Genomic DNA, 576,716 nt, shown 5'->3' on the forward strand with positions numbered 1-576,716 from the left:
CAGTAGGTGTATGTTACATATTAATGCCTGCCATAAACATACATGCATTATACGGCTTTTACTGCATTTTTCCTGCCAGCAGTTCAAAATGACTTCTCCACACGCCCCGTGTGCACGAGCCACAAATCTCAGCTAGAAAGACGAATGACCAACTAGGAAGCAGCCTGCTGTGCTCTGTACACAGACACACATGGCGCCCCGCCCCCTCCTACACATCCAATACAAACAGGGGGGAGTTTCCAGGTCTGGGCGCCGCCCCCTCATTACTACACTCTGCACACTACACAGCCCCTCTAACGTCATCACACTACAAGCCAATCACACCCAGGATGCTACCAGCCAATTACAGGCGCAACACTTCCAGCCAATCTAAACTCCACTGCTGTTATAGACGAATGTAACTATGTAACCGGAGCAGGGATTGGTCTGCAGAAGAGGTGAGCGGCGCTGCAACGAGCAGGAAAGTGTTTGTAGTGTTGCCATAGAACCTGTCGCTTCCGGTTCTCATTCCATCCGTCTGTGTGTGAGAGAGTGCTGAGGTGAGTGACGGGAGCAGCTCTAGGCTGTCTTGTGCGGTGCGCTGCTTATATACAGTCTGTGTACATTTCCTGCACCATCCATCCCTCTCCGTATACTGTGCACAGGGATCCCCATTACCATCCATAGCCCTCTGTCTATACCGTGCACAGATATGTATTCCCATAGATCTCTGTATATACAGGGCACACAATGATCTATCTATCTATCTCTATATATACATACATACATACATACATACATACAGGGCACACACTGACCTCTCTTTCTTTCTTTCTTTCTCTCTCTCTCTCTCTCTCTATCTATCTATCTATCTATCTATCTATCTATCTATCTATCTATCATCTCTATATATATATATATATATATATATATCACATCACACACACGGCATGCATGGATCCCTGTGTATACAGGGCACACACACAGTATCTCACAAAAGTGAGTACACCCCTCACATTTTTGTAAATATTTTATTATAGCTTTTCATGTGACAACACTGAAGAAATTACACTTTGCTACAATGTAAAGTAGTGAGTGTACAGCTTGTATAACGGTGTAAATTTGCTGTCCCCTCAAAATAACTCAACACACAGCCATTAATGTCTAAACCACTGGCAACAAAAGTGAGTATACCCCTAAGGGAAAATGTCCAAATTGGGCCCAATTAGCCATTTTCCCTCTCCATTGTCATGTGACTTGTTAGTGTTACAAGGTCTCAGGTGTGAATGGGGAGCAGGTGTGTTTAAATTTGGTGGTATCGCTTTGTCTTTCATACTGGTCACTGGAAGTTCAACATGGCATCTCGTGGCAAAGAACTCTGAGGATCTGAAAAAAAAAAGAATTGTTGCTCTACATAAAGATGGCCTAGGCAATAAGAAGATTGCCAGGACCCTAAAAATGAGCTGCAGCACACTGTGGCCAAGACCGTACAGTGGTTTAAAAGGGCAGGTTCCACTCGGAACGGGCCTCGCCATGGTTGACCAAAGAAGTTGAGTGCACGTGCTCAGCGTCATATCCAGAGGTTGTCTTTGGCAAATAGTTGTATGAATGCTGCTAGTATTGCTGCAGAGATTGAAGGGGTGGGAGGTTAGCCTATTGGTGGTCAGACCATATGCTACACACTGCATCAAATTGGTCTGCATGGCTGTCATCCCAGAAGGAAGCCTCTTCTAAAGATGATGCACAAGAAAGCCTGCAAACAGTTTGCTGAAGACAAAAAGACTAAGGACATGGATTACTGGAACCATGCCATGTGGTCTGCTGAGACCAAGATAAACATATTTGGTTCAGATGGTGTCAAGCTTGTGTGGTGGCAACCAAGTGAGGAGTACAAAGACAAGTGTGTTTTGCCTACAGTCAAGCCTGGTGGTGGCAGTGTTATGGTCTGGGGCTGCATGAAAAAAAAGAATTGTTGCTCTACATAAAGATGGCATAGGCTATAAGAAGATTGCCAAGACCCTGAAACTGAGCTGCAGCATGGTGGTCAAGACCATACAGTGGTTTAGCAGGACAGGTTCCACTCAGAACAGGCCTCGCCATGGCTGACCAAAGAAGTTGAGTGCACGTGCTCAGAGTCATATCCTGAGATTGTCTTTGGAAAATAGACGTATGAGTGCTGTCAGTATTGCTGCAGAGGTTGAAGGGGGAAGGGGGGGGGGGGGGGTCAGCCTGCCGGTGCTCAGACCATATGCCGCACACTGCATCAAATTGGTCTGCATGGCTGCCGTCCCAGAAGGAAGCCTCTTCTAAAGATGATGCACAAGAAAGCCCACAAACAGTTTGCTGAAGACAAGCAGACTAAGGACATGGATTACTGGAACCATGTTTTGAGGTCTGATGAGACCAAGATAAACTGATTTGGTGTCAAGCGTGTGTGGCGCCAATCAGGTGAGGAGTACAAAGACAGTGTGTCTTGCCTACAGTCAAGCATGGTGGTGGGAGTGTCATGGTCTGGGGCTGCATGAGTGCTGTCAGCACTGGGGAGCTACAGTTCATTGAGGGAACCATAAATGCCAATATGTACTGTGACATACTGAAGCAGAGCATGATTCCCCTCCCTTTGGACAACATGATAATCGCTGCCTTGCTAAAGAAGCTGAGGGTAAAGGTGATGGACTGGCCAAGCATGTCTCCAGACCCAAACCCTATTGAGCATCTGTGGGGCATCCTCAAATGGATGTTGGAGGAGCACAAGGTCTCCAACATCCACCAGCTCTGTGATGTCATCATGGAGGAGTGGAAGAGGACTCCAGTGGCAACCTGTGAAGCTCTGGTGAACTCCATGGCCAAGAGGGTTAAGGCAGTGCTGGAAAATAATGGTGGCCACACAAAATATTGACAGTTTGGGCCCAATTTGGACATTTTTACTTAGGGGTGTACTCACTTTTGTTGCCAGCAGTTTAGACATTAATGGCTGTGTGTTGAGTTATTTTGACTACTTTACATTGTAGCAAAGTGTCATCATCAAAGTGTCATTTCTTCAGTGTTGTCACATGAAAAGATGTAATGAAATATTTACAAAAATGTGAGGGGTGTACTCACTTTTGTGAGATACTGTATATATCTGTATATACAGGGCACACATAGATCTCTATATGCAAGGCACACAAGGTTCTCTGTATATACAGGGCACACATAGATCTCTATATACAGAGCAGACACAGATTTCTGTATATACAGGGCACACACGAGTCTCTGTATAGACAGCACGTGCATGGGTCTTATCCTTTCATATAAAGATGTTGAACACATTTTTTTTTTTTTTTTTTCCTGAACCCTCTGGGACCAGAACTTCTCAAGCTATGGGGCAGCTCAGCGATTAGCATTTCTGCCCTGCAACACAAGGGTCATCGATTGGAATCTCAACCATGAAACTGTTTGCATGTTCCTCCCTGTGCTTGTAAAGGTTTCTTAGGCTTGATTCACACTAATGCGTTTTTTGATGCATTTTGCAGAAATGCAGGGGAATTTTATAACATGGGTTCCTATGGAACATGTTCACATCAATGCATTTTGTGCCTCTGCATTTTTAGAAAGGGTCGGGGACTTTTTTCCTGCAAAATGCAGCGTTTTGCATGTAATAGAATTCAATGGACCCGCATCCAAAATGCAAATACCACCATGCCCCCTTGTGACGCCACGGACCCATCATGCCCTGGGTGGGGATGTCAAAATGGGGCGTGGCCTCTGGATGACATAATACAATTGCCATGCCCCATCGTTATTTAAGAAATGCAGGACATCGGCGCCGACAGATCAGTGGGACACAGCATCGGAGGAGAGTCGTCGGCGGGAATGGCGGCAGAGGAAGAACACTGGACAAAGAAGAAGCAGGGGGAGAAGAAGACCGGAGGATGAAGATGCGGGAGAAGATGGAGGAAGAAGTGAAGATTTTTAATAAAAGACTTGTCAGAAACTACACTTTTTTTTATTTTTTTTTGTGAATGGGTAGGGGTACAATGTACCCCATACTCATTCACATGGGGCGGGCAGGATCTGGGGGCCCCCTTGTTAAAGGGAGCTTCCAGATTCCGACAAGCCACCCACCCACAGACCCCGACAACCACCGGGCAAGGGTTGTCAGGAAGAGGCCCTTGTCCCCATTAACATGGGGGCAAGGTGCTTTGGGTTGGGGGGCGCAGACCTTCCAGGTGTAGCTGAGAGGAAGCCACATGAAGAGAGCACCAAGGTGGTGCATGCAAGCGTGAGCACTGGAGGTGCTGCAGAAGGTGGCAGGTATCCAGATAGACTGGTGAGCTGCAGAGCAGGATGCTAACAGGAGTACGGTTGGCCCCCTAGGGGTGTCTGGTGTTATGTAACAGAGAAGACAAGAGGTACATTGGGCTGATGTGTGGCAGATACCAGTGTGTCAGTTAAGCTGCTTGCCTGGGGTAAGTGTGGCCATTGCGGGGAGATTTTGTTTAAGTTGCTATCCAGCAATCGCCAACCAAATGTCCTGCTCGTGAACTGGGAAACAGGCTACAACACAGAGATGCCAAATTCTACCTTTAAAGCTCTCTGGAGAGAAAGCAGTGTGATGGCTCTACCACTGGGGCCAGGACCAGTGATGTTCACCCAGACCACAGTCTGTCAAACTAGCAAGACTCTCATCGCCACCATCATGTGACATCAATGTGTCCCTCCATGAGCGTGAATGCGACTTGGTCTGTCATGCTGATTTTTGGAATCACTGAAACTGGAAGTTGGTGCCCTGCTATTGCTATTGATGAATGTCTGGAGGTCTTTTAATTGCATGCCTGGCTGATCTCTGTGGTGGGGATCTTTCATACTATATTTGTGGTGAAGCCAAAGAGTTTCTTGGTCGTCTCTTCAGGATACATTCACAGATTTGGTGGATAGTTGAATAGTTTTCACTCGTTCCTGGAGTTGAATCTTTTTTTGTTTTAAAAGATTTGCACATCACTGATGTGTTATTTTTTTTTTTTGTTTTGTTTTGTTTTTTTCACTTGATGTCTGTGGACTTTTATTTGTGTGGACATGCACTCATTCATTGTATGTGTATCTACTGCTTGGCCCATGACCTGAAAGGTTTGGCAAAGCGGGAGTCCGCCGGGAGTTCCGCCGTTTTTTTATTTTTTTTATTTTATTTTTTTTTTAAAAGCCAGCAGCTACAAATACTGCAGCTGCTGACTTTTAAAATGGTGACACTTACCCGCCAAGCGCGCCCGCGAAGTGGGTGCAGATACCTGTACTGTACAGGTACCTGCACCCCCCCTCCCTCCTGAAAGGTGCCAATTGTGGCGCCGGAGGGGGGGAGGATTCCAATGAGCGTAAGGTCCACTTTAGGGTCGACCTCCGCTTTAATTGAACAAGCTGAAGTTTAGAAGCTGATTGGCTACCAACTGCAACAGATTTTGCACTCTAGTTTTAGTAAATTAACCCCATTATGCTGTACAAAAAGACATGTCTGCACCCTTTCAAAAGTCATGCTGCAGCATTTGCATTGATGTGAATGGCTACCATAGAAAATAATGTGATTTTTTTCAATGTTGCGCATTGCAATGCAACTGCAGATACAGGAGCATTAGTAGGGCCAGCCATATATGGATTGCCGGTTAAACAGGGAGTGGCCAAGAATTGATCTGTCCATGGACAAGCTAATTGTACCCAAGTTGATCCATCGATTGACTTGGGTACAACCAGCCTGACAGATTTTGTACATTCGATTACCGCCGGTGGCTATAGCCGCTAGCAGTAATCATTGCGATCTGCTGGCCGGAAAGGCTCCCCGCACCCATGTTGGAAAGAGAAAATCAAACCATCTATGGGCTGCTTAACCTACTTCAGTGTTGCCTGGAGTTCACTGCTACCAGTCATCTTCCATGACAGTGCCCTGAGACGTAAAGCTTCTCCCACCGCAACAGGAAACATGTTACCCACTTCTCCTTAGGTGGATGTCATATGACGTCCTGGAGTTGAAGTGGAGATATCTGAATGATCCCTGCAGCTACAGGCATCATCCAGATATTTTTTTTTTTTCAGGCGTTAATCTCCTTCAATGTAAAATCCCTCATAGTTGCTGTTTTAGCCACTTGATTGCTTTTACAGACCAGGGTGTGGGGTGTGTTTGTTTGTTTTTTATTTTTTAATCTAAAGCTTTCAAGCATAGAGGAGAAATGTGGAGACTTTTATAGACCCCAGCTCTCTCTGTAAAGAGGACCTGTCATGCCCTATATGTAGGTTGTGCCCACATATGTAAACGGCATTCAAACCACACATGTGAGATATTGGTGAGAACGTTAGAGTGAGAGCAATAATTCTAGTGCAAGACCACCTCTGTAATTCTAAACTGGAAACTTGTACAAAATTTTAAAGCATCGCATAAGGAGGTTTTTAAGTATCAAAAAGTTTGGTGCCACTCCACAAGTGTGCGCAATTTTAAAGTGTGACATGTTATGTATCTTTCTACTTGGCGTAACATCATCTTTCACATTATACAAAAAAATCGGGGTAAATATTGTGTGGTTTTTATTTTTATTTTTTTATTTATTAATTTTTTATTCATGAAAGTGTTTGTTTTTTTTTTTTTTTCCAAAAAAATCTTGTTTGAAAAATTGCTGTACAAATATCACGTGACATAAAAAATTGCAACGACCGCCATTTTATTCCCTAGAGCAGTGATGGCAAATCTTGGCACCCCAGATGTTTTGGAACTACATTTCCCATGATGCTCATGCACTCTGAAGTGTAGTTGAGCATCATGGGAAATGTAGTTCCAAAACATCTGGGGTGCCAAGGTTCGCCATCACTGCCCTAGAGTCTCTACTTAAAAAAAAAAAAAAAAATATTATAATTTTTTTTTTTTTTTTACATGTAAGAGAGGAATGCCAGAATTGGCTTGGGCTGGAAGTGGTTAAACACATTAACTCCCAACATTTAAAAGGTGGTCCTCCAGGTGCCCACCTTTTAGTATTATTGTCTCCTCCAGCCAGGGGGGTGGGTAACGTGTTTCTGGGAACCAGTATAGGGGCTCTAGGTCCCGGGTTTTGTTGCCCAGTAGACTGTGCATCAGCAATGCTTATATTAACGTTTTGATTTCCTGCTGTCTTTTTGTAGCTTGAGCATTGATTGCCCTTACTCTGTGACCATGCCTGTTTCTCCTCTATAGTTCAATTCTAACAATGTCTAGCACCTTTTTTCTTTGTGGGTGTTTTTTTTTTTTTTTTTTTTTTTTTTTTCTTTTTTAATCTGATGTATATTGCTACAGTTGTAAAAGGATTTCATAACAGGATAATGACAGTCTAACACCGTGAAGACCACCTACAGAGTAGTTGGCTCTCAGCAGCTTGTCAATCCCGATTAGAAACCACAGGCTTTTATTATAAGAAGCTTAGTGTGTTATGCAGGCTGCATCTGCTGTGACATGGCTGCTTACCTTTCCTTCACCTAATGACACTAGACCTATCATGATGTTGTACATCATCTTGTACTGATGATTATTATGTAAATTCTTGATGTAAGGTGCAGACTGAGGACCATGGGTTTGTTTGACCGGCTGGCAAGTTGGCTGGGACTGAAGAAGAAAGAAGTTCACGTCTTATGTCTGGGTTTAGACAACAGTGGGAAGACCACCATTATCAACAAACTAAAGCCTGCTAATGTAAGTGCATCTTTAATATCTCTTGTGTTGTCATTGTAATACAACCATACATGGAGCGTTTTTATTTACCATTGTATTCTCAATTTACTGTCTGGGAGAAAAATGCGATCAAAAAGATTGTTCAATGAACTACCGGTATACACTTTACGATGATATTGATCACTCTACTTTCCTATGATTGGATTTCCCATACAGACCAATCCGTGTTGCTCAAAAATAATCAATGACACATTTTAGTGTCTTTTCGATACCCCAAAGATTCAACCATATTGCCCGATTCTGTGAAGAATCATTTGATCATTTTGTGGACAGACTCGGATTCTACGGTTGACAATCAGACCTTAGTAGACCAATCTAGTTAAACTTCCTTAAGATATACATGGTTTTACATGGAGCTGGGATCTATGCCTAGGATAGGCGAGGGGTTGGGTAGGCCCCTACAGATATTGTACCAATATTTTAATATCCTTACTCTTGGTGTCCAGTTCTGATAACTGGAAGGGGAGGGAGGTCCTCCAGAATGCAATACTCCATATCATTATCCTGTCAACTATAACCTGGCTGGTGTGTTTTAGGATGTTTAGAACTTAGTGATATTTGGTTAGTTGGTAGGTTAACCACTTGCCACCCGCCATATAACAATATGATGTCCGCAAAGTTATTGCGATATCCTGACGTCGCCAGGATCTCAAGCTGCTGCATGCCCCGGGTGGCGCCCATCGTGGCGATTGTGGTTGTGCTGTGTCAGTCTGATACATCGCAACTCTGATCTATGTAAAGAGTCTCTGACAGAGACTCTTTACCATGTGATCAGCCTCATGTCCAATCATGACTAATCAAGATGTAAACAGGAAGAGCCGTTGATCGACTTTTCCTCACTCAGACCAGACGCGAGTACAGGAGAGCCGATCGGCTGCTCTTCTGATGGGGGGGGGGGGGGGGGCTCTGCTGATTGATTATCAGCGCAGCCTTCCCCTCCCGCCCACCCCCGAGGATGCCCACAATGGACCACCAGGGATGCCCACTACTAGTCACCACCATGTATGCCACTCATGGCCACCAGGGATTCCAATCAGTGCCCACAATGGGCATCACTGATTGGCAGGCATTATTGTTTGGCACTGATTGACATCCATCATTACAATTCATTAATGTACATCAGTGCCCATCCATGCCGCCTTTCAGTGCCACCTATGTGTACCCATCACTGCTGCATGTCAGTGCCACCGCATCTGTGCGTCTCAGTGCAGCCCCATCAGTGAAGTTGAAAACTTACTTATTTACAAAGTTTTGTAACAGAAACAAAAAAAAAAGTTTTTGTTTTCAAAATGTCCAGTCTTTTTTTTTTTTTTTTTGTTTAGCAGAAAATAGTAATCCCAGAGGTGATCAAATACCACCAAAAGAAAGCTCTATTTGTGGGACAAAAATTGCCAAAATTTCATATGGGTACAGTGTAGCATGACCGCGCAATTGTCATTCAAAATGCAACAGGGCTGAAAGCTGAAAATTGATCTCAGGTGTATAAGTGCCTTGTATTGAAGTGGTTAAGTTATGAGTTGTATCTTGTTAGGCACATGGCTATGTGCACCAGTTAGCCGGAGCATGCCCCAATGGCTCTGTTTTGTATCTATAACTCATAAACTTTTTTCAATGAAAAGCATTTAAAAAAAAATATAAAAAAAATCATTTGATCAGATCGTTATGTTTATGGCCAGCATAAGGGCTCATGCACACTGCACCTCGAAGAAGCTCAAAGAAAAATGGTTTTCCACCTGGTAACTCCCCTCCATGTTAAGAATTTGCAACATTGGCAAAAGGAATGTTGGGACTTTATATGAAGCGCAGCTAAGGAGATAAAGGTTAAAATCACGTGATCATGGGCTCCAAACATGTAAACATTACATCAAAAAATGTATAATAATAACATAGTAGTATAGTTCAATAGAATCTGAATAATTTAATTATACATAATGATGACATATTGCGTAGCAAAAAATATAAATAATAATACAAAATGGTAATTATCGTAATATACAATTCATGAACAACATGATTTAGTTGATGATCGTAATATATAAAATCAGTCTATAGGTAATAGAAACGTTGGTACACGATAATGTAATTATATTAATTCATAAGCAACAATCATGTAAACAATGAAAGTAAGTAAATAAAATATAAAAAAATAAATAAAAATAAATAAATAGAAAATAAATAAAAAGTGATAATAAAATTAATATCACTAATTGCAGAGTCTCAAGATCACATGATGTTGAAGATGTAGCATAAGGCTAAGGCTCTACGCGTTTCGTGGGGATTCCCACTCATCAGGAGCAGTAAACAAGTACAAGGATCTATAATAGAAAGGTAGAAAGTCGCAAAGTGAACATTTGCTGGACAAAAAGGAAAGAGAGGCAAGAGTGTACTCAAACGTTCTTACCTATAATTACATAAAAGTATAATATAATTCAAAATGGAGGACGAACTGGGAGAAACGGAGCCTCCCCCGAAGCTGAGGCTACACAGGTAGGGCCACATCGAGGCACAGGGCAGCAGCAGGAGGAGCACTAAAAGTGAGTGTTTCATGATGGGGTGTGTGGATACCATTAAGTTGTGAATGTTCTGTGGAAAGAGTGATTATGGTTAGTGTATACAACCTATCCATGTGCCCAAATTTGCAAAAAATTAAATTAAAGAAAACCCAGTGAAAAACTGGTAACCAAAGAATGTAAATAAACGTGACCTGGAAAAAATGTGTTATGTACCTTAAACATCCCAGTAGGACATCATGAAAGCCAGTGTATGTGAAGAAGGAAAGGTAGTGTGGTGTGTGCTCCGTCAGCACACTGTCCTTAAGCCAAGAAACGGCCATGGTGTGCCGCCAGCACCACGCAGCGTTATGAAGCAGAGGGAGGAGGAGCAAGGCCAGCCCCTGGACGTCTGTCGTCACTACCTGTGTAGCCTCAGCTCCGGGGGAGGCTCTGTTTCTCCCAGTTCGTCCTCCATTTTGAATTATATTATACTTTTATGTAATTATAGGTAAGAACGTTTGAGTACACTCTTGCCTCTCTTTCATTTTTGTCCAGCAAATGTTCACTTTGTGACTTTCTACCTTTCTATTATAGATCCTTGTACTTGTTTACTGCTCCTGATGAGTAGGAATCCCCACGAAATGCGTAGAGCCTTAGCCTTATGCTACATCTTCAACATCATGTGATCTTGAGACTCTGCAATTAGTGATATTAATTTTATTATCACTTTTTATTTTTATTTATTTTCTATTTATTTTTTTATTTTTTTTATATTTTATTTACTTCTTTCATTGTTTACATGATTGTTGCTTATGAATTAATATAATTACATTATCGTGTACCAACGTTTCTATTACCTATGGACTGATTTTATATATTACTATCATCAACTAAATCATGTTGTTCATGAATTGTATATTACGATAATTACCATTTTGTATTATTATTTATATTTTTTGCTACGCAATATGTCATTATTATGTATAATTAAATTATTCAGATTCTATTGAACTATACTACTATGTTATTATTATACATTTTTTTACGTAATGTTTACATGTTTGGAGCCCATGATCACGTGATTTTTAACCTTTATCTTCTTAGCTGCGCTTCATATAAAGTCCCAACATTCCTTTTGCCAATGTTGCAAATTCTTTGCATATAACAGGGATGGAGGTAGATGAAGTTACCCATTCGTTACCTCATATAAAGTCCCACTAACCCCGCCCCTTCTCCCCTCCATGTTAGCCAGTGTGTCCATGCATGCTCTTGCAGGCAGAAAAAAAAAAAAAAAACATCAAACTTGTGTTTTTGAGATTAGGTTTTCGAGCAGAAAAGGCACCCAAAAAATGTGCAGAAGAGCATAAAAAAAGCTCAAAGAAGCCTAAAAACACACTAAAAAAAATATGAGAAATGAGGGGAGGGTTTATGGGGGGGGGGGGGGGGGAGAAACACCTCCTTAAAAAGCCTAAGAGCCTAAAAAAAAAAAAAAAAAAAAAAATACAAGCTTCAAGCTGAAATAAAAGCTTATATGTCTGTAAAAGCAGGTGTGTTTTTTTTTTTTTTTTTTTTTTTTTTTTTTATATATATATATATATATATATAATTTTATTTTGGTTCCTTTTGGCAGGTAATGGGGTCACTGTAACTAATGTAAATTATGACAGTGTTATCCATCAGTAATTGTGCTTTAATGTTTCAGTCCATATTTCAGTTGCTGGCAAATGCTGGAGAGTTAAAGGGTAACTCCACTTTTGTGGTAAGAAAATCGTAAAACAATAAATATACCATATAAAATTGTGTCAAGTCCTATTGTAATTGAATGTTATTAATAATTACATTTTCTTTTTCAATCTACAGCGCTGTAAATTTAGTGCAATGCAATATGGCTACCTAAGGGTGTTCTATACACAGAATGTGTACAGTCGGCCCCCCAGAAACATATACTATATATACACATATACTGGCTGTGTGATTGGCTCACTGATTTTCCCAGAAGTCTACACTAGGATACAAGTCCGATTTCAGGCATCCTCTGCAACAAAAATGTCATTTTTTTGTGAGATACTGCCAATAGGAAATCATGTTTAAAGGGATGCAGACCCTACAATTTTCCTCATTATTGCCCGGCAGGTGCACCAGCTGGATTTCTTCAGAATAACCAAAGGTAGAAATTTGCAACAAAGTTTGTTAAAATCCTGGTAATGTACACAGATCGCCCCAAACCTGAATGTGTTTTTTTTCTCTCAACAAAATTGGAGTTACTCTTTAAAACATTTCTAAATGCATAACAAACACAGCTCATGGTACTTTCATGATATGCCATAAACAAATCAAAATTGTTTTAAAAGCTGCTGCTACTGAACATAGAATGCATTAGGATAAAATACCTTCTGTCTTTACAATCACTTTTAAGGTTACTCCTATTGATGATATCTTTGTACTCTCAGAAGCCTCCTACACCCCCCATTTTTTATTTTATAGGGAATAAAACTAAAAAAGTTTTATAAAAAAAAATAAAAAAGGGAATTATCCTAGAAATATAGGCTGCACCAATAGATAACTGTTTTTAGTGGGCTGACCGCAGTGGTAGTTGTTGGAACAACCAAACTAAAATGATTCAGGAGTTGTTTGTGTACAGTGAACATAGAATCATTTTGTTTTCAATAGAAGAGGATTGTCTGCTTACTACTGTGCAGATGCGCTCGCAAGCTGGACTGTGTGCGTCTATAGATGCACACAACGTGGCTTGACCATGCCCCACACTCTCTCCTCACAGTATTTGACTGACAGAAGGCTCCCGCTGCTCTTCAAGTCTCCTGTGAGACTAGGAAGGGAGGAGTGCTGCTGCAGGCAGGACAGGGCTAGATTGTGAGAGGACTCGGGTAAGTGTTTAGGGAGGGAGGGGAACCAGGTATTGGAAGATTTTGTTTACCTTTTTATAAGTGATATATATATATATATATATATATATATAACAAACTTGTTATACTTATCTGCTCTGTGCAGTTCCGATGCTCTTCTTTTTCGGGTGGGGGGACCGGTGCTCCTGGCTACTCCTATTTGAGCAGAGAGCACGTGAAAAAGCTGCTTTCCCTGGGGGCACCGCTGCGTGCTCGCTCCCGAGCTGCTGTTCTCTGTGTCCATAAGACACATAGAGCCATGGCTTGCCCCCCCCTCTCTCCTCATTGGCTCACTGGCTGTGATTGACAGCAGTGTGAGCCGATTGGGCTTTCACTGCGTTCTCAGCCAATGAGGACGGAGAGTTCTCCAACAGCCAAGGCCAACATTGCTGGATCGGCGGGAGCTCAGGTAAGGATTTGGCCACTGCACACTCAAGTTTTTCACCTTCATGCTATGAATGCATGAAGATAAAAAAAAAACCTTCAGCCTTTACAACCACTTTAATGCAAAGAATGCATTAAGGTTAAAAAAAATAAAATGTGAGTTTAGAGCCATAATACCTTTTTAAAAGTGCCTTGTCTCGTTTTTCTGTATAGAGTAGTACAGTTCTCTTATTACTCAGTAAGGAGTTACAGATTATAAAGCTCGGATCTTGAGTCATTGCATCTGCATGTGCTCAGTCCACAGGCAGTTAAGCACAAGTACATGCCAGCTGGAAATACGCATCCCATTGTTTTAGCATTAGCCAATTATGGCACAATGAGAATCATTGTAGATATATCTGCAGTGGTATCATTTTGAGTAGGTTAAAACAAACCTGTAGTGTATAATTAAAGTGCCTTTATCGTAACACTAACTAGGCTGCATCATATCATGAAAAAGTAATGTAAGTATTTTTAGGACACACACGTTTCTGTGTTTTTTTTATTTATTTTTTTCTGTACTATGTACCCCTTACTGGCTCACATGAGGGAGGCACAGCATCCCCCCCCCCCATAGTTAAAGGGGGCTTTCTGATTCTGATCAGCCCTTTGCCCACAGACCCCCCCCCCCCCCCCCCCCACAACCATCAGGCCATGGCATGGTTGTGGGGAAGAAGTTCTTGCCCTCATCAATATGGAGACCAGGTGCTTTGCCATGCTTAGGATGTGTGGCCCGTAGGGTTCAGGAGAGGAATGCCTGCCAGGCTGCATGCTTGGATAAGGGTATGGTATGGGTTTGTATTTAAGCTGTCCCATTTAAAATCTATACCAGACTCAAAGGGCTCTGATTGTGGGGGGGAACCCAGACGTGTGTGTGTGTGTGTGTTTGTTTTTTTTTTTTTTTTTGGAGGGGTGGGGGGGTGTTATGTGCTCCTGTGTTTTTAATTCTGCTGTCAGCTGGGAGTGAGTCACTGGCTGGGATGCCGGCGGGTGCTAGCTCCTTCACAGCCTGCATCTCCGAATGGAGTTTCCTTCCCATACAAAATAAAATGCAGTGCCATGAAAAACTCATCAAAACACACCAATGTTACACTTTAAAATTGCACTGTAAACCAGATAGAATTGCAGCTGAACTAGTGTGAACCTAGCCTAAATATTTATAAGCCGTTGTACCTGAATCCCATAGTATTTATGCCCACATTTTTATTGCTTCTGCACTGTACATCCTCATGGCTCAATACATGGCCGACGTATATCTAATAGAGGCTGTAGTGGGCTGAGAATACTAGCGCATTATGAAATACTTCCCTGAAAACCAAGCACGTTGTTACAGCTGGCAGGGCTTCCATCTTCACCTAGTTGTCATTCGTGGGCAGTGGCCGTCTGATTGGCCGAGCCAGCATATCGTCTCTATGGGCATGCGATTGGGAGTCACGGCTGCAGCGCAGCTCTTAGTGGACAGCACGCCGTTCATAGAAAACGTAGTGCGCATGTGCCAGTGACGTCAACGGTACACATTTATGAGATATTTACTGTATCTACAAGTAAGGCCGCGTACACATGGGCGGACTATCCGTCCAACTAAGTCCGTCAGACAATCCGACAGACAGTCCGTCCTACTTTTGAATGAACGGACTTGACCACACACGACGAACAGACAGTCCGCTGAAAGCTTGCGCGATGACGTGTACGGCACGTACGACGGGACTAGAAATTCGACGTCCAATACACTGCAATGCAACCTTCGGCCGTGTAAATCCTTTCTGAGCATGCGCCATACTTAGTCCGTCGAACTAGCCTACTCACGAGCGGACTGTCCGCTGAAACCAAGTTCGGACGGACAATATTACGGAAATTCCGAAAGACTTAGTCCGCCAGACTGTCCGCTGAAAAAGTCCGCTGAAGCCCACACACGACCAAGTCCGTCAGACAGTCCGCCCGTGTGTACGTGGCCTAAGCCTTATATAGGCTTACCTGTAGGTGTAAATCAACAAAAACACCTTTACTACCACTTTTAAAACGGAATTCCAGGAATTCAGCCACTTTGTAAAATGTACTAGATTAATATAGGCCAACAAGGTGCATGCCATATCATGGACTTATCGCTTTAATTTTACAGTTCACATGTTTACTGTGCATCGGGAGAATAGCTATTGCTTCTGGAATGTCAGTGTGGGAACTTCCTGCAGCTGCAGAGTCGCATGCAGCAGCTATGCCCACCCCAGCCCTCCTACTGCCCATATGCTGAAGCCATTCACAAAATACAAAGCTTTCTGTGAATGAACAGCAGAGGGGTGAGTTAGGCAGAGATGCTGTGTATAAGATGACAGGGTCTTTCCGGTCAGGGTTTTGGGATTGTAGTGATAGCAGTACTCCTGGTGCTTTTAAAAACTGTCTCTTGTAAATAACAGCAATAAGGCCACCAAGTGGCATGCACTTCATTGGACTTAAAGTGAAACTAAACACACATTGTTTAATTTACACTGTCCTTTCTATTTCTGTACGTGGATGATGGCGCTGTAAATAAAAAAAAATAATCAAAGTGCCTTTTTCCTAATCCATATATAGCTGTCACATGACCCAGGTCTTTCCCAGCCTGTCTGCAGGGAAACGTAAGTAGGAGGAGCTTCTAGTCCTCTGCTGCTGGTCACAAAAAAAAAGAGAAAAAAAAAAGGCCCTTTGGAATACAGAGCAAAAATAAATAATTAATATCAATAAACAGTGTTAAATTGGCATAAAAATATATATTTGAGATGACATCTTTATCATTTTGTGGAAATAACATTGGTGCGTATTTCTGCCAGTCACAGGTTGTGTCGCGCCTCTCCAGCCTTTGTCTTGGGGCCAGTCCACCCCATGTGCAGTCCAGTGTGTTTTTTTTTTCCTGCATCAAAAACGCATGGAAAGCAGGTTATATGGTTTACAGTGGCATAGTTCACGCCAGGAGGATCGGTTCCAGGGCGTTTCAGAAAAAAAGTAGAACATGCTACATTTTTCCTGCACTGAACTGTACTGAAACGTGGAAAAATGCATCAAAAACACAACGGACCCCAGTACAGAGAAAAAAACCAGGGCAAAAAGCATTTGGAAATGCTCCGGAATGCATTAAAAACAGGCATCAGAAACAAATCCAGAACTAACCTGGAGTGCGTTTGTGGTGTGAACCAGCCCATAGAATAGGAGGGAGGTGAAGCCTATATTAATGTACATGTAATATCCTGCCCCCATTGTGTTTAGATGGTTGGTGGGCATGGAGGAGAAGGCATGGAGTGGGCTGTCCTTTACTGCTGTGTATGCGCCCACACGTGTGACTCTGTAGTCACATGGGCTGCTCAGATGTGATAGGGAGGAAATAGCACAGAAACTCGCTGAAAGCTGAGCATGTGCAGGGTTGCCACCACAGCTGCAAAATCCCTAGCTGAATTGGGGACATGAATTGAAGGTGGAGATAGAGAGCAGCAGGATCACCCAGGTTTTTTTGCAGAATACAGACAAATAATCTCTTAGTGAGTATGAACAGCATGTAATACACCATTTATTGATGGGTTGTGTTTTTTTTTTTTTTTTTTTTTTTTTTTTATGATGTGGGTTTAGTGACACTTTAACTCATAGTAAGCCAGTACATTTTAGAAAGTGGCTGAAGTACTCCCCGGTGTTCAGCATATAAGGCTAGCTGCACATTCTAGGGATTTTATAGATGTGTTTTGTTGCTGCATGACATACAAGCTCTTTGTTATTTCAGCCTTTTTCTTTTTGAACAAATACTGTGCAGCAAACGTCTTGCAGCTGTCATGAGCTGTCAGCATGCAGTGATTGACAAACCCACACACTCATTTAGCTGCTCATCACATTCCCAAGATGGCAGCACCTACATCAGCAGAAAACCAGGCCTGAAGTACACAGAGAAGGCTGCATATTGTTCTTGTGAAGTGTAAAGAATGGCAAGTGCAGTATTTGTCTCATCGGGGGCGTAACAGGCTTTAAAAGTAACTCCACTTTTGTTGAGAAAAAAACATTCCCCTCTGGGCGATCTATGTACATTGCAAGGATTTAAACAAACTTTGCAGATTCCTACCTTTTTGTAATTCTGAAGAAATCCCTTTTTGTGTTTGTATGTGTCCATGTGGTAAGTGAATCTAATGGGAGTGGTTTCATAATTATTAATCAGCTGCTGCACCTGCAGGGCTCTGAGGAAAATTGCAGGATCTGTATCCCTCTAGCCCAGGTTCACACTGGGGGACACCGCATGTAATTTGCACAGGAATTGCCGCACATTCCTATGCGAATTACATGCAATGTCTCTGGGGTGTGATTTTTAGCCATAGATTTGTATGGCTCAAATCGCACCAAACTCGTGCAGGACCCTTTTTTTTTTGTCCGAATCAGATCTGATGCGATCGGATTATGCAAATCGCACTGCTTTTTGCAAACCGATTTCGGGGTGTCGTTAACTTAAAGGAGTTGCAAAGGCAGAAGGTTTTTTTTTTTTTTATCTTCATGCATTCTATGCATGAAGATAAAAAGCCTTCTGTGTGCAGCAGCCCCCCTAATACTTACCTGAGGTCCCTCTCTGTCCAGCGATGTCTACAACTGTCTCAGCTGATTGGCTGAGACACAGCAGCGGGAGCCAATGGCGCTACTGCTATCAATCAAGTCAACTAGCCAATCGGAAGAGGGGGGGCAGGACAGGATGTCTGAATGGACAGAGGGAGCTGTGACTCAGCTCGGGTTCCCCCATAGTAGGCTGCTTGCTGTAGGGGCACTGAACAGGGGGAGGGGCCAGGATCACAGAAGAGGGACCCGAGAAGAGGAGGATCTTGGCTGCTCTGTGGAAATTCATTGCAACAGACCAGGTAAGTATAACATGTTTGTTATTTTTATAGTAAAAAAAACACAAGACTTTACAATCACTTTAACATACACTCCGCAATCAGTTCGCATGAATGGGTTACAATTTTGATGGGGTGTGAAATCGGCAGCAAATTTTGCACCGCATCTAGTGTGAGCCGAGGCTTGGTTATGATTTCCGATTGGGAATTCCATTATTTATTTATTTTTTGTTCCAGGAGATACCTGATTTGTATCTGACTTGTATCTTAGTGCAGACTTCTGGGAAAATCAGTGAGCCTATCACACAAGCAGAAAATTGCATTGTAGACATTCTGTATACAGAACACCTCTAGGTAGCCATATTGCATTTTACAGAGAATTGCAGCGCTTCAAATTGAAAAGGAGGCAATTTTTAATAACATTCAACTACGATATGACTTTAGTCACAATTGTATTTTCTAGATTTATTTATTTTTTTTACTTGGTATTTATTTTAATTTTTTCCATGAAACTGGAGTTACCCTTTTTAAGCATTTTTAATCTTTTTCCAAAAGACTTCTGATCCATTTGTTAACCTTCTCTATTTTATACCAAAAAGAGAAGGTTATGTGAAAGACTCGGTAGCTCCAACGCTTTGTGCAATGATTGTACTGGCCTATAACATATATTGCCTAAACCTAAGCTAGTTTGTGAAAATAGAAAGCTGATCTTGTTCTTCCAAATTTATGTGAAAGGACCCAGGATCATACAGTGGTGTGATGTCAGTACCAGAAACTCCACCCAAAGCGTTTTGTCCAATAGGACATTACCAAGGGGTCCTCTAGTGTTGATGTCCACCATCTTTTTGTAGCCTCACGAAAACCCACTCTCTGAAGGTGTGTGTGTGTGTATAATAAATATATAAACTGGAAGTGGTAATTCTGCCATTTTGTTGAAGATCTTATTGAGTATGGAAACAGGAAGTGCCAATGCAGCTATGATCTAATGGGACAACAATATTGTGTGCCCCGATATGTAACTGCATCCGCAAAGCCACATCAATCAAATCTTAAATGTGTGTGTGTGTGTGTATATATGTATATATGTATATATATATATATATATATATATATATATATATATATATATATATATATATATATACTGTTTAAATAAATCACTAGCTAATAATAAACCAACAAAATACCACTGAGAGAGTAGTATAGATGGGCTACTTATAATTATACAGACGACATAAAAAGTAATATTTCTAATTAACAAGAATTAGAAATCATTTATTGGCGTATAATACGCACCTTTTCCCCCTGAAAACGGAGGACAAACAGTGCCTGCGTGTTATACGCCAATACCATGTTTTACCAACGGGGGGCGGAGATTGGACGGTCCCGCCTGGGAGCCACCCATTGGGGAGTGTCAAGCCGACTCCCCCGCCTATTCTGACCCTGGGACAGCGCTGTCTGCATAGTCTAAAGTTGATTAAAAAAATAATCGCTTACCAGCCCCTTCTCCTATACCGCTCCTCCCTGTGTCATTATAAAATGAAGCTTGTAAATATCGCAGTAGTTCAGTTTTTTTCTGGCTGCTCTCCTCCTCCTAGCTTTAGCTTTAGATTGGAGGAGGAGAGCGGTCACATGACCATCTATGTAACTTCAGAGAGAGCAGTCATGTGACCAGGTCAGTGGAAAAAAAAACTGAGCTATTGAGGTATATGGAAGCTTCATTTTACAATATGAGTGAAACAGGAGGAGCAGTGTGGAAGGGGCTGGCACACTTAACTTAACTGTAGAGAATAAAACCAAAGAGGTAAAGGCTGCGCTAGAGAAAACAGTCAAATAGTAAAAAGATGCCAGCACCATAAAGCCTGCTTGTTATACTCGCTGTGGAACCTAAGGGGTTAATCCTCCGCATTGTATAAAATGGCTGTTTTTTTTTTGTTCCTGTTTTCTGTGATCCTCCCTTTCTTACACTGTCCCAATCCATCTGCTGATAGTACAGAGCTTTAGGAGGCACTCTGCACATGTTCAGTTTTGTGTGTTGCTAGAAAAGTGTGTGGGTTTGTTTGTTTGTTTTTTTGGGAGGGTGCATGTGATCAACACTGGACCAATCGGCACTGTCCAGACAGAGGTTCAGGGGTCCTGCAGCCTCATAGGACAGTGAGAGCAGAATGTAAACGCCTCCTACAAGCTTTAACCAGTGCTTGGCCGGGAACTGATAGAAGGCACAAGACTGCTCAAACTGCTGATGAGAAGTTATTTAGCAGTTCACATTTACTACAATAATTGCATTTCCATGTTCTGTGTACTGTGGGAGACCAGATATAGTGAATGGAGGGTCCTGGGTTAACTAACACACTTTAAAGTGGAGGGCCACCCTGAAAAAAAAAATACATTAAAAATTAGAAAACTGAAAAAAAAAAATGAAGAAAACTTTTTTTTTTTTTTAACTTACCAGAATTGCCTGTTGCTAGGCACATCGTCCTAATCTGCCTCTTCCTCCTCCGCGGAGATCTTCTATCTTCTCTCCTCCGTGCGGCGTCTTCTGGGTAATGGGTTGCGCTGTGTTCTGGGAACTGTGTGTCCTAGAACACAGCGCGCCCCATTCACAAAGTGATGCGTGACTCGCGCATGCGCAGTAAGAAACGGGCAGTGAAGCTGCAAGGCTCCACTGGCTGTTTCCCTTAGCCAAAATGGTGGCGCCGGGAGCCGAGGGATGGGTCAGCCTCGGGCGGCCGACATCGCGGGTGCCCTGGACAGGTAAGTGTGCTTATTAAAAGTCAGCATCTACAGTGTTTGCAGCTGCTGACTTTTTGACATTTTTTTTTTTTTTTTTTAAAACCGGCCCTCCTCTTTTAATGCTTTAAACCCAACCTGTTGGTGGTTAAGGAAGAATGTTGCGAAAACTTTCCTTTAAAACATTAAAGTCATGAAGCTGTAGAGCTGTCTGGGCTCGGTGTAATAAAAGCCACTTACAGTTATCAGTGCATAAAAGTTTAGAGGAGTTAGCTGTGTTAATGTCATCCCTGCCTTCTCAACGCCTTGTTTATGCTGCCGCCATGACAGTGCGTTAGGGATGCCAAATCCTCCTGGGACCAGTGACATGACAGAAATGTTCCTCCAGCTTCCTATCCGCTTCTCACAAGTAACCTCTCCCCACCGCCCGTGACGAGATACAGACATTGCTTGATCGTGTCCTCCCGAGGGACAAGAACTGGGATATAAACGTACTTGATTCAACGTTTAAATGTCCTCGTTTCCCAGCAGTACATCTAATTGGTGTGAAGGGAAGCAACAATTAAGTTTAAACAACGAAAAGGCAAACTTTCAGTGATTTTTGTTTAGTAAACTATGACAGGAGTCACATCACACAGTATGTTTATTTCCATGTTTTGTATGTGTATGGATGTCTTCTACAGATGGATGTTGCACATCTATAGGTTTGTTTAAAGTGTTTAGTAAACCCAGGACCCTCCATTTACTATATCTGGTCACAGAACATGGAAGTGCAATTATCTTAGTAAATATAAACAGCTAAGCACCTTTTACTCATCAGATTTTTATAAAAAAAAATATAAATATATATATATATATATATATATATATATATATATATATATATATATATATATATATATATATATATATATTGATTTTTATAACAATCCTTCATGGTTTTTCAAGATACATTGCAGTCAGAATGAAAAAGTCAAGTTTTTGATTCTTACAGGGAAATTGGCCTACCTGCTGAGCAGTTCAGTCTTTCATTCTGACTCTGCTGTTCTGCAGTCCACTGTATTCATTTGTGTCTCTAATCTGGTGATTCTGGAACACATCTGCTGGTGATGGTGGAGTACTCACCTTACTGACTCTCATTTGGAGAAAGCCTGATGTAAAAAATGCCTCTAGGAAGCTTCTTACAGCCACCAATATGGCTCTATGCGGCCTTGGAGGTTTGGATACGATTGCTGATGCAGGAAGGTGCACAGCTTTAGCAAGTACACTCTTACTGCTCACTCTTACCTTCTGACGACCCACATGGCGCTGCTGATGCTTATTCTGCAGTAGGGATGAGCACCTTGTTCAGGCTTTTTTCCCAATCAGCAGCAGCTGAACATTGTATATAGTAGTGGGGTTTTCTTCTGCTACTATACCCAACAGCTTCCTTCTTCCACTGTAAAGGATAAGGAAGTGGCGGGTGCCATCGCCTTTGCAACCAGTGACATCACCTGGCTCTATTCATTCACTGGCCATGAATGCCCAGCCATGAAAAACAAAGCAGCTACAATAGTTGAAGAAAGAGTCCATACCTGGCCCTTCAGCTCTGGTATAAAATTTTAAGGGGAAAAAGGGGAAGCATGTGGGGTCACCACAAACCAAAACACTATTTAAAATGATTGTATTGATAGTATTTTTTTTTTTTTTTTTTTATATAAAGATAACAAACATGTTCTAATTACCTGCTCTCCTGCAGTAGATTTGCACAGAGCAGCCCTGATCCTCCTCTTCTCAGGTCCCACTTCTATGATCCTGGCCCCTCCCTCCTGTTCAGAGCCCCAACAGCAAGCAGCTTGCTATGGGGGAACCCGAGCCGAGTCAGTTACCTGTGTCCATTCAGACACGGAGCCCCGCCCCCTCTCGCCACCGATTGCCTTGGCTGACTTTGACAGCAGCGGGAGCCAATGGCCCAACTGCTGTGCCTTAACCAATCAGGAGGGAGAATCTCGGATGGCTGAGACACTCACAGACATCGCTGGACAGAGGGGGACCTCAGGTAAGTGTTGGGGGGGAGGGGGGCAAGGGGGGGCTGCTGCACACACAAGGCTTTTTATCTTAATGCATAGGATGCATCAAGATAAAAAAGCTTCTGACTTTACAACCACTTTCATTTGCTTTTATTATTCAAAGCAAGTGCCCCCATCCATCCATGTCTCTATGATTTATTTTATTGAGAAATGATTGTTGTAGCATTTACTTCCTAGAATCTGCCCTTAGCTCAAGCATGCATGCATGCAGGAGAGTGTACTTGGCTGAGAAAACCCCTCCTTTCCTCCTCTCCTCCCCTCCTGAAGCCTCCTGGGATGTAAGACATCTTTTGCCTAGGCAAGAAACCAGGAAGTAACTATAGAAATGTTAAGACAAGTGAATATGATATTGTTTCCTATCTATTTGCTAATGCTAGCAGCATGAAAATTTAAAATAATGTTGGTTGGTAGAGGGAAGTTCCAGTTTAACAGCTGGCCAGGAAGCCTGCCACCTTTATCATTACTGCTGTGCATTTCTGAGGCAACAATTATTGCCAGCATGCTATTTATGACCCACATGCTTATACCTTTGTCTGTATTGATTTTGTTTTTATACTATATTTTCTTATAGTGGATGTACAAATCTCACACGATTGTTTTTTTCTTTTATCTTCCAGGCCCAGACACAGGATATAGTTCCAACCATTGGGTTCAGCATAGAGAAATTCAAGACATCCAGGTACTATTGTCAGTGATCATTTAAATGGTGATGAAACCAAAACCAGTTACTGAAAATGCAGGTCTATGTAATAATTGACCAATGATGTCCCACTGGTCTTTTTTTCATTTAGGTTCTGTTTGCATCTAGGCATTTTTTGGGCGTTTTTTTTTTTTTACGCCCAACAAGACAAATCCCATTCATTTCAATGGCCCCTGCCCACATCTGAACGTTCTGTCACCTGAAGCAAAACACCCAACGCTCAAAGTACAGGAGGTTCTTTTTTGGCAGATTACAGGCGTCTTACTGCTTTTACATTGGTGACCTTGAAAATGCCTGTACATAAACACTGCAAAACTCTGCAAAAACTCCTGAAAAAAATGCCCGAAAATGTGAACAGAGCCTCATCTTTGATTAGCTTTTACCCTCCACACTTTTTGTTAAAAAAAAGCAGTGTGCGGCTGTACAATGACATACAATCCCATTTTATCGCAGCTCACAAACTCGCTGATCCCCCCATGACTAAGCTCTGGGGGTAGAGGCATGGCCTGGTTGGAGCCTGGGCTGAGGCTGTCATACACCCACATACGGGGTCTTGCATTGATCTTTGGCTCATATGACTTTTTCCTTCCCATTTACAGTGTCAATGGGACACATGGAAAACAATTGTTTTCTGTGTGGTGCTGAGTAGCATTTTTCCAGTGCAGAAAAACACTGGTTACCGCACTATATGTGAACTGACCCTCAACTGTTCACCTGATTTGAACATTAATCTCTCCAAAGAAGATACACACGACCATATGAGCCTTTTTTTTTTTTTTTTTGCCCAAAGAAGTGTTAAGACCTCTGTATTTTTGTTAATGCTGTCTATGTCCCCTTTGTGGAGATTCCATTCACTTCCTGTACTGGTGATGGCCAATGAAGTGAGTAATCTTCCTGCTAGGGACATAGACAGCAGTAAATCTGATTGATATTCTGCCCTGCCCCACTTTCTCCACAGCCTGGAACAGCCTCTCTCAACCTTTTTAACACAGAGGAACCTTTGAAATAACTTTCTGCTCTTGCAGAACCCCTGCTAATAACTTTTATCTACAGCTTATGGTTCATTAGCATGACAGTCAGCAGGAAGAATACTCCATACAAGTAAAAAAGACGACAAAATAAAACTAGTATGATATTTGACACTGTTTTTGATAAGGTAACGCATCAATCTCTGGCTCGTTGGCCATAGTAGTAATTCTCAAGGTGCTCATCAGATATTTTGGTTCTAATTTACGCATGTGTTCACTACCTGAAAAACACCTTTTTTACAAAAAATAAATAAAAAATCAACATTTACGATTTTGTGTTGTGCTGCAGGTTAGACACCCCTCACTTAAAAGATCTGTACATACTTATCTGAGAGGCAGAAATTACCTATCGACCAAGGAACCCCTAGCAACCTCTAAAGGAATCCTGGATGAGAGAGGGTGATCTAGAACTAATAAAGGAAATACTGGTTTATTGTAAATGTCAATGAGTATGTATACACTTGACAGTTACTGTTTTCTGTAATATCAAGATTATACTTACGGCTCAATTCACAAAGCTTTAACACAAGGCATAAGATCATTAGTAGCCATGTAACTGTAATGTTGAAAACTCAGCTGAAAATAATGGTCACTTTTTGAAAATAAGGATCCTTATCCTGGTGTTAGATTTTGTAAACTGAGCTTATTACTAGAGAAAGGGAAATAAGATTATTGCAAGTAACCCAATTTGCAAAGCATAAAAGGGCAGTTATAGAAAAAGCAGTAAAATTAGCATTTTCCTTTCATAAATAACGCTGACCGTATTTAAACTGTTAGGGACTCACGGGGGGGCATTTACTAAAACTGGTTCATGCAGAATCTGGTGCAACTGTGCGTAGTAACAAATCCGCTTCCAGGTTTTATTGTCAAAGCTTAATTGAACAAACTAAAGTTAGAAGCTGATGGGTTGCTATGCACGGCTGCACCATATTCTGTGTGCACCAGTTTTAGTAAATCTTCCTCGCTGTCTTCCGCAATGGGGTTAATAAACTACAGCAAGGATCTCCAAACTTTCTAAGCAAAGGACCAGTTTACTGTCCTTCAGACTTTAGGGGGGCTGGACTGTAGCCAGTGGAAGTAGAAAAGCACCAGTGTCGGTGGGTGTAAACAGTTCCTCCAGGCTTGTTGGCCGGTAGGAGTAAAAAAAAAAAAATTACAAAACTCGTGGTTAGTAGGAGGAGGGATAATGCCCCATCATTTGTATTGGTGAGAGGAGTAATGCCCACTCATTGGTGTCAGTGGAAGAAATAATCCCTTCTTGTTGATGTCATAGGGAGGTGCCCCACTACTGGCATCAGTGGAAGGAATGGTGGCTCAGTCTTGACAGTGGGAGGAATAGTGCCTTGTATCCATGGGAGTAATAGATACCCAAGGGCTGGATAAAGGCAAGCAAAGACCCACATCTGGTGACCACTGCACTAAAGCAGTGGAGGCTGTTCATCTAATTTTAGTGAATGAGGGAACCTCTGTTCTTTGATTACCCAATCATGTATGAAGGAAATGTAAAAAAAGGGATTTCTAAAAGCGCATGATTAGTTGAAGTGAAGATGACCTGATACAACCTTATTACATCAACCCTATAATCTTTGCAGGAACCAAGTGGTTTAATTTTATTCAACCTTTAATTTTTTTATTATTGTATGTGTATATATACTTTTTTTTTTTTCCTTCAGATTTACCAAAACCATATAATATGAGGTCAGACCTTAGGAGTTTCAGTGTGTATGCAATCAGGCAGGCCCTTGCACTACATGCTTTTGGTAAATCTGAAGACAAAATTCGGCAGAAAATCTGATAGTGTGTATGGGGCTTAAGACCCAATTACAAAAGTTTCCAGCAGGCCTGATCATTTTATTTACGGTCTCCCATAAAACAAAAACATGAGACAAGGTAAAAAAAAAAAAGTCTTCCTTTTACTTTGAATATTCCAGTTGGAGCTCCAAAAAAAAAAAAAAAATCAAACAAATTATGGAACCCATCAGAGCGATGGGGGTGTGAGGTGTAAGGTTCCGAGTTTTTGTCAGATCTCACGCTTCGAGGCATTGCGTTGCAGCGGGATTTTATAGTATCAGCAGAGGACGTCCATTAACCAGCTATATCCTCAAATGATGCAAGAAAATGAATTGCCTCCCAGGTGATACATTGATATTTCATGTGTTGTTAAATATTAATTTACAGCCAGATCTATACGAGATTGCTTGCTCTCAGTGGGTCTTCTCCCGCAGTAAAATCTCTTGTTAGCCTGTTAAGTATTTTAGCAATAAACTAGAGATGGGAGCACAGCTGTTTTAACAAGGTATTAATATACACACGCACTTAAATCTGAAGTCAAAAACCATTTGCTGCAGAACAACCTACAGAAAGTGCATTTGTTTTCTTCACGTTGTTTACCAGAGGCTACATCCTAATGAAGCATAATGTTCATTCAGGGCAGGGTATCGGAAAACGACGTGGAAACTAGTGATTAAGATATAAAAAATAATGAATCCCACCGACATCTATACCTTGAAGTTCTCATTCTAATTTAGCCATCAGAGGTTTAAAGTTGCTTCATTGCCTCCCTGTGATGCGCCTTAACTTTGTCACTGTAATGCATTAATCCACTTCATTGGAACATTTATTCTGGCATATGAATGACTAGATAGGTTTGATAGCATCAAATAATCAGCTCCAAAGGGAATTTGCTTAATGGCAAGAAAACTCCAGTTCACTGCTGCTGACAAGCTACAAGTGATAATTATGCAACTCAGACTTGTATTGCAGTTTTGTATCACTTCGTGTAGTTGGAGTGGACAGGGGTGGAAAATAACTTGAGAAGCAAATCCAGGCGACACGTAAAACATTATTCAGGATGCAAAAGTCTGAAAACCCATGAAGTTTAAAGTCTTTGTAAACCCTTACATATACCCAGTGAAGTGATTGGCCTCCGTTGATACACACAGATTAAACAAATACTCCTACATATGTTGTAACTCTTTACCTGCGGCCATCTCCTGCGAAGTGCACAGTTTAGACAGCATTTCTGATTGCCACCAGGCAGGGGGTGGATATCTGATTTCACACAATGCACTGCAGAGAGTGTAATCTGAGACCCGAGTGGAGGAAAAGGACAAGCCAGCCCCCCCGTCCCCCCCCACCCCCACCTACACACACTTACATAGGAAAACATTCACAGGTGAGGCTGCGTGCTGGTGCTTCCCCTCCATTCCCATTCCTTCCTTATGCCCCTTACACAATGTCATGACTTAGCCACGATTTCACCGCAATTTTGCGGCCGTGATTGTGATGTGATTTTGCTGTGATTTCAGGGAATGCATGTGTAACTCGCATCAGTCGGACCAAAGTAGTACAGGGACTACTTTTGAAGTCGGTGCAACTTGAAGCCGCACATATATGAATGGTACTCATTGGAAATCATGAGGTACGACTTGTCATGCGACTTTGCAGTCCTAAGTTGCAGGAAAAGTTGCACAAATGTGAAAGGGGTTTTAGCATAACCTGTCAGGAGTGACTCGTGCAGATGGCAGAGGAAGGAGATTTCTGTCTGCCAAGTGCTTTAGATTGAGGCAAGTACACACTATAGAGGAGTATGTTTTATTTATTTTTTTCATTTCACAGGTTTACAACCACTTTAAAGGTAAAGTTTTTAATCTGCTTATATTTCCCCCTCCCTGATTTGGAAGGCATGCAGAGTCGGACAGGAACCAAGGCCTAGTCAATGTACATATTCGCCAGCACACCAGGAATCATCAGTTGTTGTCCAAAGGTTTTTATTGCAGATAGATCACATCACAAAGACAAGTGCAATGGTTTGGAGCCGTGCAGGATGCATGGGGTGGCTCCGAAACGTTGCACTTGTCTTTGTGATGTGATCTATCTGCAATAAAAAACCTTTGGATGACAGCTGAAGATTCCTGCTGTGCTGGGGAATATGTACATTGACTTGTTTCCGGTATGCAGCTGGTAATCGCTGCAGCACCCGTTACTGATGAGCCTTGTTTCCAGGAAGGTGTGCGATGGGAATATAGACGTGAAGGAATCGAGGCTTATCCATAGAATTCTCTAGGCTCCAGAGACTCCATGGGAGAATAGAGAATGAGTTGAGGAAAACAGATAGTGAAAACACTTTTTATGAACAGGTTTACTTTGTATTAACTTTCTTTTTCTTCTTTTTCCAGCTTATCGTTTACCGTGTTTGACATGTCTGGACAGGGGAGATATAGGAACCTGTGGGAGCACTATTATAAGTAAGTGACTCGTTAATGTGTCTTGGAGAATAAGTACCGCATTTATCAGCGTATAACACGCACTTTTTTTCTCCCTATAATCAGGGGGAAATCGGGGGTGTGTGTTATATGCCGATCCCCCGTTGTTTCTATCCCCTTCTGCCGCTCTCAGCGGCTTTTGGGTATTTTCGTCTATCTTCGGCCGTTCTCTGAGTCTTTCGGAAAGCCGAAAATAGCTGAGAACGGCCGATTGCGGCCGAAAATAGCCGAGAACGGCCGATTGCGGCCAAAAATACACAAAGGCCGCCGAGAACTACCGAGTGCCGACATTTTTTAAACTGCAAACACACTAACGAGGCTGCAAATGTCTGACAAGGCTGCAATGGAAGGCTGCAATTGACGCTGACAAGGCTGCATTGATGGGCATTTAAATGTAAGTTTTTTTTTTTTTTTTGTTTTTTTTTCCTTAAACTTCCCTCCCTAAAAGTTTTTTTTTTTTTTTTTCTTTAAAATTCCCTCCTAAACTTGGGGTGCGTGTTATACGCCGATAAATACGGTACTGTCGATTGCCATTTGTGTTCTCCTGGGAATGGTAGGTGCAGTTATCTTAGACACATTTTAGACTAGGTTCACATTTGTGAGTTGTGGGAATGCACAAAAAATCATGCATGTTCCTGCAACGCACAAAAACACGCATCCTTTTTGCAGATGCGTGAAAGTGGCATTCATTTATAAGGGCACTCCGTGCACCTTGCTAACGAACTAATACAGTGCAATACGTACTACTTTCTCAGTTGTAAACTAGATGTGTACACTGTCTGTCTGTGCTAACAATTGATTAATGATCTCAAGGCTTTGGGGGTATATTGTATGTTAATGCTGTTTGGTTGTCCTCTATTTGCCATTTTGCAAGTTATTCTGAACAATTTTAAGCTGCCTACAGAGTTCTACGTATAAACTTGCTCCAAAGAAGCTACTAGAAAGGTAATAAATATAAAAAAATAAAAATAGCTATGTGTGTAAAGGGGAACCCAGAACCAGCATAGTGAGGGCATCTCCAGTTTGACTGCAAAAGTGTAAATTTACTTTAATGCATGTATAAAATCATTCTCCCTGATCACTGTGCACGGATTAAGCCAATATTCTCACCCCCTTTCAAGGGAATCAGTGTTGCGCTCTATGTAAATAAATGTGTGGTACATACAAACAGACTACTCATGTTCTGTAGCTGTCTTCCAAAGTCTAATGATTTTATCTTTCCGCTCACATTTCATTATTGGCTATTTGTCATAGCTTAAACATTCCTCCCGATGGAAATGTCACAAGGAAAAACCTTTCAGCTAAGGCTTTAGGTACCTACAGATAGATTAGTTGGTCCAAGAATGGCTGTGGACTCATTTCTACGGGTGGCCTTTGAGCTATACCAGCCACCCACCATCTGGGGTACCAGTATCTCCTATAAATCCCACTATGATAAGCCATCATTCGTTAACCACTCCAGCCCCCTCCATTTAAGTCATAAGCTTGGCTGAGCATAGCTTACCAGTTAATAAAGCACTCTGGGGATTGCGTGCCCTGAGAGGGCTATCAGAAATGACTGCCCTGGGAAGTTCACCAGCAGGTCTACCCAGTAAGGCATGAGCACGTTCCAAGAGCATTAGGCAGTATTAGCTAATTTAGATTTAATTTATTTAGTGAGATCAAACAAGATTTTATGTGGCGGTTGGCTCCTAGTTATTACACTTTTTCATAGTCACAGATATTTGTACTAAGTTTAGTATAGCAAGTAAATGCCAAAATGGTGCAGAATGTGACTTTCCAGGTTTTTAAAATAATATCTGAAAGCAAATATGTATTGTGAATGAATAGGTTTCCTTTTAAATGAACCTGACAGGATAGAAATAAAGGAACTGTCACTGCTTACTTCCATTTGAAGCTGCAGCCTTGCAGGTATGTCATTTAAATTCCACCTTCACTGCTTAGATTATAACTGACCTGGAACAAAAACCTGTATATCAGGTGACCCAACACGTTGCTGACAGCATGCTTATTCCTGGTTGGAGAAGCAGGAAAATACATGTGACGACCCTGGAGCATGTACCTTCCAAAATAAATCGGCAATGGCAGCTACAATATATTTCTTTGCTTACAGGTTCTCTTTAAAGTATATCATAAGACCAAACTTTTTAAGCCGGATACACACTACAGTTTTTTTATTTTTTGTGCAACCCCGCAGGTTGCACGAGAGGAAACTGGCCGCTCTGGTCGGGAGGCGCTGTACTAACCATGCAAGGTTAGTCCAGCGATCTCCCCCGCTGAGCTGTTGTGTTCTGGGGAAATACACCCTCTGCCATTGGCTGAGAGTGCTGATCAGGAGTTGATCGCTTCTGGTTTTCCAGCATTACATGTCCGACAGAAGCTGGCCAACCAGACTGACATACACACGGACAGAATGTCGGCCAGTATTTTTTTGGTCCGGCAAATGGCTCTCGACATTCTGCCCGTGTGTACGGGGCTTTAGTGTTGAAGGGATTTATTGCTGTCTCTGTCCCTGTTGGGAAGATTAATTTCCCTATTCTGGGGATCACTGTCACCAGGACAAAAAATGAGGGAAAATCCAAAATATTACAAATGTCACTAGAACAGGAATAAAATGGGAATCTACAAATGAGGATATTTTGTTTCTGTGGCAACTGTCTAAAAAGAGTATTTCCCCCACTTTGTGGAGATTTTCCATTATGGCCCATGGATCTCCAGCACAGGAAGTAAGGGAAAATCTTCCAGTACTTTTGTTATATGTGGTGTGTACAACAAAGTTGCCTATAATGATGTATTGTCCAGGTCTGGATCATTGCTGTGTTGTGTAAAAATGCATTTCATGCATGCTGAAAAGTACCACTAATGCTGTACTTCTGGGTGCTGCAGCTGTTGTACAGGGAAGGGATCCTGTCATTTACCCTCCCTTTCCTCTCCCCGTATCCATTCACAGAATGCCTTGTATCCTGTTCTGTGAATGGAGAAAGATGTGTCTTTCGTAGATAGAAGTGATAATTACATTTATCTGCCACTCTCTACCCTTGTTCAAAAATCACACAGAGCTGCTTATAGTCTTTGAAAAATGTATAGACATAGAACGCTCTGTTCTGTAGTAGTGATACAGCAGACCGGATGATGTTCTAAATGGAGTCTGAGCACATTTTGTACAAGGTACAATCGATGACAAAGTTTGCATACCCTGACAGAAATCATGAGATTTTGGCATCAATATTGAAATTATGACTGATCATGCCAGAAAACTGTATTTTATTTACCCACTTGCTGACCGTTCTATAGCCACATAACGGCTACAGCGCGACTGGTCAGTTCTGGGAGGATACTATATGATGTCCTCCCACGATCGTGTGCGGGCGGCACGCTTTGTTGATGACCACAGATCAGGGTAAAGAGCCAGTCAGCAGCTCTACACTACTTGATCAGCTGTTTCCAATCACTGCTGATCACATTGTAAACACGCCAGTCATCTGCATTCCTTTCCTCACGCTGACAGAATGAGGAGGGGAGAGCTGATAACAGGCTTGTGTAAAAAGGGACATCAACACTGATTATTAGTGTCCTAATTATCAATATAGAGCCCACCAATGTGACCCATCAGTGCCGCCTCATCAGTGCACATCAGTAAAGGGGAAAAGTTACCTGTTTGCAACATTTTATTACAAACAATAAGAAATGTTTTATTTATTTTTTCTCCAAATTTTTGGTCTTTTTTCATTTACTTACCAAAAAATAAAAAATCCAGTGGGGATTAAATGCCACCAAATGAAAGCTCTATTTGTCTGAAAAAATTGATAAAAATTTGGGTCCAGTGTTGCATGACCGCGCAATTGCCCTTCAAAGTGTGATAGCGATGAAAGCTTAAAATTGCCCTGGGCAGCAAGGGGGTGAATGTGCCCGGTAGGCAAGTGGTTAAGGATAGTGATCATATGAAACCATTTATTATCACTTAGTTCTTTGGCTCCTTTTTAAATCCTAATAATGGTGGAAATCACCCAAATGGCCCTGATGAAAAGTTTACATACCTTGGAATGGTTGGCCCTGGTACCTTTACTGCACCAGTGCTACAAAAAATCCCAATGAGGCTTGTCAGTGTTTTTGGACATACTGTAGCCAGACTTTTTTTTTTTTTTTTTTTTTTTTTTGTGTGCCATTGGCACAGTAAAGGGTTCTTTCTGGCAACTTGATCATGCAGCTCATTTTTGTTCCAGTACCGTTGTATTTTTCCTGAGGTTACCTGTGGGTTTTTCTTTGTATCCTGAACAATTCCTCTGGCAGTTGTGGCTGCATTCTTTCCTGGTCTACTTGACCATGGCTTGGTATAGAGAGATCCTGAATTTTCCACTTCTTAATAAGTGATTAAACCGTACTTGCTGGCAATATTCAAGGCTTTGGATATCTCTTTATATCCTTTTCCATCTTTATAAAGTTCCATTACTTTGTTACACAGGTCTTGTAATAGTATTTTTTTTTTCTGCTCCCCATGGCTCAGTATCTAGCCTGCTTAGTGTATCCACATGAGAGCTAACACACTCATCGACCATTTTATACTGCAGATGTGGGAAATTAACCATAAATTACCACTTTAACCCTTGTGTCACCTTGTGTGTCTGTATCAAAGCCAAACATTCCAGGGTATGTAAACTTTTGATCAGGACCATTTGGGTGATTTCTGTTATGATTTAAAACTGAGGTTGTATCTGACTCTGACCTCTCGGTATTTGACTGTGATATTGTAAACATTGCTTTCGTTGGCTGTTGTATGTAACTTTATTTGGGGAAAAAAAGGAATTACAAAAAATGAGATTGTCATTTCTATTTTTTTTTTTTATTTAATTTTATCTAAGAAAAAAAAAAGGAGCCAAACAACTGTTATTATTATAAGTAGCTTTATATGATCATTATCCTTAATTTTTTTTTTTTTTTTTTTGCCATAATCAGTCATATTTTCAATATCAAATTCAAAGTTTCATGATCTCTGCCAGAATAGGCAAGCTTTATGAGAATACATAAGAATTAAGCTGGCCATACACTGTTAAAATTTTGGCCAGTTGCTGATGGAACTGTTTAAAATTCACTACGTGGGTGACTCTGTCGGCCCCCTCCAGCCCAACATCCTTCAATTGAAAAAAATCAAAGGAGCCATGTAGAAATCTGTCGGCCAAGCGGTGGCTACGTCCAATAAGATGTAGCTGCATGGGTTTGAGTGGAAAATGCAGAGTTTGACTACAACACCCATGCCATGCTGAGGAATAACTATGAAGGTTGAAATGGGCGGCAATGCCTTTTGTAAAAGCCACTGTTTCTTAGATTCAACCAGCCATGATACTACTCCTATTATTATTGTTTGTCTTTTGGTAGATTTATAAATACATTCATTTGAAGGTATCTGCAGTATAGTGCTTCACTCTAGCGTATGTAGTTGTCCTGGTCCCAAGTGCATGCCCTCCTCTCAGCTCATTCCAGAAGCAAATGATACTCCACATGAACAAAATGGAGGTGACAAGTTTGGTCCTGTAATTAAACAGTCCTTGCAAAGCCAAACAACACTTTATTAACCCCTTTATATTAAAGCTGGGCTTTAACACCCACACAACGCACATAGGGCTAGCTGGACGAGAGGACGGGCAAAGTTTATGTGCTGGAAGCGCACTCTCAGCACAATGACTGGGTTGCTAAAATTTGCTTTTGGTCCAGAGAAAACATTGGTAGCCAGCGGGACCTACTTTTGGTCATGTGACCACTATGACACAGATCAAAGTGGTCACGTGACTGCTGATCCTTCCCACCCCTCTGGGCATTAGGAACTTTTAAAGGGGATGCCAAGGTGGACAGAAAGGGGTTAAACAGTGTATGTGTTTAAAAAAAAAAGTGTTTTTTATCATGGGATGGAAATCCAGAGTGAGAGGGGAGAGAAGCGCCAAGCAGACTCTTAGTGTAGTAACATTTTAGTATGCAAAGAGTAAAAATTATAAAAGTAGCCACTCGTAAAGATGTGTACAGAACAAGCTTGGCAGGGGAGAGGGGGTTGTCAGTCTGTGGAGCAGCGGTGGCTCCAGAGAAGGTGGATATCGGAGGACACCAGGGAGCGCAAGCTGTCAGAGCCTGGAGATCAGTCTGTCAACCAGGAGGGGATTAGCCAACCGGGATGCATTTTGGAGGCAAGCCACACCACCTTCTTCAGCCTCCGAAACGTGTCCCGTTTGGCTAATCCCCTCCTGGTTGACAAACAGAGCTCCAAGCTCTGACATCTCCTGGTGTCCTCCGATATCCACCTTTTTTGGAGCCACCGCTGCTGCACAGACTGACAGCCCCCCCCCTCCCGCGGACAGGATGTTATGGTTGGGAGCCTCCTACTTGCTCTGTACACTTTTTTGTGAGTGGCTACTTTTATAACTTTTACTCTTTGCTTATTAAAACGTTACTGCACCAAGAGTCTGCTTGGCCCTTCTCTCCCCTCTACCTCTTGTTTTGCATCATGGGTTTCCCAACTCGTATGGATTTAAGCAGCCTTGTGTCTCCCTTGGAGTCAGTTACTGGGTTTTTAACCCTCCAGGCTTATTCCAGTTAATTCTTTCCTGGACTTTCTTATGGACAGTACATCCAGCTTTTGATCTATACCTTTTGGTATTGACCTCCCTACAGAGAAGGGTAGCGCTGGGGATATGTTTGTTGGAAATCCAGAGTGTAGCCTCCATTTTTGTTCAGTAGGAGGGTAGGGGAAATTGTCACATGACCTACTCGGGGTCATGTGACAGCTCTTTCCTTCTATATTCAGGTGTTCTCTTCAACATTCTGCAGAACACCTTGCAGAACAATAGAGACTCCACACATTGTATAGATATGGTCATCTTGGGTTAATGGTGTCACAAGCATCCCCATTTATTAGCGTATGTGCAGCTGCGGGGTGGGGAATGCCCTCACCACAGTGTTTTGAGTGGGAGTGACTGTTCAGTCCAAATCTAAGTTCATGTAAATGCTCAGAAGGCTGCCCTAGCAAGGCTACCTGGCATGCATTGGTAGGAAGCATTAGCATAATCCTTTATTTTATTTTTTCCCCATTCCATAAAGAAATCCTAAGTCAAGGGAAATTTGCGGTCACCGTTGCTAATTTCTTTCTGAAAATCCTAGTTGCCTGGCTGTCTAACATCATTAGATGTTAGGTTCCTGACCTACAAGTGTTCAGCCAGGGGGGCAAAGTGAAGTCAGGATTCCTGATCTCCATCCAGGTCAGTGTCTCAGATGACATTTAAGCCCATGTCAGGCAACTAGCATTTTCAGAACAAGAGGTCCACAAAGCCAGCCCACATCCCCACAGGTTGCCTTTATGATCTGCAGTAAAACTTCTAATTTATAATTCTGTATAAGTACCTCTTTAAGGCAATATTGTTAAATAAGACTGAAAGAAGCAAGACCTTCTTGTTGCAAGCTGTAAATAATTTGTCCGGCTATAAATCTGCTTCTTGTCTTTCCTCTCCGCAGAGAAGGCCAGGCAATTATTTTTGTCATTGACAGCAGTGACAAGCTGAGAATGGTTGTGGCCAAAGAAGAGCTGGAGACCCTTTTAAATCATGCAGGTAAGATTGTTCGGCGTTCCCTTCTCCCCCTTTATTCTCATCAGACATTTTAGAGAAACTCGTCTTGTCAGCGCCGCTGACGGCTGCTACTGAAGAGCACTCAGCTCAAATGATATATGTCAGCGGTTCAAATACCTAAAGTCTTTCTTGACTGATTTTAATCTCGGTCTCTTCGGCTGTGACTGCAATACATCCCAACTTGGAGATGGACCAGCAGGCACCATCATATACTTAGATACTGTAGATACAAGTACAGCGGATCTGACACCTCGTCACATTGTGCTTGCTGCAGAACAGTGCTTTCTATCACAGGTTTAATTCTGTTCTTCGTACGCATTTTTTACGCTTATGTCAGTTTATTTACGTTCTGCTTTTCACAGATATTTTGCATATTTACTTAATACTTAATTGTATAACATATGGGTTCTAAATTGAGTTTATAAACAGAGGTAAAGTTCCAAAAAATGATCTGAGTGTTAATTAGAGAGCGAAGGCCGTCTGTTGTCACAAACACCTCAAAAGGTGATTCATTAAAAGCTCCCCGTGAACCTGAGAAGTGGATGTTATGTTAAAATTGGTTGGTTGCTAGTGCAGTTTTCTTACTATTTTACAGAACTTACAAATGGAGTCTAAGCATGTTTTTTAAATCCTTAGGCATTTTCTGGATTGAGGATGAATACCTCTTAAACTATCATTTAATCTTCATCCTAAGGATTTAGGCCCGCTTTCACAGGGCAAACATTAACATTTAAAAAATGTAAGGGCATAAAGTCCACTCCAGCATAAACAAAAATTTGGATGAAATTACTCATAAAGTGAAAAATATATGATTCAGTTCATAAAAGGTGCATACAAAGATGTAAACCAAAATGTTTTTTTGTGTGTTGCGCTGCTGGGTTATATATGTTCAGGATGGGGGGAGGGGGGAGGCTTGTGGGAAAACGGAGGGGAGAAAAATGGGATGGGGAAATAAGGGGTATATGCTGTGGTTTTGGTGTATAACAGTATTAGGGTTTCCACATAATTTTGCAGTTCTTAGTAAATATGGCAGATATTAGTCAATAAGTAGCTGGCAGGTTTTGATGTAAAATCATAGGTTGTAGCCAATAGTCAACAGTTATAAGAATAGTTAGCTATAGCCATAGGGAAAGGAGGATTTCTTAGCACAAGCAGGTAGGCAGCATGTTCAAGGGTAGAAGGCACCTTTTAAGAGATATACAAACAGAAGAAAACAGCGCCAACCTACGTGCAGTATTTTAGATCACAGATATTTATTTGTAAAGTAGTACACTCACTCTCTATCGGAATGGTTCAGGCACATCACGTTTTACGTGTAAGAGAAGGTTCTGGGGGACATCACAGGGCTCCCGGGGAGGAGCGGTCCTCATTTTGCTGTTATTTTCCGTCCGGTGGCGCCGGTGGTTCCCAGCGTCTCACGGCCCGGTGTCGCAGCGTCAGGGAGGTCCGCTCGTTGGTCGTACGGGGTCGCGCTGTGATGACGTCAATGCACGCGTTCGGAGCATGCGTGCTCCTTCCTCAGGCATCAGATGTGCCTGAACCATTCCGATAGAGAGTGAGTGTACTACTTTACAAATAAATATCTGTGATCTAAAATACTGCACTTAGGTTGGCGCTGTTTTTCTTCTGTTTGCATACAAAGATGTGCATAAAAAAAGTCCAACTGGCAAACCCTTATAGAAAAGGGAACTAAGTGAACCAAGTATGTGAAAAACTTCTGTGCTCTTCAAGGGAATTGGTGAACCAAACATAAGGCAACTTCAGTGCTCTTCAAAACACAAAGGCCCCTTTCACATGTGCGGACTGTTCAGATCCACCTGAAAACTGACAGTCGAAATCTGAACGGTCGCTCCATACAGCTCTATGGAGTGACGGAGGTCAGCGGTGACATGTCCACTGACATCCGATCTGCCCCGATCCGATGTACTTCACAAAATCCAGACGGATGGAAACCCTATTTTCCATCCATCTATCGGATCGGATGAAAACGGACGGGTGGTTCGTAATCATCCCATTTCCCCCCATAGGGGAGTGCGGACTCTGACAGGTCCATCCCTGCACAGAGTGCAGAGACGGACTTTTCATCCGCTGGCTAAGCGGGGATCAATGGAGTGATCCCCTCTGAGCAAGCAGATGCTAAATACGGACAGCCCCGTGTGAAAGGGGCCAAAGACTTTAATATCCCATCACCGCATAGATTCACTTCTTACCAGATAGCAGTAGTTTCAAGCATTGGCTAATAATCCCACCATGCTCCAACAGCAGTATCAGACACTGGACAATGATCCCATCAGGCTCCAACACCTTAAGCTGTAAAAGTGGATCTGGTTTTTCAATGAACGCAGGAATCGCAGTATCTTTGAAAAAAAGCTGAAATCCAATCTGGCAGCTCAAGGATAAATCCCAGAGCATAAGGGAAGAAGAGGAAAGCCTCGCAGTGCAATATGTTTCAACAAAGGGGCTTATTAAAACGGCACACTAAAAACTTACATCAAGGCAACCAAACATCAGCAAAAATAAATAATGCACATAAAAAACAGCGGTGGCTTGCACCAACCACCTCAAACTCACATACTAGCTCATTGTGAAACGCATACCTTAGAACAAAGCCTTCCAGTGGCGCCCACACACAGGTTTGCGCGCTCTGGCGCTGTGAGTTGCTGGAGCCACGATGATGTCACTCCAGCGCAGGAGTCACCGTTCACGACACAGGGCTCGGAAGTAACACCCATGGTCGTTTCTTCAGAGTGCAAATGGCAGTGATGTCACTGGCTGCATGTAATGTAAATATCTCCTAAATGGTAAATGTTTAGGAGATATTTACACTATCTATAGGCAAGATTAGAATAAGGCTTACCTATAGGTAAATGTCTGCAGAGGAAGTTTACTTCTTTAATGCTGCAGAAGACTGTGCCAACTAATGACTTTTAATGTAAGCATAGGGCAGGAATTCTGGGAGGGAGAGTAGCTTGAGCTGAGCTGTTAAGAAGCGAGGATGTCAGTGCTTTTGCTGTGAACGTGTGATGTGTTTCTCCTAGTAGCAGGGGTTAATGAAAGCCAGTGTGGTTAAGCTCCTTTTTCAATGCCATCATTCAAAATCAAGATTACTCTGCATGAAGACCAGTTCACTTTTGAATTCAGCCCACCACGAACACAATGACTTTTTATGTAAAGCGAGACTATAGTCTACTCCCATAGTAGTAGAACATGTCTGAGACTAGTGCAGAATGAGCCCTAAAAAAATGTAAAATGCGTCTATAAATGAAAACTATCCAGCCTGTTCTAAATCAGGTAGCCGTAGACTAACACAATGAAATGTCTTCTTTTTTTTTTCCAGTATACGCTCTCCTAACCTCATCATCTTTCCTCACTAGTGTGTGATGGCTTTCTGCCCACTAGAGCCTTTGAATCTGTGACAGCAGGTTCATTACAGAAATAATACTTAAAAGTAATCTGTCTTTCCTGTTTCTGCATGACAGTGCTCTTCAAGAGTGCTGAAATTAATAATTGAGAATCGCTGGTGGCTCTTGCTGGTGAATAAAAAAAGTTCAGTGGCTGGACTTTGTAAAGAAAAGGCCCTGTCAGTCTATGAGGGTTTATTGCAGGGATGTCAAACTCCGTTTCATCGTGGGCCGCATCAGCATTATGGTTGCCCTGAAAGGGATCGGTTGTATCTGCAAGACTATGCAAATGTCTTGCAGATTTTTTTTTTTTTATTTATATAAAATAATTGCCTCTGCATTCAAATATTATTGGCTTTAGTAATAACTTAAGACTAATGCCTTGTACACACGGTCAGATTTTCTGACGGGAAATGTTCCATGTGAGCTTGTTGTCAGAAATTCCATGTGTATGCTCCATCAGACATTTGCGGTTGGAATTTCTGCCAACAAATATTTGAGAGCAGGTGCTCAAATTTTCCGACAACACAACTTGTCGGAAATTCCTAGCATGTGTACACAATTCCGACGCACAAAAGTCCACACATGCTCAAGATCAAGCAGAAGACCCGCACTGGCTATTGAACTTCATTTTTCTCAGCGTGTTGTAAGTCACTGCGTTCTTGATGTTCGGAATTTCCAACAACATTTGTGTGACCGTGTGTATGCAAGACAAGTTTGAGCCAACATACTTCGGAAAAAAATCCATGGTTTTGTTGTTGGAAAATCGTATCGTGTGTACAGGGCATAAGGCTGCTTTCACAATGGGGCGGGCAGGCGTTGCCGGTAAACTGCCGCTAGTTTTAGCAGCACTTTACTAATGTTTTAGTGGCCGAATAAAGGGTTAAATGCACCTGTGTAGCACTGCTGCCGAAGCACTTTGCAGGCGATTCAGGAGCTGTGCCCATTCATTTCAATGGGCAGGAGTGGTGTACCAAAGATGCTGCTTGCAGGACTTAAAACTTCAATAAAATTATTTTTTTTATTTTAAACATTACAAGCAAGAAAAGAAAAAGCAGCTCTGGTTCACCATTATGAACATAAAAGAGCAGAGCAAAAGTTGAGCAATAAAAGGGCAATAGAAGAGATGGGAGAAAGGGAAGGGGACACGGGACGTATATTTACCCATAAACAACAATGTGGCATAGTATTTCAAGGTGATGCATCACAGTAGATCTCAATACTTTCAGTAGTGGAAGCAACGTTCGGAACATCTGGGTGGTGATTGCCTGGGAATGATACAACAATAACCGTGAAATCAACTTATTTGGAATATATCTTGGGTCGTCAAAGAGCTTCATGGGCATAGTATTTCTAGGGTGGTAGAAAGACAGAGGAATCAGTCAAGTTGGATATTTTGTTTACCTAAGGAGTTTGAGAGGGCTTGTTTTAGATACCAGTTTGTGAATTTAAATGGTTGCATTATATCCAGCAGTTCCTTCTGGGTGAACGTGGCCTCCATATATTTACGCCATCTGGCAAAGAAGCGTGTAGTAGAGCGAAAGTTTAGAACAATAGTGTCTAGTCTCCCTAGACTGAAGAGTGTTAACATTGAGCGTTTCAGAGCTGGGAGGCTAGGTGGTGTTGGTTTGATCCAATAGAACATGATTGTTCTACGAGCAACTAGGAGAGTTCTGTGAGTCCATTTGTATAAGGTTGAGTGAGCATGCTGACGATGGTGTGGGAGGTATTGATTCGCATCCAAATATACACAATAACACATTGTTGGGTAGCCGGATCTTATTGATTCTGATAAAGTATGCCAGTACAGAGTTCCAAAATCTAGTAATAGTTGGGCATTTCCAGAGGCGGTGGAGTAGAGTGGGACAATGTAGTAAATACCAGAGGCACCCTGAATAGCCACAACAGATTAATATTGTCGAAAGCTTTTTCGGCATCAAGTGAAATGATGGCTGAATCTTGGTCTGAGTGTGATTTTAGCTTACTCCAGTGCCATCGGAACCTTATGAATGTTCAAGGTGGCAGAACGCCCTGGAACAAAACCAGATTGGGCTGGGTAGAGTAAAGAGGGGAATAATGGAGCTAGATGTGAGGCTATTATTTTAGATAAAAATGAACGTCTACATTGATTATGGATATTGGACGATATGAGCCCAGGTGTAGAGGGTCTTTTCCTTTTTTTGGAGATTAGTATATTGTGTGCCTGCGTTCCTGTGGGGAGCTAAGGGCCAACATCCCACATAGCGGTGAAGACATGTTTCAGAGTGTCAGGAATAAAATCTTTTGTCAATTTTGTAAAATCCGGCTGTGTAGCCATCTGGGCCCGAAGCCTTGGCAGATGTTGGAGATTTAATAGTCAGCTGGATGTCCTCTAAGGAGATGGGAGCATTAAGATTCTCTAATTGAGTGGAGTTGAGCTGAGGTAGACGGGTCTTAGCTAGGAAGGCCTCTGCTTTCATCTGGTCGGTCGTATCCTTAGAGTACGGGGTCTTATAGTAGTCAGCAAGAAGTTTACTGATTTCCACAGGTGAGGTAACAACGTGGCCCACAGTGTTTTTTAAGGTGGAGACGTGGGTAGGTTGCCTCGGGCCTGAGCATAGTTTGGCTAATAGTTTTTCCACCTTGTTGCTGAACCTGTGGAAACGTAAGGCAGTGTAAGATGATTTAGCTGCCTCTTGCTGTGCTGCCCACATAATGTCCTGGCAGCACACCAATGCAGGGAAGGAGTTTTTCAAGAGCTATTTTTAGCTCAAGCGCCTGAAAAACACCTCTGCCTGAAAGTCTAGTAAATTATTACCGTGTGAAACAACCCATTCAGTTTAAAATAGAAATGAAAGGCAATACATTTTTGTACAGATGTATACTGTAAAAAACATAAATACCTTTATTTCTTTTTTTTTCTTTTTTTTTTTTGTGTGGTCGCATTCCATCCGTTGTCAGCTGCATAAGAGCTGGGGTGGGGAAGAAGCCTGGTCTCCTCTGATTATTGGAGGAGAGCAGGCTGAATTGCCAGCACACCTAGAGAACTGACCAGGCTGCGCTCTCCTGCTTAGTGTAGTCAGTTTTTAATAGGAAAGCAAGGGGACTAGCAGGATCGCCAAGGATTTCACACAAAGGAAGCAACACAAAGAGAACAGGATACTTTCCCATACGTGTACACGATACGGCAGCCACATATCTGGAATATGAAATGTTGGGGTAACAAACGCTTTAAGCTCACACTGCTGTAACAAATGATGCAAGTTTGAACAGGAGGGCTGTACACCGCTGATATCCACAAAAATGTTTGTCTGAGCAGTCTTCAATAAAGTTTCTTGTGCATGATACCAACAGTGTGTGACCCTCCCTTTTCAACCTGCAAATGATTATATTATAAGCAGATTTCCTGAGTACCCCACCCCCTTTCCCCCACCATCAGATGTCAACATCCTCCAGCCTCCCTTACATCACAGTGCACCCCCCTTACTTGTGCTGCTGCTGGGAAGAAGCTGGGGGTGGAGTTGGGAATCGGGATGCACGGGGTCAAGAGGAGTGCTGGAGTCAGCTGTCAGAGTCTACTTAATGCTGAGACCAGGGGAGACAGAGACTAAGGGGTGCTGTGGCTGCACAGAGAGGCACAGGATCTGTAGGACTTCTGTCCTCTCTACTGCTGAGATGGGGTGCAGGACTACATGCAGAAATGCAGGATCTGGCAGAGGAATTCTGCTAATTACTGAGACAAGGTGGAGACAGAGAGGAGGGGAGTGCTGCAGCTGCAAGAGCGGCATCACATGAAATGGCTTGGTGGGCCAGATTCAGCCTGTGGGCCTTGTTTGATACATGTGGTTTATGCTTATAGGTGCAAGGAATTTTCCTCCCTCGTTTCAGAATCTAGATTTGAACATCTAACAAATCAGTATCACAGTATATTCTGTAAATGAACAAACTAGTTTAAGTTTTCTTCTATTCTGAAAATGTGCAGTGTCCTATCATCCTTAGAACTGCTCATTTACAGTCTTTTAGCTGGCACTGGCAATTGTAACACTGGCAGGACTGTTGGGTCATCTCTCTGTAATGTAGAAAGCAGAGTTCCTGCTGCTAGGAGAAATCTGTGCTGGCCTTTTCCAAACACCTAATCTTAATCGTATCAGAGGTACTGTGTTCCCAGGTGACAGATATTCTGGTCTACTCTAAGAGATAACCATGTTGGGAATACATTGTATGATATTGGAATGGGACCTCTCTTTAAAGAACTGACTGCCTATTAGGGCAGTAAATAGCATTACGTGTCAGCAGGCACGCGCTTTATGCTACAGGATTGCAATGCACAAAGAAATGTGTCTTGCATAGGTGTGTTATGTTAGATTGGCCCTTCATGAAAAAAGATTCTCAGATGAAGGATACCCATCCACTAGCTCTGTCATCTCCCCTTTTAATAACCTAAAGGCTGCAATTGGTGGGGCTTGTCTGATATTCCAGCAGTCAGATTTAATGTTTTATTTTAGCTGCTCATACTTGAAGACATCCCAAAATTTGGACATGCCACATCATTTTTGATGCAGTGTACCTCACCAATGTAGTGCGTTAGGATGCCATTTAAAATGAATGGCACCACAACATTATTATTATTATTATTATTATTATTTAGGATTTATATAGCGCCAGCAATTTACGCAGCGCTTTACAATATAAAAGGGAGACAATACAGTTACAATACAATTAAATACAAAAGGATTAAGAGGACCCTGCTCAGAAGAGCTTACAATCTAAAAGGGTGGGGCAGGTGGTACAGAAGTTTATAACTGTTGGGAATGAGTTTATGGAAGTGGTAGGAGATTAGTTTGAGACGTGATAGGCTTCCCTGAATAGATGAGTTTTCAGGGATTAACATGTCAACAAATGAAACATGCAGTGACATGTTATGGTAACACGCACGTTCCTACAGCACATTGATGTAAATCGGCCAGATTAAACTCAATTAGTTGCCTTGGACAACAGCTCAAAATATACTGTCATTTTCTTGGCACATGTTTTGAAATCTTAGCTCCATACAGAGTCTTTATATGTGTTCAGACCAACTGCAATCTCTGATTCACCAGCAGGTGGTGCTGCAAGTAAATTTTGAGAATGCAGTTGCTGATGAACTATAAGCTGACAAGTTCATTGACCTGTTTCGTAGGCAGTGGTACCGATGCAGCTTCTCCCACCCTGCCTTATAGTTGAATATGTACAGTTACCAGGGCCTTATAGCTTGTGATGATGTTTGCAGTGTTACCTGTGCTCTAGTTGAATCTGTTTATACAGTTCTTTTTACTTGCCTCTGTAACCTCACCGTTGTTGCATTCTTTTCTTTATGTGACTGTCTTGCATACCTTGTACTAATATTCAAAAACCCAATAAAGGTCAAGGAAGGACTGAAAGAACTTTTTGCAACTAAGCTGCTATTACCCCTATATTAAGAGCTATCCATGGAAGATTGGTCCTTTGGTGTGTTTAACCCCTTCCTGCTGACCGCCTCCAAGCCCTTTAAGGGTTCTAAAAGCCAGGAAGCAGAGGCGGGCATTCAGATCATGTGACCTCTGTGATTGACTGTCACTGCGGTCACTTCTGATCGCTACTTTAGAGCAGGAGCTTTCCGATATCCACGAGCTGCCGTGCTGGGAGCATGCCCTCAGTGTGAAGGGCCACATGCTGAGAGGCTGCACATAAGTGTGCATTGTATACAGTTGTGTCTCACCAGGTGAATGGGTTGAGTTTGGTGGGCAGTACTGCTCTCTGAGCATGACGGGAGACATTTTTTGCCCTGACGCACAAAGCATCACAGCCATGCCACGTGTACATACAATCCCTGGCCTTGGCAGCTTAACCACTTAAAGTGGAAGTAAATTCCCCTATCGTTTTCAGCCAAGGAAGCTGCCATCTTTGCCTCTGTTTAATCTTCAACTGCTATGGTGCTGCACATGTGATTTGTTATGACACCAGCCGTTGGATGGTTTGATAGTTTGGCTGAGAGCACAGCCAATGTGCAATTAGCATTCCCGGCATGCCTCTTTTTCTTTTCTTTTTTTTTTTTTTTTTAACTGTTTAAATCGATGGGTTTACTTCCACTTTAAGAACCAGGCTTATTTTTCAAACGTGTTGTTTACAAGTTAAAATCAGTTTTTTTGCTAGAAAATTACTTTAATTAAACCACCAAACATTATATTATTATTTTTTTCACACCTTAGAGAATAGTGGCATTGCAATACTTTGTCACACCGTAATTTGCGCAGCGGTATTACAAACACAATTTTTTTGGGAAAAAATACACATTTTTGAATTAAATAAGAGAACGGTAAAGTTATGTTGTGAAAGATAATGTTACTCTGAGTAATTTGATACCCAACATGTCATACTTCAAAATTGTGCCTGCTCGTGGAATGGCAACAAACTTTGACCTTAAAAATCTCCACAGGTGACCTTTAAAAATGTCTACAGGTTATTCGTTTTGAGTTAGTCTTTTGCTAGAATTATTGCTCTCACTTTAACGATCGCGGTGATACGTCACGTGTGGTTTGAACACTATTTACATATGCAGGCGCGACTTAATTTTTTTATTTTATTTTTTACACTGTTCATTTAAAAAAAAATTGTTTTTGCGTTACTTTTATTCCTATGACAAGCAATGTAACCATCCCTTGTAATAGAAAAAAAGGCATGACAGGACCTCTTTAATGTTAAATCTGGGGTCAAAAAGACATCAGATCTCAAATTTACACTTAAAAGAAATATTGAAAAAAAAATGTCCCCATTAAGACCATGGAGTGGAAGTGACGCTTGACGTCGCTTCTGTCATCCAATGGTATGGAGCCAAGTGGGGACCATCTTTCCCTCACTCGACTCCATGCCTCACAGGAGTAAGGACCCGATTGTCTCCATCTCTACCGACGGCTCCGGTAAGCGGCGGAGACGACCGGAACGTGGCGGGAGGGGGGGCCCTCTCCTGCCCCCATTAAGTAATCTCGCGGCAATTCTGCCGCAGAGACCACTTTTATCTGAAAGAGGCCTGCCTGCCGTTTTTAAAAATACAGAGGTTATGGAGCTATCTGCATCAAATTAACCTCGGTGGGCGGTCTGGAAGTGATTAAGGGAGAGCAGTTGGGAGGATGGTAAACGAGTTTCAACTGCATGCTTTTACCTACCCTGCCTGCAAATGTAAACTAGGCCATTATTCCTCCTTTTTACAAGGAGATTTTTTTCTTTAGAGTCCTGAAACAAGCAAAGTACAAAAGTGCAATTATAAGATACACAACAGCATCTTATAAATAATGCGCCAGAGTAGGTTTTATTAGAAAAGCAGCAATATGGCCATGGTCACACGCTGTCCTATAAAAGAGACTTTGTGTGCTTTTTTTTTTTTTTTTTTTTTAAGAATATTATCAAAAATTTTGAGTAATATATATTTCAAGCATTTCTTTTAATTTTGATGATTATGGCTTACAGCTAGTGAAAAACCCAAAATTAGAATGTTACATAAGACCAATAAAAAAAAAAAAAGGATTTTTAGTACGGAAATGTTGGCTTTCTGAAAAGTATATCCATGTACAGTATAGTATGCACTCAATACTTGGTCAAAGCTCCCTTTGCATGAATTACTGCATCGATATAGTACGGCATGGAGGTTATTAGCCTGTGGCACTGCTGGGGTGTTATGGAAGCTCCTGTTGCTTTGATAGTGGCCTTCAGCTCGTCTGCATTGTTTGGACTAGTGTCTCATCTTCTTGCCAATATCCCACAGATTCTCTATGGGGTTTAGGTCAGGCGAGTTTGCTGGCCAATTGAGCACAGTGATACCATGATCGTTAAACCAGGTATTGGTACTTTTGGCAATGTGGGCAGGTGCCAAGTCCTGCAAGAAAATGAAATCGCCATCTCCATAAAGCTGGTCAGCAGTAGGAAGCATGAAGTGCTCTAGAATTTCCTGCTAGAGAGCTGAGCTGCCTTTTGACATGATAAAACACAGTGGACCAAAACCAGCAGATGACATGGCTCCCCAAATCATCACTGCCTGTGTAAACTTCACACAGGACCCCATGCAACTTGGGTTCTGTGTCTCTACGCTCTTCCTCAAGATGTTGGGACCTTAACTTCCGAATGAGATTCAAAATTTTACTTTCGAAGTACAGCCAAAAAAAGGACTTTGGACCACTGAGCAATAGTTCAGACCCTTTTCTCTTTAGCCCAGTTAAGATGCTTTTGACATTTGTCTCTGGTTCAGAAGTGGCTTGACACAAGAAATACAAGAGTGGTAGTCTATATCCTACAGTGCCTTGCGAAAGTATTCGGCCCCCTTGAACTTTTCATCCTTTTGCCACATTTCAGGCTTCAAACATAAAGATATAACATTTTAATTTTTTTGTGAAGAATCACCAACAAGTGGGACACAATTGTGAAGTGGAACGATATCTATTGGATTTTTGAAACTTTTTTTAACTAATAAAAAAAATGAAAAGTGGGGCGTGCAAAATTATTCGGCCCCCTTGCGTTAATACTTTGTAGAGCCACCTTTTGCTGCCATTACAGCTGCAAGTCGCTTGGGGTATGTCTCTATCAGTTTTGCACATCGAGAGACTGAAATTCTTGCCCATTCTTCCTTGCAAAACAGCTCGAGCTCAGTGAGGTTGGATGGAGAGCGTTTGTGAACAGCAGTTTTCAGCTCTTTCCACAGATTCTCGATTGGATTCAGGTCTGGACTTTGACTTGGCCATTCTAACACCTGGATACATTTATTTGTGAACCATATCGTTTTGCATTGTGGGCAAAAAGTTTGATTTTGGTTTCGTCTGACCAGAGCACCTTCTTCCACATGTTTGGTGTCTCCCAGGTGGCTTGTGGCAAACTTTAGACGAGACTTTTTATGGATATCTTTGAGAAATGGCTTTCTTCTTTCCACTCTTCCATAAAGGCCAGATTTGTGCAGTGTACGACTGATTGTTGTCCTATGGACAGACTCTCCCACCTCAGCTGTAGTTCTCTGCAGTTCATCCAGAGTGATCATGGGCCTCTTGGCTGCATCTCTGATCAGTCTTCTCCTTGTCTGAGCTGAAAGTTTAGAGAGACGGCCAGGTCTTGGTATATTTGCAGTGGTCTGATACTCCTTCCATTTCAAAATGATTGCTTGCACAGTGCTCCTTGGGATGTTTAAAGCTTGGGAAATCTTTTTGTATCCAAATCCGGCTTTAAACTTCTCCACAATAGTATTACAGACCTGCCTGGTGTGTTCCTTGGTCTTCATGATGCTCTCTGCACTTTCAACAGAACCCTGAGACTATCACAGAGCAGGTGCATTTATACAGAGACTTGATTACACACAGGTGGATTCTATTTATCACCATCAGTCATTTAGGACAACATTGGATCATTCAGAGATCCTCGCTGAACTTCTGGAGTGAGTTTGCTGCACTGAAAGTAAAGGGGCCGAATAATTTTGCACGCACCACTTTTCAGTTTTTTATTTGCTAAAAAAAGTTTAAAATATCCAATAGATTTCGTTCCACTTCACAATTGTGTCCCACTTGTTGGTGATTTTTTACAAAAAATAAAAACTTTATATCTTTGTTTGAAGCCTGAAATGTGGCAAAAGGTTGAAAAGTTCAAGCGGGCCGAATACTTTCGCAAGGCACTTGTAGATGCAGTACATCTTTGTGTGGTGGCTCTTGAAGCACTGACACCAGCCGTAGTCCACTCCTCGTGAATCTCCCCCAAATTCTTGAATGGCCTTTGTTTCACAATGCTCTCAAGGCTGTGGTTATCCTGTTGCTTGTGCACCTTTTCTACCACACTTTTTCTTTCCATGCAACTTTCCATTAATATGCTTGGATACAGCACTCTAAACAGCCAGCTTTTTTAGCAATGACCTTTTGTGACTTACCCTCCTTGTGTCAATGACTGTCAAGTCAGCAGTCTTCCCCCATCATTGTGTAACCTACTCAACCAAACTGAGAGACCATTTAAAAGCTCGGGAAACCTTTACAGGTGTTTTGAGTAATTAGCTGATTAGAGTGTGACACCATGAGTCTAAAACAGGGATATAGAATTAGTGGACCTCCAGCTGTTGCAAAACTACAAGTCCCATCATGCCTCTGCCTCTGGGTGTCATGCTTGCGGCTGTCAGAGTATTGCTATGCTTCATGGGACTTGTAGTTCTGCAACAGCTGGAAGTCCACTAATTGAATATACCTGGTCTAAAATATTGAACTTTTTCACAATATTCTAATTATCTGAGATACAGAATTTTGGGTTTTCACTAGCTGTAAGCCACAATCGTCAAAATTTAAAAGCAAGAAACGCTTGGAATATATCACTCTGGGGGTCATTTTTTTTTTTTTTTTTTTTAGATGTACCTGTATGTAGTAAGCACTCAGCAGAAAATAAAAATAGCCAGCACTATATGTTAATATGCCAAATCCCTCACAGCAAGAGTATATATATATATAAAAGTGCAGTGCTTGAATGACCTAACCCTAATGTGATGCCAAATACACACATCTAATCATGCAATAAGTGAAAAACAAAAAATTAGGTAAACGTGTATCTTGATTCATAAACAGAAAATATTGACTCCAACAGTTCAAAGAAATATATGGTGCTTCTCCTTTAATTAGACATCCAGATATCTCAAGCGTTTCCCCCGAATTTCCACGGATAACCACCACCAGCACACCGTACTCACCAGAATGTATGGCTGCAAAAATTCTAGGCAGCATACAGGCTCTAGAGCATGGGTGCCCCAGCTACAGGTCCCATCATGCCTCTGCCGTTGGCAGTCATGCGTGTAGCTGTCAACCTTACAATGTCTCATGGGACTTGTAGTTCCACAAAAGCTGTAGGGCCACAGGTTGAGCACGCCTGCGCTATAAGATCACTCCAAACAGTCTTTCCTCTAAGGAGCAGTCCCTTTTTAAGATGATGTCCCTCTGGGGGACACTGGACTATGGTTTTCCAGAGGTGACAGATGCAGCTGTTTGAAACAAGTGCTCACAAGCCAGAACCAAATGGAGTACTCATTGTGTGGTATTTATTGTAAAAAATCTGACATACAAAGAAGTATAATAGAAAATACAATCATGCAAGACTTACAAATATGGTTGCTGTATAAAGATCATGAAGCATGTCCGCACGAGCATGTGGTTAACACAGTGGAAATTCTGGAGAGTACTTGAGATATCTGGATGTGGATTTAACCACTTCACTACTGTGCCTTTTCAGGCACTCCTCTCCTACATGTAAAAATCATATTTTTTTGGCTAGAAAATTACAAAATCCCCAAAAAAATTTTAGCAGACACCCTAGGGAATGAAATGGTGGTCATTGCAACGTTTTATCTCGCATGGTGTTTGCGCAATAAAGAAAAGAAAACAGCTTTACGTATTAAAAAATAACAAAATGGTAAAGTTAGCCCAATTTTTTATATAATGTGAAAGATAATGTTACACTGAGTACATAGATACCCAACATGTCACGCTTTAAAATTGCGCGCACACATGGAATGGCGCCAAACTTTGTTACTTAAAAATCTCCATAGACGACATTTACAATTTTTTCACAGGTTTGCAGTTTAGAAGTTACAGAGGAGGTCTAGTGCTAGAATTGTTGCTCTCGCTCTAGCGCATGCGGTGATATCTCACTTCACGTGTGGTTTGAACGGCGTTTACATATATGGACAGGACTTACGTGTGTGTTCGCTTCTGAGCGCGAGCTACCTGGGACGGGGGCATTTAAAAAAAATAAAAATTTATTGTACTTTATTTTATTTTTTTCATTATTTTTAATTTTTTTTTTTTGATCACTTTTATTCCTATTACAAGGAATGTAAAGATCCCTTGTAATAGGAATCTGTTGTGACAGGTCCTCTTTAGGGAGACCATAATTCCCCACATCTCTCCTCCAGGTGGTAAAGCATGAAATCGGGGGGGGGGGGGGGGGATTCACCGATCTCATGCTGACAGCCGCGATTGTGGCTTTGTTTACATGCGGGGTCCGGGCGTCACGTCATAATGTCACGCCCGGGCCTCCGACGGTCCTAGAGATTGGTGACCATCTGGCCACTAGAAATCTCTATGGTCGTCATCCGGCGGCGTCCGACTGTTTCTCTGGGCCCACTCTGATGTCATGGGAGAGCCCGGAGAAGCATCGGATGGCGGTGGGGTGGGGGGGGGGGGGAGTCCCCTCCTGTCGCCTATAAGAACAATCAAGCGGCTGAACTGCCACTATGATCATTCTTATCAAATCAAATAATGATATCTGAATGATGCCTGTAGCTGCAGGCATAATTCAGATATCCCTGCACAAAGTTAAGGACTTCATATAACGGCGTGTGGTATTGAAGTGGTTAAACCCATGTTATAGAGCCTGTATGCTGCCTAGAATTTATGCAGTTATACATTCTGGTGAGTGTGGTGTGCCGTGGCGGTTATCAATGGAAACTCTGGAGAGCATTTGAAAAATCTGGATGTCTATTTAAAAGGAGAAGCATCATAAATTTCCTTGACCTGTTGAAGTCGCAATTTTTTTTATTTTTTTTTGCACAGACTAAAAATGTTTTACTTCTTCAGTCTATGAATGAAGATGCACGTTTACCACATTTTTTGTTTTTCACTTATTGCATGATTAGATGTATGTATTTGCTATCACATTGGTGTTATCATGTTTAAGCGCTGCACTTTTATTTATATACTTTTTTATTTTTTCAATAAGTAAGTCTTGGCTTGACCACACACTATATATATTTCTGTTCATGGATTGTTTTCCTACACACCTAGTAGCAGATGTAAATATCAATTTTATATATGTATGTAGAAAGCAAAATTTTATTTCAGGTTAGTAAAAAATGTGATAGGCCAGCGTCTGCTTTTGAGGAACAAAACTGTGTGCGCTGCCATAATATACGAGACGTATTACAAGAGGCATAAAGTGCAGAACAGAGGAAGGAGCCAGTTGATTCCCAGCAATTTTGTAATACTCTGTCAGGCTACTGATGTCATATAAAAAGTCTGCAATAAAAGGTACTTATGGGATATGAACTGAGACAAATTAGGACGCAGTAAAGAACAGACACAAAGCGGAGGAGAAAAAAAAAAAAAAAGACAAACAAAATTAATTTTGAGCAAAGAAAATATCAGTGCTTTGATTTTGCTGTCAGGGGAGAAGAGGGACTTTGAAAGAGATTTAAACATCAAAGCAGCTGACAGAAACAATTTACTTGATGTTTCGAGTTTTCATCCACCAATGACCATTAGGAGGCTGACCTGCAGTCACCGCTCCCGGAGAGGGAGGATGAGGGCCAAAGATACAGGAATGAAATGGAGGGAAAAATGAGACTGACAGAGAGGATGTAATTGAAGAAGTCCTGACATGACACTTTAGAAAATAATGGGGTTTGATAGGCAGGAATGTCTCGGATAATAATCATCCACAACATGGGGGGAAAATATGCAGCAGTGCTTGTTTCTGCATACTAAACCTGTCTGCAGATTGTTAAAGGTACAGCATAGCTTTGTGTGAAGGTTAACGGACCAGTTTGTAATGCAGTTAGTCAATAAACCTAAAATTCAGGTTATAAATGATCAACATCCACATCAGAAATGTAGTCATTTCAAAACTATTAAAATAAAAAGCATATTTTTTACCAAAATATATTAGTTTTTTTCTTTTAACCACTACAATACCGAGCACTTTCACCCCCTTCCTGCCCAGACTAATTTTCATCTTTCAGCGCTGTCACACTTTGACAACTGCGCGGTCATGCTACACTGTACCTATTTACAATTTTTATATATATTTTTTTTCCCCGCAAATAGAGCTTTCTTTTGGTGGTATCTGATCACCCCTGGGTTTTCTTGCTAACCAAATTAGACGGACATTTTTGAAAAAGATAAAAATGTCTTTTGTTTCTGTTTATAAAATGTTGTAAATACCGTATGTATTGGCGTATAACACGCACTTTTTTCCCCTTAAAATCATGGGTGCGTGTTATACGCCGATCTCCACTGATTTTGATGAGAGGAGCGAGCAGATCAGAGATGCACAAAGCCGAGTGTACTTCGGCTAGACTCTGCTCCTCTCGCAGTCCCGCCCCTGACTGTGAGCAGAGCCGAGTTTAGCCGAAATACACTAGGCTTTGTGTATGTCGGTGGCGATCGCTCCTCTCCTCTCGCAATCAGTGGAGATGGACAGGACCGTGAGAGGAGCCGAGTTTAGCCGAAGTACACTTGAGTTTGCGTATCTTGGCTCCGCTCGCTCCTCTCCTCCGATCGGTGTCAATTTTTAAATGACACAAGGCTGGCTGCAAGGACACTGGGGATGCTACAATGACACAAGGCTGCATATGGGCACTGGGAAGGCTGCATTGATGGGAATTTAAATTAAATGAAATTTTTTTTCTTTTAAAATCCTTTACAATTCACACCTAAACTCGGGGTGCGTGTTATATGCCGGTTCATGTTATACGCCGATAAATGCGTTAAGTCAATTTTTTTCTTTTACTGATGTGCACTGATGAGGAGGTGGCACTGACGGGCATTACTGATGGGCACTGACGGGCATTACTGATGGGCACTGACGGGCATTACTGATGGGCACTGACGGGCATTACTGATGGGCACTGACGGGCATTACTGATGGGCACTGACAGGCATTACTGATGGGCACTTATTGGCAGGTGTGATGGTCACTGATTGAGTGACGGGCACCTCTGATCACCCCCCCCGTCAGGAGAACCGCTGGTTGGCTCTCCTTTGCTCGCGTCTTGTCAGAGGAATTCCGATTTAACAGCAATTTAACTGCTAAATAATACCCACTTTGAACCCATCAAATATTAGACATGGAAACATGGCATGTCCAAGTACAGTGTAAAAAATATATACTGTATGCACGCTATTAAAAAAAATTAAAAATAACGACAATAACAAAATAGCAGATAAAATAAAGAAGAATTCTAGATAATAATTTTAAACATAGGTGCATTGGTTAGACCCATGTCTTTTTTTTTTTTTTTCTCAGGAAATGGGTGCAGAACTCAACCACACCCCCATCCCAAGGCTACTCCCACCCCCCCCCCCCCCAAAAGAGGGGCATGCTGCATCAAGAGGTGGATGTGGCCATATTGCACGAAGAATGCCTTGCCATTAGTGTGTTATGAACAGGGTTCAGGAGTGTGCTACCTACGTACAGGGTGCAGGGTTCAGGAGTGCGCTGCGTACAGGGTGCAGGGTTCAGGAGTGCGCTGCGTACAGGGTGCGGGGTTCAGGAGTGCTCTGCGTACAGGGTGCGGGGTTCAGGAGTGCGCTGCGTACAGGGTGCGGGGTTCAGGAGTGCGCTGCGTACAGGGTGCGGGGTTCAGGAGTGCACTGCATACAGGGTGCAGGGTTCAGGAGTGGCACGCTTTATCCCTTTTATGGGTCAGGTCATTGGAAATGGGGATCTTCACCCCTTCATCCTTTGTTCTGTTGCACATAAAAAGGTTCCAGTTAGGCTGTCTTACTGACAGAAGGATGAAGCATGGGCTTCCCCGGTGAAAGGGTAGGCAGTTTCCTGAAGAATGGCAGCAAACAGCCATTTGTCACAGACTGGGCTACTCCAGGGTGTGCATTGGTCTAGCTTAGATCACTAAGACCCCTTTAACATGGGGCATTTTGCAGGTGCTATAGCATTAAAGATAGCGCCTGCAAAACACCCTAAAACAGCTGTTCCATTCACTCCAGTGTGAAAGCCTGAGGATCTACCCAAGCAGATCCATCCTGGGAGCCCTACAGAAAGAAAGGGAAGATGAGCAGGGATTTAAAATTCCTGGACTGCTACATAGATTGCGTGAGCTAATCCCCCCACAGGTAATAGTACGAAGGGGAAGGTGTAGGGTGTTAGTTCACCAGGAACTGGCTGAGATTCAAACCATGTATGGGAAGGGTGAATGTACCAAGTTGATCAATCCGCTTGGGTACAACCAGCCTGACAAATCTTATATGCAGCAATCGCTGTCTTTTCCCGGGGGAATTGAGCGAATTTCTTTCCTGCAACCCATGGTTGGAAATTTGCAACGTGTATGACATACTTCACAAATGAAATAACTACTTGCCGCCCAGCCGCCGTCATACTGTGGCAGGTCGGCACGCTCCCGTGAACCGTTGTAGCTGTACGTCGGCTCCTTTAAGTGGTATAGCAGGCGCGCATGCCCGCTGCACTGCCGGGGTGCCGATTCTCGAGAACCGTGGTTGCAATGAGTTCTGACCACGAGAGGCAGAACAGGGTCGTGTGTGTGTGTACGTGTAAACACACAAATCCCTGTTCTGTGAGGAGATGCAGATTGTGAGTTCCTAATTGCTAGGAACCACGATCTGTCTTCTCCTATAGTCAGTCCCCTCCCCCCCACAGTTAGAACACACATTACAGAACACAATTAACCCCTTTATCACCCCCTAGTTTTAACCTCTTCCCTGCCGGTGACATTTATACAGTAATTGGTGCATTTTTATAGGACTGATCGCTGTATAATTGTAAATCATCCCAAAAATGTGTCAGAAGTGTGCGATGCATCTGCCATAATGTCGCAGTCTCGATAAAAATTGAAGATCACCGCCATTGCAGACTGGTTGGTAAGTAGAGCTGGAAATTTTCTTTGGTTTTGTTTGACATACGTCGCCCTTCCATGTGCTCCTTGCTGCAAAGGCCAGTAAACATGGTCAGACATTCCGACCACAAAATCTGTCTGATTTTTTTTTTTTTTTTTTTTTTTTTTTTTGACGATTTTGGCTGAAACTTGTCTTGCATAGACACGGTCGCACAAAGTTGTCAGAAAATCTGATCGTTCGGAACGAGGTGATGTAAAACAAGTACGACGGGACTATGTAGAGGCCAGTAGCCAATAGCTTTCGTCTCCAATTTTTTTCTGAGCATGCGTGCCACTTTGTGCGTCGGAATTCTCTACACATGATTGGAAAAAGTCAGATCGGATTTTGTTGTTGGAAAATTTTAGATCCAGCTCTCAAACTTTTTCCGTCAGAGATTCCGACAGAAAAAGTCAGAGCCCACACACGATCGGATTTTCCGACAACATAATCCGACCTGACTTTTTCCGTCTGAATTTCCGTCCGTGTGTATGTGGCATTTATAAGTGGGGGCAGTGGCCATTTGTTTTTTTTCTGCACAGCCTGGACATATGATCCAGTGGGGCTCCACAAAACCTGAATTGATTGGAAGATTGACGCAGGTAATTCAGACAGAACAAAACAAAAGGGAACACCTGTAATGGTAGAAATATGGGAGATGTCTGTTTGCAGTACATTTTCTCTTGTATATGTAAATATTCGGAGGTAAAAGTGGCATGAAATTGATCTTTTCTTTCCGTACCTCTATGCTGTCTGTTTTTGGACCATGCAGAGTCATGGCTGGCTTAATTGACTGTTTTATTTGCTTCCCTCTCAGTCACGATGCCTAACTATGTGTGTCCTCCGGCTTATATAGATATACTGTCAGCGACACACGCGCCCGCACTGTAGATCAAGCTTCTCCTGGGCACTTGACAAACTATTGATAGATAATGTATTTTGTGAAGCACCGTTCTCTGGATGCACAATCTGTTCTTGTATGTAGCCCTGCCACTGGGGTTGGAGCTGTAATACTCTGCATGGAAAGGAAACTTCAAAGTATATTACAGAGGATGTTCTGCTACTTCCCACTATTGTGCTTTGAAGGTAATACTGACCCATATACTTGGCATTTCCTATTCATTAATGAACAAGCCTGCAGATTTTCGGCCCAGCCTTCAGCTTATCAGCATTTGTGGATGTGTAGGATGTAAACGGACACTCCCTGGAAGTGTTCTTGTTAAATATCACACAGTTATACTCTAATTGGCGTATACTGGCTTTTTAGCTTTCAATATCTGTGCAATTTTCTCCTATGTATCGGGTACTGTTTTTGCTACTAATTGGGTATATTATATGGATGGTAATGTGAAAAGCAGAATGTTTCAGAGATCAGATTTACGTTATTAGGACATACATTTTGACATAGTTATAGTTGGTCAGGAATTATACCCCCTGTTGCTTTACATGTGCACTACTGCCCGCTGAATGCGACCCTTTTAACTAAATGGGCCCACACTGCAATTTCCCTGCAACCACGTGCAATACATGCGGTTGCAGTGCACTGGTGCAGGATTTGGGGTTTAAAGCGGAGGTTCGCACAAAAATTGAACCTCTGCAACTCGCGCATGTGCAGTAGGGAACCAGGAAGTGAAACCGCAATGCTTCACTTCCTGATTCCCTCACCGGGAATTGCATCGGCAGAAACCATGAGCCGAGTGAGTGCTCGGCTTCGGCTGCCGACATTGCTGGACTCCAGGAAATTTAAGTGTCCATTTATTAAATGTCAGCTGCTGCAGTATTTGTAGCTGCTGGCTTTTAATCATTTTTTTTTTTTTTTTTTTTTTTTTTAGGTGGACTCCCTCTTTAACCTCCCTGGCGCCGCTCTCCGCCCCCATGCGTCACAACGCTCACAGGGAACGGAGATCGGCTCCGTGATAGATCGAACGGAGCACAGCTCGCTCGTACAGCGGGGGGACATCGCTGGATCCAGGGGACAAGGTAAGTAACTATCCCTGCATTCAGCGATGTGGTCCCGAGTCTGACTCGGGGTTACCGCTTTTTGTATAAAATCTCCACCCCGAGCCAGACTCGGGAACACCGCCAGGGGGGTAAAGGCAGACAGTGAGGAGACGATACAACGGACGCTTTACTAGCCATTGTCAGAGCATTTTCTCCTCTCCCCTGCAGCTGCTGTTGGCCGACACAGGAGATTTTGTGACCAGACCGCATCGGATATGCATCTTTCTTTATAGTTATAGGGGTTAGTTAGCATAGGTCAAAGGAGAGGGGAGGGGATGGTTTGAAGGCTAGTTAGGTGTATAGCTGGAATTCCACTTTAACCACTTCAATACCAGGCACTTTTGTCCCTTCCTGCCCAAGCCAATTTTCAGCTTTCAACGCTGTCGCAATTTGAATGACAATTACACTGTACCCAAACACGTGTGTGTGTTTTTTTTTTTTTTTTTTTATATAATTTTGTTCCCACAAATAGAGGTTTCTTTTGGTGGTGTTTGATCACTGCTGGCATTTTTTTTTGCACAACAAATAAAAAAGGACTGAAATTTTGGGGGAAAAAACGTTTTTTTGTTTTGTTTCTGTTATAAAATTTTGTGAATAAATACATTTTCTCCTTCGCTGACAGGCACTGATGAGATGATGCTGACTACTCATTCCAATGGGCAGGGCAGTGAAAAAGTGGTGTATACACCGCTCCTCCACTGCCCTAAAGATGCTGCTTGCCGGACCTTTTACCCCCCGTCCCGCAAGGGCACCGGCCCAATGTGAAAGCACTCGGGCTTTCTGACTGGGGAGGCATGAGAGGCAGTTTTCAGGCATTATTTTTATGCAAACTGCCTCAATGTGAAGGGGGTCTTAGTAAATCAATCCCATTGTGTTTGTACTGCAGCCATTTCTACTAGTAGCACTGAAGCTTTATTACCTTATGCCACATTCTCAACTTTTTTTTTTTTTTTTTTTTCAACATGGAGGATCCCTTAAAGTAACTTCCATTTTCGGAAAACCCCTGCTAATACTTATTATATCTACAGCTCATGTGAAATGTGTGTGATGGTCAGTGGGAAGAATGCTACTTGTGTTCAGTCGAAAGATTCCCCCACCACAACCTTAAAAAGATCATTGGTTAACAGCTTTGGCTGATCTGTGATTGTCATTTTTCTTTATTGATAAATATAGCTATTAAAAAAAAATTAAAAATAAATCAATGGTATCAAATCATTAAAAAGCCACAGTTGCTCAAGGAACCCCTAGAAACCTCTGGAGGAACCCTCGTTGAGAAAGCCTGTTGTATACCTTGCTCACTTTTATGTTTCTAACACTACACTTATTTTATATCACAAAATTATAGACTTTACTTCTTTATAAAATAAAATAAAAATCACAAGGATAACACACTATAGAGTCTGCTCAGGAAATAATACATGGCAGCCTGTGTAATAATGTATCTTTAAGAAATAGATGGGTAGATCATTCAGAAAATGGTCATGTTCACTGAAAATGAACAATCCTATCTAGCAGAGATTAGAAGTAAATTGATCTTTGTATGTTTGTTTGTTTATTTATTATTTTTTTTTTTTTTGGGGGGGGGGGGGTTGAGGGGCATGCTCAGGTTTTTATTGCATGTAGTGTCCCGAATAGAGATTTCTACTCACTTCCTATCAGATCACAGGAACAGGAAGTGAGGTGGCATCTTTGCAATGTAACCAAAACACTTTTTATTTTTTTTTATTTATTTTTTTACCTGTGAAAGACTAAAATCTCAAAGATTATTATTATTTTTTTTTTTATATTCTTTTGTTTGTGTTCCTATTTGGAAAATGTACCCTCACTTCCTCAACTGGAGCAACACATTGGGGTTGATTTACTAAAACTGGACAGTGCAAAATCTGGTGCAGCTGTGCACAGTAGCCAATCCACTACTAATGTCAGCTTTTTCATTTAACCACTTAAGCCCCAGAAGGATTTACCCCCTTAATGACCAGGCCATTTTTTGCGGCACTGCATCATTTTAACTGAAAATTGCGCGGTCGTGCGACTTACCCAAACAAAATCGATGTCCCTTTTTCCCACAAATAGGGCTTTCTTTTGGTGATATTCCATCACATCTGCGGTTTTTATTTTTGCGCTATAAACAAAAGTTCGAAAATTTTGTTTAGTTTAGTTTCTGCTATATCCAAAAAAAAAAAATATATATATATTCATATATATTCATCAGTTTAGGCCAATATGTATTTTGCTACATATTTTTGGTAAAAAAACAAAACTCAATAAGTGCCTAAGTGTAGATTGCTTGGTTTGCGCAGAAGTTATAGTGTCTACAAAATAGGGGATATATTTATGGACCTTTTTTTTTTATTTTTTTACTGATAATGGCAGCAATCTGCGTTTAACGGAACTGCGACATTGAGGTGGACAAATCTGACACTTTTTGGGGACCAGCGACAACAATACAGTGATCAGTACTAAAAAAAAGCACTAATCAATGTATAAATGACACTGGTAGGGAAGGGCTTAACACTAGGGGCGATCAAGGGGTTAACGGTGTTCCCTCAGGATGTTCTAACTGTGTGGGGGATGGGTTTACTGGGACAGCGTGTGCCCACACTATCTCATGCATAGACCGACGTAGAGTATAGTAGGTTGGCAAGTGGTTAAAGTGATTGTAAAGTCTTGTGTTTTTATTTTTATTTTTTTTGTTTCAAAGTAACAAGCATGTTATACTTGCCTGCTCTGTGCAGTAGTTTTTCACAGAGCAACCCCAATCCTCCTCTTCTCTGGTCCCCCCGTCAGCACTCCTGGCCACTCCCTCCTGCCAAGTACCCGCATAGCAAGCAGCTTGCTATGGGGGCACCTGAGCCAAACCGCTGCTCTATTTGCCCATTTTAGACGCTGTTTGGCCCTGCCGCTTGTTCTCTCCTCATTGGCTCACTGACTTTGACAGCAGCATGAGCCAATGAGTTCCTGGACAGCCATGGCTCTTGTGCAACATCACTGGATTGAGATGGGGGCTCAGGTAAGTATTGGGGGGTTAAGGGGGGGCTCCTGCCCTTAGAACCACTTTAAGCTTTGACAAAAAACTGGAAGCTGGTTTCTATGCAGAGCTGCACCAGATTTAGCACTCTCCAGTTTTAGTAAATGAGGCACACAGAATGAAACTAAATCAAAACAACACAAATCAGGCCATGGATTCAGCACAACACAAATGCAATGATTACAAAATATTTTTATATTAACCTCCAGTATTTTAATTCATATAAAGGAAGGTTTCTAAATGAGAAAGAAATAATTGGGCTTGTATAATACATGATTATATGAGAGTTTATTGCATACTCGGCATGTCTTTTCATCAAAAATATTAAGAAATCCATCAATGTCTACAGAATTCTCCCAATGCTGCTGCACATTTATTGAATGGAAAACGGTGATAACAGCGCTCCAGTTGTTGTTGTGAATTAAAGTGCGCAGTCCTGAAATTTTTTATCTAGGTAATGAATTGTTTTATGCTACCATTGTTGGGTCAAAACAAGAAAATAGAGTACACAAAGGAGTAAAATTGCTTATTTTTAGCAAAGCCGAGAAGTTTTTGATCAGTATGCAGTAGTTTTTTTTTTTTTTTTTTTTTACCTTTTAATGACAAGGTAAAACAAACCTTAAAGGAGAAGTACGGCCAAAGCTCTTTTGGCTATACTTCTGTGGGTCACAGGAGTGCACTTTGTTCTGCACTCCTATGACCAGGATTCAGCTGACAGCGGACTAAAGGCTAATGGTTGACTGACAACCATACAGCCGGTCCAGGTTTTGGCGAGATCCCAACTTTGGCTCAGTGCAGCTAACCTGCAGAAAAGCTGCAGGTACACTGTGCTGCACCCACAGATAAGTGTGAAAGTAACCTAATAACCTTTTTTTAAGTGCTAATATGCCCATTGCAAAAGTGCAGTGTATGTGATGTTTAATACACTGACCTTTTTCCTCTTCCCTCGCCAGGTTGCTAGAAAGGCAAAGGGCACTTGGTATCCCTCCTCCTGGGACAGGAGCCGGCGCTACACACTTATGCGTCTCCTACTCCCTCTGGGGCTGCCTTCTTCCTCCACTGCCGACGCCAGCTTAATGCACTCTGATGCTTTGGGATGGCAGGTCAGCAACTGTTGATCCCAATCTGAGCTTGCTGACACACCATCCCAGAGCATGGGTATGCGCTTCCCTGTTTTGAGGTCGCGGGCCACATAAGAAGGGCCAGCAGGCCACGGTTGAGCATCCCTGCTGTGGATTCTGCAAAAAAGCTTGTGTGTTAATATCCTGTGCTCTCTACCTATGTTGCACACATCAGTTGCACTGTTCCAAGCTATCTGTGTGGACTATAAAATGCCTTCTCCCTAAATTATGGAGAAGAAGGGGTATTCTGTCCGACTCCTGTTCTAGGGTGATGACACTGCTCCTCCTTAGAGCATTGTCACTCTAGACCAGGAAGTAGGGGTGCAACGGATTGTCACCGATCTGTGATCCGAATTGGTCAACCTCTGCTGATCATGTGGCTTTGGAAAGGCTTCGGCCTAGCTCCGGAGTGGCGGCCATCTTGGTACACCCGGCGGCCGCTGCTGTCTTGTCAGGAAGTGATGTTTCGTCGCCACCATCTTGCTACACCCCTCACTCCTGCATAGTAATGATAGAGTGAGAAGGGGGCAAGCGGACATCTTGGTACACCCAAGATTTCAGATTTTAGATTTCAGTTATTTTCAACACAAAACAGAGCTTATGTGCTTAAACACAGTATTTGTAAATCCGACGCACTGTTTAGATGTTAAATTTTAAAAGCAACAGCAAACCTGCTGACCTTACATGGTTGTTAATGTGACAGAACACCTCTGATTTTCACATTTTAACATTTAACATCCGTCTGATTTACAAATACTGTATTAAAGCATATGAGCTCCATTTTGTGTTGAGAACTGCGAAATCTAAAATTCGGTGGGTGTAACAAGATTTGTCTTGTGTGTTTTTTTTGTTTTTTGTTTTCCCGTTTTTTTTTTTTTTTTTTTTTTTTTTCTGATCTGAAAAATGATCTGATCCGAGGAACAATACGACCCGTGAGTTTTATGATCCATTGCACCCCTACCAGGAAGTGTATTATTGGTTGTGCAGTTAAATCTCAATCCTTCATCAGCTTGTTATATTCCCTTTTCTCATCCAAATGCTAAAGCGTACAAAATCATTGACTTCAATGCAGATATCTCCCTGAATTTAAAAAGGGATTTCCACCTTTTGCTATTGCTGGTGAATATCACACAACCTGAAACTGTTCTAATTTTCTTTTATAATAATTTTTTTTTCTCCTGTTCCCCAGACATTAAGCACAGACGGATACCAATTTTGTTTTTTGCTAACAAAATGGACCTGAGAGACTCTCTGTCATCTGTGAAGGTTTCTCAGTTGCTGTGTTTAGAGAACATCAAGGACAAGCCGTGGCATATTTGGTAATGGTTCTATTATTTTGAAGTGCGTGTGTGTGCACAATAAAGATGTTTTGATTGCTAGAAGTGTCTATAACCCAGAATACAGTTCTCCCTGTGCTGCAACTCTAAGCAGAAATGTTTTCTCAATAACTGTACTGCAGCGAGCATCCTTCAGGAGCAAAAAAAAAAAAAAAACCCAAAGTGTAACAGAGCCTTTACATTCTGGTTTAGCCATAGTGCAAGTTTCTGATACATTCTGAAAGATTCTACATCCTTCTGGTCTCAACAGATTAATAGAAAACTGATCTATTTATAAGAATAAGAAAAAATATTGGATCAGTGTCACAAGAATTCACCCAGCTCTCGTAAATTCTGACTGTATTTCCTTAATACGTTGGTTTCCTTTGGTCATCAGGTCCATCTAGTGACCATAATGCAGCATTTTTTATGAAATGACTCAACCAGGAAAAATACTAGATTATGGCAACTAGAAAGAGCTGATGATCATACGAAATCACTTTACTAACCTCCCTGGCGGTAATCCCCAGTGTGGCTCAGGGGTTCATTTTCAGTACCAAAAGCGGTAACCCCCGGCCACACTCGGGGTTACATGGTAGTATCCCTGTATTGTTACTTACCTTGTCCTTACAATCCCCTGATGTCCCCTGGCTAATGCATCCTGGTTCCCTTCCCTCAGAGTGTGGCGATGCGGGGGGGGCTGAGTCGGACAGGAATTTCAAAACACAACATACACACAATACATTGTAATCTGTTAGGAATACATTACTGTATCAAACCATTTCACCTTAGTTTTGTCCCTAGTGCTTTGTCCAGCGCCCTGTCTGCACTTTTACTGTCTGGACACTTGAGAACGTCCAAGGCATCCAAAAAGCATCCCTTTTAGGTCAAAAGCGGTTTTAGACCAGCTATCAAACGGCGATCATGAGGTAGCATCTCTTGCAGTATTGAACGATAGTGATTTGTGGAGAAATTCATCATCAGACACTGAAAGTGACGATTCTGCGACTGAGCTCAGTGATGTGTGAACTTGGTGTTCTATTGACTGTGGTACGGATCAGGCAGCGCCCCAAGATTCCCATTTACTGGAGCATCTGGTATGAAAGTAGACGTTGAACATGACAACCTTGGCATGCTTACAATTATTTCTGACCGATGAGTTAATTGAAAAAATAATTACTGAGACTAACCGGCACAAAGGGCAACAATTGGCTACTATGCATCGGAAGTTTCCAAGAAGCAGAATGTAGAAACCAGTGGAAATTTCTTGGCCTAATACTTCAGGGAGTGGTGGGGAAAATCCTGTAGAACTGATATTGGACAACTAAAAATTACTTGCCACTCCATTCTTTGGCACGGTCATGTCAGAATACAGATTTTCCCTGATAATTAAATATTTACACTTCAAAAACAATGAAGAATTTGAAACTACTCATCCTGCACCAAAACTAAAGAAAATTTGGGAAGCATCTCAAATAATTCTAAAGAATTTCCAATGGAGCAATGTTCCAGAAAGAGATATCAGTATAGATGAAAGTCTAATGACCTACAAGGGAAGGCTCAGCTGGGTACAATACATTGCATCAAAGAGTACGATTTTTGTAAAATCCTACATGCTATGCAATTGGCTACATTTGGTATTTGTTCCTATACATTGGAAAAAGGAACAAAATTCAATCCAAAATACAGCAACTATAGAATGGCAACATCTTCCATTCTTTCACACATTGAGCCATTGCTAAATCGGGGCTATTGCAAAACAACTGACAACTTTTATACGTCTTCTGAACTTTGAGTTTTTTCTGCAAAACAGAACTGATAAATATGGAACCGTTGGGGCAAACTGGTGCGACATGCCACCAATGTTTGGCAATAAGAAGCTGAAGGCTAGAGAAATGGTTGCCTGGCAGATAGGCAAAATTATGGCACTGCGATGACGTGACAAGAAAGATGTGTGCCTAATGATTAAAGTTTATATTACCTCCACTTTTATGGTACGCACGAAAGGTGGGAAAGCCACAAGTGATAGACTACAATAACACCATGGGAGATGTTCAGAGCCGACCAAGCAATGACATTCTACCCAGCAATGAGGAAACCACAAAAGAATTACTACAAGAAGATCTTCAGGCAGCTTCTTGAGCAATGCTTGTGGAATGCCTACATTATGCGCAAAAAAAAACAAAAAAAAAACGACAAGCCTGAGATTGATTCAGTTTGACTTTATTTGGAAAGTTGTCGAATGGATCTTGGTGAACCATCAAACACCATCAATAGCTGTGAATAGAGCTGATTGTTGTGCTGTTGGTTTTGTCAACCCAGAATGCCTGAATGGTCGTCCCTTCATGGACTACATCCCACCAACCGAGAGTCAGTGCCTACAGGATGTGTGTGGCTTGGAAATAAAATTGGAAAGGAAACCAGGTTCCATTGTCCTGATTGTGATGTCGGACTTTGTGCAGTCCCATGTTTAAAATTTTTTGATACCCAGGATGTTTACTAAACAAATATGCAGTGTCTAGTATTACAGTGACTAGTCATATTGCACCCTTGTTTGGACACATTTCAGTGTTTTTGGTTTGATTACATTATTGAATAAAATGTATTTTATATATATTATATTCTAATTTTATGATTTCATGTTTCAAACTTTATCATACTTGGGATATCTACTAGACTCTTGTTTGGACAGGTTTAAGTGGGTTATTCCTAATTACAATATACAGTGGTGTGAAAAAGTGTTTGCCCCCTTCCTCATTTCCTGTTCCTTTGCATGTTTGTCACACTTAAGTGTTTCGGAACATCAAACCAATTTTAAACAATAGCCAAGGACAACACAAGTAAACACAAAATGCAATTTGTAAATGAAGGTGTTTATTATTAAAGGTGAAAAAAAATCCAAACCATCATGGCCCTGTGTGAAAAAGTGATTGCCCCCCTTGTTAAAACATACTATAACTGTGGTTGTCCACACCTGAGTTCAATTTCTCTAGCCACACCCAGGCCTGATTATTGCCACACCTGTTCACAATCAAGGCATCACTTAAATAGGAGCTGCTTGACACAGTAAGGTCCACCAGAAGATCCTTAAAAGCTACACATCATGCCGAGACCCAAAGAAATTCAGGAACAATTGAGAAAGAAAGTAATTGAGATCTATCAGTCTGGAAAGGGTTATAAAGCCATTTCCAAAGCTTTGGGAATCCAGCGAACCACAGTGAGAGCCATTATCCACAAATGGCGAAGACATGGAACAGTGGTGAACCTTCCCAGGAGTGGCCGGCCGCCCAAAATTACCCCAAGAGCGCAGCGACGACTCATCCAAGAGGTCACAAAAGACCCCACAACAATGACCAAGGAACTGCAGGCCTCACTTGCCTCAGTTAAGGTCAGCGTTCATGCCTCCACCATCAGGAAAAGACTGGGCAAAAATGGCCTGCATGGCAGAGTTCCAAGGAAAAAAACACTGCTGAGCAAAAAGAACATCAAAGCTCGTCTCAATTTCTCCACAACACATCTTGATGATCCCCAAGACTTTTGGGACAACATTCTGTGGACCGATGAGACAAAAGTGGAACTCTTTGGAAGGTGTGTGTCCAAGTATATCTGGCGTAGAAGGAACACTGCATTTCATAAAAAGAACATTATACCAACAGTAAAATATGGTGGTGGTAGTGTGATGGTCTGGGGCTGTTTTGCTGCTTCAGGACCTGGAAGACTTGCCGTGATAAAAGGAACTATGAATCCTGCTGTCTACCAAGAGATCCTGAAGGAGAATGTCCGACCATCTGTTCGTGTACTCAAGCTGATACGAACTTGGGTTCTGCAGCAGGACAATGATCCTAAACACAGCAGCAAGTCCACCACCGAATGGCTGAAGAAAAACAAAATGAAGACTTTGGAGTGGCCTAGCCAAAGTCCTGACCTGAATCCTATTGAGATGTTGTGGTATGACCTTAAAAAGGCCGTTCATGCTCGAAAACCCTCTAATGTAACTGAATTAGGACAATTCTGCAAAGATGAGTGGGCCAAAATTCCTCCAGGACGCTGTAAAAGCCTCATTGCACGTTATCGCAAACGCTTGGTTGCAGTTGTTGCTGCTAAGGGTGGCCCAACCAGTTATTAGGTTTAGGGGGCAATCACTTTTTCACACAGGGCCATGATGGTTTGGATTTTTTTTCACCTTTAATAATAAACACCTTCATTTACAAATTGCATTTTGTGTTTACTTGTGTTGTCCTTGACTATTGTTTAAATTGGTTTGATGTTCCGAAACACTTAAGTGTGACAAACATGCAAAGGAACAGGAAATGAGGAAGGGGGCAAACACTTTTTCACACCACTGTAAAACAACAAATTTCCATGCAAAACCGTTTACGGCTTTGACGCTCAAAACTACTGACATAATTGGACCATCAGGGAGGTTAAGCAAATTACAGTTAGAATTTGTGATGGAAGGGCGAATACTTGTGACGTTTATCTCAACAATTTTTTTTATTTTTTTAACCACCAGTTATACTGTGGCAGGTCAGCTCCCCTGGGAGAATGGCCGTCATGGTATGTCGGCTGCTTTAAGAGCTGTAGGGGCAACTCTGGAGGTTGCAATGCCCGCCAGCCACCCGCGATCGCCCCTGACAGAGACAGAACGGAGATCTGTCAATGTAAACAGACAGATCTCTGTTCTGTCAGGGGAGGAGAGACAGATCTGCTGCTCCTAACAATTAGGAACAGCGATGAGTCTCCTTCAGGCAGTCCCATCCTCCCACAGTTAGAACACACATGAGGGAACACATTTAACCCCTTGATTGCCCCTAGTGTTAACCCCTTCCCTGCCAGTGACATTTACACAGTAATCTGTGGCTATTTTTAGCTCTGTTCGCTGTATAAATGTCAATGATCCCAAAAAGTGTCTGATCTGTCTGCCACAATGTCACAGTCCCACTAAAAATTGCTGATCACCGCCATTACTAGTAAAAAAAAAAAAAAAAAATGCCATAAATCTATCCCCTATTTTGTAGACGCTATAACTTTTGCGCAAACCAATAAATATACTCTTATTGTGATATTTTGTGGAAGAAAAAAAATGTAGAAGCATGTATTTCGGCCTAAACCGATGAAGACCTTTTTTTATACATTTCTTTTTTGAATATTTATGATAGCAAACAGTAAAAAAATGTTTTTTATTTTTATTTTTTTCAAAATTGTCGCTCCTTTTTTTTTTTGTTGGTTTATAGTGCAAAAAATAAAATAAAAGCCGCACACGTGATCAAATACCACCAAAAGAAAGTTCTATTTCTGGGGGAAAAAAATACGTTGATTTTATTTGGGTACAGCATTGCACAACCACGCAATTGTCAGTTAAAGCGATGCTGTATCACAAAAAATGGCCTGGTCATTAAGGGGGCAAATCCTTCCAGTCCTTAGGTGTTTAAATACTTCCCACCCGGCCAATGTAGCTCTCTCCTTCTGACTGGACATTCCTAAACGTCCTTCAGAAGGAGGGGGATCGCGTGCCCGCGCAGCGGCACGATCCCGATGCTCTCTGTGATTGGCCCTCCTGATCACATGACGGTCGTGTTCAATCACAGCCGTCATGTGATGTAAACAAACAGCCGGGTTGCTAGGCAATCTGCTCTCCCATCCTCACACGGAAGTCGTTGCTGAGGAGAGGAGAGCGGATCGCTGCAGCCGGCTGGTGATCAGTGAGTATGAGCTGTTGTGTTTTTTGTTTTTTTTTTTACAAATTTTTACTCACTGATCACTAACCTAGTGTAAAACAGTGTAAAAACATGTCACCAAATAATAATAAAAACATATGTCCCACTAAAATCACATGTCCCAATGATTATCTGCACACATGTCCGTGATCACCTGCACACATCTGTACATGTTCATTTGCGTACATATGTCCATGATCACACAAACCAATTATACACTTAACGGAATTTTTTTTTACCAAAAACATGTAGCAGAATACATTTTGGCTTAAATTTATGAAAAAATTCGATTTTATTGGATTTCTTTTAAAATAGAAAGAAGAAAATATTGTGTTTTTTTTATTTTTTTTCCAAATTTCGGCTATTTTTCAGCTTATATCGCAAAAAATAAAAAACTGAGTCGTGAATAAATACCACCAAAATAAAGCTCTATTTGTGCAAACAAAATGATAAAAATGTCATTTGGGAACAGCGTAGCATGACCGCGCAATTGTCATTGAAAGTGCGAGAATGCTGAAAGCTGAAAATTGGGCTGGGAAGGAAAATGCCCTGTATTGTAGTGGTTAAAAAACACCTTTAGGCTTTTTCTTATACTGTAGACACAGTTCAAACTTCACCTGTTTGTGCAGCTTCTGCAGTGCCTTGAAAAATTATTCATACCCCTTGATATTTTCCACATTGTGTCATATTACAACCAAAAAGGTAAATGTATTTTATTGGGATTTTATGTGATAGACCAACACACAGTGGCACATAATTGTGAAGTGGAAGGAAAATTACAAATGGTTTGCAATTTTTTTTACAAATATCTGAAAAGTGTGGTGTGCATTGTATTCAGCCCACTTTACTCTGATACCCCTAACTAAAATCTAGTGGAACCAATTGCCTTCAAATGTCACCTAATTAGTAAATTGAGTCCACCTGTGTGTAAATTTAATCTCCGTATAGTGCAGCTGTTCTGTGAAGCCATCAGAGGTTTGTTAGAAAACCTTAGTAAACAAACCGCATCATAAAGGCCAAGGAACACACCAGCCAGGTATAAAGTTGTGGAGAAGTTTAAAGCAGGGTTAGGTCATAAAAACAAAATAGCCCAAGCTTTGAACATCTTATAGAGCACTGTTTAATTCATCCATAAATGGAAAGAGTATGGCACAATGGCAAACCTACCAAGACGTGGCCGTCCACCAAAGCTGGCAAGCCAGAGAAGGAGAACATTATTCAGAGGAGCAGCCAAGAGGCCCATGGTGACTCTGGAGGAGCTGCGGAGAGCCATAGCTCAGGTGGAAGAATCTGCCCACAGGACAACTATTAGTCGTGCACTCCACAAATCTGGCCTTTATAGAAGAGTGGCAAGAAGAAGACCATTGTTGAAAGAAAGCCATAAGAAGTCCTGTTTGCAGCTTGCGAGAAGCCATGTGGGGAACACAGCAAATGTGGAAGAAGGTGCTCTGGTCAGATGAGACTAACATTTAACTTTTTGGCCTAAAAGCAAAACATTATGTGTGGCAAAAAACGAACACTGCACATCACCCTGAACTCTCCATCCCCACGTGAAATGTAGTGGTGGCAGCATCATGTTGTGGTGATGCTTTTCTACAGCATGGACTGGGAAGCTGGTTAGAGTTGATGGGAAGGTACACACAATCGGACATTCCGAAAACAAAATCCCTGGATTTTTTCAGACGAATGTTGGCTCAAACTTGTCTTGCATACACACGGTCACACAAAGTTGGTCGGAAGTTGCAAACGTCAAGAACGCGGTTACGTACAACATGTACGGCGAGCCGAGAAAAATGATGTTCAGTAGCCAGTGCGGCTCTTCTGCTTGATTCCGGACATGTGTGGAACTTTGAGCGTCGGAACTGTGTACACACGATCTGAATATCCGACAATTTTGTTGTTGGAAAATTTGAGAACCAGATCTCAAATTTTGTGCGATGGAAATTAAGATGGAAACTGTTCGATGGAGCCTATACACGGTCGGAATTTCCGACAAAAAGCTCTCATCTAACCTTTTCTATCTGAAAATCAGACAGTGTGTATGTGGCATTAGAGTCTGCAAAAAACTTGAGACTGGGGCGGAGGTTCACCTTCCAGCAGGACAACAACCCTAAACATACAGCCCGAGCTGGTTTAGATCAAAGCACATTCATGTGTTAGAATGGCCCAGTCAAAGTCCAGACCTAAATCCAATTGAGAATCTGTGGCAAGATTTGAAATTGGTGTTCAGACGCTCTCCATCCAATCTGACAGAGCTTGAGCTATTTTTCAAAGAAGAATGGGCAAAAATGTAACTCTCTAGATGTGCAAACCTGGTAGAGACATCCCCAAAAAGCCTTGCAGCTATAATTGCAGCGAAAGGCGGTTCTACAAATAGACTCAGATATTTATTTGTAAAAAAAAAATTGAAAACCATTTATCATATTCCTTCCATTTCACAGTTATGTGCCACTTTGTGTTGATCTATCACATAAAATCCCAATAAAATTAATTTATGGTTTTGGTTGCAACGTGACAAAATGTGGAAAATCTAAAAGGGTATGAATACTTTTTTTCAAGGCACTGTACTTGCCTTTTTATCATACCTCGATCATGCCTTGTAAGCCATGGTGAAGCTAAAAACACAGATGGACTAAAATTCCCTGCGCCTAGAAAAATAAGTACGGTATTTGGCAATGGGTCTCATTAATTTAACCACTTACAGACCGGACCATTTTGCTGGTCAAAGACCAGACCACTTTTTGCGATTCGGCACTGCGTCGCTTTAACTGACAATTGTGCGACGTGGCTCCCAAACAAAATTGACGTCCTTTTTTTCCCACAAATAGAGCTTTCTTTTGGTGGTATTTGATCACCCCTGCGGTTTTTATTTTTTGCGCTATAAACAAAAATAGAGCGACAATTTTGAAAAAAAGCATTATTTTTTACTTTTTGTTATAATAAATATCCCCCAAAAATATATAAAAAAACATTTTTTTCCCTCAGTTTAGGCCGATACCTATTCTTCTACATATATTTTTGGTAAAAAAAATCGCAATAAGCGATTGATTGGTTTGCGCAAAAGTTATAGCGTTTACAAAATAGGGATAGTTTTATAGCATTTTTATTAATAATTTTACTAGTAATGGCGGCGATCAGCGATTTTTATTGTGACTGTGACATTGTGGGGGACCCATCGGACATTTTTGACACATTTTTGGGACCATTGTCATTTATACAGTAATCACTGCTATATAAATGAAGTGATTCCTGTGTAAATGACACTGGCAGTGAAGGGGTTAACCAGTGGGTGGCAGTGTAGGGGTTAAGTGTTCCTAGGGGTGTGTTATTAACTGTGGGGGGGTTGGGCTTTCATTTAATGAACACTGATCTCTGCTCCAATCACATGGAGCAGAGATCAGCGTCACTAGTTGCTAGGCAGAATGGAGAAATGCTGTTTACACAGCATTTCCTCCATTCAGCCGCCCCGTGAGACGATCGTGGGGATCCCCGTGGCGATCGAGTCCGCGGGTCCCGCAACCGGACTAACGGGGGTCCCGACCAGCGCGGGAGCTGGCAGGGCGGCATTGAATATTGGATGTACCTGTACGCCAATATGCCTGCCCGCGCCATTCTGTCAACGTACATCGTCGTGCGCTGGTCGGGAACCGGTTAACAGGGAATGTTCCAGAGGTGGTATTCTTTGGCTCAACTTTGGCTTTTGTATAAGCAGGGAGGTTTTCCTTGTTATAAGACCAACTAGCAGGGCCCTCTGAGTCTTCCTGTATTGTATTGTAACTGTACTGTCTGCCCTCATGTTGTAAAGTGCTGCACGAACTGTTGGCACTATATAAATCCTGTATAATAGTAATACAACAGGCAGTTTGCCGTACATCTATGGTGATTTATTTATTGATGACTGTTATCACTACATACTTTATGTACAGCTATAGCTATGATTAGATAATACTTTATACCTGTGATCAACTGCTGTTGTCACTGTGAATGCTTGCTATTTAGGAAATCATTGTGTTACTTATCCTAATTAAAGAAAAAAAACACAGTGCTGTAGACCTCAGCACTTAACTTGTTTGCATGTGTATTCTGCTTTTAACAATGTGCCTGCTTTCAAACCCTCCATTTTAAAATCCCCCCCCCTCTCTTGTTCCTGTCTTGGGGTGACTCCCTCTCCTTACAAGGACCCATAGGGAAGATTTAGTAATACTGGTGCACATAAAATCTGGGGCAGCTGTGCATAGTAACCAATCAGCTTCTAACTTCAGCTTGTTCAATTCAGCTTTGGAAATAAAACCGGGAAGTTGGTTATTACGCACAGCTGCACCAAATTCTGTGTGCGCAGGATTCATCAAATCTCCCATGGAATCGCCTTTACCTGGTTACATGGATGTGTCACTTTGTCTACTGCTTCTGGTACCTTCTGCCACTGATTGACAGTGACTGCAGCCTGTGCTGTCCCTGCTGTACTGTACTGTGAAGGGCACAGGGAGCACGTCTCACTTCCCAGTTTTTGGTAAGTGGTGTTAAGGACCTGGAGCTGGTGGCAGTGAGCAAATGTACTGGGTAATGTTACGCCACCTAACATGACCCAGTATACAGTATGTAATAAAAAGAAGAGGATTTAATATCGCTTTAAAGAAACCTAGTGATGATTGCATTTTTATAATCCCTTTTTTGCTGTGTCTTCCAAACAACTTCTTTTTAATGAGCTTTCTAATTATTGGTTTATACAGTTGTCCTCATAGGTTTGCATACCCTGGCAGAATTTGATTTCTTGGCCATTTTTCATAAATGTGAATGATAACAAAAACTTTTGGTTAGTGATGACCCGGATCAAACGTGATTTTGGCCTGATAACATGCACACAAGTTGACACAAAGGCGTTTGAATGGCTATTAAAGGTAACCATCCTCACCTGTGATCTGTTTGCTTGTAATTGATGTGTGTATAAAAGGTCAATGAGTTTCTGGACTCCTGACAGACCCTTGCATCTTTCATCCAGTGCTGACGTTTCTGGATTCTGAGTCATGGGGAAAGCAAAAGAATTGTCAAGAGGATCTGTGGGAAAAAGTGGTTGAACTGTATAAAACAGGAAAGGGATATAAAAAGATATCCAAGGAATTGAGAATGCCAATCAGCAGTGTTCAAACTCTAATCAAGAAGTGGAGAATGAGGGGTTATGTTGAACCTAGGGTTGCACCGATACTAGTATCGGTGCCGATGCTGAGTATTTGCACAAGTATCAATACTCATGCAAATGCACTGATACCTTCAGGCTTGGTTCTTTGAGCTGTCAGTGGGTCTCTCCTGTTGATAGCTGAAGTGTTTAAAGAAGTCTAGTAATTGGAGCTGTCCAAAAAAAAAGTTTTTAAAAAAAATGGTATCAGTGCATCCCTAGTTGAAACCAAACCACGGTCAGGTAGACCAACTAAAATTTCAGCCACAACTGCCAGGAAAATTGTTTGGGATGCAAAGAAAAACACAAATAACTTCAGATGAAATACAGGACTCTCTGAAAACGGCTGTTTCAAAATGCTCAATGGGGCACTTGAAGAAAGATGGGCTGCATGGTTGAGTTTGCAGAAGAAAGCCATTACTATGCAAATGCCACAAAGTATCCACTTACAATATGCCAAACAGCACAGAGACAAGCCTCAAACCTTCTTCCACAAAGTAATTTGGAGTGATGGGACCAAAATTGAGCTTTTTGGCCACAACCATAAACTCTGCATTTGGAGAGGAGTCATCAAGGCCTATGATGAATGGTACACCATTCCTACTGTGACACACGGAGGTGGATGGCTGATATTTTGGGGATGTGTGAGCTACAAATACACAGGAAATTTGGTCAAAATTGATGGCAAGATGAATGCAGTATGTTATCAAAAAATACTGGAGGAACATTTACATTTATCAGCCAGGAAGCTGCGCATGGGACGTACTTGGACATTCCAACATGACTAATCCAAAAGACAAGACCAAGTGGACCTGTTATTGGCTATAGCAGAATAAAGTGAAGGTTCTGGAGTGGCCATCTCAGTCTCCTGACCTCAATATCATTGAGCCACTCTGAGGAGATCTCAAACGTGCAGTTCATGCAAGACAGCCCAAGAATTTACAGGAACTGGAGGCTTTTTTGCCAAGAGAAATGGACAGCTTTACCATCTGAGAAGATAAAGAGCCTCATCCACATATACCACAAAAGACTTCAAGCTGTCATTGATGTTAAAGGGGGCAATACACTGTATTAAGAACTGGGGTATGTAAACTTTTAATCTGAGTCATTTGGCTAGTTTCTGTTTGCCATTATGATTTTAAAAAGAGTAAACACAGTTGATTGATAATAAATGGCTTCAGCCAAACACTAACCATGAGTGAAAGAAAAGTTTTTGTGTTATCATTCATATTCTCTGAAAAATGGCCAAGAAATCATAAATCATTCTGTCAGGGAATGTAAACTTTTGAGCACATCTGTATATTGGTTCCTCTAAATGTCAACGATTTTTTTTTATTTTTCATATAGTGTTCAGTATGATAAATGTCGCTGATCATGCCCTGTACTGACTACCCTCTTCTCTTTATCAGTGCAAGTGACGGACTGAAGGGTGAGGGCCTTCAGGAAGGAGTGGACTGGCTACAAGGTAGGTGATTTTTATTTTTATTTTTTTTTTTTTTTTTTTTTGTTGCACCATAGCTGCTTCACTCTCGGCTTCTCCTTCCCTGTTTCTTGCCCCTTCTTAATCTTTTATTTTTTATTTATATCAGATCTTTCTCTCTTTTTTTTTTTTTTTTTCTCTTGCTCTCTGTGTTCCTCGCCCTTCTTTTATTTTGTTATTTTCTATTTCTTCCGCTATCAGATCAAATCACGCAGTGAGTATAGCTGCATTCATTTGCTTATTTTGTTTTGTTGCTTTCAGTCTTTAGCGCCATACTAGATCTTTTTAAAATTGCTGTTCGTCACTTGGTATCAGGCTGGCCACAAATGTATTGCCCATTTATTTCAAGTTTATTCTTTTTATTACAGTGCTTCTCTGGGGAATGTATTTGTATTAAACCTCTAATACAGATATAAAAACCTGCTGGTTGTGAATGTTACAGTTTTGTCTCTTTCATTAAAATTACAATTTAAGTTATAGATAAAGATGAGAACGGGATCTGCATGTGCAGTGCAGTATATGCTGGTAACATTCCTATGTATAGGTATTTTCTAACACACATCTTGCCTTATGCCCAATGACTCCATTGAGTGACATTAGACAGTCTTTGGTAAGTTTCTTGTGGGTCTGTACACACAGGCATCAAGTCGGGGAGCTCCTAATATGCTGTATAAAATTGATAGTTTGTAATACAGTGTTATTAAAGCATAATTCCTTTATTCTTTTATCGTAAAGATCTGCAATAACATATAATAAAGTCCTTGGTATGTCTAGTGCTCAGTACACACAAGCTTGCAGGAAAGCAATTGCCCATCTTTGTGTGGCATTCAATCAAAGTCAGCGTGGATGGCAGCTTGTGGCTGCATATGACACCGCAAAATCTGTTCATTTTTATAGCCCCCTTCCTTCCCAAGTTGGCCTAACCCAATATTGGTATGGTCAAACAGCAATATGTGCGCAAATCTTTTGCATTTTTATATTTTGTGTACAGAATTTGTAATTATTTTATTATACGCTAATATTTTACATTTGCTGATCTTTTAAGCATTTTCATGTAATCCCACCTGCAGTTAAGACCACATAAACAGACTGGAGTGCCTTCACACTATTTATGTTAATTTCAGTAGTAATGATTACAGATGGATATCTCTCTAGCCGTCTGACAGCTCTTCCCGGTCAATTGCCTGAAGCTGCTGGCTATTTGATTGGCAGAGCTGTGCTGTCAGTTAGTAGACCCAGCTCTGCCTCTGGGCTTGTCAGTCACATCTTCCACTTTGAGGAAAATTACTACAACTCTTAGTGCTGAACACTAAGTATGCCACTAAAGAAAAAAATTTAAATGCATGTATGTAAACTGCCAAAATGTTATCATTCTTTTCACGCACTCTTGTGATCCAGCTAAAGTTAGGTCTTGGACCTGCAGTTATGCAGTACAGCAAGGACTCGGACACCCCCACATCCTGCTGGTTGGACAGCAAGAAGTAACCGAGCACAAGCACATTGATAAGCCATGATTTTGCTCAATCTTTCCCTCCCTCCTGTCAGCATGTTAACTGTATTAAACTGACAGCACTGTGCACTGCAGCACAACCTTGTTGGTGCTAATCCCTCTCCTAGTCTTGCAAGTAAATATCAAGATAAACATATGCACTTGCTATATACCATTTAAAGGAGAAGTGAATCCAAAGCTACTTTGTCTATACTTCTCTTGTAGGTCACAGGAGTGCAGTTCGTTCTGCACTCCTGTGACCTGTTTTCAGCCGACCACCTCCTAAAATCTGCTGTCGGCTGACACCATTCAGCTGGTTCAGGCTTGGGAAAGATCCAGAGCATATAGTCTGGATGCACCCAAATGCCTGGACCGGCACCTGGCTCAGGCTCTTGGTGATCTGCTGAGAGCCTGAGCCAGCTCCTCGTGTCCCCTCCACAGCCCAGAATTCCAGTGAGCACTGCAGGGACAGAGCTAAGAGTCGGTGACTGACAGTCACAGCTCTATGCTCAGAGTGGAGGAGGATAACTGAGCGATCGGCAGTGTTTGATCACTCAGTTCTCGCTGCAGAGCCGGTGGGGGGACAGATGCAGCATTGGTTCAATGCTGGATTCACCTAGTTGAGTAAAATGGTTGGGTTTTTTCCAAGTCCTTACTTACATAGTTGCATAGTAGGTGAGGTTGAAAAAGACACAAGTCCATCAAGTTCAACCTATGTGTGTGATTTATATGTCAGTATTACATTGTATATCCCTGTATGTTGTGATCATTCAGGTGCTTATCTAATGGTTTTTTGAAACTATTGATGCCCCATGCTGAGACCAGCACCTGTGGAAGGGAATTCCACGTCCTTGCCGCTCTTACAGTAAAAAACCCTCTACGTAGTTTAAGATTAAACCTCTTTTCTTCTAATTTTAGTGAGTGGCGACGTGTCTTTTTAAACTCCCTTCCACAAAAAAGTTTTATCCCTATTGTGGGGTCACCAGTATGGTATTTGTACATTGAAATCATATCCCCTCTTAAGCTTCTTTTTTCCAGAGAGAATAAGTTCAGTGCTTTCCTCCTAACTAATATCCTCCAAACCCTTTATCAGCTTTGTTGCCCTTCTTTGTACTCGCTCCATTTCCAGTACATCCTTCATGAGGAACTGGACAGCTGATGCGGCCGGACCAGAGTCTTGTCTTTTAAATGTAAAAATACATTACCGTATTTATCGGCGTATAACACGCGCCGGCGTATAACACGCACCCCAAGTTTAGGAGAGAATTTTAAGGAAAAAAACTTTTAGGAGGGAAGTTTAAGGGAAAAAAAAAACTTACATTTATATGCCCATCAGTGTCATCTGCAGCCTTTTCCACCATTGCAGCCTTTTCCACCATTGCAGCCTTTTCCACCATTGCAGCCTTTTCCACCATTGCAGCCTTTTCCACCATTGCAGCCTTGTCCACCATTGCAGCCTTGTCCACCATTGCAGCCTTGTCCACCATTGCAGCCTTGTCCACCATTGCAGCCTTGTCCACCATTGCAGCCTATTGCAGCCGCGTCCCCCATTGCAGCCGCGTCCCCCATTGCAGCCGCGTCCCCCCATTGCAGCCGCGTCCCCCCATTGCAGCCGCGTCCCCCCATTGCAGCCGCGTCTATTTTATTTTTTAAAAATGGCGCCGCCGAGCTACAGAGCCGGATGTGTATCTCGGCGGCGTGCGGTAGTTCTCGGCGGGCCTCCGGCCGCCTTCGGCTCTTCTCGGGCAGCTTTCGGCTGTTCTGGGAAGCTTTCGAGAACGGCCGAAGGCGGCCGAAAGCTTCCGAGAATGGCTAAAAGCCGCTCAGAATTTCGGGGGATCTGCGTATAACACGCACCCACGATTTTCCCCTGCTTACGGGGAAAAAAGTGCGTGTTATACTCCGATAAATGCGGGTAATTGATTTTGCCAATGAGAAGGCAAAAGCAGCTTGATGAGGCTCCTAAGCACAAGCAGAATACATCTGAAAGCACACTGCGTTTGCCTATCTATGCATGCTATAAAGTGTGATCTCTTTTTTTTAAATGTTTCTATCATGTGATTTGAGTACTGCCATATTGTCTCTTCTCCCGGCCAGGGCTGCAAGGTGGCGCCATCTGTCAATTAGTGGGATTCCCATTTGATATCCTGTCCCTGTATATTGCCACTTGGGGATTACTGATTATGTCCCCGCACATGCTAGACCGTGGCTTCTTTGCAGCGAGCTGTCAGGAAAGATTGTGTGGGATCACAGCATGTCATAGGACCAAGGGCCAGAATACGGAGCTTTCCAAATTGAAAAAGGAAAGTCTCAGGCAGTACAGGAAATACTTCTCAACCTATTCCTGTGTTGGGACTTACATTGCTGGTGTAAGAGAAATGTTACACTAGCAGTATTTATATATCACAGGCATGCAGGGGAATATGACTAGCCATAGGAATGAATGGGGCTGAGGTACGTGTGCGCACTACTAATAGGAGCTTGCGGGGATGATTTTGCTAGAAAGGCTGTGTGGAGCTGGGCAGGACCACACAGTGAAGTTCACTGAAATGGGGAGAAAGGTGAACTCCAGCCAGGAGCATTATAATTATACCAGTATTATGGCGCTCATAAAAACACCCACCCGCCTATCACTATTTTTCAAGAATTTGAAAAACACTTAATATAAACACAGTATTTAAAAAAATAATATTTAAAAGGCAAATAATAATGCTGCAAGTAATAATGCTGTAGGTACAATCAGCACAAAAGAGGGAATGGAGTGGGACGGGGGGAATGGGAGTGAAGGGGGCGGAAATAAAGGACCCCTTCCTTAACAAAGTCTATGATCTGACAAGGAGGGGGTTAATCTCTCTCTGGGGGGTAAAACTACAGTCCAAAAACAGCAGCCATCCAGCAGTGCTGTTCCCAATTGACACTGTAAAGGCAAGAGAGAGAGGCGCCTCTGGGTGTAGACTGTAAAATTCCTATTTAATGCACATGTGGTTAAAAACACTCACATTATGTAGTAAGTTAACAGGCAATGTATAGATTCCAAACCGGAGGGAGAAGAACCTCAATGTGTCATCTGTGACGTCATCTCCCGTCGCCCGGAGTTCCTCGTGCGTTCCACGCCTCGGACGAACGCGCGCTGTTTTACATCGGCCACCTCTGCGGCTATGGAATGCTCTACCAATCAACATCCGCCTGGAAGAAAATCACCTGGCTTTTTAGGAAAAAACTCAAGACCTTCCTCTTTTAGCAGACGATCAAAGCTCGCCACAGCGCCTAGAGGCGATTCAGTTCGCATTGTGCGCTATACAAGTATTTCATTCATTCATTCATTCATATCCAACACAGCCCCCAGGAGCGGACACACGCCGACAGGACTCCCCAGCGCAAGGGATACAGATGACACATTGAGGTTCTTCTCCCTCCGGTTTGGAATCTATACATTGCCTGTTAACTTACTACATAATGTGAGTGTTTTTAACCACATGTGCATTAAATAATAATTTTACAGTCTACACCCAGAGGCGCCTCTTTCTCTTGTCTTTATATTATAATTATACCAGTGCTTCCTTGTCTAAAAAAAAACGCTGGTCGTTTTTTCATACTTTAATTCCCCATTCAACATGCTCCTGGTTTTCTCTGTTTTATAGTTTATATGACTGCACACCACTCTTTAATCCTTATGAAGAGATGGCTCCTGGTCACATAACCTCCTTCCTGCAATTTATAACCTGTGATCAGTCCACATGTTATTGAATTCCTGTGGTATCATGGGAAATGTATTTCAGCTTGCAGCATTGTTAAACACGTAACACGTGCCGCATTTCCAGATCCTTCCCCAGGGGCCAGGAAAATGATTCATTATGATAAAAGCAGATGACCTCACACAGCCTGAAATTAGCACTTCTTCAAAAACGAAGGTGTTTTTATTGTAGATGGGAACGACCGACAAGGGCCTGTCTTATGCCTAGTACACACGGGCTGAATGTCGGGAGATGACAGTCGGTTCAATCAAAACCGGCCGACATTCGGCCCTTGTGTATGTCAGCCAGTTTAACAGAAGCCGGCAATTTGGCATTTGGCTGGCTTCTGTCGGACAAGCATGCTGGAAAACCAGCAGCCGATTGGCTGAGAATGCTGACCGGAGTGTTCTGAGGGAGGGGGGGTGGGGGGGTCTGTCGGGAGGGCGTCCCCCTGTCAGAACACAACGGCTCAGCAGGGAAGATCGCTGTACTAATGTTTGCTTGTTAGTGCAGGGGCTCCGACCGATGCTGTCCAGTTTTTTTTCTTTTTCGTTTAACCCGCTGAGAAAAGACTATTGGTGTATTTCAGGCTTTAGAGTTCAACTTTTTTTTTTTTTTGTGTGGGTGGGGTGATAAAACTCCTATTTTTATTATAATACCCTTTTACCACTTCTAGCCAGTATATTTCCAAAATTCCTATGTCAAGCTAATCCTAAATAACAGACGACAATAGCTATATATTATCTGCCCTATGTTCAAAAATTTAAATTTTGCTTGAGTTCAACTTTAATATAGCAGGCTGCATCCAGGAAAAATAGGCAATTAAGAATAGCACAAGATCACCATAATGTAGGCATCTCCATGGAAGCACTGATGCTACAGTGATCTCCCATAGCTTCTGGTCCCATGCTGAGTGGCTGTCATGCTGTTCACTATACTGAGAGTCGCTCACTCAGCAGTGCTTACTACAGCGATTTCCAGCTTTAACAGATATGTAACTATATAAAAAATACCATACCTGAAATTCAGCTTTAACCACCTCAATACAGTGCAGTTACACCCCCTTCCTGACCAGACCAATTTTCAGCTTTCAGCGCTCTCACAGTTTGAATGACAATTACTCAGTCATGCAACACTGTACCCATATGAAACTTGCGTCCTTTTTTCCACACAAATAGAGCTTTCTTTTAGTGGTATTTAATCACTAGTGAGTTTTTTATTTTTTGTGCTATAAATAAAATAAAACGTAAATTTTGTGAAAAAAATGCCTTTTTCTTTGTTTTTGTCATAAATTTTTGCTAATTAGTAATTTTTCTTCATACATTTTGGCCAAAATTTATACTGCTACCTATCTTTGGTAAAAATAACCCACATTAGTATATATTATTTGGTCTTTGTGAAAGTTATAGAGTCTACAAACTATGGTGCCAATCGCTGAAAATTGATCACATCTGATCAGGCCTTCAGTACATCAGGTGAGTCTCATTTCTTGAGACACTAACAAGTCAGGAAAGTACAAATACCCCCCAAATGACTCCTTTTTACAAAGTAGACATTCCAAGGTATTAAGTAGCATGATGAGTTTTTTTAAGTTGTCATTTTTTCCCACAATTCTTTGCAAAATGAAGATTTTTTGTTTTATTATTATTATTTTTTTTTTACAAAATTGTCATATTATCAGGTTATTTCTCACACACGGCATATGCATACAACAAATTACACCCCAAAATACATTCTGCTACTCTTCCCGAGTATGGCGATACCACATGTGTGAGACTTTTACACAGCCTGGCCACATACAGAGCACCAACATTGATGTAGTACCTTCAGACGTTCTACGAGCAAAAATTACGCATCTCATTTCTCAACCACCTATTACACTTTTGAAGGCCCTGGAGTACCAGGACAATAGAATTTCCCATAAAATTACCCCATTTTGGAAAGCAAACACCCCAACGTATAATCTGTGAGGCATAATGAGTCTTTTGAATGGTTAATTTTTTTCCAGAAGTTTTTGGAATATGTAGAAAAAAATTAAAACGCTTTTTTTTTTTTTTACACAAAATTGTCAATTTATGAGATATTTCTAACACATAGCATGTATATAGCAAAAATGACACCCCAAAATACATTCTGCTACTCTTCCCGAGTATGGCGATACCACATGTGTAGGACTTTTACACAGCCTGGCCACATAGAGAGGCCGAACATTGAAGTAGTACGTTCAGGCGTTCTAGGAGCATAAATGACACATCTCATTTCATTCCTACCCATCACACTTTTGAAGGTCCTGGACCACCAGGACAGTGAAATTACCCACAAAATGACCCCATTTTGGAAAGCAAACATCCCAACGTATATTCTATGAGACATGGGCTGCAAATAGGTACTGGGGTACTCTGATGGGCTGGAGATAGGTACTCTGGTACTCTGATGGCCTGGTGACAGGTACTCGGGTACTCTGATGGCCTTGTGACAGGTACTCGGGTACTCTGATGGCCTGGTGACAGGTACTTTGATGGCTTGGTGACTGGTATTTGGGTACTCTGAAGGGCTGTGACAGGTACTCGGGTACTGAGATGAACTGTGTCAGGTACTCAGATGAACTGTGTCAGGTACTCGGGTACTCAGATGAACTGTGACAGGTACTCGGGTACTCAGATGAACTGTGACAGGTACTCGGGTACTCAGATGGACTGTGACAGGTACTCTGGTACTCAGATGGACTGTGACAGGTACTCGGGTACTCAGATGGACTGTGACAGGTACTCGGGTACTCAGATGGACTGGGGCAGGTACTCGGGTACTCAGATGGACTGGGACAGGTACTCGGGTACTCTGATGGGCTGTGACAGGTACTCGGGGTACCCTGATGTGCCGTGACAGGTACTCTGGTACCCTGATGTGCCGTGACAGGTACTCTGGTACCCTGATGTGCCGTGACAGGTACTCGGGGTACCCTGATGTGCCGTGACAGGTACTCGGGGTACCCTGATGTGCCGTGACAGGTACTCGGGGTACCCTGATGTGCCGTGACAGGTACTCGGGGTACCCTGATGTGCCGTGACAGGTACTCGGGGTACCCTGATGTGCCGTGACAGGTACTCGGGTACCCTGATGTGCCGTGACAGGTACTCGGGGTACCATGATGTGCCGTGACAGGTACTCTGGTACCCTGATGTGCCGTGACAGGTACTCGGGGTACCCTGATGTGCCGTGACAGGTACTCGGGTACCCTGATGTGCCGTGACAGGTACTCGGGTACCCTGATGTGCCGGGGCAGGTACTCGGGTACCCTGATGTGCCGGGGCAGGTACTCGGGTACCCTGATGTGCCGGGGCAGGTACTCGGGTACCCTGATGTGCCGGGGCAGGTACTCGGGTACCCTGATGTGCCGGGGCAGGTACTCGGGTACCCTGATGTGCCGGGGCAGGTACTCGGGTACCCTGATGTGCCGGGGCAGGTACTCGGGTACCCTGATGTGCCGGGGCAGGTACTCGGGTACCCTGATGTGCCGGGGCAGGTACTCGGGTACCCTGATGTGCCGGGGCAGGTACTCGGGGTACCCTGATGTGCCGTGACAGGTACTCTGGTACCCTGATGTGCCGTGACAGGTACTCTGGTACCCTGATGTGCCGGGGCAGGTACTCGGGTACCCTGATGTGCCGGGGCAGGTACTCGGGGTACCCTGATGTGCCGTGACAGGTACTCTGGTACCCTGATGTGCCGTGACAGGTACTCTGGTACCCTGATGTGCCGTGACAGGTACTCTGGTACCCTGATGTGCCGTGACAGGTACTCGGGGTACCCTGATGTGCCGTGACAGGTACTCGGGGTACCCTGATGTGCCGTGACAGGTACTCGGGGTACCCTGATGTGCCGTGACAGGTACTCGGGGTACCCTGATGTGCCGTGACAGGTACTCGGGGTACCCTGATGTGCCGTGACAGGTACTCGGGGTACCCTGATGTGCCGTGACAGGTACTCGGGGTACCCTGATGTGCCGTGACAGGTACTCGGGGTACCCTGATGTGCCGGGGCAGGTACTCGGGTACCCTGATGTGCCGGGGCAGGTACTCTGATGTGCCGGGGCAGGTACTCGGGTACTCTGATGTGCCGGGGCAGGTACTCGGGTACTCTGATGTGCCGGGGCAGGTACTCGGGTACTCTGATGTGCCGGGGCAGGTACTCGGGTACTCTGATGTGCCGGGGCAGGTACTCGGGTACTCTGATGTGCCGGGGCAGGTACTATGAGAGGTGGTGACAGGTCCTCTTTATTGGGGGAGGGGGGGGGGGCAATCAGTGTGATTGGTGTACACTAGGCGGTAACGAGATGTTACCGCAATCTCCTCCTCACACACAGATTGTGTGTGAGGAGTAGAACAACCCGGTAACATCTCATTACCGCGGTTTGTTTACATTTTAGTGATCGGCTGTGAAAGGATCACAGCCGATCACGTGGGTAAACAGCCGGCCAATGGCTGTTTACCAGCGTTGGTGACGAGCAGTGTTCCCGGGGAACACGCCGCCACCGACGTGCACGCGCAGCGCAATCGCGCGCATGCGCCGTGCACAGCCGGGGTGTGACCATCTGTGATCGGCCGTGACTTCATCAGCCGATCACGTGGTAAACAGCCATAACCAATGGCTGTTCACCCCCTTCGGTGGCGAGCGGTGTCTCTGTGACACGCCGCCACCGAAGAAACAGGGATGCGCGCGCACGATCGCGCGCATTCCCTGTTTAAACGGGAGGCCATCATATGACGGCCTCCCGCCACAATAGGTGCGCCGCCTGGCCGTCATTTGACGGCTGGCAGTCAGCATCTAGTTAAAGGAGAAGTTGCAGCCAAAGCTTGTAGGAGTGCAGTTCATTTTGCACTCCTGTGACCCGCTGAAGTCCGCCCTCTGCTGACATCACAGAATTCCTTTCAGACGCCACATCATCACAACTACGGAGTCAGGAATCGCCAGATCCCTGGACCTTCAGCTATAATGGTTTATTAACCACTTCCCGACCTTCGCACGCTTATGTACGTCGGCAGAATGGCATGGGCAGGCATATTGGTGTACAGGTACGTCCATTTTAAAATGCCACCCTGCCATCCCAAGCGCGGTGCACTCGCATTCCAGTCGGGAACCCCCATGAGTCTGGTTGCGGGTCCCGTGGACTCTATCGCCGCAGGGATACCCGCGATCGTCTCACAGGGCGGCTGAACGGGGAGATGCCGTTGTAAAGCATCTCCCCGTTCTGCCTAGCAACAAGTGACGCTGATCTCTGCTCCATGTGATTGGAGCAGAGATTAGTGTTCACTAACACAAAGCCCAGCCCCCTACAGTTAGTAACACACCCCTAGGAACACTTAGCTCCTACACTGCCACCCCCTGGTTAACCCCTTCACTGCCAGTGTAATTTACACAGGAATCAGTGCATTTGTATAGCATTGTTTGCTGTATAAATGACAATGGTCCCAAAAATGTGTCACAAATGTCCGATGTGTCCGCCACAATGTCGCAGTCACAATAAAAGCCGCTGATCGCCGCCATTACTAGTAAAAAAAAAAAAAAAATTTATAAAAATGCCATAAAACTATCCCCTATTTTGTAAACGCTATAACTTTTGCGCAAACCAATCAATAATCGCTAATTGCGATTTTTTTTTTTCCAACAATATGTAGAAGAATACGTATTGGCCTAAAATGAGGGGAAAAAAAATTATATATATTTTTGGGGGATATTTATTATAACAAAAAGTAAAAAATTATGCATTTTTCTTTTTTTCAAAATTGTCGCTTTATTTTTGTTTATAGCGCAAAAAATAAAAACCGCAGGGGTGATCAAATACCACCAAAAGAAAGCTCCATTTGTGGGAAAAAAAGGACGTCAATTTTGTTTGGGAGCCACGTCGCATGACCGCGCAATTGTCAGTAAAAAGCAGCGCATCGCAAAAGTGGTGTGGTCTTAAGCCAGCAAAATGATCCGGGGCTGAAGTGGTTAAAGGTTGTTTACTGTTTGTTAAAATGTAAATACTTTAATGTACAAACTTTAATGCTTTAATAAGCTGATCATAATGCCGCGTACACATGTGCGGAATGTCCAACAGAGAAAGTCAGACGGAAGCTTTTCATCGTGTATTCCGATCGTGGGTATGCCTCATCTGACTCTTCAAAAAAAAAAAAAATTCTGACGGACCTAGAAATAGAACATGTTCTAAATATTTCAGACGGAACCAATTGTTATTGGGAAAACCGCTTGTCTGTATGCTGTTCTGGCGGACCAAAAACAACGCATGCTCTGAAGCAAGTGCAAGACGGAAGCTATTGGCTACTGGCTATTGAACTTCCTTTTTCTAATACCGCCGTTCGTGTTGTATGTCTCCGCGTTCTTGACGGTCGGACTTTGGTGTGATCGTGTGTACGCAAGACAGTTTCAGCGGAATTCCGTCAGAAAAACCTTCAGAGTTTATTCTGACGAGAAAACCAGTCGTGTGTACAGGGCATAAGACTGAGGATTTTAATGAATTCACACGAATCATTCAGACAATCGTAGATGTTTTTTTCCTTTTTCTAGTATGATTTAAATGCTTTCGCTCCGTATAATTCCTGTAAAATATTTTATAGCAAAGGGATGGCAATGGCCTTGATCTCGGTAACAAAACCCACTTTTTGCATTTTCAGTTGGTATATGTGCTGACATCGTCCATCTCTGATCTCATCTCCTATGAATCAACACCAAACCATAGCAGATGTTATGATGTGAGCAGCGCACACAGCCACCACTAGATGTCAGAGTTGATTTACTGTTTATAATGCGATTTCACTGAAGCATCAAACCTGCTCTTATCTAGGTGAAGACGCCGACTAGAATGGTTTTCACGCAGAATGATGAAGTGCGGCTTCTGCATCAGTGAAGCCCTTTTGTACTGTCTCGTGTTTTGAGACAAATATAGGAAATTCTGTTTCCCGAGTAAGGCACAGTTTGACACTCTTTAGGCCAGCCATACAGTATCACATCTTTTGCAGTTGTAATGAAAGATGCTACATCTGCCCATTTGTAACAACAATTCTCTGACTGACGTGATGTTTCCTGCTTGTTTGCTGAGCAAATGTACCCAACCTTTTTAGTCCTAAACTAGTATTCACCATCTTTTGTTTAACACAACATTATAAGCCTGTGGTCACACTGATGCGATGCGTCACATCGCATGTGATTCACACAGGAATCACAACGCATAACCATTTTTTATAAATCAACTGTGTTTTACTCCTTTTTAAATCATAATGACAACAGAAACTACCCAAATGACCCTGATCAAAAGTTTACATACCCCATGTCTTAATGATGTGTATTGGCCCCTTTAACATCAATGACGGCTTGAAGTCTTTTGTGGTTTTTGTGGATGAGGCTCTTCATCATTTCAGATGGTAAAACTGCCCATTCCTCTTGGCAAGAAGCCTCCCTTCCAGTAAATTCGTGGGCTGTCTTCCATGAACTGCACGTTTTGAGATTTCCCCAGAGTGACTCCATGATATTGAGGTCTGGAGACTGAGGTGGGCACTCCAGATCCTTCACTTTTTTCTGCTGTAGCCAATGACAGGTCGACTTGTCGACTTGGACTTTGGATCATTTTCATGTTGGAATGTCCAAGTACGTCCCATCCACAGCTTCCTGGCTGATGAATGCAAATGTTCCTCCAGTATTTTTTGATAACGTACTGCATTCATCTTACAATTTTGACCAAATTTTCTGTGCCTTTGTAGCTCACACATCCCCAAAACATCAGCAATCCACCTCGGTACCTTTCATCATAGGCCTTGTTGACTCCTCTCCAAATGTAGCGTTTATGGTTGCGGCCAAAAAGCTAAATTTTGGTCTCATCACTCCAAATGACTTTGCGCCAGAAGGTTTGAGGCTTGTCTCTGTGCTGTTTGGCATATTGTAAGCGGGATACTTTGGCATTTGCGTGATGTCTTTCTGCTGCCGACTCAACCATACAGCCCATCTTTCTTCAAGTGCCTCCTTATTGTGCATCTTGAAACGCCCCACCACGTGTTTTTCAGAGTCCTGTGTTTCACCTGAAGTTATTTGTGGGTTTTTCTTTGCATCCCAAACAATTTTCCTGGCAGTTGTGGCTGGAATGTTGGTTGGTCTACCTGGCCGTGGTTTGGTTTCAACAGAACCCCTAATTTTCCACTTCTTGATTAGAGTTTGAACACTGCTGATTGGCATTCTCAATTCCTTGGATATCTTTTTATATCCCCTTCCTGCTTTATACAGTTCAACTACATCTTCCCGCAGAACCTTTTGACAATTCTTTTGCTTTCCCCATGACTTAAGCCTGGTACACACGATCAGATTGTCGGCAGGGGATTGTCTGTTGACAGACTGTTGACCTAAAATCTGACTGTTGGTACGCTCCTTTTGACAATTGTTGTCTAACTTTCTGCCAATAAATGTTTGACATGCTAGTAAATTTTCGGTGGACAACAGTCTCTTGTCAGATTTTCTGATGGTCAGTACACAAATCCGTCACACAAGTCGAAAGTACAAACACACATGCTTGGAATCAGTGCGCAACAAGCACAAAATTAGAAGAAGGGTGGCGCTCAAGAGTTGAAATTCCTCATAGTACGTCACTATATTCGCGTTTGTTGGCCGACAAATTGTGTACCATTAGTATGCAAGATGAGTTCCTGGCACACGCCCTTTGAACAAAAATCAGACGCTCGTTTGGCCAACAATCGGATCATGTGTACAAAGCTTTAGTATGTAGAAATGTCAGTGCAGCACTGGATGAAAGATGCAAGGGTCTGTCAGGAGTCCAGAAACTCATTGACCTTTTTAAACGAACACACACACACTAATTACAAGCAAACAGATCACAGTTGAGGATGGTTGGCTTTAATAGCCATTCAAACCCCTTTGTGTCAACTTGTGTGCATGTTATCGGGGGCCAAAATCACCAGGGTATGTAAACTTTTGATCAGGGTAATTTGCGTAATTTCTATTGTGATTATGAAACACAGTTGATAATAAACGGCTTCAGCCAAACACTAACCATGATTGAAAGAAATGTTTGTGTCATATTCTCTGAAACATGGCCAAGAAATTTAAAATTCTGCTAGGGTTTGTAAACTTAGTGAATGTGTGTGTGTGTGTGTGTGTGTGTGTATATGTATGTATGTATGTATATATATATATATATATATATATATATATATATATATATATATATATATATATATATACAGTGGTGTGAAAAAGTGTTTGCCCCCTTCCTCATTTCCTGTTCCTTTGCATGTTTGTCACACTTAAGTGTTTCGGAACATCAAACCAATTTAAACAATAGTCAAGGACAACACAAGTAAACACAAAATGCAATTTGTAAATGAAGGTGTTTATTATTAAAGGTGAAAAAAAATCCAAACCATCATGGCCCTGTGTGAAAAAGTGATTGCCCCCAAACCTAATAACTGGTTGGGCCACCCTTAGCAGCAACAACTGCAACCAAGCATTTGCGATAACGTGCAATGAGGCTTTTACAGCGTCCTGGAGGAATTTTGGCCCACTCATCTTTGCAGAATTGTCCTAATTCAGTTACATTAGAGGGTTTTCGAGCATGAACGGCCTTTTTAAGGTCATACCACAACATCTCAATAGGATTCAGGTCAGGACTTTGGCTAGGCCACTCCAAAGTCTTCATTTTGTTTTTCTTCAGCCATTCGGTGGTGGACTTGCTGGTGTGTTTAGGATCATTGCCCTGCTGCAGAACCCAAGTTCATTTCAGCTTGAGTACACGAACAGATGGTCGGATATTCTCCTTCAGGATCTCTTGGTAGACAGCAGAATTCATAGTTCCTTTTATCACGGCAAGTCTTCCAGGTCCTGAAGCAGCAAAACAGCCCCAGACCATCACACTACCACCACCATATTTTACTGTTGGTATAATGTTCTTTTTATGAAATGCAGTGTTCCTTCTACGCCAGATATACTTGGACACACACCTTCCAAAGAGTTCCACTTTTGTCTCATCGGTCCACAGAATGTTGTCCCAAAAGTCTTGGGGATCATCAAGATGTGTTGTGGAGAAATTGAGACGAGCTTTGATGTTCTTTTTGCTCAGCAGTGGTTTTCTCCTTGGAACTCTGCCATGCAGGCCATTTTTGCCCAGTCTTTTCCTGATGGTGGAGGCATGAACGCTGACCTTAACTGAGGCAAGTGAGGCCTGCAGTTCCTTGGACGTTGTTGTGGGGTCTTTTGTGACCTCTTGGATGAGTCGCCGCTGCACTCTTGGGGTAATTTTGGGCGGCCGGCCACTCCTGGGAAGGTTCACCACTGTTCCATGTCTTCGCCATTTGTGGATAATGGCTCTCACTGTGGTTCGCTGGATTCCCAAAGCTTTGGAAATGGCTTTATAACCCTTTCCAGACTGATAGATCTCAATTACTTTCTTTCTCAATTGTTCCTGAATTTCTTTGGGTCTCGGCATGATGTGTAGCTTTTAAGGATCTTCTGGTGGACCTTACTGTGTCAAGCAGCTCCTATTTAAGTGATGCCTTGATTGTGAACAGGTGTGGCAATAATCAGGCCTGGGTGTGGCTAGAGAAATTGAACTCAGGTGTGGACAACCACAGTTATAGTATGTTTTAACAAGGGGGACAATCACTTTTTCACACAGGGCCATGATGGTTTGGATTTTTTTTTCACCTTTAATAATAAACACCTTCATTTACAAATTGCATTTTGTGTTTACTTGTGTTGTCCTTGACTATTGTTTAAATTGGTTTGATGTTCCGAAACACTTAAGTGTGACAAACATGCAAAGGAACAGGAAATGAGGAAGGGGGCAAACACTTTTTCACACCACTGTATATTATAATGTCGCACCTGAAATGGGCAAAAGTAGTGCAGGAACTACTTATGCAAATTGGTGTGATGCCACAAAATCGGTGTCGCACCAATTGGAACAGTGCCATTGCCGTCAATAGGCTGCAACTTGTCATGCGATTTGAGAGATCAAATCGCATGACAAATCGCTCCAACGTGAACCTAGGCTAAGTGAATTGTCTTAAATCTGGCACTTCTGTAATGAATTCTGGATAATTTGGGCAAATTTTTGAATGATTGCTGTATAATGATATGCAAAATATAAGCAATATGTTTAAGAACTACTAGTCCCGGCGCATCCCAGCAGAAGCAGCATCACATGTCGCCTATATACACTGCTGTATGTTAAATGTCAATTCCCCTGAATAATTATTTTAGTAACTTGTCAGGAAAAGGCCTGATTGCTGCCAGCTCTGTGTAGGGCAGACAGCCATGATTAAAGTGTTTCCAGCAATCCCCGAGTGAAGTCAGGAGGTTATGGTTACACTGCACATGAGTAGGGTGGATTTGCCATAATTAGGACCTCCAGCTAAAGCCAAGGAATTTTATTTTGAAAATATTGTTTTGATTTCCAGAGTTCTCATGCTATGCAATCAAGGAAATAGACACCGTCAGTATTGTATTCCAAATCAACCACCTTCTCATAAGGCAAGAGCATTAAAGCGTTTCCATTAGGAACTAAGATCTCGTTCATATGTGCATTGCCCTCTGAAGAGTGATACACATTGGATTGCCTTTGAGAGGGAATTTGACAGGTGGTGCGGAAGCATTATGTCACCACCTCTCACCTCCTGATGATACCCTGTAAATACCATACTACTATGCTGCAATCTCATGCATTACACACAGTTGAGGTTTGGACCCCGTAGATTCACATTGCAACATGCTGTGTATTTTTTGCCACGGCTGCAAAGCATGTCATCTTGGCTGCGACATGTGTACAGCCTCCAGTGGCTGCATGCCCAGGTTCAGATGGTCTGTTGGGGGCAGTAAAACTATAGCTCAGTCGCCTCGCTTTACTGCCCCCTAGCCACACGTGTGAACAAAGCCTAAAGTCCAAAAATACACTGCCAATTTTCAACTTTGGAATGCAAAAATGAAATTGGAAATCTGTGATTTGAATTAAAGCCACTAGCATTTTACAAGCTTATTAACAGAAAAAATCTTTCACTTGAAAATCGCTCGGGTCTGCAGAACCATCTGCAATATCTTTATGATGTTCTCGGTTTGAGATGTTATGATTGTGAATTTTTTAGGGAAAAAACATTTGTCCTTTTTCATGATTGTAAAATCGTGCTCAAATTTTGTAGGTTCTGAATCAGACAGTGCAGTCATTATCCTTACTGAACAGCTGCTGGGACAAAAACAGTAAAAGTTTTCAGTAAGGCCCCTTTCACACAGGGGGGATTCTGTTCCGATCAGCAAGGGATGACTTTACAGATCCCCTGCTGATCAGAGTGGGTGGGTGACACATCTTTGTCTGCTCAGTTTCTGACCCCACTGTCTGTTTACACCGACTAACCTCTGATCTGCCTTAACGGAAGATGACGGATACCCTTCCATTTTTTTTTCTTTATAGCTGACTGGATCTGACCTGTGTGTATACGGACACAAGTCCGTTTACACCCGCCTGTCTATAGGAGCGCATGGACCTTTCAATTGGGTCCCCCTGAAAAACGGACACATGGACCTGATCGGATCGCCCATATGAAATGGGCCTTATGCCAAGTACACACAACTGTACTTTCCGTCAGACTAGGTCCGACGGTCTTCCCGATGGACTTTCGGCAGGGTTGTGACAGACTTTCTGAATGAACGGACTTGGCCACACAAGAATGGACTAAGTCTGTTCGTTTTGAACGTGATGATGTAAACGGGACTAAACAAGGAAGTTCAATAGCCAATAGCTGCCCTTGCGTCGTATTTGGTCTATCGGACCAGCACACAGACTAACAGTTTTCCTGATTTTAGTCCGTCGGAATTGAGTCCGTCCGATTTGAAACATGTTCTATTTCTAGGTCTGTCGATTTTTTTTATTTTTTATAAAAAAAAAATTTTTTAAACTATCGGACTAGCCCAATCACAATCGGATTGTCTGACGGACTGATCCCGTCGGACCTAGTCTGCCGGAAAGTCCGGTCGTGTGTAACACAGCATTAGATATACTGTAGCTCTGTCAAAATGCTGGCTTTTAGGCCACATGAGCGGTAGAAACAGGCGGCTGATATTCATTTTTTACCGCCTACCTAAAACGTCACATGGCAGCCTGAGGGGTGGCAAATTTACCTCAGTATGCCTAATGAAGTCAGTGAAACCCTGTTGAAAATCGCGAGTGAAATGCTTGACTCGCCGTTGTAGCATGGCGATGCAATATATGATACATCTACGACCGGAAAAAAAAACGAAAAAAAAAAACACTGAAGTGTTTTATTGCGGATTGCTTTTCACAGGGGTGGTAGGAGCTGCCATTATTGTGAATGAGCTCTTACAGTAGAGACATTGTAAAGTACATCCATTGGGCTGCACAACTTTGCAGAAACCTCAGCCCTTTAATGAAAAAATAAATAATAAAGACTTTCACTAGTAAAATGTCAATTATGACAGTGGAAGAATCAGTAGACTAAATTACTTGGTTATACATTTTTTTTAATGTATCAGAACTGTACTGTACAAACCATGTAACAAACATCTAGGAGGACAATATAGTAATTAAATAGATTTATTTTTTTAAAGAATCTGCACAATAGATACCATACACCTTCTTTTTTTTTTCCCTCACTAAAACAGAGGTGTAGATGCATCCTAAAAATACTTAGTGTAACCTCTTCAATTCCCTACGGGGGTTATTTACTAAAGCCTAGTACAAACTGCGTTGTGTTTTTTTTATTCATTTATTTTCGTTACCCCAGTGGGCTGAACGAAAAAAAAATGAAGGAGCTCAGGAGGAGCAGCTTTACTAACTATCTGATGTTGGTAAAGCGATCTCCCCACTGAGGTATTTAGTGTTCTGAGATGGAGACTGGTTTTCCAGCATGCTCGTTCAACAGAAACCGGCCAGGCAGGTTTACACACGGCCCAATGTCGGCCAGGTTCTGTTGAACATGTGTGTACCAGGCTTAAATCTGGTGCAACTCTGCATAGAAACCAATCAGCTTCCAGGTTGTATTGTCAAAGCTTAAAGTGGAGGGCCACCCTGAAAAAAAAATACATTAAAAATTAGAAAAAAATCATAAAAAAAAAAATGAAGAAATATTTTTTTTTTTACTTACCAGAAATGCCTGTTGCTAGGCACATCATCCTAATATGCCTCTTCCTCCTCCGCGGAGATCTTCTTTCTTCTCTGCTCCATGCGACGTCTTCTGGGTAATGGGTCGCGCTGTGTTCTGGGAACGGTGTGTCCCAGAACACAGCGCGCCCCAGTCACAAAGCGCTGCACGACTCGCGCATGCGCAGTACGAAACGGACAGTGAAGCCGCAAGGCTCCACTGCCTGTTTCCCTTAGCCAAAATGCCGGCGCGGGGACCCGAGACCGAGGGATGGGTCAGCCTCGGGCGCCCTGAACAGGTAAGTGTGCTTATTAAAAGTCAGCAGCTACAGTGTTTGCAGCTGCTGACTTTTACATATTTTTTATTTTTTTTTTAAACCGGCCCTCCTCTTTAACTGAACAAGTTAAAGTTTGTAGCTGATTGGCTATCATGCACAGAGTGCACCAACTTATAAATCCACCCCAGCGTGTTAACACAATCCTATACAAACTTTCCACTAGGGCTGAAACAACTAATCGATTATGAAATTAATCGATTACTATTTTCATAATTGAATAATCGGCCACTAACATAATGGGGTTAACAAAAAACTAAAATTAGCCCTTTATAGTACAAAAAGAGCAAATCGCTACTGTAAATATTACTTTCACTGTCCCATAGTAAAAAATTAAACCCTTACAGTAGCGATTATTTGCTCTTTTTTGTACTAATTTTAGTTTTTTAACCCCATTATGTTACTAAACATCTCAGGCTTGGGTCACACCTATGTGTTTTTTGGTGCTTTTTTGCAGAAATGCACTACAGTTCATTTACATGGTTTCCTATGGGACACGTTCACATCCATGATTTTTTTCAGCTGCTGCGTATTTGGAAAAGACAAGGACTTTTTTTTAATGCAAAATGGTGCTATTTTGGGGCAATTTGTGTTTTTTAACCACTTGCCGCCCGCCCTATAGGCAATTGACGGTGGCAAAGTGGTTGCATAATCCTGATCGGACGTCATATGATGGGGGCGCGCATCGCGGCGATCGTTGTTGCACCCGGCAACTACGTGACACCCGGCAACTACGATCTCGGTAAAGAGTCTCCGACGGAGACTCTTTACCACGTGATCAGCCGTGTCCAATCACGGCTGATCACAGTGTAAATAGGAAGAGCCGGTGATCAGCTTTTCCTCTCGCGTCTGTCAGACGCGAGTAGAGGAGAGCGGATCGGCTGCTCCTCTAACGGGGGGGTCTGTGCTGATCGATTATCAGCACAGCCCCCCCCGAGGATGCCCACACTGGACCACCAGGGACGCCACCAGGGATGCCCAGCAAAAGGTAATCCTCCCTAGACCACCAGAGATGCCAGTCAGTGCCACAATGGATGCCAATCAGTGCCCATAATGGATGCCAATCAGGGCCCACAATGGCCATCACTGATTGGCATGCATTGTTTGGCACTGATTGGCATCCATTAGTACAGTATAACATAATACAATGCCGCCTATCAGTGCCCACCTGTGCCGCCTATCAGTGCCCACCTGTGCCGCCTATCAGTGCCCACCTGTGCCGCCAATCCGTGCCACCTATCAGTGCCACATATCAGTGTCCATCAATGCCACCTCATCAGTGCCACTTCATTGGTGCCCATCAGTGCCACCTTATCAGCGCCCATCAGTGTAGCCCCATCAGTGAAGGAGAAAACTTACTTATTTACAAAGTTTTGAAACTGAAACAAAAAAAACATTTTTTTCAAAATTTTCGGTATTTTTTTATTTGTAGCTCAAAAAATAAAAACCGTAGAGGTGATCAAATACCACCAAAAGAAAGCTCTATTTGTGGACAAAAAATGATAAAAATTTCATTTGGGTACAGTGTAGCATGACCGCGCAATTGTCATTCAAAGTGCGACAGCGCTGAAAGCTCAAAATTGGTCTGGGCAGGAAGGTGTTTAAGTGCCCTGTATTGAAGTGGTTAATCTGCCCAACAACAAATTGTCAAAAAAAAATATGTAAAAATGCAGCAAAATTTCCTTTTTTTTTTTTTTTTTTTTAGGTTATTAACCGATTATTCGATCGAAACAATAATCGGCCAACTAATCGATTATGAAAATAATCTTTAGTTGCAGCCCTGCTTTCCACCTCCATCTTCCTCCCAATCACGTTGCACATATAGTAACCTAGATCTGTGGAGCTAACTTCTGTAGTTTATACATTCGCAAGCTCTTTACAATAGAAGTCAGTATGTCCTGTTTAATTTAATGGGCACTATGGCTTCAATTAAGCAGTAGATATTTCACCACCAATAGACTTTTATATGAATCGGTTCATGCTGTTTTATATAGGTGTTTGAGAGGGCTGTGATTTTTAAATGCCAGCCAGACAAGTCTTGTAAATGTCCTAGGCTTAGTAAATATATGAAAAGGATTTGACTTTGTCTTTTACAGGCAATGATGTTATTGATGAGACTGATTGTCCATGTCCACAAAAAGCTTGTTAGGAGGAGGTCTCTGTTCCTGTTCATGAACTAGATTTGCAGAATCTAGCTCAGGATATCTCCAACAAGAGTTTCCCCAGAGATTGCTAGGGGTTCCTTTTAAAGAAGAGAAAAATTAAAATTTTACGCCAGCAGCTACAAATCCTGCACCGTCCTCGCCTGGGTTACTTCTTCACTAGCCTTTGGGTTCCTGGCTCCTGCATCCTAAGACTCCTTTCACAATGTGCCGCTGCCGGCGTCATGGGCAATGCGGTGCTATTTTTAGCACAATTTTAGCAGCGCTATTTAGCTGAAAAGAGGTTAAATCTGCCCGCCAAAACACAGCCGCAGCAGCGTTTTGCCAGTGGTATGACATCGCTGCCCCATTGATTTCAATGGGAAGGAGTCGTGCGTTCACCGCTCCAAAGAAGCTGCTGGTGCAGGACTTTTTGTGACGCCCTGCCAGCGCAACGCTCCAGTGTGAACGCCCTCAGGCGTTCACACTGGAGTGAATGGAGCAGCTGTTTTAGGGCGGTTTGCAGGCGCCATTTTTAACGCTATAGCGCCTGAAAAATGCCTCAGTGTGAAAGGGGTCTAACTGTAGGCAGCCGGGTTATGCTGCTTTTGGGTTTGCAGTCAGCTGCCCACTGCATATGCACTTTGTGAATGGTCCCGCATTCTTCTGGGACCTGTGACATTTCCTAGAAGACAGTGGGCTAGAGGAGAACTTCCTCTGATACTGCCTAGGCGATCAGAGTGAAAGTGGGTTCTCTGGCAGGAGAGGAGGACTTAAAGTGGAACTTCCACTTTTGAGTGAAGCTCTGCTTTTAAGTTCTCCTCCCTTGTTGGCTCAACAAAAAAAGGTCTAACAGATTCCTCCATCCACACAAATTAGGTGGATGGTTTTGACACCGGGAGCTGCTACAGTGATCAACGGTTGCATCGAGAATAGTTTTCCAGCATGTTCCTTTGGCAGAAGTCAATCAAATTAATCAAGTTCCATGTTTGACAGGAATCATTGAACGCAATGTCCTGGTGGCGGAAGATGTCTCCATTTGTGTGGATGGAAGAATCTGTTCAGCCAATAGGCTGAACAAAAAAACTGTTGATGGCCAACTTTTAGGGTGGCCATAGATGGGCAAATATCTTCCAAAGAATAAAGGATGTGGAGACATCTACCTATTCTCAATGGCAACGTGAACTTGGAATCACCTACTGTGATCCTTGCCCAATAGTGACAGTGATGCACACATGCAGTAATTTAAAGCCCAATGTAAGGTGATTTTGGTTGTTGAAACGCTTTTTAAATTGGGAAAAAAAGTGTCAAACAAGATGATTGTATTCATATTATATGGAAGATTTAACTCTGGTCTGTGTTGTAAAGACACGAGGGTTGATTTATTAAAGGCAAAGAGACTTTTGCTCCAGAGCTTAGTAAATAAGCAGAAGCTCTGCTGACTTCCATCATCCAATTATGTGCAAGCAAAAATGCTGTTTTTTTTTTTTTTTTTTATGTTCCTTACATGTGATTGGGTATTCTTGGTAAAGTGAAGCTTTACCTCATTTACTAAGCTTTGTAGCAACTGCACTTTATAAAGGCAAATAGACGTTGCAAACTCAACCCCATAGTTGCATAGTTGGTGAGGTCCATCCAGTTCAACCTGTGTGGGTGTGTGCGTGAGTTTATGTAGCTAATAATTCCCATATCCCTGTATGTTGCGATTGTTAAGATGCCCATCTAATAGTTTTTTTAAACTATCGACACTCTCTGCTACCACCACTGCTTTTAGAAGGGCATTCCACATCCTTACTGCTCTGACAGTAAAGAACCCTCTACATAGTTTAAAGCACTGCTCCACCCAAAAGGGGGAGCTCTGCTTATCCGCCATATCTGCTGCCATATTTGGTACATTTTGGGGGGGAGTGGGTACCTGATTTTGACAGGTACCCGCTCCTACTTCCAGGTGAGTTTACCACAGCAAACTCAGCTGGAAGTTCGGCCCCCCCTCCTCCTTTCCCTGCAGCCGGCCCACTCAGAGTGCAGCCCGCTGACGGTTTTCCATAGTGGAGATGGCAGGAGGAGCACCCAATAGCTGATTGAAAAATCGGCTCAGGTGAAGATGCAGCTGGATTCCTGGACAGGTGAGGTCCTAATATTAACCACTTCCATACTGGGTCTATTCTGGCACTCCTTTCCTACATGTAAAAAGCATAATTTTTAATTTTTGTTGCTAGATAATTACTCTTAACTTTTTTTATTAGACACCCTAGGGAATAAAATGGCGTTCTTTGCAACTTTTTATGTCATGAGGTATTTATGCAACGATTTTTCAAACGCCTTTTTTTGGGGGAAAAAACGTTTCATAAAGTAAAAAAATTAAAGAAACAGTAACGTTAGCCCAATTTTTTTGTATAATGTGAAAGATGTTACGCCGATTAAATAAACACCTAACATGTCACAAATCCCAGTAAACGTATATCGATTGGCTTATGTGAACATTATAGCATTTACAAACTATGGGATATATGCTGGAATATATTTTTTTCGTATACTAGTAATGGCAGCAATCGGCGACTTGTAGCAGGACTGCGTTATTTCAGCGGACAATCGGACACTGACACTTTGCTGGAAACAGTGCTAAAATACGCACTGTCACTGTATTAATGACATTGCCTGGGAAGGGGTTGAGCATCGGGCGATCAAAGGGTTAATTGTGTGCCTAGCCAGTGTTTGTGTTTACCATGTATACAGCTTTTACTAGGTGAAAAAATGTGTTTGAGTCCCTGCGTTACAGGAATAAACACTCACTCCCTTCCCTCACCTGTCAGAATGGAACTCTGCCTTGTTTTGACAACACCGTTCTGAGTCTCTGCCCAGCGATTGATGGGTGCCGGCAGACATCGAATGGCCTGGCACCCGCAGATTGGCTTCTGCTGTGAATAATCACAGCAGACGTGGCATGTGCGCATCCTCTGCTGGTGGCAGTATGGGATCACCTGTATTCGTGAGACGGCGCCCTGTAGCAGTAAAACTATGGGGGGGGTCAGTAAGTAGTTTAATAGGCATTAGGACAGTAAGTGAGGGAAAATTGCCCCAAAAGGGGACACAAGCAATAATAGAGATACTTTGTTTAGCCTAGCAAGGAAGGTTTAGATCTCTATAGTTTTCTGTGTGCACATAAAGGAGATTTCTACTCTCTACCTGTGCAGATGACAGATATCACACAGAGCAGGTAGAAAATAGAAAATTCCTCTATGGGGACATAGACAGCATTTCAAATCTGACAAATTCTAACTTTTGCAAAACTGAAAAGCCTCCCTAATTTAATGAATCCAAATATAGTGAAAATCAATAGTGAAAAGTGTTTTCAAAAAATTAGTTGTCAAAATAAAAAACAACAATCATCTAAAACTCAAAAGTCCAGTGCATTTAAACATGTGAAAAAAAATCTCAAAAGTGTATGATAGTGTCCTATATAAGTGAACAAAAAAATGTAGTTAATCCTGTTTGTTCAGAAAATAGTGTTTGACCACGTGGACCCTTCACAGCTACAAATCAGTAAGAAATGAAGGCTTACCAGATCACCAATTAGTATACACAAATACGAATACCCAAACGATTCGAAACGGACAGCCGGAAACGACCCAATCTCTCAGACGTTCCACAGTCACCGAATCGGCTCGAGTCCTCTCACAGGACGATCTGCACAGCCGCATGGAGTTTTCGATGTAGGAAGCCAAAAATCAGCCCACACCTTCGAGTGTTTCGTAGTTCCCAAGTCCGTTCCGGTCCTTTCAGAAGTCTCGGGATATCGGATCACCATAAAAACAAAAATAAAAAAGTGCGCCCAATCGTGTAATAAAGTTTAAACCCGTAAAGTTTATTATTCAACCGAATAATGTTAAGCGCTACAAATTACTCCACCGAGCCATACAAAAGTAGACGTAACGTATAAAATGAACAATTTTGCTAGCAAAAAAAATTAAATGAACGAATGCTAAAGCACAAAGGGTGAGCGTAACTACCCAGGGTAGTTACGCTCACCCTTTGTGCTTTAGCATTCGTTCATTTTATTTTTTTTGCTAGCAAAATTGTTCATTTTATACGTTACGTCTACTTTTGTATGGCTCGGTGGAGTAATTTGTAGCGCTTAACATTATTCGGTTGAATAATAAACTTTACGGGTTTAAACTTTATTACACGATTGGGCGCACTTTTTTATTTTTGTTTTTATGGTGATCCGATATCCCGAGTCTTCTGAAAGGAACGGACTTGGGAACTACGAAACACTCGAAGGTGTGGGCTGATTTTTGGCTTCCTACATCGAAAACTCCACGCGGCTGTGCAGATCGTCCTGTGAGAGGACTCGAGCCGATTCGGTGACTGTGGAACGTCTGAGAGATTGGGTCGTTTCCGGCTGTCCGTTTCGAATCGTTTGGGTATTCGTATTTGTGTATACTAATTGGTGATCTGGTAAGCCTCCATTTCTTACTGATTTGTAGCTGTGAAGGGTCCACGTGGTCAAACACTATTTTCTGAACAAACAGGATTAACTACATTTTTTTGTTCACTTATATAGGACACTATTATACACTTTTGAGATTTTTTTTCACATGTTTAAATGCACTGGACTTTTGAGTTTTAGATGATTGTTGTTTTTTATTTTGACAACTAATTTTTTGAAAACACTTTTCACTATTGATTTTCACTATATTTGGATTCACTAACATTTAGGTTTTTTACGAAAGTTTATTAATTTATACTTAGTTATATGAGAATTCACCTAGTGGTAAGCGCTGCACTTTTATTTCTTTTTATTTTGTTGTGCCCAGTATCCTGGTTATTGTGTTCAGCTGCTGTTCTTTAATTAAATTTTTTTAAAAATTTTTACTAAGCGCAGATTTTTTATAATTTTCCCTAATTTAATGATGAGTGTGCAGAGGCTTGTTATAACCTTCTAGAAGATTAGAAACTCCCCAATAATCAGAGGTGATACTCATAAATGGTGACCATTGCTTGCTTTGATCGGACTGTTTATGACTGGTCTTGGGTTCCTAGTACACAATTACTGACTGTGCATCAATACATATTGTAATGTATACTAATCTAAATGCTTATCACACATCATTATGCATACCAAGCACACCCTGCGGGTGCTTACATGTCCTTGGAAAGACATTATGGGTTATTTAGGGAAAGATCATATTTCAGCTTTATGTTCCACATTAAATGCTGACATATTATTCGTCGGAGTGCAGAATACTCGGGCTTCTAAAACAATATCTTTTGATATTCATTAAAAATTAAATAATCAATTACAGGTCTCTCGTTGCCCTTCTTGGGGCAATCCTTGCTTTCCCTCTGTTTTGTCTGGTATGTTGTAAGGTCAAGAGAGTCACTTTTTCTGTTGAAATTATTCAAGAATTAAGTAGTTGGTTTATTCAATTGATAGTTTTGAAACAATTAATTGGGTTGATCCGGGCAATAAATCTAGTTATTCTTGAAGGGACTTCTAAGACACTTTAAGGCCGGGTTCACACCGCTGCGATGCGGGAACGCCGCGAATCCGCGGCGTTTTCCCGCATCGCATTACTCCCGCCGGCAGTTCACACTGCCCTATGCGGACGGCTGGGAGTGTCAATGATATGTTAATGACACCCTCAGATCCGTCCGCATATCGCAGTGCGATCTGCCGACTCACACAGGAATCGGATCGCATGGTGTGAACCCCCATGCGATCCGATTCTGTTGCGGACCAAAAAAGGGTCCCGTGCGAGTTTGCTGCGGGAGCGATGCGAATTCAGCCATACTATCTGTATGGCTGTACTCGCATCGCTACGGAGATCGGATGGGATTTGCGGTGCGAATCACATCCGGATCTCCCCCGGCAGCAGTGTGAACCCAGCCTAAGGGTCCTTTCTTTCACACAGACTTTACAATTAAGTCCACCTGTCCGTTTTTCAGGTGGACCTGATTGGAAGTTCCAAGTGGTTCTTCGGGCAGTCTCATGTTAACAGACTTGTGTCCATTTACACCCACCTACCCCCTGAGTCTGTCCTGAAAAATAAAATGAAGAGTGCGCAGTTTTTTTCAGACCTAAATGTGCCAGAGCATCAGTAGCCTGATGTAAACACAAGTATTGTTGCATCTGGCCTCCCATAGAGCCATTGCGGGTCCACCCCTCTCCACTATGTACAGTAAATGCCGACACAAACTGAACAGGCACTGATGTTGAAAAACTGACATCTGTCTCATTAAGCTCCAATTCAGCAGGGGATCTGCTTACAGATCCCCAGCAGGTAAATCACACCTGCAGTCAATTCTGAATCATGGAAGAGATGAACAATTACCAGGATGCAGTGTGCTTGTGTGCTTGTGTGTGTGTGTGTGTGTGTGTGTTTTTTTGTTTTTGTTTTGTTTTTATGCAGTGTTCAAGGGTCAGTATTGAGTTTCGCAGAGGTCGGTGGTATGTAACTTAGAGGTCAGGAGTATTGCAGGGTCAGAAGTAAGTTTTAAGTAACACAAAGTAGTATGCCATGCAGAATGCAAAGGCCAGTATGTAATTCACAATGTAGAGGTCAGTAGTGCATAGCACACAGTGCAAAGGTCAGCAGTAAGTAATATTTCTCTTCCCAGTTCAGTACAAACATCTAACCACTCTAAAAAAATCGGCAAAATAAACAAACAAACAAAACGGTGTGTTTAGCAGCAGCAGTGTGCATGGGATCTAAAATGCACTCACCAGACCTCAGATGCAGCAACTGGTAAAGTGAAGGATGTCCTCCCAGGTCTCCCCTTGGCTGTGAGCTGGTGGCTGGCATTAAAGAGCCTTCACATTGCTGCGTTTGACAGGTAGATTGCAATCGTCCTATTGCTGAATCCTGGTTTTGACACTTTGCATATAGGCTTCTAGATGGATTTTTACCTTAATGACCCCTGTTCACTGGGTGCACTGCATCTGCTATCCAGTTAATGCAGGTGAAAAATAAGAATCTATTTGCCATGGAAAAAAAGTTTACCCCATACACATTTTACCCTATATCAAAAAGTGCTGGGCTTTTTTCAGATGGGCCGGTTGTACATAGAAATGGTGAGAGACACCTGAGAAGGTAACAACATTTTATTTTCTCCCTTTCTATCAAAGCTGCGATTTGGTATGGTATAGAACAGCGGTTCTCAACCCCAGTCCTCAAGTACCCCCAACAGGCCATGTTTGCAGGTTTTCCATTATCTTGCACAGGTGTTTTAAATCAGAGTCAATGGCTTGGTATTTTGGATGGCTAATTTAGCTAAGAGAAATTCCCAAAACATGACCTGTTGGGGGTGCTTGAGGACTGAGGTTGAGAACCACTGGTATCGAAGAATGCAAGTTCACGTTATGAACAAAGCTGCAGTGCACCTTTGGGCCACAGGGTGGTGATAATTTATACATTTACTCTGAGTATTCCTCATTCTACCTGGACAATATTGATAGGATCCTTGTGTATATTGAAATGAGAGTGGGGATAAGATTTAAAATGACAAAACTCATGCTTTCCATCACTTTACTGTTTTTTATCAAGAATACTTACCAATACAGTAGTTCAACATTGCATACTTGATGAACCTTTTGCAATGACATTTTGGCTTTTATTTCCTAACGCCTTGCCATACTTCTCATCAAAGCAGTGAGAACATTTTTTTATAAAATGAGCAAGAAATGCCAGACTATTAACATGAAAAGTATTTTCGTTTTAATGTAATAAAATGTGTAATTGTGAATATATTTAAAGCAGAACTGTGGGCAATGGGCTAAATTAAACAACTGAAATACAGATATACTGTATAACATATTTAAGGTTTTGCCCACCAAGGATTCCAGTCTTGTGAATCTTGTGAATTTCACTCTCCTATTCACACTTTACAGATCATACAGTATGATTAGTATAAATATATTTGTACTTCCCTATATATACTACTTCCTGATTTGGCTTTACCATTTCCTGCAATTATACAGAGATATTAATGATTGTTATTCTCATTCAGGATTTGTAGAGCTCTAGTTCTTTGCACATTTTTACAAATTGAAGGGAGACCTTACAGTTACCACAAAATTCAATACAATAGTGATCAGAGTGCCCTGCTTGTGAGAGCTTATATTCCTAAAGGGAAGCTCAAATGATACAAAAGGTTATAACTGTTATATGGGAAAGGGTTCTTTGTAGAGTGAGTATTTTTTGTAAAAATATACAAAAATTCTTGTCAACATTACCACTTTTGTGTTAATTTTTCTTTTCCAATTTTTAATAAATCAGCCCATTTTTGTTTTTTTATATGTGTATTTAGATGTTTCCTGGAGTTCCTCTATAATAAAACACAGGCATTTGTTGTAATAATATATTGTAATTTTAGGACATATTCATTCACTATTGTCACACAAGTGGGTGTGCTCGGAGCGCAGTGCTCTGCGTCCCGAGCTCACCCTTTTTTGAAGCCTATTAGAGCCTCTGGCTCTAGTCACGTGCTTAAAAAAAAAAGATTGAAATCCATGCATCTGGAGACCCGCTTGTAGATTACAGGCCCATACGCATGGATGGGGGAGGGCAGCACCCCTTATGGACATGCTGACGCTGTACTATCTGGTGGAAGGAATTTCAGACAAAAGATAGATTTTTCAGGGTATTTAACAGGGTAAGTAACATTTGTAAGTGTTTCTTATAACATAACATCTTACTTTAGTTGATGTCCACCTGAAATAGTAACACATTAGCAGTCTAATATCCTGTCCCTTAGCTTTGTAAAATATGTTAACACTTCTGACATTCAGTACATTGGGGGGGAATTATCAAAACTGGAGTAGCTGTGCGTGGCAACCAATCCGCTTCAAATTTTCCACTTTTTCAAAGCTAAACTCAACAAGCTGATTTTTTGCCATGTACAGCTTCTCCAGGTTCTGGCTGCTCCTGATTTGATAAATTACCCCATTATATGTAAAGAGTCTGCCTCCAACCACTTCATGTTTTTGTAGCATTGAGATTGCTGAGCTTGGCTCTGGTGTGCAGATGATGCATCCTTCTTCCTCCCCAGCCCTGGCCTGACAAAATCTCTGTATACTAGAAGTCCTGTGAGATTTCCATGTACTCTGAGGATAAGCATATTGTAGTGTTTCAATTTTTAAGATGGTATGAAATGCAGTTTACCAGTGCTAATATAAAGTGATCATAATTTGGGGACTGGTAATACCAATTGTGTCAAAAATATGTTACATGTCTTAATAATAAGTTAGTTGCAACCTATACTCCAGGTCATCCTATTTTGGCTTCTATTATCAGAGCATCCAAAAACTACTTATGGGGTCCTTTAAGCCACTGTACCTACTGACACTTACCTACATTAATAAATTAAAGTTGGGATGCACTGATACCCTTTTTTTTTCTTACGATTACAAGTGCAAATACTTTTCTTTTAGTTCTCGCCAATACCTACCACTGTTTTATTTACACTTCAGCTGTCCGCAATGGTACAAAGCGTTGAAAAGTTATTTACAAATTCTTTTTTTTGTGGTGTGTTTTTTTTTTTTTTTTTTTTTTTTTTTTGTGAAAAGTTTAAATCTATGTTTAAAGATGTAAAAATATTAACAAATGAAGCAAACAAAAAGTTTTAATTTTATTAATAGTTTATAAAATAGAAGTGAACAAAAAAAATCAGCCTTAAATGAATAATTTAAATGGAGGAGAATAAGGATTTAATTAAGGCTGATTAGAGTTAAGGGTTAATAAGAGGTTGAACAGAGTATTTGACAGGTTGTATTAAACCGACTTAATCTGCAATTCATCTTTTGGATCTGTAGATGAATAAAAAGAAACAATGTTTCTTTTTATCTTTCTGTTTCAGCAGCTGAGCAAGGTTTTTGATAAACATTTCCCCGGCTGCTTTTTTTTTTGACAGCTCCAATTGCCGGTGTTCTGTTGATTACTGCAGATTATCGGATAATGCCTCAGACAACCTTCAAATGCGCAGTAGTTACTTCACTCCAGCTGATCTTCCGAACAGCTGGTGAGAAGTCAACACTGTGCATACGCAGATCGACAGAGGCAATATCCGATGATCAACAAAGCACGGAGGCAAAATCTGATTGTCAGATTCTGCCTCGCTCTCTCTGTGCATGCCACATGATACATGGAGGAGCAGATGCCATGCCAGAATTAAGCCAATCATATCCTGGTCCAGGTTTTTTCTCCAATCTCCAAAAAATAACTTTGAATCCCCCAAAAGTATATACAGTATTTTCTACAGCACTGCTGGTTAATGAGACCAGAGCTATTCTTCAATGCGTTTTCTGTTCTTATTAGATCAAATACAAGCAATGAAGACCTAAGAAGATAAATGATTCATGCACCTCGCCACTCTCCACTTGGACCAAAGGAAGTGCTAATCCACCGTTTACAAGGTCAGAGGAAGGTCCTTTGTTTTATTTAGCACCTCAGATATACTTTTTAAAGCAAATAGTGAAACATTATGCAAATATGATTAGTAGAAACATTTATTCTCTGGATTTCTATGTCCTTTTGTTAAACCATTTATTTTCAATTTGTTCAATATGTAAATAATGCAAAGTAAGGGAAATGTTATTTTAACTTATTAATTTATTTACTTTGTTTTATTTGGAAAGTACTGTAATATATCCATATTTTACAATTTATACTGTGGCACTAACAAGATGTCATTAAATGTTAAAGCAATATTACAAAATGTTTGAAAATGTTATGTGGATGTGTTTTATTAAAGTAAAATTCACTCAATAAAATATTTAAAACCTGTTTTTGTAGCATAATTCATTTTTTTTTTCCCAGGAAAATATAATAATTACAGTAATATCACGTTTGTTCATAAAATTCCAGCACCGTAGATGTAATTACCTAAATAGGTTTAAGGAATCTTTTTTTAACGTAATATAACCACATGGTAACTGTTTTTTTCTGGGACAATCTATACTCTGTGTGTGTGTATGTGTATTGATCATCTTGCTAGGAACACAAAATAAGAAATAATGGTCATAAAGACGGTCAACAACAATACTCAGTCTGTGACATTCAAGCGATGATTGATTGGTATTAATGAGCCCATTATAGCTTGGCTTACAGGAGTGGAACCCAATGTGATCTTCTGCTAATGTAGCCTACCCACCTCAAGGTTTGATAATGCTTTGCTGCTCACTAGTTTTAAAGTGTGGTTATTTGAGTTATCATTGACTTGCAGTTCGAACCTGACCATTCTCCTCTTACTTCTTACCTCTCTTATCCACAAGGCATTTCCGTCAACAGAATGCAGAAAAATTTGATATTTAAACATCCAGTGGCAAAGGGATGGTTGTGGGGGGCATGGAGTCAATGGCAGAGGGATGGTGGGGGTGTGATCAGTGGCAGAGGGATGATTTGTATGTACAATAAAGGAGACTCTGGAGACATATCAGGGGTCACTTTAGATGTGGGGGAGTTGTCAGTCTCCCTCTCCTATGTACACAGGTATGCGCTCTACACTTGGCATAATCCCCCTTCCCCCATTGGCTGGAGGAGACACTGATATGAACTTTGAGTGAGGGGAGGGAATTCAGAGGACACAGGAAGAAACATCAAAGCCCAGGGGAGAGGTGTTGGAGTCTTGCAGATAACAGCCAGAGAAAGGTGAGGACTTCACTGCTTTTGTCACGCTTAAAAAATTCTACAGGTTGCATGTTTTGAGTTATAGAGGAGGTCTAGGGCTAGAATTATTGCTCTCGCTCCAACGATCGCGGCGTTACCTCACATGTATGCATTTGAACACAGTTTTCATATGCGGGCACTACTCCCGTATGTGTTGGCTTATGCACCTGAGCTCGGCGTGATGTGGTGCGTTACGTTTATTTTAAATTTTTACACTGTTCTTTTTTTGTTCTTCTTTTTTTTTTCTTTTTTTTTTTAATTCGCTTTTATTTCTATTACAAAGAATTTAAACATCCCTTGTAATAGAAAAAAAGCATGAAAGGACCTCTTAAATATGAGATCTGGGGTCAAAAAGATCTCATATTTACACTAAAATGCAATAAAAAAGAAAGCTGGGTGGGGGCCATCTTCCCCTCACTCAGCTCTTTGCCATAACAGGGAGAAGGATCCGATCACCTCCACCGCTGCCAGGGGCCCCTCTCCCGCCACCGATTAAAAGTGATCTTGCGGCGAATCCACTGCAGAGACCATTTTTATCTGAAACCAGACTGCTCACGGAAGAAGAGGATACCGGGGTATGGCAGCTAGCTGGTGGCGTGTAAAATACCGCAGAGGGCTTGCGGTAGAAAGAGGAATGTAGGATCCCATCATTGTCAACATGGAGTTGTTAGAGTAAGTCCAAGAAATTAATCCTAGAGTGTCTGCATTCCATTGTAAAAGTGAGGTTGTAAGCATTGATGGCCAGTTGGTCCATCAGCTGTGACAGTTCATCCCAAGATTCTGACAAAAATATAACGATGTCATCAATATATCTTTGCCAAGCGATAACATGCTGAAGTAGTTCTGATGAAGAAATGTTCAAAAAGAGGTCCCTGTCCCACCCCCCCAGGTACAGGTTGGCATAAGAGGGGGCACACACTTTCATGGAATATTCTGGAGTTTCGCTTGGGATGTGATAAAAGGGCTGCAGATGGTCTCTTCTTGGTCTTGCAGCTGCCAGGACTATGGTGAAAAGCGTTACCCCCCCCCCCCCCCCCCCCCCCCCCAGGGAGCAGAAGGTGAGAAAAAAACCTGACTGAATATGGAAGACCTTGTCTGTGTTTTCTTGGAAAAAACCTGGCTGCGCTGCTGCTTGGCTGAAGCTGAAGAAGAAAGCCAGCATGTCGGTATCGGGACACGGGCAGCAAAGGAGGGTCAGCAGCTGCAGTGTGCACCAGTGCAGCCTTCCCCTCAGAGAAGAACATGGTGGAGCATGCCCCCGGAGCGTCTGGCGGGGATGGGAGGAGAAGAGGAGTATCCTAGGCATGGAGATGGCTGGGACTGAAGAGGCAGCCCTGCTCCCGGTCAACTGCGGGAGGAAGAGACGGCAGGTGGAGCGGCAGGAGAGAAGGGCGCCGCAGAAGGCAGTTGGCAAGCAGCAGCTCTCCCACAACTGTCGGCTATTCATAGTGACCTGGCCTCGGGTGCACTATTCAGCAACATGCAGCCGGGTCTATCTGCTCCAGCTGTGCAGGGTGAGTTTTCCTTACAAAATACTTTGCCTGGTATTCTGGGATACCTGTCAGGTATTGCTAATGTTCTTTCTGCTGCTGGCATTTCTGACCCTGCTGTCTTTCCTGTTTCTTTAGCAGCATCCTCTTCTGTGTCTGCCTCTGCCTCTGTTTCTTCAGTCACTGCTCCTGTGTCACTAGAAAAACAGCAGCTAGGCAGTGCATGACACACACGGTACATTCCTGGTAGTGAGACTGCAACTAGAATGTCAGTATCGGAATCCTGTTTTGAAGGAGGTGATGCCCTGTGAGATCTCTCCGTTAGGTTACCACTTACCTATGCCAATTAAAGAATCTGGGGGGAGGGGGGGATTTTGTGGATGTTTTATCCCTCCTAGTTTATTCTGAGAACTGATAAGAAAGGGGAGGATAGACAGGAGGAGGAGAGGCGCAGGACTATACCGTGCTCTTTCAACAATTGGTTACAAGCATTCTGTGTTTTTGCCAGTGTGTTAGTGGAGAAGTACCCTAATTTGAGTGGGGGTCTTTTTAAACACCTAAACCATGTGTTGGAGGCCTTGGCTGATACTCCTACAGTGAGTCCTTCCGTCAAAAGCTGGATGTTCATCCATCCCTAAGATGGGGGATGAAGGACATGGGCCTATGGCTTAATTTGATCCTTCCGCAAAAAGCAACTAGGGTTAGGCAGAACACAGTTAACCCTGTCAGCTCAGTTTACCGCAGAAGTTGTCTTTCATTTAATGAAAATCAGTGTTGTTTCAATACCACATGTAAATACAGGGCCACATCCAGTGGTGAGATGTTTTAATAAGAATGCGGGTAGGGGGTCAGTGGCAGCGGGATATTTTTCCCATAAGCCTGCATGCCAGTGCGGCTGGGAAACATGCGCACCTGGTTGGACCTATACCGAAACAGGTAGAAGGCACTTTTACTAATTGATGGATTTTCAGTCAATTTCCCTCTTCCTTCATTTTTGGGAACAGGATGCACTATTGTAGATAATTTTGAAGTCGGTTAAACGCTTTCCGGATGTGGTGCGGGAAAAAGTTTTTAAAGAGATTGCAGAAGGTCGCATGGCGAGTTCTTTTCAATCTCCACCATTCGAGGATTTCCACATCTCGCTGCTCTGGGTAGTTCCCAAAAGGGAACCAAATACCTTCCATCTAATCCAAAATCTCCCTTACCCTAAAGGGGGATCGTAGAATGACTAATTTGACGAGACTCTGATTAGGAATCTTATTTTTTTTTTTTTTTTTTTTTTTTTAATGATGGAAGGTTTTGTTGAAAGAGATGCAGGAGCAGATGTTGAGCCTCCTGGCTTTCGCTTGTAAACTAATGCCGGTAGGTAGGATTTTCTCACAGCGGCTATATCTTTCCACTTCAGGTTTAAAGTCCCCCTTCGCTCACATCCACTTGACGGCCTCCCTCAAGGATGACTTAGTAGTGTGGGACGATTTTTGGAATCTTTTAACGGAAGGTCCTTTTTCCAGTCGAATTTTATTTTTGCCCCATTCTTCCACTTACAGACCCAGCGGGTTCAAAGGGTTTTGCGGCTATCTGGGAGTCGCATTGGAGTTGTGGTGCTTGGCCAGAAGCTTAGATTCAGAAGAAGACTACTAGAAACATTGTGCTGCTAGAGCTTGCCCTGATTTTAGTAGCTGTGTCACTTTGGGGACATTTCTTTGCTAACAAACGGATTCTGGTGGAAACTGACAATAAGGGGGTTCTCTTTGCTGTCAGCTGCCTTTCTTCCAGCTCTTTATCTGTTATCAAGATCTTGCAACATTTGTTTTTTTTATGTTTGAAATCTAATATATAGATTAAGACCAAGTACACACCGGGTGGTTTAAATACTGTAGCTGACTCTTTCCCGTTTCCAGATGCATTGTTTTCGCCAATTGCTTCCTGGGGCGGATAGGAAAGGGACACAGTGCCCAGTTTACTTTTTGGGATCTGATTTAACATCGGCCTTTGATAGTATTAGACATTCAGTCTCTCCTCTTACATGGGCGCATTACTCCGCTACTTGGAGGAAGTGGGTACATTTTGCTAACAATGCTGGATTTGCTTGGGATGCCTCACTGAGCAGGCTTTTCTGGCTTTTTTGGCCTTTTTGATGGAGGGTCAACCTTCCTATGGTTTTCTGGCAAAGACCTTGGCCGGTGTATCCTTTTTCTCCCGCCTGAGACGACCATTTACATTGAAGGGATACAAGAAAAGGACATTTATACCGACACCGACACGGCTCCTTTCCTCCAATTCTAGCTCCCTCTCAGACATGCAATGACTCAGGCAGTTTTCACTGCCTCTAAGTTTCATTTCTTTGGAAAGCGCTACCTTTTCTGACATTTTTGGTCTCCAGTGCCCAAAAGTGCTCTTTTGCCTTTCCACCACCTGAAGCTATTCCGGAGTATGATATGATCCTCTTTAAAGATATTGAGGAAGCTGAGGTGGATGCAGAAAGGATCCTGCAGTGGAATTTTCACCTTCTGCATTTTATGACACAACCTAAAGCACCACACCATGTGCTTTCTATTGCAAGCTCACTTGTTGATGGTGTGCATACAAGCCTTTTTCTAACACTAGAATATCCTCAGCTAAAACATGCATTAAATGGCTGCAAAGTCTAAAAATACTTTTTTCCTCTGCACACACAAGTTAACTGTGCTTTGTATAATGATCAGCCAAATCCTGACAAGGTAATTCATTCATCTCAAGCTATTTGCTGACTTGTAGCCTATGGAGAAGGAGTTTAATTTTTGGTCCTGGTAGCAGAGCCTGCCATTTCTGTTCTCAAAAAGCATTTTGCTGCTCCTGTTGAATGAATGAATGAATGAATGAAATACTTGTATAGCGCACAATGCGAACTGAATCGCCTCTAGGCGCTGTGGCGGGCTTTGATCATCTGCTAAAAGAGGAAGGTCTTGAGTTTTTTCCTAAAAGCCAGGTGATTTTCTTCCAGGCAGATGTTGATTGGTAGAGCATTCCATAGCCGAGGCCCTTGGACAGCGAATCTCCGATCCCCCTTGGATTTATACCGGGCTTTGGGCACGAGGAGGAGGTTTTTGTTGGCTGATCGAAGACTGCGGTTTGGTGTGTAATGATTTATTTTCTCCATTAGGTATTGCGGAGCTTCTCTATGCATGCATTTGTGGGTGAGGCAAAGGGTCTTGAACGTGATCCGATTTTTTACGGTTAGCCAATGTAAGCTCCTCAGCGAAGGAGAGATGGATTCCCAGGGTTTTTTTCCTGTTATCAGCCTTGCCGCCGTGTTTTGGATCAGTTGTAATCGCGCAAGTTGATATTGTGGTAATCCTATGTAAAGCGAGTTTGCGTAGTCCAGTCGTGAATTAATGATTGTTCCAACTACCACTGCTTTGTCATTCTTTGGGATAAAAGGGATGAGTCTGCGAGAATGTTGCTTCCTGTTATTAAAGGAAGCATTTACAAAAATAATGGTAATGATATAGGCATTTACAAAAATAAAGGCGCATTACTACTGTGGACCCAGCCATTCTTTCACTATATAGCAAAGAAGGTTTCATCATGTCAGATCCCAGAAGTGTGATTGCCACATCCGTAGTGTACATTTAGGAAAAGAAGAGATCCCCCTTCATTGGGACTTTTAAACACACACTTAGCTAGTACAAAAAAGTTAATTTTATTAAATATAAAAATGTTTGCTCAAAAAATTTATCGATGATCAAAGAACCAACAAAATGATTTACATACATGAAAAGAAAAAACACAAAACAACAATTTATATGAACGGTATGACAATAAGATAATACTCTCTGGTAAATAATAATAATCCCCGGTACCTAAATAATAATCCCGGGTACCGGGGATTATCATTCATGTTGGTTTTTTAATCATCGATAATTTTTTTGATCAAACATTTTTATATATATATTCAATAATATTGACTTTTTTGTACTAGCTAAGTGTGTGTTCTTTTCCTCCTTTCACTATATAATCCCCTCCTTTAGGAGTACAGTTAAAAGGCATTTGGAGACTTCTTTGAGGTCTTCCTTTGCTCTGATAGGTCCAGCCCTGCAGCTGTCTTTTTGCCACCTGATCGGTTGCCCAGACTATGGCAAACTGGCCTTGACAACTCAATTTGTCTTTTCTCTCTCTCTTCTCTCTCTCTCCAAGATTACTTAAGCAGATTCCTGCATCCACTCAAGCAAGATGGATAGAGGGATCCTCCCCACTAAAACATTGTATTCTGACAGTGTGGGTTCTCTGAAGTCAGGATACATTGGCTGTAGCCACTGATTGAGAACATGTTTTCAACATTCCCCTGCAACAGAAGCAAATTGTTACATCGACTTCTGCTTTGCGGGAGCGGCCACACATGGATCAAAGTTCACCAGGTCCTTGCCAAACTGCCCGAATTTTGATCCATCAATGGCCAGTTTATGATCTACCAGAACACCCAAGTGCTTCTCTGCCATTGACTCCCCCAGCTATTCTTATTCTAGAATGTCTGATGCTTGCATGTTTTTAGCCCCCCAAGTGCATAACTATACATTTATCAACATTAAACCTCATTTGCCCAATAGCTGTTCAATTAAATAGTGCTTTGAGGTTGGTTTGTAAATTGGAGCTGTCCTGTAGGGATGGTATGCCTGGTGTCATCTGCAAACACTGAAATTGTAATTTTAATCCCAAACACTATATCATTTATAAATAGTTTAAAAAAAATATGGATCCCAACTCCTAAACCTTGGGGTACACCACAATTAACCTTAGACCATTCAGAGTATGAATGAATAATTAATCACTACTTTCTGAATACAGTCTTTTAGCCAGTTGTATATCCATTTAAAAACTGAATTTTCCTAGCCTGTAGACTTTACCTTGCGCATTAGCCGTGCGTGGGGAACTGTGTCAACACTTTTGTACAATCCAAATATACTTATATCCACAGTCCCTCCTTTGCCTAAGTTTTTGCTTACTTGTAAAAAGTGTGAATCCATGCTATTACTTAAAATATTGTTATGCTGCAAAAACTCTTCGATATAGTCTATTATTAAATGCTGAAGTATCTTCCTGACTATAAGTTAAACTAATCAGTCTGTAGTTATTTGGTAAAGACTCTGATCCCTTTTTAAATATAGACACCACATTGGACTTGTGCCAATCCAGTGGTACCACGCCAGTCATTAAAGTGTCTCTAAAATTAGAAACAATTGCATTGAAATAACAGAGCTCAACTCTTTGAGTACACATGGCTGTATGCCATCTGGTCCAGGTGCTTTATTCACCTTTATTTTGTCTAAATGTTTCTGGGCTATATATATTTTTAAGCCATGGTGAGTCTTTTAGGGCTATGTCAATATTATCCCAACTATGACCTGGGCTTTTCCATTTTCCTTTGTATACACAGAGTTATAGAACGTATTTTAAAAAATGTGCCTTCTCTTTCTCCCCAGTCACCAATTTTTAATTATTTTGTAAGGGGCCCACATGCACAGACCAGATTTTTTTTTTTTTTTTTTACTATTGATATATTGGGCGTTGTCCTATTGTCTTTTGCAACCTGCCGTTTGTTTTTTGATTTTTTTGCAGCCTTGATTTCTCTTTTACATATTCTGTTTTATTCAAGAGTTCTGTCTTCACTTGCTGCATTTGTTGCAGGTCAGTGATTTGGAAAGTACTGAAACCATAGGATCTGCATGACAACTAGGCAACAAGCATTTTCATAATTTACATGTATGTGTCAGTACAGGTTTCTGCAACATCCTACTATTAGTAATTGAAGTACTGTTGTATTTTCAGCACTGGTAGTGGGTTGAAGAAGTATTTTTACAATAAGGGTAGGTAATATGTCAGCATGTTTCAGGAAAAGGAGTTGGAACACCCTTTCAAAATAATTACACAATTCAGGGTAAATCTCCCATATAACCAGGACCGGCTACACAGAAAATAAAACACTTTTAGTGTAGCTGTGGTCATTACAAACACATTAAAAGAGATGTTATTTTTATATATATTTTTTTTTTCTTAACCAAAAATAGCACTTCAACCATTTCCCTCCACTGTAGCCGATAACAAATGTTTGTCTGTGTCACTTACTACACGGCATTATGTAGGGCTGACTGCTTTAAAAGCAGTGTATTCCATTCAATTCATGCTTTAAACATGAGCAAACCATTTTTCCCATTTACCAGTGAGCCGTTTGGTTTATGAAAGCATCAATAATGTACATTTTCAAGCCATTTGGCACGGCTGAGATTATGGAAATTACTTAAACAATTTGTTTTAATGTGTAAGAATAATAGTAATTGGTATGTTTTTAAATCCTCTGTAGTGGCAGAAGCTTAAGCAGTTTAATGTGAATATAGACGTGAAAATGTGTATTGAGCATGTTCTTGAGGAAGGTTTAAACAATACTTTTAAAGCGGTTATATGGGCATGCATCACAGTGGCTGGTTCCTTATATACTGTATATCTGAGACAAGGCCTCTCATATTTAGTGCAGTGAAATGTTTTAATGTTCTAATTTCATGACATATGATATGTAAGCTCTGGCTGCACAGGTCCTGTATCCAGGGAGGACCTAACCCCTATCATCGTTGCCTCCTGTTTAGCAGAGCTACGGAGATATGCTTTATAGATTTTTTTTTTTTTTTTTTTTTTAAGGCCTTCTGGCTGTCCATCTGTTGTGCACATGGTTAATGCTGAATGTACATCTATGAAAGTGAATAAAACAAGTGCCATCTATTTGGCTTGTCCAAAACTGTTAGGGCTGCATTTTCAGGAGGTTTCAATAACATCTATACACAGTATCAGTTCAGTGAGTGATATGTGTTGCACCAAACAGACAATATTAATAATGAAATTCTTCTAGTGCATGGAAAATGAGTGACTAGCTTTAGTACATAACACACTGGTAGGGACTGGGAATGAAATAAAAAAAGTCTACAAAGTGCATAAAATGTAATAGTCCATAGCTATAAGAAAACATTATAGCGTGCTTCTGGAATGTTGGATGCCCGCCTTCCTTCTGGTCGTTTCTCTATCCCAGTGACATCACTGCTGCCTGTGTATTCCATGCTGGTTTGTTTGGACTTCCTGGCTTCCACAGGGTGTCCATGCTGTCTCCACACCATCTACAGCTGAAAGGATCTCTGGCAATATCTGTGGGATGGCAAATGGAGACCGATGCTGCTGATCTACATGATAAGCAATCTTTTACTCCATATTCTGTGAGTGTCCTTAATCCTTGAGAATAGTTTATTTTAACACTGCACTTAGGTGGCACTTCCCTTTTCTCCTCGTATAGAGTATGTGTTGCACCACCTCAGTTCCCTTCCCTTTGAATAGAGCATAACAGATGTTCTTCTCCACAGGTTGGCCTATCCTTGTGCACGGACATGTTTTGGTTGGTTACAAGCTGGCCATTTCCTTGTGTGCATACTTTCTGATTGACTGTAAACTGGCTTATTCCTTGTGCACACATATGTTATGGTTGGCTACAGGTTGGCTTATCCATGTGTGCACATAGGGTCTTGTTGACTACTGACTAGCCTAACCCTGTGTACACACATGTTCTAGCTGGCTACAGATTTACCACTGCCTCTGTTCACATTTGGTCTAGTTTGGTACAGGTTGGCCTATCCCTGTGTTCACACATGTTCTGGTTGGCTACAGGACAGTCTTTTTGTACATGTTCATGTTCTTCCCTCCATAGCTTGCCAACTTGTTGCTAAATAACTAATACCACCTGGGTAACATTAGCAAAACTTTGTAGCTAGTGTTACTTTGGTAGGTTCATAGACAAATTAAAGCAAATTTTCTAAGGAATTTGAGAATGTTCACAAACCAATTGTGTGAATATCCCTATGATTAGCCAGTAATGTGCAGGTAGCACCCCTTGCCTCCAGAGACATGGTAGTACCCCCAGTGACAAGAAGGGATGGCATGTGACCTCAGTGCTGAATCCATCACAAGTATTGGGGTGGTCTGTAAACTATTGGGCACCAACCACGTTAGATGAAAAGATAAAGAATAGGTTTATTACTCATAAAGCTATGGGAGAGAGGGTAAGGGCCACAGATGCTCCAAACTTTAAGAAGGACCTATAAGTCAAATTCTTCAATGAACATCACAACAGCAACCACATTTCTCTTCAGGAGAGTCAACCAGCACCAAATGGCACTCCTTCCTATGCCCTATCTTCTTCAGGAGAGTCACCAAATCCCTATGGGGCTCTATCCAGGCAGTTTTCAATCTAGACACCCACACACACACCCACACACACCCACACACACCCTACACGCCTTTTCAGGCAAGCAGGCCTAAATAAGCGTCTCCGTTTCATGCACCATGCCTCTGCTGCAGCCCAGGGGTAAATGAGTTTGCTCTAGCTCACTCCAAATATACTTTTTCTGGTGATGCTCCAAACTGACAAAGGGTAGGAATATTTATAATCCAATTCTACTCACTGTATCCTCTCACTAAGGCCAAAGGTAACAGTGTCACCTACTGACAGCAGAGAGAACTGACAGAGGAAACAACAAGAACTCTAACATGGAAGACCACTGTTTCACCCACAGTATTACTTTGATCACATAAAGTTGGTGAATTTTGTAATGTTAAAGACCTGCTCATCTCTTCTCAAAACTAACAAGATTCCTTCAAAAATAGCTGGTTCTACTGGCTAGACTTCACATTTTCAGAGGAAGGTAAGGCTGTTTGAGGACACTTGAATCTGCTACTCAACCTACCAACATACTCCCCGGGGTATCCCCCCCCCCCCCTTTTTGTTTTCCCTTTGCTCATCTTCACCTTACCTTTTCTTATCTGTCCTTCGCCTCACTGGACGCTTTTACCCCACTTAATCTTGCCAGGTTCCTTGTCATCTTCTCTTAACACATGGTGGATTCCTCTGATTGTATTAAATGATTAAATAATGTCTGACTGCTTTGTATATCATCAATCTACATGCTTTTCATTGTCAATATTTAATACCATTTTATGTGATTTGTACGCCCTTTCCTACTGAAAAAAAAAAGAATTTAAAACACTTTTTAAAAACATCTGAAATTCTAACCTACCCAACAAAACTTGGAACTATATCTTTGTGTGGCTGGATTGAAGATCTTGGTCGGCATTTACTTTCAAGACGTTTATTTTTCTGGCTTTCCGTATTTGTCTTCATTGATTATTTTTGGGATCATATAACATGCAATTTTTACTCAATCTATAAACTTCCAAATATAACCTTAAAGATTTACCGTCAGTCTTATATGGGCCTCTCTCCTGTACTGAAATTGTTCACTAAACTAAACTACAGCAAGTCAGAAAGAGCCCACCACATTTGTTTTGCCGGAGGACATCCAGGGCCCACATTCCAGCCCTTTCCTCCCCAGGCTTACTGTTGACCCTTTTAATTAGCTCTATCCTGCCTTCTTTTAACCCCTCTCCACCACCACCCTCATAAATCCCCCCACCCCATTTTTTTTGTTTTGTCAGTCCAGAGGCAGCTTCCTGACAGTTGCATTGACCCATGCCCTCCTGTGGCACTGAGCATGCTGACTGGGGCACTATGGAGCCACAGAGTCAAATAGCATAACATCTGAAGTTGGCAACCCATTATGAATACTCACTAGCCTGTTTATATGACAGCACCATACTGTTGTTCAACACATATAATGGGGAAAATAATTATTTGATCCTTTGCAGATTTTGTAAGTTTTCCCACTTACAAAGAACTGAAGGGTCTATACTTTTTATCATAGGTGTATTTAAATGATAGACACAGAGTATCAACCAAAAATCCAGAACAAACACATGATCTAAATGTTAATACTGAGTTGCAGTTCAGTGAGTAAAATAGGTATTTGATCCCCAAGCAAAGCATGACTTAGTACTTGGCTGAGAAACCCTTGCTGGCAAGCACAGAGGTAAGACATTTCTTTTTTTTTTAAGTTGGTGACCAGGTTTGCACACATCTCAGGAGGGATTTTGGTCCGCTATTCTTTACAGATCTTCTCTAAATCCTTAAAGCAGTGTTCCAGCTGAATTCTTTTTAAGTCAGCAGCTGCACACACTATAGCTGCTGACTTTTTTTAATTGAAAAACAAACTTTATTGAAAGGAGCAGAAAACAGGGTAAAAAGCAGACATAGCAAACATGCCATCGGTACAGAGGGTAACATAGGCCAACATGGCCAAGACAGTATCGCCTATATTAGTACATTAGATTAGCTGTGCTGTAGAAAAATAAACACTAAACATTGGCAAAGTCATGATAGAGCCATTGTGTATCAGCCGGGGTAGGGGGGGTAAGCAGAGAGAAAGGAAAAAAATAAAGAAAAAGGGGAGAAGTTTGATACAAAAGTAACTGAAAAAAAGGGGGGGGAAGGAGGAGGAGGGGGAAATAATAAGAGGAGGCCCAATGGGTGGAAGATACACAGAAAGGGAGAGGCAGAGGGGGGTAAGGGATCAATATAGCAGCAAATCAGGTACATGTCTCCCCATCTTCCAACCATCTACCCCAGATCTGCTCATATTTAAGTGGACATCCTCTATGTGCATAAATCAATTTCTTATATGGAAGGGTATCGTTAATCTCCTTCTTCCAGCACTGGACAGTGGGGGGGAGGGCCTGCATCCAGCCACGAGCAATCCCTTTTCTCGCCAGGAACAGGGTTTCATGTAAAAAGGTGCGAAGAGGTTTGTCAGCGTCTAACTCCGGCAACAGACCAAGCAGGCACATCTTCGGGTCAAGGCTAGCAGGAGAGCCCATCTGATCATGGAGAAAGCGAATCACCTGTATCCAGTATGTTTGGACAACCGGACAGGACCATATGAGGTGATAGAAGGTGCCTGGGGTGTGGTCGCATAAGCGGCATCCCGGATTATACATTGGTTTAAACCGTGCTATCCTCTGGGGAGTCCAGTATGTCCTATGAATGATGTACAACTGCGTAAGGCGGTCCGACAGCTTGGGGGAAACTCTCTTCACATCCCCCAAGACTTCATCCCACTCCTCATCCTCAATTATTCCAACATCCACCTCCCATCGGGTCTTAGCAGCATATGCCAATTTCACGGTGCCTGGGAGACGGATGGTGGAGTAGAGGGCGGAAATCAACCTGGTTGGCTCATCACCTTTAATGATATCAACTATAGGAGGGACTGTCAGGGTTGGGTTGGAGCCGGCGAATTGGGTCTGTAAAGCATGTCGGAGCTGTAAGTACCTGAAAAGGACATGATTAGGGAGTGAGAATTCTTCCTTCAACGTTTGAAATGATTGGAGCCCAGCGTTAGTCATAGTTTGGTGCACGTATAGGATCCCATAACGTATCCAGACCGCGGGGTCTGGAACGGACAACAGTTCGGGCAAATGAGTGTTAAACCAGAGAGGTGTATAGGAATGGACCTGCGGGGTCCCGATTTTTTTCAGGGCCGTCCGCCAGATCCTCCGGTGATGTGTGAGCATGTCTACTTTGTGATGGGGGGAATGTCCTGACAATGGGGCCCGAAGGACCGACTGAAGTGGGGTATGGGCCGGGTCGCCCGGACGTTGGCAAAGTAGTGTCTGGTATCTTGGTAGCTCGCTCTTGTCAAAATGATAAAAGTGGGACAATTGGGAGGCAAGATAGTAATCCTGGAAATCTGGAAGAGCAGCCCCTCCCAATGTCGTTGGATTCTTCAGAATGTTCCAAGACAATTTGTGTCTGCTGTGACCCCATACGAATGAATTAAGAATTGACTCGATTGTTTTGAAAAACTTTTGTGGTATGTATAGGGGTGCATGCCACACCAAATAAAGTATCTTAGGTAGAAGTATCATTTTGACCAGACTGATGCGTCCCATAACACCTAGAGCAGTGATGGCGAACCTTGGCACCCCAGATGTTTTGGAACTACATTTCCCATGAGGCTCATGCACTCTACAGTGTATTTGAGCATCATGGGAAATGTAGTTCCAAAACATCTGGGGTGCCAAGGTTCGCCATCACTGACCTAGAGGTAGTCTGGCCCAGGTTTGTGTCTTGTTCTTGATCAGGGTATACAGGGGTTCAATGTTTAGAGGCACGTAGTCCGTCAGTGATCTAGTGACCTGCACTCCTAGATACTTGATCACAGAGACTCTAGGGAGATTCAGAGGAGGGGAAGTGGGTACAGGGGGGAAATGATCAAGTGGGAGGATCTGCGATTTGGACCAGTTAATACTCAGACCCGAGTGACTACCAATACTGTCAATGGTGTGAAGGGCTGCAAGAAGGGAGGGACCCGAATCGGCTAAGTAGAGGAGTGTATCGTCAGCGTACATCCCGATCTTTTCCTCCAGACTCCCTATCTTAAGGCCACGGATTCTGGTGTCTGCACGAACCATAATAGCAAGTGGTTCCACAGCCAAAGCATATAGCATGGGAGAGAGGGGGCAGCCTTGTCTGGTCCCTCTCTCCAGCGGGAACTGGTCAGAGAGCCAGCCATTTACTAACACCTTGGCCTTAGGGGATTGATACAGGAGCTGGACCCATCGAATAAAATTGGGGCCAAGTCCAAATCCCGAAAGGCACTCCCACAGGTAGTTCCACTCCACGGAGTCGAAGGCCTTGGCAGCATCTAGAGCCACCACGACCCGCGAGCCGACTTCATCATGGGATCCCTGAATATTCATGAGTAAACGGCGGATATTCATGGCAGTGTTTTTTCCTGGCATAAAGCCAGTCTGGTCTGGGTGGATCAGTGAAAGGATGACCTGGTTAAGGCGGGAGGCAAGAATCTTAGCCAATATTTTAATGTCGACCTGTAGTAGGGAGATGGGTCTATATGATTCCGGATAGTGTGGGTCCTTCCCGGGCTTGGGAATTACTACTATTTGAGCTTCTCTCATAGAGGGGGGTAGGATTCCCGTGTCAAATATCGATTCATATAGATTGTGAAGTTTAGGGGTCAAAATTTCAGAGTAGGTGGCATAAAATTCAAGCGGTAAACCGTCCAGTCCAGGTGCTTTAGAGGTGGCCAGAGAGGAGATAGCCCCGGAAATATCCTCCTCAGTAATGGGGGCCTCCAAGAGCTCGCGTTGGGCATCTGTCAGTTTGGGAAACGTAATTCTCGCTAAGTAGTCTCTGGTGTCCTGGGGGGTATGAGTGACCCGGGTGGTGTAGAGCGTGCGATAAAAGCTCGCAAACTCCTCCGCCACTTGTTGTGGATCAGTAACATCATTCCCCTGGATGTCTTTCAGTGATACCACAACTGGGGGACGGGAATCTAAGTGGGCGTGGTAAGCGAGTAGTTTGCCCGATCTTTCTCCGTACTCAAATATCATTTGCCTACAGAAAAAAATGCGCTGCTTGGCCTTCTCCGTATGCAGTTGGGAGACCTGCCGTAACTGAATCTTAAGAGCATTGGCTGTGTCATGTGAGGGGTCTCGATGAAACGCCTCCTCTAGTCTTTGTAGGTGATCCGTAGCCTGTTAGACAAGAAGGTTGGAGGACCGCTTCAGTCTGTTAATGCGCGTGGTGAGCAGGGAGCGGGCGTAAAGCTTAAATGTCTCCCACACTATGCCGTGCGTAGCGGAGTCCCTGTTAACGGTAAAATAGTGGAGCAACTCCGTCGGGATGTCTTCCTGCTCCCGCAGGGCGGTCAACCAAAATGGGTTAAGCCGCCAAGCAGGAGGGGGAGAGGCCTTCAGGAGCCGCATCGTGATCCAGTAGGGGGCATGGTCCGAGAGGATTCTTGGAGCGAAACCCACATCTCCCAGTCTGGGTGTCAAGGTCTGTGAAATAAGGATGAAGTCGATCCGGGACATCGTGTTATGGCTAGCGGAGAAGCACGAATATGCTCTAGCATGCGGATACCTGTGTCGCCAAGTATCCACAAGGGCAAAGTCGGTCCATATACGATGTAGTCTAGTATGGGCTGGCGGGTCAGCAGGGGAGTCCGGTGCGCTCATTCGGTCCAGAGCGGGAGTGAGGGTCATATTAAAGTCCCCCATCCACACTGCCGGCACCGAGGGGTATTGTGCCATAAATGCGAGGCCTTCCTTAATTACAACCGTATTATAGGGAGGGGGGACATAGCAGGCTAGTATCAAAATAGGGGATCCGTTAATGGTGGCGTGTAGAAACACGTATCTGCCCTGCCGATCCTTCTGGAGCAGCACTAGGTCAAACGGCACCCTTTTAGCAATTAGGACCGAAACCCCCCTGGAGTATGAAGTGTGGGTGGCATGGTATGCCCAACCTATCCATGGCTTTTTGAGAGAGGATTGAAGATGGCCAGTAACATGGGTCTCAACGAGCGCAATTATGTCAGCACGCTGGGACTTAAGGAATGCCAGGGCGGCGGTTCGTTTTATCTTATTCCGCAGACCTCTGACATTCCACGTAAAGAACTTTAGAGAGCTCATGGCGGATGCAGGGCGCATACAATAAACCAGAGGTGTACTAGAGTCAGCAGAGCAGTCACAGCTATATCAGTTAACATAAAACACAATAGCAGCCAATACCCATAGTGCATGTAAAACTTTAACATAGTACCTACAGCATAAACAAACGTATGTAAACATAGTGGTGTAAGAAAAATAGAAACCACAACATTCACTCCCCCACCCAGTCCAGCGCCACCCCAACACGGCTTGGACATCAAACCCCATAACCGGGTACCAACAAGGGACATCCAATGCGTAGGACCCATTGGAGGCATGGAACTTGATTGCAGGGGGGCATAGATACCCATGGCAACAAAGAAAAAAACAAAGGGGGGAAAAAAAGAGTCAAACAAACGGGGGAGGAAGAAGTACACAAAAATCCAAAAAATCCTAGGGGGGCGACTTCTTCTCTGAAGGGTGCTTGGGGAGTAGGAGCCAAAAAGGTGTAACACCATCATGGCTGAGCAGGGGGAAGCTCCGCCCGCCATAGAGATGATTGCTTAAAGTATAGTAGAAAAGGTGTGGACGTCGTGTAGCCCACGGTCCTCCCCAGGCGCTCCGCAGGTATAAAGGAGGCAGGGAGCACATGTCGGCAAGGTCGCCCGGAGTCGATATGCATACTGTAAGAGCCGGAACTAGTGTCAAAGGAATTTCCGGGCTAGCCCCCAGCTTTCGCAAAGGGCCGTCAGTTGTAATGGGCCCATCAACGGCTTAATCAAAAAGTCGTGGGCGCCCAGGTAGGGTATCATGTTCAGTCTCGGTGTTCCCTCTGGTCAATCCAGGTGGACGCCAGTGCAGGATCTTCAAAGAAGATGGTTCGGCCCTCGTATTCCACGCGAAGTTTCGCAGGATACAACATTGCGTATTTAAGGTGTAGAACCCGAAGGCGTCGTTTAACATCCTGGAACCTGGAGCGCTGCCGCTGTACCTCGCCGGAGAAGTCTGGAAATACTGCCACATGCGTATTGGTATGGGGGATATTACCCCTTTCTCTGGTCAGGCGGAGGATTTTGTCGCGGTCCCGGAAATTAAGAAATTTCGCTATCAAGGTGCGCGGTGGGGCTCCCTGGGGAGGAGGACGAGCAGGAATGCGATGGGCCCTCTCCACCGCGAACATCACCGAAAATGCCTCTCTGCCAAAGGTGGAGGTCAGGAGATTTTCAAGGAAACCCACCGGGTCGCTGCCCTCAGCCGACTCAGGGAGGCCAATAAAGCGGAGATTGCACCTCCGGAGGCGGTTCTCCATGTCGTCCTGTTTTGCGCTGAGCTGTTGCAGCTGGCGGCGTACCTCATCAGTGGTGTGTTGCAGGGGGTGTATGATGTCCTCAGCTCTACTGATGCGGGTCTCTGTCTCCGCCACGCGGTCCCGGAGGGTGGAGAGGTCTTGCCGGATGAGGGACACATCAATTTTAACCTCCTCAATTTTGGAGGTGAGCGTGCTCTGGCACAGGGCGATGGCATTGAGGACCTGGTTAGTGGCTGACGCAGAGTGGTCTGCGTCAGAGGGAGCACCGGCGCCATCCCTGGCCCGGTGCTCCTCCTCATGGCGGCGGTACCTGGCAAGCTTGTCAGCGGCCTCGGCTGACTTTTTAGGTGGGGACATGGTCCGGAAGTGGTCCGAGGTGTGCCAAGATGGCCGCTGTGTATTAGGCCAACCTCTTAAATTCCCCGCTCACAACAGCTGTACAGTGCCGCAATGAAGGTTATGGACCGTGCTCAAGAGGATCAGCGGCTGCAGTGGGAATAAACCAGTGACAGGATGGTCAGGGGGTTACAGATCACCGGGCACAGTACCTCAGCGGGTATAGCAAGATGGCCACTGCTCCTAGGCCCAGGCCGGTCCCACAGGCTGTCCCACCAGTCGCAGGGGGATAAAGGGGCACTGCACAGGTGGTAAAAAGCAATCGGTGGCCACAGCAGAGGGATGTAAGTTTGCAGGCAGTCAGAAAGGTCTGTGGAGGCCGCCTCGGGTGTAGCAAGATGGCCGCCGGCAGAGGGACCAGGCCGAAGCCGCGGACTGTCCCACCAGTCTCCGTCCGAAAAATAGGTCCCACACCCGCGGTCGAGGGCAATCCGGCAGCCGGGGGTGCTGCGGAGCAACTCCGGAGTAGTCTAGAGGGCTGGGGAGGTCCGTGAGCCGCCGCCGGGTGTAGCAAGATGGCGCCGCACCGGCGCCTAGGCCGAAGCCGCGGACTTTCCTACAGGCCGACCCCGAACGGGGAAATCCTACCAGAACGGCCCCGCGCAGCGCCCGAACGGGCGGATGGCTCCAGGAGGACCGCGGGGGAGAAGGCAGGGACGTCCAGGCACAGCACCAAGGCAGGATGTTGCAGGATGGAGGTTGCAGGAGTGTGGACGAGCGGAGCTCCTACTGCAGACGTCCTACTCCATTGCACCTCAGGCCACGCCCCCATAGCTGCTGACTTTTAATAAGGAAACGTACCTGTCCTGGGAGCCCGCGCTCTCGCCCCCCAAGGCCGATCCATACATCGGATCAGGTGCAGGCGCCGCCATTCCAACTAAGGGAAACTGGCAGTGGAGCCTTGCGACTTCACTGCCAGTTTCCGACTGCACATGCGCAAGAGTCCTGCAGCGCTTTGTGAATGGCCAGCTTGTCTTCTGGGGGACACACATGTCCCAGAAGATAAGGGGGGGTGGGGGGTTTGCCGCAGAAGAGGATGTGAATTCATCGGCCGCGGCCCGGCTGGATCGGAAGTACTCTTAGTACTTCCAAAAAAAGGTAAGTTAGAAAGTACTTTTTTTTTTTTTTAATATCCAAAAACGAGGGGTGGAGAGGTGGTCTTTCGTTTAAGACCACCTCTAAAAATTGGGTGGAACTCCGCTTTACAGTTTCTTGGCTGTCACTTGGCAACTTGAAGTTTCAGCTCCTTCCATAAATTTTCTATAGGATTAAGGTCTGGAGACTGGCTAGGCCACTCCATGACCTTAATGTGTTTCTTCTTGAGCCATTCCTTTGTTGCCCTGACAATGTGTTTTGGGTCATTGTCATGCTGAAAGACCTATCCACGACCCAATTTCAGTGTTTTGGAAAGAAGGTTCTCATCCAAGATTTTACAATACATGGCCTTGTCCATTGGCCCTTCAGTGTGGAAAAGTCAGCCTGTACCTTTAGCAGAGAAAGAGCACCAAAGCATAATGTTTTCACTTTAGAGCTGAAGAGCAGCTCTAAGCTGAGACAAAGATCTCTCTGTCGGTTGCAGTGAAGGGAGGCGGTGCCTACGTACAATTCAGGGGTGTAGAAGAATCTACAGAGAAAGGAAGGAACGCTGCCCACTTACCCAGTGCATGAATTAGTGTGGCTTCAGTATCCTCTGACATATTTCCCCTGCACACTTGGCCTTGGCCACAAATGTTTGTAGAGGGCACTGGGATACCCTGATGAAGTCACGTGGTCGGGATTGAGCGTCAGGCATACCAGAAGTGACACAGGAGTACAAGCTTGATGATCGTGGAGTACATGTCTATATTAACATTGATAAAAGTGAGTAAAACCAGTTGATTTTAATAAATAAAATTTTGGAAAATTATATTGCACCTTTGGCGATCTCTTCCTTATCATGGAGGGCATTCGGACAGAATTCCCAGGACCAACTTAGAGGAGGCATTATCTATCACAGAATTGCACAGGCTGAGTTTACTATTGAAGGATCCACAGGCAGATCAGAGATGCATGAGAGATACCTACAGCAGTAAGGTGAGAGGCTTGAGAGCACTGAGGTGTCACAGCAATTTTAAGAAAAGACACCAGTCACCCAGCATTGTCTGCACCTGGACTCATACCTTTTATTTCACATTACCTATTGTACATATATGATATTGGCACTGTATATTGTGGTCATATTGCACATTGCTACTGCCATACTCAGGGAATAAAAACCAACCCTGGAAAAAATTTCACACCAGCCCCACAGCATAACATCATTATTTTCTTGTTCATGAAAGGGAAAACCATACATTTTAAAGCACATTTGATGAAGAGTGTATTATATATAGATATGAAATCACATAGGGATATATATATATATATATATATATATATATATATATATATATATGCAAATTCCAGTTAAAAGTGGTAAGTGATCAATCATCAAGGGGGACCCCAGGAACTCAGAACATGGGGGGGACCACCTTCCACAGAAAGAATACACTAAAGTAAGGGGGTGGGTGCCCACCAAATGTAGCTTTACTCTGCCCGTGAATGCAGTCTCACTGTGCCCACAAATGCAGCCTCACTGTGCCCATTATTGCAGCCTCACTGTGCCCATCAAATGCAGCTTTACTGTGCCATTAATTCAGTCTCACTATGCCCATGAATGCAGACCCTCCTGTGCCCCATGTCCCAGTCTGCAGTCCCTGTCTGTGGGAAGGTGTGTTGTTGATGCTCGGTACGGTACCTTGCATGCCAGCAGGATATCCATGACGGCCAGCAGCAGGCAGGGTCTGTTCTCGTTTTGGATGGGGCGGTACTCCTTCCAGAGGATATGTTTGCTGTGAGATGGAGTGGTCCCTGGCCACCTGCACCTTCAGCCGTCCCCATTTTCCGGCCCCAGTCAACTTGTCCTCTGGTCCTGGGGAAGTGGAGAGCACTGGGTGGGAGCTGGAGAGAAGGGGGAGCAGAGAGTACTGGCGGGGTTGGAGAACACATGGGTGGGGGCAAAGAGCAGGGGGTAGTGTAGATCACGGGTGGGGAGCAGAGAGCACTAAGGGGGAACTTGAGAGTACTGGGGGGGCAAAAAGAACAGGGGTGGAGAGCATGGTAGGCTGAGAGAACTGAGGGGGCTAAGAGTGTGGGGTGGCGAAGAGCACTGGGGGGGCAGAACAACAGGGGTGGAGAGAACGGGGGCTGGAGAGTACTGAGGGGGTACAAAGAGTAGGGGAGAGAGCTTGAGAGCACCAGTGGGTGCCTGAAAGAACAGGGGGAAAAGCACGGGGGACTGGAAAGCATTATGGGAGGTGGAGAGCATTGGCAGGGTTGGAGAGCACATGGGTGGGGGCAAAATGCAGGGGGGGTGGAGAGTGCTGGGGGGAGCCAAAAAGAACAGGAGTGGAGAGCACTGGGGGGGGCTGAAGAGCGATGGGTGGAGCTTAAGAGCACCAGGGGGCCAGAAAGAACAAGGGTGGGGAGAATGGAGGGCTGGAGAGTACTGGGGTGGGGACTGGAGAGCATTGGGGGGTGAGAAAGAATGGGGAGAGAGCACTGGGGAGAAAAAGAACTGGGGGAGTGGAGAGCACTGGGGGGGAAGAACAGGGGGGAGAACAGGGGGGAAGCACTGGGGGGAGCGGAGAGCACTGGGGGGGGAACGGGGGAGTGGGGAGCACTGGGGGGGAGTGGAGAGCACTGGGGGAAGAACAAGGGGGGTAACAAGGGCATAAAGCACTGGGGGGGAAAGAACAGATGGGAGCACTGGGGGGGAGAACAGGGGAGGAAAGCACTGGGGGAGTGGAGAGCACTGTGGGGAAGAACAGGGGGGAGAGCAGAGCATTGGGGGGGAAGAACGGGGGAGAGCACTGGGGGGAGTGGGGAGAACGGGGGGAGCACTGTGGGGAGTGAAGAGCACAGAGCCAGCCAGCGCTGTGATCCGCAGTAGCAAGCACCAATGCAGCCGCAACTAAAAGCAGTCGCAGGGCAGGCGGCCTACTGGGAAATCTCCCGGTATCCCGGTAGGCCAGTCCGGCCCTGGCCATACTTAACTTATTATTGGGTATTATCCGATGTGTGAGGAATAGTTGCTGCTGGGTAGGCATGAAGCCTGAGCCCTAGCCATGTATTCCAGAGCTCTTCTGGAGAGAGCCTGGTCGCTGCCTGGGGGCATGGGAGAGGATCTGCTAGAGAGCAAGAACCTCTTGTTGCCTGGGAGCGTGCTGAGAAGGATGGAGTTCTAAGAGGAAGTACCAGAGGAGACTCTTCATAAGCCGGGGACTGTGAAGAGGTTGGAGAAACATCAAGGGGAACTAATCCAAGGAAATTCTGTACGGTGTTATGAGTTTTGTGGCTATAGTAGACAGCTGTGGCTACTTAGATATAGAACACTGGGTGCAGGCCTATGGCCCTGGTTCTGTATTGCTGTCTACCTGTGCTGTTTGATTTTGGAGTCTGCTGAGCTTTTGCATATTGTTCTGGGGGTGTCCTGTGCTCTAACCCTCTCTCCCACATTTTTCTTCTATTGCGAGCAATAAACTCACTTTTGCATTCCAAAAGTGTCTGGCGCCCATTTTTTCTAAAAATGTCTATATCCTCCATGCCTAAGAACTACAGTACAGTGAGGTGAAATGTCAGCCCTCCCTGATGCCAGGGGTCAGGGAGGCGCTACATTTATGTTGACTGTTTATTACGGTTTACAGGGGGTATAAAGAAAGTGTCTGAGTTTCAATAAAGTGAGTTCCACTTTGCACCTAAGCTAGCGTCGTCTAGATCTTAAGTGCTCAGCTATAATACCTATCCTATATATAAAGGATGTGGCAGCTGTAATGATCATCTCAATCATAGTAGAGCAATCTCCATGTGGTCCATTGTTCATATTTATGATGGTCATGTAACCATGACCATGTTCACACCCTTTCCCCCCTATTAAGTCCACTCTGGATTCTGCAGATGGCAATGCCATGGTGAACAGGCAAGGCATAATCAGATGTGATCCCTCCTTTGCCATAAACTCACCCACGAATGCCCCATACACAGGGTCGGACATTCCGACCACAAAAAAATCAGACAGATTTTGGCCGAAATTTGTCTTGCATACACACTGTTATACACACTTGTCGGAAAATCCGATAGTTCGGAACGAGGTGACGTACAAAACGTACGACGGGACTACGTAGAGGCCAGTAGCCAATAGCTTTCGTCTCCAAATTTTTTCTGAGCATGCGTGGCACTTTGTGTGTCGGAATTCTCTACACACAATTGGATTTTGTTGTCTGAAAATTTTAGATCCAGCTCTCAAACTTTTTCCGTCGGAAATTCCGACAGAAAAAGTCCGATAGAGCCCACACACGATCAGATTTTCTGACAACATAATCCGATCTATTTCCGTTGGAATTTACGACCGTGTGTATGGGGCATTACAGTGAGATCTCAGTAATCTCTACAGCTGGAGAATGAAGGACAGATACTATCAGAATTATGTTTCATATTAAACTGCATAATAGAACTACACACCGATGGTAAAAAAAAAAAAAAACAATACGATATACAATATATATAGCACAAACACTGACAACTAGTCACAAATCGGCACACACAGGAACATTGAGTCAAACCTTCTTAACCACACCACTATTTTGTCTGTGCTTATGAATCACCATCAATGGTTTTTCAAATTTGTTTAACTTCTGTTTGTTGTACCCACTTATCATGTATCAATTATTCTAGACAGCAGTTTTTTTTAAGTTAATTAATGTATCCTCAGAATTACTTCTGGGTATCGATGTGTCATTATTAAATTGGTTTACCTCTTGCTTAGAGCCAAAAATAAAGGAAAGCGTCTCAAGCAATATTATTTAACATAGAAAAGCAGCTCTGACTCTCCAGAAGTATTTCCATTCTGCCACTAGATGCCCTCAGTCTTCTAGCCTGAATGATGCCCATAACTTCCCCTTATGGAGTGGCAACTGCATAGCTCCCAGCTGTCCCTAAATTTCAAGGGCTGTCCCTAATTTGGAACAATGTCCTTCTTTCCTCCTCATTTGCCCCTTATTTTGGTCTGATCTATATAGTTGTATATAAAATGCACTGTTTATCTTTCAAAAATTGTTTCCCCGTGCTAAACCTTTCATCCGATTTCTAAATTGCTGCATTTGTAAATTTCAAAAGCTAATATAAGGGAATAGTAATGGTAAAATAGAAGCACTTGTGGGTTTAACTAATCTTTTTATTTTTTTGTATAATTCTCCTTTAAGTATGACAGGGGGTGTGCCCTATGCCTACCTAATTTTGCTAATGGGTGTCCCTTGTTCTCATCTCAAAAAGTTGGGTGGTATGCAACTGTCTCCCATTTGTGATCTTGTGTTGTGAAGTCTATAAAAGGTATGTTCCAGCACACATTGGGCAAGCATGGTTCACTGTCATCCAGAGTAATGATTGAAGTGGGTGTATATTTACAGGAAGTGGCTGAAAGGCTGGAGGAGATTAGCGACATTGGGCACAATTCACTAAGCGATATTTTACTGCATCCGAATATGCGGTAAAGTAACACACAACATTCAGAGAAAAAACCTGTAATTCACAAAGAAACTCTCCTTAAAATCTTGCATTCGTTCTCTTTCCGAAGTATGCCTTATATAATGCATGAAATCATGCGGTAAGTTATAGCAAGCATCTGATGCTTTTCCAAAAAAAGTGTAAGGCAGCCAGCAAACTAGTTGTGGCTGGTATGGCATGGCTTCTCTGTGTTGAGGACTCAAGTTACCCTATGAGTTGGGTATAAAGCTCCATAAGTGGCTTGGATAATCTGAACTTCTGCAGGGCGTCCGCCTCCGTGAATTGATCCACCCATACATGCTGCTTCCTTTAAAAGGACCACTGAGATCTTCTCCTCCTCGTCTGCATTGCTTTAAGTTCCAGAAGACTAGATTCAAAGAGCTCCATCATCTTTGCTATGCCGTCTGCCAGCCTCCAGAAAACTGCTGACTAAAATCTAGCCGACACCTGCTCCAGCTTGCACTTTCCCATCTATTTTCTAAACCAATCACGGGCGGGGGGTCTCACCATTACCATAGTTATCGCAAGCTTGGACCAGTACTTAATTACTACATGCATTTATTTATTTCCTTTTGTGAATAGACATTAAGGCTAGGTTCACACCATAGCGATGCGGGAACGCCGCAAATCCGCTGCGTTTTCCCGCATCGCATGCCTCCCGCCGGCAGTTCACACTGCCCTATGCGGACTGCTGGGAGTGCCAATGAAATGTTAATGACACCCCCAGATCCGTCCGCATATCGCAGTGCGATCTGCACACTCGCACAGGAATCGGATCGCATGGTGTGAACACCCATGCGATCCGATTCTGCTGCGGACCAAAAAAAGGGTCCCGTGCGAGTTTGCGGCGGGAGCGATGGGAATTCAGCCATACTATCTGTATGGCTGAACTCGCATCGCTACGGAGATCGGATGTGATTTGCACTGCAGTGCGGTGCGCAGCAGTGTGAACCCAGCCTAATGTCTTCTTATGCAGTATTTAACCATTAGCCTAACAGCAGTTTTACTGCGGCAGCATGGCTCGGCTGCGAGAATAGCCGTTATGCTACGTCGGCAATCTCGATCACTGCTGGTCTCCTGCGATCGCTTGGGGCACACGGAGAACCGGGAGCTGTGTGTGTAAACACACAGTTTCCGGTTCTCTGAGCAGTGAACTGACAGATCGTCTGTTCATACAAAGTATGAACAGCAATCTGTTAGTTTCCCTGCACAGTCCCATCCCCCCTTCAGGTAGAACACTCCCATGGATACATATTAACCCCTTTACTGTCCCCTAGTGTTAACCCCTTCACTGCCAGTGACATTTTTACAGTAATCAATGCAATTTTAATCGCACTGATCGCTGTATTAAAGAGGAAGTAAACCCTGATGGGTTTACTTCCTCTTTCATTCCCTGCAAAGGCAAAGCATAATGGACTACTATGCATCGCATAGTAGTCCATTATGTGTCACTTACCTGACACAGGAGCCAGCGAAGTCACCGCTGTCCCCTGTAGTCCGGCGCATCCATCTTCTCGGTGGGGTCTCGCAGCTCCACCGCTGTCATTCGGCGAAGCCGCAATGACATCACTCCCGCGCATGCACACGGGAGCCGACACGCGCGGCATCTCCGTCATTGAAGATGCTGCGCTCAGTGCGCCTGCGCGCCACTGTCTATGGCGCATGCTCCGTAGACAGCGGTGCCTGCCTTCGGGCAAATATCTCCTAAACCGTATAGGTTTAGGAGATATTTCTTGGACCTACAGGTAAGCCTTAATCTAGGCTTACCTGTAGGTCAAAGTGTGTTGTAAGGGTTTACAACCACTTTAATGGCAATGGTCCCAAAAAAAGTGTCAAAATTGTCCAACGTGTCCGCCATTATGTCGCCGTCACAATAAAAATCGCTGATCGCCACCATTACTAGTAAAAAAAAAATATTAATAAAAATGCCATAAAACTATCCCCTATTTTGTAGACACTATAACTATTGAGTAAACCAATCAATATACACTTAAAAATAAATTTCGGCCTAAACAGAGGAAAAAATATATATTTTCGGGGATAGTTATTATGGCAAAAAGTTGAAAAAAAATATTTTTTTTCAAAACTGTTGCTCTTTTTGTTTATATCGCAAAAAATAAAAACTGCAGAGGTGATCAAATACCACCAAAAGAAAGCTCTATTTGTGGGAAAAAAAGGACGTAAATTTTGTTTGGGAACCACGTTGCAGGACCGTGCAATTGTCAGTTAAAGCGTCGCAGTGCCAAATCGTAAAAAGTGCTCTGGTCTTTGGCTAGCCAAATGATCAAGGGCTTAAGCAGTTAACAAGTGTTTTTGGTGTTTGCGGTAAATACCGCATACTAGCAATAGTGAATTGACATTTTCATTACCGCATGCGTTAAGTGGTCATGTGACCGTCATAACACATATACGATAACCTTTAGTGAATTGTGCCCATTGAGATGGAAAAAAGAATAACCTGAAAATAGTATTTACGGAAATGACAACTGTCAATAGTTTGATATACAATGTTTTCATCCAAATGATTAGTTAGAGAAGTTATTTTGTTCTTTGCTATATTTAGCATACCATCACAAGCTACATTATGTCAGGTTGTAAGGCAATATTTAAACAAACATGTATATGTACGCACATGCTATCAAGAAAATCAAGATATTTGCCTCAGTGAACTTTGTTCCCTAAGCTGATTGGGTGAACATTTTGACAGCAGTGCAAATATTACACTTTAGTGACTCATCCAGCACAACCAGTTTGTTGGAATGCACAGAATCACTGCTTGTTTGCACAAGATGGCAGCACGTCCTAAGAACAACAATGACCGGCCTTCGTTTTCTGATTTGAAGAAAGCATGTCAAAGGTTAAGGGACTTTTTTTTTTTTTTCATTCGTTATTATCATCCATGATATTCAATACTAAACTCCAGGGAAAATAAATACCCTCCCTTGCATTGGGACTGCCCCCACACTGCAAGTTTAAAGAGATACTAAAGTCTTGTTTTTTTTTATTTAAAATAAAAACATGTTATACTAACCTAGGTAAATGCTATGCCACGCTGTAAATATGATCTCATCAAAAATATAAAAATATGTAAAAGGTAATATGATCAATATAAGGTCAATATTTGTGTGTTTCTATGTTATATATACATTTGGTATCCAATTATTGGGTGTATAGTGCATATTACATAGCACAGCACTTTTCAATTTATTTATTTTACAATTTGTTCTGATTTGACCTCCTGTTTCTTATATTGATCCTATTTACCTTTTACATATTCATATTTACAGTGCGGCGTAGTATTTACTCATTTATGGTTGCATGAATTGTGAGACGTGTTTAACGCCAGTAGCTTTTTCTTTCTCTATACATTTAATGGGCATCTGGTCAGTGGTGGCTCACAGGATTCTTTGTGTTTTTGTGCTTTGTGCTCTGTGTAGTGGTTTTGCACAGAGCAGCCCTAATCCTCCTCTATTAGGCTCCTGGCCCCTCCCTCCTGCCAGGTGCCCCAACACCAAGCAGCTTGCTCCTAAGCAGACGGGCTATGACCTCTGGCTCTGTGTGTCCCTTTACGCAAAGATCCGTGGCTCAGCCCCGCCTCTTCTGTCTCCTGATTGGCTCACTGGCTGTGATTAATTGTAATTGCCATTGGCTCTCGCTGCTGCCAAAAGGCTATCAGCAGTGCAAGTCCCTTGTGAGGCAAGGCTTTTGTAGATATCGCTGGATTGAGAGGGGGCTCTGGTAAGTATTAGGGGGCAGGAGAAGGTTTTTCACCTTCATGCGTAGCATGAAGGTAAAAAACCTTGTGCCTTTAAAACCACTTCAAATTCTCATTTAGGTCTAGATCAATGTTTCTCAGCTCCAGTCCTCAAGTACCTCCAACAGGTCAAGTTTTCAGGATTTCCCTCAGATGAAATGGCTGTGGTAATTACTAAGGCAGTGATAATGATCAAATCACCTGTGCAAAATAACGGAGAGCCTGAAAACATGACCTGTTGGGGGTACTTGAGGACTGGAGTTGAGAAACATTTGTCTAGATCAGTGTTTTTGAACTCCAGTCCTCAAGGCGCCCCAACAGGTCATGTTTTCAGGCTGTCCATTATTTTGCAGAGGTGATTTGATCAGTTTCACTGTCTTAGTAGTTACCACAGCCATTTCATCTGAGGGAAATCCTGAAAACATAACCTGCTGGACCCCTTGAGGACTGGAGTTGAGAAGCACTGGTCTAGATGACCATGAAAAGCACTTTCACTTACCCAGTCCTCTGCTCCCTCAGGCACCTCTGTGCAGCAAGACTGGGCCCCACAGCCTCTTCTCCCCTACTCTCTTGAGGTTGCAGGTCCTCTGACATCATCAAGACCAGTGCAGGGCCTTTAGCCACTCACTGGACATGGGGATGCGATGGACATTCCACTGCCAGAGTGCTTTTCTTGTCTCCTAGACCTAAACAAGCATCTAACCCTTGTAGTATGGGAACATCCTTACTGCAAGGAAGAATTTTTACTCTCCCTAGACTTAGGTAGGCCATACATGGTTTGAATCTTGGCCAGTTCAGCAGGAACCATGTAACCAAACCATGTATGGGCAGGTTGAATGTACCAAGTTGATCAATTGATCAGCTTGGTTACAACCAGCCTGCCGGATTTACATGCTAGCAATAATCCCGATGGAGAATACAATAGCTCTACTGGGGGGGGGGGGGGGGGAGACTCCCCTGTCAACACTGTCTGTGAGAGAATGGGAGAATCAAGCAAATTTCTTTCCTATAACCATTGTGTAAGGCCAGCCTTAGGCTTTAAGGTGTAGGGGTAGGCTTATTAGCATTTAATGTAGCACTTTAGAGCATGTTAAACTTAAAGCTGATCATAGATCGAAATTCAGCTGGTTCAGCAGGGACTGGGCCTATTAGGATAAAGATAAGATTTATTGTCTTTGCAAATTGAATTTACAATGAAATTTCAAAAAGTAACTCTTTCACAATTTTAAAAAGTACAAATAATACTTTGCACACACACTACCATAAAACATTATACAATTGTATATATCTATGGTCATTCCTGTTCCAGAGAATTAGATCTAACGATCAACTTCTCTCGAACTGGACTGTTGAAGAATTTTTATATGATCAAAACCAATCACCTAGAGCTCTGATCAGTGTATTCTGACAGTGGAGGAGTCCCTACTGTAAGAATACAATAGCGCAGCAAGGAAAATTATCCCATCCACTTCAGTGGTGTGGATGGGGAAATCCATTTGATTTTTTGATCAGCCGGTTGTCCAGCCTTAATTTACAAATCCTGTTAATGAAATGTTAAAAATCAGTAGTACGCTGGGAAATGACTTTTTCAATAGCAGTTCACGTGGCTGTTGTAAGGACCAGGAAATGACATGTAGGAACTCTTCTGCTCAGTATCATCAGTCTATATATACTTCTTGCATGTATAGGTCAGTGAAGAAGGTCCTGATTATCGATTCCACCTTGCTTTTGAGACCTTGTATATTGCTCTCCCAGCCCAATGAAATAATGTTCTTGAGAAGGATAGAATTTAAGCTTTACAAGAGGTGCCCAACAGGTGGCCCAAAGCCATGTTCAAATTGTTCAAAATCCCTAAGATTCTTCTTAAACTAATGAAAAATGCAGAGCTGTTGGGTGTCAGCCAAAGTAGCTTGAAGTCATTAGGGAATAGGAAGGAATGTGAAAGCCACAACTTTTTCAGCTTCTCAGGTGACACCCTTGTTTAGCTCAGTCATCAACTCTGCATACATTTATATGGTCGGGATAAGCTATGTAACCGAGAGGATCATCTACATTTGATAAATGACCCATTAAGGTATAATAAATTTAGTTTTGACAGTGCACTTTACACTTAATGACCCATTAAGGTAGCCTAGCACTGTGTGTACAGTATGTACACATAGGTAATATATATATATATATATATATATATATATATATATATATATATATATATATATATATATATATATATATATATATATATATATATATATATATATATATATATATACACTTTTCTTTATAGTTAAAACATTTTTAATTTAGTAATGGGAAACCATAATAGTTTTAGTTAACTTTTTTATTTTTATTTTTATTTACATGTTTACTATTTTAATTTTTATTTAATATAGGGTGGATCCACAACACTGACCTTAAAAGCATTTTGTCTTTTCTGAAGAGAAGATCCATCACTGGCTGCTATATTATTTATTTTTCTCAATCTAAGTGAAAATCTACAGTATATGTAACCATAAGTATTATTATGTAGTCATAGAGCTCCTATATAAATAATTCACCCCCTAGGGAACTGCACATATGTTGAAGTGTATCTATGGCTATTTATTTATTTTTTTAGGATAGAATAGGGTAGGGTATCAGCTGTCTGTGCCTCTGGGGTGATTCATCATCTTTATATGTCCGCATGACCATTGTCATTGGGACTGAAAGTGAGGGAAAAATTTAAATGTATTACAGGAATGGAAATAGAGGGTAAGGCAGGCTATAGGCTACGTTCTTTTAGCTGTCTCCTAGGTTTAGGTATAAGGAATACTTTTTTATTGGCCAACTAAAACATTAAAGATGCAAGCTTTCAAAAACTCCTTTAGGACCCTTTCCCCTTTACAATTCTGAAAATGGTTCTTAAACCCTCATATTAATACACAGCATAATCTACAGCAGGGGTCTCCAAACTTTCTAAAGAAAGGGCTGGTTTATTATCCTTTAGACTTTAGGGGGGGCCGGACTGTGCCCAGTGGGGGTAAACAATGCTCCATCTTTGGTATTGGGGAAGAAATAGTTGGTGTCAGTTGGAAGCATAGTACTTCAATATTGGTTTTAGGGGAAGGAATAGTGCCACATCGTTTTTATTACTGGGTCAAATAATCCCCCATCTTTGGTATCAGCTGCAGAAATTATGCCCCATTGTTGGTGTCAGTGGCTGAAATAATGCCTCAAGGGCCAGATAAAGGCAAGCAAAGGGCCTCATCCAGCCCCAGAGCTGTAGTTTGGAGACCACTGATCTACAGTAATCAGATTGTGTGTGTGTGCTGTTGTGCAATTAGCTAGGAGATAAGAAGTCCAGGAACACTGGTCAACTTTGTCACTTGGTGAGAATAAGGCACCAGTCACACAAAAATAATAAGACATACAATATGCATAGGGTAACAAACACCAAAGCCGGTGAGCCAGAGGTGGAACATGGAACCAAACATAGAAGAGAATGGCTGTACACTCCATGTAAAATGCTTATAGGTTTATTTTACCAAACTTGGAAGAAAATATGACCCCCTCCTCCAGTTATGCTACAGCTGGGACCTCACTGAACATACAGCAGCGTTCCAGCGAACTGCCAGGCAAAGGACTCCTCCTGCTGGGCTGGACTCAGGACTAATTCAACTCCTGCTTCACTCCCCACTCTATTTATGGGCTCTCCAAACACCTATTTGGACACACCTCCCCTGGGTCCTCATAAATATTCAGACTACCCTTCTGCTTTTCCTCCTACTGCGATTCCAGAACCCTCTAAAATGCAAGCATGAAACACTGAGCAGGGTAAAGCAATCAACAACTGCTCCACTGACTACGGAGGAACCAGGCAAATCAAACTTATCACCCTATTCTCTAACTAGGAGGGTGCTACCCACAAAAGTGAGTACACCCCTCACATGTTTGTAAATGTTTTATTATATCTTTCCACGTGACAACACTAAAGAAATTACACTTTGCTACAATGTAAAGTAGTGAGTGTACAGCTTGTATAACATTGTAAATTTGCTGTCCCCTAAAAATAACTCAACACAGCCATTAATGTCTAACCCGCTGGCAATAAAAGTGAGACCGCCCCTTAAGTGAAAATGTCCAAATTGGGCCTAAAGTGTCAATATTTTGTGTGGCCACCATTTTTTTTCCAGTGCTGCCTTAACTCTCTTGGGCATGGTGTTAACCAGAGATTCACAGGTTACCACTGCAATCCTCTTCTACTCGTCCACGACTACATCACGGAGCTGGTGGATGTCAGATACCTTGCACTCCTCCACCTTCCGTTTGAGGATACCCCACAGATGCTCAATGGGATTTGATGGCCGGTCCATCACCTTTACCCTCAGCTTCTTTAGCAAGGCAGTGGTCATCTTGGAGGTGTGTTTGGGGCCATTATGATGTTGGGAAACTGCCCTGCGGCCTAGTCTCTGAAGGGAGGGAATCATGCTCTGCTTCAGTATGTCACAGTACATGTTGGCATTCATGGTTCCCTCAGTGAACTGTAGTGCCGGCAGCACTCATGCAGCCCTAGACCATGACACTCCCACCACCATGCTTGACTGTAAGCAAGACACACTTGTCTTTGTACTCCTAACGTGGTTGCCGCCACACACACTTGACACTATCTGAACCAAATATGTTTATCTTGGTCTCATCACACTACAGGATATGATTCCAGTAATCCATGTCTTTAGTCTGCTTGTCTTCAGCAAACTGCTTTCTTGTGCATCATCTACAGGCTTCCTTCTGGGACGACAACCATGCAGACCAATTTGATGCAGCGTGCGGCGTATGGTCTCAGCATTGACAGGCTGACCCCCCACCCCTTCAACCTCTGCAGCAATGCCGGCAGCACTCATATATCTATTTCCCAAAGCAACCTCTGAATATGATGCTGAGCACATGCACTCGACTTCTGTGGTCGACCATGGAGAGGCCTATTCTGAGTGGAACCTGTTCTGTTAAACCACTGTATGGTCTTTGCCACCATGCTGCAGCTCAGATTCAGGGTCTTGGCAATCTTCTTATAGCCTAAGCCATCTTTATGTAGAGCAACAATTATTTTTTTCAGATCCACAGAGAGTTCTTTGCCATGAGGGGCCATGTTGAACTTCCTGTGACCAGTATGAGAGAGGAACACCAAATTTAACATACCTGCTCCCCATTCACACCTGAGACCTTGTAACACTAATGAGTCACATGACACCAGGGAGGGAAAATTACTAATTGGGCCCAATTTGGACATTTTCACTTAGGGGTGTACTCACTTTTGTTGCCAGCGGTTTAGACATTAATGGCTGTGCGTTGAGTTTATTTTTTTTATCAAGATTTTTATTGAATTTTTACATCATGCAGGAGGAGAAGACCACAGGTACAGAAGTACAGGTTAGGGATTATACAGGTAATTATTCTCCTGGTTACATATAGTAAGTTACTATGAGGGCTGGGCTCAGCCCTTCCTTCTCTGAGCTGACCGCTCAGCTGTTCGGCTAATTGCCAGCTCCTATCTCACGACAGTTACTCAGCTGTTTTTGATATCCTGCTTGTCAGTCCTGCCTACTTGAGCTGCCCAGCCCAGAGGATCTCTGCCTTTGCCTTAGTCAACATCACAGAGACTATCTCTTGCACTCCTGTTAAAAGACTTGCTTGGCTGACATCCCTTCTGGCTCCAGATCCTGCTTGCTTACGCTCATCTCTGGCTCCCTGACATTTGGCTTGTCTGACTATCCATTCCGGTTCCTGAACTCTGGCTATGTTTTGACTACGTTTGTTCTATTTACTTTTATTATTAAACAAGTGTGATTTAACTGTACTTCTGTCTTGGTCTGATTTCATGGTTTCTGACAGTTATGCTAAAACCAATTAATATAACGCCCTTGTAGCCAGTCTAAGTATGGAATACGAAGATGTCTACTTGTATCAAGGAATAAACTGAAAGGGTATCCCTCTGCCTTGTGGACTACGCCTCACTTCATCCTTATTGGGCAGAAAAGGGGGAGAGGCCAGTAGGCATGGGGGGGTTCAACTGGGGTGAATATACCTGTAAGCCCTATGAGAGGAGACAAGGGATGAATAAGATATTGAGTGGGCAAGTAAATCACAAACTGTAGGTTGGAAACTATACAAGATCAATATGTTATATGGGAGAAAGGTGCATTGGTGGATAGGGAAACCAGAGGGAGAGAGAAGGGAGGAAAAAGAGTCGACTTTAGTTAGGCTGAGGTCCAGGTAGTATATCCGGGGTGCTCTCCAGACTGAAGTTTGGTCTCCAGTAGGATATGTTGAGGGGTACCCTCGAGTTCCCGATAGGAGGTAGTTCTTGGTCGGAGTTAGAGATAATCCAAAAGAAAGATATCATGGTGGGAGAGTGCTGTTGGAGGCGGATGGAAAAGGGTGGCTAAGAAGGTGGTTGCTTGTTGAAGTCACATTGACAAAGATTAGCTATTTGTGTTGAAAGCGGGGAGACATGCCGGAGGAGAGGAGTTTGACATCAAGTTTTTCCTTGCTTAGAAGGCTTATGAGATCCTGTTCGACTTGCCGGATATTTGGAAGGATTGGAGAGGACCAATTTCTGAGCATGGCATGTCTGACCACCACAAAACAAACATTATTAATTATAAACTTATTTCATTGAGCAATGTTATGCTGAGCTTTTGAGATACTTGCGGGGATGGGAGTCAGGTTGCCAAATACCAAGGGGAAGATGTCATGTGTGAGATAGCGACCTGTAACTGAGGCAGCAAAGTTTTCAACATGGGTCCAGAAGGAAGCAATGTGTGGGCATGTCCATAGTCTGTGGAGGAGATTTGTGCGTAAATGTTTGTGGTGTTGTTGAGGTGAGGACAGGAATGGAATGTAGGCCCGGTGTAGAATTTATTTATTATTAACGCCAAAATGCATTAATAACCAGGGCACAGGTGGTGTTGAAGCTATCTAAGATATGGTCCAAGGCCTCCAGGGAGTTGAGGTCTTTGTTCCAGGATGCAGCAGATATGGCCTGGATTTGTTTGCCGAGATGCATATTTAAAGGTTTGTAGACATCAGATATTTTGTATTGTTGTTTCTCCCGTAAAGTGTCCATGAAAGTGTGATGAAATCTCTGTAGCTTATTTGGACACAGACTCGAAATGTGCTGGACTGCTTGATGAATATATAAAAAGTGGTACTGCTGTAGCTGGAAATGTGACAATAAATGATGTATTGGAAGTGCTGATCCTGTGGATAGGTCAAAAAGTTGCACAATGTGCGATAGGTTCTTTGATGTCCATACAGAATATGCCGCGTGTCGTTTATGTTCTAGAAGGAAGGTTTCACAGGGATAGGGAGGTACCCACGAGATACCCATGGAGATAGTTTCAGCTTTTGTCTGGTTTCCCGCCAGGCAACCAGCGTATCCCGTATAAGCAGGTTGTGCTGGAGATGCGTTGGAATAGAGCGTAGTTTGCAGTGTAGCAGGGCAGCTAAACTGTATGGGCCTGCCATGTGGGATTCAAGGTCATAATTTGTGTACCTAGAGCTTAGAGATAGCCAGTCGAAGCAAATTCTTAACAAACAGGACAAGTTATAAACCCTTATGTTGGGGAGATTTGCTCCCCATTCCAAAGTGGAAAAGGGGGAGGATTTCACTCTTATGCCGTGTACACACAATCGGAATTTTGGTCGAAAAAAGCTCTGATGCTTTCCCGATGGAATTCCGACGGGATTCCGTTCAAGCTGTCTTGCATACACACGGTCACACCAAATTCCGACCGTCAAGAACGCGGTGACATACAAGACGTACGACGGGACTAGAAAAAGGAAGTTCAATACCCAGTAGCCAATATCTTCTATGTTGTAGTTGAATCTGAGCATGCGTGAGTTTTTGCGTGTCAGAATTGGGGTTGGGATTTTTTTTGGGGGTGGGGGGAGAGGAGAGAACAAATGTACATTGTAATGACGATATGGAAAGGAGAAGGTTTATTTTATATGTATTGATGTATGTCTAATTACATAATTTAAGAGAGAATAAAAAAAAAAAGAATGTCAGTGGTGTCCCTGTTAGATTTAGGAATAACCCTAATATAGACATTATTTTCATCCAAAGGGACCGCACCTCCTTCCCGTTGTGAATTGAAGTAAAGAGCCATGTGTGGAGCCAGCTGTTCAGAGAATTTTTTGTAGTAAGAGCTAGGAAGGCAATCAGGGCCAGGAGATTTATGAAGTGATAATGTTTTTATAGTATTACAGATCTCTTTACATGTAAAAGGCTGGTCCATAAGGTCTTTGTGAGCTTCCGCAAATGATGGGAGGGGGAGATTCCCCAAAAATTTCCTGATGGATGAAGGAGCAGCATCCAGGGGATGCCCATATAATTCAGCAAAAATTTGTGAAACTCCTGAATAATCTTTTGGGGGTCTTGAAAGAGATGGTCCCCCAAAAGTCAAATTTTAGGGGGCGCCAAGTGCGAGTGTCTAGGGGTAAGCTTGTGTGCTAGCAAGGAACCTGGGTGATAACGCCCTGTAAAGAACTCATGATTGGTCCAATGTAATTGTTTCTCGGTCCTCATGGTGAGACAAATGTTGAGTTCCAAATGGGATTGTTCCAGTTTAGTGAATAGATTAGGGGACAGGGAGTTTATGTTGTGTAGCTAGAGCTTTGTATTCTTTGGTTTTGGCAGATATCAACTCACCGCAAGCCTTTTTGGGTTTGGAGGACAATTGAATAAAAAAAACCCTGATTGAAGCCTTGTGTGTGGCCCGATTAATTGCAGGGGGGATGTCCTCTGATACATTAATATCGAAGTAGGTCTTCAAATGAGTAGAGATCTCAAGACAGTAAAATTCATCACTGAGGAGGCAATTTGTGTTCGCTATCCTGTTAGTCAGAACTGAATCATTACCGCATTGTGGTCCGACCAGGAAGTAGATAGTATTTTAGCGGAATTTAATTTTGGCAATAGTCCCGAAAGGAGAAACACGTGGTCTATTCCAGAATAGTGTGCATGTGCTCTTGAATAATGTGAATAATCTCTAGAAGTGGGGTTAGTTTCTCTCCAGGCAACTACTAGATCATAATGATAAAGCAACTGTGTAAATTTGTGACTTTGCTTAGGAGGTCATCTGAGATTTGTCCCTAATGAGGTCTAAGGCTAGATTAGAGTCACCTGCTAGAATTATTTCTCCCTCAAACTCTGGAGCCATGGATTGTAAGAGGGAGCGAAAATTAGAAAATTTGTGTTAGGAGCATAATAGATTAAGGTCATCAATGTTTCCCCAAGGTAACCTTTAACTAAAAGATAACGTCCCTCTTTGTCCCTGAGAACTTTGGTTCCAGTAAATCACACCCGTCTAGAGAAGCAGAGGGCCGCTTCTCTCTTTTTTCCAATGCATTTGCATAGTAGCAAAGAGGATAGTCTTTATGGAGATAGCAAGGAGTAAATAGGGGAGCAAAGTGCGTCTCCTGAAGAGCCACAATGTCCACCCCTAAGGATGTGTGAAGGCCTTAATCCATTTAGAGGGTGACCCGAAACCTTGAATGTTGTAGGAGAGCAGGCGGATGTTTTGGGAAGTAGTTGTTACACTAGGCATAAGAAACAGTCAGTACAATTATTGTTATATAAACTCGCCCACCAGTCTGCAAAATTCTGAATCCAGAGGAACCAAGGGAAAGGGGCCATCAGGTTTTGGATGGACCAGGGCTTTTTGAATACCATCTATTTCCATATGGATTTCATCAATGTCAGGTTCTGCAGCTTGCATTAGTGAATAAGTGATGGAAGTGATATCTTTCAAATTTTCCGGAATGCCTCTGATGCGAAAGTTATAGTACCTAGCGCAGTTTTCGAGGTCATCAATGTTTGAATAGGCCTCCTCATACAATTATCAAAGTTGAGTTTTAGGATGCTCTGTGAACAGTGTCATCCACCATTGATTCAATGCTCTCTAGTCGGTTCCATAACTCCTGGAAATCTTGTTTTATATCCAAGGCTAATTTGTCAGTAGCTTTCGCCAGCTCCCTTTGTAGAAAATCCGCAAAGCGGGCCAAAAGTATTGGGTCCCCAGAATATTGTGGCTGGGCTGATGGGGTGGCAGGAAGGTCTGCGGGGCTGTCAGGACCAAGCTTTTGGCTGCTGGGTTGGCTACATAAGATGTATGCCATCTCCCTATCTAAAACTAAGGAGGTATGTGATTCCTGGCCAGGTGATAGAGCTGTAACTTTTGAGGGAGACTTTGCAGGGCTAGATGCTGAGCAGTGTTCATTTATGGGCTCACCTTTAGCTGGAGAGGTTATGGAGGAGCCCATCTTGTGGCTTCCAGGGCTAGGAGGCTTAGTAGTGTTCCTCTGTGGAAGCGGTTTCACCTCCCTTGTAGCCGGCGACATGCATGTGTAGCAACCGGTCGCCATATTGCTTTCCCTGCCCGCCACACGTAATGATTAGCGAGAGCCACCTTGGGGCTTTTCCAAACAACCGGTGGGACATCAGATTCCCGATCCTCCCCACACGAGGATCAGGCAATTATGCGATGTGGGTAAGGTGGGGGGCCGCTAATTCTGGCTGTATTTGCCAGGTGTGTGTGGAGCAGCTCAGGAATGCATCTGCTCCGGCCATCCACGAATGCGCTCTCCAACATTAACGTTTAACATAGAGCATGGTATAACAGATTAGCGATGAAAGGCCATGAGCTCTGGTTTATCTGAAAAACAGAGGCGACCGAGCTCAAGGATGTGTTACGGTGGACTTGTTAAGGATTCCAGTCAGCGGTGTTTGTGTGATCCTTGGTTGTCCGATAGACGGAAACTTTCAGGTGGGTCTTTGCAGGAGCTACGCTGATCCCTAGGAGCCTCTGGGTAGCGGTTGGTTTGTATAGCAGTTGGGTGATATGTAAATGTTGGTTTGAGGTATGAGGCTGCTTCCTCCGGGTGAGAGAGGGACTTGGTTTCCCTTGATGGGTCAGTAAGCCAGAGGAAGGCTGGGTAAGCCAGAGTAAATTGAACCCTTTTTGGTGTAGGGCTGAACATATGGGTTTGAACCCCTTTCTTTTCATTGATACTTCCTTGGAGTAGTCAGCAAAGATTAATAGCTTTTGGCCCTCCAGTTGGAAAGAGTTGACATTGCGAAAGGATTTTAAGATGGCTACCCTTACCGAATAGTTGAGGTAGCATACTATGACAGGGCGTGAGGAGTGCCTGTCATTTGGTGTGGCTCCTATGCGGTGTGCCCTTTTGCAGCATGTAAGGGTTGGTTAGCCCAAGGGCTGATGGTATGCGCCTAGTGCAGGGGTCTGCCAAGGAATCAGAGTTGAAGGATTCAGGCATGCCAATTATATGTAAGTTGTTAGGGCGTGAACGAATTTCTAAATCGTCAAATTTTTCCATGATGTATTGCTGGATTTGTGAGGTTTAAAGAGCTGTAGCCTGAGAGCTGGTGGGCCTATTCTTTCAAATCAGAGATGCACATCTCTTTTGTGCATAAAGCGAAAGAGTCCTTTTGAAATGTCGTTTTACCTATGACTGAAGTCTTGAGGAGAAGTTCAATAAAATTACAGATGCACATAATGTTCCTGTCCCTATTTAGACTATTGGTTAGATTTAGAATTTTTGTATGAATTTACATTCCCATTTCAGCCTTTTTCTCTGTGATTTGAAGTTGCTGTTATTACGATCCTTGACATCACCTATGCAGAGTCTTCTGCTTCAGGAATGAGCCACAACTGGAATACCTTTTTTTTAGGAATCTATGTAGGATCTATGTAGATTGCCTGGACTCTTTATCTCCAAGGATATATACTTTATCTCATATAAAGGGGGGTGCATGGGGAGCCTTTCTGGGTGGAAGAACACACCTGGAAACACACTACAGCCGCCAACAGTAATCTCATGCCAAAAAATTCAAGGCTAGTTATACCCAAGTCGATCAATGGATCAACTTGTATACAATCAGTCTACCCATAAAAGGATCGATCAATGGTTCCTGCTGAACCGGTCAAATTTTGATCCATGTGTGGCTGGCTCAGAGCTACCTTTTCATAGCAGGAAACCCCATTCCTGTTAGCAGCCACAACCTGTAGGACTGCAAGCTGTGGCAGACACTGTGGGTGTGTGGGAAGGGGAGTAATTTGTCTGTGCCACCAGGTGCCTCACATTGGGTGTGTGCCATCCGGGCGCACCCATCCTCCCCTCCCTTGGTCCTCCTTATCCTCCAGTGGCCGCTGTAACAAAGTCCAGCCTCCTAGACTCCAGTGATAGGCAGAACAATGCCAGAAAATTGAATCAGTGAATCAGTGTAACATGTATTATAGGAAGCAGGACCTTGTTATAGCGGCCACTGAAAATGGAGGAGGACAGGCGCCCGGATATTCATATCCAAGATCCAGTGAGGCTGCATTGCTGGGCACTGGTGAGGCTGCATTGCTGGGTACTGGTGAGGCTGCATTGCCGGGCACTTATGAGACTGCATTGCTGGGCACTGGTGAGGCTGCATTAATGGGCACTGGTAAGCCTGCATTGCTGAGCAAGGCTGTATTGCTGGGCACTGGTCAGACCCCATTGCTGGGCACTGGTAAGGCTGTATTGCTGGGCACTGGTCAGGCTGCATTGCTAGGCACTGGTGAGGCTGTATTAATGGGCACTGGTGAGGCTGTTTTAATGGGCACTGGTAAGCCTGCATTGCTGGGGCTGTATTAATTGGCACTAGTGGGTTGCATTGCTGGGCACTAATCAGGCTGTATTTGCTGGGCACTGCTGATGCAGAATTACTGAGCACTGGTGAGGCTGCATTGCTGGGCATTAATCAGGTTGCATTACTGGGCACTGGTGAGGCTGCATTGTTGGCTACTGGGCAGGCTGCATTGCTGGGCACTGGTGGGGCTGCATTGTTGGTCACTGGTGAGGCTGCATTGCTGGGCACTGGTCAGGCTGCATTGCTGGGCACTGGTAATGCTGCATTTCTGGGCACTGGTCAGACTGCATTGCTGGGCACTAATCAGGCTGCATTTGCTGGGCAATGATAGACTGCATTTGCTGGGCACTGTTGAGAAAGCATTACTGGGCACTGGTGAGGCTGTATTGCTGGGCACTAATCAGGCTGCATTTGCTGGGCACTGATAGGCTGCATTTGCTGGGCACTGGTTAGGTAGCATTACTGGACATTGGTGAGGCTGTATTGCTGGGCACTGATGAGGCTGCATTGTTGGGCACTGGTAAGGCTGCATTTGCTGGGCACTGATAGGCTGCATTTGCTGAGCACTGATAGGCTGCATTTGCTGGGCACTGGTAAGGCAGCATTACTGGGCATTGGTGAGGCTGTATTGTTGGGCACTGATGAGGCTGCATTGTTGGGCACTGGTAAGGCTGCATTGCTGGGCACTAGTGAGGCTGCATTGCTGGGCACTGATAGGCCGAATTTGCTGGGCACAGGTGAGGTAGCATTACTGGGCACTGGTGATGCTGTATTGCTGGGTACTGATGAGACTTAATTGTTGGGCACTGGTAAGGCTGCATTGCTGTGCACTGGTGAGGCTGCTTTGCTGGGCATTAATCAGGTTGCATTACTGGGCACTGGTGAGCCTGTATTGTTGGGCACTGTTCAGGCTGCCTTGCTAGGCACTGGCGAGGCTGCATTGCTGGGCACTAATCAGGCTGCATTGCTGGGCCCTGGTCAGGCTGCATTGCTTGGCATTGGTCAGGCTGCATTGCTGGGCACTGGTAAGACTGCATTTGCTGGGCACTGGTGAGGCTACCTTGTTGGGCACTAATCAGGCTGCATTTTTTGGCACTGATGAGGCTGCATTGCTGGGCACTGGTCAGGCTGCATTGCTGGGCACTGGTAAGACTACTTTGCTGGGCACTGGTGAGGCTGCATTGTTGGGCATTGATGAGGCTGCATTGTTGGGCACTGTTGAGGCTGCATTGCTGGGCACAGATGGGGCACTGCTGGCTGCTGATAAGGCTGTAATGCAGGGCACTGGTCAGGCTGCATTGCTGGGCACTGGTCAGGCTGCATTGTTGGCCACTGGTCAGGCTGCATTGCTGGGCACTGGTAAGACTGCATTGCTGGGCACTGATCGGGCTGCATTTGATGGGTGCTGACCAGGCTGCATTGCTGGGCACTGGTAAGGCTGCATTGATGAACACTGATCAGGCTACATTTTTGGGCACTGGTGAGGCTGCATTTGTTGGGCACTGGTGAGGCTGCATTGCTGTTCACTGGTAAGGCCCCATTGCTGGGCACTGGTAAGGCTGCATTGCTGGGCACTGGCAAGGCAGCATTGCTGGACACTAGTAAGACTGCATTGCTGGGCACTGATCAGGCTGCATTTGATGGGCACTGATAAGCCCCCATTGCTAGGCACTGGTAAGGCTGCATTTGATGGGCATTGGTAAGGCTGCATTTGATGGGCAATGGCAAGGCTGCATTTAATGGGCACTGATCAGGCTGCATTTGATGGGCACTGGCAAGGCTGCATTTGATGGGCACTGATTAGGCTGCATTGATGGGCACTGATCATGCTGAATTTGAAGGGCACTGAGGAGTTAGCGGCCCGGGGCCTGGGCACCACTTTGCACAATCAATACAGGCAGCCTGAGGAGAGGAGCCCCAGGCTGGCACACTCAGCACTCCCAGCCTCACTCCTCTGCACAGACCAGCACATGTGTGTGGACACCTTGGGGCAGGAGGGGCCCCACATATCGGAGCCTGCATAGAAAGATAGTGCAAAAGTGGCCCCCAGTCATTGAAACTTGTTTGAGTTAAAATTAGGAGCAAGAGGGTGGGACTTTGAACGCAGCACTTGGTTGAAATGAATATAATGAACATTAAACGTGGCGTCAATTCCTAAAACAGTGGTAACTGGTAATGCATGGCCCATAACCTTACTGGTCTCTGTCACATAATGTGATGGTACGAATATATAAATAATAGAAACTTGGTTTGGAAATTCCCTTCAAGGGAACCATTATCACACATTGTGGTTGATTTTTTGTGAGCATAGCATACAGGTTAAATTATTTTGTTGTTACATCTGTACTTTATTTATTTGTTTAATACATGTGAATTTTGGAGGTGTCCTCGTAAGCTGGCACTTCACAATGAATGTTGCACTTTATTATTATTATTATTATTATTCAAGATTTATATAGCGGCAACAGTTTACGCAGCGATTTACAATGTATAGAGGGGACAACACAATTACAGTACAATACAAAAGGTACAGGAGGGCCCTGCTCGTAGAGCTTACATTCTAAAGGGAGGGGATGGTGGTACAAAAGGTAATAGCTGCAGGAAATGATTTGATGGGGGTGGCTCGGGGACAGTTAGGTGGGTGTGGGATAGGCTTCCCTGAATAAATGAGTTTTCAGGGAACTCCTAAAGGTGGGCAGGGTAGGGGCTGATCGGACAGACTGGGGCAGGGCGTTCCAGAGGATGGGAGAGGCTCTGGAGAAGTCTTGAAGGCGAGCATGAGATGAGGTAACAAGGGAGCTAGAAAGCAGGAGGTCCTCGGAGGAGCGGAGGGGACGATTTGAGCGATATCTGCAGATGAGGTTGGTGATGTAGATGGGGGAGATGTTGTGGATAGCTTTGTATGTTGTGGTTAGCATTTTCAATTTTACACGGTGGGGTAGGGGAAGCCAGTGAAGGGATTGGCAGAGAGGGGTAGCAGTCACGGAACGATTAGTGAGGTGTATTAGTCTAGCAGCAGCATTCATAATAGACTGAAGGGGGGATAGCCTGCTTAAGGGTAGGCCATTAAGGAGAGAGTTGCAGTAGTCAAGGCAGGAAATAATCAAGGCGTGAACGAGTTGCTTTGCGGTGTCATTAGTCAGGAAGGGTCGAATTCTGGAGATGTTGCGGAGGTGAAGGCGGCAGGATTTAGCCAGTGATTGGATATGGGGGCTGAAGGAGAGTTCAGAGTCAAGGATTACACCCAGGACGCTGGCATGTGTGGAGGGACAAATGGTTGTGTTGTTGATATCAATGGTGAAGTCAAGCGGGGGAATCGTGAAGGAGGAAATATAACAAGCTCAGTTTTAGAAAGACTGAGTTTGAGGAAGTGGTGTGACATCCATACTGATATGTCATTAAGTAAGTTAGAGATCTTTGAGGAGATTGAGGGGGTGAATTGAGGAGTGGAGAGATAGATCTGGGTGTCGTCGGCATAGAGGTGGTATTGCAAACCATGGGAGTTTATCAACTGGTCCAGGGAAAAGGTATAGAGCGAGAATAGGAGGGGCCCAAGGACAGAACCTTGGGGTACCCCAACAGAAAGAGGAAGGAGAGCGGAGAGGAGATGGATTTGTAAGTGACACTGAAAGTGTGCTGAGATAGGTAGGAGGAAAACCAGGATAAAGCAGAATCGCAGAGGCCAAGGTAGCGTAATTTGCTGAGGAGGAGCAGGTGGTCAACTGTGTCAAAGGCAGCAGAGAGGTCTTTATTTGTTAAAAAGGAGTACGTATCATATACAGTATATATAAATATATATATATATATATATATATATATATATATATATATATATATATATATATACATACACACACACACACAGACACTTTTTTATTTTTGAGGCGGGGGAGATTCTTGGGTGAGTTCCCTCACTTTTTCCTGGGACTTGACCCATGGGCTGGCTTAAGTTCATTTCTAGTAGCATGTTACAGCCATATTTAGGCTAGACTCTATGTCACAAGTAGTACAAGTCCCAATAAGTCCATAGGTTCCAGACCCCACTGGAAACCCCAACTGGGCTCGCCCCCAAGGGGCAGTTAAGACTGACATCTTGAAAGATACATTTTGCCAGTCTTTTCCCTAACCACTCCTAACCTCTCTCTAGACTAGAGCATTAATGAGCCCCTATTTATATTATGACCTGCAGGTGGCAGTAACCTTCCTAAAAAGATCTGGAAAACCTGTCCAGCCGTGTTACACTCCCCAACACAATCAACAGGTCAACCTAAGACAGTGCAGCCTTTATACATTGAAACAATTTGCAACATAGTTGACCTGGTCAGCGGGATCAACTAAACATTGTAATAATAAGCAACATAGTTGACACCTGGTTAACCTCAGAGCATGAACATGGTAGAAGAAACATTTTGGCACTGTGGAACCCTCTTGGAAGCACCACTTTGTACAACCCCCTCCTAAAGGTTGATCCATCTCTGGCTCAAACTTTACCCCAAAATATTGACAAATACATAATCACACTTTCATAAATACATTGAAATGCAGACAAGCATACGGTGGATATAAGAAATCTACACACCCCCAGTTAAAATGTCAGGTTTCTGTGATGTAAACAAATTAGACAAAGCTAAACCATTTCAGAAGGTTTTCCACCTTTAATGTGATCTATAAACTGTACAACTGAGTTGAAAAACAAACTGAAATCTTTTTTTTTTTGGGGGGGGGGGATAAAAAAATAAAATAATGTGGTTGCACACCCTCTTATAACTAGGGATGTAGGTTTGTTCAGAATTAAGCAATCACATTCAAAAGCATGTTAAATAGGAGTCAGTACAGACCTTACATCATAAAGTGCTTCTGATTAACCCCAAATAAAGTTCAGCTGTTCTAGTAGGTCTTTTTTGACATTTTCTTAGTCACATCCTACAGAAAAAGTTATGGTCCACAGAGAGTTTCCAAAGCATCAGAGGAATCTCAATGTTAAAAGGTATTAGTCAGAAGAAGGGTACAAAATAATGGCATTAGATATACTATGGAACACAGTGAAGACAGTCATCATCAAGTGGAGAAAATATGGCATAGTGACATTACCAAGAACTGGACGTCCCTCCAAACTTTATGAAAAGACGAGAAGAAAACTGGTCAGGGAGGCTGCCAAGGGGTCTACAGTAACATTAAAGTTGCTGCAGGAATACAGTGCCTTGCGAAAGTATTCGGCCCCCTTGAACTTTTCAACCTTTTGCCACATTTCAGGCTTCAAATATAAAGATATAAAATTTTAATTTTTTGTGAAGAATCACCAACAAGTGGGACACAATTGTGAAGTGGAACGAAATCTATTGGATATTTTAAACTTTTTTAGCAAATAAAAAACTGAAAAGTGGTGCGTGCAAAATTATTCGGCCCCTTTACTTTCAGTGCAGCAAGCTCACTCCAGAAGTTCAGCGAGGATCTCTGAATGATCCAATGTTGTCCTAAATGACTGATGGTGATAAATAGAATCCACCTGTGTGTAATCAAGTCTCTGTATAAATGCACCTGCTCTGTGATAGTCTCAGGGTTCTGTTGAAAGCGCAGAGAGCATCATGAAGACCAAGGAACACACCAGGCAGGTCCGTAATACTGTTGTGGAGAAGTTTAAAGCCGGATTTGGATACAAAACGATTTCCCAAGCTTTAAACATCCCAAGGAGCACTGTGCAAGCGATCATTTTGAGATGGAAGGAGTATCAGACCACTGCAAATCTACCAAGACCTGGCCGTCCCTCTAAATTTCAGCTCAGACAAGGAGAAGACTGATCAGAGATGCAGCCAAGAGGCCCATGATCACTCTGGATGAACTGCAGAGAACTACAGCTGAGGTGGGAGAGTCTGTCCATAGGACAACAATCAGTCGTATACTGCACAAATCTGGCCTTTATGGAAGAGTGGCAAGAAGAAAGCCATTTCTCAAAGATATCCATAAAAAGTCACGTCTAAAGTTTGTCACAAGCCACCTGGGAGACACACCAAACATGTGGAAGAAGGTGCTCTGGTCAGATGAAACCAAAATCCAACTTTTTGCCCACAATGCAAAACTATATGTTTGGCGTAAAAGCAACACAGCTCATCACCCTCAACACACCAACCCTACTGTCAAACATGGTGGTGGCAGCATCATGGTTTGGGCCTGCTTTTCTTCAGCAGGGACAGGGAAGATGGTTAAAATTGAAGGGAAGATGGATGCAGCCAAATACAGGACCATTCTGGATGAAAACCTGTTGGAGTCTGCAAAAGACCTGAAACTGGGACGGAGATTTATATTCCAACAAGACAATGATCCCAAAAATACAGCAAAATCTACAAAGGAATGGTTCACAAATAAACGTATCCAGGTGTTAGAATGGCCAAGTCAAAGTCCAGACCTGAATCCAATCGAGAATCTGTGGAAAGAGCTGAAAACTGCTGTTCACAAACGCTCTCCATCCGACCTCACTGAGCTCGAGCTGTTTTGCAAGGAAGAATGGGCAAGAATTTCAGTCTCTCGATGTGCAAAACTGATAGAGACATACCCCAAGTGACTTGCAGCTGTAATTGCAGCAAAAGGTGGCTCTACAAAGTATTAACGCAAGGGGGCTGAATAATTTTGCACGCCCCACTTTTCATTTTTTTATTAGTTAAAAAAAGTTTCAAAAATCAAATAGATTTCGTTCCACTTCACAATTGTGTCCCACTTGTTGGTGATTCTTCACAAAAAATTAAAATTTTATATCTTTATGTTTGAAGCCTGAAATGTGGCAAAAGGTTGAAAAGTTCAAGGGGGCCGAATACTTTCGCAAGGCACTGTATCTGGCAAACACTGGCTGTATGGTACATGTAACAACAATCTCCCATATTCTTCATATGTCTGGGCTATGAGGTAGAGTGGCAAGACAGAAGTCTTTTCTTACAAAGAAAAACATTCAAGCCTGGCTAAATTTTGCAAAAACACATCTGAAATCTCCCAAAAGCATGTGGGAAAATGTGTTATGGCGATGAAACCAGGGTTATACTTTTTGGCCATAATTTCAAAAGATGTTTGGTGCAAAAAACACTGCATATCACCAAAGGAACACAGCTTTGGGGCTGTTTTTCTTCAGCTAGAACAGGGGCCTTAGTCAAGGTAGAGGTAATTATTAACCGTTCCAAATACCAGTCAATATTGGCACAAAACCTTCAGCTAGAAAGCTGAACATGAAGAGGAACTTCATATTTCAGCATGACAACCTCCCAAAGCATACATCCAAATCAAAAAAAGGAATGGCTTCACTGGAAGAAGATTAAAGTTTTGGAATGGCCCAGCCAAAGTTCAGACCTGAATCCGATTGTGGGGTGATCTGAAAAGGGCTGTGCACAGGAGATGCCCTTGCAAAGTGACAAATTTGGAGTGTTTTTGCAAAGAAGAGTGGGCAAATATTACCGAGTCAAGATGTGCCATGCTGATAGACTCATACCCAAAAAGACTTTGTGCTGTAATAAAATCTAAAGGTGCTTCAACAAAGTATTAGTTTAAGGGTGTAAACACTTATGCATCCATATTATTTTAGTTTATTATTTTTACTTTGCTACACCTAAAAGATTTCAGTTTGTTGTTCAATTGATTTGTACAGTTTATAGGTCACATTAAAGGTTGAAAAAGTTCTGAAATTATTTATCTTTGTCAAATGTTTTTTTACATCACAGAAACCAGATATTTTAACAGGGATGTGTAGACTATTGATAACCACTGTAAATGCAGATTTTCACAGAACACTGCTTTACATAAGGGCAAGGCGGAGTGAAACAAGGCTACACACCAGTTTCAAATTAATCAAACAGCAATGTATTAAAGCAGTATAAAAAAAAAATCTGCAAGACAATAGCATAATGTGCTAGTATGCATACTAGCACATTATGAAATGCTTACCATAGAACGAAGCTCCCGCAGATCATCTGGTCACTGCTGAGGGAGCTGACATGTGGCCGGAGCCACGATGACGTCACTCCCGTGCATGCTCGTGGGAGCCCTTTGTCCCAGCATGTTCCGGCAGGATACATCAGACCTCCAGAGTGCATGCGTCACTGACATCAGCAGCTGCATGCAGAGTCAATATCTCCTAAACCTTGCAGGTTTAGGGGATATTCTTTTTACCTACAGGTAACACTTATTATAGGCTTACCTGTAGGTAAAAATCACCAAGCGGGCAATGCAACCACTTTAAAAAGCAAAGGAAAGGACAAACAGTGCAAAGATCATTTATATATAATATGCTGGGTCAGGTAAAATGATCCAGTCTCCCAAAAGTGGGTGCCTGCATCCAATCTGGTGAAAAACTGGATGGTTCAGGCCTGGTTTTACCATCTCAACTCTATGCATATAGATGTGGCTGGCAAGGTTCAGCTCCTTGTACAGTAGACACAGTGATACTCCACCACCATATGCTTGTTCTGGTCCTTTATGTCCTTGAAGGGTTCCGGTATATGGGGATCTGGGTGCTAGTGAAGAGACCATGCATATCACCCCCTCACTACCAGAATATCCACCGCCCTGCCATGTCTGTTTCCTGGCTGGTTGGCTGCTTTAGCATGTGACACAAATATAGTAGTCTTTAGCAATGATAATATAGCTTCCTTCTAGACAGAATTTTGCTTATTAGATCCATGTACTGTATCTGTTCTAGCCTCTCTCCAGTCCCCTGTTGTAAGCCATTCAGCAGTGTTAAACTCTCCTCCCGCGAAAAACCTCTAGCTCAGCAGGTCAACCCAAGAACACAGTGCAACACTTATAATCCTCAGAAAGGATGTGTTGGAGCTGAAGAGAGTCCAGAGAAGGGCAATAAAATTATTAAGGGGACTGGAGAACCTCAATTATGAGGAATGACTACAAGTGTTAAAGTTATTGTCCTTGAGATGCTTGAGAGGAGATATGATAGCGAAATACAAATAATTCAATGTGGTGATGGTGATCCCAGCGTAAGTATGAAACTTTTTAGTCCCAGAGTGTAAGAGGACATGGTGCCACACAATTAGCCTGGAAGAGAAGTGGTTTAACCTTAAGCTGCTTAGGGGGTTTTTCACTGTCAGGGCGGTAAGGATGTGGAACTCTCTTCCACAATCGATGGGGCCAGTGGGAAGTATTGATAGATTTAAAAGACTCTGGGAGGTGCATCTTAGCAAAAAATAATATACGGGGATATGGGAAATTATTTTTCTACACACACACAGTATTGATAGATTTAAAAGACTCTGGGAGGTGCATCTTAGCGAAAAATAATATACGGGGATATGGGAAATTATTTTTCTACACACACACACACACACACACACACACACACACACACACACACACCTACACAGATTGAACTGGATGCAGAAAAACAAAGAAAAGGTGCCTCTAAGTGTAGAATTAAAAGCTGTTTAATTTCCCCAAAAAGGGTTAAAAACACTTACAAGATTACCTTGCTAATCAGCAGTGGTGGGGTGAATTTTTTCTCCATAAATATATATCTGCCCACATAACCCCAAGGGGCGTGAGGATTTTTAAGACTTGTTCATTCTTAGATCCTGCGCAAAAGAAGGAATGGTCCTCAATTTCCGAATTTTGTACAAATAAATGGATTAAAATAATTGGCACACAAAGACGTATTAGATATGAACAATTAGTACACCAAATACAGATAATTGTTTCCCAAATTTCAGAGATGACTTCACAGTTACCATTTCTGTAGCTGTCTATTATTACTAATAAAACCAATAGCCAACAAGACCTACTTATTAAAAATAAATTAGGAAAGTTTGGTAGAGATTTGAAAGATTATAGCAATGATAGAATTTTTTCATGGAAACGTGGATCTATCACCGATCCACCACCCCTTATGAGCATCAATCCATTTGCTACTCTGATTCATCGCCCTATAGATCGTGCACAAGAAAAAACATGCCACATATCATTTAAACAAGTGAGACCATCTAAAAAGGTGAAGACCACCACTGCTCCTTCCCCACCGCCAGTTGTGTCACCAATAACTGATACAGATTCCCAACCCAAGATTTCACAGGAGGTCTCGTCTGCCGTATTGGCAGAGAGTAGATCCCCACCTCACTCTTTGGTTCCCCATCCGGTAGTCCCCTCTCCCCTTTCTCCTTCCCGTACCCATTTAAATACTGGTGCCTGTGATGGTGCTGCGTCTGTTGATTTCGCTAGTGGAGTATTACCTGGTCCATCAGTTTCCTTTGGTCCTAATTCTCTCCTTGCGACACTAACTACTAGCACTCATTCTCTTGACCCTTCAGCAGTCTCTTTTTTAGTGCCTGATCTCCCTCGGTCCAAGGCCCTAAAAAGAAAACACGAACTATAGGCTGCCGAGGTAGAGGAGGTAGACTCAAGTCCAGACCCGAGGAGAAAGAGAATACTATAAAAATCTTTAATCTTTCTACCCATTTTCTAACTAATGATGAGATATCATTACTTAGTGGCAGTCTTAATTTTGCACCTTCTGCTCAGCCCAATCCCTTTCTCCGTTTTAAGGATTTAAATAAATTTGTTCAATGCTTTACTCTAAAAAGATTTTACAACATTCAGTCTAAGAAACAGAATCCTAGTTACCCTCAGGTTAATTTTAGTTCCATTTCTGTTAATTTTTCTTGTAATGATATTGTAACTTCCAATTATCCAGATTGTCTTGCTGTTCTGGAAGAACTATATGCTTATAGTACAGAATCTACTAATCAGTATAATATTCTTCCTTTTCCGTTTGATGGCTCAGAGACAGATCAAATTCTGTATACCCAGCACCTTATGACTTCTCCACCTGTTAAGAATACAAATTTTAGACCTACATCAGTGTTCTATCCTACTTATTTAAGGGCTCCTGTATCAATGTTTTTCATCGTATTGTGTATGCAGAGATACAGGATATGTGCAATTCAGCAAAAAATAAAAATAAGACCCATTCCAATCTCACGTACCCTGAAAAGAAAGCTCTAGATGCTCTAACTAATAATTATGATCTGGTCATTAAAAGTGCAAACAAAGGTGGAGGCATTGTACAAAATAGAGCTGACTATGTTAATGAAGCCAACAGACTCCTTTCAGATACTAATACGTATGTTAGATTAAAAACTGATCCATTGCCCAGGTTTACATTGGAGGCTACTGCCCTTGTTAAAAATGAAAAAAGTGAAAAAATTATTACTCCACAGGAAGCCTCTTTCTTGATTAAGGATGTACATTTTACCCCGTACCTATATCATTTACCTAAGGTACATAAGAACTTGACTAATCCCCCTGGACATCCTATTGTGGTAGCCAAGGGTACTATTATCAGTGGCTTGTCACAATATGTCGAACAGTTTCTTCAGCCACTTTCCCAATCCCTCCAGTCCTACATTAGAGATGGCACCCATTTGCTGTAATTGCTTTCTCCCTACTCTTAGGAGCCCAGTTATCTCTCGGTCTCCCTAGATGTCCAATCTTTGCATTCTTCCATAATGCACGATGTGGGATTGAGCGCCATACAATCCTTTTTGTGTCAGGACCCTATGCTGAACCCCAGGCAAGCCTCCTTTATTGTTGAGGCTGCCTCTTTCGGTCTTACTCACAATTATTTTAAATTCAATAACAATTTTTTTCTACAAGTGAATAGGACTGCTATGGGGGCAAATTTTGCACCTTCATATGCCAATCTTACTATGGGGCATTGGGAATCTTTGCACATATGGCAAAACAATCCTTTTCTCTCCCACATTGTGTTCTATGGTCGTTACATAGATGATGTGATTATTATTTGAGATGGCAGTGCATCTTCACTCTTAGATTTTGTTACACATAGTAACAATAATAATATGGGCTTACAGTTTACCTCTGTTAGCTTTCCTTGATTTAGAATTATTTTCAGTTGGCAAAGATATTCATGCCAAGAATTTTACCAAACCTACTGCAGGGAACTCATTTCTCCACTATAAAAGTTGCCATCATCCCCAATGGCTCAATAATATACCTAAGAGCCAATTTTGCAGACTGAAAAAGAATTTTACTAGAATTGATTACGATAATCAGAGTAAGACTTTAAAAGCAAAATTCCTTGATAAAGGGTTCCCAGTAAATCTTGTGGAAACAGCATGTTCTCATTACAAAAATCAACTCCCTCTATATACCTCTATCCATGGTAGTAAAAATCTTAATGATTTACGCTTTATCACTCAATTTCATTCTCGTCACAAACAGATGGAGAGTATTGTACAGAGACATTGGCCCTTGGCCTTTGCTGCTTCAGGATGAGTATCTCCTTCCTTTTGTTCCTGATAGGCCAAAGTTTGCGTACAGAAAAGCACCTAATATCAAGAGCAAGGTGGCACCAAGTAAACTTAAAGAGAAACCTCCTCCCCCTGGTAGCTCTAGTCCCACTTTTCTAGCTATCTCGGGTTTGTACCAAGACCGCAAACCATTATGCAAAACCTGTCAGTTTGTGAGACATGGCCAGAAGGATTTTGTTGTAAAAGGAAAAACATACCCTATCAAGGGTTTTCTCACTGACCATGTGGTATACTGTCTAACATGTCCCTACGGCCTATTTTATGTAGGGAGAACCATTAGGTCGTTTCGGCGAGCATCGCCATTTCATCTCCGGTGGATTAGATAATCACAGTGTTCCTAGGAATTTCCTCAAGTACCATCAAAAATCTACAGATGGTTTAAGGGTCTGGGTCATCAAGACAATGCCAAAGAACCTCCCATCATCCGAACATTTCAGAAAACTCGGTCATAGAGAAATGTTTTGGATTTTTACTTTAAATGTTCTTGCCCGTGGAGGGTTGAACGAGGACTTTGAAACTAGTGCCATTCTCTAGATTCCTCCTTTCCGAATATATTTGTTCAGAATTTTTTATTGGTATATCATCTTCTATTAGTATATAATTTTAAATATGTTAAATATTTTTAAATAATTTTAACCATTTTGGTATATATATATTTTTTAAATATACTTAGCCAATATATTTATACATATTTTATGCCTTAGATATATATTTTTTTAAATATTTTTTCCCTAGATATTTTTCAAAATATTTTCTCTTTGCCCTTTTATTCCCTTTCTTCTTTTTCCCCTTACTTTTTTACCCCTCCCCCTTCAGTCTTATATATATGCCTAGTCTTAAGAATTATTGAAGACTGTGTAAAAATATTGATTCTCATTTTCATTTTATGTTTATTTTTATTTTTAAATGTCGCTCATTGGTTGTTGTTCTGTATGAAATGATATATGTTTTTTGTTTGGATGGATAGGGATTTTTTTTCTGTTACTCCTCCTGTCCTATACCTTTATATTGTGATAACGCTCCATTTACATATTCACCGCCCCTAAGGTCCGCCCATGTAGTATAAATTTGTCCCATACGCATACAGTCATCAGGTTGATAAAGGAACCAATGAGATGTTCCGAAACACATCTCTCTTTGATGACTGCTTCCTGTTTTGCTTCCTGTTTGCGGTCCAAGCTGGTTGCTGGTTATTGTCTCCTGCCGCTGATGTCACTTCCTGGATCAGCGTTTCTCGTGTTTTGAGACTGTGATTTCGGGCTGGTCTGTCAGTTCTCTTGGAGCTCCCTGCTGGTTTTCCCGTTGGCATCCCCAGGCCTAAAGAACAAGAACTTGTATATGCCAGTGACCACTGCCTTCATGCCGGACCACCTACATAGATATTAATGATATGCTCTGCCAGTCTACATATCTTGTAAGTGTTTTTAACCCTTTTTGGGGAAATTAAACAGCTTTTAATTCTACACTTAGAGGTGCCTTTTCTTTGTTTTTCTGTTTCCTATTCAGAGATTGCTTCTCTCCATAAGTGCAGCCCTAAGTGGGGAAGATACCCTATTATAGACTTTCTGGTTCATAAAGACATCTGTTTTTGCTTGGTCCTGAAGTTCAGAGCGCCCTTACAAATTGTATCTAGATTGAACTGGATGGACTGTTGTCTTTATTCAACCTTACCAACTATGTAACTTATACATTGTGACAATTTGCAACATACTTGACCTGGTCAACCAGATCAATTATACATTGTAACAATAAGCAACATACTGTTGTTGACCATAGTTAACCTCAGAGCATAAACACCGTAGAAGAACATTTTTTAACACTTTAGAACCCCCTTGGAAGCTCCTGCTTACAAGTGTAGGGCCAGATCAAGCTTACCAAGAGGTTACATCTGCCAAAAGGTATAGTGAGTGACATGAGAGGCCCAGGCAAATCTGTGGCAGCCAAAGATTTCTTAAGTAAATTTATGCAACTAACAGTGCCATCTCCAGCTTTTATTTAGGGGGGGGGGGGCACATGGGGGACAGGGACAAAAGTAGGGGGGGCAACCATAAAAAGCAATTTTTATACATAGAATACAATACACTCCAAAGGTCATCAATGCAGCCTCATCAATGCCCATCAACGCAACCTCATCAGTGCCCATCAATTCAGCCTCACCAGTACCCATCAATTCAGCCTCATCAGTGCCCATCAATGCAGCCTCACCAGTGTAGATCAATGCAGCCTGATCAGTGCCCATAAATGCAGCCTCACCAGTGCATGGTGATTAGAGAGAGGGGAGGGAAGGGGGGTGAGCACCGCAATATTACACAGAGTGGGGATCTCTCATACAATTCCTGCCTCCTGGACAGGTTCCTATGATAGAGTACACATAACGGCAGTGCTGTGTAAGCAGGAAATCTGTGTAATCCGGTGGTGCTCACCCCTTTCCTCTCTGAGGCAGCCCAATGAGCCCAGTGGGACCCATGGTAGGATTTCGGGGAGAGACTTGGTCTGGGGACAGCATCCTCAGTCCAGAGACTGTCCCTGGTAACTGGAAGCTTCTGGTCACCCTAGGCTAGGGGCCAGCAGGACCCACAGGTCCACAGCCAGCTCATAGCAGGACCCACAGCTTGTGGGTCCTGCTGGGAGCTGGCCTGCAGGCCTGTGGTTCCTTCTGGCCACTGACCTGTGGGTCCTGCTGGGAGTGGAGAATAGCCATGGGTCCTGCTTCGCCTGCGGGTCCTTCTAGGAGCTGGCCATGGCCTATGGGTCCTGCTGGCCAGTGGCCTGTAGGCCATGGCCAGCAGGACCCACAGATGACTGGCCAGCAGGACCCACAGGTCTGTGGCCAGCTCTGGGCAGGATTTATAGGCCATGGGCACTGGGGCAGGGTAAATAAGGTGTATGGGGGGAGATAGATGGGATGATCATGCGGGGGTCAGCTGGGGGTGTCAGAGTCTCTCACCTCTGTTATGGGCTGAATCGGCAGCTGCCAGCTCAGAGCTCATCAGGACAGATCCTCCTCCTTGTGTGGCCTACTTCAGTCCTGGGGGTGGGGGATGCTCCTGTCTCCAGGGGTCAACTTCTGGCATTCACAGTGTACTGCAGCCACCAGCGGCAAGCCCAGGCCAGCCATGTGTGTGTCCACTGTCCAACTCCAAGAGATCTGACTGCTGCGACCGGGAGTTACAGCTATCTCAGGCTGGCTACCAGTAGCAGAGAACTTCAGCGTGCAGCTGCCGCCACCGCCACCGCAGACTACAACTCCCATAAACAACAGCGGCGGCCATCACGTGATGTCCCCTGGCCCCAACTTCCACAAATCAGCAGCTCAGAGACCGACAGACAAGTGACCAGTCAGTCGTAAAGCCGCGGCGCCAGTCATTTTAATGAATTATACTTGGGGGCACATGGAGGCACACTATAATATTGGGGGGGTCGTGGCCCTCTCAGGCCCCACCTTAGTGATGCCACTGGCAACTGAGTGCCTTTTTTAATAAGGAGAGAAAAAATATTTTTGGCTTTAAATAGAGTGGGGAAGGTTTAGAAACTCTGCTGTTTTCTTTTGCTTTTCATGTTCATGTTATTTTGCACATTACTTGCCCAACGAAATATTCCTTATAAACCTTTATAGTAAAGTCACCAGTAGAAGCAATTAATAATGTTTAGCTTTCATGCAGGGATCCCTTCATCAGGCAGACAGTGACAGGGGAGATTTCTTTCATTCCCCACACTGGTAACAAAAATTGCATTACTATTTATGTCCTCCACTTGATAGATTTCCCCTCTTTTTCTGCACTACTGATTACACGGGAAATGAGGGGGAATCTCTCATGGGGACAAGGGCTTAAAAAAAGTGTGTTTATTTCATGTAGAAAGTTAGGAATCACTGTCTGGTTTTTATTGCTATAAAACAGGTTCTAGTATTTTCTCACTCTATTCAATTTTTTTTTTTAAATGGCTTTCACATGTACCGTAGTTTTCTGAAGTTCTTTTTACTGGGTACCAGAGTTGAGTGCTGGAATAATGCCAATTTCAGTGCACTTTTTATATAGTTATATGTATGTTTTGATTCCGGCATAGATCATTCATTTGGGATTTTATTATAGTGATCTATCTTGGAAAGCACAAAAAGTTTCTGAAAGGTTAGTTGAATTTGGTTTGACAGTGCAAGAGTTAATATGCGATGAGAAAAGAGCGATCTGATGAGCAGAGTACTTATCACATATCTGTAACTCTGGGGTGTTGCGATATTTTTGCTTTGTATTCACAGCCCCTGGGCTTCCAGAGAACTAAGCAAATCTGCAGCATAAGTAAAAAGATAGTCAACAAAGCCAAAGGCTAAGAAGAAACAAATAGGTGTGGTAAACACTCTTCACTGTTTATAGTGCACCCATATACACTTAAACTTACAGTATGTATATTTACAACTGTAAATCCGTTTTTGTCATGCCTATAAATGCACAGAACCTGCTAACGCTATTAAAGTGAACTTGTCAAGACAAGTCGCTTAGACCCCTTTCATGCTGGGGCCGCAACCGCATTAGCGATAAAGTGCCGCTAGTTTTAGCGGTACTTTAGCGCTGTTTAAGCAGCGCTTTTTCAGCCGCTAGCGGGGCACTTTTAGACTCCTAGAAGGGAGACTGAGTCCACTGGACTAATGGAACTCAACACTTCCATTTTCCGGCCATACCAAATCACGACTACTGGACGGACCCGCTAAGGTTCCACATATAATATCCCGCACACCAACACCTTTTTAACATTCCGAATGGGAGCGAATATCATCTGTATAGATGTATCTTTGAATGTAACATTGTTAAAGCTTTATTTTTGTTAGTGAGGTCCTTGTGGCCTTGTCTTTCTGTGTTAAATTTAAAAAAAAAAATGTATGTGTTGCAGTACTTACGAATCTCTTTTCAGGTGCTTCTGATGCGCTGCCCATTCATTCCAATGGGCAGGGTGTTTTGGGAGCGCTAAATACATCACTCCCAAATCGCCCCAAAGATGCTGGCAGCGGGACTTTTCAGAACATCCCACAGGCGCACCACCACAGTGTGAAAAGTCACACTTGAATGAATGGGAAGCGGTTTTCAAGCTCTTAGTAGAGGCTATTTCTAGCGCTAAAGCGCCTGAAAACTACCCCAGTGTGAAAGGTGTCTTAAAGCAGAGCTCACTGATAATCACTGATTGCAACAGATTACATAAACCCAACGCAATGTTATTAAAAATACAACCCTTCTGTGAAAAATGTTTTGGACAGGGATGTTGGGGGAAATTGAATGCTGAACTTCAGGCTCAAAAACTTTAATTCAACCACTTTAGGATCAGGCCTTTTTCTGACATCTGTTTACAAGTAAAAATCTGTATTTCTTGCTAGAAAATTACTTAGAACCCCCAAAAATTATATATATATATATATATATATATATATATATATATATATATATATATATATATATATATAATTTTTTTTTTTTTTTTTTTTTTTTTGCAGAGACCCTAGAGGAAAAAATGGCGGTTGTTGCAATATGGCATGTCACACCGTATTTGCACAGCAATCTTTCAACACTTTTTTTTTTAAATATACACTTTAAGGCTGGGTTTACATATGTGCGAATTGGATGAGAGTTTTCCCTCATCCAATGCGCATGACTCGCAATGTAGCTGGTTCTCACTGGTCTGGGGTAGCCACGATCCACATTCCAAAAGGGTTCAGTGCATCTTTGGGTTCGGTTCAAGTCCGAGTTCAGGCAAAAATTCGGACCTGATTCACACTTGAACCGATGAACAGGGATGCACCGGACCCCCTGCTGGGAACCGCGGCCACACATGTGTACCTGGCCGAATTAAACAAAAAAAAACCTGTAAAGTTAACCCAATTTTTTTTTGTATAATGTGAAAGATGACGTTACATCGGGTAAATAGATACCTAGCATATCATGCTTTAAAATTGGGCACGCTCGTGGAATGGCAACAAAAAACGGAACTTAATCTCCATAGGTGACATGTTTACATATGCGGGCATGATTTACGTGTGCATTTGCTTCTGCATAGGAGCTTGGAGGAATGGGCACTTTAATTAATTATTTTTTTTACACTGTCCCTTGAATTTTTTAATTTTTTTATCACTTTTATTTCTATTACAAGGAATGTAAACATCCCTTTAATAGAAATAAGCAATAAGAGGAAAGGTCCTCTTTATGGAGAGATCTGGGGTCAAAAAGACTCCAGATCTGTTATTTACCTTTAAAAGAAATGTAATTTTAGCTTAAAAAAGAAAACAAAATCAGCCCTTTAAGACCGTGTGGCGGAAGTGATATCAGACGTCACTCTTTTCCTCCAAGGGCATAGAGCCAAGTGAGGACCATCTTGCCCTCTTCTGACTTCCTGCCCAGCCACTGATCAGACCGGATTGCTTCTGGCTTTACCAACAGCTCCAGAAAACCCGGAAGACACTGTAAAGCGGCGGGGGGCTTCCCCGCCGCCTATAAAAGCGATTCTGCTGCGAATATGCCACTGGGATCACTTTTATCGGAGAGATGGCCGACTGCTGTAAATAACGATACCAGGATTATGGCAGCTAGCTGCTGCCATAGCTCAGGTATTTAATGTCAGAGTAATGATGTATATTTACAGTTAAGTGGTCAGCAAGTGGTATGCCTCAATAGTCACCAGGGATAGAAATCCACTTTGAATGCTCCAAATGCTTTTGCAATACAGTTTTTTTTTTTTTACCATGTAAAAGTAGTAGTGATATCATCACTGTGCAGCTCATAGTCTGTGCAGTGAGCAGAGTTGTGGGCAGGACCTAACAGACCCCACCCACTAAAGGCTGCCTTTAGAAAACTACAGGAGGGGGCGGAGAGAAGACCAGTCACCATGTACAAGGATTGAGAGCAGCAGTGATTGGTCTTTATTATAGGATGCTCTTGTACAGTGGCAAAGTTTCACACTGTACTACTGCACAGATCTGGAAGAAATACACAAAATACACAGTGGGGGGAGATTTTCTAAAACTTGAGCGTGCAAAATCTGATTGTCAAAGCTTAATTGAACAAGCTAAAGTTAGAAGTTGATTGGCTAACGTGCAAAGCTGCCAAAGATTCTGAGTGCTCCAGTTTTAGTAAATCCCCCCCCCCCCCCAAGATTCAAGTAAAAACACACACAAGAACACACATGATGATTGTATTTAAGTATTTGCTTATCCCATAGTTCAGCTTTAGAACTTTTTTCTGTGCGTGAGTGGGGTGTTCCTCTCCAGCAGCCATAATTATCTGTGGTTGGAGAAGACCTCTGTACAGCATTAACTGACCCCAATGATTATAAAACAAGGTGGGTAGAAACATCAAATTATCAAATAATTTGCATTCTAGTAGGCCTCTAAGCTTCAATTAAAAAATGTACAAATGTTATTTTGGACCAGAGTTCAATATCAATTAATTTGCAACCAGGGGCGGATCCAGGGGGGGCAACAGGTCAGTTGCCCCCCCCCCAGAAAATAGTTAGCAGGTTGTGCCGATGCCGACCCCATCAGCCGTTGCTGACACAGGGCAGCGGCGCCAAAACTGGCAGGCTCTGTGAAGGAAGTGACATAGGCAAAGCCACAGCTGCGGGAGATTTTCACCCCTCCTTCTCCTTGAACCGAGCCTTCTTCTGGCAATGCCCTCCTATTGGCTACATTCAGGGCCAATGGCTGGGAAACTAGCAGCTAGAGGATTATGGGACATGTAGTCCCGGATACCAGCAGGCCCCAGGATGATTCCCTGAGAGGACTGTAGCCCCCAGCATGCCAAGCAGGAGGGGGAAGAGGAAGAAGGAGAGGCTGTCGGCTGGAGGGAGCCAGTGATTCTATTATTATCCTCCAAGGTAAGAACGTACCTCCAGATGGGAGCAGCGAGGGGTGGGACCTTATCACTGGCTCCCACCCTGTCCTCCCCTCCACCTGACTGCATCTACCCTGTCCTCCCCTCCACCTGGCTGCTCCTACTTTGTTCTCACCTCCACCTGGCTACATCCACCCTTTCCTCCCTTCCACATAGCTGCTCCCACCCTGTCCTCCCCTCCACCTGGCTGCTCCACCACGTCCTCCCCTCCACCTGGCTGCATCCACCCTGTCCTCCCCTCCACTTGACTGCATCCACCCTGTCCTCCCCTCCACCTGGCTACACCCACCCTGTCATCCCCTCCACCTGCCTGCTCCCAGCCTCCCACCCTGTCCTCCCCTCCATCTGGCTCCATCCACCCTTTCCTCCCCTCCACCTGGCTGCTCCCACCCTGTCCTCCCCTCCACCTGGCTATATCTACCCTGCCCTCCCCTCCACCTGGCTGCTCCCGCTCTGTCTTCCCCTCCACCTGGCTGCTCCCACTCTGTTCAACCCTCCACCTAGCTGCTCCCAATATGTTCACACCTCCACCTGGCTGCTCCTGCTCTGTCCTCTCCTCCACCTGGCTGCAACCACCAATACTTTTTCAAGACACTGTATATTTATATGTGTGTGTGTGTGTGTGTTAATATAAAATTGCATTTTATAGTTGGCCCCCCTACTTTTGTTCCTGTCGCCCCATGTGCCCCCCTAAATATGAAAGCTGGATATGCCACTGTGTCACCATATTTCTGCATCTAAAAGACTGCCATTACTGTGCAGGCCTCACGCTGGGACAACAGGGACACTGTCACTGGCCACTGGCAGTGACAATCTGCATCTGATAACAGGAGACGTAGCAAGTGACAAGCTCCATCTGAAGTCAAGTGACGATGGCAAGTGACACGCTCAGGGCTCCCACTGATTCTACATTATAGTGAGTTGAACTATTTAATTTTAAATTACAATGTAATAAGAGAAATAACACGCTTCAATCATCCTGAAATCATATTAATCATGGTGCCGTGATGATTGAAGCGTCAACATAGGGTTGCCACCTGTCCGGTTTTGACCCGGACAGTGCGGGCTCCTTTTATGAGCCCCAGCACACAGGGGGACCTGGGCAACAGGGGCATCGGAGCGGCGGGCGGGGGGAGCAATTACAGAGCAATAAAAACATATGGGAGAGAGCGGGCGACAGACAGCTGCTGGTGCGGAAGGTTTTAATAAAATAAATGTTTAAAAACAAACAATCCACGCACTCTCCATGTCAGAGCTGTACTGTATATGTCAGTCTGTGAAGTTGGATGTCCCATTCTCCCCTCCGATCCACTCTGCTCTTATCACTGAATCGCTGGAGGAAGCCAAGGATACAGAGCTGCGGGGAGACTGCAGTGAGCTGTCAGCCTGGGATGATGTGACCAATCAGATCATTCCAGAGGCTTAACCACGCCTCCATCATCAGAGGCTGACAGTTCACATGAGTTTCCCGCGGCTCTCTGTTTCCTCCAGCGATTCAGTGATAAGAGCAGCGTGGATCGGAGGGGAGAATGGGACAGCCAACTTCACAGACTGACATATACAGCTCTGACATGGAGAGTGAGTGGATTGCTTTTAAGCATTTATTTTATTAAAAACTTCTGCACCAGCAGCTGCCTGTCGCCTCTCTCTCCCTTATGTTTTGACCCGTCTGTGTTTGCCATCCCCTCCTGTGTGTTTGCACCCCCCTCCTCTGTAATTGCCCCCCTCTCTGTAATTTCCCCTCTCCTCTGTATTTGCACCCCCTTCCTCTGTAATTGTCCCTCCCTTTTCTGTAATTGCACCCCTCCTCTGTATTTGCACCCCTCCTCTGTATTTGCTCCCTTCCTCTTTATTTGCCCCCTCCTCTGTATTTGCACCCCCACCTCTGTAATTTCCCCCCTTCTTGCACCCCTCTCCTCTGTAATTGCCCCCTCCTCTAATTGCTCCCCAATCTCTGTAATTGCCCCCCTCCTCTGTAATTGCTTCCCACGCCCGCCGCTCCGAACCGCCTGCTGTCCAGGTCTCCCTGTGTGCTGGGGCCCCGTGATACCCCCTGTCGGCTGCCATGGGGGTATTGGAGAGAGGAGGATATGTGCTGGTAGAGGAAGAAGATTTGTGTAGCACTGACCCCTGAACGAGCGGCTGGATTTTCTGGGCTTACCATTACCTTCTCCGCCTCGTATACGTCTAGGTGTTTCCCAAGGTAGATGGCCCATAAACTGTAGAGACCAGCACTTGAATCCCTTTAGGAATTTTTATTTGCAAAACGTTTAACAGAACACAGTCTCTCACAGTAGGGAATAGAGGGGATGAATAATAAAGCTCAGGTACTCTTGGAACTGCTGACACTTGAAATGTCTCTCTAGATAATCCAGGAAATACCGTATATACTCGAGTATAAGCCGAGTTTTTCAGTCCACTTTTTGGGCTGAAAAAAGCCGCCTCGGCTTATACTCGAGTCACTGAAAAATTTGCCCGAAATGGAGGAGAAAAGGGGGCGGGGCCATGCCGCTGGGTGACGCTCGTGAATGGCCTGTGTCAGTTTGCCGCTCAGCGTGCACCGCACCATCCCCTCTCCTCTTACGATTCCCCTCCTGCCGCTCTGCAACGATGTCCCACCTCCTCCTTGTTATGGCAAGCAGCCACATAGCGATGTCCCACCTCCTCTGGTACAGTGATCCAATGATAGGAATCACTGTGCCGTGTGTCATAGGAGGCGGGACATCGCTTCTGCGGCTGCACGGGACATCATCATCATCATCATCATCATCACAGTGGGACATCAGCATCATGAGGTGAGTGAAAAATCACAATGGCTACTGTATATTTAATGGGCAGGCTGTATATGTGTCTAATGTGTTATCCAGAGCATTACTACAATGGCTATTGTATATTTAATGGGCACAGGCAGGCTGTATATGTTATTCAATGGGCAATGGCAGGCTGTCTAATGTGTTATCCAGAGCATTATTACAATGGCTACTGTATGTTTAATGGGCACAGGCAGGCTGTATATGTTATTCAATGGGCAATGGCAGGCTGTCTAATGTGTTATCCAGAGCATTATTACAATGGCTACTGTATATTATTCAACAGGCTGTATAATTAATGGACACAGGGCAGGTTGTATATTCAATGGACACAGGCAGGCTGTACGGTATATTTAATGGGCACAGGTAGGCTGTACGGTATATTTAATGGACACAGGCAGGCTGTACGGTACGGTATATTTAATGGACACAAGCAGGCTGTACGGTATATTTAATGGACACAGGCAGGCTGTACGGTATATTTAATGGACACAGGCAGGCTGTACGGTATATTTAATGGGCACAGGCAGGACACTGGTGGAATGTACGGTATATTATGAGCCCTAACACAGGCTGCTCTATGCAAACAGTCATGTCATCATGTCTTTCTGTAATATCAGCCTGCATTAGGCTTCAAAAGGTACCCGAACAAGTCTTTTTTTTTTATCCTGTTAGAAATGGATCCCAATACTTCTACCGGTAATCCTGGACCAAAAGAAAAACGCAGGTCATTCGAAGCTGGTTTCAAACTTAAGGTTGTGTCAAGAGCAGAAGAAAGCAATAACAGTATTGCAAGTAGGGAATTTTGTGTTGATGAAAAACAAGTGAGGGAATGGCGGAAAAAGAAAGCTGACTTGGAAAAGATTCCAAAGGCAAAAAAAGCTCAACGTGGTTTAACAACTTCATATGGGGCTCTAGAGACTGAATTGCATAAATGGGTTATGGAGTGTCGTCAAAATGGTTACTGCGTAACACGCATGGGAATTCGCTTACGTGCCCTTCAAATGGCACAAGATGACAAATTAAAAGCACCAGGCATTGAAAAATTGGTTGCGTCAGCAGGATGGTGTACCCGCTTCATGAATAGGTTTGGCCTATGTTTGCGGCAAAGAACAAAAATTTCACAGAAGTTGCCAAAAGACCTTGATGAAAAAGTGATGTCATTCCATTCATTCATCATAAAACAAAGAAGGATCCATAACTATGACCTGGGAGATATTGGAAATATGGATGAAACACCTATGACCTTTGATCTTCCAAGCAACAGAACTGTGGCAATTTTGGGAGACAAAACTATTTTTCTCAGAACCACAGGAAATAAAATAAAATCATTTCACAGTTGTTCTGTCATGTTTGGCTAATGGAACTAAGCTGCGGCCTGTCATTATTTTTAAAAGAAAGGCCTTGCCTAAAAAGGTCAAATTCCCACCACTAATTACAGTGCGCGCACATGTTAAAGGCTGGATGGATGAAGACGGAACAAAAAAATGGCTGGAAGAAATTTGGAAAGAACGACCAGGAGCAGCCTTAAAGAAAAAAACATCATTGCTAGTTTGGGATATGTTCAGAGCCCACACATCTGATGGCATAAAAAAAAATGGCAAAATCTTCTCAAGTTACTTTGGTCGTTATTCCAGGTGGGCTTACATCTGTATTGCAACCGCTAGATGTGTGTTTAAATAAACCTTTTAAAGACCGTGTGAGAAAGATGTGGCATGAATGGATGTCATCTGGTCAAGCCCGACTGACAAAAGGTGGAAATCTGATGAAGCCCGACATAGAATTGATAGCAAAGTGGGTTCGTGATGCATGGGAAGAGATTCCGGAGGACATAGTGCAACGCGCCTTCAAGAAATGTGGCATTAGTAATGCTATGGATGGCAGTGAAGACAGCGCTTTGTATGAGAATGACAGCAGTGATGGTGATGACTGCGAACTCAGTGATGATGACAATGTCTATGCTGATAACCTCACACCAGCTAATGCTGAAGCTCTGTTTGGACATACAGATGAGGAATCCAGTTTTGAAGGATTTTAACTCTTGTGTTTTAGCTTGGTTGCTGAATGAGCTAAGGTTTTTGTACTTTTAAAGTTATTGTTGATACCATATTGTTTTATTGACCCTCTTTTACACTTACAGAGATAGTTTACTGTTTTTCTTTGAAATAAATATTCAAAAACATTATTGGTATCTATTTTTATTTTTGAAATTTACCGGTAGCTGCTGCATTTCCCACCCTAGGCTTATACTCGAGTCAATAACTTTTTCCAGTTTTTTGTGGTAAAATTAGGTGCCTCGGCTTATATTCGGGTCGGCCTATACTCGAGTATATACGGTAGCCATTCGCAACTGGATATTAAAGCAATCGGAGAAAATGCTTTTTTTGTGAATTTAGCAACCGACAGGTGATTCGGGTGACGCAAAGTCTCTGCCACTGACTTGGTTGTAGAACGTTAGAATGAGAGAGAGTCTCACAAACTTAGTTGTAACTGAAGGATGAAATTAGGAACTCTCATACGGTACCAGTATCTTGTAGCCGGTCTGGCGATACCGTAAGAGTGTGGATTCACTTGGTGTCCTTTCCAGCTTAGCTTACAGGATCCTACCGAGCAGCCAGCCTTGTGCATGGCCCTCTTCTGAAGAGTCCTCCCCTGGTTGCGTTTTCAGTTGCTGGGCCTCTCCAAACCCGAGACGGCACCAGACCACCTTGGAACCCTCCTTCCAGTTACTGTGACTCGGGCTAGCCAGCCCCGAGACTCGGAAACGGATGGATCCGCACTCCAGGCCATGAGGGCCTCTGGGGGCTGGTCAGGAGGACCAGGACCAGGGAGTCAGAACAGACTTCTGGACCGGAACCCAGAATCACGTGACCTCAGCACCTTAAGTACCCTCTCCCTGTATACACAGCGAGACAACGCACCCACTGATTGGCTCCGAGAGAGAGATTGGTACCCAATGAGTCCAACCAGACTGCGTTCCAATGCCTGCCAAAGGTGACACCCACACCCATGGCCAGGCAGAACATAGTACAGTCCAGCCAAACTGATGCTGAGACCACAATTTACTGCAATTAACCCTAAAACCCAACTATGGTCTTAGGAACATTTTAAATTTACAAAAACATAGCGCGTGCTCTTCAGGAGTCCGGCGCTACATTTGTAATAGAAGGGAATGGGGATAATGGCACCCCAATCACAAAGCAAAACTTCTTTTGGGTGACAGGCATCCCACAATTCTGTTTACGTGATTTTGCTGTGATGTGTCGGGTGGCCATCTCTGCAAAATCGCACACAGAGGTTGGGGTGCATTCCTTGCTCCGCTAAACTGTTTGGGTTTGGCTTAAAGAAAAGGTGGCAACCCTACGCCAACACCAGGCATTTCCCCTACAAATTGGCCGACAAAAATTTGGGCAGTGCCCCTCCCGAGAATAGACTCTGTATCCACCCCTGTTTGCAAAGTGTATTGTGCATTGTGTAGCAGAGTAAATTCAAAGTAGTCCCCTGGAGCCCAAAAGCACATTATTATCTTTTAGCTCTATAGTGAAGTTAGGTTGACTATAAGTAAAGTACTAGACCCATTTCCATGATCTAGCAATTAGATGCAGCACATCCCACACCTTATGCTCCTGTTTTAAAAATTTTAAGATACAAATGCTGATAACAAGCACATCATAGTATATAAGTACATAAGGTTACAACAGTGCCTTTCTAAGTGCTTCCTGCAGTATTTTCACCTATCGGAACAAGTGGTGAAATAATATGTCTGCTCAATCATGAATTTAATGAGTTATAGGGTACAGCATGAATATGTAGCAGATTTTCTGCTAATTCTTTCCTTCAGATTTATCAAAACCATGTAGTGCAAGGGTCTGCCTGATTGCATACAAATTGAAACTCCTAAGGTTTGAACTCATATTATATGTTTTTGGTAAATCTGAAGGAAAAAATCAGCAGAAAATCTGATAGTGTGTATAGGGCTTTAGTCCTGGATGTATTCCTAGGGTCCCCCTTCACATTACACTTTAGAAGCTCATCCCACTTAGCATATAAAGCAAAACCGAAGGCCAAAGCCAAACTCCATAGGGTCACACCATTAGGTTTAATCAAAGTAGTAGACATCCAACACATTCCTCGCCCTAAGCCAGACCCTCCCACACATTTCACCCTTATTGGGCTTAGTCATCAAGGTCAGTGGAAGCCAACTGCTTTTTTAAACCTTATGGTGTGACCCTATGGAAGGTGCTATGTTCTTCTGTTCCAAGTTGTTACAAAAACCTAAAGACTATGTCCACCTCAAATTGCATTTAAATTTTGTATAATTGCCTATAATTTGAATTATACCTTGACTTCTTATATGCTGTATCGTTTGGGGAATGCAGTGGTGACATGTCTCCACCAGAATGTTTGGTTCTTCCTTCTACCATGGCCAGTACAAGCCTAAAGCCCCGTACACACGAGAGGACTTATGTCCGACAGACTTCCGAAGGAGTTCTGACAGACTTTTCGGCTGAGCGGACTTGGCCACACACGATCACACTAAACTCCGACGGATTCGAACGTGATGACGTACGACTGGATTAGAATAAGGAAGTTCATAGCCAGTAGCCAATAGCTGCCCTAGCGTCGGTTTTAGTCCGTCGGAGTAGCATACACACGAGCGAATTTTTCGAAGGGACCGGGTCCGGCGGAGTTCCTTCGGAAAAATTTGAAGCATGTTCCATATTCTAAAGTCCTTCGGACTTTGGCGAGTCAAAAGTCCGTTGCAGCCCACACACGATCGAATAGTCTGACGGACTCAGTCCGTCGGACTTTGGATGTTGAAAAGTCCGCTCGTGTGTACGCGGCATAATAGTTGTGTCACTCTCCCCCACTATATGCTTCTCAATGCAGAATATAGAAATAATTGGAGAGTCACACTGAGGACCCGTTCACACTTAAGAGTTCCATTGCAGTACATCAAAGAGGTTGAAAAGTCACATGTATTAATTACTTTAAACTTCTCTGTTTTAGGTCTCTGTTCAGTATGGTGTGTGTGTGTGTGTGTGCGTGTGTGTTTTTTGCTAAAATGATAATGCTAAATACCTTCTTTGCAGAGCCCTGCTGTCCTGTCATGTGTCCTCCCTCTGCTTCTCTTCCTGAGTAAGTGAGTACAGTGGGAGGGGCTGAGATTACTCTCTGATGAATGCAAGCTAGCAGAGGGAGGTCATGTGTCTGCACACAGGGCTCTGCAAACAAGGTTTTTAGCATTAGCATTAGGAAAATACACACACTGTACTGAATAGGGACCTAAAACAAAGAGGATAAAAGTAATTAACACGTTTCTTTACTTTACAAGCGCTGGAGCAGCTACAGGGATTTACACAGAATTACACAGTCATGAGAGAAGAGGAGAGGCAAGGGGTGGAGAGGAGTTTGGCTCTCGCACAGACTACGGAAGAAACAGGGAGAGAGTAAGGGAAAGGGGGAGATGTAGAGACTCTGAGGAGATAGCTGGATGACAGAGGCACGTAAACTAACCATGCTATTAGAGATCAGCAGCCATGATAAACGTGGTCAGTTTACAGAGGGGAAGACAGGTACAGGCAGAATCAATCAGGCATTGTACAGCCTAGAAAGGGTCGACTGGCATGGCAAAAGAACTGTGCTATATCTCACGCCTTAAAGGGACAATAGCATTTTTTTTTTAGGCTTACAACCACTTTAATGCACATGCATTAAGACACACATTCACATGCTTTGTGTTAATGGATTGCCAGTGAACCACAAGCAAAAAACATAAATGACCCTTTATTTGGCAACAGATCACCACAACTTATGGTATATACGTTATGGTGTGCTGCATTGCAATGTGCATTTGGATCAATGGTACAATTCAAAGGGGTACCATTCATGATAACTGTCACTGCAAGGCATCACACATAGAACAGGTGAATTGCCATATGTTGTGGTAAAATGCATTAACATGTGCATTACCACAATGCACAAGCATGAATGGGCCTTCAGAGACAGCCACACCTTTATTATATTCTTGTGGGAAGGAATTAACTAACTGATGCTCATCCACTGAAATATCTGTTGTGGGGTTTTTTATTTTAACTTGACGTATGGAGATTTGTCCCATATGACTCATTCTAAACATATTACATCTAGACAGTGTACGTGCTGGAAAGCCTTGCAAAGGCAAAGTTGAGCAAAATGAATCTAAGTTTAGCAAATCTCTTCCCTTATGTTATCAGTTGAAAATGTAGGGTTATGTAGCAATATGGACTACAATTGCAACAAACAGTTATTCCCTGCCCTATCTGTACATTATGTTATCCCTTTAGTGCCTGTATTACTAAATTGACATCATATTTGTGAGCCTAACCAAAGGGATTGTGGAATCAGTAGTTCCACCAGATGGCTATTCCCTTGCATGGCTATACACCCAGATCACATATGCCATGGATCTTTACTACTATCAGGAAGACTGCTTCAAAATCCACCCAAAGCTCGCTTGCTTCCCAGGCCTCGTGTGTGAGGGATCTCCCCATGCAGGCAGAGAGAGAGAGTGTGGCCTACCACGTGGAGTCGGTGTGACTGGGAGAATCATTCTACTGAGCGTGTGCTGTTAACCAAAGCTCAGTTGATTCATTACCTTTATTGTACAACTATATCTTATCTGAAACATTCCAGTAAGCATTAACAGAGTATAAACATATTGAGTGTTGTCTTATTACTCAAAGGTGTTGCAAGGATGTCTGAACCCAGAGTGTCAGATGGGTTGGAATGTTCACAGGGTCATGGCGATACAGATGAGCATGTAAATGCAAGCAGTCCTTAAGTGGACCGTGCTACAGTTATTATTCCAAAGGGACACCACAACAATTTCCACTAAACAAAGGATGCACACATCTGGGGGAGGATGGATCAATTGCTTCTAACCAACAAATGCAAATCTCTTTATAGATCTATTTGCATTAAAATGCCCTAAATACTCACTTGTTTGCTGTCAATATATATTAAATAAAAAACAAATAATGCCTGGATAGGCAGATAAACTGAGATAGACAAAAAGAGAGAAAGATAGCAATGGAAGAGAAAGAAAGAGAGTTTCAGTGAAGACCATCGCAGCACTTTTTTTTCATGTTTTTGCTAGTGTGGAGAAAGGTTGCCCCTTTGTTGTCTGTGTCTTAGTGGAAAGATTCACCCCTATTTGCTCTTCTATTTATCCTGATAACCATTTCAATGAGATAAAAAGTGATGTGAAATTCAAAATGTTTCAGATGTTATCAGACCAACAAGCAAAGGAAAGTCCTCCATTGAGAACACTTGTTCTTGTGACAACTCTTTAAGGCTCAGTTCACAGCAATGAGTTCTTTCATGCTTTTTTGCAGAAACACACTACAGTATGTTTATAATGGGGATGGAAAGTATTCAGACCCCCTTATATTTTTCACTCTTTGTTATATTGCAGCCATTTGCTAAAATCATTTAAGTCCATTTTTCCCTCATTACTGTACACACAGCACCCCATATTGACAGAAAAACACAGAATTGTTGACATTTTTGAAGATTTATTAAAGAAGAAAGGAAGGAGGTGGTATAAAAGGTAATAGCTGCAGAGAATGATTTGATGGGAGTGGCTCGGGGACAGTTAGGTGGGTGTGGGATAGGCTTCCCTGAATTAATTAGTTTTCAGGGATCTCCTAAAGGTGGACAGGATAGGGGCTGATCGGACAGACTGGGGCAGGAAGTTGCAGAGGTTGGGAGAGGCTCTGGAGAAGTCTTGAAGGTGAGCATGGGAGGAGGTAACAAGGGAGCTAGAGAGCAGGAGGTCCTGGGGGGAGCGGAGGGGATGATTTGGGCGATATCTGAGGTTGGTGATGCAGATGGGGGTAATGTTGTGAATGGTCCTGTATGTTATGGTTAGCATTTTGAATTTTACACGGTGGGGTAGGGGAAGCCAGTGAAGGGATTGGCAGAGAGGAGGAGCAGTCATGGATCGGTTAGTGAGGTGTATTAGGCTAGCAGCAGCATTCATAATAGACCGAAGGGAGGATAGCCTGCTTAAGGGAAGGCCATTAAGGAGAGAGTAGTCATGGCGAGAAATAACCGAGGAGTGAATAGGTTGTTTTGTGGTGTCATTAGTCAGGAAGGGTCGAATTCTGGAGATGTTGCGGAGGTTAAGGCGGCAGGATTTAGCCAGTCATTGGATATGGGGGCTGATGGTGAGGTCAGAGTCAAGAATTACACCCAGGACCCTGGCATGTGTGGAGGGACCAATGTTTTTGTTGTTGATATTAATGGCGAAGTCACTGAGGGGGGGGGGGGGGGACTGTGAAGGAGAAAATATAACAAGTTCAGTTTTAGAAAGATTGAGTTTGAGGAAGTGGTGTGACATCCATATTGAGATATCATTCATTACGTTTGAGATCTGTGAGGAGATCGAGGGGGTGAGTTGAGGAGTGGAGAGATAGATCTGGGTGTCGTCTGCATAGAGGTGGTATTGGAAGCCAGACATAGATGGGGGGTTTTCTTTGAATGCTAAAAATAAATGAAATAGAGTTTTTGGTTTGTGGTGCTCAGATGCAGTGTAGTTCCACTTTAACTCCAAAACTGACTTCTGTTACTCTCAGTCTCCTCCAAATCTCAATTTTTTTTTCTTTTGCTGTTGCAATTTGACTTTCTGCTAGAGGGTGGCTACATTTATTGTTATTTTTTCCACTGTATGTAGGAATGTACCTAACTCTCTCTTGCTCACCCCAAGATGGACTACGGGGTATGGGATTTGTAGTGTGCATAGAGCAGTGCAGGTGACTGCAACTGCTGCTCATTCCAAACAAACTGAAGTGAGCGGGGAAATGGGAGACATTGAAGATCACATAGTACATTACAAGGTGGCAGAAAAACACAATAAGAAAAGATTCCATAAGAATTAGATTACAGGGCCATTAATTAGCAGACGTGTATGGATTAATTTTGGAGTATGAAGATATCCTTTAGTGTCGCTTTAAGTGCATTATTCATAAACATTCTGCAGAGTCACTACACAGGTTCCTTTAAAAGTTCCTTCAGGCTACATATAACCAGTTAGACGTGTTACAGCACATATAATAACTTTAGAGATACTGTAAATCGGTAACACTGACACTCATAGACACTCCCTTAGAAGACTCACCCTTGCTGTAGTGAAGTTTAGCCATAACTAGAGTACATAGCCATGATCTAACCAGGCAATGCTTACTGCCACTGGCACCAGGCCATATGATTTTTAATGAATTTCACATATGATGCTGAGTTACAACTTTTGAGAATAACACCTCCTCCCAACAATAGCTTTATTTGGAGGTTTATTTTTTTCTTTGATGTAGCTGGTTTTGGCAGGTACCTGCTTCTACTTCCTCCAGAATCGCCAGAAAGGCAATTCCACCAGAAATTGTCCCAATGCTCCCCCACCTGCAACCTCTTTGGACACATCACAGGTCCCAAGAGGCTGCGGGACCATTCACAAAGCGCTGTGCAACTCACGCATGCACAGTGGAACAGCTGAGTCACAGCAGGTTTCCCACACTATGCCACTGCTGGGGACCCAAAGACTGGTAAGGAACTGGCTTCGGTGAGGATGGTGCAGGATCCCTGGACAGATAAGTGTCCTTTTATTAAAAGTCAGCAGTTACAATATGTGTAGCTGCTGACTTTTTTTTTTTTCAAGAGACTTAAGAGCCACATTGATATTGGGGAAAAAAAACACATTGTTCTGTTACGCTACTCTACTGAATTTAACAAATTCCTTCACAAACTGTGCAGAGGCCACCAGTTACTCAAGCAATAGTTTATTCACTCCATTAAACAGTATAGGTCTATAGGAGATGTCTTTTTATGTTTTATTGCTGAAGACATTTTCACAGGAGAGGGATAAGGGGGTATGGGATACTCCAAAATGCTTAAGGTCAGTTGACTGAGGACATTCTATTCTATGTGAAAGGTAGCACAGTCTAGTTCTCACAATTGGGAACCCTGAGGTGCCTCAGAACAGGTAAAGTCTCATAGCTGGGGGCCATGAGGTATCTCGAAAATAGCTAAAGCCTCATAGCTGAGGACCATGAGGCAGCTCCAGAATAGTCTCATAGCTGGGAATCATGTGGGATATCTCTCTGATTATGTTAGTGTAGGGAGTCAGTCAGGGTCTTTACTCACAAGTCCTACAGAAGCTACCTCCTCATAGTCGATCCCCCGGTAGAGAAGTTCAACATTCAGTCCAGAATGGTTAAGGGGTAAGTTCACATATTCATCCCTTATGCGGAGTCTGCCCACGGCTTCAGGCTATTTACCACCTCCCACATTCTGTACATACATCCCCAGAGATTAGCCAGAGCATGGTAAATATTCAAGCCAGTCATTTGAATTTTCTGTCCTAAGCTCTGGAATCTTCTCCCAGAGCCAGGAGGAAATAATCAGAGTAGCATGTGAAAGCATTATCAGACCAAGGGGAATGATCATTGCTCTTCTGATTGCAGAGTAAGCCAAAAATAAAATTTACCTAGCATCCTATGCTAAAAGGGGGCTACATCTCATTAACTAAGGCCTTAGCCTCATTCACCAGGCCATTTGCTAAAGCCACCAATTTCAGGTGATGCATTAGGGATGTCCTAATTCAGTTTTTTTCAACCGGGGTGCCTTCTGAGTTCCTCAGGGGTGCATTGGTGAAATGCCTAAAAATTGTTAACAAGCCTACATGTGGATCAAGCCTGCCTTGTTTTGTAACAGAATGCCAGAAGTTTTTATTGTGCACCATTACAACCTTGGGCAATGTGTAGCCCAGTTGCCAGCTTCATAACAACTGAGGGCATCAGCAGTTGATAAGGAGGGCATTGGGCACCTGAGGACATTCTTGTTTGCCCCTCCCCTTCCCCTCTCTCCATCAGCACTGGAGTCACACTAGCTGAATGTGGGAGAGAAATTGAGGAAGAAGATAAACACTAGAATGCAAATCAGTATCAGTGTGAAAAAGTATATTGCTTAGTAAAAATCACCTATAATGCTGGGTGTCCTACATGTGTGGATGCCTCTGTATTATGTAAAACTATTCGTTTAATTTTTTTATGTTTTAGAATGGGGTTTCTTGAAATTATGCACAATTTTAACCACTTGACAACTGGGCACTTCGTGACCAGGCCAATTTTCAGCTTTCGGTGCTCTCACACTTTGAATGACAATTACTCAGTCATGTAATACTGTACCCAAATGTTTTTATTGTCCTTTTTTCATAAATAGAGCTTTCTTTTGGTGGTATTTGATCACCTCTGGGTTTTTTATTGTTTGCGATATAAATGAAAAAAGACCAAAAACTTTGAAAAAAAATAATTTTTCTTTGTTTCTGTGACAAAATTTTGCAAATTATAAATTTTTATTCATAAATTTTGGCCACAATTTATACTGCTACATATCCTTGGTAAAAATTAGCCAAATTAGTGGAAATTATTTAGTCTTCGTGAAAGTTAGAGAGTCTACAAGCTGTGGTGCAAATCATAAAAAATGTATCACATCTGATGTACTGATGGCCTATCTCATTTCTTGTGACCCGAACAAGTCAGGAAAGTACAAATACCCCCCAAATGACCCCTTTTTTGAAAGTAGACATTCCAATGTATTTAGTAAGATGCATGGTGAGCTTTTTGATGTTGTAATTTTTCCCCACAATGAAAATTAAGTTTTTTTTTTTTTTTGTTTTTTTCCCACAAAATTGTCATTGTAATAGGTTATTTCTCTCACATGGCATGTGTATACCACAATTGACACCCCAAAATACATTCTGATACTCCTCCAGAGTATTACGATACCGCATGTGTGGGACTTTTTCACAGCCTAGCCACATAGAGAGGCCCAACATACAGGGAGCACCATTACACATCTAACTCGTTGAATACCTATTACACTTTTGAAGGCCCTGGAGCACCAGGACAATGACACGTGACACTGATGTGGCACAGATGGCACTGATACGTGGCACTGATGGCATGTGACACTGACGACAGATGGCACTAGTATGTGGCACTGATGACACGTGACACTGATGACAGATGGCACTTATATGTAGCACTGATGACAGATAGCACTTATACGTGGCACTGATGACACATGACACTGATGACAGATGGCACTAATATGTGGCACTGATGACATGTGGCACCAATGACGGATGGCACTAATATGTGGCACTGATGACAGATGGCAATAATATGTGACACTGATGACAGATGGCACTAATATGTGACACTGATGACACGTGGCACTGATGACAGATGATACTAATACATGGCACTGATGACAGATGGCCCTGATATGTGGTACCGATGACACGTGACACTGATAATAGATGGCACATGACACTGACAGGTGGCACTGATGATGGATGGCACTGATGACACATGACACTGACAGACGGCCCTGGGGACAGGTGGCACTGGGGGCAGGTGGCACTGGAGGCAGGTGGCACTGACAGGTGGCACTGGGGACAAATGGCGATGGGGACAGATGACACTGATAGATGGCACTGGGGACAGATGACACTGTGTTGTGTTAATGTAACAGATTTTTTTCTCTCACGCTGCAGCATGGAAGCTCTCCCTCCTCACATGCTGTCTCTGTGTGAGGAGGGAGAGCCGGCCATGAGAGATGATCTCATATGTTTACATATGAGATCATCTCTCATTGAACACTCCGATCGAGTGCTAAATGGCCGCTGTGATTGGCCATTTAGCATGATCTGTGATTGGCTGTGTCCAAGGGACATGGCCAACACAGATTTCCCCTCTGGTTATAGCGCGGGTGCAAGGTGGTTATAGGGTGCCTTGACTGAAAAAAGGTTGAGAAACACTGGTCTAATTTACTATATTCAGGCAAATGAAATACTCTCACCTGGTTTGGGACTATGTGCACAATGCCAAGTTACTCAGCTGCACAGAGAAAGTCAAGCAGGAATTTTTGAAATGGAGGAAATTATTTTTATGGTGTTTAATGCAAATTTAATGTGGGTTATCTTTTACCAGATTTTGTGATTTATTTAGGTTGGGAAATTAGTCCTAGTATATCAGGATTTTACAGCAATTTAAACATTGATTTAGTGTTTTATTTAACCACTGCAGCCCTGGAAGATTTGGCTGATGACTGACCAAGCCATTTTTTCCTATTTCACTATTACTCCCACTGACACCAATAATGGGGCACTGTTCCTCCCGCTGACACCAATGATGGGGCACTGTTCCTCCCACTGACACCAATAATGGGGCACTATTCCACCCACTGACACCAATGATGGGGCACTATTCCTCCCACTGACACCAATAATGGGGCACTATTCCTCCCACTGACACCCATAATGGGGCACTATTCCTCTCATTATTCCTCCCACTGCCACCAGTAATGGAGCACTATTCCTCCCACTGACAAGGGGGCACTATTCTTTTCACTAGAGGTGCAATGGATCGCCACCGATCCGTGAACCGAACGGGTCACCCTGTTCAGATCGGCACACGCCGCGATCCGCGGAGTGCTCCGCTTCCTCGGCCTTAGGAAAGGCTGCGGCTGTGGCCTAGCTCCGGAGTGGCAGCCATCTTTGTACACCCGGCAGCTGTTTACAATGTGATTGCTCCATCAAATGACGGAGCGATCACTTGTAAACAAACTGGCGTCATATCTCTGTACTGATCTGTACAGTGGAGGGGAGAGATTGGATGGCAGCAGCGCTGTGGGCTGGATGTGTAGTGCCCACAGCACTGCTCTGTGACAATTGTAGTCACAGCCATCCCTCCATACCCTGCAATACCCTGCCAATGCTCTGCAATATCCTGACAATACTCTGCTATACCCTGCCAATACTCTGCCATACCCTGCCAATACTCTGCAATACCCTGCCAATACTCTGCCATACCCTGCCAATACTCTGCCATACCCAGCCATACTCTGCCAAAACCAGCCATATTCTGCAATACTCTGTGATACCCAGCCCTACTCTGCAATACCCAGCCATATTCTGCAATACTCGGTGATACCCAGCCATACTCTGCAATACCCAGCCATACTCCGCAATACTCGGTAATACCCAGCCATACTCGGCGATACCCAGCCATACTCAGCTGTACCCAGCCATACTCAGCCAATATTACAGTGGGGGAGATGTCCATTACAGTAGGGGAGATGATGTGGATATTACAGTGGGGGAGATGACATGGATATTACAGTGGGGGAGATGACGTGGATATTACAGTGGGGGAGATGTATATTACAGTGGGGATATTGCGGATATTACAGTGGGGACTATATGGTGGTGTAATTTTCACAGGTTTTTGCAAATTCAATTATTATTTGCTGATCTGAAAAAATGATCCGATCCGTGACTGATCCGAGGAACGATCCAATCCGTGAGTTTTTTGATCAGATGATCCAATGTGTTGGGGCAATGCTTACTGCCACTGGCACCAGGACATTTTCTACTCCTGCTGGCCTCAGTTTGGCCCCTGTAAAGTTTGAAGAACAGTAAACTGGCCCTTTGTTTAGACAGTTTGGAGATCCCTGGTCTAGGGGATGCCTTTTTGTAATTTATTACTGAAGAACCTTGTAACAGGAGAGGTTAGAGGGATGTAGAATATTTCAAAACACCAAGCACCAATTGTAGAGGACACTTCTCTATCAGTGGCTGTAACCCAAGGACAGTTTGACTAGTACAGTCTGTAGGTGCACAATTGAAGACTATGCAAGAACATATAGCATGAGTAGCTGAAGACTAGGGCAGTGAATGGGTGCACAGCTGAGAACCGTAAAGTATAATTTAGCACAGGTATTGTCAGACTAGAACAGTCTGAATTCTTGCAGCTGGGGAGCACAAGACAGTTTTCAGCACAAATAGGCAAGTTGGAACAGTTCAAGCATCCACAGCTAGAGACCATGGATAAATTGCAGCACAGAAACACTTCCTGCATCTCAAAAACGGCCGAGGGTTGGCGACCAAACCGTCGCACTTCCCGCACAGCATACCCAGGCCATCGATGTCTCCAGTAGTGTAGAGTATGACCCGCACCTGCGGCAACAAACTAATGCCCATGTCTGTGAGCACGGACCCAAGTGGCTGTATTCCTGTGGGACCCATTCCAAGAGGCATTCTGGGTCCTGGCACAGGTTGCATGCCCAGAACACGGTACATTCTGAAGGACTTTTTCTCCAACTCTGAGGAAAACGGGCTCTCCTCTTCCTTCTGCACCACACTCTGACGCGGTGCCTCGTGCGTAGAAAAGATCAGCCTAGACTCCTCCCACTGTGCGCTGGTTCCTGTGTAATTTCGCAGGCTTTCAGTACAGGCTCCTCCTATGCTTACACACCTCTGTGAAAGTGTCTCCAAAATGGCGCTGATCTTTACGGCGCAGTTCAAAAAAACATTCTTCACCCTCTGCTCCAAGGCCCTGCGAGGTAACTGTAAATCCCGGATTGCGAGCCCCCACGTGTAGCGGCCATAACCCTTTGCAGGGCGACCTTAACTTTTTGGGTTTACCGGTTACCTTCGCTTGGCTTGTTCTTCCATGTCTAGGGGTTTCCAGGGTTGATACCCAACAACTTTGGATGCTGACACCAATAAAGTCCTTTTGAAAGGTTTTATTTTGCAGGGGTAACATCCAACTACACAGTCTCATATTGGAACAGAGGGTAAGGGTGAAGAACTCAGGCACCTTGATCTGCAGACATAACAAAGTCTCTAGTATCACCCAGAAAGTAGCCACTCGCAGCTGGGCGTTTCAAGGCTGAACAAATCTCTAGCCAGAGATTATGGCAGTCAGCACTTTGATTCAGAACTTGTAAAATCTCTGACCTTGAACAAGTTGTAACTAAAAGTGGACAGGAACCTTTTTGCTCAGTACCTGGAACGTTCTCTGTCTCCTTGAGAGTACTGGAAAAAGTGTACTGAGTCCTGAGTCCTTCCCAACTGAGTCCTTCCCAACTCAGTAATCAGGCACTTCTCAGGATGACAGCTTGCTGGCCCTCCTCTGAAGAGACCTCCCCGGTCACTTTCACGAGCTGTGGTGCCTCTCCAAGCCGAGAGCACACCCGGACACCTTAAATCCTCCCTCAGTTACTGCGCCTCGGACCAGCCAGTTCCGAGACTCGGGAACAGATGGATCCCTACCCCAGACCAGATGGGTCTATCTGGGGTAACCAACAGAAGCATGTTACGGAGTGTCGAACGCTCCGTGACCGGGACCCCTCGCGGGGCTACCCCGGTCCTGGAAACAGGAACAGACTGCTAGGGCCTCACGAACGAACCCCCCGTAACACGTAACCTCAACATCTTAAGTACCCCTCCCCAGACTCCTCAGCAGGGCCCGGCACACCCACTGATTGGTTCCGAGCAAGCTGATACCCAAAACGTCCTACCAGGCCTAGTTCTGGCCTGTCATGTGCACTTCACTGTACACATGACCAGGCAGAACTCTAACACAGCCCAGCCAAACTGATGTCAAAGTTAACCTACATAATTAACCCTCAGAGCCCCATTACCTTTCTAAGGCAAAAAAATAAATTTACACATGAATGCCACTTTGTCCAAAATGTCATCCGCTACACATACACCCCCCCCCCCCCCCCCCCAGTTATTTAGACGATGTCCCCATATAATGTAACAACCAGGGTAAAAATCCTATAAAAAAAAAACTATGCAGTGCCTGAGTTTTTTTTTTTCTTGGGTGTTGGGGAAGGGAAAGAAGGGAAAACATATTCAAACATTAATGTTTTTACAATGACACATTCAATGCTGTACATATACCACCCAGCTGACTGACTAAACCCACCCAACCTCCGATGAGCTTGACAGTTGATCTCAGTGCATCCTGAAAGAAAACACAATACAAAAGACAACACTGTACACTATACATTTCGCCTTGAAGAGCGAAATTCCATTATTAATACAACTGAACTTCCTTCTTAAAAGATACATGAAACTTCTCTCTAAAATTTTCTAACAGCTGATGAGAGAAAAAGTTCTTGCCTATTACTGCTCCTTTCCTGCCGACTCACACCACCTAGTGGTCTGAGCCGCTGTAACTACAAGTCTATCAATAACAGAGCACAGTGGGCTAAAAGCCTGGAGAACTTGACGTGCATCTTCCTGTAGTAACTACCTACCTAACTACCCTTCCTTGTAATTTGCAGAAAACACTAGAAAAGCTGAAGACACAAAGAAATTCTTCTTCTTTTCTGCAAAATTTTTCAAGGACTTGACTCCAGGAACAGTTCACCAATAAAACCTTGGGTCAGGTAAAGTTAGGTATTTTCCTTGTGCATCAACGGTGGTGATGAAATAGATGGCACTCTCTTTATCGGGCCTGCATATCACAACTTTGTCACTATAGATGTGCCGACCATAGCTCCAATGCAACAAACAGCCCTGAAATCGGTCATAGAGCTCCGGGGGAAAAAGCCTTTTTCCGGAGTGGCTTTGGTACTTTTAGGTAGCTCCAAACATCATCCTCGTACCAGGCCTCGCGATTTTCCTCGATAACAGTCATAACATTCTTGGGGACATAGAGAAACTCCAACCTGTACTCGGCAGCCACTCTTTTGTGACCTTGCAAGTTTCGGCAATACACGGGCACTTCCCTCCCTAGGCGGTATGCAGGAGTTTAGGGACCGCTGCACCAACGTGGCGGAGTCCCTTTTCAGTGTGGACAATTTCACGGGTTTTGGGAGAGTCACATTTACCGTGATGGGATTTTCCGCATTCAGCGTTACATTCCCGGAGGTTAGATCCAGCCAATCCGAAACATCTGCACAAGTGGCAGCCGCATCATCTCCCCCAGCCCACAACAACTCCTCCGATAATACCCCCAAAATGTCCTCATCTTCTAGATCCGACAGTGTCTCTAGATCTGAATCTCTGTATTCCTCTTCCGGTAAATAATTAGACAAGGATGTACTCACGGTCAGACTCTTTTCCGAAGCAGCCCTTTTCTGCTGATTGGATACCGCCGGACTCAGTGGTGGAACTTTGCGTGGCTTCCGTGAATACTTTGTGCCCTTCACTTTCTCTAGTGGAGGCATAGTAATTTTCGAAATAGTGGTAGAAACAGTGTCCATCTGCTCCAGAGTGGTTTCCTCAGCATTCTCCGTAACAGACGTAGCAGCATCTCCCTCTGGGATGTCAGCAACGACAAGTGTCACCTCTGTGGAAGGCCTCACCAAAGGAGTGAAAATGGTCGGCTCAGTAACACAGCCCAGCCAAACTGATGTCAAAGTTAACCTACATAATTAACCCTCAAAATAAATTTACACATGAATAACACTTTGTCCAAAATGTCATCCGCTACACATAGATCTAAGGGATAAGGGAAACATTGATTTTTTAGAAATGATCAAATATATTTTTTAATTAAGGATTTTTTTTTAAATTAAGGCCTTGTTCACACTTGTAGCCAAGGGGTGGGAAAAAAAGAGTGGTTGTTCTGTGTTCCACGTTACTGCCCCCTCACCACCAAGCGACAATTTACCATGTATTAAACATGTTGTGTTTAGCGGGGAAAGCGCTGCGAAATGTGGACCATTCAATTAAAAGGGACTTGCGCCATAGTTGCGAGTGTAATACACGCTGTTGCCATCGGCTTTCAGTGATTAAAACAGGTAATCAGAAGGCAAAATTTCTCCACCGAGTTGTCTTTAAACTCCCTCTAAAAAGCGATTCACCGCAGATCACTTTTCAGAGTGGTGGTAACATTTTCTGCACGTGTATATTAGGCCTTGCTTGTGTTAGCTATTGATTTATCTTACAAAGTTTCACTTTCACCTGTTTCAACTTGCTCCCTTAAGGGCTCCTTCACACGAACGTGTCTGTGTACGGAGCCCGCTCTGCTCAGCGGGGTCTCTCTCCGTCGATCCCCGCTGAGCAGGAAGATGATAGGTCCTGTCGGACCTGTCAGAGCACCGCTCTCCCCTATGGGGGATCGGATGAGGACGGATCGTAGAGTTCGTCGTCACCCGATACGATCCGATGACGGGTGGAAAAGTAGGTTTTTCCACCGTCACTCTTGTTCAGATCAGAGCAGGTCGGATGTCAGCGGACATGTCTCCGCTGACATCCGATGTTCCATAGAGGTCTATTGAGAGTCCCTTCAGGTCTGCCTAAGAAACTGAAAGGCGGACCTGAATGGATCGTTCGTGTGAAAGAGGCCTAAGTGGTTTTCCTGCCTTCTGGCTCCTAGCCCTTTTGTACTTGTTCTTGGGATCAGGGGACGTCCAGCCTTCACATACACAGGCAGCCAGCCAGTTTAAAAATGGGGATTATTACATTTAAAAAAAAAAACACAGGGCATACATATACACTGGCACAAGGCATGAACCTTTTAGCCAGGTTGAATGAATCTGGGGAATAGTAGTGATGTGATATGCTCTCTCCCTGACAGGATGTTCGGGAAAGCGGTGCACAGGACAGGAGGACAGGGAACTAAACATAAATTAAAGCTTTTATGAACTTATTAAGAGTAATGAGGAGAACTGGTTAATGAATAAAAAAAGAGGCTTATTAGTACTGTAACATTTTTGATTTCCTGTCAGTAGAGGAATCTCCCTTCCGGGGTATGGCAATAAAGCCACTACAGAGGTTCTAACCTTTCCTTCTCTATAAAAAAAACACATGGGAAAGCAGGCTACACCATTATCCCTCCCTCCCCCCCAACACATAATTTGTAAATTTATTTATTGAAAATTGTGGGGGGGGGGGGGGGTTGGCTCCGCACAACCCCCCACCCCCCCCACCATCAGAGTCTGAAGAGTTCCCCTACAGTGCAGCGGAAACAGAAAATCACATGGAAATTTATAGATACTCCTATCCTCATATTGATTAGTGGTTCCAAATTAATAATAACTACTGCAGTAGGGAAGAGACATAAAAGATACACTCCGCATCTTTCCTAATAACTGTTCTGCCTTATTATGACGCAATTAAATGTTTTTGTACACATGATTACGTAGTATGACATTGATATTACAATTGTGAGTTTATGATAACAAGGGGCTTAACATAGGGAGACTAATTCTAATCAGAACAGAAAGAATGCAAACATGTAATGAAAACATTATTAGTGCCGTGTGCACAGTGAGGGCAGTGTGCAATACATACAAAATAGAATACAATTATATAAAGAACTTACAAATTTCCTTTACAGTCTCCTCTTGTTTGATCAATATTTTGATCACTAACCCTACCTGCTATCACTTTTAACCTGGAACCTCCACACACTTAAGTGGAGGTAGTCCTGGCCAAAGAGGCAAAACTCCATTGTGGAGAATATAATAGCTGAGCAGCTTTTTCATTACAAAATTACTTTTCATTGTGAAAAACAAATGATTGATAAGACATATTTAAAGAGTACTGGCTGTACACTCCTGTGGCCAGAATGGCATTCTAGCTTAATTGTTGGCATGCTGACTTATCAGCATATATAAACACAGACAATTCTACATAAAATGGAAGACGTACAAGTATGACTTCAACATGGCTAAACTACTTTTCAAATCACATATATATATATATATATATATATATATATATATATATATATATAGCTTACAATTAAAGTAATTGAATAAAAAAGTACCCTAGACTGTGATCGCAAGAGGGAAACAAATCAAACAGAGATTTCTTGAATTTAGTCATTTTTGCAGTGTCTGGTGTGGATCCAGGTGACTGTTCCTTTAAGTTTTGTACATGAAATAGATGCTGTATTGAGTCTCCAAACATTTCCTTATATATAAATGTCTCTTAACAATTCACAGGTCACCTGGCTTTAGATCCTTCCAAACTTTTAGGATCTGGAATATGGGAGAAAACACATTTGAGTTTGTCAAAAACCTTAAAAGATCAGCAACATTCTCTGTGAGATCCAAATGGAGGACTTCAGCTGCTGAGACAAAATATAAGCAAGTGAGTAACACACTCCCAAACCAAATCCCATAGGGAGAGAGTCCAACATCCCCTTAGGGGCTTGATAAAATATAAGAAAACATTCAGGCAAAAGTTTTCTAGTTTCTTACTCTACTTTTTCCGCTATATTGTAGACAGTAGGGGGTGTAAAAATAAAACCTCACAACTTCTAGTAAGGACTCTCCCATAAAAATTATTCCCTCTTTTACTCTCTATAGATTCTGCACTCTGTACTTACAAACTACTTCTGATAACACTTTTTACTGTGGCCTTTGCAGCAGAATTTGCCCCTGGACATCCAGAAAACATGTCCATACAAATAAAATACATACTCGTAAGATCCTGACTTGGACACCTGGATATATGTTTTTGTAATCTCTAGAAGGGATGTTCAGCTTTTGGTAACACCTTTGGTAACAGGAAAAACAACAAGTGGTATGTTATAAAAAAAAAAAAACAACTTTGGAGAACTCTGGCTCTATCCCATGCTCATTTACTAAGGCATAATTGCTTGTGACTCATGACACATTCAATCTGTCAAGCTGGAGGGAAAAGAGTAACTAGCAGACATAAAAAGATCAAATTTTTCCAAAATTCTGTTTCATAAGAAGTTGCCCCCTGTGGACCACTTGTTCTTCTCATTCCGGGTCTTTAAAGTTGAATTATTAATTCCAGCTATACTGAGCCAGAACTAGGGTGGAATCTGTGAGTTTCACAGACCCAGCAAGTGTCCGGGGCTGTAATGCAGCATCCTTAATCATCTGGTCTGCTTCCATGTGTGAGTTTTAGACCCCTTTCACACCAGGGCGTTTTGCAGGCGCTATAGCGTTAGAAATAGCGCCTGCAAAACGCCCTAAAGAAGCTGCACCATTGTGTGTAGTGTGAAAGCCCCGAGGGTTTCACACTACAGCGGTGCGCTGGCAGGACGTCAGAAAAAAGTCCTGCCAGCAGCTTCTTTGGAGCGGTGAAGGAGCGGTGTGTTTACCGCTCCTCCACCGCTGCTGCCCATTGAAATCAATGGGGCAGCGCTGTAATGCCGCCGGCAAAACGCCGCTATTGCGGCGTATTGCCGGTGGTTTTAACCCTTTCGCGGCCGCTATCGGGGGGTAAAAGCACCCGCTAGCTGCCGAAATGCGCCGCAAATCCGCCGCAAATCCGGCGGTAAAACGCCGGTAAAAATAGCGGCGTTTTACCGCCGACGCAAGGTGCGGTGTGGTGTGAAAGGGGTCTTAATGTTAGTTAGAAAACAGCCAATCAAATTAACTTAGCATGTTTTATTGGTTTACCTGCCGAAGTAAAAACAGACTTCTGACCCTTCAAATGGAACCAAAAGCTCTCTGTATCTCGACTATCTATATAAATATATAATCTTTTTATAGCTCATAGGCTTTGCTAAACATGGAGCCCTGCTTCTTGAGCTGGGGAAAAAGGATCCAATGACTCTGAATACAGAGTATTCTTCAGGGTGATAAACTTCATACTCAGTATGGGTATTGCCATCCTCAGTATAAAACCGGAAACAAATCTACAAAAAATTAAATATCTGGGACTTCAGGGAGTGTGTCCTGCACTGGGCTCACACCAGCTGATTCCTATGTCATTAAAGCGGAGGTCCACCCTAAAGTGGACCTTCCGCTCATCGGAACCCTCCCCCCCTCCGGCGCCACAATTGGCACCTTTCAGGGGGGAGGGGGGTGCAGATACCTGTACAGTACAGGTATCTACACTCACTTCCGGGATAGCTCTCTGCAGAAAGGGGCGTAGATTATGCCCCTTTCCGCAAGTGCCCGCCCCTTTCCGCAAGTGCCCCGCTGCCTGCTGGGAAACACACAGATCCCAGAGGCAGCGGGGACCGTCCTTATTGCGCAGCGCGACTCGCGCATGCGCAGTAGGGAACCAGGAAATGAAGCCGAAAGGCTCCATTTCCTGATTCCCATACCCAAGATGGCGGCGGCAGCACCCGAGAGACTATCTAGAGATCGGCTTCGGGTGCCGACATCACGGGCGTGCTGGACAGGTAAGTGTCACTATTTTAAAAGTCAGCAGCTGCAGTATTTGTAGCTGCTGGCTTTTAAAAAAAAAAAAAAAAAACGCGGAGTCCCGGCGGACTCCTGCTTTAATTTAACACATGTAGTTTCCTTTGCCTCCTCCAATAGACAATAAGGTGGCTGGATTCAAATGTATGCATTTTTTATTGTTAGATTTGTACATAAACAAACAAAACAAAATTCATATTTTGAAAGTCTCATTAGACAAACATTTAGTTCCCTGCATATTTTCTGCGCAGAATGTGGGACCATTAAAAATGTAATATTTGACCAAAATAATGTCAAACTTTGTCTAATAGCACCTTTGCATAAAGCTACAGCTCTAATATATCGGAGTGAACCCTTCATTACTAGGTCCAGCTTGCATGAAATATATTACAATGGCTTGTTTTCTATCATGCTGTTTGTGTAAGAACTCCAGTTTCATGTTTCAAAAGGACAACTTTTTCCTGGCAATATTATAAATTTCTCATTGCTTGCTCTGTTGTTAGTTTTAAGTCCTTAGTTTCCATTTGACATTATTTTCCTGATGTCATAACATAATAAATGATACCAATACTCTGCGGTCATGCAAAGATGCCCAATAAATCCAAAGTATTCTTCTGCTTATACCGCTGCACTTACAAGGCAAAAGGGCACATCATTTCACAATCCACACATTCTGCTTTGGATTTCAAAAATAAAAATAAATAAAAACAAAAGGACCAACAAGATGTATATGACAGAACAGAAAGCTCTCAGCCAGACCAAAAACTATAAAACAACTGCCTGCAGGTGGCATCCATCCTAACAGGGTGTGTGGACTTGATGTGATGTGATGGGTCTGTTATATTTAAATGTATTTATTATTGTTCTCACATCATGAACCACACATCAAGTTATTATCAGACCTTTAGATTTCTTTTTTGTAGAAAAAGCTTCTTATGTATCTCACCCATCTTGGCTTTGTTAAACAGTGTGGAAGCTGTATTCCAACTAACAATCTCCTCCTAATCTTTTTTCTCTCAGCAAGGGTTTATTGTATAAATGTAAAATTGCAAAATTGTTATCTTAATCTAAACTAATCCCATTTTACAAATTTCCCCAATAACCTGGATTTCATTTCCAACCAAAGGTTGTCTAAACCATTTACAATATATCTATATTATTAATAAAATTGTTAAACTCATATCAGAAATTAATACTCAAGTGATAATCTCAATATCACATCCTAATTCTGATATATATCCACAGATATATTTCCCTAAATTAGGACATTTTACTTGATTTCCCTTTTTTAAATGCACTGTTTCGACTATCAAAAGATATTCAATTTGTGTAATACATGATTAAATGTAACCTTCATTTTACCATGTTTGGAAAACAGATTCAAAATAATTGTGATCGCATTGTTTATCATTAGATTAATTAACCCGGCACATTTTTTTATAAATTTTTTGTCTAAAAAAATGAAATTGGCATGGTGTCCTTCCAGCTTATCACTGATCTCTTATCCCAGCCGCATTCTTTCATGAGAGCGCAAATTAGGGGGTCATATCTGCATACATGACACACACAACAGATAGAACTAAAGGCTCCAGCATTCACACACATACACAAATATCTCTCTAAAATCACTTACATTTTTCCCATTTGTACACAGCACATGCATATCATTCTCTCACTTTCTTTTAACTCTTTAATATTTCCCTGCTTACATTCTGCTTTCCTTATTTTGTTCTGATATCCTTTGCAACCAATGTATTGTAATCCCTTACTTCACATACTCTAGCTTCTATGATTCTATGATCAGACGGGCAGCCATAGTGCTCATTCCATCTTCCCTCTCTGACAACATATAAAGTATTCTCATTTCTCTGTTTTAACTTTACTAGTTGTAGTGCCTGACCCCAAATTCATCCCACAACTTAACAACAAAATATCCCTTTCTGTTTTCAGTAGTGTTAATTGTCACCCTTGATCCATCCTACTCACATAGATAGCTGTTTCTCTAACTGTTTACTCTGCATGATTCTTAGTCCCTGTGGACTTTGAGGGTAACCCAGTTACCCATTGTGGATCCCTGTCCACTCAAACCATTCATTTAGGGGCTCAGTATAGGCGAAACTGCACTTTGGGTTCATATATTTTATAGCGCTCCTCTTGAGCTGGGCATTTTTGAGGGTCTCTTACCCTTCATTCCCTTGCTTAATTTAATGCCCATAATGACTGGCCAGTCTTCTCTCTTCTCTACTTGTGCCTATACCCTCTTGACTTTAAACTACTTTATCTAGCAGATGTGTTCTACATATAACCTGTTAACAGCACTATTCTTGCCTTTCTTATCTACAACACTCCGATGGACAGTAGACAGTGACGACATAACACATAACCACCAATCAATAAAGTTTGATTAAGGGGAGTAAAATAGGTACCCTTTGTCCCGAAAATGCTTTACCCATCAAGGAAGTCTGATAACTCAAATGTAAGCAAAAGGCTTACCTCAGCCCCGTAGTGTATTTAGGTTTTGTGCTGCCCTATGCCTAGGTATGCACCCCCTAATGTAGATATGACCCAGCCCTTCCTGTCAAGGCCACACCCCTTGCTGTTTAAAACCTGTCCTGAAATTTTCGAGTGGGGACACTAGTTCTGAGGGCCTGGGGGGTGGGGGCAATGGATTCCTTTAATTTGCATAGATTTCCTCTCACTTCCTGTTTGGCTATGGGGCAGGAAGTGAAGGGAAATCTCTGCAATGGGACAGAGATGGTAAAAAATAAACTGACAGGGGCTTTAACCCTCCCTTACTCTATCCAAAATGAAAAAAAAAGTGTTTCTTATAGTTCTACTTTAAGCCCAAATTTCTGATGATTTTATGGAGAGGACTAAGAAGATATAACCATGCCAATGGTTCAGCAGAAAACATATAGCACAATGAGGAAGGTTTGTGGTCCACGATGGTAGCACAGTCAAAATTAGAAGCACCCCCCCCCCCCAGTTGCGGAATGCTGGCAGCCCGCATACTGAAAGCAGTGTGGCCCCTTAATGGGGGAGCTACAATAATTTGCCTCTTTCCCCAGTCCGCCCCATAAGACTGGCACTACACTAACAGTAGCGCAAGCTGGTGGGGACTCTTTCCGTGCTGCCTCCCTGCAAAGTGTTGCCCTAGGCCTGGGCCTTGTCGGCCTAGGACAGGATACATTGTTGCCTCAGCCGGCTGATTATCAGAAATTCTCAGATCGTCTCAAGCTCCTCGTTTTGGATTCTCAGGGTCACCTGTAAATCCCCTCTTGGCTGGCTCGCCACCTGACATGGAAATTTATAGATAGGCAACTCCTATCCTCATATTGATTAGTGCTTTCGAATTAATAATAACTACTGCAGTAGCGAACAGACGCAAAAGATACACTCCACATCTTTCCAAATAACAGTTCTGTATTATTATGACGCAATTGAAGGTTTTTATACACATGATTACATAGGTATCACATTAATATTACAATTGTACGTGTATGGTAACAAGGGGTGTAACATAGGCAGACTAATTCTAATCAGGACTCGAAAGAATGCAAACATGTAATAAAAACATGATTAGTGTCATGTGCACAGTGAGGGCAGTGTGCAATACGTACAAAATAGAATACAATTATATAAAGAACTTACAAATTTATTTTGCAGCCAACCTGCCAACAGCCATTGGGGAGGGTTAGTGTGATCTTGATGCATACAGAGAAATGGAGAAATCAGCTGACATTTGTACTCCCCTTTGATCAGTGTCCCCCTGCCACCAAACAAGGTCACCTGGGAGAACAAATGACCAGTCAGGATTTCCCACCAAATGATTTCACCTGCCTCCCAGGTACCAGCACTCCTCTATAGCACCCATGCTCCCACAATGTGTGTACATCACTCAGGGGCTGCCTGCATGGTCACCAGGCTTTGTGTGGAAGCATATAAAGAGTCAGGCAGGAACCCAGTGCTGCAAGAGAAGACATTGCAGTGTATAACACAGTAATGAACACGTCCTCACACTCACCAGCTCTCTCTCACTCACTCCTCCCTCTGTATCAATCAGATACCAGCTCCTTCCACACAGCTGCTGCTCACCTCCCATTATCTGTCCTGGCCCCGTAACTCTCTCTGAGCTGGACTGGTGGAGGGCGGGACACTCAGTGATTGGGGGAGCTGGGGGGTTACAAGAGGAGGGCGGAATAACAGTCTGGGGCACATAGGAAGTCCCGTGCTGCACCTGCTTTGGCACAATCGATCCCCATAGTGATGCCTCTGCCTCTCTTGGCTGGGAAGAGGGGGCAGCTAGGGCTGCTGCTTCTGTCAGCCGGGAGATCGTGCCCCACTGGCGGGTGTCCGTGAGCACGTTGTCAAATGCGGGAGACTCGTGCGAGTCACGGAAGATTTGAGATGTCTGTAAAAAAAACGTATTTGTCCATAAATTTCGCTCAGTCATAAGGACTTGAGCTAAAACACTTAAAAATAAGCATAAGTCCCCCCTTTATTTTAAAGGGTGACAACATCACATAAAGTGCCTTGCAACAAAAAGGGGGGGGGGATTGGGGAGCTCGCTGTACCGACGCTGTCTCACTGACAATTACTTCAGCTGACCCCTATTTATAAAATAAGCCCCAATCCTTGCAGAATGTTCTGCTATGTCACGTGGTACACCCTCTTCCCACTCAAACTCCTGTTTTATCTTTTAAAGAGTCAGTGTCCCTATTTTTTTTTTAACTCCTGAGGTGTATTAAAACCTATTTAAAATTTCTGTTAAAACTAGAAGGGGGGGGGGGGGGCGGCACAAGACCTTGGGCTCATATCCTTTCGCTTCTCTGTTTTCATTCCGGTGTGTTGTGACATCTTATGGCTCTTTCTAAGCAATGCAGGCCTAATTTGAAATGACTTACACCCAGTTAATTTTCACTTGAAAGTAACACCCCTTTCACACTAAGGCGGTTTTCAGGCTTTTTAGTGCTAGAAATAGCGCCTGTAAAGCACCTGAAAAACGCCTCCTATTCATTTCAGTGTGACTTTTCACACTGGGGCGGTGTGCTTGTGGGACGTTAGGAAAAGTCCTGCAAGCAGCATCTTTGGGGCAGTTTGAAAGCGCTGTATTTAGTGCTCCCAATATGCCACGCCCTTTGAAACGTTGCAACATGAGCGCTTTTAACCCCTTCTTTGGAGTTAAACGCGCCCCGCTGGCGGCCTAAAAGTGCCGCCAAACAGCAGTAAAGCGATGCCAAAATGAGCGACACTTCAGCGCTAATGTGGCCGCGGCCCCAGTGTTAAAGGAGTCTTAAAACTAAAGGCAAAACTTTTCTTCTGTTTGGATAAAGTGAGGGTCAGGTTATAACCCCTGTCAGGTTCTTTTTGCCTTCGGTGTCCCTCTGGAGAAATTTCCCTTCACTTCCTTTACTGTAGCCAAAACAGGACGTGAGTGAAATACCTCCAAAGGGAGTTGTCATCTGAACTAGTGTCCCCATTGGAAGATTTTCCCTTTACTACTATTCTGGTGACAATCTGGGCTTTTCTTTTACTTTCACTTTTGATGATAACAGTAAACAGGACCAATAGAAGGATGACTCTCCATAATGGGGGCACAGACAGCAATAAAAACGGACAGGTGTTTTAATCGCTCTCCACTCTACCCAAAACTGAAAAACATATGTTTGCCTTTACTTATCTTTTAACCCCTTCATGACCGGGTATGTATTGCGCCATTGTTACTTGATTGATTCTAGGCAGGAGATCTCAAGTTCCTTTTTTTCTTTTTTATGGGTGGGCAGTTGTAAAATGTGTGGCCATAGTGTAGTGTGTCATCTCTTTCTGCCTCTTGATAACAAAGGACAAAGGAAAGCAGAGTTTTATGAAAAACAAGTTGGTTCTACATCTCTTTGTGAAGTGACCATTGTCATGGCTCTGGGATGAGCTCCCAGCATTTTTACTATGACCCACCCTTCTTCTAAAAGCATGATAACAGTGAGCAAACAGTGCATGTCGTCATAAACCTGCAGACATCAGCACACCTTTCCATGTGACTCTATGCACATATGTTTTATCGTACAGATATGTACACATAACTCTGATCCTGCACACATAATTCATACTTTATTATATTTGAAAAAGGAAGCATAGTGATAAATAACACCACAAGCTAAGGTATGGAAATATGCTGCATGGTTGTTATGGGGTAAACTGAACACGTGGCTGGACTAAACAGTAGCTGACACTAAGTGCCGGTTCACACAGGGGCAACACGACTTGCAGCGCGACTCATAAACGCGACCTGCACACGACTTCAGCAGCGACTTGCAAAACGACTTCTGTATAGAAGTCAATGCAAGTCGCCTGAAGTCGCCCCAAAAATAATACAGGAACCTTTTTCTAAGTCGGAGCGACTTGAGTCGCTCCTATTAGAACGGTTCCATAGTACAGAACGGAGCGCGACTTGTCAGGTGGCTAAGTTGCCTGACAAGTCGCTCCTGTGTGAACCGGCACTTAGGCCCTTTCACGCGGGCTTTCCGATCAGGTCCACCTGTCGGTTTTTCAGGCAGACCTGATCGGACACTCCATTCACTCCTATGGAGCAGTGGATGTCAGAGGTGACATGTCTTCTGGCAACCGCTGCTATCCAATCCGATCCCGTCTGTGAAATCCAGACAGATGGTGACCCTATTTTCAAACAGACTGTCCCTTTTCATCCGATCTCCCTATAGAGGAGAGCAGGGCGCTGACCAGTCCATCTCAGCACAGTGAGTGCAGATGGACCTGTCATCCGCCTGTTCAGCGGAGATCAGCGGATCGATCCCCGCTGAGCAAAGCGGATCCGTCACACGGACCGCACCACATTGTGACAAATGGAACATAGATACCATCTGTATATTGGATGTTCTACATGTTTCGTGGATTTACATTAGCAGCTTCTTCAGGAGCTTCATTATACAATTAGATGGTGATTAAAAGGTGATTATCACATAACTATGAAAATAAAGAAAATACATATTAACGGCTTCCGGACCAGCCGGCGCAGTTTCACTGCGGCTGGCTGGCTCCCCTGCGTGAAATCACATTACTGTATGTGATCTCGCAAGGTCCGGATAGCAGGCACACGTGCGGCGCACCCGCTGCGCAGTGGGGGGGGCCATTGCTCGTAGCCGATGGTTGCGATGACCGCCGGCCACGAGCGATCGTGTCCAGGAGAGACAGAACAGGGACGAGTGTGTCTAAACACACACTTCCCTGTTCTGACAGGATTGACAGATCATGTGTTCCTATTATCTAGGAAACACAATCTGTCACTTCCTGTAGTTAGTCCCTCCCCTTTCAGTTAGACTCACTCCCAGGGAACACTGTTAACCCTTCACCGCCCCCTAGTGTTAACCCCTTCACTGCTAGTGACTTTTTTACAGTAATCAATGCATTTTTAATCGCACTGATCGCTGTATTAATGCCAATAGTTCCAAAATGTGTCAAAATTGTCCGATGTGTGCGCCATAATGTTGCAGTCATGATAAAAATTGCAGATCACCGCCATTACTAGTAAAAAATAATAATAGTAAAAATGCTCTAAATCTATCCCCTATTTTGTAGATGCTATAACTTTTGCACAAACCAATCAATATACACTTATTGCGATTTTTTTTTTAATCAACAATATGTAGAAGAATACATATCGGCCTAAACTGAGGCAAAAAATCGTTTTTTATATATTTTTGGGGGATATTTATTATAGCAAAAAGTTAAAAATAATGTGTTAATTTTTCAAAATTGTCTCTGTTTTTTTGTTTATAGCACAAAAAATAAAAGCCGCAGAGGTGATCAAATACCACCAAAAGAAAGCTCTATTTGTGGGAAAAAAAGGACATACATTTTGTTTGGGTACAATGTCGCACGACCGTGCAATTGTAAGTTAAAGTCAGTTAAAGTGACGCAGTGCCGAATCGCAAAATGTGCTCTGGTCAGGAAGGGGGTAAATTCTTCTGGGGCTGAAGCCATTCACAAGATACAGTAAACAAACAAAATTCTTTATATGTACATATACTAGTATTTTATGTAAGTAAAGAGTCTGCTGTGAGTCCCCCCCAATGATCAATTGTTTTACCAAGAGCGTCGGATTGCCGGGGGCCCAGGAAAGGATGACCCACCCCGGAGGGCATAGGAGCCCATTAAGAGGTACAGGATACAAAAGATAGTGGTCTATTTAAGAAAAAGATTCTAATCAGGCATACTCAGAAACAGTCTATGCAGAATGGCGAGTATGAGATACAATTTCTTTATATAGTTATAAAGCATCAATAGAGTTATATACCAAGAGGGGTTCTCTTGGCTATACAGGTTCTATAGATGGTAGAATGGTCTCTATGGAGAGGTGCATATCTATAGAGTAAAGGCAGATGTATTATCTTACTGGGTGTTATATGGAGAGTGCATGATAAGTACATGAACGAGAAAGCGAACATATATGCATATATGCATATGCGTACATAGCCGCGTATACACACACATATGTATATATACTGTACCTAAGGATATGTGGTGTCAGCATATGCATCTATCTATGTATGTGCACACATATCTGCATGTATACAGATGATGTGTTGCATACATTGCTGTTGACAAGATTTGTTGAAAATGTTGCAAATGGCTCTCTCACCTTCACAATTGGTAGTTGTTAAGACCTGTTAACACCTGTGGGGAGTATAGGGATCAAGGCTGAAAATATAGGTATCCATCAAAAGGTTCCGTAGATGGACAGAACACTCTAGAGATAAAGCAAAGTGCATATAAACAGTGAATGGCAATCACCAAACTAGAGCTTTAGAACATTATAAGAATAAAAGTAAGTCATGGGTACTTAGATATAAACCTATCGGATAGCCTGTACAGTCCGCACAACCCCAAAAGGCACAGAGGTGATAGTACTATCACCATCTCTATTTATATGCTGTGCACAAATGGGCTCCTGCCCGACGACGCCCGTGATGCTCATTACGTCTGATGTCTCTGGACCGGGACCCGAAGTGCACATGCACATCGTTGTCCAAATACTGCAAAATACACAGCACGTCAATACGCAGAACCAAAAGAACTGCTCAATCCCCCCCCCCCCCCCCCCCCGGGCCACATACCTGCCCAAGGGTAGTCACGGGTAGCCATGTTGGAAAACGGCATGCCCATGACCTGGACAATAAAGAACACGGAGGGCCCATTAGTGGGTCATATCATAATGACACTCGTATAACGTCAGAAAGACCCAAGGAGGGAATAGTAAAATCACAGCAGAGGCTTGTCAAATGTGTAGCAATGAGGTAGCATTTAACCGTTGAGTTTTAAAACAGTTTTAATGAACATATTTATATCAATTTAAAATTGTCTACCACAATAAATCGCCAGGGATCCCCAACCAACCAGGCAACATGGAAAGAGAAAAAGGAAACGAAAAAGGGATAAAATAAGGGAAAGAAGAAAAAAGAGAGAAAGAGAGAAGAGGCATATGGCACCCATAATTTGAGCCATATTTTACAAGAAAGGTTGGTACGAATTGACCTCATTGAGGCCAGGCGGGGTCATTGCATTGAGATGCTGTAGCCAGAGCGTCTCACGTTGAAGTATGATTTTATCCCAATTGTCCCCCCTAGGGTTCATTGGGATTACCTCGAGGACAAAGAAGGAGACCACTTCAGTGTGGTACTTATGATATAGACCTATATGTCTAGCAACAAGTGTAACTATTTTTCCTCCATCTGAATAGTATGTATGATCTCCAATTCTTTGTCTGAACTCATGTTTTGTTTTGCCAATGTAGAATACACCACATCTATAATACATGATATATATATAACTCCTTTAGTTGAACAATCGGCAAATATTTCGGATCTATGCCATTGACCATTTGGTAACCTGATGCCTTTACCCTCTCTGACCCATGGACAGTGTGGACAGATGCCACATTTATATGTCCCTCATGGTAGAGGATTACTATCTCTATGTGGTACATAGTGGCTGGAGGTCAGTTGTTCTCTCAGCGTGGTGGTTGGTCTAAAGATAAGTTCATGAGTGTGTCTGATATATTTGGAAATGGTATGGTCCTCAGTGGTTCATGAGTGGAAAACCTTGTGACCAAGCCCACGGTTTGATGACCACGCTTTGATGGAGTGTTATATAGTATGCCCCCTCTTGTTTTAGTCTATTCCTTGTTAAAAGAATGTCTCAGGAGTGTACGTGAGTACCCTCATGCAAGTAGCCTTTCACGTAGAAGATCTGCCTGTTTTTTAAAATCTATGTCCGAGGTACAGTTTCTCCGGAGATGGAGGTACTGAGCATATGGAACGAATTTGGGTGTGAGTTACTAGCGTGGAGTAAAGTATTGCCAGCACTGGGTTTGCGATAAAGATCAGATTGTATATAGCCTTCTGAGTCAATCAAAATATTAAGATCAAGAAAAAATATTTCTGACATATTCACTGAATATGTAAATTTAAGATTGTAGCTATTAATATTTAATCGATCCATAAAGCTATGTAAGTCCCTTTCTGTGCTGGTCCAAATGACCAGCAGGTCATCAATAAATCTCAACCAACACAGGATACAAGGGAGCCAGGGCACATATAAGTCGCTGGAGAAAACCTCACTCTCCCATCCTCCCAAGTAGAGGTTAGCATAGGATGGAGCGCAACACGTGCCCATGGCTACACCCTGCACCTGTAAATAAACATGGCCCATGAAAACAAAATACATTTTGGTTAGAATGGGTCTAGGAGGAAACTATTGAAAGGCCAAGAATGTCTATCTTCTTCCATGAGGAAGGACTCAGCCTCCCTGCTTGTGCAGAATACTCAAATTCAAAGACTCAATATCAATGACAACGAGCAGGGTGCCCGGAGGGACATGAGTACCCTCAACATGTCTAAGCAAGCCCTGTGTGTCATTAATAAAGGAAGGCAAACGTTATATGTGGAAGGAGAAATGAATCTGCATATCTACTTGTACATTCAGACAGAGATCCTCTACCAGAAATTATGGGTCTTCCTGGTGGACACTTTAAGTTTTTATGAATCTTGGGCAAGGCATAGAACGTGGGGTTACGAGGAAAGGGGTTAACAAGGTATTCCAAAATATCTTTGTCAATCAAACCTTTCATGTGGGCCTGGGTACACAGGCCCTGAAACTCACTCTCAAAGGAAACTACTACTTGCAAATTCCTTATTAGTCCCTATTATTGAGTATGTCATAGTACATACATTGTTACTGTAGGTGGGACATCAGGACTATGTTCCCACCTTTGTCTGATGGTTTAATAACCAAATCAGTTTGTGTTTTGAGTTGTTGTAGTGGCAATAATTGTTGATCAGAAAGATTGGAAAAGGAAGATCTGTTATCTTGCATCAAACATCTATACACCATCCATTATCATCCATCCATCCATTATCTATCCACCCTTCCCTCCCTTCCTCAAGCTATCCATTCATCCATCCTGTGGCATCGCTAGAGAGTGGCTAATGAGGCTATAGCCCTGAGTCCAGGGCCGACCCTACTCTCCTCCCTTGCTCCATATCATAGAGTCCGGAGGAGCTTTTTCACACAAGCTCCTGAGCTCGGGAGGCGCAGGTGAGTGTAGACCATGGAGGAGGAGGGAAACTCTGTACTACCCTAGCCTGTCATCTATTCCCTAACCTCTCTATATACACTAGCCTCTCTGTATACACTAGCCTGTCTGTATATCCCAGTCTCTTTGTACATGACAAGCTGCATCTGGTGGCAGGTGATGTGACAAGCTGCATCTGGTTGCAGGTGATATGACAAGCTCTCTGAGGACCCTGATATAAGGGGGAGCCTCTCTGGTGACCCTGATGTGAGGGAGGAGGCTCTCCGTAGACCCTGATGTAATGATAATATATAATGTAATATACATGGGCTTTAGCCCCAGGTCTTTTGTAGACCTAGCAATGCCCCTGCATCCATCCATCATATAGTCCATCCATCATCTATCTATCTACCATGCATTATCATCCACCCTTCCCTCCATTTATCCATCCATCCATCCATCATATATCCATCAATCATCTATCCATCAGCCATCCATTATCATCCATTCATCAATCATCTATCTATGCACCATCCACCAATCATCCATCTATCAATTATCCATCCATCCATTATCCATCCATCATCAATCCACCCTTCCCTCACTTCCTCCATCTATCCATTCACCCATCCATCATATATCCATCCATCATCTGTCAATCCATAATCCATTATCATCCATCCATCAATCATATATCCATCCATTATCATCCATCGACCCATTATCCAACCCATCCATTATCCAACCATTATGCATCTATCCAGCATCCCTTTGTCTGTCTATCCATCCATTCCATTAGGTTTCTTCCTATAAAATCATTCTTCTCATACTAATATAAATTAGTAATTTAGCAACAAGTTGCCAAGCTGAAATAGGACAACTTTAAGTTATAAGCCAAGAAGAGGGAAGCAAAGAATAATTTCTACATTTTAACATCCTTCCATTTGTTATCATCCATCCATCTATTATCCATCCAGCATCCATTTATCCATAATCCCTTTTTATCAGTGGCGTAGCATGGGGGGTGATAGGGGGACCACCGCCCCGGGCGCAAAATTTGGAGGGGCGTTGTCACGAGTGTGGACCGTCTAGCACGGGGATAAAAGCCCCTTGTTAAACTTATGATGCCGGAGAAGCCAGGTTGTTCAGCAACAGCTGCCATTATTGTGGTGCAGGTGGGCAGCTGGGGGATCCGTATCACGGTGGTGATCAGCGAGGGGACAGATAATAGGCTGGCCGCCCAACAGCCCGGGACTGGGAAGAATAGTTCCACCATGCCTGCCTCCTCCTTGACCTAGCCCCCTGACCCCGCCCCCCAAGAATGAGAAGCGGCAGACGCAGCATCACCCGTGCCTCTAGGGCATGGATTGCTCGAACTTCCTCTCCGCACTAACATGAGGCCCAGAGAACAGGCTGACTGAGGACCCAGAGGACTTGCAAGGAGGCTCACGTTGCCAGGGAGACTCTAGAAGGATCAAAGCACCCCCGGATCAAGGAGACAGACTGGCATGGAAGGTAGGGCTAGCAGTCTCTCTCATCTACCCCTCAGGCCCCTCTCCCTCTCTCAGCCCCCCCCCCCCCCCTTTCCCTCAGCTTACCACCATCTCTCTGATCCCAGTATCTCTCTCTGCCTCTCTCTCAGTGAATCCAAATCACCAGTGCTGCAAAAACACACAATTGTGCAAATATATAAATAAATAAACTCATTTTATATAATAATCAATAAAAAGTTCATCCATAGCCATAAAGTCTATTCATAGGCATGGTTTTTGGATGCTTTTTATTGATTATTATATGACATTTTTTTGTTTATTTATATATTTGCACAATATTGTGTGTTCTTGCAGCACTGGCGATTTGGATTCACTACCCAGTAGGGCTATCTTAGAATTATTGTATTTGATGAATTGTTATGTGACATTTTCTGTGCTTTATTTGCACAATGAGGTTGAGGTTTCTTGCAGCACTGGTGATTAGATCATAATATTTCAGTTAATGGCAGCTACATACAGTATGTCATATTCACACTATAATACTTGTTGCAGCACCCTGCCGTTGGGGTATTGACCCCAATGGCACGGTGCTGCAACAAGTATTATATTGTGAACATGACATATGTAGCTCCACTTAACTGAAATATTATAAAATCCCCCCACCTAATGCCTATGATGGCTAACGTGTAGAAAATATGTAAACACCTATTTTCAGGCTGTCCAGTCGTGTTATCTCCTGTGTGAGCCAGTGGTGTATGCAGGAGAGCACCAACAACAGATAGGACATAGGAACCTATGCATGATGTGACCACTCCAGGCTTTACCAGTCATTGCCAAGCATGCTCTCCTCTCCCCTACAGCCACCACTGCCTCACACAGGGAATCATGTGACCAGACTGGAGCTAGCTGAAAATAGGTAAGTCTGTGGGTCAAGGGGGCACAAAGTACTTGCCTCGCCCCGGGCGCTGACAAACCACGCTACACCACTGCTTTGTATGTCTATGGTCTCATGCACAATGCCTCTCAAAGAAGTGGTTCCTACAGGCTTTGAGCTTTTACTTTCCTGTCTAACTCCCCTTCATGTTAGCCAATGTGTCCATGCAAACTATAGGCATTTTCAGGAGTTTACAGGCAAATGAGCTTACAGGCCGGAAAAAAATTAAATCCTTTGGGGAAAAGTAAAAGCTCAAAACAGCTCAAAAGCCTGTAGGAGTCGCTTCTTTGAGCTGCAGTGTGCATGAGGCCTATCCATCCATCCTAGTAGGTTTCTTCCCATAAAGTTTCTCTTCTAATATGAATTAGTCTTTTAGCAACACGTTGGCAAGCTGAAGTAGGACGGCAGAAAACTACAAGCCAAGAGGAAGGAAGTAAAGAATAATTTCTACATCTTAACAAACAAAACTTCAACAAGTGTGTAATCTGTAATGTGGAAGTCCAGGCAGAATGTTGTACTTAGTACTGGTAGAGGGGGAGAGGATTAGGACCCCTGGTAGACAGATCCTCTCACTTCCAATGATTTCACTAGACAGGAAATGAGGAAAAATCTGCAACAGGGACACAGACAGCAATAAAAAGCTGACAGACGTTCTAGAATGGCTCTGCTCTATTAAACAAACACATTTTTATTTCTGTCTGCTTTACTCCATAGTTTGTAAGATTGAAAACCAGTTCCACCTATGTGTCTGTGATTTCTATTTTGCTGTTGGAGATTTCCGCTCACTTCCTGTCAGCAGTAAAAACCTGACATGGGCATTAATCCCCCACTGGATATGAAACGGAAAGGTTTTGTCTGGAAATACACTTTATACGTTTTGTTATAGCATTGGGGAGGCTTAGGCCTCCTCTCAGGTTTGAATTGCTGTTTGGGAAATTTCCTTGCAGATTTTTTCTCTTTGATATTCTACATATGTAGCAAAGTTCCCGGCCCCTTTAGGCCTAACGGTGACCTCCAGAGTCAGGGACAGCTGAGTGGGTGTAATGCAAGATGAAAAGGGTGGGCACCAGACACTTTTTGAATGCAAAAAGATTTATTGTCTCTTAAACAGAACTGTGGGAGAGAGGGTTAGGGCCAGGACAACCTAAGGTAAATGCAATGTTAACTGGCAGACTCCGAGACTTCTATAGGCAGACAGTCATACAGGTGAAGGCAGGGGTCAAGTCCTGGGGAAAAAAGTGTGGGAACTCCCACCCAAGATCCACTCCCCCACCAAAAAAAAAATGATACGCTCATATGCACGAACGCTTCAAAAGTGGTATTTTTCATCCAATTTTCGTAGTGTGTGTATGAAGCTTAACTGTTAGTACATAAAAAATAAAAAAAATCCTCAATAAACATAAATAATCCTCTGAATAATCAGCATTCATTCAATTGTGCTTCCATGCAAATGTGAACATCATGTTCTGATCTTTATTGGGGAATGTTATTTTGTATATAGAGTGTTTATGTGGTGAGTTTACACTTTTCATTGAATAGAGTTTGGATAACACAGGGTTAAATGGAAAGGTCATAAATTAACTGCACATTATCTGGACAGAATGCTTGGGGAGATAGTGATGTGTTCCTGCTTAGGAGATGTATGCTAGCTTGGGGGGCTGCAAACTCTGCAGGGCTCTAACACACACTCGCTGCTATTCCAACCCTTCACATATTTCCACATAAACTTCACTCCTGGCATTAAACTTTGCCAGGTATTGTGCTCAGCTTACCACCCCAAACTGATGTTCCTCCCTCAGCTCACCTCTCCCCCTGCATGTCCTGTGAGCAGAATAGCTGTGCTCCTCCTCTGTGTTCTCTCATCATATGACACTGAAGATAGAGGAGGGGGGGGGGGAGTCAGCGGGACACACAAAGCAAGTATGCAGGAGACTGGGGGGATGAGGAGACAGAAAATCAGGAGGGGCCAGCGGGGAGGAGCGCATCACTAGAGGTCTGACTGAATACAATCTCTTAGGAGCAGGGATCTGATCTACCGGTCAGCTAGCTGTGATTGACAGGTAGACCGAAGTGGAAGCTGTCATGGGGCCCCCTACTGGCAATGCCTGAATGGTCAGTCCACCCCTGGTGTGCGGCACTTACTATTGCGAGCTGTGTCGGTGGCTGCTGGTGTAGCACCTGCCACACAGCTCGCATACTTCAAAGTCTTACAGGACGCGGTTGCTAATGGGAACCGAGTTCCTGTTGTGGAAAAAGAAGGCCTCCAGCCAGACACCACTTCTGTATAGGTAGGACGCTGTCTCCTATGGCAACAATCTTGTAGAAGTTACTAACTGTAATTGTATCCAACTATTTGCAACACGAACGGCTTCAGCTTACCCCACAATAACTCACTGTGGATCTTCACTCAATGAGCTCCCAGTCTCTTTCAGTAGACTTCAGATCCAATAGCCACTGGATCCCCTGAGCTCTTCCACTGTTAGCACTCAGTATCTTCCTCAAGTGTCACCCCTGCTTCCCTGCTGGGTCCCTGGCTGGAAACTCGGATACTCTTCAAGCGTCACCCATGCTGACACGCTAGGTCCCTGGCTTGGCACTCACTCATGCTCCACAAGCGTCACCTCTGCTGTCCTGCTGGGTCCCTGACTTGGCACTTGCTGAAGTTTTCCCACTTCTTCACAGTCTCCGGCTGATGAGAAGTCTGCTCTGGTACTGGGCTCAGCTTACTCACAATGGACTCCGGTAACAAGGTGGATGGTCCCTTAGTGGTGACAGCTTCCCCTCTACCACCGACCAGAATTGGTTCCTGGCCAGCAGAACCATTACTTCTGGTTGGACTACAAGCCCACAGTCCCAACCCTATGCTGCTCTCCTGCTTCTGGATAGGCCTTCAGGTAGCCTAGCAGCCAGATGTCCCCGGAATAGGCCTCAGGCTTACGGCCTAGCAGCCCGGGTCAGCGTGACACATGTCCACCCAGACAGTTGGTACAGAACCCGGATCATCTGACTCCTCCCAAAAAATAGGCTCTCCTAGCAGGCCAAGGGACCCAAGAAAATCCCTGCCCATTGGCTCTGACACCCCATTCATTCCTAATCTCCCCTTCCTATGCCCTTGTCTTATCCAATGTCGCAAGCTACAGTGCCACCTAGTGACAGAAGAGAAAAGTGCAGCAAGTCCAGAATTAGGGGAAAATCAATTGATCTCCTAACAATTGGCCACGGCAACTATCGCCGGGAAGCTAAATTTAATAGCAGCCCTGCCTAAACATCAGGGTGTTACACATAGAAAAGGAATCACACTTCATAAGGTGTCATTAACACCAGCAATTACACACTTACCAACAGCCTAATTATAGTCCCCAGGACGCTGTCATGCCCACCCATAGCCAACACCTAATACTCCCACCTTTCAGGTGGTACTGATCAAATCACACTCACTTTACAGGTAGCCCCACCTAGATCACACACACTCTTTGAGTGGTCGCACTCCTAAATATGCCATGATCTCTACAGTTAATACCTTTTTTTTAGTTACTGGGCATGCAATCCGCTTTAGCATGCCAGCTAGTGTCCATGTTGCCAAAAGGTGTGGGGTCGGTGCAATGTGCATGTTTTTTTTAACATTATTGAGAGTGCATACTGCATATAGGTTACGCTTCATCCAAGTGTCAGCACTACAGCTGTGTTGACCTGCAGGGCCATCCAATGCACTGTGGAAAAATGCAGCACGTCTGCACATCACCACTGTGGGGCCCATTCATACCAGAAACTGCACATAACTTTGCGTTTTTGACTGCAAGTTTACATGCATTTGAAGCGCATTTGACGTGTGCTTGAATGTGTTTTTCACGCTGCGTTTGCAGTGCATTTTTCTATACATTTTTGGGATTGGCTTTCTTTACTTAAAGGGGCCAGGTGCGGTGTGTTTGTAGCGCGTTCCCTGCATTTGCGGTGCGGAAAAATGCAGCATGCTCTACCTTTTTAACTGCTCTGAACTGCACTGAAATGATGTGAACTATGCCCAAAGGATTACCTTGATTTTAGGCTGTCTTTGCAAAAGGGCCCTTTCACACCAGATGTAGTTGGATGCATTTTTGACTGCATTACAAGTTCCAACTGCATAGACGGTCCAAATGCAAGTTATCCTATGGGCATAGTTCATCCATTAGGGTCCCTTCACACTAGAAACACATGTGCTGCATTTTTTTTTCCTTGCACAAATACAGTACATGCATTTGATGTGCGTTTTACATGCAGTTGGTGTGTATTTACATGCACTAAATGCACATTTTTCTATCTGCATTTGTCCTTCTTATTTCTTTCCCAGGGCTTCTATGTGCACTGTGATGTGTTACAGTACAGTTGCACTCATTTTGCGCATTTGCGGTACAGAATTTTTATTATTTTTTGCCTGCACTGTACTGCAATAATGTGAACTATGCCCATAGGATTACCTTGATTTTGAATGGTCTATGCAGCCGGAGTGCAGTCCAAAATTCATCCAACTGCATCCCACTGCGTTAGGTGTGAAAGGGCCCTTACAGTGCAGTGCAGTGCAAACATGCACAAATGAACTACAACGCATCACAGACCACATAAAAGCCCAAAGAAAGAAAGAAGAAGGAAGTAACCTCATAGGACGAACATGGATAGAAAAACATGCTTTCAAATGTGCATGAAAAGATGAGCAGTAGACTTGCAGTTTCTGGTGTGAATGTGGTTGTAAACCCTTACAAACCACTTTGACCTACAGGTAAGCTAAACCTAGATTAAAACACGGTTTAGGAGATATTTACTAAAAGACAGGCACCGTAGACAGTGGCGCGCAGGCGCACTATCGCCGTTAGCAGCATACCGCTGCTAACAGCGATATGCTGTTAGAGGAGGCTCTCGTGCGCATGCGCGGGAGTGACATCATTGCTGCTCCGGCGCTGTCAGTGGCCGGAGCAGCGATACCCGGAAGAAGATGGACGCTTCGTACTACAGGGGACAGTGGTGACATCGCTGGCTCCTGTGTCAGGTAAGTGACACATAATGGGCTACTATGGGATGCATAGTAACCCATTATGCTTTACCTTTGCAGGGAGACAAAGAAGAAGTAAACCCATCATGCAGTGCAGTGCAAACATGCATTTGCAAATGTGTGCCAACTAAACCCCTGTTTTTAATGCAAACTGTTACACAGGATAATTCCTTTAGTAAGCAGTTGGGGATTTGAGCTGGGAATTTTCTCTAGTGTTGTTTTATATGCGTTGCTCTTCCACGCGGTGGCGTCGGAGGGGGGGGGCTGACAGTGGCTGAAGCCCCGAGTGGGTCCCCAAAAAGCCCTGGGTCTTGAGTGGGCACTGTTCTATCATTAGCCCCGAGCACCGTCACCTGCTGCTGAGTGGGGACTGATCTGATTCCGAGCTCCTCTGAGTGAAGCTGAGTGCGGCCAAGTCACATAGCAGGTCCCGCCTTTTGGAGCCTGAAGCGCCTATGATGGACGTCCCACTGGTCCAATGGTGGGACCGTGGGACGTCTATCATAGGTGCTGCAGGCTCCATAATGCAGGAATTACAATACGGCCGCTGTGCCTGGTTGGTGCTCAGGCAGGCGGCTCTCCTCCTTTCCTCTTGCTGCCTCGCACACCACGGCTGGGCTGAGCTGAGCTGCTGCTGCAGGACACATGAAGTCTGTCTCCTGGTCAGGTAGGTCAGTGTGTGTATGTCAGGTAGGTAGGTCAGTGTATGTCAGTGTGTGTCAGGTAGGTAGGTCAGTGTATGTATGTCAGGTAGGTCAGTGTATGTCAAGTAAGTCAGTGTAGGTAGGTCAGTGTGAGTATGTCAGGTAGGTCAGTGTGAGTATGTCAGGTAGGTCAGTGTAGGTAGGTCAGTGTGTGTATGTCAGGTAGATCAGTGTGTGTGTATATCAGGTAGGTCAGTGTGTGTATGTCAGTTTAGTGGTCAGCATTCATGGGCACTGGTAGGCCAGGCAGCAACCAGCAAGTGAGCTTACCCACCCTCCACACAACCCCACCGCCCAGCTAAAAAAAAATGGTGCCACTAATACAAACTGTTAGACAGGATCATTTGGTTGGTGGCAGATTGGCTGGCGAGCTTGGAATTTTCTTTGGTTTAATTTTGCTTAATGTGAATGGGTCACGTGTTCTGCGTAGAAAAACATGAGCCACCGCAAATAGATTGAACAAGTCCTAAGGCTGGCCATACATGGATCATTTTTTTTCGGTGAGCCAGCAGGCTGATCGAAAAAAAAAATTGAAGAGATTCCCCTATCCACACAAGCAAGGTGGGTGTAGAAATCCTCCTCGCTGTGCTATTGTATTCTGACATCAGGGACTCCTTCACTGTTATGCCCCGTACACACGATCGGACATTTGATCGGACATTCCGACAACAAAATCCATGGATTGACGAATGTTGGCTCAAGCTTGTCTTGCATACACGCGGTCACACAAAGTTGGTCGGAATGTCAAGAACGTACGACGTACGACGAGCTGAGAAAAATGAAGTTGAATAGCCAGTGCGGCTCTTCTGCTTGATTCAGAGCAAGCGTGGCACTTTGTGTGTCTGAATTGTGTACACACGATTGGAATTTCCAACAATGGATTTTGGAAAATTTGAGATCCAGATCTCAAATTTTGTGCGACAGAAATTCAGATGGAAAATGTCTGATGGAGCCTACACACGGTCTGAATTTCCAACAAAAAGCTCCCATCGAACATTTTCCGATGGAAAATCCGACCGTGTGTACGCGGCATTAGAATACACTGATCTGGTTGGCTGCAGTACTAATAAAAGGAAAATTCTCCAACAAGCCGGTTTGAGAGAAATCGATCATTAGATCAACTTCTATGGAAGGGGAATGGCTATAGATGGATGGAAAGTTAGCCAGTACCTGCTTTGAGCTGAACTCAAATAATGCCCCATATACACGGTCGGAAATTCTGACGGAAAAAGTCTGATTGGATTATGTTGTTGGAAAATCTGATCGTGTGTGGGCTCTATCGCACTTTTTCCATCGGAATTTCCGACAGAAAAAGTTTGAGAGCTGGATCCAATCAATCGGAAAAAATCCAATGGATTTTGTGGTCGGGATGTCTGACCGTGTGTACAGGGCATAAGAGTGATGCTGTGATCTCAGGACACAACCTGTGGAAGCTTTAGAACAGAGATGTAGGACTGTCCCAGCAAATCCAGGACAGTTGTGATCTATGAAATGAACTTCATACTTTGATATTGAATTCTGACCATCCAGGGGCAGATTGGAATCTCTGAACACATCCAAATGCAGGTAAGTTCATTAAAAGCCCTACTCCAAGAAAAATAAAAGTCCTTCCAGGCAGTGAGAGATAACGGCTTGTTTATTTCTAGAGGACAGGAAAAGCACATTTACTAACCTGATCTTCCGCTGCCCCAGCAGATGGTGGTCCATGTGCACCAGCAGGGGACTGTCCCTCAGCATCCTCACATCCAACGCAGGGCTATGAGCTCTGCATCAGTCTTGATGATGTCAGAGAAATTTAGATTGCAAGAGAGAAGAGACTGCAGGAATCGGTCTAGAAAGGAGCCTGCGGGAACAGAAGATCAGGTAAAACTGCTTTACCAAATTCCACTAGACATCAATGAGTGCTTAAATAACCCTTGGAGTGCCTGCACAGCCCCAGTACATGGGAATTTAGATCAGTCGTTGTCCCCCCCCCCCCCCCGCGGGAGGCTTACGGCAGTAATCAGTGCCCCCCCAAGGAGACGGATGGCAGTAATTCGTAGCCTTACCTTACAAGACCAATACTCCACCTTGCCAAGGGAAGAGTCGGGGCCTTCGCTTCTCCTGGCTGAACAGAAAGTGGCTCCTGAGATCCGATTGGTCGGGAGTCCTGAGACCCTAATGTCCGGGAGGAAAATCAGGAAGACAATAGTGAATATTAATTTGCTAATGTCACACAACAGGGCTCTGTGCCCCCAGCCCACCCTTTTTTGAAGCCAATTAGAGCATCAGACTCTAATTAGAGCCTCTAATTTCCCTTCACTTCCTGTTGCGTCTATGGGACAGGAAGTTAAGGGAAATCTCCCCAGTGGGACACCAATGGCAAAAAGAAAAAAGAACAGACAGGGGTTATAACCCCCCCCCCCCCCCTACTTACTTTATCCAAAAGAAAAAAGTTTTGTGTTTTGTACTATAGGATCCCCAGATGGTGGGAACAGTGAGGACTGGTGTGACATCAGTGAGTGTGGGTCCCCCCCCCCCCCCATACTGCACACAGGGTACGAGGAGATTGCTGAATCCTGATTTAGCTCGCAGTATGTGGACGTTACATAACATTGCATTGCAGGGACATGTACGGTGACATCAGGAAATGACATGTGACAGTAAAGCACAATCATAGTAAATACAGGACACATATAATTAAATATCATCAGCCGCACACAGGGACTGAGCACTGACAGCGTGTGTATGCAGAGGGACACGGCCGGCCACACCTCCGCCCGCCTACAAGGGCGGGGCCATCGTGTGTCCGGAGATCAGACCGCAGAGGGACACGGCTGGCCACGCCTCCTGCCACTTTGAGAGGCAGGGCCATCGTGTGTCCGGAGAAGGACACGGCCGGCCACGCCTCTAGAGGCGGGACTCATCGTGTGTACTGAGATCAGACCGTCAAAGAGCACGAGCGGCCACACCTCCTCCTCCTTCTCTGGGCGGGGCCAAGGAGCGGGCTGTAGGGAGAGAAGGGGGCAGCCGTGTGATGAGTAGAAGGCGCAGCGCTGTGCTCCGGGTCACTGATCTCCTGTCACTCTATGGAGACTCCAGACTGACACCCACACACCCCTCCCCCCCAAACTTCACCAACTTCCCGCATGTCCCACTGCCTCGTACCGGGAAGTAGGAGATGAGCACCCGCCGGAGACCGGGCTCCTGGCAGGATGAGATGGCCAAGAGCTTCTCCCGGTTCTTCTCCAGGAGCCCTTCCCAGGACAAGGAGGAGGAGGGGACCGGCGAGGAGCCAGAGAGGAGCGACAGGAGCCTGTCTAGACTCTTCTTCAGGGGCCAATCCCAGGACAGGGGCCCCCAGGAGGAGCACGAGAGGAGCCCCTCTACACTCTCCCTGAGGAAGGACACCAATGGGGGAGCCAGGGGCCCCCAGGAGGACAGGGCCAAGGGCTTCTCCAGGACCTCCTCCCAGGAGGAGCAGGGGGACGAACAGCACAGGTACTACTACTCCTAATACTACTATTACTCCCAATAATACTACTACTCCTAATACTACTACTACTACCCCTAATACTACTACTCCCAATACTACTATTCCCACTACTACTACTCCCAGTACTACTACTCCCAATACTACTATTCCCACTACTACTACTCCCAGTACTACTACTCCCAATACTACTATTCCCACTACTACTCCTCCCAATACTACTATTCCCACTACTACTCCTCCCAATACTACTATTCCCACTACTACTCCTCCTAATACTACTATTCCCACTACTACTACTCATACTACTACTACTCTCAATACTACTACTCATACTACTAGTCCCAATACTACTCCTAATACTACTACTCCTAATACTACTACTACTCCCAATACTACTATTCCCGCTACTACTACTCCCAGTACTACTACTCCCAATACTACTATTCGCACCACTACTACTACTCCCACTACTACTACTCCTAACACTACTACTCCCAATACTACTACACCCTCTACTACTACTCCCAGTACTACTACTACTCCCAATACTACAACTACTCCCAGTACTACTACCACTACTCCCAATACTACTACTACCGTCACCATGACAACCACCCATCACCTCCACCACTCACTGCCCCCCCCCCCCATCATCACCACACTGGCATCACTTTTTACAGTATGGTTACTGCTGGTCCCACCATTACTACTACCCATCCCACTACTAACACTACAACTAGGACTACTACCTGTAATACTGATCTACATATTACACTATTATTATTACTACTTTTGCCTTATCGGGAGTATTGGATCCATTTTTTTAAATTCTGTTTTATTATTACCGATCTCATTATTCTTATTACTTATAACTACTACCTGGAAGACAGCTGAAATTTGTTATAATATTATTACCTCTGTTACTATTGATGTATTATGAATATTGGATCCGTGTGTTTAGTAGCCCACATATAAGTTCTTACCTCAGCTTGTTCAATTAAGCTTTGACATTAATGCTGCTTTCACATCAGCGCAACGATCGGGTCCGTCTGTCCGTTTTTCAGGTGGACCCAAAATAAGACCACCAATAGTTCTCTATGGAGCGGCGAATGTCTCCACTGACACCCGTCAGCATCCAATCCGATCCTGTCTGCCAAAAACAGACGGGGGTGGGGATATGTTCAACATCTGTCTTGTGGATGGAAACGGACAAACAACATAGTGGAGTGGACACGGACCTGTCATCCGCCTGCTCAGCGGGATCAGTGGAGAGATCAGTGGAGAAGTCCGTGGAGAGATCAGTGGCGAGATCAGTGGAGAGATCCGTGGAGAGGTCAGTGGCGAGATCAGTGGGGAGATCCGTGGAGAGGTCAGTGGTGAGGTCAGTGGAGAGGTCAGTGGAGAGATCAGTGGAGAGGTCAGTGGAGAAATCCGTGGAGAGGTCAGTGGCGAGGTCAGTGGAGAGATCCGTGGCGAGGTCAGTGGAGAGGTCAGTGGAGAGATCCGTGGAGCGAACCGTGGAGAGATCCGTGGAGAGATCTGTAGCGAGGTCAGTGGAGAGATCCGCGGAGATGGGGGAGATCAGGGGAGAGATCAGGGGAGAGATCAGTGGGGAGATCAGTGGTGAGGTCAGTGGAGAGATCCGTGGAGAGGTCAGTGGAGAGATCCGTGGAGAGGTCAGTGGAGAGATCCGTGGAGAGGTCAGTGGAGAGATCCGTGGAGAGGTCAGTGGCGAGGTCAGTGGAGAGATCCGTGGTTAGGTCAGCGGAGAGGTCTGTGGAGAGATCCGTGGAGCGAACCGTGGAGAGATCCGTGGAGCGAACCGTGGAGAGATCCGTGGAGAGATCTGTAGCGAGGTCAGTGGCGAGGTCAGTGGAGAGATCCGTGGAGAGGTCAGTGGAGAGGTCAGTGGAGAGGTCAGTGGAGAGATCCGTGGAGAGGTCAGTGGCGAGGTCAGTGGAGAGATCCGTGGAGCGAACCGTGGAGAGATCTGTAGCGAGGTCAGTGGCGAGGTCAGTGGAGAGATCCGCGGAGATAGGGGAGATCAGGGGGGAGATCAGTGGAGAGGTCAGTGGAGAGATCAGTGGAGAGGTCAGTGGAGAGATCAGTGGAGAGATCCGTGGAGAGATCTGTAGCGAGGTCAGTGGAGAGATCCGCGGAGATAGGGGAGATCAGGGGAGAGATCCGCGGAGAGGTCAGTGGAGAGATCCGCGGAGAGATCCGTGGAGAGATCCGCGGAGAGGTCAGTGGAGAGGTCAGTGGAGACATCCGTGGAGAGATCCATGGAGAGGTCAGTGGCGAGGTCAGTGGAGTGGTCAGTGGAGAGATCCGCGGCGAGGTCAGTGGAGAGATCCGTGGAGAGGTCAGTGGAGACATCCGTGGCGAGGTCAGTGGAGAGATCCGTGGAGAGGTCAGTGGAGAGGTCAGTGGAGAGATCCGTGGCGAGGTCAGTGGCGAGGTCAGTGGCGAGGTCAGTGGAGAGATCCATGGAGAGGTCAGTGGAGAGGTCAGTGGAGAGGTCAGTGGAGAGGTCAGTGGAGAGGTCAGTGGCGAGGTCAGTGGAGAGGTCAGTGGCGAGGTCAGTGGAGAGGTCAGTGGCGAGGTCAGTGGAGAGGTCAGTGGAGAGGTCAGTGGAGAGATCAGTGGAGAGGTCAGTGGAGAGGTCAGTGGAGAGATCCGTGGAGAGGTCAGTGTAGAGGTCAGTGGAGAGATCCGTGGAGAGATCCGTGGAGAGATCCGTGGAGAGATCAGTGGCGAGTTCAGTGGAGAGATCCGTGAAGCGAACCGTGGAGAGATCTGTAGCGAGGTCAGTGGAGAGATCCGCGGAGAGATCAGTGGAGAGATCCGCGGAGATAGGGGAGATCAGTGGAGAGATCAGTGGAGATAGGGGAGATCAGGGGGGAGATCAGTGGAGAGATCACGGGAGAGATCAGTGGAGAGGTCAGGGGAGAGGTCAGGGGAGAGATCAGTGGAGAGGTCAGGGGAGAGATCAGTGGAGAGGTCAGTGGAGAGATCCGCGGAGAGATCAGTGGAGAGATCCGCGGAGATAGGGGAGATGTCAGTGGAGAGGTCAGTGGAGAGGTCAGTGGAGAGGTCAGTGGAGAGGTCAGTGGAGAGATCCGCGGAGAGATCAGTGGAGAGATCCGTGGAGATAGGGGAGATGTCAGTGGAGAGGTCAGTGGAGAGGTCCGTGAAGAGATCCCCCACTAAGCAGGCAGATCCACTTGATGGATTTCGCTCCGTCTGAAAGGGGCTTAAAACCTGGAAGCTGATTGGTTAATATGCACAGCTACACCAGATTCTGTGTGCACCAGTTTTAGTAAATCCCCCCTAGTGAGTGTCACTTTTCCATTAATAAGTTGCCTTTTTCTCAAACTTTCTTTTTTAAGTAAAGTTTCGCTCTAAGATTACATAACACTGTCAGAACTACAGAATACCTTCTTGTATAACAGTGGGAGGTGTTTTGTAGTCCATGAAGATAGAAGAGAACAATGCTAACTGATAGCAGAGGATAAAGGATAGAAGATAGCAGTCCAGAGGCAGAGATTGGAGGAAGTTATCAGCTCACAAGATTTCTGGCTGGAGGAACAGCTACTTTTTTGTTGCATTTGCTGAACGGATACAATGAAACGCTTTCAATTACATGTTTAGTAGACCAACAAGGTAGCAAATAAGAGATAGTGTTAGCTTACATACACTTTAAGGTCTGTTAGTAAAGTATTATTCTTAGTATTATATTATCATTTTATTTATTTTTTAATATCCATTATAGCAGTGTTTGTATGAAGTATTAGCAAAATATTATAACTAGTATTACATTGTTATTTGTTATACAATATAGGAGCATTGGTATGAAGTATTGGGCTCCATGCACACTGAAGCTCATAAACGGCCGTTTTTCTGAGTTTGGATTTTTTATTTTTTTAACAGCCCATAAACTCCCCTCTGTGTTATACTATGTGTCCATTCACACGTGGACGTGTTTGGATGTTTATCAGCAGTGGAGTTTATGGGCTGTTTTCTAAATGCCATAAAATCGCGTTCAGGAGTCGTTTTTCTGACCACAAAAAATTCCAAATGCTCATAAACGCTGATAAACATTGATAAACGCCCAAAAACGTGGCTCACCAGTGTGTTTCAACAGTTTTTGATCCATTGAAAAATAAAATAAAGAAGCTAATGCAGAAAAACGCTAATAAACGCTATTGAAAAAACGTTAAAAACTTTGAAAGACTCACTGCAAAGCTACTGGCGTTTTTATAACATTATTTTAACGTCTGGTGTGCATGAGGCCTTAGTATCTATTGGAAAAATATTATTATTGTTAGTATTATATACATTTTTATTTATTTTATATTATAATTGGTATGCTGTATTTGTAAAGTATATTGTTTAAAAAACAAAATAATAATAATAATAATCCGTATTGTAGTTTATTTTGGTCCTGGCAGGAGGGTATGATATGGTATATATTACTGTTGTGAATGGAATGAGAATATACAGCAGAGTACTGGGTGAGAAGTTCTAGTAAGGGGTTGTAGGAATTTGTTGTCTACAAGTAAATTCCCATCCTTGGAGCATATCTAACCCTGTACTCTTTCCAATGGCACCATCTACTATACAAAATCTTACCTGAGTCTGCCATAGGAGGCCAAGGTTGGGTGTGTAGACCCACACACACATACTAGATCCAGTTCAGACAAGGACCAATTAACCTACCGTCATTTCCCCCGAGGGGTGGAAAGAAACGTGGTAGATTAATAGACCCATGGAAGCACAGGGAGAACATCCAGACTCCATGCAGACATTGTTGTGGTTGAGATTTGAACCAAGGACCCCGTGCTGCAAGTCAGAAGAGCTTCACCACTGTGCTGCCCTAATGAAATATCATTGAATGTTGTTTAAAGTGGAAGCGCAGTCAGCACTGTTTTGTACAAAGCAGGGAGGGGTTAGAACATCCGTTGTTATTACTCTTGGTTCCCCCGTTGGGAATTTTTTATTTCACTTCCTGTTTCTAACCACATGACTATAACAGGAAGTGAGTGGAAATCTCCTCCAAGGAATGCCTCATACACATGAAATTATTGGATGCAGTGGCGGCTGGTGCTCTTTTTTTTTTTTTGGGGGGGGGGGTGAGTGGGCAGCAAACAATTCACCCCACAGTCATGAACGGCACCCTCCCCAGTCAGCCAGCGGCGTGACGGGGGACACCCCCACTGGTTAGTGATCAATTGGGGACCTGTACCTACCCCATCTAGAGGGCAGCGTGGCAGTCGCCAGCTACTCTCCGGGCTGCTTGTTTGCCGCTTGGTTCCCCTGCGTGTGTCTTTCCCTCCTCTCCTCCATGTGTCTCCTGCCGGCCAATCCGATCGGATCTCCTTTAGGCCAAATGGGTGACGGGTCTCATGACCCGCTTCTTGATTGGCCAGGAGGAGATTCAGTGATACAATAGCAAATGAACATTCGCTATTTTAACACAACTGGATGGGCTCGGAGTGCAGTGCTCTGTGCCCCGAGACCACCCTTTTTTGCATCTTGTGTCCACCATAATGTCGCAGTCACCATTAAGAAACGCAGATCGCCACCATTACTAATAAAAATGGCATAAAACTATCCACTATTTTGTAGATGCTATAACTTTTGCGCAAACCAATCAATATACACTTATAGAATTTTTTTTTATTTTTTTTTTACCAAAAATATGTAGAATACATATCGGCCTAAACTGAGGAAAAAAAGTTTTATATATTTTTGGGGGATATTTTTAATAGCAAAAAGTAAAAAATATTGCGTGTTTTTTTTTTTTCAAAATAGTCGCTCTTTTTTTGTTTATAGCGCAAAAAATAAAAAACGCAGAGCTGATCAAATACCACCAAAAGAAAGCTCTATTTGTGGGAAAAAAAAGGATGTCAATTTTGTTTGGGAGTGCAATTGTTAGTTAAAGTGACGCAGTGCCGAATCGCAAAAAGTGCTCTGGTCGGGAAGGAGGTAAAATCTTCCGGGGCTGAAGCGGTTAAACTGTCTGTTTTTGGTTTTCGGCCAAGTGCATCCTGAATTTTCGGTTATGGTCCAGAATTATCATGTTGGTGCACCACTAGCTTTTTTTAATGACAACAATGTAGTAGCAGAGACACCGGGTCCTTCTCTTTGCAACTTTTAGAAGAGTGAGACCCGGGACAGCACAGTTTTGGGGCAGTTCCCATAGTTTGTCATGTCTGAGATTTCAGTTAGATTTTTTATTTTTTTTGGACCTAAAGTGAAGAGGGTGGATGGGATTATATACTGAGCACTGAGAGGTCCATCCACTTACAACCAACGTCTGACATTGGAAGCCTCAATCATTTTGTGGATTCTTATGTCTCTTGGGGTCTAGGGAGACCTCCCCACTGTAGATCTTCATCTGCTGCTGTCTAAGCCCTTGTACACACGGTGGGAGAATCCGTCGGAATGTGTCCTATCGGGCTGTGTCGTCGGATAATCCGACTGTGTGTGGTATGCATCGGATTGATTCCGTCGGAATATCCGTCGGACCCAATTTTCCAACATGTTGGAAATATTTCCCCGACTGACTGGGCCGATCGGACATACTCCAATCATGTGTAGAGAATTTTGATCGGACCAAGTGCCACGCATGCTCAGATCAAATTCCTACATCAAAGCTATTGGCTACTAGCCTGAATGTAGTCCCGTCGTAACGAAATTACGTCATCACGTTCTGAAAGATCAGATTTTTTCGCCAACTTTGTCCGACCGTGTGTATGCAACAGTTTCGGACAAAATCCGACGGGCAAAATCCGACGGATTTGGTTGTGGAAATCTCCGACCGTGTGTACAGGGGCTAAGGCTTTGGTACATGTTCTATAAGTCGTAACACAGCAGACTTGAGAGGTGCCATCTCACATTAAGGACCAGTAAAGTCTGGTCAACCATCATCCAGCATGACATTTTGGTGCATTAGCTTTTTTTTCCCCCTTCATCTGTCATCATGATTAAAATCAGATTCCATACATTCTATACGGCTGGGCGCATCCCCCCCCCAGTACATCGTTCTACAATGCACTGCTCAGATAAACCAAATGCCCGGAATAACTTCCTTGGAAAGGCTGTCAATATTCACAGAGCTGGTTCAATACTTTGTAGAGATCAGGCTGTAAAATGAGTTTGTAGGCACCAATGTGTAAGACGTAGTTAAAGCCTTTGTAGAAAAGGAGCCGTTTTCAGTGTGTTATGAGTAATCCGACATAACTTGAGTCACTGCTATGTGGGCAGCATGAAAGGAGAAGTGGAGTTGTGGTTGGAGATGTTCTATATCTAGTTTAACACAAATATTGTATTTGGGAACACAAAAAGTTTGAAGGAATTAAATGTTCTTAAAATAATTTCAGTATTGAAACACCCGGCAAGCATCCCAGAATTCTCACTGTAGTACAAGCTAGGGATTCTTACTCCTCTTGCTGCAATATTACTAATGAAAGGTCCACTTTTCAGGGACCTCCTTGTAATGTGAATGACAGGGGGATGGATTTGGGTGCCGTCTGAATCCTAAAGAAATATAAGAACTCTCTGGCTTCTGTCCAAGAAAGACATTTTCGTTTGAAATATTAGTTTTGGGTGGACTTTTTTTTCTTCTTCTTCTAATAATGTTGGGAAAAATAGTTATTTCAATAAGTGTATGCAGTTTATGAAACTTTATTTTACATAGCTTAAAGTGGTTGTAAAGCCAGAAGGTTTTTTAAAAAATGTTACTAAACACGCAACCGTAAAATCAGTCTGTAAATGCAGTAAACCATGTTTATTACACTCATTGTGGAACCTAAGGGGTTAATCTTGCACATTGTGTACAAAGGCTGTTTGATCCTGTCTTCTCTGATCCTCCCTTATTTACTGTCCCCATTCCATCTCCTGATAGAACAGAGCCCTAGGAGGCACTCTGCACATGCTCAGTTTGGTGTGAATTGCTAGAGGTTTTTTATTTTTTTATTTGGAAGGGTGCATGTGGTGGCACAGTGGTGTAGTGGGTAGCACTCTCACCTAGCAGTAAAAAGGGTCGCTGGTTAGAATCCCAACCACGACACTATCTGCCTGGAGTTTGCATGTTCTCCCTGTGCTTGCGTGGGTTTCCTCTGGGTACTCAGGTTTCCTCCCGCATTCCAAAGACATGCAGGTAGGTTAATTTGGCTTCTGTCCAAAAATTGTCCCTAGTATAAGAATGGGGACCTTGGATTGTGGGCTCCTTGAGGGTAGGGACTGATGTGAGTGTGCAATGTACAGGGATAGGGACGATTGTAGATACTCACTCAGGTTGAACTGGATGGACTGGTGTCTTTATTCAACCTTACTAACTATGTAACTATGTGATCAGCACAGGGCCAATCAGCACTGCCCAGACAGAGGGTCAGGGGTCGTGCAGCCTCATAGGGCAATAAAAGAGCAGAATAAAAACTCCACCTACAAGCCTGTAACCAGTGCTTGGCCAGACACTGATAGAAGTCACAAGATTGCTCTAACTGCTGATAAGAAAGGGTACTTAGCAGTTTATATTTACTAAAATAATTTAATTTCCATGTTCTGTGTACTATGGGAGACCAGATATAGTAAATGCAGGCTCCTGGGTTTAGTAACACTTTAATGCATTCCCTGCACTAAAAAAACCTTTTGTGACTAGCTTGACCCCTCATACTTACCTGAGCAAGATCTCGATCCATCACTGCTCTCCCCCCACAGGACTCAGATTCAGCAGCGGGAGCTCCTGCTGCTATAAGTCATATCCTGTGAAGAGGGAGCAGGGGAGGGAGCAAGCCTCACTGTGCGTGGCAATAGATGCGGACTGAGCCTGCATGAGTGCACCCATAACAAACATCTTGCTGTGGGTGCACTCAGAAGGCAGGAGGAGGAGCCAGGAGTGCTGGTGGGGGACCTAAGAGGCGGAGGTTAGGGGCCGCTCTATATGGTTTTGTGGTTGGGTAGTAGAGAGGTCTATGATGTTGTTTTCCATGTTAATTGTGGATTTTTTTTTTCTTTTTTTTTTTTTTTATAGGTGCTATTAAAAACTATTGCTTTGTTTCACCTGTAACACAGTCAACAGGGATCTAGGGAAATGGTATGCCAACTGCAAGGGTCAAGTATGGCTTTGGACATTAAAATGATGTCCCCTGGTAGATATTTGAGGTTTTCAGAAATTAAAATGGGATCTGCCAGTAGAGACTTTAAGTTTCATAATTAGATATGTCATTCATTCTACTGGATTGTTTTTAAAACTGTTTATTTTAATGGAGGACCCAAAGCAATATTTTACTAAAAAAAATGTGACCCTTGGTACTTTAATAGGTAGAAAAGGTTAAACACCTTTGGCCCAGGCCATAAAAGCTCCCATCCCTTCAGGCTCCTGCTATGTGATTCAGTGCTGAAGAATGTGGTTTGCATTCTTTTGGATTGTGTCAACTAGAACATGATCACCCTTTTTTAACTTTATTGTCAAAAAAATTATGGAAAAAGTAGACCAGATTCTCTGAAGATTTTCAAAATTTTCTTTTTACTGAAAGTCCTACGGCGAAACAACATAAATCAATAGTAATATTAAAGCTATACTAACACAGGGGTCTCCAAACTTTCCAAAAAAGGGGCCTTCAAACTTTAAGGGGGGGGGGGGGCACACTTTTGACCAATGGGAGTAGATAATGTTCTGGCATCAGTGGGAGTAAACAATTCCATAGGCTTGGTGGTCAGTGAGAGTAAAAAAATGACTTCATTGGTGTCAGTGAGAGGAACAGTGCCCAATAATTGGTGTCAATGTGAGAATTAGTTCCCCATCTCTGGTGTCAGTGGAGGGAATAGTACCTCACTGTTGTCAGTGAGAGGAATAGTGTTCAATCTCTGGTGTCAGTGGAGGGAATAGTACCCCATTGTTAGAGAGGAATAGTGTTCCATCCCTGGTGTCAGCGGGAGGAATAGTGCTCCATCTTTGGTGTCAGTGGGAGGAATAGTCCCCCCAAGGGCCAGTCAAAGACAAGCAAAGGGCCACATCTAGCCCACGGGCCGAAGTTTGGAGGCCCCTTCTCTAACAAATTATGTTGAGACTGCCAATTAGACATCAGAAGTCAGTTTCTAGAGCTAGTTGTAAAATTAGAAATGACATACTCCTGCAGTGAGCATTTAGCTGTCTTTGTCTTTTTGCATTCACCCTGACCCCCCCTTTTTTTTTAAGTCAACTCAAGGGAAAGCATTGAAAGGGAAACTATATTGTGTTTTTTTTTTTTTGTAGCCAGCTAGTGACCGCCTTTACGCAAACCCACTGCAGGCTCTCTTACATCTGTTTAGGAGGATTTCTTGGACCAAAAATTGGTTGCTTTATTAATTGTGACCAATTATGTCATATGCCTTTGCTGCGGGAGCTCCAGGAGAATAATCCAGATGTTTTTCGGAATTATCTCTGGATGACAGAGACATGCATGAGGCTTTTATTTTATTTTTTGGTTGAATAATAATGATTTGATTTGTTATATTTTTGATATTTTTGGATGCATAGAATGCACTTTTTGATTAAGTTCTATTGGCAGATAACGTGTCTAACTTTATTTGTTTTCTTTTTTTAATGCACAATAAAAAAATTGTGTAGAATAATAGTTGGCTATGTGTTTTACTTCAAATAAAAGTTTGGGAGTAGGCAGTTACATTTAAAAAAAATACAATGTAAAATTGACAAGGGACACCAACATAGTTGTATCTTTGATCTTAAAAACTACAGGATAATGGTGTTGTCACTGTGGTACCTTGCCCAAAAAAAAAAAAAAGCATAATAATATTATTCTTGACATTGCTAGAAAAAAAAGCCTTTGAAAATGTGTTTGCAATAACTCCATTAGTATCGCCAGCAAAGCAGCTTCATTATTATCCCAATAAAGAAGAAGAGAATGAGCGCTGCATTTTGAGATTCAATAATTTGCCACGTAATGTTGATTCTCCATTAGGAAACACTGGTTTACAACACCGACCGCTTCTGCTTCTGAGCATGCATGTTTGTACTTTGGACTTTTGTGGGCGGACGGATTTGTGTATACACGCTCGCAAAATCCGACAACAGACATTTGTCTGTGGAAAATTTAAAAATGTTAAAACCTGACATCCAACATTTTGTCTGTGGAAAATCCGATAACAGTTGTCTGATGGAGCATGCAAACGGTTGGATTTTCCGCCAACAGCCTGACATCCAACATTTCCCATTGGAAAATCCGATCGTGTGTGTACAGGGCTTTAGTCACTGTGCTGTTCTGCTAACAAATGATTCAGAGGAGGGAAACAACCCCCTCTCTCTCCTAACATAGGTGGGAGCGTCTTCACTTGTTGGCACAAAGATGTCGGAAAATCTGATCGTTCAGGAACGAGGTGATGTAAACATCATACGACAGGACTATGTAGAGGCCAGTAGCCAATAGCTTTCGTCTCCAAATTTTTTTGAGCATGCGTGGCACTTTGTGCGTCGGAATTCTCTACACACGATCGGAAAAAGTCAGATCCGATTTTGTTGTCGGAAAATTTTAGATCGTGCTCTGAAACTTTTTACGTTGGAAATTCTGACGGAAAAAGTCCGATAGAGCCCACGCATGATCGGATTTTCCGACAACATAATCCAATCTGACTTTTTCCGTCGGAAATTCCGACCGTGTGTACAGGGCATTAGCCCTCATGCACACAGGGCATCTGTTTAGCCCCTCTGAATGCCAGAACTGGCAGGAGAAATGCTGCTTAAAAACACGATAAAGGCTGCGTATTTCACATGAGTTTAGATGCATTTAAGGTTCTAAAAGATTATGGATAAATGTATCAAGCATTTAAGCTGCTTATGGATTCCATTGGCCAAAATATTAATTTATTATGGCCATTGAAAATGCATTCACTCAAACGCTAAACATTTCTAGCGTTTAGGTGCATTTTGATGTATTTACACATGTTTGGCGCATTCTGTGATTTTTCGTTCTGCAGCTCTTCTCTTCAAATGGAAATTTGTTCCTCTTATGGGACTTTAAAGGGAAAAAGAGCTACTCTGAGGTGATAATGAGTATAAGTTTTAATAGCAAAGGGTGTGGATATAACAAATCCACCATGTAACACAGGGAATACACTAGGGAATACAGGATGCGTAACACAAAAAACATGCATAACACAAAAAACATGCAATACAATAAATGAGGTTCACAATCATAGACTCCGTTGTATATGGAACACACATATGTTGAGTACCCAACGCGTTTTGAGTTATACTCTTCAGGGTTTTCTGAGATCAGCACGACGATAGCATGTCTATAATTGAAAAGACAATCATGAGCCAGTGGTGAGAAGGCATAGAGAAATATATGGTTAACATCAATATATGTATATCTAATACCATTATGGTTGAAAATATATGCAGGTAGGTACTGACCATATAGTATTGCTTGGGGACATCATCGATTACTGCATCCACTTAAAAACAATTTGAGAGAAAACTACAGGGAAGAGATGGCCACTGTTCCTGTATTAGCTCCTGATTAGGCAGGCCGTGTGTACCAGGCCCGACGGGGGAATTCCCCAACAGAGGGTGTTAGGACACCAATCAATGTGTTACCATTCCAAAGAGTGGGTCACCGATCGCGAGCCACAAATGACATATATATCCCACATGCACATGTACTTATGAGTGAAAAGACAGGGGGAAAAAATACCTGTAAATGTGTACTAGTGCTAGACTGTAAAATCCTGCCTTGTGGGAAGGCTATATGGATGGGAGGGAATTATGAGTGCCATGGTCCCAAAGGCCACACAGGGTAGTGGTAGGGCCTGATGTAAGTTGTCTAGATTGGGAAATGTAACGAAAGGTTGAAACCACAAAAAAAAAAAATTAAGAATGAAAATCGGTGAGATTTTCATACCTTTAAAGAAGGTCCTGGTAGGGATGATGTTAGCTAGGCTGCCTTGCACCGAAAGGTATATAAGGAAGCTACTGGGGTGCTTTAGGCGCCTTGAAATTGTCGCCTATGCCGGGGTCCACTATAGCCCTGGGTGTCCAGCCTGGAATAAAATACAAATGAGTAATGTCCAGGAGGAATGTCAGTGTTAGAAGCTAAGATAGCACATACCTTGAATGGCCTTGGGAATGGCCCTGGGAGAGATGTGGTGCCGTGGGTCAAGTGGTCAAGGCGTGGAGGACAGAAGCCAGGCCAGCTCTTCTCTTGAATGTGCCTTTTGATGTTTTATTTTTTCAGCCTGTAAATGCTCCTCTTTAATATGCCTGTAAATACCAAAGACCGGCCATACACGGAGCAGATTTCTTTCCTACAACTGTGGGTTGCAGGAAAGAAATTCACTTGGTTCCCCCATCAACAGACAGTTGACACACAGATAGTGTTGATGCAGAAACCCCTCCTGCGGACCATTGTTATCTTCCTGCGGGGGGGTGGGGGGGGGGGGTTAGCCGTCCCCGCTGGGAGAAGACAGTGATTATTGCTAGCGGCTATAGCAAGCACTAGCGATAATCGCAAGAGAATTTGGCAGGCTGATTGCACCCAAGTTGATAGATCGATCAACTTGGTACATTCAGCCTGCCAATTAAGCATTCGAATCTCACCGGCTGAGATTTGAACCATGTATGGGCCGTCTAAGTGTACAAGAGGTGCTTTTACAGGCTGAAAATAAATGCATGTAACAGCGCAGTCTGTGGAAGAGGACTTAAAGTATAGCCATCATTTTTGCTCAAAATAGAGAAAACATTTTTAAAGGCATTTAAAGGGTTGTTTTCTGAGCGGTCTAATATACTTCTTCCCCAGACATCAGGTAGCTCCATCTGCAGGCACCCTCAGATTGTCTTGAATCCAACCAAAACTGTCGTCTCATGTTTATGGGTACCTTTGGAAGAGTTAATTTTTCCTGTGGAACTGGCTTAGTAATGGAAGGGTTCATGGTATGTGCGTACACAGACAGGCTCCTCTAGGGTCACATTGAACAGATCAAAAAGACAACCTTCCCGATTCTTACCTCCCTATCTAAGCCCCTGTACACACGGTCAGAGATTTCGACAACCAAATCCGTCGGATTTTGTCCGTCGGATCTTGTCCGAAACTGTTGCATACACACGGTCGGACTTAGTTGTCGAAAAAATCCGATCATTCAGAACGTGATGACGTAATTTCGTTACGATGGGACTACGTTCAGGCTAGTAGCCAATAGCTTTGATGTAGGAATTTGATCTGAGCATGCGTGGCACTTGGTTCGATCAAAATTCTCTACACATGATCGGAGTATGTCCGATCGAACCAGTTGGTCGGAAAATATTTCCAACAAGTTGAAAAATTGGGTCCGACGGATTTTCAGACGGAATCAGTCCGATGCATACCACACACAGTCGGATTATCCGACAACACGGTCCGATAGGACACATTCCGACGGATTCTCCGACCGTGTGTACAAGGGCTAAAGGCTGTTTCACACCAGATGCAATCCAGTGCGTTTTTTTTATTCTGCATCAAAAATGCATGGACAGTGTTAACATGGATTCTTATGGCCCTAGTTCATTCCAGTGCAGTCAACAAAAGGAGAACCTGGCATTTTTTGTATTTTTTTTGGATGGAATGTGGCAAAATGCATCACAAATATATATATACGCTCAATTGAGATGAAGAAGAAAAAGAGACTTGTACACTAGCCTACACTGGCAGCTCCTAAATTTGAGTTTTGGAGCTTTTGGCGTTTTTTTGTCAAAGCTCCTAAAGTCAACTCCATAAAAGCCTATGAGGGTTATTTACTACTACAAGTGCAATCTACGAGTGCAAAGTGCACTTGGAAGTGCAGTCGCTGTAGACTAGAGGGGGACATGCAAGGAAAATAAAAGCAGCATTTTAGCTTGCATATGATTGGATGATAAAATCAGCAGAGCTTCCCCTCATTTCAGATCTTCCCCTTAGATTTACAGTGACTGCACTTCCAAGTGCACTTTCAGTGCAATTTAAAGTGCACTTTGCACTTGTAGTTTGCACTTATAGTGCAAAGTGGGTTTGCCTTTCGCAAATAACCCCCCATGTGTCCACCTACATATTGAGGGTTATTTACTAAAGGAAAATCCACTTTGCACTGAAAGTGCACTTGGAAGTGCAGTCGCTGTAGATCCGAGGGGGACATGCAAGGAAAATAAAAAACAGCATTTTATCTTGCATATGATTGGATGATAAAATCAGCAGAGCTTCCCCTCATTTCAGATCTACCCCTTAGATTTAGAGTGACTGCACTTCCAAGTGCACTTGCAGTGCAAAGTGGATTTGCCTTTCGTAAATAACCCCCATAGGTTTTAGCAGAGTTTAGGAGTTGCTGCGTTTAGGTGAGCTTCAACCCCCCTCTCCTGAACACAGAAGAATTGCGTTCAGGATAGGAATGTTTTGACCGATGGCCATGGGAAAACCCAAAACGCAGCAAAAAAAGCATTGAGATTTTGAATTTTCCCGCGGCCGTCGTAAATGTAGGCTAGTTTACATGAAGCCTAAAAACACATCAAAAATGCACAGGCGCAAACATCCAGAACTCAGAAAATGTTGTGTGAACTGACCGCTAAAGTTAAAGAGAAGTAGCCATGAAATACTGAACTTTGATCTTTGATTCCAAGGTGGCCGGTTACGTGACTGATCATGTAATTATGGTAAAGGCTGAACCTTTCAAGTTTCTGTGCATTTTAGGTGTGGTGTGTTAAAAAAACTCAAGCATATACCATAGAGAAGAAAAATTTCAAAAATTCCATAAGTGGACAGAGTTTGTACACTCCTCAGGATTACAGAAAACTTGCTGGGTAGTCAATAGGTGAACTCAATGGAAAGTTGATGCAGCAACTATCCTAACCCATTACACCAATCCGTATTCTTTCCTTCTACCCTTTTCTCTGCATTTCCCACATATCCCTTTTAAATCCTGCCCCCCACCCCTATTTTATTTCTTTATCTACACTCCCTTTACCTTTCTTATTGGTTATTCCCTCTTTGCCAAAATCTAGATTTGAGGATAAATACTGAGAATGTGTTGCTAAGGAAGGTTTTTGTGAGTGCTTCTTGACTATTTTGGTTTAGATTGATATTGCACCATATATTCTATCAATAACTTTTACCCTCTTCCTGCCCAGGCCAGGTTTCAGCACTCAGATTTTGAATGACAATTGTGCGGTCATGCAACACTGTACCCAAATGACAGTTTTATCATTTTCTTCCCACAAATAAAGCTTTCTTTTGGTGGTATTTAATCAGCGCTGTTTAAAAAAAAAAAAAAAAAAAATCCACCCAAAAAAACTAAAGAAAAAGCCAAAAATGTTAAAAAAATTATTTTTTTCTTAGTTTGTGTCAGTAAATTTTGTAAATAAGTAATTTTTCTCCTGCACTGAAGGGCACCGATTAGGTGGCACTGAGCAGGCACTAATATTCTGCACTGATGAACACTGATATTGGCACTGATGGGCAATCAAAGGCAGCACTGGCTGGTGTCACTGATGGGCACTGGTGTCACTGATGGGCACTGGCTGCACTGATGATCAGTGCCCCGATTATCTGTACAGTCTCCCCTGCGTGGAGATGCCGCTGATCGGCTCTCCTCGCCTTACACTCTGTCAACATCATATGACGTTGCCCCAGAACAAGAGGGGATCCCGCCCACCGTCATTTTACTATACGGTGGGCAGGAGGAGATAGTTAAACTAGTTCTAAAGCTAAAAATGTTTTTTTTTTTTTTACCATAATGCATTCCCTGAATTAAAGAGGAGCTCCAGGCTCCCCCCCCCCAAAAAAAAAAAAAAAGTTAGCAGCTACAAATACTGTAGAAGCTGACTTTTAATATTAGGACACTTACCTGTCCAGACATCCTGTGGTGTTTTCACCCGAGCTGATTTTTCAATCGACTATCAGGTGTTGGTGTCACCATCTTGACTAAGGGAAACCGGGAGTGAAGCCTTGAGGCCTTAACAGCCAATTTCTTACTGCGCTTCGTGAATGGGCAGGCTGCAGGGCAGGTGGGTGGGGGGGGGCGGGTGAATTTCGGGCTGAATTCACCATGGTGAACTGAGCTGGAAGTGGGAGCAGGTACTTTTCAAAAACGGGTACCCCCCAAAAGGTGCCAGCTAAATGTGGCAGCGGAGGAGGCAGACAAGTGGAGCTTCTCATTTTGGGTGGAGCTCTGCTTTAAGGTTAAAAAAGAAAACGTTTTCCCCCTTGCTGTATCCCAAAAAAAAACCACTTACCTGAGTCCTGTATCAATCCAGTGTTGTGCCCATCTGCAGTTCTTCTCCCTGCTTTTCTCTTCTAACAAGTTGTTTGTTCAGCGGTGGGAGCCATTGGCTCTTGCTGCTGTCAGTCAAATCCTGTTAGTGGGAGGTGGGGCTGAGCCATGCTGTGTGTGTCTGTGGACACACACAGCTTGGGTTGGGAGCAAGCCTGCACATCTGCCCCCATAGCAAGCCACTTGCTATGGGGGCAGATACAGAAGAGGAGGAGTGGACAGCGCCAGAGGGGGACCCCAGAAGAAGAGTAAGGGCTTGCTCTGTGCAGTACTATTGCACAGAGCAGGTGAGTATAACATGTTTGTTTTAATGAAAAAAAAAAAGAAATCACATTTAGAAACACTATTGCACGTTCTATAAAGTTCAATGGTAACGCCCGTAAAACATGCCTTAAACGCACCTCACTGCACCGATGTGAACTGTCCCTTAAGAAGTGTATTGGAATAGTTTTTCACAAAATTTGCAGAACACGTGCAGGTAAGGGCCTGCAATAACGCCTGCTAAAATCTTTGCGGTATATTTAGCTGACCTGGCAGGTTGTCTAAACTGGAGTTGGACTTCAGTTAATGGCCATTACTTATCTTGTAACCTGATTTTTCTCTGGATATTTTAGCTAGACCTCTTCCAAGACACACACATCATTTCCCCTCTCATTTAGACCAGAGGCCAAAATCCAAATGAGGAGCGCAGATCTATGCCAGAGCTTCACATCTGCACTTGGCACACTAGCACAAGCTTGGCAAATAAAACACACTCCAAAGATATAAGAGCTGTGGGCATTTCAGACGACTGCCATCGTGAATTACTCTGCATGACATGGCACAACCCGCGTGCATTATATAATCTACATGGAGGGAAATTAATGATGTCTGAGATAATGTATAGAGGATTAACTTTCCAGCGCCGGAGTGTTTCATAAATCAGAGGATTCCAATCAGCTCGGGGCCAGCTTTCTAATTAGAATTAAATATGATCATATGATCTGTACAACACTGAGACAAATTAGTCTTTCTGATTTATAATATAATACTCGAGCCAAACCAGAGTACAAGTGGGAAGACCTCGGGCAGTGCTTCTTGTGCAATGTGTGTATGGAAGCCTGGCCAAAAAAAGAGATAGGATCTGTAGATGAATGCCACACCTCTGTTTTTGAAGTAATCTTGTCATGGGAGAAGTATGGAGGTGACCATGGCTGACCTATCTATGAAAATTCCAGCCGCCTGGCCGTTATGCTGATTTCCTGGCTTCAGCACTTTGATATAGAAAAAGCATGCAGATCAGGGAAATTAGTGAACAGTTATAAGTCCTTACTAGTATTCTTCTTCCAGGTCTTTGAAAACATCTTTCACCTCTGATTTAAGAGGATCAGCCAGACATTTGACCTTTCTAGATGGAAAAGTCTGCAATAGAAGCCTTCATATGACTCTGTTGCCAAAAGACCGGTATTAATTCTCACCTGTCCTGCACCAGCTCCTCCATTAGCTTTCCTGCAGAGCTACAGCTTCTGGATGAAGTCCTACACTAGGCTCGGTTCACACAGGGGCGACTTGTCCAGGCGACTTCGCCGCCTGACAAGTCGCCCCCGTTCTGTACTACGGAACCGTTCTAATAGGAGCAACTCGAGTCGCTCCGACTTAGAAAAAAGGTTCCTGTACTACTTTTGCGGCAACTTCGGGCGACTTGCATTGACTTCTATACAGAAGTCGTTTTGCAAGTCGCCGCTGAGGTGGCGGCAGGTCGCGCCGCTGCAAGTCGTGCCGCGTCCTGTGTGAACCTAAGGTGTGCCAGATGCCTGCACCCCCTCTATGGAGCGCAGTGTGATCCTTTGGATACACCAATGACATAGCAGTTGGCAGATGGAACCAAAACGTTTGTGGGGGGGGCAGGAATCTAACACCCAGGCGTGGAGGATGCTGAAGATTCAGTTTAATGGATGACTGTACTTTTTTTAATATTGTTTTTCTTAAAATGCAGGTTTTCTCCATTGCCCAGCAATCCTGTCCAAGTATTTCAGCTATCTGCTCCGAGTTCCATCATTCAAGATGAGTAGATAACTTGCTGGCAGAAGAAGGAGCATATAATTTAAGGTGTAAATAAAGTCTTCTTTTTTTTTGGTTTAAAAATAACAAACATGCCATACTTACCGGCGCTGTGTAATGGTTTTGCACAGAGCTGCCCAGATCCCCCTCTTCTCAGGGCCCCTCCCTCCTGCCGCGTGCCCTCACAGCAAGCAGCTTGCTATGGGGGCACCCAAGCCGAGCGCTGCTCTGTGTGTCCATTCAGACACGGAGCCGCAGCTCGGCCCTGCCCCCTTTAGCCCTTGTACACACGGTCAGACATTCCGATGGACAATGTCAGATAGGGCCGTGTTGTCGGATAATCCGTCAGTGTGTGGGCTCCATCGGACTGTTTCCGTCGGAGTATCCGACAGACCAATTTTCCAGCTGGGCTATAAAATTTTTCAGACAACATGATCCAACATGATCATGTGTAGAGAATTCCGATTGGACAAAGTGCCACGCATGCTCAGATCAAATTCCTAGACCAAAGCTATTGGCTACTAGCCTGAACGTAGTCCCCTCCTAACGAAATAACGTCATCACATTAAGTACGATCAGATTTTCTGACAACTTTGTCCGACTGTGTGTATGCAACAGTTTCGGACAAAATCCGTCGGACAAAATCCAACGGATTTGGTATGTCCGACCGTGTGTACAAGGGCTTACTCTCCTCATTGGCTCACTGACTGACAGCAGCAGGAGCCAGTGGTGCCAATGTGGTGCCTCAGCCAATCAGGAGGAAGAGTGCCAGACAGTGGAGTCTCTCGTGCAACATTGTTGGATCGGTTGTTGGGGCTCAGGTCATTAGAAACACTTTAAAGCCTGGTACACACTACAAACCTGACAGCACTGGTCGGAGACGCTGTACTAACCATGCAAGTTTAGTGCAGCGATCTCCCCCTGCTGAGTTGTGTTCTGACAGGGAGACCCCCCCCCCCCCACCAAAACACTTTGATCAGTGCTCCTTGCCATTGGCTGAGAGCGCTGATCAGGAGTCGGTCGGCTGCTGGTTTTCCAGCATGCATGTCCGACACAAGCCCTCCGAACAGCCGGCTTCTGTTGGACAGACTGACATATACATGGGCCTGAATGTTGGCCGTTTTGTTTGTTTTGTACTGGCAAATGTCTCCCTACATTATGCCCGTGTGTATGGGGCTTAAAGATAAACATACTGAAAGATCTGTTACAAAAGAACAGGCATAGTCCACCTTTGGGAAAAGAAAAACGAATTCACCCACGTTGATAGAAGGAAAAAAAATGTTCTTTCGTTTATTTTTTGCATTGGAGCCTGCAGAGCATTACAAGCATGTGACATGTTTACACACTGGAATAGAATACACCGCACACCACTTTTGCTATGGCACCAGGGCATGTCTCTTCTGAATTACGTGGCCAGTAAGTGGTAGTAAATTGCATCAAAAAAAAAAAAAGGCACTTGGCAGTTTAAGTCATCATGTGCTAGTAAGCATCTCATACTAGCACATTATGACAGACTTACCTGAAAACTAAGCCCTCCAGAGGTGCTCTGTCACCACTGAAGGTGCTTCCATCTTCACCCTTTCTTTCTTCCGGGTTCGCGGGCTTTGGGGATATGAATGGCTGCGCTGGGGTCCCTGTTCATGGCACAGCTCTGAAGGAACGGCACGGGTATGCGCATTCACCAGTGATGTCACTGGCTGCATCTAAAGTTAATATTTACTGTACCTTTTAGGTAAGCCTTATTATAGGCTTACCTATTGGTAAAAATCATACATAGAAGTTTACATTAACCGTACCATTAACCAACCTGATGAGGTGAGCAGTATAAAGGCCCGTACACACAATCTGACTGTTTGACAACAAACATGCAAATTAGCTGTTTTAAGGCAACATCCGACGGTGTGTACGCTCCATCGGACAAACTTTTTTTTCGGTTTTCATCTGACCTTTGTTGGCTGTGCGAATGGACAAACTTTCCGGCAACAAGTCCGATGGAGCAAAGTCCGATCGTGTGTACAGAAAATCATAGGACTTTTGTACAAAGTACAAACACGCATGCTTAGAACCAATGCAAAAGATAAGACGACAATACATAAGTTGACCAAAGGTGGCGGTAAAGAGCTGAAAACCCACGTGATTTGGTGAAAGTTGGCTGAAAAAGTCCTGCCGTGTGTATGCAATACAAGTTCACGGCCAACGCCCTTTGTACAAAAATCCGCTGGAAAGTTTGTACAAAGTCCGATCGTGTGTATGAGGCTTTATGATAGCAGTTATCCAGTGGGCACGGTGAGTGCAGTTCACGCACTATTATTATTATTTTTATTATTATTATTATTATTATACAGTATTTAGCTAACTCACTGAAAGCAATGCGCTCCCCATGTGGCTAGAGGTGTCTAGTCTACAAATCTCTACTATACATATATATATATATATATATATATATATATATATAAATGTGAAAGTAAAATCAAAACTTGCTTTACACACTGCTGTATCTGGGACAGCCCTGATCGAATGTATTCTGTAAATGTAACCACATGTTTCGGTCAGATTTTGGCAAAGCTACGCAACCACAATGTACAGAAGCCAGGGTGCTAGTTCTTACCACACAGAACAGTTGTGGTATTAGGAGTCTGCAGAGTTCTAATACAGAACCCCTCAGAACTGCTGATTGGGCTCTGTGCACATCATAGAGCTAAATGTGGGGCTGTTTTTAATAGAAATAGTAAATTATGAATGTATGGCTCTGGCTGTGCTTTAATCAAACATAAAAATGGAAATACTTCAGGCAGAATTTAAAAAATAAAGGACTACAATTTCATTTAATTATGTGTTCCTTAAAAATCTAGCTGTATTTTGAATTCATTTTACAGTTATCCTTCAATAGGGGTCAATTCACTAAGAGATAAATACTGCCTACATTTTTTAGTTAAAATAACTCATGTGTTATTTACTGAATGCGTTAAACATTTATGTTCTGCGATGTTGAGCACTTAAATTTGCATTATTTTTGGCTTTTTCTTGCAATTTTTTTTTAACATGCTAACACTACACCAGAGGATAGTTCTGTAAGGCCTTATGCACACTGGTTTCTTGTAAACGCTGACAGGAGAAAATTGGTGTTATAAACTCACCTAAGGCTGGCCATACATGGTCAAATTCTGAAAAAAAATTCTTTTGAAAATCAGAAAATTTGTGTGTTTTGTGATCTGATGTTGCTACAGAAAATAATTTTCGTGGCTGGGAATCTTCTTTTCTTTCTGGGAATTTTCTTTTCTTGCACATGCGCATTTCTTTTTCAATTACATTTTTCGCATGATTCCCCCATCATTGATTAGCCACGTTAAGACCGAGCCTCTTTTTTAGATGTGGTGATACCATCTCCTGTGGGATGTCCACAGTCTCTGACCATCTCCTGTGGTATGTCCACAGTCTCTGACCATCTCCTGTGGTATGTCCACAGTCTCTGACCATCTCCTGTGGTATGTCCACAGTCTCTGACCATCTCCTGTGGTATGTCCACAGTCTCTGACCATCTCCTGTGGTATGTCCAGTCGCTGACCATCTCCTGTGGTATGTCCACAGTCTCTGACCATTTCCTGTGGGATGTCCACAGTCTCTGACTATCTCCTGTGGGATGTCCACAGTCTCTGACCATTTCCTGTGGGATGTCCACAGTCTCTGACCATTTCCTGTGGGATGTCCACAGTCTCTGACCATCTCCTGCGGGGTGTCCACAGTCTCTGACCATCTCCTGCGGGGTGTCCACAGTCTCTGACCATTTCCTGTGGGATGTCCACAGTCACTGACCATCTCCTGTGGTATGTCCACAGTCTCTGACCATCTCCTGTGGGATGTCCACAGTCTCTGACTATCTCCTGTGGTATGTCCACAGTCTCTGACCATCTCCTGCGGGGTGTCCACAGTCTCTGACCATCTCCTGCGGGGTGTCCACAGTCTCTGACCATCTCCTGCGGGGTGTCCACAGTCTCTGACCATCTCCTGCGGGGTGTCCACAGTCTCTGACCATCTCCTGCGGTATGTCCACAGTCTCTGACCATCTCCTGCGGGGTGTCCACAGTCTCTGACCATCTCCTGCGGGGTGTCCACAGTCTCTGACCATCTCCTGTGGTATATCCACAGTCTCTGACCATCTCCTGCGGTATGTCCACAGTCTCTGACCATCTCCTGTGGTATGTCCACAGTCTCTATCTCCTGCGGTATGTCCACAGTCTCTGACCATCTCCTACATGGTAGGATTCACAACTTAGATCCATTTGACTAAATTATATCCTTCTACAGACGGGCTTTACCTTGTTTAAAGAGAACCTGTCCCCATGCCTATTCAGTTTGGAGCTAACACAGGGTTAATGTGTTTCACTCAATCCTTATGTCACTGTGTTGGAGCCTTGCAATTAGCCACTTGGACCTGAACACTTTACACAGGGGAAGGGCAGAAAGTCACATGTTCCCCCATAGCAGGAAGTGCCTGGTATTTCTGAGGCCTCCAAATGATGAACAGGGGCCATTTAGTATGAATGCCAGCACACCACAAAGTGTACATGTACTTGTGCATTAACATGCTTAGCAAGGCGATGGTGTGAATGCAGCTGAAAAGCACAGGTGCTGGCTTTTGCTTTACACAAGTTGCTAGCACTTTTCCAGTGATGCTGAAGCTTATTCACACGGGATTCTAGGGGTTTGATTTACTAAAGGCAGACTGTTCACTTAGAAAATGCATTTGTACTCTACAAGGGAATTGGCTCAAGAGCTTAGTAAATGAGCTGAAGCTCTGCTGATTTACATTAGCCAATCAGCCAGCGCTTTAATTTTTTTTTTTTTTTCTTGCATTATCATTGCACTTGATGGACAATTCTTTGCAAAGTGAATATTCCCCTCATTTACTAAGTTCTGGCACAAATTCCTTTGTGGAGTGCAACTGCATTTGCAAAGTGAACAATCTATTTTTACATTTAGTACATCAACCCAATAGTATGTAGGAGTATGTGTTATTTATTAACCCTTTATTGTTTTATCCTTCACATTTTGCAGATGATATTATTGAGTTGTATGTAACTATCACTACAAATGTAAGTTTTTTTTTGTTTTGTTTTTTTGCTGGCAACTAGACAGTTGGTTGGGGCACAGTGCATACAGTTTCATTATTTAAATACAAGCAAGCAAAAATGAAAAAGATTTAAATGATTATTCATGTTAGATGAATAATGATGCTGATCTGATCGTGACTGTATGTGGACATGTGTTCTCATGTACGTTTTGTATCTTACACTGCATTTTTTATGCTTCCTAAAAGTAGAAATTTGACCTCAGATTTAGCCTAGGTTCAAACTAGTGTTGCTTCATAATTATGCATTTTTTAATGCGTTTATGTAGGACATTGTGTGTTTTTAATGGATTTTCTTGCTTCATGTGTGTTTTAGTTTTTTGTAGGAGGAAACTAGTTGTAAAGCACAAACCCCTGCCATAAATGCACCAAAAATATATGTTTATACATTTTTCATGCACTCTTTTTGAAGGTCATGGGCACAAATACACACTATGCTGCGGCATAGAAACTGTCCCTTTAAAAAAAAAAAAACTCACCGCACCATGTTGTACTGATATGATCGGACACCATAGAGAATAATGTGATTTCCGTTGTTGTGGATTGCAGTGTGATGACAGATGCAGGAGAAAGTGCATTAGTGTGGACAGGGCCTTAGACAGAGACCTTGAGTAATATTTACGGATTTTTTTTATTTTTTATGTCTTACAGGTACTTATATAGCACTGTCAAATTATGCTGAGCTTTACACATTTATTGTACATTCACATCAGTCCCTGCCCTCAAGGAGCTTACAATCTAAGGTCCCTAAGTCACATTCATACATACACATATTAGGGCCAATTTAGACAGGAGCCAATTAACCTACCAGCACGTTAGATGTGGGTGGAAACTGGAGCGCCCAGAGGAAACCCACGCAGGCACAGGGAGAACATACAAACCACAGGTAGGTAGTGTTGCGCTTTTGGATTCGAACCAACGACCTTAGTACTGGCCAAACATGTAGAGTTCTCTTGTGCAGTCCCCCCCCCCCCCCTATCTGCATCTACCTTCTTCCATCTACCTTGTTGTCCTGGAATTTTTAGGAATGAGGCTCAGCGTGCAAAACATAGCTTCCAGTTGCAAGGTTTTGACCCCTGTGACTCTTTATTGGTCTAGATCAGCGGTCTACAAATTCCGGCGCTTTGCAAACCACTATTCCTCCCACTGACTCTAATAATAGGGCATAACTCTGACATCAGTAATGGGGCACTATCCCTCCCACTGACACAACTGATGGGGCACTATACCTCCCACTGACACAACTGATGGGGCACTATGCCTCCCACTGACACAACTGATGGGGCACTATACCTCCCACTGACACAACTGATGGGGCACTATCCCTCCCACTGACACAACAGATGGGGCACTATCCCTCCCACTGACACAACAGATGGGGCACTATCCCTCCCACTGACACAACAGATGGGGCACTATCCCTCCCACTGACACAACAGATGGGGCACTATCCCTCCCACTGACACAACAGATGGGGCACTATCCCTCCCACTGACACAACAGATGGGGCACTATTCCCTCCCATTGACACAACCGATAGGGCACTATCCCTCCCATTTACACAACCGATAGGGCACTATCCCTCCCACTGACACAACCGATGACGCACTCTACCTCCCATTGACACAACTGATGGGGCACTATTCCCTCCCTATGACACAACCGATGGGGCACTATTCCCTCCCACTGACACAACTGATGGGGCACTATTCCCTCCCACTGACACAACCGATGGGGCACTATTCCCTCCCACTGACACAACCGATGGGGCACTATTCCCTCCCACTGACACAACTGATAGGACACTATCCCTCCTCCTAATGCCAAAGATGCAACTTTTTTAATATAGCTTTTCTATGTTTAACTGGTCAGGGTCACTGATCATATTGGAAAATGCATCCTTATTTTGATAACGTTCTGCCAATTTTTTAAGCATAAACTTCTGTATGATGATTTAAATTTTTAATAAAACTATTGGAACCAATATAAGCAGAATAATCATATTTGATCTTTAATTGCTCATGTTCTGTATGATTAGGATGGTAAAAGGGATGTGAGCTTTGATCCAATATTGTGTGCTTAAGTGTCCCTTTTTCTCATTTCAAAAAATTTGGGAGGTAAGTATAGTCGTTGGGTCAGAGTCCTGACTTGGAGCCCATATACTGAGCTCTCAGGACTCGGAGGCTCCAAGTAGGTTGGAAGAGGTACATGGCAAGCACTTCTATTCCCTTAGCTCAGTCTTAGCCCTTGTACGCACGGTTGGAAATTCCGACGGAATGTGTCCTATTGGACCGTTTTGTCGGATAATCCGACTGTGTGTGGTCTTCATCGGACTGTTTCCGTCGGAGTATCCGACGGACCAAGTTTTCCAACTTGTCGGTAAAATTTTCCGACAACATGATCCAATCGGACATAGTCCGATCATGTGTAGAGAATTCCGATCGGACAAAGTGCCACGCATGCTCATATCAAATTCCTACACCAAAGCTATTGGCTACTAGCCTGAACGTAGTCCCGTCGTAACGAAATAACATCATCACGTTCTGAACGATCGGATTTTCCGACAACTTTGTCCGACCGTGTGTATGCAACAGTTTCGGACAAAATCCGTCAGACAAAATCCGATGGACAAAATCCGACGGATTTGGTTGTCGGAATGTCCAACCGTGTGTACAAGAGCAAGAAGTTTAAACGATTAGCAGATTTGTTTGATATAATAAATGTTTCTGTTATACATGTATTTTTATTCTTTATTTAATTTCTAATATTTTTTCTTTGACTATAATGAATATTTAAACATTCTGTAACTAGCTGAGTGGGCCGTTTTCTCTAAATTAGTTTATCAGTTTAAGGTATTATTTGTAGGCATGTCAGAGGTGCGCTGTTATGCTGACATAAGACTCAGCAATTATTCTTGTTTTTATATAACAAATACAGTCACAGAGATAATGACCATTTTTGTTCCACGTACATAAAAATCATATTATTGTTGACTGTTGTAGAGAAGACAAGATGGACTGAACCTGATCAAACAAGATGTGATCTAGTAACATCTTATACAGACAGGTTTATAGGTTTCCAGCTATCTTTCCAAATGTACTATTAAACACCAAGGCTGATTTGTCTTAAAGGTCTTCTCCAGAAAAACCCCAATAAAAAAAGGTGTTACCTCCTGTAGCTGCACAAAAACAGTCATCGTTGCCTGTATGTCCTGGGTTTTTCTTGATAATGGAAGCCACAACGTATTGCATCTACACTGTGAACTGTAGCTACATCTGAGAATTAGGAATCGGAGATGATAGGGGCTCGTCCATTCGTAAAAGGTGGTGCTTCACAATCTAGTCAACAGGTGAAATCATGGGACAAATCTACGTTCACTCGTGACCCATCCAGAAGCTCCCGAAAGAGGATAAAAAAGCAGACCTGGTTTGTAGTGGTAGATTTAGATGGCCACTTAAACTGTATCTAAATCCAAAGACGATTGCATCTAACCAGTCCTTAGATGAGGTGGCTGCATTACTTCCCACTGTATCTATGGAGGGATCCACGGTTGCCATCCAAGCTGGACTTCAATCATGTCTTTTATTTTCATCTACATTGCATGGGTGGGGTGAGAGATTGGTAGATTACATAAGAAAGACAAAGATTGTTTGAACTTCTAGCTCAAGTGACGAGGACAGTGGCAAAATCAACATGAAGGTTCTGTATTATCTAAAAAATATTCTTATCCTGGAAAAAAAAACTACTGCAGACACCAAATGTAAGAGCTGATAACTTGCAATATACTAACAATTTTGTTCTTGAGTTCAGTTACTCTTTTAGAAACCCTACAAGGCACACCCGTACTGGGCTGTGCTTGTCCTTTGTGCTGAGTGCAAATTATCCCAATACACAAAAAGACCCAATGAGATACTTTGCACTGCACTTAGCAAATTAGCCAAACCACTTCGCACACATGGGACCATATAAGCTGCTGAGGGGATAGGAGTTTAACTGTGCTGAGCACAGTCCAATGCTTGCATGTTTCAGAGAGCCTCTCAAATGGCCAATTATATCACCCATAAACCCCATTAGACCATATGGGAACATAAAAGACTGTGGGACAGATGTAAAGCTCATAGAACATAACACAAGACCATGTGTGCTGCAGTCCACCTCAGTCCTTCTGGCACTAGTTAAGAGGTGCTGGACAGCCATTCTAGGTCAGCTGTCTAACCATATCCAGTCTACCCATTTATTCCTTTATATTGCTTTGTTTTAGAAGTTTCCCTCACCATCCTTTTAACAGATAACAATTTATTTTTAGCTGCTAAACAGACAATAGCTAAAGTCTGGAACAAACCTATGGAAGAAGTTACCCTACCCATAGAACCTACAAGAAGATAAGGGACGTACGGATATAATGTTTGTTAAAGTAGAGCTTCACACAAAAGGGGAATTTCCACTTTAAGGTCTTCTCCCCCGCTTCTCTTTAATAATTGGCACTTTTTTTAGGGCGGCCGAGCGAGTACCTGATTTTGACAGGTACCTGCTCTTACTTCCGCTCAGATCCTTCCACTCCTTCCCTCCCCCCAATCTTCTGGAACATGTCAGAGGTTCCAGAAGACTGCGGCAATGTTCACAATGCGTAGCGCAAGCTTGCACATAGGCAGTGGGCAGCTGTCTGTAAAGCCGCAAGTTGTCACCGCTGGGTGCCCACAGTTCGGTTACTGCCATCGGGGACTGAAGACTGGTGGAACAAATGGCTCAGGTGAGCATAGTGATGGATCCTGGGACAGGTAAATATCTGTTTCTGTAGCTGCTGACTTCATTTTTAAAAATTTGACTGGAGCTCCTCTTTTAATGAGAAACTATCCAGTATACTCAATAATTCATAAGCCAAATGTCTTCAAATATAGGAACCGTGGCTTATCTATGCCTTTCCATCTTTGAACTTTTCCAGTCTGAGTCTGTGAGGGAGACATTTTGTGTGCCTCTTCTCCTCTACCTATCCTAATTGTTTCCTGAGCATTTACATCTCCTGGAGGCTCACCTCTGTTTTCCCTTTCTTGTTTGCTTGCTCTTCTCCTCCCTTCCTCCAACCCTCCCCGATCCCTTTTCTCTTTTCCCCCCTCTCCTCTTCTAGAGCTGTTTCCTTAAAGCGGTACTAAACCACGGCAACAACAACAACATTTTTTTGGCTCCAGGCAGTTTAAAGGGGTTGTAAAGTCAGAAGGTTTTTCATCTTAATGCATTCTATGTATTAAGATAAAAAGCCTTCTGTGTGCAGCAGCCTCCCTCAGCCCCCCTAATACTTACCTGAGGTCCCTCTTTGTCCAGAGATGTCCATGAGTGTCTCAGGCACCTGCAATTCTCCCTCCTGATTGGCTAAGAAACAGCAGTGGCAATATTGGCTCCCGCTGCTGTCAATCAAAGTCAGCTAGCCAATTAGGGGAGAGAGGGGACGGGGTCAGGGTGTGGCTCTGTGTCTGATTGGACACAGGGCGCTCTGACTCGGCTCGGGTGCCCCTATAGCAAGCTGCTTGCTGTGGGGGCACTCAATAGGAGGGAGGGGCCAGGATCCCAGAAGGGGGACTCAAGAAGAGGAGGATCCGGGCTGCTCTGTACAAATCCATTGCAACAGATCAGGTAAGTATAACATGTTTGTTATTTTTATAGGAAAAAAACAAGCCTTTACGAACACTTTAAGTCATAATGTGCTATAGTGCCTTGAAAAAGTATTCCCACCCCTTGAAATTTTCCACATTTTGGCATGTTACAGCCAAAAACGTAAATGTATTTAATTGGGATTTTATGTGATAGATCATCAAAAAGTAGCACATAATTGTGAAGTGGAAGGAAAATGATAAATGATTTTCAATTCTTTTACAAATAAATATCTGAAAAGTGTGGCGTGCATTTGTATTCAGCCCCCTTTACTTTGATACTCTTAAAGGCTTACCTACAGGTAAAAATCAACCAAGGGAGTTTACTTACACTTTTACTGGTGGTTTGCGTCACTTAACCATGATTACTGACCCCCAAGGGGCCTAATTGCATTATCTTCATATAGGTCCTTTTCACCTGTCTGTTTATGATTACCCTGATTTGGTTAAGTCAGCCATACGTGGACCGAAATTCAGCTGGGTCAGCAGGGACTGGCCAAGATTTGAACCATCATTGTTAGGCTGATTGTACCCAAGTCAATCCATCGATCGACTTGGGTACAACCAGCCTGTCAGATTTTCTACTTGTGATTATTATTGTCACCTCTACCCACTATGAGCAATTAACGTGTTCTGCTGGCTGGGAAGGCCCCCCGCTGCACAACACAAGAGCACTGTGGGAGGCATTCCATACGGAGCGATTTCACATGTGGAAGGAAAACAAATCGAATCATCTACGGGCTTCTTTACTCTTATCAGATGTTCTAGATTCCTGCAGGGGGTCATTGTTGTTACTTAATCTTTTATAACCAATGGAAATTACTGCAACAAAAGTTTTCCTCCCCAGAGGCAATCATGCACCTACGAAATATATTTCTTAGGTAGCCCATAGATGGTGCAAATTTATTTCCTTGCAGGAAAAATTCACACGATTCCTCCATCAAAACAGATAGTGCTGACAGGAGAATCCTTTTTGCTGAGCAATTGTTTTCTCTGGGCGGGGACGTACCCGCTGGCAGAAGACAGTGATTATCGCTAGCAGCTACAGCAACAGCTTGCGATAATCAGAAGCGAATCTGCCAGTTTGGTTGTACTCAAGTTGATTGATCGATCAACTTGGTAAATTCAGCCTGCCCATTAATGGCGTTATCTGGTTCCTGCTGAAGATTTGAACCATGTATGGTGATCCTTATGCCGCGTACACACGATCGAATTGTCTGGCGGAATTGGTCCGGCAAACAATCCGCCGTACTTTATAACGAATGGACTTGGCCACACACGGACGCTCCGAAAGTCCGGCGATTTCTAACGCGATGACATACAGCACGTACGACGGGACTAGAAAAGGGAAGTCCAATAGCCAGTAGCCAATAGCTTCCTTCTCGTACTTGCTTCAGAGCATGCGTCATTCTTAGTCCGCCGGACTAGCACACTGACGAACATATTGTCCGCTGAAAGCCAAGTCCGGCGGACAAATTTTGAGTCAAAACTACTTTCTAAGTCCGCCGGACTTTACGATGTAAAAGTCCGCTGGAGCCCACACACGATCAAATTTTCTGTTCGATCGCATGTACGCGGCTTTAGGCATGGTAGAACGCGTTCAGTATTCCGTATTTTCTCTCATCTTGTAGCACTGTCTGCTATCATCGCTTGCTATGTGAATTCTGTTGTACAAGAAACCAATAAAAGAAGAAACGTGTTTTTTTTCAGTATTCTAGAGTGACGTTGTATGTGAAGTCCTGACCCTCTCTAGCTGTTTGAAAGAAGTGTTGTTAGTGTAGGTTTTGGATTGTAACACAGAGTTGTAAAAGTGGGTGTTCAGGGAACATAGTGGGCTTATTGTTGTGGATTCTGGAAACCATTAAAAAAAAAAAAGACAACAGTGAGTATTGTTCTTCTACACTCTCCCCTTCTGTCCATCTCCGATTTTCCCTTGTGTCCTATTATTCTCCCAGCACATCTGTAAGAACAACATCCCACAATGATATCTCAGCAATGGACACAAATTTCATTCAGTAATGATCTAATGCACACCCACAATGGAAAAGAAGACGGTGTTCTTCTCTTAGTTTAAAGTGATAGATATTAAACCCTCCAGTTTTTTTAAACTCTTTCAGCATCTGGCTTAATCACTTAATGCGTATGCAGCTTCTTTATTTTTGTAATCCTTGCCTGTGTTCCAGTTGGTGCCATGATCACTGCTCTGTGTATTCTGTTTTAGAGTGGCTCCTATATATATATATATATATATATATATATATATATATATATATATATATATATATATATATATATATATATATATATATATATATATATAATGTTTTTTTTCCTCAGTTTAGGCCGATATATATACATATTTTTGGTTAAAAAAAAAAAACTGCAATAAGCGTTTATTGATTGGTTTCCGCAAAAGTTATAGCGTCTACAAAATAGGGGATAGTTTTATGGCATTTTTATTAATAGTTTTTTTTATTTATTTTTTTACTAGTAATGGTGGCAATCAGCGATTTTTATCATCACTGAGACATTATGGCGGACAGATCGGACACCTTTGGCACTCTTTTGGGACCATTCACATTTATACAGCGATCAGTGCAATTAAAAATGCATTGATTACTGTATAAATGTGACTGGCAGTGAAGGGGTTAACTAGGTGACGCTGTAGGGGGTTAAGCGTGTCTTAGGGAGTGATTCTAACTGTAGGGGGGAGGGGCTATGTGTGTAAATTGGAGATAGATGCACTACCGAAAAAAGAAACAATGTGTACAAACTCAGTTGGCAATTGATATACTAAGGCTCGGTTCACACAGTGGGCGGCACGACTTGCAGCGCCGCGACCTGCACACGATCAGCGGCGACTTGCAAAACGACTTCTGTATAGTCACCCGAAGTCGCCACAAAAGTAGTACAGGAACCTTTTTTCTAAGTCGGAGCGACTTGAGTCGCTCCTATTAGAACAGTTCCATAGTACAGAATGGAGCGCGACTTGTCAGGCGGCGAAGTCGCCTGGACAAGTCGCCCCTGTGTGAACCGAGCCTAAGTGAAACATGTAGTTATGTTTAAAAACCCACCAAAAAGAAACAAAGTAAATATTCATCTGCATGCATACATTTGAACCTGTTAATCCAACACCGTGATATAAAATATATATATATATCCAAAAAGTATTATTGAGGCATACACAATAGTCCAGAAAATGAATCCTTGGCCATAAACACCCGGGTTTCTTCTCACAGCATAGTCCCACCCTATAAATGCCAGATGGCCACTTACCAGAGCCGTAGGATCTCTATTACGGAGACCAAGCTGGCACGAATAGGAGGGATCATTCAAGCAGTGACGGCACCTTCAGACATCCATCCATCCATCCAGATCATCTCCTCCACTGGTAAAGCTGAACTTCCGATCCACTCCATGTCACTCACGTTTGGGGGTAAGGACTTTCAGAGGGTGAGTCAAAAAATGAAGAAAGAGGGCAGTAAAAAATCGAAGTTCCTTTATTTCCAAAAAAAACAATACAAACACTGCACCACAGATATCAAGCAGGAAATTCTAAGCGAAAGACACAGCCGCGGCTCACGCCAGCTGGCTGGTGCGTGGTGTACATTACACTCATTTGCCTGGGCAAGAAACCAGGAAGTAACTGAAGACCTGTAAAAAAAAGGAAAAAACTTTAAAACAAGTAAATATGATAAAGCAGCATGGGAATTAAAATAAGGCTGCTTTCACACTGGGGCGGTATTCAGGCGTTACAGCGCTAAAAATAGCGCCTGTGTAACGCCTGAAAAAAACCGGCCCCTTTAACTCCAGTGTGAAAGCCGGAGGGCTTTCACACTGGAGCGATGCGCTGGCAGGACGGTGAAAAAAGTCCTGCTAGCCGCATCTTTGCAGCGGTGAAGGAGCGGTGTATTCACCGCTCCTAAACCGCTCCTACCCATTGATATCAATGGGACACCGCGGCAATACCACCGGCAAAGCGCCGCTACAGCGGCGCTTTGCGGGGGAGTTTAACCCCTTTTCGGCCGCTAGCGGGGGTTAAAACCACCCCGCTAGCGCCCGCACACCGCCGCTAAAACGACGGTAAAGCGCCGCTAAAAATAGCGGCACTTTACCGCCGACGCCGCTCCCGCTGCAGTGTGAAAGCAGCCTTAATGTTGATTGGGAGAGTGAAGTTCATCTTTAAAAATATCTTTCTTCCTAGCTATCTTCTACAAACTACCTCTTGCATGTGTAATGGAGATAATTACATATTAGGTTAATTTGTATTTGTGTAGCCCATATCAGGAGAGCAGCCTAGAGTTACGACCTTGGCTCCCTGGCGATGGTCACCCAGGGACAGCAAATGTGGTGTTTGCAGGATTACCAAGTGACAATAAAGCAATGAAGCTTGGGGAAAAAAAAGAAAGAAAACGAATACAGACACCATAACAAGGACTAGTAAGATGCAATAGATATATTACATTTTGGTTTGGGGTTTAGATACACTTTAATGCCAAACTCCTTTAATCTTGGCGCAGTGGTCCAAGGCCTAGCCTCGGGAAGCACATTACTTAGAACAGGGGGAGGAAATCGTAAAGAGGTCTACCTGAACAAGTCAAAGATCGCGGGGTACAGTGTCACCCGGTGTCACCTCCCCACACCTGATTTAAAGTTTAAATTTCCGTAATACCTTGTTGCAATCGCCTGCATTGTATGAAGATCATGGGTTTAAATCAGATGTGATTAGGCAACATATCACCAGCACTACAGAGGAGGCATCGGCTTATGCGGCTCTTCCTTCCTACAAACTTTACAAGTATTCCCCCTTTGCACTCTGTGTGATGCTCTGGAATGGCGGGTCAGCAAGCCCAGACCGCGATCTACCAGTCACGTGTCCGCGATCTACTGGTTGCTGACCCCCGACTTAGAAGATATCTGCAGGGAGAAGGCAATGAGTAAATGAACACCAGGAATGGCAACACTGATTACAAAAAAAACTGCTGAATCTAGTGCTGTGCACACACGATCAGACTTTCAGACGGGAAATGTGTGATGACAGGCTGTTGGCGGTAAATCCGACCGTTTGTACCCTCCATTGGACAATTGTCAGATTTTCTGCGGACAAATGTTGGCTAGCATGTTTTAAAATTTTCCGCAAACAAATGTCTGTTGTTGGATTTTTTGAGCATGTGTACACAAGTGCAGACACGCATGCTCGGAAGCAAGGATGAGCCAGAAGCGGTCGGTCTTGTAAAACTAGCGTTTGTCAAGGAAAATTAACATTCGTGACATGGCAAATTATGAAATCTCTAAATGCAGCGCACATTCTCTTCTTCTTTAATGGCATAATAATGAAGCTGCTTTGCTGGTGATACTGATGGAGTTATTGCAAATGAAAATATACCAAATCAAATTATTCAACCAAAAAAATAATGTCAAAGCAATAACTCCAAGGCCAATAATAAATAACATGTCATCTCCTCCGATTCTGTAACATGGCTGGTTGACGAACGGCCGTTCAGAAACAAACTGAAAAGCACGAATCAACACTCACCAAACTTCTACTAACACAAAATTATCAGGAGTATCCCAAAGGGTGGCGCTAAAGAGCTGAAAAACACATTCATATTTGTTGGCTGACAATTCCTTGCCGTTTGTATGGAAGACAAGTTTGGACCAACGCCCTTCGGACAAAAGTCCACGCTTTTGTTGGCGAACAATCCGATTGTGTGTACGAGGCTTAAGGCCCCTTTCAGACGAGGCGGACTCTGCTTCCACGGAGTCCGCTTCTGTCCACCGGTTCAGCAGGGAATCTCTCCGTTGATCTCCGCTGAGCCGGCGGATGACAGGTCCCTCTCTGCTCACAAAGCGGGGAGGGGCTTGTCCAGCGCCTCTGGTCTCTATGGAGAGATCAGTTGAAAACGAACAGCATGCCCGTTTTCATCAAATTTCACCCGATCCGCCAGCGATGGATCCGGACGTAGGGCCATCCGTCTGCTTTTGGCGGATCGGACCGTGTCGGATGTCAGTGGACGTGTCTCCGCTGACATCCATCGCTCCATAGACCAGCAAGGAGCGCCCGTTCAGGTCCGCCGTCAAAACTGACAGGCGGACCTGAACGATCTGTCAGTGTGAAAGGGGCCTAAGTGTTTTTAAAGGGCATCTGTCAAGCTAGTTGTAGTAACACATCTTTGCAGCATGACATAAGATACATTTTCTTGGAACTATTATGACAATTTGGAGTTGGGGAACGCAGCCTTCTGCATTTGATGGGGGGCCTCAGCTCACAATCGCCCTGAAAGGCTCCAATGTAGTCCTAATGGCCACAGACTGCCTTTTGTCTTTGTGTCTAAACAGACCTTCCTCTATAAAGACGTGGATGTAAATATTTGATACTAAGGACTGGGAGCTGATTATTTTTTTGCATCGATTGTTTCTCTGGGAGGTCTTGGCAACCAATCAGAAATCATCTTTCATTTTTCCTGATTTCTACATATGAATAATTGAGTTCCATGACTCAAATACCGCTTTCGAAGCGATCGTACGATAATCAGATCGTTAGTACAGAGCTTTCGAGAGCCGATTAGGACAGTACATCCGATATTATTCTATCGGACATGCACGGAATTTTTTTTCGTACGATGCCAGATCGTACGATTTTCGTTTAATCAGTACAGCTATCGTTCGAAAATGCAATACAAATGCATTACAACAGAATCGCACGCTCTGCCTGGTTGGATGTATTTCAGATACCTCCAGCTGCGGCATGCGGTTAGAGCTCAGTTCTCTGTGTCCCCAACCCTGCAGTCCACTCCCCTGGAGGAATTATTCACAGGGGAGGGCCCAAAAAAACCTCTCTCAGATCTGTACCGGGTGGTCTTCCCGGCTGAACCGGCGAGGTTGAATTTGCTTTGGTCCAAATGGCAAGCTGATATCCCTGCTCTGGAGAAGGAAGACTGGGAGGAATGCCTGGAGAGGGGCACTAAACTGGCCATATCAGCAAGTGATAAACTCATCCAGACGAAATTTCTCCATCGGGTGTACCTCACTCCTGTACGTTTGTCAAGAATATATCCCACTAGAGACCCCTATTGCCCCAGGTGTCGAACTGAGGTTGGAACGTTCCTGCATATGTTCTGGGAGTGTCGGCGGCTGGAGGACTTCTGGTTAGGCGTTTTTGATCACTTGAATATCCGGCTGGGGTTAGGGGTCCCTCGGACTCCTGAACTAGCCTTATTGGGAATTCATCCGGATGAACTCACACCATATTACTCTAAACTATTGACCTCCTATCTCCTCTTCTATGCGAAGAAGGCGATTTTGTGCAAGTGGCTCTCGGAGCGCCCCCCAAGTGTAGCCCGATGGGAACGTGCAGTTGATGCTGCCCTCCCATTATACAAACTAACGTACCATAATCGGGGTTGTCCGTGGAAGTTTGACAAGATCTGGCTCCCGTGGACCTCCGGGGCAGCCACATGAGGATGGAGTTGGCTGCCCTTCAGTTTCCTGGGGTTTGCTTCCCCCCCCCTCTCCCCCTCCTCCCCTTTGGTGGGTCCCCCCCCCCCCTCGGGGGGTCCCACCCCCCTTTCCCCCCCCCTGTGTTCCCCCTATGTTGCTTCTTCCCTCCTCCGCCCCTACCCCTTTTTCCTTCCAATGATGACTACTGGGTTGTTCTCAGCTTATATGTTTGGGTATATCTTCTGTATTACGTCTATTGCCGGATGATCTGCTCTGGGCCTCATTGTAGGGGTATTCGAATATCCTTCTTCTATTGTATGACACTCTGAACTACCATGCTAATCTGTAACTGCTTGTCGGTACGATTGAGTTGTTCCTATGCCTTATGTTGTTTTGTATTCTGTTATGATATTTTTGAAATAAAGCACTCCTGTTTTCAAAAAAAAACAAATGCATTACAACACATGACATCACTTCCGAATTTTTTTTCTGTCGTGGGGGAATTTTCGTGACTTTAGTAAACTCATCAGATTCGATCTGAGATTAGCATGCAATAAAAAACGGACGATCATTCGTCCGATAATCTCATCGTGTGTATGGGGCATTACTGTATGCCATTCTTTACACAGACTTTTTACACCCGTGCACGCTCTTTCCAATATAAAAGCAGTGACTTTGTCCTAGCACCTTGTGACATGACAGGCAGTGATTTATGACAGCGGTATACTTCATATGTCAGTAAGTGTGTCTGTAGGATATCGATTGGGTTTATGAGGAATTTTTATAGCACTGATCTTATTGGTGTTGTTCACAATCTCTTTGTGGGGCATTTTACAGCTAAATCGTTGTGATAAAATGGTCTTCTTTTGCTTGAGTAACCCAGTGTAGTAAGCTACTGCAAACAATGAAGCAGTGTCCTTCAAAGTATATCTAAACTCAAAAACAAAAATATAATGTATTACAGCTTACCAGTGCTTAGATAAGTTGGCTACATTAGCTTTCATTTTTCAGGCTTTTTCCTGCTCATAGCACACCCTGTCCTGAAGGGGCTACGTTTACTCCTCCACTGTCTCGATGGAGGAAGCCACAGTGGCTACCCTGGCTGGACTTGCATAAGAGAGCATGGGATTAGAACTTTTTTGAAGAAAGTTAATAGTTGTGGATAATAGTTCACAGGGAGTGACAAGGATGCTGCTTTTCTGCTAAAATCAACAGATATTTTCTGTATTTGCTGGAAATGTTCTTACCGGTAGCTTGAAAAAAAAAAAGAAAATGAATGCAGCCACCAAATCACAGCCTAGAGCTCAGTGTTGGCAATCAACACAAAGCCGCAGTTCCCAACTATCCCTGATTTTGAGGGACTGTCCCTGATTTGGAGTAATGCCCCTCTGTCCCTCATTCCTCCTCATTTGTCCCTCATTTTAGTCTGATCTATATAGTTGTATATAAAATGCACTTTTTATCTTTCAAAAAGTGTTTCTCAGTGCTAAACCATTCATCCAAATTCTAAATTGTTAATTTTAAAAACCAATATAAAGGAATATTAGTGGTAAAAAAAAAGCACTTGTGGATTTTATTAACCTGGTTATGTCCCCTTTAAAGGGCGTGGCAGGGGGAATGTCCTATGCCTACATATGTTTGCTAGTAGGTGTCCCTCATTCCCATCTCGAAATGTTGGGAGGTATGACAAAGCTCTATATTGATCTGTAGTACACAGCAGCACACAGTAAACACATTAACACTTGCTAGGCACACAATTTCCCTGTTGATTGCTCCTAGATGTTAAAGCGGTTCTTCACCCTAAAGGGGAAGTTCCACTAATCTGATCCCTCCCCCCCTCCGATGCCACAATCGGCACCTTTCAGGGGGGAGGGGGTGCAGTTACCTGGATAATCCAGGTATCTGCACCCACTTCCGGAGGACACAGCGGGGGACCAGAAGAGACGTGCAGCGTGACTCGCGCATGCGCAGTAGGGAACCGGGCAGTGAAGCCGCGATGCTTCACTTCCCGATTCCCTGACAGAGGATGGCGGCGGGGGCAGCTGTGAGACGAGCGATCGCTCGTCATCTGCCGCCAACATCGCTGGACCCTGGGACAGGTAAGTGTGATTTTATTAAAAGTCAGCAGCTGCAATATTAGTAGCTGCTGGCTTTTAATATTTTTTTTTTTAGGGCAGAACCACTTTAACCCCTTCTCAGCCAGCGTCATTAGTACAGTGATAGTGTATATTTTTAGCACTGATCACTGCATTAGTGTCACTGGTGATGTCAGTGCCCACAGGGTGTCAGTTAATGTCAGATTTCCCACCGCACTAACACAATCCTACTATAAGTTGGTTGCCACCATTACTAGCATAAAAAAAATTCCAGTATATATCCCATAGGTTGTAGACGGAATGGAGTTAATTTACTAAAGGTAAATAGAGTGCACTGTGCAAAGGGTGGTTACTCCAGAGCTTAGTAAATGAGGTAACGCTTCACTTTGCAAAGAGTATTTTTGCTTGCACATGATTGGATGATGGAAGTCAGCAGAGCTTCTGCTCATTTACTAAGCTCTGGAGCAACTACACTTACAGAGTGCTACTGTACTTTGCAAAGGGTGCAGTCTATATGTCTTTAGTAAATCAACCCCTATAGCTTTCACACAAACCAATTAATATACACTTATCAGGATTTTTTTTTTTGTTTACCAAAAATTTTTTATGAAGAATATGTTTTTTTTTTTATTATTATTGGATGTGTTTTATAGCAGGAAGTAAGAAATATTTCTTTTTTCAAAATGTATGCCCTTTTTTCATTTATATAAAAATCAAATAAATTATATAAATTTCATTTGGGTACAGTTTTGCATGAACACACACTTGCCAGTTAAAGTAGCCCGTATAGCAAAATAAAGGGGGTAAAAAATTCCGGTGTAAAGTTTTAACAAAAAAAATAAATTTGACCTGGAAGCTGATTGGTTTCTATGCACAGCTGCACCAGATTTTGCACTCTCCAGTTTTAGTAAATGAACCCTATAACGTTCCTATCTGTACTCATTTTTACACCAATCAGACCTGCAGTAAAACAAAACAAAACAAATTTGCATGTCTGGTCTGCTTTAAATTGCATTTTATAGCGATGGCGCATGTCATTCTGAATGAATTCTACACATGCCTACACTTTGCTGATGGCTACCCCTCATGACCTGGATGTATTATCTCTGCCCACATACAGTCACATCATGTAACGAGGGACAGTATGATCGTACCCTGAAGAGGTGTTGGGCTACTTTAACTTTCAGTGTCGTATGATAAAGTTTCTATAGATACAACGTAGGAGCCAAATGATGTTCTTAAAGCGAAGCTCCATCGGCAAAAACCAAAAAAAAGTCAGTAGCGACAAATACTGCAGCTGCTGACTTTTAATATAAGGACACTTACCTGTCCAGGGAGCCCATGATGTCCTCACCCGAAGCCGCCCCGTCCCTCAGCTCTGGGTGGAGGCGCCGGTATCGTCAGTAAGAGAATCAAGAAGTGAAGCCTTGTGGCTTCACAGCCTGGTTCCCTACTGCGCATGCGCGAGTCGCGCTGCATGTTCTGAGTGGTCTCCGCTGTCTTCTGAGACCTGTGCGTCTCCCAGAAGACAGCGTGGGGAAATAGAGGAGGGGCAGGACATGGCGTAGTTTGCCACGTATTCTGCAGCACTCTTTCGTCGGAGTTGGGAGCAAATACCTGTATTAGGTATCTGCTCCCCCCCCTAAAAGGTCCCAAATGTGACACCGGCAGGGGGGAGCAACCGGATCAGCAAGTTCCATTTCTGGTTGGAACTCCGCTTTAAGGGCTGGGCACACGGGACGTTTTTACAGCTGCTGTTAGGGGCGTCTGACTTTTTTTTTTTATTGCCTCTAAACACCCTTCCATGTTAGCCTAGGTGTCCATGTACACAAAATTTCAGAGGTGTTTGGAGGCATAAGTGTTTAGGTGCAGTAGAAAAAAACGATAGCTTGTGCGTTCAGGAGCAGAGGCTGTTGAGCTGTAAAAACGAAAACCTCCCCAAAAAAAAAAAACCCGCTAAACGCTGTAACAAGCATTTAGCCGCGTTTAGCTGTGTTTGGTGTTTTTAGGCGTTTTTAGATTATAGGGAGTGTTTTTACAGTAAAAACGTGCATTAAAAACTAGGCTAAAAGTGCTTTTTTAACACTGATTTTCTTCTGCAGCTGCGCTGGCGTTTTTTTACACCGTCCTGTGTGCATGAGGCCTTATCGGTTTTCTGAACATCTTCAGATTGGAGGGTGTGTGAGTAGAGTGGGTGGAAGGTGTGAGTGCTTTATAATAATGCTAGAAGCAGTAAGGTTTATTTTTTAAAATGAAATGTCCAGCTTTTCCACGTAACACAATCTATTGTATGTTATGGTTCTAATAAAACTGACATTTCCTGTCCACGTGAATTTTTCATGCCAATCCTGAATACAAGTAAAACTTGCTTTTTAGATGGCAAAAATTTTGGGACTTGAGTCAAGCGTAATTTGTTCTGGTTTGTAGAACAACCTGGATTGTGTTCTGTATTTACTAAGAGACCTATAAATCAGCCTTTCCATCCACTGAGGAATGTTTGTTTTGTTGTTGGTGAGTGGAGGAAATAATATGCATGCCTCACAGTTGGCAGGTCTATGAGCTCGGTGTAATGTGGACGGAGGTGCGTGACTTTGTATTATGTTTGTTTTTCATTGTTCTTCTTGTATTGTTCTCCACCTCATCTATCTTGTAAATTTTGTTCTCATCTGACTGTGAATTTGTTTGAATACTCTATCTTCCCTGACTTTGTAGTATATATTATTACTAAAGTGGATGTAAACCCCATTCATAAAATCGGACCTGGGCGCCTGTATCTGTAGTGTTTACTTATCTCTCTCCAAAACCCAGTGTCTTTCTGCTGCTCCGTTCCTGTGTTTGACAAGTTCTTCAACACGGGAGATAAAAGCAGGTGAAAATTTGTGTCGGGGATGGTGCATAGAGATAAACAGAGAGCTTGTCTATTCACAATAGGCTCTACAAGTTTCTTTGTTCCTCTGCCTATGTGGAGGGGGGAAGGGGGGTTATCTTTCCTCCAATCAGCTCTCACACAGTGTATGCCCAGACTCTCCGCCCACTGTTGGGGCTGTTCACGTCACTGGGTATAGGAGAGGGTTTACATTCACTTCAAAGTTGATTTTAGCCAAAACCGAACTATTCATAAAGTTGCCCCACCACATCCATTCTGAGTAACCTGTGTAAGAGAGACTTAAGTATAATGCCACTTACACACGATCGGAAATTTGGCCAGCAAAAGACCTGTGAGAGCTTTTGGTCAGAAAATGCAATCTTGCGTATGCTCCATCTGACTTTTTCTGGCCGAATTTCAGCCAGCAAAAGATTGAGAGCATGTTCTCAATTTTTCGGTCGGAAAAAGTTCCTATGTGAAAATGTGTATGCAATTCCGACGCGCAAAAACTCACGCATGCTCAGATTCAACTACGAGACGCAAGCTATTGGCTACTGGCTATTGAACTTCCTTTTTCTAGTCCCGTCGTACGCGTTGTACGTCACCACTTTCTTGACGGTCGGAATTTGGTGTGACACCAGCCAAATCACTGATGATGGATTCTGGATGGGTCTTTCAGCATGACAATGACCCAAAACATACCGCTAAGGCAACAAAGAAGTGGCTCAAGAAGCACATTAAGGTCATGGAGTGGCCTAACCAGTCTCCAGACCTTAATCCTATAGAACATTTATGGAGGGAGCTGAAACTTCAAGTTGCCAAGTGACTGCCAAGAAACCTTAAGGATTTAGAGAAGTTCTGTAAAGAAGAGTGGACCTTTCCTGAGATGTGTGCAAACCTTGTCACTAACTACAAGAAATGTCTTACCTCTGTGCTTGCCAACAAGGGTATCTCCACCAAGTACTAAATCATGTTTTGCATGGGGATCCAATACATTTTGTTTGATATTCTGTCTCTATCATTTAAAATACACCTACGATTAAAATGACAGACCCTTCATTTCTTTGTAAGTGGGCAAACTTACATAATCTGCAGGGAATCAAATAATTTCCCCACTGATCTGTATGTGGGCACAAGTACCTGGTGTTCCAGTTCTTGGTAGGTTCATTGGCTTTGGATAAAATTATAGTGCTACTGCTACACACCAATTTTTTTAACACTGGATTCACTAAAGAACAATCCCTCCAGTGTATTTGTTAGAAATTATCACAATTTTACGTAACATTTGACTACAACACCCATAGTAGTGTAGGGCAGTGGGACGAGAAAATGGAGCCCTGAGCATGATGGGTACAAAGGGTGTATATCAGGAATATTGTGAACGCTATATGTCTGAGTGACATCAAATGTTAATGAGAGATTGCCTTTAACTGTGTTTCCCAGAACCACTTGGACATTCATTTGGAGGTTTGCAGAAAGCCACTCAGGTCCATCTCCATGGGACAGCTGTCTGTAGGCCTTGTCATGCCACTTGATTTGTCTTCTTCAGAGTGTACAAGCTCTTAGATTGAATGGCTGAATGAATGCTATTGCTGCATATTAAATATGAATGTTCTAGTGTGTGGATAAAATCTGGAGAAATTGAGGTTGTGATCTGCCATTACACTCGAGTGGAAATTAAAAGCAGTTTAAAGCATACATTTATAATTCATAAGTATATCTCAGAGTTTATTATGGGAAAGATGTGCAAGACAACAGAGATGTGCTTTTTTTTTTTTTTTTTTTTCTCTAAAGTCTATATTTCTTTTGCTAAGAATGAATGAAGTTCCAATTCTTTGTACAACCAGTCATTAAATACCGACACAGTCTTGTACTGTATGTCTGTGATTTTTGCAGCATGCCCCCATGTTCTTCTTTGTATATAGGATATAAGATTCTATGTTGATGGGGGAAATTGAGCAAAAAGTTTGCACCGTGTATGGCCAGCCGTAATATTCTGCCCTTGTTATCAACACCTAAGACGTCTTAAGGCCCGACACGCGATCGAAAAATCAAACGAAAAATACCGCTTTCAAATCAATCATACAATAATCTGATCATTAGTACACTGCTTTCATGATAATTCATGCAAAATTATCCCATGGGACACGCACGGAAATCTTTCTTGTGCGATACCGAATTGGACAATTTTCATTTAATCAGTACAGGTGTCAGTTAAAGTGGTTGTATACCCACATTTTTAACTTTTACCTACAGGAAAGCCTATAATAAGGCTTACCTGTAGGTACAAAAAATATCTCCTAAACCTGTACGGTTTAGGAGATATTCCCCTCGGCATGCGCCGCTGACTGCAGCGGCGCATGCGCACAAGGGGTTTCTCGCCGTCAAAATCCGGCAGCGGCCGAGCGGCCGGACTGAAATCTCCCGCACGCATGCGCGGGAGTGACGATATCGCGGCTCTGGCCACTCACAGCGCCGGAGCCGCGATACCTGGAAGAAACGCCAAGGGAGCATGTCAGCTCCCTCGGCGTGGATCGGGCCAGATGTCGGGGCCTCGTTCTAAGGTAAGTATTTCATAATGAGCTAGTATGCTGTGCATACTAGCTCATTATGCCTTTTGCTTTGCAGGTTTAAAAAAAAAAATGTGCGGGTTTACTACCGCTTTAAAAATACAATACATGACATCACTTCTTATTTTTTATTTTGTCATAAGAGAATTTTCGTAACTTTAGTAAACTCTTTATTTTCTATATGATACTAGCGCACAAGAAAAAAAAAACACCCAAAAAAACGGGAGATCATTCATCAAATAATGTCATTGTGTGTACCAGGCATAAGTGTTCTAATAAGAGAAGTTGCACCCCTGGCATCCCTATTTAGAAGCATTTTATCAAAAAGGAAACTCCTATGGCCATGCTTGGGAATGATAAGATTTCTATATCATGATCTCTGCAGATTTCTTGGAAGAGCAGAATTTTCTGGAGGCATGCTATACATAAAAAAAACATATGGAGTATGATGTTCTCATGGTATCAAAATATAACATTGGAATTCTGGGGAGTTTTAGAAAGCCATAGCAGCTGCCCAGTGGCGGCTCGTCCATAGGGGGCACCCGGGCACCGCCCCCCCTCCCATAGTGTAAAAAAAAAAAAATAATAAATAAAAAAAAATAAAAAATAAAAATAAAATAAAAAAAAGTAAAAAAAACAAAAAAAAACAGGCCCTTTTAAGACATTTAAAAAAAACATCATTTAACAATTTAACATAGTGTACTGTGGCGCCGGTCGCAGTGTACTATGAGAAGCGCCACGTCGATGCAATCACAAGATTGCATCCATGGCGCTGCATTTGCGCGTTAAAAACCCGCCTTGCGGCGCACTGTAGAACGCCGACTAGCTTCCGCCCGTAAAATCACTGTGATTCTACGGGCGGGAGCATTGTCATTCAAGGATAGGCGGGTCACTTCTGGCTTTCGGCTGCTTCACGAAACCCGGAAGTGACGTCGGCAGCTCCGTTCCTCAGCCCGAGCGGAGCTGCAAGAGAGTGAGGTGAGTGGCATAATTGCTGTCTCTGGGAAAAAAAATTTAATAATTAATTTACAAATAATAATTAATTGCCAAATGCACCCCGGCCGGCCTAAGCCTTTACTAGACCACTGTGTTGTGTGCTGTGCAGGAATTATTATTAGAGCAATTTCTAAAAGAAACAATATAATTTAATGCTTCTTGCAGGAGGATCACATCATGCCATGCGGTATTATTCTTATTCAGCAAAGTGCAAAGTAATGGTCTGCTCTGTTGCTTGTTGTTATGCACAGTTAATTTGCTGGCAAAGACATTTTTATAAATCTTTTTTGCATTTTAATGTAAATATGAGGACTTTTTGACCCCCCAGATCCCATATTTAAGAGGACCTGTCATGCTTTATTCTATTACAAGAAATGTTTACATTCCTTGTAATAGGAATAAAAGTGACACCATTTATTTTATTTTTTTTTAAACTGTGAAAAAATAAATATAATAAATAAAAAAATAAATGTTTTTTAAAGCACCCAGTCCCGACGATCTCGCGTGCATAAGCGAACGCATACGTGAGTACTGCGCCCGGCCGCCCGCATATGAAAACGGTGGTCAAACCACACATGTGAGGTATCGCCACGATCGTTAGACTGAGATCAATAATTCTAGCCCTAGACCTCCTCTATAACGTAAAAGATGCAATCTGTAGAATATTTTAAACTATGGGTGGATGGAAGTGGAAGATAGGGGACGGATTGGGTGGATTATATAAGGGGCGTGGTTTATGAGAAGTGTGAGGGACCAAAAATGATGGGCGGGGTCTAGCGCCCCCCCCATCCAAAAAAGTCACCAGCCGCCACTGCAGCTGCCGCTAAAATTAATATCTCATTTAAAGTGAACTTGTGCTTTGTCCATGCAGAAAAACAACAGGTTCACTTCAATGTCAGCCCCACGAGCAGTGCCGGGACAGGGTCAACTGGTGCCCAGGGCAAAGTGGAGAAACTACGCCCCCCCCGCCATGTGCCCCAAACAGGCAGCGATGTACAGTTGTTGTGGTGGCTGTAGCTGCCACCCCGTCACAGTATATGTACTGCGGCAGTTTGCCAAGTGGTTAATTACGAATGGTATTTGTGATGTGCAGCAAGAAGGGGGTTAATGTACTTTCACTGGTCACTGATGCATTAGCTAACAGTGGAAGTTAAACCCCTTTGTGTTTGTATTAGTGGCATCAGTGTCAGTGTTTATAAACCCCTTCATGCTGCAGCATAAAGGGGTTAATTAACACTGACACTGGTACCACTAATGCAGCACAAAAGGGGTTAATTATCAAAAATAAAACACAGTACACAGGTTTTTAAAGTAATTTATTAGGCAGCTCTGGGGTCTCTTCCGACTTCTTCTCCCCTCTCTGGCTCTTCTCCCTCTTCTGCTGACATCTTCTGCGTCTGCTGGCTCTTTTCCCCTCTTTGAGGCTTCTCTGCTGATGTCTTCTAGCCCTCTATGGTTCTTCTCCCTCTGTCCACTGTATTCTGCCTCTGCTGGGTCTTCTCCGCTGTCTTTTCCCTCTATTCTTCTTCCGATGTTGACACGCTCTCTCCCGCTCTAATACTGGGTGCACGTTGTGCCACTACTTATATTGGCATGAGGCAGGGTCACCGGAGGCCTGTCCCTTATGACGTTGCTGCCCATCGTGCCCTGGGCGGTTATATAAGGGGCGGGCCTCCAGATGATGTCAACCGGTGACCCCGCCCCATGCCAATATAAATAGTGGCACACCACGCACCCAGCATTAGAGCGAGAGAGAGCGTTGCGTCAACATTGGAAGAAGAACAGAGAGAGAAGACCCAGCAGAGGCAGAAGACATTGGACAAGACCACTTGTAACACACTCAGTGCCCTTGGGCTGACCACAAAGGCACTGGCTGTAATTAGATACAATATGTATAATTGTAGGCATCTTTAATACACACAATCTGCTGGCCATTTGAAAGCAATTATCTTCATTATACCAGAAGAAAAATAAGTGTAGGGATCTATGAGAGTGAATACTCCAAGGGGTGGAACAGGTCCAAGCATAACATGGAAAAACGTCATGCAATGAACCACACTGGTCAAGGCTATACGTAGCCGTGGATGACTCGATGGACCTACTGGAGATGCATACAACATGCAGAGTGAAAATGGAGCTGATGGTCTTACCCTCTCAATGTTGGACAGTCATTCAGAGACATCTGATAAAAGGTAAGTATTAAAAAATTCCAAAAATACATTTACATGAAGGGGTGAGGGCTAGCGGGAAAGCAGATTTGAGCTTTGATATCCAGATTCCCACATAAGCCCAATTGTACCTGGTTCTCTTTAAAGTGGTTGTAAACCCTTACAACACACTTTGACCTACAGGTAAGCCTAGATTAAGGCTTACCTGTAGGTCCAAGAAATATCTCCTAAACCTATACGGTCTATACGGATATTTGCCTGAAAACAGGCACCGCATGCGCCGTAGACAGCGGCGCGCAGCCGCACTGAGCACGGCATCTTTAATGACGGAGATGCCACGCGTGTCGCCGAATGACAGTGGCGGAGCTGCGAGACCCCACCGAGAAGATGGATGCGCCGGACTACAGGGGACAGCGGTGACTTCGCTGGCTCCTGTGTCAGGTAAGTGACACATAATGGACTACTATGCGATGATGCATCAGGGTCTACTTTAAGGACTATGTTACACAAAGTTATATACTTGAACAGTGGTGGTTTGGATTTATTGGATGATCTCTGAAAGCCTTTACTTTAAAAAAAAAATTTTTTCCCAAAATCCACAACACACCCTTGAAATATGTTATATAAAGATCTATGAATGTCGCGGTATTAGAATCTGGAGTATCTTATACAAAATGTGACTGAACAGCATTGTTATAGGAGTTTGCTAGAAAAACCTTTACCTGCAGAGACGCTGGAATAGCTGCACTCTGAGTCATTCAGTACAAGCGGACCTGGCGCTCCATACTGGATGTTTATGTTTGACATTCATTATACGGGTGGGTCAGGAAGCGGGGCACCTTCTGCTGTGTCCTCATATTAAATAGTGAAATTTTATCCCAGATAAAAAGCACATGGGTTTTCTTTTTAATGTGTTCCCCAAGGCGCAGTTATGGTTAAACAGACCACGTTCACTTCTCTTACCATCCCTAAGATGTAAGCAATACTTTTCTTGCTGTATATTATTAATGCAGTTAAAAAATGTTGGGCATATGAAAGGAAACTTCCACTTTTAACCTGTTTTCCGAGACCTTCCTCCTGTACTTTCTAATATTATTTTTTGCATGATTCTAGCATTTTGTATTGGTTTTCTGCATTTCTCATGTGGTATATAGCAGGGCACACTGTCTCTGGCATATAAAATATGGTGGAATTGGTTTTAATGACATCAGAGGACCTTAGACCCCCAGAGCATAGAGCAGAAGAGGTTACAGGCACCTGTCTAGCAGTGTGTAGGAGGCTGGAGCCGGTGGAAGTGGAGGGTCAGGTAAATAAAATTGCTGTACCTGGTCCCCTACACAGAAGCCTTAGTAAACCTGGCAAAAAATAAATAAGAATTGGGTCCCCTGCAGGTTTATGACATAATAACAGACTTACGTTTTAAACAGAACCCTCCAGCGGCGCATCTGTCATTGCTGCCAGGGCTTCCAGCTTCACCCGATCTTCCGTCTGGGTTTGCAAGTTCTGGCCGTTTGAATAGCCAGGGCAACGATGACAGCGATGGTGGTACAGCGCTTTGAATTTGACAGCATATTGTTTGCACTAAATGCAGAGTGTTGCTGCGCACACGCGGGTGATGTCATTGGTCATTGCTGATGTTGTTATCTCCTAAGCCAGGGGTACTCAACCTTGTGCCTGTTGGCCACATGTGGCCCATGCAGCCTTCTGATGTGGCCTGCAACCTCAAACCATGGAAGCAAATGCCCGGGGTCGGCAACCCTTTGATTGTGATCTGGGCTTGCCGACCCGCCATCCCATAGAATCCAGGTGCAGTGAGTCAGCAGATGGAGTAGGCAGCCATGGAGGGAGCAGTAATCACACAAGTTGAAGCTTCCGCTGTAGCACCGGCTCCTGTCCCAGGTAGAGTGATAGCAAGTGCACTCTGCCTCTGATCCTTTCTCGCAGCCTGGAGGGATGATGCCAGAAGCAGCTGTAAGAGGATAAGAAGGTAAGTGTATAAAACTCTACATACACTGGGCATAATAGCTTTTGCAATTGGCATATTAGCACCTATAAAAGGGTTCCCAATTATGAGGCTGCTTTCACACTGATCTGTGGGTGCAGCACAGTGCGCCTGCGACTTTCCTGCGAGTTAGCTGCACTGAGCCATAGACTTCTATTATATCCTGCAGGATTGGTGCGCTTTCTGAAAGCGCACCAAAACTCCTGAATGCCCCACACCTGCAAGATGTAATATAAGTCTATGGCAATGCGGAACTAACGCACAGGAAAGCTGTAGGTACACTGTTCTGCACCTGTGGTGTGTATAAACCGCAAAGCATCAGTGTAAAAGTGGCCTTATATGAACAGTAAAGGCTCAGTTACATTTTGGTTGCGGTTAACCCCCATAGTTCATTGTGGATCGCGTCCAGTTACCAAATCACTTGGTAAGTGGGTCTTGCTCTTCAAAAGTTTGAGCATTCCCTGTCCTAAACAGTGCACATTTAAGAGATATTCATTGCACCTACAAATAATCCCGATTGTAAGCTTACCTGTAGGTACAAGGTAACATAGAGAGTTTACTACCGCTTTAACCCTTTGAAGTGCATGCGCAGCCCCACAGCATGGGAAGATTTTTTGTTTCCTGGTTTAAAAATGCTCCACAGCAGGGTTCACACATATGCAAATTGGATGTCGGTTTCTCCGCATCCAATTGGCATGACAGGAGAGTGTGACCGGCTCTCGATGGAGCCGGTTCACACGGCTCAGGGGTGGCCGCGGTCAGCATTGAAGAAGGGACCTGTCCGTCTTTCTTCTGGTCCGATTCAGGTGTGACATTTGGACCTGATTTGCACCTGGATGGGTGAACAGGGTCGTATTGGACCCCATGCTGTCGGAACGGAGCCTACAGCCTCGTACACACGATCGAATTTTCCGCTAGGAAATGTAATGACATACTGTTGGCCTAAAATCCGACCATTTGTACGCTCCATCAGACAATTGTTGTCGGATTTTTTGTGGACAGATGTTGGATGGCAGGCTTATAAATTACAAAACGTCAAACGAAAGTCCAAAGTACAAACACGCATGCTTGGAAGCTAGGACGAGCCAGAAGCGGTCTGGTAAACTAGCGTTCGTAATGGAGAATTAACATTTGGGACGTGGCAAATTATGAAATCTCCAAATGCAACGCACAATTTTCTTAATGTGATAATGATGATGCTGCTTTGCTGGTGATACTGATGGAGTTCTGTCAAACGTATTTTAAAAGGCTTTTATTTTCTAGTGATATCAAGAATAATATTATTATTATTATTATAATTTTTTTAGGGCAAGTTACCACAGCGCCATTAACTCGTAGATTTTAAGATCAAAGACACAACTATGTTGGTGTCCCTTGTTAATTTTACATTGTATTTTTTAAAATGTAACTGCCATTTGAAGTAAAACACATAGCCAAGTATTATTCTCCACAATTTTTTTATTGTGGATTAAAAATAGAATAAGAAGTTTAGACATGCTATCTGCCAATAGATCCCAACCAAAAAGTGCATTCTATGCATCCAAAAATATAGAAAATATAACAAATCAAATCATTATTCAACCAACAAATAAAATAAAAGCCTCATGCATGTGTTCTGCCTCTTAATATAGTGGATCAAGGATGGCAAAAGTTGGTGAAAGCATGGGTCCGTCATCCAGAGATAATTCCGAAAATCATCTGGATTTTTCTCCTGGAGCTCCCGCAGCAAAGGCATTTAACATAATTAATTGGTCACGACTAATAAAGCAACCAATTTTTGGTCCAAGAAATCCTCCTCCTCCTGTTCCTGGATGCGTCAAAGCAATAACTCCAAGACCAATAATAAATAACACGTTATCTCCTTCGATTCCACAACATGTCTGGTTGACGAACGGCCATTCAGAAACGAAATGAAAAGCGCAAAATGAAAAGCGTGAAATGAAAAGCGCAAATCGGCGCTCACCAAACTTTTACTAACACGAAATTAGCAGAAGAAGCCTTAAGTGTGATGCCTGACAATTGAACTTCCTCTTCATTGGCTCGTAGTATGTCTAGTACGTTACTACGTTTGTGTTTGTTGGCCAACAATTGTATGCTGTTTGTATGCAAGACAAGTTTACAGCACACGCCCTTCGGACAAAAGTCTGATGCTTTTTCTGTGGAAAATCCGATCGTGTGTACGAGGCTGTAATATACCTGAATCTTGTATAGTGATAGGTCAGTCAGTTGATTTTCTGTAAGACCTCGTCAACAAATATTTAACAGATTATCATTCAAATGAAATAAGGTTGCCTCTATGAGTAACACTATGATTGCTCTGGGACGCACCAACATAGAAAAGCTCATTGGGATTTGAGCAAATCATGGCAATAGTGCTTTTTGCAGTGTGTATATAAAACTGGACTGGGACAGTTTCTGGACTGTTTTCGCTCCCTTATATATTGGGGTTCTTCTTGTGTGGACTTTGCCACAAGTTGTCTGTCTTTTTCCCCACCCGGCCAATAAGTAATAGTGAGAGCCCACAAGACACCAGCACCCCAAAATAGCAAACCATTTAGTTGGACGGTTGTTAAACTTTAAAACATTCTTATTTGTCAAGAGAAAAACTTCTCTTGTTTCAGATACTTTTGTGAATGTTTGTAAAAACCTCCACTCACGAGATCTAGGTTATTATCAGCTTGAATGATAACAAATGATGATAAAGAATGGTAATAAAAAGAGAAAAAAAAAAAAGTAAGATTTACAACACCATAAAAATCTAGGAGTGGCTCAGTGATAAACAGTGTTTGTAATTTGGGAGAAACCCGCTTCTGATTTAATGGGGGTCAGTTTAGGTTATCGCAGCATTCCAAGTATGAGATTTTATAATACTCGCTGAATTCCAGAGCAGTGCTTTGTAAAGCGATGTACTCGCCAATGTATTGATATTTCTATCATACGTCCTCAGCTTGCTTCAGTAAGTGAGCCAGCGGAGGTGAGTCAGGTCTAAACAAAGAGCAAGCTGAAAACCTGTGTTCAATATTTCACTAATGAAGGTTTAGGGCTCTTGCATACAACCGTATATTAGTAGTACAGACGTACAGGGTAAAATACAATGGTTGTTGTTTCTCCTGGGATCCACAGCTGCAGCATATTTTTTACACATAGACATACATCACAAAAAACGTTGTGTACAGCCTTGCGTGCTTAAACACTGTGAATGTATGTATATGGCTGGAAATACGCTGCAGCAGTGACTCCAGAGAGCCACAGTAAGCAGATTTGACTCTGTTCAGCTGTGTGCAAAAGCTGTTAAAGTGTTTGTAAGTGTTTGTGTCTGGGCTGATCCCGCTAACACTGCGTTTTTGGGAACCCTAAACCGATGGAGACGCTAGTATAGATCCGATCAGATCAGATATTGATGCGATCAGACACTATATCACTAAGGGAGGTGTATGGTGCGTACGAGGGTGTTAGCGCTACTGGCACTAATCTGACACTGCCTGGGGCGACGCAGACCCTAAAACCTAACTGATATCACGCTCCGGGGGATCAGGGGGTTAAACATTTATTGGGTAATAAACGGCGGGTGCCCTGACGCTATAAAAAACAAACTAACTAACCAGCGTCACCCGTAACACTTATACAGTAATCACTGGTGACAGGGGGTGAAAGGGTTAACTAGGGGGTTAAAACCTTTATTAGGTAGTATATGGGGGTACCTGGCGCTAAAAAAAACCTGACGGGGAACCTAAATAACTAACTGGCTAACTAACGTCACCTGTGACACTAATACGCCGATCAGAAAAAAGATTGCTCAGGGAACTGGCGACTGGGGGTGAAAGGGTTAACTGGGGGCAATCAAGGGGTTAAACCTTTGTTAGGGGGTACCCTAGACCTAAAGGTACCTACCACTAACAGCCCTAATACTTATAACAGTCACAAAATGACAGCAAAAAAATGAAAACTGCTATTGGTGTCACTGTGACAGGGGGGTGCGGGGGGGGGGGGTGATTTGTGTGCCTATGTATACTGGTGTTAGTGTGCTGTTTGTGTAATTCACAGGGATGTCTTCTCTCCTCGAGCTCCGGAACGAAAAGGCTTCACGAGGAGAGATGATGTCACTTCCTCTGCTTCTGTTTACAGTTTCAGAAGCAGAGGAAGCTTCTCATTCGTCAGGAGCGACCGTGAGGGAGAGGCCATGAATCAGTCCCCTCAGGATGGATCGCTCCTGGAACAATGCCGCCCGCGGCAGGGGAGTAACATATGGGTACATTACTGTGCCTGCCCTTGCCATTCTGCCGACGTATATCAGCGTGAAGGGGTCGGCAAATGGTTAAGAGTTCCCTTCACTGGAACTAAGGGGCCAAGTCCAACCCCTGAAAAAACAACCCCACACCATAATTCCCCTCGACCAAATGATTTAGACCAGTGCACAAAGCAAGATCCATAAAGACAAGAATGAGCAAGTTTGGGGTGGAGGAACTTGACTGGCCTGGACAGAATCCTGACCTCAACCTGATAGAACACCTTTGAAATGAATTTGAGCGGAGACTGCGAGCCAGTCCTTCTCATCCAACATCAGTGCCTGACCTCACAAATGCACTTCTGGAAGAATGGTCAAACATTCCCACAGACACACTGGTTAGGCCTTGTGGACGGCCCACCCAGAAGATTTGTTGTTATAGCTGCGAAGGGTGAGCCAAGTCAATGTTGAACCCTGCAGACTAGGACTGGGATGGCATTAAAGTTCATGTGTGTGTAATGCAGGTGCCTCACTACTTTTGACAATATAGTGTAAATTATTTGCTGTACACACTTAAAGTGTATGTAAATATACCATTAAAAGTATTTTATTATATCTGTTTGACAAGTGCAAAAAAAGTAAAGAAATCTTGTGCGCTGATCGCTTCCTGTGCTTTCTACCTCTGCACTGTTATCAGTTAGCATTGTTCGCTGGTATTTGTGGATTACAAAGCACCTCCCCTCGGAAGTCCTAACATACCTTGTCCTAGGGTGACAAGGCTGCTCAGCATGGTTGTCCCCTTAGGAAAGGAAGTGTGTTAATAGAGGGATTACCAGTTTAAAGTGGTTGTAAACCCTTAAGCCCTATACACACTATCAGATTTTCTGCTGATTTTTTCCTTCGGATTTACCAAAACTGTATAATATGAGGTCAAACCTTAGGAGTTTCAATTTGTATGCAATCAGGCAGACCCTTGCACTACATGGTTTTGGTAAATCTGAAGACGAAAATCTGCAGAAAATCTGATAGTGTGTATGGGGCTTTACAGACCACTTTGTGCTACCGGTAAGCCTATAATAAGGCTTACCTGTAGCTACCCAGGATATCTCATAAACCTGCACGGTTTAGGAGATAGCCCCTGTATTTTCATGTGCCAACGTCATCGGCACATGCGCACTGACACAAACTGAAGCAATGGCACGTATGTGTCGTCGCTTCAGTGAGTGTGCCGTTACCGCGTGCATACGCGGGAGTGACACCATCACGGCTTCGGTCAATCACAGCCGGAGCCTCAATTTCCCCGGAAGTAACCCCTCGGGAGTGATGTCAGCCGCCGGAGCGGTGTACGGGCACCACAGCGAGGGGTTCGATCTCAGGTGAGTAATTACATAATAAGCTAGTATGTATGCATACTAGCTCATTATGCCCTTGTCTTGCAGGTGTTAGTGTTTTTTTTTTAAAGTGGGTTTACAATCACTTTAAACTAAAGGAAAAAAGTGTCAAAAAAGAAAACTAATGCTGCCTAAGGACTGGTAAGCTAAAATACTATCACTTTTGTTCTTGGGTTTAGTTATACTGTAAGCCTTTAAAGTGGTTGTAAACCCTTACAAACCACTTTGACCTACAGGTAAGCCTAGATTAAGGCTTACCTGTAGGTCCAAGAAATATCCAAGAGATATTTACAAAAAGACAGGCACCGCTGTCTACGGTGCATGTGCCGTAGACAACGGCACGCAGGTGCACTGAGCACAGATCACGGCGATATGCCACTCGTGTCGGCTCCCGTGCGCATGCGTGGGAGTGACGTCATCGCAGCTCCGGCAAATCACCGCGCCGGAGCAGCGAGACCCGGAAGTCACTCCAGGATACATGGCAGCGGTGAAGATAAAGGAGGAGGACTGCTTTGGGGGCTTCGTTCTCAGGTAAGTTATTCATAATGAGCAAGTATGCTATGCATACTAGCTCATTATGCCTTTGCGTTGCAGGTTGCATTTTTTTTATTTATTTTTTAAAGTGCCTTTACTTCCTCTTTAAAAATATGATAACAAACAGGAGCGTGTTATACAGACTACAAAATCATGAGATAAATACAGAAAAAAAAATAACAACATTTGTGTGGTCAGGTTATGAATAATGTATTTGTTTTTCAGACATGAAGAGAAGGATAGTAACTTGGCCCCGGACATCCATGAAAGACTGTCTTCAAGTCAAACAGAAGAGGTGGGTAATATACAAACACACTCTACATACACAGATAAATGGATTTGAGGTGTGGGGAATGTGCTGAAGATGCATTGATAGTTACTTATTAAAAAAGAAGTTTGGGCTTTGCAAAAAAAAAAAAATCTTATATTCATGTAGGTGGATGCGATCTCTATGCCAGCTCTGCACTGAGAACTGAGCGATCAAACACAGCCGATCACTCAGCTCTCCCCTCCGCTCTGAGCAGAGAGCCCTGACTGTCAGTCAGGGCTCTCTGCTCTACCCCTCCAGTGCTCACTGGAGCGCTGGGCTGGGGAGGCTCTCAGTGGATCGCTGAGAAGCCAGGCTTCTGGGTGGATCCCGACCATATGAACCAGCTCTGTGACAAACACACAAACCTGTGGCTAAGCCCACTGTCAGCTGAAAACAGGCTACAGGGATGCAGAATGAACTGCACTCCTGTGATCCATAGAAGTACATCCAAAAAAGCTTTGGCTGGACTTCTCCTTTAAATCAAATCAGTTTTTTATTCCTCAAACCTGGACTGTGGAGCTGGTTCACAGTCCGCTGTCGCCCGATCACTCACACACACCTCGGTGCCCCGCCACCGCCGCCGCGCCCCCCTTACCAGGCTCCATGGGCCCAGGATCTTCATGGTGGGTGTCGGCGGCTGGAGGGGAAGGAGAAGATTGGACACACATCCTCTCTCCTTTCCTTCTTCTTGTGATCCAGAAAGCGATGTCTGACGTCACTTCTGAGTCAAGCTCTCTGTTTCCCCAGCTCGCTTGTCCGGAAAAGGATGTTTTGCAATGCGATCTGCATTGCAAAACATTCAGTGGAATACAGGAGAGGCATGCGGGGTCTTTTAGACCCTGCATATCTCCATAAAGAGAACCTGTCACATAAAAATCATCACATAGGGGACTGTTTGTCCCCTATGTAATGAAAAAAAGATAAGTAAAAAAATATACATAATATATTGCACCCAATCACATAAAATCCCCCCCCCCCCAAAAAAAGATGAGCCCCCCCCACATATATACAAACCTAAACGCATGCATCGGGATACATACGCGTGAAAACACCGCTTAAGATACACGTTACATATCACCGGAGTGAGAGCAATAATTCTAGCACAAGACCTCCTCTGTAACACTAAACACTGATACCTATAGGGGGCATCGCCTATAGAAAATTTTAGGATACTGTAGTTTGATTCCATTTTATGGGTGCACAAAAAATTAAGGTTTGGCATGCTGGGTATCTATTTTTACTTTGCGGTAATATCCTGTGACATAAAAAATTGCAACTACCACTATTTTATTCTCTGAGGTGTCTGCTTACAGGAAAAAAAAAAAAAAAAAATATATATATATATATATATATATATATATATATATATATATATATATATATATATAAAATATTTGTGGGTTTTGTGTAATCTTCAGGTCTAAAATTATTTTTTAAACATGTGCAAAAAAAAACAAAACCCCAAAACGGCCCTGGCAGCAAAAGGGTTAATGGTCAAAGGTAACTGAATATAATTTATTAATGTATACAAATGTATACTTGTGTAACTGCCTTATAAAACCTTGATATTCCTGCTCAACAGACTGATCCTGTTACTAGCTATGTAGTTGTAGCCTGTCTTCATATCTGTAAAACATTGCCACAGGGCAAGTGCATGTTTGTCTTTTGAAGCACATATAGTTAAATACTAAACACAGCGACCAAAATGTACATTTAGGGATCGATCACATCATGTCTATTGAGCTTTGTTGATCTGCATAGATCAATGCAAGCTGAACATTTTTTGAGCATTCGTTTTGTATATGGAGCAGGGAGGGGGTGGGGAAGGGAAGGTAAGCTCAGGGTGGACATAGTCATTGCATGTTCACTAGCACGTCTATAAAGCTGGCAGGAGGCAGTGCAATGGCAAAGAGTCTACAGGCTGTAAAGTGGTATTAAATCCAAAAGCAAACATTTCTTATATTGCAGCTTACCAATTCATGGATGTGATGGCTGTATTAGTTTTATTTTTTAGGCTTTTTTTCTTCTATTTTCATCTGGTGATCTTGCCAGTAAGTCTGTTGTTTTTCACAAGCTCAAGCTCTCCAGCAGAATTTATTGGTTTACATGGATGAGGCAAACCACTTAAAGCAGGGTTCCACCATAAAGTGGAACTTCCACTCATCGGAACCCTCCCCCCCTCCGGTGTCACAATTGGCACCTTTCAGGGGGGAGGGGGGTGCAGATATCTGTCTAAGACAGGTATTTGCACCCACTTTTGGGCATAGACTCCCACGGGAGTCTATGCTGTTTCCTGTCCTGCCACACTGTCTGCTGGGACACACACGGGTCCCAGAGACAGCGTGGACCACTCCTAGTGCGCTGCGTGACTCGCGCATGCGCAGTAGGGAACCGGGAAGTGAAGCCGCAATGCTTCACTTCCTGATTCCTTCACCTAGAATGGTGGCAGCAGCAGCCGAGAGCCGAGCGATCGATCGGTCTCGGCTGCCGACATCGCTGGAACCCGGGACAGGTGAGTGTCCATTTATTAAAAGTCAGCAGCTGTAGTATTTATAGCTGCTGGCTTTTAAATTTGTTTTGTAGGTGGAATCCCTCTTTAAAGTGTTACTAAACCCAGGACCCTGCATTCACTATATCTGGTCTTCCACGGTACACAGAACATGGAAATGCAATTATTTTAGTAAATATAAACTGCTAAATACCTTTTCTCATCATCAGTATATAGCAGTCTTGTGACTTCTATCAGTGCCTGGTTAAAGTTTGTAAAAGGAGTTTTCATTTTACTATGATTTTACTATAAATTATCCTTTGAGGCTGCAGAACCCCTGACACTCTGTCTGGACAGTGCTGATTGGCCCTGTGCTGATCACATGCATCCTCCCAAGAAAAAAACTCTAGCAATACACACCAAACTGAGCATGTGCAGAGTCCCCCCAAGCCTCTGTACTGTCAGGATATGGAAGAAGGGGAGGATCAGAGAAGACAGGATCAAACAGCCTTTTTATACAATACAGAGGATTAACCCCTTAGGTTCCACAGTGAGTATAACAAGCATGCTTTACTGCATATAAAGACTGATTTCACTGTTGTGGGTTTAGTAACACTTTAAGACCCCTTTCACACTGCCAGTGTTTTTCAGGCGCTACAGCGCTAAAATAGCGCCTGAAAAAAGCGGCTCCTCTCACTCCAGTGCGAAAGGCAGAGGGCTTTCACACTGGAGCGGTGCACTGGCAGGGCATCACAAAAAGTCCTGCCAGCAGCTTCTTTGGAGCGGTGAACTCACCACTCCTCCACCGCTGCTCCACCGCTCCTCCCCATTGAAATCAATGGGGCAGCTCTGCGATACCGCTGGCAAATCGCAGCTCCGGCGGCATTTTGCGGATGGATTTAACCCCTTTTTGGATGTTAGCGGGGGTTTAAAACCGCCGAATAGTGCCACTAAAACGTCGGTAAAGCAGCGCTAAAAATAACGCCGCTTTACCGCTGACGCCCCTTGTGGCTCAGTGTGAAAGAGCCCTAATACTGGCAGGGGCGAATAAAATGATCAGCTTTTATTTATTCATGTAAATAATTGGAAAGCTGCAATATATTACATTTATGGTTTGGGGTTTAATACCGTTTTAAACTCTAAAAAGTGAAGGTGCCTTTCTTGTACTCTGTACCACCACAGCACAGCAGGATGATGCCGCGTACACACGACCGGTATTTCCGTCAGAATAAACTCCGAAGCCCCATACACACTATCAGTTTTTCTGCTGAGTTTTTTCCTTCAGATTTACCAAAACCGTATAATATGAGATCAAACCTTAGGAGTTTGGATGTGTAAGCAATCAGGCAGGCACTACATCATTTTGGTAAATCTGAAGGAAAAACTCAGCAGAAAAACGAATAGTGTGTATGGGGCTTTACAGTATTTCTGACGGAGTTCCGCTGAAACGGGCTTGCCTACACACGATCACACTAAAGTCCGTTCACTTAGAACGCGATGACGTACAATGGGACTAGAAAGAGGAAGTTCAATAGCCAGTAGCCAATAGCTGCCCTTGCGTCGTTTTTGGTCCGTCGGAATAGCATACAGATGAACGGTTTTCCCGGTAGGAATTGATTCCGTCAGATTTAAAACATGTTCTATTTCTAGGTCCATCTGAATTTTTGAAGAAAAAAAAGTCAGATGAAGCCCACACACGATCGGATTATCAGATGAGATGATTCCGTCTGACCTTTTCTGCCGGAAAGTCCAGTCGCGTGTACGTGGCATAAGAATCATCAAGTGAATTACTAAAATTTTATTTTTGTATGTAAACGGTTCTGGTAAATGTTCTTGAATTCTGCCTTTAGCTGTTTGGCTTCCAAAGTCCTTTAAAATCTTCTGTTCCCCGCTTTGTGATTTTTACCTACAGGTAAACCTATAATAAGGCTTACCTGTTGGTAAAATGAATATCTCCTAAATGTACATTGTTTAGGAGATACTCACCCTGCATGCAGCCGCTGACGTCAGTGGTGCATGCGCTCTGAAGGTCCGGTGTTTCGTGCTGGAACTTCAGAGCTCCTTCCCAGGACTGTGGGCACCCACATGTATGCGCAGGAGTAACATCATCGCGGCTCTGGCCACTCACAGCACTGGAACCCGAAACTAACGTCAGCTCCCTCTTTGGGGACCGGGTGCCACTGCGGGGGCTTCATCATAAGATGGTAAATGGTATTTCATAATGAGCTAGTATGTGATGTTTACTAGCTCATTATGCCTTTGTCTTATGCCTCGTACACACGATCTGACTTTCCGACAACAAAACCGTGGAATTTTGTCCGAAGGGTGTTAGCTCAAACTTGTCTTGCATACACTCGGTCACACAAATGTTGGACAACAATTACGAACGTAGTGACGTACTAGACGTACTACATGGTTTTTCAGCTCTTTAGTGCCACCCTTTAGACTTCTTCTGCTAATTCCGTGTTAGTAGAAGTTTGGTGAGTGTTGATTCACGCTTTTCTTTTCGCGTTTTTCATTTTGCGCTTTACAGTTTGTGCTTTTCAGTTAGTTTCTGAACGGCCGTTCGTCAACCAGACATGTTGCGGAATCAGAGGAGATAACGTGTTATTTATTATTGACCTTGGAGTCATTGCTTTGACATAATTTTTTTGGTTGAATAATGATGTGATTTGGTATATTTTCTATATTTTTGGATGCATAGAATGCACTTTTTGGTTAAGATCTATTGGCAGATAGCATGTAAAAAAAAATTTTTTAATGCACAATAAAAAAAATTGTGGAGAAATGTAACTATGTAACTTGGCTATGTGTTTTACTTCAAATGACAGTTTGGGAGTAGGCAGTTACATTTAAAAAAATACAACGTAAAATTGACAAGGGACACCAACATAGTTGTATCTTTTAAAAACTACGGGATAATGGTGTTGTGGTAACTTACACAAATAAAAAAAAAAAAAAAAGCATAATAATATTATTCTTGATATCACTAGAAAAAAAAAGCCTTTGAAAGTTTGTTTGCAATAACTCCATCAGTATCACCAGCAAAGCAGCTTCATTATTATCCCATTAACCACTTAACAACCGCCCATTGCCGATTAATGGCTTCAGGGCGGCTGTTTAACTCTGAGAGGCCGTTAATTAACGGCCTCCCCTGGGGCACGCAGACGAGATCATCCGTGACCGCCGGGTCCAGTGGACCCGGCGCATCACGGATCACGGTAAACAGCCGCTCGTCGCGGCCGTTTACCACGTGATCGCTCCGTCAAATGTACCTCTCTCTGTACCGATCGGTACAGCGGAGGGGAAAGAGATCGGTGTTAGCAGCGCTGTGGGCTGCATCTGCAGTGCCCACATCGCTGCTCACCGAATTTAATCCCTCAATTCCCTGCCATTACCCTGCAATACCCTGCAATACTCTGCAGTACCCTGCCATTACTCTGCAGTACCCTGCCATTACTCTGCAATACCCTGCCATTACTCTGCAGTACCCTGCCATTACTCTGCAGTACCCCCCCATTACTCTGCAATACCCTGCCATTACTCTGCAGTACCCTGCCATTACTCTGCAGTACCCCCCATTACTCTGCAGTACCCTGCCATTACTCTGCAATACCCTGCCATTACTCTGCAATACCCTGCCATTACTCTGCAGTACCCTGCCATTGCTCTACAGTACCCCCCAATACTCTGCAGTACTCTGCCATTACTCTGCAGTACCCTGCCATTACTCTGCAGTACCCCCCAATACTCGGCAATACCCCCCAATACTCTGCAATACCCCCCAATACCCGCCAATACTCTGCAATACCCGCCAATACTCTGCAATACCCCCCAATACTCTGCAATACCCGCCAATACTCTGCAATACCCCCCAATACCTGCCAATACCCCGCCTATACTCTGCAATAACCTGCCATAAATTGCCATACCCAGCCATACTTGGAGATACCCTGCAATACCCAGCCATACTGGGAGATACCCAGCCATACTCGGTGATACCCTGCAATACCCAGCCATAGACGCCCCCCCCCCCCCCCCACCCCTCACCGCCCTCCGGTGCTTCTACCAACTCGCCAATACGATCAAAGCCAGAATCTTTTTTTTTTTTTTTTTTATTTCAGGCTTCCCAGCCTAGAGGTGAGATGTGGGGTCATATTGACCCCCAGATTTCACTGTAAAGAGGACCTGTCATCCCATATTCCTATTACAAGGGATGTTTACATTCCTTGTAATAGGAATAAAAGTGATCAAAAATTTATTTTTGGGGAAAAAAATGCCAAACTAAAATAAATAAAGTAAAATGAACAATAAAAAAAAAAATTGTCCCCATGTGCTCGCATGCAGAAGCGAACGCATACGTAAGCCCCGCCCACATATGAAAACGGTGTTCAAACCACACATGTGAGGTATCGCCATGAACGTTAGAGCGAGAGCAATAATTCTAGCCCTAGAACTCCTCTGTAACTCAAAACATGTAACCAGTAAAAAAAATGTAAAGCGTCGCCTATGGGGATTTTTAAGCAGCGACGTTTGGCACCATTCCACGGGCATGTGCAATTTTGAAGAGTGACATGTTCGATATCTATTTACTCAGCATAACTTCATCTTTCACTTTATGCAAAAATTGGGCTAACTTTACTGTTTTTTTTTTTAAGCACAAAACAGTTTTTTCCCCAAAAAAAACGCGTTAGAAAAATTGCTGCGCAAATACCGTGTGAGATAAAAATTTGCAACGACCACCATTGTATTCTCCAGGGTCTTTGCTAAAAAAATATATATAATGTTTTGGGATTCTATGTAATTTTCTAGCAAATAAATGATGATTTTTACATGTAGAAGAGAAATGTCAGAATTGTCCTGGGTGCTCCAGAACACCTGATGGCGCTCCCTGCATGTTGGGCCTCTGTATGAGGCCACACTATGTAAAAGTCTCACACATGTGGTATTGCCGTACTCGGGAGTAATAGCAGAATGTGTTTTGGGGTGTAATTTGTGGTATGCATATGCTGTGTGTGAGAAATAACCTGATAATATGACAATTTTGTGGAAAAAAAAAAAAGGAAAAAAAATCTTGATTTTGCAAAGAATTGTGGGAAAAATGACAACTTCAAAAAACTCATCATGCCTCTTACTAAATACATTGGAATGTCTTCTTTCCAAAAAGGGGTCATTTGGGGGGTATTTGTACTTTTCTGGCATGTTAGGGTCTCAAGAATTGAACTAGGCCGTCAGTACTTCAGGTGTGATCAATTTTCAGATATTGGCACCATAGCTTGTGGACTCTATAACTTTCACAAAGACCAAATAATATCCACCAATTTGTACTTATTTTTACCAAAGATATGTAGTAGTATAAATTTTGGCCAAGATTTATGAAGAAAAAATTACTAAACTGCTAAATTTTATAACAGAAACGAAGAAAAATTCATTTTTTCACAGAATTTTCGGCCTTTTTTCTTTTATAGCACAAAAAATAAAAAACTGAGAGGTGATTAAATACCACCAAAAGAAAGCTCTATTTGTGTGAAAAAAAGGACAAAAATTTCATATTGGTACAGTGTTGCATGACTGAGTAATTGAAACAGTTATACAGAGAAAAGCCGTGCTTATGGGATGGACCACGATAAACAGGGATATAGATGTATATTAATGTACCCCCAGAGACTTTCTCTCTTTATTACTTTTTGTTAATTTTAAGAGGTTGCTGCCTCCCTGGAATACACGGGCTGTGTTAAACGGCCCGTGTTGAAGAGTGAGTAATTGTTGTGGAAATTACATTTGAGGTAGCGCCAGCAGCCCACAACAATTAATGACTGAGTAATTGTCATTCAAAATGTGAGAGCACCAAAAGCTGAAAATTGGTCTGGTTATTAAGGGTGTTTAAGTGCCCAGTGGTCAAGTGGTTAAAGAAGAAAAGAATGTGCGCTGCATTTTGAGATTTGCTGTGTCACGAATGTTAATTCTCCATGACGAACGCTAGTTTACAAGATCGACCGCTTCTGCTTCCAAGCAGTTTGTACTTCGGACTTTTGTCTGACGTACTTGTTTACACACGATTGGAAAATCCCACAACACACATTTGTTGGCGGAAAATTTATAGACATGCTAGCCAACATTTGCTGGCGGAAAGTCCAACAACAATTGTCCGATGGAACACACACACGGTCAGATTTTCCACCAACAGTCTGACATCCAACATTTCCCATCGGAAAATCTGATCGTGTGTACGACGCTTTACAGCTGTTTTTTTTTTCCAAAGGGTATACAACCACTCTCATTCTGAGTGGCTCAGTTCATGTTGCATTGTAGCTCTTAACGGTTCCTTATTTACAGGGACAGATCCACTCCTGACTTAAATCTCTCCAACTGTTTTTCCTTCAGTTATCCTTAATTTGGGTAGAATTATAGATATAACAAGAACTGCCCAATGTGTATTTATTCTTTATGTCCACCCTTCATATTATTGTGCTGCATATGTTTCTAACACTAGTTAACAAGAAAGGTAATGGTGTTGCCCACTAGCATCTAGTCCTAGGGATATGACATGTTGTAACCTGAGTGATGGAATTTGTTTGCTTCGCTCTGGGCTATATGAAATGATGATCCATTGATTGGTAAGGGTGTGTCTTTTGTTCACACATTTTGGTGCTGAAAGCGTCCCTTTTTTCTATCTCTGAAGATTTGTTCTAGCCCCCAATACTTTTACCGAACTGACCGTAATGCCGCGTACAGACGAGCGGAAAGTCGGACAGAAAAAGTCAGATGGAAGCGTTTCATTCTATATTCCGATCATGTGTATGCCTCATCTGACTTTTTAAAAAAAAAATTCTGACGGACCTAGAAATAGAACATATTTGAAATATTTCCGACGGAACCAATTCCTATCGGGAAAACCGCTCGTCTGTATGTAGGTCCGACGGACCAAAAACGACACATGCTCTGAAGCAAGTACAAGATGGAAGCCATTGGCTACTGGCTATTGAACTTCCTTTTTCTAGTCCCGTCATACGTGTTGTACGTCACCGTGTTCTTGACGATCGGACTTTGGTGTGATCGTGTGTACACAGGACAGTTTCAGCGGAACTCCGTCGGAACAACCTTCAGAGTTTATTCCAATGAGAAAACCGGTCGTGTGTACGCGGCATTACTGAATCTTTGACTAGATAGTACCAGTGCTGCTGGGTAAACCAATACTGAATGAGTATTGATGGATCAATCCCACTAGACAAGTAGCAAATATACCTAATGCCCAGTACACACAATGAGAAAATCAAAGGAAAAATACAGCAATTGTATGATAATCTGATTGTTGGTACACGAGAGCTGATCAGTTCATGCAAAATTATCCGAAGGGACAAAATTTTTCTTGTATGATACTAGAACGAATGATATTCACTTAATCCGTACAATATTTGTTAAAAAAAAAATCGTAAGACCAAAACCACGCATGCTCGGAAATGAAAGAATACATTACAATACAATACAACACATTACATCACTTCTGAAGTTGTATTCTGTCATATGGGAATTTTCATAACTTTAATAACCTCTTCATTTACTATATAAGACTAGCATGCAAAAAAAAAAAAACATACAATCACAGACTCACATAGCTCGCAACTGTCCCTGATTTCGGGGGACTGTCCCTGATTTGGAGAAATGTCCCTCTGTCCCTCTTACCTCCTCATTTGTCCCTCATTTTGGTCTGATCTATATAGATGTATATAAAGTGCACTTGTTTCAAAAGGTGTTTCCCAGTGCTAAACCTTTCATCCGAATTCTAAATTGCTGCATTTGTACATTTTAAAAGCCAATATAAAGGAATAATAGTGGTAAAAAAAGTACTCAGGGATTTAACCACTTAACAACTGGCCCATAGCCGAATGACGGCTACAGGGTGGTTGCTTAACACTGGGAGGACATACTATAACATCCTCCCAGAATTCCGCACTCAAGAGCATCCGTGACAGCCGGGTCCACAGGACCCCACAGGACCCAGCGCATCACGGATCACGGTAAACGACCGCTCATCGCGGCCGTTTACCACGCGAAAGCTCCATCAAATTCCTCCCTCCCCTGAGATCTGGGGTCTTTTTGACCCCAGATCTCATATTTAAGAGGTCCTGTAATGCTTTTTTCTATTAGAAGGGATGTTTACATTCCTTGTAATAGGAATAAAAGCGACATTTAAAAAAAAACGCGCCCGACGAGCTTGCGTGCAGAAGCGAACAATACGTGAGAAGCTCCCGCATATGAAAACAGTGTTCAAACCACACATGTGAGGCCACGATCAGTATAGCGAGAGCAATAATTCTAGCACTTGACCTCCTCTGTAACTTAAAACATGCAACCTGAAGAATTTTTTAAATGTCGCCTATGGAGATTTTTAAGGGTAAATGTTTGTTGCCATTCAACGAGCAGCGCAATTTTGAAGCGTGACATGTTGGGTATCAATTTACATTATCTTTCACAATCTAAAAAAATTGGGCTAACTTTACTGTTGTCTTATTTTTTAATTCAAAAAAGTGTATATTTTCCCAAATAAGTGCGCTTGTAAGACAGCTGTGCAAATACGGTGTGACAGAAAGTATTGCAATGACCACCATTTTATTCTGTAGGGTGTTAGAAAAAAATGTGTGGGGGTTCTAAGTAATTTTCTAGCCAAAAAACTTTTTAACTTGTAAACAACAAATCTCAGAAAGAGGCTCAATCCTTAAGACCCCTTTCACACTGGGGCATTTTTCAGGCGTTTTCAGGCGCTTTAGCGTTAAAAAAAGCGCCTGTAAAGCGCTTGAAAGAAGCCTCATCTGCAGTCCCAATGTGAAAGCCCAAGTGCTTTAAGAGCCCTTTCACAATGTCAGCGCCTGAAAAATGCTCGTAAAGCGCCGCTTAAACTAGCAGCGCTTTACCAGCGTTTTTTGAGCGTTATTGGGGCTCTTTTAACCCCTGCTAGTGGCCAAATAAAGAGTTAAAAGCGCCCACAAAACGCTGCTGCCAATAGCGTTTTTCAGGCGTTTTTCTGGCGTTTTACAGGAGCTTCCCATTGATTTCAATGGGAAGGGGCGCTTTAGGAGCGTTGTATTCACCGCTCCAAAAGCGCTGCAAATAAGCTGCTTGCAGGACTTTTTTTGACGCCCTGCTAGCGCAGCGCCTTGGTGTGAAAGCACTCGGGCTTTTACATTGGGATTGCAGTTGCAGCTTCTTTTAGGCGCTTTTTTTAACGCCGAAGCGCCTGAAAAATGCCCCAGTATGAAAGGGATCTCGGTGTGAAAGCACTCGGGCTTTTACATTGGGATTGCAGTTGCGGCTTCTTTCAGTCGCTTTTTTTAATGCTAAAGCGCATGAAAAACGCCTGAAAAACGCCCCAATGTGAAAGGGGTCTAAGTGGTTAAGGGGGTGTGGCAGGGGGTGTGTCCTGTGCCTACATACATTTGTTAGTAGATGTCCCTCATTCCCATAATGTTGGGAGGTATGATGTACTGTCACAGGTCTATAGAACAATCACATGACATGTCAGATCTTCCAAACACCATATCATGTATATACTGTATAGCCTAAAGCTGGCCACAGATGAGCAGATGTCTTCCTAAATATGGCAGGTGGTGGGACATCTGTCTATGCCCTTATTGAGTGCTTCTAGCAGTTCTGTAAGTGAAACATGAATTTCCCATAGACTGACCCTTCCATTAATCCAGTGCCCCCTCTCCTGTATGTGTGCCCTGGTGGTAATCCTATATGCACAGTGGCAGTAACACTCGCACGCTGGGTTCCATTACATATGAGCAGACGGAGGTGGTGAAACATGGAACAGCCTTACAGGGCCTGTTCTGTTGGTGATCTCATCAGACATCGACGTCAGTCAGCTACAGCGGCTAATTCTTCCTTCTTGGAAAAGCGTTCTCCTATCCCCAGAGAGCAGGACATGCTGGCAGATGCCTGGATGTGGGCAATGTGTCTCCGTATCTGACACATGGCTGTATATACACTGCCTCTGCCCTCACTGCATAACAAGTAGGACTAGATTATTCATCCTCTGCCATCGGGAGCCTTCACGTGTAATTCTAATACGGCCTGGATCTGAATATGACGAATTGAAGTTATTAAGCTTTCCATCAATTTGCACAGCTGCTGTTTTAATTCAGTGTAACATTCCTGACATGTCTATATTTGGAAGGTTGGCGCGGGTTCAGAAACAGAGGGAGAGGCGCCGCTCCTTGGAAATATATATTCTGCCGGCCAATGATTAGAGTGGGGATTCCATACAGGTTTTTTTCCTTCTATGTGTTAATCTGTAAAGTAATATAAGAACAATAAAGGCACAGTCTCTATCTGATTCCTTATAGCTGCCGGTATCCTTTGCTCTGTAATAACCCTAAAATCAAAGACTACCTTCTGTATGAGCCACTAACAGGCTCACACACACTTATTGGTGCAAGAGGGGGAGGTTACACAAAACACAAACTGGTGACAAAAAAAATCTTCCTGCTCAAAAGCACTGTGAGAAACCAGATGAATTTGGCTACTTAGTATTATATAATGCATGCTATACTCTCATCCCTATATATGCTATTCTCTCATCCCTATATATATGCTATACTCTCATCCCTATATATGCTATTCTCTTGTCCCTATATATATGCTATACTCTCATCCCTATATATGCTATTCTCTCATCCCTATATATGCTAAACTCTCATCCCTATATATGCTATTCTCTCATCCCTATATATATGCTATACTCTCATCCCTATATATGCTATTCTCTTGTCCCTATATATATGCTATACTCTCATCCCTATATATGCTATTCTCTTGTCCCTATATATATGCTATACTCTCATCCCTATATATGCTATTCTCTCATCCCTATATATGCTATACTCTCATCCCTATATATGCTATTCTCTCATCCCTATATATATGCTATACTCTCATCCCTATATATGCTATTCTCTTGTCCCTATATATATGCTATACTCTCATCCCTATATATGCTATACTCTCATCCCTATATATGCTATTCTCTCATCCCTATATATGCTATACTCTCATCCCTATATATGCTATTCTCTCATCCCTATATATATGCTATACTCTCATCCCTATATATGCTAAACTCTCATCCCTATATATGCTATTCTTTCGTCCCTATATATGCTATACTCTCATCCCTAAATATGCTATACTCTCATCTCTATATATGCTATTCTCTCATCTTTATATATGCTATACTCTCATCTCTATATATGCTATTCTCTCATCCCTATAAATGCTATAGTCTCATCCCTATATATGCTGTTCTCTCATCTATGTATATGCTAGTCTCATCCCTATATATGCTATTCTCTCATCTCTGTATATGCTATAGTCTCATCCCTATATATGCTGTTCTCTCATGCCTATATATGCTATTCTCTCATCCCTATATATGCTATACTCTCATCTCTATATATGCTTTTCTCTCATCCCTATATATTCTATAGTCTCATCCCTATATATGCTATTCTCTCATCCCTATATATGCTATACTCTCATCCCTATATATGCTATACTCTCATCCCTATATATGCTGTTCTTTCATCCCTATATATGCTGTTCTTTCATCCCTATATATGCTGTTCTCTCATGCCTATATATGCTATTCTCTCATCCCTATATATGCTATACTCTCATCTCTATATATGCTATTCTCTAATTTCTATATATGCTATTCTCTCATCCCTATATATGCTATAGTCTCATCCCTATATATGCTATACTCTCATCCCTATATATGCTATTCTCTCATCTCTATATATGCTATTCTCTCATCTCTATATATGCTATAGTCTCATCCCTATATATGCTATTCTCTCATCCCTATATATGCTATTCTCTTATCCCTATATATGCTATACTCACATCCCTATATAGGCTATACTCGCATCCCTATATACGCTATTCTCTCATCCCTATATACGCTATACTCGCATCCCTATATATGCTATTCTCTCATCCCTATATAGGCTATACTCGCATCCCTATATATGCTATTCTCTCATCCCTATATATGCTATTCTCTCATCCCCATATATATGCTATACTCTCATCCCCATATATACTATTCTCTCATCCCTATATATTCTATACTCTCATGTCTTTATATGCTATACTCTCATCCCTATATATATGCTATTCTCTCATCCCTATATATATATGCTATTCTCTCATCCCTATATACCCACTTGCCAACCATCTAACTGGGAATTTATGCCATGACTTTGACATTAAATACCAGGGTTATGGCTGCAGCTAGATACCATAACCTAGGTATTTTCTTTTCCCTCAAGCAGCTGGCTTTCAGATAAGTGATCTCAGTGGGGGATTTGCGGCTGGATCACTTTTAGAAGTGTTGGGAAAAGTGCAACAATTCTTCCCTTTCCCGTTGGTTCCCCGCCTTCCGTTACTGATCCGTGAGCCCAGGAACCATCCAAGGTCTGCAGTGTTTTCCTATAGAGATAAGTTATAACAAGATGGCCACCGCTCATCTCTATGCCCTTGGAGGACCAGAGTGACGTTGAAGCGGTTATATGCCTGCAAAAAAAAAAACAACCTGTAAGGCAAAGGCATAATGAGCTAGTATGCACTGTATACTAGCTCATTATGAAATGCTTACCTTAGAACAAAGCGCCGGCCCTGCCTCCCGGTCATCGCTGAGGAAACTGACAAGTTCTCTCTGCATTTCTTCTGGGTTTGCGGCTCCGCCACTGTTAATGGCTGAGGCCGCGATGATGCCAATCAAGTGAGTCCTCTTTCCGGCAAAGGGCACTGATTTTTCGGCAGCATCCACCGGACCTTCAGAGAGCATGCGCCGCTGACGTCAGTGGCTGCATGCAAGTTGAATATCTCCTAAACCGTACAGGTTTAAGAGTTATTAATTTTACCTATAGGTAAGCCTTATTATAGGCTTACCTGTAGCAAAAGATAAAAAATGTTTTTTTGTTTTGTTTTTTTAAATCTTTTCCTTTTAAGGCTAGAGAAAAAAATTGAGGTCTTTTGGCCCCCAGATCTCTCAATAAAGAGGGCCTGTCATGCTGTAATGTTATAGCAATAGCAATGAAAGTGATCAAAACAACTTTTGGAAAGGGACAGAGTAAAAAATAAAAACTGGGTTCCTCCAGAGGTTTCTAGGGGTTCCTTGAGCTGTGGCTGATGAACCACCTTTTTGAAGGTGCCTACAGAGTTCAAGGTTCACCATCACTTAGCAAAGCCAGCAGAATGACACCAAATATCTTTTTAGCTGTCTTTAAGGGTGGCATTCTGAGCACCACTTTAAGGGGAACATTCTTCCCATTGACCATCAGTATAAGGGGCATTGTTCCTATTGACCCCTGATGAATTGGTTTTAGTAAGGGTTCCTCGAGACCTGAAAATTATTTTTGGGGTTCCTCTAGGGTTAAAAGGCTGAGAGAGCCTGGTTTAGATGGATAATACCTATATACCTAGTTATACACAGGTTGCTATTTTTGTCTGTGACCCCACTGGGTAGATTTTATGTGATTTCCTGTGATACCTGTACAAGAAATGGAGGGGTTGCAGGCACAGACAGCAATAAATACATTGACAGGTATTCTAACCCTTCCTCACTCTGCATGTTCTTGTCTTTTTACCATTAAATATCTCCCTTCACTTCCTGTGCTGTAAGGAGGAAACTCAGTAGGTACACAGATGGCAATAAAAACATGATTTAGGTTATAGATGGGCTGGGGCACTCGCTGACTTCTTGCATCTTTTAGCCCTTGTACACACGGTCGGAGAATCCGTCGGAATGTGTCCTATTGGACTGTGTTGTCGGATAATCCGATTGTGTGTGGTATGCATCGGACTGATTCCGTCGGAATATCCATCGGACCCAATTTTCCAACTTGTTGGAAATATTTTCCGACCAACTGGTTCGGACCAAGTGCCACGCATGCTCAGATCAAATTCCTATATCAAAGCTATTGGCTACTAGCCTGAACGTAGTCCCATCGTAACGAAATTACGTCATCACATTCTGAATGATCGGATTTTTCGACAACTTAGTCCGACCGTGTGTATGCAACAGTTTCGGACAAGATCCGACGGACAAAATCCGATGGATTTGGTTGGCAGAATGTCCGACTGTGTGTACAGGGGCTTAGGACCTGCCACAGCTCCTGGCTCTATGGCTGTCCACTCTGGATGTTCCCAGGCACATTTTGGTGTTCCAGCTTCTGTCCCACTTTCTATAATACAAAAGCAAATAAAGATCCAGGCTTGGAAACCATGATACAAATGTTATAAATTGAATTGCAATTCAGTGAGTAAAATAAGTATTTTATCTCCAAGCAAAACATGACTTAGTACTTGGTGGAGAAACCCTTGTTGGCAAGCACAGAGGTAATTTTCATGTAGTTGGCTACCAGGTTTGCACACATCTCAGCAGGAATTTTGGTCCACTCTTCTTTACTGATCTAATCCTTAAGGTTTCTTGGCTGTCACTTGGCACCTCAAAGTTTCAGCTCCCTCCATAAATTTTCTATAGGATTAAGGTCTGGAGACTGGCCACTTCATGACCTTAATGTGCTTCTTCTTGAACCACTCCTTTGTTGCCTTGGCGGTATGTTTTGGGTCATTGTCATGCTGAAAGACCCATCCACGACCCATCTTTAGTGTTCTGGCTGAGTGAAGAAGGTTCTAAACCAAGGTTTTGTGATGTGTGTGTGATAATGTGTGTGATAACGTTTCCACCTCTGTGCTTTACTGTAGGGATGGTGTTCTACGGGCCATAGTCAGCATTTTTCCTTCCTCCAAACTCGGCAAATTGAGTTATTGCCAAAGAGCTCAATTTTGGTCTCATCTGACCTCAACACTTTCTCCTAATCCTTATCTGAATCATTTAGCTGTTCATTGGCCTGTACATGTGCCTTCTTAAAGGGGGACCTTGAGATCACTGCAGGATTTTAATCCATGGTGGTGTATTGTGTCACCAATGGTTTGTTTAGGGACTGTGGTCCAAACTGCCTTGAGATCATTCACAAGCTCTGCCCGTGTAGTTCTGGGCTGATTCCTCACTTTTCTCATGATCATCCTTACCCCATGAGGCTAAATCTAGCATGGAGCTCCAGACGGAGGGTGATTGATGGTTATTTTGTATTTCTTCCATTTGCGAATAATCACTCCAACAGTTGTCTCATCACCAAGCTTCTTGCTGATGGTCTTGTAGCCCATTTCAGCCTTGTGCAGGTCTACAATCTTGTCCCTGATGCCCTTTGAGAGGTCTTTGGTCTTGCCCATGATGGTGAGGTTTGAATGGAAGAAAGAGAATCTGTGGACAGATGTCTTTTAGGCTGGGTTCACACTGGAGCGATGCAGGAATGCCGCAAATCTGCGGCGTTTTCCCGCATCGCATTCCTCCCGCCGGCAGTTCACACTGCCCTATGCGGACTGCTGGGAGTGTCAGTGAAATGTTAATGACACCCCCAGATCAGTTCGCATATCGCAGTGCGATCTGCCGACTCGCACAGGAATCGGATCGCATGGTGTGAACACCCATGCGATCCGATTCTGCTGCGGACCAAAAAAAGGGTCCCGTGCGAGTTTGCGGCAGGTGCGATGCGAATTCAGCCATACTATCTGTATGGCTGAACTCGCATCGTACAGAGATCGGATGTGATTTGCACTGCAGTGTGGTGCGAATCACATCCGGTTCTCGCTGCCGCAGCGGTGTGAACCCAGCCTTATACACATAAGGAGTTGTCATTAGGAGCATCTTCTTAAATTGACAGTAATAATCTGTATACCACAGGAGCACATACTGTAGCCAGTCTGTGGGAGACAGAATTATTGTTGGTTGGCATGGGATCAAATACTTTATTGTACTCACTGAACTGCAACTCAATTGATAACATTTGTATCAGGGGTTTTTCTTGATTTTTTGGTTAATATTCTGTCTTTATCATTTAAAATACACCCATGATAACAATTATAGACCCTTCATTTCTTTGTAAGTGGGCAAACTTACAAAATATGTGGGAGATCAAATAATTAATATATTATTACTGTATAGTGGAGTTCTTTTTGAATAGGTTCTATGAGAATTTTCTGGCTATTGACTAATATGGTGAGTTAATTCAGCTTATCTGTGGATTTGTTGGATTTTTGAGAACCTTTGAAGAGCTGTAATCCAGGATTTGGAGCTGAATCTGGTCATGACATCCAGCTTGGTTGGTCATAATTAAGGGCCTCTCATTTTCTCAGGGTTAAGTTCTCTCTCTCTCTCTCTCTCTCTCTCTCTCTCTCTCTCTCTCTCTCTCTCTCTCTCTCTCTCTTCTTGGAGCTCCTCCAGTTTAGTGTTAACTCAGGTCAGAGTTATTGTTTCACTCTGTGATGTGATTAAACGGATGTCTCCCACACCAAGGCATTACTGTAAATTAATTAGCCTTTTTTCCATTTGTGGACAACATTGGCACACCATGTAGCAATGCATCACAAAGTCTCAATTACATGTCTGGCGAGGTCACTGGCGTAACGGGTGACTCACGGGCATATTGAAGGGATACTGACCGATTCTTCCAAAGCAAGCCTTAGCAGTTCAATAAACAGATCCCGGTATAATCTCACGCAGAAAGACGCAGCTACAGTAAGGACATTGAAGGAAATGGTTCATACAAAGATGTAATGTGAACCGAGGCGTTTTTTATTTTTTTCCCGTACACACCAAGCTTGTTGCTTTGCTCTATCTATAGCTGGTAGCCTGCAGCAATCGGAAACTTTGATGGCAGATTATAGGTGTTCAGGTGCTCAGAGTGAACAAACTAGTCCCTTTTTTTTTCGACCAGGAAATAATTGTTTGTTTAAAAGTTGATTTGGTATTTTGGTATTGTTATTCTTTAGTACCCATTTAGACTTGTGTGATTTGTTGCTCTTTGGCTGTTGTGTCACAATGCATGATAAAAGGAATTGTAATATTGTCTATGTTTCCAGTTCACACATACAATGCACTTCTGTACAGGCTACATAGGAAGATGGAGAGAGAGGCCCACGCCATGCTTAAAGTGATCGTAAAGGTTCGAATACAGTTTGTATACAGGTTTTTTACCATCATGCAATGAATACAGGTAAAAAAAGCCCTTCAAGTGATACTAAAGTCTCATTCTTCTTTTTTTTTAAAATAACACACATGTTATACTTCCTCTGTGCAGTGGTTTTGAACAGAGCAGCCTGGATCCTCCGGTTCTTGGGACCCCTGCTGGTGCTCTTGGCCCTTCCTTCCTGTCGAGTGCCCCAACAGCATGCAACTTGCTATTGGGGTACCTGAGCCAAGCCAATCTGCAGCTATGTGTCTCCATTCAGACACAGAGCCGTGGTCCGGCCCTGCCCCTTCTCTCTCCTGATTGGCTAACTGACTTTGATTGACGGCAACTGGAGCTAATGGGGCCACTGCTGTATCTCAGCCAATCAGGAGGCAGAGTCCTGGACAGCCGAAATACTTGTGCACATCGCTGGACAGAGATGGGGCTCAGGTAAGTATTAGGGGGGCTGAGGGGAGCTGCTTACCTGCTCCTTGTACTGGTTGTCCATTCCTGTATTACAATACCATTGTGAGAATAGGGTAGAGCTATCATATAAAAATGTGAAGGCCACATATTTTTGATAATGCTAACAGTCCTAACCTAAAAAAATATGGGCTCAATTAAAGTACACTGACTTCCCCTTGATTGCACACAATACTTTCATTATTTTCATTTCTTGTGCTTTTTTTGCAAATTGATAAACAATAAAATACCAGCACTAGACCAAACGTAACAGTTTCCAATGAAGATGATTTCTAGGAATAATCTTCCCACACCCGAGCACATTGTATACAGGGAGAATTTATCAAAAAAATATTGTGACCGTGTCACTGAGTCGAGCGTTACATCACATAAAAGTGCCAGGTATGTCAGTTTTCAAAGTTTTATGGATCCATAATCCCTGTTTGAAGGAGCCTCATCAGTCTGTGGGCGAGATGGTGACCCTGCAAATATCCGCATAATGCTAGAAAGGTTTCCTCCACTGATGACATATGAATAGAGAAAAGCATGTTCAGCAAATAACCATTTTAAGGGGGAAGCGCTGTGTATTTTATGTCCACAAGTCACTTAATATTTGACCTTCTATATAAAACTAGCTTTTGCTATAACTTTCACCTTTTACTTGTTTGCTGTTCCATATTGTGATTATTGTCTTTCATGTTATGTCTAAATGTTCCCTCTAGTGGTCACCTGTATACAGTATAGCTTTGTAAATATAGCTACACTATATATATATATATATATATATATATATATATATATATATATATATATATATATGTGTGTGTGTACACAGTATCTCCCAAAAGTGAGTACACCCATCACAGTTTTGTAAATATTTTATTATATCTTTTCATGTGACAACACTGAAGAAAGGACACTTTGCTACAATGTAAAGTAGTGAGTGTACAGCTTGTATAACAGTGTAAATTTGCTGTCCCCTCAAAATAACTCAACACACAGACATTAATGTCTAAACCACTGGCAACAAAAGTGAGTACACCCCTAAGTGAAAATGTCCAAATTGGGCCCAAAGTGTAAATTTTTTGTGTGGCCACCATTATTTTCCAGCACTGCCTTAACCCTATTGGGGATGGAGTTCACCAGAGCTTCACAGGCTGCCACTGAAGTCCTCTTCCACTCCTCCATGGTGACATTGCGGAACTGTTGGATGTTAGAGACCTTGCGCTCCTCCATCTGCCATTTGATGATGCCCCACAGATGCTCAATAAGGTTTAGATCTGGAGACATGCTTGGCCAGTCCATCACCTTTGCCCACAGCTTCTTTACCAAGGCAGTGGTCGTCTTGGAGGTGTGTTTGGGATTGTTATCATGTTAGAATACTGCCCTGCGGCCCAGTCTCTGAAGAGAAGGGATCATGCTCTGCTTCAGTATGTCACAGTACATGTTGGCATTCATGGTTCCCTCAATGAACTGTAGCTTCCCAGTGCTGGCAGCACTCGTGCAGCCCCAAACCATGACACTCCCACTACCGTGCTTGACTGTAGGCAGGGGCTTTGCTAGGTCTACAAAAGATCTGGGGCTAAAGCACATAGCAATGTAGTAAAGAAAGTCATACACTTGGGCTGGCATACACATGTATATAATATACGTGTGTTTATATATCCCCAGAGAATCCCCCCTTACATCAGGGTCCCCAGAGAACCCCCCTTACATTAGGATCCCCAGAGAGCCTCCCTCTTGCATCAGGGTTCCCAGAGAGCCTCCCCTTGCATTAGGGTCTCCAGAGAGCCTTCCCCTTAAATCAGGGTCCCCAAATAGCCTCTGACTTAAATCGGGGGGTCCCCTAGAGAGCCTCCCCCTTAAATCAGGGTCCCCAGAGAGTCTCCCCCTTAAATCGGTCCCCAGAGAGCCTCCTCCCTGCATCAGGGTCCCCAGAGAGCCCCCCACTTACATCAGGGTCCCCAGAGAGCCTCCCCTCCCCTTGGGGACCCCTGCAGAGACTCGGGGCTATGGCCCCCAGATTCGGGGCTATAGCCCCAAAAGCCACCCCCTAGCGACGCCACTGATTGTATGCAAGACACCCTTGTCTTTGTACTCCTCACCTGGTTGCTGCCACACACGCTTGTTTATCTTTGTCTCACCAGACCACAGGAAATGGTTCCAGTAATCCATGTCCTTAGTCTGCGTGTCTTTAGCAAACTGTTTGCAGGCTTTCTTGTGTATCATCTTTAGAAGAGGCTTCCTTCTATAATGACAGCCATGCAAACTAATTTGATGCAGTGTGCGGCGTATGGACTGAGTACTGACAGGCTGACCACCCCACCCCTTCAACCTCTGCAGCAATGCTGGCAACACTCATATGCCATACCGCTCCTCCACCGCTCCTGCCCATTGAAAACAATGGGGCAGCACCGTCATACAGCCGGCAAAGTGCCGCTGCAGTGGCATTTTGCGGGTGGATTTAACCCCTTTTCGGGCACTAGTGGGGGGTTAAAGCCCCCCTGCTAGTGGCCAAATAGTGTCGCTAATATAATGGTAAAGAGACGCTAAAAATAGCGCCGCTTTACCGCTGACGCCTGGGGCGGCTCAGTGTGAAAGGGGTCTTTTAACGTTCTGCCAGCACAGCGTCCCAGTGTGAAAGCCCTCTGGCGTTCACACAGGGACTGCAGGGGAGGTGTTTTTCAGGTGTTTTACAGGCGCTATTTTTAGCCCAAAAGTGCCTGAAAAACACCTCCATGTGAAAGGGGTCTAACTGAACAAGCTAAAGATGTAAGCTGATTGGTTGCCATGCACAGCTGCTCCAGATTATATCTGCTCCAGGTTTGATAAATTCCTCTCAATGTTTTTAAAACATTAAAGCAGCGGGGGAACCATTAGGAATTAATGCCTCCCTGTGCATCTGCAAAAGCGCCTGCAAGTCGAGGAATGCATGTGATTAGCCTAAATCCAGAGATTTTTCCCTGCAGTGCTTTTTTACTTCCACATGGAGAGTTACAACATCTGACCTGACGACATCTGATGGTCAGCATCGCTTAACCCTTTCATGACTAAGCCTATTTTTGGCATTTGGTGTTTACAAGTTAAAATCCATATTTTTTGCTAGAAAATTACTTGGAACCCCCAAACATTATATATATTTTTTTAGCAGAGACTCTAGAGAATAAAACGGCGATTGTTGCAATATTTTATGTCACACAGTATTTGCGCAGCGGTGTTTTAAACGCAACTTTTTGGGAAAAGGGACACTTTCATGAATAAAAACAAAACAAAACAGTAAAATTATCCCATTTTTTTTTGCATAATGTGAAAGATAATGTTACACCGAGTAAATAGATACCAAACATGTCACACTTTATAATTGCACACACTTGTGGATTGACGACAAAGTACGGTACCTAAAAATCTCAATAGGCGACGCTTTATATTTTTTTTACGGTTACCAGGTTAGCATTAGTGCTAGAATTATTGCTCTCGCTCTGACGATCGCGGTTATACCTCACATGTGTGATTTGAACACCGTTTACATACGCGGGCGCGACTTCCGTATGCGTTTTCTTTGCTTCGCGAGCTCGCGGGGATGGCGGGCGCTTTAAAAAAATGTTTTTATTTTTTTATTTATTTTATTTATTTTAAAATGACTAAATTGTTTTAAAAAAAAATAAAAATAATTTGATCACTTTTATTGCTGTCACAAGGAATGTAAACATCCCTTGTGACAGTGATAGGTGGTGACAGGTACTCTTTATGGAGGGATCGGAGGTCCAAAAGACCCCCCACCCCTCCTTTACACTTCAATGTATTCAGATCACCGAAAACGGCGATTCTGAATACCGGATATTTTTTTAAAACTGGCGCCATTGGCAGCCGAGTAAACGGGAAGTGACGTCATGACGTCGCTTCCGTGTTTACTATGAGAAGACTGGAACCAAGCCGATTACTGCTTCGTTCCAGTTCCTCCCCAGCAGCTGGAGGCATCGGACATGGAATCGGTGCTCCCGATCGAGCGGGAGCACCGGTAACAACGGCGGGAGGGGGGCGTCTCCTCCCGCGCCTCCGGCATAACAGCCGAGCGGCTTTTAGCCGCATCGGTTGTTATGGCTGGATAGCCAATCGCCTGCTGAAAAAAAACGGTACCGGGATGATGCCTGCAGGTGCATCATCCCGGTATACCCCCCGGAAGCCGTGTACGCACATCTGCGTGCACTCAGCGGGAAGGGGTTAACCCACTTCTTCTGAGCTCTGGAACCGATTTTCTGTAAAGGTAAACTTATACTTTAGAACTATCCTCCCCCCAGACTGACAATACTGCTGGCCGCTGTGCCTCCTGTTCTCATTCCTCCAGTGTTGTGTCTCACTAATACAAGAGGTGTGTTACTGGCCAGATCTCCAGTTGAAAACAGGGGGAAATAAGCCTAATGCCGCGTACACACGATCGGAATTTCGGCCAGCAAAAGACCGATGAGAGCTTTTTAATGGAAAATGCGACCGTGTGTATGCTCCATGGGAATTTAGCTGGCCGAATTCCCGCCAGCAAAAATTCGAGAGCATGTTCTCAATTTTCCCGACGGGATTTTCTATCGGAAATTCTGATCGTGTGTATGCAATTCCGACACGCAAAAACTCACGCATACTCAGATTCAACTATGAGATGGAAGCTATTGGCTACTGGCTATTGAGCTTCCTTTTTCTAGTCTTGTCGTATGTGTTTTATGTCACCGCGTTCTTGACAGTCATAATTTGGTGTGACCGTGTGTAGGCAAGACAGCTTGAGCGAAATCCCGTCGGAATTCCATCGGGAAAACCATCAGAGCTTTTTCCGACCAAAATTCCGATCGTGTGTACGCAGCATAAGAATAGAAAACTGATGCCACCGCATCTAATGATTGGTAAACTGCAATAAAATCCATGTTTGTTAATCCTGAGGTTTATTACAAACATACATGCAAGCAGCAAGTTTGACACGGCCTGTCTGATTTTGAATGAAAGAGCATATCCAGCCATTCATGACCATTCTTCCGCCCTTGGCAGAAGTGAGGCCATATTGTGCCTGTGTCGTGTATCCATGTGTTACTTTATGTTCCGTTCCAAATGTTCTCATTACAAATAAATAGAAACTCAATACTGCATTGATGTAATAAAGAGATTTAGAAAACTGATTTAATGTAATTAGATTATTCTGCAATCACAAACAGCACTTTTTAATGATGCTTAAACCCATTTAAATAAATTCTTAATTAATGGTAATTGGAAACTAAAAAGCTAGTTAAGTAAACTGTAAAAAAACTAACAATCGCAGAGGGAGTTTTATGTGAGGAACTTGTTTCAACTGTCCAAAGTCGAGTAAAAACTAGGAGAATATTGAGGAATGCCAGTAAGACTTTTAAAGCAGTTGCATGTGTTCTTATTTAACCCCTTAAATACCATAACTATATTATAAGTGCCTAGAGCAAATTCCACCAACAAAACTTTCAGACCTTTAAAATGCGTTAAAGTGGTTCTAAAGGTTTCAAGCAGTTAGAAACCCGCTGAAGTTTTTTTTTTTTTTTTTTTTACTCACCTGCAAAGGAAAAGGCATAATGAGCTAGTATGCACTGCATACTAGCTCATTATGAAATACTTACCTTAGAACGAGGCCCCGACATCTGGCCCGATCCACGCCGAGGGAGCTGACATGTTCCCTCAGCGTTTCTTCTGGGTATCGCGGCTCCGGCACCGTGAGTGGCGGGAGCCGCAATATCGTCACCGGCAGGGTCCGGCGTCTGCCGGATTTTCAGCCAAGTATCCCCTGTGCGCATGTGCCTCTGCAGTCAGCGGTACGGTTTAGGAGATATTTTTTTACCTACAGGTAAGCCTTATTATAGGCTTTCCTGTAGGTAAAAGTCACTAAATTGACTATACAACCACTTTAAGGTTTTTTAGTGCAGATCCTCCCCCAGCCCCCCTTATACTTACCTGAGCCCCCTCTTGATCCAGCGTTGTGCATGAGAGCAGTGGCTCTCCTGGTTCTCTCTCTCCTCCTTGGCCCACACAGCATTGGGAGCCGTTGGTTCCTGCTGTTGTCAATCACTGACAGTGAGCCAATGAGGAGAAAGTGGGGGCAGGGTCAAGCTGTGCTCTGTGTGTGAATGAACAATGTCCATTCACAGGAGCGTGGGCTTGGTAGTGAGCCTGCTTGAGTGCCCCCATAGCAAGAGGTTTGCTATTGGGGGCACTCTGCAGGGGGGAGGAACCAGGACCATCAGCGGGGGACCCAAAAAGAAGAGGATCGGGGCTGCTATGTGCAAAAGTATAACATGTTTGTTATTTTTTTATTTTATTTTTTTATTCCAACTTTTAGAATCACATTAAACAACACACTGAATGGGCTCTTGCTTTGTAATCATTATTTTAAAAATCTTCAAGTAACACAATAAGGGTCAATGTATGCTGGGATCGCACAGTAGCGCAAAACGCAGCAGAAAGTGCAAAAAGAAAATGCTTGCGCTACTTTTAAATACACCCTGCACCAAACTGTATCATATTGCAGTACCATGCGATTTGTTGCCTGGGAACACACTGTTAACAATTCATTGGCACCTGCATGCAGATAGCAAGGGCAGCACATTCAAACACTGTGTGGGAAACTTTCACGAAACGTGCCTTTTCCACACCACATTCTGCAGTGAATCGTCCCTTAGACTTTCCTAAAGCAGAAGATATTCACATGTCTCTTTCAATCACATGCAGTATCCTAAAAACAACAATAGGATTTTTCCTCATTTTAGGACAAAGGGCAAGCCATGCAAATCATTGTTTTATGCTCCGTGATCCAGATGTGCATCCAGAATGGCTGGTGTATAGTGCAAATATTGCCTAGTATTATAGAATCATTCATTCCAAATGCCATACATCTGTTTCAGATATTCAAGCCTTTTAGTATTTTCTATGGAGTAGGACTAGGGACCCAACAAGACAGAATCAACCATACAGATTTTGGTGAGAAGGGACTAAGGCCGCGTACACACGGGCGGACTGTATGGCCTACTTAGTCCGTCATACAATCCGACGGACAGTCCGTCATACTTTCGAATGAACGGACTTGACCACACACGGATGCACAAACAGTCCGTTGAAAGCTTGCGCGATGACGTGTACAGCACGTACGACGGGTCTAGAAATAGGAAGTCCAATACACAGCAATGCAACCTTCCGCTGTGTAAATCCTTTCTGAGCATGCGTCATTCTTAGTCCGTCGAACTAGCATACTGACGAGCGGATTGTCCGCTGAAACGAAAGTACGACAGACAGAATTACGGAAATTCCGAAATACTTAGTACGCCAGACTGCACGCTGAAAAAGTCCGCTGAAGCCCACACACGAGCGGACTGTCCGCTGAAATGTGTTTCGACGGACTAAGTAGGCCATACAGTCCGCCCGTGTGTACGCGGCCTAAGGCAATCAAAAAGTTCTCCAACTTAATCAGTGTGTAGCACACAACTCCAAGAAGCATTTTAACCAGTTTCATTTTTTGGAAAAATCAGCATTTTTGGCCATAATATTACTGATTACTAATCACTTATTTTGCACAATATTTTCGCAACAGTTTTTCAAACACATATTTTCAGAAAAAAATTATAATCAAATACATTTTAGTGAAAAAACACAATATATTACCCACTTTTGGTAAAATATAAAAGATGTGGTTGCATCGAGTAAATAGAAACCAAACAAGTCCAACAATTGCATGCCCAAAAAACGACAACATTTTAAGATATACAACAAAATTGACCAGAGATAAGAAGAAGACAGATGTCATCTGAGCCTCAGTTCCATTGGCCATACATCATGATAGGGTGATGAGGTGGTCTGTCTTTAAATGGGTACCATCATTTGAGAAACTGAATAGCACAGTACATAATAATAATATGGGTTATGTCACGTGCCCGTATGTGACCATCACACACCCACATGATGTTTGAAATAGCCTGATGGAAAAATCCATGATTATAATGGTCATCCAGTGTTCATACATCCTGGGATTGTAGGTTGGACAGATTGAACTTTAGTCTTAAGTACAATCAAAAGGTCTAAATACTAGAGTGAAGAAAATGAACACTTGTGTCACTGGAGATCAGCTATCTGATTCAAGTAGCACATGACACTAGTATTGTATAAGGGGCCATTTAGTCATCACTAGATGTAGGATAATGGGCAAATCCAAAGTTAAATCCAGTAAATCTATTCCTATGCGAGGTCCTTCTGCTTTGTTACGGGGAGAAGTCAAGCCAGGTAGATGACATGTTCTGAGGAAACCATTAGATCAGTGTTTTTAGGATAGCATTTACAGCAGTGTTGGGAGGTTACTGGTCTGGGGCTTCAGGTCTGAGTGAACGTCAGGCCTGAGTGAAATAACAGGAACCGCAGCGTTGTCTACATTGAGGCAAAGGTGATTGCATCAGTGGCTGTATTTCATCAAAGGTAAGGGACAAGCAGTTTGGTATTGGAATATCCTCAGTTTCCAAGAAATGGAATAAGGCTGGCAGTTATGTGGGAGTATCTTTTTTTCTTCCAGAACAATCAGGTGTAAGGAAAGTCCTTTTTTATATGTTGCACATTTTTTGCAAAGGGGTTCCAACAGAGGGTATACAATCCTGTGTTTTTTGCAGTGTACAATTGCTTGGCCATCAAAGAGGTAACCTAGGTCTCCATACAGGTAGTGGCGGATTTAAGGAATGAAACTGAAATTTTAGTGCACCAGAAACGAAGAAAACACAGGAACGTTTGAAGTTACTGGGATCTTGGCAGTATCAATGGGTATTTTTAGCACTTATTCGTAAGATCTAAAAAAATGCTTTTCAAAAGCCAAAATAATGCACAAGTTCATTATTAGGGTTTATGTACAACTGAAAACTTAGGTTTGTAGGATGGGAGTATACATATATGGACTGACATATATTCAGATGCACATAGAGATGGAAAAGCCTGGAGAAAAACTGAAAAATTGGGGAAAAAACAGGGTTTTTTCCCGTTTTTCCAAAGCAGATTTTTTTTTTGGGGGGGGGGGGGGGTTTCTGAAAAAATCAGGGAAAAAAACAGGAGTATGGAATATGTTCTTTTACAATAATATATAACATGTCTGTGACATGGTATTCAAACTATATAACTTGAAGAAGAAAAAAAACAAAGAAAATTCCCAGCTCAACTTGCCAGCCAGCCTGCAACCAACCAAAGTACTGTAGGAATACAGGAGGGGATGCACTGGACACCTTTGCTGCCATTCTGCTATCTGCTGGGTGTCCAGTATGCCCCTGTGCCTTTGAGGATAGGTGTGCTCCATCTAGGATGACCTGCCCTCTGCCTATCCATTATAATGCATGTGCTTCTACTATGGAGGCTCTCAAAAATGTATAGAGTTAGGACTGCAGATAATACTGGGGTGACTTGTCATGGCCTCTGCAGCTTACGCATGTATTTTCAAATGTGTGCAAACTAAACTCCTGTTTAAACGCAAACTGTTAGACAGGTTAACTTTTTTTTTAAATGCGTTGCCCTTCCATGTGCTCCTTATTGAGATGGCCAGTTATAGGTGGGAGCAGTGGCCATTTGTTAGTACTGTATAACATGAAGACCGTAATGAAAGATTTCTGACACTGTACTTCTCAATGCATCTCTCAAACTATGGAAATATGCATTTGTGCCATTAGAGGGCACTGCATGGGAAAGGCTCTAGTCTAGTTTGCATGTGGGCTCCATCTTGTACTTCCTACAGTTGTGGGATTATTGGAATACAGTAGATGATGTTTCTGTCCTCTCAGGCCTTTGACAGGTAAGAGGGTGAATTTGTCTGACAAATTTGTTTATCTTTATAACCTTTAAATTATTCCTATTAATGTTCTCCAACATCACAGCATAATGTTTTCCTATATTTTACTCAGTAAATTTGTTTTTTACTTTTCCTCCTGTCAGCAAAATAGTGAGTTCAACATCTAGAGTTTGAAAACATTTCCACAGTGCAGTTTCTGCTGAGAGCAAAGCTGCAATTTGTAATTATTGTGAGAAGAAAATATTATATTCCAAATGCTACAAGGATGACAAAGCATATCCTGGCATGCCAGAGGTGCCCTAAATACATTTAAAAATACTTTATGGAATGAAGGGGGGAATAGCACCCCTTACTTGAAGATGCCTCTGGTGAAGAAACACTTTGGGGTGCAAAATCTGATGCAGCTCTGCATGGTAGCCAATCAGCTTCTAACTTCAATTCAGCTTTGACAAAAAACCTGAAAGCTGATTGGTTTCTATGAAGATCTGCACCAGATTTTTCAGTCTCCAGTTTTAGTAAATCAACCCTAAAGTGTTTCTTCACCAGAAGCATCTTCGAGTAAGGACGTGTAACAAACTGTGGCCTAACATAACCCTAAAATATACCTTTATTTATAGAGAAAATGACACCTGAAAATAAGGATAAAGTTGATCAAGCTCTTGCAAGAGCAATATGTGCTTCTGGAGCAGCATTGCCAATAACTGAAAATGACTTTTAATTTGTAAAACTACTGCACAATGATTTTTTTTTTATTTTTTTCCAGAAAGTTTCCATTTTATCCAGATAAAAACAGGGATAAAAACAGGGAGAAACTTATTTTCTCGTGGCTTCAGAATTTTCGGAAATGTTTTTGAATTTTTCACAAACCCAGCTTGCTTTTTTAGGGTTGTTTTCAGAAAGTACCATAGCGATGTGAATGTGGGGAGTAACATTTTTACAGGCAAGAACAGGAAAGCTTAGAATACCATACAATAACTATATATTGTCTGTTCCCATGCAGGTTAAAGAAGACCAAAGTTCCAGTCCCCCTCTTCAGGTCACCTCTGAGTCTGAAGTGGAAACAGACACAGAGAGCAGCCAGAATTCTAAAGTACTCGACAGCGAGAAACAGTCAAGAGAGAACTTTTTTCATTTTATTGGAAACCTTTTCCATTTCTCACCAAAAACTTCTATGGCAAACGCCAAGCAGGTGGACAGCACCCAAAACCTCTGCAAGGAACATGAGGACGCACAAGTTAAAAATAGCCTGGATAAAGAGGACTCACACCAGGAACACACACAAGATGTTTCTGCAAGTGAAGCAGAACAGACAGCCAAGTTCAGCCCAGCTCAGGCAGAACCCTCAGTGGAAAGCAATACTGTGATATCCAAAGAAACCATAAAACAAGAGCAGCAAGAGACACCTCCATCCAGACCAAAGTAAGTAACCTTCCATCAATCTCATATTTAAAACATGCTGGATCTGCAAATTTGTCAGACTGAATAGAGCTTGTTAAGTTCACATGTAGGGCACACAAGCTAAGGGACTGCATAGTGTTGAAAAATTAAACATGAAATTGTATTAATGGCACAATTATCGAACTTTTATGGATACATACTAAACATACTAAATTTACAAATATCTGCAACATAGTTACATTACAATTCATCATCGTTCACCGTATAAGTGGTCATACATAAAAAGGGCATCTTTATTTTTGTGAAATGAATGTGACATCCCTGGATAGGTTTTTACGTACAAGGGATATTTTTGGGGATTTTAATGGTGCCAAAAAATAGAACAAGGAAATATATTATTATTTTTTTTATAAATGTTTACATTTTATTGGTACATTATTAAAAGTTTAGACACATTAAAATCCAGCAACTTCTTTTTTTTATATGTTCATAAATGGTTTATTCACAGACATTGGTAATTTGGTATCTGTTCCCGACATGTTTCGCCACTTGGGGCTTCTTCGGGGGACTTGAAAACCACTGTTAGTGCAGTTGCTATATCAAAAAAATAAACAATCAATGGCAGATGACAGATTACAAATATTACATTAATTGAAAACCTGATTTAATATTATTCACCCTGTCCAGCCATTTCAATGCTTACCCAGTAAACGTCTTAGTATCGCCAACCGTTCTACCTGCAAGATGCAGGAATAAACTATAAGGATGATGTGTTTTGAGGTAAATCCCCCGCGCACAGTTTTTGTTTTTAGCTTTTTAGGAAGTCACTGTAAAGGTTTTGTATTTGGATATAAAATCATTATATAAAATTGGTTTCTTAACGTTGTGAAGCTATTGTGTTTAGTATTCTCCTGGCGGGGGGGGGGGGGTCAGTGGCAGGAGCACACGGGAGGAATTCATGCTGGGAGAACACAGTGATTATTGCTAGCAGCTATATCCAATGGCAATAATCTGATATGCTGGTTGTACCCAAGCCGATCGATGGATCAGCTTGGGTACAATCAACCTGCCCATAGATGATTCGAATCTTGCCCAGTTTAAAATAGTTTTAGCCAGACTTGTAATAACATAGTGATATTCTGTGTTTTAGTGTAAGAAACTAACAGTAACTTTTAGCAGGTCAGCATAGGCAGAAGCTTTCTTTGTGATTACTTGCAGTAAGTTACTTCATTTCACTTCTCTTCATAATTAGATTGTAAGCTCTTCTAATAATTCTATATTATGATATATAGCCATGACTCTCTGTTTGGTTTTCCTTGTCTGCATCTGGGTGTCTGTATTGCAAGCTAGGGAGCTGTGACTCTGCCAGTGGGTGTGTGAAAGTATATCCCCATTGTGTGAGATTCCATTGTGTTTGTTTCCGCTGAGAGGGAGAAGATTGTCATTAAACATCCATGTGTCTAATTCCTTGCCAGAAGTGTGATGTGCACTATGCTGACTGTACTGTAAATGGGCTTAAAGCGCATTTGAACCTTCATCGGTCATTACTGTAATGCAGTTAGGCTGCCTAAACCGTAATAACCAAGGGCATCTTTTTATTCTTTAACAGTTCTATTTGCTGCTGCAAGGGTTAAAATACCCTGTACTAGAAGAATGCCAAGGAGTTCTTATGAAAAAATAAGGACGCCCCATAGAAACAGTTTATCTTTTTTTCGACATATTTGAACAGGCAAGCACTGAATCTTTATTCAAACAGTCCCTACAGATAAAAGTGATACCTTTTTAAAGTTTTTTTAAACTCTAAAGTTTTTTTTTTACCCTAGTGCATCCTCTGCATTAAGGTAAAAAACCTGACAAAAGTGAAAAAGTCCTGCGCAAATATGCCAAAAAATAATCCTTGGAACAGCTAAGTGCAAAAACAATAAATGAATAAATATATATACATAAAGCAAAAAAACTATATTAAAAGTCCATATAATCACGAGCACCAATAGTAAAAGTTAGTGGATGAAAACGGTGGTGTTAAATCCCAGGAATAAGGGCTCTTAGAATTCTCACCTCAAAAGGAAGAAAAACGAGCACATCAGAAAAAGGCTGTCCCATGCCACTCCTCGTCTCCAACCACCAGGGGGGTCCTTTACTGTGGCAGACTACAAGGCGATGGTTTCCATACCGGGCCACTAGAGGGCCATATATTGTATGTACACCTACTGCAGTGACCAGGAGGATATTCTCAGTGATATGCGGCTCAAATGGGGATAAAAGATAAGGAGAGAGAAGGGAAGCTCCCCTGAAGAAGTCACGTGATTGATGCAACGCGTAGGGAGATGCCGTATGACGTACCCGAAGTGAAGTAGGACTGGCGGAAGACGCCATACCACCATTTTTTTACTTCTTGTGCTGTTGTTTACTTTTTTAAATGTGAGAGTCCGACTTGCTTTTCTTGTATTAAAACCATTATTTTATTCAAACTACTACACTATTGGAGCTTCCCTTCTCTCTCCTTATCTTTTATCCCCATTTGAGCTGCATATCACGGAGAATATCCTCCTGGTCACCGCAGTAGGTGTACATACAACATATGGCCCTCTAGTGGCCCGGTATGGAAACCATCGCCTTGTAGTCTGCCACAGTAAAGGACCCCCCTGGTGGTTGGAGACGAGGAGTGGAGTGGGATAGCCTTTTTCTGATGTGCTCGTTTTTCTTCCTTTTGAGGTGAGAGTTCTGAGAGCCCTTATTCCTGGGATTTAACACCACCGTTTTCAACCACTAACTTTTACTATTGGTGCTCGTGATTATATGGACTTTTAATATAGTTTTTTGATTTATGTATATATATTTATTCATTTATTGTTTTTGCACTTAGCTGTTCCAAGGATTATTTTTTGGCATATTTGCGCAGGACTTTTTCACTTTTGTCACTTTATTGGGTAGTTTGTGTATACTATCAGGTCTTGCTGCATTTTTTGCACCTTATATTTGCACGTGCACTTTTTGATTATTCATTTACATTTTCTACATTTACTTACACTGATTAGTTGGAGAGGTATTTTTACCCTATTTGTATTTATATTTTTATATAGTAGCCCGAAGGCCCCCTTTTTTCATTATTTCAAGGTAAAAAACCTTGAAATACCTGTTCCTCCCTCCCCTTCCTTAACCACTTAAGGACCAGGCCTCTTTTTCAGACTCAGGGTTTACATGTTTAAAACAGTTTATTTTGCTGGAAAATTACGAAAGCCGCGTACACACGGGCGGACTGTATGGACTACTTAGTCCGTCATACAATCCGACGGACAGTCCGTCCTACTTTCGAATGAACGGACTTGACCACACACGGATGCACAAACAGTCCGTCGAAAGCTTGCGCGATGACGTATACAGCACGTACGACGGGACTAGAAATAGGAAGTCCAATACACAGCAATGCAACCTTTTGCCGTGTAAATATTTTCTGAGCATGCGCCATTCTTAGTCCGTCGAACTAGCCTACTGACGAGTGGATTGTCCGCTGAAACCAAAGTATGACGGACAGTATTTAGAAAAATCCGAAATACTTAGTACGCCAGACTGCACGCTGAAAAAGTCCGCTGAAGCCCACACACGAGCGGACTGTCCGCTGAAATGTGTTTCGACGGACTAAGTAGGCCATACAGTCCGCCCGTGTGTACGCGGCCTTAGAACCCCCAAACATTTTATATTGTTTTTTTTCGAACACCCTAGAGAATAAAATGGCGGTCATTACAATACTTTTTTTCACACCGTATTTGCGCAGCGGTCTTACAAGTGCACTTTTTCGGAAAAAATTCACTTTTTTGAATTAAAAAAATAAGACGACAGTAAAATTAGCCCAATTTATTTTTATATTGTGAAAGATAATGTTACACCAAGTAAACTGATACCCAACATGTCACGCTTCAAAATTGCGCCCGCTCGTGGAATGGCGTCAAACTTTTTAGCCTCAAAAATCTCCATAAGCGACATTTAAAAAATTCTACAGGTTGCATTTTTTGCATTACAGGTCTAGGGCTAGTATTATTGCTCTCGCTTTCCCGATCGCAGCGATACCACACATGTGTGGTTTGACCGCCGTTTTCATATGCGAGCGCTACTCACGTATGCACTCGCTTCTGCGCGAGAGCTCGTCGTGACGGGGTGTTTTTAAAAAAACTTTTTTTTTTCCTTATTTATTTTAATTGATTTTATTTATTCTTACACAGTTTTTTTATTTTTATTTTAAATGGATCACTTTTATTCCTTACAAGGAATGTAAACATCCCTTGTAATAGAAAAAAGCTTGACTGGTCCTCTTAAATATGAGATCTGGAGTGAGAGCCATTGGCTTCTTCTGCTGTCAGTCAGATCCTGTGAGGAGGAAGTGGGGCCAAGCCGTGCTGTGTGTTTCTGTGGATGCACAGCTCGGGAGTGAGCCTGCATGTGTACCCTCAAAGCAAGCGGCTTGCTATGGGGCCATGTGCAGAAGAAGAAGGGAACCCTAGAACAGGAGGTAAGGAGCCACTCTGTGCTATACATTTGCAACGAGCAGGGAAGTGTAACTTCTTTATTTTTAATTCAATAAAAATAAATAAATAAATTATATCTTACCTTTACGATAAAGCTGCACAATTCTGGCCAAAATGAGCATCACTATTTTTTTTTTTAGAATAAAGATTATAATTCTCGCAACGTAATATCATCTTTCACATTATACAAAAAAAACTCGGCTAATTTTACAGTTTTTTTTAGCTTTTTTTAATTCATTAAAGTGCATTTTTTCCAAAAAAATTGCGTTTGAAAGACCGCTGCACAAATACAGCGTGACCTAAAGTATTGAAACAACCGCCGTTTTATTCTCAAGGGTCTCTGCTAAAAAAAAATATATAATGTATGGGGGTTCTAAGTAATTTTCTAGCAAAAACGACAGAGTTTAACTTGTAAGCAATAAGTGTTAGAAAAGCGTTTAGTCTTTAAAATGGTTTAGAAGATTTAGTCTTTAAAGTGGTTGTAAACCCTTCCGATCCACTTTTCACTACAGGTAAGCTTGTAGCTACCATGGATATCTCCTAAACCTCCACAGATTTAGGAGATATCAGCATGTGCCGACATCATTGGAAAATGCACACTGAAGTAACAGCTCGTTCAGGGCTTTGACTAGGGCATTTCTAAATCCTCTATTTCTTAAGTATGCTTGTGTACTTCAGATCATTATCATGTCAAAATACAAATTTTTAGTTAAACTTAAACATTTGGACAGATGACCTCACATTCTCAGTACACTTTGATATGACACAGAATGTAAAGTTGACTCGATGACTATGAGCTGTGCAGGGCCTTGAAGCAGCAAAGCAACCTCAAACATGACATTCCCACCACCATACTTCACAATTGGTATTCCTGAAATGCTGTTTTCAGTTTTCACTAAACATGTCTACTGTTACTTTGGCCAGAATATTTTATTCATGAGTTTCAGCACATTTGTTCACATGTTTAATGGTAGACTACACTTTCTGTAATATTCTTTTTGGCAAGCTAAGGCTTTTTCCTGAAAAAAGGCCCGTGCAGGCTACACTCTATTTCTGGGCGTAGATGCATGCAGTCTGATATGAGGTTTTCCAACAAAAATATAGGGGTTCTTGGATACTTTGCTGGGTTGGCCAGTCCTGGACGATCAAGTGGTCATTTACAACCTACACCATGGGTGCTCAACCTGTGGCCCTCCAGCTGTTGCCATGACCTACACCATTTGTGGTTTTGCTTTCCTACAGTGGAATTATTGATTTCAAATAATTTGTCAATCTTTTTAAAACCCTTGCTAGGCTTATAGGCATTTACAACCTTGTTAGGGCCTTAGGGAGCTTATTTGATCTTGGCATGATGACACCTCAAGTGTTAATAGCAAATTGAACACCAGACTCTAGATATCTGAGGCTTAAATAAGGCAGGTTCACTGCCCAAGAAGTTTCTAATCATTGGTAGCTAATGTGGAACATTGTATTCTAATTTCATGGATTTGAAGTGGTGGTAAGTGTTGGAGTATATTTGCAGCCGTTCAGGGCTGCCTAAAAAACTGACAGGCAGATCTGAATGGACAGTCCGTGTGAAAGAGGCCTAGGGAGTACAGTAAAACCTTGGCAAGACAAGCAAAATGTTTTACTGCATTTTGACTTGATATACAAGCGATGTCTTGATATACAAGTAGCGTCACGTCACAACAGAGTATAAAAGAGAACAGAGGTGCCTCTAAATGTAGCAATATGGTTACATTTAATGAAGGTACAATATTTAGCAACTCACATTGTTGATGATTAAAATAGGCACATCTGACTACGAAGGCATCCAGGCCCGGGCTAATGACCATCCTCTGCACTGCCATCGATGTCGTCCCTTCCACTCTGTGCTCCATGAGCGGTATATGACTTGCTTTCAGATCGCTCTACTGCAGGGTAGTCTTCCTGGACACAGACTGACATCTGTGGGAGCCGGTGGTGCAGAGGACCGTCTATATGGACAGCTTTACCCCGGATGCCTGCATACTTAGATGTGCCTCATGATCATGTGAGTTTGCTAAATGTTGTACCTTCATTAAACGTAACCGTATTGCTACATTTAAAGGCTCCTCTCTTCTCTTTTATACTATGTAGCTGCTGCTGGATTTTGCTTCTAATCCCCTTGTGGAGGCTTCCATTTGTGGATGGACATTTTATGGTTACACAACCTATTACATTGCTATCTTTTTATATGGACTATAAACTGAAGGACTTATGAATAAATGGTTGTGAAATGAATCATCCTAAGTTTCCTTTATTTCTTATGGGGAAATTCGCTTTTGGATTACAAGCATGTTAATGGAACAAATTATGATTGCAATCCAAGGCTTACTTTTCTGCATCAGTACTTACTCCATTGGTCCAACGCAGCCCCTGCCCAGTGGTCCAGTCAACAACACTGCTCAGATATGGTGTACTCAGAACAAGACACGATATAATACATTTTCATAAAAAAAAAAACCTTGTAGCTATATTGTTAATGTTTTTATTATAATATTTCATTTTATGTAGACATTTTAGACATAGTTAAACATTTAACTTATTTTTTTATTTTTTTTGAAAGATAGGGAAATGACCGTTGCCTTGCATTTATGTCACTTATGTACTTTATAATGATCGATTACAGTACTATGCTTCACCTAGAAGAGCTCATACTAGTGAGCTGATGGGTTAGACAGATGCATCTTCAATGGTCTGTGCCATCTGATGGTTAAACATGAATCAATTTATGCATAACAGCTTATATAAACCTCTGAGGAATTCAGGCAACGGCAAACGTCTGTATACACTAAGATCCATGATGGGTACACATTACAGTCTGTTGTTGGGTACATGTTGTGGGCCAGGGACATGCTTATGTGGCTCCACATTGGGTGCAAATGTATTGAGCTGTATCTGTGTATGAGTCCTAATTCTGATATACTTTGTAAACTTTTGGCTTAATTTTTTATTATCAGACTTACCCCTAAGCTGTACTACTCAGGTATCCCTCCTTAAATAGAGATGGAACATTCAATACACAGAAAACACCTTCAGTATTTTGAAATCAGCAGATCACAGCACTTAGGAGGCACATTTAAAATGCACTGTTATGGGAATATGAAATCTGCTGTGGAAATCAATATCTTAAAAGGGAAAATTTAAAAATATTAATACAATAGAAATTGATCTAAAGTAAAGTAGAAAAAGTAATTGTAACATAATAAAGTTAGACTTCTGAAAAGGATACCCCTTTAACCACTCCAGCTCCCCCTTCATGACCAGGCCACTTTTTTGTGTCATGGCACTGCATTACTTTAATTGAAAATAATGTGATCGTGCGGCGCTGTACACAAATAAAATTGTCCTTTTTTATTTCCTGTGAGTCAGGAGAGATAAAGGTAAAGTGGAATTCTAGGTCCTAACTAAGCTTAAAACCCTTGTAGAAAGAAGATGCTTATACATACCTATTCTTAGGGCACTCCAATCCAGTAACGTGATCAGCTCCCAGCAGTGGCTTCAAGGGAGAGGAGGGGCAAATGACATCAGATGACCTACAGTAAGCCTATGGGTGATATCACTGCCCAGGATTCCATCCATTGACGGCGTTCTTTCCTGCCCTCTGAGACCAGCCACTGGGGAGATCACACGACTGAACCAGAGCGCCATGAGAATAGTAAAGTACAAGCCGGATCCCGCCGATCGTTCCAGAGAGAGGAAGAACGGCGGTCTGCCTATGTACGCAAGGCAGATCACCGTTCTGTCAGTAGGGAAGATAGAGGTCCTGTGTTTCTGCTAAGCAGGAAACATCTTTCTTTCCACAGTTAACCCCCCCCCCCCCCACAGTTAGCAAGCACTCCTTAGGAACACATTTAACCCTTTGATCACCACTAATGTTAACCGCTTCCCTGCCAGTGTCATTAATACAGTGACAGTGCATATTTTTTAGCACCGATCATTGTATGTAGTGTCACTGGTCCCCAAAAAAGTATAAAAAGTGTCACTAAGGCCCCTTTCACACTGAGGTGCTTCTAAACTGCCAGTAAAACACTGAGCGCCTTTGAAGAGCTATTCAGGCGCTTTTGAAGAGCTTTCCATTCATTTCAATGGAGAGGGGCGTTTTTTCACCGCCCTGCCAGTGCACTGCTCCAGTGTGAAAGTATTCATTGATTTTAATGGAAATAGGTATTTGTGAGCTTTTCAGGTGCTTTTTTTTAGTGTGAAGACGCCTGAAAAGCGCCTCAGGATGAAAGAGGTCTTAATGTCCAATATGTGCTGCAAAGTCGCAGTCCCACAATAAGTCGCTGATCACCGCCATTACTAACAAAAAAAAAAAAGAATTCCATAAAAATTAGATTTTTGATTTTTTTTATTGGATGTTTTTGTTTATACCGCAAAAAAAATCAAATACCACCAAAAGAAAGCTCTATTTGTAAGAAAAATATATTTTTCCAATGTGATGTAAAGCCCATTTTAGACGTCACCATTGGAAGATTTCTCCTCTATTTTTGTTCTGGTGGCAACCTAAAATTTTGCAATTATCCTTACTTTCATTCCTGGTGATGTCGGTAGGACAATTGGAGAGGGTGAATTTCCCTAAGCCCTTGTACACACGGTCGGAGAATCCGTCGGAATGTGTCCTATTGGACCGTGTCGTCGGATAATCCGACTGTGTGTGGTATGCATCGGACTGATTCCGTCGGAATATCCGTCAGGCCCAATTTTCCAACATGTTGGAAATATTTCCCGACCAACTGAGCCGATCGGACATACTCCGATCATGTGTAGAGAATTTTGATCGGACCAAGTGCCACGCATGCTCAGATCAAATTCCTACATCAAAGCTATTGGCTACTAGCCTGAATGTAGTCCCATTGTAACGAAATTACGTCATCACATTCTGAAAGATCGGATTTTTTCGCCAACTTTGTCGGACCGTGTGTATGCAACAGTTTCGGACAAGATCCGACGGACAAAATCTGACGGGCAAAATCCGACGGATTTGGTTGTGGAAATCTCTGACCGTGTGTACAGGGGCAAACAGGGACACAGACAGAAATTAAACCAGTGGTTTAAATAAACCCTTCCTGCTCTATCCACATCTAAAAAAAGTGATGCATTACTTCAAATACATTAACACATGGTACTTCGAGTGCATGCTTTGGGTTAAGGCATCCAGTTCAGTTACAAAGGGCTTCAGTTAATAGGGGAAATCTAGACCTACTATACTTGTGTGTTGGGGTAATTGCACTTTAATTGAATGGCATCCAAGTGACAAGTCTCAGAATCTTCAGCATTGGCACATGACTACCTACACTATATTACCAAAAGTATTGGGATGCCTTCCTTTACACGCACATGAAATTTAATGGCATCCCAGTCTTAGTCTGTAGGGTTCAGTATTGAGTTGGAGACTTGGAGCCAGGCCTTTTCATCCAATATCAGTGCGTGACCTCACAAATGCACTTCTGGAAGAATGGTCAAACATTCCCATAGACACACTACTAAACCGTGTGGAGAAGAGTTGAAGCCCTTATAGCTGTAAAGGGTGGGCCAACTCAATATTGAACCCTACAAACCAAGACTGGGATGCCATTCAAGTTCATGTGTGTCCCGATACTTTTGGTAGTATAGTGTATCTTCATTATCTCTCTACCTAGTTGTGCTCGTCATACGACATAATCTTACGGCAGCACCAAGGAAATGTAAATATGATGGGATGGAGCTTACAGGCCTTAACGTCCACTGTTTTAAAATACACTAATCCTTTAATTAGAGAAGAACTAATGCCAGTGTCTACCTTCTCTACTATCCACCATCACATCACTTTGTTCACTACTAAATCACAGTGGTTATATTAATGAAATGGGCATATAATATCCAGAAACATGGACCGATGATGGTCTAGTCACAAGAATTACCCATCCTGTTCGATATCCTGTTACTGCAAAAATAATATTATTTACCCAAGGATTTATTTCGTCTTTGGGACAATTTGTTTTGGGACGAAAAGTTAAAATACATCTTTATAATAGCCCTATGACCATTTCACATGCTGTGCCCACTTTAAGCCAACTTTTTTCCATAGTACTCCATTGTAACAGCTTTGAGTGTTTACTTCCATTGACAGCCCTGGGCTCTCTAAAAGGACAGAATTGGCCTTGAAATACGTTTCCATTGCTTAGTAGCATGCAATTATTGCCCTTTTTGACAGTCGCTACAATTATAATATCCTTTCACTTGAAAAGGAGACTGCTGGCAACCTATTGTAAAATAATTATTCAACTATAAAAAAAAAAAAAAAAAAAAGCATTGCAGAAAAGAGGCTGAAAGTGTGTTGTGATACGTTTTGTTCCACTTTGCGTTTTTATTTTAATGAATACATATCACAGTAACTTGTATATTCTTTGTGATTACAGACATTATATATGATATCAGCAAGCCATTTTTTTTTTTATCTCAAGTGTTTCTTTGATTGAATATCTGGAATCAGATTTTCAGATAGGAGCCACTTTTCTTTTCCTCCCGTATAAATCAATACCATTATGTTGTTTTCTGTTGCTTCCCTCGTACGTTTTTTCTCTTGGTCTTTTAACTTCAGATCTTCTTCCAAATAGCCAGTATTTAGTCCCTCTGCTAGATGAAGCCAGACTGCTGGTAGACTCGTGAATTATGGTATCCTAAAACTCCCGTAGCTTTGTCCTTCCTTTTTCGGTCAGTAGTTTACCATGGCATTCCTAGGCTTTGTCAGATGTTTATACCACCCACAGACTTAGATTAACCACTTCAGCCCGGAAGATTTTGCTGCTCAATGACCATGCCATTTTTTGCAGTTTGGCACTGCGTTGCTTTAACTGACAGTTGCGTGGTCATGCAACGTTGCACCCAAATAAAATTGACGTCCCTTTTTCCCACAAATAGAGCTTTCTTTTGGTGGTATTTGATCACCTCTGCAGTTTTTATTTTTTGCGCTATAAATAAAAGAGCAACAATTTTGAAAATAAAACAATGGGGGTAGGAAAATCCAATTTGCATTGCAAGTGCACTTGAAAGTAAAGTTGCTGTAGATCCAAGGGGGCATGCAAGGAAAATAAAAAAAACAGCATTTTAGCTTGCACATGATTGGATGATAAAATCAGCAGAGCTTCCACTCATTTCAGATCTACCCCTTAAGCCCCATACACACTATCAGTTTTTCTGCTGAGTTTTTCCTTCGGGTTTACCAAAACCATGTAGTGCAAGGGCCTGCCTGATTTCATACACATTGAAACTCCTAAGGTTTGACCTCATATTATATGGTTTTGGTAAATCTGAAGGAAAAACTCAGCAGAAAAACTGATAGTGTGTATGGGGCTTTAGATTTAGAGCGACTGCACTTCCGTGCAAAGTGGATTTGCCTTTCGTAAATAACCCCCAATATGTTTTTACTTTTTGCTATAATAAATATCCCACATTTTTTATCAAAAAAAAATAAAAAATTTTCCTCAATTTAGGCTAATTTGTATTCTTCTACATATTTTTTGGTAAAAAATCGCAATAATCGTATATTGATTGGTTTGTGCAAAAGTTATAGAGTCTACAAATAGGGGATAGATTTGTGGAATTTTTATTATTATTCATTTTTTTTTTTACTTGTAATGGCGGCGATCTAGTGCCCAAAAGGAATAGCGACGTAAGGTAATCAGTAGTCGATTTGCCCAGCCAAGCCAAACGGCTGCAGTAAAACTGCGGTGGCTAGATGGCAAGCGGTTAAACGCTCTACTTCTGGAGCTGGTAAAGCCTAGTACACACGATGAGAATATCGTCCATTTTATTTTATTTTTTTGGATTGCTAGTCTCATATCGAGAACCAATAGGTTACTAAAGTTAGAAAAATTCTTGTACAGCAGAATATAACTTCGGAAGAGATGTAGTGTATGGTATAGTAGTGTATTTTTTTGTTTCCGAGCACGCGTGGTCACACAATTTGTCTTGTACTAATAGTGTACTAATTACATGAAAATCGTACCTTCTGGCGTCATACGAGAGAAATTTTCATGCTTCTTCCTTCGGATAATTTCGCATGAACTGTCCGGCTCTCCAAAACTGTGTACTACTGATCAGATTATCGGACGATCGATCCAAAAGCAGTATGTTTCGTCTGATTTCCTCATCCTGTGTTTTAGACATAGTGACTCCGAACAGTACAGTACAGTCTTTTGTACTAAAAGTTAAGAGTTAAAAAAAATTAAATGAGAAGTCCAACTTGAGCTTTTTAGGCTGGGCTTCTCCTCTCGGTCACAGAAGTGCAAAACATTTTTCACTCCTGTGACCCGTTTTTTAGCGGACAGCGGTCTGAAGTGCGCTCTCCGCTGACATCACTGCCATAAGTCGAGGCAGCGTGTCACCCCAACTTCCCAAGTCTGGATCCGCCAGCCGCTGAGACGGTCGCTCCCCACCCTCCACAGCTCAGTGCTCCAATGAGTGTGGAGGAGCAGAACAGGAGCAATGCTGACTGACAGACAGCAGCTCTCTACTCGGGGTGGAGTGAGAACTGAGCCATTGGCGATGTTCGGTGGCTGGGTTTTTCGGTGCAGAGGTGGCAGGGACAGCTGCAGCATTGGCCTGATGCTGCATCCGCCTAGGTAAGTATGATTAGCCAAAAAAAAACATTTCTCATTTAAAGATCAGCAGCTACAAATACTGCAATATAAGGAAACGTACCTATCCAGGGAGCCCGCAACGTGGGCACCCAAAGCTGACCCGTCCATCTGTTCTGATATAGGCGCCAACATCCTTACTAAGGGGAGCAGCAATTGAAGCCTTGTGGTTTCACAACCTGTTTACTACTACACATGTGCGAGTCACGGGGCGCTTTCTGAATGGTCCGATCCAAAAGGCGATGGGGGGCACAAAAATACTAGCGGAAGTGACGTACCTCGCTGCGGCACCATGGGATGGAAGTCCTGAAGAAAATAAATGAAAAAGGTATGAACAAAAAAATATACAAGGAGGGGGTGGGGAGTACTTATGTTTTCAAAGGAGTTACATTTTTTCGTGGTACTCCGCTTTAACTGTGTGGCCCAAAGATTTTTGCTCTCATGAAGTGACAAGGAAACTGCATTTGTGGCAATATCAACAGACATTTTCTGCACCTGGCATAAAAATATTCTTAAAAAGCCTGAAAAGCGCAAACTAATGTAGTTATCACATCTAAGGACCAGTAAGCTGCAATTTATTACATTTTTGTTTTTTGGTTTAGATGCAGTTTAAAATATTACCTGGAGATCCTAACATTTAGGGGCCTTTTTCGGACACTTTACGTTTAAGGGTGAAACTCTTCCAGTTGTGTTTCTGTGTGGTCACTCTATTGCATAGGCTTTTCATTTGCTTTGAATATTTTATATAATGGATTATGGCTAATCTGAGACCTATCTCTTCTGCTTCTGAAGGAATTGATAATATTATGTGCAAATATGTCTTAATAGCTAGTAGGGTTTGGATCCTGACTAATAGTGACTTAAAGTGTAACTCCACTTTCGATAAGAAAAAAATCCTCTCTGGCTGATGAATGTATGTTGCAAGGAATTTAACACATTTTTGCAAGTTCCTACCTGTTTCTGTTCTTAAGAAATTGCTGTTTGTTTCACCATGTCATTTCCAGACTGATTCCTGAATTGGAGGGACTGAATACATAACCGCCTGGTGCATTCTGACTATTCTAATGAGGGAAGATGCAGTGTCTGCAACCCTTTAGTAGACAGGCCATACCCCTTTCCTTAGGCTTTTCGGTACGATGGCATATTAAATGGAAGCTGACTTTGGAGGGGCCCAGGCATTGCACAAAGCAAATCTGTAGTACAGAAGGAAGAATGAGGAACTTAAGGGGAGCCAGGAAGAATAGGGTAGGGATCAAACAGAAGATACTGCATGTGTGGTCAAGGGGAGCACAGGGGGAGCTAGAAGGATGACCCTTTTGTTGTCTTTCCAGTGCAATGCACAAGTGTAGGGTAGGTAGAGTCAGGTATACCTGGCCCACTAATTTAAGTACACTGATCAGCCATAACATTAGGACCACCCACCATAACCTGTCAAGGCATGGACTCCACTGGACCTATGAATCCAAACAGGATACTTGATTGGATTGAGATATGGAGAATTTGGACGCCACATGAATACTTCAAGCTCGTTGTGTTCCTCAAACCATTCTGGAATTCTTCAGGTCAGACCACCTTCTTCCATTATTCCTGTGGTCCAGTTCTGTTACTCGTATGCTGATTGTAGGCATGTGACAACATGGGCACCCTGATCAGTCTGCGGCCACACAGCCCCAAACGCAACAAACTGTGATGCTCTGTGTGTTCTGACATTTTTCTATTGAAATTTGGGCTACAATAATTCTTCTATTGGATCAAACTACATAGGCAAGCCTTTGCTCCACACATGCTTCAGTGAGCCTTGGCCACCCATAACCCTATTGCCGCTCCACCGGTTTTCCTTCCTTGGACCACTTTTGGTAGGTCCTGACCTCTGCAGTCAGGGAACATCCCACAAGAGCTGCAGTTTTGGCGTTGCTCTGACTCAGACGTTTAACCATTACAATATGGCCCTTGTCAAAGTTGCTCCAATCCTTATGCTTGCCCATTTTTTCTGTTTTCAACACATCAACTTCAGGGGCAACATGCTGCCTTATATATCCACTCCCACTCCCTTTCTCTCCTCAATGGCTCACTGACTTTGATTGACAGCAGCAGGAGCCAATGGCGCTGCGCTGCTGTCTTAGCCGATGAGGAGGGGCGTCCCGGACAGCTGAGTCTCTCGTGCAACATCACTGGATCTAGATGGAGCTCAGGAAAGTATTAGGAGGGCTGCTGCACACAGAAGGTTTTTTATCTTAATGCATAGAATGCAGTAAGATAGAAAAGGTAAAAAACCTTCTGTGCTGTAGCTCCCCCCCCACTTTCCAATCCAGCTTTCCGATCCAATCCAGCTTCCGCCACTGTCTCTCTCTCTGTTGGACTGATTGATAGCAATGAAAGCCATTGGCTCCCACTCCTGTCAATCAAAAGCTGTGACATGGGAGCTGGGGGCGGGGCTGAGACCCGCTGTATGTGTCAGTGGGTGCAGCAGTGGAACTCGGGAGCGAACACGCAAAGGTGCCCCTAGGGAAAGCGGATTTCCGTGGGGGCACCCGCCGAAGAGGAGGGGCCTGGAGTGCTGGCGGGGGACCCCAGAAGAAGAGGATTGTGGCTGCTCTATGCAAAAGCATTGCACAGAGTAGGTAAGTATAAGCATGTTTGTTATTTTAATTGAAAAAAAAAAACAAGAGTTTAATACCGCATGAAGAGCTGTGAAACACTTTTTTTTTTAAATACATCTGTTTTTGTTCCATTATGTGGGTCATTTCCTTTACCTTCCCTTTTAGCTGCAATTACAACACTTCATTAGCTTAAAGCAGTGACTTGTAGCACATTAGAGAATTATTTCTTGGGTTTGGTCAAGCTTCCAAAGGAAATGACATTTATTTGTGACCAAGAATAGCATTTAAAATAATACAGACCAAATGAATTGTCATACTCAAGGATGGATTTCACACGTATGCGTCTTGCAGAACAAGCCATCCAAGACTAACCGTGGGCATGGTCACTAAATGTATGACCCTGGATTTTCTGTCTGTTCTGTCAATAGCAATATGAAAGAATAGAAGTATGTATCCTTGCAGTTTTCATTGTCATTGAGTCCCCTGAGTCATTTATAATATGCTCTAAATACATTTTTTTAAATAAAATCATGTACCTTATTTCTTCTAATCCTTAGAGGGCAGCAGACTCACCCCAGAGACTCCAGTATTTAGATTCACAAATAAGATTGTGCCAGGGCAAATAAATAGCTAATCCGTCATTCTTGGGGAGATATATGCCTGTATATGTCAAGTAATAGCTTTTCCCTGCTAACGTTCTCAAGGTTTTTTCTACATATACTTGAAACGATATTAAACCCAAAAGCAAACATTTATTATATTGCAGCTTACCAGTTCTTAGATGTGATGGCTGCATTCGTTTTTTCCTTTTCAGGCTTTCTTTCATTTACTTTCACCTGCTGATCTGGCCAGTATGTTTGTTGTTTTTCAGCAGCACAAGCTGACCTGCAGATGTAGCAGTTGGAGGGGTGAGACAAGCCATTTACCACTGGCAGGCTTGCTTACAAGGGTTGGCTTTATTTATGTAAAACCTTTTATCCTAAAAGGAAAAAAACTGTTGTAGGTGCCTATAAAGTGTTAGCTGGAGTTCAGTTTGTTACAGTATCTAAATCTGCTAGTACATCTAACACTCTCCCACCCCCCCAGATCATCAATGCTGCTGTCCAAAGGTGTCTGTTGCACCTTCATCCAGAGTGGAGGCACTCAAATACAGGAGGTGTGTTACTGGCCAGATCACCAGGTAAAAAGAAAGGGGGAAAAAAAACTAAAAAAAGAAAATGAATGCAGCCACCCCACCTACTGGTTGGTAAGCTGCAATATATAATATTTTTGGTTTTGGGTTTAAAACCGCTTTTTTTAAACAAGCCAGTCTGTACTATATCAGATGTGTACTTATTTCAGATGATTGCAAACTGTGTGACCAGCACTTTAGGATAAGCATTTACAATTCTAGAATATATCACTAGAGCAGCCATCTCCAAACTGTGGCCCGGGGCCGGATGTAGCTCTTTGCTTGTCTCTCTCTGGGGCACTATTCTTACCACTGACCCCAACAATGAGGCACTATTTTTCCAACTGACACCATTGATGGTGAATATTCCTCCCGCTGACACCAATGATGGGGCACCATTTCTTCTACTAACACCAGTGATGGGACACTATTCCTCCCACTGAAACTAATGATGGGACACTATTCCATCCACTGTCACCAATGATGGGCACAATTCCTTCTTCTGACACCAACATCTAGGCATTAGTCTTCCCACTGACACCAACAGCAGGGTACTATTCCTCCCACTGACACCATGAAGGGGGGTTTATTCCTTTCCCTGATACCAACAATGGGGCACTATTCCTCCCACTAATACCAATGAAGGGGCAGTGTTTAATCCCATTGACACCAGGGCATTTTCTATTCACACTGGCCACAGTCTGGCCCCCTTAACGTCTGAAGGACAATAAACTGGCCCTTTGTTTACAAAGTTTGGAGACCCCTATACTAAAGGGATCATCAGCTGGAGGAAGGAGGTCCTGATTCCCCTATATAGATCTTTAATTATCACTAGAAGGGTCAACAATAGAAGGGAGGAAGTCCCGATTCCCCTATATACAGTGCCTTGAGAAAGTATTCATACACCTTGAAATGTTCTACATTTTGTCATGTTACAACCAAAAACATAAATGTCTTTTATTGGGATTTTATTTGATAGACCAACACAAAGTGACACATAATTGTAAAAGTGGAAGGGAAATGATAAATAGTTTTCTAACTTTTCTATAAATAAAATGTATGTGGCATGCATTTGTATTCAGCCCCCTTTACTCTGATACCTCTAACTAAACTCTAGTGGAACCAATTGCCTTCATAAGTCACCTAATTAGTAAATAGAGTCCACCTGTGGGTAATTTAATCTCAGTATAAATACAGCTGTTCTGTGAAGCCCTCAGAGTTTTTGTTAGAGAACTTTAGTTAACAAACGGAATTATGAAGGCCAAGGAACACACCAGACAGGTCAGGGATACAGTTGTGGAGAAGTTTAAAGCGGGGTCAGGTTATAAAAAAATATCCCAAGCTTTGAACATCTCACGGAGCACTGTTCAATCCATTATCCGAAAATGGATCGAGTATGGCACAACTGCAAACCTGCCAAGACATGGCCATCCACCTAAACTGACAGTCTAGGCAAGGAGAGCATTAATCGAAGAAGCTGCCAAGAGGCCCATGGTAAATCTAGAGGAGCTTCAGAGATCCACAGCTCAGGTGGGAGAATCTGTCCATGGGACAACTATTAGTCATGTACGCCACAAATCTGGCCTTTATGAAAGAGTGGAAAGAAGAAAGCCATTGTTGAAAAAAAAATGCCATAAGAATCCCCATTTACAGTTTGCGAGAAGCCATGTGGGGGACACAACAAACACGTGGAAGAAGGTGCTCTGGTCAGATGAGAAAAAAATTTAACTTTTTTGCCTAAAAGCATAACACTATGTGTGGCAAAAAACTAACATTGCACATCACCCTGAAAACACCATCCCCACCGTAAACATGGTGGTGGCAGCATCATGTTGTGGGGATGATTTTCTTCAGCGGGGATAGGGAAGCTGGTCAGAGTTGATGGGAAGATGGATGAAGCCAAATACAGGGCAGTCTTAGCCCTTGTACACACGGTCGGAGAATCCGTCGGAATGTGTCCTATCGGACCATGATAATCCGACTGTGTGTGGTATGCATTGGACTGATTCCGTCAGAATATCCGTCGGACCCAATTTTCCAACTTGTTGGAAATATTTCCCGACCAACTGGTTCGATTGGAACTAATCCGATCATGTGTAGAGAATTTTGATCGGACCAAGTGCCACGCATGCTCAGATCAAATTCCTACATCAAAGCTATTGGCTACTAGCCTGAACGTAGTCCCATCGTAACAAAATTACGTCATCACGTTCTGAATGATAGGATTTTTCGACAACTTAGTCCGACCGTGTGTATGCAACAGTTTCGGACAAGATCCGATGGACAAAATCCGACGGATTTGGTTGTCGAAATCTCCGACCGTGTGTACAGGGGCTTAGAAGAACAACCCTAAACATACAGCCAGAGCTACAATGTAAATTGTTTAGAACAAAGTATATTCATGTGTTAGAATGGTCTAGTCAAAGTCCAGACCTAAATCCAATTGAGAATCTGTGGCAACATTTGCTGTCCAGACACTCTCCATCCTGGCAGAGCTTGAGCTATTTTGCAAAGAAGAATGGCCAAAAATGTCACTCTCTAAATGTGCAAAGCTGGTAGAGACATCCCCAAAAAGACTTGCAGCTGTAATTGCAACGAAAGGTGGTTCTACAAAGTACTGACTCAGGGGGGCTGAATACAAATGCACGCCACACTTTTCAGATAATTATTTGTAAAAAAAATTGAAAACCATTTATAATTTTCCTTCCACTTCACAATTATGTGCCACTTTATGTTGGTCTATTATATAAAATCCCAATAAAATAAATGTATGTTTTTGGTTGTAACATGAAAAAAATTGGAAAATTTCAAGGGGTGTGAATACTTTTTTGAGGCACTATAGATCTTTATATCAAAGTAGTGAGACCTAATTTAGAACACTGTGTAGTTCTGGGGACCTTACAAGAGCATATTAATGCGATAGAATGAGTCCAAAGGTGGTCAACAAAAATGGTGAAAGATTTGGGGGATAAAACTCAGGAGAAACTTCAGGAACTTAATTTGTACAGTCAGGAGGAAAGAGAGGAAAGAAGGGAAAGAGTGCAACCTTTAAATGGGGTAAATAAGGTTCAAGAGGGCAGTATTTTTTTTTAATATGAAGCCAAGATCAAGAACATGGGACCATGACCTCAAAATAGTAAGAGGAAAATAGCAAGAGTCAGTCAACAGTAAGTGGATTCAAACATGCTTGGGGCAATTCTAGATCTAAAAAGGTACAAAATAAAAATGAAATAATGATGAATTATTTTTTGTTTAGAAGTACTAAATTGTAGTTTCCATTGCTTTCACCAATCTTCCATTGCTCTTCTATTTTTCTGTCTTCCATGTTCTGTACCGAGCGTCTGCCCCACTGCATACTGGCCACAGGTCGGCACTGCCGCCATTTACAGAATTCTGAATACAATTTGTTGCAAGGTCTTCTTTTATTATACAAGGTGGAGAAGGAGGGTTGATCACTATAGTAGCGCTGATTACTACAGTGATTGTCATCTTCCACAGTGGTCCATCAAGTCCATCCAGGTTGGACTTATGTAAATATGCAATTAAGAATATACCTGGATATCAGCTTTAAGGCATCATGGTATTATACACACTCCTAAAAAATGCTTAATTGTATGTTATCCTCCAAAAACCAGTTTATGCAGAGCAGAGGATGTGTCTGGCATCTAAAAGGTTAATTTTCTGAGGCTGCTCTTGATACAACAGTATTCCGGGCAGTACTCGGGGGCTTAGACTTTCCATAATACAGCAAGAAACAAATATTTCCTAATGTGCACAGAGAGTATTGTTACTGACCCATTCTCTGTGCATCCTTTAATAAAATGCTACATTTAATGAGATTACAATTCATGGATATGATTTCACAGGGGTATCAAGAGCCTGTATAATGTGGTCCATAAATGCAAACCACATCTGAATAGATTGTTTATTTCATGCATGTTACTGTTTAAACAGGAAAAAAAAGAATAGCAAGGAATTGTATGGACTTATTTCCTGACACTCCGCCATAAAAAGTAGGAATCAGAGGTGTCAGATGATAAAGTACTGTACAGGGAAATGAATGCCTCAGCACTTTGTTGGCTTTATCAGAACACTTGGGAACATAATATAATAACATATTTGGCAACAAGTGGGCATAGACTACATGACACTTCTTTCCTCATGCGGACAACATGAGGAGAGGAGAAGAGAGACGAAAAATGGCTTCTCTAAAAGGGACATGTACACTAATAATTAGGGCACGGATTATCAATGTCCTGATTATCAGTGCAGTCGCAACAGTGCCCACCAGTGCTGTCAATAGGTGCCCATCAGTACCTCCTCATCAGTAGCATTTCCCTTGAGAATGTCACGTGACTTGTGACGCAACGCGTCGGGGGGAAGGAGCCAGTGACGTCAAGCCCTCAGTGTTCAGAGGCATGGAGAGGCTATGGGGAGGAGTACAATCTGATGTTCTGCCACTATCCCATGCTTTAACTGGAAAGGTTTTGTGAGTGAATCGACATGCACACATAAAGTTTATCTATCGCAGTAATACACTGTCTCTTTTCTTTTCTCTCCTATGGCAAATGAAAGTTAAAAATCAAGGAGCAAAGAGATAAGCGATATATGCGCCACAGTGGGATAGCAGTGTAAACTGTTTTAGTACGGTGTTTGTGGACATATCATAAAGGACTGAGGTTGATAAGTCATTTTGAGGACTATATGTGAAGTCTTGTGGATATCACCGCACGGGAATGTTCTGATTAAAGTGTAGATACAGGAGCTGTATGTGATCAGATTCTGGATCCATTTATCCCATCAGGAGGAGTTTTTTATACGCACGGAAGGCATTAAGAAATATCAAATTATATTTATATATATATATATATTCATTTCTTATTTATTTATGTACGAGGTGTAATTATTTATGGATAATTAATTTATTTATAATCCACATTTATATTTAATTTATTTATTCACATATGCGGATATTTGATATTTTTTATTAATTCATTCACACAATTATTGATTTTTATGGCACAAGTATTAGAGTATTGATATTAGCGCACTAATAATTTTATATAGTTTTTTTACATTTGTACTAGTGAGGGATCACTGACATTTGGTGCAGCTTTTATTATTATTATTATTATCAATTTTTTGAGTATTTTTTTACCACACCAGCGCTTGAATACTTTGCATTTTAGTTACCTCCTCATCAGTGTTACCTATCAGTGCCACCTACCAGTGCCCATCAGTGCCACCTGTCAGTCAGCTATCAGTGCCCACCAGCGCATTCTCATCAGTGCCCATCAGTGCAGCCTTTTTAGTGCCCATCAATGCCCATCCATGCTGCCTCATCAGTGCAGCCTCATCAGCATATGCCAAATTTTATAACAAATGTTTTTTTTCTCAATTTTTAGGTCTTTATTCGTTTATTTAGCAAAAAATAAAAACCCAGCAGTGATTAAATACCACCAAAACAAAGCTATATTTGTGTGAAAAAAATTTGTTTGGGTACAGTGTTGCATGACCGCACAATTGTCATTCAAAGTGTGACAGTGCTGAAAGCTAAAAATTGGTCTGGGCAGGAAGGGGGGAAACAGGCAAGTGGTTAGCATTCAATTTTGGAGTAACTCGACCTTGCAGGACAAAAACTATATTCACTTACCGGACTCTCCATTGCTGCACATTGCTAGACTGGTTCCTGCAGCGTCTTCTTCCCCATGCTCCAGTGGTCTAGGGTCCCGATGACATCAAGACCAAACCCTGCACTGGACGTGTTGGTGCTGGGCGACAGTCAACTGCCAGAGCATGGGGAAACGCCATCTGCCGGAGGAGCAAAGGATCAGGTGAGTAAAAGTGTTTCTCCCCCCCCCCCCCCCCAGACAAAACAAGCAATTAACCCTTACAGTGCGGGCACAGCCCAACTGCAAGGGATCATTTTAAGTTTTTCTGGAGTTGGACTTTAAGTGTCAGTGGATTCCCTAGTAAAATATCAGTGTGATAACACAAATTCTGTCAGGCCCAACAGTAGTTGGATATTTGAAACCTAAAGTGCACACAGAGAAGTTATGCCCGCTCTCCGCTCTGCTGCCCATTCACAGAAGCCTTTGTATTTTGTGAATGACTTCACATATTACAAAGTCCTCTGTGAATGGGCAGAAGGAGGGGAGGGGAAGGAATACCAGTTCCAGCAACTCTGCTTTTGAAGGAGCTGAGACCACAGTGAGCAGCAGCATCAGAGCACAATAAACCTGTCAAATGTGAATAAAAGAGATAAGTTTTGCAGGCAGCAGGGACCTCCTTAGACATAACTCATGGTATACCTGCAGTTTTTACAAAGTAGCTGAATTACTGGAGTTCAGCTTTAAAAATGGGTTTTAGGTGGAGGTCACCTTTAAACATTTAAAACATCATCTCAGACAGATTAAATCTATTCCTTTAAAATCACTGCGCATCTTGTAAATAAAACATGTTTCCTGCAGTGTTATATTTATCTGCAGAATTGATTGTATTGACATAGGACGATGTTAGAGGTGGTGCATTAAATATTTAAGAGTTTTCTTTATGTGTCTGCTGTGAAATAGCCTTTCCACTGGAATATGTACTTTGGGAGGAACTTTATATCTTCATATGCAGCCGTAAATCAAAGATTGGTTTAATGAGCAGCGCAGTTGTTTCAGAGCGGTTTTTATTATCTAAAGAATTACTTGCTCTGAATAAAAAACTTTTCTATGGTTTCCTGTTGTGGAGCTGTTTAAATCTTTAAACATAATCTGGTAATTTACAGTGCCTTGAAAAAGTATTCACACCCCTTGAAATGTTCCACATTTTTTCATATTACAACCAAACATGTAAATGTATTTTATTGGGATTTTATGTGATAGACCACCACAAAGTGGCACATAATTGTGAAGTGGAAGGAAAACGATACGTTGTTTTCCAATTTTTTTTCCAAATATGTGAAAAGTGTCATCCTGGCAGCTCAAGATCCTGCCCTCCCCTCCCTAGTCCTCTCCTGGCAGAGCAGTGATCTCCCTGTGTCAGGGAGCTGAATTGCCCGGGCCGCAGTAACAATATCCCTCCTCCTGTGGTAGACGACACACACTGATCAAATGCCAGGACATTAAATCAGTGTGACGTGATCACAAGAGGCGGGACATTGTTACTGCAGTCTGGGCAATTCCAATCCAGATCCATGACACAGTGGGAGATCGCCACTCTGATCCGGGCACAGGCAGGTTGCATCTGACAGGCACTGGTGAGAGGCTGCATCTTATGGGCACAGGCAGGCTGCATCGTATGGGCACAGGCAGGCTGCATCCACAGGCACTGGTGAGAGGCTTCATCTTCTGGGCACAGGTAGGCTGCATCTTATGGGCACAGGCAGGCTGCACCCACAGGCACTGGTGAGAGGCTTCATCTTATGGGTACAGGTAGGCTGCATCTTATGGGCACAGGCAGGCTGCATCCATGAGCACTGGTGAGAGGATGCATCTTGTGGGCAAAGGCAGGCTGGATTTTATGGGCACATGAAGGCAATTTTTGGTCCAAGAACTCCTCCTCCTCCTGTTCCTGGACTGAACTTGGGTCAAAGCAATAACTCCAAGGTCAATAATAAATAACACGTTATCTCCTCTGATACTGCAACATGTCTGGTTGACGAACGGCCATTCAAAAACGAACTGAAAAGCGCAAAATGAAAAGTGAAAAATAAAAAGCGCAAATCCCAAACTTTCACCAAACTTCTACTAACATGAAATTAGCAGATGGAGCCCAAAAGGTGTCGCTAAAGAGCTGAAAAACCATGTAGTACGTCAGTACGTTTGTGTTTTTTGGCTGACAATTCCTTGCCGTCAGAGGTTTTGTCTGCGGAAAATCAGATCGTGTGTGCAAGGCTTTAGAGTCTGCAAAAGACTTGAGCTTGGGGTAGAGGTTTACCCTACCAGCAGGACAACGACCCTAAATATACAGCCAGAGCTACAATGGAATGGTTTAGATCAAAGCATATTCATGTGTTAGAATGGCCCAATCAAAGTCCAGACCTAAATCCAACTGAGAATCTGTGGCAAGACTTGAAAATTGCTGTTCACAGACACTCCCCATCCAATCTGACAGAACTTGAGTTATTTTGCAAAGAAGAATGGGCAAAAATTTCACTCTCTAGATGTGTAAAGCTGGTAGAGACATCCCCCAAAAGACTTGCAGCTGCAATTGCAGTGAAAGGTGGTTCTACAAAGTTATTGACTCAGGGGGGCTTAATACAAATGCACACCACACTTTTCACATATTTATTTGTAAAAAGATTGAAAACCATTTATCATTTTCTTTCCACTTCACATGAATGAATACTTTTTAAAGGTACTGTATAGATTTATCTTCAGCAAAACAGTGCAAGGAACAAGGTTCTAAGTTTAAAGCACAATACCAACAAATTCAAATCTGTATGGCTCTGTTGTGGTAAAGTAAAGTGAATTCTGATTGTTTACTCTGGATTATTCACTTTATGCTTTGTTCTTTGCACAGATATATATATATATATATATATGCAAGTTAGCTGATCTGCAAGACCAGACATTCAGAGTAATTGGTTCTCTATGTCCACATTTGGAAGTCACTAAGTCCTTGTTCACGCCGACTTGACATGCGATTTGACATGTCAAAGTGCAGGCCAAATCTGAGCCTATTGCCATCAGTGGCACCGTCCGAAGCGTTAACCCGCACAGATGTCTCTCAAATCGCCCCCAAAGTCGGACTGAAAGACCGGTTTGAAATCATGCGAGTTCAGTTGAAGAGCTGTATTGCGTTCAGAGCCACAGAGTTAGAGGGGACGGCAGCAGACCTCAAAAATAGAATTCTTTCTTATTTTATTGCCCCCTGTTGTTCTCATTTGGGCAATTTGTGGCTAATTTTAAGAGGAATATAGAGGGAACGGGTGCAGAGGATGTTAAAGTGGAATTCCTGCCTAACAATAATGATGTTTAAAAATGTTTCCCAAATGGGAGGGTGATTTTGCAGCCCGGCATCCCCCTCACTGACCCTGCAGCCTACCGAGCGATGGCCGATGGAGCCCCCCAAGCCCTGGCAAGGAGGAGGAAGCCCAAAAAAAATAATGTCCCCCCACCCTGCTACCTATGCTTCCTAAATTGTGGAAAAGAATGTGTGCACTTACCAGGGGTGGACTGACAACTCATGTGGCCCTCGGGCAATAGGAGATTATGGGGCCCCCAGGAAATCGGAGATTATTGGGCCACACAGTATACAATCACACAGTATACACATGCATGTACACACAGTATACACAGACATGTTTCTCTTGGCTGAGAAGGTACTGGAGAGGTGGGGCAGCTATAATCTCTGGATTTTTAGACCAAAGGGATGTCAATAAGGGACATTTCAGAGACAGATGTAAAAAAACACAGATTTTTACATACTGTCCCTGGTTTTACTGAAGCTGGCAACCCTGATGGGGGCCCCCTAGTGGCTCAGGGCCCTCGGGCAGTGCTTGAGTGGCCCAATGGTCAGTCTGCCCCTGGTACTTACCTATTTTCAGCTCGCTCCAGCCTGGTCACTTGATCCGCAATCCAGCTGCATTGTGTCAGGGTGTAGGCTGCTGCAGGGAAGAAGAGCAGGAGCTGAAAAGGAGCTGGGAATTCCAGGAGCAGTGACATCACCCATAGGCTCCCGTGTCACAGCCATTGTTGGTGCTCCCTCCTCTTCCCTGCAGCTGCCTCTGATAATCACAAGGGAGATGGAGCTGCAAATCACATGACCGGGCCAGAGTGGCCTGAAAATAGGGAAGTATACATATTTGTTTTACACAGATTAGGCAGCATAGGTAGGTATTAAACATAGCATTAGACAGGAATTCCACTTTAAGAATCAGAAAGCTGTTGGTAGTTCCGATAACCGGAAAACATCTCTGTTTTTTGGTCTGCACAGCTGAAAGTAGCTGGTAATTTAAAGCAGACAGCCTGATCTGTCCAACAGCAGATTCCCACATTTGTTTTACTAAAATAATCACGCCACTAATCAACTTCCTGAGCTCGATGATTTCATGCATCAACAGGAGTTTAACATCAAATCCGGACCCAAATGGCATCAATCAGTAAACTGGTAATGCTATCTTTCAAGTGCTGGGATTTTTGTTTATTGTTTTGGATAGCGTAGGGGATGGTTTATGGCCCGTACACATGCTCCGAAAATCGGACTAAAAATACCGCTTTCGACACGATCGTATGATAATCGAATTGTTAGTACAGAGCCATCGAGAGCCAATCACGACAATTCATCCGATTTATTGTTCGACCAGACAAGCATGAAAATTTTCCTCATACAATACCAGATTGTACGATTTTCGTTTAGTCAGTACAGTTGTCATCCGAAAATACAATACAAATACACTACAACACGTGATATCACTTCCGATTTTTTTTTTTTTTCTGTCGTACGAGAATTTTTGTGACTTTAGTAACCTATTTAATTTCTATTTGTGAATATTAAGCGAAAAAAAGTCATATGATCTGTCGTATGATATCTGGATCGTGTGTATGATGGCAGGTTTTATTTTACCATCTGTGTTATCTTTAAGAGCTTCACTTCCACAGACACAATAAGAAGAAATAGGAAATTTCTCCAAAGCTAGGGGAAATGATTGAGGCCCCTTTCACACTGAGGCACTTTACAGACACTGTAGGGTTAAAAATAGCAGCTGCAAAGCTCCCTGAAACAGCGTCTAAGCGCTAGATCAGTCCCAACTTTACAGTCAGGATCCATCCACATGCTTGGACCAGCAGCTGGCTCCAGCTCTTAGCAAGCTGCTGGGAGACTGAACACACCACTCCCGCCCCTTCCACAGCTCAGCACTCCAGTGGGCACCGGAGGGGCAGAGCAGAGAGGCGGTCACTCTGAAAGTCACCGCCTCTCTGCACAGTGAAGACTGAGAACTGATCGATCAGCGGTCTTTGATTGCTCAGATCTCAGTGTAGAGGCGGCAGGGGACAGATGTAGCTGGGATCTGTGCTGCAGCCATCTAGGTGATTGATTGTTTGTAATTTTCCATTCTCAAACTTCTTTTAACTCCCTGTGGATTGTACTGAAATCTCAAACAATTTAATCCGCTTTCTCAACTATTTTTTTGTAGTCCAATGAGGTGAGCAGTTTAGGGTGACAATGCTGCTTCTCCATAAATACAGTACATTGAGTGAGTGTTGATCAGAGCTACTCTGTGCAAATTCACTACACAGAGCAAGTAAGTGTAACATGTTTATCATTTTTAACTTAACAATTACTTTAAGGACGCAGCAGTCAGCTTCCCAGCCCACAGTTTCTGCCAAATGCCACGTGTGATACCGCCAGAAAAACCCTGGTGATGAATACCGCATGTTTTTTTACTCTCTGTTCCATTTGCGAATTGGACTTAAGACTCCATTCACACCTGAGCGCACCTGAGGGCAGCACAGTGGTGTAGTGGTTAGCATTCTCACCTAGCAGTAAAAAGGGTCGATGGTTCGAATCCTAACCATGACACTACCTGCCTGGAGTTTGCATGTTCTCCCTGTGCCTGCATGGGTTTCCTCCGGGTACTCCGGTTTCCTCCCACACTCCAAAGACATGCAGGTAGGTTAATTGGCTTCTGTCCAAAATTCGCCCTAGTATATGAATGGGGACCTTGGATTGTGGGCTCCCTGAGGTAGGGACTGATGTGAGTGTGCAATGTACAGGGATTGGGACAATTGTAGACACTCACTCAGGTTGAACTGGATGGACTGGGGTCTTTATTCAACCTTACTAACTATGTAACTATGTTTTCAGGTGAAAAGTCAGGGTTTTACCGCATTTTTTTTCCTGCGATTTTGCCACAGTTTTGTACAGGTTTAAAGGTCACCAATGTAAAAAGCAAAAAAAAAAAAAAATGCCTGTAATCTGCATACGAAGAAGCTCATACGAAGCTCGTACTTTTTTTGAGCTTCAGGAGTTTTGCTTTAGGGGACAGAACGCTCAGTTGTGAAGAGGGGGCCATTTAAATGAAAGCGATTTTGCTTGTTGGGCATTTTGGAACTTTTGAGATGAGCGTTTTCCGAGCTTTTTCTGAGCTAAAAACATTCAGGTGTAAATGTGCCCTAGGCGCTTACTGATTTTTTTTTTTTTTATGATATTTACCAGTACATTTTTAATTTTGAGGCAAATACAGCATAATTCGTTATTTTTTTGGGGGTGTAAATTGGACTTTACTGTATATGATAATTTATGCAAATGAGTCACGTGACCATGTTATTGCATGCGATAAATGTTCGTGAATTGACCCCATTGTCTCTTCATGTTATGTATAGATGACTTTCATCAACTTAAGAAATCTTAAATGAAGCGTTGCACTGAAAGCTTTTCATTGCAGTACAAGCGTTATATTATTACATTCTGTGAATGTTGCAGTTCACATATCTATCAATTGTATGATTTTCCCTTCCATGTACAGTACAAGCAAATCTGGTCCAACAGGTCTGGTCACATATTTAGTATAACTTTCATATTACTGCCAGAAATACATTTCCAAAGAAGAAAATTAAAAAAATGCTATCAAGTCTATCTATATCTGTATTTACTAAATGATTTTTGTTATAGAGATAAACCTCAAATCGGGGGGACAGTGGAAGTGTCTGCTGATACATTGGGGGCCCCTTCATACCTGTGTGCTTTGTAAGCAGTATATTTTCTTGTATCAATGCACACTGCTTTAAGGCAGTCCATTCATTTGGAATAGGCCTGCAGTACACCTTTAGCATGCAAAACATTGGACCTGCACTATTTTTGTCAATGCTGGGCACTACTTTGTGGTTCGGTGTACTGCAGGTGGATTGCCAGCTACTTTACATGTGCATTGGATTGCCATCAATGCAGCAGTCTCACCATTGGCATCAATGCAGCAGTCTCACCACTGCCTTAATGCAGCAGCCTCACCATTGCCATAAATGCAGCAGCCTCACCATTGCCATCAATGCAAGAGTCTCACCACTGCCTTCAATGCAGCAGCCTCACCATTGCCATCAATGCAGCGGCCTCACCATTGCCTCAATGCAGCGGCCTCACCATTGCCTCAATGCAGCGGCCTCACCATTGCCTCAATGCAGCGACCTCACCATTGCCTCAATGCAGCGGCCTCACCATTGCCATCAATGCAGCGGCCTCACCATTGCCATCAATGCAGCGGCCTCACCATTGCCATCAATGCAGCAGCCTCACCATTGCCATCAATGCAGCAGCCTCACCACTGCCTTGAATGCAGCAACCTCCCCACTGCCTTCAATGCAGCAGCCTCACCATTGCCATCAATGCAGCAGTCTCACCATTGTCTTCAATGCAGCAGCCTCACCACTGCTTTCAATGCAGCGGCCTCACCATTGCCATCAATGCAGCGGCCTCACCATTGCCATCAATGCAGTGGCCTCACCATTGCCATCAATGCAGCGGCCTCACCACTGCCATCAATGCAGCGGCCTCACCACTGCCATCAATGCAGCGGCCTCACCACTGCCTTCAATGCAGCGGCCTCACCACTGCCATCAATGCAGCGGCCTCACCACTGCCTTCAATGCAGCGGCCTCACCATTGCCTTCAATGTAGCACTCTCACCACTGCCTTAAATGCAGCGGCCTCACCATTGCCTTCAATGCAGCAGCCTCACCACTGCCTTCAATGCAGCAGCCTCACCATTGCCATCAATGCAGCGGCCTCACCATTGCCATCAATGCAGCAGCCTCACCATTGCCATCAATGCAGCGGCCTCACCATTGCCTCAATGCAGCGGCCTCACCATTGCCTCAATGCAGCGGCCTCACCATTGCCTCAATGCAGCGGCCTCACCATTGCCTCAATGCAGCGGCCTCACCATTGCCATCAATGCAGCGGCCTCACCATTGCCATCAATGCAGCGGCCTCACCATTGCCATCAATGCAGCAGCCTCACCATTGCCATCAATGCAGCAGCCTCACCACTGCCTTGAATGCAGCAACCTCCCCACTGCCTTCAATGCAGCAGCCTCACCATTGCCATCAATGCAGCAGTCTCACCATTGTCTTCAATGCAGCAGCCTCACCACTGCTTTCAATGCAGCGGCCTCACCATTGCCATCAATGCAGCGGCCTCACCATTGCCATCAATGCAGTGGCCTCACCATTGCCATCAATGCAGCGGCCTCACCACTGCCATCAATGCAGCGGCCTCACCACTGCCATCAATGCAGCGGCCTCACCACTGCCTTCAATGCAGCGGCCTCACCACTGCCATCAATGCAGCGGCCTCACCACTGCCTTCAATGCAGCGGCCTCACCATTGCCTTCAATGTAGCACTCTCACCACTGCCTTAAATGCAGCGGCCTCACCATTGCCTTCAATGCAGCAGCCTCACCACTGCCTTCAATGCAGCAGCCTCACCATTGCCATCAATGCAGCGGCCTCACCATTGCCATCAATGCAGCGGCCTCACCATTGCCATCAATGCAGCGGCCTCTCCACTGCCTTCAATGCAGCGGCCTCACCACTGCCATCAATGCAGCGGCCTCACCACTGCCTTCAATGCAGCGGGCTCACTATTGCCTTCAATGTAGCACCCTCACCGCTGCCTTAAATGCAGCAGCCTCACCATTGCCATCAATGCAGCACACTCACCGCTGCCTTAAATGCAGCAGCCTCACCACTGCCATCAATGCAGCAGCCTCACCACTACCATCAATGCAGCAGCCTCACCACTGCCATCAATGCAGCAGCCTCACCACTGCCATCAATGCAGCGGACTCACCATTGCCATCAATGCAGCGGACTCACCATTGCCATCAATGCAGCGGACTCACCATTGCCATCAATGCAGCGGACTCACCATTGCCATCAGTGCAGCGGACTCACCATTTCCATCAGTGCAGCCTGATCGATGCCCATCTGCAGTCTAAAGGGGACAGGGAGGGGGGAGACAAGTGCCGACAGATTACATACAGTGAGAATTTCCTATGATAGACAGAAAAGTGGTCCAATGGTGGCCCAGGAGACGGGACTTCCTATTACAGAGGCCGCCAAATAAACAGGAGATTCTCCTGTATGTAATTTGACAGTGCGTGTCCCACCCCCTCCCTGTCCCCTCCGAGGCAGCTAAAATTGAAGTATCGGTGTATAACACATACACAGTAGTTGCACCCGATTTTTAGGGTGAAAATTGTGCGTGTTATACGCCAATAAATACAGTATTTGTTTGCACATGATTAGGTAACTGAGGTAGACACAGCATCATCTTATTTATTAAGCTAAGTGAGCATTCTCTACCCCTTTAGTAAATCAACCTCTTTTTTTTTTTTTATTAATCTTTATTAAATTTTCACATTATACAGACCACATTTTAAAATAACATTACCAGGATTCAAATACATCTTCCTTCCATTCCGGAGTCTGAGTTTTAAAGTTCTAGGAAGGGATGGGGGACATGAAAATACATCCATACATCACATATAATTAACAAACAAAAGAAAACAATATCTGAACAATACCATAACCCCCCTTATCCTTCCTCAACTATTTTTGCAATTCCTACATTTTTCCTACTAATATAACCCCTCCCCTCCCTCCCACCCTTTCTATCGACACCACCCCCCCCCTCCCCTCCCCTCCTATATATATATTTGTGCTTTTATCCTACAGTGTATCATAAATGTGTTATGATGATTCCCGTACCTTTAATGTACACTACCCTACTCCTTCCCATTACCCGTCCCCCCTCCCCCTCTCCTCTTCCTTTTCCTATCATGGTTTAAACTGGGGTATGCATCTCTTCTATCCACTCTCGCCAGTTCCTATTAAACTCCTTTAGGTTATTTCGTTTTGCATATACTGCTCTCTCCTTACATAGATATTCATTTACAGCACTTATCCAGTCCTCTACTGTGGGGGGTAGCTTTGATTGCCATCTCCTAGCTATCATCCTTCTGGCTTGGAATAAACATTTTAGGATTACCGTTGTTACTCCCTTTCTCTCTACTTCCTCCTTTCTATCACCTAAGATACACACTATGGGATTTAATTCTATTGCCGTCCCAAAGGCCCTGCTTATTATCTTTACCACTCCTTCCCAGTATCTAAATAATTTGGGACATTTCCAGAGCATGTGCATTAAATTCCCTGACCCCCCACACCTGGGGCAACAGTCATCTGTTCTCTTACCAAATCTAAATAATTTCTGGGGAGTATAGTATGCTCTATTAATTACCATCAAGTGGGAAATCCTCTGGGGAGGAGAGACCGAGACCTTTGGGCATGCCGCTAGGATATTTTTCCACTGTTCTCGTGTTATATTACCTAAGTCTTGCTCCCATTTCTCCTTCTCAACCCTCCCTTTCCTCTCACTATTAATCTGTTCACCCAACTGGGCATAAAATTTAGATATTAATCCTTTAGTAGGTCTTGCTTGTGCTACTGGGTATAGCAAGGGCAGTTCTTCCCATGTTAGTAACAAGTTTCCAAACTGGGTCTTTAAAGCGTGCCTCACTTGTATATAGGCATAAAATGAGTTTTGTGATATCTTAAATTCTTTTTGCAGTTGATCGAAAGATTTAATACCCCTGCCGCCATATAAATGGCTAAGCCTTACAATGCCACATTTTTCCCATTCTACAATTTTTCCAACCCGCCATATTTCCTGTAGCTTCTTATTGTTCCAGAGAGGCGTATACTTTGTTATTTCACTATATCCCATTTTTTTTTTAACTATATCCCATAGCTTTAACATCATTTTTACTGTAGGGCATCTACACTGGAATGAGTCCGCCTCCAAGGTCTCAATCAGGGTGCTATGTGGGGAGCCTGTTAATACTAATCTCCCATTTGGGGTTCCTCCGTTCATCTCATCAATCCCCCCTAACTGTTGTAATTGGGACGCCCAAAAGTAGCACTCCGGATAAGGGACCGCGAATCCTCCTTCCTCTCCCGGTAGCTGAAGCATCCGCAATCTCAATCTGGCCTGTCCTCCCCTCCATATTAACTCCCTAAACAACATCTCGATTTTATTAAACCAACTTCTGTTAATCCATATTGGGGCATTATGTAATATGTATAAAAGTTGGGGCATCCATATCATTTTTATCAGATTGCATCTGCCAGCCACCGAGAGAGGCATTCGTTTCCATATAGCAATTTTTTGTTTAAACTTAACCAATAATGGGACTAAGTTAAGTGTAAATAATAAATGCGGCGCTGCCAGCAAACTATACTATAATATATAAAAAGCGACACTAAATAAATATCCAGTGAAATAAGTGAATCCACCTCACACAGTGTATGTAAAACACAGTAAATATAGAAAACACTCAAATTAATGCATGTATAAACCCATTATAACAACATGAATAAATAAATAATCAAAAAAAAGGGGTAGGACGTGACTATAAATTAAAAATAAAAAGTGCACATAAATAAAATAAACAATGTAACGTGCCGACTTATTTAAAAGTCCATGAAATTATTTCGTGAGTGTACAATCAAGTCCATGCAAAAAAACGTGATTTTCAAGCCAGTGATATTCCAGCAGCCAACTTCAGTGCCAAACAAGTGCACCAAACCGTTTCCCCCAGCCTCTCACCTCAAAAACTGAGTAAGCAGACTCAGAATAAAGCCCAACGGCTATTCATTTCTCTTCCATCCAGCAGATAGTATAAAGCTGCACATTCCTTTCCCAGACTCTTCCGTTACCTCCCAGTACAATGTACGGCCCGCAGAGTATGAAATAAAGGACAGGGGGGGCTCTCATGTGTAGTAATTCACAAAAGAATTTTAATGTAATAACAGAACACTTACATTAAGGCTAAGAACAGCAGATGACAACGAATGATTCGAACTTCCGGTCTCGGCCGCGACCGGAAGTAATACGTGTAACACCACAGCTCCTTTCCCTGACGCGTTGCGTCACTCCCTCGTGACTTTCTCAAAGGGTTATGGGCTCTCAAAGGGTTATATGCCCATAACCCTTTGAGAAAGTCACGAGGGAGTGACGCAACGCGTCAGGGAAAGGAGCTGTGGTGTTACACGTATTACTTCCGGTCGCGGCCGAGACCGGAAGTTCGAATCATTCGTTGTCATCTGCTGTTCTTAGCCTTAATGTAAGTGTTCTGTTATTACATTAAAATTCTTTTGTGAATTACTACACATGAGAGCCCCCCCTGTCCTTTATTTCATACTCTGCGGGCCGTACATTGTACTGGGAGGTAACGGAAGAGTCTGGGAAAGGAATGTGCAGCTTTATACTATCTGCTGGATGGAAGAGAAATGAATAGCCGTTGGGCTTTATTCTGAGTCTGCTTACTCAGTTTTTGAGGTGAGAGGCTGGGGGAAACGGTTTGGTGCACTTGTTTGGCACTGAAGTTGGCTGCTGGAATATCACTGGCTTGAAAATCACGTTTTTTTGCATGGACTTGATTGTACACTCACGAAATAATTTCATGGACTTTTAAATAAGTCGGCACGTTACATTGTTTATTTTATTTATGTGCACTTTTTATTTTTAATTTATAGTCACGTCCTACCCCTTTTTTTTGATTATTTATTTATTCATGTTGTTATAATGGGTTTATACATGCATTAATTTGAGTGTTTTCTATATTTACTGTGTTTTACATACACTGTGTGAGGTGGATTCACTTATTTCACTGGATATTTATTTAGTGTCGCTTTTTATATATTATAGTATAGTTTGCTGGCAGCGCCGCATTTATTATTTACACTTATTTTCTATGTAGTACTGAGATTACTATTTATTGCTTGGCTGCTTCCACTTTTCTAGTATACTTGGTAATTCTTTTACACATATATTTAATCAGTTTATTTAGATTTGTTAGCACATACCCCTTTTTTATTTTGAGTGAGGTGAAGCGCACTAGCACTTTCCACTATATAATGGGACTAAGTTATGACTTATATATTGCTTAGGATCCCTTGACAAGGTTACTCCCAGATATTTCAACTTATCCACTGTTGGCATTTGGGGGGTTCCCAGGGCCGTTTGCTGACCAATTGGGTCCAAAGGAAGACAACCTCACACTGTATAAAGTTTAGCGGGCTGGCAGCAAGGAAAATAGTTGACATATAGACAGTGCCAATGAAAGCGCTTTTTTTAATCGGCGTGTCCCTTTAAAAACTGGCATGTACCAACCACTAAAATAAATAGCACTCGTCTTTGACATTTGAATTGGGCAGAATGTTTACATCAGCAAAAAAAAGCTCATACATGTCCAATAACAGTGTGTAATGATATTCTGAGCCTGGGATACAGAGCGCTTCGCTGTGTCCATGTTATTTTAGGTTGGGTTTCAAGCCATTTATTTTCACCTTCTTCAGCGGAGTTACACGGCCATGTAGCACTCCTTCTCAACAGTTAATTCCTGGGAAAGTGGAGCGAGGAGTAAGCAGGCCTGTTTAAACTATTAATAGAGATCGTATATCTGCCTCGGTGACCTGGACACCGGCCAGGCCCATACACTTGATGACACCTCTCGCTTGACGTGATTTGTTTAGCCATACATACTGAAAAGAGAATGCGGCTTCGGCATACACATGGAGACGTGAAATATACAGCACCTTACTGATTGCAAGAAGTCTTTATAATATGGTTTACTTCTCTATAAACTCAAACTCATAAAGGAGATTTATCTTCTGTTACCATAGAATACATGGACAGTAATGAATACAATTGCCGACTTTGCTTGTTTTCTAAGGTGGAATTTAAGAAGGCCCATTGCCCAACATGACCCTTAGCTGTTTTTACCATATACCATAGCCACAGTTGTGCCACTGGCATTGCTTAACCACTTCCCATTCAGGCCAAGTCTGACATTTCTCTCCTTCATGTAAAATTCATAATTTGTTTGCTAGAAAATTACATAGAACCCCCAAACATTATATATGTTTTTTGTTTTTTTACCAAAGACCCTAGAGAATACCGCACACAGTATTTGCGCAGCAATTTTTCGAACACTTTTTTCATGGTTTTAAAAAAAAAATTAAAGTTAGTCCAATTTTTTGCATAATGTGAAAAATGAAGTTATGCAGAGTAAATAGATACCTAACTAGGGATGAGCTTCGTGTTCGAGTCAAACATACGTTCGACTCGAACATCGGCTGTTCGCCCGTTCGGCGAATTCCGAAAGTTATGGGCCGTTCGCACCAAATTCGTGTGGCGCTCACGGCCCACAATGCACTGCAATGGCGCAGTGCATTGCTGGCTCATGATTGGCCAAGCATGCACTGTGACCCCACATGCTTGGCCAATCACAGCGCCGGCAGCGAGGAGAGCCATGATTGGCCACAGGCAGGATGCCTGTGGCCAATCATAGCTCAGGCTGTGTAGTACACGCCCCACACTATATAAGGCCGCCAGCGCGGCGGCCTTGGGTAGTGTGTTGGCATCTGTAGCAGTTAATGGGTGTTCTGTGTACCTTCAACACAGTATACACCGATCGTTAGCGGCCGATTTTTCGTTCTTGCTCTTCTGTAGTGGTTGTTGTCTGCGTGCCCTGACCGCAGTATACACCGCTATATTCACCTATATATCTAGCGATATATCTATCTTTTATAATAGAGCTGTCAGTCAGTGTTAGGAGATTGTGCGTGCTGTCTGCGTGCTCTGAAAAAGACGGACGGCAAAACAAATTATACAGGGGTGATAACCCTTCCCTATGTTTTCCAAAAAGCTTAAAAATCGTTTTTTTGACTGGAGCTACACTTTAAAAATGTACCAGTTGAAAATTACAAACCGATTCAACTTAACACAACAAACCTACACAGTCCCTGTCTTGTTTGCACCGCCTGTATACTGCTGTTCTGAGTATATAGGGCCTGGGGGGCCACACGTATTTCCTTTTTTTAATATGGGTACGGGGTTCCCCTTAATATGCGTACAAGACCCAAAGGGGCTGGTAATGGGCAGGGAGGGCTACCCATGCCATTTTTCTCAATGATTTTCAACCATATTGCAGGAACCAGATATATCCGCAAGCAGCTTTAAATGACGTTATTTCCGTTAAATGTCATTTTGTGCAGGGACTGTTCTAAACACCGGAAACACGTGGCACTTCACAGGCATACTACAGACACCCCCCAGGCACCATATTTAAAGGAATATTTCACTTTTTTTTTTCATTTTAATCGTCATTAAAATCAGTGCTCCCGCCAAAACGGCCGTTTTTAAAAGGTTTTTTTGAAGTGACCCATGTCCCCTGGGGCAGGAGCCAGGTCCCCAAACCCTTTTTAGGACAGTATCTTGCATATTGGCCGTTAAAATTAACACTTTTAATTTAGAACGTTCGAGTCCCATAGACTTCAATGGGGTTCTAACGTTCGTACGAATTTGGGGTCCGTTTGAAAGTTCTGGTGCGAACCGAACCGAGGGGTGTTCGGCTCATCCCTATACCTAACATGTCACGCTTTGGCAATGCTTTAAAAAAAATTCTGGTTACATGTTTTACGTTACAGAGGAGGTCTAGGTCTAGAATTATTGCTCTCACTCTAACGTTCGTGACGATACCTCACATGTGTGGTTTGAACATCGTTTTCATATGTGGGCGGGACTTACATATGCGTTCGCTTCTGCGTGCGAGCACATGGGACAGGGGCGCTTTAAAATTATTATTATTTTTTATTGTTTATTTTACTTTTCTTTTTTTAGTTTGACACTTTAAAAAAAATACATACAATTTTGATCACTTTTATTCCTATTACAAGGAATGCAAACATCCCTTGTAATAGGAATATGGCATGATCGGCCCTCTTTACAGTGAGATATGGGGTCAATAAGACCCCACATCTCACCTCTAGGCTGGGAAGCCTGAAATCAAAATAAATAAATAAACATTAACAAATAAACGTTAACATTAATAAGATTAAAGCAGTAGTAAACCGCACCAATTTATTTATTTTTTAAATCCTGCAAGGTAAAGGCATAATGTGCTAGTATGCATTGCATACTAGCACATTATGAAATACCCTAAAATGAAGCCCTTCAGCTCTGCACTGTCACCACTGACAGGCGCTTCCATCTTCACCCGATCTTCCTTCCAGGTTTGCGTTCTCTGCCCGTCTGATTGGCCTTGCCACAATGACATCACTTCTGCGCATGTGCATGGGAGTCGTGGACCACAGCACAGAGCTCTGAAGGGACAACACAAGTATACTGTCCCTTCAGAGTTTATACGCCGGTGATGTCACAGGCTGCATGCATTGTGAATATGTCCAAAGCCATGCAGATTTAGGAGATTTTCACTGTACCTACAGGTAAGCCTTATTATGGGTTTACCTGTAGGTACAAGTGCCAAAAAAGGGTTTACTCCCACTTTAAAGTGGCTGAGACAGCAGCAGGAGCCATTGCCCCCCATTGCTGTCAATCACAGCCAGTGAACCAATGAGGAGAGAGTGGGGCAGGGCCGAGCCACAGCATTGTGTCTTGTGGACGCATAGAGCAGGGCTCGGGAAGTACAAACCAGTGCTACCATAGCAAGTGGCTTGCTATTGGGGGTACTGGTCAAGGGGGAGGAACCAGGAGCGCTGGCGGGGGGACCTAAGAAGAAGAGGATTGGGGCTGCTCTGTGCAAAACCATTGCACAAAGCCGGTAAGTATGACTTGTTTTTTTTTTTTTTTTTAAAGCCAAACCTCTAATACCATTTTAAATGAACGCTCCAGGCTAATATAAACATTAACAATCAATACAGCTCTGACATGGTTAATAAATAATTAAATGTAATTTTTTAAATGCAAGCAGTTACTAGAATCACTTGCAATCTCCTGTACAGCAGAGTTCAATCTGGGAGAGGGCAAAGCAGCACAAGGAGCCAGTCAGTTGCTTATGTGCTAACAAGGGACATACAAGGGATAGAAGGTGAGAACACAGTGACATAGAGATGAGTGTGTCAGTTTGCTGCTTCTCTTTTCACTGTCTAGCCACAGCCTGGAACGGGGACAAGATCTGTAAGTTACTTTACTGCAGTTGGGAAAAATTGGATCTGTTGCCCTCCCACGCAGGGCTTTGCGATGTGTCAGAGCTGTAAATATCTCAGGACTGGATGGACAGGTAAAGCAGCACAGTGACTTAGTGGTTCGTACTTCTGCCTTTTAGCACTGGGGTCTCTGGTTTGAATACCAGGGAGAACACTATCTGCATTGGAGTTTGCATGTTCCCTCTCGAGTCCCTGACCTGGAATAAGAATGAAGTCAGCGAAGTCTGGGCTTCTGCCCCAAGTGCTTGGTCAAGGTCAGGCATACCCTGGGTAGTGTAGCCAAGACTTACACCCCAAGAGCCTGCACCTAAACAAAATTGGAAATGGGAACTCCCACTCTTCTGTTGTCACAGGCTCCCTTGCAGGGGGACACAGCTCACCTGTTTAGGGTTTCAATTTTTCGTCCAGGCGATGCTGTTGTGTACAAATCAACCCCACTCACTTTATCTGTGAAGTGGAAACCTCTTTGACTTAGCTGCTTGGAAAGAAAGTGACATTTGCAACATAAGCTCTTAAGTGGTATTAAACCCAAACCTATACATTATAATTTATTATATATCATTATATTGCATTCCAGTTTTTAGATGTAATGGCTACATTAGTTAGGCTTTTTTTCTTCTTCTAATTTTATCTGATAACCCAGCCAGCAAGTCTGTTGTTTTTCACCACACATACTCTCCAGAAAAAGTGGTCCTTACAAAAAAAAGGGATACAGAGCTATGTGATCAGTGGCGTAACTATAACCTTCAGGGCCCCGATGCAGGAAACCATGGCCTAAGTGGATGGCCGCATATGAAGGAACCAATTTAAAAAACATCAATTACAGCCACTGTGCCCATCAAACGCCACCACTGTACCATCAAACGCCACCACTGTACCATCAAATGTCACTACTGTGCCCATCAAACTCTGCCACTGTGCCATCAAACTCTGCCGTTGTGCCCATCAAGCTCTGCCGCTGTGCCCATCAAATGCCAACGCTGTGCCCATCAAATGTTGCCAGTGTACCCATCAAATGCCGTTACTGTGCACATCAAATGCTGTTGGTGTGCCCATCGAATGCTGCCACTGTGAATCCCCACCACCCGTTTGCTGTCTGCCCACCACTTACCCTGTCTTGGTGGGGCAGCGGGTAACGGCCATGAGCGGGGTCCTCCATGCATCTCCTGCCATCCTCATCTCCCATCCTCTTCTCCTGATGTCTATCGTTTCAGCCAGTCAGTGATGGGTAACAGACCCGCACATCTGATTGGTGGAGAGGCGGTTCAGTGTTAGGAAAGTGAATATTAATTCACTTTTCTAACACACCTGGGTAGACTGTGAGCGTCAAGCATGGCGCTCGCAGTTCACCTTTTTTGAAGCCTATTAGAGCCCATGGCTCTAATCAGGTGCTGCAAAAACATCCCCTGCCGCTGTAATTCAGGCACCCGGCACCCCAAAAGGGACCAGACACCTAAATACGGGGGTGGAAGCGGTGGCCATGGATAGATTCATGCTATGCTATGCATGAATCTATCCATTGGTCATAGAGGGGGTGGAACCTGTGCACCCTTTTGGATGCACCGCCACTGATAAACACATGCACATTCACATACATACATATGCATACATGCACACTCACATACATGCACACACACATGCATACATACACATACGGTACATATATGAACACACACACACACATACATGCTCTCACACACACACATACAAGCATGCTCACACACACACATACAAGCATGCACACACACGCACATACAAGCATGCTCACACACACACACACACGCACATACAAGCATGCTCACACACACCCACACATACAAGCATGCTCACACGCACACATACAATCATGCTCACACACACACAAACATGCTCACACACACACATACATGCATGCTCACACACACATACATGCATGCTCACACACATACAAGCATGCTCACACACACGCACATACAAGCATGCTCACACACACGCACACACATACAAGCATGCTCACACACACGCACATACAAGAATGCTCACACACACGCACATACATGCATGCTCACTCACACACACAAGCATGCTCACACACACACACACATACACACACATACATGCATGCTCACACACACACACACACACACACACACACACACACACACACACACACACACACATACACACACATACAAACACAAATACAGTAGCTAGTCTTATAAAAAAAAAAACAGCAGACATTTACCTTGGCTCTTCCTGCCGGGTACTGCACTGTAGGGGGAGACAAAGAGCACACACTGTGCTTTCACTAAAGGCTAATGTGAGGAGCTCCCCGCATAGTGCCGATTTCAGTTCGGCTGATGATCAGGGAGCTCCTCTCAGCCTCCCCTCCTATGGAAGAGTACAGGGGGCCCTCAAGGGCCCGTTGCAGCAAGGGGCCCGGTCGCAATGGCGATCTTGGCGACCCCTATAATTCCTCCACTGTATGTGATATATCAAACACTCAAGTGAAAAAAATATATATAATTGCATTGGACAATGCACAAATGAATGTTGGAGCAACTTGCATTCCCAAACAAAGAATATAAATAGTAAAAAATATATAAATTAAATACTTGTTGTCAAGCAAGTGCTGTGACAGAAATATAAAAAAAAATCTTAATTTCAGCAAGTCCAAATATGTATATATTCAAAACTTATTTTCAGCAAGTCCATATATATATATCATATAATGTCCCATAAAGTGACTCTGTGATGATGATCCAAATAATATTAACCATGACTCCACACAAGTAACCTGGCCCCCCCGTTTGACTGCACTCACCTCCAACAGCACAGCACAATTAAGTTTGGTCCACAAAAGCAGCTGAACCACCTCTGGGCTCTAAGTAGCAGGATTTACAGGCTCCCCCAGGTGTAATCCAAAGATGGTATCCTCAATTTAAAATACAAAAGAGGCCAGTGCATTACTGTTTAAATATCACGTGTCTTCCCCCTGAGGAAGACATGTGATCACCCTGTGTCGTCACGCATAGGGGAGGGGTGGAGGAGATAGTCACTTGCTCTCTGAGATAGCTGCTGATACACACAAGCCTGCGAACCATTTGGAGAGGATTTTAACATTGTATGTTTTCTATAGCCTGGTGCACTGCAAGCACCCATAAAGTGTGAGTACCCTGGTATTTACCTACAATAAATTTCTATATTTAAACAATAATGCACTATCTGGCCTCTTTTGTATTTTAAATTGAGGATACCATCTTTTGGATTTAGTGATTCTAAATCTTCTATTGCATTAAACACTCCCCCCGCCTCCCCCCAAGACTGACAATGCTGCTTTCTGCTGTGCCTTCTGTGCTCAGTAATATAGAAGGGGTGTGTTACTGGCCAGATCACCAGGGGAAAACAGAGGGAAAAAAGCCAAAATAAAGAAAACAAATGCAGCCACCACATCTAATTACTGGTAAACTGCAAAATACAGTAGTACCTTGGATTACGAGTATAATCCATTCCAGAAGAATTCTTGTAATCCAAAGCATGCGCATATCAAAGCGAGTTTCCCCATAGGAATCAATGGAAACTCAGATAATTCGTTCCATTGTCACTGCTAGTATATGCAGCACTGCATGTGGCCAGAGGTGGGGGGGCGCCAGAGACACTTGCAAACACTCAGAGAAGCTCGGTTTCCAAGTGTCTCCAAGCGACACCGGCGCCCCCGCAGCTCTGGCCAAATGCGGTACTGCACTCCCCAGAGGCACCAATCCTGCTCGTCTTGCAAGACAATGTTAGCAAAGCGAGTAAGGATTTATTTTTTAAAACGGCTGATATTGCGAAATGCTCTTAAACCACGTTACTCGCAATCTGAGGTTTTGCTGTAATACATTTTTGGTTTGGGGTTTATTAGCGCTTTCAGAAGCAAAGAACACCACAACCCACACTATTTTCCCAGGAGACATACAGTATTGAACCTGGCCATGTTAAAATCTGAATAATGGACCCTATGTTTTTTGGCACAGTTGCAGTGGTTCCTGGACAACATTAGCAGTTCACATATCAGCTGATTTATTTAGCTGAATTTTGATGGGAATCTCAGTATAGCAATACAAGATCTGTAATTGCTGTCTTTGGAGGTGTCGGCTTGGAACTGTCAGTCTTATTCTTGATTTACTATTTAGTGAGTCAGTGACCTAGAACAAGCGTGTGCCTATCGGATGTCCCAACACCTTATATACACATGGCCTAATCCAGGTCAATGACTCACAAGGTAATAATGGAGGGGCAAGTATATATAAGCATTTTATATACAGTATGTGCATCTCCTTATTATCACTTTCTCCCTAATGCCGTATAAATGTGAAATCAGGTCATTGTAATCTGGCCAAGTTTAATAAAGTAGCTGCCTTCTGCAATATTGCCTAAACGTTGTTTTGTATGGGGTGAGAAGGTTCATAAACCATTACCGTGTTTAATTCAATGATTTACAGGTCGGCGGTGTTTTCCATTCATTAAATCCAGGGTATAAACATTTGTGTAAAGCATTGTCCTGAGCCCCGTGACACCAATCTGATTCTTATTACCATCTAATAAACAGAAAACAGTGAAGGTCACGCCTTTTACTTGATTACATCATAATGAGTCACCTCTTCTGAAATGGTAAGCGGCCCCTTACTGCAATTCAGTGTAATGGTAAACCGCCATTCCTATTCCTGTTTTGCCTTCAGCAGAAAGAGTGAAATGTAATAATGTAAACAGAATATTGTAGCCAGATGCCCTTAGTATATATGACTTTTCCAGTTCTCTGGCAAATATCCCAGCATAATATTATTATCGTGAATGTAAAAACGAAGTGAATGTTTCTTCAGTCGCACACAGGATAGCCGTATTCGTAAAAAATGTGTACAAAAATGTTTGCCGTATATAAATATCCATCCTTTTCCTCTCTCTCTATTGTGTCTTATATTCCCGGCCATATACTAGCAGCCACTCAATTATTACTGTGCACCAAGAATAATACAAGAATAAACTACACTGCATATAGTTACATAGTAGGTAAGGTTGAATACAACTGACAACAGTCCATCCAGTTCAACCTGTGTTGGTGCATGTGAGTTTGTGTAGATCAGGGGTACTCAAGCGCCACATGGGGCCCACAGCGTCCTCTGATGTGGCCCGCCATCTCCTGCTCTGAGATGGCAGGTTGGCAAGCCCAGATCGCGGGTTCCTGAAGGTTGAAGAACAGAGTTGGCGCTAGAGGATACAGAGCCGATGCTTCCTGTATAGCATCGGCTCCTATCAGAGGTGGAGTGATACCAAATGTACTCCGCCTGTGACAAGAGCGATACAGGAAGCATCGTCTCTGCTCTCTACTGCAGCCACCTGCTTCCTCTAGCGCCGGCTCCTGTCACACTGATGCTCGGGGATAGTGGGTCGGGAACAAGCCAGCAGTACCAGCCAGAAAAATGTTGGGCACCCCTAGTGTAGATAATAATTTCCCATATCCCTGTATATTGTGTTTGCTAAGATGCACATCCAAGAGTCTTTTAAAACTATCAATACTTCCTGCTGACACCACTGATTGTGGAAGAGAGTTCCACATCCTTCCACAACCGCCCTGACAGTGAACAACCCCCTACGCAGCTTAAAGGGGTTGTAATCCTATGCATTAAGGCGAAAAAACACCTGGCAGTGACCGGCCCCCCAGCCCCCCCCCCCCCCATTTTAATTTCCTGAGCCCTGGAACTTCATCCGGTGACTTCATATCAGTGATAATGTCAGCTGACATAAGATCCGCTAAAATCAGACGTATGGTGATACATTCACATCAGTCCTATTGGATCGGATTAGATCTGATGAAAACGGACATGCTGTCTGTTTTTATCCGATACCTCCATAGGAATCAGCGGCGCTCTGACAGGCCCCTCCCCGCTCAGTGAGCAGAGACAAACCTGTCACCCGCCGGCTCAGCGGAGATCAACGGTGAGACCTACTGCTGAGCTGGCGGACCCCGCTGAGCGGACCCCCCTTGTGTGATTGAGGCCTAATTGTGTATACACTAACATAGTTCTGCATTAAATTGTGTCTTTTAGATATACTGAGAGTTCAGGTCTAACTGTATTGAGTTGCATATAACTCAATCTAAAGCTTGGCTCAGGTCTATGCAGCTCTGCAAGCTGCGTTCGCATGGAAAATGGTGCCTGCACCATTTTTAAACCAATCGCATGGCACCTTTTCACCAGGTGATTTCCCGCAACCAAAAATGCGCTGCTGTTTCAGATGTATGGTGGTACCATCAATAATAAAGGAATGAATGAAATAAATAAAAATGATCTGGCTACCGATTGTTGCAAGAACAGGTGCAATTTACCCCTTGGCAACCTGCAAGTGTAAACCTATCGTACATTTTTTCTGTATTAAAAAATAAATAAACATAACAATTGAGTATACATTTTCACTTTACCACAATCATAGAGATGATGTTAGCAGTTTGTCGATTTATTTTTTGTTGTGTCTTTCTCTCGAAGTAGCCGTTATTTATTGTATAATTTATCAGTGAACCACTGCCTTCTGTCTGATACTTTCATCCACTGCTGTGAACATAAAATATAGCACGTCTCTGGTTAACACATACATTTTTAATTGTGTGCATATTTGTATTCAATTTAGAGATGTGTGGATTAACCACTAGAGGGAGTTCTGCATTTTGTGCATTTTGTGCTATCACTCACACAGGGATTTGTCATGACTTTTCCGAATTGGTTGACTCGCATTGCCAGAAAAAGTAGCAAAGGTCAGTCAATTTTGTAGGACTGCAACGCAGGAAGCAAGACCTTTGTATGTATTGAGAACATATGGCTACTCCTCCATGTACATATATGATGGCAAATTATTGATAGAAAAAAGGTTGTTTTTTATTTTAACATTACTGTGCATTTATAATACTTATGTCAAGCTTTTTTACATATACAGTATACCGTATTTATCGGCATATAACACGCACAGGCGTATAACACGCACCTTCATTTTAGGAGGGAAGGTTCAGGAAAAAAATACTTAAATATTAAATAAAGAACCTTGAAGCAAAAAAAGGGTCAGTGGCCATCAACGCAGCCTGATCAGTGCCCATCTGCAGCCTCACAATTGCCCACAAATGCCCATCGGCAGCCTCACGGGTAGTGTTTAATGCAATACAAAAATTTAGAATCACTAAATCCAAATATGGTAGCCTCAATTTAAAATACAAAAGAGGCCAGATAGTGCATTATTGTTTAAATATAGAAATTTATTGTAGGTAAACACAAGGGTACTCACACTTTATGGGGGCTTGCAGCGCACCAGGCTATAGAAAACATACAATGTTAAAATCCTCTCCAAATGGTTTGCAGGCTTGTGTGTATCAGCAGCTAGCTCAGAGAGCAAGTGACTGTCTCCTCCGCCCCTCCCCTATGCGTGACGACACAGGGCAATCACATGTCTTCCTCAGGGGGAAGACAGCTGATATTTAAACGATAATGCACTATCTGGCCTGTATTTTAAATTGAGAATACCATCTTTGGATTACACCTGGTGGAGCCTGTAAATCCTGCTACTTAGAGCCCAGAGGCCTCACCATTGCCATCAATGCAGCCTGATCAATGCCCATCTTCAGCCTCACCATTGCCATCAATGCAGCCTGATCAATGCCCATCTGCAGCCTCAACTCAGATAACTGCAGCCTCGGAGGGGACAGAGAGAGGGTGGGACGAGCGCTGTCAGCTTACATACAACGAGAATCTCCTGTTTAATCGGTGACCTATTTAATACAAAGTCCCGCCTCATGGACTGGCTTTTACAATAGACAGAACAGTGGTCCAATGCTGGCCCAGGAGACAGGACTTCCTATTACGCTGAGTAAACAGGAGATTCTGTTTACTCAGAATAAGATGAGAACTGGGAGGGCTGATTAAACTCTTTGGGATAACACAGGCTGAGTGAACAGGACATCTCTGAATTTCTGTCAGGATCAACAGGGATTAATTGAATAGATGTAACAATATGCTTTCAGTATTGCTATATAGTTAATGATCTATGAATTGAGGGGGCGGACCTTTCCATTTCAATCGTTTTTATTGGTAATTTTTCAACATTAACACAAAAGCGTAATACACTATGGAAAGCCCACTTTGGCCCAACATATTAAGGAAGTGGGTACATACAAGAAAAAGAAAGACAAAGTCAAACAGTCCAATAACTGTCGGACCCATGGGTGGCTTCCCACTCATTGGTCAGGTTGTCAGGTTACTGAAGATGTAAAATCCGAGCAGTAGAAAATGAACCTGAGTATCATTTACATCATCCCAACAGGAGGGAACTATTGAGTAATAAAAAATAAATAAGTGTAAAGAAATAATATGCGCAGTGTGGGGGCGGATCTTTCAATCATCTGCCTGTAATCCATCAATAGATTGTGTTTTATTCATAGGATCTATAGTATGGTTTCTATGAATGGAATAGATCGGTGGAAATGCAGTCGTAGGCACTATGGATCAGCTCCATCGCCTCTATTAACTCTCGCTGCACTGGAAGATCATGACGGGGGGGGGGGGGAATCGAAGAAGGATTTATATAGAAGGCGACAGCCGCAATTGATCATAAGTGATGTCCCATGTGCTGCTTGTAAACCTAACGTGAAATATGAACAAAGCCTTCTATACTGTGTGCTTGTCTCAATTAAAAGCACTAAGTGTAATTTCCATCTACTGCTTTGTTGATCAGCATGAGTCACTTCTGACAAGTTTTCTTGACACCAAGAGAAAAATGGTGACAGGGGAGGGACCTTCAGATGATTGACAGCCTCAGTTCATGCGTGCTGTGCGAAGGGGGGGGGTGTCACTTCCCTTCCCTCTAATCCGTTTTCAGACCTCTCCTCACTGAGCTCTGCAGAGTATAACTTTAGCTCTCTGCCTCCTTTTTTTCTGACATCTTAGGCAAGCTTTATAAATTCTTGACTTTGAACAGATGTATAGAAGAGAAGACTGCAGATAAACAGGTACAATTTATGTAGGAGGATTTGTTTAATCTCTGTGTATCACCTGAGGATACTCCTTTCACTGGATATATGTAAGGGTTTACAACCACTTTAACCACTTGCCGACCACTGCACGCCAATATACGCTGGCGCAATGGCAGCAGTGGGCAAATGGGCGTACCTGTACATCCCATTTAATTGGCGGGGCTAGCCTAGCGGGTGCGTGCAGCGTGACAGCGTGACCGTGCCCACGGGACTGGCAGACTCGATGTCCGCAGGTCTCCCGGTGATCGTGTTACAGAGTGGAAGAATGGGCACATGCTTTTGTAAAGAAGTGTCATCGGGAGTACTGATTGCTGTCATGTGCGTGGAAGCCCATCCCCCCACAGTTAGAATCATTCCCTAGGACACACTTAACCCCTTGATCGCCCCCTAGTGGCTAACCCCTTCCCTGCCAGTGTCTTTTACACAGTAATCAGTGCATTTGTATTGGACTGATCGCTGTATAAATGTCACTGGTCCCAAAATAGTGTCCAATGTGTCCGCCATAATGTCGCAGTCACGATAAAAATCGCAGATCGCCACCATTACCAATAAAAACAAAATTAATAATAAAAATGGCATAAAACTATCCCCTATTTTGTAGACGCTATAACTTTTGTGCAAACTAATCAATATACGCTTATTGCAGTTTTTTTTTTTTTTTTTTTTTTTTTACCAAAGATATGTAGAAGAATACATATTGGCCTAAACTGAGGGAAAAAATATTTTTTTTTATATATTTTTGTGGGATATTTATTATAGCAAAAAGTGAAATGAAATTTTGTTTGGGTGCAATGTCACATGGCCACGCAATTGTCAGTTAAAGCGACGCAGTGCCGAATCTCAAAAAGTGCTCTGGTCTTTGGCCAGCAAAATGGTCCGGGGCTTAAGTGGTTAAAATCAGAAGACACCGATGCGCCATTTTGATGTAAACTGCTAAGATAAAGCACAGACATTACAGTATTAGGGCTGATTAATAACACTTCTCTTGAATCACACCGAAGAAGTAAATGTTCTGAAACCAATATATCTGCTTCCTAATTTTCTTTTCCTGCAAGATTTGATTAAGAGCAATTCCAAGTAACAAGTAAAACTAATAGGTGAACTGCAAAGACTGTCTAGAAAAGACTGCAGCTTTACCATTTCATTTCCTTTAGCCCTGGTTCACACTGACTGCGGGAATGAAATTGTACGGGTTCAGCTGAATAATTTCATTCCCGCATGTCAGTCCCGACATCGGCGATTACAGAGACATCTGCGCAGGTTTTTTTTTGAGGCTTCTCCCACCCCCACATATATACACGCACGAATATAAACACATGGGTCGGGCGCCTACGCATGAAAACGTCAATTGCGATACACATGTTACATATCACTACGCCAGCCAGAGTGAGAGCAATAATTTTAACACACGACCACCTCCGTAACACTAAACTGATACCTATAGGGGGCTTTTGAATCGTTGATTATAGAAATTATAGGGTACTGAAGTTTGACGCCATTTCACAGGCACACAAAAATTTAAGGTTTGGCATGTTGGGTATCTATTTACTCGGTGCAACCTCATCTTTTATATTTTACCAAACATTTGGGTAATGAATTGCATTTGTTTGCCCGTACCTTTGTGGTAATATCGTGCAACATACAAAATTGGAACTACCATGATTTTTTTTCTAGGATGTCTGCTTTCAGGAAATATATAATATGTGTGGGTTTTGTGTAATATTCAGGCCTAAAATTATTTTTTAAATGTGTGCAAAAAAATGGAAAAATGGCTCTGGCAGCGAAAGGGTTAAATGCAATGACATTGATTTACTAAAGGAATTAAGGCTGTTCACCTAGCAAAGTTAATGATAGTGAATAAGATAAAGCGGTGTTCATTTAATATATCTATGCAAGTTAAAGTGGTTGTATACCCACTTTTTTAACTTTTACCTACAGGAAAGCCTATAATAAGGCTTACCTGTAGGTAAAAAAAATATCTCCTAAACCTGTACGGTTTAGGAGATATTCCCCTCGGTATGCGCCGCTGACTGCAGCGGCGCATGCGCACAAGGGGGTTCTCTCCGTGAAAATCCGGCAGCGCTCGTCCGGCCGGATTTAAATCTCCCGTGCGCATGCGCGGGAGTGACGATATCGCGGCTCCGGCCACTCACAGCGCCGGAGCCGCGATACCCGGAAGAGACGCCGAGGGAGCATGTCGGCTCCCTCGGCGTGGATCGGGCGAGATGTCGGGGCCTCGTTCTAAGGTAAGTATTTCATAATGAGCTAGTATGCGGTGCATACTAGCTCATTATGCCTTTTGCTTTGCAGGTTTAAAAAAAAAAAAAAAAAAATTGCGGGTTTACTACCGCTTTAAGGGGAAAAAACAGGATATTTGCTAGCATGTGGTGGGTATTCAAAGTGAAAAGAGATTCATCTTATGTACACATTAACCTCCCTGGCGGTATGATTCAGTCTGGAATTAGGTGCTGAAAGCGGTACAATTATTTTGCATGGAAATCTGGCGTTTTATTTTGTAGTCCTGTAATTTTTAGGAATAACGCTCTTAAATCTCTTCAAACCAGAGTCTAGCAGACATCCCGGGTATGATAAAGTTTATAATATAATAAAGAATAATAAAAATTATTCAATAATGTAATTAAATCCTAAAACACTGAAAAAGGGACACGTTTTTGTTGCTATGGACAATCTCCAAATTCCAGGCAGAAAAAACAGCATTTATAATATAAAAGTGCATGCAGGGCACTGCACTGACCACTAGGGACAAGGGGGGTGTGTAATTTTTTAATACAGCACTGTAATCTGTAAGATTACAGTGCTGTGTGTGTTTTGTGTCTTTTTACTTTTTTGAGTTTGCCGCCGTTCTCCGCTCCCGTGCGCTGTAACGTCGCAGGGAACAGAGCTCGGCGGCATTCGGCACTGTGAATCGAGCGGAGGACAGCTCGATCACACAGCACGGCAGACATCGCTGGATCCAGGGGACAAGGTAAGTAAGTCTCACTGTGTCCTCCCCTGCATCCAGCGAAGCGATCCCGAGTCTGGCTCGGGGTTACCGCTCCTATCAGTAAAATCCTAATCCGAGACAGACTCGGGATTACCGCTAGGGGGGTTAATAACAATGTTGAAATTATTATATTATATACATTATAATATTTACATTATTACTATCCCTCTCTCTCATTCTCTCTCTCTCCCTCTATATATATGTATACACACACACTTTTTTAATACTTTTGAAAGTACCATTGTAACATTTATTAAAATATTTTTGGCAGGCTCAATGGCTATCCCCAAGAAGCCCCCGCAGTAACATATGGCACCTACCGTGGATCCCGGAGGATCAGGAAACTCCTTAAAAGACGTGCTGATGTAAATTCTCCAATTCCTGAAAAAGATGAGATCAGTGAAAAAGAAACAAGTAGCACTGGAGATGTTGGCATGGAGAACCATGATTTGTTACCAGAGAATATGAGTATGGAACCAGTCACATGCAGAAGTTCTGAGGAGGAGATGCCACCATCCAAAATGCTAATAAAGATGAAGATGCAACCAAAGGTCCAAGCTACAACCCAAAATGGGGAATCTAATTCACAAGTTGAAGTCTTGGAGCAAAATGCAGAAGGCGGTTCTGTAGTTTCTATTCTAACAAAAACTGATGAAAATAATTTACATAAAGATGAGGACTTGAAACAAAATGCAGAAGACGGTTCCATAGTTTCTGTTCTCTCCCAAAATGGTGAATATAATTTACATAAAGGTGAGGACTTAAAACAAAATGCAGAAGCCGGTTCCCTAGTGTCTGTTTCTAACTGCAAAAATGAATCTAATTCATATAACGTTGACTTAATTCAAAAGCCAGAAGTTAATTCTATGATGTCTGTTTCAAACCAAAAAGATGAATCTTTCTCACATAAGGTTGAGGACTTAAAAGAAAATGTTGAAGTAAATTCTTCAGTTTCATGGAGCCAAGAGCCAACTTTTATAGAGAGGTCAACCATTTTAGATGATATTGAAGAAAGCACCAAAGAGAACTCAAAAATATCTAATGATGTACAGATACATGCTGAGAAAAAATCAGATATGTCAGTGGATTTATCACTCGATAACATAAACAGTTCAAAGATTTACAAAGAATTTGTTCCAAATTCAGAGAAAAATGCAAATATTTCAGAAGATCTACAGCCAAAAGCTGAAAAAAAATCAAGCTGTTCAGTGGAACCGGTTTCTACAGCTCTCTTTAAGATTTCTAGTGATTTACTTCCAAATCCCGAGAAGATGTCAAACATTTCAGAAAACCTATCCGTAAATGCAGAGAAGAACTTAAACAGTTCCAAAGATCCTCAACTGAAATGTTATAATAAATTGAATTTTAATTCAGATTTGTCACCACAAAATGACAATAGCTCAAAGATTTCTGTTGATGTTCAAGAAAATTCAGAGAAAGAATTAGAAATGTTAGAGGATCTACAACCAAATGATCTGCAAAAAAACTCAGTTGAAAGCATGGCAATTTCTGATGATGTACAAAGAAAAGAAGAAGAAAGCCCAAATGTTTTGGAAAATCTTCAGACAAATTCTGAGCAGACTTCTAAAATCTTAGAGACTTTGCAACCAAACAAAGATGAAAGCCCAAAGAGTCAATATGAATTAAAGCAAGAATTAGACATGTTAGAGGCTCTACAACCAAATGATCTGCAAAAAAACTCAGTTGAAAGCATGGCAATTTCTGGTGATGTACAAAGAAAAGAAAAAGAAAGCCCAAATGTTTTGGAAAATCTTCAGACAAATTCTGAGCAGACTTCTAAAATCTTAGAGACTTTACAACCAAAAAAAGATGAAAGCCCAAAGAGTCAATATGAATTAAAGCAAGTGTTTGAGAAAAGCTCAGAAACTGCTGAAGAAAATGTTATAGATTTTCAGCCAATAGCCACAGAGAACACAGAAACTGTAAAAACATCAGAAAATGTCTCACTGCTTCCAAATCATCTAAATTTAAGCTCCAAAGAAGATGTAGAAATTCAGGAGAATCGGCAGGTCATCCCAGAAAACAGCACAAGTATCTCTGTGGATCCATATTTAAAGGACCTTAAGTTAGCTGTCAGTTCACAGAGCTCTCAGGAAAATCCTTCTTCAAATGTTTCAGAGGACCTACAGACACATACTAGTAGTAAAAAGGAACTAAGAGAACACCAAAGTGAGCAGAAAAACAATGAGAAGCATCTTGAGAAAGTTGAAGAAAAATTAGAGAGACTTGTGAATTCTGTAGGCGTCATATCAGAAATCAAAATGAACACTGGGAGACCATTAACCTCTGATAAAGGTCCAACTCAAGAGGCAGCCTTTAATGCACAAAGCAACTTTGATAATCAGCAGAGATTAATCAAAGAATACGCACCGCTGATCGAAGTAGAAAATTTGAGAGGAAAAGAAGAGCTCCAGCTAAATGTACAGGAGAACAAAAGTATTTCAGAACAATCACAAACCAAAGTTGAAGAAATGCCAAAGATCACTGCAAATCTACAGCCTTATGAAAATATGCATTTAGATATCCAAAAAGACTTTCAAGAAACAGATGAAAACTGCAAGCTTGAAGAAGCAAATACTGATGTCATTTCTGAATCTACAGTAGGTCCTACAATAAAGAGTAGAGATACTGAACAAGAAATTTTCACAAATGGTAACTTCACAGAGAAGGACAATTTTCCAAATGAACAGGTTAAATCAATGACCATGGACAAAAAAATAGTAAATGCACAGCCCAGTCTGAAGGTTTCAGAAGAACCTCAAACAAAGGCAAATGAAATCCCAATGATTATAGAACAGCATCAAAAAAAAATTGAAATTTGTGATAATGCATTAAATGAATTTAACATGGCACCACTTGCAAATAATGACACATCAGTGACCATTTTAGTTAATGAAAATGCTCAGGGTGGCATATCAGATGTGAATCCTGTGCCAGAAACCTTTTTAAATAATGGTTCATCTCATATAACAGAACCTGCCAGAAATGTCTCTTTTGACAATGGTATTGAGTGCCAATCGCCTTCTCCAACTATATCTGGTTCTCCATGTTCTACTGATGGCACTGACATAAGATTTGACAGCCCTCTACCTCTTTCGGATGCCATTGACTCAGGGATGGTTTCATCACAGGCATACACACCAGAAGAACAAATGACCATTAAAATATTTCCTCCTGAAATATTCAACAAAAGCATATCTGTTCCTTTTATTATTGACCAAGAGGATAAAAGAACTGAACACGTTGAGCCCGAAATTGAAAATGTGGAAAACCCTCTACTTGTAGCTCCCCTTCTTGATAATGCTGTCAGAAAAAATGAGCCATTAATAGAGGAAACAGAAAGCCAGACAGGAGCGAATAGCTCAACAAGAGTATTTTTGGAAGACAGTGGTGTGGCAGATATGTATGGGGATGTGTCCGATAGACTTTCAACAAATGATAGAATTAAAGTAAATGTGAATTCAGATGTTTATGTTGCCAAAGTGTCAGTAAAATCTGTTAACATTGAAGAAGTAAAACTTTCTCCTTTCGAATTCCATTCAGATATAGTATCAATAGGTAAAGTTGAAAGCGCAACATTTGAGAAAGAGCTGATACGCTTTCCAAACTCTTCACCTCCACCTCAGGAGCCAAAATATGACAGCAAATTCAAAGATTCAAATTTTACATTTCAAAAGGATGAACTGGAAGAAAACGTCACAAATTCAGAAGTGCCTTCTGACATCAATGAAAAAGACTTAACTGTGAATAATGTTGTTCTGTCTTTTCATGAATCCAGCCAGTTTTTGGATTGCAATAATTATGAAAAATCCCCACACAGCTGCTACATGGAAGCTGAAAGGTTGCCAGCATTAAACAAAATAGATGTAGTTGAGAATGTTGTAAACTTGTTTTCGAATGACTGCGTCGGTGATAATATTCCACAGCACACATTTCTAGAAAAAGGTTTACCAGTGTTACCAGATAAATCATCTGATGTACTTATAGAAAATCTTAAAAATAACAATTTGACAATCGATACAAGTGATGACATCATAAACATTTCACTCCAGACCAACACATCAGAAAATGACTTAACAAATGAGTCACTGATGTCTGATGATTCACACTGGGAGCTACAAAGCTGTGATTCACTTTCAGACTTCCATCCAAACGGCGATTCGACTCATAAAGAACCAGTAAAGGAGAACGATATAATACTTCAGTCTACATTTCAAAAGGATGTAAACTTCACAGATGACATTAAATCTTCAGACTTTGCAACTTCAAAAATGTCTCTTCCAAGCACAGAGCATTCAGAGATATCCACGGAATTGTTTGATAAAAAAGCCAATGAAATAATTTTCTCAGTATTGCATTCTGCCATTGATGAATTTCAGAACTTAAATAAAAACCATGCAAATGCACTTAGTTTAGGTACAGTTAAGGAAACATTAGCTGAGAAACATTTATTCCAGATGGTGAAGGACTATTCTTCTGAAGATGAAGCAGAAGCCCCAGAGAAATCCAGCAAAAATATGCAGAGTCTGACCACTGATCCATGTATATCAATTGTAGCATCAGGATTAGTAAATGATGTTATAAATTCATCAAAACAGTGCATGCAAAGTATTTTGGACAAAAACATTATTACAAATAATAGCTGCACACAGACATCTATGGCTAGTGTAAATGGCCCAGATGAGAACCATAGAAACCCAAAAAACAAAACAATTTTTTTGTTAGATATTGACAGTCCGGTACTTTTCAGTTCTTATGAAGTCAACTCTAATGTACTGCTACCAACTCCAACAAGTGGTTCAGTTGAAGGGACTAAGGAGAACAATGGGTTCAAATGGGTAGGAGATACTGAGGGCATGTTGAATGACTCCAGATACCTAGATGGAGAGAAATCACAAAATGGAGTTAGTGGGCAAGATGACAGCTATACTAACTTGGAAGCATTGATACAAGGTGATACAGAGAATAAAAATGTGATGTTTGATTTAGGACTTGATGGAGACCAAGGAGGCTTTTACTCTAAATCTCTTCAAACTGAAGGTTCTATGACCACACCCGTTATGAATAATAAAAGTGAGAATATGAGCATTTCTGAAACAGATGGAATTGATCCTTTTCAGTTTTCCCTGTATAATAGTAAATATGTTGAAATTGAAAGTGATGATGAGGAAGAATATGGTGATAATGGACATGCCAGTGCAACTGACTTATTTCTGACTGTACCATCAAGGCGTGTGAAGATTTATCCCTTTTCTCTCTCTCCGATATATGAGGACGATAGCTCTTGTGAAGATGCTGCATCCAGTAACAGCTCACCAAGGCATAAAATGGGAACAACAGGTAGCGGTTCTAATGATCATACATCAATTTTATCTCTACTGCAGTCTGTTTCAGATCGCTTAAAGGAGGCCAACATAGAAGACATGTGTTTTGGAGGAAATTTGACATCTCTCAGTGAAGCAGCTACTGTCAGTGCCCTGGATAATACAGATGCATCAGGGACAGGGGAAAATATGGCTGCTCCAACTAAGTCAAATTCTGATGCTCAGAAAATGCTATTGGAGGAAACACATGGAGGGAAAAAATCTGGTTTGTTCATTACAAAAGCAGAAAACAAGGTGAATTCAGGTTCTGGCCGTCAGTCTTTATTCCTAAATTTAGCCTCACATTCTTCTACAGTTGGTGCAAAACCCTCTGTAGAAAATAGCCCAAAATCAACTCCTGAAAATGAACCTTCACCATCAACATCAATTGAGTCTAGCTTCATTCGAAATAAAGATCTGTCTCCAGCTGCTGCTCCTGTGACTCCTCTTTCTCCATTACAAAAGGTGACAGATTCTGGATTGTCCTCTCTAAAACCTGAAATAAAATGTCAGCCCAGAATGTCATCCCAAAGTGTTTACTATCAGTATTTCCATTCTTCTCAAAACGACTCGCATAGTAAAGAAAATAAGGAAAGCCCCACTGAAGAAAAAGTAGATTTACCTACAAAAAACGAATCCAAGGAAACAGAAGATCTGTTAACGGTAAGAACTGTTTCAGTGGGTTAAAAGAGTCCACTCAAAAGAGGTATACTTTAGTTTATAGTACCTGCTTCACAGTTACACCACCTGGGTCTTTTTTTTTTCTTAGGGCCTGTTGGTGAGATCTTTTTACGATATGGCACTGCGTCGTTTTAACTGACAATTGCGATGTCGTGCAACAATGTATCTAAACAAAATTGACATCCTTTTTTCCCAGAAATAGAACCTTCTTTTGGTGGTATTTGATCATAACCAGCAGCCAACCGACTCCCCATCAGCACTCTCAGTCAATGGCTGAGATCTCTGATCGGAGTGTTCTGGAGGAGGGGGCCGCCCCCCTGTCAACAGCTCAGAAGGGGAGATTGCTGTACTAACGTTGGATCGTTAGTACAGTGGCTCTGACAGGAGCTGTCAGTGATGATTTTGGTATACTTACAGAGCAATTAATTTAATTTCACTCCTAGTGGTAGAACAATGGAAGGTAAATATGTGCCATCTGGGAGGACAAAATTAGAGTACAAGTGTTGCTTTGCCCTGTGTAGGCAAAGCATAGATTTACTTTTGGTTCATTGATCTACAGTCTTGCCATTATGAGGAATTCCCACTCTCTTATTGGATTTTTTTCATTTATTTTTGACTTTTTGGTATACTAGAGGGGTTGGAACACACAAAACTAAATGGCAGATAGGAATAGAGCCAGAAATAATAGTAGGAAGATCTCGCTATTGCAAGATCCAAGACAGATATGAAGACAGTGGCTAAAGCAGCCAAACTGGCCTGATGTATAACTAAAATATCACTTTTGGGATTGTGGGCCTTTAAAGCAGTATTAAACCCAAAAACAAATATTTATTATATTGCCGTTTACCAGTTCTTAGATGTGATGGTTGTATTGGTTTCCTTCTTAAGCTTTCTTTATTCTATTTTCGTCTAGTGATCCAGCGAGGAAGTCTATTTTTTATTTCAAAAGCACAAGCTCTCTAGCAGAATTGATCAGTTTACATGGATAAAACAAACCACTTAACATTGGAAGGGGTGATTAAAATGATCAGCTTTTATTTATTAATGCAAAACTTTTTTTACCAAAAGGAAAAAAAAACAGTTTGCTGTAACTGATTATAAAGTGTAAGCTTTAATTTGTTAAAGGTTCTAAATATGCTAATACAGGCAGAGGCGGCTCTAGGCTTTGTGAGGCCTTAGGCAAAACTTGGACGTGAGGCCCCACTCACGCCAATAATGGGATAAATAATTCAAGTGATAAAAAAATAACGGTGTGCCCCCCCACAGCGCTGACGACTTCCTTTCTCTGCTTTCCTGCTGACTGCTGTGGGGGATAGTCAGGATGGAGGCAGGAAAAAGGGGATGGTAAATGTAATTTACCAGCCCCTATCTTTGCTAAAAGAACACAGTGAGTGATCGGTACTGATCACTTACTGTGTATATTCATAACTGAAGCACAGTAAACTGTATTTACTATGCTTTAGTTTATGAATTAACAAGAGCCTCTGTCTCCTGTTCATTCATCTGCAGTGCATCTGAGGTTAAAGGGAAAGGAACTGGGGAATGTATGTCCTCTGTCTCTTTCTCTGTCTCAATAGTGAGACTTCAGGGGTCCATTTAGACCCCTGAAATCTCACAAAAGAAACCAAAAGCGGTGCGGAGTGTATGGAGGTGGGTGATATGTACATGAAAGGGGTATGGAGTGTATGGAGGTGGGTGGTATGTACATGAAAGGGGTGCGCAGTGTATGGCGGTGGGTGGTATGTACATGAGAGGGGTGCGGATTGTATGGAGGTGGGAGGTATGTACATGAAAGGGGTATGGAGTGTATGGAGGTGGGTGGTATGTACATGAAAGAGGTGCGCAGTGTATGGCGGTGGGTGGTATGTACATGAGAGGGGTGCGGAGTGTATGGAGGTGGGAGGTATGTACATGAGAGGGGTGCAGAGTGTATAGAGGTGGGTGGTATGTACGAGAGGGGTGCGAAGTGTATGAAGGTGGGAGGTATGTACATGAGAGGGGTGCGGAGTGTATGGAGGTGGGTGGTATGTACGAGAGGAGTGCGAAGTGTATGAAGGTGGGAGGTATGTACATGAGAGGGGTGTGGAGTGTATGGAGGTGGGTGGTATGTACAAGAGGGGTGCGGAGTGTATGGAGGTGGGTGGTATGTATAAGAGGGGTGCGGAGTGTATGGAGGTGGGAGGTATGTACATGAGAGGGGTGCGCAGTGTATGGAGGTGGGAGCTATGTACATGAGAGGGGTGTGGAGGTGGGAGGTATGTACATCAGAGGGGTGCAGAGTGTATGGAGGTGGGTGGTATGTACATGAGAGGGGTGTGGAATGTGTGGTATGTACATGAGAGGGGTGCGAAGTGTATGGAGGTGGGAGGTATGTACATGAGAGGGGTGCAGAGTGTATGGATGTGGGTGGTATGTACATGAGAGGGGTGCGGAGTGTATGGAGGTGGGTGGTATGTACATGACAGGGGTGCGGAGTGTATGGAGGTGGGAGGTATGTACATGAGAGGGGTGCGGAGTGTATGGAGGTGGGTGGTATGTACATGAGAGGGGTGTGGAGTGTGTGGTATGTACATGAGAGGGGTGCGGAGTGTATGGAGGTGGGTGGTATGTACGAGGGGGTTGCAGAGTGTATGGATGTGGGTGGTATGTACATGAGAGGGGTGCGGAGTGTATGGAGGTGGGTGGTATGTACATGACAGGGGTGCGGAGTGTATGGATGTGGGAGGTATGTACATGAGAGGGGTGCGGAGTGTATGGAGGTGGGAGGTATGTACATGAGAGGGGTGCGGAGTGTATAGAGGTGGGAGGTATGTACATGAGAGGGGTGCAGAGTGTATGGAGGTGGGAGGTATGTACATGAGAGGGGTGCGGAGTGTATGGAGGTGGGAGGTATGTACATGAGAGGGGTGCGGAGTGTATGGAGGTGGGAGGTATGTACATGAGAGGGGTGCGGAGTGTATGGATGTGGGCGGTATGTACATGAGAGGGGTGCGGAGTGTATAGAGGTGGGAGGTATGTACATGAGAGGGGTGCAGAGTGTATGGAGGTGGGAGGTATGTACATGAGAGGGGTGCAGAGTGTATGGAGGTGGGAGGTATGTACATGAGAGGGGTGCGGAGTGTATGGAGGTGGGAGGTATGTACATGAGAGGGGTGTGGAGTGTGTGGTATGTACATGAGAGGGGTGCGGAGTGTATGGAGGTGGGTGGTATGTACGAGGGGGTTGCAGAGTGTATGGATGTGGGTGGTATGTACATGAGAGGGGTGCGGAGTGTATGGAGGTGGGTGGTATGTACATGACAGGGGTGCGGAGTGTATGGATGTGGGAGGTATGTACATGAGAGGGGTGCGGAGTGTATGGAGGTGGGAGGTATGTACATGAGAGGGGTGCGGAGTGTATAGAGGTGGGAGGTATGTACATGAGAGGGGTGCAGAGTGTATGGAGGTGGGAGGTATGTACATGAGAGGGGTGCGGAGTGTATGGAGGTGGGAGGTATGTACATGAGAGGGGTGCGGAGTGTATGGAGGTGGGAGGTATGTACATGAGAGGGGTGCGGAGTGTATGGATGTGGGCGGTATGTACATGAGAGGGGTGCGGAGTGTATAGAGGTGGGAGGTATGTACATGAGAGGGGTGCAGAGTGTATGGAGGTGGGAGCTATGTACATGAGAGGGGTGCGGAGTGTATGGAGGTGGGAGGTATGTACATGAGAGGGGTGCGGAGTGTATGGAGGTGGGAGGTATGTACATGAAAGGGGTGCGGAGTGTATGGAGGTGGGCAGTATCAAATACATCACTGGTCACTGATGCATTAGTGACCAGTGGCAGTTAATTAACCCCTTTGTGCTGCATTAGTGACACCAGTGTCAGTGTTTATGAACCCTTTCATGCTGCACCAAATAGGGGTTAATTAACTGCCACTGGTTACTAATGCATCAATGGCCGTACATTAACCCCATCCATGCTGCATATTAAAAATGCTTTAATAAATTAATCCCCTCAAAGAGTTACTCACTTCAGACAGCACATCAAAATCACTGTGACAACACTGCCTTAGGTTAGGTTTTTAGCCTCTGAAAACCTACTTGTACTTTTGCACGGCGCTTCACTGGCTCCTCGCAGGTCTTTGTAGTAGCACTCACCCACCTCCCGGTCTGTGAATAACCTCACTTCATGCAGGACTAGAAAGCTCCTGTCGGGCAGAGATAACTCCGCCTGACAGGGAAGACAGTCAGTGAATGCATCGGTTCGGTTGCTGCAAATAAAACCCAGACAGTGTATCAGCCGACGGCGGGTGTCACGGCTGTCTGCCGCAGTATGGAGTAAACTCGTTTTTACAAGGCCTCCCCCGTCCCACCCCCCCGCTCCCCGGCCAAGTCCGCCCCCCGGCCAAGTCCGTCCCTACCTCCTGGCAGGTTCAGCAGCGGCTGCCAGCTCCACCTCCACCTCCTTGGCGATCCTTTACCAGTCCGGCCCGCTCACCCTGCCAGCTTGGGGACACTGACCGGGGACATTCCCTACCATCCTCCCACGCACAAATCAGGCAAATGAGTCGGCCCGAGGCCCCCGGGAGCGCGAGGCCTTAGGCGACCGCCTTTTGTGCCTAATTAGAGAGCCGCCTCTGAATACAGGTAACACTACCTTACTACCCAGACTGACAATGCTGCTGTGCCTCATGTGTAGGGTTGCCACCTTTTTACCAAGCCAATCCCGAACACTTTTCTGGCACACTGAATTTTTTTGTAGTATACACTATATAGACAATAGGATCGTAAAAGACCTCGTGCACCTTTGGGTGGCTTAAAGAGAGTGGTAAAGCAGTGTGCTGTGCTTACGCCACAGCGAACAGAGGGTGTGGCCACATTTCATTAACCATGGAAGGTGCCAAACTTAATGCACCCTACCTCCCAATAGCCCTTTCTATCTACTGCACCCAAACCTTCCACTGACAGGTCAAAGAAGCCCATCCTACCTATAGCAACCCACACTATCAACACCACACCAAAGTGGCCCATACTATCTCAACACTCCAAATCAGTCCATCCTACCTAAGGCACCCCAAAGTGGACCAGCCCAACCACAGCACCCCAAAGAACCCCACACCAGTGGGATGCACAGGGGGAGGCAGCAAGGTGGACGGGGGGCTGCAGAATGGTCTGAGAGGCAGTGGGATGGACAGGGGGACCGTGCGATGAACAGGGGGACAATGGGATAAATAGGCGGACAGTGGGATGGACAGGGGACCCGTGGGAGGAACAAGGGGACCGTGGGATGAACAAGGGGACCGTGGGATGGACAGGGGGACCGTGGGATGGACAGGGGGACAGTGGGATTGACAGGAGGACCATGGGATGGATAAGGGGACAGTGGGATGAACAGTGGGATAAATAGGGGGACCATAGGATGGACAGTGGGATTGACAAGGGAACCGTGGGATGGACAGGGGGACCGTGGGATGGACAGGGGGACCGTGGGATGGACAAGGGGACCGTGGGATGGACAAGGGGACCGTGGGATGGACAAGGGGACCGTGGGATGGACGGGGGACAGTGGGATGAACAGAGGGACAGTGGGATAATAGGGGGACCATAGGATGGACAGTGGGATTGACAAGGGAACCGTGGGATGGACAGGGGGACCGTGGGATGGACAGGGGACAGTGGGATTGACAAGGGGACCGTGGGATGGACAGGGGGACCGTGGAGTGAGCAGGGGGACTGTGGGATGAGCAGGGAGAGTGTGGGATGAACAAGGGGGCTGTGGGATGAACAAGGGGGCTGTGGGATGGACAAGCAGACCATGGAATGGACAGGGGGACCGTGGGATGGACAGGGGGACCGTGGGATGGACAGGGGGACAGTGGGATGGACAAGTGGGACAGTGGGATGGACAAGTGGACCGTGGGATGGACAAGGGGACCGTGGGATGGACGGGGGGACCGTGGGATGGACAGGAGGACCGTGGGATGGACAGGAGGACCGTGGGATGGACAGGAGGGCCATGGGGTGGACAGGGGGACCGTGGGGTGGACAGGGGGACCGTGGGATGGACAGGGGGACCGTGGGATGGACAGTGGGATGGACAGGGGGACAGTGGGATGGACAAGGGGACAGTGGGATGGACAAGGGTACAGTGGGATGGACAAGGGGACAGTAAGATGGACAGGGGGACAGTGGGATGGACAAGGGGACTGTGGGATGGACAGGGGGATCGTGGGATGAGCAGGGGGAACGTGGGATGAAGAGGGGGACGGTGGGATAAACAGGGGGATGGTGGGATAAATAGTGTGACCATGGGATGGACAGGGGGACCGCGGAATGGACAAGGGGACAGGGGGATGGACAGGAGGGCCGTGGGACGGACAGGGGTATGGTGGGATGGACAGGGGGACTGTGGTTCTCAGTGATAGACTGTACATACCTCTCTTGCTATTCTGTATGCTGTGGGTTGCTCCTTGTACTGAGGCTGATCCCTACACTGCCTGCTCCTTCTGGGCTCCTGCAAGTAGCGCTGCATTGACAGGGACAAGGGGGACTAACCAGACTAGTCTCTTACTTACCTATCACAATTAGATATTAGCTCTGCTGGAGCGGGGGAAGATGGAGAGAACGAGCTGCTGGTAAGAGAGATCGTCCTGCATTTGCTGATCGGCACATTGACGGGGGGGGGGGGTGATGGGGGACTCACTCGGGAGTGTCACTGAAGGTGGAGGAGGGGGGTTGCTGTTGGTGGGAGAGAGCGCATCAGAGCGGGGGGCAGGATGAGGCATTCACCACTGTAGCCAGGGGAGCGGGGGAGTGGTGCTGGTGGGTCTCGGGAGAGAGCGCATTCAGCAGGAGGATGTGTGAGGGCATGGTGCTGGATTAGGGCTGCAGGTACTTTCCACATTGCTGGCTGTGACTGGAGCTTACAGGAGGATAGAAACCCTGGCACAGCTGTCAAAAACCGGACTGTCCAGGCCATTCCCGTACAGGGGGCAACCCTACTCGCGTTCTCATTCCTCCAGAGTTGTGTGTCACTAATTCAGGAGGTGTACTACTGGCCAGATCACAAGGTGAAAACAGAGGGAAAAAAGCCAAAGAATAGAAAACTGATGCAGTCACCACATCTGTTGATCGATGAGCTGCAGTATAATACATTTTTGGTTTTGGGTTTAATATCGCTTTGAGATAGGATTGCTGATTGTTTAGAATTTTGCATGTACCACATCCCTTTATGTGCGCATATTTGTCACATTCAAAATTATTGCTAAAAATATCAATAAAATAAAAAATCCATGCAATATTTATATGTTCCTTTTTTGCTAATGCTGCTGCCAGGTTTATGATATAAATGCTTGACATCAAACATATATTCTAATATTAGTAGTGTGTGGGTTTTGTTTTAGTATAGAAACAGCCCAGATTAGGTCAGGAATGGGAAGGTGTCATCTGCATACATTGGAACATTTAACAAATTGCAATGGAACATGTTTAGGCATATAAAGCTACATATTCATATTTTACATGTTCCTGATAGGCAAGCGCCTGCTAGGTAAATAGTCCTGTCTGTAATTTTGGTTATATTTGTTATATAAGGACAGTGTCTCTTGGAATATCCAACAAAATACTTCTCTTCCTTAGCATTTCTGACCTGCTGTATGTTGAAGTTGTTAATTGAATTTTATAGCGTCGGATCAAACGTACCAGGATTTTGCAAGGCAATTACACAATTATGCTTAATGCTTATACTCCCAGTTGTATTTTGTACTGTAATACCAGCTGTCAGTAGGGATTCTTTGTTATTGTGGATTAACAGAAAGACATCTATTTTGGGAGCAATGTTTAAGTTTAGAAAAAAAAACTCAGAGCCGGTGTTCTGTCAAAATAGCCAACTCGTCAAAATCTTCAATTACATCACTTCCAGTGACTCTCCAGCAGCAGTTTTCGATGAGTTGGCTCTACTGCTCATGCGCACGCGTGCACCCGCCAGAATATCAGAAACCCCCGGCAGCTGTTGGAGAACTGGAGAAGAGTTTTCAAAGAAGGTTTGTGACGCACCTTGCGCATGTGCACTGCGGCAAATGGTAGATCCAAGGAAAAGTTACTGAGTTCTCCAACAGCTGCTGGGAGTTTCTGTTATTCTGTCGGGTGTACGCGTGCACATGGGCAGTAGAGCCAACTCGTCAAAAAATTGCTGCTGGAGAGTCACCGGAAGCGACGTAGTTGGAGATTTCGATAAGTTGGCTATTTTGACAGAACACTGGAGCCATGGTTTGGGATTGCTGTACAGAAATTAATTCTTTATTGGTTTTATTGTTAAAATAACCTTTAGCACAGTGCACTGTGGACATGCCACACATTAATGTTAAAGTGATAATAAAGTCTTGGTTTTTTTTTGGTTAAAAACAACAAACATATCATACTTGCTTGGTCTGTGTGGTGGTTTTGCACAGAGCAGCCTGGATCCTCCTCTTCTCAGGTCCTCTTCGGTGCCCCTGGCTCCTCCCTTTTGTTGAATGCCCCCCACAGCAAGCAGCTTGCTATGGGGGCACCCGAGCCAAGTGACAGCTCCCTGTGTTTATTCAGATGAGGCCTGGCCCGTCCCCTTTCTCTCCTCATTGGTTGACTGATTTTGACAGCAGCGGGAGCCAATGGCAATGCACTGCTGTCTCACCCAATGAGGGGGGGGGGGGTCCCGGGCAGCTGCGACACTCCCTATAACATCGCTGGATCTAGATGGGGCTCAGGTAAGTATTAGAGGGGCTGCTGCACACAGAAGGTTTTTTATCCCAATGCATAGAATGTATTAAGATAAATAAAACTTTCTGCCTTTACAATCAGTTTAATTCCTGTATTGTATATGACCACTGATGTATGTGGTGGCACCTCCCTGCACACTGTTTATGCATACCGTGGTTCTGACTATGTCAAAAAGGCTTCAACCTATTCTCCACCTGTGGGAGAACATCTCTCTAACATGTTTCATGCCATTTAGGGCGCCATTTTGTTGTAGCCACGGATTGAGCTTGACGAGCCTGAACTAGGCCAAACAAGCACCTGGCAGCAGAAACTGAGCAAGCCACAGTCACATACTGGGGCATTTGAGTGGTGCTGCTGTTTGCTTGTTCACTGATGTATGTGGCCACACAATCACATGCACTTGCATAGTTGCCACATTTCAAAAACATTTCCAGGGACTTTTTTGCTGTGCATTTAACAAGCCATTATAGGCAGAGAATACATTTTAATTAGGAGTAGCACATTCATTTAAAATGGGCGTCATTTTACATAATTTTACACAAAGCATATGGTCAACGTATTGTACAATTTAATTTTCAAAGACTTTATATACAGGAAGATTTATCATAGTAAGGACGGAAGTACAGCCAAGAAAACATTGTTCGTTAATAAAATTATTTATATAGTATTTTAGCTAGCTACAACTTTTATGCCCTGTACACATGGTCTGACATTCTGACGACACAATCCGTCGGATTTTTTCGAACTTCTCTTGCATACAGACGGTCAAAGTTGACAAAAAATCGAATCATTCAGAATGAGGTGACGTACAATGGGACTATAAAGAGGGCAGTAGCCAATAGCTTTTGTCTCAAAATTTATTCTGAGCATGCGTGGCACTTTGTCCGTTGGAATTGTCTACACACAATCGGAATTTAAACAATCGGATTTTGTTGTCGGAAAATTTTAGATCCAGCTCTCAAACTTTGTGTGTCGGAAATTCCGACAGAAAAAGTCAGATGGAGCCCACACATGAACGGAATTTCCGACAAGACAATCCGATCGCACATTTTCCGTCGGAAAGTCCGACCGTGTCTACAGGGTATACGTCTGTACTTTTATATTGTCAGGTGGTGGGAATTGTGTAAATAGAAATAAATTATAGGAGTGTAGTAGATAAAAGTGGGGTAGATGTTTGACAACAATTATAAATTGGTAGCTCGGAAAAAGGCCAACCTGTAGCACTAAGGAGCTTGCGATTGGGGGGGGTCTAGTTAATTTTTAATATCTTAGGTTCTGAACTATTCAAGAGACAAGGCAGTATTTTATATTGATGTGTTACCATTATTTCGCAATCACGTTCTACATTGTTTTTAAAGCCAAAAACTTAAGACTGTAGACCATGGTAAGCATGAATATCTCCTTGTGATCCACCCAGAAATTTAGGATTTTGATGGAGAATTGGAGTTGATAGCACCAAGTAATCATACTTTCTGTCGCCTTCAATAAATACTAGGGACACAGGACAACTAAATAAGCCTCTAGAATATCGGGAACAATTGTTATATTTGTACCTGGTAAAAAAACAGAGGTAGTATCTATGTAGTAAAACACAAATCATTGATTGTGTTAACCTTGTTGGCTCATATGCAAAAGAAAAGTAAAAAATACTGGTACATTAAAAAACTTAAAAAAACTCATCCTAGGCTCAAGTTTTAGAGTGTAAAAAGGAAAACGAGGTGCGCTAGACTAAGTGCAGTATATTGGAAAACAATTTATTTAAAACAAAGCCAATTGGCTACTCACACAACATCAGTGACAAACGGGCATATAGGTCTCTATAGGGTCACTGTGAGGTCCGGAGCTGTATCCAGAAGGGCGTCCCAGCGGGCTGCAGCGGCTGGATCGGCAGGGCAATGTGCAGCCTGGTTCCTGCTTGTCAGCGCACGCACCAGCGTGGAACGGAGGAGTCCGTGAACCGGAAGTGACGTATGGGCGTGTCAGATGACGCGTTTCAAAGCTTTCGCTTTTTCTTCAGATCTGACATCACAGTGACCCTATAAAGACCACGGACATCCTTACCTCATATGCTTGTTTCTCGCTGATGTGTGAGTAGCCTATTGGCTTTGTTTTAAATAAATTGTTTTCCAATATGCTGTACTTTACTGAGACTTGTTGTTCACCAGTTACCTTCTTACATTTTAATAACTGCCATATTGTTTTTTATATTCATTTTGTAATTATTCATGCTGTGCATGCTTTTCTATTTCAAGTTTTACAGTGCAGTTGTGCTTGTTTCAGCATTTTCTTATGTGCACAGCTTAATGCATTTTAAAGCAGACCTCAATAAAAATATTGATTATTTTATCCACTGTAGATACAACGGTTTGTGTTGGAAGTCAAGGCATGAAATTACCTAAGTTTTAAGAGACAATTCTGTAGTTCACTGCATTTTAGTGCAGGGCTTTAGGCTCCTTTTATTACCTCTACCATAATCTTACCGTTGGACTGTTTGTTTGCCATTAATGGCCTGCTGAGCAAAAAATAGCCCAAACATTTTTATTTCATAAAAGGGGAAGGGTTAGAATTTCTATCAGGTGGTTATTAACCACTTCAATACAGGGCACTTTCGCCCCCTTCCTTCCCAGCCCAATTTTCAGCTTTCAGCGCTCTAGCGCTTTCAGTGACAATTGCGCGGTCATGCTACACTGTACCCAAATGAAATTGTTATCATTTTGTTCGCACAAATAGAGCTTTATTTTGGTGGTATTTATTCACGACTCCGTTTTTTTTTTTTTGCGATATAAGCGCAAAAAAAGCGGAAATTTGGGAAAAAAACAATATTTTCTTTTTTCTATTTGAAAAGAAATCCAATAAAATCTAATTTTGTCATAAATTTAAGCCAAAATGTATTCTGCTACATGTTTTTGGTAAAAAAAATTCCGTTAAGTGTATAAAAATTGGTTTTTGTGATCACGGACATTTGTACGCAAATGATCATGTACATATGTGTGCAGGTGATCACGTACATATGTGTGCAGATAATCATTGGGACAAGTGATTTTAGTGGGACATATGTGGGGGACATGTTTTTATTATTAGGGACATGTGTTTTTATTATTTGGGGACATGTATGTTTTGGGGACATGTGTGTTTTGGGGACATATGTGGGGACTGTGTTTGTACTGTGTGGTGTGTTGTGTGTTTACACTACACTGATGATCAGTGAGTAAAAAGCTGTAAAAAGCAGCCCATACTCACTGATCATCAGCCGGCTGCAGCGTTCTGCTCTCCTCTCCTCAGCGGTGACTTCCGTGTGAGGAGAGGAGAGCCGATTGCCTAGCAACCGGCTGTTTGTTTACATCACATGACGGCCGTGATTGGACACGGCCGTCATGTGATCAGGAGGGCCAATCACAGAGCCCTCCTGCCGATCTGAGATGTGCCGTGTCCGGGTGACACGAGCACATCGGGATCGCGCCGCTGCGCGGGCGTGCGCGCGCGCGATCCCGCTACTCCTGAATGACGTTCCTGAACGTCCTATCAGGATTAGACGGCTCCCACCCGGCCGTATATATGCATTGGCCGGGTGGGAAGTGTTTAATATTTCTGTCCCCATCGTGGGAGTTTTCCCCACATTTTTTTTCCATTGTGCCTCAATGAGTGAGCGTATGACAGGGGCAGGAAATGAAGGGTTTACCAACAGGTACACAATAAAACCCACGCTGTTACGCCCCTTCTTCACAGTATCCAAAAAGCTAGGGCATTGAAGGAGTGACTAGGATTGGCTGTGAACAGCTGTTTTGTTCCCTTCAGTATTGTAAAGAAGAGAGAGTATGGAAAACCCAGTGGTTTAGTAATAGACTCAGTAATGCTTTTTAGTAACACACTAAAGAGTCATGATATCAATCAGCTGCAGAAACCTCTTTAAAGAGGAGCATCACTTGGCTATTTAAAAATAAAAGTCAGCAGCTACAAGTACTGTAGCTGCTGACACATACACTATATTATCAAAAGTATTGGGACACCTGACTTTAAATGCACATGAACTTTAATGGCTTGCCAGTCTTAGCCCCTGTAAACACGGTCGGAGATTCTGCCAACCAAATCCATCGGATTTTGTCTGTAGGATTTAGTCAGACGGATTGTGTCCGAAACTGTTGCATACACACGGTCGGACTAAGTTGTCGAAAAATCCGATCTTTCAGAACGTGATGACGTAATTTCGTTACGATGGGACTACATTCAGGCTAGTAGCCAATAGCTTTGATGTAGGAATTTGATCTGAGCATGCGTGGCACTTGGTCCGATCAAAATTCTCTACACATGATCGGAGTATGTCCAATCAAACCAGTTGGTCGGGAAATATTTCCAACATGTTGGAAAATTGGGTCCGACGGATATTCGGACGGAATCAGTCCGATGCATACCACACACAATCAGATTATCCGACGACACGGTCCGATAGGACACATTCCGACAGATTCTCCGACTGTGTGTACAAGGGCTTAGTCTGTAAGTTTCAATATTAAGTTGGCCCATTCATTGCAGCTATAACAACTTTAATTTATTTGGGAAGGCTGTCCACATTGTTTAGGCGTGTGTCTTTGGGAATGTTTGTCCATACTCTCAGAACGCATTTGTGAGGTCAGGCACTGATGTGGATGAGAAGGACTAGTTCGCAGTCTAAGCTCAAATTCACCCCAAAGGTGTTTTTTTGGGTCGAGACCAGTCAACTTCCTCCACCCCAAACTTGCTCATCCAATTATTTTTGGACCTTGCTTTGTGCACTGGTTTAAATCATTTGGTGGAGGTAGGGTTATGGATTTGGGATTGTTTTTCAGGGGTTGGGCTTGGCCTCTTAGTTCCAGTGGAAGGAACTCTTAAGGCGTCAGCATACCAAGACATTTTGGACAACTTCATGCTCCCAACTTTATGGAAACACTTTGGGGATGGCCCCCTCTTGTTCCAATATGACTGGGCACCAGTGCACAAAGCAAGGTGCATAAAGACATGGATGAGCAAGTTTGGGTGGAGAAACTTGACTGGCCTGCACAGAGTCCTGAACTGAACCTGAGCACAGAGCCCTGACCTGAACCAGAACACCCTTGGGATGAATTAGGGTGGAGACTGAGAGCCAGGTCTTCTCGTCCAACATGCCTGACCTCACAAATACACTTCTGGAAGAATGGTCAAACATTCCCATAGACACACCCCTAAACTTTGTGGACAGCCTTCCTAGAAGAGTTGAATCTGTTATAGCTACAAAGGGTGGGCCAACTCAATATTGAACCCTACAGACTAAGACTGGGATGCCGTTAAAGTTTATGTGCGTGTAAAGGCAGGCATCCCAATACTTTTTACAATATAATGTATCTACCAGATCATGAAGTCCAGTATTGTCTTCCTCACACCGGAAGTCTTCACAGCTATTTTTTTTTCAGCAATAAAATCTTGAATTCGGGAACTGGCTTTCACCTCCTGATCACTCAGCTGCCCCATCCACTGTGCTTGTGTCAGATAAGCCCACTGAGGAGACTGTTCTGAATCCTCTAGGGCAGTGATGGCGAACCTTGGCACCCCAGATGTTTTGGAACTACATTTCCCATGATCCTCATGCACTCTGCAGTGTAGCTGAGCATCATGGGAAATGTAGTTCCAAAACATCTGGGGTGCCAAGGTTCGCCATCACTGCTCTAGGGATATGTGGCATGTATTTTAGAAGGCCGTGGCTGCAAAAGGGGCGAGGAATGAAAAAGTGGGAAAGGGCACCTGCAGAAAAAAGTACTTGCTTCCAAAAAAATAAAAAATAAAATCCCTGCAAACGTATAACATGCAAATGTATGCATATGGTGGGGGAGATGATTAGAATGATGCATTGTGTTCATTTTAAGAGTGTGAGTCTGTTTTAAAGTGGTTGTAAATCTCTGCAATGAAAAATGAACAGAGCATATCCCTCTATAGCATGTACTTGCCTCAATCTAAAGCATCTACTGTGATTTCTGTTTCCTCTGTCATTCCTCTGCTATCTGCATAAATCACTTATGACAGGGCATGTTGACACCAGAGAATCTCAGATGATGACCCTCCCCCCCACCTCTCCAGCACACAGAAGGTGATTGACAGCCTCTGCTGTGCATGTTTCCCTATGAGACTATTTAGAGGGTGTGGGTGCTTTCCTTTCACGCAGGTCTCAGATTATACTGAGCTCTTTTTACTATGCAGTGTGTGATGTCAGTTCCCTGCCCCCTGCCTGCTAGAGCTGAAAAATAGCCTTTGATCTGTGTGTTTTAGAAGACTGTAGAGAAGAGAGGGCTGCAGATAAACAGGTACAGCATCTGTAGGAGGATATGTTTATTCTCTATATCACCTGGGGCTAGTCACTTTACTGGGCATATGTAAGAGTTTAGAGATTACAACCACTGTAAAATACCATTAGTATTTTCAATGGGGGTGCACAAATCCTGCATTAAAGTGAGGAATAGAACAACTATATTTGGCTCCACATATATCTCTTGCGTATATACCTTCCTTCTATAATTTTTCAGTTTACTAATACAAAGTTGTTTGTGATTTCAGAGCACCATAGATTCCGGCTGCATAAAGTTCAACCCGAGGCCTGGAAAGGTAAATGCTAAACTAATGATAGAGTGGTGTAATAATACTAATATAACAATATAACTATATATATATATATATATATATATATATATATATATATATATATATATATGTATATGTGTATATGTGTATATATATATATATATATAATATGTATATAAGTAAGCAGTTGATCGTATTTACATAGGGGTTGATTTACTAAGACCGGAGTACACAAAATCTGGTGCAGCTGTGGATATCAGCTTCTAAATTCAGCTTGTTCAGTTAAACTTTGACAAAAAACAAACCTGGAAGCTGATTGGTTTCTATGAGGAACTGCAACAGATTTTACACTCTTCAGTTTTAGTAAATCAACCCATAATCACAAATCATAACAGTCGGGATAGATGACTATAAAGAAATAAATAGGTGTCTGACTTTGGGCTTTACTTTCAATGGCAATTTACAGATTTTTACCAAAATACAGCATATAAAACTCTCTTTTCCATTTCCTCCAAAGCACCGAGATGCTTAACTCAATGTATTTTTCATGTCCATATATTTTGCCTACATCGGAAGATGCTGCAGAATGCATGAGATCACACTCAGACACAATGATCCTATAGTGTCAGGGACACTTTTGTGTGTGTATTTGAGCACTATCTTTCCCGACTTGTCATGTGATTTGACAGATCAAAGTCACACCCTTTTCTCGCTATCGAACCGTTATATATTGGTGCGAATCCTAATTGCACAAATTTTTTAAAAGTTTCTGCACCATTTTTGTGCGACTTGCATTGACATCTGTGCTTGAAGTCGCACGGATGTCAGCAAGCCGCACATGAAATCGCATTAACCGGCGGCTCTGAAATTACGCTGAAGTAACGCGATTTCAAATCGCATTTTGCAGGAATTGGGGCTAAAGTTCAGTTCGATAAGGCTAGTAACTAATATTGTAAGCGCACAATTTGGCATCAAAAATGTACTTGTTCGGACTTCAAACCTTGACATTGTTTCCCCCACCGTATTTTAATTTTCCTAATCTGACTTATTGATTTTTTTCCTTGAGGATTTCCTTTTATCTCACTTAAGAGCTGTTTGTTTCAATACCGGCACACTGCATACTAATAGAACCCTTTCAGTGTCAGGGGCGCCAGTAGTTCATTACAGAACAGCAACCTAATTAACTTGTTCTGCTAAACACTCGTCATCAACAAATTACTCTGCAAAACAAGGCAAGCTCCTCTGAAGGTTCAAGGAGTTGCCTTTGTAATCTTTACACAACATGGCAAATTAACATTTTATTAGCAAACTACAAAGGAGCTCTTCTAATATGCCCCTGGCTGGTAATAAATAATCCTAATTGATTCCAGGCTGATTTATCTATTTCCAGAACATGAGCTAGAGGCTGTGGTTGGGTATTATTAATAAGTCTGGGAGAATTTAACGACCATGAGGCGTCGTGCACACTGGACGTTAAAATAACGTTATAAAAACGCCAGTAGCTTTGCAGTGAACTTTTCAAAGTTTTTACAATGGCGTATTTATTTATTTTTATTTTTTTGAAAATTTGTTCTAAATTTTTTTTTCAATGGATCAAAACCTTAAAAAACACTGGTGAGGAATGTTTTTGAGCATTTATCAGCATTTTTTTTTTACATGGGAGCGTTTTTACAGCTGAAAAACTCCTCTCAGAACCCACTAGTTTTGGGGGGGTTTTTTAAAGCCAAAAAATGCCCCAGCCAAAAATTGCTGATAACAGCCTATGTGTGCATGGACACATAGGATAACATGATGGGGAGTTTACTGACTGTAGAAAAAAACATCTGAAGCCAAAAACAGCTGCTGTAAAAACATCCAAAAACATCCAGTGTGCAGGAGGCCTAATAGTGAAAGCAGGGTATTTTTTAAATGAGTAAAACCCCATGAGGTGCTCTGATTTAAAGGGAATTATGATAGCAAATATGGTTCAGCATGGAACTAGGGATAAAAGGAATTTAAATGTAAAATGAAAATAAAGTGTAGGAACTGCTAATATATCCATTAGACTGCTATAGCGTTTGGCTTTCCCAGCAGCTAAAACCTTGTAAATACATATATCCTCATCTACAGAAAGGCCTTGGTGAGTTACTTGCACAGCCTTGAGCCTAGGTTCACAGTGACTGCGGGAATTGAAGTGGAAGTAAACTGCCCTATCGTTTTCAGCCAAGGAAGCTGCCATCTTTGCTTCTGTTTAATCTTCAACTGCTATGGTGCTGCACATGTGATTCTTTATGACACCAGCCATTGGATGGTTTGACAGTTTGGCTGAGAGCACAGCCAATGTGCAGTTAGCATTCCCAGCATGCCTTTTTTTTTAACTGTTTAAATCGATGGGTTTACTTCCACTTTAAATTGTGCGAGTTCACCTGAATGTAGAAACAGCATGGGTGGCCATTCCTTCAGAGCGCATGCGCCAATGACATCATAGGCGCAGTATAAATATCTCCTAAATGGCGCACATTTAGGAGATATTTACAGTACCTATAGGTAAGCCTTATTCTATGCTTACCTACAGGTACAAATAATACAGGAAAGTTTACAACCTCTTTAAGGGGAACCCCACACCAAAATGTAAAAAAATTTAAAAAATGGCGTGAGGTCCCCCCAATCCATACTGGACCCAGTTGAAAAATAACAGCCGCCCGCCTCCACTGCGACCCAAAAAAAGAAAGAAAAAAAAGCTCTGTTCACAACGAAGGCTCATGCCCTCTGCCTGCTCTGCCCCCTGACATTTATTAAATAACTAAGGGGAGGGGCCACCCAGTGACATCGCTACTTCATCCCCCCCATTCCTGTCCTGCCAGGTTGCATGCTCAGATAAGCGTCTGATATGGGTTTGGGGCGACCCCAAATTGGTATGGGGTTACCCTTAAAATCTGTAAGGACCCCCACACTTTTTTTCCCGGATCAAATTCATGTTTAAAATTGATCAGATGTGTGATGTGCTCAGAAAATGCACAGGACTCTTTTTAAATTCACTGCTAATTCGCATTGCTGCTGCACTGCATATATGTGAACCAGCTCCATAGAAAGTCTGTTTCATTCACACGTCATTCAAATCGGATGCCATTCAAAACAAAAAAATCCAATTTGCATATATGTGAATGGAGCCTTAAAGGGTTTGTTAACCCACATATATATATAAAACTATGCCAGCCCCTCTATTAGAGGTTGGCATAGCACACTATGTCTTTCTTTTTCCAAAAACGAGGGGTGTGAATAACTAATTTGAGCTGTCTTCAGGCCAGTGACATGATTCACGGCCACTTTCCAGTGCTGACGGATGACTGAGGGAGGGGCCATGATCTCCCTCTGACATCAGCCAGAGAGATCACGCGCTGTGCTGTGTAATCTGCTTTAAGGGACCAGAATATAATATTTTTTTTTTGGTTAACAAATACTTTAACCACTTCCCGTCCGGCCTATAGCAGAATGAGGGCCAGGCGGTAGTTCAGTTATCCTGACTGGGCGTCATATGACGTCCAGCAGGATAACTCCAGCACGTGCCCGTGGGGGAGTGCATGGTGGCGATCGTTGTTGTGGTGTGTCCGTCTAACACACCAAAACTCCGATCTAGGTAAGGAGTCTCTGAGGAAGACTCTTTGCCATGTGATCAGCCGTGTCCAATCACGGCTGATCCTGATGTAAACAGGAAGAGCCGTTTATCGGCTTTTCCTCGCTCGCATCTGTCAGATTGGCTGCTCTCCTGACGGGGGGTCTGCGCTAATTGTTTATCAGCCCTGCCCTCCCAGGACCACCAGGATGCCCCAAGGACCACCAAGGATGGCCACCACACAGGGCCACCAGGTATGCCACCCTAGACCATCAGGCAGCTATGCCAATCAGTGCCCAGGCAGCTGCTAATCAGTGCCAATGAAAAATGCCTGCCAGTGCCACCAGTTATGCCTATCAGTGAAATCTATCAGTACCAGCCATTTCAGTGCCCATCATTGCTGCCTATTGGTGCCCAGCAGTGCCGTCTATCAGTGCCACCCATAAGTTCCTTTTTAGTGCCCATCAGTGTCACCTATCAGTGCCCATCACTGCCACCTATGAGTTCCCATCAGTGCTGCCTATTAATGCTCATCAGTGCTGCATATCAGTGCTGCCTATCAGTGGCCATCAGTGCCACCTTATTGGTGCCACCTTATCAGTGCCCATCAGTGCAGCTTATAGGTGCTCATCAGTGAAGGAGAAAACATACTTATTTACACAATTTTATAACAAAAACAAAGCAAAACTGATTTTTTTTTAATTCGTTTAGCAAAAAATAAAAACCCCAGAGGTCATCAAATACCACCAAAATAAATCTCTATTTATGGGAACAAAATTATAAAAATTTAGTTGGGGTACAGTGTAGCAGGACCGCACAATTGTCATTTAAAAAGTGTCAGCACTGAAAGCTGAAAATTGGTCTGGGCAGGAAGGTACGAAAGTGCCTGGTATTGAAGTGGTTAAGCACTGCCTCCTCTAGCTCTCAGAGAACAAGGCAACGAGGCTAGTCTCATCAAGGAGCATTGAGAACAATTTTCTAAAGCTGGTTGTCTTTTGTAGCATCACAATAAACATATTCCTGATAGTCACTGGACGAAAGAAGAGATGTCTGAAAGTCAGTAACTTTTTTAGTTATTTTTGACTACCGCTGTTATGGTGGAAAGCATGTGGATTCCACTTAGCAAATAAATTGCTCTCTGGTTGTGCAGATAGATGCCTTATAGCAGGGATCCTCAAACTACGGCCCTCCAGCTGTTGCAAAACTACACATCCCATGAGGCATTGTAAAACTCTGACATTCACAGACATGACTAGGCATGATGGGAAGTGTAGTTCCTCAACAACTGGAGGGCCATAGTTTGAAGACCCATGCCTTATAGTGTGGTTAGAAGATGGCTCTATACTGTATTGAGGCTATTATCCATCATCAACTAGACTTCTTTCTTGCGGCATGCCCAATAATGCTTCTGTTGTCATACAGATTAATATAAAATGCTGTACTAATTTATCGTCTATGTACTGTGGTATTAGGCCAGATACCAGATTTGGCACCATAGACAGGAACTTCAACTACAGACCCTGTCGGCTTACCTGTAGCTAAGATTGGCTTGTTCATGTGTACAGGAGTATCTTAACCAGATTTTTAGTAGGAGAGAGGTGCAGAATGCAGTAACCCCAATTACACTGTAACTTATAATTCAAAAGTGAGATTAAAGGGTCAGTCCATCCTGGGTCTGCTCACCTAAAGTGAAAAATGCATAAGAAGGGAATAGAACATGCATTTTTGGAGGGGAATACCCAGAAATCCCAGGTCATCAGGAAGTCAGGAATTGTGACAGGCACGTCTCACTGCTGGAGTTTCCAAAACTATAGTGGCAAAAAAATGTGAACTCTTTGGAATTAACTGTTTTTCCTGCACAACAAGTGTGTGTTATACGCCAATAAATACGGTAAATATTTGGGGGGGGAAATCAGTACTAAAAAGGGCACAGCTTACCAACATCAAAACATCATCCCAATGGTGAAGTATGGTGGAGGGAACATCATAAATTGGGCTTTCTGTGCTGCCCCAGGGCCTGGACCACTTGCCATCATCGAGGGGAAATGAATTCCCAATTTTACCAAAATATCCTAATGGGTAATGTCAGGGTGGCTGTCTGCCAGCTGGAGCTTAGAAGTTGGGAGATGCAGGAGGACATTGACTCTAAGCGTTGAAGTAAAGCCACCACAGACTGCCTCAGAGAATGAAAATGTGCCTTTTGGAGTTGCCCAGTCAGAGCCCAGACCTTATCCCCATAGAGATGCTGTGGAATTGACCTAAAGAGAGCCAATCACACTAGACATCCTTCAATTGTGTTTGTGTTGAAGCAGTTTTGTAAATAGGAATGGTCGAAAAATTCTTCCTCAACGTTGTACAGGTCTGATCCAGAGCTACCAAAAGCAATTTCTTGAAGTCATTGATGCCAAAGGAAGTTTGACCAGCTTTTAACTCCAAGAGTTCATGTCTTTTTCATCCAACACTGTGAATGTTTTATTGTCATGATTAATAAAGACATGAAAAATTTGAATTGTTTGTGTTATCAGTGTAAACACATTGTGCTTGCGTATGGTTGCGACTTAAGGTGGTACACACTACAGTTTTTTTTAACCAGCTGTTGTCTCCTGACCTTCAGCCAATGTGTTTAGGGCTTTAGATGAGGCTCAGAACACATTTTATGACAAATTACTGCAGAAAACCAGTGAGTTGTAAGGGGTTTACATACCTTTTGTTGCCAATGTAATTTAGCCCACCAGGCTCTATCTGTAATTAACATTTCATTTTCAGTGAACTGCCAATTTAAGAGCTGCAATGCATTCTAGTCATGCATTGGTTTTGAAACCACTGAAATGAGTAATGAATTCTACGCAGAATAAAACATTGTTGTGTCCATGTGTTCCTGGTGGAATTCAAGAACCCGTCACCCTAAAAAATGGAAGTCTGTACTTCTAGGTCCACGTACTAGAATGGCATACATTATGCTCTGACAGTATTTTATGTACAGTGTACATCCATTTAAGTGATACATAAAGACATTTTTTTCATGTACATTAACTATATAGATCTTTGATGTTTCAAAGACATGGTTAAACTTTGATGTCAACATTGATTAAGTGCCTACAGACTGAGCCAAATGATGTTGTTATCTTAACTCAATGCAGGTGATCCTGTCAGATGTTGTCCATCACGAGAACAAGATTGAACTAAAAGGAGACGCTGTTGATGCGACATCCTGGGTGTTCCCAAATGGTGTAAATATTCGTGTGATCAGAGGATGGTAAGGAAAAATAAGAAACACATTTGGAATTTCAGCCAACTTGCTGCACATTGTACTAAAGTAGCTTTTATATTCTTTTTAATGCTATTACCTTTTTATTGTTTACTTGACAACTGTTATTACAAAAAAACAAGTATGATCAGTTGCACCTCATTTGTTTTTGTTACTCGATGTATTTGGCTTTTTATAACAGTTTTTCTTCATTTCTCATTATTCTTTTAAGTCTTTTAAGTGAAAGCAGCAATTTTTGGAAGGAGCTAAAAAGTTAACAACCACTATACTAAAAGACAGAATCACTTTAACCGCTTCAGCGCCGGAAGAATTTACCCCCTTCCTGACCAGAGCGCTTTTTGTGATTCTGCACTGCGTCAATTTAACTGACAATTGCGCAATCGTGCGATGTTGTACCCAAACAAAATTGACGTCCTTTTTTCCCCACAAATAGCTACAATAGCTTTCTTTTGGTGGTATTTGATCACCTCTCTGGTTTTAATTGTTTGCGCTATAAACAAAAAAAGAGCGACAGTTTTGAAAAAAACGCATTATTTTTTGCTTTTTGCTATAATAAATATCCCCCAAAATTATATAAAAAAACTATCTTTTTCCTCAGCTGAGGTTGATATGTATTCTACATATTTTTGGTAAACAAAAATCGCAATAAGTGTATATTGATTGGTTTGCGCAAAAGTTCTAGAGTCTACTTGTAGATAGGGGATAGAGTTATAGCATTTTTTTTTAGCTAGTAATAGCGCCAATCTGCGATTTTTATCGTGACTGGGACATTATGGCGGACACATCGTACAATTTCGACACCTTTTTGGAACCATTGGCATTAATACAGTGATCAATGCGATTAAAAATGCATTGATTACTGTAAAAATGTCACTGGCAGTGAAGGAGTTAACACTAGGGGGCGGTGAAGGGGTTAAATGTGTGTCCTAGGGAGTTGATTCTAACTGAAAGGGGAGGGACTAACTACAGGAAGTGACAGATCGTGGTTCCTAGCTAATAGGAACACACCATCTGTCACTGCTGTCAGAACAGGGAAGTGTGTGTTTAGACACACTCGTCCCTGTTCTGTGTTTCCTGGTCACGACTGCTCGTGGCCAGTGGTCATCGTGACCGTCAGCCACTAGCATCGGCACCCCCCACTGTGCAGCGGGCATGCTATCCGGACCTTGCGAGATCACATACAGTAACATGATTTTGCGCAGGGGAGCAAGCCTGCCCCAGTAAAACTGTGGCGGCTGGTCCGGAAGCGGTTAAAGCATGTTGTGTAAATCTAAGCTCAACAGAATATTTGCACTTCTGAGGCCAGATGTACAGTTTATCTTGCAACCAATTTTGACTAGTAACACATCTGCCTCAAGCCTCCCTAAATGTAGCGTTATGGAGAGCGTTATTGAGAAATGATGTGCATTATATGGTCTGCCCTCCAGAAAGTATTATTTCAATTTATGGTAGCTGCTGGAGGACAGTGGCTAAGGCAGGCCATAGACTATATGCTTTTCTTTCCTGCAACCACAGGGGAGCCATCTCAGCCAGGAGAATGCATTAATTATTGCTAGCGGCCTTAGCCGCTGGCAAAAATTGCATGTTAGAAATCCGACATGCTGGTTGTACCCAAATCGATTGATGGATCGACTTGGGTACTATCAGCCTGCTCATAGATGGTTTAAATCTTGGCCGGTCCCTGCTGAACCAGCCAAGAATTGAACCATCTGTGGCCGGCTTAACTGGTTATAACTTTCGCTTAGCAGCACTATGGTCATTGGTTAGAATCCCAACCATGGTGCTACCTTAAGGAGTTTGCATATTCTCCCTGTGCATGCGTGGGTTTCCACCAGGTACTCTACCTTCCTCCTGCGTATGTATGTATGTGGATGAATGCGAGTTAGGGACCTTACATTGTAGGTTACTTGAGGGCAGGGACTAATGTGAATGTACAATATATATGAAAAATGGTGTCAATTGTTGGTACTATATAAATACCTATAATAAAAAAAATGTTTATGTTTACTGTTTTACTTGCCAAAAGATTGATCGTTTTGGCAGACAAACCTCTACAGCAGCTGAATTTGCGGTTGAATTTTGGGTCTAGGGCAGGCAGGCGCACTGCCGGCGATCCACTCCTGCTGTGATTGGACAAGACACGCAATTCTGTGAGAAGGGAAGGTTGTGATTTTTGTGTTCCTACAAAGCAGGAACAGGAATCTCGGCTTTCTCATAGTAAAAGCAGCCGCCCACAGATTTAGCAAGCACTTCTTAGGCACACATTTAACCCTTTGATCACCCCTGATGTTAACCCCTTCCCAGGCAGTGTCATTAGTACAGTGACAGTGCATATTTCTAGCACTATTTATAGTGTCACTGGTCCCCAAAAAGTGTCCGATTTGCCCGCCACAATGTCGCAGTCCTGCTAGAAGTCGCTGATTGCCGCCATTACTAGTAAAAAATAAAAATATAATTTCAATGAATCTATCCCATAACTTTTGCACATACCAATCAACATAAGCTTATTGGGATTTTTTTTTACCAAAAAGCATGTAGTAGAATACATATTGGCCTACATTTTTTAAAAAGTTCGATTTTTTTTTTTCAGTTGGATATGTTTTATAGCAGAAAGTAAGAAATATTGTTGTTTTTGTTTTTTTTGGGGTTTTTTTCAAAATTGTCGGTCTTTTTTTGTTTATAGTGCAAAAAATAAAAACCGCAGAGGTGATCAAATACCACCAAAAGAACGCTATATTTGTTTTGGCTACAGCGTCCCTTGACCACGCAATTGTCAGCTAAAGTAACGCAGTGCCATATTGCAAAAAATGGCCTGGTTACGAAGGGGGGTAGACCTTCCAGAGGGCAAGTGGGTAAAACATGCTTACACGTTGCTATAATCATTATGTAGTTTATAAGCTTAAAAAAAGAAATCATCCTTGTGAAAAAATATATTTTCACAGTGTCCCTTTGCAGAGATTTCAGCTCCTGTCTGTAGCTACTTCATCTCCTTTGCATGTTTTAGATGAGTAGATGTGGGAAAGGAAATAAAAGCTGCTAATGAATATGATATAGTGAAAGGAGGTGGCCACGGACACAAATATGTGAGGGAGATATCGGCAGCACTGGAGGGTCTTTTTTAAGGTATACCTAAAGCCAATTTTGTTTTCATATTGGATAGAGTGGGGAATAGTTAACACTTTCCCTTTGCTTCCTGTCCTGTGGATACAACAGGAAGTGAGAAGAAATCTCACTAAATTGAAAAAAAACCTTCTTAGACAACTAACCCCTCACCTCACCACTTTATCCCAAACCAAAACTAAAAATTAGGCTTTAGAAAGTATTTAAGCCCCAGACTTCTAGATAAACAAATACAAGAGACGTGTATTCTTAAGCCCCATACACACTATCAGTTTTTCTGCTAAATTTTCCTTCGGACTTACCAAAACCATATAATATGAGGTCAAACCTTAGGAGTTTAAATTTGTATGCAATCAGGCAGGCCCTTGCACTGCATGGTTTTGGTAAATCTGAAGGAAAAAAACTGCAGAAAATCTGATAGTGTGTATGGGGCTTTACATTCTCAGTGTGCTTTGTGTATTTTTCTGTGCAGTAGTCCAGTGTGAATCTATGTCTCTATGTAGGAGCTTCCTGTAATAAAGACCGCTCACTGCAGCTCTCTTCCCGTACAGGGTGACTGGTCTTGTCGCCGCCCCCTCCTATAGTTTCTTGCAGGCAGCCTTTAGTGGGCAACGCCTCTGCTTTTTGCACAGGCTATGTACAGCACTGGATACGAAAAGAAAAGAAATAGCTCCTGCGCTCAAAAGATTGCTGTGTGGTTAGCAGGGAAGAAGTTCTCTGCATAATCCCACCAGCGCATCGGCTGTGCTGCCACCCTCTACAGCTCAGGGGGAATCCAGAAGAAACTATGAGGGAAAAAACTGAGGGCACACCAGCCTTGCGCATTACCTTCATAGCATTAAAATTTAATGGTGGGTAAAAAAATCACACTCACAAACGAATGATAAAATCAAGCAGATCTAAAAGTTCATCAAATGAATCATACAAAACGATCTGCTGGCCAGTAGACTGGAAATGAGAGGGCTGACGTGTTTCGAGGGATATCCCCTCTTTTTCAGGGCTATGTTTGGTAAGCAGGTAGATCTTTTTACCCACAAATACATTTTAATGTTATAAAGGTAATGAGCAAGGCTGGTGCGCCCTCTGTTTTTTCTCTCATATGTACAGCACTGTGATGATGTCTCTGCTACTTATACGTGATAACTGGTTTCCCAAAGGAATTTGGTGCACACACAGTGGATTTAAATCCTTTGTGGCTATTGAGGAATATATTTAAATAAAAGTTTTTGTGCCCAGAGTTTAGCTTTAAGTTTAAATAGTTTCTTTTGCCATGGTCTTCCAAGTCTTCTATGCTGTTTTCTTCATTAAAAAACAAACTTTATCCATGCCACGATAAAGTGGGCTGACTTTAGCATGTTTTAAGTTTATATTAGTGTAAATATCATTGCAGTAAACTAGAAGGTATTATGAGTAGCAGAATAATCCCGTGTTTCTATAGTAACAAGCGACTTCCGAAATGTGAACTTCAAAGACAAAATCTGCATTGTGCATATTGGATAATTAAGCTTTCACCAGCGGACACAACTACCTGGCAGAGCTGCCGACACCTGTGAAATATTTCACATTCCCCTTTGAGATGCTCTTTAGCTCCCTTATTAGAGCCGTTAAACATTAGTATTTATGGGCTGGCTTTAGAGTGACCACTTCATCTTCTTCTAATATTGTCTGGAATGTGTTTAGTGCATGCAAGTAGTCTACAGAATTTATGGCTATGCTTTCAAGAGGAAATTGCTTATTTTCTGTGTTGGCTATGTTTACAAAAGGGAGAAAAATAATAGCTTTGAAAGAAATAAGGAAAAATATACATAAAGATGGAGAGTGTTTCTGCATATAAATGTATGTTTCCTTCCAGTTACAGTGAGGGGGGAAAAAAGTATTGAATCCCCCGCTGATTTTATATGTTTGCCTACCGACAAAGAAATGATCACTCTATAATTTTAATGGTAGGTTTATTTTAATGGTGAAAGACAGAATAACAACAAAAATATCCAGAAAAACACATTTCAAAAAAAGTTATAAATTGATTTGCATTTTAATGAGTGAAAAAGGTATTTGATTCCCTATAAAGCAGCAAGATTTCTGGCTCCCAGGTATCTTCTATACAGGGAACGATCTCAGATTAGGAGCACTTTCCTAAAGGGAGTGCTTCTAATCTCAGCTTGTTACCTGTATAAAAGACACCCGTTCACAGAAGTAATCCGTCAATCATATTTCAATCTCTCCACCATGGCCAAGACCAAAGAGCTGTCCAAGGATGTCAGGGAGAAGAGCTACACAAGGCTAAAATGGGCTACAAGTCCATCGCCAAGCAGCTTGGTGAGAAGGTGACAACAGTTGGTGCGATTATTCACAAATGGAAGAAACACGGTCTGGGGCTCCATGCATGATCTCACCTTGTGGAGTTTTAGTGATCATGAAAACGGTGAGGAATCAGCCCAGAACTACACAGGAGAATGTTATCAATGATCTCAAGACAGCTGGGACCATAGTCACCAAGAAAACATGTACAGGCCTGTCCGAAGTTTGCTAATGAACTAATTTGCTAATGAAATGATTCAGAGGAGAATTGAGTGAAAGTGTTGTGGTCAGATGAGACCAAAATTTAGCTCCTTGGCATAAACCTAACTCATCATGTTTGGAGGAGGAGTATTGCTGCCTATGACCCCAAGAACGCAATCCCCACCGTCAAACATGTTGGTGGAAACATTATGCTTTGGGGGTGCATGCGACACCGACATGCGAACATGGGAACCATTAAAGATCAGTGTGGAGCCTTTTTTCCTGATGGGAATTATCATTATTTGTGAGCAAGTTTGCCCCTTTCAGGGTCTAAGAAGGAGGTGAGCAGACATTTCATCTGGTGAAGGGAGCACTTGTCACAGATTGTTGGTTTATCTGACAAGCACTTTTTTCTCACAGTGGAATTTGAAGCACACTCTATATAAGAAGATTTTGTGTTCCAATTAACTTTCATATATATTTATCATTTGACTTTTCATTGTTTCAGCAAATGCGTTTATTTATTGCACATCAATATTGGATTTATTTAGATTTCATTTGAAATACATTCTATAATAAGAAGTTTTTTTGTTTCAATCAACTTTTTTTTATACATTTACTATTGGATTGTATATTTATTCAGCACATTATTGGATTTATGTATTATTTTTCAGATTGCAGCAGCGCTATCACATTTTTTAGATATTTATTCATTGTTGTTTTATGATAACATCCTAGTGATAGCAGCAGCTATTGTACTGTACTTTTATATTCACACACCACTAGGTGGCAGCGCACAACTACCACATATCTTATTTCCTGTTTTAGCAATTCTTCCAATGACTTCTCTTTGCCCTTAGCCTCCATCCTGTTTTTTGCACAGTGGGTCCTTATCATCACTATTGCCCAGTCTGGTGGAAGGTAGTGCTCTTTCTGGTTGTAATCAGTGTGTCAAATCAAAATAATCTAAAAAGATAATTATATATATATATATATATATATATATATATATATATACAGATAAATATGAGTTGCATCTACATGTAGTGGTCATTCACACCACAGCCACTTGTGTGCACTGGAAGAAACAGTGCATTACAATTTTTAAAAATTTTGGGGGGGACTATTGAAATTGCAGTGATGTAAAGTGACTTCATAGCATACAAGGCAAACTGCCTTGTCCTTAAAGTGGAGTTCCACCCAATCTACAACTAGATCTTAAACTAACCCCCCCCCCCCCCCCCACACTCATTTTTGGATATATTTTTCTTTTTTTACCTTTTCTGAAGTACAAAGGTATACTTCCATCCTAACATCGCGGGTGGCTGGGTACGTAATTTCCTCTTCTGCCTTGAGCCCTCCTCCTTTCCTGCCTTCTGAGACCTGTGTGTTCCAGAAGATGACAGGGCCATTGAGAAAGCACCACAATGCGCAATAGGAAACTGTCTGTGAAGCCTAAAGGCTCCACTGCCAGTTTCCCTTAGTTGCAATGACGGCACCTGCACCTGAGCGGGCTCCCTGGACAGGTAAGTGTCCATATATTAAAAGTCAGCAGCTACAGTATTTGTAGCTGCTGACTTTTAAAAAACAATTTTTGAGGCTGGAACTCTGGTTTAAGTGTGAGCAAGCCCTTAACGTGTTCCGAAAAATTGATGGGTATTTCCATCGGAGTGATCATTAAAAATTACCTTCCAAAGACCATCCTTTTTACTTTATGTGCAGAAGGTGGTCAGATTGCACAAAACAACACTAGAAGCTCTTCTTGTCATTTATGGGCTATAATTGCCTAGACAATGTTTAAATAATCATTTATTTTAATACCAGGCAAGCTATTGCTAATGCCGTGTACACACGATCTGACTTTCCTGCAGACTTGGTCCGGCGGAGCAGAGTCCGTCGGACAATTCGATCATTTGTGGGCTCCAGCGTACTTTTCTTCCCAAAAGTCCAACGGACCTAGAAATAAGACTGGCTTCAAATTTGTCCGCTGGACTCGGCTTTTAGCGGACAATCCATTCATCTGTGTGCTAGTCCGACGGACTAAAACTGACACTAGGGCAGCTATTGGCTACTGGCTATGAACTTCCTTATTCTCCGTCTGACTTTTGGAGTGATCGTGTGTGGCCAAGTCTGTTTGTTTGAAAGTCCCATGGACCTAAGATGCAAAGTCCGTCGGATTGTCCGCCAAAAACTCTGGTCCTGTGTACGCGGCATAAAGCTTGGAGGCAAACTTCCCTGAACATTAGAGAGGTAAAACAAAGAATTATGGGAACCATGGTCCATAAAAAAAGTATCCTCAATTCTTTTTGATAAACATTCTCACTGTTTGAATGCATGGGGGGTTATTTACGAAAAGGCAAATCCAATTTGCACTGAAAGTGCACTTGGAAATGCAGTCACTCTAAATCTGAGGGGTAGATCTGAAATGAGGGGAAGCTCTGGTGATTTTATCATCCAATCACGTGCAAGCTAAAATGCTGTTTTTTATTTTCTTTGCATGTCCCCCTCAGATCTACAGTGACTGCACTTCCAAGTGCACTTACAATGCAAAGTGAATTTTCCTTTAGTAAATAACCCCCTTGGTCTCCATGGTTAGATTATACGACCAAACTTGATACAGGCAAACCCCACTTTTAAGTACACAATGGGGTTTATTTACTAAAGCTGGAAAGTGCAAAATCAGGCTAATTTCTGCATAGAAACCAATGAGCTTCCAGGTTTTATTACCAAAGCTTAATTGAACAAGGTGGGGTTAGAAACTCATTGGTTTCTATGCAGAAGTGAGCCTGATTTTGCACTTTCCAGCTTTAGTAAATAAACCCCATTGTGTACTTAAAAGTGGGGTATGCCTGTATTGATAATTCTTTGCTTTCTCTCTAATCTTTTTGTATTTTAAGATTCTCTATACTTTAAAAGCCAAACTCAGTAAGCTTCACTTTCTTGTGTCTCATTTCTTACCTTTTCTGACTACTCTTTCTCTTCTCCCCCCAAATATTTTATTTTATTTATTTCTTTTATTTTACTTTATTTTATATTTTTTTATGCAATTACTTGACTCTGCTTTGTAAATTGAACATTTTTATCTTCCTTGCTCTTCTGGTGTTTGTCCATTATGAACTCTTCTCCATACTTGAATATTATCACACCTTAAATTTTCTTTTTTTCTCTTTTACATTGTTATATCTTGCATTTGATGTATGTGTATGTCTTATATTAGTTCCATTGTATTTACAAAAAAGTTTACATGTTACTTTATTTATCACTTTCAAAACCTCAATAAAAATATTGTACTGCCCAAAAAATAAAAAATATCTTAATTGATTTTTCAAATTAAATGAGTTATACCAGAGAAAAACAGCTGGTTGCATGAATTGCTATACTATGATTCCCACCTTATTATTTTCTTATAGAAAATACATGTATAAGTGTTTGCAGATGTGTATGTTTCTATGTGGTGTATTTCTGATTTCTAGTATGTGTGTAGCTATTTGCCTTTTGGTAATAACGTAACAATATTTTCCAGATGGTTGTAAAAAACCCGAAGTAAATTTACTTCCGAAATGTGTCTGCGTTTTTCTGCCTGCCTTCTCCCATTACAGTATTTATTTCTCCATCACAGCTGGATACTGTATGAAAAGCCACACTTTGAAGGTCAAGCTCATGTCCTTGAAGAAGGGGAAGCTGTGTTACTGCACCTCTGGGATCCTCCAGGAGCCAGAGCTAAGCCAGATAAAATCAGCATAGGGTCAGTGAAAAGAGTAGTGAAGGTACGTAGGAACTATATGATATTGCATATATGCATTGTGTTTGTTTACCCCTTGGGCAACATCTTTCTTTGATGGAACGTTGTGCTAAAAGGAAAGTGGATACTTGTATTGATTTGCAGTTGGTGAATGTGTTTGTTCTATTTTTATATGGAAATAGTAGCAGTCACATTACATCACATGTAAAGGATTTTATACATAATTTCATTATAAGACATTAGTATAGTACATTTACTGTGCTCTCTGAAAGGCTAGTTGTGTTCCTCCATTGACCATAGCACTTTCCTGGTAGTTGTATGGTCAGCAGGATGGTAAATGTGCCCATTGAATGGGGGGTGGAGGAAGGAAAACTGAGTGGAAGTGGGTGCGGGTACCTGTCAAAACCAGGTACCCCCCACCCAAACAAAAATCCAAATGTCTAAGGAGTTGGAGAGGGGGCATTAAAGCAGAACTTTCCCTTTTCGGTGAAGTTCCACTTTAATGATGCTTTGCAAGGTGAAAAGAAAACATGTTTATAATAGTTCCACTCCATTGACAGCCACAAAAACAACTCTGTGTTCCCAATTAATTTTGCTTATAACAGAAGATTAATTTGGTAATGATTTACCAATGTATTTAAATCTATTGTGTTTTCAAAACCATCGTTGTAAGCCTTTTCACCTTTATTTTTTTATATATTATATTAAGTCTTTGCAGCATGTAGTAAACATTTTCCTCCGTTGTTTATTTGTGTTCCTTCAGTTTATATATATATATATATATATATATATATATATATATATATATATACAGTATACAGTTGTGCTCATAAGTTTACATACCCTGGCAGAATGTATGATTTTTTTGGCCATTTTTCTGAGACTATGAATAACACAAAAACCTCTTGATTAGAGTTTGAACACTGCTGATTGGCATTCTCAATTACTTATCTTTTTGTTATATCCCTTTGCTGTTTTATACAGTTCAGCTACCTTCTCCCGCAGATTCTTTGACAATTCTTTTGCTTTCCCCATGACTCAGAATCCAGAAACGTCAGTGCAGCACTGGATAAAAGATGCAAGGGTCTGTCAGGAGTCCAGAAACTCATTGACCTTTTATACACACACTAATTACAAGCAAACATATCACAGGTGATGATGGTTACCTTTAGTAGCCATTCAAATTCCTTTGTGTCAACTTGTATGCATGTTATCAGGCCAAAATGACCAGGGTATGTAAACTTTTGATCAGGGTCATTTGGGTATTTCTGTTGCCATTATGATTTAAAAATAGTAAACACAGTTGGTTGATAATAAATGGCTTCAGCCAAACACTAAACAAAGAAATGTTTTTGTGTTATCATTCTCACTCTCTGAAAAATGGCCAAGAAATCATAAATTCTGCCAGGGTATGTAAACTTATGAGCACAACTGTATGTAAACCTTAACAATAGACTTCTCTTATTTACCCCATTTTTCCCTTTTAGTCCATTAACCACTTGAGATCCGCGCTATAGCCAAATGACGGCTAGAGCGCGGATCTCCTTTGCCGGGACTACGTCTATTGACGTCGTCCCGTGCACGAGCGGCCTGCGCGCCCCCTGCGGCGCGCTCTGTGATCAGCGAGTCCGTGAGACTCGCCTGATCACCGATCCGTGCAAGGGGTCGATCCCGACCCCTTATCACGTGATCAGCTGTCAGCCAATGACAGCTGATCATGTGATATAACGGAGCCGGTAATCGGCTATTATTCCTCCTCGCGCTGACAGCGCGAGGAGAAAAAAAAAGCCGATCACCGGCGGCCGTGATCGGGACATCAGTCCCGATCACGGCCAGGCCTGCTTGTGCCCACCTGCCCCCTGCTAGTGCCCACCTGCCCCCTCCAAGTGCCACAATAATAAAATGTCAGTGCCACCCAGCAGTGCCCACAGTGCCACCCAGCAGTGCCCACAGTGCCACCCAGCAGTGCCACCCACAGTGCCACCCACAGTGCCCACAATCTGCCTCAAAGGTGCTGCACCCCAGTGCCACTTATCCGTGCCCATCAGTGTCATCTACCAGTGCCCAGCAGTGCCGCCCATCAGTGCCCAGCAGTGCCACCTATCAGAGCCACCTATCAGTGCCACCTATCAGTGCCCATCAGTCCCATCTATCAGTGGTACCTATCAGTGCCCATCCGTGCCACCCATCCATGCCACCCATCTGTGCCACCCATCCGTGCCATCTTATCTGTGCCCATCTTTGCCCATCAGTGCCGCCTTATCTGTGCCCATCGGTGCCGCCTTATCTGTGCCTATTAGTGCCGCCTAAACTATGCCTATCAGTGCCCACCAGTGCAGCCTATCAGTGCCCACCAGTGCAGCCTATCAGTGCCCACCAGTGCAGCCTATCAGTGCCCACCAATGCAGCCCATCAGTGCCCACCAGTGCAGCCTATCAGTGCCACCTAATCAGCGCACTTCAATGAAGGAGAAAAATGACCCGTTTGCAAAATTTTATAACAAACTATTAAACATGATTTTTTTTTGTTTGTTTAGCAAAAAATAAAACTCCGAGCTGTAATTAAATACCACCAAAAGAAAGCTCTATTTGTGGGAAAAAAATGATAAAAATTTAATTTGGGTACAGTGTTGTATGCCCGCGCAATTGTCATTCAAAGTGCATCAGCGCTGAAAGCTGAAAATTGGTCTGGGACTGAGGGGGGTTTAAGTGCCCAGTAAGCAAGTGGTTAAATATAGTATCGAAAGTGTTCTTTTATATCCGTTTGATAATTGCAAAAAAAAAATTCTGAGCCATCCTATGCCTTGTGCAAACTTCCTGTGTTATCTCAAGAAATCAAATTAGTCCTCCTTGTTCTTATCTAGGACTACCAAATATGTTGTAGAGATGAGTAGATTGGGAGAGAATAAAAGAGAAGTAAAGGTTGTTTTTCTTTTTTTTTTCTCCATCATACTTACCTAGGTGGATGCAGCATGGGTCCAATGCTACATCTTTTCCCCCGGCGCCTCTGCACTGAGAACCGAGCAATCAAACATCGACGATCACTTGGTTTTCACAGCTCCGTGAGCAGAGAGCTGTAGACTGCCACAGTTCACTGCTCTTCTCCCTCCTTACTTACTGGAGCTGTGGAGGGGCTCTCAGCGGCTTGCTGGGTGGGGTGTCAATCCAGGCACCTGGCGGATCCAGACTTCCATTGTCAGGATGACATGGTGCCTGGACTGACATGGGTGACGTCAGCAGAAAACGGGTGACAGGAGTGCAAAACGAATTGCACTCCTGTGATCCATAGTGGCAAGTAAAGCCAAATGAGCTTTGGCTATACTTCTCCTTTAAGCAGTTTAGCAAATGACAACTGGGTTGGCTAACATTACTCAGTCCACAAAAATGCTGTGTGTTGTCAGCCCAGGAAAGGACCATTATGCCCCGTACACACGAGCGGATTTTCCATCGGAAAAAACTTTGATGGTTTTTCCGACGTAATTCCTCTCAAGCTTGGCTTGCATACACACGGTCACACAAAAGTTCTCTGGACTTTTGTCCGTCAAGAACGCGGTGACGTACAACACTACGACGAGATGAGAAAATTAAGTTCACTGCTTCCGAACATGCATCAAATTGTTTCTGAGCATGCATAGGAATTTTGCGCATCGGAATTTGTACAGACGATCGGAATTTCCGACTGACAAATTTGAGAACCTGCACTCAATCGTTTTCTGGCCAGCAAAAGTCCAATGGAACATACACACAATCGCATTTTCCGACCAAAAGCTCTCATCGGACTTTTGCTGGCGAAATTTACGATCTTGTGTATGGGGCATTAGAACTTAGGGGTTGAGTGCATTTCTGACAGATCAACGAGTATGTTTCTGCACTTAAATTGCCTTGCAACATATTATTCATATGCTTGTTACCTTTTGTGCTTTTATACGTAGCATTAACATACAAGCCCTTTGAATCTCATGATGTCCTCTTCTTCACTGCCAATCCTCTGCTGCAGGTCTAGGCCTGTGCCGCTATCTTTTCTGTCATTGGGAGCCAGCTCTGTTTTCCTACTTTTTGCAGCCAGCCTCTAATCATGCATGCACAGATGGAGATTTGGCACCATGTCATTCTGTTTATGGCTGCAAGACCAAGGTGTCGGCAATGCAAGTGTCTTGAGATTTTGTGAACAATGGACAGTGCAGCTTTTGTAGAATATGTGGTGTGGGTATCCCAGAACACATTTGGATACCAAAGTAAACATATCTCTTGCCTAGGAAGGGGTCGCCACTGAACAAATGTAATGTTTTTTTGTAAAAAAAATAAAAATGTAAAAACCACTGCCAGCAATTGATTTTTAGGTGGGAGGAAGTAGGCGACAGTTTAGACATGTACAGCATATGTTTTTTTTTTTATTATTTTTCCTTGACATACTTTAAGTGCCTGTTATTTGTTCTCTTCAGGATTACTTTCCTGAGGTAATAATATCCCCTCTAGAGGAAACATCAGATTCTTCAGTTCATATTCATGCAGAGGTGCCATCCTTGGAGCATGTGGTGGACAATCGGCCGCGATCATTTACAGTAAATTCAGGAGTGTGAGTATGGTTTGTTGCAACTAGATTTTTTCATGTTCATGAAATTAGAATCGTTACACAAGTCATTTTTATAATAAGATTTTGCACCCAGATTAATGACAATAATTCTAGACTACACATGTAAGAAGAGCCATATTTAGGTTATTGAAGGCTTAGGTACATGAACCTAAATTCCCTGAGCCCATCCCCTCCGCAGGCTACACCTCTTTCACATACTTTTTTTATGCTTCCAGTTTTTGCTACAGGGCAGAACTTTCTGTTATTTGTGTGACAAGTTTCTACAAGCTTGTTTACTGATCAACTTAAAAAAATGATAGTATAACTAATGGTGGCCATACATTATACCATGGGTCTTCAAACTATGGCCCTCCAGTTGTTCAGGAACTACAATTCCCATCATGCCTAGTCATATCTGTGAATATCATTTTTACAATGCCTCATGGGACGTGTCGTTTCGCAACAGCTGGAGGGCCGTAGTTTGAGAATCCCTGCACTTTACGAAAAATCGGCCAAACCCAATCTTTGAAAAACGAACATTTGGCCGTGAGCGCAAACGATAGTGCCATCATGTAATGACTGATAAATCATTCAGTGGACATAAATAAATGCATCTTTTGTTCGTTTCTTTACATACGAATGGGAAACACATTAACCTTTCAATTTATTGTTCGTTCGGCAGAAAATTTCCAAACGTGTCCTTCATTTTTTCGGCTCAAAGATATCCCAGCGATTATCGATTTTGTGCCCATTAACTGGCTGAAAAACGAACAAACTGTCTAAATTACCAAATTTCTGCCGATTTTTCGTATAGTGTATGGCCAGCATTAAGAAACATTTTTGTTTTGTTTGTTTTGAATAGAGTGGGGAGGGATTAGAACACCTGTCAGTTTTTTATTACTATTTTCGCCTCCATTAGGGAGAGTCACCCTCTCTATATGTCTTGTTTACTATTATAATTGAAAGTGAAAGAAAATCCCAAATTTTAGGTTGCCTCCAGAAATGTAATAGAGGAGAAATCTTCCAATGGGTGCAATAGTTCTGGTGACTTTCAGGTCCCCAAGGGACTCCCTTGATTTGCATGGACACAGATGGCAAAAAAATTACTCACATCTGGAATTTGAACCCTACCAGTTCTGCTCTATATTTCTACTACACTGTGTTTGGTTGTCTGTGTATCTTATTGTCTTACGGCCGGACTTTTCAATAGCAAAGTTCAGACGGAGCGAATCCATCGTACAATTCGATCGTGTGTGGGATTCATCGGACCTTTGCTGTCGAAAAATCAGATGGAATTTAGATTTAGAACAGGTTTCAAATCTTCCCGACAGACTCGAGTCTGGTCAAAAAATCAGTTCGTCTGTATGCTAGTCCGACGGACGAAAACCGACACTAGGGCAGCTATTGGCTACTGGCTATGAATTTCCTTATTCTAGTCCGATCGTACTTCATCACGGTCAAATCCATCAGACTTTGGTGTGATTGTGTGTGGCCAAGTCCGTTCGTTCGGAATGTCCGTCGAAAGTCCATCGGGAATACCGTTGGACCTAGTCTGCCAGAAAGTCCGGTCGTGTGTACACTGCGTTAGAGACTGACTTTTTTCTCTTAGAATAAAATAAAAATATGAAAAAAAAATTTACTGACAGGTTATAACCCTCTCTAACCAAAAAAAAAAAAAAAAAAGGTTTTGCCTATAGTTCTACAATAACTTGCTAGCTGTCAAAAGAAAAATACTTCTTTGTGTGATTCCTAAGTTGGTGCAGCAGTTTTTGACTTGTGGTAGATCTGCTCCTGAATTTAACATGTTTTTTCTCTGGGTTTTATTGTTGTAGCACCACTGTGATGTGGCCATCAATAGAGTCCTCCATTCACCAACAGCAATACAGGCATACCCCACTTTTGAGTACACAATGAGGTTTATTGACTAAAGCTGGAAAGTGCAAAATCAGACTCACTTCTGCATAGAAACCAATGAACATCTAACCCCAACTTGTTCAATTAACTTTGGTAATAAAACCTGGAAGCTCATTGGTTTCTATGCAGAAGTGAGCCTGATTTTGCACTTTCCAGCTTTAGTAAATAAACCTCATTGTGTACTTAAAAGTGAGGTATGCCTGTACACAAGTTGCCTTCTTTCCATTTGTAGTAAAACAAGGGAAGCATGCCAGGAAAAAAAAAAATATGTAGGCTGCAGTTGCCGTTCTCTCCTGAAAATGCTAATTGCCTGACTGTCATGCTGATGCATTTGCTTTAACTATGTTTGACCAATAATCAGTAGAGATATAACAATGTATTTTTTTTATCTATTAGTGTGATGTGTGCTTGTTCCAGGTGTATGTAATGCACGATCAGATTTTCCAACAACGAATGTTGGATGTGAGCTTGTTGGCTGAAAATCCGACCGTGCGTATGCTCCATCGAACATTTGTTGTCTGACTTTCTGCCAACAAATGTTGGCTAGCAGGTTCTCAAATTTTCTGCCAACAAAATATTGTTGTCGGAATTTCCAAACGTGTGTACACAAGTCCGACGCACAAAAGTTCACTCATGCTTGGTATCCAGCAAAAGGAGCCACACTGGCTATTGAACTTCCTTTTTCTTGGCTCGTCGTACATCACCATGTTTCCACGGTCTTAATTGTTGGTCAACATTTGTGTGACCGTGTGTATGCAAGACAAGTTGAAGCCAACAACCTTTGAACAAAATTCCATGATTTTGTTGTCGGAAAGTCCGATCGTGTGTACGGGGCATAAGTCTTACTGAGGTCAGACACAGTCAAGCAACTGACACTTTCGAAAGGAGGTCAGCATTGTCAGCCCTAATATTTTCTTACACTGGACCCTAGCACTTAAAGAGACACCGTCACCCTGCCCATTCAGGGCAAAGAGACAATGGGAGTTCAAAATCTGGTGCAGCTCTGCATAGAAACCAATCAACTTCATTTTTTTTGTCAAAGGGGGTTGTAAACCTTTGTGTTTTTTCACCTTAATGCATCCTATGAATTAAGGTGAAAAAACACCTGGCAGTGACCGCCCCCCCAGCCCCTCAGTTTTACTTACCTGAGCCCTGAAAAACTTGACCCGGCAGGGATGCACTGTCTCTCTGCCCGGGGTTCTTGGCTCTTGATTGGATAGACTGATAGCAGTGCAGCCATTGGCTCCCACTGCTGTCAGTCAAATCCAATGACCTGGGGGGCGGGGCCAAGTCATACTTTCAACGGCTACGGCCAGCGAATGCTGAACTTGGTAGCACGCCCACAAGGTAACCCCTTCGGGTGAGTGCTTCTCCTAGGGGGTTATCTGCTGTGCGGAGGAGCCGCGAGAGCCGCTGGGGGACCTCAGAAGATGGTGTTCGGGGGCCACTCTGTGCAAAACAAGCTGCACAGTAGAGGAAAGTATGATATGTTTGTTATTTAAAAAAAAAAAAAACCCTTACAATCACTTTAATTGAAGAAGCTGAAGTTAGAAACTGATTGGCTTGGTACAGCTTGGTCTGTGAATGGATGTTAAAAATAACAGACTTGGGCAGGCCATAGACAAAGTGATTTTCTTTCCTGTAGCCACTGGTTGCTGGAAAAAAAAAATCACTTGATTAACAGACTGTGTTAATGGGGGAATCCTTTCCGTGGAGCCATTGTGTTCATACTGGTTGGGGGGGGGGGGGGGGTTGGGGCTAGCAGGGGAAGCCACCCCCATCTGGAGAACACAATGGGGTTGATTTACTAAAGCTGTAAAGTGCAAAGTCTGGCGCAGCTGTGCATGGTAACCAACTTCTAACTTTGGCTTGTTTAATTAAGCTTTGACAAAAAAAAAACCTGGAAGCTGATTGGTTTCTGTGCAGAGCTGCACCAGATTTTGCAATCTCCAGTTTTAGTAAATCAAATCTGTGCAAAACCCCTGCACAGAGTGGGTAAGTATAACATGTTTGTTATTTTTAAACAACAACAAAAAAAAAAGACTTTAATATAACATTATTACCACTTTAAGTACAGGTTTCCTTTAAAAGTAGAGATCATAAAATAACAATAAAACTGAAGTTGTTATCAGTAGCAACAAACCAGTTTTCACCTTTTTATTTTAAATCAATTTTGTACCAATATTTTTTTCCCCAGTTCTAAGTCAATTCTAATGATATCTAAAAAAAACACTCTAGTGCATGTTTGGGTCTGTTGGATTGTAGTACGAATGTTAGATTGTAAACCTCTAAGGCCCCTTTCACACTGGGGCGGTGGGTCCGGTGCTTTACCGTCATATTTGTGGTGGTATTCTGCCAATAGCGGGATGCTTTTAAGCCCCACTAGCGACCGAAAAAGGGTTAAAACCACCCGCAAAGCCAGCGGTATAGCCGCACTGCCCCATTGATTTCAGTGGGCAGGAGCATTGGAAGAGTGATATACACACCGCTCCTTCACCGCTCCAAAGATGCTGCTAGCAGGACTTTTTTTACCGCCCTGCCAGCGCACCGCTCCAGTGTGAAAGCCCTCGGAATTTCACACTGGAGTGAATGGAGCGGCTCTTTCAGGGCGCTTTGCAGGCACTATTTTTAGTGGTGTAGTGCCTGCAAAGTGCCCCAGTGTGAAAGGGGTCTGTTGTAAATGGTTGAACAATCTCTCTAAAGCCCTATGGAACATGTCAGTGCTGTATAATCTAATAAAATAAAAATGTCATCATGGTCTCCTCTCAGCTGGCTGACGTATACGGAGCCTCAGTATAACGGTGCGGTGTCCGTGTTGGAGGAAGGCTGCGATCTGTCTCAAATCCAGGCATGTGCTGTAAAATCAATGCGCCCTTTGAAAATGGTAAGAAACCCCTTAATCTCTTAATGATGGTATATGATGGTACAAATATGAAGCGTGTAGGCAGTGCTGCCGCAGAACTGGAGTTGATATACATAACAACTAATCAAGTTTTAGCTTTTAAATAAAACTCCTCTTTCTGTAGATTTTATAAACCTGTCTCGTTTTTTATTTATTTTTGTGATGACATTTTCTCTACCTTTCATTAGCGAGGAAAATGTATTAAAAGTAGTTGCGACTCAGAGATTGCTTTTCGGTAGTCTTCTGTGGCTGGCAGTGATTGCACTCTGTGACTTCAGTATTCAAAGCCTAATTGTGTGGAAGGAACAAATGTCTGCTTAATTCTTTTCCCTTCATTTCAGGGCGGATTAAAAGTGCAGCTACCAAATGATCCGAAGGTAAGTGATTGAATTGCTATGGCAACAACTTTGAATACATAATTCTACAGCGTGTCATTTTGTATGTCAGAAATATGCCTAAATTATGAACGGTTTTACAGATAATTATATATGAAAAGCCACATTTTCAAGGGTGGTCAAGAGAGATCACAGAACATGTCAGCAGCATCGGGAAGCTTATTAGTGATGAAGACAATACTGATCCCCTAGATGTTGGATCCATTCGAGTTATTGGTGGAATGTGAGTTCTCCTTTGAAAACCTTTAGTAGAATTTTAAAAGTATCAACATTTCAGGTTTGTAATGGAAGCATTTCTGAGAAAAACTTTACTATTCAGGAATGTAAAATTAAAGTTTCTATATACTGTAAACAAAAACTGAATCGGTTGTTTTCTGAGTCAGGAGCTTTTAGCACCAACCTGTAGGCATGACTACTCCCTTAGATGTGGTGGCTGCATTCGTTTTATTACTTTTATTTTCAGGGTTTTTTCTTTTATGTTCTAGTTTTCCTTCCACTAACACACTTCCTGTTTTTAGATGACAGTGCTTACTTATTGTACTATACTATATCTATGCAAGAGCAGGGTTGTCAGCCTTGGACGCTTCTTTTTTATGCCGCGTACACGTGGCTGGACTTTTTCGACAGCAAAGCAATTCGACCATTTGTGGGATTCATCGGACCTTTGCTGTCGAAAAATCAGACGGACTTTAGATTTAGAACATGTTTCAAATCTTCAAATCTTTCCAACGGACTCGAGTCCGATCAAAAAATCAGTTCGTCTGTATGCTAGTCCGACGGATGAAAACCAACGCTAGGGCAGCTATTGGCTACTGGCTATGAACTTCCTTATTCTAGTCCGGTTGTATGTCATCACATTCGAATCCGTCGGACTTTGGAGTCCGTTAGTTTCGGAAAGTCCGTCGAAACTCCGCCGAAAGTCCATCGGGAAGACCGTCGGACCTAGCCCGCTGGAAAGTATGGTCGTGTGTACGCGGCATTAGTCCTCTCACGTGATCCCACAGCTCTGACTCCTCTGTTCCCAGTGACTGGGAATCTAGAAGATTTAACCACTTAAGGACCGAGCCTCTTACTGAGATTTATTGTTTACAAGTTAAAAACAGTTTTTTTTCGCTAGAAAATTACTTACTCCCGGCAGGAGGGATTGGCCTGCCAGTACTGTCTGTGCTGATGGCAGAATTGTGCAAATTGTTGTTGCAGGAAAGAAATCTGTACCATATTTGTCCTGCCTTACAAATTAAAGCTGAACTCTAGCTTTAAAGCAGTAGTAAACCACATAGAAAGAAAAAAATAGGTACCGAGCAGTTTAAGTCATAATGTGCTAGTATACATCTCATACTAGAACAATATGACAGACTTACCTAAAAACAAAGGCCTCCAGTGGCGCGCTGTCACCACTGAAGGCGCTTCCATCTTCACCCGGTCTTCCTTCCGTGTTTGCAGGCTCCAGCAATATGCATGGTCGAGCCATCGATGACGTCACTCACACGCATGCTCACAGGAGTCGCTATTTACAATACGGCTCTGAAGGAATGGCGTGGGTATCACGTTCCTTCAGAGCGCATGCGCCGGTGACGTCACTGGCTACATCAAAAGTAAATATCTTCTAAACAGCGCACGTTTAAGAGATATTTATTGTACCGATAGGTAAGCCTTATTATAGGCTTGCCTATAGGTAAAAATCATGCATAGGAGTTTACCACCACATCTAAGAATTGGTAAGCTGCAGTGTAATACATTTTTGTTTTTGGGGTTTAATACTGCTTTAATAACTGGGTTTGCATAGGCACAAAGTGGGTTTATATCTGTTCTGACTATTGAACGTTATATTTAAATGACAACATTTTGCTTTAAAGCTTCATTAACACTAGTACAGTTTAAAATGCGTATTTGGTCCCACTTGGCATCCACATTAATAAATAATGCTCACGTTTCTTGTGGCTCCATTTATATATCATATTACAGAGCTTGCACTGCTGTCTATTGTGTGGCTGTAAAAAATAACTGAATACAGCAGTAAGAAATTCCTACAGAACAGAGCATGATAATTTAATTTAATCGTATAATGACCCGATTTTGCAAAGTGTTAGGCTAGGTTCACACTGCTGTGATCTGATTTTGATACTAATTTAAGTGCGATAATGTAGTGCAACTTGGATGCTACTTTGAAGTGATTTGTATATTCTATGGAGCTATAATTGCACCAAAGTAGTAAAGGAACCTTTTCCAAAATTGCACCGTCCTGAGTTACATAGATGTGAACACATTGAAAGCAACGTGATTTCCATCGTCATGCAATTATTTGCACCCACGTTGCATCTGAAATCGCATTAGTGTGATTAAAATAGATCTAAAAACGGCAAGTGATTCGAATTTTCTGATTGATTAAAATATTTCTATCTGCTGATTTATACAGTATTTGTATTTCCATGTTGTTTAGATGGGTTGGCTATGAAAAAGAACGATACAAAGGGTACCAGTATCTCATAGAAGAGGGCGAGTATGAGGACTGCCAAGCTTGGGGAGGATACAGTAGCACATTCCAGTCCATTCGGTATCTGCAGGCCGTAAGTACTCCTTAGCATCATATTATATGTGTCTACCAGTGGACTGTCCATAATGACGCAATACATATTGATAGTTGGTGAGTGAGGGCACATGAGAAGGAGAGCACAACACCTGATCGTTTATGACGTTTATTTATGAACTGTTTATTACTATTGTTTTTTGGTTTAATCAAGGAGGTTAGGATTTGAGGGTTTAATTGAAGTAACCCACTACACCAGCATAGAGAATCACATTGTTAAGACAGCACTGGGTTTGACACATAGCACATAATGAATTATGATTGACACTACAAGAACTGTAAGTTAATGAAACACATTGGCTGCTTTTTCTCTACACACAAGAAAATAAATGCCTTTTAATCCTGATGAATGTCTAATGCCCCCATACACACGATCTGATTTTCCAACAACAAAACTGTGTTTTTTTTGCAAAGGATGTTGGTTCAAACTTGTCTTGCATATACACAGTTACAGAAATGTTGTCGGAAATTCCGAATGTCAAAAACGCGGTGACGTACAACATGTACGATGAGCCAAGAAAAAGGTAGTTCAATAGCCTTCTGCTTGATTCCGAGCATGCGTGAACTTTTGTGCGACAGACTTGTGTACACACGATCGGATAACTTGTTGTCTGGAAAATTTGAGAACCTGCTCTCAAACATTTGTGTGCGGAAATTCTGGCAGCATATGTTCGATGGAGCATACAGGTCGTACTTTCTGACAACAAGCTCACATCGAACATTTAGCGCCGGAAATTCCGATCGTGTATACGTGGCATTAGAGTAAATCTATTTTGTCCTCGTGTCCTACAGCGTTCCCTAAATTCATCTGAGAATTTAGTTTTGGTGTTCAGTGTGCCTTCAAGTAAAAGAAAACACTGAAAATCTTGATGTCCTACTGACATACCAACTCCCAGGTCTGGCATAATGTTTAACAGCCCTTAGTTTTCATGAGTCATTAATGAGGCCGAATTATACCTTGTACCTATAGAAGAAGGTATTATAAGTTTAACAACCAGAAAAAAGTGAGTCTTGTTTTTTTCTGATAATGGCTAATTTTGATCAGGAAAGTACTAACAAAGGTAGATAATAAAAGGTACGATTTTATGAGGGTTACTTTATTATAGCAAATGATTGTCTCCACAAGAAATAATAAAATAATTTGTGTGCTTATATATGCAGAACTACCTATGGTCAGGATTTAAAACAAAATAGTGTTTTGTGTGTGTGATATATATATATATATATTATATATATATATATATATATATATATATATATATATATATATATATATATATATATATATATATATATATATACATATATATATAGAAACGCAGAGAATAGCGTGCGCACATAATAAATAATATTCTGCTTCTATTTATATATATATATATATATATATATATATATATATATATATAGGTCTTTATAGCAGCACCAATTTTTATTCAGGTTTAGAGTGTCACCCCCCCAATTCATTGTGTGTGTGTATATACACATACACACACACACACACACATATATATACCCACTTCCTGACCAGGCAATTTTTTTGCGATATATATAAAAAAATTATATAAAAATTGATGACTTTTTTCCCACAAATAGAGCTTTCTTTTGGTGGTATTTGATCACCTCTGCAGTTTTTATTTTTTGCGCTATAAACAAAAAAAGAGCAACAATTTAGAATAAAAAACAATATTCCTTACTTTCTGCTATAAAACATTCCCAATAAAAAAAAAATTAAAAAATCGAATTTCTTTATCAATTTAGGCCAGTATGTATTCTGCTACATATTTTTGGCAAAACAAAAATCCCAATAAGTGTATATTGATTGGTTTACACAAAAATTATACCGTCTACAAACTATGGGATATATTTAGGGACTTTTTTATGTTTTTACTAGTAATGGTGGCGATCAGCGATTTTTAGCGGGACTGCGACATTGCGGTGGACAAATTGGACAGTAAGTGACACTTTTTGGGGACCAGTGACACCAATACTGTGATCAGTGCTAAAAAAAATGCACTGTCACATTATAAATGACACTGGCAGGGAAGGGGTTAACAGCAGGGACAATCAAAGGGTTAAGTGTGTGTCTGGGAGGTGCTTTCTAACTGTGTGTGGGACGGATACACTGGAGAAAAAGAGAGATCGTATTTCAGCTTACCTGAAACACAAGATCTCTCTTTTGCTCCCTGACAGACCAGCGATTTGCCTTGTTTACATAAGCCACAGAACGATCGGAGTGTCGCGGTGGCCACGCGGCTGATGGACCTGCTGATTGGTTCCCGCTGTGTCCAAGCCCCCCTTATACTGCGTGCACAATATCATATACAGCATGGGTGCCCAACCAGTGGCCCGGGGGCCACATATGGCCTGTGGAGCCCTCTGATGTGGCCTGCGACCTCATGTTCTGGGATGGCAAGTCCAGATCGCGGCTTGTCGACCCACCATTCCAGAGAATCAGTGTTGTGAATGAAACTGGCAGTAGAGTAAGCAAGCAGCTGCAGAGCAGAGCCGCACAAGCCAAAGTTTCCTGTATAGAGCCAGCTCCTGTCACAGGTGGAGTGATGAGTGATGGAGTGACCAAATGCATCCACCTGGGACAGCAACAGCCAGCGATACCTGAATGAAAGACTGTTATTAAAGGTATGTTTATTACTAAAATCACAGTGTATTTATGGGCATATCTGTCTGCAGTGGTTATTACTGGGCTGCTTTCAAACTGATCCACAGGTGCGCCTGCAGGTGACCTGCACTGAGCCATAGGCTTCTGTTATTACCTGCAGGTTTGGTGAGCTTTCAGAAAGTGCACCATGCCTGCAGGATATAAAGTGCAGCTAACCCACAGGAAAGTTACAGTTGCACTACACTGCACCCGTGGTACTGATAAACTGCAGCAAATCAATGTGAAAGCAGCCTTGATCAGTCTGACCCAATCGGACCCTCCATTCACCTCTATGGAGTGGCAGAAGTAAATTAACTTGTATTCATTTACACCCACCTACCTCCAATCTCATCCACTAAAAAAAGTGGAATCTGAACTGTCATATCGGAGGGCCCAAAGAGTAGAGCAGACCCTGTCCAATCTGCATATGTAGAGTGATCATGGACCTGTCAAACGCCCGCTCTGCTCATTGTGGCCCGCGACCAGTTACCATGTTGCTTATGTGGCCCTCTCTCTTCAAAAAGTTGGGCACCCCTGATATACAGGTACGTGATTTAGCACAGCCAGGCTGCTCTGTTGCAGTATATATGCGGTGGGCAGTCTGGAAGCCATTCGAGTGATATTAAAGGTTTGTTTTCTTCTTTTTCTTTTTTTTTTTCAAATAACAAATATGTCGTACTTACCTGCTCTGTGCAATGGTTTTGCACGGAGCAGCCCTGATCCCCTTCTTCTCGGGTCCCCCACTCTTGACTCCTCCCCTTGACCAGTGCTCCCAATAGCAAGTCACTATTCCTGTTTTCACTTTGTTAAACGATAATTATCCCGCTCTACAAAAGTCTGGTCCGGACGCACCTAGAATATGCTGCCCAGCTCTGGGCACCAGTCCTCGGGAAGGATGTATTTGAAATGGAGCGAGTACAAAGAAGGGAAACAAAGCTAATAAAGGGTCTGGAGGACATTATCTATGCACTTCCAATGAAGTAAATGTATTCTACAAAGGTCTACAGATCACACCCTGTCCAGATTTCACCCTCGCTAAAGTGATTCTTTAATCAGGCTTAAAGTGATATTTAAGCTGAAAACTTTTTTTTTACCTTAATGCATTCCTTACATTAAGGTAAAAAACATTGGTTGTATTGCTCTCTATCCTCCCCCATGCCCGTGTGAAGGGGAAGAGAGGGGAGAAGGGATCCAGCACTGTGCATGGCTGCATCTTTTCTCCCTCTCTTCACCTTCACATAGGGACTCAAACAGTAGCAGGAACCATTGGCTCCTGCTGCTGTCAATCAAACGCATTGAGGAGGAAGTGGGGGAGGAGCTAAGTCCCACTGTGTGTGTCCATGGAGCATGACTCCATAGACACAGCTCAGAAGCTATCAGAAACCACATGCCTCCATAGCATACAGCTTGCTATGGGGAAGAAGAGGAGGAGCCAAGATCACTGGCGGGGGACCCGAGAAGAGAAGGATCGAGCTGCTCTGTGCAATAACATTTCACAGAGGAGGTGATTATAAAATGTTTATTTTCTTTTTTGTTTAACACTTTAAAGCCAAAGCCCATGGATCTGCTAACAGTCACTACCCCTTGCTAGAATATTTTGTGTGTTCAAGAAAGAAAGGTTTGACAGATATTAAAATGAACACAATAAAACTTCAGACATGCATTGATTCACTGTAATAGTGAATAATTTGCTTTTGTAGAAGAGGATTGTTGCACACTGATATTATCACCTTTTAAAAAGCTTTATTGAACGCTGGACATGAATAGCAGACAAGACAGTCCCTCCCATAGATTGCTCCCCTATAATGGGTGAGGGATGGGGGCAGTCTATGGGCAGTACTGTCATGTCTGCTGTGAGCATGCTCAGCTTTCAATAAAGATTTTTTAAATGTAGCAACCAGGTGTGCCACTATCCTTTTTTACATACTTAGCCCCCTTTCACACGGAAGCACCGCTAAAACAGAGCTAAAGCGCCGGTGGTTTTTGTACTGCTTTAGCGATGCTTTTTGGCACTAGCAGGGCGGATTTTTTAAGGACAGGTGATAAAGTGACCTTAAAAAAAAGGGGAAAATGCAGTTTTGCGGTGCTTTCAGACCGCTTTTAAGGCGATTTGGAAGCGCTGCCCATTCATTCCAATGGGCAAGGGGCGTTTTGGGAGCGTTCCCAAGCCGCCCCAAAGATGCTGCCTGCAGGACTTTTCCTAACGTCCCGCAAGTGCACTGCCCCAGTGTGAAAGCACTCATGGCACAGACTGGGAGGCAGTTTTCAGGCGCTATTTCTAGCACTAAAACACCTGAAAACTGCCTCTGTAAAAAAGGGTCTACAAGGAATTTGTGAAGTCCTTGCGGCCTGCATCTGAGCTTCCCTAGGTGGCACAAAGCAGCAGCAATTTATTGATATACGTAAGTGAATAAAATGCTATTAGATTCCCATACATTAACTGGATTTGGACTGCACACATAAAATGTATCAGTATTTATATTTAAAGATTTTTTTGTACTAATAGATGTATTTCTTTTCATGAATGCTTATTAACCACTTTCAGACCGGACCATTTTGCTGGTAAATGACCAGAGGTCTTTTTACACTTTGGCACTGCGCTGCTTTAACTGGTAATTGCGCGGTCATGCAATGTTGTACCCAAACAAAATTTGCGTCCTTTTCTTCCCACAAATAGAGCTTTCTTTTGATGGTATTTGATTGCCTCTGCGATTTTTATTTTTTGCGATATAAACGTAAAAAGACCGCAAATTTTGAAAAAAAATGATATTTTCTACTTTTTGTTATTAGAAAATCCAATAAACTCAATTTTAGTCATACATTTAGGCCAAAATGTATTCAGCCACATGTCTTTGGTAAAAAAAAAGTCAATAATTGTATATTTATTGGTTTGCGCAAAAGTTGTCACATCTACAAACTAAGGTACGTTTTCTGGAATTTACGCAGCTTTTAGTTTACGACTGCCTATCTCATTTCTTGAGGTGCTAAAATGGCAGGGCAGTACAAAACCCCCCCAAATGACCTCATTTTGGAAAGTAGACCCCCTAAGGAAATTGATAAGAGGCATGTTGAGCCCATTGAATATTTTATTTTTTTGCCTCAAGCGATTGAATAATGACAAAAAAATAATTTTTTTTTTTTTTTTTACACAAAGTTGTCACTAAATGATATATTGCTCACACATGCTATGGGCGTATGTGAAATGACACCCCAAAATAAATTCTGCTGCTTCTCCTGAGTACGGGGATACCACATATGTGGGACTTTTTGGGAGCCTAGCCGCGTACGGGGCCCCGAAAACCAAGCACCGCCTTCAGGCTTTCTAAGGGCGTAAATTTTTGAGTTCACTTCTCACTACCTATTACAGTTTTGAAGGCCATAAAATGCCAAGATGGCACAAAACCCCCACAAATGACCCCATTTTAGAAAGTAGACACCCCAAGCTATTTGCTGAGAGGCATGTTGAGTTCATGGAATATTTTATATTTTGCCACAAGTTGCGGGAAAATTACAAACTTTTTTTTTTTTTTTTTTTTTTTCACAAAGTTGTCACTAAATGATATATTGCTCACACATGCCATGGGCATATGTGAAATGACACCCCAAAATAAATTCTGCTGCTTCTCCTGAGTACGGGGATACCACATATGTGGGACTTTTTGGGAGCCTAGCCGCGTACGGGGCCCCGAAAACCAAGCACCGCCTTCAGGCTTTCTAAGGGCGTAAATTTTTGAGTTCACTTCTCACTACCTATTACAGTTTTGAAGGCCATAAAATGCCAAGATGGCACAAAACACCCACAAATGACCCCATTTTAGAAAGTAGACACCCCAAGCTATTTGCTGAGAGGCATGTTGAGTCCATGGAATATTTTATATTTTGCCACAAGTTGCGGGAAAATTACAAACTTTTTTTTTTTTTTTTTTTTTTCACAAAGTTGTCACTAAATGATATATTGCTCACGCATGCCATGGGCATATGTGAAATGACACCCCAAAATAAATTCTGCTGCTTCTCCTGAGTACGGGGATACCACATATGTGGGACTTTTTGGGAGCCTAGCCGCGTACGGGGCCCCGAAAACCAAGCACCGCCTTCAGGCTTTCTAAGGGCGTTACAGTTTTGAAGGCCATAAAATGCCAAGATGGCACAAACCCCCCCCAAATGACCCCATTTTGGAAAGTAGACACCCCTAAATTTAGGGGTACACTAGTGAGACTAGGTAATAAATGGCGGGTGCCCTGAAACTATAAAAAAATAACTAACCAACCAGCGTCACCTGTAACAGTTATATGGTGATCACTGGTGAAAGGGTTAACTAGGGGGCAATCAGGGGGCTTTATGCGGTAGTATATGGGGGTCCCTGGCGCTATAAAAAGCTGCGGCGAACCTAAATACCTACCTGCCTAACTAGCGTCACCTGTGACACTAATACAGCGATCAGAAAAACGATCGCTTATTAGGCTGGGTTCACACTGGAGCGATGCGGGAACGCCACAAATGCGCGGCGGGTTCCCGCATCGCATGCCTCCCGGCGGCAGTTCACACTGCCCTATGCGAACTGCTGGGAGTGTCAGTGAAATGTTACTGACACCCCCAGATCAGTTCGCATATCGCAGTGCGATCTGCAAACTCGGATCGCATGGTGTGAACACCCATGCGATCCGATTCTGCTGCGGGCCAAAAAAAGGGTCCCGTGCGAATTTGCGGCGGGTGTGGCGAATGGCTGAACTCGAATCGCACAGAGATCGGATGTGATTTGCACTGCAGTGCGGTGCGAATCACATCCGTTCTCAAACCGCTGCAATGTGAACCCAGCCTTAGTGACTCTGGCGACGGGGGGTGATCACGGGGTTAAACCTTTATTGGGGGGGTTAGGGGGGTACCTTAGAACTAAAGGGGGCTAACCCTAACTGCCCTAACAGTTATTAGTCACAAATGACACCCGCCGGGTGATCAGGGGGTTAAACCTTTATTAGGTAATAAATGGCGGGGGCCCTGAAACTATAAAAAAATAACTAACCAACCAGCGTCACCTGTAACAGTTATATGGTGATCACAGGTGAAAGGGTTAACTAGGGGGCAATCAGGGGGCTTTATGCGGTAGTATATGGGGGTCCCTGGCGCTATAAAAAGCTGCGGCGAACCTAAATACCTACCTGCCTAACTAGCGTCACCTGTGACAGTAATACGGCGATCAGAAAAATGATCGCTTATTAGGCTGGGTTCACACTGGAGCGATGCGGAAACGCCGCGAATCCGCGGCGGGTTCCCGCATCGCATGCCTCCCGGCGGCAGTTCACACTGCCCTATGCGAACTGCTGGGAGTGTCAGTGAAATGTTACTGACACCCCCAGATCAGTTCGCATATCGCAGTGCGATCTGCAAACTCGGATCGCATGGTGTGAACACCCATGCGATCCGATTCTGCTGCGGGCCAAAAAAAGGGTCCCGTGCGAATTTGCGGCGGGTGCGGCGGGTGTGGCGGGTGCGGCGAATGGCTGAACTCGAATCGCACAGAGATCGGATGTGATTTGCACTGCAGTGCGGTGCGAATCACATTCGTTCTCATAAACCGCTGCAATGTGAACCCAGCCTTAGTGACACTGGTGACGGGGGGTGATCACGGGGTTAAACCTTTATTGGGGGGGGTTAGGGGGGCACATTAGAACTAAAGGGGGCTAACTCTAACTGCCCTAACAGTTATTACAGTCAGAAATGACACCAATGCAAAAAAAAAAAAAAAAAAATGACATTGGTGTCACTGTGACTGGGGGGCAGGGGTAATTGGGGGGGTGATCGGGGGGTAAAGGGGGGGTGTGAGTGTGCCTGGCATGTTCTACTGTGTGTGTAGAGTGTTGGTGCAACTCACCGATCCGCTCTCCTCCGTGTCGGAACGAAAAATACCGACACGGAGGAGAGAATACATCACTTCCTCTCCTGTGTTTACATTACAGGAGAGGAAGTGATGTCACCGGGGATTTCCATTCGTCGAGAGCGATCGCGAGGGGGTGGCCATGAATGAATGGCCGCCCCCTCATCCCGGATCGCTCTCGAAGGAATGCCGACCGCCGCAGGCACCGGGGGGGGGCCCGATCGGGCCCCCCACCCGCGGGCAGGCAGGGACTTATATATACGCCCATATGCCTGCCCGTGCCATTCTGCCGACGTATATCGTCGTGCGGCGGTCGGCAAGTGGTTAAAGTGTTTGTCGGAAATGATTAGAGTAGTTCAATTAAATTTTGAAACATCTCACTCAGTTACAGTTTAACTCAGAAAACTCAGATAGGTTCGTTTTCGGTAAAGGGTGTCTACTGCATAACGGCCCACATGCATTCCTTTTGGATTAATCAGTGTTCAGTTGTGCCAATTAAGAACCACACAGGACTGGTAACATTGTGTTTCCAGTTTCACCTGGTTGGCAAACAGACAAACCTGAGTCAACAGTGCCTTGTGTGTTCTGAATACATTATAGGACTTGAGGACTGGCAGTTTTAGCCCTTGTACACACGGTCGGACATTCCGACGGAAAATGTCCGATCGGACCATGTTGTCGGATAATCCGTGTGTGGGCTCCATCGAGCTGTTTCCATCGGAATATCCGACCGACAAAGTTTTAGAGCTGGGCTATAAAATTTTCTGACAACATGGTCCGATCGGACTTTGTCCGATCGTTTGTAGAGAATTCCGATCGGACAGAGTGCCACGCATGCTCAGATCAAATTCCTAGAGCAAAGCTATTGGCTACTAGCCTGAACATAGTCCCGTCGTAACAAAATAGCGTCATTATGTTACGAACGATCGGATTTTCCGACAACTTTGTCCGACTGAGTGTATGCAACACCAGTTTCGGACAAAATCAGACGGATTTTGTTGTCAGAATGTCCGACCGTGTGTACAAGGGGTAACAGGTATCAGTGAAAAGACAAGCAATTAAAAAAAAAAAAAAAAAAGCAAATGTATATGCTTATTCTATCAGTTTCTTTCCTGCTTTTGGTGACAGAATAAAATTATCTCTGAAAATATCCCTGTGCGATGAACTTGTCAATGCATTACTGATGCACACCTGCTTTTTTTTTTTGCTAAATTCTTTTTATTATGTTTAATAAAAGGTATAGACATCAGTACAATAGAAAACCACCATCAGTGGAAAAACAGTAACACACTAAATGGCAAAAAAAAACAAAAAAACATTTGCCTCGTCAATTAATTACAACCTAAAGTCTGCACCAGGAGAAAGGTTGATACCCAAGAACAGCGAGGTGCCACCCCTTACCATACCGTAATTGTAAGGATACACAAAATGTTGAGCCCCCCGACCCACCAAGATATAATACCCCAGAGAGACATCCATCATAATTCATCAATGTGAATGAAATAAATTAGTATTTCACTTGAAAAAGACTTCAGCTTGATGCACACATACTTAGCCAGTCAAGAAGATCTCTTTGTTAGTACCTGGTTTAGAATTGCTATTTTTTAAATAATGATAAGGCTATCCATAGATGACATTGATTTTCCTTCCCGCAACTACAGGTTGCAGGAAAGAAAATATCTTGATTTCCCCCATCAACACAGCGCTATTGTGATCAGCCAGTGGGGAGCCTTCTCCAGCAGAACACAATGATTACTGCTGTCAGCTATAGATGCTGGCAGTAAACACATGCTAAAAAATCTGACTGGCTGGATAGACTTCAGTAAAACCAGCCTGCCCTTACAGTAGATGGAACAAATCTCTGCCAGTCCTTGATGGAGCCAGATTTGATACAATCCATCCATGGCCAGCTTAACCCAGGTAGTAACGTCCTGCTCATTGGACAGAGGTGATAATGTTGAATCACTGCCCAGTGGGGAGGCTGGAGGCAGAGAGATAACAATGGAACATCTGGAAGAAGAATTTCTTATTCAGGAACTCCATATGTGAATAATTGGGCAGTGCAGTGTGAAAAATGAGTGTAACCGGCTGCACAGAAGTATTAAGGGTTTTTTTCCAGGTAAAACCGTAACCATACATTATATGAATTTTAACTGTGTATATGGCTGGTTTTACTGGAGTTTCACTTTAAATAAAATGTGTGGAATGCACACTTACCTGGATGGGAAGCCCTCAGTTACAGTGACCCCCCACGTGACCAAGCTGAATACGAATTCATGGCAGGTACATCATTCATGGTAAAGCTGAACGATTGATTCACTGTCCTGGCTGGGGTCAGAGGAACTATTATGTAGTAGCATTCAGAGAATGGTCACTTCCACACGACGCTTCAAACCCCAGTAAGCATTGAGAGAACAGTTTACATTTAAAATGACGTTACCATATTTATCGGCGTATAACACTCACATTAATTTTAAGAGGGAAGTTTCTGGGAAAAAAACGTAGGTTTTAAATAAGGAACTAAAAAATAAGGGTCTGTAGCCTCACCATTGCCATCAAGGCAGACTGATCAGTGCCTATCTGCAGCCTCACCATTGCCATCAATGCAGCAGCCTCACCATTACCATCAATGCAACCTCACCATTGCCTTCAATGCATCAGCCTCAACATTTCCATCAGTGCAGCCTGATCGATGCCCATCTGCAGCCTAGAGGGGACAAGGAGGTTGATGGAAAAATCTCCTATGATAGACAGAACAGTGGTCCAATGGCGGCCCAGGAGACGAGACTTGCAATTACAGAGGTCACCAAGTAAACAGGAGATTCTCACTGTATGTAATCTGACGACGCTCTCCCTGTCCCCTCCAAGGCAGCTAAAATTGAAGTATTGGCGTATAACACGAAATTTTCAGGGTGCAAAGGTGCGTGTTATATGCCAATAAATACAGTGTTTGTTTCCACATGATTAGGTAACTGAGGTAGACACAGTATCATCTTATTTATTAAGGGGACAGGGAGGGGGGCGGGATGAGTGCCGACAGATTATATACAGTGAAAATCTCCTATGATGGACAGAACAGTGGTCCAATGGTGGGCCAGGAGACGAGACTTCCTATTACAGAGGCCGCCAAATAAACAGGAGATTCTCACTCTATGTAATCTAACTGCGCTCACCCCCCTCCCTGTCCCCTCTAAGGCAGCAAAGTATTGGCGTATAATACGCACATGGTATTTGCACCCAATTTTCAGGATGAAACGGTGCGTGTTATACGCCAATAAATACAGTAATTAAAAATGTGTTCTGGGTATGTTGTACTAAAAAAAAAGAAAAAAGTTTCTGTTCAGATTTTATATCCTCCCAAAAGTGTATTATTAAAATATTGTTTTCACTTTAGAACTTTTTGGAAGCATCTGTCACTTTGTTGGAGTCAGATTTGGAGGATGGAAAGCATGTGGATCTCTTCAATCAGGCAATCCCAGATCTGAAACTGGCCGGATACAACACCAGACCACAGTGTATTCATGTGAAAAAAGGAATGTGAGTAGAATTCAGAAAAATAGGTGATCTTTTCACACTAGATCATCATGAGAGTTAGTTGTGTCTATTATCTTACATTATGCGCTGCATTCTCCTCTAAGCTGCTAACACTTATCTGTGTTTTTATATCAGCACGAGGGAGGAGTAAAAGTTGTCTAAAGCCTCATACACATGATCAGACTTTATACAAACTTTCCTGTGGACTTTTGTACAAAGGGTGTTGGCCCTGAACTTGTTAAGCATACACAGCCAACAGCCAACTTTCACCAAATCACGTGGTTTTTCTGCTCTTTACCGCCACCTTTGGTCAACTTCTGTATTGTCTGATCTTTTGCATTAGTTCTGAGCATTGCATGTTTGTAAAGTCCGATGGGTTTCTGTACACGCGATCTGACTTTGCTTCATCGGACTTATGTTGTTGAAAAGTTTGTCCGTTCGCACAGTCAACAAAAGCCCGATGAAAACCAAAAAAGTTTGTCCAATGGAGCGTACACACGGTCGGATGTTGCCTTAAAACAGCTAATTTGCATGTTTGTTTTCAAAAAGTCAGATTGTGTGTACAGGCCTAAACACAAGGCAGAGGGGTACATTGGGAAGGTTTTCAGTGGGATTGCAATGGATCTTTGACCAATATAGTGGTGGAAGAAGTGAGGGCATGTGTACAGTATGTAAAGCACTATGTACATTTTTGGTGTTATATAAATACGTATAATAAATAAATCACAGTATATATATATATATATAAGATCTGAAGCATGTCCATTCCCTATTGCACACAGAACACAAAAAAGGTTTTGACAGGAGTCCTGTTTTAAAGGCTAGGTTCACCTTTTGGAACATGCTACATGGTCCATCCATATTTGGGGTCAAACATGTGACACGTTCCAGCTCCTGCCGCCAGTTCCTCCACTCCCCCTTTCAGTGTGACAGCAAACAGGGGATCTTCTCTCCGTCGCTTTTTGAAAAGAGTGTTCCTGTGAATGAATGAACCACAAGTACGGTTAGCCGTGGTGGCCTGTAGTTCTGAATGAACTATCAGGGGACTGATGAGCCGCTCTTGCAGATTATTCACAAGCCCTACAGATTTCAACAGACAGCCCGTATGAAGGTACAGGCAGAAGGATGCAGGGCTTGTCTGCAGAAGACTTTGCACCCCAGATCCGCTGACCAGGGTTGCAATACTTTCCAGTCTCAGGAGGAAGTAGAGAGGAGACAGTGCTGGAAGAAGCAGTAGAGGAGCCTACTTAGACACTGACCCGATCCACCTGCTAGCAACTAATCGTCAGTGTGTGTCCCCGAGGAGAAGTCGGCTAACACGAGTCCACCATTGTTGTATGCCAAATAACCCACTACGGTCTGGTAAGGAATTAATCTATAGGGGGGATCCTTTACCTTAATCCTACATATAGGATCCTCTGGAATTCGCTACCCCAATCTGTCAGACTGTCTCCAAATGTATCCACTTTTAGGCGATCCCTGAAAACTTTCCTCTTCAGAGAAGCCTATCCTGCCTCCATCTAACAACTGCATTATTTTCTCCATTAGCTCATCCCCCACAGCTATAACCCTTTTGTATAACTTGTCCCTCCCTCCTAGATTGTAAGCTCTAATGAGCAGGGCCCTCTGATTCCCCCCTGTATTGAATTGTATTGTAATTGTACTGCCTGTCCTAATGTTGTAAAGCGCAGCGTAAACTGTCGGCGCTATATACATCCTGTATAATAATAATAATACATATAGCGGAGACAGAAGGGGTTGGATTGTGCTTGGAAAGTGCTTCTTTGGTTTGAATAAATAACAGAGATAACACAAATTGCATATTGAGAAAGAACTTTGCCACATCAGGCTTTTTGGATAAGACATTTGCAGCGCTGCCCTCACACGATCTAGGTTGTGTGTACGGTTCAATATTTACTTTTAGCTTGCTTTTTTAGCAAGTTTTCACGGCAGCAGCTCAAATTTTTTTCCTATAATTGGATATATATTACAATATGCACTATATTTGCTATTATGAATTTATATTTTATTCAGGAGCACTCATTATTTGTAGTCAGTGGTTTTAGGGTATCTACAATTGTTTATACTTTCCAGTCTCCTGTAGGAAAAAAATAAATAACCAACCTGGCGGTACGATTATTTCGGATTTTAGGTGCTAAAAGCGGTACAATTATTTTGCATGAAAATTTGGCGTTTTATATTGCAGTCCTATAATTCTTAGCAATAACTCTGTTAAATTTGTCCAAACCAGAGTCTAGCAGACATCCCGGGTATGATAAAGTTTGAAAAATGAAATCATAAATTATAATATAATAAATAATTATAAGTAATTGTACCAAATAATAATATAACAATAATAAAAATTATTCAATAATGTAATCAAATCAAAAACAGTGAAATTTGCTCAGTTGCAGAATTGTCACTGTCATTACTTTTCAATATTTGATGACGGATCTCCCCTCAAATCGCTATCGATCAATTCTGCAAGTGATTACAATTTATTATCGCTGTTTTCTAGCTGGTCTAAAATCATTTTTGATGTAAAGGGACAGTTTTGGTTGCTATAGACAATCTCCAGTTTACAGGCATAAAGAACAGTTTTTATTATATAAAACTGCATGCAGGACACTGGACAGACCACTAGGGACACAGGGGATGTGAAATATTTACATACAGCAATGTAATCTGTAAGATTACATTATACTGTATGTACAGTGAGTGTTTCACTTTTTGAATTTGGCACCGATCTCTGTCCCCGTGCGTCGCAACGCTCGCAGGGCACGGAGATCTGCTCCATGATAGATTGAGCGAGACACGGCTCGCTCGTACTGCAAGGGGACATCGCTGGATCCGAGGGAGAAGGTAAGTAAACGTCCTCCTGGATCCAGCGATGCGGTCCTGAGTCTGGCTCGGGGTTACCGCTTTTGGTATAAAAATTCCACCCCGAGCCAGACTAAGGAATACTGCCGGGGGGGTTAATGCACGTTTTTTTTCTGTAAAAATATTAGCATTTATTATTTTTTTAGGAAAGGTGAACTTATCCTATAAGTCTAAAATATAATTTTCCCATATTGTCAGTCTTCTGAACATTTCCAGGGAAATCAATGAAGGAACACAAGTCACCATTTCTATGTATCACCTCAAGGTAATGGCTGTAGGTTTAGGAAAGGGATAAGTAATACAATATGCTAACTGCTTAATCCATCTACTCCTCTCACCTCCTTGAGTTTCCATTTCGACATTCCTTTGGGTCCTGCTGAACCATTAAATCTAGTAGAGGCTCAAGAATCTCAAATGAAACATGTCTTCATTTACCCTTGTGCATTTTAAATGCAGATGAATGGCTGTGAATTTGCAAGCAAAATGCACAATAAGGCTAGTGCTATTATAGATGTTTATTATCATTATCGTTCCATTATGGTCTCTGTGTTTTCGTTATGCGATTCCATTTTTATTGACTATAATGCCAAAGATCTTATTACACATTAGATTTTTTACATTTCGCTGTGCCCTAGTGCAAAATGCATCAGTAGAATCTGTTCCTGTTGGCTATTTTTATAAAGGAAGAATAATATTTTGCATTTCCGCATGCAGTATTCATGTTACTAGTACATTTGGTATGCAGTTTTTATTTTATTTTAGTTTTTATTAATGTCAATTATAGAGTTTTACATGACTAAACAGTATTAACAAATACAAAGCCATCGGTGTCCCATAACCGTAGAGGCACAGCAAAAATCAAATCGGTGATACAGTAGAAAACAGTTGCACACTCAATAGCCAATTGGGCGACAAAAGAGCATTCCTTAGTGCCGACGAAAGTATAGACACATCAAAAGTTAGATCAAAAGTATAAATGACAGCATTATACATACAGTATTTTCAATAGCTTACTATGTAACAAGACAAACTCTGAGAGAAGCATGTATTAAGTAAATTTTACCTGGACAGAGGCACAGGGAGCCTCAATAAACAACTATATGGAAGGGCTGGAAAAATTGTAATATTTTATTGGGAGAAGAAGTACGCGGGCAAGAAAACTAGACCCCCATACATGGGAAAAGCAAGAGAAAGAACAACGTAGTTTTTGTTTTAACTGCACCAGAAATGCACAAGTATAATTGGGGCCTTACATCACTTTGAGCCCCAGGTACGAAAGAACCAGCTGTTTCCTAACAATCAATGGAATTTCCCCCCATCTTGTCACTAAAAAGCTTAGAACATGGAAGGAAGGCACTGAATGGGCTGCTAATGGGGAAATACAGACGCTTCATATAGTATGAGCCTAAACTGATTACATTATAAAAGAAATACTGATATTAAAAGTTCGTATACCTTCCAGGAAAGTCAGTTTCCTGCACAAATATAGTGAATACCAACATGTACTGAGTAATTCTGATTCTGCTGTGGGCTGCTAATGCCTTATAATGCTGGAAATTGCAATTCCCAACTGATGGCAAACTACAGCTTCATGTCGTTAAGCTTTATAGTGTATTTCCCATTAATGATGCTTGGCTAATCAGTGCCCATGAAACGGAGGTATCTTAATAACAAAACAAGATGTACAGAGAGATAAAACTTGGGAACTGTGAAACAATTAAACAAATGTTTGGTAAACCTGGTGCAAATCTCATAATTGGCTCGCTGTGATGTTTGACAACTCAAAAGCTCTTTTTAAGGTCAAATGAGAGGAGCTATTTCAGTTCAATAAAAACATAAGTCTCTGAAACACTAAAAGCTGCATTCTGATTGGCTGCTAAGGGTTGCCATACTTTTAAAAAGCAACTTCAGGAAATGGACAGGGTCAGTCACTGACAGTGTTGGAACTGTACCTATGTATAATGTGACTGCAACCAGGACCTCTTGTCACATCAGTCTTTGTTGTGCTGCGTCCTTCTCCTATGCCATTATGTTAGGGTGAGGCTATGTTGGCTCAGGGGTAGGGTGGTGCATCATCCGGTAAAAACATTGCCTGATCAGATTTTAAGACTTACAAAAGATGAGACGATGATTTAACAAGCAAGGAAAACACTTGCAGGAGAGGATTATGGGAAGAAAGAAAGCCATTTATCACATATACTGTCTTCCAAATCCGTTAAAATACAAGAATGTCTTGTCTGACTGGAATGTAGCTATAAATAAAGCAGTTTAGACTTTCCAAAGAACAATCGACATTGATGTGATCATTAAAGGGAAAGTATTGTGTACTTTCAGGCTTCATTCACACGGGCAGTATAAACAGTGGTTAAGCGGAGGCTTTACCACCTTCTGACCACCCACCTAAAGCCTATGATACAGATGAAGGTGCTGTTCACATGTCATGGGGCGGTGCTGCAAACCAAATGCTTGGCTTATGGTTCTGGAGCATTAGTACCATATGAAATTGCCACTCCACAAAAAAAGGAGAAAAAAATATACATTCAGGAGGCGGCAGCATGGCCTCCTGAACACCTGACAGCGGATGCTTAGCTGCACTGTGAAAGGAGTTTGCTCTCAGCGGCTCATTGCCCGGTGTCTTTCTTAACAGCTGTTGAGATAATATTAGCCACATAGGGAGTTCATAGTTTTCAGTGAAGCTGATTTAATAAAAGAGCGGAGAATCACTTAATAATAGATGTGAAGATTCACTTTAGTCTTTAGTTTATGTCATGTGCAGATAAGAAAAATTAACAGGAATTAGCTTTTTATATGAATGATTAATTAAACTCAATCTTCACACAATGAGGGGGATTTACTAAAACTGGAGCGTGCAAAATCTTGTGCAGCTGTGCACAGAATCCTACCGGCTTTCATGTTTTGTTGCAAAGCTTAATTGAACAAGCTGAAGTTAGAAGCTGATTGGTTACCATGCACAGTTGCACAAGATTCTGTGTGCTCCAGTTTTAGTAAGTCACCCCCAATGTATTGAGACATATGCTTAGGGCTGGACTTACTAAGAGAGTAAAAACATTTCACGTTGGAAAGTGAATATTCAGACTGGAAAGTGAATGTTCATTTAGATTTCGTGGATGATGAAGCGATGTTCGCTTTTTATGCCCAATCATGCATGATGGGAAATGAAAGAACTTACAATCACCCATAGTCTTCTGTAAGGGAACTTGATAGTGGCCTAGATTTCTGTTTATTGTATGTGGCAGGGGTCTCCAAACATTTTAAACAAAGGGGCAGTTTACTGTCCTTCAGACATTCGGAGGGCCATTGGCCCACTATGGCCAGTGAGAGTAGAAAATGCTTTGGGCTTAGTCAGTGGGAGTACAAAATATACATAGTGTTTGTTGTTAGTAGGAGGAGGAATAGTGCTCCATCATTGGTATCATTGGAAGGAATAGTGCCCCTCCTTGGTGTCAGTGGGAGGCATAGGGCCCCATCATTTGTGTCAGTGGCAGGATTAGTGCCCAGTTATTGGTATCAGTGAGAGGAATAGTGCTCCATCTTTGATGTCAATGGGAGGAATAGTGTTCCAATGTTTTCATCAGTGGAAGAAAGTATGGCTCATCATTGGTGTCAGTGGAAGGAATAGGGACCACTGTTGTAAATAAGAGGAATTATGCCCCACTGTTGGTGTCAGTGGAAAGAATTTATTTATTGACATCAGTAGGAGGAAATAATGCATCTTATCAATGAGAGGAATAGTGCCCCAAGTGCTGGATAAAGGCAAGCCCTCAGGCCACAGTTTGGAGACCACTGATCTATCGCAACAATGCAATTAGTTATACTGATATCAGGGAACAAAGAGCCGTGCCTTAAACCAGCCATAGACGGTTTGAATCTAGGCCGATTCAGCAAGAACTGGCTGAGATTCGAACCATGAATGGGCAGGCTAAATGTACTCGGTACAACCAGACTGCCAGATTTTACGATTGTTTAGGTATTTTTACGATTATTACTAATGGTTGTTCTCCAACAACCCCCCCCCCCCCCACCCCCTGTGGTTGCAGGAAAGAAATTCACTCTGTCTATGGCTGGCCTTGACACATGTAGGGGATTCATAAGTATGGCATCACAAGGGCTTGCAGTCTGACCATAGGCTGTACACATGGAGGGGGATCACTGATGGGTCTGAATAGATTTACCAAACTTCCTCCACACAGGAGCTTCCTGCTGTTGATTTTTCTGTCAAATTACTTATACTGTACAAAATTAAATAAACTGTCACTCACCTCATCTCTTTTTTTATTAGGTGGGTGGCATATCAACAGAAACATTACTGCGGTGAGCAGTATATACTAGAAAAAGGGCGATATAAGAGCCATGTGGACTGGGGAGGAAGCAACAATACAATCATGTCCATCCGGCCAGTTCTGCTGGTAAGTTGTTGCTATGTTTTTATTTCATGATTATGCAAAAAAAAATGTTTTATTATACATATTTTTTATACCCGTGAACATGGTAATAGTTTGATGATTCGTTAACTGAATTATTTAAAGGAATGATCTGCTTAATTAAAGGCAATGTACACTGTCATGTGTTTACTGTTTAAAGGGGTTGTAAACCCAAGAAAAAAAGATAAAAAACCCTGCAAGCGAAAGGCATAATGAGCTAGTATGCATAGCTTATTAGCTCATTATGAATTACTTAACTGAGATTGAAGCCCCCACAGCCGTCCTCGTACACCGCTCTGGCAGCCGACATCGTTCCCGGAGTTACTTCTGGGTATAGCGGGCTCCGGCGCTATGATTGGCCGGAGCCGCAGTTACGTCACTCCCGCGCATGCACATGGGAGTTGCCGGTAGCAGCACACTCACTGATGCAACAGGATGTACGTGCCATTGCTTTAGTTTGCTTCAGTGCGCATGTGCCAATGATATTGGCACATGCAAATACAGGGGGATATCTCCTAAACCGTTCAGGTTTAGGAGATATCCAGGGTAGCTACAGGTAAGCCTTACTGTAGGCTTACCTGTAGCAAAAAGTGTGTTGTAAGGGTTTACAACCACTTTAACGTAGTTTTTTTGTGTAGATAGTGTAGCTATATTCCCTGTGCTGTGCTGTTTGCCTTACCTTGTAATGATGTGTTCATGTGTTGTGGCTGCAGCTTATATGTCATAACTGATTAAGTTCCCCCATATCCATTTATTGCTTTAGATAGCTGGTCCTCTATGCACCAACAGGACAGGATCATTTTCTGTCCTAAATCACACAGCATCCAATGCATGCATCTCATCTGTGTTGCATCACAAGTATAATAGTGCTAATGTATTAAAAAAATAAGTTTTCTTGCTGCAGGGTGAGCTTTCTTTGTAACTGTGAATGCTCTGCCTGTTTATGTCTGTATCAGATGTAGTTACTATGTAGCTCTCCCCTACACGAGCACTAGATGGAGAGACCCAGGGATTGAGTGATATATAGTTTATTCATAGGAAGTGTAAACTCTTACAAAACAGACAAAGGTCATGCATTAAACTGTGCAGTGCCATGCCGAATACCACATTACTATACAAACAAAAACTGCAGACACAGGAATGTGATGATTAGTTCTACTATAGGCTGGGCATACAGGGCAACAAATCACACCACGAAACTACATGACCGATGCACGACTAATGCAGGAGAAGGTAGAAATGTTTACAATGCCTTTAAAAAAGGAGCAACTATATCATATTAATAATTTGTTTGTTAATACCTGAAAACTTAAATTCATTCAATTGATCATGGAGATAACTATTTAAAAACACCTATTCTGTTTTGTGCATTGGCATTATTGCACACAGATTGCATGTAGTATAGTTGTGTTTTATGTTGAAATGTAATGTCACCTCAAATAATGTATCTAGACAGTAATTGTATTTAAAACAAATTGTTAAAGAATTTGTGGACTCCTGGCTGTTTTACTATATATGTTTTTTTATAGTGTGAACAACTGGCTGCTTTACTATATATGTTATTACTATATTCTCCTGTGAGTTTTCATAGCAGTGGGTCGTATTATGTATGGTGCACCCGTAAATGTGACTTTTTCTTGTTTGGCATGTATTGTGTATGTTTGCTGGAAGGAAGAGGGTGGATAATTGTCTCACTAGAGATAACTAGAGCTGTCCATGGTTCTGCAGTACGTGACTACTATGGGGGATTATGGGGAGCGATGCAGCTAAAATGTTTTAGCAGGTTTGTAATTGTGTGGGTCAGGACAGAGAAGATCATTTTTTTTATAAAATTTGATATTGTGTGATAATGTGATAACATGTGAAATTTTTGTTTTAGGCTATGGTGTGTGCTACTGCAGTAGGAGGAAGTGTTTGGGAAAGTGTGCAACCATGATGGCTCAGTAGCTCTATCATAGTGATCATACTGCAGGACAATCATGATTTCCTGCATAAAAATATACCAACGTATTGTATGTTCAATTATTGTTTAGTAGCTCGATCACACTGAAATATCAAAAGCAAATAATCGCTTGAGTAGCAATTGCCCTCACTAGACAGATGAAGCAAATGTGTTCCCATGGTGTGAGCTCTATAAATAGCAGTTATTGACAGTTAACTTGGGGCACTATGCCGGAGAGGAGTACTACATACTAATTGTGTGGCTCACACTGTAGAAACAGTGTGTAACTTCAGCTCTCCACCCCCTTTTTCTGACAGCTCAAGCAAGCTTTATAAATTCAGCACTTTGAACAGATGTAGAGAAGATAAGACTGCAGATAGACAGGTACAACTTATGTAGGAGAATTTGTTTCACCTTAACCACTTCAGCCCCAGAAGATTTTACCCCCTTCCTGACCAGAGCACTTTTTACAATTTGGCACTGCGTCGCTTTAATTGACAATTGCGCGGTCATGCAAGGCTGTACCCAAACAAAAATTACGTCCTTTTTTTCCCACAAATAGAGCTTTATTTTGGTGGTATTTGATCACCTCTGCAGTTTTTATTTTTTGTGCTATAAACTAAGAAAGAGCGACAATGTTTGAGAAAATCAAAAAACAGTATTTTTTACTTTTTGCTATAATAAATATCCCCCAAAATGTTTTTAAAAAACAAATTTCTTCATCAGGCCAATATATACTTTTACATATTTTTGGTAAAAAAATCTCAATAAGCATATATTGATTGGTTTGCACAAAAGTTAGAGCAACTACAAACTATGGGAAAGATTATGGCATTTTTTTATTATTTTTTTCTTTTTTACTAGTAATTGTGGTGATCTGTGATTTTTAGCAGTACTACGACGTTGCGGCGGACAGATTGGTCACTTTTGACACATTTTTGAGGCCATTGACATTTATACAGCGATCAGAGCTATACAAATGCATTGATTACTGTGTAAATGTCACTGGTAGGGAACGGGTTAACACTAGGGGATGATCAAGGGGTTAAATGTGTGTTCCCTAGATGTGTTCTAACTGTATGGGGATAGGACTGACTGGGGGAGGAGCCATATCGTTGTTCCTACTTAGTAGGAACACATGATATGTCTTCTCTCCCCTGACAGAATGGGGATTTGTATGTTTACACACACAAATCCCCGTGCTGGCACTGGAGCTCGCCGGCAGCACGCATCGGGTCTCCCGCTGTGCTACGGGAGTGAGCCTCTGGTGGCTCTTAAATGGAACAACGTACCCATATTTTGTTTTTCCCAGCCGTGCCATTCTGCCGACGTATATCAGCTTGAGCTGGTCGGCAAGGGGTTAATGTAGGCCAGTCGCTTCACTGGGCATATGTAAGGGTTTACAACCACTTTAATTCAGTATCAAAATTGGCACATCCTTGCACCATATAATTGGTTGTAGATTTTACAGTCGGGTTGTATAGTGTATATTGTTAATAATGCAGTGACTGAGCTTCTAAACATCACCTCGTACAATGTTTGTCAGTTGGCGTGTCACATTTCTAGGTCACCCAACCAATTTGTATTTAACCTGCCAAGTTTGTATTCGACTTCCTGTTTCAGCGGACCTGCAAATAGCTTGATACGGCTGCCAGTTTTTTTATTTTTTTATATTCGATTAATATTGTATTTCCAGGTAAAAGCATTTTAACTTATGATAAAGTAGTATTGTTGCAAAAAGAGATGCTGAAATAATGGTTTGATTTAATTTTCAGGAGCCGCTTGGACGCAACGAAGTCAAACACTTGGTAAGTGCTATTTTCTGCTTATAACATAGAAACGCTACCTGGAACAGTGAAGAACAAATTAGCGAAGAGGCTTTTGTTCTGTTCCACAACACATAGCAGCCGTCTTTACCAGTGGCTTAAACAGAACATGTTGCACTTTGAATGTGCGGCAATCATTTGGAAGTGACCCTCTCTTTAGTCTATGGTGATTATGAAAAATGCATAGTGCATCCTACAAGAATGAATATTTCATGAACATATTGCATTAACAGGATGCTGTGCAACTTAAGATCCAGCAAATGTACAATGCAATGTTCCCCCTTGTTACGTAGCATACGATATATGTTTATATACTGTATGTATAATAATAATACCTATGTCCAACTTGGGTATTTCACCTTTAGGGGACAGTTTTTAAAATTAAGCTTTAATCTGGGCATTTCTTTGTCATCATATTTTTTCTAAACCACAAGTAATTTAGTTTGAAGTATGGCTTATTTATAATGTAAAACCCTGAGTACCTGTAAAATAAATGAAGTAGTTAAATTTCATTTTACAAATGTCCTCCAGTATAATTATGTATGTGGTAGGGTATAATGCAGCCATTCTCAAATGTTCTCACATGCTTGGCACAAGCACCTCTTCAATACGTTATTAGTAACATTTAAATTTAATGCAAAAGATAGCTTTATACAAAACAGCATTATAGGACAAACATATGCAAAATAACCAATTAAATCTGAGCTTCAGGCAAATAACTAAATGCACAGATGAAATGTGTATATGAGAGGCCTTTTACCCATCCAAGGATTTGTATTCCTATTTATCCAGTCTTGACATTCGCAAAGCTCTGCCATACAGTGCCGTCCTGTCTGGCAAGGGGAGAAGACCTGCTTTTTTTCAGCTGTAGTTAAGTAATACTTACAGGTCTCATGCCTTCTCCAACTTGTGACTAGACTATAAAAGGTGAAGCATTGGACAGGTAAGCTCAACTCTTTCACTCTGCCAGACTATAGTATTTGGTACTCAGGCTAGTTCATTGCTTGCAGATTTTGGGCCATGTAATGCTGGCCTTACAGTTCTTCCATTTTTATGTGGCAGGTCCCTATTGACTGATTTCTGCTATTATTGTTCTTAACTCCAGTCAGTAACTGTGTAAGGTTTATCTAATATCTTTCAGCATTCAGAGACTATATAGCTTGGCCTATATGGCATGTAAAACAACATTGAGCTGATGGTTAATTTCCCCCTTGACGTGGGCACTGCAGCTTACGCATTTGTGTGCAAACAAAACCCTCAGTTTTTAGTGTAAACTGTTAGACAGAGCTAATTTGGTTGTTTTGCAGGCTGGCTGTTAAGTGTCTTGGGAAATCTTTTGTTTGTTTGTTTGTGATGGTTAAATTCTGCAAGATTTGTTTCTAAAACGCACATGCATGGAAAAATGCACAAACTCTGTGTTTCTGTATCTTTGTTATACATTGCATTTTTTTTTTAAGGTTTTGTTTCTGAAATTGCCAGTGTATTACAATATTGGTTTGAACATTTCTGACATAGGTAGGTATAGTATTAATGAAGACCCGTAGACAGCTCCATGTTTGAATTGTCCCAAAAAATGCAGATTTCAAGTTCACCTTAGGTGCAATTAAAGTGATACTAAACACACTTTTTCATTTACTATGTCCCTTTTATTTCTATATGTGGGTGATGGCACTGTAATTAAAAAAACAAACAAACATCTAAGTACCTTTTTTCTAATCGATATACAGCTGTCACATGACCCAGATCTTCCCCAGCCTGTCTGCAGGGAAACATAAGCAGGAGGAGCTTCTAGTTCTCTGCTCTTGGTCAAAATGTTCAAAAAAAAAAAAAAAAAACAGCCTTTGGAATACAGAATATAACAAAATAATTAGTATCAATAAACCTTTTAAAATTGGCATACAAATATACATTTGAAGTTAAATCTTTATTATTTTGTGGAAATAACATGGTGTGAGTGGATGTATGCCCCACCTATCCAGCCTGTGTCTTAGAATTAGAAGGAGGTAAAGCCACCATGAATTAACATGTCATATCCCACCCCCATTGTGTTAGCTGGTTAGTGAGCGAGGAAGAGGAGGGAAGGAGTGGGCTGTCATTTACCACTCTGTGTATGCCCAAAGTATAGTCACATGGTCTGCTCAGATGTGAAAGGGAGGAAATGCTCAGCATAAAAACTCAATGAAAACTGAGCATGTGCAGAGTTGCCACCACAGTTGCAAAATCCCTAGCTGAAATGGGGACATGAATTGAAGGTGGAGACAGAGAACAGCAGGATCAACCATTTATTTTATTTTTTTTGCAGAATACAGAAAACAAATCTCATAGTGACTGAGTAAGAACAGCATGATTATTGATCGTTATTTATGACATGGGGTTAGCGAAACTTTAAAGGCATTCTTGTATAAAGCTTATCAATTCAGCTTAAAGAAATCTGTCCCAGCTGCAGCAGTATGAAAGTGGACCCCAGCAGTTATGTTTCAGTGTGAATGGCTCTAGTGATTGCTAACATTCTTCAGTTTTGAGAAAGCTACTTGGATTTCAACATCACAGAAGTCCAAATGAATGTGACTACCTAATGTATCTATGTGTAGAAGAGCCATGAATTTGCAAAAATCTATTATATTTTTTTGTTTTGTTGCAGATAAAAGCATACAACAATATAAATTTTCAAGGCGAGAGTGTTGACTTCACACAGCAAGTGTCAGACTTCATTTCTTTCATGCCCAAGTCTTTCAAGGTCTTAAGGGGATGGTAAGATTACTTTTTACTTGTACAGTATTCATTAAATACATATAGTGGAAAGGATCCATAAGCGTTCTGGACAAGAGATCAGAATGTGCTTTCTAACATTAACCCACCTATATTGCACCAAACATGCGCTAAAGAGAATCCTTAATTTATAAAATGTACAATTTTTTTTTCGGTCTGCCTATGGATGACTACATATAGAGACATTTTCCCAATTTTGAAATAATTGAGAAACTCAACAGGGCTATGGTGGATGGAGCCACAAACTAAGATCCTAATTGTTTAACCAACTGGCACCTCCTGAAAAGGTTGATATACCATATTTGTCTGCGTATAACACGCACCTTCATTTTAAGAGGGACGTTTCAGGAGGAAAAAACATATACACAACAACAACAAACTTTGAATTAAACGTTTATGTGTTTATATTAAAATAAAATTATTTTTGTATAAAAAAAATTTGTTGACTGTGCCTAAAAAGTCCAAGCCCCATTCTCCTTTCCTATTTCAAATTCATAGGATGTGGCACTTTATACTGATGCTGTATCCACAGTACCACTCTGTGGCTTGATACAATTTAGAATTTCATTAACTTTGAATTAAAATAAGGGTCGTGCCTGAACAATGCCTATCTGCAGCCTCAGTGCAGCCTGATCAATGCCCATCTGCAGCCTCAATGCAGCCTGATCAATGCCCATCTACAGACCATCTCATCAATGCAGCCTGATTAATGCCCATTTTTAGCCTCAATGCTTATCCGCAGCCTCACCATCTTTTTTTATCAATGCAGCCTGAACAGTGCAGGAAATCACTTGACTCTCAGTTGGCAGTCACACACACACAGTCCTGCCATTAGCATTGGACCAGCTCCTGTGATAGACAGAACGCTTGACCAATGCCGGTGGTGGAGGCAGGACTATGTGTGTGATGTGAAAGCCGAGTGAGAGCTCGGTAAACAAGAGATGACGGCTCTGTGAATTTTGGCGGTGCTCCTCCCCCTCCTTCCCCTCCGAGGTACACTATTGGTGTATAACACGCACCCTTGATTTGCCCCCTATTTTCAGGGGAAAAAGGTGTACGTTATACACCGATAAATACGGTAGGTATCATTGGACTTTCCCTTTTAAAACAAGACTTTACTAGCTGTAAGTTATAGCCATCACTGCTAATTTGCCTGCACTCACCTTTAATATTATAAGATATTATTTTCATGAGTGTCCTTGTAGCACAAACCCAGGGCATTCAAATATACAAATCCTAAATTTTTCTTAAGGGCTTTCAGTGCTGCCTTTACACCCCCCACAGTTTTAATTAGAGATTAATGTCATACATTCGTTTTAAGCGCTAGTAAGAAATGATGGGTAGTGGGGCAAAATTGGTTAGATTACATTAGAAAAGTACAGCTTTGCTCTCCCTGCAGTTACATTGTGACTCTTATTTTAGAGACTTTACATTTAGGAAAGGGCTCCTTCAAGCTATTATCGATTAAGTTGATAGTGTGTAGTATCATGTACTTTTCTTTGTGAAACTACAAGAAAGTCAACAAATCCATAGGATTGCCAAATTTATTTTGATTATACTAGTGACTTGACTTCTTCTTATTATAGTTTAACCATGATCATTATGTTTTGGGTAGCATTCAAAGAAATCCCAAACCTAAAACCCATTTTAACATTGGTGCCTCAAGCTTTACAGATAAGCAGATAGGATACAGTGCCTTGCGAAAGTATTCGCCCCCTTGAACTTTTCAACCTTTTGCCACATTTCAGGCTTCAAACATAAAGATATAACATTTTTATTTTTTGTGAAGAATCACCAACAAGTGGGACACAATTGTGAAGTGGAACAAAATCTATTGTATATTTTAAACTTTTTTAGCAAATAAAAAACTGAAAAGTGGTGCGTGCAAAATTATTCGGCCCCTTTACTTTCAGTGCAGCAAACTCACTCCAGAAGTTCAGCGAGGATCTCTGAATGATCCAATGTTGTCCTAAATGACTGATGGTGATAAATAGAATCCACCTGTGTGTAATCAAGTCTCTGTATAAATGCACCTGCTCTGTGATAGTCTCAGGGTTCTGTTGAAAGCACAGAGAGCATCATGAAGACCAAGGAACACACCAGGCAGGTCCGTAATACTGTTGTGGAGAAGTTTAAAGCCGGATTTGGATACAAAAAGATTTCCCAAGCTTTAAACATCCCAAGGAGCACTGTGCAAGCGATCATTTTGAAATGGAAGGAGTATCAGACCACTGCAAATCTACCAAGACCTGGCCGTCTCTCTAAACTTTCAGCTCAGACAAGGAGAAGACTGATCAGAGATGCAGCCAAGAGGCCCATGATCACTCTGGATGAACTGCAGAGAACTACAGCTGAGGTGGGAGAGTCTGTCCATAGGACAACAATCAGTCGTACACTGCACAAATCTGGCCTTTATGGAAGAGTGGCAAGAAGAAAGCCATTTCTCAAAGATATCCATAAAAAGTCTCGTCTAAAGTTTGCCAAAAGCCACCTGGAAGACACACCAAACATGTGGAAGAATGTGCTCTGGTCAGATGAAACCAAAATCAAACTTTTTGCCCACAATGCAAAACGATATGTTTGGCGTAAAAGCAACACAGCTCATAACCCTCAACACACCATGCCCACTGTCAAACATGGTGGTGGCAGCATCATGGTTTGGGCCTGCTTTTCTTCAGCAGGGACAGGGAAGATGGTTAAAATTGAGGGAAAGATGGATGCAGCCAAATACAGGACCATTCTGGATGAAAACCTGTTGGAGTCTGCAAAAGACCTGAAACTGGGATGGAGATTTATCTTCCAACAAGACAATGATCCCAAACATACAGCAAAATCTACAAAGGATTGGTTCACAAATAAACGTATCCAGGTGTTAGAATGGCCAAGTCAAAGTCCAGACCTGAATCCAATCGAGAATCTGTGAAAAGAGCTGAAAACTGCTGTTCACAAACGCTCTCCATCCAACCTCACTGAGCTCGAGCTGTTTTGCAAGAAAGAATGGGCAAGAATTTCAGTCTCTCGATGTGCAAAACTGATATAGACATACCCCAAGCAACTTGCAGCTGTAATCGCAGCAAAAGGTGGCTCTACAAAGTATTAACTCAAGGGGGCCGAATAATTTTGCACGCCCCACTTTTCATTTTTTTATTAGTTAAAAAAGTTTCAAAAATCCAATAGATTTCGTTCCACTTCACAATTGTGTCCCACTTGTTGGTGATTCTTCTCAAAAAATAAAAATTTTATATCTTTATGTTTTGAAGCCTGAAATGTGGCAAAAGGTTGAAAAGTTCAAGGGGGCCGAATACTTTCGCAAGGCACTGTGCATAATTAGTTGATATCTGCTGTATAAGCCCATCCCGACATCCACCGGCAATGTATGCTTTGCAGGTAGACTGACATATACATAAGTGAATTTTGAGATCAAGTTTTGGGAAACACTGCAAGAGGAGAAAGAGCAATTTTGCATTATACTGTATAATAATAAAGTGATATCACATATGATAATATCAAAAATATAAATATTTTAGTGCTTTTGTTTAAAGCTGTAATGGAGACTAATATATTTAATAAATTACTGGCACGGACATTAGATTGTGTTGTCCAATTTGGCAAGCACAAGTCATTCATTTGCTCTTTAAACTGATGTGCAATATGTGAGCATTGCTAAAATTGTTTTAGATGCATTTTTATTTAATCATGCTTTTTGTAAATTAAAAATGTTATCATCCTTCTCTTGTGTTTTCCAGCTGGCTGTTGTGCTACCAAGCTGATGCATGTGACGACAATGTGTGTGTGTTAGAAGAGGGACATTTCCCTGATTTGGCATCTTGTGGATGTCCTGCAGCTGAGATCAAATATATCCGGCCAATGGATTATGTAAGACATCTGTGCACATCTCATGTTCATTGTCCCCAATGTGCTATACATTATTAGCCAGTCACTGGATTTTAGATCTCTTCCGCTTATATAATTTTAAATATTTCTCCGAAATATGTTTGAGTTGTACCATCTGTGTGCAGAAAACTTTACAATGTTGCAATGATGGTATAGCCCTGTATGTGTTTTCCCTCAATTCCTGTTCAGGTGATGGATAAGAGAAACGAACAGATTGTACTCATTTCAACGTTGTTTTTAAAACTAAAAAAAAAAAAAAAAAAAAAAAAGTATCTGAGCTTTAAAGCGGCAGTAAATGCCACTGAAAAATGCCACTGAATATGCACCACATACTAGCACATTATGATTTACTTACCTGTACTTACCTGTAAAGCGGATCCCTCCCGCACAGCGCTGTTACCAAACCCCGCCCATCTTCCTTTCAGGTTTGCCTGCTCTGGCTGTGTGAATGGCCAGAGCCATGATGATGTCAGTCCCACGCGCAGATCTCTGAAGGTATGGCACAGTATGCTATTCCTTCAGTATGTGTGCGTCGGTGATGTCACCGGCAGCATAGCTTGTGAATACCTCCTAAACAGTTCAGGTTTAGGAGATATTCACTGTATCTACAGGTATGCCTTACTATAGGCTTACTTGTAGGTACAAGTTCAAAAGTGGAGCTTATGTCCACTTTAATAATAAATGTAGCTTTAGAATGTGGCTGCTACAATTGTGTTCATGACCCAAATCACGCCATTGAAAGGGTGACTGATATCTAGTATGAATTCTAGCTCAAGTCATGGGGAGTCCAAAGATCTGTGTTTTTTATATTTATCATTTTTGGTTTGTTAATTTATTTTTTGCTAATATCAACCCAGAAAAAGGTGCTCAGTGCCTCACCAGACTGGCAAAGCTGGCATCTGTACTGATATAACCATAGCAAGAGGACCACAAGCACCAGGTATAGGGAAGTATGTGGCTGACCTGTTCTACTTCTTTACTAAATCAACCCCATTCACTTTCATGACACAGCTGTGTCATTGTGATTTGTCAGGTGGCTGTTTTGCATTGTTTCATTACCTTTTAGGAGATGAAGATCTATTATTTTCAGTATTCAAATCCGTATGAAATTGTTTTATCTAATTGCAGGTCTTTGCAGAACCCTCTATTAGTTTATTTGCTTTGGACTCCTGTGAGGGGAGAGAGATGCATTTTGAGGAGGCTGTCACTTCTGTCCTGAGCGAAGACCTCCACTTCTACACCCAGTCTGTGTGGGTAAGAAGAGGCCTGTAAGTATTGTTTATCATTCTGCAACTTTATATAGCAAAGAAATGTAGGTTGTTTTAAATGCCAGTCTCAGCCAGAGTAGATATTTCAATTTTGTGTGGTTTCAAACAAGCGTGGAATAGGGCTTAACACATTACATCCTCAAGGAGAACCCATTATGTACTACCATTGCCTGCTTCCTTAAGGCTAATTGTGCTGCTGATCCTCAGGCTTTACAACTGAGTGAGTTGTTAACCTGAGAATTATTCAGCTGAAGAGTCAGAGTTCCTAACCTACAAGCTTGACTACTAACTACTGGCAATGTCCGCACACCTATTTCAACTCTAGCCAAACCTTTATTTTGACTACCTCTTACCTTTTTACGGCGGTCTGTGACCCTCCTTTGGAAACAATTACCCTCTATTCCTGTTGGGTCAGGGAGGGACAAGAAATATTTTCAGTGGGAGACGCAGACTGTAACCTACCAATATTTTCAGTAACGCAGAGAAGTGCTAGAATCTCTGACAGGTTAGTATTGCTGCCCCTGTCTTCCAGTCCCACTAGCCTCATTTCTTTCATGGATGCGGGAAGTAAGGGGAATTCTCATGAACAGGATCAAAGACATAGAAAGACAAAGACAGTGTAGTCCATTAAGTCTGTCAATTATGTTTCTATTTATTTTGGGGGGCGAAATTCCAGGAGACCGGGACTGGACCGGGCCGCGGCCCGGTCTACCGGAAATGGGGAACGGTACTTGTCAAAACCAAGTCCCTTTTGAGTGGAACTCCACTTTAAGTTCCTTAAGTTGCTCTTGATGGGTTTTATCCCACAGAACTTTTTGTTACCTGTCTCTGGACTCGTTGCATCTGATCAATTTCTTTTTGTAAGTGATTTCTCCAGAACTGGACACAGTATTCTAAATGAGGTCTCACCAAAGATCTATATAGAGAACCTTCTTCCTCCTGCTGGTGATCCCTCTAGTGATGCATCCTAGAATTCTATTTGCTTTTTCGCACTGCTTACACTGTTTTCTCATTTTGCAATCATCTGAAATAAGTACCCCCACATCGTTTTCCTCTGTAGTACTGACTAACACTGTACTCCCCAATTTTGTACACTCAAGGGATTCCTTTTCCCTAGGAGCATTATTTTACATTTAGAAACATTGAACTGCAGTCTCCACTGCTTTGACCAATCTTCCAGCAATGCCAACTCATGTTCCATGTTACAGACACCTCCAGGGATATCAACCCTATTACACACCTTTGTATCGTCAGAAAAAAGACATACCTTGCCCAACAAACCCTTAGTTATATTACTTACATATAGATTAAATAGAACAGAACCTAGTACAGAGCCTTGTGATACACTACTAATGACTGCTCTCTGTTCTGAGTGATCCCCATTTACAACCACATGGTATCTATACTTTAGCCAACTGTATATCCACTGAACCAGCCAAGGGTTAAGTCTTAGCTTGTACTACGTTTGTATTAGATCATTATGTAAAACTGTATCAAATGCCTTGCTGAAATCAAGATACAGTGGGTATAGAAAAAAATCATCCCCCTGTAAAATAATCACACTGTTACTTTGCAGCCTGAAACGAAGACAAACACAGTTTTTTCCAGCTGTATTTACTCAGTACAACTTATAACATCCAAGTGACAGCTTTAACACCAACATGCCATTAAAAAATAAAATAACAATCAGAATCACTGAGTTGGAAAAAAAAATCACCCCCTTGTGTCAGTATTTTGTTGAACCACCTTTTGCTTTAATTACAGCCTTTTGTCTGTTGGGATATGTCTCTACTAACTTTGCACATCTAGACTTTGCAATATTTGCCTACTCTTCTTTGCAGAACTGCTCAAATTCATTTAAATTTGATGGTGATTGTTTGTGGACTGCAGTCTTCAAGTCATTCCACAGATTTTCAATGAAGTTTAGGTTTGGGCTCTGACTAGGCCATGCAAGGACAATCAGCCTTTTTCCTTCAACCACTGTGTGGTAATTTTTGCTGTGTGCTCTGTCATGTTGGAAGGCAAACCTTCCAATTGAGAACTTTCTGGCAGTGGGCAGCAGATTTTCCTCAAGAATTTCACAGTATTTTGCCCCATCCATTTTTCCTTCTTTTCTGACAAGTGCTCCAGTCTCTGCTGCAGAGAAAAATCCTCATAACAGGATATTAACCCCATTAAGCTTTACTGTAGGAATGGTGTTAGATGGTGAGCTGTATTAGATTTATGCTATACATATGGTTTGGTGTTGAGGCCAAATAATTTAATTTTAGGCTCATCTGACCATAACACCTTTTTCCATGTGACCTCAGAATCTTTAGGCTGGGTTCACATCTCCATGCAGAGCGGCTCACAACAGGGGTCTGGTGCGTCCCTGTTCACTGTTTTAGGTCTTTAGGTTTTAGGTCCCGTCACGGAGCTGTGTGAGCCGGCTCCGTTGAGAGCTGGTCACAGGCTTCAGACATGTGAATTGCAATAGTGTGAACCCAGCGTTAAGGTACGTTTTGGTAACACTCAGTTGTGACTGCATGTGGCCTTTTTTGAGGAGTGGCTTTTTTGTTGCAACCCTCCCATACAAGCCACATGTGTGGATAATTTGTGATATTGTTGTCACATGCACACAATGACCACTCATTTGTCATAAATTCCTGCAACTGCTTCAGAGTTGCGCCAGGCTTGGTAGCCTCTCTGACCAGTTTTCTCCTGGCTCTTTTATCCAGTTTGGAGCGACATCCTGGTCCAGAGAGGGTCTGCATTGTATCATTGTATCTTCTTTTTCTTAAGTATAATAATAGACTTCACTGTGCTTCTAGGTGATGATAAAACCTTTGAAAAACATTTTGTATCCATCGCTTGACTCGTGCCTATCCATAATTTTATCCCAGAGATCTTTAGACAGTGCCTTGCCACCTATAGTTGTTTGTTTGCTTCAGTTGCACTACCAGGGCATGCTCCAGGAAAGCTCCTTTCATGCTGAACCAATCAAAATGACCACAGCTGATCACAGTTGAAAGTCAAATGGCTTTGTGTGCCAGTGAGAAGGTGATTAGCTACACCTGATTGCTTTTACAAGTCATTTTTAGGAGGGGGGGGTATCCTTTTTTCAACTCGGTGATTCTGTTTTTGAATAAAAAAAAAAAAAAAAAATTCTGACATGTTGATGTTATATCTTTCACTTGGGTGTTATAAGTTGTACTGTGTAAATGCAGTTGGAGAAAACAAAAACGGTGCCTGTCTTCATTTTAGGCTGCAAAGAAGCAACATTTGCTTATTAGGTGGGTGATTCTTTTCTATACCCATTGTATGCCATGTCTACAGCAACACACTGGTCCAAAACATTGGTAATATAGTAAAAAAATATAATCAGATTAATCTGACATGATCTGCCCTCAGTAAAACCATGCTGCTTTGGGTCAGCAAGTTGTGTATTTTTAAGTGAGTAAAGGAGTGATTCCATTAACTTGACTACAATTTTTGTTAAACTAACTGGCCTGTAATTGCCAATTTCTACCTTGCTGCCCTTCTTGTGGATAGGTACCATATTAGCTGTCTGCCAGTAATGGGGAATTTCTCCTGTTAGAAGAGATTGATTAAAAAGATCCATTAATGTTCCAACAACTATACATACCTTGAAGTTCTCTTAGAACTCTGGGGTGAATACCATCAGGGCCTATTGCTTTATTAGGTTTTAACCAAGCCATTTCTTCTGCTACCTCTCTCTCCAGAAATCCTAAAAATGAGCTGTCACTACTAGAACCAATATGATTCCCCAACTTGGTATTGTTTGTGCAATTTATTTCTAATGCTGTGTACACACGACCGGACTTTTCGGCAGCAAAGTTCAGACGGAACAAATCCGTTGGACAATTTGATTGTGTGTGGGCTTCATCTGACCTTTTCGAAAAATCTGACGGACTTTAGAAATAGAACATTTTTCAAATCTTTCCGCCAGAACCAGTTCCTATTGACAAAACCGCTCATCTGTATGCAGGTCCGACGGACCAACGACACAAGCGCAGCTATTGCCTACTGGCTATTGAACTTCCTTTTTCTAGTCCCGTCGTACGTCATCGCGTTAAACGATCGGACTTTGGTGTGATCGTGTGTAGGCAAGTCCGTTTCAGTGGCACTCCATCGAAAAGTCCGTCAGAGCTCATTCCGACAGAAAGTCCGGTTGTGTGTACATGGCATAAGAAGACTTAACAGAAGTAATTGTATTACATCCAAGTCTCCCTCAACATAAGCATGCCCAGGTTTAATTTTAGTGATCCCATTCTATTTTTTCCTTCTATCACTAATGTATTATCTCCTTTCTTAATAGATTTAGCAATTTACTCTTCTTTCTGTGCTTTGGCAGCACTAATAATGTGTTTGGCCTCCTTTTGTCTATTTTTATACTCTTTTTTTTGTCAGCTACAACTCCTGTTTCATTGAATCTTCTGTAGGCTGATATTTTTTCCTTTACTATCATGATTAAAAATATAAATCAGCCAAGTTTTGGCTGCAGTTTCACTTTAAAGAACAATAGAAGACCATCACAATGTAAGTAACAGATAAAGTTAGATTAAAGTAAAACTATAAGCAAAGTAAGAAATATGACATTCATTAAACTTTACCTATTGTAAAGCTGATTTGCACATTCTTTTCTTTAAAAAAGATGTGTTTGTTTTCCTAAAAGAAGCTGTTTCTTGAGTCTATCCATGGGTGCTGTGCTGTACTATGAGTCAAACAGTGGGATTAATCCTGTTGTAAACATCAGCTCCTACATAGTTCCAGCACCAGCATAATTTTCTCTTTAATAAGTCCCGTTAGCATTAGCAGGGCAAGGCTGGGAGCGGCAGGACTGGGCTGGGCACGGCAGGACTGGGCTGGGAGCGGCAGGACTGGGCTGGGCACGTCAGGACTGGGCTGGGAGCGGCAGGACTGGGCTGGGAGCGGCAGGACTGAGCTGGGCACGGCAGGACTGGGCTGGGAGCGGCAGGACTGGGCTGGGCACGGCAGGACTGGGCTGGGAGCGGCAGGACTGGGCTGGACACAGATGGCCAACTTCCTAATATTTATTCATTTTAATGTTGGACTATGGTTCTTAAAAATTCTCTAAAAACAGCATTTTAATGAGGCAGCCTTACCTCTTGTACCCTTTGAAGATGTAACCATTGCCAAATAACTTTGCCTAGATTCATGTCTTTCCTTCGCAAGGACGTATGACTATGTTGTTTCTAATATTTGCGCTGTCACTCACCTACAGTACTGATTACCACCTTTAATCTAAACAAATTGTGAAAGGAAATGTTAAGCATTCCTTTTGCTGGTATTTGAACACGCCTGTTTGCACATTATTGTATTTGTCACTCTCTGGAATTACACTTTGTGTCTTCTCAAGAACTCCACTGAATTGTCTTGTTTGTTTTGTGACAGCAAGACATCCTACTCACTACTTTACTATTTCTCTACTTGAAATGACAAAAGTTAGTCTGTAAACACATTTTTATCTGTTAAAAGCCACTTACAGTATACACATTTTTTTTTTCAAATCTCCAAAAACAAACTACAACAAAATACAAGATCTTCATGCTACATTAACAAAATATTTAGAAAGCTTTGACCCTATACAGATAAGGGACACCATACAAAAAAAATTGTAAGAATGTCTTCTTTCATGTGTGCATCCACTTGTCACTTTATTGCAATGATATGTTCAGTACCAGGTAGAACCTCCTTTTGCCTTTATTCTTCATTGCGTGAATTTATGGAGGGGTTCTGGAAACCTTTCTCAGGAATTTAGACCATGGTGACTGGATATACACCTTGTTGCAGAGGCTAGAACCTTCAGGGCTTTGGTGCAAAAAACCATGAAGGGCCCCCCTGACCCTCAGCAGGGGCCCTTCACTCCGAGCCACCTTCCCTCCAAGCACGATGGCGGAACGCAAGTGTGATATTTGTGACCCTGGTAGTTCCACCACTGTTATGAGTATTTTTTTTTTGTTATTTTTTTACCATTTTTATTTTATTTTACAATTTTATTTTTATTGTTTTTTGGGAGCCCCATTTGGAGCGTTTTTGTGAAATATCAGGGTCTAAACAAAGAAGGAAGATAGAAGACACAGCTCTCAATTTCAATCTCTGCAGCCTCAGTGGCACATAATGAATAGACAGCTCTACGGAGCTTCTTGTTCATTCACAAATTGAAGCATAATAAACACAGTTTACTATGCTTCAGTTTTGAATAGACAGAGTCAGTGATCGGTACGGATCAATCAGACAAGGAAGGGGTCGGTGAATACATGTTTACCGGCCCCTTCCGTGTTTTCCATTCTGACAGTTCTCTGCAGCAGCTGGCTGTAGAGAGGAGGGGAGAAGCCAGCGGATCTACAGGAGGATGAGGGGGAAGTTGTCAGGAGAGCACCGTAAGGCAGCGGGATCTGGATAGGAGGAGCAGCGAGGGTGGCATGTAGACTAACCCATCCCCTCTATTTTCCTCCTACAGCCACTGAATACCTGCAGAAGGGAGAGGAGGAGAAGCGAGTTTTCAGTGGCTGCAGGAAGGAAATTAAGGAATCGGTTTCTCTACATACCGCCCCCTCCTATTGAGGTGTACAGGAGTTGGGTCGCAATTGCGACCCCTGTAGTTACATTCCTGCCTTGTTGCACTCCTCCACCAGTTTATTTGGCTGAATTGAAAAGTACTCAGATGCAGTGCATGCAAGCGCAAAGTCTGAACACTGCCATGTAGTGACAAGGAAGAGCAGGTAAGGTAAGTATCAGTGGGTGTGCCCTATCAGAAGAAGCTTCTCCTTTGACAAGTTTAGCAATGTTCCCCTGAACTTCTTGTTTACCAGTGTTTTTACCTACAGAACTGACACTCGCTGGCTGTTCTTTGTTGTCTTGACCATTCTCTGTAAACTCTGCAGATTGCAATACATGAAAATCCCAGGAGGCCAGCAGTTTCTGAGATGCTTCAGTCTCCACCTCTAGCACAAACAAGTTGCTTACATCACACATTTTTTCCTATTATTTTCCCCAAAAGTTTGATCGACCCTTGAATCTTTTGACCAGTACTGCCTGTGCTATGTACTTAGTCGAAGCCAGATAATTCTCCTTTTGACTATTTGCATACACATCTAACTATCATCTCCTATCTGTATGTATCCTGAGCCTTGTGTGTAGTGTGTTGGTTTGAAGTAGGGCACCCCATCGTTGAAGGAACACTCATGGGAACAGCAAGCAACTTTAAACTACTGAGCTTAGTTCTTCATTTTGTTGTAACACTTCCTAATACAATAATCTGCTTTTTCCCTAGCGGGCTTCTTTAAAGGATGGCCAGAGCTTTGGGTCACAGGAATTTATTTCGTTCTGTGCTCTCATTTTCTGCTGACAGCAGGCTAAAGTTTACCGTCGGCTGACATCACAGAGCCAGTCCAGGCTTGGGAAAGATTCCAACTTTACAGTCAGAATCTGCCCAGATGCCTGGACCAGCAGCTGGCTCAGTCCCGAAGTGATCCGTTGAGAGCCTGAGCCAGATGCTCCCGCCCCCTCCACAGCCTGGCGCTCCAGTGAGCACTGGAGAGGCAGAGCAGAGAGCCGCTCTCTGCAGGCTGAGGACCAAGATTTGAGTGATCAGCTGCGTTTAATTGCTGGGTTCTCACCTTAGAGGCAGCAGGGGACATCTGCAGCTGGGATTGGAGCCATCTAGATGAGTCTGATTTTGAATTTTTTTTTAGATTCCCAAACTTCTCGTTTAATCTACAATATGGAGAGATTTTTTTTCTAGAAATGACAGGAAAAAAACACTGACAATGCATCTGTAATTTCTATAACGGATACAAAAGATGTCTTATGCTTCTACAGGCATATTATAGTTAGATTATTAACACTACACTGCTTGATTGCTGGTGAAAATTAAATAGAGCTTCACTGCATGCATATTGAGAGCACATGCTGTGCAACATTGTTTGTGCACTTCAAGCCTAGCGACATGCATTTATCCTATTGGCATTCTAAAATAGCATTACTAATTGCATGAAGAGACTCCAGTCATAGAATGTGGGTATACTGGTTGTGGAGAAACCAACATGTCACTCCAGGTGGTTTCTTTATATTGTGAACTTAAGGTAAACTTGTTGTTTTTAAGGTGATTTTTCAGTCTGATTGATATATTTTTGTACAAGTCATTTTATTTTCATCATAGAGGAATTTTGTAGTTAGCCTGGGGCAGGATTCCAGAGATAGATCTAGACCATCAAGAAAAGGGAGCGTTTTAATTCTGGTGTTTACATGACATGTGACCAGCAGATAAGGAGTTACCACCAGGGTTATAGAGTTCACTGCCAGAGATTACAGCTGGCCATACAGTACAGCCCGCTGAACGAAAAATATTGAGTTGATTTTCCCATCCATAGATTTGAGGTGGATGGGGAAGTCCTCCCCACTGTGTCATTGTATTCTGACAGCAGGACTCCCTTGCCATCAGAATACACTGATCAGCGCTGCGGCCCTGTGGCTGCATGCACTGATCAAATGCTGGTTTTCTAGCACGACCATTCAACAGAAGTCAGTGTTTAGAATTTTTACTTCCTGTTCCAGTACTGGGAGTGGAGCCTGGCATATACTGTGTGACAGCTGATTGGAGGAAAGGCACTCCCCCATCCCCCCTCCACATGGCAGAGGAACTAAGATACTTGCATTGCGGTGAATAGACAAGCTCTCTGCACATCTATTCATAGAACCCTTCCCGATACAAATTTGTAGCTGCTTTTATCTTCTTTTTCTGAGAACTTGTCAGACGTTATTATGCTGATAACAGAGGAACAAAGCAGCAGAAAGATATGGGTGCTTTGGAGAGAGATAAACACAACAGATATACAGTGGGGCAAAAAAGTATTTAGTCAGCCACCAATTGTGCAAGTTCTTTCACTTAAAAAGATGAGAGAGGCCTGTAATTGTCATCATAGGTATACCTCAACTATGAGAGACAAAATGTGGAAACAAATCCAGACAATTACATTGTCTGATTTTTGAAAGAATTTATTTGCAAATTATGGTGGAAAATAAGTATTTGGTCAATATCAAAAGTTCATCTCAATACTTTGTTATATATCCTTTGTTGGCAATGACAGAGGTCAAATGTTTTCTGTAAGTCTTCACAAGATTGTCACACACTGTTGCTGGTATGTTGGCCCATTTCTCCATGCAGATCTCCTCTAGAGCAGTGATGTTTTTCAACTCCCTCCAAAGGTTTTCTATGAGATTGAGATCTGGAGAGCGGCTAGGCCACTCCAGGACCTTGAAATGCTTCTTACGAAGCCATTCCTTCATTGCCCGGGCGATGTGTTTGGGATCATTGTCACGCTGAAAGACCCAGCCACGTTTCATCTTTAATACCCTTGCTGATGGGAGGAGGTTTGCACATAAAATCTCACGATACATGGCCCCATTCATTCTTTCATGTACATGGATCAGTCATCCTGTTCCCTTTGCAGAGAAACAGTCCCAAAGCATGGTGTTGCCACCCCCCATGCTTCACAGTAGGTATGGTGTTCTTTGGTTGAAACTCAGCATTCTCTCTCCTCCAAACACAACAAGTTCTGTTTCTACAAAACAGTTCTACTTCGGTTTCATCTGACCATATGACATTCTCCCAGTCCTCTTCTGGATCATCCAAATGCTCTCTAGCAAACCTCAGACGGGCCCGGACATGTACTGGCTTAAGCAGGGAGACACGTCTGGCACTGCAGGATCTGAGTCCCTGGTGGTGTAGTGTTTTACTGATGGTAGCCTTTGTTACGTTGGTCCCTGCTCTCTGAAGGTCATTTACTAGGTCCCCCCGTGTGGTTCTGGGATTTTTGCTCACCGTTCTTGTGATCATTTTGACTCCACGGGGTGAGATCTTGGAGCCCAGATCGAGGGAGATTATCAGTGGTCTTGTATGTCTTCCATTTTCTAATTATTGCTTTCCAAAATGGGGTAATTTTGTGGGTAATTCCATTGTCCTGGTTCTCCAGATGTGGTATCGCCATACTCAGGATGAGTAGCAGAATGTATTTTGGGGTGTAATTTTTGCTATGTACATGCTTTGAGTTAGAATTATCTTATAAACTGACCACTTTGTGTAAAAAAAAAAAAATGTTAATTTTCTTTCCACATTTTCTGAAGACTTGTGGAAAAAAATTAACTGTTCAAAAGACTCATTGTGCCTCATAGAATATATGTTGGGGTGTCTGCTTTCCAAAATGGGGTCATTTTGTGGGTAATTCTACTGTCCTGGTACTCCAGGGCCTTCACAAACGTAATAGGTCGTAAGGAAATTAGAGGTGTCATTTATGCTCCTAGAACCCCTTACGATGCTCCCTGCATATTGGGCCTCTCTGTGTGGCCAGCCTGTGTAAAAGTCCCACACATGTGGTATCGCCATACTCGGGAAGAGTTGCAGAATGTATTTTGGGGTGTAATTGGAAGTATGCATATGCTGTGTATGAGAAATAACTTGTTATGACAATTTTGTAAAAAAGAAAAAAAAAACATTCTTCTTTTTCCCAAGAATTGTGGGAAAAAAATTACAACTTCAAAAAACTCACCATGCCTCTTACTAAATACCGTGGACTGTCTACTTTTCAAAAAGGGGTCATTTGGGGGGTATTTGTACTTTCCTGACATTTCAGAGCCTCAAGAATTGAGATAGGCCGTCAGTACATCAGGTGTGATCAGATGTGATAAATTTTCAATGATTTGCACCATAGCTTGTAGACTCTATAACTTTCATAGAGACCAAATAATATCCACTAATTTGGTTTATTTTTACCAAAGAGATGTAGCCGTATAAATTTTGGCCCAAATTTATGAACAAAAATGACTTATTTGCAAAATTTTATCATAGAAACTAAAAAAAAGTGTTTTTTTTTTCAAAATTTTCGCTCTTTTTTCACTTATGTCGCAAAAAATAAAAAATCCAGTGGTGATTAAATACCACCAAAAGAAAGCTCTATTTGTATGAAAAAAATGATAAAAATTTTGTTTGGGTACAGTGTTGGATGATTGAGTAACTGGCATTCAAAGTGTGAGAACGCTGAAAGCTAAAAATTGGTCTGGTAAGGAAGGTGTATAAATGCCCTGTATTGAAGTGGTTAAGTGGGAGAACTTGCACAATTGGTGGTTGACTAAATACTTTTTTGCCCCGCTGTATGTACCCAAATTTCATGAATCTGGTTTACATCCACTTTAAGTAAAGACAACACCTGCATCATAGCTTTTCATTGACTACACTGGAAAATATTTATCTGAAAGAAAATGTTTATATTTTATTCATAGTATTATTCTGTATTATATTCAGGACTAAAAGACTAAAACATTTCCTTTTTTATGAGTTATATATGAAATATTGCACAGAAAAAAATGTATATTTATGACTTTCTACCCAAGTATTGCACTAAGCCTGTACTCTGACACTTCTGCTGAGTTCCCTACTGCTATGCTGTGAATAGACTGTGAACGTTGATCACCTTTTATTCAGGCCTGTTCACAATGCAAAAAAAAAAGCTGAAAGAATCAAAAACAACTTTGTTGGTTTTTTTTGGGCTATTTTGTTGTTTTTTTAGGCTATTTATTTCTGGTGTTACTGGTTATCATGATTGATGATTATGGGATTCTTACAGGTTTTGGCAGAAATATGATATTGTTGTAACATCATGAGTAGGTAGTACTGGGTTCCCATTGGCCTGTTTGATGTAAATATTTGTTCATTTGTCACTGGCGTTTATTTAGCTGGAGTGTGCAAAATCTTTCTCACTTCTGCAAGGAAACTAATCAGCTTCTAACCCCAGCTTGTTAAATTAAGCTTTGGCAATAAAACCTAGTAGATGATTGGTTTCTATGCAGAAGTTAGACTGATTTTGCACTCTCCAGCTTTAGTAAATAAACCCCTGTTGCAATGAGAAAAGAAACTCTGCATAGCCCAAAATGTTGGTGTTTTCATTGTGACAATATGTTCAGACTGTGAAGCATACATTCAAAGTATGGGGTTTGGGGGCGTGGCCTTGAGCAGCATGTGAGAGGAAGTGTTTCACAGCGCTCCTGATCCAACATTGATCCTTCTCCCAGCCTGCAATCCCACTGAATTTTGCTCCGCCACCCACCGGTACACTCCCCTGACACACATAGTACCACTGCCAAACTCTGTGGATGCGCAAACAGATTTAAACAGGAGGCCCGCCGAAGATCCAATATGGTGCCCAGTGCCCACATGAAACAGACAAGCCAAAGGACCAGGGTAAGATCCCAAGACACCTAAGGGCACTGCGAAAGACTCCCCCCCCCGGGACATGTACTATACTCAGAAGCTGTTGGGCAGGGCGATGGAGATGACATGTCAGTTACCTCCGCTGTATTCCACACCAGCCAGAGGATGCGCGGCCTACCCAGGTCCCCTCATGCAGCACTTACCAGTTACTCATGATATGGAGGAAGATGAGGAGGGTGACGTGGCTGACCAACCCACATTACCTGAAATCCTGAGAGCTGTGTACTGCATCAGTACACACTCTCCAGGAGCATTTTGTGGGTCTCAAGGAGGAATTGTGGTTCATCCGCCATGACCTACAGAAAATCAGAGAGCACCACAGCAGCTGAGGGGCGTATTAGCCCCTGTACACACGGTCCGAAATTCAGACGGAAAAGGTCCGATCGCACCATGTTGTCGGATAATCCAACCGTATGTGGGCTACATCTGACTTTTTCCGTCGGATTGTCCGACCAACAAAGTTTGAGAGCTGGATATAAAATTTTCCGACAACATGATCCAATCAGACTTTGTCTGACCGTTTGTAGAGAATTCCGATCAGACAAAGTGCCACGCATGCTCAGATCAAATTATGAGACCAAAGCTATTGGCTACTAGCCTGAACGTAGTGCTGTCATAAAGAACGAACGATCGGATTTTCTGAGAACTTTGTCCGACCGTGTGTATGCAACACCAGTTTCGGACAAAATCCGTCGGAAAAAATCCGACGGATTTTGTGGTCGGAATTTCCGACAGTGTGTACAAGGGCTAAGTGATATAGAAGACAAACTGACCCTGCTCATAAGACACACGCAGATTACAGCCAGGCTCGCAAGGACGAAAAAACTCAAAACAGACAATATTGAAAACCGCCTGAGACGAAACAACATCTGTATCGTGGGGCTCCCAGAAAAAAGGAAGGGTAGAGACCCCACTGAATTTGTTGAAAAATGGCTTCTGGAATTTTTTGGGAAGGAGGTGTTTACCCCGCTATACTCAGTAGAAAGTGCCACCAAGGGCCCTCCCGTCAGGACATCCCCCACCCACCCTATTAGCCAGGCTGCTTAACTACAAAGACAAAGAAATTGTGCTTCACCAAGCAAGGGAACGGCACAATATACAATATAATGGAGTGCGTGTTTCATTTTACCCTGATTATTCTGCAAAAGTGCAACGCCGCTGAGCTAAATTCGCTGACGTGAAGAAAAGGTTGCAGCAACTGCATGCCACATATGCCATGCTGTTTCCGGACAGATTCCGGATAGTGGCGGGTGGTCAATCACACTTCTTCTACTGTGGCCTCTGCATGGCTGGATGCCAATGCAAATGCTCTCCGCCAGGCTGGGAGGGGAGCGGAAGCTGATGATTGGCCCTTCACTCCATAGCAGTAAGTGAAGTGTTGGCAGGCTCGGCTGGGAGGATACATTTACCAGCTACCCCGTGCAATCTGAGACCAAGTGAGTTTTAAGGAACCTTTGGATGAGTTTTTTCCAATGGACATCTTCTAGTTCTATTTACCCCGGAAGGCCCCCCGGGCCCTTCTTGAGGTCAGATGGAAACAGACTGCCTTTCCATGATCGGATCGGATGCCGGCTTGTCCGCTGACATGCGCCACTCCATAGAGAGATAGGAATAGTTCGATCGGGTCCACCTGAAATACTGACAGGGGGACCTGATCAGAAAGCCATGTGAAACCAGCCTAACTGCAGTAGGGAAAAAATCTGAACTTCAGCCTGGTTATGCAAACTGGTTGAGCTGTGTAAATATTTGGGCAAGACAGAGAGAAGTACAAATCCTCTAACAGTTAAAATAGTTCATATATTCATTTCATCTGTGGAGTTTCTCTGCAGTTCAACTTTACTATAGCTATTCCTTTCTTCTGTAATCCATCTTAAAAGAGAAGTTGAGTTTTTTTTTTTTTTTTTGGGGGGGGGGGGGGGGGTGATCATACTTACCTAGGTGGATGCTGCATTGGTCTGATGCTGCATCTGTCCCCTGCCAGCTCTTCCGTGATCCATGGAAGTACAGCCAAATGAGCTTTGGCTTTTCTCCTTTAATATAGTAACAACAGACAAAAATACACATTTGTAACTCAGTGACATATTTGCAGCCACATAACAGGAGAATTCTTCTGTTGAAACCATCCATAGTAGAACACTAGTTTTCCATTTTGTATACCCTTTAACTTTAATAAGCATTCTGCATTCAAAGCAGATTACAAACAAGAAATGAAAATGGTTACATAGTGGATATGAACATTTTCATCAGTCACATCTGTAGAAAGAGATAAAATATGTTTAATATATCTATTTTTGCCTGATCCTCTGCAGAGTATCGGCCTCAAGAGAATTATTCAGGGGGAAACCAATGACAGAAATTTAAAAAATAAGTGCCCAGAAATAGTACAGAAATAAAAAATGAGATTCTGCGATTGCCAAAGGCACCTTCAGGATAGAGCTCTCCACATCAATTTTATGTGATCCAGTGCACCTCATGTACAGCGTCAGGTTGAAAGACTAGCACAAATCTAGCAGTAAAGATTTTTTTTCTCCATTTAATTGAATTTGAACATACTGTATGCCTTTAAAGGCATTTATATCAGTCTGCATAATTCAAATCTGAAACTTTAAGGTGTAAACAAACTAGGTTTAGTTGACGTGAACTTATTTGGTAGAGATCCATATGTTTGTGACTATGCCTTGTTATTACAATCATTTATGAATTCCTCTAGATTTATACAGCCCATAGGGCCATCTTTATGTAGAGCAACAATCCTTTTTTCAGATCCTCAGAGAATTCTTTGCCAAGAGGTGCCATGTTGAACTTCCAGTGACCAGTATGAGAGAGTGAGAGCGATAACACCAAATTTAACACACCTGCTCCCCATTCACACCTGAGACCTTGTAACACCAACGAGTCACATGACATTCTAGAAATTTCTAATTGGGCCCAATTTGAACATTTTCTCTTAGGGATATACTCACTTTTGTTGCCAGTGGTTTAGAGATTAATGGCTGTTTTTTTGCAAAATCTTTTTTTATTAAATTTTTCATTAGCATACAAAATCAGCCCACGCAGAGGCCAAACCTTTGCCCATGCAGAGTCAGTTCTTCTGATGCGGCAACATACTGCAACAGTGCACAACATACAACATAAGCAAACTAACTTATACTATAACCCCAATGTGAGGAGAGGGTCAGTTTCAGGAGAATCTGTGCTCAAATTGGTACCAACAGGATAATGCAACATTAGAGTAGTTGGGTCAATATACTAACAGACTAGAGACATAGTGTTAATCTAGGAATTGGTTACTGCATCAGTTGCCGTGGTATTATCATCTAGCCAACAGGTCCATACCTTTTCAAATTTTTGTGTATAACCCCTGCCCGAGTAGGTGGCTTTATACAGGGGTAAACTGCCATTCACTAGGCTTTTCCAGAATCTAACAGAAGGGGGAGATGATTGTTTCCAGTTCATCGTAATGGCCTTATGAGCATAGTACAATAGCAGGGATATGAGTATTTTCCTGGCACTGAGCATTGACAGTTGTTCCACCAGCCCCAGCAGACAATATTTAGGATCATAAGGAACACGAGTCTTAGTGACCTTAGCAATCACCTGGAGTACTTCTTTCCAATAATGTTTGATTGCTGGGCAAAACCCAGCAATCGAATCCGGTTGGTAGGAGCAACGCCAGCACGCTGGAGAATGCGCCGGCAACATTTGGTGCAGCCTGTGAGGCGTATAGTGAGCTCTATGCACAATTTTGTATTGGACCAGTTTGTCGCAAGCTGAGACCAGAGGGAGTCCCAAATCTCCCTCCGGTCATTCTCGTCCAGCTCCGGTATGTCCCCCACCCATTTCCTGCGGAGGGGGGACAACTCAGGGCCAGCAGCAACCAGCAGGGACCCATAGAGCTGAGACGTGGGTTTCTCCAACTCTTTCATGCGAAGGGTGGATTCGAGCTCAGAGTATGCCAATACAACTGGTTGGCCTAAGAACTGACACCTGTAGGCATGAGCGATTTGAAGATAGGGACAGCATATTTATGTGGTTATACAAGCTGTATACAGGCATACCCCACTTTTAAGTACACAATGGGGTTTATTTACTAAAGCTGGAAAGTGCAAAATCAGGCTCACTTGTTCAATTAAAGGGATTGTAAAGTAAATAAAAAAAATAAAAATAAATAACAAACATGTTATACTTACCTCCATTGTGCAGCTGGTTTTGCACAGAGTGGCCCCGAACCTGCTCTTCTGGGGTCCCTCGGCGTAAACTTTCTGAAATACATATATTGCTATTGTGGTGTAGGATCTGGGCCTGTTGTCCCTCCATCCCTTCTTTCTCCTTCCCTCCCTATCGTTCCTTCTTTCTTTCTTTCTCAGACAGGAGAAGGACACTAATCAGAGAGAAGAAAATAAAAACGCACCGCACACCCTGAAAAATTGTTAAAAAAGGGGATCTCCCCCATTTGGGATTTTCTAGGCAGCAAATGAGTAAAAAATTACAAAGAATAAGGGATAAACTTTTTCTTTCCTTCTTTCTTTCCTTCCTCCCTTCCTCATTCATCTCAGACTCGAACCACACCCCCTTTGAGCCACAGCCTTTAAGCCATGCCCAGCATTTAATTTAAGCCCCACCATTTTTGTGGGGGGGGGGGCTGTTTGCAGGGGGGGGCATACAACATGTTGCTATGGGGCCCTGTGATTTCTAGTTACGCTCTAGCAGATAACAACATTTTAGGCTTTTTTTTTTAGACCTTTGAATTACGGTAACTACACTTATATGGATCAGGTTTATTAAATTGAAAAATACTCCGCAGCCTATACACTTTCTACACTTGTCCCCCAAAATTTTATGCATGCATAATCATATTGCCACTTTTGTCAGTTTAGGGAACTATAATAAATAGATGTATAGATACAGGATCTATAGATATATACAGTATGTATTGTGAGTCTAAAGAAGGATCTCTTTCATGAAGGCAAAAGGTGATCTTTACATTACTGCCTAGGCCAATTGTAGATAAGGCCTACAGATAAATTTAACAGAAAATAAAACAGGTGGGGTCATTAAGACTTCAGTAAACCACTAAAAGTACAGCAGGAACAAGTGGTGGGGGATTTGAGAATGCAGCTTTCCCTGCAGCCCCCCTAAATACATAACTGAACCCAATCTCGATCCAGTGATGTGCACAAGAGCCAAAGCTCTCTCACTTCTTATTGGCTCAGATGCAGAAGCAGGGGCGATTGACTACCACTTCTGTCAATCTAAACCAGTGACATCAGATCAGGGGGTGGGGCTGAGCCATGCTCTGTGTGTCTTTTGGACGCACAGTGAGCGCTTGCTATGGGGGCACTCAATGGGGGGGGGGGTCCACAATGCTGGCGTGGGACCCAGAGAAGAGAAGGATCCGGGCTGCTCTGTATAAAACCATTGCACAGAGCGGGTAAGTATAACACGTTATTCAATGTTACTCAGTATACACAAGTATAACATGTTATTCATGTTACTCAGTGGTGGGGGGTTCCACAATGCTGGCAGGGGACCCAAGAAGAGAAGGACCAGGGCTGCTCTGTGCAAAACCATTGCACAGAGCAGCTAAGTATAACAAGGTATTATTTTAAAACAATGCAAAAAAAAAAATTTCCTTTTAATATTGCTTTAAGCAAGCCTCTAGTAAGAAACCATGGCAGTGCCAATAATGTCTCTAATGAATGGTATGATGCATGTAACATAGGCATGGTCATACTGTTATTATGATAATCACATAGTTATTCTGCGAGTTCAGTGCTCTATAATAAGAAATCATAGATAGGCAGCAGGAAAGTTGGTGTAACGACATTGATGTAAATGACACTGTGCCACAATAAATGGCTCTGCTGGAAGCTAGAGGTCAGAAAGAATTAGCAGGTGGGCAGTGAGAGAGCATTTCACGCGGAATCTAATGGTTAGTCTGCTGTGTAGTGCTCATCTGATTGCTGCCTGTAAGGTCATCCATAATACTGAGATGTGAAGCTAATAAAATAAAATCTCTTTTACTGCCCAAGTTATTATGGTGGGTTGTTGAAGTGAAGCGGCATCACACATATAAGTGGATGCCACAATCAATGTCTAAATGTGGTAGAGATATAAAGGCCCCATCCATACATAAGTCCAGTGCATTTTCACATGCCCATTTTCTGCACAGCTACACCAAGACATAGAGCTGTACAAGCTGCCATTCCTGGTGCAGTCTGTAGAACAGTTCATACATCTTCCACAATGACCATACATGTTGATATGTTGGGCTCACATTTTTTGGTAGCCATCTCTGGGAAGCACTGTAGGGGCCATTGCTGTTATACCAAGCATGTCTGACTCATTATTAATACTAACAAAAACTGATGTTTTATTAATAAACCTATGAACATGTGTACAATCTCTTTTAGGTGGATAGCATTTGAAGGTGCCAATTTCCTAGGAAGACAAATGTTACTGGATTCCCAACAAATTCTAAACTGGTCAAAGTTTAGTGGCTGGAAAGCAATCGGGTCCCTTCGTCCCCTAAAACAGGTAAAGCAAGTTATGAACTGGACGCATCAATCAATTTCATTGAAGGGCCATTTATCATTATGGATCACAGCTTGTAAAGATGAAAGACAAACAGCCAGTGACGTTAGTTTAGTTAACTCAAGGCCATATTAGTAATTAGAACATGTCCATCATAAGGGTCTATCTGATTAGTGTTAGCTTTGTGTTTTACCTAAGGTATCCTAAAGCTCTTCTTAGAAAATAGGAGGGTCTGTTAGACAGAAAACAATATTTTCAGGGATAATATGTTCGGACTGATATTTCACTTTTAGATAGAATCATGGTTTTACAACCAGTTGTAGCCATTATGAAATCTTGCTCTTAAGTTGGCTATACATGGATAGAAATTTGGCGCACCTAATGAAGCATTTAGGGTAGTATGCACTCAGGGCAGAATGCCTGGAACACAAGAAGTCTGTGTTATGGGCATTCCTCCCTGGGGGGCCTACTGCCCTAAACATTGTATAACGTTAGGTGCAGCTGTCAGCCTCTCAGAGAGTTTGGCAGGCTGCCTGCAGGTTGGCTGGATGGTGCATCTCTACCCTCCACCTACACCTGAATGCCAGAGCCCCATGCACCGGGTCTAAATGCCCAGTGTGCATTGGACCTTAGAAACTCTAAATGTATGCAAACGCATGTAAATGGGACTAAAAGTGATCAGGAAAGCATAGGATTCCTTCCCAGATGACTTCTCTTGTATTTAGAAAAGCAAAAGGCAGGAGTGCCAGTGTAACTCTCTGTTTTTACTTACACTTTGCAAGTTCTTGACACTAGATAGCATTTTACTATGGAGTCCGAGAATTTTTTTAAAGTAGCTTACATAATGGAGTTGTTTCTATTGCTGATTACTCAGCAGTTACAGCATGAATTTAAATAGTTAAGATGATTAATACTTTATTTTTGCATGGATTTCCCATGAGAGGTTCAGCTTCCAAAACCATACAAACTTCCACCTGAAATTGAGTGATGCATAAGAGTGACAATAGATTTGTAGGCCCTACAGAGGGTGACAGAGACCATTGTGAATGGCTCTATGTGCTCTGTAAGGCATTGTGTAACATGTCATCAGTGTAGCAAATAAATCATTGCTTCATTATGTTTTGTGATACTGTCTTCACATGTAATAGACTTGGTTTAACATTTCTTTTTCTTCTTTTACAGCCAGCTGTGTACTTTATGGTAAGGAACAGACACAGAGACAAGTACCTGACTGTGACTGCGAAATCGTCAGATACAAGAGCTACATTTGTTAGCATTTCATCCAGGAACGGACAGAGCTCTCAGATATGGTACTTCACTCGAGGCTTCCTAAAATCCAAGGTAAATATTGTTACACTGCACATACTGAAAAGACACGAGAAATAGACAGCCGCTATCTCTTTATATTACTATCTGTAGCTTCAAATTCAAAGAACATTTTTCAGATACTTTGTCATTCTCCTCTGGAGCAATGCTTTCATAACATCAGATGAGTGTCCTGAAAGGAACCTGAAATTAGATTCTTGCTTATACCACTGCACAAAACAATCAGAAACCAAATACATCTTTGTGCAACCAGATTCATAAGTACAATTTACTGCTGATATACTCACCGGTGCTATAATAATTACAGTCCCAAAAGAACTACATTGCAAGGGGGACAGATAATATATGTGGATAGATTTAAAATCTATGTACAGTGATACTTTGGTTCACAAACGCTTCTGTTCACGAACAATTGGGTTCGCGGATAGAAGAGTTCACAAAAATTTGCTTCTGTGTGCAAAAGCCGATTTGGTTCACAAGCACGAGCCACTGCCATCTTATCTTCCCTGCTCTGACAGGTTCATATTGAGAAGAACAGTACAAGATGAGAGTCTTATGCCGCGTACACACGATCGGAATTCTAGTCGAAAGAAGCTCTGATGGTTTTTCCAACTGAATTCCGACGGAATTCGGCTCAAGCTGTCTTGCCTACACACGGTCACATCAAATTCCGATCATTTATAACGTGGTGACGTACAACACGTACAACGTGACTAGAAAAAGGAAGTTCAATAGCCAGTAGCCAATAGCTTCTGTATCGTAGATGAATCTAAGCATACGTGATTTTTGGCATGTCGGAATTGCATACACATGATCGGAATTACCGATAGCAATTTTTTCCGTCGGGAAAATTGAGAACATGCTATCAATTTTGGGCTGGCGGAAATTTGGACAGCTAAATTCCGATGGAGCATACACACGGTCACATTTTCCGGTGAAAAGCTCTCATCTGTCTTTTTCTGGCCGGAATTCCGATCGTGTGTACGCGGCATAAGGAGAGCCAGTCCACTCAGATAGGGGTTTCTGCCCCCTGACTACCATGAGGGTGGTTTTACTTGATTGGGAATCATGGAAAAACAGTTCATATGACTTCTGCAACTTTATCATGCCCTCAGATCATCTTTTCCTGGATGCACAGTGCCCCTAGATTAGTCATTTAAATTGGGATTGGGATTGTTTTTAACAAGGATTAAAGAGGAGCTATAGTTTTTTTTTTTTTTTTTTTTTTTTTTTAGATGTACACATGAAAGAGGTCAGCTTAATGTAAAAGACAGTATGTAATATATGTTTATTTATTTTTTTGTACTGTACATACATTGCATCATTTTATATATAAAGAAAAAAAAAGTTCAGAACGTATTAACCTGATTTACATTGAACACTATGAGAAAATTTGCCTTGGTTTACAACCAATTCGTGACCAGAGTCATTTCTAAAAATAAGTTTGTGAACCAAAGTATTACTGTAATTGTTTAGCAATAAAAAAGGCATTTGTTTTTGTTTCACATGATTACACAGAATACTAAAGCTGATGTCCAGGCATGGATATTTGTGCATAGTTATATTGGTTTAGCCTGATTGTTAGTATGCATATTCCATACCTATGGGATCCCTGTGGAAGTGGATAATCACTGTAGTAGTCACTGCTACTTCAGTGATCCTTGCTGTCTTCTGGATTCCATGTGGCTGCTCCTCTGCATAGTGAACACAGGAGTTTGTTTGCTTGGCATAGGCATCATTCAGAGAAAGCTTTGCATCTTCTTAATGGTTGTAAAGCGTTCTCCGATTGGACAAGGTGAAGGGGCTGGACATTGTTGTCTCAATCTGTGTTCACTATGCAGCAGGGCAGATGCTCGGCGTAGCGCAAGGTAGAGGACTACTAGAGTAGTTCTCTGCTTCTAGAGAGATCAGGCAGGCATGTAAAATGCATACTTACACTGTCCAAGATAGGGATAAATGTATCCATATATGGAATTCAGCTATGGACTAAAGGGGAGCTTTAGTCAGATGTGCAAAAATTAAAAGTCAGCAGCTTCAAATACTGTAGCTGCTGACTTTTAATAAACAGACACTCACCTGCCCAAAGATCCAGCGCCATCCTTACCTGGGCCGGTTTCTTCCCTGGTCTTTGATCCCTGGCACTGGCATTTTAGCTTTGGTAAGCTGGCTGTGACTCCTTGCGGCTTCAGAACTAGTTACCCACTGTGAGTGGTCCCGCAGCCTACTGGGTCTTGTGATGTGTCCCAAAAGGTTACAGGTAGGGGGGAGGAGAACCAGGGGACCTGAGCAGAAGTGGGAGCAGATATCTGTCAAAACTAGGTACTTGTTCCTCCCCAAAAAAATATAATCCAAATATGGCAGAGGAGGTGGGGAGGAAGAACAGAGCTTCACCTTTTAGATTGAAGTTCCACTTAAGTACACAGTAATGCCCTGTACACACGACCAGTTTTCCTGTTGGAATAAACTCTAAAGGTTTTTCCAACGGAGTTCCGACGGAATTCCACTGAAACTGTCTTGCGAACACACGATCATACCAAAGTCTGACCTTCAAGAACGCGGTGCTGTACAACACGTACAATGGGACTAGAAAAAGGAAGTTCAATAGCCAGTAGCTAATAGCTTCGGTCTCGTACTTGCTTCAGAGTAGGGATGAGCTCAGACGTGTACGCATTGGAACACGTGCAGAGTCCGCCAGGAAGTCGGCGCAGCGCTGCGCTAATCACAGGCAGTAAGACATTGCCCCGATGCGCGGCTACAGAGAGCGCCTGAGCTCCTCCCTACTTCAGAGCATGCGTTGTTTTTGGTCCGTCGGAACAGCATACAGACGATCGGTTTTCCCGATAGGAATTGGTTCTGTCGGTAATATTTAGAAAATGTTCTATTTCTAGGTCCATCAGAATTTTCGACATAAAAAGTCATATGGGGCATACACACGATTGGAATATACGATGAAAAGCTCCCGTCTGACTTTTTCTGACGGACATTCCGCTCGTGTGTATGCGGCATAAGAGGTGTACAGGTACAGGAGCTCAAGATAATAATTACAAATGTATATTCACTAAAAACTTTTACTTCTTAAAGTGAACCTGTGACTAAGCTATACAAACAAAAGTACTTACTTATTCTGAGGGGGCAATAAAGGCACTTTAACAGATTTGTTGTAAATTCATATTTCTATAGCACTTTTCTCCCTGGAGACTTAAGCACTTTATCTGATGGTGTGATGAATGGTAAAGCAGCAATCTTTGGCACATTCAGTGGAATATTATACAAGGGCAACAAAGGAAAGACACATACCAAAGGAGGTTGGAGAGTGGTGCTCACCCCCGAAATATAGAAAATGGGAAAAATTCCCCCAAAGTGGGGTTGTTAGGCAGTAAAAATGGAAGGTAGATGAATGATGTATAAAAATTCAATGTTTATTGATATAAAGGAACATAGCACAATAGTTAAAAAAGGAGCTCCAGTAGGAAAATAATTATAAAAGAAAACGGATATACACTTGCAGATGACAATTTCATACCAACATTATACAAAGAATGTCAACAATATGAAAATATAGTCCTGACGCGTTTCAACTCACACATCGGGGTCTTCTTTAGAGGGACAGTCTGCTAAGAGAAAAATATCATAAATACATGTATCAACTATTAGTTACGCTCAATATAAACATTTAGTATTGGCATAGAGTGCAAACATTTGATATAATTACCCAGTAGTGTATATCCAAAAAGAAGAAGAATGTTCCTACATGGAGATCCTTTTAAAAGAAACCTTTCTCTCCCCACAGAGGGTCCCAAGACACTCAACAACCGCCACAGTCGGGGAGGGGCAGAAATCCAACGGTGTGGCTTACGAGAGGTCACGCTTGTAATGCCCCCCCCACCAGAGGAAGGGGCGCAACCGCCAGTGGTCAGGGTATGGACAAGCTACACCTGTGGCAGAGATCCATAAGGGGAAATATGTTTAGCTTAACATGCTCGGAATTAAACGAGCAGTCAGACACAGTACACTGAAGTAGTGTGAACAGAAATTATTCACACCCACACATGTATGTATACATAGAGGAGGGTCAGATAGCACCAGATACCCATGTGGTGAATAAAAAATTAGCAGCACCTCCATTGTGGTTAATAGAGCAGTGAGTGTTAAAATGAAATAAAGGGTGGGTAAAGAAATGGGTGGGTGCGGATGCAAGTGAGGGAATGAGTGCAAAAAACAATCATGGAAAAAGGAAAAGCCCAGTGGACGGCAAAAAAAAAAAAAGAAAAAAAATTATTATTCAAGGGCCAACTCAGGACAGGAGCCAGTTAACCTACAGGCTTGTCTTTTAAAGAGTGGGAGGAAACCAGAATACCCAGTGGAAATCCACTTAAGCATAGGGAAAACCTGCAAACCCCATGCAGATAGTGTCCTTGACTGGATTTGAAATGAGGGCCCCAGTGTTGTGAGAGAGGCAAAAGTGGTAATCAATCTAACTATAAGCACTGTGGAGGATTTCATTCTGATGTCGCGTACACACGATTGGAATTTTGGCCAGCAAAAGACAGATGAGAGCTTTTCATCGGAAAATGCAACCATGTGTATGCTCCATCGGAATTTAGCGGGCCGAATTCCTGCCAGCAAAAATTTGAGAGCATGTTCTCAATTTTTCTGACGGAAAAACTTTCGGAAATTCAGATCGTTTGTATGCAATTCCGACGTGAAAAAACTCACGCATGCTCAGATTCAACTACGTGATGGAAGCTATTGGCTACTGGGTATTGAACTTCCTTTTTCAAGTACCGTTGCACGTGTTGTACAGCACCTCATTCTTGACAGTCGGAATTTGGTGTGACCGTGTGTATGCAAGACAGCTTGAGCGAAATCCCATCGAAATTCCATCGGGAAAACCATCAGAGCTTTTTCCGACCAAAATTCAGATCGTGTGTACGCGGTATGAGAGTTCACAGCAGACACACTTAAATCTTAATTTTTTTTCTTTTACTATTACACCGGAATCCTCACAGCCTGTTAGCCTTCTAATGTGAAAACACAATTGATATTTCTAAGCTGTTGGAAATTGACAGAGATCTCACTGTACCGTCTTTATTGTGACCTTTGAGCATCTGTAAAAGCATTGTCCACTTTTTTTGGAAAAATGTAATAAATGCATTCACGATAATAAAAAAAATGAGCATTTATTACATTTTTGTTATCAGTCCTGCAAACGTGATCACAGGTGCAGTGCACAGGTTCTTGCAGTGCTTACCCTCAGTCCAAGGTCTGTACAGAAGTATGAACCTTCCGTTATAGAGTTGGAAGAAGTAATTATTAAATTACAAGTGCATTGACATCACTGCCCTGCTGCTGGCTGCTCTTCGAAGTCCATCTGCCTAGGGAGTAGTGGTATGTTTAGCCACATATTCTAGTAAATAGATGAAGTGGCTGTATGGGTTTAGCAATGCACAGCCACGCTCAATTATCATTCCACCATTCAGGTAAGCACATGGGGTGGTTTGATGGTGAGAGGGAGGTGGGGAATGTGACCATGCTTAAATGTGGGTGTAACATGAAAACATGGTCGCTAAAAGGTGAAGTAAGTCTTTAAGTCTTTAAGAATAAGTGACATCACAGTACAAGGAGGAATGGCTTGTTTTAAAGCTTGTGTTATACTCCTTGTTAATAATATATAAACACTTTTATGCCTGTAGTCTGGGCAAAAGTACACTTAAATGCCTAACTTAATTTACTTATATGTATTTGATTTCAGGCAAATGATTTATGCTTGGACATCATTGGAGGCAAAAACATCCCTGAATCAAAAGTGTCACTTTGGGCAGAACATGGCAAAACCCGACAAAAATGGAAAATCAACAAGGATGGGACAATCTCCTCATATATAAGTGATGATCTTGTCCTAGATGTCAAAGGTAGGATATGTATACTTGTGCCACATATACCCAACGGATGCCCATTAGGAATCTGAGGCAGTTGGCTTAGAATGACTACAAAGCAATTGGTGATTGCTTGTAGTCAGATTTTTGCTGTATGAGATACCACAAGGATGACCAGGTATTCTGGATATATTGGTATTAGGGCCAGTTCACATCATAGAAATGCAGTCAGGATGCGTTACGGATGCTTTTCTGAATGCTTGTTTTTGCAAATTTTTGATGCATTTCAGTACGTTTTTGATGGGGTCCAGTGCATTCTCGCCCCTCTTTTTTCTTAACCTTATATAAGGAAATGTGTGTTCCAGTGCATTTTTGATGCATTCTGGTGTATTTTACCGCTTTCCAGTAAAGTCCATCACAGAAATAATGCAGAATGTTCTACTTTCTTTTCTGGAACTGGAACGCACTGGAACTGACTGCACCAGTGTGAACTAGAGCTACATGATTAATCGTTAAAAAAAAAAAATTACATTCTTGTGTTAACCCTCCTCACGATCTTAATACAGCATTTCCATGATTCATATAACAAGTGCAGAGCAGTTCTCTGCTCACACCTGTCAAAAAAAGCAAACAAAAATGTATCATTTGATTCCTTTAGAAATCAAAGGGATGCAAATAAGATCAGTTCAACCACTTAAAAGAGAAGTAAGGGTTTATCTTATTTATTTTTTTAATTCATACTTACCTAAATGGATGCAGCATTGGTCCGATGCTGCATCTGTTACCCGGCGCCTCTAACACTGAGAACCGAGCGATCGAACATCGCTGATCACTCGGTTCTCACAGCTTCCCGACCAGAGAGCTGACTGTTAGTCAGCAGCTCTCTGCTTTGCCCCCTCATCACTCACTGAAGCGCTGGGCTGTGGAGGGGGCAGGAGCGGCCAGCTCAGGCTCTCAGCGACTCCCTGAGAGGCTGAGCCAGGTATCAATCCTGGGATCTGGGTGGATCCTGACGCCATAATCGTGATAACGCTGAGCCTGGACTGACTCTGTGATGTCAGCAGAGAGGAGACTTCAGCCCACTCTTTGCTGAAAACATGTCACAGGAGTGCAAAACTAACTGCACTCCTGTGATCGATAGGAGAAGTACAGCCAAACAAGCTTTGGCTGTACTTCTCCTTTAAAGCGGAGTTCCACCAAAAAGTGGAACTTCGCTTTAAGCACTCCTCGCCCCCTTACATGCCACATTTGGCATGTCATTTTTTTTTTGGTAGCTGGTTTTGACACGTACTTCCTGTCCCACTTCCTGCTTCCGCCCTCTCGCTGCCTAGGCGACTCCTCCTCTCCCCCTAGGCGGATCCTCCCTCTTTGCAATCTTCTGAGACACATCACAGATCCCAGAAGATTGCCTGGCCACTTGAAGAGCGCAGTGTGACTCGGCTGTGAAGCCGCAAGCTGTCACAGCTGGATGCCCACACATGCAATGACGGCGCCGCGGATAGGAGGGGGAGAGGAGCAAGGCTTCTGGTGGCCACATCGCAAGACCGTGGGACAGGTAAGTGTCTGTTTATTAAAAGTCAGCAGCTACAGTTTTTGTAGCTGCTGAATTTTAATAAACTGAAAAACAAGCGCAACTCTGCTTTAAAGACTAAACCTTTTTCTGACACTTGTTGCTTACATGTTAAAATCAGTATGTTTTGCTATCAAATTACTTAGAACCCCCTAACGTTATATATATTTTTTAGATAATAAAATGGCGGTCATTGCAATATTTTCACACTGTACTGGGAAAAAATACACTTGAATAAATAAATGAATGAAATGAATGAATAAAAAGAAAACTAAATAGTAAAGTTAGCCCAATTTTTTGTATAATGTAAAAGATGATGTTACGTTGATAATCGCGAGAGATCTCTATTCTAAGCAAAAAAGTCACGATTCTCATTTTATCCAGAACTGTGCAGTTCTAAGCCATATAACCTACTATCCATGCATTTTCTGATGCAGAAAAAAATGCACTGGACTGCATTTCATGTGAACTGGCCCTTATCGACAGATCTTGGTCCTTGATTATACTCACCTAGGTGGAAGCAGCATCCGTCCAACTGTGAACTGAGTGATCAAAAACTGCTGATCGCTTGGTTCTCAGTCTCTCAGTCACCAGCTCTCTGCTTTGCCCCTCCAGTGCTTACTGGGAATTGTTAGAGCCAAAGATCTGTGGTTTATGAATGACATATGATAGCTTATACAGATATATATTGAAGTTTTTCCATGTCACATTAAAACAGAAATCCAGCTTACATTTGCATGGTTGTTTTAAGGATGATTCACATGTTGTCATCTCCCTTACTTCTGTGAGGAAATCTAACCAATGGGATTATTGGGACATATAAGACTCCAGAGGCTCTTCACCCCATGGCGAATACTCGTGTACCGTAAACTATAATGTTTGATCTTAAACTCTGCATTTTTGCACCAACATGTCAGCATTTCTATGCTAATTTTATTTCTGTCTTTGCATTTGTTTAGGTGGAAATTACTACGATCAGAACTTCCTGATAGTACACAGAGCCCAGGAAAATGCCCTGACACAGAAGTGGGACATTGAAATACTGTGAATACAGACCAAGCAGAGATCAAAGCTATTAATGACATGATCTCTGTGGCATATAAAACAAATCCTCCCAACTACTGAAGTCGCACGTCACTGAAGCTGCTCTGCAAATCTGCTTGGCATCTGGCCAAGACGTCAGATTCAAGCCTTCCCTGCAGAAATATGTTCTGCTAATGCTAAGCCAAAAGTCAGGCTGTGTTTGTTGGATGTTATGGAGGTGGCAAGAAAGAATCAGAAACAGTGGCTATAGTATCACCACAACCAGGACATAGGAAAGGTCATGTTTGCGAAATGTTGTCTGTGTTACCTCTCAGGACCTGCAAACCATTGAGCACTGTGTTGATGGGTATGTGCTGACCTAAAATTGGACTGTGGAAAGAATGAGCTAAGCTTGTATGCAATACTATACTTTACAGTGTATGTACTCCGCATGGCTCATTGTACAAGAGCATTGCTAATGCAAGTAATACAGAGTGTGGGGAATGGGGAGGGGGGACTAAAGGAAAACAGATCTGTCTGTGTTGCCCATAGTAGCCAGCCAGATTCTTCCTTTCATTCTCTAACCTGCACTGGAACTTATACACAAAGCACATACTGCAAGTTCTTATTTACGATGCTGTTAAAAAAAGTAGACTGTGTTTCCTGAACATTTCTTCAAGCACCATTAACAATGCACATATTCTGCACTGCAGGCCACAGCATGGGGTAAATAATTAGTGAAATGCCACAAAAATATCATGTACATGTAACCCTTTCATGACCAGAGGGCATGCCCGTGTCAAATTTAGCAGCATCAGCTTGCATTGATTAACTTGACAATTTGCATGCATACATTTTTATATTTTCTTAAGGACATATGAGGCTTTTATTTGGTACACTGTTTTAATAGAAACCTTTCTCTGTTTTTTTTTTATCATAGGCTGACAAATGCACAAACATTAAAAAAAAATATATATTTGTATGTTTTTCTATTTTTTAATTAAGTTATTATTTTTAATACTGTAATTGCATTTGACAATTGCAGTATTAAACAAATGGAACAACACTGCCACCACCAGGCTGCAGTGGTATCAGCAGTGCCATCAGCAGACTGAAGACTTATTTAATCAATTAAGCCTCAAGCCTGCAAGCAATCAGTTAAGTCATAGCTGGGATCGTAACCATATGAACTAAAAATGGTTCTCGAATCGCACAGAGAACTGGAGCAGTCAGTGGCAGCTGAGACACAGAGCCACCAGCTATGCAATGTGTTGGCTGGTGGCTCTCAAAGGGAAGACCTTTATTAACATGACTCCAGGCTGAGAAACATTATTATGCAGACTGGAAATGGGAGGAGGTTAAAAGAGAACTCCAAACAAAATTCTTCATGTCGCAGTTTGACCTACTTTTAATTCATATATAATTTTTCTTTTATTGGAAGAATTTCCAAATCCATTTATCCAAACTGGAGTTCTCAAATAATTGTAGTAATAATAATAATTGTAATAATAATAATCCCTTGTCCTGGGAAGACGCAGGCACTGTTAGTGGTACCTGAGGAAATGTCAGCAGCGCTCACAACAGACCTTTATAATGGAGAAGATTGTTGTACCCCGCAGCTTCTGTTCTGTTATATTAAAACTGGCCAACAGCAGCTTAATCAACTACAAATCCCAGCATTCTCTGTCTGCCAAGGAATCCTGGGGATTGTAGTTCCTTGATAGCTGTCATACATGTATATACCTAGAAAAAAAACGATATGCTATATTTGTACTGCAGGGATTTGCAATGTATTGTATATTTAAACTGCCTAGACGACATGTTGAACGAGAGAGAAAATATTTATACAAGCTGTAAGTAATGTTTTTGTATATGTGTAAATCCAGATCAGAGGAATTTATAAAGACTATCTCATATGTATATATTTTGCAGCTACAGGATAGGCTGCTTGTGAAGGAGGTGATGTAAATCACAAACAGAACATATAGAAGGGGAATGTGAAATAAGCCCTGACTAGTGCCTTCTTTTAATATATATTATGTCAATGCAGATGTTGATTTCTTTACATTTAATAAAAATGATATTATTTAAATGGCTGCTTTGTCTTGGCTTCTAACGATCAGCTGTAGGTTACAAGTCAAAACACTTGGCGTGTGAACTAGGGAACAGACTAGCCTTCATATTTCCAGGCTCAGATTCATAGCTGTTCAGAGGATGAAGATTCTGGTAACTATTGGATTGGGATAATACGTCAACCAAGTGAAAAAGATGAACTGCAGGGACAGTGGGAATTTTATCATATAACACTGGAAAGATTTTCTTATCTACATTGCAATCACAATTGATTGCTGAAGTGAAGGCATGTTCTCATTATTATGGTTATCAGACCTGTACTGTTAAGTTAAAGGGGTTGTAAAGTACATTTTTTTTTTTTTTTTTAATAACAAACATGTTATACTTACCTCCACTGTGCAGCTCGTTTTGCACAGAGTGGCTCCGAACCTGCTCTTCTGGGGTCCCTTGGCGGCTGTCTCAGCTTTCCCCCACAAGTACTTCTCACATTCATGCGAGCTCCCTCGCATTGGTGAGAAGCACTTTGCGGGCTCGCTTCTGTGATACAGCCGGCGGCTATAGCCGCTCACTGTATCACCCGTCATTGGATGTGATTGACAGCAGCGCAAACCAATGGCTGCGCTGCTTTCAATCATCCACTCTAGCCAATCAGCAGCCAGTCTGAGCGGCGAAGAGGACGTCGGGGCGAGCTTGGTACTTTCGAGGGGTCAGGTAAGTAAAACGGGGGGCTGGGACTGTCAAATGTTTTTTCACCTTAATGCAAAGAATGCATTAAGGTGAAAAAATATTTACCTTTACAACCCCTTTAAGTTAAGTGTAACAAAAAACAATAGCCAAAGGCATACTATAATAAATATATATATATGTATATGTGTGTGTGTGTGTGTGTGTGTGTGTATATATATATATATATATATGGCGGGAACCTGGCACCTCTCATACTGCGTGTAACAAAAAACAATAGCCAAAGGCATACTATAATATATATATATATATATATATATATATATATATATATATATATATATATGTATATGTGTGTGTGTGTATATATATATATGGCGGGAACCTGGCACCTCTCATACTGCATGTATGTAATGACAAGGGGTGGTGGGGTGTGCTGGAGAGTCTATTGTTGCAGGGGAGGTCTATTGTTGCTGGGAAAGATCTATTGTTGAGGGAGGGGCTCTATTGTTACTGTCCGCTGGAGGGTCTACTAATGCTGGCTGACGAGGGAGATCTATTTTTGCTGATAGGGGTCTATCATTGCTGGGATTGATCTATTATTACTTGGGGGGGGGGGGGTTGTTGCGGAGGGGAATATTGTTGATGGTGAGATTTATTGTCTATTTTTGGGGTCTATTTTTGCTGGGGGGTCAATTGTAGCTGAGAGGGATCTACAGTTGAGGGAGGGGTCTGTTGTTGCTGGCTGCTGGAGGGTCAATTGGTGCTGGCTGGTGGGTTGGGTCGCATTTGCCCGGGACTCCGTCGGGACAACAACATCGATAATAATATGAGGCCGAGTGCCACAAGAACTGGGGATATTGGCTGCGGCTACACTGACCACCGGCCCACCCTCCGCTGTTGCCTGGTGGCTGTGCCGAGCGGGCAGGGCTGGGTTGTCTAATGAGTACCAGGGGAGGGTTGCACTGTAACGGGTAACTAAGCTACAACACTGCAGTCCTGAGCTAATGCGACCAGGTGACAAAGGCATTCAGCAATCACTCTTGTGCGAACCATATCAACATACCCACCATCCAGTGTATGGTCTCTCTGGATTCTTCCATCCATTTGGTAAACAAGGCCGGGACACTCCTCTGTTTCATAGGAGCATTTAACTGCATTTATTTTACGGGCTTCTGGTGAATGTACAGATTGGTGGACGCTCTCGGTTGATTAGGCAACTTTCACTATACAAAAGTTATAAATTGATTTGCATTGAGTGAAATAAGTATTTGGCCCCTTCACAAAACATGACTTCGTACTTGGTGGCAAAACCCTGTTGGCAATCAGAGAGATCAGACGTTTCTTGTAGTTGGCCACCAGGTTTGCACATATCTTAGGAGGGATTTTGTCTCATTCCTCTTTGTAGATCCTCTCCAAGTCATTAAAGCATAGTTCCAGTCGTTTCCATGTTTATTAAAAGTCAACAGCTACAAAATGTAGCTGCTGACTTTTAATAATAAGCACACACTCACCTGTCTCGCAATCCAGCCATGCGGCCGCCCGAAGCCTCGGTTCTTTCCCCAGCCAGGCCACTCCAGGACCTTAAAGCGGTGTTCCAGCTGAAATATATATATTTTTTAAGTGTTTGTAGCTGCTGACTTTTAATAAGCACACTTACCTGTCCATGGTGCCTGTGATGTCGGCCGCCCGAGGCTGATACGTCCATCGGATTGGGTCCTGGCGCCACCATTTGAACTAAGGAAAACAGGTAGTCGAACCTTGTGCCTTCACTGCCGGTTTCCTACTGCGCATGCGCGAGTCACACAGTGCTTTGTAAATCACCGGCTGTGTTCTGGGACACACAGGTTCCAGAAGACAGCGCGCCCCATTCCCCAGAAGATAACGCAAGCCTTTTTATGTAATTTTATTTTATTTTTTTAAGGTGGACCTCCGCTTTAATGTTCTTCTTGTGCCACTCCTTTTTTGCCTTGGCCTTGTGTTTTGGATCATTGCCATGGAATACCCATCCACGACCCAGTTTCAATGCTCTAGCTGAGGGAAGGAGGTTCTCGCCCAAGATTTGATGGTACATGGCCCCATCTATCATCCCTTTGATGCAGTGAAGTTGTCCTGGCCCAAAGCATAATGTTTCCACCTCCATGATTGACTGTGGGGATGGTGTTCTTGGGGTCAAAGGCAGCATTCCTCCTCCTCGAAACATGGTAAGTTGAGTTGGTGCCAAAGACCTTGATTTTGATCTCATCTGACCACAACACTTTCACCTATATCTCATGTGAATCATTCAGATGTTCATTAGGAAACTTCAAGAAGGCCTGTACATGTGCTTTCTTGAGCAGGGGGACCTTGTGGGTGCTGCAGGATTTGTAGTGAGTTACCAATTGTTTTCTTGGCGACTATGGTCACAGCTGCATTGAAATCATTGAAAAGATTCTCTCATGTAGTTCTGGGCTGATTCCTCACCTTTATAATGATCATTGAAACTCCACGAGGTGAGATCTTGCATGGAGCCCCAGACCGAGGAAGATTGACAGTTTTTTTTTGTATTTTTTCCATTTGAGAATAATGGTAATTGTAATAATTGTTGTCACCCTCTCATCAAGCTGCTTGGCAATGGTCTTGTAGCCCATTCCAGCCTTGCGTAGGTCTACAATCTTGTCTCTGACAGCTCCTATCCCTGGACAGCTCTTTGGTCTTCACCATGGTGGAGAGATTGGAATCTGATTGATTGCTTTTGCGGACAGGTGTCTTTTATACAGGTAACAAACTGAGATTAGGAGCACTCCCTTTAAGAGAGTCCTCATAATCTCAGCTTGTTACCTGTATAGAAGACAACTGGGAGCCAGCAATCTTGCTGAATAATAGGGGATCAAATACTTATTTCACTCATTAAAATGCAAATCAATTTATAACTTTTTTGAAATGCGTTTTCTGGATATTTTTGTTGTTGTTCTGTCTCTCACTGTTAAAATAAACCTACCATTAAAATTATAGACTGATCATTTCTTTGTCAGTGGGCAAATGTACAAAATTAGCAGGGGATCAAGTACTTTTTTGCCTCACTGTACCGGGTGGAATGTAATGACAATTAAATGTTTTATAGTCACTTGTTTCTGGTGACTGGTTAGATGTACTACACTGTATCACTGATGATCTTTCAAATACACGGAGCATACTCAAGTAACATTACGGACTGTTTTTGTAGTAATATTTTGGGACTTTATTATATATTTTTTTTCTGGATTATACATTTACACGTGTACTTTGTTTACCACTGGAGTTTATTTACTTTATACATGAATATAGATGAAAGGAAGTCATATCATTTTGGTTTTAAACAGTGAATACTAAATTATTTTAAGTATAAAATTTGGCATTGGTTTGCACGTTTATTGCTTCATTTGCACAATTCTATTGATTTGTTTACACGCAAGTTTATTATTGCAGAAGTTGCACAAATATTTAATCTTTTCATTTTTCAATATTGCACATGTATTACACTTATTTTGTCTACAAGCAGCGTAGTACCATTCACTTCCAATAATCTATATATATTATATATATATATATATATATATATATATATATATTATATATATATATATATATATACTTACACTGGATATAAAAAGTCTAAACACCACTGTTAAAATGTCAGGTTTCTGTGATGTAAAAAAAATGAGACAAAGATAAATCATTTCAGAACTTTTTGCACCTTTAATGTGACCTATAAACTGTACAACTCAGTTGAACAACAAATGTAAATTGTTTATGTGGAGAGAAGTAAAACTAAAAAACTAAAATAATATGGTTGCATAAGTGTGCATACCCTTAAACTAAGACTGTTGAAACACCTTTTGAATTTATTACAGCACTCAGCCTTTTTTAGGTATAAGTCTATCAGCATGGCACATCTTGACTTGGCAATATTTGCCCAATCTTCTTTGCAAAAATAGTCCAAATCTGTCAGATTGCTGGGGCATCTCCTGTGCACAGCCCACTTCAGATTACCCCACAGATTTTTTAATCGGATTTGGGTCTGGGCTCTGGCTGGGCCATTCCAAAACGTTAATCTTCTGCTGGTTAAGTCATTCCTTTGCTGATTTGGATGTATGCTTTGGGTCATTGTCATCCTGAAAGATGACATTCCTCTTCATGTCCAGCTTTCTAGCAGAAGCCTGAAGGTTTTGTGCAAATATTGACAGGTATTTGTAACCTTTCATAATTCCCTCTACCTTGACTAAGGCCCCTGTTCCAGCTTAAGAAAAACAGCCCCAAAGCATATTGCTGCCACCACCATGCTTCACTGTAGGTATGGTGTTCTTTTGGTGACGTGCAGTGTTGTTTTTGCACCAAACATATGTTTTGGAATTATGGCCAAAAAGTTCAACCTTGGTTTCATCAGACCATTTTCTCACATGCTTTTGGGAGATTTCAGATTTTGCTAAATTTAGCCAGGCTTGGATGTTTTTCTTCGTAAGAAAAGGCTTCTCTACCCCATAGCCCAGACATATGTAGAATATGGGAGATTGTTGTCACATGTACCACACAGCCAATACTTGCCAGATATTCCTGCAGCTCCTTTATTGTTGATGTAGGTTTCTTGGCAGCTACCTTGGCCAGATTTTCTTCATATCTTTTCATCATCCTCTGGAACTCCCTGCCCTGGTATATCCGATCAGCTCCTAACCCGTCCACCTTTAGGAGATCCGTGAAAACTCACTTATTCAGGTAAACCTATCCCACACCCACCTAACAACCCCATCAAATCATTCCCCGCATCTGTTACCTTTGGTACCACCCCCTTCCTTTAGAATGTAAGCTCTACGAGCAGGGCCCTTCTGTCCCTTCTGTCTTGAACTGTACTGTAATAGTGCTGTCCCCCCTCTACATTGTAAAGTGCTGCGTAAACTGTTGGCACTATATAAATCGTTAATAATAATTAATAATAATCTATTTTGGAGGGACATCCAGTTCTTGTTAATGTCTCTGTTGTGCCATGGCTTTTGTTGTAGGATGCGACTAAGAAAATGTCAGGAATGACCTACTGGAACAGCTGAATTTTTTGGGGGGTTAATCAGAGGCACGTTAAATGATGGCAGGTGTGTACTGACTCCTATTTAACACGAGTTTGAATGTGAACGCTACTACACCCCCAGTTATAAGAGGGTGTGCACACTTATGCAACCACATTATCTTATTTTTTTTATTTTTACTTCCACCCCCCTAATAGATTTCAGTTTGTTCTTCAATTGAGTTGTACAGTGTATAGGTCACATTTTTTACATCACAGACACTTGACATTTTAATAGGGGTGTGTAGACTTTTTATATCCACTGTATATAAACAATTGTGCTCAAAAGTTTGCATGCCCTTGGAGAATTGGTAATATACAGTATGTACCATTTTAAAAGGAAACATGAGTAAGCAGGCAAAACACATTTAGTTCTTATGGGATTCATATTGAACTGTAGGTCATTACAGAATGGCACAATCATAAAACAAAACATGGCTACAAGTAAACAAACGAAATGACCCCTGTTCAAAACTCCACGTACCCTTAGTTATTAATGCTGTATATTCCCCCCTTTAGCATCAATGACAATGTGCAGTCTTTTGAATTCTTGCAGATGTTGTAGCTGCCCATTCGTCTTGGCAAAATGCCTCCAGGTCATGCAAGGTCTTTGGTCGTCTTCCATGAACCGCATGTCTGAGATGTCCCTAGAGTGGCTTGATGACATTAACCCCCTGATGCCAATGTAACACTCATATGCAACCCCACTACACTTAGCTTTTTTCCGTGGGGCCGCATGTACTGTATATGTATCTACCTTTGTGCTGGGAGTGTGTGCACAGTACGCTCCCAGCACAGAGATCGGGGTCTCACTGAGAGCCCCGGGCCCCGTACTAATGATTCTGGGTCACCTGATCGCTGTGGTAGCCTTTGATTGGCTACCACAGTGATCAGTCACTGTGAAGCCCACCCCTGTGATTACAATGTATTTTCCGCTCTCCTTGCAGAGAGAGAAAAAAAAGTGTGTATAAGAATACAATTATATTAAAAAAAGAAAAAATACACAGATCAAGGTTTGATCTAAGTCAGTGCCAGGGTTAGTGTTTTGGTCAAAGGCCAGGGTCAGTATATTTTGGGCAGATTTTTTTTTATTTACTATCTTTCAGTAATGTTTTAATTAGTATAAGTGTCATTTATGCCACATACACACGATCAGACTATCCGGCGGACTTAGTCTGGCAGACAAACCGCCGGAAAGTCCGCCAAATTTCCGAACGAGCGGACCTGCCCACACACCGGACTTTTCCGGCGGCTAGGTCCGCCGGATTATGGCGGGAGTCCGCCGTACTTTTTAAATGAACGGTCTTGCCCACACACGGAGGAAAGTCCGTTCATTTTGAACGCGGCTCCAGGTAGCCAGGACTAACGAAGGAAGTCGATGACGCCGCCTTCGGCTGCAAGATTGACACGTCGCTGGCCCCGTCACCTGGTATGGACTTAGAGGGGAAGCCCTACACCGAAAAAACGGCGTGGGGGTCCCCCCAAAGTCCATATAAGACCCTTATCCAAGCACGCAACCCGGCCGGTCAGGAAAGGGGTGGGGACGAGCGAGCGCCCCCCTCCTGAGCCGTACCAGGCCGCGTGCCCTCAACATGGGGGTGCTTTGGGGAAGGGGGGGACGCGCAGCCCCCCACTCCAAAGCCCCTTGTCCCCATGTTGATGAGGACAAGGGCCTCTTCCCGACAAACTTCTTGGGACTGTGACATCATAATGGGCGGGGACATCACCCGGTGACCCCGCCCATTGTCCCTATAAAAGTCGCCGCGCAACACGTCCCTGTCATTACGGCCAGAGACAGCAACGAGTCAACATCTCAAGGAAGAAGAAAAGAAGAACAGAAGGCGGCAAAGACAGCGGCAAAGATAGCGGCAACAGAAGACCGGGCCACCGCCAGTAAAAGAGCTGGAAGAAGGCGCGGAGGCCCAGCAAGAAGAACCGAAGAGGGAGACAAGACCCCTGAAGTCAGAAGAAGACCCCCGGGCGGCGGCGGCGAAGAAGAAAGCCAGGCTCCTCCGCTAGTAAAAGAGCTAGTATAAGAGCAGAAGATAGCGGAGGAGTCTGGCGAGAAGACCCCCCAAGATGGAAGAAGACCCCCGGAGCTGTGCAATAAATTATTTTAAACCCTTGTGTGTTGTGTTTTATTTAAATTTTTTTCACAGGTGAATGGGTAGGGGTACATTGTACCCCATACTCATTCACATAGGGTGGGGGGCCAGCATCAGGGGGCCCCCTTATTAAAGGGGTTCCCGGATTCCGATAAGCCCCCCTCCCGTAGACCCTGACAACCAACGGCCAGGGTTGTCGGGAAGAGGCCCTTGTCCTCATCAACATGGGGACAAGGTGCTTTGGGGTAGGGGGGGCGCGCGGCCCCCCTTCCCCAAAGCACCCCCCATGTTGAGGGCACGCGGCCTGGTACAGCTCAGGAGGGGGGGCACTCGCCCCTCCCCACCCCCTTTCCTGACCGGCCGGGTAGCGTGATCGGATAAGGGTCTGATATGGACCTAGGAGAGGACCCCCTCGCTGTTTTTTCTGCGTAGGGCTTCCCCTTCCAGTCCATACCAGATAAGGGGGCCATCAACGTTTCAATCTCACCGCCGAAGGCGGCGACATTGACTTCCTTCGCTAGTCCCATCCACCTGGAGCCGCGCTCAAAATTAACGGACTTTTCTCCATGCGGCAAAGTCCGTTCATTTCAAAAGTACGGCAGACTAGCACACACGCGGCCGTATTGTCCGCCGGACGACAGTTTTTGAGTCAAAACTTTGTAAGTCGGCCGGACTTTTGGGTAAAAAAAAGTCCGCTGGAGCCCACACACGGATTTCCACCGGATAGTTTGATTGTGTGTACACGGCTTAGTGTCAGTGTGTTTTAGAAACAAAAATCAAAGCAAAAAAAGAGCAAAATGCACACTTTTGTTTTGGGGCTGTACTACGGGTACAAACAACAACTAACATACACATATTTTGTTATCACTGTGATCGCCAGGAGCAATAGAATTTTTTTTGGGGTTATTCTTTAGTGGCAGGCTTGGTACTAACAAGAAATATACAGCTACATTAAAAAAAATATATATTTTTTTTTTTACTACTTTGGGCCAGTTTTTCTTTGATAAAAAAATCAGGAGATATCCATAACCGTTTTCTACCAAATGAAAGCCCAATTTGTCCCAAAAAATAGGTATATTCCACCTGGATGCACAAAGTAGTTGTGATGATATATATGATTTTACTAACCCATGTCAAAGTCGCAAAAATTGTGCTTAGTCATTAAAACATTTTTTACCCCGAGGCATGAAGAGGTTAAGGTCAGAAGACTGGCGGTCAATCTAGAATCTTCACATTTTTCTGCAGTAACCACTGGAGGGTCAACTTGGCCTTGTGCTTGGGGTCATTGTCGTGTTGGATAGTTCAAAAGCGTCCCAAGCTCAGCTTTTCTGCAGAAGACTGCAAATTGTCTGCCAGAATTTTCTGATAACATTCTGCATTCATCTTGCCATCAATTTTCACAAGATTCCCCGTGCCTTCAGAGTTCACACACTCCAAAAACATCAGTGAACGACCACCATGCTTCACAGTGAAAATGGCATTCTTGTCACTGTAGGCCTTGTTGACCCCTCTCCAAACATAGTGCTGTAACCATAAAGCTCTATTTTGGTCTCATCGCTCCAGCTTACAGTGTGCCAGAAGCTGTGAGACATGTCAAAGTGTTGTCGGTCATATTGCAGCGGGACTTTTTTTTGTGGCATTGGCGCAGTAAAGGCTTCTTTCTGGCAATTCAACCATGCAACCCATTTTTTTTCAAGGACCATATTGTGCCGCTGAAACAACCACACCATCTTTTTCCAGAGCAGCCTGTATTTCTCCTCAGATTACCTGTGGAGAAAAACAGATAAATTCTTCTGCCAGTGGTGGCTGCAATCTTTCCTGGTCTACCTGACCTTGGCTTGGTATCAAGAGATCCCCAAACTTTCCACTTCTTAATAAGTGATTAAACAGTATTGTCTGGTATATTCAAGGCTTTGGGTGTCTTTTTATATCCTTTTTCCATCGTTCTAAAGTTCCATTACTTTGTTGCGCAGGTCTTTTGACAGTTATTTTCTGTTCCTCATGACTCAGTATCTAGCCTGCTCAGTGCATCCATATGAGAGCTAACAAACTCATTGACTATAAATACACAGACTCTAATTGCAATTTAAAATGCCACAAATGTGGCAAATTAACCTTTAATTGACATTTTAACCTGTGTGTCACCTTGTGTGTCTGTACCAAGGCCAAACATTCCAAGAGATGGAAACTTTTGTTCAGAGCCATTGCTGTGATTTCTGTTATCATTAAGATTTAAAAAGGAGCCAAACAACTATGTGATAATTTACTTTGTATGATCACTATCCTTAACCACTTAACAACCGCCCATTGCCGATTAACGGCTTCAGGGTGGTTGTTTAACTCTGAGAGGCCGTTAATTAACGGCCTCCCAGAATTCTGCTCTCACGCGCCCCCTGGGGCGCGCACACGAGAGCATCCGTGACCGCTGGGTCCAGTGGACCTGGCGCATCACGAATCACGGTAAACGGCCGCTCATCGCGGCCGTTTACCACGTGATCGCTCCGTCAAATGACGGAGTGATCACTTGTAAACAAGCCGGCGTCATGTTATGACGCCGGTTCCTCCCTCCCCCTCTCTGTTCCGATCGGTACAGCTGAGGGGGAAGAGATCGGTGTCAGCAGCGATGTGGGCTGCATCTGCAGTGCCCACATCGCTGCTCACCGAAAATTAACCCCTCGATTCCCTGCATTACTCTGCAATACCCTGCCATTACTCTGCATTACTCTGCAATGCCCTGCCATTACTCTGCAATGCCCTGCCATTACTCTGCAATGCCCTGCCATTACTCTGCAATGCCCTGCAACACTCTGCAATGCCCTGCAACACTCTGCAATGCCCTGCAACACTCCGCAATGCCCTGCAACATTCAGCAATGCCCTGCAACACTCCTCAATGCCCTGCAACACTCTGCAATGCCCTGCAACGCTCCGCAACACCCTACAACGCTCCGCAACGCCCTGCAATGCTCCGCAATGCCCTGCAACGCTCTGCAACGCTCTGCAACACTCTGCAACACTCTGCAACACTCTGCAACACCTTGCAACACTCTGCAACACCTTGCAACACTCTGCAACACTCCGCAATACCCTGCAACACTCTGCAACACCCTGCAACACCCTGCAACACTCCGCAACACCCGCCAATACCCTGCAACACTCTGCAATGCTCTGCAACACCCGCCAATACCCTGCAATGCTCTGCAACGCCATACTCTGAGATGCCCAGCCATACTCTGAGATACCCAGCCATAGTCGGTGATACCCTGCAATACCCAGCCATAGACATCCCCCCCCCCTCCCGCCGCCCTCCGGTGCTTCTACCGAATCGCTAATACGATCAAAGCCAGAATCTTTTTTTTTTTTCAGGCTTCCCAGCTTAGAGGTGAGATGTGGGGTCTTATTGACCCCACATCTCACTGTAAAGAGGACCTGTCATGCCATATTCCTATTACAAGGGATGTTTACATTCCTTGTAATAGGAATAAAAGTGATCAAAAAAATTATTTTTGGGGAAAAAAAATGTCAAACTAAAATAAATAAAGTAAAATGAACAATAAAAAAAATGTTTTTTTTTAAAGCGCCCCTGTCCCCATGTGCTCGCATGCAGAAGCGAACTCATACGTAAGTCCCGCCCACATATGAAAACGGTGTTCAAACCACACATGTGAGGTATCGCTGCGAACGTTAGAGCGAGAGCAATAATTCTAGCCCTAGACCTCCTCTGTAACTCAAAACATATAACCAGTAAAAAAAAATTAAATCGTCGCCTATGGGGATTTTTAAGTAGCGACGCTTGGCGCCATTCCACGAGCGTGTGCAATTTTGAAGAGTGACATATTAGGTATCTATTTACTCAGCGTAACTTCATCTTTCACATTATGCAAAAATTGGGCTAACTTTACTGTTTTTTTTTTTTTAAGCACAAAACAGTTTTTTTTCCAAAAAAAAGCATTCGAAAAATTACTGCGCAAATACCGTGCGAGATAAAAAGTTGCAAAGACCACCATTGTATTCTCCAGGGTGTTTGCTAAAAAAACATATATAATGTTTTGGGATTCTATGTAATTTTCTAGCAAATAAATGATGATTTTTACATGTAGGAGAGAAATGTCAGAATTGTCCTGGGTGCTCCAGAACACCTGATGGCGCTCCATGCATGTTGGGCCTCTGTATGTGGCCACACTGTGTAAAAGTCTCACACATGTGGTATCGCCATACTCGGGAGTAATAGCAGAATGTGTTTTGGGGTGTAATTTGTGGTATGCATATGCTGTGTGTGAGAAATAACCTGATAATATGACAATTTTGTGAAAAAAAAAAAAAACAGTAAAAAGAATCTTGATTTTGCAAAGAATTGTGGGAAAAATGACAACTTCAAAAAACTCATCATGCCTCTTACTAAATACCTTGGAATGTCTTCTTTCCAAAAAGGGGTCATTTGGGGGGTATTTGTACTTTTCTGGCATGTTAGGGTCTCAAGAATTTAAATAGGCCGTCGGTACTTCAGGTGTGATCAATTTTCAGATATTAGCACCATAGCTTGTGGACTCTATAACTTTCACAAAGACCAAATAATATCCACCAATTTGTACTTATTTTTACCAAACATATGTAGTGGTATAAATTTTGGCCAAAATTTATGAAGAAAAAATTACTAATCTGCTAAATTTTCTAACAGAAACAAAGAAAAATTCATTTTTTTACAGAATTTTCGGTATTTTTTCTTTTATAGCACAAAAAATAAAAAACCCAGCGGTGATTAAATACCACCAAAAGAAAGCTCTATTTGTGTGAAAAAAAGGACAAAAATTTCATATAGGTCCAGTGTTGCATTCAAAATGCGAGAGCACCGAAAGCTGAAAATTGGTCTGGTTATTAAGGGTGTTTAAGTGCCCAGTGGTCAAGTGGTTAAATAAAAGAAATTTTTTTTGGCATTATCCATCATATTTTCAATATCAATGCCAAAATTTCATGATTTCTGCCAAACTTTTGAGCACAACTGTATATAGATAGATAGATATGGACAGGTATCATGTAAAAAATTACAATAAGACCTAAGGCTTCAGCATTCTTTGATGGAGTTCAACAAGCTTTGCTTTTTCCCGGGGCCACAGTATACCTGAAATTCACACAAGAAACAGTGAATGATAGAAGTTTAAATGCCCCTTAGGGCAAGTGAAGGTGCATATCAGACTATCAAGCAGGTGTCCTGTAACAACCCCAGAGCATGACAGCCAAGACAGAATTTACTCATGTACTTTGTAATAGTTGTTAACTCTCTTTAAACATACAGCAGTTAAAGCTTCTGCAGCTTTTATTTATTTAATCGATAGTTTTTGTATTTTTTTGCAGCTGTTCATTTCCATTGCAAATCATTGCTGTCTTTTGCATCTACAGTATGTATTGAAAATAAAATTTTATATCTCGCTAGAGGGCAGCAGAGGTTTAACAAATGTAAGCATAATAAAATAAGAATTTAAAGTAGAAATCACTTGCCAGCAATTTCTAGATTGACAAACGATTCACAGTGCGTGATGTTAAGGGGTAAGAATAATGTATTTCATGTGAGTCTATGTTCGAAGACATTTTTGCGATGTTTGCCTTGAAGTAATTATTTTTACATTTAAACACTTGCTTTTCCATATATGTACTGTATCAGGTATGCTGATTTACAGATCAACCACTAGACAGAGTGCCGTCTGTACGACGGCCTGATTTAACCACCCAGCTTAAAGCGGACCTTCAGTCATTTTTCTTAACTTTCCATCTATTAAATCTTCTACCCTTGTTGTTTTAACTTTGGATAGTAAAACATTTTTTTCTGCCAGTAAATACCTTATACAACCCACTTCCCGTTTCTTGTCTGGTAAAAAGCCTAGGCTTATGACATCATGCACAGCTCTCTCTCACTCTCGTGAGAGTTTGCCAGGAAGGAAGGGGGGTGAGTCATAAGAGGGCCAATGAGATCCGCAGAGCTGGAGATGTGCCCCTGTGTGTCTGTGTAAATCCAGGAAGAGAACAGGCAGCAGCTTTAGCTGCCCACAGTTAAAATGGTTGCAGCCAGATTCAGTAGAGGGAGATTTCAGCAGCATAGTTGGCAAGCACAGAATCACAGTATATATAAATTAATATGCAAAGTTTTTGGAAGGAAGCTTCAGAATGGCAAAGATGTTTTTATTACAAATTATGTTAGCAGACTGCAGTTCCTCTTTAACCACCTCAATACAGGGCATAAATCCCCTTCCTGCCCAGGCCATTTTTCAGCTTTCAGCGCTGTCACACAATTGAATGAAAATTGCGCGGTCATACTACATTGTAACCATGTGAAATTGTTATAATTTTCTTCACACAAATAGAGCTTTCTTTTGGTGGTATTTTATCACTCCTGGGTTTTTTATTTTTTCCTACATTGGTATTTTTTACAATATGGAATTGCACTTTATATATTGGTATTGAATGCATATGTCTTCATTAATGGTGTATTTATATTGAGGAAATGATAGAGCTTTTAATATATGCACGGCACCTTAAATATGTATACGGCACTGTGAAAGCAATATTTAATGAGCTGGTATAGAGTGGTGATAGCGCAATCCATATCATATACGTAAATTGATGATTGGTTAAAACTTCCAGTATTAAGGGAAGATCCCACTTAGGAAAAGAGCGCCTAGGCAGACGGATCTTCAACACACCTCTGAGAAACATGGCAACGAGAGGGTCCTCTGCCCTTCTTGCATTGGTTGCTGCAGAAATTGCTGCCACTTGAACCCCAGGGGAGCTCAGGCTGAGCCCCAAATCGATAGAAAAAAGGGAGGGCACACCAGCCTAGTACATTATGCCAATTACATATATTTATTGATAAAAACAAGGTAAAAACTATTCACAAACTTGTAATATTGCTTGTAAAAGCCACCTATTTAAGGTAATCAGTCCTGAAACCAACAGTCTCCAGATGACATCAGGACCTCTACTGGCTGACACGTTTCAAAGGAGTACCTTCTTCTCCAGATCCCCAAATCGAGACCAGTCTGAAGGTATCCCAATATATTAGAAGTAGAGGTTGAGATTGGATCGTTCCCAGTAGCATATCATAAGAACAGATCCTTGCATACATGGCATTTGTTGTCGGCTTTCTGGTTCTAAGAAGGATGGATATAACCTCCTGGGGACAAACTAGAAACTCAAACCTCTGCCTTTCAACCTCCATAGTTGAGGGAAAGAAGGAATCCTGATAGGAGAACTCACTGAGGTGCATGGCTAGTGGGAACCATGGTCTCTTCGGCCAGTACAGTAAGACTGAAATACTGGTTCTCTTAGAAGTCTCTGGAGAAACTTCAAGATGAGTAGGCGAGAAGGGAAGGCATATGCGGTTGTGAACTTCCAAGGGCATGATAGAGCGTCCACCTTTTCTGCCTGTGGATGTGGAAGGCGAGAGAAGAATCTCGTGAGCCTGACATTCTCTGGGGTAGCAAATAAATCCACTTCTGGGGAGTCCCAGAGTTTGACAATCTGGAATATACGAGGATGAAGCAACCACTTGTTGCCCACAACATTTCTTAACAAGGTGTCTGCTTCTGTGTTCACCCTGCCTGGGAGATACACTGCTCTGAGGTCTACTAAGTTTCTCTCTGCCCAGATCATTATTGGTTCTACTTCTCTTAGAAGCATTCTGATGCGGGTGCCCCCTTGTCCTTGTAGATATGAGACTGCTGCCCTTTTGCAAAAGCGCCATCTGTCCTCTGACCAGAGGTGTTAAGTTAAGGCTAGGAATGCTGCTCTCATCTCCAGGGTGTTGGATACCAAGCCTCTGGTGGGAAAAAAAACATCTTCCTTGTATCCTGACCCCTTTGCAATGGGCTCCCCACCCCTGTCCGCTTGCATTGGATGTAATTATGGTCCATGAGTGGGTACCCAAGTGACAAAGCCTGGAGAGATTCTCTGGATTTGTCCACCAGTGCAGACTCCTGTGCAAAAGCACCATCAGCAGGATTGTCTGAGAGAGTTGTCGTTTCCTCCACTGCACTAGAAAACTGGACTGAAAGTATCTCAGATGCCAGTGAGACCACGGTACTAGAGGTATGCGTGAGGACATCGTGCCTAAGAAGCTCAGGCACTGAGAAGCCATTAGATGAACCTTCTGCATGACCTTAAACATTCTTTGAACGATGACCTTCATCTTCGGTTGAGGTAATGATACTGTGCCCTGATGCGTATTGAACATTGCCCCCAAATAAGTCATGTGCTGTGTTGGCGCTAGCTGGCTCTTCTTGTGATTTATCAGCCATCCTAGTTCTGACATCTTTGGGTATGTCCGGGCACAAAGCTGTCTCAACATTCTCTCTCCAGGACCTAATAGCATTAGAGACAGTGGTCGGTGCAATGGCAGGTTTACAGGCCACTCCTGCGGCCAAGTATCTTCTCTTAAGGTCTAAGTCAATTTGTCTATCCAGGGGGTCTTTGAATGACAATGAGTCTTCCACAGGCAGGGTCACGTTTTTTGCTAAGTGCACCACTGCCTCATCTACCACAAGCATCGAGTTTAAGGACTGTGTATCTGTATCTGCTAATAAAACGACAAAACTTGTTCAAACAACCCAGGGAAGACTTCTTATTCATCTTGTTCCATTCGTCTTTTATAATTTCTCTAATCTCCCCCATTAAAGGGAAGACAATATGCTTCCACTTAAGAAACGGTAAATATGTTCTTGCTTTCTGCGGTGGCTCCTACAGATCCTCCCAAGCAATTGCATTCTTTACAGCTAGGATGAAGGGCTGCAGGAGAAAAAACCTGAAACCAGACGGTTCCAAATCCTCTGAAGACTCCTCTGAAGGGCCCTCTGGTGGTGAATCTCTGGCTGTATGTCCTGATGGGGGCAGAGGAGTGCTGACAGCTGTGGGCCCCGGGATACTGGGCTCTTTATCCTGAACTAGAGCCACCTGTGGAACTGGTTGAGCGGGGATTATAGCTGCCAACTCCAAAAAGGAGTCCTTATGGTCTGTAGGTTGACCACCTGCTGACTTTCTAGTTTCAGGTTTGCCGCGTAGTCCCTGAGACAGTCCTTACCGACTAATTTATAAGGAAGTGTTACAGCGCCACACACACAGCACTTTTTCCTTGATGAATGAGCTGGCGGAGAGGGAGAGTGATAATGTCTCTGTGACCTAGACCTTTCCGATGACCTATGGTGTGATGAATGCAACCTGTGCTCTGGACTGTAGTCATCATGGTGTCTTGAAGACTGGATCTCTTAGAAGGGACAGGAATAAAACAAAGTTTGTTCGTCAGTAGTGAACTCCCTTTTTTTTTCTTATTTTTTTTATACTCACACACAGATGGAACTATACCTATTGGACACAGGAGGGCCTTGGTTATGTGGTCAATGACTCATGGTGAAATGGGCAGGAGGATCAGCTGCAAGATAATAGAGTAAGAAAGTAAGGCTAGAAATCTTTTAAAGCAGTAGTCATCGACCCTGTCCTCAGGGCCCACTAACAGGCCAGGTTTGCAAGATAACTGAAATACAGGTGTTATCATTTTCTGCTCAGTGATTGCAGTATTCTAGTCCACATCTCCCCAAGGTAATACATAAAACCTGGCCTGTTAGTGGGCCCTGAAGACAGGGTTGATGACCACTGTTTTAAAGAAAAAGGAAAAAAACTAAACAATACAACAGGTCCGAGTGATGTAACAATACAAAGTACCAATTGGACAACAAGGGACCTGCAGGGCATGGTTGACTATCACTGGCAGCCCTGAGCCCTAATGGAGCCAAACTTTTAAATCCCAAAAGGTGGGCGGGATAATTGTCACGTCCGCCCCCTTCCGGCAAGTTAGCTGGTCAGAAGAAACTGCAGCACCAGTTTCCCAAGAGAAAGATGTCCTCCATAGGCTAAATTCCTGCTCCTGACCGCCAGACCTTCTAGGCATGTCAGAGGTCCCAACTCCTGCTGAGATACTGTTGCATCCCGAATCATTCAGGGCTGCACATGCGCACTGACAGCTGGGTTGCTCACCTGTACTGTCAGCCCAGCCACGCACGTGCCCCGTCCACTCCCTGCCACACTACGAAGTGAGTGGGGATAGCCAAAAAATGGGTGGCTTGCGGCCCAATTCTACACTACCAATATGCGGGTGTAGGCCCAAGAACTACCATAAGGGAGAAAAAGGCTGTGCTGGGCAGCATTAAAAAAAAACTTTATAGGTTGAAAAAAAAGATCTACTCTACATTCGCTTTTTGTTTTGGAAGCTGAAAAAAAAGGAGAGCAAGAAAAAGGAGAAAATTAGCATAACTAGGGAATCTAAGGAAGCTGATCCCCCTGTACACCCACTGGTATTCATAAGTATGGATATCAGCAGACTGCATTCCTATGAAGTAACTCTGCAAGAAAACCCCCAAAAGATCAACAGAAAGGGTTCCCAGTCTTATTAGAGGCCCAAGAACAGGGACTGTGCATGGGAGAGAGTGAACCCAGTAGATGATGCCAGAGGCAGAGATAGGGACATGCTGCTACTTTTTTCACTGATCAAGAAGTATGAGGAAAAAAAGGAGAATGTTGGGAGAGGAACTATGGCTTTATTTTATGCTATTCACTGGTCCTGAGAGAGGAGTTGAGGTGCAGCTCTACCCAGGGCCGTCTTTAAGGCAGGGCAAAAGGGATAGCTGCCCTGGGCCCTGTCATTGTTGTGGGGCCCAAAGCAGCTGCCTTATGTCCCTTGAAGTTTTAGTTCTGTGCTGTGTCCCGATATCTCAGTGTGAAGTACTGGTACTAATGTTGCCCAGCTCTGCCCTATTGTTGTTTACAGATGACTCACCTGCAGACACTGTGTTTACATGTAAATAACCGTCATTCATATGTAAATAACTGCGGCATTACTAAGTAAATAGCTGCCGGCGGCATTCATATGTATATCATGCTCCCCTACAGTGAGGAGATGATGTGCTGTAATCTCTAGCAACCAATCAGTGAGCAGTATTATTGTACAGTAATCTCTAGCAACCAATTAAAAAGCAGAAATCATTTGCTGTAACCTCTAGCAACTAATCAGTGAGCCGTAAGGTGTGCTGTAACCTCTAGCAACCAGTTATTAAGCAGTAATGATATGCTGTAACCATTGGCAACCAATTGCAATTGCTGCCTGATCTGATTCAGTAAACTGATTTTAAGTCTAGCTGCTATTTATTGTATGTCTCAGAGCAGGTGGAGAGTGAGGGGGGGGGGGATGTTTTGCCCAGGGTCCAATCAATGTTAAAGACGGCTCTGGCTCTACCACACAGGGAGTGAATGTTTTTTAGTAAGTCAGCTGACTTGCATTATGAGAGATTTTTTTGTATGTACTGTATATCTAAAAATCATTGATTGTACAGTCTCTCTAAGCTATAAAGTCATTTCACAACAGAGCTTAGTTAGATAGGTCTGCTTGTAGCTTTCCTCTAGGCATGTCGGTAAGTATACAGTGTCAACAGAATTTTTCCTTCTAGTATTCCAGGACCTACTGAACCTTTGTAAACTCAAAACTTTAGGATTACGATATCAGATATGTGTGTCTGGAAAACAAGACATACAAACACTAAGGACACTGCAATGGGATGTGAATGTTATCTTTTTTTTTGATTTGTAGATTTCCTAAGGCTTTCCTAATTTTTTCCTGCAATCAGTGCTCTGATTGGTTGACTGGCCTCCACCTAAACTAATTCTAGAGCATGTGTATATGACTAGTAAGGACAGTAGATTGCTCACTATTCTGCAAAGTATTAATCATATTCTGTAAATACTGGAAATAAATAATATCAATAATCAGTAACTTTAGTTTATTTATTATTACAATAGGGACTTTAGAAATGCTTTACTACAATGTTCCATTGTAACAGAATGACAGGGTTCCTTAATAGTGATGGACGAACGTTTCGCCCGGCGGTCGTTTCGCGGCGAATTTCCGACATTCGCGGTCCGCACGTTCGAACGCCTTTTTCCGTCGTTCGCCGCGGCGGACTTACGTGTTTAATGTATACAAGAACTTTAACCTTTGGTGACACGTTTATCATGTGATACAGGACAGCCAATTGAGACATGACAGCACATGGACACTTGGACATTCCCCCTAACCTATAAATACACCCGATCCGGTGGCCATTTTACATTCTTTCTTCTGTTACGATAGGGACAGGTTCCTGTGTGGAGTAGGGAGAGATAAACCACTAGCTATTTGGTACACAAAAGTTCTTTTCAGGACTGGTATAGGTGTTAGGTGTTGATAGGTTTGCTGTGCTGCTGATTCTTGCAGCAGCCTGAGTGTCTTTTGTTAGTTTAGAGAAAGGGAAAGGACGGTGTATGCTACAGGGACAGCCAGATTAGTCTTTCATCATCATCATCATCATCATCATCATTAGCTGTTACTATCAAGGTCCACAAAAGAGCTGTTCCAGTAACCACTAATCGTTCTCTTTTTTTGCCAATTTGTATAGGGACAGGAAGGAAGCAGTGTTGTCAGGCAGTGAGGGTAATTTTAAAGACTTGCTGTTATTATTAGTTCCACAAAGGTTCTTTTCAGGACTGGTATCAGTGGTACAGTAATAGGCTTGTACATGTATAATATTCTTTCTTCCAAATATAGAAAGGATATTATACTTGACTGCTGCCCTTCTGCTGCAGTCTGCTAAACATTCACAACTCACTTGTTCCACAAAAGTTCTTATAAGGACTGGTAACTTGGTATAGGGTGCTACGGTACATAGGCTTGAGTGCGGTACAGTCTGCTGTTCTGTAAGGACCGCTATCGGTCCACAATAGATAGGGTTGACGTGCACCACTGCTGACCGCTGCCCTATACTGCAGCAGTCCTTCAGCGGTATAGGGACTGACGTACAGTCTGCTAATCACTAACACACAACCTGCTTGTTCCACAAAAGTTCTTATAAGGACTGGTAACTTGGTATAGGGTGCTACGGTACATAGGCTTGAGTGCGGTACAGTCTGCTGTTCTGTAAGGACCGCTATCGGTCCACAATAGATAGGGTTGACGTGCACCACTGCTGACCGCTGCCCTATACTGCAGCAGTCCTTCAGCGGTATAGGGACTGACGTACAGTCTGCTAAACACTAATACACAACCTGCTTGGTCCACAAAAGTTCTTATAAGGACTGGTAACTTGGTATAGGGTGCTACGGTACATAGGCTTGAGTGCGGTACAGTCTGCTGTTCTGTAAGGACCGCTATAGGTCCACAATAGATAGGGTTGACGTGCACCACTGCTGACCGCTCACCTATACTGCAGCAGTCCTTCAGCGGTATAGGGACTGACGTACAGTCTGCTAATCACTAACACACAACCTGCTTGTTCCACAAAAGTTCTTATAAGGACTGGTAACTTGGTATAGGGTGCTACGGTACATAGGCTTGAGTGCGGTACAGTCTGCTGTTCTGTAAGGACCGCTATCGGTCCACAATAGATAGGGTTGACGTGCACCACTGCTGACCGCTGCCCTATACTGCAGCAGTCCTTCAGCGGTATAGGGACTGACGTACAGTCTGCTAAACACTAATACACAACCTGCTTGGTCCACAAAAGTTCTTATAAGGACTGGTAACTTGGTATAGGGTGCTACGGTACATAGGCTTGAGTGCGGTACAGTCTGCTGTTCTGTAAGGACCGCTATCGGTCCACAATAGATAGGGTTGACGTGCACCACTGCTGACCGCTCACCTATACTGCAGCAGTCCTTCAGCGGTATAGGGACTGACGTACAGTCTGCTAATCACTAACACACAACCTGCTTGTTCCACAAAAGTTCTTATAAGGACTGGTAACTTGGTATAGGGTGCTACGGTACATAGGCTTGAGTGCGGTACAGTCTGCTGTTCTGTAAGGACCGCTATCGGTCCACAATAGATAGGGTTGACGTGCACCACTGCTGACCGCTGCCCTATACTGCAGCAGTCCTTCAGCGGTATAGGGACTGACGTACAGTCTGCTAAACACTAATACACAACCTGCTTGGTCCACAAAAGTTCTTATAAGGACTGGTAACTTGGTATAGGGTGCTACGGTACATAGGCTTGAGTGCGGTACAGTCTGCTGTTCTGTAAGGACCGCTATCGGTCCACAATAGATAGGGTTGACGTGCACCACTGCTGACCGCTGCCCTATACTGCAGCAGTCCTTCAGCGGTATAGGGACTGACGTACAGTCTGCTAAACACTAATACACAACCTGCTTGGTCCACAAAAGTTCTTATAAGGACTGGTAACTTGGTATAGGGTGCTACGGTACATAGGCTTGAGTGCGGTACAGTCTGCTGTTCTGTAAGGACCGCTATAGGTCCACAATAGATAGGGTTGACGTGCACCACTGCTGACCGCTCACCTATACTGCAGCAGTCCTTCAGCGGTATAGGGACTGACGTACAGTCTGCTAATCACTAACACACAACCTGCTTGTTCCACAAAAGTTCTTATAAGGACTGGTAACTTGGTATAGGGTGCTACGGTACATAGGCTTGAGTGCGGTACAGTCTGCTGTTCTGTAAGGACCGCTATCGGTCCACAATAGATAGGGTTGACGTGCACCACTGCTGACCGCTGCCCTATACTGCAGCAGTCCTTCAGCGGTATAGGGACTGACGTACAGTCTGCTAATCACTAACACACAACCTGCTTGTTCCACAAAAGTTCTTATAAGGACTGGTAACTTGGTATAGGGTGCTACGGTACATAGGCTTGAGTGCGGTACAGTCTGCTGTTCTGTAAGGACCGCTATCGGTCCACAATAGATAGGGTTGACGTGCACCACTGCTGACCGCTGCCCTATACTGCAGCAGTCCTTCAGCGGTATAGGGACTGACGTACAGTCTGCTAAACACTAATACACAACCTGCTTGGTCCACAAAAGTTCTTATAAGGACTGGTAACTTGGTATAGGGTGCTACGGTACATAGGCTTGAGTGCGGTACAGTCTGCTGTTCTGTAAGGACCGCTATAGGTCCACAATAGATAGGGTTGACGTGCACCACTGCTGACCGCTCACCTATACTGCAGCAGTCCTTCAGCGGTATAGGGACTGACGTACAGTCTGCTAATCACTAACACACAACCTGCTTGTTCCACAAAAGTTCTTATAAGGACTGGTAACTTGGTATAGGGTGCTACGGTACATAGGCTTGAGTGCGGTACAGTCTGCTGTTCTGTAAGGACCGCTATCGGTCCACAATAGATAGGGTTGACGTGCACCACTGCTGACCGCTGCCCTATACTGCAGCAGTCCTTCAGCGGTATAGGGACTGACGTACAGTCTGCTAAACACTAATACACAACCTGCTTGGTCCACAAAAGTTCTTATAAGGACTGGTAACTTGGTATAGGGTGCTACGGTACATAGGCTTGAGTGCGGTACAGTCTGCTGTTCTGTAAGGACCGCTATCGGTCCACAATAGATAGGGTTGACGTGCACCACTGCTGACCGCTGCCCTATACTGCAGCAGTCCTTCATCGGTATAGGGACTAAGAGTTTTGTCACAGGGTCATTTAAAAAATGACAGGCAGAGGAAGAGGCAGGCCCTTCCGCAGGGGTGGTAGGGGTAGGGCAGGAGCAACAGGCTTGAGCCAAAGTGGGAAGTTGCAGAAGGTGCGTTCAATTACTTTAAAGGATGCACCAGACTTGGTTGAGTGGCTCGCTCAGCCTTACTCTTCTGCACCCTCCTCATCCTCTCGATCTGCACCCTCTTCTTCACTCTCTGCTATGTGCACCCCCAAAGACACTACCACCAACAACACGACCACCACCACCACCACCACATACCTTCCGCTTGAGTCACTGGAATTATTTTCCGATCCATATCAAGAGGACATTTCTGATGCGCAGCCACTCTTGGTATTGGATCAGGAAGAGGAGGTAGCAACAAGCGCTACTCAGCAGTCTGACGCCAGTACCCAGATCAGCCCAAGGAGGAGGTTGGTCCCCGGTGTTGCTGCCTACTCCGAGATCTCTACTTATAGCGGTGGGGAAGGTGACGTTGATGATGACGTGTCTAGTGATGTCACGTGGGTGCCCACAAGAGAGGAAGAGGAGGGGAGTTCAGAGGGAGATATGGACCAGCAGATAGGGAGGAGAAGCAGCAATGACTTACATTGCACAGCAGGGACAAAGCAGACTGCAAATGTATCAGGAGCGAGTCATCGACCATGTACGGTCACATCTGGCGCTCCCAGGACACCGGCACATGGCTCCGCAGTGTGGGCTTTTTTTAACGTGTCCGCTGCTGACAATAGCGTTGCCATCTGCAATCTTTGCAGTCAACGCGTTAGTCGCGGTAAGCCCAATACTCACCTAGGGACGACCGCCTTAAGAAGGCACATGAGCAGCCATCACCGAGCCCAGTGGGAGCAACGGAACACACAAAGCCACACTGCAGGCTCTCACCGTCCAGCCTCGTCTTCTACTTCTCCTTCTCCTCTCTCCTCACAATTGTCCTCCACTCCACCTTCCATCACGCCAAGCTCACATTTTTCTGCAAAAAGGCAGGCTTCCGTGGGCCTAATGTTTGAGCGTAAAAAAATGATGACGCCGGATAACCCTCTTGCCCAACGGTTGGCGGCTGGCTTGTCAGAACTCATAGCCCGCCAACTACTGCCATATAAACTGGTGGACTCGGAGGCCTTTCGCAAATTTGTGGCCATTGGAACACCACAATGGAAGGTCCCAGGAAGGAAGTATTTCTCAGAGAAGGGCATCCCAGAGCTATATGGCCATGTTCAGCGGCAAGTGAATGTATCTCTGGCACACAGTGTCGGTGCCAAGATACATCTGACCACAGACACGTGGTCTAGCAAACACGGGCAGGGAAGGTATATCAGTTTTACTGCCCACTGGGTGAACCTTCTGACGGCCGTCAAGCATGTAACCCGTGGCACCCGTGTAGATTTGGTTTTACCGCCACGGATTGCATGCAGGCCTGACTCTTCTTCTCCTCCTCCTACTCCATCCTCCTCCCTCTCCTCCTCAGCTGCCTCCTCCTTTTCCGCTGCTAGCGTCTCTTCCACTGCACCGCCCAAGCTCCCCAGAACCTATTCCACATGCCAGGTGAGACGTTGCCATGCCGTGCTGCGTCTGTTGTGCCTGGAAGCAAAGAGCCACACTGGCCCGGCACTCCTTTCAGCTTTGCGTTCACAGGCAGATGAGTGGCTAACACCGCTCAATTTGACAGTTGGTAAAGTGGTGTGTGACAACGGTGCCAATCTGCTTAGCGCATTGAAACAGGGCAAAATCACGCACGTGCCGTGCATGGCACACGTCTTAAACTTGGTCGTGCAGCGATTCCTTGTCAAATACCCTGGGGTCCAGGACATCTTGCGGCAGGCAAGGAAAATCTCGGCCCATTTCAGAAGATCTTACACGGCCATGGCTCGCCTTGCTGACATTCAGCGGCGACACCATCTGCCGGTCAGACGTCTTATTTGCGATTGCCCGACGCGATGGAACTCAACCTTCTATATGCTTGATAGGCTGCTCCAGCAGAAACGTGCAGTTAACGTCTACCTGTATGAACTCTGCGAAAGAAACGGTTCTGGGGAGCTGGGTTTTTTTTCACCGCGCCAGTGGCTGCTCATGCGCGACACATGCAGACTTCTGCGGCCATTTGAGGAGATCACCAAACTGGTCAGTCGCAGCCATGGCGCCATCAGTGACATGGTACCTTATGCCTTCTTTCTGGAGCGTGCATTGCGTCGTGTCATTGATCAGGCTGTGGAGGAGCAGGAGCGGGAAGATGAGGAAGTCGCAATGCTGGATGAATTCCCAGGGGGGGCTACTCTATCTGAGACAAGTCAACAACAGGAGTCTGATGAGGAGTCAGAGGAGGATGGTGCCGGGGCGGATGAGCAGGAGCAAGAAGAGCATGCTTTAAACCTTTCTGGGATCCCTGTTGTGCGAGGATGGGGAGAGGAGAATGAAGAGGACGACATTATCCTGGATGATGAGCAGGAGCCAGGCCACCACACCGCTTCCACTTTAGTGCAAATGGGGGCCTTCATGCTCCAGTGTTTTAATAGGGACCCCCGTATAAAAAGCATGAGGGTCAAGGACCAGTACTGGGTGGCAACGTACTTAGACCCCCGGTACAAACACAAAATGGCGGAAATGTTACCGCCGTCGCAGAGGGCTGTCAGAATGCAGCACTTCCAGGCCTTGCTTCGAGAAATGCTGCATTCTGCTTTTGCGTGCGCTGGCAGAGGAGCAATTCCCACTCCCAGAGAAGGATTTGCGGGTACCAATCCAACAGCGCCTGCAAGAAGAGGCCGGTTTGAAGATGTGTTGGTGACTTCGGATATGAGGTCATTCTTTCAGCCGACCCATCGACAGGTGTCATCCGGATCCAGCATCAGGGAACGCCTAGACCGTCAGGTGTCCGACTACATTGGGTTAACGGCCGATGTGGACGCTCTGAGGAGTGATGAACCCCTAGACTACTGGGTGGGCAGGCTTGACCTCTGGCCAGAGCTTGCCCAATTTGCAATCGAACTGTTGGCTTGCCCCTCATCCAGTGTCCTGTCCGAAAGGACGTTCAGCGCAGCAGGGGGGATTGTGACCGATAAGCGTACTCGCCTAGCTCACCACAGTGTTAACTACCTCACATTTCTAAAAATGAATGAGGCATGGATCTCGGAGGAATTCAACACATGTGACCAGTAGACCATGTATATGTCTATAAACTATTTTTTTAATCAAGCACACAGACCTTCTTAATTCATTTGGCTCACTTCCTTGACCCAAAAAAGCACACCGTACTATATGCCCCTACCCTCCTCTTTGAAGAGGTTGAGCGGTGTCATATTTCTACTGGGGCTGCTTATGATATCCCTGTGCTGTGCTGACTTCCTCCTGGGGGTTCTTATTATGAAGGGATCACACTATCCCTGTGCTGTGCTGACTTCCTCCTGGGGGTTCTTATTATGAGGGGATCACACCATCCCTGTGCTGTGCTGACTTCCTCCTGGGGCTGCTTACGGTGCTGCTGTCAGTGCTGTATGTCACGGTGCTGCTGTCAGCGCTGTATGTCACGGTGCTGCTGTCAGCGCTGTATGTCACGGTGCTGCTGTCAGCGCTGTATGTCACGGTGCTGCTGTCAGCGCTGTATGTCACGGTGCTGCTGTCAGCGCTGTATGTCACGGTGCTGCTGTCAGCGCTGTATGTCACGGTGCTGCTGTCAGCGCTGTATGTCACGGTGCTGCTGTCAGCGCTGTATGTCACGGTGCTGCTGTCAGCGCTGTATGTCACGGTGCTGCTGTCAGTGCTCTGTATTACGGTGCTGCTGTCAGATGCCTCTATCACGGTGCATGTGTCATTCCGGTATGTCACGCTGCTGGTGATCATCTCCTGCACCCTCTTCTTTGCCTACCCTGGTCCCTGACCTTCCCTCTCCTCCATTGCCTTCATTAGCTCCATAGTCCTGAATTGTTAGAACAATTTCCCAAATAAAATAAAAATGCTTGTAGTTATCGATCCCAAATTCACCTCATACATGTATTATGTCATTGTCCAGATGGTGGGACTACGTTTTACCCCCTAATAATTACCACGTGGCCGCAAATTCGACATGAAGGTTTGCAAAGTTCGCCTCCCATTGAAGTCAATGGGGCCCGCGGCGAACGTTCGGTTTCGCGAACGTTTGGGTCCGTTCGCATTTCGCTTTCGCGAAACGTCCCGTCGGAAGTTCGTCCATCACTATTCCTTAATTCGATGCAGTCTGTGGCTCCTGTAATGATGGTGATGTCATTTGTTTAGTTACCATCTTCAAGAGCTCTTACAGTTCCTGGAAAATATAATGAATTGAGTTAGGAAGTGCCGAGGGAGTGCCGTTCAATAGTAACGAAGGGTTCTGGAACTGGGCTGAGAGCCTTGCTACATTCCATGACATAATGGAGGAAGGAAGCTGCTCTCTGGCAGACGTGACTGTGAATTTAGAACATTTCCAGCCTGGAAAATTGGCGAAATGTATGACTTCTTTGTCCTTGAAATACACTGCTCTTGGCGTAGTTCAGACCTCCCAATGTACTGCAGAGCTTCAGGCCTACATAACTCTGCAGGCCACCATGATGTTCTGAGGCAAATTCATTAGTGTCTACAATATTTTGTAAACAGCCCTGGGTGTATAGACACGGGGATAGCCGAAGGGTTGGCGGGTCTCTTAAAACTGACTTGTGGGACATCTAATTATGGTTCAGTTTTTTTCTTTTTAAATATCTTTATATGTAATGAACAAATTAAGCATTATGTTCCAGAAAGAGAGCGAAGTATTAAGGGCTCATACTCATAGCGTAAGTAAGGTAATGTGTTCAGGTAGGAAAGGGTTACATAATAGGGGGAGTCTATATTGTAGGGTATGCTAGTTTTATTTCTTCAATGAGGGAATTGTTGATTCTTCATTTCATTTAACCACTTCAATACTGGGCACTTTTACCCCCTTCCTGCCCAGGCCAATTTTCAGTTTTCATCGCTTTCACACTTTGAATGACAATTGCGCAGTCATGCAACACTGTACCCAAACTAAATTTTTATCATTTTGTTCACACACATTTCTTTAGTGAAAATAACCCAAATCAGTGTATATTATTTAGTCTGTAGGAAAGTTATACAGTCCACAATCTATGGTACGTATCTGAAAATCGATCAGTCCTGATGTACTGACGGCCCAACTCATTTATTAAGGCCAAAAAATGCCAGGACAGTACAGACATTCCCCAAATGACCCCTTTTTGGAATGTAGACAATCAAAGGTATTTAGTAAGAGGCATGGTGATTTTTTTTGAAGTTTTCATTTTTGTCATAAGTTTTTGGAAAATTAAGAAATTAAAACTTTTGTTTATTACATACTGTTACCAGTGCAGTACAGCATTATCATATAATGGGTAGGGCGGTGATCGGGGACACTGGCAGTACAAAAAAACCCCCCAAAAAAACATACTTTGACCACAACAATATATTGTTACCATATCAACATTGTACTACTCTGGTAGTGGTAGTGGAAGTGATCAGTATTTGAAAGAATAATTTTACGCATTATGTTTGCATAGACCAATTCATTTCATTGCTCTATGCAAGCATTTTACTGAATGAAATTGATTCATTAAGTTTGTTTTATTGTGATTAGCTGTGCTTGGTCAGAGCTAATCACATGGTCCAGATGGGCTGTGATTGGCCCAGTCTGTACCATGTGATCACATCGACCAATCTCTGCTAGCAACACAATTGTATAGAATGGATGGCTTGAAAGGAAGCCATCCACTGTTTACAACTGCCATGTGATCTGCTGTGATTGGTTAGTGGTTACAATGATCAGTTAATCCAGCGGACACGGCCAGTGACAGATTGTGCCCTTGTGCGGCCCCGCACTAGGCGTAATCTGGAAAGGCCGTCATATAACGTCCACCCTGATTGATGAGAGGTTCCCACTGGCGTCATCTTGCTATAATCTGGATGGGAAATTATTAAAGTGATAGAAAAGGCTTTCTTTTAAAGAAAATAAATAAATTACAAACATGTCATACTCACCTCCTCTGTACAGTGGTTTTGCACAGAGTAGCCCCGATCCTCCTCTTCTCAGATCCCTTGCCAACACTCTTGACCGCTCCCTCTTGCTGAGCATCCTCAGAGCAAGTAGCTTGCATTTGGGGTACCCAAGCATACTCATACCTGAACCACGCACCTGCGTGTCCATTCACACACAGAGCCATGGCTCGGCCTGCCCTCTCTCTCTATTTTAGGTCACTAGCTGTGATTGACAGCAGCCAATAAGAAGGGAGAGTCCCCAGAGAGCCGAACACAGGGAACAATGTACTATCAATAATATGACCTCAAGTGACCCTGTCACCACAGGGTCACATTAAAAAAGGCAGCCTTGTAAAGAAGATCATCTATACTTAACTTTTTGGCAGCCTATGTCTAGAAAAGGCTCCACTCCACTGCTCTCCAACCGCTCCAGGTACTTAACTATTGCAGGTTTATTTAATATCAGTTTCCCCCACTGCACACAGTGGTTCCTCCTGTTGGCTCATATGTCCTAAAGTGGCATCTGAGCTGACGGGTGGAACCACTACATGCAGTTGGAGGAGCAGGTATACACACACCTGGAAGTGTAGAGTACCTTCAGCAGATGGGAAGCAGCAACTTTTCAGAAATAAGCCACCAGAAATGTAAGTAAAGATGCTGTTCCTGACAGGGTCATTTTAATAATAATGTGTGTTAAAGCTGAACTCTAGGCAGATACAAAATTATACAAAGTAATTTATCTTGGTTTTCCAGTGTATCCTTATGCATTGTGTTTAAATGCAAGCAGTGCAAACACCTGAATTTGTTGGCATCAACCCTTTATTTTGGCTGTACAACAGAGCTCAGACCAGGGAAAGGAGAAGCAGCACAAGTAGTCAATCAATCATACTTCACTTAGGAAGCATTGCAATAGGAGGAGAGTGACAAAGAGATGAGCTCTTCAGTAGTGATGGACGAACTTCCGACGGGACGTTTCGCGAAAGCGAAATGCGAACGGACCCAAACGTTCGCGAAACCGAACGTTCGCCGCGGGCCCCATTGACTTCAATGGGAGGCGAACTTTGCAAACCTTCATGTCGAATTTGCGGCCACGTGGTAATTATTAGGGGGTAAAACGTAGTCCCACCATCTGGACAATGACATAATACATGTATGAGGTGAATTTGGGATCGATAACTACAAGCATTTTTATTTTATTTGGGAAATTGTTCTAACAATTCAGGACTATGGAGCTAATGAAGGCAATGGAGGAGAGGGAAGGTCAGGGACCAGGGTAGGCAAAGAAGAGGGTGCAGGAGATGATCACCAGCAGCGTGACATACCGGAATGACACATGCACCGTGATAGAGGCATCTGACAGCAGCACCGTAATACAGAGCACTGACAGCAGCACCGTGACATACAGCGCTGACAGCAGCACCGTGACATACAGCGCTGACAGCAGCACCGTGACATACAGCGCTGACAGCAGCACCGTGACATACAGCGCTGACAGCAGCACCGTGACATACAGCGCTGACAGCAGCACCGTGACATACAGCGCTGACAGCAGCACCGTGACATACAGCGCTGACAGCAGCACCGTGACATACAGCACTGACAGCAGCACCGTAAGCAGCCCCAGGAGGAAGTCAGCACAGCACAGGGATGGTGTGATCCCCTCATAATAAGAACCCCCAGGAGGAAGTCAGCACAGCACAGGGATAGTGTGATCCCTTCATAATAAGAACCCCCAGGAGGAAGTCAGCACAGCACAGGGATATCATAAGCAGCCCCAGTAGAAATATGACACCGCTCAACCTCTTCAAAGAGGAGGGTAGGGGCATATAGTACGGTGTGCTTTTTTGGGTCAAGGAAGTGAGCAGACTGTACGTCAGTCCCTATACCGCTGAAGGACTGCTGCAGTATAGGGCAGCGGTCAGCAGTGGTGCACGTCAACCCTATCTATTGTGGACCTATAGCGGTCCTTACAGAACAGCAGACTGTACCGCACTCAAGCCTATGTACCGTAGCACCCTATACCAAGTTACCAGTCCTTATAAGAACTTTTGTGGACCAAGCAGGTTGTGTATTAGTGTTTAGCAGACTGTACGTCAGTCCCTATACCGCTGAAGGACTGCTGCAGTATAGGGCAGCGGTCAGCAGTGGTGCACGTCAACCCTATCTATTGTGGACCGATAGCGGTCCTTACAGAACAGCAGACTGTACCGCACTCAAGCCTATGTACCGTAGCACCCTATACCAAGTTACCAGTCCTTATAAGAACTTTTGTGGACCAAGCAGGTTGTGTATTAGTGTTTAGCAGACTGTACGTCAGTCCCTATACCGCTGAAGGACTGCTGCAGTATAGGGCAGCGGTCAGCAGTGGTGCACGTCAACCCTATCTATTGTGGACCGATAGCGGTCCTTACAGAACAGCAGACTGTACCGCACTCAAGCCTATGTACCGTAGCACCCTATACCAAGTTACCAGTCCTTATAAGAACTTTTGTGGACCAAGCAGGTTGTGTATTAGTGTTTAGCAGACTGTACGTCAGTCCCTATACCGCTGAAGGACTGCTGCAGTATAGGGCAGCGGTCAGCAGTGGTGCACGTCAACCCTATCTATTGTGGACCGATAGCGGTCCTTACAGAACAGCAGACTGTACCGCACTCAAGCCTATGTACCGTAGCACCCTATACCAAGTTACCAGTCCTTATAAGAACTTTTGTGGACCAAGCAGGTTGTGTATTAGTGTTTAGCAGACTGTACGTCAGTCCCTATACCGCTGAAGGACTGCTGCAGTATAGGGCAGCGGTCAGCAGTGGTGCACGTCAACCCTATCTATTGTGGACCGATAGCGGTCCTTACAGAACAGCAGACTGTACCGCACTCAAGCCTATGTACCGTAGCACCCTATACCAAGTTACCAGTCCTTATAAGAACTTTTGTGGACCAAGCAGGTTGTGTATTAGTGTTTAGCAGACTGTACGTCAGTCCCTATACCGCTGAAGGACTGCTGCAGTATAGGGCAGCGGTCAGCAGTGGTGCACGTCAACCCTATCTATTGTGGACCGATAGCGGTCCTTACAGAACAGCAGACTGTACCGCACTCAAGCCTATGTACCGTAGCACCCTATACCAAGTTACCAGTCCTTATAAGAACTTTTGTGGACCAAGCAGGTTGTGTATTAGTGTTTAGCAGACTGTACGTCAGTCCCTATACCGCTGAAGGACTGCTGCAGTATAGGGCAGCGGTCAGCAGTGGTGCACGTCAACCCTATCTATTGTGGACCGATAGCGGTCCTTACAGAACAGCAGACTGTACCGCACTCAAGCCTATGTACCGTAGCACCCTATACCAAGTTACCAGTCCTTATAAGAACTTTTGTGGAACAAGCAGGTTGTGTGTTAGTGATTAGCAGACTGTACGTCAGTCCCTATACCGCTGAAGGACTGCTGCAGTATAGGGCAGCGGTCAGCAGTGGTGCACGTCAACCCTATCTATTGTGGACCGATAGCGGTCCTTACAGAACAGCAGACTGTACCGCACTCAAGCCTATGTACCGTAGCACCCTATACCAAGTTACCAGTCCTTATAAGAACTTTTGTGGAACAAGCAGGTTGTGTGTTAGTGATTAGCAGACTGTACGTCAGTCCCTATACCGCTGAAGGACTGCTGCAGTATAGGGCAGCGGTCAGCAGTGGTGCACGTCAACCCTATCTATTGTGGACCGATAGCGGTCCTTACAGAACAGCAGACTGTACCGCACTCAAGCCTATGTACCGTAGCACCCTATACCAAGTTACCAGTCCTTATAAGAACTTTTGTGGAACAAGTGAGTTGTGAATGTTTAGCAGACTGCAGCAGAAGGGCAGCAGTCAAGTATAATATCCTTTCTATATTTGGAAGAAAGAATATTATACATGTACAAGCCTATTACTGTACCACTGATACCAGTCCTGAAAAGAACCTTTGTGGAACTAATAATAACAGCAAGTCTTTAAAATTACCCTCACTGCCTGACAACACTGCTTCCTTCCTGTCCCTATACAAATTGGCAAAAAAAGAGAACGATTAGTGGTTACTGGAACAGCTCTTTTGTGGACCTTGATAGTAACAGCTAATGATGATGATGATGATGATGATGATGAAAGACTAATCTGGCTGTCCCTGTAGCATACACCGTCCTTTCCCTTTCTCTAAACTAACAAAAGACACTCAGGCTGCTGCAAGAATCAGCAGCACAGCAAACCTATCAACACCTAACACCTATACCAGTCCTGAAAAGAACTTTTGTGTACCAAATAGCTAGTGGTTTATCTCTCCCTACTCCACACAGGAACCTGTCCCTATCGTAACAGAAGAAAGAATGTAAAATGGCCACCGGATCGGGTGTATTTATAGGTTAGGGGGAATGTCCAAGTGTCCATGTGCTGTCATGTCTCAATTGGCTGTCCTGTATCACATGATAAACGTGTCACCAAAGGTTAAAGTTCTTGTATACATTAAACACGTAAGTCCGCCGCGGCGAACGACGGAAAAAGGCGTTCGAACGTGCGGACCGCGAATGTCGGAAATTCGCCGCGAAACGACCGCCGGGCGAAACGTTCGTCCATCACTACTCTTCAGTCCCATCAGATGAAATGACAATAAAGGTGCATATTTATACAGAATATTGCCAGGCCAAAGATCTGGTACTGTTGTGGTACCATCATGTAACTTTTCCTGCATTAGGATTAGGAATTTAATGAGGCTCACTGTAAAGTCTTTTGGCTCTCTGGTGAGCTAGTCCTAAAGTCTTGGCATACACAGTGTGACAGCTGATTGGAGGAAAGGCACCCCCCCTACACATAGGCAGAAGAAGAAAGGAACTTGCAGAGCTGTGCTGCAAATAGACCAGCTCTCTGCTAATATATTTATAGCAACCTCCCCGACACAAATTTCAGGCTGGTTTTATCTCAGTTATCGAGAACGTCAGAAGTTATAATGCTGATAACAGGGGAAAGGAGCAGCAGAAAGACACAGGAATTAGAGCTTTGGAGAGATAAGTAAACACTGCAGATAAATGTACCCAGGTCGAACTTTATGAACCGGGTTTACATCCACTTTAAGGTCTCTTTCCTATAAACTTAATTCACAAAGCTTTAACCCAAGGATAAGCATCATTAAACATTTTCAAATTCCACTGGACTCAACTGAAAATAAGGTGAAAATAAGTAAATCCAAATATGTTCTGCTTTGGGCTCCATTGTTAGCAAGGTGAGCAAACAGAAATGTAAGTAGGTAGGTTAACGTATGAAGCTTGGATCATCACCACAAGCAGCCGCTTGCAGATGTCGCTCATAACGATCAAGCCAGTTGGCAGCCATAGCCAAGTTTTCAAAAAAGGGCACGGAGCCATCTGCTACTACATGTAGTTTAGCCGGGTAAAGCATTTCTTCACCTCTGTGAATCTTGCCCTCTGCTTTTGGACTGCAGCTGAAAAATCCGGTTATTTAAACATTTATATCTTTTGTGGCCCCCGGCGATCTCCCAGCGCTGGGGCCACAAAAGATATGTAGTCCGGCTGCCTCAGAGGGAGGAGGCGGGATGAGTGCCGTGCACACAGGAGGAGAATTTCCTGTTTACACGGCAGCCTCTGTAATAGGAAGTCCCGTCTCTGTCATTGGACGACTGTTCTGTCCATCAAAGGAGGTGGGACTTTCTCTTAAAGAGGCCGTTGTGTAAACAGGAGATTCTCCTGTAGGACGTCTTTGGCGCTCATCCTGCCCCCTCCATAGCTGCACTGATGGTAATGGTGGCTGCATTCCTGGCAATTGCAATTGTGGAGCTGCATTCCTGGCAATGGTGGCTGCATTCCTGCCAATGGTGGCTGCATTCCTGGCAATGCTGAATGAATTCCTGGCAATGGTGGGTGCATTCCTGGCAAAGGTGGCTGCATTCCTGGCAATGGTGGGTGAAATTCCTGGCAATGGTGGGTGAAATTCCCGGCAATGGTGGCTGCATTCCCGGCAATGGTGGGTGCATTTCTGGCAATGGTGCATGCATTCCTGGCAATGTGGGTGAATTCCTGGCAATGGTGGCAGCATTCCCGGCAATGGTGAGTGAATCCCTGGCAATGGTGGCTGCATTCCTGGCAATTTTGGGTCTGCAGATGGGCACTGACCATAAGTTTTTTTTTTTCCTGAAGCTTCCCTCTTAAAGTGAAGGTGCGTCCTATACGCCAATAAATACGGTGTATCCAAATAATACACTTGAGTTCATCTCTTCACCACACACAGCCACAAAGGCAAGAGAATTCTTGTGGGGACGTGTATTAGTGCTCGGACGAACACACTTAGACCGAATTTTAGTGGTTCAGAGAATGTCAGGCAAAATGGTCGGCCCACACGCATGTTCATTTCATCAAATCTGGCCCTCTTTGAAAAAAGTTTGGACATCCTTGGTGTAAGAGTTTCAGCAGGAATGATCTATCATTGCCCCCTGGTGGCGGTGGTTGAGAGAGCACCCTGTGAGCTCTTTCCACAGAGAAAAATGGGGTAAGGTTATTTTTGCCAAACGTGTCAGACAGCCAAGTTTCAATAAAGTCAACAGGGTTCTTAAAACAAATAATGAGGATCTTGTGAGCTACCTGTTGTCAAAGTAAAGTAATAAAATATAAAAAAAATATTAAAATAAAGATATAAATGGTGTGTAATGATGATCGACAGCTGCTAGCACTAACAGATCTCATAAAGCCATGTGAAGACAATAAAATAGAAAATTACGATGCTGAGCTATCTCCTGATATTAATTCCAACAATGATTTTAAAGTGCCAACAATGCAATGTTGAAACTGAAAATTAAACCATGATAAAAAAAAGAAAAAATATATTATAAAAAATGTATATAAAGTCATTTGGTCGCGGTGATAAAAACTGTGTGAAGTGTCACATTCCACAAACAAAATGAAAATAATAAACAAACTTTTAAAATGTATATGTATGGTGCCACAAATATGAATCATAAAGTGCTATAGTGCATATAACAGTGATGTCCTAATCAAACGAAGATCAGTCCAGCATAAATGGCATATAGTCCTTATCAAAGGTATAATGGTGACTTCATAAAAACGTGAAAGCAATGTGTTGTGGTGTCCACGCTCAGGTGCTCTCCACCCTCAGGCAATAGCTGCTCACCTCAGAGTGTGTGACCTCGCAATGAAGTTTGGTCAACCACGCAAATGAATCAACTCAGGGATTCTAAGTTAGTTGTATGGTTCCAAACTGCTCACTGGTACGGTCTCCTCATATACAAACTATAAACTCCATAGCATGATACCACTTTAACACAATTTTATTGTACAGACAAAAAGCCCCAGTCCAGGGTACTCAATGGGTAAGGTGCATATAGTGCACCATTCTGTGTTGTGTCTTAAAATGCTGGGTTTTTGTTGAGGTCATACAGTGGTGTAAAAAAGTGTTTGCCCCCTTCCTCATTTCCTGTTCCTTTGCATGTTTGTCACACTTAAGTGTTTCGGAACATCAAACCAATTTAAACAATAGTCAAGGACAACACAAGTAAACACAAAATGCAATTTGTAAATGAAGGTGTTTATTATTAAAGGTGAAAAAAAATCCAAACCATCTTGGCCCTGTGTGAAAAAGTGATTGCCCCCTAAACCTAATAACTGGTTGGGCCACCCTTAGCAGCAACAACTGCAACCAAGCGTTTGCGATAACGTGCAATGAGGCTTTTACAGCGTCCTGGAGGAATTTTGGCCCACTCATCTTTGCAGAATTGTCCCAATTCAGTTACATTAGAGGGTTTTCGAGCATGAACGGCCTTTTTAAGATCATACCACAACATCTCAATAGGATTCAGGTCAGGACTTTGGCTAGGCCACTCCAAAGTATTCATTTTGTTTTTCTTCAGCCATTCGGTGGTGGACTTGCTGGTGTGTTTAGGATCATTGTCCTGCTGCAGAACCCAAGTTCGTTTCAGCTTGAGTACACGAACAGATGGTCGGACATTCTCCTTCAGGATCTCTTGGTAGACAGCAGAATTCATAGTTCCTTTTATCACGGCAAGTCTTCCAGGTCCTGAAGCAGCAAAACAGCCCCAGACCATCACACTACCACCACCATATTTTACTGTTGGTATAATGTTCTTTTTATGAAATGCAGTGTTCCTTCTACGCCAGATATACTTGGACACACACCTTCCAAAGAGTTCCACTTTTGTCTCATCGGTCCACAGAATGTTGTCCCAAAAGTCTTGGGGATCATCAAGATGTGTTGTGGAGAAATTGAGACGAGCTTTGATGTTCTTTTTGCTCAGCAGTGGTTTTCTCCGTGGAACTCTGCCATGCAGGTAATTTTTGCCCAGTCTTTTCCTGATGGTGGAGCCATGAACGCTGACCTTAACTGAGGCAAGTGAGGCCTGCAGTTCCTTGGACATTGTTGTGGGGTTTTTTGTGACCTCTTGGATGAGTCGTCGCTGCACTCTTGGGGTAATTTTGGGCGGCCGGCCACTCCTGGGAAGGTTCACCACTGTTCCATGTCTTCGCCATTTGTGCATAATGGCTCTCACTGTGGTTCGCTGGATTCCCAAAGCTTTGGAAATGGCTTTATAACCCTTTCCAGACTGATAGATCTCAATTACTTTCTTTCTCAATTGTTCCTGAATTTCTTTGGGTCTCGGCATGATGTGTAGCTTTTAAGGATCTTCTGGTGGACCTTACTGTGTCAAGCAGCTCCTATTTAAGTGATGCCTTGATTGTGAACAGGTGTGGCAATAATCAAGCCTGGGTGTGGCTAGAGAAATTGAACTCAGGTGTGGACAACCACAGTTATAGTATGTTTTAACAAGGGGGGCAATCACTTTTTCACACAGGGCCATGATGGTTTGGATTTTTTTTCACCTTTAATAATAAACACCTTCATTTACAAATTGCATTTTGTGTTTACTTGTGTTGTCCTTGACTATTGTTTAAATTGGTTTGATGTTTCCGAAACACTTAAGTGTGACAAACATGCAAAGGAACAGGACATGAGGAAGGGGGCAAACACTTTTTCACACCACTGTATGTTTGTTACCTGTGAAGCAGACCAGCTGCTTCCTACACCGTCCTGTCCCCTCCCCTATGCGTGACAATACAAGGAAAATTCTGTATCTTCCTCAGTGGGGAGGGGACAGGACAGTGTAGGAAGCAGCTGGTCTGCTTCACAGGGAACAGACATATGACCTTATCACCACAGCAATCAAACGACTTTATATACATTTTTGGAATATATTATTTCTTTGTTAGTTTATCACGGTTTATTTTTCAGTTTCAATATTGCATTGTTGGCACTGTAAAATCATTGTTGGAATTAATATCAGGAGATAGCGCAGCATAGTCATTTTCTATTCAACAGGGTTCTTCCCTTCAGATTTCTCAGGCATGCCAACAATGCAGATTTTACTACGGTGCAGCCTGTTTTCCATATCTTCCACTCTAGCCGCTGTTTCTGTTGTTTTAGCTGCTGTCATTGAAACATCTTGCAAAAGTGGAGGCAGCTCATCCTCAATGGAGCTCACTCTACCCTCCAAAGTAGTAGCCCTTTCTCTGATCTTTTGCATGTCATGTCTAATATGCAGTATACCTTCCTTCATACTTCTAACTTCTGTTGACAATTCAGTGAGTGAGGAGCCATAGGTATATACTGCAGTAAGGATGTCTTGCAGAGAGGGTTCTCTATGTTAAGAATCAGAGGGGTCTGCTATTCCAGGAGGAGGGTGGGAGATGAGAGGGTACTCACTGTAATGCCATGTGCTGATGGTGCCATTTTCTCTGCTGCATGCTGTTCCATGTGCTGCGGTTTCATAGTGGGGCTGTTCTTTGCTGCTTTTGCTGCATACGATGTATGTGGCTGCTGCACAAATTTCTGGGCACCTGGATTGTGGGCATACTTTATCAGCATGGCACTGCCAAGTTGTATTGGTCCATGCCTGTGAGCTGCTGAAGCGGGGATCCGCCATGTTGGATCTGCCGCTCGGCATGCAGGCTCTCTTCCTGCATTCTAGTCATCCCTGCCTTAAGGGGATTTAGACCGGGAGTCACTGTAAGGGTCAATTTCTGCAGGTATATACACTCACAACAGGATGAATTGTATCAGGATACCAAAGCCGATGTTAAAAACGTCAGCTCACATGTATGTACAAGCCACGCCCCCGTGAGTTCCTTAAGGACCCTCGGGCACAAGCCCCTTAGTCCCGGTGACTTATTAATGTTACGTTTTCACATCTATTTCTAATTCTGTCCTCTGTTAGCCATGAGGGTGCTTCCTGTGACATGTCTGAGGATAAACATTGCAGTTTTTGTTACTGAAGCCCCCTGATTCCCTTGTGAAGATTGAGAAGAATAAATTCAATACCTTCACCATCTCTTCATCCTTAGTAACCAGTTTCCCTTCATGATTCTTTATGGGACCAATATGATCTGACCTCCCTTTCTTACTATTTATGTACTTGGGATTTTTTTTGTTTACTCTCCTCCTTTATGTGCCTTTCATATTCTATCTTAGCCGCCCTGATTGCACCCTTACTTTTCTTGTTGCATTCTTTGTAATGTTGTAATGCTGATGATGATCCCTCATACTTGTATTTTTTGAAGGCCCTCGCCTTTGCTTTTATATGCATTTAGTTTATGGAATAATGGACCAGTGTATGCATCAGTGGAAGGCATAGTGGGAGAAGGAGGAATAGTCTCCTGATTATTGGTGTTGGTGGGAGAGACAATTGTCAGGAGGCCATGTGCTGGTTTCCTGCAGTGCTAGTGTGTCCAGATATGTGGAAATTACAATACAGACTCAGACTCAAACCTAACTGCAAAAATTCAATTGATGATAAACACAAAAACACAAGTAATATAAAACAGAAATATTGCAACCTATACACAAATCAGAAAACATGCATGAAAAGTGGAAACTAATGACCTATGTACAGAGGGAAGGGGAGCCAGGTAGAGCAGGGACAGGGATGAAGAAAGGTCAGGAACAGGGGCCAGACTGGGTAGCAGGTTCCGGAAGTAAAAGGTTATGAGTAGACAGGTAAAATAGTGAAGCACAATGGTTGACTTAAGATGGGCTAAATAACCTCCCAGCAGCCAACATCAGGTGGTGGCTAATTGCTGAGACCTGCCGACTATTGGAAGACACCCCCTGGTGGACACTGGACCTACACCATTCAAGTCTGTGGACCACAGTGCCACCAGCAGGTGTTGTACTTTCTGATAAATGCCACCCAATCAGTGGTGATAGTGAGAGGGATTCTGCCCCTTTATTGGTGTCAGTGGGAGGAATTGTGCCCCATCATTTGTTTCAGTGGGTGGAACAGTGCCCCAAGGACTGGTTAAAGGCAAGCAAAGGGCTGCATGTGGGCACAGTTTGAGAACCACTACATTAGATGTACAGCTCTATTGAAAATTTTACACTGGCCACACAAGCCTATTTTTAGGTAATTCTACTTTCAAACTCTTAGCTGTCATGGCTTCAGTATTATGTGTGTTGCTGTCCTAGTTTAAGCATAATGCATATAATGTAGGGCTGTGGAAATTAAAGATTAATTCCTCGATTAATCATTAATTTTTTTGATCAATCAAAATTATTCGGTACTCACCTCTCCTCCGCCTTCTGGTCTTCAAAGAGTTCCGTCGGAGATCCGGTGACGTCACGGACATCAACGTCACCAGAATCCTCCCCCCTTCCCCAAGTGCCTCCGTGTGCCACGAAGGAAAAAGGGGGAGGAGTTCGGTGACGTTGAAGTTATGACTGAACTTGTCGGCTTTACATGCTGTGTTTTTATCATCTTTATGTGAGTAGTTTGTGTTTGAACACAAAAATCAAATCTTATACTTAAGCGGTGAGCACTTAGATCTTTTCTTTCTACCCATGACCTGGCGTCCTTGCTGAGATCTAAGGAGATGTGAGAGAAGTTTATGGTCCGTTTTAACCCTTTTGATACCCACTTGCATGACCACCTGTTTACACAGGGGTCCATGCCATAAGGTGAGAGTGATTAGTTGACCGGAGGTGGAGGGATTGTCACGCTACTATGAAAAAAAAAATTACTTACGTCAGTGCTACAATTTGAATATAAAACGTATTTGTGTGAACTGTGAAGTTAAGTCATGGATTGTGGAAACTTACTAGTGTCAGGTGATTGTATATAGTGTATATACCACATTTACCACTGACTAATGCAGAGTTGCAATGCAAGGAGATAAGCTAAAAGTAGTTGGATCTGTATGTGCATTATAATTGATCGAAATTAGTAAAAAAAACAATTAACCACTTTCAGACCGGACCATTTTGCTGGTAAATGACCAGAGGTCTTTTTACAATTTGGCACTGCGCTGCTTTAACTGGTAATTGCGCGGTCATGCAATGTTGTACCCAAACAAAATTTGCGTCCTTTTCTTCCCACAAATAGAGCTTTCTTTTGATGGTATTTGATTGCCTCTGCGATTTTTATTTTTTGCGATATAAATGGAAAAAGACCGCAAATTTTGAAAAAAAATGATATTTTCTACTTTTTGTTATTAGAAAAATCCAATAAATTCAATTTTAGTCATACATTTAGGCCAAAATGTATTCAGCCACATGTCTTTGGTAAAAAAAAAAGTCAATAACTGTATATTTATTGGTTTGCGCAAAAGTTGTCACATCTACAAACTAAGGTACGTTTTCTGGAATTTACGCAGCTTTTAGTTTACGACTGCCTATCTCAGTTCTTGAGGTGCTAAAATGGCAGGGCAGTACAAAACCCCCCCAAATGACCCCATTTTGGAAAGTAGACCCCCTAAGGAAATTGATAAGTGGCATGTTGAGCCCATCGAATATTTTATTTTTTTGCCCCAAGCGATTGAATAATGACAAAAAAATAATTTATTTATTTTTTTTACACAAAGTTGTCACTAAATGATATATTGCTCACACATGCCATGGGCATATGTGAAATGACACCCCAAAATAAATTCTGCTGCTTCTCCTGAGTACGGAGATACCACATGTGTGGGATTTTTTGGGAGCCTAGCCGCGTACGGGGCCCCGAAAGCCAAGAACCGCCTTCAGGTTTTCTAAGGGCGTAAATATTTGACTTCACTCCTCACTACCTATTACAGTTTTGAAGGCCATAAAATGCCAAGATGGCACAAAACCCCCACAAATGACCCTATTTTAGAAAGTAGACACCCCAAGCTATTTGCTGAGAGGCATGTTGAGTCCATGGAATATTTTATATTTTGCCACAAGTTGCGGGAAAATTACAAACTTTTTTTTTTATTTATTTTTTTCACAAAGTTGTCACTAAATGATATATTGCTCACGCATGCCATGGGCATATGTGAAATGACACCCCTAAATAAATTCTGCTGCTTCTCCTGAGTACGGGGATACCACATATGTGGGACTTTTTGGGAGCCTAGCCGCGTACGGGGCCCCGAAAACCAAGCACCGCCTTCAGGCTTTCTAAGGGCGTTACAGTTTTGAAGGCCATAAAATGCCAAGATGGCACAAACCCCCCCCAAATTACCCCATTTTGGAAAGTAGACACCCCTAAATTTAGGGGTACACTAGTGAGACTAGGTAATAAATGGCGGGTGCCCTGAAACTATAAAAAAATAACTAACCAACCAGCGTCACCTGTAACAGTTATATGGTGATCACTGGTGAAAGGGTTAACTAGGGGGCAATCAGGGGGCTTTATGCGGTAGTATATGGGGGTCCCTGGCGCTATAAAAAGTTGCGGCGAACCTAAATACCTACCTGCCTAACTAGCATCACCTGTGACACTAATACAGCGATCAGAAAAATGATCGCTTATTAGGCTGGGTTCACACTGGAGCGATGCGGGAACGCCACGAATCCGCGGCGGGTTCCCGCATCGCATGCCTCCCGGCGGCAGTTCACACTGCCCTATGCGAACTGCTGGGAGTGTCAGTGAAATGTTAATGACACCCCCAGATCAGTTCGCATATCGCAGTGCGATCTGCAAACTCGGATCGCATGGTGTGAACACCCATGCGATCCGATTCTGCTGCGGACCAAAAAAAGGGTCCCGTGCGAGTTTGCGGCGGGTGCGGCGGGTGCGACACGAATTCAGCCATACTATCTGTATGGCTGAACTCGAATCGCACAGAGATCGGATGTGATTTGCACTGCAGTGCGGTGCGAATCACATCCGTTCTCAAACCGCTGCAATGTGAACCCAGCCTTAGTGACACTGGCGACGGGGGGTGATCACGGGGTTAAACCTTTATTGGGGGGGTTAGGGGGTACCTTAGAACTAAAGGGGGCTAACCCTAACTGCCCTAACAGTTATTACAGTCACAAATGACACCAATGCAAAAAAAAAAAAAAAAAAAGCAATTGGTGTTACTGTGACTGGGGGGGCAGGGGTAATTGGGGGGGTGATCGGGGGGTAAAGGGGGGGTGTGAGTGTGCCTGGCATGTTCTACTGTATGTGTGGTGTGTTGGTGCAACTCACCGAACCTCTCTCCTCGGTGCCGGAACGAAAAATACCGACACGGAGGAGAGAATACATCACTTCCTCTCCTGTGTTTACATTACAGGAGAGGAAGTGATGTCACGAAGGATTTCCATTCGTCGAGAGCGATCGCGAGGGGGTGGCCATGAATGAATGGCCGCCCCCTCATCCCGGATCGCTCTCGAAGGAATGCCGACCGCCGCAGGCCCCCCACCCGCGGGCATCAGGGACTTATATATACGCCCATATGCCTGCCCGTGCCATTCTGCCGACGTATATCGTCGTGCGGCGGTCGGCAAGTGGTTAAGCGAACACGAAAATTTTAATCAGTAACAGCCCTAATATAATGTGATCCGCTACTGAAGCCACTGGTCTAACCCATTCATACGTATAGTCAGCAGGTACACTAGTGCTAAGCTATCTGCTCAGAAGGGCAGTGTGGACAGTTTAGGGAAGTATACGTATAAACAAAATTACATGTGAGTGTGAGTGGGTTTAGCTATATTCATAGAAACAACTTGTTTTACATTGTACATTGATTCAGGCAATAGATTTTACTTAGTATAATTAGTAAACTGTTTTGTTGATGACAGATTCTCCTAAAGAAAACCTGTATTAACAGATGCAGGTCGAGGATCAGAAGTACTATTTGCAGGGGAGGTCCACAATGGCAGTCATCATGCATCCTGACTACAAAATTTTAAATATATTATAGTAATATAATGCTGAAATAAAAAATGTTTTATGTGTAAAACAACAAATATTTAATAAACTATGTGTAAAGGCATGAAAGTGTTTATGCCAGCCAAATTTATAATAATAATTAAAAAAAAGTTGTTGCTAAATCTTTAGGGTTTTCCTGTTTGAGTTATCTATGGCTGACCTTTCCAACTCTTCAGTGCTGACTCTATGAAATGACAGTGCTTAGTGTTACACAAAGTTACAGAGAAAACTGTATTGATTGCATGTTGCAGCTTTTTCTTCCCTAGAGGTAAAACAGAGTTTATCTTCTGGGCAAATCCTATCTGAACACCATATACTGCCAATTCCAGCACAAGTTTACTCAGCGCTAATCTGGAGAGATTACACATAGATATCAAATCACATCACAAAATTAGCAGGGGAACACAGAGGTTGGAGGTGGGGTTGTCTACAGCATCCAGTTTTCATCTTAGACCCCATACACACTATTAGATTGCCTGCAGATTTACCAAAACCATATAATATGAGGTAAAACCTTAAGAGTTTAAATTTGTATGCAATCAGGCAGGCCCTTGTACTGCATGGTTGTGGTAAATCTGAAGACAAATATCTGCAGAAAATCTATTCATGTGTATGGGGCCTGAGTCTGCTGGATGCTGTCTGCAAGAGCTCTCCTTTGCCCGTGGGGCACCCCATCTGAATGCTAGGGTCTTTTTCACATAACGCACACGTTTTAAATGGGCCCTCAATATGTCTCAACACAAGAAACAGCCTGCACTAACTTTTGCAATATGGCACACTATAAGGCTCAGAATTCTCCACCTTACAGTGCACTTTACTACACTGTATACTATATGTACAGTCTCTCAATAGTGAGTACACCCCTCACACCCCTTTGTAAATATTTTATTATATCTTTTCATGTGACAACACTGAAGAAATGACACTTTGCTACAATGTAAAGTAGTGAGTGTACAGCTTGCATAACAGTGTAAATTTTTGTCCCCTCAAAATAACTCAACACACAGCGATTAATGTCTAAACCGCTGGCAACAAAAGTAAGTACACCCCGAAGTGAAAATGTCCAAATTGAGCCCAAAGTGTCCATATTTTGTGTGGCCACCATTATTTTCCAGCACTGCCTTAACCCTCTTGGGCATGGAGTTCACCAGAGCTTCACAGGTTACCACTGGAGTCCTCTTCCACTCCTCCATGATGACATCATGGACCTGGTGGATGTTAGAGACAATGCACTCCTCCAACTTCTGTTTGAGGATGCCCCACAGATGCTCAGTAGGGTTTGGGTCTGAAACATGCTTGGCTAGTCCATCACCTTTACCCTCAGCTTCTTTAACAAGGCAGTGGTCATTTTGGAGGTGTGTTTGGGGTCGTTATGTTGGAATACTGCCCTGCAGCCCAGTCTCTGAAAGGAGGGGGATCATGCTCTGCTCCTGTCTGTCACAGTACATGTTGCCATTCATGGTTTCCTCAATGAACTGTGGCTCCCCAGTGAGGGCAGCACTCATGCAGCCCCAGACCAGGACACTCCCACCACCATGCTTGACTGTAGGCAGCAGTCATATGTCTATTTCCCAAAGACAACCTCTGGATATGACTCTGATCACGTGCACTCAACTTTTTTGGTTGACCATGGCGAGGCCTGTTCTGAGTGGAACTTGTCCTGTGTAACTGTTGTATGTTCTTGGGCACCGTGCACAGCTCAGTTTCAGGGGTTTTGACAATCTTCTTATAGCCTAGGCCCTAGACCATCTTTATGTAGAGCAACAATTCTTTTTTTCAGATCCTCACACAGTTTTTTGCCATGAGGTGCCATGTTGAACTTCCAGTGACCAGTATGAGTGAGAGCGATATCAAATTTAACACACCTGAGACCTTGTAACACTAATCACATGACACCAGGGAGGGTAAAATGGCTAACTGGGCCCAATTTGGACATTTTCAATTAGGGGTGTAATCACTTTTGTTGCCAGTGGTTTAGACATTAATGGCTGTGTGTTGAGTTATTTTGAGGGGACAGCAAATGTACACTGTTATACAAGCTGTACACTCACTACTTTACATTGTAGAAAAGTTTCATTTCTTCAGTGTTGTCAAAAATGTGAGGGGTGTACTCACTTTTGTGGGATACTGTATTAAAATTAAAAAGGAATGGCAATGCATATATACAGTGAAAGTGGTTCTAAAGGCTCAAAGTATTTTACCTTCATGCATTCTTTGTGTGCAGCTACTCCCCCTAATACTTACCTGAGCCCCAGCCTTGGTTCTCAGGGGATGCTCCCTCCTCTGAGGGGGCAGGGCCAGGCTGATGCTGTGTGAATGGACACGCAGAGCAGCTGCTCGGGAGCGAGTCTGCTTGAGTGCCCCCAGAGCAAGCTTCTTGCTCTGGGGGCACTCAATAGGTGAGAGGATCCAGGAGCACCAGCAAGGAACCCAAGAAGAAGAGGATCGAGCCGCTCTGTGCACAACTATTGCACAGAGCGGCAAAAATTACATGTTATTTAAAAAAAAAAAAAAATTGCCTTTAATATTACTTGAAGTCTGATAACAATCATTAAAATGTACATTTAAAAACTGAACTCTGGGTAAACAGATGAAATACATGTATGGGAGCTTTTTTAACTGCCAACGGATTTGTCTTTCTGTACAATCAGTCCTTACATTCAGGCTGAGTTCACACCGCTGCGGGTGAGAGATCCGGATGTGATTCGCACCGCACTGCAGTGCAAATCACATCCGATCTGTCTGTGCGATGCGAGTTCAGCCATACAGATAGTATGGCTGAATTCGCATCGCACCCGCCGCAAACTCGCACAGGACCCTTTTTTTGGTCCGCAGCAGAATCGGATCGCATGGGTGTTCACACCATGCGATCCGATTCCTGTCCGAGTTTGCAGATCGCACTGCGATATGCGGACTGGTCTGGGGGTGTCATTAAGATTTCATTGACACTCCCAGCAGTCCGCATAGGGCAGTGTGAACTGCCGGCGAGAGGCATGCGATGCGGGAAAACGCCGCGGATTTGCGGCGTTCCCGCATCGCTATGGTGTGAACCCAGCCTTATACAGCTCTAAAACACTGCGCAGCTGTATCTGGCAAGGGAAATTACTAGATATTTCTGCTGTAGTTAACGGAGTATTAACCACTTAAGGACTAAAAAATTTACACCCTTCATGACCAGGCCAATTTTTGTGATATAGCACTGCGTTATTGCGTGCGATGCTGTACCTAAACAAAATTTGTGTTTTTTTTCCCACAAATGGAGCTTTCTTTTGGTGGTATTTGATCACCTCTGCGTTTTTTTTTTGTGCTATAGACAAAAAAAGAGCAACAATTTAAAAAAAAAAATTTTTTTTTCTTTTTTTACTTTTTGCTACAATAAATATCCCCCCAAAAAATATAAAAAAACGAATTTCTAACTCAGTTTAGGCCAATATGTATTCTTCTACATATTTTCGGTAAAAAAATGCAATAAGAGTATATTGATTGGTTTGTGCAAAAGTTATAGGGTCTACAAAATAGGTGATAGATCTACGACATTTTAATTTTTTTACTAGTCATGGCGGTGATCAGTGAATTTTATTGGAACTGCGGCATAGGTTAAACCCAAAACCAAAAATTTTATATATTGCAGCTTACCAATCATTACATGTGGTGGATGCATTCGTTTTCTTTTCTTAGGCTTTTCCCCCTCTGTTTTCACTTGGTGATCTGGCCAGTAACCCACCTCCTGTATTGGAGTGTTTCCAATCTGAATGAAAGAGCACCTTTGGACAGCAGCATTGTCAGCCTAAAGGGAGGAGAATGTTAGATGCACTAGCAGATTTAGATACACTAACACATTGAAGCTGAACTCCAGCAACTTTTTTTTCCTTTTGGGATTAAGGTTACACAGCCCCCACAGAACAGGTCTCTAACAGATTTCTAAATGAAAGGGTCAGTCTTATTTATAACCATCTGGTTCTGTGTTGTAATGAGAAAAACTGCATCTCTTTAGGTGAGGATGAGCAAAATGAAACTCCTTTTGCAGATAATAATTAACCACTTGCTGCCCGCCATATAGTAGAATGACAGCAGCAAAGTGGTTGTGATATCCTGACCGGACATCATATGATGTGATCAGGATATCACAGAGGGGTTGCGCTGCACGGCAATCGGAGGTGCTGTGTGTCAGTCTAAATGGCTTTCCTCAGTTCACGCTGGCAGGGAAAGCCAATCGGTGGCTCTCCCTGTCAGAAGAAGGGGGGTCTGTGCTGATAATCAGCACAGCCCTCATCAAAAGGTGCCAATCTGTGCCCAACACCTGCCAGCCTGTCCCCATAATAAATGCCTGTCAGTGCCAATCAGTTCCCCTCAATAATTCCTGTCAGTAGCTCTTCATTAGTGCTGCCTATCCAGTGCCACCTATCAGTTTTTTTTGATGGTCTTTTTTAGTTTATATCGCAAAAATTAAAAACCGCAGCGGTGGATCAAATACCACCAAAACAATGCTCTATTTTTGGGAAGAAAATGATAAACATTTAGTTTGGGTACAGTGGTGCATGACCGCGCAATTGTCATTCAAAGTGCGACAGCGCTGAATGCTAAAAATTGTCCTGGGCAGGAAGGTGGGGGGGGGGGATGCCTGGTATGGAAGTGGTTAAGGTGTGACACACCCACAGGCCACTTTATTAGGTACCCCTATTCAATTGCTTGGTAACACAATTTGCTAATCAGCCAATCAGAAGGCAGCAAACCAATGCATTTAAGCATCTAGACATGGTGAAGACAACTTGCTGAAGTTCAAACTGAGCACCCGAATGGTTAAGAAATTGGATTTAAGTGACTTTGAACATGGCATGATTTTCTGGTGCCAGCCTGAGTATTTTAAAAACTGCTGATGTACTGGGATTTCCATGCACAAACATCTCTAGGGTTTACAGAGAATGGTCTGAAAAAGAAAACGTATCCAGCGAGCGGTAGTCGTGTGGAGGAAAATGCCTTGTTGATGTCAGACGAGAATGAGCAGATTGGTTTGAAATGATAGAAAGGCAAAACTAACTCAAATAACAACTTGTTACAACCAAGGTTTGCAGAATACTATCTCTGAACGCACAACACATTGAACCTTGAAGCTGATAGGCTACAGCAGTAGAAGATCACACCGATTGCCACTTCTGTCAGCTAAGAACAGAAAATTGAGGCTAAAATTTGCACAGGCTCACCAAAATTGGACAATAGAAGATTGGAAATATGTTGCCTGGTCCTACGAGTCTTGATTACAATTGCGACATGCAGATGGTAGGGTCAGATTTTGGCGTAAACATGAAAGCATGGATCCATCCTGCCTTGTATCAACGGTTCAGGCTGGTGATGTAATGGTGTGGGGGATATTTTCTTGGCACACTTTGGGCCCTTTAGTACCAATTTGGCATTGTTTAAATGCTACAGCTCACCTGGGTATTGTTGCTGACCATGTCCATCCCTTTATGACTAGTGTCCTCATCTTCTGATGACTCCTTCCAGCAGGGTAATGCACCATGTCACAAAGCTCAAATCATCTCACCCCTGGTTTCTTGAACATGACAATGAGTTCCCTGTACTCCAACAGTCTCCACAGTCACCAGATCTCAATCCCATAGAGCACCTTTGGGATGTGGAGATTCTCACTATGGATGTGCAGCTGACAAATCTGCAGCAACTGTGTAATGCAATCATGTCAATATGGACCAAGAACTCTGAGGAATGTTTCCAACACCTATTTGAATCTATACCGCAAAGAATTTAGGCTGGGTTCACAATGCCATATGGAGCGGCTCACAGAAGGGGTCCACTGTGTCTCCATTCACCATTTCAGGTCCAATTTTAGTGCAAATTTTTGTTTGAATTTGGACCTAAAAACAGACCAGAAGACGCACAGGACTCCTGAGATGTGAGAGGCGGTCACAATCTCCTGACATGCGAATTAGATGTGGGTTTCCCCACAATAGTGTGAACCCACTTAAGGAAGTTCTGCAGCCAAAAGGGGATCCCCACCAAGTAGTAGCAAGGTGTACTTCATAAAGTGGCCAGTGAGTGTATAGTTCTGGAAAACCTTCAGCAAAGAAATCTTGCAAGCAGGAAATCCAATTTTTAGGCGTGCAGTGCACAAAACACCAATGAAAGAGACAAATGAGTTTGACAGTTTTACAAAGGCACAGCAACTACAGATTAAACAAATGTCATTTTAAATAAAATAAAATTACAAAATGGCTTGTGTTATCAGTGTGATATTTATTCAGCAAAAGTGACATTTCCCTTTAATCATCCAAACAGCCATGTGTATGTGAAACAGATATTTATTATCAGCGTCTGTCCATAGTGAAAGATCATACATACATACATCAGTACTGAAAAATGTATACTCAACATCACAAATCAAAACCATCAAACATTAATACAAAGTTATTCAAACAACAGGTATAAAAACCTATGAACTGGTTACTTGGCACACTTACCACCACCACACTGTGCTGTCCCCTGCTGCAAGCTTGACTAATCAAAGCAGGTATGAAAAAGGCCATGGGGACTAAACAGTGGTCTGCTTCTGTGTTCTACCTGCCAAGGTAATATTACTAGTTTTCAGTATTGTACCTAATTAATAAAACACATTTTAGATCTGATGCTGCTAAGCATGGAAGCATGGAGTGGATGTTATAACCCCAAGCAAATGCTTCTCCTTCTCACTCTACAGCTTAGACAGCAGACAGTCTTACTACAAGCCGATTTTATTTCATACATTACAGTATCTAAACCCATGACAAAAATATTATATATTTCAACTTACCAGCCTTAGAGCTCATGCACATGACCATACAAAAGGATACATTTTTAATAGTACAGCTTTTTTTCTAACCAGTTTCTACCCATGCTATAGCCAAAAGATGGCTACAGTGCGGGCTTACAATGCCAGGATGGCATACATGGACGACCTCTGTAAGCGCGCCCCGTGGCACATGGGCGGCTCGCTCTGTGATTGCCAAGTCCTTCAGACTTGGATGATCACAGATCGGCGTAAAGGGCCAATCACAGCGGCCCTTTACTACGTGATAAGCTGTCAGCCAATGACAGCTGATGACAGGATGTAAATAGAAGCCAGTTATCAGCTTTTCTTTCCTCACACACACAGCATGAGGAGAAAAGAAGAAAGCTGATAACCAGCTCCTGTTAAAGGACATTGCCCACCTATCAGTGCCCCATCCAAGGTGTCGCCTATAAATGCCACCTTTCAGTGCCTATCGGTGCCTCCTGATCAGTGCCCATCAGTGGAGCCTCATCGGTACACACCAGTGAAGAAGAAAAAAGACCAGTTTGCAAAATTTTATAACAAACTTTGGAAAAATGTATTTAATTTTTTTAAATTAAGGTCTTTTTTTTTGTTTAGCAAAAAACATAAAACCCAGTGGTGATTAAATACTACCAAAAGAAAGCTTGAGTGAAAAAAAAAATGATAAAAATGTCATATGGGTAGTGTTGCATGACCGCGCAATTGTCATTCAAAGTGCAACAGTGCTGAAAATTGGCCTGGGCAGGAAGGGGGGTGAAAGTGCCCATCAGGCAAGAGGTTAAGGGGCTGTGTTGGTTAGGCTCTATAAACACATGCAAGGATCCCAATCATAGTAAACAAGAGCCTTATGCCGGGTACACATGGGTCAAATAGCAGCTAAAATCAGCCAGTACCACAGAAACACCAACATTCGGCCCATGTATACAGCTCCCTGTTTGACAGAAGTCGGTCTCACAAATGGCTTCCATCGAATGGGCATGCTGGAAAACTGGCAGCCGATCAGTTTCCAATGGCTGCGAGAGCTAAACGATGTGTTCTGGTGGATGGGCTGTCTGTCGGTCTCTCTCCTTGCTTGCGTTAGTACAGCATTCTGTCAGTTTTTCGTTCAGCCCACTGGGTTGAACGAAAAAAAAAAAAAGGGAAAAAAACGTGTGTACCAGACATTACAATTCCCAATGGACATTAGCTGCGTCAAAGACACAAAAGCACCTAATGATTGACCCTAGGAAGTTGCAAGGAGCAATCGATTAACAGCACACATTGAAGACACTGTACGCTATGCAGTCTTCTGCTAAAAAGCGCAGCACATACAAAGTGTACAGGAAGATATAAGCGCACAGGATTTCTGTTACGACCAATTTATCTAACAGATGTAACAAAAGGCTTTCCACGGTAAGCCCAAAATAAAATAGACAATAAGAGAAGTTCATTGTTAGGGTTTACATACACTTAATATGATTATGGAATTAACCATAACTCAGGGATGGATCAATAAGGGTTTTGAAAACAGAGCAGAAGCGGTTTTCTTTCAGACTGTCTCTCTCCAAGGGCTCATTCACACCGCAGCTCAAAAAAATATGGTTTTACAGGCTGAGCTTAAATGTCTCTGCCTAAAGCTTGTGCTTTTTATTGAGCTTCTTTGAGCATATGTTTTTTTCACAAATACTCCCCCTCAGCTACTTTTTCCTTTTATTTTGTGCGTTTTCAGGATTTTTTGCGCTTTTGTGGGCATGTAGGCATCTTGTAGGAGTCACTTCTTTGAGATGCAGAGTGCATGAGCCCTAACGGAATCTTCATATGGCACATATAGATAGAGTAGGTCCAAAGGTAAGCAAAAGTAATCTAACGCCACCACACCATAAACCCCCCTCCACCAAATGATTTGGATTATTATTATTAATTATGAAAACCATATTAATTGAAAACATCAAATCAGAATTCAGCACTTTGGCATGGCAGTAAAGTGAAAACAAGGCAGTGACAGAGTATTTGTTCATTGCACTGCAGGTCGAGTACAATAGAGAACACACATAAAGGTGGAGTAAGGGGGAAACACAAGAATGCCCCAACAACCAAATGTAAAAAGGTATTCGCTGCCTTAGAAAAGTGACCAGTGAGGTCCATTTGGTTTCTCTGGGCAATAGTCCATATTCAGAGTCTTTTCACAAGCCCAATCTGTACAGCATACAATATATATATATATATATATATATATATATATATATATATATATATATACACACATTTACACACAGTTAAGGCATATAACATACCCAAAGTAAGATTGTCACAGATGTACCTGAGAAGATCATGTCCCCCTATTATTATCTCTGTGTGCTCACCTTTATTTAGCTGATATAATTTAATTTAAATTGATAGAATAGCAGCACCTTTGTCAATGCAATTTGATTTTTCCCCCTCGTGTCAATGTCAGCAAGTCCAAAATAATTTTGTATGGTACAATGTTTTCATAATTAGCCTGCGCAAATTCATTAACGCTGAACTCCAGACACAATACTTTTTACTTAAATATATTCTTCATCAGCTACAAAGAATATAAACCCACTTTGTGTGTCCAACAAATGTCTTCACAAAGTTATTAACTTGTAAAGGGATCAGTGGCATAATCATTCTGGTGTACATCATTCAGGGAGGAGCTCAGCATGCCCCACCCACTACAGGCTGATTGCAGACAACTACAGGAGGGGGTGGATTCAAGACCAGTCACCCTGTATGAGAGAGAGAGCAACAGTGATTGGTCTTAAATACAGGAAACTTCTGCACAGAGACAAAGTTTTTTAAATTTACATTTAAATTTTAAAAATGTAACTTAATTTCACAGCTGGTTTTCTACTGCACATACGTGACTGAGCCAGCTGCAGGGTGAAGGAAATCGTGGAAATCTGGCGCACCTTACTGCGGCAAACTGAGCCAGAAGTGGGAGCGGGTACCTGTCAAAACAAGGTATCCACTCCCCCCCCCCCCCCAAAGATGCCAAATGTGCTCCGCTTTAACAAGAGACCTGTATTGTCATATCACTGACACCTCAGAAACAGAAGCAGGCCCCCTAGAAGAAAGATTACCATTATCTCAGCAATGGGTACTGTGTATGGGAACGCGAGTCTACCAACCATGGTCAGGATCAGGTTATAGAGGACTTGTCTTTAGACGTGCCCCTCATCCATGCTAGCCTAATTTAAGAAAGTCCAGAAAGCTTGCACGTAGAGGAAGGGAAAGGATGCTCCTTTCCATATACTTTCACTTGCAGTGAATACTTAGAAATGGAAAGAAGCTTGATGATCCATTACATTTCTCAAGTTAAGATTTTTTGTTTAAAGAAAAATCTCAGGAGATAATGGAGACCATTCAGAACTGTTAAGGTCATGCAGAAATTACCGCAACTGTAGTTATGTCTGAAAATTCACCACCTTACATTGAGGTTTGAAATATCCGGTTGAATCCATACATCTCCTCTCATGCCTATTGGCTGAACTAGATGGACTTGTGTCTTTTTTCGACCAGACTATGTAATTATGCCGTATAATTCCGTGGTCAGAAATGAACCATACACTAAGTTCTTACATTTTATAGGAACCAAGATGAAAATATCCGAGTTACCAGCTCCACACAAATTGTACAGCCCTAGAATTGTTTTACATCACACACTGAATTTTTACATCAGCATCCACACATTCGGAACTTGGTTACCCGTTTAAGAATGCACAGTGACCAGCGAACATGGTTTGGCCATTGCACAGTAAATGCAGCAGATGGGTAACTTTACCAAAACAAGTCTGTCATGCAGCAGGTATACTAACAGTCTGCGTTGTTGCTGGATGCAGGAAGACTAAGCAGCAGAGCAGTCTGACTGCTCACCAGTATTGCTAGTATTACAGTGGCATTGCTAATCCTGAAAATGGTTGAAAACTCAGCTGGATCTCCCTCCCGTCACCATTTTTCTCTTGGTGTCAGAAAAACTTGTCGAGAGTGACTAATGCTGATAGAGAAACAAAGTACACACTAAAGAGGGATGTGCTTGGCTCATATTTCATGTCTGAGGTTTACAAACTACTTTAACCACTTCTGGACTGCCACACGATGATATACACCATAACCCTGGTATCCTCTTCTTCAGCCGGCGGTCCGGTTTCCGATAAGAGTGGTCTCTGCGGCAGATACGCTGCAGGATCACTTTTATTGGCGCCAGGAGAGGGCCCCCCCTCCACCACTTACTGGAGCCATCGGCAGTGGCGGAGTCGAACGGATGCCGTCATTAGCTGGATATGGAGACGAGTGATGGGAAGATGTGGATGCTGTCACTAGCTGAATATGGAGACGAGTGATGGGAAGATGGCCCCTACCCATCACCATATCATTACAGCGACGTCAAAATGTCACTTCCACTTAGCTCTTAAAGGACCATTTTTTATTACATTTTAGTGTAAATATAGTCTTTTTGACCCCAGGTCTCATATTTAAGAGATCCTGTCATGCTTTTTTCTATTACAAGGAGGTTTACATTCCTTGTAATAGGAATAAAAGTGACCCATTTTTTTTTTTTAAACAGTGTAAAAACAAAAAATAAAAGGTAAAATAAATGATATAAAACAAAAACTTTGAAACGCGCCCTGTCCCACTGAGCTCATGTGCAGAAGCGAACACATATGCGAGTAGCACCCGCATTTGAAAACCTGTTCAAACCACACATGTGAGGTATCATCACCACGATCGGTAGATGGTAATAATAATTCTAGCCCTAGACCTCCTCTGTAACTTAAAACATGCAACCTGTAGAATTTTTTAAATGTTGCCTATGGAGATTTTTAACGGTAAACATTTGTCGCCATTCCACAAGTGAGCGCAATTTTGAAGCGTGACATGTTGGGTATCAATTTACACGGCATAACATTATCTTTCACAATATAAAAAAACTTTACTGCGGTCTTATTTTTTTAATTAAAAAAAGTGTGTTTTTTTTCCCAAAAAAGTGCGCTTGTAAGACTGCTGCGCAATTACGGTGTGACAGAAATATTGCAACGACCGCCATTTTATTCATTAGGGTGTTAGAAAATAAACGTATAATGTTTGGGGGTTCTAAGTAATTTTCTAGCAAAAAAAAAATGTACTTGTAAACACCACGTCTCAAAAAGAGGCTCAGTCCTTAAGTGGTTAAAAGATTTTCAGGTTTGCTTTCACTTTCAATAGCTTGGTAGGGACAAGCAGCAGTACAAGCCACTACTCTCTTGCTGCTGGATATTGGAAGAGTGGATCTTAGCACATCTTAGCCATTTAGGGGAAGCTTTGTAAATTTGCCAATGAATACAAGGGTTCCTCTGATTGACTGAAGTGAACAGGTTGGCCCATGATGTCACAATCTCTACCTCGGCCAATCAGATGCAAATATAAAATTACAAGTTGTCTCCTGAATGGCAGAGATGCACTAAGACAAATTCTCTCTATATCCAGCAGCAGAGAAGTCACAGCAGCTGCTCATTAGCTAATACTACTACAATCTATTATAGGCGTCCCAGTGGCCACACTGTTCTGGCATGGAAAATTTGTTTGGGCCCGCTTGGTCCAAAGAATTTAATGTGAAAACAAACCTGCAATTCTATTTTAAAACCATTTCACTTGAAGTACTGATACCAAAGCCAAATTTTCTAGCCATATGATAAAAAGGCAGAACTCGTTGGGGAGAAGACCAGTTGCCATGAATGCAACATGAGTATGGCGTGTCAGAAGGCAAGGCACAACAGACAATGAACACAAAACAGTAAGAGAGAAATCCCCGGTGATCCGTGAGGTCATAATGAGTCAAACAAGACTAAAGAATAAGTCCACTCTTGCTGCAACATCAAGCTGACGAGGTTTGGTAGATGATAAAATAAAGGCACATTGGCGCTATCCAACCCATTGTAAACATTAAATGATTTTTTTGCTTTTGGTTGTAGCAGAATTAAGTGAACACATAAAACAGCAGCAGTAGGCTTGTTCCTCTGGGAGACAAATCACATCCTGGGCTGGTGTTCTAGAGACTGTATGGTATTCAGCTCTCAGTGTGGACATTCTCGATTAAGCCCTCAGTCCACAAAGAGATCGCCAAGTTCACCTTGTCATGGTCATCCTCCAGAGGAAGGTCATTAACATGCAGTAGCTTGCTCTCCCAGATTGCTTTAAGTGCATTCATGTGTGACAAAGGGAAACGCAGACCGCTCACCTGCAGAAGAGGGACAGAGAAGGCAGCTACAAGTTAGAATCACCCATAAGAAAGTGATACATGATATGCGTCTTTTTTAGTGCATTTACTAGTTATTACAATAGCTATGCTTATTAGACAGTTGTGGACACTGGACATGCCAAAAAACACCGACAAAGTACATAGGGCGTGTATAAACCCTGGCCTTCGGCTCCCTCTCCCTCTCACACCTGCCAGAAAAAAAAGAAAGAAAGAAAAAAGGACCTTATGACATAGTGTTTATAAACAATGTTCAGACAGGACAGAGATCCAATATGGACATTGTCACTTTTATATCTACTCTATTTCATTCATCTGCAGATCAAAGGATTAAGCTTTAGTCTGCATATGTCAGTTAAAGCAATCTGACAAGCAATTAAAAAAAGTTTCTATTAAACGCCTAATTAGTCATAATTAACAGCTTCCCCTTCTCCCGATACCAATTTTGTATATATATTATATATATATATATATATAATTTTTTTTTTTTTTTTAGCTATGAATATTTAATACTTATTTTAGTTTGTATTCATGTTATTTGATTGATTTGTTGCATTGAAGAAAATTTAGGATTAAAAGAGACAATGGGCGCCATTCACAAAGCGGTATCTTAATGCATCCAAGTATGAGAACAGCGTTTTTCAAAAAGTTTTTTGACATCCACTAAAAAAATGCTACTAAAATATAGCATGAGTTATTTTATGAAGTCATGCGGAATTTTAGTGGTGAAAACCTGTGGTAATTTACTGCCGGCGTCCTTACCACAGAATATAAATAGCCCTCAGTCATGCCCTCAGTCATGCAACACTGTACCCATATAAAATTTGCGCCCTTTTTTTCACACAAATAGAGCTTTCTTTTGGTGGTATTTAATTACTAGTGGGTTTATTTTTTGTGCTATAAAGTTTTCTTTCATAATATTTTGCTAATTAGTCATTTTTCTTCATAAATTTTGGCCAAAATTTATACTATTACATATCTTACATATCTTTGGTAAAAAATAACCAATATTAGTGTATATTATTTGGTCTTTGTGAGAGTTAGAGTCTATAAACTATGGTGCCAATCACTGAAAATTGATCACATCTGATTAGGCCTTCATTACATCAGGTGTATCTCATTTCTTGAGACACTAAGAGCCGGTTCACACAGGGACGACTTGTCAGGCGACTCAGACGCCTGACAAGTCGTGTCCTGTTCTGTACTATGGAACTGTTCTAATAGGAGCGTCTCAAGTCGCTTCGACTTAGAGAAAGGTTCCTGTACTACTTTTAGGGTGACTTTTGTGCAAGTTGCTGCTGAAGTTGTGTGCAGGTCACCTGAGGCAGTCATGCTGCCTGTGTGAACCGGCTCTGACAAGTCCGGAAAGTACAAATATCCCCAAAATGAATTTTTAGAAAGTAGACATTCCAAGGTATTAAGTAAGTAGCATTGTGAGTTTTTTTAAGTTGTAATTTTTCCCCCCACAATTCTTTGCAAAATTTAGATTTTTTATTTTTTCAAAATTGTCATATTATCAGGTTATTTCTCACACCCAGCATATGCATACAACGCATTACACCCCAAAACACATTCTGCTACTCCTCCTGAGTATGAAGATACCACGTGTGAGACTTTTACACAGCCTGGCCACATACAAAGGCCCAACATAGAAGTAGCACCCCCAGGCGTTCTACAAGCATACATAACATCTCATTTTTCAACCACCTATTAAACTTTTGAACACCCCAACATATAATTTATGAGGCATAATGAGTATTTTGAACGTTTCATTTTTTTCCAGTAGTTTTTGTATAATGTGGGAAAAAAATTAAAACGCATTATTTATTTTTATATTTTTTTTACACAAAGTTGTCAATTTATAAGATATTTCTAACACATAGCATGTATAAAGCAAAAATGACCACCCAAAATACATTTTGCTACTCCTCCTGAGTACGGCAATACCACATGTGTGAGTTTTTTTACATAGCCTGGCCACATACAGAGGCCCAACATTGAAGTAGTACCTTCAGGAGTTCTAGGAGCATAAATTACACATCTCATTTCATTCCTACCTATCACACTTTTGAAGGTCCTTGAGCACCAGGACAATGGAATTACCCACAAAATGACCCCATTTTGGAAAGCAAACACCCCAACGTATATTGTATGAGGCATGGGCTACAAATAGGTACTCGGATGGCCTGGCGACAGGTACTCGGTTACTCTGATGGCCTGGTGACATGTACTCTGATGGGATACAGATACGTACTTGGGCACTCTGAAGGGGGCGATAGGTGTTCATATGGACTGACAGGTACCAGGTACTCAGATGAACTGTGACAGGCACTTTGATGGGTGGTGACAGGTCCTCTTTATTTGGGGGGGACAATCAGTGTGTTGGTGTACACTGTAAATGGTAACGAGATGTTACCGCAATCTCCTTCTCACATACAATTGGTTTGTGAGGTGGAGAACCCGGTAACATGTCGTTACCGGTCTGTATTTACATTTAGTGATCGGCTGTGAAAGGACCACAGCCAATCATGTGGTAAACAGCCGCCAGCCAATGGCTGTTTACCAGCGTCGGTGACGAGCAGTGTTCCCAGGAACACGCTGCCACTGACATGCATGCACAGCGCAATCGCACGCATGCGCTGTGCAAAGTGAGGCGGTGCCATCTGTGGTTGGCCGTGACTTCATCATGGCCGATCACTTGGTAAACAGCCATGCCCAATAGCCGCTCACCCCCCTCCGTGGCGAGCAGTGTCTCCGTGACTCGCCGCCACAGAAGAAACAGGGATGCGCGCATTCCCCATTTAAATGGACGGACGTAATATGATGCCCACCCAGAACGAGAGCGGTTAAGGAGCAGGCAGCTACCGACCTTCTTAACAACCAGTAACTGTCATGGTTGTTAACCACTTCTGGACCAAGCCTATTTTTGACACTTGCTGTTCACAAGATAAAATCTGTATTTTTTTGCTAGAAAATTACTTAGAATCCCCAAATATTATACAGTATCTCACAAAAGTGAGTACACACTCACATTTTTGTAAATATTTTATTCTATCTTTTTATGTGACAACACTGAAGAAATTACACTTTGCTACAATGTAAAGTAGTGAGTGTACAGCTTGTATAACATTATATCATTGTAAATTTGCTGTCCCCTCAAAATAACTCAACACACAGCCATTAATGTCTAAACCGTGGCAACAAAAGTGAGTACACCTCTAAATGAAAATATCCAAATTGGGCCCCATTAGCCATTTTCCCTCCCCAGGTTATGTGGCTCGTTAGTGTTACAAGGTCTCAGATATGAATGGGGAGCAGGTGTGTTAAATTTGATGTTATTAACAACATGATAACAACCCCAAACACACCTCCAAGAAGACCTCTGTCGTCTTGGAAGTGTCCTAAAGAAGCTGAGAGTAAAGGATGATGGACTGGCCAAGCATGTCTCCGGACCTAAACCCTATTGAGCATCTGTGGGGCATCCTCAAACGGAAGGTAGAGGTGAGCAAGGTCTCTAACATCCACCAGCTCCGTGATGTCAATGAAAGGAAGAGAAGAAATGGTTTGGGACATTATATGAGGACATTAGAATGTACCTCCATCCCCGTAAACACACAGATCCCGGTTCTCTCAGGGGAGAGGAAACAGATCGTGTGGTCTAACTAAATGTCAATGTGTCAAAAAAGTGGCCAATTTGTCCACCGCAATATCGCAGTCCTGATAAAAATCGCAGATCACTGTCATTACTAGTAAAAAAAAATAATAAAAAAAAAATAATAATAATAATAAAAATGCCATAAATCCCCTATTTTGTAGATGCTATAACTTTTGCGCAAACCAATCAATATACGCTTATTGCGATTTTTGCCAAAAATATGTACCAGATTACATATCCGCCTAAACCGAGGAAACTAGCAAAAAGTTAAAGATAGTGTTTTTCAAAATTGTCACTCTTCTTTTGTTTATAGCACAAAAAATAGGATTTTTTTACTAACCATAAAATCCTTTTCTCTGAAGTTCATTGACGGACACAGCATCTTCATCTTGACCTTAGGGTTATATCGCCCCTTCAGGAGAGGACTAGGCAGAACAAGTTAAAACAGTAAAACTGCACAGTACCACCCAGGGGGCGGTCCTATTGGCTATAACTCCTCACACTGCATCCAGCAGCTCAGTTAGTCAAAAAGCAGTACAAACATAAATAGGAGGGGTGGGTGCTGTGTCCGTCAATGAACTTCAGACAAAAGGATTTTGCGGAGAGTACAAAAATCCTATTTTCTCTTTCATTCATTGGACGTCCCCAAGCAGTGTAAAAAAAAAAACGAGGGGTGGGAACAGCAAGAAAATAACTCCACCCATAACAACCAAAGCGCCTCAACGGAGGAGTTGCAACCTTAAACTGCCACCTTCAAAACCTTGCGGCCAAAGCAATCATCGGAAGATGCGCTCACATCAACCTTGTAAAATTTAGTGAAAGTGTGAACGGACGACCAGGTCGCCGCCACACCTGGGTAACGGACGCTTGATGTCGAAAAGCCCAGGAGGCACCAATTGCCCTGGTCGAATGTGCCGTGACAGGAAAGGAGGGCGCCCGCCCCCTTAAGGCATAAGCCTGCACCACCATCTGTCTGATCCACCGAGAAATGGTGGCCGACGAGACCGCCAGGCCCTTCTTCGGACCAGCCACCGATACAAAGAATGAGTCCGACCTCGGCCTCCACTCTGTTAAGTAGACGTGGTAAAAGTTTGAGTGATGGGAAGGCATAAATTAGCCGATAATGTCCCCATGGAGCCACCAACGCGTCTGCCAAGGGATCTTTTGACCTGGCCACAAACCTCTGTACCTTCCGATTGAGTCGAGAAGCCAGGAGATCCACATCTGGCATGTCCCACCTTAGGCAAAGGAGCTGAAATACATCCGGATGTAGCGACCTTTCCCCCTGGTCCAGCAGCTAACGACTTAGGTAGTTTGTTACCAGGTTTCTGCGCCCGGAATGTACACGGCCGACAGAGCCGACACGCGACGCTCTGCCCACAGCAGGATGTGGGTGACCTCCAGTGCTGCTTGTTCCTCCTTGATGATTGACATACGCCACCGCCATGGCGTTGTCTGACTGGATCCTGACCGCACACCCCTGTGACCATGTGGAGAGGCACCAACTGATCGCCCGAAGATCCAGAACACTGATCGGCAGGCGGGATTCTTCCTGTACGCCCCGCACTCCCCCCCCAACCGATCAGGCTGGCGTCCATTATAATCACCGTCCAATGAAGAGGAAGTAATGACTTCCCGGGCCGAAGGGCCGGCGATCTTAGCCACCAGAGCAGGGAATCCCCGACTAGCTGGCTCAACACAATTTGTTAATCTAGGGATAACGAAGATTTGTCCCATTTGGACAGTATCTCCTTTTGCAAGACTCGAGTGGGAAATGAGCATATGGTACCTCCTCGAAAGTGGCTTACCATGAGACCAACGCAGCGATGACCACCTGCGGGACACCAGTCTGCAGCTTGTCCAAAGGGAGATAGACTCTCGCCTCTGAGGAGTCCAAAAGCAAGCCCAGGGGGGCTTTTGTCCCTCAGCGGGTACCTTATCGGACTGGGAACGCTTACCCGCCAACCCAGGCAGACGAAAAATCTGATTCTGAGTGAAAAAGGAGGGCCCTTGCCTACGCTGTGGCTCCTTACCTTTCCTGGACTGTGGGAGCAACGTACATTCTTAATAATGTCATGCAGCGAGGCTCCAAACAGCCTCTCTCCCTGGAAGGGCAAATCTGCCAGTGTTTTCTTAGATGCCTGGTCCGCAGACCAGCATTTTAGCCAAAACAGGCGACGTAGCACCACAGTTGATACTGAGACTCTAGAGAGCAAGGGGGCCATATCTAAGGCAGCATCACAGACATACTTACGGACCTGCACCAACTGGTCCACCAGCTTAATGCAGACCGGGGAAGCCTGTTGCCTCTCCAACTCACGGTGCAACAATTTAACCCATTCAGTAAGCATCTGGGACACCAGGACCGTGGCTAACACTGGCCGCAATGCTGACCCCACCACCACAAACATGGACCAGGCAACCGCCTCAGCCCTCCTGTCGGCATGGTCCTTGAAAGCAGGGGTGCCTTCCACCGGAATCGTGGTTATCTTATTTAACCTGGACACTGAGGGGGGTCAACAATCGGAGGAGATGTCCATTTCTTCAGGAAACTCTCCTCAAAAGGGGTAATGCACTGTCATGCGCCTCGGGACTGAAAAAGCCAGCTGCAGGCTTTCCCACTCCCTGTAAATAAACTTATCAAAATAAGTTAGGTAAGGAAACACCTTAGCCGTGCGGGCCGGCTTGTGGGACCCCAAAAGGGTATCCCGCACCACTGCGATAAGTGATCCTACAAGCGCTTTTTTCCTGCGCTGACCCAGACACGGAGTCATTCTCACTGTCCGAACGGTCCTGGTCCAAATCCTCTGAAATGTCAGAACAGGTGCTGCCTGCCACAGCGGGACCAGAGTCTCAATCAGAGCTTTCCCCCAGAAGGGAATTTTTTACCCCCCTTACACCTGCACGCCGCTTCCACCATGGAAAAAAAGGACTCCAGGACCGCCGACTGAGTGTCCATAGGCACTGCAGGTGCAGCGGAAGTGGTTGCCATAACAGGGATGTCTGGAGAAGAAGCGCCAGCTTCTGACACCATGTTGACCCACACTCGCCTGTCAGCACTTAGGGACCTAAGGCAAGTCACACAAAATGCCCACCCTCCTAGCTGCCACAGACAGAGGGGCCCACCGCAGGACTCCGACCCAGGTACTGCACTGTGCTGCCCGCTCTCCCCTGTGTCAGCCACGAGAATTTCTGTGTAAAAATTGCGCTGTTCTAGAAAGAAACAGTCACCCAGCGCTAGAGGCAAAATAAGCTGAGGCTACTAGAAAAATGGCCACCGGCCGCCTCAGCAAACACCAGCTGAGGGCGCTGGGAAAATGGCCGCAGGACTTCCAGAAAATGGCCGAAATGGAAAAAACTGGCTGTGGCTAGAGAAAAATGGCTGCAGTCCACGCGGCACCCTCCCCACATGTCGCACACACCAAAACACCCCACCGTGGCCCAGAAACAGGGAAGAGGTCGAGCAGTCTCCCAACACCCAGCGCAGCCCCCTGCCAGGACTCTGAGCCCCACCCCCCCCGGAGCAATAGTGAATTTACATCTTCAGGATCGCATTCAGTATTTGAGAAAACACCTAAATGCTGCATGCAATCTGGTTATGTGAATGGAACCCACTGTCAATATGTATCAAAATCAAGGCACATTTAATAAAGAAAAAAAAAAAGAGTTCTGTTACTTCTTTACTTATGAAAATATGTACCCCTATTGCTGAGCAAGTGTTCCTACTATTTAGTGCAGCTTCTGACACTTCCAAAGTGTTACAGGCTACTGGTTGCTCCCTGCTCCCTGAATCATCACCAACCCAATCCTCAGTGCTACTTGCAGTGTAACCTTGGGTGATCGGAATGAGAGAGCTGAGGCTGTTTTCAGCAATAGTAATCCGGCGCTTGGCAAACCCACATACACTCCAAGTACTACCCACTATTATACCTTCTCAGCTACACTACACTTTATACAGCTTACAAGTGACAGCTAGTGTCATGCTGTTATATAATCAGCAGACAAGAGTATAGAGATCTCTCCTCATAAAAATTAGCTTTAACAACCGTTTTTAGTTTCTAAAAGTGTTTTTTCTTTACATCATCTGTAGTAAAATATACCACTATAATTTTAACTTACTGGCCCCTTAAATGTTATAATCAGCATGTGATACACCATTAGTAGCTGTGCTCAGCTAACAAAAGCTCAGCAATACAAAGGCGCAGAGATTTTCTATAGCCCCACAAAGGTCTTGTTACAGAACCTGCTGGATACCAATAAGTGTCACATAGCATAAAACAGGTCTGCCCGCTACACCTTGTGAGCTGGCTCATGGTGTGGAATAGAAATTGCATGGTAGCAGGAAAGCACAAATGACAGTGCAACAGTGCCCCCTGCAGGACATTCCCCACCAATGCTACATGTACTTTACCACCATCCAGATCACGCAAAACCTGTTTTTCTTTCAAAGACAGGAGAGGAAGCTCAACTCATAAAACAAGGCTATTTCCCCCATGGGAGAGATATTTTTCTTACTTTTACTTGCACTTAGGGAATTTTGCAAACATATATTAGCTGACTACCATAAAACAATAAGAACAGAGGGAAGTATGTTTTATTTGTGCCGACGACATATTAAAGCTGTCGTACCACAGCACACTCAACTATGTACATGGGGGAAAAAAAATACTATTGCTACTCACTATAGTCATATTCCCTGCGATACTTAAAAACCATCTGCCAGTTACCCTTATGAGAAGTTTTAAAAGAATCATGTAATACTTCCAGGCAGTGTATCTGCTTAAATTTTATATTAGATATAGATAGATATATATATATATCTATCTATATCTAACACCAGCAGAAAGCTGCATTTAGCTGTCAGTGGAACTATCGACTGTGTAAGCAATGGATGTTATCTTGTTGTACCCATTTAGAACAAATGCCGACCCTGGAGTGTGTGCATCCTACTTACTGGAGGGCTTTCTTCAGTGTCTGAGACCATATGAGATTCCCGGTTATTGTTTAAGGCATGGAAGACATATATCATTAATTCATCTGTGGGATCCTAAAACAAGACAAGACATGTATGAAATCTATAAGCCATTTAAACTAAAAAAAGAAAAGAAAAAAGAAATTCACCTATGAAGTAATTGATACAGTAAGCTGAAATGTCTTTGCTATAGGTTACTGTACATTACTATTGGTAGTAACTGCAATGTCAGATGGCTGTATGTGTTTCTATGTATAGCAGTCCATGCGGCCAGCCTCCTAATCTACATGGAGGTTGCCGAACGCATGGATTACTATGGTGTTTGTTTTTTTGGCTCTAATAGGCTTCAAAAAAGGGGTGGGCTCCAGGCGCAGAGCACTGTGCCCTGAGCCCACCTAGTTGTGTGACAATAGCGAATGAATATTTGTTATTGTCACACAGACTCTCCTCCCTAACAATCAGGAAGCTGGTCTTGAGACCTGTCACTCGATTGGCTGAAAGGTCAGGCAATCCTATTGGACGCCTAGGAAAAGGGAGAAGACCGGGGGAATCCAAAGATGCCTTTCTGGAGCTCCCTCGATCCAAGAAATCCAGTCTCCCCCCAGCTTCAGCAGACTCATTTGCACACTCTTAGCCATGGAGTGCCCCTCTGATGTGCAGAGAGACTTCCCCCAGCTTGCTGGAAAAGAGCTCCTCGCCTTGCAGAACACCGCCGAGCAGCTCTGGGAAACACCATGCTGCATGAGAAGACGCAGATCCTTACCGACTAAGAGGCCTCCAGGAGGTCACAAGCTGAGCTGCTGAGAGAACGGCCTGGATAAGGGCTATCGGGGGGGGCAAGGTGTTTGTTTACTACCCCCCCCCCCCCCCCCCCCAATAAAAATAAACCACCAGCCACCACTGTATAGTTGTGGATTTATTGTACATAAATCTGCCTCTACACCTATGCACATTTAGGATGATGCATTTCCCTAATGTAATATATAACTGTGTTTTGGTTCTGCACTCTTTGCATTTTATATTGTCTTACTGAATCAATACTACTTTTTCACCCTTTGGATATGTAATGGACCTGCACAAGACTGTATAGAAAGACTATAGCAATTGTCTTACTAAATAAGTCAATACTATCCCTTTGGCCTTTGAGTGTGTAACTGACCTCCGGGCATTTGATTTTTTTTTTTTACTTTTTTTTCTGTCAGTAAATTTTGTAACTAAGTAATATTTGGCATTCACCGATGTGCGCTGAGGCACCACTGATAGGCTGAAATGGTGGGCATTGATAAGGTGGCACTTATGGGCACTGATGAGGAGGCACTAATATGCCACACTTATGGGCACTGATGAGCACCGATAGGCAGCACTGGCTGCACTAATAGGCGGCACTGGTGGGCACGGATAGGCGGCATGGATAGGTGGTACAGATGGGCACTGATGGCACTAACTGCATGGCACTGATTTGTGGCACTTGTGGGCACCGATTGCTGCCACTGGTGGGCTCTGATCACTGGCATTGGTGGACACTGTATGCTGGCATTGGTGGGCATATTTTTACGCTTTATTTATATATTGTAATCAGGGCACTGATGATCAGTGCCCCGATTACTTCCCTAGCTGTCCCCTGTGAGGAGATGCCGCTGATCTGCTCGCCTCTCCTCACACTCTGTCAGTGTGAGGCGAGGAGAGCTGATTACCACCATCTCCGTGTTTACAGGTGACCGGACACAGCCGATCGCATTGTTAAAGAGACCCAGACATGGCTCTTTACAAAGATCGGGGCCGCACCATGTCCTAGCAACACGGTGCGGCCACGATCACTGCAGGCACGCGAGCCAAGAACAAGAGTTCCACCGCCCCACCGTCATTTGACGGTGGGTGTGCGGCAAGCGGTTAAAGTGTAAAACAAAGAATCTGCTTTTCGTGCTTTCAATATTCTATGGGAAACCAGAAGGGAGAGTGAGAATGGTTGTTACATGCGTAAAGCAGAAATCAATGAAGCTTAAACCCATGTAGATACAGGTAAACTATGCTCAGATGCAGAAAATTGTCTTGAACAAAACATAATTCCAGAAAACTACTCACAAGCATCGTAGGAACGCGATCTACTGTAATGGCGGCATAATCCTGGTACTGCAGTCTGATTGTGCTGTTTAGGTTTGGAGGATGGACTACACAAAAAAAAAAAAGCCAAATATATACAAATAAGTACATACCATTAGTAGTCGGACATATGTCAATGCTTAATATATTTCTCCTGTAGCATTAGAGCAGATGCTGGATGTAGAGCAGAGACTGCAGTCCACATTCATCTAAAGAGGTGCAAAATCAGGAAAGGGCACTTCACTGAGCCCTTGTGTGGATAACAATAATCACCATTTCTGCACTGTGCTGGATGGATTACTCTTCAGATTCCAGGAAAGTGTCTACATTTCCTTTAAAGTTTAAAATGAAAAGGATATGCTCTCCCACCCACTTCATTCTTCTAACCAAATGTGTTACTCACATTACAGACATCAGATTGAGGCAAATGATCTTGCATGGACCTGTCAAGAACGAGCATCCTGTACCCATCTAGGACAATACTTACATGCCAGCCATTATCCTCTGGACAAGCCTGGTGCATGTGTGCTGGTTAGAATGTCCACTGCAGGATAAATACAGGCAAAGGGCGACTAGCAGATTGTACTGCCTGTGGTTTACATAAAGGGGCAAGGGGTGGAACAGTTGATATTACTTCTTATAAGCAATGTATAGTCCTTTCAGCTATCTTTTTGTAAATATTTTTGCCAATTAACAGACTACACATCTAATGAAGTTTCATTATATAATGTTTAGCATTACAGGATCTACTGGTAGTTACTGTCATAATCACATTCAGGGTCCATGCACACTGGGCATAAAAAAATAATAAAAAATCCTACTTATACAGGCTTTGGAATTTTTTTCTTCAGGCTGTAAAAGCAACTCTATGTTAGTCTATTTGTCCATGCACATTAGGGAGTACAGGCATATTTGCAGAGAATTGTTTTCAGGCAAAAAGCAACAACATCACAATTGTATTCGAGTGGAGCTTTAGGGCAGAAAAAAATAACACTTGACACCCATAAACATGGCATTTAAGGGTCCAATTCACACAGGGGCAACTCAGATCCGACTTCAAGTCGCCTCAGGTCGCACAACATGTAGAAATCAATGTAAGTGAATGAGAGCCGTCTTAATGCACACTACTGAAGTCGCTCCGACTTCAGAAAAGGTTCCTGTACTACTTCTATCCGACTTGTAGGCGACCCATTGATTTCAATGGAGGTCGCCTCCAAGTCGGATGTTCGTCTATACGGAGGTGACTCTCACAGAATTATCAGCTCTCAAGGGGGAACTCCACGCCAAATTTATTTTAAAAAAATGGCGTGGGTACCCCCTCCGAGAGCATACCAGGCCTTTAGGTTTGGTATGGATTTTAAGGGGAACCCCCTACGCCGAAAAAAACGGCGTGGGGGACCCCCCAGATCCATAACAGACCCTTATCCGAGCACGCTACTCGGCCGGCCAGGAAAGGGGGTGGGGACGAGCGAGCGCCCCCCCCTTCCTGATCCGTACCAGGCCGCGTGCCCTCAACATGGGGTGGTGCCTTGGGGAAGGGGGGGCACGCAGCCCCCCCCACCCAAAGCACCTTGTCCCCATGTAATAAGGGGGCCCCCCACCCTATGTGAATGAGTATGGGGTACAATGTACCCCTACCAATTCACCTGTGAAAAAAATGTACAAATAAAAAAAACACAACACACAAGGGTTAAAATAGTTTATTGCACAGCTCCGGGGGTCTTCTCGCCAGACTGGAGCCCAGCTTTCTTCTTCACCGCCGCCCTCTTCTTCCGACTTCGGTTGCCCGGTCTTCTGTCGCCGCTGCCGCTGTCTTCTGTTCTTCTCTTCTGGAGATGTTGCCTCGTCGCTGTCTCCGGTCACTATGACAGGAGACGCGGGACTTCCCCGGATGATGTCCCAGCCCATTATGATGTCACAGTCCCAGGTATCCTCTGGGCGACAGAAGACCGGGCCACCATCAGTAAAAGAGCTAGAAGAAGGCGCGGTGGCCCGGCAAGAAGAACCAAAGAGGGGGACAAGACCCCCGAAGTCGGAAGAAGAGGGCGGCAGCGAAGAAGAAAGCCGGGCTCCTCCGCTAGTAAAAGAGCAGAAGATAGCGGAAGAGTCCGGCGAGAAGACCCCCGGAGCTGTGCAATAAACTATTTTAACCCTTGTGTGTGTTTTTTTGTACATTTTTTTCACAGGTGAATGGGTAGGGGTACATTGTACCCCATACTCATTCACATAGGGTGGGGGGCCGGGATCCGGGGGCCCCCAACGGCCAGGGTTGTCGGGAAGAGGCCCTTGTCCTCATCAACATGGGGACAAGGTGCCTTGGAGAAGGGGGGGCCGCGCGGCCCCCCCCTCCCCAAGTCACCCCCCCATGTTGAGGGCACGCGACCTGGTACGGATCAGGAAGGGGGGGGGGGGGGCGCTCGCTCGTCCCCACCCCCTTTCCTGGCCGGCCGGGTAGCGTGCTCGGATAAGGGTCTGGTATGGATCTGGGGGGACCCCCCACGCCGTTTTTTCGGTGTAGGGGTTCCCCTTAAAATCCATACCAGACCTAAGGGCCTGGTATGCTCTCGGAGGGGGAACCCACGCCAAATTTTTTAAATAAATTTGGCGTGGAGTTTCCCCTTAAGAGCTCATTCTCTGATTGGCCACGGCAAAAGTCTGGCCTGGGGCGACTTAAAGTCGTGTTGTAAGTCGCCCCAAGTCGTGTTTAAGTCGTGTCCAAGTTGCCTCCAAAAGTCGTGTTGAAAGTTGTGTTGCCCCTGTGTGAACCGGCTCTAAGAGCGATTAGCGAAAAAATGAAATGAGAGGTGCTAGGATATAGATGGCCAGCAGAGGGAGTGTTAATGTAGTTAATGCAAAGCATACCTCTGCTCTTTCATTGGTATGGGTTATAAACCGGGTACACACTAGTTCTTTTTTGTGCAACCCAGCTTTTTGTACGAAAAAAAAAAACCTGACAAACCTGGTTGGAGCCACTGTACTAACCATGAAAGATGGGTTTAGCGAACTCCCCCGCTGAGCTGTTGAGTTCTGACATGGGGAAGTCTCCTCTCCCCCCCCCCCCCCCCCCACCAGAATACTACGATCAGCGTTCTCTGCCATTGGCTGAGAGCGCTACTGGTTTTCCAGCATGCACGCCCGACAGAAGCTGGCCAACCAGCCAGCTTCTATAACATAGACCAACATACACACATGCCGAATGTCGGGCATTTTTTATTTTTTTTTTAAATTGGCCGTTTTCTCCTGACATTCGGCCTGTGTTTGCAGGGCTAGTTTCAAAAAACAGTAGTGGAAGCAAACATTTTCAATGTGTGATTTAATGGTCAAAAATGTATCCATGAATATTAAGTATTTCTAGAAGTACGTGAACTATATTTATTCATTACAAATGAAGGTTCCGTTTCAAGCTTTGTAGTGCTACAAATTGATTGTACTTTATGCTCGCTTGCATAAGTCGGCCAACTCATTGACAACACCCCCTCTGTGCCACTTATGTTAATTCAGCAGTTGTTAAGTAGGAAGGTGAAGTAAGGATGAGTCAAATAAAGGTCTTCCTTCTGAGAGATGGATTACTTTTGAAGATGACAGACTGCAGTGTGCATATACCAGTTCAGCAGAGGATTTCTGAACATCTCACCTACAGGCTTTGTGGCTCGGTGACAATCAAACCTTAGTGTTGTACAATGGTATAAGATATATTCAAAGTGTTGGGGGGACATTGTGGAGGAAGGCTGTGTTTAGGAAAGGCAAGTGCAAGATAAACCTGTCAGGGCCCATTCAAATTCTGCCATTCTGGTATGTTGTGTTAACACACATCTTGTCATGAGTTAACGTGTGTTGCGTTGAGGCAGCCTATTCATTTTGAATGCGCTTCTAATGCAGTTAATTGCAAAGCATACCTTCTGACAACACAGTGCACCATAACACATAGCAATGCATTAGGCTGCATTGTAGTAGTGGGCTGCAATGCATGTGTACTGGAGCTGTGTTACCAGCGGTGTGCCACTGAATCACACTTTTAACATGTGCTGGTACATTAGTATGTTGCAGTGCCATTCATTTTGGAGTCCAGCAAACCACAAAAGCACAGTACCTTAACCACTTATCAGCCAGGTCAATTCTAACATTTCTCTCCTACATGTAAAAATCATAATTTTTTTGCTAGAAAATTACATAGAACCCCGAACACAGAAAAAAAAAAAGTTTTGTGCTTTAAAAAAAAATAGTAAAGTAGGCCCAATTTTTTTGCATAATGTGAAAGATGAAGTTACTTCGAGTAAATAGATACCCAACATGTCACAATTCAAAACTGCACACACTCGTGGAATGGCACCAAACTTCGGTACTTAAAAATCCCCATAGGCGACGCTATAATATTTTTTACTGGTTACATGTTTTGAGTTACAGAGGAGGTCTAGGGCTAGAACTATTGCTCTGGCTCTAATGTTCGCAGCAATATCTCACTTGTGTGGTTTGAACACCGTTTTTATATGTGGGCGGGTCTTACCTCTGCCTTTGTCTCTGCGTGCGAGCACACTGGGACAGGGGTGCTTTCATTTTTAGTTTTTTTGTTAATTTTACTTTTTTTGTTTGACATAAAAAAAAATAAAAAAAAAAATTTTTGATCACTTTTATTCCTATTACAAAAAAATAAAAACGTTCTCGGCTTTCCAGCCTAGGCGGCATAATTTGTTTGAATGCAGAGGCCAGGCGTAATGTTATAACATCGTGCCCGGCCTCCGAACAACCATAGAGACTCCAGCAACCATCTGGTCTGCCGGAAATCTCTATGGTAAACATCTGAGGGCAGCGGATCCTGTCTCCGAGTCGGTAGAAGCACGGGGCGTCCCCTCTTGCCACCCGAAAGAATGATCGACCGCGGTGGAACAGCCCTATGATCGTTCTTACGGCGCATTGCCGGCTGAAAAAGCCGATATCTGAATGATGCCTGTAGCTGCAGGGATCATTCAGATATACCAAACACAAAGTCAAGGATGTCATATGACGGCCAGAAGTGGTTACAGCAAATACATCTTAGCAAAGCATTCATTTTACAACGTATGAATGTAATAATTATATAGGAAAGAAGACGCTGTAACAAACACACCTGATTTCTTTGCGTTTCCTTTCTCCTGAGTGCCGTCTTTCACATAGGGTGGCAGTCTACTCCCCATGAAGTCCCGCAACATTTCACATGAACGCAGCTGGCACCCTCCTTCTATCCGGTTAGCCAAGTCCTTCAAGAGACCAGCCAGGGTGCTGCCTGCACTAGTAGGACCTAAACACTAAACACAGATGCATATAACATGCTAAACAAATGAGCCATACAGTTTGAGATTTAGACACAATTAGAAAGTTTTTTCCAAATTTTATATTCAGAAGAAACATAAAAGTAAAAACTTCACTGTGAAAAAACAGCTGGCAACAATGAGTTATATAAATGTTATTAGCGGAGCAGACTTACAACTGGCTTTAAGATGGATGCAATGTTCCCAGGACACAATTCAATCCTAAATAGATGTAAGCAAAGATGTTGGGATACAACTAAGGGAGCGGTCATTTTGGTTTCACGCCTATCTGCACTAACTAAATGGGCCACTAACCTTAAAGAGCGGAGTTCCACCCAAAAGTGGAAATTCCACTCATTTGTCTCCTACCCACTCTGGTGCCACATTTGGCACCTTTTGGGGGGGGGGGGGGGGCAGGATACCTGTCTTTAACAGGTTCCTATCCCCACTTCCGAGAGTCCAGGCCGTTGCGAATTACATCACAGCTCGGCTCACTCCTCGCTGCCGGGTCAGTGGAAGAGCGCAGTGGTGCATTGTGCATGCACAGTAGGGACCCAGCGTGAAGCTGTAATGCTACACTGCTGGGTTCCCTTACCCACAATGGCGGCAGCAGCAACCGACAGCCAATAGAAACAGCGGCTATGGTGCCAACATCGCTGGACTCATGGACAGGTAAGTGTCCTATTACTAAAAGTCAGCACTTTCAGTATGTGTAGCTGCTGGCTTTTAATTTTATTTTTGCAGGTGTGGGCGGAACTCCTCTTAAAACAAGCATGCATCCTGAGAGATCTATAATCTTTTCTGTATACCCATTCTAGATATGACTCACTTGGTTTTGTAAAGGGAGGATGACAGCCCTGAATTTTGTGCCTAAAAAAAAAAAAAAAAAAAAAAAAAGAAACATTTGCAGTGGCAGCTCCAATATGTCAATCCCCACAGTCTCTCTCTAAACCAACAGCTGACCCTGGTGTAATGCCTGTGTGTGCAGCAACACGTGTCTACTGAAATCTGGTTTACTGAGAGTGTGAACTAGGATCTCATATCACCTAGAATTGTTGCTAAAGGGTGAAAGCCCATTCTATCACTTCTCCATTTATCTATAAGGTTGGTCCAAAGGTCTCTATACACAATGAAGAATAGCAAAGAGGTGTGGTTTTTACCAGTAATTGTTGGAGAGGAATGCCCTTTCTCAGGTCCACATTTTCCTTCGCACCATCATGTAGGAGTGCAGGCATCAGGTCCTGCACATAGTCTGCCCAGGAGCTTTACACAGGACAGAGAGAAATAGTACAATGTTACAAATCAGTAAGGAGAAATACCATGGTTTTGCAGGATAACATTTTTGTTATGGTAATACATAAAAAAAAACATAAAACCCTGAGAGCAATAATGGAGAGGTGGTCCCTGCCAGAGGTGTAACTAGAACATTCAAGGCAACGGCACAAGAAAACATGAAGGGCCAGCCCCCCTTTCCATTCTGAGCCCCAGGATTCCAATTATGGGAGAGCACACATCCTACGCTCTCTATGACTGCTGTGTTTTTCATACACAGCTGATCAGAGATCACGGTAAAGCGGCAATCATCTGATAACATGTAAACAGACTTGCTGTTTATCGGCAGTCCTTTCCTCCCACACTGTGTCTATGTGAGGAAAGGAAAGCCGATAACCGGCAAGACTGTCAAGTACATTGTTTACACTGATAATCAAGGCACTGATCATCAGTGCTCATCAATACCAGTGCCTCCTCAGCAGGGCTCTGAGCCTTTGCATGGTGATGATTGGCCTAGAGGCAAGCTGGATGCCACACAGACACGGGAATAGACAAGATTGTTATTCCATTATTATACGAGAAATGTCTGTAAATCCATCATTCCATACATAAGGTTTGCATGAACACTTCATTTGTCTGCAGGTTTCCCACAGAAATGAACCCAAAAAAGTACAGGTCTTCAAAATAGACATTTCAGGAGCCTGGAGAAGCAAGAAGGAAGTAAAACATTTACAAATTTGATTGTGAAGTCTTGCAAGGTCTAAAAATCAGAAACAAGGTAGACATGTGCAAGGTGCACATCATGTAAATTATTTTCTCAGTACAATATACCCCTTTATGTAGAAGGCCATTTCACAGGGAATAATGCCTTGCTTAGCAGAGGCCATTTTAGCATTTTACCATGCTGAATACACAATATGGTAAATACAGCTGGCAGCAAAAAAGTACACAACCCAAGTATTTTCATACACAGTCAGATTTCAGTTTTGGTGGGACTTGTATACAAGGTATTTTTGTTGGTCTAGCGCATGGTACTATGTTTTTTTTTTTTTTTCAAGATTCAAGTTTACATACCATTCCTTGCATATAAAAAATACTTACATGTTCTGATAGGTGCTGATAGTCACATGCGTGGAATGTGAGGAGCCTGCAGGCGTGTCAGCCTCATGAACCACCCCTCGGGGAAAATACAACATGTCACCTTCCTAAGAGGAGAAACTGCTTTAGCGCTAAACCAACTATTATGTGTACAGACCAATTCCAACTAGTCTGGAGATATTCAGAAAAAGGCAATTACCTTTAATAAGAAATCATGAGTGGGTGTTTTAACCTTGTCCATGGGGGCCACATCATATTCTCTAGCCAGGGTAACAATGGGCTCATAGAGCCTCCAGTGCTTCTCACCCTCCACCTGCAGGATAAACACCTGGAAAGACAAACAGGGACCTTTATCAAGTAAATTAGTGACACAATTACAAAAGTATCATAAATCAATCCTGCAGCGCTCACACAAATTTGTATAGAAAAGAACAGATAACATTTGTAGCAATATAACCAATGTTTATAGTGCAGTGCAACGCAATATGAAAGTGTGTATCACATGACAGATGTGAATGAAAGCGAGCAGGAAAAGGGCACTATCCAGCAGGACACAAGCGTCTGAGTCCTAGCCACTGACACCCAGCGTGTCCAAAGATAAAAACACTGAATTGCTTACAAACGTGACAGCGTGCGCTCTAGAGCAGTCCCCGTGTATGGGACGTCACCTCCTCCTCGCTTTCTGCAATACATACACTTGGCACCAATTACAATAGTAGCCTACTTTCATCTAGCAAAGTCTATGCTACAATTTTTCTGCATTTTTCATCTCCTAGAGCTGGGTAGTCAGCCCACACTGCACAGATCTAAAACAGAATTAGCATTGACTATAACACAGTCTTTCATTCCAAACAGACTCAAAATGAAAAAGTGGTCTGAAGAAACTTATCAGCAGAGGGATGAATTTATGAATGAAGCTGAACCTTATAGTAGAACTAATAAATGTTCCCCGTGTCTATACAGTATACTTTCAATTAAAACAAAATGCAGTATTGTCCTGTGGTAGAGGACTATAAAATTATCTTTTCACAAAAGAGAAGATGAAATGTTTTAGCCAGCAATGCTACTGACATAACTGGGCTCATTATAGTCGTATAAAAAAAAGATGAGCCATACACAGTGTAATGGTGTTGGTAATCGAATGCCACCTATAACAAACAAACTAGCCAATATGTATGCACCTCATAAGAATGCAGACAATGAATTCAAGTTACGCAGATTTTACAGAGATACACAATTTCAAGAGAAATAAAGAGAATTTTTGCACTCACAGTAAAATCCTTTTCTGTGTTTACACAGAAGGATACAGTGAAGAACTGGAACCACTGGGTTATACTACCACCTGCATGAATAGGACAAGAGGTACAGACACAAAAAAAAAAAAAAAAACATCCTAGGGCAGTGATGGCGAACCTTGGCACCCCAGATGTTTTGGAACTACATTTCCCATGATGCTCATGCACTCTGCAGTGTAGTTGAGCATCATGGGAAATGTAGTCCCAAAACATCTGGGTTGCCAAGGTTCGCCAACCCTCTCCTGATGGAAATAGCCCCATCTTTTATCTCAGCATCAAGAGTTAGGACCTCAGAATCCATGCCGGGATCCCCCCATCTTTTAGGGGTTATTTAGTTTTTAATTTTGTTTTTTCATATAATTGGTAGACTGTTCAATCAACTGCAGGCTAAATGACAAGCTTGATATTATAAATTATTATAGCCTTCCAAGACTGGCAGCAGAGTCCATGCAGTCCCCAGACACGGCATGTTTGACTGCAACTACTCCGTCCTCAGAACAGCCTGTGAGGAAGTGGATCAAGGATCCGTGGGCAGATGAGGCAGAATTGCCCTGCTGTCACCATTGGATCAGTACACTCTACTTTTCCCCACTGAAACTTATGCTGCTCACGAAAGGGGAAAAAGGAATTCCACCTGGGATTCTGAGGTCCTAACTCCTAAAGCTAAGCAAAAAAAATAGAGCTGTTACCAGCAGGCAAAACCAGGGCAAACAGCAGGGCAAACAGCAGGGCGCACCCCTAAGCTGTTTTTTTGTGTTTGTACCTAGCATCCTACTCCTGTAGGTAGCAGGATTAGCCAGCGGTTCCTTATTTAAGATATTCACTGTGTCCTGCCTTGCATTTTGTAAGATCTAGGTTTCATTTAGGAGGAAGAAAACCATCAGATGGATAATCTGAGGATTATTTAAATGATCCTTTAATTTTTCACTTCACAAGTCTTCATTAAAAGATCTCTAATGGCGTCTTCTTTGCCTTTTGATACATTGGCTCAACAACTACAATTGGAGCGAAGTAAAATGTTGAAGAAGTCAAGCAAAGTAAGAAATGTCTTTAAGGCTTGGTAAATACGTGTGTTAGATCTGGGTAGTTCCATTTAATAATTTACTGCTGCACTTTTAAACACTGCAAGTTAAAATGCAACTAATTAATTGTATTAAATGTTCTATTCCCAATCTGTAAATACATCTAACATTTACTAAAACGGTGAAGATGAAATGCTACTTCTGTCATAAAACATTTGGATAAAAGCACAAATGTTTTCACTTAAGTTTAACTGGATTATAAAAATGTACTTTTCAAAGTGTATTTTGTGAAAAGCTGGGCTATTTCCATCATGCTGCACATACATTTGTGCTCATAAATTTGTGATTTCTTGAGCATTTTTCAGAGAATATGAATGATAACACAAAATCATTTCTTTCACTCATGGTTAGTGCTTGACTGAAGCCATTTATTATCAATCAACTGTGTTTACTCTTTTTTAAATCATAATGACAACAGAAAATACCCAAATGACCCTGATCAAAAGTTTACATACCCTGGTGGTTTTGGCCTGATAACATGCACACAAATTGACACAAAGGGGTTTGAATGGCTATTAAAGGTAACCATCCTCACCTGTGATCTGTTTGCTTGTAATAGGCGTGTGTATAAAAAGTCAATGAGATTCTGGACTCCTGACAGACCCTTGCATCTTTCATCCAGTGCTGCACTGACGTTTCTGGATTCTGAATAATGGGGAAAGCAAAAGAATTGTCAAAGGATCTGCAGGAAAAGGTAGTTGAACTGTATAAAACAGGAAGGGGATATAAAATGATAACCAAGTAATTGAGAATGCCAATCAGCAGTGTTCAAACTCTAATCAAGAAGTGGAAGATGAGGGGTTCTATTGAAACCAAACCACGGTCGGTAGACCAACTAAAATTTAAGCCACAACTGCCAGGAAAATTGTTCAAGATGTAAAGAAAAACCCACAAACAACTTCAGATGAAATACAGGACTGTCTGAAAACATGTGGTGTGGCTGTTTCAAGATGTACAATAAGGAGGCACTTGAAGAAAGATGGGCTGCATGGTCAAGTCATCAGAAGAAAGCCATTTCTACGTAAATGTCACAAAGTATCCCGCTTACATTACGCCAAATAGCAAAGAGACAAGCCTCAAACCTTCAGCCACAAAGTTATTTGGAGTGATTAGACCAAAATTAAGCTTTTTGGCAATAACTATAAATGCTTTTTGAAGAGGAGTCAACAAGGCCTATGAGGAAAGGTACACATTCCTACTGTGAAATGCGGAGGTGGATTGCTGATGTTTTGGGGATGTGTGAGCTATAATCACACAGGAAATTTGGTCAAAATTGATGGAAAGATGAATGCAGTACGTTATCAAAAAATACTGGAGGAACATTTGCATTTATCAGCCAGAAAGCTGCGCATGGGACGTACTTGGGCATTCCAACATGACAATGATCCAAAACACAAGGCCAAGTCGACCTGTCATTGGCTAAATTAGAGTAAAGTGAAGGTTCTGGAGTGGCCACCTCAGTCTCCTGACTGGGGAGATCTCAAACGAGCAGTTCATGCAAGACAGCCCAAGAATTTACAGGAACTGGAGGCTTTTGCCAAGAAGAATGGGCAGCTTTACCATCTGAGAAGATAAAGAGCCTCATCCCCAAAAGACTTCTAGCTGTCATTGATGTTAAAGGGGGTAAACTTGTAAACTTTTGATCAGGGTCATTTGGGTAGTTTCTCTTGCCATTATGATTTAAAAAGAGTAAACACAGTTGATTGATAATAAATGGCTTCAGCCAAACAATAACCATGAGTGAAATCATAAATTCTGCCAGGGTATGTAAACTTATGAGCACAGCTGTACAGCTTCTGGGTTATATTGCCACCTAATGCAAACTGGAAAGATTACCAGAAATCATGAAATAGGTATATATATATATATATATATATATATATATATATATATATATATATATATATATATATATATATATATATATATATATATATATATATTAGTATCAGTGTTTTTTAGGTGAGATTAAAGAAATGTGCACTATTGTTTCTGTAATACAGGTATAAACAACATACATATATGTGGTATCGCTGCAATCGTCAGGAGCAGGAGAATTATTTTTGGGTTGTTCTTTGGTGGTAGGTTATGAAAATAGCAAGAAATCTACAGCTAAATTACAAAAATATAGGACGCTCTACGCTGATTTACACTACACGAGTTCGCTGCTCATTGGATATAAGCTGTTTTAAAGAGACCTCTTTTTTGAGTACCCTATGTTTATTGTTAATAAAAATTGGATACATTTTAAAAACCTACTACACTATGGTCTGCTTTTTCTGATTAAAATGGGCTCTATGGAGATAAACTAAAGGAGGAGAGTGGAGTTGGAGAGAGGAGCCTTAAAGGGACCCGCACTTGTGCTGTGACCATCTTCTTGCCATATGTGTTTTTATAAAGAAAGTGAAAGAGAAGTGTGGATCCAGAAAGAGGAGCCTTTAAGGGACCCTCACTTATACGCTCTGGTCTCCTTGCCTTGAGGTAAGGAGCCATTACTTACTTAAGTGTGCAGACACAGTGAAGAGAACACTGGGAAGTGGTTACTGGATTCATATGCACATTGGTTGTCACAGAAAAGCATGTGCACTTTAAGAGACGCTTTTTCTCCTCCTTTTTTGAACTTTGGTTTCTACTTTATACTTTATTTTTTACACCCTCTGCTTTCCACTAGCTCTGTAGTGTGTTTACCTATATAGCTTATTTTTTCAATTTTAATGAATTGTTTTTTTGGGCTTTTATATATATTTTTAATATATTAGATGCCTTTCAGTTTTGTGGTCAGTACATTGGACTATTTACACTTACCACTGAAGTTTCACATGCACAATTTGTCTTTGGAGTTATTCACTTCTGCTCAATTTTCCTTTTCAAAATATCTGATATATATATATTTTTTACGCATATTTTTTTTGCACTTTATGGGACTTCAATTCTGAGCTTGATACCCAATATTTCACATTAATATATTCCTTTTGATCATTTAATACCTGTGTGTGTTAACACCTCTGTAGGGGGTTTGCAGTTTGTCACCGTGCACTTTATATTTATTTTTGCCACTTTATTTATATATTCCATTATATTTAACCACTTGCCGCCCGCCCTATTACAAAAAGACGGCGGCAAAGTGGTTTGATAATCCTGACGGGACGTCATATGACGTCCTCAGGATTATGAGCCGCTGCGCGCCCCCGGGGGCGCGCATCGCGGCGATCGTTGTTGCGGGGTGTCAGTCTGACACCCGGCAACTACGATCTCGGTAAAGAGTCTCCGACGGAGACTCTTTACTACGTGATCAGCCGTGTCCAATCACGGCTGATCACATTGTAAATGGGAAGAGCCGGTGATCGGCTTTTCCTCACTCGCGTCTGTCAGACGCGAGTAGAGGAGAGCCGATCGGCTGCTCCTCTGACAGGGGGGGTCTGTGCTGATCGATTATCAGCACAGCCCCCCCGAGGATGCCCACACGGGACCACCAGACCACCAGGGAAAAGGTAATCCTCCCTAGACCACCAGGGATGCCAATGGTCAGCACAATGGATGCCAATCAGTGCCCATAATGGATGCCAATCAGTGCCCACAATGGGCATCACTGATTGGCATGCATTATTGTTTGGCACTGATTGGCATCCATTAGTACAGTATAACACCAATGCCGCCTATGAGTGCCCACCTGTGCCGCCTATGAGTGCCCACCCATGCCCATCTGTGCCGCCTATCCATGCCCATCTGTGCCGCCTATCCATGCCCATCTGTGCCGCCTATCCATGCCCATCTGTGCCGCCCATCCATGCCCATCTGTGCCGCCCATCCATGCCAATCCGTGCCAGCTATCAGTGCCAATTTGTGCCACCTATCAGTGTCCATCCATGTCGCCCATCCGTGCCGCCTATCAGTGTCCATCAATGCCACCTCATCAGTGCCACTTCATTGGTGCCCATCAGTGTAGCCCCATCAGTGAAGGAGAAAACGTACTTATTTACAAAGTTTTGAAACTGAAACAAAAAAAAAACATTTTTGTTTAAAAATTTTCGGTATTTTTTTATTTGTAGCGCAAAAAATAAAAACCGTAGAGGTGATCAAATACCACCAAACGAAAGCTCTATTTGTGGGAAAAAAATGATAAAAATTTCATTTGGGTACAGTGTAGCATGACCGCGCAATTGTCATTCAAAGTGCGACAGCGCTGAAAGCTCAAAATTGGTCTGGGCAGGAAGGTGTATACGTGCCCGGTATTGAAGTGGTTAAAGAGGAAGTAAACCCTGATGGGTTTACTTCCTCTTTCATTCCCTGCAAAGGCAAAGCATAATGGACTACTATGCATCGCATAGTAGCCCATTATGTGTCACTTACCTGACACAGGAGCCAGCGATGTCACCGCTGTCCCCTGTAGTCCGGCGCATCCATCTTTTCGGTGGGGTCTCGCAACTCCGCCGCTGTCATTCGGCGGAGCCGCGATGACGTCACTCCCGCGCATGCGCACGGGTGCCGACACGCGCGACAGCTCCGTTGTTTGAAATGCCGCACTCAGTGCGCCTGCGCGCCGCTGTCTACGGCGCATGCCTGTCTTCGGGCAAATATCTCCTAAACCGTATAGGTTTAGGAGATCTTTCTTGGACCTACAGGTAAGCCTTAATCTAGGCTTACCTGTAGGTCAAAGCGGTTTGTAAGGGTTTACAACCACTTTAACACTGTTATATATCACTATTGTTTACAATATTAGCTAACACCAGGCAATATATAATTCAAGCAGATAGTTCCTGGTTCTGTTTAGTGCATTGAAGCAGTTGCACTTATTTTATGAGCACTTGGCGTTTTCTTTCACGGGATATTGATGTTATTTAAACACATATAGTCCAACACCTGAAGTGTTGTATGCATAAGCTGTCTCTGTACTGCGTTTACTTATGTTTATTTGTTTGATTTTTCTTTTTCTTTATTGATATTACATTGGATTTCAATGCGATAATATTTAACACCAATAGATCCCTGGGAGTTTATATACACTTAACATTACTGGGTGTTAGCACCTCTGCAGGTGTGTTTATAGATTATCATAGTGCAATTTATTTTATTTGTTTTGGCGCCTTATTTTATGATATCTTTTCTATAAATACCCACACTGCAATTAAGTTCAGGTCATATAGAACCATCAAGAGTACATTGCACACCCAAATATTGTATTTGTCCTGCATACCATTTGAGAGTCATTTTATACGTTATTAGATAGAGTAGAAGGTGTAATAGCCCCTCTCTTACAATAGAGTAAGAATAGCGCGACATCAACTTTCCCCATAAACTTTTTCTATTGGACATGGTTTGGTCCATATCGGTGTATGCAGCTATTCATATAAATAGCCGTTACTAGGAGCAGCGCAGGAATAACCATTTACCATTACAAACATATATATATATATATATATATATATATATATTTTTTTTTTTTTTTACTATTTTGGGTCAGTATTTCTTTGATAATGAAAAAAAAAGAAAAAAGGAAATAAAAAATAAGAATAAAAAAAGAAAAAAAATCAGGAATTATTCATCACCATTTAAAAAAAATAAAAAGAAAAAAAAAAAGTCTGATTTGTCCTGGAAAAAAACAAACAAGGTATAATTCACCTGGATACCCAAAGTATTTGCAACGATAGGTACAGTTTTACTAACATATGTATAAGTAGCAAAATTGTGTTAGAAATACTGCAAGAAGAGCTAATTGGAGTGTGGCTGATCTTTTCCCATTTTCAATGAAGAGTGGAGATTGACTATGGTGTCCAGCACCCAGGTTGTCCATGTGTAGGAGAGGCCAGTCTAGGATCTGTAAGCTCCTCTCCGATCTTTGCAGTGGATCATTATCTGACAGAGCCTTTCCCATTTCTGCTGTGGATCATATTGAATAGCACCACATCCACCTTTGCTGTAGATCATTATCAGATAGTACCTCTGCCATTCTTGCTGTGAATCATTTTGGACAGCTCCTCTCCCATCCTTGCTGGTGCAGTCTACATACTTCAGAGCAGCAATGAAATTGGGAGGAATGAACCCTCCAAAACAGGGGCTTTTTGCATCTGTAAATACTTCTCCCCTTGCTTCTACACCCCTAGTAAACACAAATTTCTCAAAAAGACCAGCATTGTATACTGGGCCCCATGGATCTCCAACTTCCCCAATTCTACTTTTGTATGCTTCCATGAGTCTGACTGCTTCACCCGGCAGAAGATGAAAGAGGACAATGAGACTCAGAAATGCACTAAACCAGCAGGATATAGGCAAACAAATACATTATTTTAATGGCAGCCTCGTCTGCCTTACCTCCATCGTGTGCATTTCTACATGGCAGCACTGTTAGAAACCTTTCTAAAAAATCAATCACATACAATACACTACATAAAACAGCTTACCTCTACATCATCATGGTGAGCGGGCAGACCCTGAGAACCTGATGGTGTGATATACACATTACATCCAACAAGTGTACCAAAGAAACATTCGAGCTTCTCCATGATCTGCCACAGCTTGTCCTGTACAGAGGGAGACGTATTAAGAGGGAAAGCAATGTTTGAAAAAAATCTTTTAAAACGACAGAGATTTTTACCTTATATAATCACCTGATCTGTCCCCGAACCTTGCACCAATGGCATCCACATGAACGTAGAAGGCTTTTATCAAAGATTAATCTCCCAGTGCCACACAGTATAGGGAATGCCTCCCCAGCTAAACACACAGGGTAATAAAAACTTGATAGAGGCTCTAACTGCTTTTCATGGCAAAAAATTGAACAGCGTTTTGCATTTCAAGGGTGGTACCGCCACCAAACACAACCAATTCAAGTGAATGGGGCTAAGCCACAAATGTGAGCTTCACATGGGGTTGTGGCATGGTGGGGTGGCATTTTGAGGATTAAAACAAGCAGTGTGGTGCTCATGTTGATCATATTTACTGAATATGTCTAATGTTTTACACACTTGCCAATACAAAGTGTTAGAAAAAAAAACAAAAAAAAAAAAGCATTGTGGGGTGGCATTGCCTCATATTTGCCTGTTTAAACACCAGGAATAAGGCCTTGTGTGTGATAAAGCCCTTACAGCTGAAATGTGAACGGTTCAATTTAGATGACAGTTTGGCAGGTTTAAGGCTCGGTTCACACCAATGCGTTTTTTTGGCGCTTTTTAAAGGAGTGCACTACAGTCCATTTAACATGGTTTACTATGGGACATGTACACATCAATGCTTTTTTCAGCCACTGCATTTTTGGAAAGGGTCAGGGACTTTTTTTAAATGCAAAACTATGCTTTTCAGTACTATAGACTCCAATGGAGAAGCTGCATAAAAGCATGTGGTGCGTTTTTGCTGCCATTTGCGTTTTTTTAAATCTGGCCAAGAAATAAACCAAAAAAAAAAAAAAAAAAAATCATACAAAACACAGTAAAATCACATGTGCAAAAAACACAAAACACACAGCAAAATGCCCTGTAGAATGCACAAATCGCAAACTGCATAGATGTGAACCAAGCTTTAAGGGTCAGTATACTAAAAAGTAATATTTTTGTAATAGTTACTCAGTACCTGTTCATATATATATATATATATATATATATATATATATATATATATATATATATATATATATATATATATATATATATATATATATATATATATATATATATATATATCTATATATCTATCATCACCAAGAACTTTCTACTGCAATTAAAGAAAGATAACTAGAAGAATGGGGAAAAACCTAATAATGGCCACAGCAGGATTGAAGAACCAAAAACTCCAGAACAGAAAAAATAACTTGCAGACGTTCGGAAATATACAAGAAACAGGTTTAACTCTCCATCATTAAATATCAGTTTTAGGTAAAAAGGGACCCTGATTTTATATATAACAAAAAAACCTACTGCATGGCATACCTAAGCTTTTCTTTTATTATATAATCTGCTACTGCAGTATGAACAAAATTAAACATTTGTTATATAGAATTACACATCATCTTCCATAATCTGCTGTGTCCAAAATGTGACATTTATTCCTACAAAAGATAGAACTACGGACAATGTTCTTACATTGTATCTTTGGGGCTGATGAAACTGTATGGTGGCCTTGGCATTTCGGAAATCCTTCATGATCTCTTTGTAGTTGGCTTTTCCCCGTCTAGGTAAAAGCACCTTCTTCCCATCCTTACACTTGCACAGGTTCACATCTCTACTGTAGTAGATCCCTTGCCCGCTGGCACGTTTCAAGTCTTGCATCGGGAAGAGAGACCGATAGTAACTCTGCACACTGGGGTCACTGCGCTGGATTAACAATGGCTTCTTCTCCCAGTAAGTGCTGAAGAATTCATCTCTAGTCACTGGGGCAATGAAGCTTTCAAAGAGGCTTTGTGGTGTGGTGAAATCCAGAGGATCGGTTGATAGTGACTGTTTTTTGGTGGGTATGGCGGCATCATCATCAGCACCCACCTGTTTTGCTCTGCGTGGCATTTTCTATTGAGAGAACACTAAAATTAATATTTACACATATCAACACAAAGGCCTAAACTGGTCCCATTGACAGTCCCTTTAGACTGGTCACATAGAATGAAACATAAGTGTACCTTGCATATCTACATTGGGGTTATAAAACTGTGATAGTGTCCTTAGCTCTTTGGGATCAGAGGCATTTGGAGCAGCGATGAAGAAGAGAACTCCCCTGTCATTTAAACATATATACTCACCTACAGGGCTCAAAATTTCAAGTGTTGAGCTACTAGCCACGCCTTAAGGATTACTCGCCACCAGTTGTCACAGTAGGGGTTGGGTGAGGCAACGCCCTAAGCACCCTCCTAAATCATCTCATGAAATGCCACTTAAGGCTAGGTTCACATTGCTGCGATGCGGGAACGCCGCAAATCCGCGGCGTTTTCCCGCATCGCATACCTCCCGCCGGCAGTTCACACTGCCCTATGCGGACGGCTGGGGGTGTCAATGTTATGTTAATGACACCCCCAGATCCGTCGGCATATCGCAGTGCGATCTGCCGACTCGCACAGGAATCGGATCGCATGGTGTGAACCCCCATGCGATCCGATTCCGTTGCGGACCCCAAAAAGGGTCCCGTGCGAGTTTGCTGCGGGAGCGATGCGAATTCAGCCATACTATCTGTATGGCTGAACTCGCATCGCTACGGAGATCGGATGTGATTTGCGGTGCGAATCACATCCGGATCTCCCCCCGCAGCAGTGTGAACCCAGCCTAAATGTTTTATGCAGATTTAAGTTACAAAAATAAATTTTAACAAATGTATCAGTGACCATCATAGCAGCCTCACTAGTGCCCATCAATGCAGCAAAAGGGGACCTACTCAATATTAGGTTGGTGGTCATAAAGTAATGGCCGACTGGTATATCGTTACATTTCTTGCTGCCTGTGTATTTAAACCCAGCCATTACATTTATAGGTCTCTTTAAGTGGATCAAATTGCCCTGATAAACACAGTGGTTCCTACCACCAGGTTTGAGATCCTGTAGTAATAGATGAGCTGGCAGGTGAAACCATAGTGTGCCGCGGGGGAGCAGGTATTCCAGAAGCTGAAGCAGGGAACACTTGCAGTGGCTGGGGAGAAGCAAAGCAAGAGGTTAGCCACTGAGGCTTTTGTGTTTCGCTGGTTCACTTGAAAGGAGACCCATAAGAACATAAATATTATGAGCCAATATTTCTAACTTGTTTTTTTTAATTGAACCCCTCATAAGGGCCTATTCACACCAGCCAGGTCAGTTTCAGTGCGCTTGAAAGTTAGTTCACCGTTATTGACATAAAAAACAAAACAAAAACAAAAAAACACATGCATTACAGCACAGTCAGTACATAAAATGTTGTGCTCCCGCTCTTCATCCTGCCATCGGCTGCATGGCCTCAGCTCCTTACGACAAGAAATTGGTTTTCCAATCACACATGTGCAGTCCGCTGTTTTTACCACAGAACACCAAGCTCAACCACTGCTGCAAGAGGTAGCAGACTGAGCATGCGTGGTTAGGCAAGATGAGTGTTCATTCATTGAAAAAGAAGCCAGCATCATAAAGGACACATGGGATCGATAACAAGTCATGTCATGTGAGTGTGTAGATGTATATATAAATAGGATTTTTCATCATACTTGCATGTAAAATCCTTTTCTTTGAGTACATCATGAGACACAGAGTCAGGCTAATATTCATTACATGCTGGGACGTCCCGGAGTAATAGCCTTGAGGGGAGGGAGACACCCTGCCAAACAATAGCCATCAGAACTCATACGGCAGCCCGCAGTACACTGTGGCCCGAAAGCCAAATCCTCGGCTGCTCGAACATCCACTTGATAACATTTTGTGAACGTATACACTGAAGACCAGGTAGCAACCTTACAAATCCCAGCCACAGATTCCTGATGGCGAAAAGCCCAGGATGTTCCTACACCCCTGGTAGAATGAGCTCTCACCCTAAGACCTCTTTCACACCACACCGCACCTTGCGTTGGCTAAAAATAGCGGCGTTCTAGCGCCGGATTTGCGGCGCATTTCGGCCGCTAGCGGAGCGCTTTTACCCCCGCTAGCGGCCGCGAAAGGGTTAAAACCGCCGGCAATACCCCGCAATAGCGGCGTTTTGCCGGCGGCATTACAGCGCTGCCCCATTGATTTCAATGGGCAGCAGCGGTGGAGGAGCAGTAAACACACCGCTCCAAAGAAGCTGCTGGCAGGACTTTTTTCTGACGTCCTGCCAGTGCACCGCTGTAGTGTGAAAGCCCTCGGGGCTTTCAGACTACACACAATGGTGCAGCTTCTTTAGGGCGTTTTGCAGGCGCTATTTCTAACGCTATAGCGCCTGCAAAACGCCCTGGTGTGAAAGGGGTCTAAAGAGAGGAGCTTTATGTTTCAGACCATAGGCCTGAATGACCAATTGATGGACCCAATTGGCAATGGAAGCTGCCTGCCCCTTCTTGGGTCCTTTTGGTAAAACAAAAATAAAAGAAAGAAAAGGAGTCAGATCCTCGGATCTCCGCAGATCTAGACAGATAAACCTTGACTGCCCAGACAACGTCCAAAGAATGCAGTTGGCTCTCTTACGCCGCACAAAGCTGAGAGAAAAAAGGCAAAATAATGTTCTGATTTAAATGACAAACGACACCACCTTTGGCAAAAAGGATGGAACAGGTTGTAACATGACTTTGTCGTGGTGAAGGATCAAATATGGTTCCCTGTATGAAAGGGCCACCAACTCCGACACCCTTCTAGCCGAGGTGATAGCCATCAGGAAGACTAGCTTGCCAGACAGCAAGTCTAATGGAATTTCCTTAATAGGTTCAAATGGTTGTTTCTGTAACACAGACAGCAACAAATTCAAGTCCCAAGGACACATAGGTGACCTAATGGGGGGAAGCAAGCAAGTTGCCCTTTGCATAAAGGCTTGGATCAGTAAATGGGAGACTAAAGGCCTTTGGAAGAATACGGATAGGGCCGAAACCTGACCTCTGATTGTACTCAAAGCCAATTTCATTTTTACAGCTGACTGTAGAAAAGAGAGAATTCTCCCAATCACATATTTCCGAGGATGCCATTTTCTGGCTTCACACCAAACATATAAGTCTTCCAGATCTTATGATAAATCTTCCTAGTGACAGCTTTTCTAGCATTCACTAGAGTAGACACCACTGGTCCCGAGATGCCACGGTCCTTTACCTCCCTAGCTTCAATAGCCAAGCCGTCAAATTTAGAGACTGTAAATTGGGGTGGAATATAGGACCTTGAGACAGTAGATCGGGGCGACATGGAAGCGTCCATGGCCCATCTATCGCCAGTCACAGAAACCCCCGAAAACCAGCGCCTTCTTGGCCAGGCTGGTGCCACCAGAATGAGGAAGGAGAGGGATTGGAAGAAAAGCATAAACCAGGGAGTACTGGCTCCATGGAACTATCAGAGCATCTGCTCCAATTGCCAGAGGATCTCTTGTTCAAGACACAAACTGCTGTAGCTTGTTGTTGAACCTGGATGCCAGTAGGTCGACCTCAGGCTATCCCCAATGCTGGCAAATTTCCTGTAACACCTCTGGGTGTAGGGACCATTCCCCCGGGCAGATCTGCTGGCGGCTGAGTTAATCTGGCTTCCAGTTCTCTACTCTCGGGATATGGACTGCCGATATCATTGGCACATATCCCTCTGCCCAGGCTAGTGTGTAGTTCACCTTCTTCAGAGCTTAACGACTCTTGGTACCGCCTTGGTGGTTTATATAGGCCACTGTCTGCCTGAACCCTGATGGAGCAGTTCTGAAGCTCCACCATCAAGGACCAAAGGGCCATTGATGGGCAGAGTCTGCTCTGTCCCTGACCATTTCCCCTGAGCTGTGAGCCCATCTAGGGTCGCCCCCCTAGCCTGAGAGACTGGCATCTGTATTCAGTGCTCTCCAAGTTACTAGGAGAAAGGATTTTCCCTATCGCAGGTTCTGATCCTGCAACCACTTGTTTAAGCTTAGGCATGCCTGAGGAGATAAGCACATTGGATAATCCAGACCTTTTCTTCTTCTGTTCCAAGTCAACAAGATGTCTTGTTGTAAAGGCCTGGAATGGAACTGGGCATAGGGCAATGCCTCAAAGGAGGATACCATCCTCCCTAGAAGACTCATACAGAGCTGAATGGAAGGTTGTCTGGTGCCCTTTATCTGATGCACCTGATCCTTCAGGGCACAGATGCTTAAAGGTGGCAAGAATACTCTTGCTTGGATCGTGTTTAGAATCAGACCTAAATATCTTAGACTTTCAGCAGGTCTCAAAGCAGACTTTTTGGTATTTATGATCCAGCCTAAGCTTTTCAAATACCTCATAGTGTATATGATGCTCTGTTCTAGAGCCTGTACTGAGCAGGAGGTTGTCCAGATATCCAAACACCAGGGGCCCTTAAAAGACCAAGTACTGGGGCTAGGACCTTTGTGAACACCTGGGGAGCTGTAGCAAGCCTGAACGGTAGAGCCACAAACTGAAAATGACCTTCCTCTACTGCAAAACATAAGAACCTCTGATGAGGCTGAAAGATAGGTACGTGTAAGTAAGCATCCTTTATATCGATGGAGGCTAAAAAGTCTCCCTCTGAAGAGGTTACTACTGAGCGGACAGACTCCACCCAAAAAGGACTGTATCAATAGATACTTGTTCAGGGACCTTGGGTCCCAAATGGGCCTTGTTTCCCAGTTTGGTTTATGAACTGTAAACAGGTTTGAGCAAAACCCTGTGCCCCTTTAGAATACAGGGACCTCTGCAATCACTCCTTGATGCACTAGATGATGTAGTGCCTGAAACAAAGTTTCTTTTTTGGAGGATCTGAGGGAAGCTGGATCTTAGAAACCTCTAAGGGGGAACCCCCCGTAACTCCAGCTTGTAACCGCAAGACATAATTGAGGTGACCCACTCGTCCTGAAATATTGTGTTCCAAATGTCCGCAAAGTGCCTTCCCCCCCACCCAATGGAGTGGGGGCGCCCCCCAAAATGAGGGCTTGGTGCTGGTTTTAGAAGAATTTCTGGCCCTGGCGTTGCCCCTGGCCCTAGTGCCCTGTTGGCGGTGAAACCACCCTGATGCTGAAAAAATTGAGGAAGCAGTCCCTGGGTTTTTAAACAAGGGACGTTTGGTGCTTTTCTTCACAGGAAGTAGAGAATTCTTCCCTCCGGAAATCTTTTGGGTATATTTGTCCAAGTGATCACTGAATAAACATTCCCCATGAAATGGGAAACCTGCCAATAACTTTTTACAAGGAGGCTCGGCTGACCATAAAAGTCTACACATATGTGCAGACAAGAGAGCCAGACGAGAAACCTGCTGTATTTAATCCTTTAAACTAAAGCATGAACAGCAATACACAGTGCTCGGGGAATATCTGTCTTACTTTCAGGCAGATCATCCTCCTATCCGGCCATTGGACCTGTTCCTTTATGGACTGGCAAATACCAATTGCTGCAACAGCTGGCTGAACAGCTGAACTGGCCAAAGAAAAGGAAGATAAGTAAAAGAAAAATAGATACCATGCTAGAACCAAAGCAAATAATTACGAATAAAGTAAATATTAGTAGAGGTCGGCCGATATATCGGCCGATATTTGCAGTTTTTTAATTAATCGGCATGGCCGATTGTGCTGGTAATGATGTGACTTTGAAATGACTTCTGTATAGAAGCCAGTGTAAGTTGCCATAGAAACGTCTTCCTCCTCTCTGGGCAGGCTGCCAAGAAAAGAACAAAATGATACAATGTTTACACTTGAATGAATGAAGTCATCTCAGTGTGTAGAAGTTCTCAGTTTAACCATTTAAAGACTAAATCTTTTCTGACACTTGTTGCTTACAAGTAAAAATCCTGTATTTTCTGCCAGAAAATCACTTAGACCCCCCAAAAATTATATATATATTTTTAGCAGAGATCCTAGGGAATAAAATAGCGGTTGTTGCAATATTTTATGTCACACGGCATTTGCACAGAGGTCTTTCAAATGCATTTTTTTGGGGAAAAAATACACTATTTAAAAAATAAAATAAAAAAAAAAACAGTAAAGTTAGCCCATTTTTTTTTTTGTCCAAAAGTTTGGACTACCTGTTTTTATTTAATACATAGGTTTTTTTTTTTTTTTATCTAAATCATACATACAAGTAAACTGATTGGAGGTTTGTTTTGTTTAATAAATGTTTAAATGTAAGAAATTTTCTGTATCACTTATGAAGGCTGCTTTCACACTGGAGCGGGCAGGCGTTGATGGTAAAAGTTTTAGCGGCTCTTTACCATCATTTTAGCGGTGCTATTTGGCTGCTAGTGGGGCACATATAACCCAGCTAGCGGCCAAGGAAGAGGTTAAATGCGCCCATGAAGCACTGCTGCCAAATCGCATTGCATGCGCTTCGGCAGTGGTGCCCATTCATATCAATGGGCAGGAGTGGTGGAGGAGCGGTATACACCACTCCAAACGTGCTGCTTGCAGGACTTTTTTTTAAGATCCTGCCAGCGCATCGCCTCAGTGTGAAAGCACCCTGTCTTTCACACAGACTGCAGGGGAGCCATTTTGCAGGCACTTTACAGGCGCTATTTTTAGCCCAAAAGCGCCTGAAAATCGCCCCAGTGGGAAAGGTGTGTTAGATCAAGGGGGATTAAAAAAAATAAAAATAATAATATATAAAAAAAGGAAAAAAATAAAGAAATAAAATAAAATCGGCCTATATATTGGCCGCCATGATTTCTAAATATCGGCATCGGCCAGAGAAAAACCCATATCGGTCGACCTCTAAAAATTAGCTGCAGCTCAAATTCACAAGATATTTGCAAACACAATTAGAAGAAAACAAAAAGCAGCTGCACACATAAATTAAATGGTGTAAATAACAATCTTGATATTGTGTGACACCAACTAAAAACCAATAAATTCCATAATGATTATAAATTCCCAACAAACCATCAATAAATAATCCCTGAATGTATAAAATAAGATCTGTCAAAAATCTATAAGATCAATAAAAAATATATTAGTATTTACAGTGAAGCGATAAACTATCACGATGACATCAGCATGTCTGCCATAGGAGGCAGACGTGCTGACGTCATCGTGATACAGCAGAGGGGTGGACGGGTGATTGCGAGCCAGCCTGGGATTCTTTTATGGGCTTTTTTTTACTACTGTATACATGTAAGTGTAACCTTTAAATTTTTATTAAACCTTGTCATATGGAATTATGCTATGGCGAGCCTCCTTTTTATTTTCCTGAGACCCTGACCATTGGCTTACCCCAGGGCTCGACAAACCCCAGGCGCCAGGTCGCCAATGCGACCAGAAATCGCGACCTGGCGCCTAAGCTGCCACCAGCCCACTCACTATCGATGCAGCAGCATTAACACTGACTGCCGTCCTCCTCCCTCCTTCACACTCTGCAGCACCGCGCTGTGTGTGAAACTGACACTCAATGGAGAGAGGAGGATCTGTCAGCCTGATGTCGGGGTGGGCGGGACCCGGCCGGGGTGGGGGCGGGACCCAGCAAGCTATTAAACACCAGCCAATGGGATCTGGGCGGGCCGCTACGTGTATGTGGCCCGCCCCTTTTCTTAAGCAGCCCAATCGTTGGCTGGTGTTTGATAGCTGCTGAGTCCCGCCCACCCCGACATCAGGCTGAAATCTGACATATCCACCTCTCTGTTACTTGTCAGTTTCACACCCGGCAGGGTCCCGCCAGCTCCTCTGTTACATTTCAGTAACAGAGTGCTCCGTGTGAAACCTGCCAGTGCCAATCAATACCACCTGCAACCAACCAGTGCCATCTGCCACCGCCAATCAGTGCCAGCGCCAACAAGTGCCACCTGCCAGCGCCAACCAGTGCCGCCTGCCAGCGCCACCGCCAATCAGTGCCACCTGCTAGTACCAACCAGTGCCACCGCCAATCAATACCACCTGCCATCACCAACCAGTGCCACCTGCCGCCAACTAGTGCCACCGCCAATCAGTGCCACCTGCCACCGCCAATCAGTGCCAACCAGTGCCACCTGCCACCGCCAATCAGTGCCACCTGCCACCACAAATCAGTCCCACCTGCTAGTGCCAACAAGTGCCACCGCCAATCAATACCACCTGCAACCACCACCCAGTGCCACCTGCCACCACCCAGTGCCACCTGCCAGTGCCACCGTCAGTGCCACCTGCCAGTGCCACCGCCAATCAGTGCCACCTGCCACCACCTACCAATGCCACCACCAACCAGTGCCACCTGCCACTACCAATCAGTGCCACCGCCAACTAATGCCACCTGTCAACACCAACCAGTGCCACCGCCAATCAGTGCCATCTGCCAGTGACAACTAGTGCCATCGCCAACCAGGGCCACCTGCCATCGCCAACCAGGGCCACCTGCCATCGCCAACCGTGCCATCTGCCAGTGCCAATAGTGCCACTTGCCAGTTTCAAACCAGTGTCACCTGCCAGTTCCAACTAGTGTCACCTGCCAATGCTAACTAGTGTCACCTGCCAATGCCAACCAGTGTCACCTGCTAATGCCAACCAGTGTCACCTGCCGATGCCATCTGGCAGTTCCACGTGCCTTCCAGTGGCAACCAGTGCCACCTGCCAGTGCCAGCCAGTTCCATCTGTTGCCAGCCTTACTCTTTCTGGTCAGCCCATACCCCTGATGTAACAGCGTTTCAATGGAGTTATTGACTGGTTGCTCCATTGCGAGTTAGGGATAGGGGGTGAAAATGAGTGGCCTTACCCCGGGAGCTGATAAAAAAAACTGGCTCCTAACTTTTTTAACTGGCTTCTAAATTCAAAGCAAATTTGTCAACCCTTGGCTTACCCGGTGAGGTTTATTTCCTGGCCTGTCTCTATTATAGAGAGAGTGAGTTGATACCATGGTTTGATGACCTGACGCTGAGTACTACTACAGGCATGGTATTGCTTGCCCTCTGGTAAGCGCATATCTTATGTGGTGGAGGTCACATCTGTTGATGTTTTTTGATTTCACAGAAAATTATATTTTCTTCATCGCTTCACTGGACTATTAATTACTGTATTTATCGGCGTATAACACGCACCCTAAGTTTAGGAGGGAATTTTAAGGAATTTTTTTTTTATTTAAATGCCCATCAATGCAGCCTTATCAGTGTCCATCTGAAGCCTTGTCAGTGTCATTTGCAGCCTTGTCCACGTCATTTTTCAGCTTTGTTTGTTTTAATTTTCGCATTTATTTTTAAAAATGGCGCTGCCGAGATGTCTTGTGTATCTCGGCGGTGCTCGGTAGTTCTTGGCCACCTTCGGCCCTTCTTGGTGGCTTTCTGCCCCTCTCGGCAGTTTTCACCCGCCGGGAAGGGCCGAAAGCCGCCGAGAAGGGCCGATAACGGGCGAAAGCCGCCCAGAGGCTCCAAAACGGCGGGGATCAGCGTATAACACGCACCCGTGATTTTCCCCTGATTTTAAGGGGAAAAAAGTGCGTGTTATATGCCGATAAATACGGTATTCATTTTTTTTATCACTTCACTGTAAATACTAAAATATTTTTTATAGATCTTCTTATAGATTTTTGACAAATCTTGTTATTTTATAGATTCACAGATTATTTATTGATGGTTTGTTGGGAATTTATAATCATTATTATGGAATTTTTTGGTTTTTAGTTGGTGTCACACAATATCAAGATTGTTATTTACACCATTTAATTTATGTGCGCGGCTCCTTTTTTGTTTTTTTCAAAGAAAAGGAAGCCTTTAATAATAACTCCAATTTCTTGTCAACAGGGTCTTTCAAGCCCTGTGCATTATCTACCGGACAAGTTAAGTTCTTGTTTAAGGAATAGACTGCTGCATCTACGGCTGGCATGCTGCTTTTTTTTTTTAACAAACTTTTCGTCCATGGGATATAAAAAGGGAAAATCTTTTAGGAGGCAAAAAAGTCCTGTCAGGATGTTCCCAATCAGCATACACCATCTGTTCCAACAGGGGGTGTAGTGGGAAAGTCTGTGCGACCTGAAAAGGTCTCAGAGATCCCAGAGAGGACCAGGGGGGGCTCAGTCAAATTAAAGGCAGAACGAAACATTTTGGTCAGTCAGGATCAAAAGCCTTAGTAAGAGAGGCAGACATCGACTGGATATCTTCTTGTGCAGATTGTTTGGAAGCAGACTCATCTGCCAGGCACACCACGGAATCCTGAGCTTTATGCTCTTCCCCATCCACAACCCATTCCTGCTCCAGATCAGAAGGCTCTGGGGAGGGGGATCTGTCATGCTTCCTGCCACCCTGCGGGATGGAGGCAATCCTGTGCTCTAACTCGGCTAGGGCTGAGGACAGTTCATCCTTAGTGATAAAGGATGAAGCAGCAGCGTTGACTCTAGGTACAAGACCAGATAGGCGCAGCTGCTCAGATTGCCCGGGAGCCTCTAGTCTTTCAGGGGATACAACACTAGGGATATAACTAGGTTCATCAGGAACTACTGACATAGGTGTGCCCTACCCTATGGTGTTAGTCCCACTCCTCTTTTTGGAAGACATTCAATGCCACAAAGAGTATTTGGGAATAGTTAAAACACCTCAGAAGGGAAACCCTATGCAACAATCCTGCTAAGCACCTTTAGCCTGCCAAGCAACATCTGGTGACTTACGTGACCCGGGTAAGGAAAAATGAACCACTGCAAGTGTCTGTTCAGAGCCTGCTCTTCTGGAAGCACCACATGCTTGGCCTGCACAGCTTAAATAAGCTGGGTGTGCGCCGGAACGCTCAATGCGCGTGCAGTCCCGGCAAGCGGGCGTGACTGTATTTGCGTACAAAGCGAATCCTCCAGAAAAAGGCTATGGCGCATGTGCGGCGAAGCCGCGTGCGCCAGGGCCGCCAAAAAAAACTGCTGAGCCCAGTGGCGCTCTTGCAAACGCATGTGTGCCACGGCGAACCAGCGAACCAAGGTGAAATGGCGCACCGCCGTACGCTATCATACAGGTAAAGACAGACGGACACAAGCAAAAAAGGTACACTTTGCAAACACTCACAGCTAGCCCAGAACTTCCCCGTATGGTCACTGCACACAAGTGTCCAGCCTTTAGGTAGCTTGACTGATTGTTACAATCACCCCACAATAATAAAATAAAGGGGTTTCATTTAACCGCCCAGGCGCAGGGCCACTTAGAAGCTAAGGGCCCAATTTTCACCTTTCAAGGCGAGTTCCTGTCACTTGGATCTTCAAGGACTGGGTACCCTTTCATGTTTAGGGTCCATTCCCTTGGACCTGTACAGCACCCTGCAGGAAATGCCTTAGCGTTGTAGTGTTCAAGATTTCCACTCCGTAGGGTCTAGCGCATGGAGGCCGCATTACAGGCAAAACCTCGCAGGATCTTGAGCCTTCTTTGCGAGGCTCAGGTACCATAAACCTAAGCATAAAAGTCTGTGTCAAATGTATCCGATCGGTCAATCCCTTGATTCATTTTTGGGACAGTTTGTGGGACTAGAGAGCTCAAACAAACTGTGCCATCCACATTGCAGACACTGGTAAGAAAAAAACTACTACTAGTACTTCCTGTATAGGAGGGGTTATATAGGGGATCAGTTCCTGTCTGAAGACCTTTGGTCCGCCAGTGTCCATTCACCTAATGATGGAGTATAACCCAGCATGTAATATTAGCCTGACTCTTTGTCCCATGATGATGTATGAAAAAGATAATATATATATAATCCCTTCCCCTCTTCTAACACCTATTCTGACTTTTTTTTTTCCCCAGCCCATTTAGGTCCAGTCAGGTGACCTCCCCTGCATCAGCCACAGCCAACTGTGGCTGCAGGGGAGAGGAGGAAGCACTGCGACAAAGGCATAGGCAGGCACACCCTAATCCCCCACAGCGGTGCCGATTCCAACTGCTTCTTTGCTCTCCTTGCCTCCCCCCTGCAGAGCTGCCAGCTTCCCTCCTCTCCCACCAGCTGCAGTGGGGAATGTATCAGAATAGAAAGGGGCTGATAAACATTTGATTAACCGTCCCCTTCCTTTTCTGAATGAACACAGGGAGTGATCTGTACTGATCACGCCTGTGTTCTTTCTTAACTGACGCATAGTAAACTATGTTTACTGCAGGCTTCAGAGGAAGTGACTGGGGAATCTCTGTCCTCAGACCCTTTGTCTCAAAAGTGGGACATCAGGTCTGTTTAGATCCCCAATATTTCATCTAAGGCCCATAACGCAGCTCCTAAAAAAAAAAATTGTAAAAATATTGTAACAGATAATAAAAAAAATGTAATTGTAAAAAATGATTAAAAAAATAAATTACTGATATACACACATATGTGTTTGTGCTCTGGGGTGCACACTAGGGGTGAAATGGATCATCACCGATCCGTGATCCGAACGGGTCACCCCCTTTCGGATCGGCATGCGCCGCGATTCGCAGAGTGCTCCGCGGTCTTGGTCTTAGGAAAGGAGCGGCGGCCATCTTGGTGCACCCGTCGGCATTTACAATGTGATCTCTCCATCAAATGACGGAGCGATCACCTGTGATCAAACCGGCGTCATGATGACGCCGGTTCCTCTCTCTCCCCTCTCTGTACAGTGCAGGGGAGAAATCAGATGGCAGCAGCGCTGTGGGCTGCATCTGTAGTGCCCACAGCGCTGCTCTGTGACAATTGAAGTCACAGCCATCCCTCCGTACTCTGCCAATACCCTGCAATACTGTGCAATACCCTGCCATGCTCAGTCAATATTAGTGGGGGAGATGATGTGGATATTACAGTGGGGACTATATGGTGGTGGAATTTTCACAGGTTTTTGCAAATTCAATTACTATTTGCTGATCCGAAAAATTATCTGATCCGTGACTTTGATCCGAGGAACGATCCGCTCTGTAAGTTTTTTGATCCGTTGAAAAATGCAATAGGCTGCGCACACAAATGGACAATGGCTAGACAGCACCTGTTCACATCGGTGCGATTTGACCTGAGAATGACAGATCAAATCAGAGCCTATAGGTGCGACACTGACTGCGGCGCTGCACCGATTTCCAAAAGCGGTTCCTGTGCTACCTTTGGCAACTTCAGACCAATTTCAGCAGCCATCTGTGCACGGATCTGCACATATGTCTTTTAAGATGCCCCCCAAGTTGGACTGAAATGCGGCTTTGAAATTGTGCAAGTTCAAACCTGTGTTCAGTGGGAACGAGGGCCAAAGCCTGGAGTGGTGATGTCAGCAATAGGCACATCTGGCTCATCTGTTGTCAGTGCTCCCTCCCCTGCAGCAGCCACTGACTGACACAGGGGAACCAGATCACATGACCTAACCAAGTGGGCTGAAAATAGGAAAGTCTATATGTCTTTCTTACACAGGTTAGTTAATATAGGATGGTATTAGGAGGGGGAAGGGGCAGTTTTATTAGTTATGTATACCCTGGAATTCCACTTTAACAAGCATTGCACCAAGGCCACCTATTTGTATGAATGGACTACCTAATGAACCACAAAGGAGCCTCAATCGCACCAGCAGTATGTTTCATATCACAGCAAGGTTGTACGCTGCAACACAGGGGTACTACATAGGGTCGCCACCTCATCCCTTTAGGCTGGGTTCACACTGCTGCGGGTGGGAGATCCGGATGTGATTCGCACCGGAATGCAGTGCAATTCACATCCGATCTCTGTAGCGATGCGAGTTCAGCCATACAGATAGTATGGCTGAATTCGCATCGCACCCGCCGCAAACTCGCACAGGACCCTTTTTTTGGTCCGCAGCAGAATCGGATCGCATGGGTGTTCACACCATGCGATCCGATTCCCCGCCCGAGTGTGCAGATCGCACTGCGATATGCGGACGGATCTGGGGGTGTCATTAAGATTTCATTGACACTCCCAGCAGTCCGCATAGGGCAGTGTGAACTGCCGGCGGGAGGCATGCAAAGACGGGAAAACGCCACGGATTCGCGGCGTTCCCGCATCGCTACGGTGTGAACCTAGCCTTAAACCTGAACACATAATAATTACACAGGTTGTGTCTAATTAAACTCTCCCGGTGCCTTATCTGCATTAAATTAGCCTCAGAACAAAGGATGAGCTCAGGTGCGTTCACAAGTCTATGTGCCTGCCAAGAAGCTGACACTCCGCACCGCTAATCACAGGCAGTGGGACAATTCCTTGATCGAGAAATGTCTCACTACCTGTGATTAGCGCTGCGGAGTGTCAGTTTCCTGGTGGGCACATGGACTTGCGAACACACCTGAGCTCATCCTTGTGTAATTCATAAGTGTTCAGGTTTGAGGGCCGGTTCATACTGCCGCAATGTTCGATCCACTGTGGGTTCCCGTATCGCTTGTCTTCTGGCTGCAATTCACACCGCTTTAATGTAAACTGCTGGGAATGTCAATTAAAAGTTAATGACACCCCCAAATCAGTTGGCACTGCGATCTGCAAATTCGGACAAGAATCGTGTCGCATGGGTTTTCATCGATTCTGCTGCAGACCGAAAAAAAAAAAAAAAAAGGGGTCCTGTACAAATTCAGCCATACTATCTGTATGACTGAACAGTGGCATTGCTAGGGGGTGGCTATTGGGGCTATAGACCCAGTCTCTTGCAGCAGGGTCCCTGCCTAACCAGCAGGCCGTGGCTGCGATGGGCTGGCTGCATGAAAGAGGCAGATGAGAGAAGAGAAGCAAGTGGGCGGACGAGCAGAGATGACATCATCTCTTTCCACCCGCTTCACATCACTGCTCTTCCGTCCTCACAGCTGGGCCACTTCAATGCGGGAGCGAGGTGCTGCCGGGAGCAGAGAAATGGCATTATCTCTCACGGCCCTCATTAAATGGACCAGTGCTGCCAGCCCGCCACCAATGCAGCGGCAATGCACATTTTGTGGCACTTTCTGGCATGGCAAGTGACAATATGCAAATGGTGGCAGGTGACAATCCATATCTGGTGGCAAGGGACAATTCACATCAGGTGACAAGTGAGTGGCAAGTGACAATCCACATCTAGTGGCAGGTGATGGTGGCAAGTGACACGCTGCATCTGGTGACAGGAGATGTGGCAAGTGACACCCCCAGGGCTACCACTGTAACGATAGGAACAATGTGCTTCAATCACCCTGACACCATATCAATCATGGTGTCACGATGATTGTAGCACCAACACCAGCCATTACCCGCTAGGGCCTGCAAAAAGGTTGGTGACTGCATCTATGGGCTCTAGCCCCAGATCTTTTGCACACCTAGCAACGCCCCGTGGCTGAATTTGCATCGCACTGACATTGCATGTGATTTGCACTGCGAATCACATGTGATCTCGCACCATGCAGCAGTGTGAACCAGCCCTAAAGGGTTGAAGTGATAACCCTAGTTCTAGTGTCACCTGAAACCAATAGCACTGCGGAGCACCAACGCACGTGTGACATCACAACGCAGTGCTATTAATGGGCCCTACAACCAATCTGTGCATGGAGTAAGGATGTCCACACACGAAGAGCCCGCCAGGAAGTCGGCACTGCGCTTATCACAGGAAGTGAGACATTGTCTCAACGTGTGGCTGCAGAGATTGGGAAATGGCTCACTGCCTGTGATTAGCGCTGTGCCGACACCCTGGCAGGATCTGCACGTGGGCTGTGCAATCACGCCGGAGCTCATCCTTAGTATGGAGGAAGGAGATCTATACTTTGGGGTCTTTCAGGTGACTATTTCTCCATCACTTCCAGTCCCAATGTCATCAGGACAAATAGCAATTCTCTTCACAGGGGACACTGACTTCAATAAGAACCTGCCAGAGTCATAACCCCTCACCACTCCACCCAATGTCATGGTGTTAGTGGTGACACGTGTCTGGTATAATCCCCTCCCCCAACCTGTATACTTCTGTCCCTTCTTCTGTCTTTATTTCCTCTACATGACCAGGAATCCCAGCATGATCCATAGCAGAGCATTCATGACAACACATGGCACTTCCGCACAGAGAAGAGCCCCGTGTACTATATATAGGAGGGAGAGCAGTATGGACGATCTCTGTACTCTTACCTCCTTCACTCACCGCACTCTCTGATCTACCCACCGCTCCACGCTGCCACCTCCACCACGTGTCTGCACCTCTTCTCCCAGCATGCCTCGCTCCAATCACAACACATGGCTGTGCTGGGGAGGAGGGTGACACCTAGTGGTGGCAGTGCAGACTGCATGCCATGCCCAGCTTGCCTCTGTACACCTCTAGCTGATAGCTGCCAACTGTCCCTCATTCAGAGCAAAGTCCCTATTTCCTCCTCATTTGTCCCCCATTTTGGTCTGATCTATATATTTCTATATACAATGCACTACTTAGCTATCAAAAAATGTTTCCCAGTGCTGAACCTTTTTTTTTTTAATTTCTAAATTGCTGCATTTGTAAATCTCATTATAAAGGAATAGCAGTGGTGAAACAAATGCACTTGTGGGTTTAACTAATCACTTTTTTTGTACAATCCTCTTTTAGTTCACACTGATGCCATGTCATTTGTCCAGGAATCGCACATGTGAATTCAGTGTAGTGTGCATTGAGCCATTCATTATTTATGATTCCATTGGTACTGTGTGTACTGGATCCGCAACAAAAACACGCAGGACCCTTTTATGTGTCCGCACTGGAATCGGATCATCTCATGCATAGCTCCCAACTGTCCCTCATTCCTCCCTTAATTTGGTCTGATCTATATAAATGTATATAAAATGCACTTTTTTTTCTATCAAATGTGTTTTTTAGTGCTAAACCTTTCATCTGATTTCTAAATTGCTACATTTGTAAATCCCAAAAGCCAATATAAAAGGAAAGTAGTGGTTAGAAAAGCACTTGTGGGTGTAACCAATCTTGTTTTTTATACAATTCTCTTTTAACCACTTCAATACCAGGCACTTAGACCCCTTCCTGCCCAGACCAATTTTCAGCTTTCAGCGCTGTCACAATTTGAATGACAATTGCGCGGTCATGCTACACTGTACCCAAACAAATTTTTTATCATTTTGTCCCCACAAAATAGAGCTTTCTTTTGGTGGTATTTGATCACCTCTGCGATTATTATTTTTTGCGCAACAAATAAAAAAAGACTGAAAATTTTGAAAAAAAGATTCTTTGTTTCTGTTAATTTTTTTATAAATAAGTACGTTTTCTTCTTCAATGATGGGCACTGATAAGGTGGCACTGATGGGCACCAATGAAGTGGCACTGATGGGCACTGATGATGGGCAATGATAGGTGGCACTGATGGGCACTGATAGGTGGCACTGATATGCGGCACTGATGGGCACTCATAGGCGGCACTGATGGGCACTCATAGGCGGCACTGATGGGTACTTATGGGTGGCACTGATGGGTACTTATGTGTGGCACTGATAGGTGGCATGATTGGGCACTGATAGGGTGGCACTGCTGGACACTGATGGATGACACCGATGGGTGGCATTGCTGGGCATCACTGATTTACACATTATAGGGAGTGAAAACCCATTTGTGGGCACAGATTGGGCATTTATTTGCACACGTGGATGGCCATGGGGTACATACCTGGCCATCCACATGTTGCCCACTTCCCTGGTAGTCCAGGCGGCTTACCTGTGGTCTAGTGTGGGCATCCAAGAGAAGGCTGCACTGATAAACAATCAGCACAGACCCACCCCCCCAGTCAGGAGAGCCGCCGATCGGCTCTCCTATACTCGCGTATGTCAGACACAAGTGAGGAAAGGCCGATCAATGGCTTTTCCTGCTTACATCGGGATCAGCCGTGATTGGACACGGCTGATCATGTGGTAAAGAGCCTCCACCGGAGGCTCTTTACCAAGATCAGTGGAGCGGTGTGTCAAAAGTTCCCTTTGATAAAGTCACGTGGATGTGACGCAACGCATCAGGGAGGAGCCAGGTGTCATTGTCGTCACTTCTGGTCGTGGCCGAGACCGGAAGTCCGTTCGTTTATACACGCGATTACTAGGATTTTATGTAAGTGGGGATTTATTTTTATTAAAGTTGTTTCTACGTTATCACACATTGGAGTCCCCCTTCTCTTTTCATCTTATAAATGATCATTATTGCTGTATTGGGAACGTTAATGGATTGGATGTTGGAGGAGTGAAGCATTATCACCATCATTACCAGTGTGTTTACAGCGCTTACTGACCCCTGGTCGTCTAATATTGAGGAGTGAAAGATCATCACCCTCATTAACATCAGTGTGTGTACAGCGCTTTCTGACCCTTGGTGGTCTATTATAGAGGTGAGAGGCTGGGGGAAACAAGGAGTGCACAGAGCACTGAATGCTTGGATCACCAGTGGATTATTACATTATTGGTGTTGTTTTAATATTCACTGCATGGACATTTTTTGGAA

General features: G+C 43.0%; 3 protein-coding genes across 6 annotated transcripts; 2 read left to right on the top strand and 1 right to left on the bottom strand.

Moving 5' to 3' along the window:
- The first annotated feature begins 393 nt into the window (after positions 1 to 393).
- On the top strand, positions 394 to 109,233 carry ARL6 (ARF like GTPase 6). 3 transcript variants are annotated; one of them, XM_077480175.1, is made up of 9 exons: positions 394 to 539; positions 7,522 to 7,660; positions 23,763 to 23,824; positions 29,052 to 29,120; positions 36,633 to 36,727; positions 64,105 to 64,234; positions 76,531 to 76,586; positions 76,803 to 76,815; positions 108,766 to 109,233. In XM_077480175.1, exons 2-9 carry the CDS (start codon positions 7,538 to 7,540, stop codon positions 108,797 to 108,799), a joined length of 582 nt encoding a protein of 193 aa, XP_077336301.1. In that variant the 5' UTR covers positions 394 to 539; positions 7,522 to 7,537; the 3' UTR covers positions 108,800 to 109,233. The 3 variants fall into 3 exon arrangements, with proteins under 3 accessions (XP_077336301.1, XP_077336304.1, XP_077336302.1); XM_077480176.1 differs by having other exon boundaries at positions 414 to 437; XM_077480178.1 differs by lacking the exon at positions 76,803 to 76,815 and having other exon boundaries at positions 395 to 539.
- A 110,116-nt stretch (positions 109,234 to 219,349) lies between these two features.
- On the top strand, positions 219,350 to 471,512 carry CRYBG3 (crystallin beta-gamma domain containing 3). Its single transcript, XM_077480179.1, has 22 exons — positions 219,350 to 219,858; positions 276,454 to 276,523; positions 307,372 to 307,790; positions 360,011 to 365,786; positions 381,102 to 381,149; positions 387,858 to 387,973; positions 397,224 to 397,371; positions 401,788 to 401,921; positions 406,602 to 406,716; positions 407,076 to 407,111; positions 407,213 to 407,352; positions 409,570 to 409,696; positions 421,642 to 421,784; positions 428,962 to 429,088; positions 432,821 to 432,853; positions 435,513 to 435,622; positions 439,387 to 439,516; positions 440,663 to 440,802; positions 459,505 to 459,628; positions 460,808 to 460,966; positions 466,704 to 466,863; positions 469,357 to 471,512. Exons 1-22 carry the CDS (start codon positions 219,539 to 219,541, stop codon positions 469,443 to 469,445), a joined length of 8,664 nt encoding a protein of 2,887 aa, XP_077336305.1. The 5' UTR covers positions 219,350 to 219,538; the 3' UTR covers positions 469,446 to 471,512.
- A 50,829-nt stretch (positions 471,513 to 522,341) lies between these two features.
- Positions 522,342 to 574,497, bottom strand: RIOX2 (ribosomal oxygenase 2). Of its 2 annotated transcripts, none has more exons than XM_077480180.1 (10): positions 574,388 to 574,497; positions 557,981 to 558,400; positions 556,307 to 556,426; positions 547,731 to 547,859; positions 547,535 to 547,638; positions 546,322 to 546,424; positions 544,981 to 545,158; positions 539,859 to 539,944; positions 537,759 to 537,851; positions 522,342 to 529,131 (listed from the first exon to the last, which is right to left on the bottom strand). In XM_077480180.1, exons 2-10 carry the CDS (start codon positions 558,395 to 558,397, stop codon positions 528,961 to 528,963), a joined length of 1,401 nt encoding a protein of 466 aa, XP_077336306.1. In that variant the 5' UTR covers positions 558,398 to 558,400; positions 574,388 to 574,497; the 3' UTR covers positions 522,342 to 528,960. The 2 variants fall into 2 exon arrangements, with proteins under 2 accessions (XP_077336306.1, XP_077336307.1); XM_077480181.1 differs by having other exon boundaries at positions 574,401 to 574,475.
- Between the last annotated feature and the right edge of the window lie 2,219 nt (positions 574,498 to 576,716).

This window comes from Lithobates pipiens, unplaced genomic scaffold (genome assembly GCF_037356315.1).
Source record: "Lithobates pipiens isolate NorthernLeopardFrog02 unplaced genomic scaffold, aLitPip1_a1.2 Scaffold_16, whole genome shotgun sequence".
In the NCBI taxonomy this organism is placed as follows: domain Eukaryota; kingdom Metazoa; phylum Chordata; class Amphibia; order Anura; family Ranidae; genus Lithobates; species Lithobates pipiens.

Excerpts from the sequence above, each read along its gene's own strand:
- ARL6 (XM_077480175.1), top strand. The coding sequence starts at position 7,538 with ATGGGTTTGTTTGACCGGCTGGCAAGTTGGCTGGGACTGAAGAAGAAA. Across the intron at positions 29,121-36,632 it reads CTGTGGGAGCACTATTATAA|AGAAGGCCAGGCAATTATTT; the intron begins GTAAGTGACTCG and ends TCCTCTCCGCAG. Across the intron at positions 36,728-64,104 it reads GACCCTTTTAAATCATGCAG|ACATTAAGCACAGACGGATA; the intron begins GTAAGATTGTTC and ends CCTGTTCCCCAG.
- CRYBG3 (XM_077480179.1), top strand. The coding sequence starts at position 219,539 with ATGAGCACCCGCCGGAGACCGGGCTCCTGGCAGGATGAGATGGCCAAG. Across the intron at positions 365,787-381,101 it reads AAACAGAAGATCTGTTAACG|AGCACCATAGATTCCGGCTG; the intron begins GTAAGAACTGTT and ends TTGTGATTTCAG. Across the intron at positions 407,353-409,569 it reads ATTCGAGTTATTGGTGGAAT|ATGGGTTGGCTATGAAAAAG; the intron begins GTGAGTTCTCCT and ends CATGTTGTTTAG.
- RIOX2 (XM_077480180.1), bottom strand. The coding sequence starts at position 558,397 with ATGCCACGCAGAGCAAAACAGGTGGGTGCTGATGATGATGCCGCCATA. Across the intron at positions 545,159-546,321 it reads TTCCTCTCCAACAATTACTG|TGTTTAGGTCCTACTAGTGC; the intron begins GTAAAAACCACA and ends ATCTGTGTTTAG. Across the intron at positions 529,132-537,758 it reads ACACTGAAGAAAGCCCTCCA|GTGAGCGGTCTGCGTTTCCC; the intron begins GTAAGTAGGATG and ends CCTCTTCTGCAG.